The following is a 576,716-nucleotide window of genomic DNA, read 5'->3' as shown; positions in this document are numbered from 1 at the left end:
GGATTTTATTTTAGAAAAGCTTAAACTTTTTTCTTTTTTTTTTTTGCAATGAACTCATCTGTTTTCACTTTGAAGTGACATCTCTGTTTAGAAAACTGCCAGCATTCAATTAAAAAGATTTTAAAGGCTTGAGAAAATAAAAAATTTTGCTTCTTCCCTACTCCCCATCCCCCTGGTTACCAAAAGAAAAAAAAAAAACAAATCCACCCAAGTCAATCTGAATGAAAACACCTCTCTACTTTGGCAAAAAAACCCCAACAAACAACAAAACAAACAAACCCAAATCAGTACTGGATCAAGTACAATGTAAAAAAGGTCCTCCTAGTAATATGAAGAGAAAGCTTACTTCTTTCTTACTGTACTCTGTAAGTATTTGGGGGAAAAATCAACCAAATCTATACCTTCACTACAGCTTATATTCAAAACTCAATTTTTTTGTCTGGAGATAAACTTCCAGAGAGTCTAGAATGACTTTTATGGTTGAATATTCCCATATAACGCACACACTCACTCTCTTTCTTGTCCTTTCTGTCTCTTTTAGGGCAAGAAAAGCAAGACAGCAGGCAAAACTCTGCATACACATTCATATTTCTCTCGCATCTCTTTTATTTCCCACGGTAGTTGCCCTGCAAGAAGGGCACCACCTCACATTGTCCTCCAGCTGCCTGAAAGCTTAAGTGTTACTCGTGTTTTGTCACCACAAATTATCCCATCAAGTAGTATGTAATTGATTAAGTACTGAAAAATCTTAACTGCACTTTTGCCCTTGTCTCACTTTTGTTTGTGTCATTCATTGATCATAAGCATCTTCAAGGGTAGGCACAATTTTGCTTTGCAACCCAGAGAATAAAAAGGAATGGGAAGCAAGTTAAACAGTCAACACATTTTATAACATTATATTCTCTTACTACTTTTCTACTTAATGACTAATTTTATCCATGTGCACACCTACATGCTTGAGTTGTGAAATTCAGCAGAAGACTTATATTGACTGCACTTCTCCATCTTTTTTAGGTACACCTGCCAAGTTAATAATTTCTTATCATGTCCACCTACTTAATTTATAAAATATAGAGTTATTTAGTACTTGCATAAAGCAAGTGTAGGAGACCTTAGAAGTCTGACACGCATGAAAACATCCTTGCTTCTCTACTGTTTTTCTAAGCTTGAAGCTGAATTTGGATCTGAATTTAGCTGTTACTTGCTGTTAGGAAAAAAGTTCCACACCCCACAACTCCCCTTTCACCACTTCGATAGAAAATGATCCTTTTGAAAACTTGATATCAACTGCTTGCCTTATTAAAACTAGAGGTATACACAATAAAGAGATAGCAAAGGTATCCATGACTACTTCTGTGGATTTATCTTTCATTTATGTATCAATATACACACATGTACATACAGGATATAACCCTATGTTAGGTATTCTGACAACAATACACCTATTCGTAGCCCGAAGAACATACTGACCACTTTATACATCCTACGAAAGGTTCCAGTTCATGCCCTGGCTATAGTAAGTAGCAAATCAAGTATGAAGGCAGAAGAATCCTTGGGTTACTCTGAGTTAAAAAAGAAAAACAAAACAAGATCTCTTTCTACTCTGGAAATGCTACAGAGGCAGGGCTTCCCACCCCCACCACCTTCAAACAAGTAAATACCATATATAAAAGCTTGATTTTGGCTAGATAATTCATATTAATCCCTGTTTTATGAGCAACGATCTTGCTACAAAACACAGCAGTAAGTCATCTCAGGGAATTATCTCTGAACATCCAGCCAAAATTGCACATGTTCTTACTAAATGTTCTTAAAAAGATACTTGTATTTGTAGTTATAAATTAAGAAAAAATACATCTATGATTAATCTGAGATTCTGCCTCGCTCCCAAACGATTTTTCAAATGGCTTTGTCACAACTGAACTGGAAGGTCAAATTTTGATTCTTTTCTGGGCATTTACTTTTCCGGCCTCATATCAAACTGAAAAGGTGTGGTTTTGAGTGTTGCTGGATTGAGAAAAATGCCACTGAAATACTTAAAGATAAAGCTTTTTTTCTGGACTCTAAGAAAATTTCTGTAAAATCAGAAAGAAGAATTAAGTTCTCACTAAAACGGAGACAACAGTGCTACTGAATCCTTACTGAAATCAGAGGAGCCTGAATAGCTTCCTGGAAGTCTTAGATATAAGTACAAATAACTACTGCTGTGTTGTACCTTCTCTTGACCAGATCCCTTAACACTATCGCTGCAAGAAACAGAAAACCAAACTAAATTTCAGAAGGGAAAACTCTGTTACATTATTTAGCCCTTTAAATTGCAACCAAGCCTACTAAAGAAAAGATCCACTGAAGTAGAAATGGGATAAGAAAGATCCAAATAATTAGTGTTTATTTTTTAGACTGTATTAATACCCAGCAGTGCCAATCTTCATTAGAATCTCTGTGCAAGTCCTACATATTTACACTGCAAGAGGAGATTATGTCCTGTAAGAGCCTAGCAAAATCAAAGCATAAGAAAAAAACCAAAATAAAATAGAATGAAGCTGGGAATAAAACAATGTTATCTCCATTGACAAAATGGAGATATCAGGCTCCAAGCCACACATTGATTTGCACAAGGTTACCCAATTTTAGATAGGCAGAAGTAAAAACAAAAACACATTTTTATGGGAAATGCATTCAAATCCAAATAGTCAATCCTAGAAGTACTTTCTCAATGCATCCATCTTTAAAACAGCTCACACAAATGTATATTTTCAACTATGTTGATATCACTAAACACACAGAGGAAAGTATAACATTCACTGCTGTAGTTTCAGGGGTTTAATTTGTTCTTACATTCTGTATTACCTGCACTCCTTACTTTGAAACAACAAAAAATTTACATTGTCTCTGTAATTCCTATGGCTAGTAAATTACCATTAAGGGTTAAAAATTCTTATTTGTGATTATGTGCAAGTATGAGAAACTAGGTATTTAGGTATTATCTGTGCTTAACACAGAAGAATTCCTAATAAACTTTCAGCATAGCGATGAACTGATTAACTCTGATCCTTTCAAATGCAAAGGGTTTAGCCAGACTTGGATACAAGAGTATATTGCCCCCACTCACAAAAAGAGCTAGCCAGGTTAAACTGAGCAGTGTACAGTGAGCACTGCAGAGTTGGGCAATTACAGATATGGGTGTATATGTATCTATACACACAAACAGTGTTGGGAAAAGATCTCCCAGCATAGGCAGTGCTGTTAAGGTTGCTATATTGGAATCATTCTTCAGCAACAGCATTACTTATGAACTGTAAGCTCTTACAACAACAAACGATGCTTAAATCCAGACAGTATTTCTCTGTTTTGCTAGAGAAACCTTTCCAAAATGCAGTGCCTGCTCAGAAGCAGTAACAAAAAGTTGTGGTCTTAAAAAGACAATAGGAAATAAGAACAAGTAAGCACAAATAGAAATTGTTCAGCTGTCAATTAGAACTTTAAAAAACTAACTATTATTCAAATCCATCAATGAAAACCCTTTGAGAAAAATCTTGTTTTATTGTCTCTTTCATCAAACTCAAGTCTTTGAGAAGTCCATATCTGTAAGAGCTGGATTTGTGACTTGGGGCATTTCAAAAACAATTAGCTTCCTACGTAGTATATCCTCTGTCACAAAGAGAGGATTCTGCAGAGTATAACAACTAGACCTCACAACATCTCTCTGAGATGAACATCCCCATCTCTGATTTTCAGGCAGAAAGCAGACACACTCCTCAGGGTAACACTAAATTCCCACTGACGTTCAGAGCATAGACCCCTTACACTGTACCTTCTAAACTGTCCTTTCACTGCCTGAAACATTTTGACAGTGTACCAGATTGCTTAGAATGTAGTTTAACATTCGCGTATGGTTCAACACCAGGATTTTCTTGTCATGGTACTCAATCCAGGAGAAATGTGTGCAAAGTTTAATGGCCTGTGATATACCACAAAAGTAATCTACTCGACTAATACTTTATCCTGTCCTGCATCCGAAGCTCACTGAAATGGGGGACAATGGCTTTTAACCTGAAAACTTTTGGTGATCCATATGCAGGCTAGTCCTACAAACATATGGACTGGTGCAACATGAGGGAGAGCCCTTCCCTGGAAGAGGTAGAAATGAGCCATGGGAAGCGTGAATTTCTCAGACAACTTACACCAACATCTCATTAACTGTATCTAGACTAACTTCCCGAGTGAAGAGTCTAGTTTAACCCAGTAGTTCTGAGTGTATGTTTGCACACAGACACAGAAAAGATTCAACTCACTGTGTGTTATAGCTAAGTATCCATCCAATAAGAGAAAGTTCAGTTACTGGCAATGCCTTAGTCTCTCTAGTAATTTATATTGCATAAACATTAGAACTTGAAGCCAACTCAAACTCTCACTACAATTAGAAACACATTTCCACTTGTCATCATTTTTTCTGTTTGCCTACATCAGATACAAATTGCTTATCTATTGTATCTGTTATGAAGGCATCAGTGAAAGTTTACATTACAAAGGATCAGTTATTACTTTTGATTAAATGCTAAATTAATGTTGGTTCACCACATACTGAAATTCCCATCACTCCCTTCAAAACAGAAACAGCAGGTGAACTTTAAAATAAATAGTAACTATTTAAGAGAACAATGAAGCAATCTGCCATATCCCACTAATGTATATAATAAGACATAGGAGCCAACTACTCCAAAGGGGCTGGAAAATTCTGTTAAATATAAGGTTAGAGTCACAGAACTGTTTAGATTGGAAAAGACCTTTAGGATCATCAAGTCCAATGATTAACCTAGCACTGCCAAGTCCACCAAATAAACCAGGTCTCTAAGTACTACATCTACACAACTTTAAATGTGGGATGGTGACTCCACCACTCCCCTGGACAGCCTGTTCCAATGCTTGACAGCCATTTCAGTGGAACTGAGTTTCCTAGTATTCAGTCTAAACCTCCTCTGGCACAGCTTGAGGCTGTTACCTCTTATCCTATTGCCTTTGTACTTGGGAAAAAGCAACCAACACCCAGCTTCCTACAACCTTCTTTCAGCTAGTTGTAGAGACTAATAATGTCTCCCTACAGCTTCCTTTTCTCCAGGCTAAACAACCTCTGTTCCCTTAGGTATTCCTCATAAGACTTGTTCTCCAGTTCATTCACCAGCTTCTTCTGGACCTGCTCCAGCAAATTATTCTCTCTCTTTTAGTGAGAGGCCCAGAACTGAACACAGGATTTGAGATGCAGCCTCACCAGTGCCAAGTACAGGGGCATGATTACTACCCTGGTTCTGCTGACCGTACTATGTCTGATACAAACCAGGATGGTCTTGGCCTTCTTGACCACCAACACACAAGCTGTCTCTTGTTTAGCCAGCTGATGGCCAACACTATCAGGTCCTTTTTTTTGCTGGGCATCTTTCCAGCCTCTCTTCCCCAAACCTGCAATCGCGCATGGGGTTGTTACGGCCCAAGTGCAGGACCTGGCACTAAGCCTTGTTGAAGCTCATAAAACTGGCCTCAGCCCATTAATCCAGCCTATCCAGATCCCTCCATAGAGTCTTCCCACCCTCAAGCAGATCAACACTCCTTCCACACTTGGTGTCATCTGCAAACTGAATGAAGGTACACTTGGTCTCATGTGTGCATGCATGCACCCCCTGGCAGAGATAAATCATAAAGGATTCTACCCTGTAGACATAATCGCTGCTGTTTAGAACACTATCAAATATTCACTTAAAAGATATGATCACCTTAGTCATCTGCCGCATTGATGCTTGTGCTAAGCTTTGTATCTAGGAAAACAACATTCCCTAGACAAAGGAAATGGCACTCAAGATTGGACTTTTGAAATGTTTGAAGTGCTCTTTTTAAGAGTGCAGAGTCTAGCCCATATTTTCCAACCCAGACTAAACTGAGAATCCTAAAATGTAAGCACAGAGAAACACGGACTTCACAAACTGCTCTTTGAGCAGGCCAGACAAGCCAGTATAAATGGTACTCTCTGGGCTAGCTAACATACTCTGACTCTCAGCTTATAAACGAAGAGGACTACATGGCTTGTTGACTGACTTTTGGCCTTTGCTTTGCCTTTCCATATAGACATGACTCTGTCCCTACCTCAGATGTATAGAAGTACTCTTGCTTTGAAATGCCTGAAGACAGCTAGGTAGCTTGTATCCCACAGTGTTTCAATTGGTTTAAACACCAATCACTATCCTCTCCTCAGAATGAAGGGGAAAGAAGAATTGTTTAATTCCTAGAGACAGATGCTGAAACATATGACATGGAAAAGTGACTCCCTGCCTCACTTCTCTCTCACAAAGATACTCACATAGAAGAGACCAAGAATAGGTTCTGCAAGGAGAGATTGAGTTGCACACCTTTTTCTGTGAAGTTGTACTGAAGGCTGGAAGACATTTTATGGACCAAGAAGTAGGCAGAATTTCTTTTTTTCTCTCTTTTCCTCTTTCTTTAGCTCTTTCTTTCTTTTAAATAGCTGTGGATTCCCATGATTTGTATAGTATAAAGGGACAGCTTTTGTAGAACTACTATCACCAGGAAAGTGAAACGAAGATGTCTAAGACTTAGCTAAGCCAAAGGTCTGAGTAGCCTAGTGTCCTTTAATTAAAGATTGGATTATTTTTTCTCTGCTTTGTGTATCACTTTGTTTCTGTCCATACTGAATTTAATCTGCCAATCATTCTTGTTGGATCCTCCTGCAATTGCTTTGCCCTGAATATCCCAATTAACCTAGCACTATCAGCAGACTATCACCTCCCTGCTCTACCCCCTTTTTTGGGTCAGCTTTTTCCTGCCAATCTCCTCATACAAGGCAACTTCCATAAAACACAGTGAGGTGCAAACCACCCAACTCACTCTCCACTGCTGAACTGTCTTTTCACAAACCTAACCTTTCTGCCAGACACCGATTAGCAAGCAGCAGGGCTGTGACAATAGCAACAGAGTTTTCAAAGGTTCAAAATAAAACACTCAAGCCATTATCCAGCAGTCTGGCAATCAAATTATATTGCCGAGGTACTCAATGAGCCATACTTCCCCACTTATAAGCCGTAAGTCAAACAAATGGTTTTAAATAAAGAGAAGTGTACTGGAAGAGGAGAAAAACATTTTGGAAATGGATTAGGAAAACCTAAACAATCCCATAGGCAATACTAGCTTTTCCCCAGAACATGCCAGCAATAGCCTCTGTACTAAAACTGCTGAAATAGCTCCTTGTTCAGCTGCAGAACTCACCATTTCATATCCAAGACTGCAATGAATGGGCAGATTCATCTAATGCCCCTAACAGCATATCCTCTTCTCTTGGGTGTTATGTCCCCGCCACAGTTTTGCTCCTGAATCTCTTTAGGGGTAATCTCTCACACCAGTTCACCTGAGGACTAACAACAAATTCATGATTAAGTTCCCTTTTCGTTTCTTCTTTAGAAGAACTGATTCCTCAAAGGGTCCAAGTAATTCTGGATAATAATAATAGCATGAATAGCATTCCTCCATATTAGAAACCTTAGAAAGTTATTATTTGAGGCAGAAATGCAGTAGTTCCATTCAGGATTGTTTGGTTATAGGAAGCACCAGCTTAGAGCTAAAGCATAGCTGACAGGAATGGTAACAAACACTTCTAAAGACAGTGCTGTTGCCTTCTTCTCCTGATTTCTGTCACATGCGGACACATGTTCTAGTGTCCAGGATGACCTGATAATAATAACGAAAAAAAAATAGAAGGAAACGCAACTTATTCCATCATGAAAACAGGCTCATAAATACACATTTATATATTCATTTGGAAAGGAAGGAGAGAAGCAGCAAAAAAGCACTGAATGTATAGCTATAAACACAAACTGATACATCTTTTGTGCTCCAATCCTTTTTAGTCTGGAGGTACATCTAGTCATGGTGCATAACTTCTTCAGTTATGGCCCTAGGTATACAGGTTTGTGCTTTTACCAACCCCAAACAGGCTACTGTAGCACCCAGTAACCTGGGTAATGCTGGGAAGAACTCCAAGACAAAAAAAAACCAAACCCACAAATCAGCATTAAAAGTCATACCCACTAAGTGGAGAAGACAGGCCAGTGACAGGTGACCAGACCAATCCACATTCCATTTATAAGCTGATTACACAGTTCTAAGATAGCTGTGAAAATTAACAGCGGCTTCTACTATCTTAAGCCATCTCTCCCCCCCTCTGCTCCTGCAGATCATTTGGTGGGGAGGCTTCATGTGAACGCACAATAGTTGGATGTTCCCAGATGAGGGCCCTGACCTGCAGCATCCACTCCAGCTGGAAATCAGGCTGACACAGCTTTAAATAATGACACAATTTGCATGTCCTCAGGCAGGCCCTCTTCCTCCTAATGGACAAATTATTGCCTCCAGCTAGGTTGTCCCAGAAGCCCAATAGGGATTTTATCCTTCTTAGGAGAACAGCTGTCACATGGGAAAGGAAGGAAATATTTATCCTTTTTAATTAAGAAAGATAACTATTTCCATTATGTTATGTGGACCTCCCACATAACATAGTGTTGGGCGCACTTCTAATGCTCTTGGTTAGATAATAGCCAAAATCCAGCAGCAATGTATACTAAAAGATCAAAACATAAAACTATCTTCTTTTGCAATGTTAGCCTTTGAATATGTGAGAGGGTACAAATCTTAGCAATTAATGACTCAGTATTTAAAATTAAAGGAAAGAAATGGAATCCTTGCCCAATTTGTTGGCAAACAGTGAAGACTGTAAGTGAATACCATTTGCTACTGTTTACCGCAACAGGTGGAGTTAGTGTGTTTGCTGAATTTTTCCTGTTTTTCAGCTTACTTCTGTCAAATCTTTATAATGCTACTTTATAAAAGTAGCTTTTTATGGGGTAATCCTTTTTTGAGTTAGTCATTTGAACAGAGGTTGGAGGTTGTGGCAGTTCGCTGGATGGTTCCAATTAAAGGACATGCTATGGAGGTTTCAAAATCACACAGGCAAATTGGAAACTTCTTTTTTTCCCCTCTGAAATTTAGAATTTAATATTATTGCAAGATCTGGAAAACCTCTTTTCTGGTTTTCCATTAAAAAAAAAAGAAAAAAAAAGAAAAAAAATAGTCAAAAGGCAGTGAATGGAATCAGAACTGAGAAGGGTAAAGAAAAAGAGCATTGTATTTGCCAGGATCACTAGAAGTCTGTTTTAAAGCTAAGTTGCAACAGGAAGGGAGCTTTGATTTCAAACACTGCTTTAAAGTGAAGGATCCCTTCCAAATGCTATTACCAAGCAGATCCTATTGTGATGGTAATGACATGTTGCGTGGGAAGTAGTGGTTTTACTTGGATGCAAAGGGAAAGAACATTGCCATGATTGATGTACCATATGAGGGTCAAACCACATAATCACTAATTCTCACACTGCCCAATGCAATGGGATTGGGTTACTAAAGAATCTAAGATTTCTAAAGTTTGTTACTATTATTATTATTCTTTGTAATGGTGAAAATAATTCATAAATTAATTGCATTGTTTCTTAAGCTGATGTCACTAATACTTGATCTACCTTTCACTGGTGTTCAACAAGTTTCACCAAATTCTCATTGCAGCTACCATATCCCAGTAGTTGGGTGGTCATACACAGCCAAAGCACATGTCATTTGATAGTTAAGAAAGCCCTCAAAGTGTTGCAGAAAGAGAAAGTGCAAAGCAAATAATGATGAAACTCTCATTTATCAGTCCTTTACAACTCCCATTTTAGTGTTCATATATTGAGGGTATGTACTCATTTAAGCACACGTATAAAAAGGCTAATTTCATCTTGGAGAAGCACTTTGCAGAAATAGCATGAAAAAACACCCCATTTCCTTGTTAATGCATATTTTTTTAGAACCATCTTCTGCACTAATGAATTCAGAAGGTTCAAATTCTTAGCGCTTCTTCAAACAGCCTGTTTCTACTTGGCACAGCATCCAGTTCCATATATAAAGTCAATGACAATTTAATACATGCTTAAAACGCTTTTTCTGAATGGACAGTTCTAGGATTGGGTTCAGACTGTTAAACTGTAGAGCTGAGAGCCTTGTGCACAACAATGTGCCCCCAGGGAGGCCTGACATGTTTCACATATACTTTTTGCTTTCTCCTGAGCTAAAGGAGCCTCCAAGACTAGCAGTCTCTGCTACTTAAGTCTGCTTCAGTTCCCAACTTCAAACAAACAGCATCAAGAAGCAGTTCAAATTCTTTCACCAAAAATATGTAAAAACAGGAAAGTACAAACACTTTTAAAAAGACAGAAAAACATCCACTGAATTTCATTTGTTAAGTGGGTGATAATAACTTGCACGGGTATGACTGGAATTTTGCATTTAATGCTGCAAACCCACCTAATTTTGATCATCAAGCATTTTGCATGAATTTGACAGGATGAAAAAAAACCCAAAACGAAACACAACATCTAATGGCTTAGATGTGTTTCTGCTGGTTTGTTTCACATCTCCTGTGCCACTTCTTATTTAAAGTGAAACATGCTATAATAATCAATGGCAAACTTATTATGGTTAATATGTTCAGTGTTACCTCTTTCTAATGCAATTTCATTCACATTTGGTAGAAAATTTCTCCCACAGACAAATCACAGGGTACTCAACATCCATTCAATTTTTACAGCTGCTAGTATTTATCCACAATCAATCCATGATATACATATGTATATATGCAAATCTTGGGACAAGATCCTTCTTACCCTGAAACAACTCACATGGATCCTTTAAAGAGAACAAACATGATTTTGAATCTAGTATATGAAACTAACTGCCCTTTACATTTCATAATACTCAAATGGCAACATCTTCTGTAGCTTGCCAACATCATTGACTGAATGAATCCAGACCAAATTCATGCCAGACTCTGCTACACGGAACAAAATCAGGCACTGTCCCTCCTCAAATAATAATACCACACAAGGGTATTTTTTCAGTGGAAATAATGGTTCGTTGGTCTCCAACTCTTGGTTCTTTGCCATTGTGGAATTGAATTAAATCAGTCCCAGGTCACAAATAATTGAGTTAGACAGTGTCTGTTCTCATAGGTTGTTAAAGGACAGTAGGCCAAAGGAGAAAACTTCAGCTCTACTTTCTTGCAGCAGGCTTCAGTTGCAGGAAGCCTAGATTTGGCCAAGCCAGGGCAAGATGGTTCAGAGCAACTGAAATTCAGTGCTGTCTTGGAAGAAGCTTGAATTCAGCACTTCCAGCCCTTTCTGCTATTAGCTATTAACGACGGAGCTTTCAGGAACAGTTCCTGCTCTATAGAGTAGGAAGTCGGTTTTTTAGTACCTATCTTAGAAAATCAGTTACAGTTCATTTAATCACTACCCTATAGCTTTGAATGTACTGTAGAAAGCACTTAGAATCCAGCTTCAGATACAATGCCAAGCTGAAATAAAATTTTCACCCACATTTTCAAAGCCCTGGAAGGTCTCACACTAATAAAACCCTGTTCTTTTCTCTGGAAATTAATTCCCTGGGTCATTTAATTTAGATCAATGAAAATTTTCTGTCTGAATCAGACATAATTTTTATGTGCATCTTAAACCACTGAAACCAAGAAATCCAGATTTAATACTGAATTGATTTTCTTAATCATAACCTTATGCTGTTGATAATATTGTAGAGATTTCCAGTAAAAAGAGACATTACATCCCAGCTCTGCTATGAACAATGAACTTTTAAGGAACAGATGTTAGATTCAGGTGAGCCCACAGGCATTTGGATGAAAATGGCAATATTATTCAGACCAACCAATTTTTTTGAATCTCAGATGAAGACAGAAGACAGATCTCTCTATGAAATTTTCAAATGGGACTCTGTTCTGAAGTTAGCAGTCTTTGAGCTAACCTCCACTTTTAGATCTAAAATCTGAATCCCGTCATTGAGAGTAGTTACTAGAAAGCAAAAGACTAAGGTTAGCAGGAATCCTAGTACCTTTGCTTAATGCATTTTCTAACAGACATAAACTATGTAAGTACCTCTGTATCTGAGCAAGTACTTACGAAGAGATTCTTCTCAGATTTCTGCTATTTCTGTTCTTCTGTTAAATTGCCAGGAAAACAGACCACATAAGATGGCTTACATTACTTCTGGTTCAGAAGAGACTTGGAAAAAAATGACAAGAAAAAAGGTTTGATTTTAATTCGTGAGGGAGGTCCAGACAGCCTTATGGCAATTAAAGATGGGATTCAGAAAAAGAGGTGGTATTTGTAAATGAACATGTGTGGAAAAGAGCCAAGGTCTCCCTCCAACTTTGAGGTATCTGTTGTATTTCATTTGACATTGGGATTGCCAATACCTGCATAAGGGATTGCTATTCATTTTCCCTCTTTCCCTTTTCCTTCATCCAGCACATACAGGTCAGCTCAGACGACTGATTAATTAATGGAGGCATGGATCTATTCTAGCCAATGTCCCTGTTTGACCCTGAGCAGCATCAGAAAAGACAGCAGGTGTGACAACTTTATGATAGATCAGGCCCTTTATTTCAAGGCAGAACGATGGAGCAGCATGCTAGAGTTCTAAATCCTTGCTTCAAGGCACACTGCATTAGCCTGACATAGAGAAAATAGCCAGCCCTGAGACTGATCACTTGATACAGCCTGGCTTAGTGATTATGTGGTAGGTCAACAGAAGAGTCGATTTCAGCCTTTTCAGTGATCTGCTTTAAAGAGTCCTATGGGATCTGGGAAGATGGATCCAAGAAAACTTATTGATAATCAAGGATCACCTTCTCCAAGCTCAAAGTGGTCCATTCCAACCAGCAGCAAACCTGACAAATGTCAGAAGGCCTACATGGATGAACAAGATATTCTTGGCAAAGTTTGACATAAACAGGAAGTATACAAAAGGTGGAAGTGGGGACAAGCAACTTTGAGAATATAGAAACAGTGTCCAAGAAAGCAGTGTTAGGAAAACCAAAGTCAACCTAAAGAGGAATAAGGCAAGGGATCTCAAAGGAAACAAGCATGACTCCTCTAAGTCACAAGAAGCAAAGGAAAGACTAGGGGAAATGTGGCCCTGCTGCTGAATGGGGCAGTGACCCTGCAGACACAGGACTTGGAAAAAGTTGAAGAACTGAACGCCTTCTTTGCCAAAGACTTTATAGTCAGGGATGCCAGGAATCAGAGACTAGACAGAAAGTCTGAAGCAAGAAAGATGCACTCTTGCTGGATCAGGTCAGAGAATGCTTAAGCAAATTGGACATAAATCCATGGTCCCTAATATGGTGCACACACAAGTGCTGAGGGGCTGAGGGAGCCTGGCAGACGTCTTTCCAAGGACACTTTAGATTATTGTTGAACAATCATGGCCAATGGGACAAGTGCCTGATAACTGGAGGAAAGCAAAAGTTTCCCGTGTTTTCAAAAAGCATAAGGATGACTCAAGGAACTATAGGCTATTCAGCCTCAGCTTAATCCCTGATAAGGTTATGGAACAACTGATGATGGAAATTGATGCAGGGACATGGACAAGAAGGCAATTGGGAGTAATCAGCATGGATTCACAAAGGACAATTTATATTTGACTAACCTGATAATCTGCAATGAATTGTGTAGCTTGGTAGATGAGAAGAGAGCAGTAGATACTCTCTATCCTGATGTCAGAAGAGCTTTTGACATGGTCTCCCACAAGATCCTCATAGAAAATCTGATATGTTTCACAGCTGAGTAGCTACCTGGAAGAGTAATGTTAGCTTTCTATCAAAATAAAAAAGCTGGAGGTTGAGACAGTACTTACCTGGATTTTGTATTTGGGTGGAGAATAACATAAAGTGTCTCTGAAGCAATAGGTTAGTCTGCATAAAACCTGATATGAATCTAAATTGCTGTTGGGTGTTCTACTCCAGTCCTTAAAATATGTGAAAACTGGAAGTTGGCCAAAGCAGCTTAGAAGCAACTTATCTCGAGAAGGCTGAGGAAGTGGGAGTTATCATCAAATCTACCTAGTAACACTGCTTGGTAAGAAAGGAATACCATCATACATGTAAAGTTGACATGACAGAAAATATATCAAGCAAGTATATTTTAGTAACTTTACTATTTCATTTTACTGTAACTATTATCTCTGATAGGATTCATGTGTACAGATTGAGAAGAAATGCTTGGGTCAGCAAATAATAATACTTTCAATAGATTCAGGAAAAAATGAACAAAGGGATCTGCTTTTCTCTATCTTTTCCAACATAATCTTCATTTCCTTGCTCAGGAAGAGAACAATAATCAATTCCAAGTGGATTTTGAAAAGTGAGAAGCATTTGTTTCAGCCATTGCCATCTGAGTAGTTCACATAAACATACCAATGAATGTAACAAAAGGCATTATGTTTTTTTAATTCCTCACCCACTTGCTTTGAAATTCAGCCTCTCATTTCCCAAGGAAAAATGTTTAACATTATCCAAAGACTTAGTTTAACAGAGCAGGTATTTCATAATGCAAGAGATGAACTTTAGCTATTTTGCCAGCTGTTTCAATGCTCCCCAGAACAATTTGTGTCCTGAATAGACTTGTCCCAGAGTCACAACAATACCTGCACGAGGTATTACTCGGTTCTGCCAAGCTGGAAACACGACCCCAGTGGTGCTCTCTGTCTTACTGACAATTTGCTTTTCCATGTAAGCAAATTCTACACAAAAAAATCCTCAAACCAAAAACAAACCCAAAAAATAAATCCCACCACACCCCACATCTGCAGTGGCTGCTGCTATACAAAGGCAAACCTACATGGTCAAGTTTTTTCTGCTTGTACCTAAAGCATTTGAAACAGCAGCTCAAACTGACACTTGAATGTCAAAACTGGAATATTACAGTGTCCCTGGCAAAGCAAACACTATGCATAGTAAAATATCTCAGATAACACAAACCCCACCCTTTTCTTAAGCCTTTATAACTATTGTGAATGCTTATGGCAACAGTGATAAGAAGAGGAAGATGTGAATCCTTGAGTTCTATGAAAAAGATTCCTACTTTCCACTTTCTGTTAAATGGTGTGGGTTTCCAGAGAAGAAACTGTATCATGCATGAGAAAAACCAGTAAGATAGCAAAGTAGGGAGGACTCCTTGTACTTGTAATTGCCGTGGGCCTCCTGATAAAAATGAGAGAGCATTGAGTTATGCATAAAAGGAATGTGAAATAAGAACTAAGGAAGAGTTTTCATTATAGTTCAAGAAAAAACAACATTTTATTTCATCAGAGTTCAAAAGAAATCAATCACAAATCCTTAGCCCGGTCATTTCCCTAAGCAAAAGCAATCATAACACATACAATACATGGAGTTTTTCATCACAGTCTAAGTAAGGATGATACTTGAACCATAAGTAAAATCTTCCAGTGCAACTTGAGGTTATGAGGAGAAAAACAAAGCAAGAGATTCTCTACTCCCTGCATGAAGCAAGCAAGGAGTGTGAACAAGAATTCCTTATTCACTTTGCCAGGAAATGACTTTCCATTATAAAGTGAAGTAATAAATACATACTACCTAAATTTAGAAGAAAGAGCAGAAACAGCAGAAATGGCATTCTAGTTCTGTGCTATGGCATCAATCCATCAGCATAAAGCCCAGGAAACAAAGCTCATCTTTCACTCACCAGAAGACACCAGGCAGTTCAGCAGAGAGAAAAGAATGGACTGTGTGCAGGCTCCCATTGCCACAAATGAGAACAAGTAAGGAGGAAAGAACATGAAGAAAAAAAAAGAGATTTTAAAAACTGAGTGACACAGAAGAAATAAATTAGGAATTCAGGAGTTGTGTAGGAAAGCCAGATGGTGTAAAAAGATAGGAATGTAAGATGAAGGGTTACTGTAGAGCAAGGAGGGTGTTTGTGCATCCCAGAAAGTTTGTATTACTGGGGTTGCCTCCAGCTGAGTTGGGGAACTGACTGAATGTAGTCTTGATCTGCCAACCCCCTGTACCCCTCTGCCAGAATGGGCTATTTTTCTTTCCCCCTAGAAATGCAGGAATTAAATTATGGCTCCTTCCAATCCGAATAGTGCCATCATTCAGCTCCACAAAACTGTCAAATGGGCAAAAGATGACGGATAGAACAATACCACTGAGGTTCCAGGAGAAAGAATACAATTGGACAAGGTTGTACACAAAACTAGCAAGTATTAACTTTCATTTTTTGGAACTGGTTACTGCTAAGGCACAGTGAAACCCTCATGCTGTCAGGGTACAGAAGACCACTGCATATGAGCCGGGTTCAACTGGTGGTGACAACCTCCCTCTACTCCTGACAATAACTATGAGAGTAAAAGTCAGGGTCATATCCTTGTATTGAATATCAACAGTAGGATTCTTCTTTCGACTACGGTCCAGCCTGGACCAGTAAGTGTGCAAGAGCTAGGAAAGCAGTACTACCTTCTTAACAAAGCGGAAACAGCAACATATCTTCCATAGGAAGAAATTGCCATGAAATGTACATCAACAGCTTTCATCATGCTTGATAACACATCAATTTCTGGATAGCATCAGTGGAACAAAAATAAGCTCTTTGCCTCAGATCAAAGTTGAATAGAAACAAAGGCAGCAAGAAGCCAGGGACAGTTGCTCTGAAATTTCCCTTTCTATGGGAAATAAATGGTTTGTGGTTTCACAAATGTCTGAATGTTTCCATCTTTTTGTCTGATTTCTCTCTGGTAGTTTTGTGGGAAAAGAATGTAAACTTCCCTGATCCTGCAGGACATCTTGGGTAAGCCTCAACCTCCTTAGCAACACGATGAATACTGGAAAAGCAGGATAAAGTCCAAAACATCTATCTCTGTGCAGGTTAGATAAGCAAGAAGGGTATATCTGTATACATGTACTGAATTCTATCTCTGAAACAGAAAGCGTATTTCTACTATCTCCAAGCCTTCAATGACCAAAATAACTTATATTTGCCATCATCTCATTAAGAAAAACAGAAGATGAAGGAAGACATTTTCCTAAGAGAGATCTATAGGAAATAAAAGCTTTCCACTTTCTCAGCGTTAAGGCACAACATGTATGATATGGAATGATAATATTCAAAATACTCTGATTTTTAAAACAATAATAAGCAAATATGAAAAGAAACCCCCCATGAAACCACCCAAACATAAGATATTTTTGTTTCTACTGTTGAATTATGTCATCCTGCCCTTTAAAGAGCATGCCCCAAGAAAGGAAAGTGACCACGCTGACAGCATAAACTTTGGAGACACACTCATAAAAAGAAAGGAGCTGACAATACTTGTCTTTTTTGAGGGATGTAATTCCCAGTGTGGATAAGGACAAACCCCCAGCAGGACGCTGTTACACGGCACTATGGAAGCTAGAGCAAACTACAGTATAAAAGAGCAGTTAAGATAACAAAACTTGCCAATGGCCTAGTAGGTAGGGGTTTTCTGAGCTTCCCCCAGGTATATCCATGCTTATCTTTCACATCAAGGTCAAGAAAACTCAGTCTTCATACTGCCACAGATGCACACAGCTAACCTAAATGAACACTGGAAAGGAGGTAACTATTTTTAACCTTGGTTTCATAGAGAAACACCCCGGGGCCTTACTCATCATGACAGTACTGGTTGCGATGTTGTAATTAAAATGGGGTTCCCTTTTTTCCTGTACATTTAAAAGGATTTTTGTCTGAAGTTAGAGAACACACAGCACAAATCACATTGTAATCAGAGAATATCAGTAAAAATGTGATTCTAAGAAATCTGTCAGTTTACGTCAGTCTTCCTTATCCCATGTCATTTAACAGCAAAATGATGCAGACATTTGAGACCTCGCAACATAAAATCACCAGATGAGATAATGGTGGTATCACTGACACGATCTGGGGCATAAGAAAGTCAACACTATAACATAAGCATTGAATTTACCCCTTTCATTTGGCTATTAACAAGGCCAGAGCTTTCTTTCTCCTCTTCCTTTTTCAGAAGAAAAAAGACCCACACAAAATCTCACCTGTAATGATCAAACACAACACATTCTCCATCTACAAAAAGCCTTTTAAGAACTTAATTTGACCCTTTGTTCAAAAGGTTAGTTTTTCTTTGGCTTTTCTGGATTTCTCATAAGTATTCCTCTATCTTTCTTGCTATGTTACATATATAGAAAGTAAAAAATATCTGATTTTATAATGTCTTTATCCTTATTATTATTCAAAAGCACTTTTCCAACCAGTGACATAAACAATAGAGAACTTATTGAAAGCTGATAAGTTTCCTGAGAGCAACTTGCTCATTCCCTTACAGACTGATTTTTCTAAGTCCTTTTCATCAGGAAAATGCTCCCAGGCCACTGCAAATGCTGGGAGACTTCACCTTACACAATTCTCGACATGACAAAGAGAGCTAGCAAGGCTTGATTTTCATCTCTTTCACCCTTGTTCCAATCATCAGGACAACAACCTTGAAGCCAATGGATCCTGGGCTAGGATAAAAACAATTAAGAAAGAAAAAACAAGAATGAGCATGAGCATGAAGACCCAGGAACAAAGAAAGGAAGTTAGCAGCAGGGATGCAATTATAATTTGCTTGGGATGGGAGTCTGCACCTGAGTCTGCACCTGAGTCTGAATGAGTGAAGCAGTGCTTGCCCATTCCCTGCCCTTCACCTGCCTCCATAGACCCCCAAAAACAACCCTGGTGATGAGTGGTAGGAAAGGGAGGCAGGAGGTGCAGTGCTGGGATCCAATATGCTTGCACCAGCAGGGAGATTTTCTGTGATGTGGCTGCTGTTTGCAGCTGTTTTCCAGCCCCTTTCTTCTTCCTCTGGCTACAGCAAAAGGCCCAGATCTGCAGTAGAACTTTAGCCTCATTAGTATAAATGGTTTCTAAGCAGGATGCCTCCAAGTGATTTCTGAATGACCATTACTAATATGTTCTTCAGATCAAGAGTAACCTGCTGCTTATACTGCCCTGCCTGATCCAGAGGGACTATTCCAAACCTCTGAGAGGACAGCTGCTTTTGGCTTCAGTGAGCTTTCAATCAGGCTCCATTATCACAGGATTTATGAGTGTGGGAAATCATTTACAGGTTGCACTTTGATGCTTGGGGGCCCTAAAATGTGTTGTTCACTTTACTGAAGTATTTATAGTTCTTAAATATTGATACCTAAAACACTGTTAGTAAATAACCCAAGAAACAAACATAAACACCTTACCAGCAGGACCTTGCAGTGGCCTGAAGAAGTTGTAGAGAATACAAAAAAAGGCAGAACAAATGGCCTTTGGCACCTAACCTGTAAAGTCATTTTCACTCATTTCAAGAAGAAGAAGGGAGAAAGAAAAGGAAACCTTGCGGAAGGAAACAAGAAAGGCTGGGTTCAGTCAGTGTCTCTGTTAGCCCACCTGAGCATCTTCTGCATGTTCCAAAGAGACCTAGGGTCCAGTCTGAATTAGCCTCCCTGTGTTCCCCAGGTTAGCCCTCAGAGTTTTCCTCTGTGTCCCTATGAATGATGATTATTCTGCTCTGGCACATAACCAGTGTGTTGCATAACTGGGAAGAAATCTAGCGTGCATCCCCGCACTGCGAGGATCATGTTCAAGCAGTGTGGGCTGCCCTCCAGAACAGCAACGTCAATCAAGCAGCAGAAGGATGCTTCCTTTCCGTAAGGGGAAAAAGATGGAGGGGGGGGGAAGGAGGAATCAGCTTTAATACAACTTTGGCTTCCTTTTTTTATGATGCAGATTCAGAGCAGGATATTCACTGACAGCTCAAAAATAAAAGCTACCCCTGTCATTACAAGAACAGGTACGAGGGACCTGGCACAAGATCTACTTTGCTAAAGACAAGATTAAGTACAAAAACTGACCAAAGAACAGATATTAATGAAGCCTGGACTACCTCATGCTGTGCTTAATGGAAGTGTTGTGACATCCTTCTGACAAACCCACCTACTGATTGCTTGATTTAATGATATGAAGAAAACATCCACAGCTTAAAAAAACCCTAAACTAACAAATCACACAAATTTAGGTATCATAAAGAATCCCATCAAAGAATGCCAAATCCAAAAAAGCCTCTAAGATAGACAACATGGATGGAACCTGTAGCTTGTGTTAACTGATACACAGAATAAATTCATTGCAGGTATATTTCCTCTAAAGGACACGGAAAACTGCCCACAAACCTTCGACAGTACATCTTCAGTTTCTCCATTTAAAAACATAAGAGTTCTTTTTTTTCAGATAGGATTTTCAGGGCTAGATGAGCCAAAGTTTGAACAGTGCTCCATTGATTCCAGCTCGATTCTTCTGTTTTGGAACACTGATTTTTTAACATTTCCTAGACTCATACGATCAGGTGTCCAAGGCTGTGGTTAGCTTGCTCAAATTGTACTCGACTCCTCTTTGCGGAACAAGTAACTGTGGTTTGCTGACTAAGCTGTTTGCTGGTTTTAATCTGTTTTTGTAAAGGAAAGTTCAGTTCCATAGCTCAGCCTTAAGTTGTCACGGGTGTCAATAACAGAAGGAAAGGTTCTTTGCTGAATATCCTTCCCTGAATGCAAAATTCAAATATGAAAAAACATGATGAAACTAGAATTGGGTTTGGAGGGCTGCTGCTTCTCACAGCTCTCTCAGCTAGCACTCATGTCCCCCCCTTACACTGGATTCAGTAGTCAGTTAACAAAGGGAGCAAAAAGACTTGGAGGCAGCTGCCCTCCACATAACCTACATGTCAAGTACAGGGCAGACATGAGAAATACAGGCTCACCACACTGCTCTGCTGGTGCACACGAGGCCTGGCCAGAAGATCTTGCAGTTGGAAAGTGACTGTGATACCCACCCACAGCAGTTATGAGAAATGCCAGAATATCACCCCAAATTGAGGGTGAAGATGCCAGTGATATTGTAGGGTGCCTTCTTTTCTGGGTAGATAATGTGACATTATTCCCCCAGAATTCTAATACTGCACAGAGGCAGTGCTTTTAAAGTTTTTAGCTTAATTTCAAAACTCAGATTTTTAAGTATGGATTACCTATGCTTGTTACTACAAGAAAATATAGACATTAAGTTCCAGCTTCGTGAACAAAGGCTGACAAGCACTTCTGAAGACCTACCTCCCTTATCAGGGACTTAGGGACTAACCTCAGAGGCTTAAGGCTGAAACGCTTGACCCTGACACGTGAATGACATTTTCAAGTCCTCAAAAAGCACTTCCATTTGTGAAATCTGACATCCAATAGTAATAATGGACCCCAAACCAAACCAGTTGAACCCTCCCTTCTAGTCTCATCAAGGGAATGGTCAGTTTAGGGTGCTAATGTAGGATAAACTTTGCACAAGTTACCATGTGATCATCAGCCTCTCCTTTGGGGCTTGGATTTGTTGCTCTTTTTTTTTACTCTCTCCCACTGTTGACACTGAAGATTACGCAGCTGAAGCCACATGGATGCCCACATACTTTTCTCAGTCTGTTTTGACTTCAGAAAACTGTAGGGAATCAAAAAGTCAGTGAAGTGGGCATAATCAGTGATCTCTTTACCATATTTTTGTGCCTGTTTCTCTTCTTGGTCCTTTCTGGTTTCCAAGCTCTCACCAGCATTTTCAGGTTTTCTAACACAAAAGCAGCAGAGCTCTCCAGCTTCTTTAAACATGAAACTGTTCCTCCTGTCTGGAATAATCTTGTCTTGCCAACTGTATTTAAAGAAAAATCTAGGTTTTGTCTTTTAATAAAAGGTATTAATATCTCTTGCCCTGCAAAGGGGTAGAATCTAGCCCCAGCAAGCAGCTTAAGTCTCTAAACCACAGAATTGATGTCAAGGACCTTTGCATGGACCAATCATGGCTCCTCCCAGTAGGCCTATACAATGCCATAATGACTATAATCAGGTTTTTAATATCTAGCTACAGTGACTTTTCAGTGACTTTCATTACTTTTGAGCTTGCTTACCCCCCTGCTTCAACTATGAACCCTTTGTCTAGTACGAGACATGTTAAAAGGGCTGAGTAATTGTGAGGGTTTAACCTACTTTTCTTCATGCAAGTTTCAACTTACTGCCAATCACCTCCTTCTTTTTTTTCCAAATAAAAACTACTTTATTTTTAAGCTAGACTAGATATTCCAAGACATTCAAGCTTCTTTTTCTTGGACCTCACTTACTTGGAGCACAAAACCCCTCATCCTGAAATGAATCTACCAAGATTAACCTTTCAAGACGTGTTAATTGCCTTGGGTAAATTGGCATTCGGGTAATTGAAGGCAATAAGTGAAAAAAAAGAAAAGCAGCCAAGTGCTGGCAAACCATGGTTGTCCAGACAAGTAAAAAAGTAGTAATTTGGCTTGACTTTGGCTGCTGAGATTTTCATAGCTACGAGAAGTGTGGCCTTTCGCTCACCTTACATTTGATCTCCTTGAGCGTAAAAGGTAAGTCTGCAGATAGCTAAGTCTCTTGCAGGATTTGAAGTAAAGTGAGAAATTTTACTGTCACTTCATTTGGAAAAATACCCACCAAAGAGATGTGAAAATAATGAGAAGAAGAACAATGAGTTAAAGATCTTCTGAGGCAGACTTCAAGCTGTAAACCAAGAGATTGGTTATGACAGGAAGAATAAAGCTTACTTGAACCTCAGAGATTTTTATGAAGTCAAGCTGAGGAGACCTGCACTTAAGAGGAAAATTTTCATAAAGAGAACTGTGGAAAGCCCAGAAATACAGACTGTCATAGCTGGCAGATCAAGGAATCATTAGAGGCTGTAATGAGACTAGATCGTTCTTAGTTACTCAGGGCCTTCCAAAAATACTGGCTAACAAGTGTCAAACCCCTGGCAGCCAGGGTTTTTTGGAGTGTGGTGAAATGTTCCAGCTAAACCCTTGAGCATAACTGCTGAAACAGTGCCAGTGATGTCTTTATAAGCAAGCGGTGGGTAGATCATTCATACCAAGTTGGGGCTCGTTTCAGTGATTCATGGAATGAAAATTATGAAAGAGAAACTTATAACCCAGCTAGAGTAGACATCCAACTTGAAAAATAAAAGTTAAACTCGTGAAATATCACGATGGCATATTGAGGTAGTACTGCTAATATTATAACCCAGCTATTCAGCAGTCAAAATGCAAATCCTCCCCGAAATGTTAACAATGACCCATTCAGCAATGCTGGAAAAATCTCACTACTACATCAGTGGAGCATTACGTAAGAGCTAGCAATCTGCACTTGGCCAGGGGAATTACTTTTAAAAACCTTGAACTGTGAGTTATGATAGAGTAGGAATGGAAACCAAATCATTTCTTACAGAGACTTAAAGTATGGAACAGCGAAACAGGCCAAGAATGAGTGAAAGAGACTGTGTGCCTTTACTTGCCGACCTTGAACTTAGAGTCGCTGAATACAGGGTCTCACTTTAAACTGCATCATCAAAAGCTCAAGCAAAAAGTTATGAATAGGAGGAATTGATTACTTTTTTTTTCTTCCTTATCTCTATCATGAGGAGCTACTTCTTAGGTCATGATACAGCCCGTGACCACCACAGTAATTTTCCATTTATGGGAGTATCGAGGAAACCTGAACCCTTGTTACCTGTTCTTGTACTCACGGTGAATCAGATATATCCCAAAATGAGCAGGCAATAACCCTAAGGACATATGCAAATCTGGCACTGCTTTGCCAGTGACAACTTTTGGAGTTTCCATTTAAACCAACATTTATACTCAAGCCACCAGTCAGAGATTTCAAGCATCTACTGTTAGAACAGCACCCTGTAAGTGTAAACTTGGGTTTTGCTAATACACCCAACAATCTTCTATTCCAAGTATAAAAAGTCTCCAAAGGGAAAATAACTTTACTTTGCCACTTCTGTACAACCTTCTTATCCAACACAGCCCAACTCAGGTTCAGCACATGGATTTTAAATGTCGCGCATTCACTCTACCCTCAAGCTCAGTGAAGTGCTAGGTGGTGACAACTTTTCCAGAAGCTCACACAGCTTATCCACTGTTAGGGTAGATGGACCTCTTGGCTTCTCTAACCACATGTGTTCCCTCACTCCCTGCTCTGAGATGACCACAGTGGGACTGGAGAAGCATGAGTCACACTGCCTTCCAACCACAAAGTGAATCACAGCATGAGCCCGCCTTACAAGAAATCTTGTTTTGGGATGGAGTAGGGTAGAAGGGGCAGTTTTGCTCTTGGCAAAGCGATGCAGGCGGGAATTAACTTGCAAGCAGCTGATGTGCTGGAAGTGCCTCTCCATGTGCAAGGGGAATGAAAATACCAAGCTGACCACTACCATAAATCAGTGCCTTGTCAGCTTCACTGGGTTTGCTTACACTAGTAAATAAATACATTTTGGAGAACACATAGAAGGACAAGGCATGTAGCAGGCCAGCTATTGTAACTGTGTATTAAAAAGCAGAAGCAGAATATACCTAACAACAACTTTAACGCAAAAGCAAGCATTGAGAAGAAAACTTCAGAGTTAAGGTTGACTATGCATTTTTAGCTTGAGCATTTGTGGTGAAGCTCTTAAAGCTCTCATTCTGTGGGTTTTCCCTCCTACATTTGATTTCCTATGTTGTATACCACACCTGACAAGAGCTTTGACAAAGTCCCCAAAAGCTTGCCATACTTTTTCCCAAGAGCTTTAAATACAGATGACATGGTGCCCACATGCCCTACTTCTTTTGTATTTCTTTTCTCTTTTAATCAGCATGTATCCTGACCAGCGGTAACCCTACGCCTGCCAAAATCCACTGAAAACATGTAGAGTCACGCATTTAGAATCGGAGATGTTGCAGAAGCAGAATAAAGCTGGCTTTATTTGTTTATGTATTCAGACATTCCTTAATGATTATACTTAATGGTTAGAACTTTGGAATTATATTAATTCTTGTGAAAAGCTGCTCGTTAATCATAGCTTGTTGCATTTGTTCTGTATGAAGGGCATATACATTTAAAGTAAAATAAATGTTATCCTGGGGTCCATTCCAAATTAAGACATTCCAAAGTGAGACACTCTTGCAACATATATCCTCCACCCTGATGTGCAGCTGAACCTCACACCTGGACAAAATGGGGCCGGGGTATGTGAAAATACCCCAACTCCGCAACAGTTTCAGGTCTTTACAGAAGCTGAGATCCAGCCCTCTTTGGAGGAGGTAGAAGAACTACTGGCCTACTTTGGAGGGACGAAACATTGGCCGCTGTTGAGAAAATCCAGACAGACATGACACTCCAAAAAGCATAAGCCTAGAAATATCCAAGGATGACCCAGTGAATTTAAGCAGCATCGAATAGCTTCCTCATTTTCTGAAAGGCACTAGCAAACTGACATCGAGCACCACAAAAACCAAACTGTGGATGGTAACATGGATCCTGAAGGGACCATCTCAGTAACTATAAATGAAATAATCATAGAATGGTTTGGGTTGGAAAGGACCTTAAGATCATCAAATTCCAACCCCCCTGCCATAGGCAAGGGTGCCCCAGAACAGACCATGTCCCCCAAGGCTCTGATGATTTGCGAAACTTCTAGGAAACTCCTTTTACAGTTCCTAAACAATAGCAAAGTCATGATAGCATAACTGAATTAAAAAAAAAAAAACAACAACCAAAAAACACCAACAAAAAAAACCCAAGGAGTAAAAATATTATTTTATTTTGTGGGACTTGCTTTGTTTATTATTTATTTGCCTGGTGAACTTTGATTGATTTGGAAGAGGGAATCAAAACCCTGACATTACACGTTGGAAGTTCTTCACATTGTTAAAGGCTTTCTAGTTTGGGACTTTAGTCAACAAGAGCAATTCTAGCTTCAAGCTAAATCTTTTAAATGAAAACTTTGGATTCTTAGATCCCTCTCCTCGGGAAGCCAACACTGTATTTTCTTCAAATAACTTTTCAATTACATTTTTTTTTCCCTTTGGATTAAGACCACAGATTAGCTTGTAGCTAGACAGCCTTTTCTAAAGATGCCACTGTTCTCAAATCTCAGCCTTTTAGAATCTCACTTCTTCTGCCAAAAGGATAGCTTGTCAATACAAAAACGTGTCTTTTCTTTCAAAACTGCCTTCCTGTTGAAATCCAGTGCTCAATGGTAAACCACTGTTGACAAGAGGTTTTCGGCTAAGTTTGTAACTACACGCACAAAGAGACATGGAGAACACTGACAAAGCAGAAAAACTGTGCCCTTGCTGTCTAAATGTCTGCAGAGGCGTGTGAAGGAGGAATCCAAGAAGTTAATCAGATCATTTTCCCCCCCTGGAACAGGAGTCAAGGCAACAGGAATAACTCCTTCCAGCTTCCTATCATAGTCAATTGTATGACTTAAACACAAGAACTAAAACACCGTCAGGTCCACTTCACAGATGAGCTTTGGGTCTGGAGGTGGAAGAGGCAAGCCCGAGTTAACATTGCTTTTGCCTCCCTGAATTTCTAAGCAGGAAGAAGGATAATCCAGATTTGAATTTCCCTGTCCACAACTGGATTTGCTTCCCACATTTCAATGACATACACTTGTACATAATCTCAAGCACAGGCTCAGTACAAGGCAGTCTAGGGGACTCCTGTTATGCCAGGTGAGATACTAAGAGGGAACAATCCAGCTTTGTTTGGGTTTTGGCATTTTGTTTCTTTCTATTTGCCAACACTTACAGCTCAATGCAATTATATTTGGGAATGGAGACTATGTGATGTTAAAGTAACAGGGAGCAAATAAATGTGGTATTTTCCCATGTTATTTTTCTCCTAGGAAACCTCCCAGACTTACAGCAAACTTTCAGTTTTGGTAGCCTTCAAGGAATTAACTTGCTGACCTGGCATCCCCCAATGGCCCCGTGCATAATGCTTTAATCCCTGTGAGCAGATCAATTATCAACTGGTGAAGAGGTTTCGCAGGCCTACACAAAAATGCAGAAGCTGGCTTAGTGGTCAATCTACTCTTTCCTGTCTGAACACAGGGATCAGAGAGAGGTGTAGCCATCACGTCTATCTCTGTATTTGCAGTATAATCTACTATCTTTTTACTCTCATCATTGCTACTAAGGCAATTTAAGAGATTGTTATTGCAGGCACTGCAATCAGATCCCCTTCTATTAACATCTGTTCACTGCAGCCTCTTGCACAATCCTGTTTTTCTTTGTTTTTGACTTCGAGAAATAACAATTGCTTGAATTGTTTACTATTTTCTTTTGTGGGTTGAATGATATACTATTTTGCATTTCAATAAAATGGGACTGGTTATTTCTAAGAGTGCAAGTTTTAGGAGGGAAGCAGAAAAGTTGTTTAGGTCATGTTTGACAAAAGATACAAGTTTAGTAGCCTTTCTTGCTATAGCTCCAAGGATATTCCTTTTGTAATACTCATGAAAAGCCATTCTAATTATGGCCTTTGAAATATCAGGTAAGCCTTTCATATAGAACTTGTCAGGGATAGTCAAAAGATCTGTTTAACTCATTTTCTGGATGCCTAACTTGAATGCTGATTTTTGAATTACGTAAGTGCTGGTCACATATGACTGCAGCTATCCTGTGCTGCATAGATCAAACTAATTCATAGTACTTGGAAAAGAAATCAGGTCCTGGGCATCTCAGATTTCGCTAAAATGAATGGATACATTTAGCTTAATCTCTCTGCACATCAGTTTCCAGGGTGCAAACCAGAGATAACGCTTCCTTTGTTTAACTCATACGGTGAGAAAAGAGTTCTTGAAACAATTTGAAAATGCACTGATAAGATTTCAGAAAAAAACCCAAAACACTTTTGAGGAAATTAACAATTCAACATTTGAAGACCAGCCTGAATGCAGAAAATGACTGAACAAAACCAAAACAGAGCAAAATTGTGATTAACTGGAAACTGCAAGAATATTATCCATCCTCTAGTATGAATAATGCAAAGATTATGCAGAAAAAAAGAGAAGCATGTATTGGTGTGATTAAGTCTTTATCAATACAGATACATAAGCGACTGAGCCAAGCTCATGCTGACAGCCTTACAGAATGGCACTTCCTACCATCTGAGTACTTGACTGTGCAAACTTTTTAATATCCTCTGAAAGCAGAGGAAAGGTTTCAACACATACATTACACTGCTGAACTTGAAGACCCTGAGCGAATTTGGATGACTATGCTAAGCACTGAGCAAAAAACTCAAACCTCTACACTAATAAAACACTGTACTAATAAGCATTATTATAAGCACAAAGCAATATTAAGAGCACAAAGATACCTATTTATCTTAATTTCTTCACCTCTTCTAATATTTTAAATTTATTTCTTCACATTTAAGTCACCACTTCATTTGTGACAAAGAACAGGCTTCCAACTTTTTCTACCTTCTACAGTTAAAATGGTATACTTAAATTAAAAATAAAATAAATAAAAGGTTTATCACAACATCTTGATAAGAAGTATTGCAGGTGTTTTGCCCAGTGCCAGGAGGGAGCCCACTTCATATACAGATACACATTCATATATTAATACTCAATTTGTCATTGTTGCATAGTTGAATAAAACCAGATTCAACCTATTTTTACTTACTATGTAGAGTAAGTATACAACATCCCCAGTTGTGCCTATGAAGTCAGAGTTGTTCAGACACCCTTTTTGGTTCCTATAGGAAAGTCTGAAAGAATATACATGTTTCTCTACTGCTTTTTGTATTAAGAGCCATTGTGTAAAAGCTACAGCAATGCATAATCTGAAATCCCTATTATCTTCAACCCAGTCACCTGTGTCTTCACAATGCTTAGACTGCTAATAAAAACTATACACTGGATTAAAGAGACTAGCATTTTTCTAACCCTCTGAGGTGATTCATGGCTTTTATATGTAACAAAACTACCAATTAATGAACTAAGCTCATTATAAACACATGTTTCACACACACAAAGGCAAGCTACTAAGTATTGCTGAAAATTCCGCTTGCCATGAATTCTGCTTCAGACTATTTTGGTCAGAATATTTTTCATATCATCTATCTACATTGTCATTGTAGATATTTCCAAGAGAAACTGTCCAAGGTGACTCCAACTTCTACATGAATGTACCTGGATGCTCTGAAATAAAAGAACCCACAAAGAACCCTGTAGCGTAGAGCAAAAACAGTGTTTTTACTGTGCCTGGTTTTGAGCAGACAGTGTAATGGACTGTACAGGTGACTACAAGCTACTGCTGCTTACTGCTTAGAACAGCAGTTGCACAACAAAATAGATTTGTCAAACAGATTGGGCAGGGGAACAGGAGCAGATGACAAAACTAAGAGAATTCCAAAGTAATAAAACTCCCTGGTAAAGCCTTGACTGACGTTTTGAAACAGACAAGTCAGGAAAGAAAAGTAGGAGCAAAAGGCCATTTAGAAGTTTAGAACATTTGGTGAAAATTAGAGATGGACCATAACCAAAATGCTTGGTCCAAATAGCTCTCAATTTCAGAGAACACTTGATAGCTTGCACTGGATTTGAGTTCTATAAACTTGCTTTTTTTATAATAGTCTCCACTTCCAAACTGGGATAGTCTGAGAGTGTCTTTGGATTCACGTCCTGAATCTTCCACCCATGTCAGCTGGAAATCTTACATTAACGTAATTGTTGAAAAACAGCATTGTGAGCCAGGTTTCTATTTTCAGCAGTTCAACCTCCAGAGCTGTTCTAGGCCACCACCTTCGTCTGCTGGAAATAGTGCGTGAGGTTTGACCTGGGCAGCTCAAACGCCTTTCTGCAGAGCACAGACAGAGGTTTTATTGTGAGCTTCTCTTTCCAGCGCTTCAGTCCCTCCTACACAGTTCAGTAACCAGTTAATTTATATATTCTGCCTGAAGCACTCCCTCTGGCTTCATAATGCAATCCCTCAAATGAAGAAAACTTACATAAAAGCGGATACAGCCATTCCCAGGCCACTTACTCAGCTCTAGGCTGCCTGCTGGCATGAATGCATTCATAGCCAGTTTGCTGTCCTGGGGCAGTCTGCAGTGCGGGATGAATCTTCCCATCACAAAGACACCTTGCTACACCACAGTTTTGCCACTGTATTCCCTCTATTGCATTCCCATTCCTGCCAGGTCACTCCGGAAGATTCTGCTTTGGAATTGGCTTGCTTGCAAACAGGTTTTATTACACTTACAGGAGATTTGGGGGGAGGAGGTGAAGGGTTGAAACAAGTAGTTTATGAGCACAAGAGATAGCAAAGCCTCATTTCCTATTCATTTCTTTCTTGTGGAAAGTTCAAATAGCTGCTTAGGAAGATGTAAACTCTGATTCCTTTTTTAATTTCTCCTGCAGTTTTAGTGTTTCTGATTGGCTTCTGTGCCTTATAAGTTGTCTGCTGTGTAGTATGGGAAATCTCATACCTCTTTCTTATCCCTCATGGAGACACTGAGGGATAAGGAAGGGTCTCTGCTCTTCACACTGCCTTAACCCCTCTATTAGACTCATCTGAAGTAAGCCAGTGGATCCAAAAGTTATTTGGGGGAATACACTAGGAGATGTTCATGCACAGTGCAACAAAAATTAAAAAGCAAGATCAATATGCTCCCTGCACACCACCCGCACCAGCTCCTACCCCAATCTCCCCCCAGAAAAACAACCCACAAACCAACCACACAAAAGGAATCAGAAGGACCTTTAAGTGTACTTAGGTTTAGGAACTTCCTAATTGTCTCCATAGGTAGCACCCCTACAGAAAGGTGAACTCCACTGCCTTCAAGTTCACAGCCCAGGGTGTACTAAGAGGACAGTAGCTTTCTACTTAAATCTAACATACTCTAATATACTAACAGTTAAATCCCTAATTTCAGTTACCTTTTTGTATACACATTGGTAAAACAATACTCTACTAATACAGTGGCTTTCTTCAAAAGGATTGTGTGTTGGATGGCCACAGGTTTGTGCCTCTGCAGGTAGGAGTAGAAACCAGATTTCCTGTGCTTCTAGAACTTTTCTGATCTCAAAATTGTGCTGAAAACAGGAAGTATCAGCCCTTTCCCACATGCAAAAAACAAAAAAAGCCTGTGTGCTCCAACTGGGACTATCAAAATGTCATCAATTTTTTTTTAAACAAAAAGTCAACTTTGAGATTATTTTTCTTTTTAAAAAAATGAATTGTCCAAAGTTGCCCCATGGGTAATGGCTTCAATTGTACAAAACTGATTGTAAATGTAAAGTTGAATGCTTTGAAATTTTCTGTTAAAAAATTTGGTTTTAACTGGAAGATCTGCCAAACCTTACAGGTAAACTGAGGCTTTAGGATATTTCCAGTTGCAGGGAACTACCCTTTTAAATAACTTAAAAGGCAAATCCCATGAAGATTTGGAGTTGTTATTTCTATCACATTAAAACAACAACTTAGCTCAAAAACTGCCACAGAGTCACTAATTCATATTTGCATGTTGCACAGTTTCTAAAGCAGCAACCATTTTTGTATATTTTGCATACCAGACATTTTAAATCTGACATTTCTTTCCTCGTGCTGAAAATAAAAGAAAAAGAGATTACCTTTTCTCAGAAAAATTGCTACATTCATTTCTGGCACACTTCAGTTTTAGCAAAAACGCCATTAGAGACACATGGGGGGACTCTTCTGCAGTGTTTTCCTGGAGGCACAGGATAGAGTCACTGTCCTCTGTCTCCTTCGTGCTCCTGGTGAGAGTAACCTAGGAGCAGCAAGACTTCCCACAGGAGATGGCTAGAGGGTGAAGACAGGATGATACTTTTAGCACAGGAGCACAAGAGAGAGAAAACAAGCTGATAATTTGCAGCCTATGATGTTCACACTAAACATGAAAGATCTGGGAATTTGGATAGCTTTGGATTTAAAGGAAAGGGGAAAAAAAAATAACATTAAGACTACAGATGTCTTTAATCCACTAGCATTAATTCTATTTATGGCAAGTAAACAACAAAAGAGGGACTCCATGATGGTAGTTTTTTCTTTAATTGTGTAACAGAAGGGGCCTTGAAAGAGCGATCTATGTCAGTGAAAAGGTAAACAGGTATTGCATTGTAATTGATTTTTTCATATAATACATGCAACAGTATGCAAGCTATCACTGCTGGTTGCCCTTTCTTTAAATAAATAAAGAAATAAAATTATTACCTTCTGAGTAATTCCTTTCCAGAAAAAAATGTTTTATGAAAACACCCTGGCAGGAAAGCCAGAATATTTTTTTGGATCTCTAATGAGATTTTGTCTCATGATTCATCCTGCACAATCTGATTCCAAAGTATTGCTTTTTATGTTCAAATATTTTCTTATGTAAGCAGGAATTCATATACCCATGGCATGGGAAAAATGTGGTAAAGCGCACTGCAATGCAATTCTTCTTTTCGCATACAACCTGTCATGTTTAACTCCCAAAGATTTTTAAATAGCCCAAAGAAAAACACAAATAAAATGAAATGCAAATAAAGGAAATTCTAAAAGTAGAAAGAAAAATACAGTTCCTTACATATATTCCTGAAATGCTTTATCAAATTAAGGTTTGTTATTTATATAATACTTCAGTACAAGTTTTCATAGTTTCATTGACAATGACTAGCTCTTCATTTCAAAACCCTACAGGTAATTCAACCAATCTTCAAAATCCTTCCCTAAAAAGTACATAAATACTATTTTATAAAGATTAAAAAAAAGGGCAGACTACTTTCCCAAGGCTGAACTTGGAATCAGTAAGAATAAGCTCTGAAATCAAAGGGTGCTGAGGGTCATCTCAGCATTCAAGTCACTGGTTTACCTGTGCATGAGAAGGGAGGTGGATTAACCTTAATCAGTAAACACCCAAGCCTCCCTCTCTAAACAAACAAAACAGCACACTCAAGGAGGATGCACACTGCATGGGCATATCTAAGCCACTTACTGATCAATGCCAAAGATGGTGCCATTCCTGCAAGCACAAGGAGGAATTCACTCCTTACCTCTTACACCCTTTTCTGCAGTAGAAACAGAAAAGGGAGCAGGAGCTCATCCAGCTACTGAGCCTTAATCCACCGCTCCCTCACCTGTCCCTCTGAAATTCCACAAAATTCCCCTAAACATTTAATAAGAATATAAGTTTAGCTCAACACAGATAGTTATTTCATTTGGATTTCATCCCACCTTCAGCTTGCTTCTGTCACAAGGCCTACTAAATGCTGCCAGCCAGTAAAATGCAGCCAAAAAGAGATGCATTGGGTGATAGCTATTCTTCTGTAAATGAGCTCACCCTTCTACTATCTACCTCTACTAATTTGTTTCATCCACATGTTGCTTCTTGTCATTCATCTAGGTTTTAAACTTCAAGGTATAGTCAGATCTTTGGTATATCTTGATATAATCCCTACTAGAATCCCAACTCTAGAAAGGGGCATAAGATCACTCCTGCAACATAAAACTTACTTGGTCCTCCCCAGATTACTGTCCTATTATAATATAATACAATGACTGATGCCACTATTACTAAATCTCAGTTACCTTCCTTTTCTGTTTTTAAATGTGTGTACCCCTGGACTCCTCATCTCACCAACAGGCACTTTGTTTTAAAAGCTCCAATTCTGATAGAGAAATAATTTTCCTCTCAGTTTACTGAGCTCAGCAAGCTGTTTAACTACACAGAATCACCATAGGGTTGGAAGAGATCCTAAGAGCTTCCCCAGTCCCCTGGTGCAATCCACAGTAGACCCATGAATCAACAGTAGCTCCAAAAGGCAACAATGCTTATGCCTTTATTGACAGATGCTCATCCAGCATGGCTGTGAAAACACATCCAAAGTGCCTATGGACAATATAAAGTTTCTACCGTTCTATGGCAACTCAGCAGCATCCCTGCTGTTAGAGAAGTTTATTGTCTCACCTTTGTATTTCTCTGTGCAGGATAAGCTCATTATTCTCCCATGTGGGCATATTAAAACCAGAGTATTTCCTTGCATTTTGCAGCAGTCTTTCAAATCTTTGAAGACTATCATCATGTCCTTACTCAGTCTTGTCTACTTTAAGCCCACATCAAGGCAGTAGTCCATCACTGGGAATGTCTTAAGTCATCTGACTGTTGCCCACTGGATCCCACCATTCAGAGAGGGAGGGTACACTTCAAAACTCAGTGCCATTCTCCAGACTGAGTTTTGCCACAACATGTGCAGCATAGTACAAGATTTCTTAATACCTCTTCCAAGATACACTTCCCCTCCAGTATCCTCATACACTTTCCCTTCTGCCCCCACAACAGCAATGTATATTTGAATCGTGTTTAGCTTGTAAGTTACAACAATCACTACAACAGCTTTTCATCATTCTGCAATCAAGTTCTCCAATATAAGCTCCCCACCCTTCCCAATTTAGCATCATCTGCAAATTTAAAGAGGCACATTCTGTGGTGTTCCCCCAAACACTGATAGAAATACCAAATTTGACAGAGAACCCTCATGGTTTCTTTCAAAATATGACTTTCCAGACAGTTTTTTCTTTAGCATTTAACCCAACCACGTTTTCATCTTGTGCCGCGCCTCCTCAGCAAGCTTAAAATCTTACTGGATTAGGTAGGCTTGATTTTCAGAAATAACATAGGGAAATGTCACTGTATCCTCCCTTTGTTGCTGCAGTTACTAAAATACATGAATCAGGCTCTCAAATGTGACTGTTGTTTCTCATTGTGCATTATATTAGGTTTGCACAGCAAGGTTTTAGTAGCAAGGTGGGGCTACAGCTTCCCCTATGTCCAATGAAGCAAATGCCAGCCAGCTATAAGACAGACCCACTGCTGGCCAAGGCCATCAGTGATGGTGGTAGTGACTCTGCAATATCATATTTAAGAAGGGGAAAAATACTGCTGTGCAACAGCAGATGGTAAGTAAAGAGGGGAGTTACATCTAACTAAAAATTTTGGACTGAATTTCTTGAATTAAGATCTGTGAATTTCCAAAAAACTTTTTCAGTTTGGATATGGAACACCCCTTTCCCAACACATTTGCTACAAATGTAGCAAAACTTATTCCTCCATTGATCCATTTTGCAATAATCAGTTAATTTGACAAGGTTTTATAATCCAAACACCAATATACATCTGAGTAATCTCAACATTCCCACAAGAAGATTGAATACTACTATAAAGACAAAGATACTAAAGTAGACCACCTTAATATACCTTTTCTCACAGAACTGTCAGAATGAAATTCCCCGAACAGCAGATGTTTAGGATACCTTTTACAAGCCTAAGAAAAAAAGGTTAACCTGATGGAGTCAAAGAAAGGAATGGTAATTTGGGTGATAATCAAATGAGATACTGGTCACCTTAGCTCAGCATAAGAAAACCACAACACCAGCAGAATAACACTCTCAATTCTCAAGAATTCTGTGTTTCTTTCTGTTTTGAGTAAAACCCTCCCCCTTTAAAGCAAACAAATCTGCACACAACCTAAAAAACTCAAGAGCCCACTGCAAAGTCTTCTGCATCAAAGAATGCTGTCTGGGTTTGTAACCTTTTCCACATATTTTTTGAAAATCAGGAACTATGAAAATAGAAGCATTATATTTTTCCAGAGTACAAGAAGACAGAAGTTGTCTGTGCATTCCCTGAACATTACTATCATCTTTGTTCACTGGAATACTTTTCCACCCTTAACTCTGAGCACTGTAACCTCTCTGTAAGTGCCCTGGGGCCTAAGATACCTGTTCCAATTTCAGCCCAAGTTCTTTCCTGCAGAATAAATGGCAGAAATTGTTATTGTTGGCTGTAATGTCACCACACATATCTGTCATCATTCCATTTATTACATGGACAAGATGAGTGAAGACAGGCAAGAAATACATACATAGCTACCACTTCAATCCTTGGGAATGAAATCAGTCTCTCTCATGACTATTTTTAGTGAGGTTTGTTTCCAGTCAAAGTCAAGAAGCATTATCAAGGAAACAGCTTATTCTAGCATCACATTACTGGTCATTTCTAGACAAACCCCTGTAGCTTCAGAAACTAACAGTATCTGACAATAAATAGTCTCAAGGTCCTTTTCATTCACTTAGTGGGAGCTTCTCTTGTTTGGGAGGAAAGACAAGGATTTTGCAGAGAGGTACTTTCTTCTAAGCTTGTCCTCTTGAATTTAGGCACTTTAGGGAAACAATGACTGCTGACAAGTTCCTTATTACCAGCAATTAATGGACAGTTTGTTAATTACTGTCCTGAGGCAAAGTTAATGTAGCATTTCCAGCAGAACCCAAAACAAAAACGTAGAATACTTTTGGATATGGGCTAACAGCTCTGTTTTATTCAGTATTTGTCTTAACAAGGACAGATTTTCCTGTCCAAACCAGTGGACTGCAAAGTGCACATACTGGGAAAAGAAATCAGCTTCATTAAAAGGAAAAATAATAATAAACTGGTTGTGGTCTTTTTCCTGACCCAAAACATGGCAAGTTCCCAGTACATTCAGGAAAGGATAAAAAATTTAAAGGGGGAAGAAAGGATGTGGAAGTGTTTTCTCTGCCTTTTCAATGAAAATTCCAACCAATCCTGACGGTTTTCCTCACAGAACGTTCCCCTATCCCAATTAATCAGGGAAAAAAAAATCACCTATCAACTACTGAGAACGTTGTCAATGAGGCAACACCTTGGGGAAGGTTGGGGATAACACAGCACCCAAGAAAAGCCACAAAACAACAGCTAATGGGGTTGTAACTCAGGACTTGGGCTTAAGAAGTGCTGTTTGCTTTGGGCATATTTCTACTTACCTATCACGAAGTTATGGACTTTGCAAAGGCAAACTGAGAAGCCATCACATACCCTTTTCCTCATCAACATGCTGCCTCTCTGAGGTGTGACAAACTCATCTTTTCCTTATCTAACCAGCAGAGAGAGACAGGATAGCTCCTCTCATGAATAGTATGCTCTTGGAGCAGCATCTACACTGCACATCTCAACAGGAGGTATTCAGAGACCTCCAGAGCAGGAATGGAAATAAATCTTGAACTGGTTTTAAAATCCACTGCCAACTGCAAGTGCAAAAAAAAATCCTCCAGTGACCTCATCGCAAAGGATCACAAAACCTTCTAGGAGTGACCTCCATTGCCGCTATTTCTACACACTCTAGACTGTTCCTCATGTGTCATGGTGGCGGTTACACTAGCAAAACTACCACTGGCCTCTGCTGTACATAAAAGGCATCTTAAAAACTGTGGATTTCTCCTCAACTTTCCATAAGGCTAACAGCCAAAAGCAAGAGCCAGCCCATCTGGCTCCTCTATGAGCCACACAGACAGTAGTGCCGAGGCAGACGTGCCAGTGAGTGACTCTGAACAGCTCACAGGGAGGTTTCTCCAGCAGGGAGGCTGAACTTTCATGCTGCAACAGCTCATTTCATGACTCTTCAGGAAGAGGTGGGCTACAGCTGGCAGCTACAGTCACTACAGGCATTGCTGAGAACATATTCCCTATCCCTGAGTGATAAAACCTTACACAAAAAGTAAGAATTCTATAAATATGAAATTTTGTTCGCTAATAAGGCATAGAAAGGCTGATTTCTTTTCAGACCTTGCATCAGCCAAACACAACTTTTAGACATGAAACAGGCAGAAATGTCTGCGTTTAATTAAAATGGTAAAACTTCTTAAAATAATCCTCTGAACATGTTAAACCGCATGAAATGCAATCAAAGCCGCACCACATTTCAAAAATAATTACACAAGGTTTTTATTGTATAAATGATATTAAATTTTAATACCAGCAATGATGTACTTGCAACAAAAACAAAGCTAAGCACTCACAAGGAAATTGGTTTAGCAGTATCTTCATACATAACCGAACCTAGCCATTGGCTGGTGGTGGAATGGCTACTGTCCCCACAGTGGGATTCATGAAGTCTGCTGTCAGAATATTTCAGAGTAATCGTGGTTTCATTTGTTTGGTTAATGGATTCATTACTGCTGAGAACTGTGCTATATATAAATGGAGAATAATCAAGAGCCATCTTTTACATGCTTTTCTCCCTGCCCCATCTCCTGATGAATTGTAAATCATTTTGAAGTTATGACTCTATGATTAATTTAAGGTAGTTTACATACATATATATATATAATTTAAAATACAATAAAAAAGTAGGAATTTTGGGATAGCTCAGTTACCCTTTCCTCTAGACATATGAATGCCTTTGGGAAGAAAGCATTGTCTTCCAATAATATGTCAAAATTTGGCATTGCTGACACTGCTTTGACACAGTGATTCAGCATAAATTGCTGACTCTATTTATGTAACATCAGACACATTTATAAAAGTAAAGAGGGATAATCTGAGAACTCCCATGTGTTTTATGTACAAATTACTCACCACAACTGCAACTATAAGAAATCTGGAGCTTCATCCTCACCCCATTCATTTTAAAATGGAAGGTTGCATTACCTTCATCCAGCTACAATTTATACCCATATGGGGTTAACACGTTATGTGTGAAGTGATGCAAGTGCAGAAAACCAGATTTGTTGCTAATATCTTAGGTGCAATCTGAAGGCTCAAAAAAAGTCTGAAGCTAGAAAGGACATGTTAAAAGGCAATCAAGTTTAAACTGATTCTGGCTTTAGGTTATATAGGCCCATAAAGCAAATGGCCAAGTGAAAGGTCCTGCACCTGGGTCAGGGCAGTCCCAAAGATACAGACTGGGAGGAGACTGGACTGAGAGCAGACCTGAGGAGGACTTGAGGGCATTGGTTGAAGAGAAGCTCAACAGGAGCCACATTCAATGTGTGCTTGAACCCAGAAACTAACCGTGTGCTGGGCTGCATCCCTGTGAGGGTGCTGAGGCACTGGCACAGGGTGCCCAGAGAAGCTGTGGCTGCCCCATCCCTGGCAGTGTTCAAGGCCAGGTTTGAGGGGCTTGGAACAATGTGATCTAGTGGAAGGTGTCCCTGTCCCTGCCCCTGGCAGTGGGGCTGAAACTGGATGATCTTTATGGTCCCTTCCAACCCAAACCATTCTATGATAGAAGTCCACAAAATTTTCATTCAAATAGCTATTTGAGCGATCATAATTAGATTTTCCAGCATTACAATAGAGAAATATAACACAAAACCACACAAAGCAGAAGTTGCAAGGAAAGGACAAAAAAGAGTTTAAGTATAGAAGAGAATTTGACTAACAAAACCCACACCACAGGACTCAGTTTGCTGAAAATAACTTTGCTGGAGCAACTGGAGGACAAACCAGACATAATATGAAAGTATTAGCAGTCCTGTGTTTTAGGAGAGTTCCATCAGGAGTGAAGGATGACATACTGTCTGGGCTCCTTCTTAGTCAAAGATTATATATTTTCTAGTTGAACAATAAGCACCTCTAAACCACAATGATTTTAGTATTGTTTGCTAAACCGAGCATGGTTGTGCTTTGCCTGTTGGAGGGGAGAGGAGGAAATTAGATGCCTTTTCACTTTCTGATGCTTTCATCCTATTATGTGGGGTTCGAGAAATCCAGAGTAATCATGCAGGCCTATACCCAGGCGAGTCATCCATGTGAAATGTGCACAACCCAATGAGAAACAAAGTTGCCTATTTTGATTGGGATTTTTTTGTTTCCTATTACTATTTTTGAGTCGTGGTGAATGTCTGGATAATGCTTCTATCCCAGTCTGTGTGCAGTTGATCTGCTCCAGGGATTGGAAGGAAAATTCTCATCAGATAAAAGGATATGCTGAAAATACTGCGATGTCTACAGTCTAACCTGCTTCCACCTGTCCACCCACACAGCTACCTGTATCAGGAAAGAGGCGAGTAATATTTGCTCATTCTTGGGAATGTTTAACATTACTGAATGATTCATAGAAAGAGACATGTGGAATAATAACTTTTAAGGACAAATGCAAAACAAGAAGAAATCTGTTCAACAGATACACATTCCTTGGTATGGAATAGAACTGGGCTATCAGCCATGGTCTTCTCTTTAAGGATACTTTCATTCCTAGGGCTCTTTATACAGCTAAAGATATCTGCTTGGTACCTCTGTAGCACCCTTTTTGAAACTGCATCAGATCAAGAGAAGCATAAAGTCTCTTCTTCATTCCCAATAGCTATTTCTCCATGATTGCAAAATAAATGCAACAGTAAAACCCTTTTTCTCCTGTCACACTCCATTGGAAGCACATACACAATTTCAATAAAGCCATGCCAACCTAAAAAATCTCTTTCCCCAAGTTGGGGCAGGTGGAAGGGAAGAGATAACAGAAACCCTGCATTGCTCCTCAAAAAGATTTCAACATGAAGAAATCAGTACCAAACACTACCCTTCTGGGTCTCTGTGAGGAACAGGACAGGCCACAGACTGGTGACAGCATTAGACCCTTAAATCTTACAACAGTCACAAAACGAGGGCTCGATGTTCCATGAGTTACAAAAGCACTTAGTGTGCAACACGTGAAACAAAGGTGGGTAACACAAATAAGAGTTTTTGTGAGAAAATAAACCTAAAGCCCACACACTTCTTTGATGCCCCAAGTTCCACCTGAAGCCACTTGTCACAAAGATATTGATGCTTTTTAATGTCAGACCACTTTCATACATTGATAAACATCACACTTCTCAGAAACTCCAGTAAATTGGATCAGCTTCTTGCAGTGTGTTGTTCCATGTAACTAGAACCAACAGAATATAAGATGGTGGTGACTTCTTTTCAAAAAGATATTTATTTACTTAAAGTATTTCTGTAGGCCTGATTTCAGGACAGCATGCTTCCCCAGGAGAGACACTTGTCTAAGCATTTGCCTATTGGTAGGCACATACTTCAGCACTTCCCTGAATTAAGATGATGTTAAAATTGAGATGCTATGTTGCACCCTTTGCTCATGTGAAGATGCTGAACTTGCCAGAACAAACATTGTACATCTAAATGAATACATTGAATACAAATGAATAGATAGTTCCTACTATTTTATAACTTAGCACTCAGTTTTCAAATCTGGCAGACCAAAATCTGCTCTCAAGCACTTGAAAGGGGCCTTGTGTAATAACATAAAAGGAACACACAACCTCCACTGACATCCACACTCAAGTCACTGGAAGTCTTTGCTTGCCAAAGAAATCCAACACAAACAAACAAAACCCCAAACAACACCCTTTCCCCCCCCCCCCCAAACACACACCAAAACCCAGCTGAAAACCCAAATCTTCCAAACCCATCACGCCTCAAGATTTAAGATCTCTACGTTAGATTTAGAAGTGTAAATTTAGTCAGTCAAGTTTGGAAAGTTGTTTCTGCACTTTCAAAGAACAATAGGAACTTGACATCCTGGCTCTAAATCATTTCCTCTTAACTAATACTGTAAACTAATGCTGACTTTCTACAGACATTAAATTAGGTGATCATCAGACAGGTTTTAAATCATGTGGTGCTTTGCACAACTGAAAATCTTGTTCTTTTATTAAACAGCCTAAAAAATAAACATCCATTTCACTTACATGCCTCTTACTTTCAAAACCACTTCAATACTCTGAACAAAAAATAACAGAAAGCAATCTACATATTTGCTCTTACCTTTTACAGTAAAAATCCCCTACATGGTTTTTTATACATATATGCACACAGATATTTCATCAAATTAGCTTGTGGGTATGCTCAGATATGTTTAATGTCTGGGAAATTGCAATGTCCATTTATAACAAATGCCAAATAGAGAACACAGCAACTTCTGGAGTTCAGTTCCTTTAGGAATTTAAAATTGCATATCAGGAAAGTGCATTCCTGCATCTCATTCATTCTTCAGAATGACAGTACGTCCTCCTGTTTCATTTGACTTCAGAAAGTAGCCTTGGTTCATAATTTCTTTGCATTAAACATTGATGTTATTACCTCTGTTAAACTGTTTGGTTACCTCTGTAATTAAAAAGAGATTTTTATCAGCCCTCACTATCAACTTGAGCCTACACTGGAACATGATTGACAGCATCAATGTTTGAAGAAACTGGTTTGGTTCAACTGTATTGGCTTTTAAAGATAATTGTGCTGCTCTGCCCAATTCTGGTGAGCCCTCAAACATAGAATCAAGTAGTGTTTTCAGCACTAAGCCATAGGATCAATCAAGGCAAATTTGTGAGACTAGAAAGAAATCCAGTATGAAAAAAGGATGAAGAAACTGGTCTTGGTTACTGTGGAGGAGACAGGGGAGCAGAGACATGATGACAGCCTTCAAATATGTAAGAAGCAGTTATGGAGACAATGCTGATCCATGCTTTCCACATGCATTTGGAGTAGCTTAGGGAGAATTTGGCTTAATTCACAGCTATTTTTTTTCTCTAATTTATAATCCTTATGAAGCACTGGACAGGCTACCTGGAGAGACTGCAGAATATTCTAATTGGAAGCTTCTAAAAGATGATCCACACTGATATCAAGCAAGGTGTAATCTTAATTTTAATGTTGGACACATCCTGCCACAGACCATGCATCATGAAATCTGCAGGGATTACCTCAGGTCTAATTACTGCACGTCCAACTCAAAGGGGAGAAAGGCAAGAACTTATGAAATTTAAATAAGGAGTTCCATGTTACATGGATCCTACTGCCCCAGTGAGGTTCTCTTTGGAGAGAGAAAAAGTAGTAAAGACTGGGCTAGGAAAGGCCTGATCATGCAAACCCACTAGTCAAAATTACTACACAAGAGAAAGGCGCTGTAGTCAAGGTTACTTCACCACCAGCAACAACACACAAGTTCCTGAAAGGAAGATTACCAGGGAAACACAGAACATTTGCATGGAAGGTTCCAAACTCCTGAGATCATTGGCCAATATGTTGATTACAAGCATTATTTGATCATTTATTAATAGACATGTGGATTACAAATACGGTCTGAAGGACTGTACTCCACCCCAAAAGAAAGGAAAAGTTATGTATCTCCATCTGTGAGCAGTACCATGCTCAGGATGAAGCCTTGCCTTTTTAACTAAAGCACTTCTAATGCCACCTACAAGCATCAGTGGCTTAACATTCAGAAGCATCACGAGATAATGAAGTCACTCTGGACTTGAAAAACAATGCACAACACTTGTATAACAAATAAGAAACAGGTTCCATTAAATGCTCTGGCCATATTTAGGTACAGCAGTAGGAGAAAAACACTTCAATGTCCCTGTTATCTGCATGTCCTTGCTTATGAGAAAGCGTGCAGTTCTCCAGAGGATGTAAAACTCCCACAGTATACCAAGTTGGGATGACTTTGCCACAGGGAGGAAGTTCTTCCTGACTGCAGCTCCTGATCAGCATGTATCCTTGAACATGAAGTATGATCATACTCTTAATTTTTTCTTGGCCAGTGTAAATTCAGGTACTGTTCTTGTCAATTTTCTATAAATCAAATAGTCCCAGTTCCTCTTATCTATTTATCTTAATACTAATGGACTATGGGCTACCTCCACTCCCATTCACAAGTGCACTTTCCCTTCAGTGACTGTTTAATCTCTGTGGGAAATACCAGAATGACCATATATAGAAAGCAGTTCTGTGTTTGCAAAGCTGTCTTATAATGAAATTCAAAGAATGGAAATAAGGAAAAGGCTATATATAAAGGCATGAAATACCTTTCTGTAGGCTCCACAGACCATCAGACCCCAACAAAACAGGTTTCCCCCTTCTTACATCAATTTACCATGTAATTTCTGCTCCAGTGAGTAGTACTTATCACCATAAGGGTCAGTACTAAATAGTTCGGTAAGGAATCTCATGAAATGTAATAAAGTGTGACTGAATTTGGCCCCAAAATCTCCGTCTTGCTAATATGTAGAACTTGCTGCCTAAACATACTAATTACGTGTGCATTAAATGAAACATTATTTTTATTTGAATGAGCTCTTCTTGTGACATTATGAGAAATGAAACATAGGAACACCCAATTACGTTTCTTCTTTATTTGTTATTTCAATGTCAGTTTGTGACTCGGAGAAATAGGCATAAGAACTGAAGTAGATGCCACCCACCATTTGATAAAAGTAGATGTTCCAATTCCTGATCACAATTGTAATGTGGAAAATACAAAAAGCAGAACAGAAATAACTATTACTTTCATGGCACTTTTTTTGAAGCTGTCAAAGCGATTAGCAAGCATTTATTAGTCTCATAACAGCCCCATGAGACACTTAAGATACAGTATTATTTTGTGGAAAGACTTTGACACTACAGCAACTAGTCCAATATGTGAATTTATGTAAAACATATAAATTACTCCTTTTAAACAGGTAACCTACTTGCGGTCATGTCTTTTTCACTGCCACTGTCCCCCTATCCCCTGTTCTGGGGGGATTTTTACTTATTTTACATGATCAACTACACAGAGTTCATATACTTCTGTACTGATTTCTTACAGCTAACTCCAAACTATACAAAAGGATGTGGTTATTAATCAAAGAATATAAACCATATTGAGACAAACACAGTATGAAGTAGCAACCCTATTAATCTCCCTGGAATGCAGCAGGTGATAAATGCCACATTCCAGCAGAATTAGCACCTCTCCTTGTTTTTTGGGGGGAAGAAGGAGGTCATCTGAGGTGATCAGAGAAGTATGCAATCGGGAAGCCTGCAGAGGATTCCTTTGGCTCCAGGATATAAAGAGAACTTGAGTCTGACTCAAAAGACCTATCTCATTAACCTCAGTCACATCAGTATAGGCCCCCTCAGAGACAGTTAATACCTGCTCTACAAAACCAGCTAAAGGATTACATTTATTCTTAGAATAAACATTAAAAGCTGTACAGACAGTTCCTTCGAATCCTGCCATAGGAGGATGTTTAGATGTATGCGAGTCAAAAGCAATGTTAAGGCAGGCCCATCTTACATATCAGAGACATTTGGAACTTATTCGTAGATCCAAATGTATTAATTGTAAGCAATATAATCACATTTTACTGTCAAAATAAAAGACACAGAGCTTACTACTGCAAAGGTAAAGCCCAACAGAAAGCAATATATTATACTATTTTCTTCTTGGTTTTCTTTCAAATGGTTTAGTTTGTTTAATTTCAATGGAAAGATAAAAATCATCATTGTTCATATAATGTTCCTTACGTAGACATCTGTAGCACCTTATTCTATGGCAGATATCCACGCTACAGTTATCACAACAGATATACAGATAGGCAAGCTTTCAGCCACAGCTGACATGCTGCTCACAACAGCACAAGTACTTTAACAAACTAGCAGTTTCTAGCAACAGCACTTCCATTATGCTGGCCTTTTCTGAGAATTTCTGCAAGAGCTTGATTTTCCAGCTAAAAAATGGGAGATAATGGACAAGAGGGCAGAAGTGAGACCTCCAGGGCTGGGCCAAAGGTCAGATGGGCCCTTTCTGGTCTACTGGGTTGTGAATGTGTCAGATCCTTCAGCAGCAGATATGAACCTAATACCAACAATGCCAGAGACACTGCCACTGCTCAGCCACAAGGGTACCACACTGGCTACAGTCGCAGGACGTACCACAGCAAAATCACCCTTGTAAACCCAGAATCTCCCATGACAGCTCTCATAGGGTGGTACAAGCTGAAAGCCAATTCTTCTCTTTGGCTTATCCAGCGAGACATCCCACTGGACACTGCAGGGCAGCCACCACCAGCACTAGGTAGGGTCTGTGTCGCCTTATTGTTACATTGCAGAAAGGGCAGAGCAGCCCATACCCTCCTGTCTCCATTTCAGCTTTCCCATTTTCCCTCTGACCTCAGGCATTAGGCAGCAGCCACAGTGCTGTCTGTACATACAGTATTAGGAGCCCTCCGTTTCAAACGCTGACTTGGATGGGTGCCACACACCCCCTGGAAGCATCTGCATTTGAATTTAAAGGGGTGGGTGAGTGACAGCAAAACTAGCTTCTTCTTCTGACAAGGCTTTGGCAGATCATTGGTTGTCATCAAACCTATTGCGTTTCTTGCTCACTGCCAAAAATTCCACCTACATGCCTGATGGCAATTAGTCCTTTGTAGGTGCTAATGAATAAAAGCAGCACGCACACTTTACAGGCTTAAAAAGAATATCCCAATCCATATATTAATTCCATATATAAACTCACATGCACACACAGTCCCCCCCTTCCCCTATCCACATGCCACTGTGCACCCACACCCAAAACTCGTGCTTAGAAAAAAAAGCAAGTAGCAGTAAGATGATCATCCAACTGTGTGCAAGTAGGGTTTTTCTCATGAATCATTATCTGTTTTTCCATAACTCATCTACTGCAAAAAGTATTGCTTTATGAATGCAGAAGGCGTCCTACATTTAGGATAATGAAGTACATTCATAGCATGCTTGAACCTTTCAAAGGTCCAGACATTTCACACACTCCCTCTAACCGTGATTTTTCTGTGGTGCCCAAAATCATCCAGGATATGACAGTATGACATAACCACGCTTCAGGCAAATACACCGACAACTTCCATAGAAGGGAAAAATGGATTAAATAGGGGCACCCTGAGACTTCAGCATCACAGTACTTCCATATCAACAAACTGAGCATTGCTTTCATGTTTGTGTGATTCTGGGGCTTCTGTTTTATGTCAGTTTCAGAAGAAAAAGCATCAAAACAGTAAGAGGAAATACGCTCTATATAAAGCCAGTTAAAGGGTCCTTACTAACTATTCCAATCAGGAAAAATTTAGTTCTACCTAAAGCAAGCCATTGTATAGGACTGCATTAACTCCGAAACAAAAACTGAAGGGGAAACACTGCATTACCTTTCATATTAATGCTACTTATATAGATAGAAGGAGGTTTGAGACACAAAACAGAATAAGTTGAATGCTACAAAAAATATTTAAACCATTCTGAAAATGATAGCATGCTTTTCCCTCAGACTATTCATTTTGCATGAAGTTTTAGCTCTCTGTTCAAACTTACAACATTTCTTAAACAAGGGAATTTCCCAACCACTTTAACAGAACTCATGAATTAATCAGAAGTAGAATGCTCAGTATCTTACCATGACATCCACAGACCACATTTCAGACTCCAAGAGCCTTCAGAAGGTCAGTTTTAAGTCAGCACACTGTAAAAAAATACCTTACTTCAGCCTCACAAGGTCACACTGGGTTTTACCTTCCTCTGCTGCCTGGACAGCAGACAGGAGCAGTTAAAGAAGCAACTAGCAAACCAGAAGCTGAAGTAAAGCAGGCCCAAGCTAAATGGCACTACCAGCCATCAGCTGTTAATAGGCAGCAGCTGTTTTGCCTGCATTTAAATTGTCTAAACCTGCAGCTGGTAGGGGCTTTCATGCTTTCCAGCTGATGCTCCTCAGGTCACCTGCAGCAGCACCATACTCACACCAGCCACTGCACAGCTTGTCTTGATTGTGGGGTTGTTTTACCTTTTGTATTGGTTTTACACAGGCAGAGAAACCAGGCAAGAAATCTTAAGCACTGCCAGTGCAGGTGAGGACAGCATTCACATGCAGCTGTGGGATAAAGAGCTTCTCTACAGCATTTTCTGCTCCTCTCTACCACAGGGATACATGGCCTCTTTTTATTGTTCCTGTATTTGGGCAAATCTTTTGCTTTGTAACAGGTTTTCTGCAATGTGGGCACCAGGGGTGAAGGGAGGGCAGAGACAAACGTCAGAATGTTCCCTTGTGAGAGGCCTGAGATGCAGTGTCCTCTTACTTCAGTTTCCAGAAGAGGTCTGTAAGCTTTATGCCAAACCAACACTTTTTAGAATTAATCTGAACTGGGCAGGGAGCATTTTTTCCATTTTAATTCCTTTACTTTCAGCCCACAAGAGGATCACTGTTCCAACCATTCTGATCCATAGAATATCCACAACTGCAGCAGGGATCAACAGCACATGCACATTGCTTTTTGGTTGGTTGGTTGGTTGTTTTCCTTCTTCAAACATTTCTTCTCAAACTTCCACTTGCAGCTGAGGAATTCAGGCAAAAAAAATGTGGGCATTTCTGTCTCCTATAGCATGTCAATGTTAACTGCACCAGCTACTCCAGCAAACATAGGTGCCCACATATAAGAGAGTCAGCATAACGCTGATGCTAAACACCTCAGTGCTCTGAAACGTTCTTACACTACTACCTTACCCAGGTTACAGGGGCAGGGAGGACCTTGCTGCCAGGGTAGGCAATCAGGTAACTTCAGGAGCACCACAACTCTAATCACAAAACCATCCTTCAAAGGGCTGTTTCCATCACAGATGATGGAGTTTCTCCACATAAAGTTCCACTAATAGGCCCTGGGAAAAACCCCAAGCATACAGGGATGGCTGTGCCTGCAGGTGAATCTGACCTCTGCCCTTTGAGGATAGCTGAAGGTTTCAGGTGCTCCTGACGATGCAAAGCAGGACTGCTTGTGCTGCAGGGACAGGCACCTTCTCCATGAATTCCAAAAGCTCCAGCGCATCTCTTCTAAGTCCTAGATGTAGGTATTGCCTTTTCTCATCCTAAACCAGCTAAACCCCTTGCCCTTTTGTTGCTTCAGAATGCTCTAAACCTTGGGCTATCGCACACTGCCCCTGGAAGGGCACTGCCCACAGGCAGAATGGTAGGTTGCAGCATGGGCAAGGCGACAGGACTCCTCCACCTGGGCCAGCAGCAGGCAAGACACCAGCTCTGTGGCCTGATGGGTAGCACAAACCACTGGGAGGGGGAAAACTGCTTCCTGAAATTACCCCAGGATAAGTTTCTTTTAATTCAATGACTGTTTAATGTAAAATGCATTAAAAGCTTAGGAGCAAAATGTGAAAACATATGGAGTGGAGATGTTTAGGCAAATTGACAAATACAGCCCTACCTCCCTGGAAAGTCTTACAAAAGTCTTAGAAGCAACTTGGATTTAAATATCCCCTCAGCTTTCGTTGTCCCCTGTTTTGCTCTAGACAGCTTTTGGGAATATCAGTGCTTGGAATACTGTGTTTTATAAGGTTTTGAATATTCCCCGAGTTCCACTTATTTGAAGAATTGTCAAATTATCAAGGTCACAGATATAATCCCAGTGTTTACAGAAAACCTAAACTTTTAACTGGCATGTCTTAACACTCGAAGGGGAGTTCGGTTGCGTCTGATGTTTCATCTGTACTCTCCATTCAGAATCCCACAACTACATGACTACATTTGTAATCTCCTGATCTCTTTGAGTTGTAAAAGTTTGCTGTTTTCTCCCTCACTGAGTGATTGGTAAAATGGAATGATAAAAATAAAACAAAGGCAAAGAGAAACATTAATGTAATATTTCAGGAAAGCAATTTCAAAGTATTTTTAATTTTTACATGATTCAAAATAACTTCCCATACAGTAACCACTCAAACCAACTGACTCATCTTCATGTCCACATGCGTTCTTAAAAAACAGAAAACTTTTCCTTTTTTTAATATTCAAAACACAACATTTTGCAGGAACAGATGCCTTATTTGAGCAAAGTGCCACATTTCTGTAATATTTAAAACAATATTTCAGATATTTCAAGATATGACTAATAGTCAATAGGCTGGAAAAGTTACCATGCCCATGTTTTTGTCCAGTACCAGTGACATGACTGTGAACCATCCTGGTATGTGCTGTTTGATAATAGCTCAGGACTGAACGGTATTTCTTGCTTTCTTAGTTAGGAGTTTGGTTAGCAGCTTTGCTCACAGGAGCTGACCGGTACAAAGTAATGAGGCAAGGCTGTAATCTTGGGCTAATACTGATTTTGTCATGATTCACTTGCTGTTCTTTTGTCTTAATTTAATGTTCTCCATCTCATACCTTCCGCTTTTAAACCTTGTGAAAAACCACCTTCTCTGGTAGCTCAAAGAATCCAGCCCCCTGCGAAGAACTCAGTGCTTTTAAGTCAGCTTTTGCTTTTCTATTTTTCCAGCAGCAGCACATCTGTCTCTCACAGGTTTTAAATGTCTTTGTAACTAATACGAGAGGAACCTCAAAAAGTTTTATTTGCTTTGGCTCAGTTAAAGGCTTTGGTTTCTAGCTGCTTGTTCAATCCTCCTGGAACTGCAAAAATAGAGGGGAAATCTCAGGATGTTTCACTGTGTTTTTGTCACCTCCCTGTATCCAGTAGGAAATTTCACAAGAGCTTTCTTTATAGTAAACTGACATTTCTGTTAATGGATCTACATCTTAGCTGTAGACTTAGCTGCAGACTTACACTGGCCAATTCAGCTGTAATCATCACAAGACCTAGGAGCAGAGATGGAGGAATAACAGACCACCCATATCCCAGGTCTGCTACTTTGGGGGAGAAAATGTGATTATTGAGTTTAATCCGAGAGCCCAGGATTTCCATGCAGATGACAGACACTGGGACAGAGTGTCAGTGATTTGTTTTTTATTTTCCTTCAAAATCCTTGATCTTTATGAGCACAATGTGGTTGGGAATTGAACCTCTGGTGTTTGCTATCTAGAAGTTCCCTGGAGATGTAAATGTATAATTTTGAGTATATTTTTATTTTGGTAGCAGTTTTGCCCACCCAAATGAGAAAACCAGAACAGTTTATGCAGAGATACACACTTCAGGTCCCATGTGCTACAGAACACACATGGAGAAGAGTCAGCACAACAGTGTTATGAGGTTGCTCCACTATTTTGATCATTCTGTTTACAAGCAAGGAGCATGAACATGTGCCATCTAGTCACAAGAATATAATGCCTAAATAGCAAGACCATCTACATTGACTATAGGCATAGCTAGGCATGTGGGCAAGGCATACATGTACCAGGATCCACAGATTATGAGGATAAACTGACCATTTATAGTCAGCAATGGTTTTCCCCAAACCCCAGCCGGTGCCATCTGTTCCACCACTGGCTGATACCAACTACCATCTGACTAGTGTGCCAGCCTTACTCATCTTAAAGTCCACCAGTAAATTATATGCAATGAGTTCTCACTGTTTCCACAATTTCAACAACCTAATAACAACTCTGGCCATTACTGGATATAGAAACAGATTATTTCATCTTGAAAAGGCATGAAAAATCCATACAGATATTTAACATCTTAGAGTGGAGCATCAATTCCAATAAATCCTTAGTCCAGGGCAATGTAATTCCATTAGTCCCTAGGACACAGAGAACACAAGAGCTCCTTTTCATGCATCTTTAGCCTCCAAATCATAATGTCTACACAAATGTTGTATGTCTCTGTAGTTATCATCTGTACAGCATGATAAAAGAGTCAACAGGTAGTCAGGAGTATGAAAAGATTTCTAAAGGTGGAGAAGCACTGACCAGTGCTAAACAAACTGGCAGATTTACACCAGCTAGGAAGCAGAATTTTTATTATGTAATACTCATATTTAGGAGCACAGTCATTTATTCTTACTATGAAAATTCTGAGCGATATCCTCTGGTTTCACCTGTAGCTAAATCTGCCCCTGAATACCCATGTCCAGCAATTGTACTGGCCAGTTCCACACTCGGCTGCCAATGGTACATCTATCTCATGGTTATGATGAGATTGAAGTTACCTGGGAAAGAGAAGGCCACATTAGGTCATCTGGATGTCTGAGATGATGTACTGTGGTGCACACTGGTGAAACAGAACATGAAGAGAAGACAAAGGCTCTCAAGCAAACACCTACATTTACATTTATTTAAAGTTACCAGATTTAGAATAATGTCCTTCCAGTTACCTTGGCCTGATTTTCAAAGGTCCAAATGTACACCCCTTCACTGTGTCTTCCATTAAATAGAACACAAATTCTACCAGATGATTTACAATAGCTAATGCCTGCTTTATTAGAGCTCTAAAAGACAGTACTGTTCAGCTTGTTTCCACCCTTATTTACAAGAGTCTTAGGTATAATGGCAAAGATACTCTAGGAAGATGCATTAAAGCACAAATGAAATCAATAAATCAAGGTTTTGGTCTGTTAGCAACTACACCTCCTGATGTTACGCATTCTTTCTTTACCCTTTTCCAAGGCAGAGCTGAATTAGGTATGGCAAACATGTATTCCCCAGCCTGCTGAGAGCTGGAAATGGATCCAGAGCAGAATTCAAACACTCTGGCTCACACCTAGCCCAGTGCAAAAAATCTTCATACTTGACACAGGCTACAAGTGAACAGTACTCTTTCTCCACAGTGCAGGTCACCTCCAATCCTGGTGTATTACTTCCCCACTACTGTTAGGAGTTCTTGAAAGAGCTCAGCACGTAAATCACATATAACCAGTGAAGTAATTTTCTTACCAGGTGTTTATTTTTGTCATTGACAGAAATATCAACAGAAAGTCTTATATCACCAGGTGAGTCATCAGCAGGGAGGTGTGTCATCATAGTAACTGCAGGGTATCTCCTTGTTTGGCCTCACTACCTAGTCATTTTTGCTAAAGGGAACTGAAAACCAAACAAATCTTCTCATAGAGCAGGAAAACCCCATCATATTCTAGGATGATGAAGAAAGGAAAGTACATTTTGTGTCATAGAAGTACAACAGCCACTGAAGTGGATACTATGAAATGACACAGAGGGGTTTCTCCGTCAGAAAACACATGCTGCAGGCTACTTGCAGTGATTAACTCTGTCTCACAGACAGGAAGCAAGGATCACACATTCCCCCTTTAAACCATCTTGGTTATTTTAAGTTTATCAGATCCTCTTCCTGTTTACCTCCATGGTAGAAACAGCAGCCACATAAGACAGATACAACCCTTATTACGCTGGATTTTTCCCTTCCTCCAAGTAGTAAGAAACTTTCCAGAATTGACTAAAAGCTTTGTGTCAGTGTTGTGAATGGCAACTCTCGGTTGATGAAAAAGGAAGTATTTCTCTGCTTATTTTACCATATTTGGACACTCCTTGAAATGTGTGGGTTTTAACTTCAGTTGTGAAATTGCAAAGGTCTTTGCTCAGGAAGGTTCATACGCCTCCCCTGGCTTCACTGAAGTCAGCATGGTTTATCTGAGCAGACCTCATTTCAGGAAAAGCATAATTCAAGACCTGTGGTCCAATTTACATTTGGCACTGGCAAATGAGATGCCAAGACTAGTCTATTATTTCAGATCTTATTTTCCTTGTTCCCCTAAAATCACTCAAATTGTCTTTATAGTTTGCATAACAACAGACTTCATTTAAGAAATAATTCAGAAGGCAGGAGGAGAAGGGAGAAAGTACAATCCAAAAGTTGAAGCTGAAGTTAGACAAATTTAGACTAGAAATATATGCAGGCATCTAAGCAAGAAAGGCCCTTCACTGCTTGGGCAGCTGATCCTTCACTGTTTTCTGTCTTTGAAAACAGCCCAGATCACTAATTGATTTGCAGTCATGCCTGTGCTTCCAGACTGTGATACCGATCACACCAGTGTACAAGCCATCCCAAAGCAAGGAGCTGCTGTTGCTGACAGTAGTACTCAGTAGTGCCATTAGGTATGGGACATGGTTAAAAACAAGTGCACAGACAAAAATACAAACACACAGAGGAAAATTTAGTCTGCCTTTCCTCAGGGTAGGAGGGCCAAGATGATCCATGCAGCTCAAAAAGATTTACCACGTACAGAATCTAAGATGCAAGCTCTAAACCACCTTGAGCAAGTCTATCTCAGCAGGATACTCAGTAGGTCTTACTCAGTACCGAGTCAGAAGTAACTCCTATCAAGATGGATGCTAAATTTGCTCCATAAGGAATGACTAAGACAGAGAATAAACTTGCAGGCCTCTCTCCAGCTCCCACCACCATTAATAACAAATGAACGACATACCACAGAGTTAAAATTTCTCTTGTTTTTTATGATGACTGATTCTCTGGAGTGGAGGCAGGGACTTTATGCCCCCACTGCAGTCTGGCAATGATCTTTATTCTGACCTTCAAAATTTGACAAGGCAAGGGCAATGAGATTTTGCCACCAATTCTACTCTCCCCACTTGCCACCAATTTTAGCCTAATTTTTGTATTTCTGATTTTTTTCTTGACCCGAGGCCATAATGGCAAAAGCTTAAACATTTTACTAATCATTCTAATAAAAAAAAATATCTGAGCATGCAGCAAGATCTGTAGTTCAGAGTCAGGCCAAAACATTTGCTCTGACTGCCATGACCTTGATGCTTTCAGGATCAAAAGCTACCGAACTGCTTGCTCTCAAAATAGTCTAAAAGTAGATGGAAGCTCTGTTTTTCAGAAGGAAACAAACCCTCAGAATGGAATTTCTCTAAAAAAATACAAATCATCAATTTCTTTTTGCTGGCTTTTTATACCTTTAGTGTAACTATTAACTTCAGGTTACAAAAGTATTCAAAGAGTGTTCAGGGAGGTCTTCCACACAGGCATTTGACAACATTTCATTCAGTTTCCCCAGAAACCAAGAACCCAAAGATAAACCAAAGTTACCTCTTCCCTGTTTAGGTGCATATATCTATGTGCTGGATTCTAAATGTGGCAACTAGCACATTTTTCACATAACCATATGTACAAATATATTTTAACACATTTATTTCCCATCATCTCTCATATCCTTAATTAAAGAATAAATAAATAAAATTTCCTCATATTTTCCCCAAACAAAAAGGAAGGAAACTTTGCTCTGGGATGAAGCAGAGGAATATTTTGAGCCAAATGAATACTCTTGTTTTGTTCAAAGTTGAACACCTAAAACACAGTGTTATGAAGGAGATAATTTTGCTTTATTAACAAAAATACTACTGCTTTTCCTTCTAAATAGTATTTCCTTCTAAATAGTATATTGCTGAAGAAATACTGTAGTCTCCTGTCTTACAGGAAGTACTCACTGAATTTCTCCTTTTTCCACCAAAATGCAGTATGTCTTTATTTTTTTGCCCGTCACATACAAAATGCTGTGCTACTGATCACCAAAGGAAGAAACATTCAGAAGCACTGAACAGGAAGGGGTAAATACTGCAACACTATCTTTTTCCTTATTTCATAGAACTCCTGCTGGAGCAAGGTTACTGGATATGCACACTTTGTCTATGAAATAGACCTCAGTTCCTTTCAGATATTAGAAATCCTTTCCAAAAACCTCTGGCCTAGGCTCCAAAAGAATCCAAATGCTTCCCACTCAGTAAGTACCCACACACACTTCCCAAGTATCACTATGAGCTAAATGTACACATGATGTTTGCTAAGCAAGCACCTCTGTCTAACACAGAAGAGCAAATGCTCCTACTGGAGAATTTTACTTTACAAACTGCTAGAAAAAAGATTGGTGCCCTTACAAAAGAGTGTGGTTGTACCAGGGGACCGGGATGCCCTGAGAGCCACGTGCAGGTGACAGCACGAGGTCACCGCGGGAAGTCACAGTGGCATGAGGAAGATCCATCCCGGAGGAGGGCTTGGAGGATATGCAGAGGCTTCAGCCCTGGGTCTTTTGTCAAAAGAAACACTCTCACACGTGTTTGAATACTGCATCGTTTCAGCAGAGAGGGAAAGGCTTCCAAGCTGCACAATTATGCTATTGTAATCACACGGCGCAGGCCAAATTAGACAGAGTAGCTCTGTTTTCCCGAATCCGGTTTTATAAGCTACATTCTAGCGGCGCTCCATTACGCTGCTATGCAGAAGTGTCTGGCATTGTTTCCATCACAAACAAATCTTTATGTCCTAAATTCATGTTGGACGGAAACTTGGCTTCCAAGGCCTAAACCTAAGAATTACATTTGTTTGTTTAAACAAATTTGAGGGAAAACATACTTGGCCATCTTTGAGTTATATGATGACAAGATGATTTAGATTTCCCATAAAAGATATAATTCTTTTTCCCTCCTCACTCCAAACAATGATGCTTTCTTATAGTTGGACAGTTGCTGGCTAGAAGAACAAGCCTATCGAGAAAAGCCAACTCTCAGCTATATTGATTAGGGCAGCAGATGCTGAGCACCTCACAGGATGTGCTTCTTGCTTTGCAAAAGTGAAGACAAAGGTTTATCTCCTACATTTATAAGACTGCACTTTCATTTCTCTGATGCTGCTCTGTGTAAAGCTAAATTGGGATTGACGTGGATTGACTACATTACTGAAATAATTTTAACTTCCCTAACAAACGTGTATTTACAAATTGCTACTGTAATAAGGCATCTTTGAAAGGAAACATCTCAAGAAAGATAAAATTGAAATATATAACAAATGCAAAAACCTCTCAATTTCCACTTTTTTCACAAAAAAAATATCCCTTATGCCTACCTGAAATACTACCAAAAGAAAACAATGGCAACAGTCTGCACTCAACACCAAAACAGTTTGATCTTTGTGTCCTTGAACTGGTATGTAATTTTTTTTATTATTATTCTATCTTTGTAGAATAAGTGCTTTAAAAATGCTTTACATGTCACTTACACAAATTATCCCTCAGAGAAAACATTATAGTCTAAATGTATTCATCATTTTCTCTGCATATTGCTGAAGTTGTGTCATTTGGGGTAATCTACATGATTTCATATATTTATCCAATCCCACTAATAACAGACACTGAACATCACAGAGGAATAAAGAAGTCTGGGAGAATTAGAAATCATTAGTAAAGCCTCTTCTGAAACAAGAGCCAAAAGCAACCTTCAAAAATGCTTCATTACCAATCCACCTTTATCACCTATATTATCTCCTATCACATTTCATTTAGTTATGATCTAGACTCTACAAGGCTGTATCACAGAGAACAAAAAGGTACTTCATAGAAAACACAAATACATCTTCTCAGAAAAGAACACTGGATGATGCTATGAATAGCTCCCTTGGAAGATACTTTAGATATTCCCCTTTTGAATATCTAAACCCCACTTCTACCTTTTAAAACCACTGGGTTGGGAGAAAATGGAACTATAGGTGAAAATTTGAAATTCATAAAATATATTTCTTCCCATGGAAAGATGCAGCTCTTTTGCTTTACTGAAATCAAGCCTGTAGTATATAGGTACAAGCAAGTCAGCTGCAGTTGTATACTTGATAGACCAGTATCTTCCTGCTTAGGAAGATTCTCACAAATCACTCTTTATAACTCAGCCAGGCCTACCAGCTAATTGCTTTTTCCAAATTATCTCTTAAGATTTCATTTCCAGCACTGACTATTTGTTCTTGGCAGCCTCAAAGCAACTCAGAAATACAGATTAAACAAACCATTACACGCTTAGACACCTGCTACTCTATGGTATACAATTAACAGAGAATCAAGTCTCAACAAATTATTTCGCTTGCTCATTGTTATGTTTAACCAAGTGCTTGCCATTTAAAATAAAGTAATTCCGAGCAGTTTCCATTATGGAGTTATCTGTTCTTAATATCACCGTTCACTACAGCAGTGGCCAGAAGTGGATTTTCCATCCTGCCTAGATCATAGTTTACTTTGACATAGTAATTATCTATTATTCCCATGTATACTGTTTGCTTATAGGTTCAGTACCACATTCTTTTTTCCAAACAAAAGCAGTGGTATTTGTTGAAGGCAAACCAAACAATGAGTTAGCATGAAGAAACACTGGTAGTCACTGAAACTCTCACAGTTTTAAGATGTCCAAGCCAGGCATGCGATTCCTTTTGGATAGAGGAGGGAAAATCAAGAAGCTGCATGATGAGCTGCCAGTAGCCAAGAAAGGGATTTGCAAGATGTTTGCAAAAGTTTACACAATGTTTCCAAGGCACTAAGGATAACCTGGACCTCCCACTAGGATTACAAGCATCTCTCTAAAATCACTGGGTCTTCCACACTTTGACTTTGGGATATATACCCACACTCTTCCCCTTACAAAGGAAGTACCTATACACCTCACCAGCTTAGTGTGTGAAAACAACCCATAGGCAACTTCATCCCATTGCTAGGGTCTTGAAAAGTACCAAGCAGCATCCCTTACTCACTCAACTCGTAAGACTGAGTTCCACTCTTCCTTGGAAGTTTTTCATGCTACACTAGTCTATTTGGCTGGCCTCCACTAAGAAGTGCCACAGTGCTTCTCTTCAGAACTAGTCTTTAGCTGGTTTCTCTGATCTTCCACTAATAACAACCACCACTTCCAGAAGTTGTCCTTTTCCCCAATGTGCCTTCTTCCTTTTTTCTCACAAATATTTTCACAGGGTGAGCAATTGATTTTTACCTCCTTAAAAACCTTCGCTCACTATCCATTGCAGCATCTGACTCCGTACTGCATGCACTGCTTGTTGCTTCTTACTAAGGAGGGAAGTCACAATTGATACAGCTGACATCACCTCTCTAAAAAAAATACCAAGCCAATTTCCCTCTGTAGGGTGAAGTAAATATATACATTAAATCTTTCAGCACTAGCTAAAATAATTCATAACAGTTTTCTACTGAAGGAAAATCAGGAAGGTGATCTCTACATGCAAACAAGACAAAGTAATGCCTAATATTTGTGAGGAAACTAGGGGCAGAAGGCAAGGCAATTTCCAGTCAGAATGAGTGCACATTGGAACTAGCTCATAAGCAGCTCACATTGGTCTGCCCCATGCTTCTGTCAGTGAGGGTCTTTAATATGACTTAGTGCCCATGTTAAAGTAATAGTTTCAAAATTAAGCTTGAAACAATGAAATGATATCTTAATAACAAGCATGTGCACGCACACGCACTTGCAGACACACACACACGTTTTCTTGACACTAGTTGGCACCCAGAGATTGGTTTCGGTATTCAGCATCTCAGTTCTCTGCAAACATTTGGAGGGAAACAGAATGCATGAAGTCCTGGGCTCCAGTAAAATCCATGGCAAAACTCCCACTGACTTCAGCTATCCTCATTCTTCCACTCAACCTCAAGTCAATGTGCCTTTTTGTTTATTTTCTTGTTCAAATACTTTCCTCTAACGATATTAACACAGGAAAAAATAACTGCCTGTCAGCAGAGCTCTACAGAAATTGGCAGGTTCTGTTTGAAGGCGTTTATGCAAGCCTCTTCTTCAGTTTGATTGGAGTAGATTCTAGCCGCAGCGTTTGGACCCAGATCAAGAGAGAAATTTCAAATTCTGCCCACAGAATGTTCATGTACGGCAAATGAATTGGGCTGAGGTCATTCTGCCTTCATTTTCATGCCTTGAGGTTTGTTACTAGCTTTAGAACCAGAAATTTGCAGCAAAACTCTGCTAAAAGCCATCTCCTTTCACCTAGTTTCAGGACCAAATTAGCTAACATCAGGAACTACTTACACTGGTGAATATATGCCAACAGTTATCATACAGTGGTATCTGAGATAGAACATTTATTTCCTCTTTTAACCCTAAGGAAATATTGTGATAACAAAATGTCTTCACCCCTGGAAAGCACTGACTTCTACATGATGGCCACAGGGTCCATTTTTGGACCAGCTCGTCTGAAATTCATTACACTAACCAAAGATTGGTGGGTTGAGTTTTTTCTGTTGTGTTCTAAGAAACTATGGAGTCATAAAAGCTTCATGCCATGTGAGATTGGATAACAGAAGCTCTACAACGTTCTTCTTAACTGGGCAGCTGTAGCCCAGACTGACAGACTATTATTTATGTCAGTGTTGGCTTCTGGGTCTCTGAAAATCAGTGGTCATATAATTTCCATTGCTTCAGAGTCTGCTGGAAAAGAGCCCATGTGTCCTTCAAGAAAACATTTCAAGTTGCAACCAGTGAAACTCTGAAGCTTACTGTGAGGGTACAGGACGCAAGCTGGGATGGCCAGTTTCTCTCTGCTGGATATATATATTCTGAATATTGACGCCCAAAGTCTCCTGGAAGCACCAAAATAACCACCAATGTTTGCTCATTTCTTGTTATTTCCTTTTCACTTATTTCTGCTCTTCCTACAGGTGTTTCTCTCTGATCCATCTTTCTCCCTGTGTCACAGTGTTAACCAAATACAGTGCTGTCATCGTGATGATACCATTCATCAATTCATATAACATTGACATAGTGCTCAAAAACTGTTATGTTGCAGTATCATCTCTGCTATCTCAAACAAGATCTGCCACAGCATCCTACCTAGTGGCTGTGCAAAGGCCATCCCCACCTATTTAAATGGAAAATCCACAGCACATCATAGAATCATAGAATAGTTAGGGTTGGAAAGGACCTTAAGATCATCTAGTTCCAACCCTCGTGCTATGGGCAGGGACACCTCACACTGAACCATGTCACCCAAGTAAGGCTTCATCCAACCTGGCCTTGAACACTGCCAGGGATGGAGCATTTTGTGCATTCAAGCATGTTTGAAGGACAGAGAAGTCTGGCAACCTGGTGATCATTGCTGACTTGGGCACGTAGGATCTGGTTAGCAAGTGTTCCCATAGACCCGTAACTCCACACATAACCCCATTCTGTTTGACTATTCTACCCCCACCCCTAGGTTCTATTTTCCAAATCAAATTTTAAAGGGTTGGATCTGACCTTCTCACCCTGAGAAACAGAGAGAGTGCTCAAGCAGGAATACCTGGCCAGTCACACCGTTAAAACAAAAACAATTACTGCCTTATTTAACAAAACAAGCCACAATCTCAAAATGGTGGAGGCCGCCTATTTTGTTTAGGTCTTAATAGCATATTTTGTGGTTCCCTGAGGAATAATTCTCCTCATTCAGAGAAACACTTATTAACCTCCATAATTTATTTGTGGCTTCTTTAAACACGCACATACTGTACTGCATAGCCATTAATCCTGGGAATGAACTTATTACTGATGGGTTAACCTTTAAGGTTCAGTTTAGCTCAGATAACCACCCAGATTTCTGGAGGCCTTTTTGAAATACATCAACTATTTGAGACTCACTAATACAACTTTTTCCAAAGTCTCTGCTACACTGCACTCTGTTTCTAACCAGCCCTCACAGAAGGTCCCTAGTTTCCTCCCACCCTGTTAGGTGAAGTGTTACCTCGGACATTTGCCATCTGACACCACAACATGCTTATTTTGCATTCTGGGATAAAGCTTTAGCTGCTGTCTAGAAGACCCTTGAGTAAAGTAGACTATATTACAGTCATAGTCTTTGCCATCAAACATGCTGGCTCTCTCCCATAAAACTTGTTTCACTTTTCTTCCTCTGAGTGAGCTGAGAATGGTGGGACTACAGAAATTACCCATCTGACTCCTATAAATCATGCACATGGTTTCTTCAGGCAAAAACCTCATACAGCTTCTGTAGCTTCTTCTTTTTACCACCTACTTAATTGGACTTTTTTTGATGCCTTGCATTTTGAGATAGTGTCTCATATGTATTTCTACTATCCCTATCACAACAGGATTCTGAAACCATTCAGGAACCTAAATACAGCCAATATTAAAAATACTGATTTATCTACAAAGTATATTTGAAATTTACCAGGAATATAGTTCTGTTACTAAAGAGAATCCAATCTGTCTACTAATGCCCATTGTAGTCTGGCATTGGAGTACTTCCTATGCTTTTTTGACTTTTGCTGCTGCTTTTAGCTAGTTATTGCAACTGAATACGAACTCCTCTTTCACATATTCCATCATTTGCAGAAAACAGAAGAACCCAATACTAATGATGCTAACTTACAGAATTTAATACACACCAGTGTAGGAGTATGCCCGTGGAGCTTGTGGAGGGAACAGCCATACCACGGCTATGTGAGCAATTACTGCTTGAACAAGAACCAACTTTACAGAAAGCTATGGTTATTTCTAGCCAAATTGAGACTGCAATAGCAGAGACTAAAATAATTGCTCAAGAGACCATAGACCATGTCCAAGCAGTTCATTCATTAACAGTGATCTCTAAGCTGGCATAAGTGTGGCAGACAGAATGGTGGCAAATGAAGAACATCTAGAAAGCACCATGCCACCTTAACACCCTCTGATACTTCAAAGTCAGGCTTTGATTGTGGCTCTCTATGCTGTATTGCCAACTCCACTCTGAAATGAAACCATGGACTGCATCAAATCAAACTGTCCAATTATGTGTAGGATAAGGGTGAGATAGAAGAATCCCAAACGTGTGCCTACAGCTCCCACACTCAAAGCCATATGAAGACATCAGACATTCATATTCTATTAAAAGAAACACAAAAATATAAGTGAGCAAATGAAACCACACAAAAGCACCTGGGCTTCAAGCCTTTGCTGATTAAAGAGAAAACTTTGAAAACACGACCAGATGTAACCATTGTAACATGCCTGACTAAATCTGCAGACAGGCTGAAGTAGCAGTGGTGAAAGGTGTCAACTGCCCTGTATGTATGAGCGGAGAGCTAACAACTAGAACAGGCGCCCCAGAAGACCTTATCAGCACTATTGTAATGATACACACCAACTACCAGCATACCTCATGGGAGGATCTAGGGAAGGAGAAAAGGAGGTCTTGTTGCTGCCACTTTTGTCTGGTTGGCTGGACAAAGGAGAGATGAGCAAGATGTTTGTAACTGCCCTTGGGAAGGGAAGGAAGGCATTACACTGGCCAAATCAAGAGGGAAAGGCTACTTGCTTCTCCTGACAGCTCAAATATTCTAGCATACAGTCGAGCATAGGGCTGGCCTAACTGCAAAAGACCAAAGACCCCAGTGGAACCAAGCACAAACTTTCTGAATTTGCAAGTGAAACACCTGAATCTGTTTAAGGGCCCCAAAACCAGCGCACTTCTCCATAGTTTTTACCATCCAATATCAACTCAGTGTGAATGAGCAAGGCAAGATAAACATATGCTTTGTAACATGTTTATATGCATTTGCTAGCTTTCATTCTCATAATCAAATACAAGCCCTGAAGTGAAAACACTTCCATAGCTTGTTCATTGGAACGGTAAGGCAGACAACTGCTATGTATGGTGGGAAGCGCAATATGCTTTTTGCTTGCTAACAAATCACCCCCTTTTGCTGAAAAACAGAGTAGAGCAAGAAACTTTGAGTTTACCTAACTTGCATAAAATGCAGGAAGATCCTCTGACATAAGTGTGATGGGTCACCTCTACCTGGCAGAATTGCAGGGGAAACTGCTCTGTGTCCTGCTGAATGCCACTGTGTCCCACTTGTAGCCAGGTACCTTCAAGTTGTTCAGAAGCTGCTTAGTCAGTTGGCTGGAAGAGCAAAGGCTTAGAACCAGATCCAAGTCCTAGGAAATCCTGTTACTTGCCAGAGGCACAAGAAAGGAGCTGTAATACAGTTGGCCCAATTGTATCCATTGTTCCTGACATGGTGTATTAGGACCTTCTGGAACAGCATCAGAGAGCTTACAGTACGCTACTGCTTGTAACAGACTACGCCAGCCAATGCCTAGAAATAAGCTTTCTTTCTGCCTTGTTTCTGTAACAGTGCATCTATAAAATACTCCTGTGTTGCCCCAATTATGCACCTATTTGGAATACAAGCTTTGTTAGGTAAAACCTTCAAAATCAAAATAAACAGATGAGCTGACTTCTTCTTTCTTCTATTTCCCTTAGCACAGTCACAAAAGTGAAAGTAGGAAAACAGAAGCATTTTCCTAGAAATGTTAATTTTTAACTGCAAATATGTTTTTAATTATGTCTTTTTAGTCATCTCTTCAACCATTTTAAATACTCGTCTTTCGTGTGCTTAAGACTTTGGGAGGGGGGGATGGGGGGACAGATATCATTCTTGATAACATTATTTTCCATTGGAAAGACAGAAAAAATTACTCTGACAAGCTGTACTGAACAAAAAGTGTAAAGTCTGCAAATACTTGTTTTATTTATGTCATGGTAATCACCACAGAATTTCTGGTGCACCTAAATATATAAGAAACCCTATATTATCATTCCAAAAAGTTCCTGTTTTTTATTATATATACAAATCACAAAATAGTGTTTTCTGACTGAAAACACTGTGCACCACTGTAATGTAAACATTAGCTACAATAAAAGAGCAACACATGATTATTGTAGTTTACAGAGCCAAAAATACACATAATATCTGCAAAGAACAGGCAACAGGACAGGGCCAAAGGTTTTTCACAGGGTTTCACATGGGGTTGACTGTAACTCTAAGTTTTGTTAATAAATATATTAAAATGTAAGTCTCATTTAACACAACTCACATTGCATGGCAGTTGGGAGGACAGAAATAGTCTTTCACCGACTCGCCTTACTGCCTGCTGGTGTAACAGGGTCATGAGCAATGCAGCCTATGTAAACGGGGAAGACTGACATTTCTATTTATTTACAAAGGATATCTTCCTTCCTCTGGTCTGCCTTCCTCCCTTCTTCACCCCCACAGTCTAACCCTGCCCTGTCTGGTACGTGGGTATGGTATTTGTCTTCAAAACATAACAAATAGAAGTTAAGATCCACCAACTGTGACTTATCTGACAGCTCAGCACTCCGTTTCAAGTCGTTCACTGTTGCAACTCGATTTCCACAAAGCTCTGCATCACACCATGGCACCGTGCCAGGTCATAGGCTGCTCTGTCTCTTGGAAATGGAAATCTGTGAAGTTTGCTGAGCTTTTTCCTCCTTTTCTTACTATGTTTAATATGTTAAGCAGAAGAACATGCTAAATGGTACTACTGCAGGACCAAAGATCCCTAGTTCGGCAAAACTGTCACTCCATTCTCAGTGTGAAATTTTACTGCTCTGTTTGGCATAAGAATTCACTGGGTTCCTCTATTGAGAGGATGTTTCTTTTTTGCTAATGTTTTTCCCTGGACTAGAATGAAAATCCTCCTATATGGTTCAGGTGTCCAATCCAGAGGTAACATCCTCTCTCTAACCAGATTTATTTCAGACATGGTAGGGCATGGGTCCAGTCTCCTGCTATGATCAACTACTTCCTGACCTCAGCTGCACCATAGGAACTCTTCTGCTTTTTTTCATTTAAAGAGCCAATATGTTTTATAGGTTTTTCCTTCCTACTTTTAGACTTTGGAATAGATCAAGGACTACTTGAGAGTCACAATGTAGCGACCCATAACATGAAAAATTAATGAAAAAGCACTCTTATGTTCCAAAATATGGATTCTCAATTATGGCAAAATTTGCCTGCAAATGTTTAAGAGAGCTACTAGGAGCTTATTTTGTCAAATGTCCACTCGTATTTGTAATGATTTCAGGAAGAATAGAAACTTCTTAATCCCTTGGTATAACGGCTGAGTCATTATGAGCCAAATTCCATACTCAGGGGCCCTTCAGGATCTGCATGGCAACATGAAGTTCCTTTCTTTGTTCCTTGCTCCCACAGCAAATCTTCCTGCCCCATTACCTCACACTGAAATGATGCTGGAATCCGTATCTTGTAGGTGTACCCCTGGATGCCTAAATCCAAAAGTGAGAGTTTGGAAGAGTGGGCTATAGCCTTTTCTTGCTTTTAATGCCTCTGCACCAATCCAGAAACTTAAATGAACCTGAAAACCCCTTTACATACTTGTTTTTCTCCACCATCTGAGTGGCTGCACTGTCTGCTATGCTGCAGGTTGCCAGATCTATTACCACATCCCTCTCATAGTCTCCAGAGGACGCAGCGAGCCAGGGGAAGGCCGCAATGGATAGACCATCACTAAACCACTCTGGTTCACCCCCTAAGAAGCACCTCATGTTAATCAGAGCTTAGTAAACTGAGTCTTAAATGGAGGACTTGGGCAAGTGTTGTGAGTGACCACACCGAAGCAGAATGAAGTCCAGGCTCCTTACTCTGGTTACCTGTAAATCAAGATACATTATTTCCTAATTGTACATAGCTATACTCTACATTATTTTCTGGTTATTGTATGGCTATTTTCTGTGCTATGGTGCTATGTTGTCAAGCTCTTGATAACCTGAGTAACAAGCAGTCTCCATGGGCTATTTCTACCTTTGTGCCCTCACTAAAGAACAGGAGAGAAGATTTCTTCAGCTTAAGTGCAATATGTCTCCAATGCTGGTGCACACACCTCCCATATGGGAGTCTGTCTTGTGGGGATACAGCCACAAAGACTGTCTTCCTGGTGTAACACAAAATTCCTCTCCTTTTGCTGGGGGACTGGTCCTTGATGATGAAGGCAAAGCTAGGAATTTGGTCCTACCCATAATTTCATTTCACTGATACCTCTTTCAGAATACCACCTCCTCTTTAATGGAGCGATCATACTGGCATTACTCAGATACGAGCAACAGAGCACCCAGCCCTGACTCACTTTCTTACTTGGACCTTGTCTTAGATAGAGGAGGATTGAACAAAACCTCAGTAAAGAGCTAAGGACATGGCCTACGGTGATTAATACTCTCCCACAAGTACAAGTCACAGAGGGTGGTGCCTCACCATAGGTACCAAGCCCTTCCGTCTCTCTCTAGGGCAGGAAATCCTCACCCTTGTCCTGAAGAAGCAGGGCACCCCCTGCTGTCCCCGCACCCAGAAGACAGGCAGCTTTCCATGTCCTTAAACCCAACTGAAAAACTCAGATCAATGGAGATCAAATTATTTTGTGCATAGTCTTCATTTTGTTCTTTCATGGATAAATTTCTTCTCACTCTTTAAAGAAAGAGCTGTTTCTCACAGCTTCCTAGGGTAAAAGAAATAAGATTGTTCTTCTCCATCCAGAGCTTTCTCCCATACACTTGGCATCTTTGGGGAAATCGCCCAAAGTAACAACTGTTGCAGAAGAGGAAGGCTGGCTTTTATACACTGCTGTTATGCCTTTCCAATGCTGTTGTCATAGCTGCCCAGATAATTATTCTTTATTCCAATCAGAATAATAATTCAGACTGCTATGAAGACAGAAAAAAAGAGTACTTATTCCTTCTCTGTGAGAAGGATTCAAAATAAGTGTAATTTCTGTATGTCTTTGTATCATTTGCCCTTGTAGGATGCTGTTGGAGGAATGAATTACTGTTGTTCAGGTCTAATCCAGCTATGTCCTTCATTCCAGCACCTTCACAGTCTTCTCTCAACAAGTAAAGGTAGCTTTGGAAGAAGTATACAGCAAGGCTATAATGCCTTGGTATTTTTAGAGGAAATAGGAAAGGAGAAAGGCTTGCCTCTGTCTTGCATTTGCTTTGGAGCAATTTAGCTTGAGGATAATCAACGTGCTTGTAAAATCTGAAACACTTCACAGCTGCCACATCTCCAATTAGTTTTGGAAATCAAGACAGATTTAGAATTAACACTTTCATCTTTCCACCTGGCATGCTGGAGATACCAGAAGAATCCTAAATCCTTTCTACTTGCACTCAAGAATAGGTAAAGGATGATTACAGCCCACAGAAAAAAAATGTGCATATGAAAAAATGTCATAAATCTATTCCAATCTGGATAACCTTGATTATGATATATCACATATTCTATTTTCATATAATACAACTCAATTCATTTACATTCATCATGTATGCCTAAAAGTGAAGGAGAATAGATTCCCCTTTATGTAGCTTATGATCTTTGGAAGAAGAGGCAGGCCACTCAGGAGGAGTACAAGGGTGTTGTGAGGTTATACAGGGAGAAAATTAGAAGGGTCAAAGCCCAGCTAGAACTTAATCTGGCTGCTGCTGCAGTAAAAGGCAATAAATGATGACTCTATAAACACATTACCAGCAAAAGGAGGACTAAGGATAATCTCCATCCTGTATTGGATGTGGGGAGGTGAAAAGTGATGAAGGATGAGGAAAAGACTGAGGTACTTCATGCCTTTTTTGCCTTGGTCTTTAGTAGTAACACCAGTTACTATATCAGGTACCCAGCCCTCTGAGCCCAGGGAAGTGGCTGATTCACCATCCCTGAAGGTATTTTGAAGACCTGTAGATGTGGCACTTACTGATATGGCTTAGTGATGGACTTGGCAGTGTTAGATTTGCAGTTGAACTTGATGATCTTAAAGATCTTTTCCGACCTAAATTATTCTATGATTCCATGATTTAGGGGAAGGCATAATCCCAAGATTCATACTTTCTTGTTTATTCAGCAACCCTCACAAAGGCATCTAAAATTGCCATGATATTTCACAAGCGACACTTTCCCCTTTATTACATTGAAACAATACAAATACACCATTTTTTTAATATCAAGCATAATTTGATAACTTTTTGTTGTTAATAATTCCATTATTATTTGAAAATTTAAACTTTTAAAGTAGTAGCAAATTCCAGATTGATTGTTCATGGCCTTCAAGAATATTTTTGTTGAAAAATCTTACGTAAAATTGCAAAAAGTTAGTGCACAATAAATATCAAATAAAGCACTGTTAAATATTAGGTAATAAAAAGCTGTTTGAACCATGAGTATGACAGATGGAAAAAAAAGCCTTTTTCCTGAAGATCAGTCAGACTCGGGGTTTGTCCAATCTCTGCAAGACAATTCCACATTCTCTGATTAGGAAAGTCTTGTATCCGGTTCTCACATACTTTCTTCTGGGGGATTTTTTCCCCTTCAGTCAGTAGGAGTACTATTGTCATGGTGGTTCACACATCAAACTTTGGATCTGATTAGCTGGTGTTGATTCACTAACCACTCTTAGTACCGAAAGCTACATCAGAAACTTGCCAAGCGTCAAGAGAGGACTTGAATTCCTATGTCCAGGGTAGCATACACCATAGGAAAAGGAAACAGCAACATCTACAGACATATAACACATTGGGTAGCTTCATTAACCTCATCCTGTGAGCATCATTTTTACAACCAGATATAACACATCTAGATCAAATGAATTCCAAGAACCCAAAGCTGTGTGCTGCTCCCCTTAGGTTATCACTGTCTGGGCAAAAGGAAGGGACATTGCCCAACTAGCTGTGAAATCTTCAGAAAGCAATGCTACCTTTCCATCAAGGCTGGGCAAGACCCAGAGGCTTTGCACAACTTTGATAAATGGAGGCCGTATGTCTTCAATGAATGGAAGGTGGAGACAGTGCCTTGGCCCACTCTTCAAAGCATTCCCTCTTTCTGACTAGCATTGCTTTGGTCTTGCCTGTGTTCAACTTGAGCCAGCTGCTCTTCATCCAAGAGTTTATTTCCTGAAGGCATTCCAAAATCCTATGGCCAGTGTGAATATACTGTCAGATTAGACCATCTAATAGACCTGTCTGCCCTCAAAACCTCAGAATTGCTGAAGTATTAACATCCACAAGGCTCAGCTGAGATTACAGCCTGTTCAGGTTATGCGCAGGAAGGCAAATACGGCCTGGAATAGTTTCCAGATGAAATTAATAAAGCCAAAGGTAATGGAGATATAGGATGGCCACAGGGTTCCCTGTGGGAGCAGGGCAGGAACACCAGGTGTTTGTCGTCTCCTTGCTGCTCTGGTACTTACCAGCACCACCAGCTCCCTGAGAGAAGTACTTCCACTCAAAGAACCTCACAAAAGGAGAAAAATATTAACCAAAATTTACAGCTTTTAACTCCTAGAAATACCTTAGAACCCTTTTTTTCCCCTATAGAAATTCAGGGGGTTCTGAATAAGGCCATTATAACAACTAAAATTACTTGCACCAAGAATATACGTTTTGTACAAGACCTGCTTTCATGAAAACACTGCAAGTATCTCTAAACATATTCAGCCAGCAATATTCCTTTAATCAGACTATTCTTCTCTAAGAAGGTATTCATTTGGTGATTCCCTGAAAATACGTGCATTTTCAAATCAGAAGCAGCCAGTCTAATTTCACATAGAACTTAAAAGCACCTCCATAAATGTCTCTGTCAAGCCCAATATTCCTGCTCAAGACAGGATTTCTCCCCAGATCTTTGGCAAATCAGGAAGGGATTCTTGTGGTCTGTATTAAGTCACTGAATCATGCAGACAAGAGGGAAAAAAAATTAATAAGTAGCTCCTGTATTCTAGTTCTCACACATTCATTGTACCCAATATCACACATTCTACTTCAATTTTTCACTCTGTATTTTCCTATCTGTCTCACAGAATTAAATGTCAACCAGTCAACTAAAGTCTTCATGAATTAATGTTCACAATGTGCACAGATTAATATTAATCATCATGTACAACTTTCCTGTTGATTTCATGTTTCAACTCTTCAAAACTGATCATGGGAGGAGCACTAAGGTCAACCTCATGCATCAAAATCACAAAACCTTTCTAATGTATGCCTGCTGCTATTACATCTTTTTTTATAGGAAATTCTTATTTTGGCCAGTAGTTACTGAGGTAACTGTAGTAGAGTATCTGTAATACCCTGGCTAAGGGGAAAAACTGTTAAAAAATACTACACTACTTCTGTATTTTTTCTATCCCTGAAAACAGCATGGGCACATGTGAGAAGCAATCAACCTTGCTGGATGCTATAGGTACAGAAAAACCTCATGTTAACCTCCATCAACAACGGAGTTGATAGTTTTCATCTTTTGCCATTTTAATGGTTAAGATTTGGGTTTTCAAGCTTTTCTTTACAAGTGAGATATTGTTCTCTTTTTCAGAGGTTTCCTATTATCCCATGAGTCCAAAAATAAGCACTTTAAAAAGTGGGAGAACTGGCAACCTTGCTGATCGATCATCAAATTTTTAAGTCGGTCCCACAACAAAGATATTATATGATCATTACACACTCTATGATTGCTTTCCGTTAGTATATTTGCCATAGTGGTGGAAGTTGGGAGCAGAATCAGTCTATCTTTGTGAATAAACTGCTTTCAACAGTTTATAATGAGGCAGTGGACAAGATAACACAGAATGACTGCATACCCACTATCCCCTCCATCTAGATTAAAAAAATAAATGGAAACAGCTTTCTAAACTGATATATTTCCCGCATTAGCCCAAGCAGTTGGAGAGCCAGTATGATTTTTGTTATGTCTAGTAATGGCTTTTGGATGGCTTTCTGGCTCTCATTTATTTCCTATATACTTGGCATAGATCATACTCAATATTTTGGATGAGAAAAGAACCAGGAAAGTCATTAACTTTATAGAGCAAAATAAATAATGTTATGGTGGGCCAGTGGTACTAGCCCTCCCCTGCCTGGCACTGTGCTGAGGTCACTTTCAGGACAATGGGTGAGCCGCCTTGACCAAAGCTGAGATTAAGAGAAAAGGATGGGACTCTGCAAAGCCATAACTATCATGGCTATATGATACTGCTCAGGGACTTCATTGGCTTTATTATACAAAGAAACAATTGAGCAATAAACATAATTATTTCAAGAAAGAACATAGATCAGGAACAACACCACAGTATCAGTGAAACCCCTCAAGTATAATTCTGTGTGAAGGCCATAACCATCAGGAATAAATGTGCTTCTTTTTCCCCCCCTTCTCCTGCTTCATCACTTCCACCCTCTACCAACATTTTATCACGTTTTTGGGGAAGAGAGGACAACTCCCAGTCCTTCAGGTACACTAAATTTGTATTCAGTGAACAGGCTGAATGAAAAGACTACTTCCAAAGCATCTCAGACTCTGTAGGAAATATGCACTTAGCTCCTGACCATCATGGCCCAATCCAAATCTTGTAACACAGCAAAGTTCAGAAAGGGACAAAAATGATGGTTATTGGATAAAGGAAACTTTTGGTTGTGAACAGTGAAAGGGCAAATCCCTGTTCCAGAAATGCAACGCAAGACTAGTGTAATCTCAGAGACTTTTGTAGGGCCAAACCAAGGCTACACAGCACAGAAGCAGAGTTTGGAACAGGAGGTTGGCAGCGTTTACCCACATCTCAACACATTTTTCCACCAGGTCTTTCCTAGCAACAGTTTTGCCTGATAGTTTCCCCTCAAATAATAAAATTTTTAACATATGATTTTTCAGTTCTCTCCTCCCCTCCCTCCCCCCAAGTGCTTGATCACTGGAAATAATATTAAAAGTTCAAGTCCTGAAAACACTTAATGCCATGATTAATTTTTACAGCTTAAGGAAATCCAAGATGACATACAGTAATTTTACTTATTCATGCAAGTGACACTAAGCATTGTTAAGCCAACACAATAGTCAAATAGGAATAGTGAGCTCATATTCTCAAGAGCACGGAGCATTCGGGTCCAACCTTTTGCCAAAAGATCAAGCGGGAGTCCCTGAATCACACACTGGTTTAATCTAGGATTGCTTCTTTTAGGAACCTATCAGCAGTTTCCTTTTTACTTTGCTATTAATCAATGAGCATGAACCTGTGTCCCGAACTTCCAACTCAAAGTATACTCCCCAACCTAAAGAAACTAAGCGTTACTGTAAGAGAAGGACTGCGTTCAGTCAGAGATAGGCAATATTCTTCAGTCAAAATCTTTTTCAAGTGAAAAAGGCAGATTTGCCTATATTAAAATGTTTCACTATTTAAAACGCTTTCACAAGCATTTAAAAAAACTCACCCTTTTTAAGTTCCTGGAGGCTGAAGATTTATTTCAGTATTTTCCTGGCAGCTATAAAATCAGTGTTTTGGGGTTTTTTAACTGAAAATCAGTTTTCTCCTACTATATCGAAAAGCTATTTTCATAGCAGAAAATTAATTAATATTCCATTTCATGTCTTTTTTTTCCCAACCTGTTTCATTTAAACCACCAAGGTGTCAAGACCTCCAGCGCACTGGAAAATACGTTATTTACAGAGGTGTAGTGGTGCCAATTGGAGGCTCTGCAAATACTGTGCAGCAAGTACTCCAAGAAGCTGGAAGAGCGCAGAAGTACTTGAGCACGCCTGTCTGAAACGCAGGCGTAGCAGGAGGATTTTCAGTCTCCAGGATCAGGTTGCTGGCGCAGATGGGCTGGCACTCACCGGAGCCGCCCCGGTGAATCAATGGAACAACTTGGGTAACTGCTCGCTAATGTAAACGAAACGCTTCTCCGTGTGGCTCCGCGTTTTAGGTTTACTCCTGACCGAAGCTAATTTGGGTAACAATAATTAGTTCTTTTTTTCTCTCTCAAATGTCAAACCACAGCCTTTGCTCTTCTGCTTCTGTTGCCATCAGGAACAACAACAAAAAAACCTCTCTCAGCCATTTAATGTAGCTTCAGCAAAATGCTTAAGATAAAACAAGATAAAAGAAAGCTTCGAAACCACTGCAAGAGGCAGCAGAACAAACTCAGAGCCCGACTCTGTAAACATATTACCTCTTACTGTTTACTCCATTAACTTCAACAGTGCAAACAGATCTGTGCCCAGAGGTGAGCAGGGATGGGCCATTGCAAAGCAATGGAAATTTGGGATTTAAAGTCCTATCAAAAATACCTCATGCTTCAAAAAACACCTTCTGCAGCCCCTAAGCTGTAAGGGCATCCACAATACCCCAACCTCTGTGGAGCATAACTCTTCCACTACAGAGCACTCCTGGCAGCAGGAGCCTCCTCCCTCCTTACTTCTCAGTACTATCTGCATGCTTCCACTCTAACAGGGGCCTGCACACACAGGGGTAAGTACTAGTTTGCAAAGGAAAAGGCAATACCAGCTTCTAGCCTCTCCTGCTTACAGCTGGAAAAAGATGCTCTGCCAATTGTAAGTATTGTCCCCTCTCTTCACCCTGTGGGAAGCAGAAGAAACGTAACTCCAGAAGGTGGGTCCTGTCCTGCTTCTCTTTCTCCAGAGCTGAGGTGACAGTGAAGGTTTAGTCTTCAAAGCATGGAGAACAACCTTCCTCAGGCAGCACTTTGGGTAGTATGGCCCACAGTCCACAACACTGAAGTTTCCTCCTTACAGCAGCCTATGCTATCATTTGCAGAGTTATGCTAAAATGACAAGGTTGGAGACTGATATATTCTGCTTAGAGCTGGCCAGGCAACTCAAGGTATTTGTACCAAGCATTACCTGCCTTTAAAAAATGCACATAAGCTCTACCATCAGTTTCCTATTTGTTTATCCACAGGACAAGTCACACAGGGGTAGTAATTCATCAACATTTCGAGATGTTAAGTCCAAGCGCTGAGAGTGCACAGGTCATTTATGCACATACAGCTCATTTGCAGACCATTTATTACACCCATTCGTCTCCCAGCGTCTCCCTGGTGTTGCCAACACACAATAGCTGCTTTTCTAGTTCTACCAAGCTCCTCACTCCCAATGAATTCAATCATCTGAGATATTAATGAACATATCCTCACACTGCTCCCATGAGGAGTGTGGATATTATCACCATTTACATAGGACTTGACTATGGCTATACAATCTGTGGCAGACCTGGGAAGGGAACCAAGAAATCTGGTGCTTCAGCCGAGTGTGTTAACCACAGTGCTCTTCCTCTGCTCCCTTTTATGAGCCGGACACCTGTTTGCTGGTCAAGGACCACCAAATAGCTATCACATGGTAATAAACTTTTACAGTCACTACAAACCTGAGCTGGACTTGAACCAGCATCTTAGAGGTGCAAAAGCCTTATGCATAGCCTGTTATTGGTCCCTTGAGCTAGGGCTCTCTCTGGTGAATAGTCCATAACCCACCATAAATGTGAGTATGGGACACTAGCAGCCTCCAAAAGCAGGTATTACCCTGTACTCAGCAATACTTGGCTTTTGGTGGAATATGGCAAAGGTGTGTGCCTGTGCCTCTATGTGTGTGTGTCTTCTTTTTTTTCCAAGGAAACATTAGAAATCAACCTTAAGGATGTGAGCTTAGTTTAAATGTCAGCTGAAAAACAGCTGCTGAAAAGAGATATAATGCACGAGCCAAAAAAGTGGGGCTGGGAGGAAGTTGAAATGAGAGATATTTAGTTTGCTAATGCTCCTGTGTGAGGATAAAAGGGTGAGATGTGGGGAATCTTCTCTGGCACGAGGTCCCTCAAAGTGTTCTGGAAGATTCGGGTTAGCAGAATATGATCTCCCCATATGGCAGGTTTGAAAAAGTGGTGAAAGAAGTCCAAGCATATGCTGCAGTGATGTAACAGGGCCAGAAGGGTCAGGCACCTGTGACTTTCTAGCCACATTAAGTTCTTCAGAAGCTGCTTTTTGACTTAGCAGAGTTTTCCATCACATATGTGTAAAACATTTCATCCATTGCAGGTTTCTTGGCTCTTCTGGATTGATTTTGTTCATGTGTGGGGAAATTTAAGGAAACAAAACAACAACAAAAAAACTTCTGAAACACATTTCTTCTCCTGTTTCAAAATGTATCACTCATCCCCTTGAAGCAGCAAGGCTCTTGTCTGGCATTTGAAAGGTCAGTTTTTCAGTGCTGTGTTTTGTTATGTGTTTGCATGCTGCTTAGCACAATTAACACGCAGGGCAGCGGAAGCCTTCACCTGTTACTAGGTATCTTAGGTACTGCTATAATAAAAAAACACTAATAAATCACTGCCTTCCATCCGCCCTAAAACTTTACACAATGTGTGAACTCTAGCCACAGGCAAAAAACCACAACTGCCTATCCCTGCTCATATCAAGAATAACTTAGAGCAGAGTTTTCCCCAGATAGCCATAATCCTCAAGTAATCCTCACTTGCTATAAAAAAAAAATGACAGAAAAGATATTCACTGTTGCACTGCAGCTGACTCCTTTACCATGCACTTGAGGAGTGAAGAATGGAGAGGATATGGGGGCTCCAGGCAGTTATATGGGGCTCAGCACACATCACAGGCCTCAGAGTTTATGCAGGTTCAAGCCATCACTAAGGACAGAATGAAAATACAGCCTCTGGAGGAGCCCTGACAAACCTGTCATTACACATGTGGCCACCAAATGATGCAGTCTATAGAGAGGGCTCCCAGCAAGGATTCCTTCTCTTCCACCAGCTCAGGTGGTTCAGGGTGACAGATGGGCAGGGAGAAGCAGCAACACTAAAATACTTTCACAGTTTAGGATGTCAGCCTTTATAGAGCATATACTACTGCCACAGCAGATGCAGGAAGTGAGGACCTGACACTACTGCTCCTGAATCCTAACCTTTTGAAATTCATCCCTGTGTAACAGTAAAGGTAATACTGATGCTCAGTTTTAAATTGTCTTGGCATGCCTCAACACTGATGAGCTTGCCCATGATATTCCTGGCATCCAGAATGAGTGAGGGTCAGCGCGGTCCCTTGGCAAACAGCCTCTTTCCCTCACCATGGTCACTGCTCTGTATGTAGTTAGTCTGTTTGCAAATTAAAGATTAGAGTAACTAATTCATTATGCAGCACTTCAGAAAGCCAGGTATCAAGCTTTCCACAACCAAACAGCCAAAGCTGTAAGACAAGGGCTAGCACCTAGCCATCCTAAAGACCTCCCTTCCAGCTGGAAGAGGTGCAGGAAACACAAGCCAGACTTTATACATGCTATTGCCTCACCTTTTGAACCATTCTGAATTCACAAGTCCCTGAGTTTCAGGGAAGAAAAGCTGCTGTTAAACGAGGTGAATTCCCCTGTTGCCAACTCCCTCCTGCAATTCCAGCTGTATTTTATCCTGAACCGTATCACAACATGGGATGCCTTATCACACTGTAACAGGTTCTTTAAGCCAGCCTAGGCAACATCACAGGTATCAGAAGGGTAGTATTTATCTGCGCACTTTCCCCTACCATGACTATGACACTTGTTGCACCAATGCCACTCATAGATGAAGGTCTCGGTACAAAATTCTCTCTGATATCAAACCTCATCACAGCTGATGGGGGCCACAGGCCAAGCTCCTCACCTTGCTAGCATATAGATATGGGGTGGCAGAGGAGAGCTGAGCGGGTAAAAGGCTTGATGTCATTAACAGCTTTAGGGACAAGCATCACATAGGACCTATGCCACAAAGCATCCTCTTCATCAACAGCAGCAACCCACAGACTGGTGAGATGCAATCATTCATGTGCCCAGCAGCACCATGGGGAGCCACCACACTGCCAAGGGAGTAGGGAGAACCCCCCAAAACCTCTGCTCAGTGCTGAGCCCCACCAGGAATCTCAGCCTGGGACAGCAGCACAGGCCAGAATTAAGGCCATTCTCTGGCATTTGACATTGTTTGTGACAACACCCTCAAAGCATCACAAGTGGATACTATCAAGGATTACTATTTGTGTATTAGTGAGTCACAATACGCCAGATTCATAAGAGCCAGATGTCACAGCTGACCCAGACAAGGCACTCAGACAGATCCCACGCGTTTCATGTGTCAGCCTTATATCCATTCATAAAACAGCTCCCTCCCAAAATATAAGTCTTGGGAAAATTTAAGATCATTGTGCAATTCTAAGTCAAGTTTCAATCAGTTTTTTAGGTTTATTTTTCCCCTTCTCCCTTTTTCTTTTTTGTCAACAGTGGTTAAAAGAAAGGAGGGGCAGGAAATGATGTCCATCACAGAGGATATAAAAAATGAAAAATATGGGTAGGCAGGCTTGGAAAAAATAACTTCTTTTTTTTACTGCTTTTCAAAATGTTACAGCTATAGAAACAATCTCCTGGACGGAGTCAGACAGATGTTTTTTTCTTCCCCCCCCCTCCTCCTTTCTTTGGATGGAGTGACTTTCTCAAGAGCACAGCTGAAAAACCTTTGGAAAAAAAAACACACACGCAGTCTCAGGCGTTGGAGGTGTCTGGGGCTGAGGATTACAGAAGTTCAAATTGGCTCCCCCTGTCAAAATTACAGCTGCACAAAAGATGGTACAGCCTATCAGCCCAGGGCTCAAAAGGACTTTTTCCGGTTCTCAGGATCGACGCAGGTCTTGAGAAAACGCAGCTGTGCTGCAACCAGCCAGGACCTGCTCCCACCGCCCCCCACCCTCAGATGAGTTAGTGAAGATGCCAACCTGCTAAAGGCATGATTACAGAACACCTCCCCCTGCGCACTGGTCATTTAGGGATGATTTACTGCCAGGACATACCCCCCGTGACTTCTTAGAATATGTTTTCTTTGTTTCAACACTTCACTCTTAAAACCTGAAATTCAATATCTATTTCAGCAAACAGAGTTCTTGCTCCCTTGCCCTCTCTCCCTCACTCTCCCTCTCCTTCCAGCGTATCCTCTTTGTCCACTGCCCAGATGAAGTGAGCTCAAATTTATGTGCATTGTCACCGAGGTGCTGTTTTAACTGTACAAATGTGCTCCAAGGCTGTTGCACTATTCAAACCCCACCACTCAGGTGCCCCTGTTAATCTCAAACTGCAGCCCTCTGTCAGGTGATGACTGCTGAGGGATCCCTTTACAGGCTCACAACACCACAGTTCTGTAGTTGTGCATGTTTGTGTGTGCGTGTTGGTGTAAGGTTCCTCTGTGTTGCACTTGGATTGCTGCAGCATCTTATCAGTTGAGTGCAGGTGGAGCAGTTCAGTGGTCTACACACAGCATGGATATTCGCAATATGATTTGCCAGATATTTTTGCCTACATGTTTTAAATGACACATTTTCCCTTTATTCCTTAAATGCATAGGCAAGTTGACTGGTTATGGAGAGCCAGCTGTATAGCTGGGTTTGCAACTGCTGAACCCATACACTAGCATAACATGGTTTGACTCTTGCACATGCTGCTGTCTAACACACAAGAGTAACACAACCTCCTTCTAGCAAAGGCTTAACATTTTGGCTGCAAATCATTGTGAGGTCCTCAGAAACTACCAAGGGTAAATATATTCTTCCATAGGAGAGACAGCTGAACTACTCATACAAAATCCCCATTTTGATCACTGGATACATGGCAGCAGCCATGAGAACACAAAGATGCTGCTGATAGTTCACTAAACTGCTCAAAACTTTTAGCCTGACTCTCTTCTACAACTGCTGTTTCTGTATAGTAAGTTTTAAAAGAAATCTCAGCAATTTACAGGTGTGGGAGCACCTGTAACTTTGGGGTTCTTCCCCTGATGACTGTTTAGGTCCAAAAAACCTTACCTCCTCTAAATATTTTCTTTCAAACCTACTTCCATTCCTTGTATTATGTTCTCCCCACTCTAGAATTGATTAACTACTATTGCCTTCCTTCCTTTTCACTCAATAGTACCAATTATGCTGCTAAAAAAATCACCCTCCTCCCTCACCCATCTAATCACATTCTTCTCCTCAAATCCCTCTGTAGGCTTTTCTGTACTCAGAGGAATTTTCTCACGCTTCCATGGTAATCTCCACTTCTGCCTATATCCCTCTTCTCCCTTATTTGTGTTCCCTGCCCACTTGCCTAAAATTAATCCCCAAGATCTTTCTGGTGTCTTTCATGCATTGTTCCTGCCTTCAAGCTCCTTCTGACAACATGGAGCTGTATCCCATCTAGCTGTGCACCAAATGATCATCACCTTCTCACTCTTTTGGGTGGTATATCAGCCTAGAAACAGTCTGTGTAAGTCATGCATATCTAGAGATGTATATTCTATATGTAAAATACGAGGCTGTTGTCAGACTAGGTCATCTTTCAGATTACAGATGCATTATCTGAACAGCATTTTCTCTGAAATGTAAAATTATTGTAATTTGTTGAAAAAATAAGCTATATACCCAAATTCTTCATTTTTCTCTCATCCAATTCACAGATAGTGGCAAGGCATAAACCTACCACCAGACAGACTGTGCCACCTTTGGAAAATCACTTGACGTTTCACTCATAGCTTGACTCTCTGTGTAAAGCAGATGAGAGCAGCTGTTCTCCAAGCCAGCGGTGATGGGAATCTTATCAATGAACTTTATATGTTTGGTTCATTTATAAATCCTTCAGAGGCTGATGTAGGTCTTAGTACATCAAAGTACATTGCCAGGAACAATGAAACCTCCGTCTCCAGTGAGTACTAGTGTAGCATATCTATAACAACAGCATTATGAAAATTAATTAATATTTTTCCAGTGCTCTGAGCATGGAAAACACTGTATAAGTGCCAACAAGGTGCTTTGTTTGCTTTTGGTCAGGGCCACTCTGTGGCAGGAGTAACAGTAAAACGTGTTGAATAAATCATTCACCAGGAATTGTTCAGCCAGATCCCAGTATTATTACTGGAGTCAACTGCATGCAATTAAATATATTAAAACATTTACAGTCTTTATTTCAAATGATATATTCTGGATTACTCTCAAAACATTCTCCAATTCATACCATTGGGGCTTACAGTAGCTATATTGTGTAAAGCATACATTAAGTAGACTTCACAATACAGCAACAGTATTTTTGATCAGTGATCTTGAGAGCATATTGCATGAGGCATATGTTTTTCTTTTTTTCCCCCAAAAAATTATTATCCTTGATAACAAAACTCTTGGAAACACTTGGAGATGAGGGGGATTTTCTACTGCTGCTAACTCATTTCAAAGCCAACTTGAAACGTAGGCTGACAATCTCCCGTATAATTTTTCCCTTATTGTTTTCTGAGGAGACAGAGAATTAAATCTGATGCTTGTTGAATTTATAGATTATTAACACCAGCTATACCCAGAGACAATGTTTCTAAATTCCCCTACCACCTTTATTTTAAGTTTTGTGCATAAATTCGGTTCTTATGGAAGGGAGGAGGGGAAGTATCTGATAACATTGACTGAAGTCAACATAGTAGAAGCAGATGCTGCGCTTGCTTCTACGCAAAGCCTTGCCAGTACTTCTAATCCAGTTTGTTATATAGAATCATAGAATCAACTAGGTTAGAAAAGACCTCTAAGATCATCGAGTCCAACCGTTCTCCCAGGACTGCCAAGCGCACTACTAAACCATATCACCAAGGACAAACTGATCTCCCCTCATGGCTGCCCTTTATGATCTCCACTCACAGTCACCCCTCATCTATCCCCCCATAGTGGCCTACTCTGTATAGCTACCACCCCTACCCCTTACAACCACCCGTCATGTCGCCTCAGTATCTCCCTTCAAGATCTCCCATCATGGCCACCCGTCATGGCCCATGGCCATCCCTGCTCTCCTCTCATGATCCCCCATCACCTCTCATGGCCACCCTCGTCTCCCCTCACCATCTTCCCTCAACCACTCATGGCTTTCTCTCCTCTCATGACCTCCCACCACAACTGCCTCTCTGAGCCTCCCTTCTCCCATACCAAGCCTTATGTCCTTCCTGACTACATCAACAGTTGTCTCCCAGTCCATGTTGCACAGGAGAACTCTGCAGTTTGCCAAATGTCCTGTACACATTAGAAGGAGGTCTAAAAAAAGTAAAATGCTTGTGATCAGCACTTATAAAGCCAAACACTTTGTTCTTCTCCAAGACCTGCTTGCAAGGATCTCAAAGTAGAAGCGTGTCAACAGCGGTATTTTAGCACTGTTGGTTCCCTTTGTTTAGACCTACTACACTGCCCATATGCATGGGAAAGACCTTCTGAAAGCCTACTGGAAGAAGCAGGGCCAGAAGCATAAGTGGTAGATTCCCCACAGAGCTCATACACCAGATCAAACCATGCTACCAGCCTGCTGCTACATTTAGCATGATGCAAAGTGCTGCCAGGTCAAAGAGGTCTCATTTTGTTTTGCTGTAAACTTGCAGATGGTGACTTGCGGGCACAGCACTGCTCTTTATGCCAGTCATTCTACAGGCAGAAATGGTCTTATCCTGTCACTGCATGCCCTTGTCAAAAGTCCCTCTCCAGATTTCTTGTAGGCCACCTTTAGGTATTAGAAGGCTGCTCTAAGGTCTCCCTGGAGCCTTCTCTTCTCCAGGCTGAACAAGCCCAACTCTCTCAGCCTGTCTTCATAGGAGGTTAAGCAAAAAATTAGAGTAAGCAAAAGTTCATCTTTGATTCAAGTGAAAAGAAATTCAATGATACTTGTGTGTGTATGCACCTAGCTAGCCCACATTTTTAGCCACTCCACACAGGAATATTATCTTCTTGGCCCCACTTCAAGTGGGATTAACAAAAAACACTACCTTATTTTATTGGTTACACGTGGTATTATCTGCATGGTTTCTTATATCTTCTCATGGGCATGGCTCCTATCAAAGATGACATGTAGCTAATATGGCTTCATGTTGTACGGTAATTACACTTTTCTTAAAAAATGTTAAAATCTAAAATGATCAAACCATTGGCAAAAAAGGAAAAAATGTTCATGGTAACAGAAGGTTTAAATATTCCTTTACTTGTAGAACTTCCAGAGAACTAGCAGGTACCATAAGCCTCACTGAAGCACAATACCCAACCTACCATAAAAGCTAACTTTTTAAAGGGAGATAACAGCAATAAAAGAACCTTTCATGTTGAATATGCCTGCATTTTATCTTCCAGCGCTACCACAAAGAACCTCTGTTCAAGCATTAAATTTAAGTCGGAAGATAGAATCTTCAGGAATTCATTTATTGGAAGATTAGCAAAGAGGAAAGTTTAATTCTCATCGGCTCCTATTCCTGTAGACTGTGCTATTACAGCTCCCACCCTGCTGCTTACCACAGCTAACACTGCATCAATATGCCTATTATAAATGTCATATTTCCAGTACTTACAGCTCAGCTGTTGGTATTTTCCTTTGGACTAGCCATGGAAATTCAAGCCTATAACCTAAAAGCATGTATAAATGCTCCATTTACTCACAGAAAACCTTTACTGCCAGCTACCTAAACAGAAAGCTTTAGGAACAACAGCTAAAAATGACTCCCTACAATATCAGCTTTAACCACCTGTTACTGCAGGCAGCTTCAAAGTATAATCCTAAACAGAGAATCATAGAATGGTTAATGTTGGAAAGGACCTTAAAGATCATCTAGTTCCAAACCCCCTCCCATGGGCAATGGATCAGGCTATGATATAGTCTGATTAGAAATCACTGGATGCATTTCTGAACTTTACAATATTGCTGTTTAGCAGGAGCGTTTTAAAACACCTACAATCATTTCAGCACGTGATAGCCCACAACAGCTCCAAAGGAGAGCAGTAGGAAAACAACCCTTGACTCAAGAGCTCTCAGATTAATTTGTGCTGTGGTCGCACACGTAGCCACAGCAAACTCACAGTGGTCACAGTTGCCAGACACACAACAGAGTAATGAAAAGTGAGTTTTTACATGGCGGTTGCACACAAAGTCCCTGGTGGCCGCGTTTGGGAATTGCTGGTTTAGCAAACACATTAGACTGGGAGTCTCTGTTCCTCTCTCGGTTCAGAATCATATTCACTTAGACAAGTCATCCTCACTTGCTATACTTGCTTAACTTGCCAGTTCCTCCCTCAGTACAGCCCCTCCCTCTATGCAGGGCTGCAGGGTGAGCTTTTTCCATCAATGACTGGAATTGACAGCAAGCCTGAACATTGCACAAGCGCCCATAGAAAAAGAGCTGCCTTTGGAGTTAAATATTTACTAAACTCTGTAGCAGTTTTTTTCCCCTCTCCATTTGACAGTTCCTGGTAAAGTCAGGGCTTGTATGAAAAGCACAGTTCTCAGCTGAGTCCAAAACCAGTTCAAGTCAGGAACAGGTAGTACAAGCTTTCTAACAAGACCTCACAGATGTGCTACGGCTCTGACCTACATAGCCCTCGCTGCAGGATAGAAAAATAAAGAAATAAATGACAGCAGTGTGTCAACTGGCATCATTTTGGCACCCACCTCAAGAATGTGGCGAGACCCAGGAATGACGCCTAAGAGGCATCTCTAATCCATTAAATGCATGCTCTCAAGTGACCTTTTGCTACTAGGGAAAACCAACCAATTAAAAAAACTGATCCCTGCCCACTCAGTCCTGGACCTCATCACTGTGACTCTCACTGTAATGGCATTTAATGCCACTTAATACCAAATGTGGTGACATAGTTTATCATTAAAGTCGGTTTTCCAGGACTAAGCCATCAATTCATTTCAGCAGTCGCCTTTTCTCATAGAACAAATTATCACCAAAAATGCAAAGTATTTGCCTCTTCCAGTAACAGATGGTCCTTAGACAACAGAGAACTGAGTCTTATCAATAACACTCTCAGCTACGCAGGGAAAAGCAAGCTTCCTGAGCTAGTGTAAAGTACCATTTACTGCCGCAAGGGAATGCTTGGTGGGGCCATAGGTCCTACAGCACGCTGCCTTGAAACAGGCGATACAAGATCCTGGAGGGGCAATTAATGCAGATTTTTCCAACCTATGGAATATGTTTCCACGGGGGGGGAGGAGAGAGAAGAGTGCAATTGTTTGTTATAAAGGAGTATTGTAATCTGAAGGGGAGATAGGTTTTGGCTGATGGTGGAAAGGTGAGGGACTTGGGCACCTTGTTCCAACAGCAGCATGGCTGGTGGAGCACTCCTTTGTGGCAGAGAATCAAGCCAGGGCACAGCTTGAGCACATGATAACAGGAAACAGTGGAGAAGCAGCAATGACTCCAACAAATGAAGAAACTGCTTTTCCCAGCTGTCCCCCAAAGAAGGTGTTTGCAATTTCATTCTAAAACAGGGGGAAATGGGAGGAAGAGGAGGAGGAGTGGGCATTCTTGCTCATTAAAATCCTTCCTTAGGCTGCCAACTAGACACCCACACTCTAACTGCCTATTTATTTGCTGTGGCTGGGTGGCTGAAGTACCTAGGGAATCGTCATAGGAAACCCAGGGCGTTTACTTGCATTTTGTCTGCATGGACCACCAAAACTCTAATCCAACACACTCCAGCTTTTGCACTGACTCTTGCAGAGGGCAGTAGCCCCATAACCACAGTGTAAAAAATGTGTGATAACATCAGTGGTTGTTATGAGCAGGATTTTACCCATTTTTGTACTTCACACCTGAAAAGACTCTTCCTGTGCCTTTGAAGCAGGAACCCTTCCTCCTCTCCTGCTTACACACACACATCAGTTAGATATAAGGAAGAAGTTCCTTACTGTGAGAGTGGTGAGGCACTGGAATTGGCTGCCCAAGGAAGTTGTGAATGCCCCATCCCTGGCAGTGGTCAAAAGCCACCTTGGACAGGGCTTGGAGCAACCTGCTCTAGTGGAAGGCGTCCCTGCCCATGGCAGCAGGTTGGAACTGGATGAGCTTTAAGGTCCCTTCCAACCCAAATCATTCTACAATTCTATGAGTCTATCATGGCTTTAACTCCGTTCCCAGAAAAATGGAAAGAAAAGGCAGTAAATATTGTTGAATTAGACAGAAAATGTTTGTTTCTTCTCATGTGAAAGGCCTTGTATTTTCCAGTTAGTCCAAATACGGTCTATCAAATATCCTTGTTATAGCTGAACTTTTTAGAACCTTATATTTTTTGCTTCCAAGGAGTTATTCTAAATCCGGAGTCTTCTGTATTTTAAAATCAGAGGCACTTATGGTATCAGAATTGAGGCAGAAAACAGCTCAATACCCCCAACATCAGAGAAAAACCCAAAGGTCCTGATAGTCTCTTCTCTCTTGCCTCCCTCCAGCCTCTTTTTCTTGTAGAAAAGCAGGCTTAGTAAAACACTTGCAACTTTTCTTACCTTTTGACGGCTGTAATTTTTTATGCACTTGGTTTCAAAGCACACCTGTTGCTAGTAACCTTCTCCATGAAGAATAATGCTTGATTCTGAGCTGAATCCACAATGGAGGGCAGGCCGACTGCTGAAAAACTCCTCTCCTGGTCTTAAAAAAATACTGCAATGTTCTATGTCTGCTGTAGGTTACCCCCCATTTCTAAGTGCACAGCCAAGGGCTGAGCATGGCTGCAGCTCATTTTTAAACATCTGACCTTCACAATCCAAATTACAGCTCTTGGTTAGTGGCCTGAATTTCCTGTTTCATGGATGGAGAGATTTATGCCAGGGTGGACTCCACCATAACGCACATGGTGAGGGAAAAGCCACCAAATCAGCTGTAACAGCTACATGTTGTATGTGCCTTTAGAAAGGGGAGAATAAAGACCTGCCTTGACAGCTACTGAGCCTGCAAGGTCCAGTAGTAGGCAAGAAAGTCTCAAGTGACATGGGATTCTTTACGATGAAATAGATAGGCAGGGGTCAGAGTGTGAAGAAGCATCTTCTTGTGACTAGGTAACACTCGGTGCTACTAGGGAAAAAAATCACCGAGCTGGCTGGAAGCAACAACCAACCTGGTAAGATATGGGGTGTGGGGGGGGTATATTAACTTTGTGAAATTCCTATTCGGTTTGATATCACTATTTTGAGTGCTCTGAAATAAAATTAAAAAAAAAAGTTCTTGGCTTTGATCTTAATAAAATTTGTGTTTATTTTTTCATTTTGGTTTGGGTTTTGTTTAAAAGCTCTTTGGTCACTTTGGGGTGCTGTGGCCAGCAGAAGCCACTGGTATATTAATCAATGGGAAGTGCTAAAGGTCAGGAGCAGTTGCTTGTTTGACTTCAAATGATGTAGGTACTTACCTTAGAAGACTGAATCCCACCTTGGACTACTCCCTTATATCTTTAAATACTCTTTTTGCTAATACTGTCTTTTATGCATCAGAAACTAATAAGAGACTAACTGGCATTAGGGGAGACCCAAGCTAATTTGCTCTTCACCTTGATAAAAGAATGGAGACCAGATCCTCTTACGAGAGGCTGTAATCTTAGATCTACAAACATCTCCAAACCCAAGGGAAGAGGGTACATTTTTGCAGACCAGAATTAAAGCCCCTAAGCCTGCAGAGGGGCACATGCTTATTCATGTTATCCCCAGCCAGTTAGATTCCAGCTGCATTTATAGCTAAGAACAAATGCACACAAACTGAGTTTACCAACTCACATCATATAAGCATGTGAGTGTCAACCCACTTCCAGTCACCACACACATAAATCTGTTCCCTTTTTATTTAATGCTGTGTCATTGAAACAGTTGTTGTGAACGTCACTTTGAAGATCCATCCCACTCGCAGCACATACAGCCTTGATGCTTTACTGAAAGTTGAGGTAATAGTACCAAGATGCCTAAAAATCAGAATTCCCTTAGTGGCGTTAGCTCATCACACTCAGAAGTACAGTTAAAGCCATGGCAGCTATGAGGATTTAAGCATCCCGGGTCATAAGCAGCAAAAAGAGGTTTACAAAAATGTCTTAGTAATTGTCAAGATAAATCTGTTATTGCCTGGAAGATGCTCAGATAAGTCCAGAGGAGAAGTAGGGGAAATGTACATACTAAACACCTTGTGTCTAGGAAAACTAAGCAATAGATCCCTCTGGATCTGAAAACAAGCAGCTTGGCTCAAGAATGGGAAGCTGAAGACACTTAAACTATTTAGAACAATTTCTCCTTTTATACGTTTTTCCTACATACTTCGTCAATCTGTTTCATTGTGCTTAGGTTGCACTTGGTTATTATGTACAGATATTAGTATATCAGTAGCATATACTGTGTGTAGACCTTTGCTTTTCTATTTGTCACATACCACCACACTACATACATTTATCTTAAACCTTAATCCACTCAGAAAGGCATGAAAACCTGTAAACAGAGGTTTTACAGACCAAATCCTGTTAGCACTGCTAGCAATATTTAACCTAGTGTTAATGTAACTCCTTCCAAAACAACAGCTAGACCTGATGCAATAAAAACAGTCCCAAAAAAAACCCGCACCTTTTCATTGACTGAATTTCTTCAACACAATGATTAACAATACTTAAAGCACTTTTAGAGGTACTGATGCACTTATCTATCCTTAACTTAAAGATATGACATAACTTTTGCTCTGAAAGAAGCCTTTTCAGGTTTGTGTCCTTGGTGATTGACAGAGATACCTCAGAGTGCTAAACTGGGCTGATGCTGCTACACAGCTGCCTGAACATAAAATTTACTGTAATCCTGTGCAGCTTCTGTTGTCAGGCTGCTGTCTCCCATGCAATACAAAGCACAGTTTGCTTTGGTCAACACCCACTGAAGGTGGCTTCCCCAGTTTCTTTAACCACATTGAAGGCACTGCTTGCTCACCTTTGCAGAACTGATGATGTGTACAGTAACAGATCTCCTAAGACACCGAATACATGAGTTATTAGAGAACACTGAGAAGGAGGAGTATGTGTTTAGGAAGCTCATATTAAAGCACATGAAAAAAAAATCCTAAAACTCAGGAGGGAAAAACAGGACAGATGGATTTTTCAGTAAATACTGTTGTTTCACATTTCCTTGGCTCCATAAGGGAAAACATTTTCTACTAAAAATAGTAGCTGGACTGAAAAGGTACCAATTTATCTGAGGGTATAAAATGAGGTGTGAACTACTGAAAAAGGCAACTCAAACTGTGTTTGCCAGAAAACAGCCAGCATATCATACCAGGAGGCCAGGGGTTAATCTGGTGGTAAATACAGGGTATATGCCTTGGGAAAAAGACTTGAGCAGAATACTTAAATGATGAGGTGCAAATCTGGTAGCTGCACCTCCAACAACCTACTGAGCACAGAAATATTGGTATAGTATTTCCATTTCCAGCTTGCAGCTCTTCCTGATGCTTTTATTTCCTAAATAACCCTCTTAAAATTTTCTACTTTCTTTCTCTTCCCAGGCTTGTCAATGCATCATCTTCCGGCCAGCAGGCTTCTGCCTGAAGAGTAACTAAGTGGCTACACAAATAAGCAAACATGCACACAAAACCAGGTAGGTACTGCATCTATACATGCTGTGAAACCATGCATTTATTTTATTCTTGTGTGTTGTCTACCCTTTATATTTTAACCCACCTCCCTATTTAAGCACAGCTTTTTCTTGAAGTGTGTGGTTTTAAGTTTTGATGAGCAGGGTTTCAGGCCCAGATATGAGTTATGTTGATATCTGTAAGTATTCTAGTAGACCCAAAAGCTTAAAGGTAGAAACATATCCAAATACTTCAGTCACTTTAACAGGATATGTGCATAGAAAGCATTACTGCGAGGAGTGCTTTATTTTTTACAGCACTGGTGGAAAAGCAAGGAGTTAACTCCAAGTATCAGGATCTCTGACTTGACTTGCTACCACTTGGCAGAGGTCAAAACTTTTCAATGAAATTAGAACATTTCCTTGAAAAACCAAAACCTCTACTACCATCTGTAGAAAGAGAACCACACAGTTGCCCCAAAGCAAGAAGTAGCTGCAATGGACAGGCATACAGGGGGCTGGCAAGTGAATGTTATACATACTGCTGCCTGTGGTTATGAGAGAATTAAAAGCATTTGCTGTGATGACATTTTCATTAACAAGTTTCCACTTTGCTCACAAGGGAATATAAACCAGTTGTCTCCACTAGAAGGATCACATCGTACAATCAGGAAAACATTGGAAAGGAATAGACATAACATGGATGAATTTAATTTTAGAAAAAGTTACATAAATACTGTGGGATATTCATGGGAGAGGCTATTCGGATTCTTTCCTCCTCTTGAAAGGAAAAATCTCCCTGTGACTGTAGGTTTAAGGCTCCAGAATGGACATACGTTTATGCCCTGTTTCTTTAATGTGATTGATATAACAGACTCAGACAAGGAGGACTGTAACATGAGAGAGGCAGTGGTGGTGTCCCCTGGACAGCCAGGGAATAAGGCCACAGTGATCTGGTGGCAGATCCAGAAGCAAGTGGGGTGTCACCCATCACAAAGCCTGAGCACTAAGCACAAAGCAAGGGAAGGGTGACCTGCAGCAAAAGGACTGGCCTGTGTATCAAGGAGAAGGATGTTGAGAACTTGATGAGCTATGTGGCTTGAAGTGAAAGTATGTTAATATGATTGAAATGGTTGCTTTAAAAGTAGGTTTTTTTGATGGCAAAATAAGCAACGAGTTGTTAACCACGGATTAATTTTCATCTGCTTTCTCTGAGTCTTCATAAACAAAAGGAAAGAGGTTGATTTCTTATTCCATAGCAGTAGAATTCAGTAACTGTCTAGAAGCCGACACTGGAAATAGATGCTGAAACCCTCCCCACTCTCTCCAAGGCTGGGGAGAGTGGAGAAAATGATGTGATTTATTACAGCATTCTGACTAATGCAAAGCTGCAAGGTGCATTCACGAAATCTGCTTACTCTGGAGGTTGCATTGAAAAAAAATAAAGAAAAAATAAAGAAAAGAAAAAAGATGAGAAGTCTGGGGGAGAGTTTTTCCCTTGGGGGTGGTCTGACTAAGAAGTGACTAAGAGCTCTACAGGAGAAATTATAGTAAGCAAAAGAGCATCCTAGGGTATCTGCAAACAACTGGCATAAGCGTAACTTTCAGTTAGGCAGATGACTAACATGCACATCACTAAACACTTTGTGTGACATGGCTTTTTGGGTCATCCCGTGGTGTGTAGGCTCACACACCGGAAACCTCCACAAAAACTACAAAGGTAATGAAGGATGTGCAGGCGGAGGAAGCAATAAAAGATCAGGAGTAGAATGATAGGGAGTGATGGTGATATAACTCTAATTGGGTTGTATGAGACATTGCTGTCCTAGTGAGCCAAAAAAGTTCACATGCTCTGAAAGGATAGCAAACTTCAATAAAATTCAGAACTCTCTCATGGCAGAGCTGGGGGAGATAATACATGGTGTGCTCATGTTTCAAGGTTGTTGCTCATGATTTGTGAATCTGAAAGGATAGCTTGCGCTAAGCAAATTGTCCTCCTGATGTATACAAGTTCAGTAGCAAACTATATATTTCTAGTTATGAATTTACCAGCATTTCCTCAATCATCTTACCAAAACTTGATATGTACAGATGGGAAGTGTAATACTCATGGTTCCTTTTGTTTAGGATTTCTTTAAACCTAATATAACAGGGGGGTGAAGAATATAGAACATGGGAATGTAGAATTTGAAGTGTTTATAACCAAGACTGACTGTGAAACAAGAAAAAGTCTCCTGGCTTACTTTTGTGCAGGAATATGCATTAGAAGGAAGGCATTGTTTTCATGACATTTCCATTACTTGAACTGTATTTCATATGCCCAGCTATTCTGAGAGGAGAGTACCTAGGTTTTATGATACACAATAGCACAAAACATTGCCTGAACCTCAGTTTGTACACCACATTACACAGCACTCTGAATAGCACTTTAAGAATTCCACTGGCTAGCTGGAGGAGGGTATATGCTCTCCAGTTCTTGCAGAGGCAGCAAAGGTGCCACTTGAGTCATGAATCTGGGGAGTTCCTGAGAAATTTAGGCAAAAGAATAAAGTGGGTTCCCTCCTGCAACTTGCACTTATTCTGTCATACATCATCACTGTCCCTCCACAATTATTAGTACACGAATTCATCATCTGTGCCAAGCATGAAATTAGCCCACCTAAGTATGATGTTTCTAACTCACATCTACATTTTCTTTCACCTTTAAGCCCACTTAAAGTGTTCCTTTTATTGAAGGATGGAAGTAATGAGCATGTTTTTAAGGATATCCTCAACTAATCCCCATAGAACAGCAGAAATCAGGACTGAGAATCTGGGAAAAGATTTCTCACTCAGACATGGGGATGGACAAGTTCATTCACTTGACTGAAGCCACTGTGATCTAAAACCGCACAGCTCAGGACCTGGGATCTGGGGACCTAGCATGTGGAGCTATAATTCCTATCATAACCATGCTGCTGAACAGGAGAGCAGTAGCTGAGGACTCTCAGGGTCCCATCATTAGATAGCAACAGCAGCAGGAAAAGCCACCTCCTTCCTTGGACAGAATAAATACTGTTTCTTCATTTGCTGGTGCAAAGGGTTGGATGGCTTCTGTAAATTGTGGTTCCAGTGGAGGAACTTCTTCAAGTAGGAAAGTATTGAAGTGTTTCACCCATGCAGTAAAAATTAGCTTTCCACCTGGGACCATAATTGTACTATTCACCCCCAGATTGTCTCTTGTCCATTTGTATTATAAACTCTTATGGAACAGGGACTACTCCTTTCCACATGTGCATGCAACATCCTTCATAGTGTGTCTCCCATTTCAAATGGCACCTCCAATTTCAAATGCAACCAAGCAACAGGAAGTTTAAGAACTGCTATGCAGATGTAAATGATTACTAAGGCTAGTCAGGGACAGAACAAGAAACAGAAATCAGGATTTTCCACTCTCGCCTAATACACAAATCCATACATTTTCCAAAGAAAGGAGCAAGATCTCCCTTGGCAGTGTGGGTTTATGCATAATCTTTAATCCCCAAATGGAAAAAAAAAACCCCAAAAACAAAAAAAGAAAGTTTTTTCTTAACAAAGTTCAATTAATAAAATAAAAAGGAAACCTATAAAACTGTCCCAAATACGTGGATATTGCGAACCTACTAAACGGCTGTTGTAGTGACTGTAAGTCTCTCCATTGACTCCTGTGAACCCTCAGCAAGAGCCTTTATGAACTCAAACCCAGATGGAGACTGGGAGAGTTGGGGGAATCTTTTTGGTACATATATCCCACACTGCCCTGGGGATTCGGCTTCTGCACACAGAGGAAAGAGGGTTCAAGATAAAATAGAAGGGGAGCTCCCTTCATCTCTTTATTTTAACAGCCGGAGCAATCTGAGAAACATTCTTGTATGAAATAAATCCTATCCTCACTTACACCCATGCAACTGAAGGCAGCATTTGGCTGCAAGACAAGTGTATTTCTTAACTATTTTGAGTGCCATATGCTATATGAGTGCCATATGTTAGCATTTCTTAACTATATATAGCCATTTCAAATGGTATACTGAGTTAAAGGAGAGAGCACTGCCCTGATCTCCCTTTCACCTCTCCTCAGATCTCTCCTCCCCCCTTCCTTTCCTCTTCCTTCTGCACTCCTCCCCGCCTACACTCAGCTTCCTTCATCACACTTCCTACTATTTTTTATTTTAAAAAACAAACAGTATTTTATATTTCTAATAAACCTCCTCCTCCCCCCCTCCCATCTGACATCTGGTTTTATTCTCCCCCCCTTTCCCCATGCCCGTAACAGCACAGGTTCCCACTTCAGCAATGCCAAGGTGATGCACCCCAGCTGCGGTAAGGAAAGGAGTGCAGTGAAAGATACGGTCAGTGCTCCCACAACCCTCCACCCCTCATCTCAGCCTCTGCTCTCCTCTCCCTCCCTTTCTCCATCTCTTCAGGATGCTTTCTCCTTTTACTTGAGCAGTTAGGCTCCAGCCTACCATATCTTATGTTAAACCTCCTTTAATTGCTTTCCCTTTCTCAGGTGGCACTAGGAGCTGGGTTCCTCCTTCCAAAAATGCAATAAGCGTGACAGCCTGACTCTGGTATAAAAGCCTTTAACACTTGAAGCCTACATGTTGCAGGTTAAAACAGCTTCCACCACACAGCTCAGCTTGCTTTGTCATCTTCAGAAGTGCAAAGTCTGACTGCTGTGGCCTGGTACTCCTTAAAAGAAGAGATAAAACACCCACAGTGGCATCTCCCTGAGCTCCCAGACTTTGTGCAGCATTCTGCACCCTCTGGCAATTGCAAAGCAGGCACAGTGGGCATTTTCACTGCTAGAAAGGCACACAGTATGACATAGAGGAGAACAGGCAGCATCCAGAGACTGACACCTCACATTCTGTAGAAGCACAACCGAACACAAGCAGTAAGGAAGGATCCCAGTACTGGAAAGACCTGGAGGAAAAAAAAACCCATAACGTTCCACAGATAAAGACTGGAGCTTTTTCACCAGGTTGTGCTTTAACACAAGTTCATCTCTTGCTGCCATTGCAGTTTTTTAATTTGGTTGTTGTGACTGATAAATAATGGGTGGGGGATTTATTATTATCATTATTATTATTATTGCAGTGGAGCAAGCACTTAAAAATGTTTGTTCTGTGTAATCTGTACCTCTACAGATCTATCCATGGAAGCAGTAGGGTGAAAAAGAATATAAATGTTTACAACACACTACAAAAGCCAGGTCCACCATGTAGCAAAGGCCCTTCACAGCCCATATCAAGCAAAGCTAAGAACAAGCATCCCAAAAGAGGAACATTAAGGCAGTGTAAAATTCACCTCCATACACAAAACCAGCCAAAATTATGTAAAAATGTATGTTTTCCTTAGCATAGGCCAAGACCAGTCTGATTTACATGAAGTGTCTGCAGGCTACTGGTACCCTCTGGAACCTCTCAACTCCTGACAGCAAATGTGAGCCTGCCTGAAGAGACAGAAGCAGCATCGCTGCTGCAGCATCCCAGCTCGGCTCCATGCTGCCACCAGCCCTTCTTCCCCCAAGCAGCTGGACTCCTCAATGCAAAATACATCCTTTATAAGGAGCAGTTCTGGGATGAGGGAAACACCACAAAATGTTGGAACCCAAACTGTCATGGCCTCATTTCGTCTATCTCTAAGGGGTCTTGTATTATACCATATAGAGCAACAACGCCCATCTGAATATCACATTCTACTGAGGCTCAACCTCGATTTATACCTATTAGGAGTGTATAATGTATCTTAAGTATTTTTCAAAAAATATTGTAATTTATGATTTGCATGCTTTATTGCCTTATAATTATAATCCAACAGTGCCATCCACTGCTTCTCCAAATAATCTTTGCTTAGTTTCTTCCTGAAGTCATCTTTAGTAAGTCACAGCACTAGAACTGAACAGTTTGACTGTGTATACATATACACTATATATGTGTGGCCAGATGTGGGGGTAAAAGAAATGAAGAGCAAAATCAAAACTGTAATCTGGTGATGTTCATAAGGGATTACCAGAGCTGTAGATAACACCACGTTTCATAGTTAGAAAAACCACACTCCTGAGTCACAAAGAGAAAGCCTGTGTGCATAACTGTGTAAATACTTCTTGAAGTCAATCCAACAAGCAATGCCTTTCAACTCAAACTTTTTCCCAAATATAATCACCTAGCCAATGGGAACAGAACACCCCATGCTGTGAAATGCCAAGAAACTCTTGCCAACTCTTTGGAATTGCTGCTTTGGATGACAGCAGCCAGGACCCTCAAGAACCATAACCTCAACACTGAGATCTTCTGATGCATCCTGTGACTGTTGGACCTCCAGATCTGTTGAATCATTTGACGCATGATCAAGCTCCCTTGAAGAAATGAGCAAGTATGTTCCCAGGGTCTCACTGATGCTATTGCCTTCCAGCAGGAAACCATAAAAATGTAGCCTGAATCCAATCAAAGCATTGCTATTTTCTCTTATTTTGTATGCATCTTCATGTTGTGTTTCAAATACCACACACAAGTATACACATGGATATACACGCAAGTACCTGCACAAACACTGCCTGCATATTCTTCATAGACACCTATAATAATACAAAGTACAATTTAGGTATACATAATTTTAAATAGCTCTTAAAACTTTGCTTCTAGCTCTGTATTTAGGAGCTCAAGCAAGTACAGACTGCTTTTAAGAGGTAATAAGTTTCGACTGAGTTTTGCCACAGCTCCAAATACTCAGGTCCCTAAAATTTTGAAGGAAAAAAAAAACAGAAAGCACCTGAAATCTTTTATGTCTCCATTTTCTTGTTTCTCAAATGCAGAGAAAACAAACCAACCACATTAAAAGCTTGTCATGTACATACTGTGAGCACACCAAAATACCCAAGATCCCATATTCCAGACATCCAAATCTTTTACTTTTGTCAAATCTGCACAAACTTAAAACTGATGTAAATGGTCAATTGAACATTCCTCTTCTATGAGGAATCCTTACCCATGGACCTACAAAGCTTTTCAAAGAATAACATAAAAGAAGGTACAAGTCAAGCACTTATTGCATGTCAGAAAGTTCAGCAAGTGACCTACAAGGTGATTTTCTTTCTTGTTCAAGTTGGATCTGAATTCAAGATCCAAAACAATGATTCTGTCCCTGCCATGAAAACGTGATGCTATAGCAATGCAGGTAGGCACAATTCACAGGAGGAATTTTCCAAATCAGTGAGCAAGTGGATTAAAAATAAAGCAACCAAAAGAGACTGAAATTAAGGTTTGCGTATTGCACTGCATAGAAGCTCCCAGGCAGGAAACTGCATCTGGAAATGAATCAGCATTCTTCCTGTCAATAGCAGACAACTATTAAGTATGGATTTATCAACTCTGCATGGATGCATGCGGACATACACAATGCTACATACACATCAGCCACTAACAAGTGGCCTATTTACTACCTTGGTGTATGAAACCAAACCAAACATCCTTGAAATGTGTCTCTATTACACTCCTTGACACTGAGAACCAGGATGCAAATGTACTGTGTTTGCCAACCCATTTCCTAGCAGAATGCCAAAGAATTATCTACAGTTTAAATCATCCTCTGAAAGCCACTCACAATCAGAAGGGACTTACCAAACCTTGTCTCAGGGAATGAGAAAGAACTTCTGGATGTGTGCAACTGGGAGTGACTTAATGGTAGTTTTTATTTTATAACTAAAAGGATCATGTTTATTCAAGTATTACTTCTGCCAATACCTCCCACTACAGTAAATTTATCTAACCCTTGAATCATCAATAGCACATGAAAAAACTACAAACATCTATCTGGCCGATACTGAGCCAAAACTCAGGCATATGGACTGTTGTATATTCTGTCATCGGGAATAAAGCACTGCAGTTACATTTCTTCTATTTATAGTTCAAAGAAATTAAAAAGAAAATTACAAAACCTTTAGTGTCAGCAAAGGGAGGTACAAAAGCTCCCTGGGCTTACACTGCTCATGACCACAACTTCACCATATGCAGTTAAAAAATAGCAGCTCTGATTGACAATATTTATCAGTTTTGTTTATGTGAAACTAAAAGGAAGGCTTGTAATACACTGTAGAGTGTCTAATCTGACACTGTATTGTATACTTGGAGGGAAAACAGTAACAAAATGTGGGCAAGTTCAGTAGCTAAAATGCACGGTTTATGACTGAGAAAACACTTCCAGAACAAAAGCTCTTTTTTCCTATCATGTTCCAGGGCCATGCTTTTAAAAGATGAAACCCAGCATGTTTATGAGACCATAACATTTTGGAAAATTATTCCTCAAATACACAGACATATGTATACACACCTAACAACTAATGAAAAGCCTTTTCAACCCCAAAGGTCGCTCAGAAAGAAGAAACAGCCTTCTCTTCCTACTTCTTTGAATCTTGCCAGTCAGACGGACTCTTTACCAGTCACACAGATCGTCATGTTGCTCAACTATTTGCAGTGAAGACAGTGGCAGAATGCTAGCATAGCAGCAGCAGAAAGCACACTAGCACAGACATGAATCCAAAGGTCAGATCCTTAGATGGCCTCAGCTGGAGCAGTTCTGCTGATCTGAATAACGAGAAACTGAAAAATGAGCTCTACAGATTTCCACAGACCTTCAAAGATTCATGGAAAACATGGCTGGCAGGGATCTGAAGACATTATTCAGTACATGTTACTGACCGAAGGGAGGATCAGATTTCTTTAACCAAAAGTCATTAGCTATTAAACACAATGGTTCGGGAACATTCTTCAGCTCATTCCTAAAATTTGCCAGAAGCGAGAGGGACGTAATGGGAACACTGCACTCTCCTTATCTCCTCTGAAAAATACACACTGCTCACTGCCACTGGACTCTGGGATAGAAGAAGCTCTGGTTCACCTGTTCTTCTGGTCCTCTCTCCTGAAAGACCTTGAAATAGCTTCTTTAAGCATACTCCATCCCTCCCCCAGCTCTGGAAGTTATAATCTCTAATGCAAAACCCTCTTTCATCAACAGACACTGCAATAAAGTCTCAAAAGCCACCAACATAAGCTGACAGCAAAGGCAGAGTGGTAAGAATTAATTTATGTACAGGGAGATTAGAACCTACCCATAACGTGAGATTCAGTGTGGTTTCACAGTCAGATCCAGCAAACAGATGTTGGGTAACAAGGCACATGAAAAACTATAGGTCAAGGGAAAAGAAAGAAGTGGTGCCAAGGAAATAACTTTTTTCATTCTCCCTTAAATAATATTCAGGGTTTCTTCCCCTTCTTATATCTGAGAGAGTACAGTGAAAAACTCAGCTACAAATAAGTGAAAGAGGTGACCCAGTGATTTTGTAACCCTTTATCTTGTGCTGGCTCTCCTTCTTCAGTGGAAGAGGGCAGCCCAGCTCACACCAAAGGCTCAGCCTCTGAAGAGCTCAGACTGCTTTGGCAGCAAAGTTGGCACACAGCATATCAAAATCTAGTCTCAAATGCACCTGTACCGGTCACTGTGCTAAATATAATGCAGTAATGTGACAATCTACCCTAACCCCAAGAATACTGCCTCCTCTCATGGCAGGCTGAGGAAGACAACACAAGGAACAACAGAACAGTTGCCTTTAGCTGTAGAAATAACCCCAATGGGGTCATTTTGTTCTTCATTGTTCGTCAAAACTCGCACAGGTGAAGAATCCATGGCAGAGGAAGCCCCCTGTTATGAATCTCAGCTGGCAGAGATCTGATCTTGTAATCTGTGATCCAACCCAAGACTTTTATGACAGTCTTAGGTTGGAAGAGAAGCTGTGTCACAAGAAAATCCCTGCACCATGCTGATCCCCAGTTTGCATAACTGTGCTTTGGACACAGTGCAATTTAAGGCAAATTAAAGAAGATTGGAAGCTTACAGTCTGCCCCAGTGCATGGGAATACAAATTTTCAGGAGTCACCTGACCCTCCAGGTTGTACTGTGCCTCTTCATGAATGTTAATCTTCCCTTAGGTCACAAGCGTGCTTAGGTTTGTACTGGGCTGTCATCACTTATCCAGCCCCTCTTTGGCTGGCATTTACTCATTCTGCAACTTAGATTTGCAGTTTCCACAAAGGCCATATAGTATCTATCACCAAGTGATTACAGGTTGGTATTCATTTATGACAATGCCTTATGTAACAGCACCACAAAGTAATGAATTTACCCTCAAGGTTAACCTTTTAGTTCAAAATACGTATTTCCTTCTCACTGCTGCTGTGGAAAGATTTCTTTTTTCCATTGCTGTATCTCCAATTTTTGCATGGATTTACATCCTGCCCCAACATATTTTTCAGTCTTATGGCTGTCAATGAGGATCAAGTTTAAGCTTTACAACAAGCTACCGTCCATGTGCCTGGAAACTGCAGGCAACATATGCTGAAGTCCACACCTGTGGAACAGAATCACCCCGAATGTGTTTTCTTTTCCTTGTCACCTTTTGAGTGCTGTCTTTAAAGCTTTGGTAGACACTCTGCAATTTGTTATTGCTTTGGGAGGGAATTGTTTTTTTAAATATGTTATAAATGCACAGCCCTCAGGAGCCTGAGTAGTGGAAAAGGAAGGGCTGCTCCTCTTCTCTATCTCAGGAACTACAGAATCCCTGTATAGTGCCAAATTTTATCATTCTGCAGAGTGATGCTATAAGTTTCTCACACTCAGCCGTCTTATAAGGCAGCATTTATATGGAGAATGGAAAAGGAGTAACATGCTCTCCCTCGGTGCAATAAAGGGTGTAAACCTGTCTGATTTTGACAAATTTCCTTTTTTTTAATAGAACTTCAACAATATGAGAACATTATTATTTTCTAAATGAAATATTATCAGCTAAGCATCATAGCCCAAAGGAAATCACTTAGAACTGTTGCTTAGAGATCTAAAGCATAAAATCAAACACCAGACATAGTTTTATTGATGTGGAGAAAAGGATGATTATCTTAAATTGACAAATTTATGAATTTTAGGATATTTCTGATGGGGGTGGTTGCAAATCAGTGATTAAATGTGATTTCACATCTGTCAATTACTGACAAGAATAAATGGCTTGATATTGTGACATTTCACTTCTGGTGTTCTACAAATTCTGCATTAGATGTATAATCAGCTTCACTTACGTGTACAGTTCCAGTGATTTCAGAGGGAATATTAAACACATTTGGTTATTCCAGGGGAAAGACTCTGCCCACTCCTTTAAATCTGAGTTTACATTTACTGAATGCTAATACCTTCTTAAATGATTTCATTCATTATATGTATCTATTACCAATTAACTGCATTAACTGTCTTAAGAATTAACTGGTGGTACTTTGCAAATCTCAGGATCATTTAGGAGTTCAAATTTCATTTCTATGACTCTGATTTACAAGACAACATACATTCTCCATGGTCTTCTGGTGGTTTTGAAAAGTGTAAACACTCTAGTTCCTTCCAGGTGTCGGGTAAATGCATTTCCACTAGCAGAAACATCATGAAATAATTGGTAAGTTTGTCTTTTTCTCTATTTCCTTTTAAAGTGAGAAAAAAAAACTGAACTGGAGATAATGGACCTTTCAATAACAATGTTTTTAAAAAGGATGTTGTTTTAGAGATGCATAGAAATGGATATACAATCAGAAAAAGGCACCAAAAAATCAGGTGTGGTATATTGCAGATCTATTGTTCTAACCCCTCCTTTCTGCAGTGACATTTAAAGAAAAGATTATTCTCACATTAAATGACTTTGTGAGTTCCACCAAAGTTGTGAGAACTTGATCTTTTTTATCAAAATAAGGTCACTGACGTCATTAAGGAGGGATGGCAGCTGCTCCAAGTTTAAGATTGCAACAGAGTCCAGGCTGGAATCTCAGTCAAGACCCCACAGAAACATTCCACTGAAAAGGGGGTTTCCCTTCTGCAACCACATGAGGAATGGCAGAAGAAGAAAGATTTTATACAGTCAGGACCTACCATCATGTTTCCTGTTTGGGTTTGCAAAACTCTGGCTTTTTCACGATAAGTGACCAACTTCAGTGTTCAAGTTCTATCTTGCATTTTGCAGTGAGGAAGAAAAGAAACAAATCCATGGGTACAAAGCAAGTTTAGATATTTTGGTGTCTTTCCTATCAGGGTCCTCGTGGAAAAATCAATTCAATGCTGCTTTCAGTTCCCCCAAACTGACCCTGCTCAGCCAAGTTCCCTTGGAAGGGTTTAAGATACCACACTGTCAACCAGACATTTTCTCATACCAGTTTCTCCCCAGTAAATTTCAAATTCCCTATTTATTTTCAGCCAAGTCTGACAGAATGGTGGGTGCAGGATGAGTGAGAACTGGTATGCAGAGCCAACGTGGGAAAGGTTGCAGCATAAACCCTTCCTGTACATCAGAGGATATAAACAGGAGACTCATGAAAACAACAGGAACAAGAGGAGAAATCTGTTCTCTAGAAGTCTGTGGGAAACAGGACTCTGCGGGTTGTGGTCTTCATGAACTACTTGTTTTAGGAAACATGGAATTTGACCTGTCCCTTGTCCTCATGTAAGCAATATACACCCTCTCCCCTGTTCTTTAGCATTAAGTATCACTTCTTGTCTTTTCTTGGATTAACTCAATTATTTCATGTGCCATTAAAGTTGAGTCTCAAGCTACAGTATGGTGGGCTTACTTATGCTTAACTAGGAAATTCGCCTGCAATCAACACTTGCAATACTCTTTCTCAAGGACTTGTATCAAATGGTTAAGAAGGTAACTACATAGCCTTTCCAAACAAAGATACTGTGTCACCCTAACACTGACCCCAAAAGTTACCATCAGCACTAGGTTTATAGTAGGAGATAAGACAGAAGGCAAAACTAAGATAAAAGAAACCACAGTTATCTTTACATGAAAACCAAGGAGAGTGGGTCCAGGCAGACTCTGCTGCTTCACATCCCAGAGCGAAGCCAAGCCCCATCAGCATGTCCTGTGTGAACCAGTCCCAGACAGCTCTGTCCTTCCTCTCTCCACAGAATAGCTTAAGAAAAATATTTAGTGTCCTTTTGATCTTTTGGCTCCTTGCCTTGGCATGTCTTATGGCTTCGGCCGGAACCTGGAAGAAGCATCTTCCTAATTAATAGCTCAGGAATTATTGCAGACTGCCACCCACCAGGACTGTTTAGTTGGATGGATTGTGTGACCTTTCAGCTGCTAATCTCCAGGCTCATCACAGTGATCAGTTTGTGGTTGTGCCCACCAAAATCCTGCCTACCTCAAGCAACCCCTCATTCTATAGCAACCCTAAAAAGGCTTACTAGGGCCTGCCACCACTCAGCTTTCCCAGTATATTAGGACATTTTTATATGTTCTTCTCCCATGCTTCAGACTCCAGCCATATCACAGAGCAATGCTACAATGACCCATTCCCTTTTAAAATACTCTGTATAAACAGTTCCACATTCAAGACCTAACAGATGAACTCTTCCTAGGCCTCCCTTCCCAACCTTTCAGACCATTACAACTGTGTCTGCTCCTAGCAAAGTGCTTCCACATACAACATAACCTATAAAACATACTGTTAACATTTATTTGTGGAGTCTGTATACAAACATGTGAGGAGGATTCACAGACTGATATAAACCAGAAAACAATGCCCCTAAGCATTATTTTATGGCTAACACTTTCAGATGAAACCTGATTTTGATAATTTCTGGGTTTTCCTGGTGTCCACCATTAAACATCTGCAAAGACGTCATTTTTCAGAGGGTTATGGGAACCCATATGCTGAAGCACAAGCCCTTTTAAGGTATTTTTAATGGATCATTGAAAGAATAAGACATCCAAAACAGTTAGTCACTCTCGAAAAATCTTGACCATTATGTAACCTTATTTTTCTAGTTGTGAATAATTGACTAAGCTTGTGAACCCACACACTCAAATTCATGGCATTTCTTTGTATGTCTGTCTGTCACACAGCAGCTTGGGAATGCTGCATTTGCTCAATTAAAAATGTTAGAGACTATTCCAGATGCTCACAGCCAAGGAAAACGAGCACAACAGTAATGGGGAAACCAAAGAGACTTCGTCATCTGCTTTGTGCTTCCACCACTCCCTTTTCGGTCAAAGGTTTGGCTGACAACATTCATTAATGTTTTCTGAAATAACAGTACCGCTCTCTCATCTCTTCCCATCCCATCTTTCTAATAGGGGTTATTGTGCTGTCTCCCAACAAATGTCTTATTTTCCCAAATAACGGGAGGAAGGGGAAGGTGAGGGATGCAAACACAGGCCTTTACAGGAAAGGGGAGGCTGTGGGACACAGGTAGAAGAATAAATGCCTACAGTATGTAACTCTTTGGGAGCATGATTAGTGATCCTGATGAGATGGAGGAGGCCGGAGAAGGAAAGTGAGAAGGACGAGGTACACAGAAAGCATCTGTCCCAGCATGGAGGATTAGCAGAGAATAGTAACTCTGTGATGGAAGCCTCCTGACTTGGAGGTCCAAATGGAAATGACCCAAATACATACTGTAAGGAGTTCTGAAAGCTTCCTTCAAACTTCAGGTCAAAACTGACAGCTTGAGCGACTTGACACTCAAATGTTGGAAGCAAGGGCCAGTGCTAACAGTTTTGGGACACATAATTTCATGCTAATTAAAAAACCAGTGAGCATCACATGAAGACCTACGCCATTGGGTTTTTTTTCCCCCCAGCCACTCCAGCTAAAACTCACTTAGCCTTAGCTCTGATCCAGAAAGCTTTGGCTCTGCAGAACCCCTTCAACAGTGGGATAAATTTCTTCTCAGTCATAAGCAAACCACCTTCAGCAAAGACAAATCAAGGATACTTGTGGTCAACAGTGTCCTACCTCCTAGGAGACAACATTCAGCTTGTCATTACACATTTAGTCTGGGATGCCAAATTAGCCCAGTGTAGGAAACACAGCCACATTCTTGTCTTCTACATGTTTAACAGATGCACTGAAGCAAACTTACCTAAGGTCTACACTGCACAGAAGCCTACAGAAAACAAAACAACCTGATGGAGCTGATGACTACGTGCCCACACTGATTATGTTTTTCAAACCCTAGAACAGTTTGTACCTATGAAAAGTTGACTGACAATCTTGATATTTTGATCATGGCAATAAAGCAAACATTCAGATGAGCTTTCCATAAATACTGTGCAAGCCTCTGTTTTGTCCACACAAATCTGATAAGCGTGTGCACAGATAAAGAAACTGCATGTGCAAGCTGAACCATGCAATCAACAGTTTCTCAACAAGTGGATGGTTTTGCTGACATGCTTGGCAGATGAATCAGAGACATGGATCTTTTCTCTCTCTGGGCTAACCCCAAGATGCACTGTGGTATATATATATGTATATATATGTATATAATTGTTAACTTTGCGCATATTTACATATCCTGTAAAACTGTAAGATCTGCCTCTTTAGCACTACTGGTGGCAGAAAGGACAGTATGAAACTTACCCAAATAGACAGCAATAGTCAGTAGCTCAGAAATTTGGATTTCTACCTTATAAGATGTTACTATTACTAATTTTTTAAAAAGCAATCATTTAATATAGCATTATACACTAAGATATTCAGAATGTTCATTAAAAGAGCTCCTTTCTTAAAATGAGTATACTAAATTGAGCACCAGATTACACTTACCAAGCATACTCAATTTCAGCTCTCTGTGGAGCCTACACTGCCTTCATAGCACAAATTGATCACACTGTCAGTGTGGTGTGTTGCAAGGAGCAGCATGCTAGCCCGGCTAAGCTCAACAGTCCTACTACAACATCTATCCAACATAGAGAAAGACTGATGCCTCCTCAGCACTCTTGCTTCAGGTTGGCTAACAGCCTGGAGGAGCCCTAAGATTCACAGGACAGCAAAAGCTGGCCTAAAGAATGCTTTCAGTATGCTTGGTCTACTACCACCACACTGCAGTCCTGCCTGAAATAGGAGCGTGCTGTTGGAAGCAGTGGGTATGTCTGTCAGGGTGCACATGTACACCAAAGCAGGAAGCTGCTTTATCTTACACTCTCCTCTTAGTCACTTTTCTGCCGGACTAACACCTCTGCTGAACTGTCTTTAGTAGATTATCCCCTTGACACAGTTCCTATTTTGGCTGGCTTCACCAGCCCTCCTCTGCAGAGCATTCCACTCCCCACCTCTTTTTGTCAATTCTGAATATATTCAGCTGTTTTCCTGCGCTTCCTATGTTTTTGAGGCACATCAGCCTGCACACTTCACCTTGCACAATTAAAATCTGATCTTACCAGTAATGAATAGATTACTTAAGACATTTTCTGCTGATTTTAAACTGGGCATTGTACTGCTACACATCTTACTAAAGAAGACTGATTACTAAAGACACCTTAAGTTACTGGTGTCTGCGGTTTGAGCTCTGTGGTCTCAGTGCTCTTGGAAACCAGGCCCATCATACCCCAGCTGAAGACTAATGTCTAGGATTCAAAACTCAGACTTGAGTCCTCTTCATACATAGCCCAGCCATGTCAGCTTTGAAGGAAGGAACCAACAGTACCACAGGCAGCTGAAAGCCTGAACCCTCATTTCTGATGGACTCGATGATCACATGGGGCTGACTTTGGATTCTAAGAAAGGACAAGTTCAGACTCCAACATCTTGTGCACTGCAGCCTCTACATTAGTACTGGTCGTAATACATCTCTTCTTTCTTCCATTATGTTCATGTTACTTTATGGCACCATAAACAGCTTAGAGACTTCCAGCCCTCCCAGTTACACCTATTTTTTTTTCCCCAGTGGCCAGAAAGCACTGAAGTCACAAGGAAGATTGACATACACGAATATCTCAAGGTTAAAGGACCGCAGTTAATACTCCAGACCTAGATTTTGGCAGGATATTATGCAGTGAAGTGGGAACAGAGCATCTGATTCTCCTGAAGCACACAACATCTTTCTCAAATGACAACAAAATCAAAGCAGGCAATCGTTTTTCTAAGTCTTGTTTCTTTCCAAAACAGTGTGAGCAATGATACAGTGATGCTAGCACGGCTGAAGATTCAAGAACATCAGTGGTGATTTTAAACTGCCACTGTTGTGGCCCCATGCCCCTAATTTTTACAGTCATGCTGGTTTGACATGGTAAGTTATGTAAAGTCATTGTTGTCATTTAAGTAGCCAATAATACATTTGCTATCACCATTGCTGTTTTTATCCTATTACTTTCAGTCAAAGGAGCAGCCATAAAACCTATGTATTTGATAGTGTAAAACTCTGGGGAAAAACCCTTCTACCTTTGCCCACGGTTGTGCGTGCATACATGCAAATTCCACAGCTTCTTTTTCTGCATCTTTACAACTTTACAACATCCAACACTTACTCAATCCAGACAGGCGGGGAAGGCGAAAACATGACATAGACTGCATGCTCAGCTGAGCCCAGCGCATAACCTGCAACTTCAGACCCAAGCAACAGCAGCAAACAGCCATCATGGACAGGAACGATTATATAACAGAGTTCATCTAGGGGATGAGTTCAGAATCAGGAGAGAGAAGGGGAGGCACACAAAGCTTCACTTCAGCATGGAAAATGATCTGGGAAAAGGTGGAAATTTTGCAAGGAGACATGGAAATGCGAAGTGAATACCCTTTGGTTCCCTGCCCCAGAACTCATCCTCCCCAGGCTTTATTCTGTGGAGAGGAAGTAGGAAACAAAAATGAAAATATTTCTGGCATGAACCAAGAGTTAAGAGAAAAAGCGGGGGGGCAGAATGACCGCTAAAATTCCATATTTCCACATCTGCTTTCAATTATACTTATGTCAAGTCATTTTATTATTTGACGAAACCTATCCAAGGAATTAGGCTTTTGTCGGATGCCTTGAAATGTCATTAAGTGCTCATACACAAACACACACACACAAATAAAGTCACGTTTTCCATCTGATATAAACGTGGTTACTAGCCTGGAGGGTGACAGGAGGAGGGAGGTGTTACCGAGTTGCAAACCATCACTTCCCCACTCCCCTGCCAGCTTTGCCCTCTTGTGTAAGGTCAAGGCGAGGGCCCCTTTTCTCCAGTACGACCCACAGTACATGATCTGGGATGAGCGGGAGGAGAAAACAGGAGAGCAAGAGCTGCTCAGGTTAGGCTGGGCAGGAAGGTGGGGGAATGTGTCCTTTTACAAGTTATAATTTTGTCAACAATCCAAATCTGGTTCTAAATTAAATATTAGCAATAAACTCGGAGTGAAAAGATTTCCACAATGCATGACAAAGGAAGTGCTAGGAGCATATGTCTTTTCAACAACTCAACAGATGTCTCTCTCTCTCCCTCCCAGTTATCCCAGCCCATCTATTTAAGGTTCTCTATACTTTAAGGAGCTGAAGCCCTCCGACTGCTGTTTGTGTATTAGCTTCAGAGGAAATCCCTACAGACCTTCTGTTCCTTTACACAGCCTGAGGTATTTTTTCGGAGGAGGGGGCAGAAGTGCTCAACACCTTCTGGAAAAAAGGCTAGACTCAGTGGATGCGCATCCCACTGGAAACACCAGAAGAGTACAGCACCAAGGGTCAGCTAGTGGCTTTAGAAAAAGGGGAAAAAGAATGAAATAAAGGAAAAAGTCTTGTCTCTGATCACTTAATTTGCGGCTTGTTTTAGAAAGCAGCCTTGCTTTACTGCTCAACAGGATTGTGATCTCATGATAACAGCTGAGGAAATAAAAATCTCTGTTTCTTTTGGCATTTTCTCATTTCAGAGAATCTGCAGGCTTGGTGATGTGTTTTCACTCATCATGCTGATATTACTGCACAAAATGCCTTGGCTTTTCAGTATCTTATCAATGAGGCAGCCTGGGGAATCCATCACTGACACCTATTCGGGCCATAAAGTATAATCCTTGTCCTGAAGATTTTCCATCCTCGGCTTTCCAGACTCTCCCATGCAAACTTTTGCTTGAAGAAATGTTTTTTTTTTGCAGAATAATGTCATAAACAGCACTTGCTTGCCCTACAGTCAGTGCTTAGGAAAACAAACCTTTTAAACAGTCAGGCAGCTTTATTTAATATATTTGGATGTAACTTTCTTATACCTCTATCATTCATACTCCCATAACAAGAGATCCCTCCATTCCGCACACACCAGTTCCAAGTATCACAGTACCCACATACTCAGTGGGCTTTTATTTTCCCTGCCTTTTCCATCACCATTTTCCTACCAATATCCTAAGTGACACATCTGAAGCCCGAACTTTAACAGATCTGTGGTCTGTGACAGAAAGATTGATGACTTGACTGCTCTGCGTGTGGAACAATGGGGTTAACCACAGCAGTAAAACATGGAGATTAGCACATGATCCCAAAACATGTCACAGTGATACAGAAATCACATCTGTGGCGTAAAGCATCAGGATTTATTCAAACCCAATTCAGGTTTTAGCAGAAAAGAAGCCCTACCAGTGAGCTTCAGTCAGCTGAAGGAGTAAATAAAGAGATCTCCAAGAAACTATCCTATATTGGAAATTAATAAAAAAACCCCAAACTATCCTTTTTAATTTTCCTAGAGGCCTCTTCTATGGGATCAATGCCAAGAAAACCACCAAACCACAATACAGGGGGTATGATGAAAAATAGAGGAAGCCATTGTGCTAAGATGCACCTAATTTTGATTAAGAATAGTGTTACTAAAATATGATTAAATTTGTAAAGAAAATACAGCAGGAATAGTTACCTGTTATTTAGTTGATATTTTTAATCTTCAACAGGGAGGTAAGAATATCTATCCCAAAATACATGCTTAACTCAAAATCCAGGTACCTCAGATACAGACTAAAACAAGGACTTCAAAATTACCTGTTAGTTCTAAAAAAACCTGGCTCCAGATCTTGGCCCATAAAGCGAGATGACCATCCAGAGATGCTCTGAGGTCTTCCAGACAGACTGAAAACATTCATCCAATGTCTTAAAAGAAATAACACTCAATAGCATGACTTATACTTGCTCAACAAAGATCCAAATGGAAGAGGAGCTTCCTTTGGAAGATTTTCACTAGTCAGAAGATACTGACCATCACAAACCTGTTGTGGTAAAACACCCCGCTCAGTTTTGCTGGTTAGAAATGTATAGAACAAGGAGATTTCTTTCCTTCTTTGGAATTTTTCATACAATCCATCCCTAATTTTAGCATGTATTCTTATTTTTAAATAGTTAATGAGGCTGTAAAATCTTCAGGACAGAAAACATCTGCAGCGGGCTAGGCACTGTGCACACAAAATATCCAGACGCTAATACAGCAGGAATAAGTAATCGTTTAAATAAAAATTGCAAAAGATATCAGAAGTGGGGGACCAGGAATTACTTAGACACATGGAACAATTGGAAATCATTTACCATACTTGAGATGTTTGTGTGTTGCATAAGGCTGTCTCTGGTTACAGATGCTGTTGGTTTTGACTGTAAGAAGAGAGGAGGAGGTAGTGATTTCTAGCATGCTCTCACTGATAGCGCTCATGCTACTTGTCTCTTTTGACTACTTCATAAACAATGGCTGAAAGAAAAAGCATAGCTCATGGGTGGGTTTGAGGCAGTTCAATTTCAAGGTGCCCCTGCAAGCACCAGCACCCCGAAAAATACTGAGAAGCTACTTGCACACAATGGGAAAAGGGGAAGATGATGCAAGAGGGGTGGGGGGAAATCTGGCATAAGGTTCAGCAGCAGAAGACCTGGGTAGAAACATGGTCTGTACATGTCTGTTGGGCAATGTGGCACCAAAGCTTTCTCTGGGACCAAGCAAACTGAAGCTTTAAGCTGGGAAAAAAAAAACCTAAAATCTGTTTGTGGGTTGCATTCCTGCAATAATAAAGTCATGACTCACTGAGTGACTGACAAAGTTATAAATTAAATGGTGATTTAGTGAGTTATCTCACACCTACCTTGGAATGCAGTCAGGAGGAAGAATGTTTCTAAAGGGACAAAAAAATAGCCATTGCATGACTAGAACTAATAGGGAATTAAATCACAGTAAACATTCGTGGTAAACTTCTGAGTTTTGGTATGATCTTGTGTACAATATCACATTCACTCAGGAGTATGTGCAGGGCAGGATGGGTCTGAAATTCCTCTTATCACAGCAAGGATTAGTGCTCTCACTTTACAAAGCAAAATTTATTTGGCAAAGCTAAAATGCAGCTGAATTCAAGGAGATGTGTGAAGTCTGATGTGCTGAAGATTCAGTCTTTAGCTGAAATAAAGCAGTGCTGCTCCACTATAGTAACCAACACAAATGCAGCACCACTACTCTATTCCAGCTGAGAACATGGCCCATTCCCCTGCTGGGTCACACCAAGGTAGCCTGGAGAGGAGTCCTCTGTGTGGAGGACCCAGGCATGGCAGATGAGCAGGAACAAGGCAAATACAACCTGAGTGGAAGTAACCTTTCTGCTTTCTTTTAACTTCTAGCTCTTGTAGTCAAAATTAAAGGGTGGCGATAATTCAGGAAAAAAAGATAAAGTTGGGGAAAGTATATTTGGAGGCGCTGACAGGGAACAAATGTTTGCACAGGACAGGGTTGATATTTTAGAAGTGGCTCAACACAGCCGGACCCCTATCAGATGGGACAGTTTCAAGGATCCTATCCTAATGGATAGTAGATTCTGAAGCTTCTAGCCCCGGTAACTAAACTGTGATATGAAAATGGGCCAGCAAGAGGGATGCTCAAGAACTGTGACAAAAGTTACTCGCACCTGCGTGTGAGCTCAGAACCAGGGCATATTTATGATTGTATCTGCTGTTCCTATATGTTGTACTTTGTGATACTGAAACCTGTATTGTTTCTCACTTATATATGGATCCTGTAATTATTCAGTCTCTGTCTAGTATTGAAAAACTTCCTGATGATTTTTTTTCCTGAAACAGAACAATTGATTGAACACACTGAAGTTGTCTTGACTCCATTTCTTAACAATGACTCAAGAAACATTCATGTGCTATGGGGGGATCATTATTTGGATTTAATAAAGGGGCTTTTGGGAACCACTGTTGCATTGAATCAGATGTCCATCGCTGCTAGGCAATCAGATGCTTCTCAAATGACTCCTCCTGACAGCCTTAGTGACTATTACAATCCTCAGGAAGACTGGAAATCCTTATTTGCAAAAATTCAGGAAGCCATTTCTAACACTGATCTGAATTTTCCTATTCCAGGAAGAATAGCAGCATTACCCTCTGACCTATATAAGAGTCAAGAGGACAACATCCAAAAAGCCAAAAGACTCCTTTGGTGGCATGTTAATGCTTAAAGCCTATGGCCGCACCACCCTGAAAATACCCTATCTCTATACTGACTCATGGATGGTAGCAAATGCCCTGTGTCAGTGGTTGCAGCAATGGAAGCAGAGCAACTGGCAACGCAGAGGTAAACCCATCTGGGCTGCTGCACTGTGGCAAGATATTGTTGCCCTGGTGCAGAACCTGGTGGTGAAGGTATACCATGTAGATGCTCATGTACTCAAGAGTCAGGCCACTGAGGAACACTAGAACAACCAACAAGTGGATAAAGCTGCTAAGATTGAAGTGGCTCAGATGGACTTAGATTGGCAACATAAAGGTGAATGATTATTGGCCCAGTTGCCCATGACACTTCAGGCCATGAGGGCAAAGATGCAACATACAGATGGGCTCGTGATCGAGGGGTGGACTTAACAAAGGACACTATTGCTCAGGTTATTCATGACCGTGAAACGTGCTGCAATTAATCAAGCCAAGTGGTTAAAGCCTCTTTGGTATGGAGGATGATGACTGAAGTACAAATATGGAGAGGCCTGGCAGATTGATTGTATCACACTCCCACCAACCTGCCAAGGCAAGTGCCATGTGCTTACCATGGTGGATGGCTGGAAACATACACTGTGCCCCACGCCACTGCCTGGAACACTATTCTGGGCCTTGAGAAACAGATTTTGTGGCAAAATGGCACCCCAGAGAGAACTGAGTCAGACAATGGGACCTATTTCCAGAACAGCCCTATAGGCATTTGGACCAAAGAGCATGGCACTGAGTGGGTATATCACATCCCCTACCATGCACCAGCCTCTGGGAAAATCGAATGGTGCAACGGGCTGTTAAAAACTACACTGAGAGCAATGAGTGGGGGAACTTTCAAACACTGGGATACACACCAAAAGCCACCTGGGGGTTGTCAACCTATGAAGGAGACATTCCCATACACTCCCAGCCCCCCCACCAGACTATTTACAGCATCATGTGAGAGTTCTGAAGGTTTTGAATGGCCTTTGGGTAACCCTCCAGACCTGCCTGTTGATTGTGATGGGGATCACCACATTGGCATGCATACAGAGTGTGTTTTACCCATGACCATTTCATCTGATCTCAAAAGTTAAGCAGAGTCAGGTTTGGGTCTTGTCTAGGGTTAGACAATGATACAGGAGGACCAACAGATTTTCCTCAAGGCTGGACAGTCACGAGTGGCAGGCTGTGTGGGATAGTATGGGCAAGTATCTAGGCCAGTGGAACCCTCCAGTGCTTTGGAACTTCACCACTGAACAAGTGCAAAATCCAGAAAAACTAGTAAAACACTTAAATGAGATGTGTTGTCACCTTGGTCATACTAGAGAGGTACAAATCATGGCAACGTGGTGGGGCTTGGCCTACACCTACAGAGACCTGTTCAGCACTATCCAGCACCTTCGAAGGGATGTGACTGCAGGACAAAGAACAGATCAAAAGACTACATAGCAGTGAAAGGGAGACCTAGCAGCAAAGCACTATTCTGAGAGTCCCCAAACACTATCTGGGCATAAAAAGGCAAGGTGTGCAGAAGAAAACGCTCAACATAGCCCTCAGGATACAGGACAAGTAGACAGATACTGATATGCTTATAACAGACATCTAACTTTCAGAATAATGCACGCAACGTGAGTTTCATTTGGTTAAGCTAAAAGATGAGACTGAGGAAAGCACGAACATGAAGGACTGCATGAGAAATACCTTTTATAATGTTTGTAAGAATTCTGAGTTACCAGCTGGGTTTAAACCATGACAGTTCTTTGTCATGATGCAAAATGAAACAAAATCTAAAAATGCAGATATCATCTTATTTCTAGATAACGAACACATTCTCTTGTGCTTGCAATGCAGAGACAGAGAAACCTGGTCGTCCTAAATCACACTTCGTAACATTTTGGTGTCCATGAGCAATGCAAGGACCATCACACAGGGAGTTGGGTTGATGTCTGGCAGCTTGAATCTCTGTCATCACTGCCTATTCATTGAACCATCCTTCTCCTTGAGTTCAATTAAACTCAAGTGTTTACTGTAGAAGGTAGTCCCACCAGATTTGGTTTCCAGCCCTAAAGCAAAACAATCTTTGCAAGCGCAGCTTTATTCTGAGTGTAAAAATAGCACTCTGGTATTCAACAGATACGCTCCTGATTGCATATACACTCCTGCTTTCTGTCTTAGGAGTCAGGGGGTCAGAGGTTTCTGATGTAACCCTAAAAGGCAGAATAACTTTAGATAGGGTGAGGTAGGTATTATTCCTGCTTATCTGTTTACTAATTTCATCTCTCCTACAGAGCCCTGCAAGGCTGTCTGCACATTTTACTAATAGAAACATACTTTAAATTTTCTGTGCAAAAATAATAGGCACAGAAGCAATGCTCAAGGATTAACCAGTGTGCTATAAATTTAAGGCACTAACTCACCAAGCAACAACCTACTTATGTGCTTATCTTCCGAAACAACTAATTTCCTATTCTCCCTAGTATCATTTAAGCTCTAAATTCCAGATGTTTTTTCCTCACAGCACTGCTTTTCCTTTATTTCCTTTCAAAAGCAAGCAGGAAGGTGAAGGCTCCAGTTAGCCATTCTATCAACAGAATAATGATGCTGGCGCCAATGAATGGGGATATTTTGGAGCACTGTAAGTAGAACTGAAACCAGAATTCAATTCATAATTTTGTTTTCTGCATCCCAGGCTGTTGCTATGGAAATGAAGGTAAAATCCTATCATTATAAATTACCCGATGTCAGCACAGTGTCTAGTTTTCATTTGCACATGCATTTATTATTAAAATTAGGGCCAGGCAAAGCCCAAAGCTGAAAAATCACCCAATGTGTTTGCTGTAGATGACAACAGACTTTAATGTTCCCTTGCTGGCTCAGGTGAAATATGTGTCAGAGTAAGTACCTTGGATCCAGGTTCCTCCAGTGCTTAGATTCAGATTTAAAAGTACACATATCTAGGAACTGAGGCCAGCTCCATTTCAATGCCAAACCAGAAAACCTCATGTTGGGAGCAAGGCCTGAACTGGGATGGCCACACTGCATGCTTTCATCCTGCCCATCAGCAGCACCAGATGAGAGACTACTCAACGGGCAGCTCTGTACTGAGTGGTTAAAAGCATTGCAAGTTAACAGACCCTATGCAGGGGCATGCTGCAGGATAGCTAGCACCCACTAATTCACCCACAGTTAGCCAATGCCAACTTACCTGCTGCCTGTGCTAGGTTATTATGGTCTATATTAAGAGAATCACAAAAATCATAGAATGGTTTGGGTTGGAGAGGACCTTAAGATTACCTAGTTCCAACCCCTTGCCATGGGCAGGGACACCTTCCCCCTGACCAGTTTGCTCAAGACTCTCTCTAACCTGGCATTAAGCACTGCCATGGATAACACATTCACAGCTTCCTTGGGCAACCTGTTCCAGTGTCTCACTACCCTCACAGAAAAGAGAAACTTCCTTATATCTAACCTAAAACACTCCTGTTTAAGTTTAAATAGGTTTCCTCTTGTCCTGCTGCTACAGTCCCTGATGAAGAGCCCTTCTGCAGCATCCTTGGAGCCTCCTTCAGATACTGTAAGGTTGCTATGAGGTCTCCACATAGCTTTCTTCTCCAGACATGGGACTCTTTCCTTCTCACTTTCTTGCACCCCAGTGTGCAAGTTCCCAATTAATGTACACCCCTGGTGTGCTCCACTTCATTAAGCAGATGCCTTCACCACCCTCCAGCCTCCTGCTTTGGTTGCAAACTTCTTCAGATGACCCTGTACAAGACTGGCACAGTCCCATTGCTAACAGCAAGCAAGTGCTCCTCTAACCTAAAAGCCTGCATAATGCCAAATCAAACAGAACCACCCAATACAAAAACTGGATACCTGTCATGTAAAGCAGAGGGTAAGGACATTACCTGTCATTCCCTCTCTGCCATCTGTACTGCTATTAAGCACATACCAACCTAGTTAATTCTCTGGGTTTGTTTAGATGCAAGAGGCACCTCCAATTCTAAAGGCTGCTAAGCACCAACAGCTCCACTCAGCTGGAAAACACTATTATACCCTGTTTCAGATTGAGACTGCCACACTTACGTAAAGAGTACTCTCTGCAGGGGGGTTTCTTGATGTTTTTTAATCTCACCTTCTGTTTTGCCTGTCTAATGCAGCAGCTCCCCCAATCCAATTTTGTGACCCCTGAAAGTCAAAATTCCTTTGTATTTTTTAACCATCTTGCCTTGTCATCCAAAGGAACAGGATGTCACAAACACAAGGGCAGTCCCATTGGCAGATCCAATAGGAAAAAAAAGACAGCTAAGAAACTTTAAGAACTTTTTCCTAAAAAAAAAAAAACCCCAAACCCATAGGAATATGAACGATCAGGCTTTCTGTAACTATTTTACAGTGTGAGGCGTCATAGATGTGAGCAGTAGAAAGAAAACTGAGGAAAGGGTTGAGCTTCTTGGGAGCATTTGGATAAAACTGCCCCGATTTGCTGAATCAGCAAGAACACACGAACAAGTGGCAGCTTTGGATGCAGCAGAAATCTTCCCAGTTTTGATGAGAAGCTAACACTACAGAGCCCCCAAACAGCACCTCACAAGGACACCAGCAACCTGGCCTAAGCCAGGTTTCCCTCCTTCAGACCACAGACTCACTGACAGGCTTCATACTCCAGGCAGTTACTCTGGTCTCCTACCTGTTCTCAGGTGAGACTTTCTGGGTTTCACCTGTGGGAACCTTTCTGCTTTGCTAATCAAACACTCACTGAGTCTCCTGCATTGCAGGTGAATACCTCACATCCTTGGTACATCTGTCTTGTTCTTGGGGGGAAGGGATAAGAAGGAAGAAAAGTTCTGAAAGACTTTGGGGTTTTGGGTTCACTCCAGTGAAGAGACTGCATCTATCTAATAAGAACAGAAACGTTATCTGCTTTCTCTATCCCTGTTGTTCTGCCCGGGCCAGCATTTGGGATAAACATAGCTATCCCACAGTATGGTTTTTACAAGCAGCATTCACAAAACCCATCATAGATGAAGTAAATAGCAGCATATTCTGTTGGGCTCCATGGTGAAATTAATATACAATTGAATGAAACATACTTGCATGTGCTGTGCCCTTCTGATAAAATGAAGGGTGTGCACCATTTTGTTTGTTTTCAGGGAACGATGCAAAAGAGAGGGCACAACTTATATTTTCATTAAATGGAAAATGCAAGAGAAAACACTATAATCTGCTTAGTAACACAGGTTGCTATGAACACATCAGGCCATCAGACTGCCTATTTGTCAAGGCAGCATGCTGTTCAGCACCTGCACAGCAAGTCTGGGCAGCAGGATTTCTCCTAGAGACAGACCCAGACTTGAGGGTAGATCTCCCCTGCTCCCCCTAAAACCACCCCAGAGCAGCCACAGATCCCACCATCATCAGAGCTGAAGGCAAAACTCGCTTCTTCCTTTCCCTTCATCATGTCGATACATGTGAACCTATTCTCAGGCAAATGAAAAAGCCATGGTGATTTCAGCACTAGGAAAGATAAAAGATGGTTAAAAAACCCCCAAAGCATATGTATATTCTTAAAAACATGTGTATATTGTATATTCTGTCATATAAATAAATACACAAGCAGCAGTCAGGTATTCCAGCAGTACAGCCCCTGTAAGTACCTGTAAGTGCATATAGGCCACAAGTCTGCTTTCAGTGATGAAATTTAAAGTCTGCCATTACAGAACAGTGGCCTGAAACCTTATACAAGTGACGTGAGTTAAGGATGGAGTAACAGCCTTTACACTCAATTTCCTGGCTTTCCTTGGTTTGCGTCACACCCTTAATGTTATTTCAACATTGCGTTTTGTCCTCTAAATTAAATATACAGTAGGTGTTTTGTATTTAATTTCCTTACTGCCTTTTTTTTCCCCTCCCTCCTAAAGGAAAAAGAATGGAAGAGATTCATGAAAGGTTATAAAACACACATTGTGTACTGGAGAGGCTGGAGTAGCTCTTTTGGAGCCTTTTCGTTCTCCTGGGAAAATATGTAATTAGGTAGTTTTTTAACATGTGTATTATGTACTGAATTACATGTATTTATACATTTCTCAAAGGAGTATTGCTTACACAATAGCCTGGAGCAACTCTTTTGGAGCCATTTGGGTCTATCATGTAATTATGTACTTAGGACCCGTTTACTGCGAATTTTGGTGTGCCTACGTAGTAGCTTTTAATTTCAGATGAATTTTCAGGCTTGCAAGGGGTGCTGCACTGACAGCCCTGGAGACTGCAGGCTTCTGCTTACTTACAGAAAGGGAAAACACGAGTAAGGAAGATGTGGGCATCCCCAGACTATCCCTCCAAAATTTATCTTATCCGTGACTTAGGGAACAACTTTCCAAAGAAGGTGGGAAGAGATTCCATACTCAGTTTTGTCAGCACTTGGTTACGGCAGGTTTGGGGATGAGGACAGCTACCCACATGGCATTGAACTCATTAAAACAAATAGTTCACATAAGTTGCAGATTAGCAAATGGCAAATACTTAGCAGCCTATCTCATTTCTTTTTCTTTATATACATATATATGAAAAGAGTATTATTCTTGGAAGCAGAATTCTGTAAGGATTTATGTGCTGTAAAACAGACATAGGCAATATGAAAAGGGGTATTAGATATGTTTGTACCCTCCCAAGATACAGCTTTCCAAGTCTTTAAACATCAGAAAGAAATTACAGGGTTTGTGGCACTTCTTTCCTGGAAAGAGAGAATGCAAAAGCCAAAATAGTTTTCGCTTAAAATCGTAAACAAACAAACTCCCTCTCCCAGCCCAAATACAGTGTAGCTAAAATCACTTCATGTGATGCTGCCAAGAAAGCATAGTGACAGCCGTAATGTAAATGCATGGATGGATGTATTTTTACATTATTTCAAGAAGGAAAATTACTTCCTCTGAATGAAAGAAGCTGAAGTCATCAAGCAGTAGATGCTGGGCGAATAATGGACTTTCTTACCTAAAAACACCCCAAACCCCAGTTGATGCTAACTCCTACATTAGTTTGATACCCATCCTCCTAAATGTAATTTCATCTTGCTTGGATTTATGTAACTGCTTTGGTTATTTCAAAGGTGTATGCCACGGTTTGGGGGGTGCATTTGGTTTTTTAAGTCTTGTTTTAAACAAAGTATCAGAAAACATTTTTCAAAGATTTTGAAAGAATTGTGCATTTCCCAAATAATACTTTTCATTTAAACCATATTGCAAGAAACTCACTTAATTCTCTTCCTTTAATTAAAACATGCCTGGAATTCAGCCCAGTGTGTGAAGTCCTAAAACCTTCCAAAACTAACTTTTGGGAAACAATTCTATACATAAAAAAGCCTTCATCTCAGTCTCCTAAGGAGCAGTCAAGAGCATGATGTCTGGCTCCAGCTTCCCCTTTCCTTAACACCATGCTGTGGAGGAAGGCATGAAAAGTGAGGTTAATGATGGAGGTCAGCACCAGAAATGCCTGGGTATTTTTCACTCTCTCAGGGCAGTGTTTTCCAGAACACGAGCAGAAGTGTCACACACACACTACCTTTTCCTAACTGCAGTCCATTGATGGCACAAAACAGTAGCAAGCTACAGACAATGTTAAGGCAAGGCACATTCCCTATCCTACACTGAAGAAATATGTCAGGTGCAAGGAAAAGCAATCAAAACCATGGGAAAATTACTGTAATTGACACACTGCTGACTGGGTACCACTAAAATCCTTAAGGTTGTCTTAAACTATGCATTTTGCTGGTTTAACTCTCAGTACAGAAAGTACCTTTGTACACAGAGTACAAATTTCAGCAAGTTACAGCTGACTCAAATCAAAGCTACCAAAGTACTACATGTCAATCTGCTTCCCAGGAAGCTATTTCTGTGCCTGCTTCAGCTTTTTCTCCTCAGCTCTTTCTGCAACAGAGAGGTCCACTACCAAGTTTGCACGCACTTTTTAAGCTTTAGGGAGGAGAGGGGTTCCTAAAATATCACTGATAAATAAAGAAGCAAGCCTGGAAAGTTTCAACTCAAAAGGCCAAAGACTGGGAGAGAAAGAACAGAAAACAGCAGGTGAAAACAGAAACACCATAAAGTTTCATTGGTGCTGTCATTCAGCATGGATGGATGGATGTTTCAACAGGCAGACCGTGTGGTTGAAAAACAGACCGGTGTCGTGGCATCATCATGCGAGCCCGCACAACCCTAAATACTCTGCACTTCGGTTCCTTTACCTGTTCAATGTATACCCTAGTGCTAGTCTAACTGCAGTACAGAAGGAAATGTTTTGATCATAAGCATCGAATTTAAAGGTCATATGAATTTTTAGCAGCAAAAGAAAAAAATCACCTAGAATGATGAAAAAGTCCTTCTCTGTACTGTCTTTTTTGAGATACTGCTGCCATTTCCAGTCAGGGAAGCTATTTTTCCTCCTTCGGGTTACACAATTAAAAGCCTAACCCTGCACTTCTTCCTTACAAAAGAAACCTTATTAATATGAAAGCCTCAGAGATACCAGTAGGCATTCTGGCATCCACAGTTACATGTACAGGCATGGGTGTACCCCCATACAAGGGGTGCTAGAAACTTTCCCAGACCATCAAGGGACATTGTTAACACAGCTGTAATTTAACACTGCTACTTTAACTTTCAGAAGGAGAAAGTACTTCTCATGGCAGGAGACCACCACTAGTGGCAGGACATGCCTGTCACCACTGTACCGATGCACGCAGTTAGGAATACAGGGCCAGAACAAAGCTGTGCAGCCATGAAGTCTGGGGCTCTGTGCATACAGGCTACGTACCAGAATGTATCATATGGGTACACTATGTACCATAATCCATCTCATTGCCTGCAACAAGTATTTTGTGCCCAAATTGCTCCTAGTGGAAGGCATTTTCAGGGTCTCACTACAGTGAGGGGTAGAGACCGTCTGATTTCCAGTTTAAGCCTATTCAGGGCCAAGTTTATGCCCCTTGTTCTTCTGCAAATATTACTCTTGGGTTTAAATAGTTTTTTCCCCTCTCTGGCATTTAGCCCTGGATGTATTTATAGAGTGCTGTCAAATCCCCTCTCAACTCTATTTCGCTAAACTAAACAAGCCAATCTCTTACAGTCCCTTCCCATAAGATAGGCTTTCCAAACATTTACTACCTCCACAAGATTTTCCATAGATTTTACATGTTCTAGCTCTAATTCAACTTTGACATAGTTACTTTAAAAAAAAAGTGAGCAATATCCTAAATTAAGCTGTCTAGTATCTTGTACAAGGGTATCAGTGAGGTACCTGAGGTATTTGGCTTCTCTGCAGTTTCACCACTGTCCCACCATCATCATGTCACTAGCTTGAATAGGATGGACAGAGTTAACTTTGAAGGTTTAGTCCAAGACTCAGCTACATATAGAAGTGGCACAGTCAGTAAAGGATGAAGAGGGTCATTCCAATCCTCAGCACTGCAATTCCCTAATAGGTCAGAGAGGGACTCACTTGCATATGTGCAACACGTCTCATTTTCAACACAGACATTCCAAGAGTCCTCAGCCACCAAACCTTTACAGAACATGTGTTAAGAATATAAATGTATTAACAGCATCCCCTAGAAGTTTCTTCTTATTGTTGTTTTCCTTATGGTGGCATCTAAGGATGCTCTTTAAGAAGCTTACCATGGTATGCATTAGGACAGCTGCTGTCTATTTTACAGCCTATGGCTCTGAAAACAGGCCAGGTAAAAAGATTAACAATAGATAGGATAACAAAACAAGACACAATAACGAGGCACTGTCAGTTAATATTTATCAGCATTACTTGATGCAGCCTACCTTTTTCCTTTTCTCAATTTCAACTCACATGTGCTGCTTTGGCACTTACCCTGGGACCAGTTTATGCTTTACAGCTTCTGCAGCATATACACTCCAAGATTTCCATAGATGCACATATATAGAGGCACAACAAACCCCTTGTTACCCTTGCGTTTTACCAGGTACAGACTTAACAGAAGGAGCTCTAAGCCCTGAAGCACCTTCCCTTTCACAAATAGTGCAATCCTCACATTATCCTAAAAACGAATACCATACCACCAGCTGAAGCTGGATTTACAGGTTCAAAATCCTTGTTTTCCCCACTGAATTTCTTGTAAAAGCTCTCCACCTTCCTCACACATATAGTCGAGTTCCTAAAAGTATCATCCATCTTTCCCTTCTTAATATTTGGGAAGTATTCTTACATTTTAGTGGCTTAGAAACAGGGGTTTCCACTCACTTGTTCACATTCCCAAATCTGTGATATCAAAATCACAATCAGTGGCCTGCAGAGCAGATTATTTATAGAAAATGTAAATCACAAAGATTAATATATCAGCTTAAGGTAGAAATAAAGGCATCATTTGGGCCTTGGTTTTGTCTTTCTTACCTTAGCGTGCTTGGACTTCTTTGAAGTGTAAATTTAACTTTCAATTACAACATTTCCTTAATGTTTTACCCATGCATCATAGAGTTATGCAAGCATTAACTTCCTCAATTTTTATTCTTAGAAGAGAAACACATGAACCCATTATACAAAAAATCCAAAAGACCTTGCTGCTGCATCACCAAGTCACCAACAATCCGTGATGGTTAGAGGTCATTCTGAAGTTCACATCCTAGATTCACCTATTCATCCCAGGCAGGGCTTACATTCTCAGGAACTTGGCATTTCCACAGCTCTAGAAGGTTGTTTGAGCCCCACAAACACACATGAACACAGCACTTACAAGAGCAGCAACCAGCAGAACAGCAACAACAAACTACCAGTGAGAAGATCGTGCCAGTAGCTCTCCTAACAACACTCACAGCACATGGAACCATTGCACACAGTTTGGATACAGAAGGCAGCTGCCACATTCCCCATGTTGTAACATGAGCATTAAAATACTACTGTTTAGCACATTTTATATGCTCTTAGTGATTAGGTACAACTGTTCATACATGTATGTTTTTAAATATAGTGAACACACATCTTAAACCCAAATTTAATGATAATAGGTTTGAAGTGATAAAAGACAATTACCTTTCTTAAAAAGAATCCAGTTCATGTTCCTTCAGGTCAGATAACTTCATTTCTAGTTCTGAGAATATTTAGCCTGTTACTAATAAACAAATAAATACATGTGGTGGGCTTCCACTTTTGCTTTTCAGGACAAGGTTAAAACTCCAGATTTGGATGAAAACACAGTTCATACTCTCTCTTCCACCGGAGATGATCTTCACTGCAAGAACTTTCCACAGAAACAGTCTGCATATCAAACTTCTCTCTTATTCCTTTAAAGCTCCCTGTAGCTTTTTGGAGTTAGGTATGGGTGCTGTTTCAGTCTTTGGGATTTTGGGGGGGCTTTCAGTAAATCTGTGGAAACGTTACTAAAGGCACATCAATGTCTGTTTGTATTGTCCCAGCAGCAACTGAAGTTGCTTTGAAGACACTCACTAACACAAGGCAAATACTTGGCAATCACCTACAGCAAGAACTGAAGCATTCTTGAAATGCTCAGGGAACAGGTACTTCAAAAACACCTTCAGATCTGAATGCTCGGTTCCCTTCCAAAGAACCTCTGAATAAATAATCATCAAAATAGGGAAACTTGCATTCTGGCATGAGCCATTTCCACAAAACCATGACAAAGGATTAAAGATGTGAGATGCAAGAACTTAAAATTTATATATTGATATCTTTTTATTCATTCATCCTTCTTAAACATAAATTAACTCTGTGAATCTTTTGCAAAGTCTTTATTCCTGAAACTGAAACCGTATGGAAAAGAAACTTGCAATATGGCTTGAAGTATAAATTTCCGTCTGGGAGAAATAGTTACTTGCTTTTATATCTCCTTAGGGTCAGTAAAAATAAAAGATTAGCCATCAATTTTAGGCTTTTCTATTGTAATGTGTCTGAGTATATGCCTCATCCTTCCTTCATTAGATTGTAAAAGAAGGCCTCCATGGGAGCTTGAGGAAAGATAGGGAAGACTTTTTAGTAGGCCTTTAAGCAATAGGACAAGGGGTGATAGTTGTAGACCAAAGGTGGGGAGATTCAGACTAGATATAAGGGGGAAAAAAAATACTTGCAATGAGAACAATGAAACCCTGGAATGAGTTGTCCAGAGAGGTGGAAGATGCTCCATCCTTGGAAGCAAGTCAGGTTTGATGGGGCTTTGAGCAGCCTGATCCAGTTGACAATAACCCTGCTCATTGCAAGGGAGTTGGACTAGATGACCTTTAATAGTCCCTTCTAAGCCAAACCATTCTATGACTCTATAATCAGGTTTTGTATAGAATGTATCTAAGTCATGTTTTGTTATAATGACATGTTTTGTTTTTAAAAGGCATTACGATAAAGAAACTAAATGCACTTAGATGATAAATACAGGGTCAGGAAAAATAAACCCTACTTTTAAAGTACTTTTACATGTCTGATAACAGTTCATAAAACAATATTGCTGTTCCTTTTCTCAATCAAAAGAAATGTTAACAGGGAGCAAGCCAAAGACAGGAAGGGAAGGGAGGTGCCATGGATTCCTGGGATGTCTGATCTACTGTAAGTGGGCTCAGTTCCTCAGCAAGTTTGTCCCGTAGCAGAGGCAAGGGGCAAGAATGCCAAAGACTGGCAATGGCTACGGCTGCTGGTTTACAAGAAGCATACTGACAGAGCAGCCTAAGGCTTTTACAATACTCTGAATAACCCTTTATTTTCATATCTTTCCACACAGATAAAAGACTGTGCTCAAGCAGCAATAGTGACAGTTGCAACACCAATAGTTATCATACCAAATCCAATCTGTTTAGCTTCATTTAAACAAGCTAGATTTCTAAACATTCTTTTATCCCTTGAGCTGGAAGAAGAACATCTCTTATTTATATTAGTTGCTTAAGACTCCCCTGTGTTATGTGCTGCACAGAGGTATTGTGAGAGCATTCCATCCCGAATCACTCACCATATAAACAGAAGAGATACAGGAGATACTATTTTTCTTGCTTATAGTAATACAGACCCAAGTCACAGAACAACTCAGAAGCTTTACTTAAGGTCACATAGGACACCTGTAGCACAGCTGCAAAATCACTTTTAACTCAGACCTGTAACATCCTGCTGTTGCTGTCTACCAACAGGACTGGTGACAGCCCTCAAGAGAGGCTGAGGCTGTCACTGCAGGTTCACCAATGCAACGTTCCTGCTGACTTGCAGTTCTCAGCTCTATACGTGTGCAGCCCCAGGCTTATTCTAAGTGTTAGCACTATTCAAAGCTCCCAGTGAAGCTGGCTCACACATATTTCCTAGAAGCATTTGTAATGCTTCAAAGGTAGCTCCTCCACAGTAATCTCCTACCACTAAACTCAGGGTGCCAATCTTCCATTGCAAATGTAAGAATTGCTCTAAAGAAATACCTTTGAATATTCCTTTATCCATGAACCCAATGTAATTTTACAAATACAATAAGATGAGACAATACATGGCTAAATTCAGAGCACAAAGTAGTTTCTGCATACAGCAGAAGGGGTAAAACTGTCCATTAGGCCAGCCAACAGTGATAAAAATTGTTTAAGCAAATGCAGTGCTACTGAACCTCAGTAGTGCTCTGTGGGTTTGGAGAAGCCCACAAGCACCACACGCACACTAATTAAGCACAAGGTAAAGCCATAAACATTTTAACAGTAACCACGGCACTCTGGGAGGCCTGACTGCCCACTGGCTGCGTGCTCTGATCTGGCAGTTCCCTCAGGACCTTCTTTCCATCACATCACAGGCCACGATGACCAGCATTTCCAGAACAGACGTATTCTTAACACTGTATTTCAAGAGGCACTCTGGAAACACGGATACGCCTGCCACTTCCACATCCCATTAATTCTGGGGCATAAAATAATCAAGTGCACACTCTAGCATTTCAGACCTGACAAGTACTAAAGAGCTTTTTGGTGAAAGGGAGCATATGTCCAACTGCCTAACAAAATCAGGGCCTTCATCATAGACATGGGCAATTTCACAGTCATTAAAATTAGGCTTGGTTCTATAAAGGTCTATTGCACACAGAATTTGCTGATAGAAAGTAAATGTTGACTGTATATTCTATTACAGCACATACACAGCAGGTTGGTTTTTAAACCTGTACAACTATTACATATGTACTACTGAAAAAAAAAAATCTAAGCTAGCAAAATTCCCTTTAAAATACATTAAAGCATCATTACCACACTTGGTTTTAGAGCAGGACTGACATAAGTGCTAGTGCAAAACATCAACAAACCAGAGCATAAATCTTTTGAGTCTGGAAAAGACTCCTTTCATAGGTTATTTTTTTCTTCTACAGATCAACAATGTAATCATCAAGCAAACAGAGAAAGTGAAGGACTGAAAACCAGGCTTATTTTTCACCAACGTAAATGCATTCACCACATGGAACAACCAAGAAGTTATTTCTTTCTATGATCTTCCTGTTATTTTATCTTCTGAAAGGAAAGTCTATTTGAAAAGATGGTATCTTTGCTTGCATGCACACATACATTATATATAAATGTGTATATATTTGTTTTCACACACATGCAGCTACATGGAGAGTAGGGCTGTTCAGACACATAGCCCCAACATCCAGTCTTCTCTGTGAACCACAGCAATGCATACAGACAAAGTTTGTTTCTTCTTTTTAAGGTATGTAGGATAACAGTTACTGTGTAAGTAATGATGAGAGGCTGCTGTCCAGGACAGCAGGGAAACAAGGGACAAAGACCAAGTTCAGAACACCCTGGCAGACTTCAGACTACTGAGAACTCCAGGAACATGAACCTTATTATCAGCCTGCCCTCATTTATTGAGGTATGGCTTGTTGTTTTAGCCAGTTGTTAAACGCCCATCAAGCTGCTGTCTTCAAACCTTGGGACTTCTCCTAGTAAGGACCTGGGCAGGCTCCCTCCAGCTAGGGGAAAGAGTGAAGCATGGGAAATTTCAAAGCAGCAGACAGAAAAGGCTTCGAAGGGAAAAAGAGACAGATCTTTATATAGGCCCAGACTGAGCCAGGTATGTAAACATTTGCACAGCTATAAGCTGTAGGAGTACTCCCATTGTAATCAACAAGATCTCTTAAACATGCTTAACGTGAGGCTTATGCTTACATACCTGGCATAAATGGAGACAGAACAAGCAATCCTGGGGCCTGCTTACAGGGGGTTTCTAGCACACACGGACAGGGAATGATGGGGCCACAGACCCAGCTCCATGTTTTCCTACGAGCAACTGATAATTCCGAAGGGCCAGTTAAAGTAAGGATGATATTTAGAGATACTAAAATAAACATGCAGGAAACATACATAAATACACGAATAAAAATACATAGAAATGTATGTGTGTGCACATGTGCATTTTTATATCTATTTTTGTGTGGGTGTATATATATATATACACACACATATCTGTAAATCAGGCCTTAAGCTACAAGATGAGTACTCAGAACTTCTGAAGCTCCAAAAGCTAACAGCAGATGCTGTTACAAACTAAGACCTAAATGTCAAGTACCAGTGCTGCTTAAGTGCTACTTAATTAAAATGGAAAAGAACTAGCTTTGAAGTATTAATTCAGTCATTCACAAGGTTTTTCTACATTCACTATACATTATACAGACACTCCAGCAACTTCAGGCCCTCTAAGTTTTCATGTAATGGCTTTTTTATTTGTAGCAGTACCACATTATGCATGTGAACAAGCTGTCTTGATCTCTAGGTATCTACTGTCTGTGTATGGCCTGTAACTTCCCTCTTACATTTTTTAGCCCAGAGCATCCTTATTCCATAAAAGTGACTTTTACTCACAATATCCCACCAAGGACACTAATGGCAGAAGACTAAATCACAAATCAAGCAGATACTCTGAATGCTTCAGTGAAACAAACAGATACATTGGTTAAATACAGTTTAGCATAAGATATATTTGAGTTCCAAACAGAACTGGGAGTCAGTTATCTGTGCAACAGAAGCAGAACCTTGATCAGTGCTTTTTACTGATGGAACTAGTAAAGCCTATACTACATAAAAGGAATATCTGATACATCACAGACCATGAAAAAGCATGAATTAAAATCAATGGACATATGGAATCCACATGCGAGTAAAAACTGAGGGTTAATTATTCATATTTTACTATACAATCAATGAAGAGAACTGAAATGTCAACCTGTGCTCCAGAATTTTCAAGTTGGTAAGACTCCATTATTAATCTTGAACTAGATTAATTACATGCACCAAAATGTTTTAATAACACAACAATAAAGAACAAAAAAAGACTGCATCAAGTCACATCATCCAAATGAGAATCTGTTTCCTAAAGAAAACAAGAAGAAAAATACCATGTTTAGAAATACATTAAAAAACAGCTCTTGGTTTTTCCACAAGATATTAAATTTTGCTTTAAGGAATTCCTTTGTGTCACCACAATCCACAAATAGAGATCTAGTTTCTTCAAGCACTTCTTGAAAAGGGACCTAACACCACATGCAATAAGTCTTGAAAGAAAAAAAGAAATCAACTCTTTCTTCTGCTTTTTGCAAAGGTCAGGGAACACCAATCCTCTATTTCAGCTTGCAGAACTTTCTTCTGGCTCTGCAACTCTTGCCAAAAATTCATTCTTTATCTTAAGCAGATAAAGAATGCATTTAACATAGAGCACCTTCTTCTTCTAAACACTCACATAGCTTTCTGAAGGTTAACAGATGCATCAGAAAGAGTAACAAGAACCTGAACTTTTAGAAAGGTTTTCAAGGTTTGAGCTCTTTGTTATATTGCTGTTAGCTCCTATACAACCAAACAAAACTGGTGTTTTTTAGGCAAAGCTTCTGTCATATAATTCAAACTCAGAAGAGTGTCATGATTTAACTCCATTAGATGATATGGCTGCATCTCTCTATGTATCTTCCAGGGATCTCTTTTCAAAGCAGAAATGCATGTTCTTTTAAATAAAGGAGACAGGACAGCTTCACTGTAGCACCATTGCTACAACACCTTGTCATGCTAACAAGGGTGGATACTTTCCTAATGATGGCAGCAGAAAGCTAAGGATGGTGGGAGAGACCACAGTTCATGGCTCTGCTGCATTTGAGACTAAGTGTGCTCTTAAACAGCATGCCTCTGCCTGTTTTTCACTGGGAGGTTAAGCCTACATACTTCAAGATTTAAGAAGCTGTACTAAAAGACAGGACATTTACTGCCTAATAGTCAGTGCTGCTGTTACACGTACCCAACAATTAGCCATAGCCCTCTAGTCATCATTTGTCTGTATGGAAGAACCTGGTTCCTACCATACTGCAGAAGTGCCAAGTGAGCATGACCTCCAGTGGAAGAGGTGGAAAGCAGAAATCCAATCACTGGAGCAATGAGTTTGAGGAGGTAAACTTGGTCCAGTTCACCACCACCACCTCTGCTCCGATTTGGCAAGAGTTAAAGAAGTCAAAGGATTAGAGGGAAGAAAAAAAAAATGAAAGAAAGTCCTGTTATTTTAGAAAAGCTAATTCCTGGAATGATTGCTGCCAGGGGACCACAGCAACAGAGCAAACAAAGAGGCAGGGATTCAGGGTCAGTCTTTCCTATCAAATTGGCATACACCCCAGAGATTGTTCAGCAGTTCCCCAGGATCAGGGAAAGAAAGTCAACTGTGGGAACCTAACCTTGCCTTATGCAGGCATCAGCAACCTTGTAAACACCCAGTAAAAGGGCTCTAAAGTGAAGAGAAACACAAAATGAGGCTGAGTTCCCAGCTGGTGTGAAGTGGTGTCATTCCACCCACCACAGAAAGCTAAACTTCATGCTTTCAGCTCCCCTACTGAAGCCATGTTCCCAGGTACCAGTGCCCCTTAAGGGGTGAGCAGGCTTTGCAAGACGACTGCAAGCAGAGGCTCTGTGGGAATCTCCCTCTCTGGCCTTCATGGGCAGCAGAGTCACTCCCCTGCTGCAGCGGACACACATTTCTGTGATGCTGTTTCAGACCATATTAGAGATGATGATCTGGCCTTAGACAGGGCACCCTCACACTGCCCAGTAGCACAGTGCCACAGGCCACCACACTCAAAAGCACTAGAAGGAACCTATTTGCCCCTTCTCCACAATAAAAAAGTGGCAAAAGAAGATTAGCTTTAAGTTAACCACATAGGACTCCCTCAGGCACCATTAGGCAGAGCTAAAAGCCAGGACAGAAACAGAATGGTTAAACTGCATTCCTCTCAGAGTACCCATTAAAAGAAAAGCCCTTGTCTTCAGCCAACGGCAAATCCAGTATTCTGCAAAAGTGAATTAAAGTTGCTGGAACAGAGTTTTTCTGAAGGAGTTTACATTGGACAGATCACAAGAACAATAATCACAAAACATGCTTTCCGTGAACCTTCCAAATTATCACATTTCTTCTTTTGACAACAACAAAGAACATTCAGAAGGGGAAAAAAAAGTCTGAAATCTAAGGGATAAGTGCAAGGCAGTTTTAAGGGTTAAGGATCTGAAATAGGAACAAAAGCAATAAAAGAAGAGTCAGGTCTTTTGAGTGTAGCCCAAACCCATAGTGATAGAAGAAATTAGATACTTTCCTAGTGACATAGTCCAAGAGCACAACAAGAAAGCTAGCCAGCTTTCCCAGAATTTATAGCTGATGAACAGGACACTAGTCATTCATATGACTGTAACATCCAAGCAAAATCAGTACCTCATTATTCTGCTCAAACAGACAATCGTGGTCCAAAGAGACTGCAAAGCAACTTGAGAAACTGAAGAGCAACAGAGAATAAAAGCAAGCAACAGAAATCCTTCACCTGCAAGTCAGCAGAGAGCTCAAGGGACACCCTTTTGTACACAAACCACCTGCCATTAATTTCTGATCATGAGCTTCAGGTGAGACACATCATTGCACCTTGGGCTTTTTAACTTGCAAACCTGCAGCACTGTTAATGCTTTAGAAGTTTTACTGGCTTTACTTTCCCAAAGATAGGCTTTCTGACAAGTCTGGGGGTAAAATACATCAAAGAGCAGCTCGCACTCACAGATTCAGCATGATAGAGTGGCCCAAATCATATGGCCAACAGTCAGAAGGAGCTGCCCTGCCCCACAGTCCCCCTTGACTCCTGTATAGCTTTACAAGGCATCTCAGCTGCATTGGAATGAATTTCAGGAGACCTTTCCTTCCAAGAGACACAAGCAGGGACCAAAACACCTTTTGATTTCCAAATCCCTCACAAGGCCTCCCTCCTTCATCTGGTTCCCCAACCCCACACCCACACTGACTCCTCCCTGAAGACCAACTTCTTTCCTCATCTAGTGTAAGCTGTGTGAGCCCAGCTGGCTCTTAACCCCCCTTCATGGGCACAGGTGCCCACATCCCCTGCAATGCCCATCACTGCCTTTCTTGCAGGAGAAAGAAGGAAACCATTGCAACTGAGGGATAACAGCAATACCCCCCACCTCTGCCTTAATTCTTGGTTTGGGGGCTCCTTTTAAAGGAATCAAGCTGCATATCCACTGCTGAGGTGCCCATACCCAGCTGCTCCTCTGGAGCAAATACCCTTTGCATTGGCAGCTTAGTCTGGAGATGTAAAAAGCAGGGACATTTTTCGAATGGTAATGTCCAAATTAAGGGACATTTGAGTCCAAATACTCTTTCACAGAATTTTAGTTTCTTCTGAACTTTAAATAGGAAAAATAAGATTTCAGCATGCAGGTCAAAAGATGAGTTACTGACATTAATGTTTGGGTAACAGTCCGAGCAGCTGGTTTTCTTCCTCTGGAAGCTGATGCAGTTCCACTTTCTGATGCTGACTTTCATTTGCACTGTATGGTTTGACATGACTATATGTAATTCAATTTCTCTTTATTTTTCAGTTTGAGAGCAGGCTGCAAAAGTGGGGATTAGCTAAAATCCAATGGAATCCTTTTTTTTTTCCCTGGTGGAAGACTTCAGTAACAAATCAGCAAGGCTTGAATGACAGGCTTAGCAAGTCTTGGGCAGTTTAAAATGTATTCTGTATCAGAACGTGCAAGATGTCAAGCCACTTTTCATTGCTTTCCCTTCTTCTGGAGTTCAAATATTTCAGTATTTCCTGGAATTCATAGGAGCATTACAAATATAATCAGCCTGAAATTCACTTTCAAAACATTTTGGCATCACTCAGACCTACTTTTAAGCGTAGGCCAAATTTCATGATCATTTGTGTCCAGGAAGTTCAGAGGTCTCCATGCACACACCTTGAAAGCAAAAAAACCCATCTGAAATTCATAAGTGTGGGTCCCATCTTTCTATCTGAGAAAGGTGGAGTGAAAAGTTCAAGACCAAAAACTCTTTATAAAATCAAGTCTATTAATGAAATGCTGAGTGAGAATGTATCAAAGGCAAAGGAAGTAATTCCATGTGCTCCACTTGGCATGGGATCAGGCCCTTCATTTGAAATTTTGCAGGGTGAGGAATACGGAAAAGAACACAGTATTACCTTCTGCTTTTCAAAAGGCAAAGTCTCTTGTCCACCCTTCTAGCAAGTTTCCTAACCAAGTGATCAGCATGTACCTCCGGATCATGGAACTGATCCTGAAGGATTGCCTAGCTTATTCTGAGTAAATTTTCCAAGATTTGAAGACCTTCTGTTTGCAATCAGTTGACCCTGGGTTCCCCCTTGCCCTGGTGGCAGAGGCAGCCCTGCTTGATGCTCTGTCTGTATGCCTGTCCTCCCCTGTGTCATTTCACCCCTCTGTTTGGTAACCACCAGGCACATGCCAGTGACTGTAAGTTATGCAGCGCCTAAGGCTTTCCTGCATCCCAAATGAAATCCCTCCATTGTGCGAACCCGTGTTTTTGCCAGTGCTCTCTGCCTTTTCATGGCTGTCATCATTCGCCACACCTTTAATGCTGTCTGTCACTATAAGAGCTACTAGAAGGATAGACTGCAGCAATACATATGACAGATTCTTCTCTGTATCTTTCTTTACTTTTTTCCACTTTACACGAAAAACCATCTTCTTTTTCAGATGCTTCTAGTGCTGCCAATAGTTCTTCCTGGGAATGTATATTGCAGCTAATCTCCCTAACCTTGAAGTCACTATCCCAGTCAGAAAACGAGATTAACTTCCTGAACTTTTTGCAGTTGCTGCCAGAAAGGACAAACTCTAAAAGTTTGTGATGTTTTTTTTTTTACATAAGCAACCATTAGGTATAAAGATATTATCTGTTTATACCCAAATGGTCTCTGGAGGTCTTTCACAAGCCCTTTGGGAAGGCTTCACTCTGCTTCAGGAACGGGAGATTGGGAAACTGCGGTTGTTCATATTGGTTTTACGGGAAAAAATAGAATGTCCTCACTTTGCAAAACAATTTAACTTCTCTGCTATGCTGCAACACATGCATTTTTAAATGAACACAATGGCTCTGCAAGACAGACAATGGATTCCATCTGTCTAAACAGAGATGGCCTCTGCTATCAGGTCAGCTTGCAATCTCTAGTTTGTCCTTCCGACTGGAAAGTACCAAACTACATACAGACAGCTTAAAATAAGGGACTGGGACTTGCCCAGTATCAAACAGGAAATCCATGGCATGCAGATTTTCTGATAGCCCACAGTTAGCCCAGCAAACACTGGACCAGTCTTCTTCACATGAGGATATATCTTGAAAAGCTATGAAAGGCAACAGAGCTATGATAAATTCCACCATTTCAACATGTGATAAATCTGCTGTGATCGATCTTCATCCTAACTTTAGAGTTTGGTTTCTGGTTCCTTCTTCTATGAAGAACTGGAAGAACTGCCTTTGGTTTCATTTGCAGAAAGAGGTAGGGAATGCCCTTGACCAGTTCACTTAAGACAGCTTTCAATACCAAAATGCTTATTTTCACAACACTGTAAATGTTCATATACAACCCATTCAAATGCATATGCATAACGTGAAAGAGCGTCTATTTCAATTTATCAAGTAACAGCAACTGGATTCCAGTGTTCAGCTGTTGATTGAATGCCCAGGTAGTACTGTCAAAGACCAGTTAGTGAAAAAGTCAGCAGGGGAATTCACTTCCAATAATTTCCTAAAAAACCTCAGAAAAATCAGTTCCCTAAAGCCCAGGGAACCAAGCTGGATGAATTCTGTACCCACAAGGAAGCTAGCAATGACCTGCATTTTGTTTCACAGACAAATATGTAACAGCTCTATCAACTCTATCACAAATCTTGCTACTGCTTCTTTTCCTTTAAAATCTCACTGAGGTACACTGTTCTACCATGCTGGTTTAGAACTCTCTTCTGAATCTGTAACCTGCTCCTGACTCTTTCAGTGTCTGACTCTGGGTATTTGGGTATTTAAGGTTAGCAATAATCCACATTTCTCACAATTATCTACTCACAAAAAAGATCAGGATTTCTCCTTTCTTCAAACACAGTTCAGTAAATGAGTCTTCTACTGACGTCACCTACTAACATTGCTGATAATACAGCTGTAATGTAAGTACAAATACTGTATAAAACCTTGTGGGGCATTTAAGAAACACCTAAATTTTAGATCATATTATAACTTAAAGTGAAAGTGCAATGACAAGAGAGAGAAAACACTTTTTAACTCTACCAAAGGAAAAACAACCCCCAGCCGTTCCAGGCTTCTGTATGAGAGCACATTAAAATACAAAAGCTTTTCCCACAGGAAGTTAAAGAAACGAGGGTTTGTGTACCTGGAATGTGTCTAATAATTTTAAAGCATCTCCAGAGATAAAATATGTTAATGGTTTGTCTATAAGCAAATGACACAATCTGGTATATTCAGAATCATGAAAAAAAATTCATGATGCTCACTTAGGTTCAGACTCCAAGTCCACTGAAATCAATTTGAATTCCCCGATTGCCTTCAAAGGGCAATGGATTAGGCTTTTAATTCTCCAGTGCTTATGGCACAAAATAGATCTTTACTGTTTTCTAATAGTTTTCATGCTTTAGGAGAATGTATTGCTTGGTTAGAAATAGAGTGCTTTGGAAACCCATGCTCTAAAATGCCACAAACACAGTTGTAAATGCAAAGGAGATTGGACAATCAGTCCATTAGGAGAGTATTTGAAGAAGGCAAGTTCATAAAACCACACAAAATGAGTCAGCAAGCAGGAGAGACTCTTCAAAATTAATAAATGCAGACTTGTTAACAAATTAACATTTCTTACCAAATTGACATCACTGAGAGTAGCAAGTCCTCACAACTCAATGGCTCTAAGGCAGTTAACACTGATTTTCAACCTGTATCTTCTACTATTCTGTTTGGTCATGTAAGCTCCTGCCAGGCCTGCTGCTGTTACAGCCAGAGCTGTTCTGCAGAGGTATGGGGAGGCTTGGGCTGCATAGAAGGGCTGCAGATTATGCATCAGCCTTACTTACCATACCACAGAACGTGGAATTTCCTCTCCACACAGATATAACTGAGTGTAGCTCTCAAGCAGTGTTTTCTCTTCAATCCTGATCATTCTTAAGGTCTTTTCTCTATCTCAAGCTGTTCCCTGTCAAACATGTTCCTTAAAGCACTGAGAATTTAGTAGAGTGGGTATGTTATACTGAGTGGGAACAACTAGATAGGAGTACAGGCAGTTGGACAGTGATGTTCCTGAAAACCTGAATTCAGAAGGGTGCCCCAATGATTGATGCATAGTTTGTAGAGTGAATGCTTCATGATCCCATTTTCCTGTGGCTAGACTGCATTTCCCATTAAGCAAACAGTGTGCTCTCATGACAAATTCACATGAGATATCACAGGAGTCCCATGGCCACTTGGCCTGAGGATGAAAAAGGCATGAGATACTTGAATTGTGACTAGCAGGAAGCTCTGCAGTGGCATTGCTGAATCAGTATTTCCATCTTTCAGCTATAAGCCTTCACTTTTGGCTTTGGAAGAGAGAAAGGTTTCAGATGAAAAGACTACAGAATTTGTCAGAGAGCTATCACTTCTCATATATGGTTTGCCTTTGTCAGAGGCTCAGTCCTCCAGAAGAAGAGGGAAATGTACACACTACCCTGCTTTTCTATAGGCAACATTTTAACGTGAAACTTTAGCTTCTCCTAAAATGGATGTGAAAGAGATGAGAGCTACATATGCATTCCTCTACCAAGTCACATATCTTAGAATTTCTTCTTGTACTCAAGCTCTTTTGGCTAGTTTGGTGTAGTTATTAGATAGACAAATAGTGAAACAGCTGAAACACAGAAGCAATTGCACTGAAGTGGGCTCCTCCTCAGCCTGCTTCCCTGAGTACCTTGTAAATTAGCATTGTGACACTGCTCACTGTAAACTGGAGCATCATGAAGGCCTTTTAAGGCAGGCACCCTCTCTCCTATGATTTCTTGTTAACTCAGGGCTAATTGGTGCTTGCTAATTGACTTTTATCTGTAGCTCTGGAGAATGGAAAAAACCTAAACACTAATAACTTGTCCCCACCTCAACCCTTGTTTGGCCACCCCTTCACTACTTGACATGCTAAAACAAGAGATCTTGTTGCAAAAGTTTCATGGGTCCTTGGCATATGTGATCCCAAGCATTTTTCTCACAAGTCTGGTCCAAATTCCAGTCACAACAGAACCATACAGTAATTGAATTGATTGGTTGTCAGCTTTAAAAAGGCAACTATGTCACTGTTTATCAGTGTATTTTTATCACATTGGGCAGTATCATGCAGACCTCTGTGTAGGGAGGTTACTTGATCCTGCAGGAATTGCTCTGAGGTTGGTTGGGTTTTTTTTTTCACCAGCTAATAGCGTTTAGCATTTCACCAGGCCACATTATACTCAATGTACAAGCAGTTAAGAAAAGTACTGTATCTGGCACTGTTTAATGTCACTGACATGAAATATGAGCAGCTGTGCCAGCATTCCTGAACTCTGAAAATACTTTACCTTCCCTCTGTCTTTTGGCAATTAAATACATTTTGGGAAAATAAATATGTTTTAATACAGTGCTATAATGTTAGGTAGGTCAAAGGATTAACTATGTCTTGTCATTTAGATATTAAAAGAAATCATGACCATGTTAGTCATAGAGATGACTAGCTGCCTTTAATCTCCAGGTTCACCAGGCTGAGGATTTACAGTACTCTGTAAGCGGCGGAGCTATATGACAATTTAATGAAAGTGCTCTCCACAGTTATTGAGTAGGCATGCACACTCACTGCAAGAGTTATTCTGACTGCTACTTTAGCCTCAGCACATTGTCATTAGACATCTTTGGCTGAGCTTTAATCTTTGGAGAAGCAAGGTCAAAACTCCAATTAATATCAGTAGGCATCAAAAGCCTCTATTTCAATGGACCTGAAAAAGGAGAAGCTTTATATTTTGTATGTAAGTCAAGAATGGGAATATTTTTCTCTCCTTGTTAAAAAAAAAAAGAAATAATTACAAAATAAATTATTTTCTGTTGATTTTGATCTTATAAACCTGTGAAGGAAAGGAGCATTTGCCTTCCAGCACAATTAAGTGATCCCTTTCAACAGATCAATCTTTGCATGAACATGGCTTCACTGGCCTTTACATATAGGCTGGATAGCTGCTGAGGCTGGTGGACTTCTGCTAATGGCAACTGGTTCCTCCTGGTCACTCAGACCTCCTTCTGAATGTCAGCTCTGGGGTATTCATTGCAGGCAAGCATGCAGGGACTTCCCAAGTGTCTGGGAAGATTCTGGGGAAGGGATACCAGGAAAATGAGCTGCGTAGGAGCAAGAAAAATCCATTACTGTCCATTTGCCTACTGTTTGATGGGAACTTTCTTTTGATGCATTAAAATATCCCCCAGCAAGATCCTCAGGCTATGCAAAACCAGCCTGGCTCCACCAATTTTGCAGTTTTCTGGGTGGTTTATACCTGGTGAAGAGCTTTACTAGCTTGCACGGAAAAGAAAGGAAAACAGTTATATGAGGAGGGCTGAGGAAACATTTTTCATGGCGAAGATAATACAAGAACAATGGGATCCCCCTGTGCAGAGAATGGAGACGAAGGGGCTATGGACCATGGAGTCAGAACAGATGTCAAAATGGAAACCTCCTTTTCCAATGGTGGTTATAGCTTCCTGGCAAACAGTTTTAGATGGGTTCAGTTCTCAACCAGACAACAGGTATGTCTTATATCTCTTTCCTCTTTCTTGTTTTTCAATAAAGAGAAGCTTTATATTAATAAAGTGATTAATACAGTGATGTGTAAATCAAGTCAAACTAAAGCAAATACCACACACACATCATGGCAGCACCAGCAGATTCCTTTCCAATTTAAGCAGTGAAAAACAAACATTCATTGCCAGAGGCAGCTGTGTAGTCATTCCTAACTACATCCCTTCCTTGAAATTGGAGGGATCTCAGTTTATGAGATCCAGAATCCCATGTGATGGTTGATTTCCAGTTCTGCAGTACAAGAGAAAACCATTTTGAAAGTACAAGATTGTCAAAATGCAATTGAACTCCAGAGACATGTATTCATGAAGATTCTTGGGAAGAACACAGTAAATTTTGTAAATATTCTTTTTCTGCATTGATTTGCTAATTTTTAAAGGAAAAGAGCACTATATAACAGCTAGGATACTATCAGGACAATTATTTAACTGTCTTCCAACTCACCCAAAATCAAAGGACTAAACCTTGTGAAAGGGCAAACTTTCATGACCAGACCTTGGAAGCTTTTTAGGCTCCCACACAGCCACCTATTTGAAGACTTAATTTATTTCTGACTTGAAGAAGAGTTAGCAACAGCCTGTGTGTGACTGTATGACTTAAACACTGAGAAATGGTATCTGGATTTCTCCTACTGCGGTAAGTACTAGAGGTGAGACAAAATAACACCTATGATTATCCCTTTAGGCATTTGACTGTCAGCAACGTAGCAGAGGGAAAACACTTAAAAAAGGAAAAGGGAAACACTGTTTGCGTGTGAACTCTGCACGAAATACATTATGGAGTTAATAGCCCGATATTCAGCTGATTTAAACCAGCATTGTTACGATCAAGTCAAAGAAGCTTTGCCAATTTATTGTAGCTGAATATGTGGTGATTAGCTATTTCCATTGCCTGGAAAAGCACAGAAAAAAGTAATTTTTTTAGAAATCCTTGAACAAAACCGAGCGATATTTTGCTGTATTTTATGCCTGTGTTTCTTAGAAATGAGAAGAAAATAGCCCTTAACAAAGTAAACCCAGCAAACGTATTTGTGACTGTTATCTGACAGTACTAAATAGTTTTCATTTCAAAGCTCAGTTCAATCCCAGATTATCTGTTTTGTGTGAAGCTGGAGTCAAAATGCTGCTTTTCTCATTAAGAAAGGGATGTTCCCCTTAGATTAAAAGGAAGGTGGACTACATCAAAACCTTTTCCAATCCAGTTTCAATTCTTCCCCTATGGTGTCCCTATTCTCAATTCAGACTTATTTCTGTATTTATTTTAGAAGTCACTCTTCCAGGATCTCATGATGTCTTTAGCACATGGACAGAGTATGGAGTTTGATGCCAGGAATGCAGTGCAAGAGGAAGAAAAAAAAGGAAAAAAGAGAAGATCTGAAAAAACAGAATACAAAACCACAGAGAAAACAAGCAAACAAATGAACCAAAACACATTGGGCTTCAAAAATGAGCAACCACAGTGGGGTTCCACTGCAATTTGATTATGTAATAACCTCTTTTCTTCCCCCAGAAGGTAATGCAGAGTTGTGAAGTTCAAATGTAACACAGAGGATGTTGTTTGTTAGAGTGGAAGCAAAGTGACAAGCCAGTTTCATTGCCAGGCCTGTTTCCGATACTTGAGAGAAATGCGGACGTTATGTGTTGAGTGTCAATTTGAGTTAGTTTTATTCAGCTCTAGGAAAAGAAAGGCTTTGCCTCACCCCCAGGGTGCACACAACAAAGGCTAGGCCCTTCCCATAGGCCAAGTTTAGTTTAGCTATAAGTTCTATGCTGTGATAGAGAAGCACGGCACGTCTTCTGTGAGTGAAGTACTGCCAAATTGGTTTGTGCAGAAGAAATGATTCTTTCATCTTTTCCTTGCTATTTGTCATGGATCAAATTCTTCCACCTTCTTGCAGTGTATGGTGCCTTGCTCTTCAGAGAGACCCTACTGCAGGGTATGGTATTACATCTGAGGCAGGTTTGACAACACTTGCCGTGTTTTAATCCTGAGGGTGGGACTGAGTCAGAAGTTTTGCACAGATCTTAACCTGTGTTTTCTCCATAGCAGAAGATGCTTTGGATGGCAGCTAAAGACAGAGATAGGGATTGCTACCTACTCATAGAACCAGATTGAAAAGTCTGGCAGGTTCTGATATTTGGCATTCAGTGTGTGGTTTTGTGTGGATCGATGTTTAACCAACACTACCCTGGGCCTTCCTGAATAAAATTACAAAGTCTCTCAACTGGTCTTGGAATAGGCTTGTTTCATAACTAAAGAACTGTGCCAATTTCAGCTTATTTCTGCTGGGACACGCTGGGACTGTCATGACCATGCAATGTAATATAAAGACGTACTGGTAATTTGGAATACCAGGGAACAGAAGTGAGTTTTGCAATGGTTACTCTACCCATGATTTAAACCAGAGAAGAACAAAGACTTCATGACTGATAATTCTGTTCAGAGTCAATCAGATCATCCACCAATTTGTACATGATTGATTTTCCATTAGAATAATCATACAAGGCAGTTTTCTGCAAGTGGAAAGTCTAGCATACAGATTTTAAAGGTTCTGCTTCTTTTCACTACAATTATGCCTTTCTGGGGACAAATGTTTTAGGCAATTACTGTAATTATGATAAGAACTCCATTTCCCATATGAAGTACAGAAAATGAGTAGCCACACAGGACCGTACAGCTACATTTACCCTCCCCCAAGAAAATGTTTCACGCAGACAGTACGAGATTGTTTATTTGATACATCAGTGTTAAAATCATACAAACACACATGGAAGAAAATTAGGAATTAAATTATGTCTTCTCTTTGAGTCCCATTAGGGGAGCTGAAGGGAGCAAAGAGAGGACAAAGTAAGGTGAACTCAGTGTGAAGGAATGTAGCTAATGTTCCTTATCTGACCTCATGCTGAGCCACAGCACCGGTGCGGAGCAGTTCTTCTATGGCATCATCCTCATACCCCAGTATGCCTTTCAGTATCTCCACTGTATGCTGTCCGACAAGAGGAGGTGGTTTCGGATGTGACATAGCAAAATCACTGTATCTGACACCTGGTCCTGTAAAAGAAGCAGAGGAGGGCAATCATTTTCAAAAGTTACTTCCTGTATTTATGTTGAAGTGTCTATGTTAGTTTAAAGGAAAGTATCTCGTTTTCACAGCAGTCTTATCACAGTCCTTACCACAGAAACGTTATATTCTGGAATTACAGACTACAAAAATTCCAGTTCACAATAATGTAACAATAAGCAAGTTTTAAGTAGTTCACCTAAATACAGAACTGCTGAACTCGGAATCTGCTCAGTTTTAAGAAAACCTTCCTACTGTTCCCAGTGGTACTCTGATTCATAAGGCACTTGGACAATAACGGGGTGATTGGTGACAGCCAACATGGCTTTGCTAAAGGCAAATTATGCCTGACCAATTTGGTGACCTTCTATAATGGGGCCATGGCACTGATGAATAAGGGAGGAGCAACTGACTTTATCTACCTGGACTCGTGAAAGGCATTTGACACTGTCCCACACGATATCCTTGTGTCTAAATTGGAGAGGGATGGATGTGATGGACGGACAACTCGGTGGAAAAGGCATTGGCTGGCTGTCCACACTCAGAGAGTTGCAGTCAATGGCTCGATGTCCAAGTGGAGACCAGTGACGAGTGGTGTTCCTCAGGGATCGATATTGGCACTGGCGCTGTTTGATATCTTTGCTGGCAACATGTATCAGCAGGACTGAGTGCACCCTCAGCAAGTTTGATGACAACACCAATCTGTGTGGTTCGGCTGATATGCTGCAGGGAAGGGATGCCATCCAGAGGACCCTTGACACACTTGGGAAGTGGGCCAATGACAACCTCATGAAGTTCAACCAAGCCAAGCACAAGGTCCTGCACCTGGGTTGGGGCAATCCCAAGCACAAATACAGGCTGCCTGCAGACTGGACTGAGAGCAGCCCTGAGAAGGACTTGGGGGTGCTGGTTGATGAGATGCTCAACATGAGCCTGCAGTGTGTGCTCACAGACCAGAAACCACCTGTGTGCTGGACTACATCAAAAGGAGTGTGGCCAGCAGATCACGGGAGATGAGAATCCCCCTCTACTCCACTCTTTTAAGAGCCTCCTTCCCCACTTCACCACCACCCCCCACCCCCCCACCCCCCGAGGCAGTTCTGCGGACAACAATACAAAAGGGATGTGGACCTGCTTGAATGAGCCCAGAGGAGGCTATAAAGATGCTCCAAGGGATGGAGCAGCTCTGCTCTGGAGACAGGACGAGTTTGGCTTGTTCAGCCTGGAGAAGGCTCTAGGGAGACCACAGAACATCTCCCAGTACGTAAAGGGGCTGACAAGAAATCCGGAGAGGGACTTCTTACAAGGGCCTATAGTGACAGGACAAGGGGCACTGCTTTAAACTGACAGAGGGGAGATTGAGATGAGCTCTTAGGCAGAAGTTCTTCCCTGTGAGGGTGCTGAGGCGCTGGCACAGGGTGCCCAGAGAAGCTGTGGCTGCCCCATCCCTGGCAGTGTTCAAGGCCAGGTTGGACGGGGCTTGAAGCAACCTGCTCTAGTGGAAGGTGTCCCTCCCTGCCTGTGGCAGGGGGTTGGAACTGGATGAGCTTTAAGATCCCTTCTAACCCAAACCATTCTGTGATTGCATAATTTTTAGTGAGACAGCTGATGAAACTGAGAGCATACATGCTCAGGTTTCTGAGGACTTCAAGCTAAGACTAACTGTGAAGCAGATTTCAGTGACTTGGCTACACTGGAAAAATGGTCTGACAAAACAGAGTGAAATTCAGCAATGCCAAGGGGAGGGAGCTTCATTTAATTATACAAATAGAGGGCAGGGGACAAATAGCAAGGTAGCAGTAGCTAGGGATTATTCTAGATCACAAAGTTAGGATGAGTCAACAACATCATGCTGCTGTGAAAAAGGCAAGTGTCATACAGCACATACAAACAAGAGAGAAGCCTGCAGGACAAATCAAATAATGCTTTTGCTCTAGTTAGAGCTGGCAGGTGGCAGCTGGAGCAGTGCGTGGTGTGGTGCCCCCACTGTACAGCCATCTGGAACACCTGAAGAGGTTCTAGAGTACGCCAACAAAAATGATCAGTGAAAACCTGAGTCTGAACAAAGTGGGATTGTGGACTTAAAGAGAAAGGACAGGGAAAAATAGCTTTTGTCTTCAAATTATATATTGAAAAAGCCCAACCCAACAAAGAACAAAAATAACTGATTTAAATTACAATAAAGGAACCTGAAGTGAGGTACTAGAAAATGATAGAAAATGTTTATGATGGCAGGGATAGAAAAATGCTGAAACAGGGCATACGAGGAGGCTGTAGAGTTCTTATTAGTCAGGTCTTCAGCAACAAGAATTATTCAAGCATAGCTGATTTTATGGCTCATCCCTGGAGCTTATTGATGGATCAGATCATCTCTCATAGTCCCTTTCACCCACTAATAGTCATCAAAGTTAAGATACAGCTAACATCAGGGATAACTTTTCAATTAACTTATTCTTCTAATTCTACTCACTTTGAATACAGTTCAGTTTTCAGAGGAAATCTCAAGTGAGAGATCAGAACATTTTAAAGAGACAGGTGACATCACTAGGCAATATTTGTATTAATTCCTCTTCCTAGGACTGAGGGCTGAACTGGCACTAGCGCAAGCCACAGGAATGGTCTATTTGTGCCAACTGAAATGCTTCTGAAGATAATTTCAGAGCAAAAATGCCCCTTAGAGATTTATTAGTCTAGAAATTCAACAAAGCCACAAAATGATTGGGCAATTTCTATTAAAAATTATACTAATATACAGGTATAAAGCAATCTTATTTCAGATGTGTGTATCTGAGAACTTTTTATACTGAGACATCAGCAAACCTCAAAGGAACTACTTTAGTAGCTATACTTCTCACTTGCTTCTGAACGTTTTTGCTAGTATAAAAATTGTGCCTCTCAAACTCTGGGAGTTTTTGAAGTGATACGAAAAGACACAGAATAAAATCTCTAATGAGAGAAACCCAAAACTGACATTAAGTGTACAACAGGCATAGAATGCTTCACGCTCCCCAAAGAAAATTAATCTTACAAACTAGAGCATGCTAGAAAATTGCACAGCAATTATAAAACCAGTGTCTTCCTTGAGCTTTTATTGTCTGATGCATAATTCATCACGCTACTTTTCACTTTGATAGAGTTATAAAGTTATCTGCATGCATTCAAAGGAGCTACTTGCTAATGATCCATCATTAACGATTCTCTGTTCTTTCCTTGTGTAACTTCTACTTGGCTTCTGTGTCAATTAGGAGGGTGCAAAGCTTGCCAGTCAGGCTTCAGCAATCCCACGCTCCTACTGAACAACGCTCCAGGAAAGCAACCAGCAGAATGCTATGCAAATGCTAATTAAACACAACTGCCTTATGAGGAAACCATCCCTTGAGGCAGAAAGAGGTGAACTGCTTTAATTAAGGTCAGAAGCATTTGCATGTGGGTGAGTTACAGGGAGCCTTGCAGATGAAAACAGGCCTTTGCTAGGGTAGAAGCAGGGTTACTGGTTGGAAGAGGTAAGACTGCAGTCACCTGGGCATCTTGGCTGTGAGCAGGACCCTATACTCAATTCAGCCATGTAGTTAAAGGGACACAGGGTCATCTGAAAAAAAAGCAATGAAGGAATGAGCGGTAGTGGTGATTTAGTCTTGTCCTGTTAAATTAAAAGGAGCCTGTTTCTCTTTTTGCTTTGATTATCATTGCCAGTAATCCAAAGAGCTCTTTCACCACATTTAAATTCTGGGCTAATCTTCTTCTATTATTATTATCATTTTGACTTTGGCACATTGCTAAAACACATGCTGTGCGCACCATGTAATGTACAAGAGTTAACAGTGCAACAATAAATCAAAATTTGTATCAGTTGCAACCACAATGACAACTGTGCAAAGCACAGTATATAAATGGGGATAAAGGTAATAATCTTTGCTTTGCTAACAAATAGCAGTCCTGAAGCTCTGTACAGCAGTCACAGGGTAACACTTTTTCTACAGCACACGTTAAAGCATACTGAAGCAATCCAACTCTCAAACCTACGTAGAGGGAATCAGGCCTGCAGACAGCCAAGCTCAGGGAAAAGTAATGATTATTCATTATTATTCAAGTGGGACAAGGAAAAGAAATGGGAAGTTTGAGCTAATGTATATGTACACATTCTGTTTGCAACTTATCTACATTTACAAGAAAGAGCAATGAGAAAGCCAACACCACTTGTTCATTAGTTGCACCCCAGCTCACAGCGTAGTTTATAGACGTGTAGGAATCAAGTGAAACCCAACTGTATTGGGTTTGTAGGCCAAGGGTTTGGTAGCAGTGGGGAGAATAGGGGAGCTATAGGGGTGGCTTCTGTGAGAAGCTGCTAAGAAGCTTCCCCCATGTCCAACAGAGCAAATACCAACTGGCCCCAAGACAGACTCACTTGCCAAGGCCAAGCCCATCAGTAACAGAGGGAGCACCTCTGGGAGAATGTATTTAAGAAGGAGGAAGAGTTACTGTGCTGGAGCAACTGCAGCTGGAGAGAGGAGTGAGAATGTGTGAGAGGAACAGCTTTGTGGATACCAAGGTCAGTGCAGGAAGAGAAGGAAGTGCTCCAGGTGCCGGAGCAGATTCCCATGGTGCAGCCCATGGTGAGGCAGGCTGTACCCTTGCTGCCTATGGAGGACCCCACACTGGAGCAGTCTGTTCCTGAAGGACTGCTCCCATGGAAGGGACCCATGCTGGAGCAGTTCATAAAGAACTGCAGCCCATGGGAAGGACTCACATGGGGAATTTCGTGGGGGACTGTCTGCTGTGGGAGGGACCCCGCACTGGAGTAATTCCGAGTCTGTTTTGCCCATGACAGTAACTGTGAATGATCTCCCTCCTTGTCCTTATACCAACCACGAGCCTTTTGTTATGTTTTCTCACCCTATCTAGCAGAGAAATGATAGAGCAGCTTTGGTGGGCACCTGGCATCCAGCCATGGTCAACCCACCACACAGATGAAACACTTGTGCCTCTTCCAATAACATGGTGCTGCTACGTAACAGTTTTGCAATTTCAATGAAATATCATCAACAGTCAACAGACATGGCCCAGAGCCAATACATTTGGAACCAGACCCCATATATGCTACAGGTCAAGTGTTTGGAGCATACAATCAGCTGGTTATGAAACTGGCCTAAAGGAGGATCAGCAGGAAACAAGCAGTGACTTTTAAGGCAATGAAAAGGAAAACAATACAGAATAAATCAGCAAGAGGAATTTCATGGCTACCATGAAGGATATTTGAGATTTATAAGTCATGTGTGCAGAGATACGTTATCAGGATTAGACCAGGGATACTTCATTTTGAATGTTTGGTCTCTTCCCTTTGGAAGAGATTGACTTCTGTCAGTCTGCTATTCATAGCTGAGAAGATGGGGTGCCCGAGCACACCATACAGCCCAGCTTGGCTATGCTGCCTTTATATCAGGCTTCTTCCCCTTGATGGACACAAAGTAGAAGAGAACACACAGACAAGAAAGCACATTTAAAAGTCCTACAAAAGTACAAGCAGTGCACACAGGCTTCAAGAAAATCTCCAGAATAAACGATGTGCTTCATCTTAACTAGGGAACTCCCACATTTTTCTATTTCTTACCACAGATCTGAAAGTTTGGGAGCTTGCGGGACTTTTCAGGAATCTATTTAATTGCTGGTAAAAATCCTTCCTTTTTGCATTACATTAGAGCTGCTGATTTACCTTTAGAGAACAACTTGTAATAGATTTGGAAAAAAGCAATTAAGGAGATAATATTCAAAGACTTGCTCCTCCTTCCCTCACTGCAGCTTCCACTTCCTCCCCCACTTAGAGCACAGCCACACAAAGTGTTCACTTGGCATCCAGCACAGCTGAGAGGGTGGAAAACTTTGGCAGGATGAGTAGGAATGAGTAACTGAGAGTGGAGCGGATGGACAAACTTTTTCAAATGGTAATAAAATAAAGCAAACCTTCTTCTAGGTGCCATGCAAACACAGCTATAGCTAAATCAGTAAACAGGAGTAGTAAACAGTAAAATCACTAAGGCAGGAAATAGTGTCGATGCCAGAAATATCTACAAGCCATCTGTTTACCTTTTCTCTTTTGGCCAGTGGTCTCTGCCATGAGAGACCATCCAGCGTCACAAGAGGAGAGAATGTAGAGAGTGAAGTATTGTATGGAAAATGAACTGATAGGCAGAGCATAAATCTAGTTTATGTGTGATAGCCATAGATGGGCGTTTGAAAATCAGGCAACTTTTGAACCCACACTTCGGCATTCAAAGCATCCCGGACGTAATTCTTAAACCCCTTTGCCAAGCACATTTATAAAAGCACTTTCTTACCTGAAGCTGCATATATAGAAATGTATTAAAAAAAAAAAAAAACCCAACATTTTATGTATTTCCTATCAACCAACATCCTGGATATAATCAGTGTAAATACCACTCAACATTTATATAACGCTTTACATTTTCAAAGTGTCACCATACTGACTGTACCTAATTAATCTTGCATGAGTGCTGGAGTAAAGGAAATCATTTATCAGTCACTCTGGTTGCATATTTGAGAGCAATCCTGCATAATTACAACATTCAAACAATGCAATTTTGTGAGAGGACTTTTGGCACCAAAAGGCTGTGAGAAAGTTGCAGTAAGGTGGTGTCTGCTGCTTCCCACAGGTACTGCCTCACAATGCTCAAAATTTGGCCTTTTTGTCCAGACTCATATGGTCCCACTCCTTCCTGAAACCCCCAAAGACCTTACAAAGAAGATTCAAAGACAGGAAGGAAGATGACTAGAAAAAATACCCAGAGGTAGCAATTTTAAAGAACCATAAATTCCCTGGGTAATAATCTGTAGCTCCGTTTCCTAAGGAAACAAGTTTACATGTCTGTGCTGTCTTTCTAATCATCTGTTTGTCTGCCTTGTCCCCGCCACACACAGTAACTTCCAAACCTGTCAATCTTGACAGAAGTGTAGAAATCCCAAGGAAAATTAAGTTCTTATCAGTGTTGTGAAAATTGGCAACTGCTGAAGGACAGACACCCAAATTACTGCCCTGATGACATTAAAAAGCCCCAAAGAATGCAGCTGTTATATATTCTTTTTGGCCACAAATGGATCACCAGTAAGTACAGACAGTTCTGTAAGAGTCACCTAGCAAACAGTGTCCCTCACTGGAGAGACAAGGCATAAAGAACATGAGGAAAGTTCAAATGTTATCGTAAGGATTACATATGTAGTTTGTAGAGGATGTAAGTCTGAAGGAAAACAGTATCTAGTTCCAGTGTTCATGGAACAACTTCTAGGTATCTTTCCTTCAGTACTGTGGAAGATGTACTCAGGCTGTGCAAGCCCAAAGCAAGGAAACATATAGAGACAAGCCTAAACTAGTGAAAATCCAAGCTAAAAACATGATTTGTCTCAAATCATAATCTAATCAATACAAAACTCAATATATAATCCCACCACAGGATGTGGGTTAACCATGAGATGTGTACCTAATGCAGACGTTATGGGTGAGGCTGAAAGGGTTGTGCTAGGCAGGAGGTCAGGCTATATGATCATAATAAGTATTTCTGGGTACAGAACATATGAATTTCACAAATGCCCATACGCAAAACTGTTTCCACACACAGGGCTGGGGTTAACATGGCCTACCTGAACCCCTCTGATACTTAGGAAGTCAAGCCACATATTGTTTCAGGTAGACATCTTTATTGTAAACCCAAATGTCTTAATTAATGTATCTTAAGGAGAGTAAGTCGTGAGAAGTATGAAACATAGTGTGGGACAAGAAAAACCACAACACTACCTGAAACAAGCCTCTTGTAAGGACAGAGAATTGCCCAGTTGCAACATGTTCACATGGTCGTGGAAGCTGAATCATGCCCCCAGCTGTGAAGGAAGGCAAGAAGCTCCTCCGGTCCCTCCTACTGAGCCTGGTGAAAACTATTTACAAGTCCTGTGCCTTGTGGTTAGTATGACCTTGCATGCTGGAATAAGACACGCTAGCCAACCCAGAAAGTGTCTGTGTCTCCTCAGTACACCAATTTGTTCTTTCCTGTGTCCTGTCTCCAGCTAGATTCTCCGGTTCTTCAGAGACCCCCAAAGTAATCCTCTTGGCCAGCTGTGCATCATCAGAGTGGGAGCAGATGAGTTCTTCCTTGCAGATGAGCTATTCCTTACACTTCAGGCGACAAGCTGAAGCCCAGATACCTGAAGTTGAATCAAATCTTTTGATTCAGGGATGGAAAACGATGCACACTGAAGAACTTACACAGCCTGATCCTTTATTATACCCTAAGGCTGGGTATAATTTTCTATCTAATCAATCACTTGCTAAAGCGGCACTCTCCAGGGTAGGAGGCTGGTAAAAATAAACTGGTAAAAGTAACTAAAAATTCAAAACTTTGGGGCCTTCTTTTAACACAAATTTGAAAGAATTTTCAAAATATTCTCCTAAGCAACTCTTAAAATGCGTTTATTGTTCACAAACACCCTACAAGTTTCACAAGTTTCATCTTCCACCTCCTAGGGAACACTTTTCTGTGGTCTGTCCTTGAAGTCTTTGCCTAATTATTTCTGCACCCCTCTGCAAATGTGGAAATCAAAACGGGGTACAGATTATTGCACGTAAGAAAAAGCATTTCTCTGTGTCCCCTTTTATACCTCTAAAGAGTGGATCAGCTCTGTTTGGTACACCTTGTAATTGGGAATTTATGTTAAGATGGTTATTCGTGATGGTTCCAATCATGCTTCTCTAGTCTCTTTTCAAAGCCAGAGCTGCCAGTCCCACAGGCCTACCTGGCATTCCTGTCTGATGGTATTAAAACCTGCTGTAACAGCTACTTTGGCAGCAACAGTTGATAGCCAGAATAAAAAGTGAGCTGGGTGGCAAATGGTTCATGACAGAAGCAGCCTATCATACTATTTTGCTTTAGTTCCCTAACCTCACTACAACCCATCTGCATACTAGTACAGGTGATTTACTAATTTATTTACGATTATTAATATCTTACAATATCCATCTTAGCCTGCTAAGAACCTGAGAAATTAAATCCTTCATCAGTCCACCTGTAGCAAAATTATTTTCAGTCACTTCATTGACTGATTTTTCCTCAACAATCCCTTGTTTTGGCCAAAGGATTAGGTCTCAGAAGGGGTGTATTGTTATAAAAAGGCAAAGATCACACATCTAGTTAGATGTCAAATCACGCATCTGTCATGTGCTGTATGCATATTGCCATGCACATTTATTCTGCACATCTTTAGACTGTTCCTCTGTGGCCATAATAAACAGGCATAAAAACCTTCACATTTGGAAAATTCAACAGTCGGACGATACTTTCTTGCCTGGTTAGTGACCCACACCAAGAAAGTATCTGCTGAGTGAGTATTAAAATAATGGAAAAAGCCATCAGCAGCAGCACAGCCAAGGAAATTGTGGTGGCTGAAATTCTTCAGCACAGAAGACAGCCAGGTAACTGTGTTTGAGCACCATGGAAATATTTGGAACTCGATTCTCAAGCAAGGCATCTGTGATTAAGTAGGGCTGAGCACTATGCACAGCCTGATCACTCTTCCAAAAGCTCTCCCACTCCACCCTCCATTTACTTCTGCTGTCCCTTGTGCAGCAGAATGAGGCCAGTTCCAGTGCACGGGGACTTTCCCTGGCAAAAGGAAGATGGGAAGGGATTTGATACTTTGTTTTGGATTACTTGAAGAACTGCAAATTACATTTTTAGCTCTTTTTGGGTAAGGTGCCCAGACTCCTTGAGGCACAGGCTACTAAAAATGCTGGCTGGGTTTTGAAAAGCACTGTGCAATCTGGGACAGCTCTGTTTTTGAGTGTCATACTTGAGACATCTTTAAAGGGGCCCAGTTTCCAGAAAAAGCTGAGGACATCTGAAAATCTTTCTCTTTCAGGACGTCTCAATTTGACTGTGCAGACACATCTGGTATTCAGAGTAGACAAGAAGAGGGAGCATCCTTTCACTGAGCAGGGGAAAGTAAAACTCTGCATGCACATATAACTCCTTTTAGCCACTTTTTTCTTTTTCTCTATTTCCTATTTAAAAGCAATCATCAGGTTAATCTTAAGTTCTTTAAAGGGAAACACAGTGCTTAAATTGGAGTCCGGGAGTGAGAACAGATAGAGGGCACACAGCAGATTAGGCTGCTTTATTCCACTGATTAATAAATGACAATTTGATCATTTCTGTCTCAGTGTGAAGGACTGGGAACAGCTTTATGGCTTTCCATTGTCTGCTGCCAATCCCTGACATGTGATATTCAGCTCATCAGTTTGCAAATATCAAAGCAGTATGGGGCAGGAGAAAGCCATTTCAAACGAAGAAGCCTTCAGTTTGGTTTCTGGTTGTGAGGGCATGCCAATGTGAGCGTGTGCATGGCAGTTAAGTATAGGCTGGTTCTGGATCTAAGTTCTTGTGGTTTCTAGTATTTGCCAGGCTTTACTCCATCAGAAGGATTTCAGTATTACGCTCTACAATGGGTAAAAGAGTCACAAATCATCTCTCCTCATCCATAAAGGCTAGAGTAGGATTAAGAAATAGAAATTGAAGTCAGACACACCCTTGAAGAGGACTGAGGCACAAGGTTAGGAAGCCATCCAAAGCTCAGTTGCCCAGCCCTTTACTAAATAAACGAAACAAAGTAAAACTAAACTAAACTAAACTAAAAAGTGTCTCCCTTTGCTCAAGAAGACACTGAAAACCTGGGCAATAAAAGTCTGATTGAAACCAGCCATGCCTAAGCAATATCCCACTGTACATATGTGCTGATTAGTTTTGTTAAAATATTTCCCCATTCTCTTTTTTTCCACCTCTAGTACGTCGGCTCTTTCCTTTAGGTCCCCTTTAAACTGCAAAGCAAAATGCTTTTACTGACATAGTTTGTAATTTTGAAGCCCGAATCGTAAGCAGCAGGTGCTTAGTTTTAAAGGAATTTTTCCATCCCTGCCTGTCTGGGAGCATCAGTAGCACCTCCCTCCTACACAGCCCCTCATCTTTGATCCTTTGCCATTTGTACTTGTGGATTTTCATTTACTGTATTTCTTCTGCTTTCCACAATCTGCTTTTTCACTGCAAACCCTTCAACCTCTCCTCTCCCTTCTTTTACCTCATACGATTGGCAAGTGCTGTCTCCTGAAAATCCTTATGAAATATGAAGGGCCTTGATGCCTCTGGCCTTGCTATCTCTGACTTCATTTTCAGCATTGCTGTGTCTATTTTACACTGCAGAGACAAATTAAAAGGGCCTTAGTGTGGCTGTAAATATTTGCATCACAAGAACAATTATATTTTAATCGACAGAGGTTCTAGGGCTTCTCTGCACAAAAAAACCTGGAACCAAAGTAACAGTTGGTTTTGCTTCATACAATTAGTTATGTTGGAACCAGCCTGTGTGTGGGCACTTCTGTTCCATACTAACAGGTTTTGTTTCCATTTAATTTGGCTTTTTGGTTAATCTGATTTTAGCTAATTTTCTCTTAGAATTTCCCATTTTGAGTTAATGCAAATGATTTCATCCAGGCGTAATCCCAAGCAAAATCCAAGAGAAAAGCATCCACATTCAGTTCGCAATGATGTATCTAAAAAGGTGGATTGAAAGTAGCTGTGTCCAGTTTGTGCTAAAAAAGGGATTTACATTCTAACATTAGAACTACAGCTGCTGTATTAAGTGAATGCCTACTCTGCCTTGGTGCTCCTGAACACAGTACAATTTAACAAAGCCTAATCATCAGTTGTTTCTTATATCCAGGAATGCATCCCCCTAGTTTGTGTTGTAGTCTTCCAACTGTATTTGTATTTGGCTATTACAGAATAGTTTCTTTAAATCTTTATTTGCCTTTCTATTGCTTATTAGATACACATGCATACTGGTATGTAGCTTTTGTTCAAAAAATAATGACATGCTGCAGAAACGACCATAACCTTTTTCCCTAATAACTTGACATGAATTTGACTGAAAACTCTGCTTTTTAAAATACGAATCCACACTGAGCAGCAGTAAATCACCAGGGCTCACATAGCCTTCTCCTAACTAAATTTTAATTGAGTTTTCCATTCTTAACAAGGCAACCCAATTCCAGAAAGTCATACCAGCCATTTCCTTAATCCACAAAGCTCAGAGGCTATCTTCTGCACCGACAGCATGCAAAAATGTTTAATGCTAACACAAATACCTTACATAGATTATTCCGATTCTCAGGCTGATTTCTAAGCCAGCTGTTCTCTGCCTGATTCAATGTGCAGATTTCATTTAAAAACACAGAATATTCCCTGGTTACCTGCCATATAACTAGATCTTACAGGTGTAGGGCATGTTTGTAATGCTTGTTCATTCACTTGCAGGAAAAAAACCCCATAAAATACTTTGTGTAGCTTTCCTGGATTCTAATGTTTTCTCCCCAACTTTCAGATACTGTATCAACTGAAGAATGCCAGGAATTACTTCATGCTTTATGTATGTACCTGTTACAGATTAGATTCATTAATTTCAAAGCCAGCTGCTATTTCTGCTTCAAGTAATCAATGGTACACTTTTTTAATACATATATATACACATAAAAGAACTGCTTCCTATGACATACAAACTTAAATCTACCTTGACTGTAAATTTATTACTGCTTTGTTCTCTTCCACTTAAGTAGGGTGACTAGCTTCCTGCTCCTCCTGCGGTTTATTCTCTGTATAGCAATTCTGACAAATAAGCAACATCAAATACAAAAGAAAATGATAAAATATAAGAAACTCATCAGAAGAAACTAATAATCATCTAATAGTAAGGTCAGCTGTAGTACAGACTGCAGAGTTGGGAATCCAGACAGATGGATTTGGCTTCTTGCTCTATCACCAATCAACTCTGTGATCACAGGCAAATCACGTTCCCTTGCTATATCCTTATATTTCCTGTACAGTTGTGTTAGCTTTGCCTATTTAGATTATAAAATGTTAGAGACTAGCCTTGTCTCTTACTATTTGTTTATACAGCGTCTGACACAATGGGCCCCACTTTGTATTGGAATGAAATGCAAATAACAATTTTCTGATATCCTGTCTCCCAGAGCTGCTTCAGAGGAGTATGAACCACTGTCCCAAGTCATATCTGATAAATTGTGCATTAGTCTGTTGTGGGAGAGATTTCTTTCTAATCCGAAATCCATCTGTCTTGCTGCACTGCAAGTGATAGTTTCTGGGCAGAGAGCATACTAATTGCAGGATTAAACTCTTAGCTAACTCTTGGGTGGAAACTGTTTCCCATAATGTGGTAGAAAACACATGTTGGTTTCTGTCTGCAAATCCTTGAACATCATAGCCCTGATCTTGACTGGGATATTCAGGTTCTCTATTAAACTATGTCTGTGCAGTATAATTCAATTAAAATTAACAATTAGCTATCAAAAAGTATCATTGAGATTTTAGTGGCTCCAGTACTGCTTAGCCTTGGTTTAGTTTCTCTTTGAAATTATGTTGAATGTAAGGAGTCCTGCACGTTCTCCGAATTAGCAGCACACAGGCTTAGAGCTCAAAAGCTAACTATAATTTTGGTTAAACATCTCAGGATCCTTTTAATTTTGCAAATGCAAAGAGATTTGAAACTTTAGAAATCCAAAGTACATCTTTCTATATAACATTTCACTGTAATATCTCTCATTTCTGTGGATGTGTACATTATTTATTATTCACTGCGGTGAATGACTGATGCTACTGATGTGACACAGACCCCATTGTCAAGCTGCGAGAAACAGCTGGACCCCAACATCTTTTCTTCCCATGGGTACATAGAGGAGGCAGATACCAGACACAAATGTGGAGGAAATCTTTCCAACATTATTCTGCTTACCTTCTTTGCCTTTCTGGCTCTGCAGCCACAAACCATCCTGCTAACAAAATAAACTACCCATACTGTCAAAATGTACTGAAAATGCTGGAGACAACCCCACTTTCCAAGAAAAACTAGACTGTTAGATGAAATTACTTGTTTTATTCTAATTTTTATGGTTCTGGTTGCAGTGCAACCAGGAGACATCCCAGGCTGTACCCCCCACTCAAGAGTTCTCCAGTATATTTTGCAATATTTGAATCAAATCCCCAGTGCCAGAAAGCACTAGGAAGCCTAAGAGCAAAGTTAGCTGAGTGAGGGCTGTGAATGGAGCAGGGCAAGACATGCAGTACACTGCAGCAAGGGATGCTTTTTATACTCAGGAGTTCAGAAAACCAGATTTTTGTGTGAGAAAACACAATTTTACTAGAGCATGGCATTAAAGAGTCTAGAGGATTCTAAAACTTCTGTTCCCAGCACCGTCTAACTCCTCTCTGCTCTCACCCTAAGGTGGCCTAGCCGATCTCCTGTTACTGCAACAAAGTCTGCCTTTCGAGGTAAGCTACTTCCACATTTCTCTGCTTGGCACTACCCCATAGCCTCCTTTGCCACCTAACTACATGTGGGCAAACGTCCACCCTTTCACAGAGGCTATAGAAGCTAACATAGAAGCACAAAACCACCCATAATAGCTTGCTACGCTAGAGCACTCTCTTACAATGGTCAAAAGTAGATGCTCTTGAAGGAATATGATAATACAGCAGGAATATCCAATATTTCCCCATGATACTTTCCCAGCCTCTAACAAGTCACCATCTAGCTTCAGTATCCCACCCTCCTCTTATGCATACTCCCCTGTTTTCCCCAAATCCCTCTCCCTCATCTCCTATTAACCAATGCCTACTCTAAATCCTGAGGATAATCATCACAAGGAACTTAATACACCATGAGATAATATATCCCCATGTAGCTCAATTATTCATCAACCTTCAATGCTCTTTCTTGTTCCCAAAGCCCAGTATTCTCCACAGCACTTTCCATTGAACCCTAAGCTCTATTCTCCCTCACTCCTTCTCCAAAACCTTCTACTGACCTTAAATATCGAATACTCTGAACGCTTGATATTCTTCAGTATTCACATATTTCCAGTTCCCTCATTAATCAGTCTACTCCCTTATTTATTTCTTGCATAAGCAGTCAAAGAAATATTTGAGATGGAGACAAAGGTTAGAAAGTGCTTCTGAACTAAATAGAACATGTTTTCTGAATTCTTCCTCTGGATTTCATAGACCTCTTCAGTTGGTATTTATCCTTAATGATAAACCACATAACTCCACTTCACAGCATACATAGAAACCAACATCTTAAGCAGGTGTGGGAAAATTCAGCAAAGCACTAATGACTGCTGAAAGTCCCTGCAGGGCCTGAATTCATGCTGAAAGATGCAATGCCAACTTTATACACAGCAAGTTTTTGTGATTTCTGGAACAATATCATATATGTACACGCAACAGCCACAGTAGGGTACCACAGAATTCTGGATATGAGAAACAGCATTTCTCCTCTGAGAATTTCAAATGCTGTTTTTCAGAGTGACTCCAAGCAAAGGCATGACCATGGCACTTTTATTCATTCTCCTAAGTGAACAACGGGAATAGAGTCTTTTATGTAAAAAGGCTAGAAATTCATTTGCTTAAGGATGGCACTATGACAGGCTAATCCAGGTGAACATAGGCTTCCCCTCCACCTCTATTCCCAACCAGCTTTGACTCATAATGTGACTATTAAAAAATAAGGCCACATTTTTCCCAAATGACTGTGTAGGAGCTTTAGAATGCTTTTACTTTTGGATCTGAGCTGCTTGTGGCAGTCCTAATTTAAAGAAAATGCACTTCCTGAACTGAAGTTCAGTCTTTAGCGCATCTTCAGCTGGGTAATCAAAATCACACACCAAATCACTTATATATGCTTTGAAAAGTTCATCTTAATTAGTATTTTCGTGCTGTTGCTGTCCTCTTTCGTAAAGTCTTTTGACTCCTTTTGAAAACGTTATACAATGTCAGTCCAAATTCTATTAAAATAATTATGTCCTGCTTGGTTTATAGACACAGAATCCACAGAGAACACACGTCTGCTTTATATGGTGTACTTTCCGTGACATGTGGAAACTGCTGTTGAAATCTATGGCAAATGACAGCACGCAAATAATCCTTACATCTGTATACAAGCAAACCCACAAGTTTCACAGAAGCTGCTCACATTGGATGCTTTCAGAGTGAGAAAGTCAAAAAGGAAAATCACATTATTTCCTCATTAGTTTTAATTAAAGCAGGGAATTATTTCCTTATTCCCATTCATATTAAGATATAGTTTACAACTTAAACAGTTTTTAATAGGATTCAGATCACAGATTTTAAAATAAGCTTTGACTCTCACTATCCACCACATTTAATTAAAAGACCATAAATAGCAATACTTTCAAATAAAAAGATTTAGGACCAGATTCCACATATATGTTTAATCCTTTAAGCACAGTGTAAAATCAATGTAAAGGATTGCAAAAATGATTTCGGAATTAACGTATTTTGGTAAATCTCAGCTATCTTAAAGATTTTCTGTGCATTTCAGAAATAAGGTCCCTTTCTGAGAGGCCACAAAATGGTAACCTGAGGAAAGGAAATCATTGATCACTTAAACTTCTTTCTTTTGTTATTTCTGGATAAAAACCACAATGAAGATACACAAATAATGTGCTATTTTCATTAAAAGCTAGCACCAAGTTAACAACAACCTTTCAGAGAGAAAGTATGGTGAGAGGAAAGCTCTTAAGAAAGGAAGGAAAAAGAAGGGGCAAAGAGAGAGCAACTGTGAAGATGGGAAATAAAGGAAGAAAATACTATTAAGATTTTCGAAGAACTGCTTATGTTCATCCACATCTGAATTCTGGTCCAGATACATCAAAATTAACAGCTATAATAGTACTATAATCATGTGGAAAAATTCTTTAACTGCACTACGGCACTGTAGCATAGGGATGGGAATACACAGGGATCAGCCTCTTTCCAGGATTCAGAAATTTTAAATTAAGTGATAGAAACAGAGGAGGTCTGAGGTTTATTAGAAGACTGAACTACAAGGTGTGATATTTCCCTTAAGTGCGAATCAAATACTGTCTGTGATATAGTAACATGCTCTTTAGAACTGTTAAAAAAGAGGAGAAAGGGGAAGAAAAACCCTACAGAATTGTAACACATTGTGCTGAAGAATGAGTACTTGTAAAAAATAGTGTTTCTGATGTGACAAATTCAGTACTTGCACTTCCAGTGTAACAGTTACTTCACATTCACCACCGATATAAACTCAAACAACACCCTAGATTTCAGCTGCTTATATGTGGGTAAGCATCCTATTTATAAATACAGATGTACTGATATCATATAGACGCATACACACCCGCATTCATGCAATGAGATGGTTACAAGATACATGTTTACACAGCATACACAGAGTCACTTCCATTACTAAGACACTGAGGTTTTCAAATGCTTGCTGTCCACATGGAGGATATTATTAATAAAAGGAAGCACATGGTTTCAAATAGCTTCCTTCTAAAAAAATCCTGACCCTTATGAAATGACATCTTTGACATAACCAGCACAAAACTGATGGGAAAAACCACTGGACAGAGTGTCATAAAATTCTAGCACTTTCACTAATTTGCTACACAGATTTACATGAAGTAGTTACTCTGTGTGGTTGTGATCCAACAAACCTTTTCAGTGTGTGCTTAAATGACCCAGTCTCCTCAGCTCTAATACAGAGATAATGGTATTTGCTGACTTAACTCTTAGCTCATTACAAAGACCTAGATAACAACTGCATGGAGTGCTGGACTTGTAGACCAGCAGCTACAGTGTTGTAACCACTATGACTATTAAACCAATATGACTATTAAACTTTCCTTAGAAAAATGATGCTAAACTTTTTCTGTGATGCCATACATGATGGACTCTGCCTTGAGGTGAAAACCAGGTCATGTTTATAAATGGTCTCAACATCATGTTTCAATTATTACCTTTTTTAACACAACTTACTGTCCTTGTCTCAGTTTCCTCTCACCATACAGATGGTAGATCCTAAAAAGGACCAAATATTTTAAAATCTGACAAAGGATGCCTTGTACAAAGGATGAGATGCTGAAAGTACAGAAAACGAACCTTCCTTTTAGCAGAGTGTGCCTTTAAGGCATTAATAACAAATGCTAAAACACCAACAGGAAACTTTTACAAACTGGTTATGATAAGCTGTTCTAATTCTGTATTCTGCCCTGAGGAATTTGAACACCCATTGAAACCAAGGATCTTCCTTTACACAAGGAGACATAAAACATAATCCCGTTGACTTTAAGGCAAGTAACTTCCAAGGGATTTGCTACAGCAATTTATTTGCAACAGGTTTGCTGCAATAATAACTTTTCACTGCAAGTACACAGTATCTGTCTTTTGCAAACTAGTTCCACTTCATTTTCTACCAGAGGGTCACCAATCCTTCGTGCCAGGATTTCATAAAATTAATAAATCTACTTCCATAATCCTTGCTGCTTTTACTGACAAATGTAATAAACTACAGGATGCAAAACTCTGGAAGCCTACTGGGATTTATTTTCCCTTTTTTTCCCCTTGACAAGCTTTACAGAGTAGCACTTCTGAGACATGCTCATGTGCTGTAAACCTAATCCTTAGCAATTTCCTCTTTTCTCAAATAACCCAAATATTTTATGAATAGTGAAGGATTTCCTTTATCAGACAACGCTTGATATTTATTTTTCTATTTCTTTTTGCATGTGAGTTGTTCTCAAGAAAATACACATTGAAGCAATTGGATGTTCTCAGGTTGACATTCACAGGATACACTCCTAAGGAAACATGTACAATTTTACTAAGAAGATGGTATCCTGGAGTTTAAAGGCAGTACAAGCAGTGAGAGAACTGAGGCCCAGCCTGATGGGACTTAAGACCAAGGGAGCCTTGTTTTTTCTAACACCACCACTACAGACATTTCAGTGCTACTTTTTTGTGCTCATCTCTCTAAAACAATTGCTTTTCCACTGCATAAAATGACACACGGATAGGTTTTTCAGAGTTGATGAGCCAGTGAGATCACACAGGCTTCTGATATTTTCTGTTCTTAGCCCTTTTCTCCCCAAAATAAGGGTGATACCCACCGTTGCATCTGTAATAAAAGGTTTTGCCATGTTTATAGATCAACCATGCTTATATGCCTGTCACCTTCAGCTAGGCCTGCATCTCTGCCTCCCTTCTCTAAACTGACCCCAGCCTTTGGCTGCTATGGTTTCAGTTTGCAAATGGAGGATGGAGCCAGGATGTGGCTGCTTTTTCCCAAGGAACAAGGGCCGAGCTGCACCAGGGGAGGTTTAGATTGGACATTAGGGAAAATCTTTTCCCCAAAGGGTGCTCAGACATTGGAACAGGCTGCCCAGGGCAGTGCTGGAGTCACCATCCTGGAAGTGTTCAAAAAACCATGTAGATGAGGCCTTCAGAGACATGGTTTAGTGGTGGCCTTGGGAGTACTGAGGAAATGGCTGAACTTGATGATCTTAAAGATCATTTCCAACCTCGTTGATTCTATGATTAGTGCACACACACACACACATGCTTACAGAGGTATCAAGTACCCTTCTGAAAACAATTCCTCAATGCAAAGTTTACTGTAGCACTGATCCATCTGCTAAAAAACGTGATTTTTGTTGCAGAAAGAGCAGTCTGACTGGAATACAGCTCTTAATGAAAAAGCCAGCACACTGGTTCCTATCACCTTCCTGCTACCCCACATATAATGGCTGCAATCACAACTCTACTTCATCCTTCTGCTGCTGAGAGACACCCTTGATTTGCCTGGGAAGTGGGGAATAGGGCAGTGTAAGCACAACTACTCCCTTATTTCTTCTTTATTCTAAAAGGACCAATAAAGGGATAAACATGGGTCTTGGCTGAACTAACCGTGAGGAAAAATGGTTGAGGACGTTTTTGACATTGGTTACCTACAGGAAGTCTTCAGACAGTCTGAAATTCACTCCTCAGCAAGAAGGAAAACTGCTCCAAAATTCCTTAAACTGACAAGCAACATGTAAGAAATTAATCAGATTGAAACTATTTTCATTTTGCTACACATCCAACTCCAAATCAAATAGTACAGGAGCACTGAAAATCACAACAAAATGCCCCATGAGGCATGGGAAACAATTAGTGGGCAAAAAAGGAGAAGTATTCAGCACACCCCTCACCCTAGAAGTCCAAGCCAATTACAGTAGAAATAGTCAGTGATTCAGCACAAAGGTTCCTTGGCAGACTAGTGAGGAAACGGCAAGACTCCAGCTGGGTCACTTGGAGAAAATCATAAGGGCAGGATTTGAGTTTGCAGCCCTTAATAAGGGGGGCACTCAATCTAGCGCATGTTATTCCTAAAAGGACTTCTTACGCTTATATTTGCTTCTCAAAAACATGAACCTAATGTTTCCATTTGAAGTGGTTTGTTATCATAGGGTCACACAGTTCTGCAGTCATCAAGGATCTCTACCATAGAATGGCACATTTCAGAAGGGGTGGACTCCAGTTTTGCAAACCAAAATTTAACTGCCAGAGATTCTGTCATGAGTTTTCCTAACAGGAGTGAGATCAAAGAGAGGAGCTTCAGGTGATTGCTCTGGAAGCATGTTGAAGGAGTCTCTTAATTTAACTGATAGAAGAAATAATCAGAAAAGGAAGCTTGGTGATTGTTTGGTTGTGGGGGTTTTTTTCCTGACAAGGGAGCTAAACCTTTGGTTACTGTCCAAGACAACACAGGATGAGACCGATCTTCTATCTGCCCCTGCTTGAGCACTCTTCAGCATGCATGAACTATTCTTACAATGGGGAGAGGTAGAGATTAGAAAAAGAGATAATGGAGAAGATAGACAGGGGAAGGAGTGACAAACAGAGCAGGAGGAGCAAAGGTCAGTTTGATGTTAAAAGTGATGAAAATGTAACTGTGATGCTTATCAATGAGATTCAGAAGAAATGCTGCTGTAGCAAGAAGATGGCAAATACGAAGCAGAGTCATCACTTGCAGCTGAGGAAGTTCAAATGATCACAAGGATTTTTTACAATGTGCTTGGCCAGCGGTGGCTGGCTCCATGAATAATGCAGTTAGGAACAGAGGTGAAATAACCGAGCTAAGGAATAGAGTGGTAGGAGCCAACAGCTGATTTGACAAATGGCAGCAGAAAGAAGGAAACAGAACTAATTTGAATGGATTGTGTTTGAAAAAAATGAACTACATGGGCTTGAGCTTCACTGATGGACAGCATGATAAAGGAAAGGAAAGCAACTGCAAGATAGATTCTCAACTTCCTCTGCAATCAAAAGGTCTCGTCCAAGAAGAACAGCTTTTAGCAATGAATTTCTCTTAAAGATAAAGCTGCAGACAGTAAAAAATACATCCTTTAGGAATATTTAAAAAGCATATGTGTGTATATTTGCTTAAAAATAAAATATGAAGTTAGAATAAAAGCTTTTGCTGCTTTTGGAAAAAAAAAAACCCAACCTAAATAAAACCAACTCTTTGTCTTCTAACCCTTTTCATCATTATAGAACCACAACATACCACAATACAAACACTATTGTCCTTACAGTGATACCAATAGTGCCGGAAGTGTGAGGTTCATAAATTTTAACTGTACAGCTGGAAGAGTATGTGCATGTGTTACTGTTCCACAGCACTCATATAAAACATCTAGAAAATAATCATTTTAAGGTGATACTGTCAATTTTTAAATAACACTAGCTCTCTCTTTTTTTTCCCTAGTATTGTTTCAGATAACACCTGGCAATACGATAACTGAAAGAGAACAAGGGATTTATTTCCAACTGCTGCAACACAGGCTGCCTTCAGAAACCAGGGCTTTCAGATGAGGTTGTGGAATCTCCATCCTTGGAGGCTTTCAAAACTCAACCAGAGAGAGCCCCAAGAAACCTGGTCTGGATTCAGTGTTGGGCCTGATCTGGCCAGCAGGATTGTGGGATGCAGAATGTCTGGTATAGACAATTTCAGTACTTCTCTCCTAGCAGCCAGTCTTAGCAATAGACATCTATAGTCAAATGCTATGTTTACGGCTCACTTAAGCAAATAAGACTAAAGAACATGTAAATTCTAACCTGGTATTTGAACAACTTCACTTGGTCATGGAGCTACAGAGGGAAACTCAGTATCTGACACAGGGAAATGGCGCAATAACTGACAAAAACTAGCAGGAAGGTTCACAAGTGAGCTTCATCAGTGTTACGCCTTCCGTACTACTCAGTACTGCACTTCTCTTTCACATGAAAGATTTTAAACATGGTGCTACATAACTTTTAATAAGATTAAGTCCTACTTGCAACGCATGAGATTAATTGACCAGGCTTCAAATTGATTTTTTCAATCAAATCTCTCATAAGGCTCTCTGCTTTCATTAGGTGAAAACATAAAACATGGCTTAAAGTATTTTGAGGTGTCGTGAAAAGCTATTATCTTGAATCTCAAAAGGTTTATGGTCTGCAGCCTTCACTCCTTTGCATGTGCGAAATCAGAGCATCTTGCTAACGACGACCTCTATGGTTATGGAGACCTCCTGAATGTCCCTGGCTCATCCTTCATTGTACAGCTTAGGCCTGTTCTGAGAGGACTGGTTTTGATCAGGCCCATAAGCAGCATGTAAAAATCAATATGCATTTAAGAATCACCTCAAATCTGGCATGCAAAACTCACTTCTGAAAAACTCACGTGTTTTAAATATACTAAATATTTGCAAACCTGAGAAAACAGAAATATGTAAGCCATAAGAAAATGGTAATTTTTCAGATTTTCTGTCTGCCTATGGATTTACATTGCCCACGCAATATGCCACAAGCATTAAACTTCCAATTGGAAGCAAATGAGAACAATTCTCAGTCACCTCTTTCATAAAAACCCTTCAATCACTTGTAATGTTTTTTGACCATTAAATAATAGAGCTGCTTCACTGAGCTATTTAAGTCATATTACTTACAGCTGGAGAAAAATGAGGAACAGTCATTTTCTAAGGAGGCCAAAACACATGATACATTTATGCAAACTAAATTAGATTAGGATTTTTTTTTGCCATTGGTTTGAGAAGATAAAGGATAACCTTTTCAACTTTTACTTTGCCTGGCATTGCATTCATATTTTCAAATGAAAGGTCTCAAACACGGAACTTCATGAGTGTTAATAGATTTCAGTCCTATTGCCAGTGTGCTGAGACTAAATACAGATGGAACTACTGAAATATTGCTGTAGTTGGAATGTCCACGCAGAGTCTTTTAAAGCAGCATTCAATGGTACCTAATTTTTTCTTCATCATGTGGTGTCAAATTATACATCATTGTACAAAGGCTTGTTAAACAGCCTCCTGAGAAAGCATCTTTGCAGATTTATTTAATTCTTTTTAGCAGGGCTTGGCGGGGAGAAGGTAAATCTGTGGCTTTGACATTTTCCTGTACAGTCTCACTGCTGTCCTCCAGTGTGCATTAAATACCTTTGCAGTCTCAATGGCTGCCAATAATGATAGCACCCAGATGTATAGGTAGGAGCTGGAGCTAGGACTACACAAAGGTCCATTGCTTATAGAATCACAGAATCAACTAGGTTGGAAAAGACCTTCAAGATCATCAAGTCCAACCTTTACCTCAGGACTGCCATGCTGATTCTGTGCATAAAGCTCCTTTCAGGGAGCAAGGGCAGAGGGACATTTCAGCTACCTGCCTGTACAATTATTACTACCACTTTCCAAACCCTGCGTTTTGACCTCATACTGATTTGGATGAAATCTGATCACTACACAGAGTGCCTCAGCGCAGCTTCCCCACAGGCAACGGAGCCTTGTTAATAAACAAACAGGGCTACTCTCCAGTAATGGTCAATTCCTATGCTGCAGTGCTTGTGGAATCACCACCAAGGGGTTCGGGAAGAAGAAGAGATGCTAAATAAAGGAAACATAGTGGATCCATTGTATTCTGAACCTCCTGCCATTTCCCATCACTTTCTCATTAAAAAATGGAACATTTAAAAGCATTTTCAGAGTACATATTTTGAGTTATTGCTATTGTTTTTTAAACTAGAGAGAGGCTCAGCTGAACCAAGAACTGCATAATTAGAAGAAAACAACCCTTAATTTGAGGAGTTTACAGGCTGAACTTACACTATTGAACTGTGCAACAGCAGAGAGCCTCAAATAGAGCAACAGATATCAAAATACATTTATTAAAATGAAAGGTAGAATAAATAGAAAATGTTCACGTTTTCAGCATAATCCAAGGTCTATGCTAAACTCCTATCACAGAAAGTGTGTTTTGCACCTCACACTATTCCCACAGTATATTGGCAAATTATGTGGGAGATAACAGACAGATATATAGCCTTTCTTTCCTGCACCTTTTAACTCCACTAACAGAAGCAACTCAGGAGTTTCTCAGACACCTGCTCTTCAATGAGTAACTAAAATATTCATAATGGTTTTGACCAAAGATCTGTAACTGGTTGCTGTATGCTGACTAGTACTGTCTCAGTGCTGCTTCATGCTCTTGATTATACTTAAGATTACAAACTCCACGAAGAAGGGTCTACATTTTTATTCTATTTGTTTTATGCTTAGGGGACAGCATATATGGGGATCTGATCCTTAAACATATATAATGTATATATAAAGAACATCACTACCACAACTAACGTCCTACAGAGAATTCAGATTTCTAAGTGCATTCCCTCACCAATTCCATGTCAATAAACTATATTCCCTAATTAGAAGTGTTTCCTATAACTGTATTTAAGAACAGCCAGAAGCTCTGAAAGTTGTAAGTAATGAGGAAAAAAAAAACCAACTCAGAGAGGCTACTTATTGCCTTGTACAAAGTAACTGACATGTTACATCCTGCACTAACATTAGATAATCAGTTTAGATCCTCTCTTTTGAGCCTTCTATCTCTTAGGAACTTTTAGCAAATTAAAAGTGTAATTTCATTGAACATCTGTATGTCTGGGGACACTACAGAAGTAATGTTTGCCCCATTATATCTTAAATTTAAAATTAAGGTGTTTTTCCCAGAGCATGAGAAGCCAAAAGTATGAATCATGGCCCTCTCATTTGAACAAGAGACCATCTTTCTCTGATCAGGCAACCCAAATGTATGCAAGAAACTGACAGTTACAGTGAGTCTCGGAAATTCTGATCTCTGTGTATGAACAATGCATGTAATTTGGTTAATAATGCACATTGTATATGTAACCTCAATTAACTGTTTGCCTAGTAACAATTTGGAGTATCAGGGAAAAATAATATTTCTCAGCTGTGGTGCTGGCTGTGGTTTTAGTTTGTTTTGCTTTTCCATTAGGAATCTGGTATTTGTGGCTGACATTTTTATTGCATTAATGGCAGGAAACAATATGAAAATAATGCAGACAGAAGTGGAAAGCATTAACAGAAACATTTAGACCCATTGCAGGGCATTCTAATTATGATGGTGAGTAATAGACATGCAACGGAAAAGGGCAGGTTCAATAAATGTTCATGGAATGAGCTTCACACTTCAAATTTGAGTTTCAAGTCTAAAAAGTTGAAGAACTGCAAAATGTTCATGAATGCTCTTTGTAGCACTGTACTGGATATGGGCCCCTTCAGTTCTGCAAACTATGAAGTACAATAGCATGAGACAGCAAAAAAATGAAAGCCATAATCTAAGTTGTATCATTATGCAGCTTCATTGAAAAGTCTGATTATTAAAAAATACCTAGGGCTAAATCTCCAATTTAAGGTTGTTTTCAGTTGTTTGTCTTTTCAAACACAGCTTGAGTTTCTGGCATTTGCAGTTAAAGGCTGAAGCATGATGAAAATTTGGGGTCAATGTGTCATTTTCAATTTGTTGCTATAGGCACCACGGTATATTCTGTACTAATTGCATTTACTCATTGCCATATTTACTTTCATTAAAAAGCAGCAAGGAAAGCATCACCACCATTTGGTTTTACTCAAACATACTTTGCCATTTGCTGGGAAAAAGAATATGCAAGAAAAAAATTCACAGAATTTATGTACAATTGGAGATATATCTAGCTTTGTCTTATTAAATGAGGACCAGATCTAACCACCAGTGAAGTTAACAGAAGACTTCCCCTTACACTTCAGCAGGCATTGGATTAAAGCATTGTTTTTTGGTGAGTCACAATTTGCTACAGCTGTCATTTTATCAGTGTTGCAGACCTTATTTGTGTGTTTCAATACATGCTCTTTTTATTTTGAGCTGTGGAAGTTTTCTTGTGGGCTTTTTCAGGAACTGATGTATTTAAACATTCTTTTTTGAAGACAACTGAATGTGAAATACATTGATCTAAATATAATGATCTCCACAGTTCAGCTGCAAAGCATAGCAGCTAAACTCTCTACAGCGACTGCAGTTGGGTCCTACAAACATTTGGACATCTGAGTAACTGTATATACTGACCAGTTCCATAGGTTAAATGGGCCTACTTGCTTCAGTAATTACTGCTGTGCATGCGTGTTTTGCAGGATCAAAGCCTCACCATGAAGCAGGAAGAAAATACCTGCTTGGAGGGAGCTAGCAAATAGAAAATACACGAGAGGTAAGGAACAAAGAGATATTTGAAGATGAGGTACTGCACTGAGAATAGATGAGTCATGGAAAAGATGCTAAGTGATTCATTAATACCAGAAGCTTAGCCAATAAAGGATGCCCCAAGTATGAAACTAATGACCGTGCTTTTACAACACTACCAAACTATTTGCTTTTGTAAAATTAACATAGGAATAATTTTCTCCCATTGTGAAAATTTATTATGCAATTAGTTGTCACTGTAATAAACTGTATGCAGGGCTGTGATAACGGTTGCTCAAAATACTGAGGACTTTACAGTTTTTGTTTTAAAAAAGAAAAACACTAGGAACTTCAAGTCCTGCCAATTTTTCCTCCCTGCCAAGTCCTATTAGCATAAATGAAAGGTTTATTTTAAGAAATGCCTGATAAATTACTCTACACAATCAGTAATGAGGGTACTGTCAGCAAAGGAGAATCATTTCCAAAATTTACTTGGCACAAATGAGTGGTTGACTAGCTCACAATCATGTTACATGGCCCGAGGCCCTGTTTTATTCCATAAATCTGCCTGACCTCTTCAGGGTGAAAACGAGTGATTCTACAGAAAAGGTAGCTGGGCAAACCTGTTCTATTTGTGCATTTTCTCATTTCTTTTTTAAAGAATTAACACATTCAAACTACCTGTAGGAATATTCCTATAGCTTCATCTTTTTTTTTGGCAGATTGAAGCTGCATCTTTATGTTATTGTCATAGGTAATGTACTAAAATTACACATCTTTTTCCAATCACAAATTACAAAAAACAGAAACATAAAGCCAAGGATAAAATGTCTTAGGAAAACATGAAAGGCCATGAGTCTCCATCCTGCTTCAGTTAGTCTCTTAACATGAGTGCTAAGATCTAGCAAATCAATCCTCTTTCCTTTTTAGAATATAGTTTCAAAGTAGAGAGGAATCCCTTGGCATGGATTATTGTGTCAATTAGCAACTGAAGCCAATAGTCATTCATCATCTCTTCTAAACAATCCCTGGTAAAAGTCCCTGAATACTTTACTCATCATTGCTATGGAATTCATTACATTAAAGCAGGGGGGAAACCTTTCAAAGAAAAAATTTAGGATTATAAGATTAAAAAGAGGCCTAAGAAATAATTTCTGTTCCCCTCTCCCTGCTGTAAATTATTTCCAATTGTCATTCCTTTCTTTTTATTTTTTTAAACTCTATTGTCAATGCTTTGTCCAGCCTATTTTTACAAGTCCCAAAGGACAGTTTTCCAAAACTCCCTTGAAGACCACTTTACTGGTTAAAAAGTTGTTTATTAATATTTTCAGAGTATTTCAAATAGGGTTGGTTTACTATAAGTTAAAATACTAGATCAGAACCTCCTGTGTCCTCTAGTAGGGTACAAAAGTGTCTAATATAATTTGATCTGCACATACCTTGTGTATCACGTGCCAAGTTCTTCACTGCTAACCATTCATTAAATATATGGTTAAACATTCACATCCACTACAACGTCTAACATAATATGAGCTTGCAGGCAGTCTATATAATGTACAGATGAGGAAAAAAAGCCCCATAAGTCTTGTGAAGCTTCACAGTAAAAGGATACACACCAGCTGCCTCCCAAGAGGTCTGTTGTGAACCCCACTCTGCTTGTCAATGTGCAGCTGAGTGTTAGGGAGATATCACCCTACCTGCCTTTTGACAACACAGCAAGGGTCAGAGAACTGAGCAGATCACCCTGAGCTGCAGGAGGGTGCTATGCAGCCTGACTTCTGGAGCTGAACCAATGCACTGATCCAGGGTACGAGTTCTCTGTGCTGCATCCAAAGGTATCCATAATTACTGTGAAATCCAGGGTGGAAGCAGATGACAGCACAAAGCACTAGCAGTTCTGGCACTTCAAGACTTGCTCAATAAAGAGGTTCAATCCTGAGAAGGCTGTGAGTGACAAATCAGCCTCCAGTAAAGTTTGCAAGGATGGTTTCCCTTCTCTGGGAGAAGATTTTAGCCATGGTAAAGTTCTCAGCCCAAGAAACAAAGATGAGTTAAAATATAGCCTGACATTTCAGAGAAACTTATCTGTGCATAAGCATAACCATGTGAAACAGCAAGAAAAGATGCATTCAGAGACTCTAAAATCTCTTAAGCTTTCTCACTTTCCCATATTAAGTTGATTCCAGGCAGCTGCCTAATGAAATTCTTCTTTCTCCAGAGTGGGGATCTGAACATGAAACCGCACGAAGCACATACGACATGTTTTCTGCCAGAAAGAGCACTGAGGACCAACAAAGCAAACCTGCCAGGTCAGACACCTTCCTGGAATAAGGCTGTATCGCATCTCTTGGGCCCAGGATTTGACATCACAAGGGAGATGAATTTTGAGGGTTTATTCTGATGTTGCAAAAGGTACAGCGGAAAAGCAGAAACAAATCTGAAGTGCCTCTAGGGATAAATTTTTATTTAATCTATTTTTACATGAGACTGATATAAATAGCTTACAGGTACACCACACAGGAATGGGAGGGCGTCTACTCCACACCAGAGTCATATTCTCCTGCAGCTACAGCCTGCAGCCACCAGTTCTGACCACAGAACACCTTCAGAACTGCCTACAGAACGATTCTGCTGAACCTCAATGAATCAAGAATGTAAGTTAATATTGCCTTTGCCAGGGCTCTATGTATTTTTATATTACTTCTCCTTCAAGCAAACTATGACAACTTTTGAAAAAAATTAGATTTTTAGCTTCTGTTAGCATCCAGATTGCACTAACTTCTTCATTTTATTTCCCTTGTTATTGCTCATTTACTTTGACTTTGATTTTGTGTGGGTGCTATCTTCAGATTTCCCCCTGCTACTAAATAGAGCCTTTAGCTTTTGCTGTTGCTGCGTGTTTGGGCCAGAGCTGTTCACCTACACAATGGTACCGAATCAGCTTCCCTTTCGCACTGCTGATCTGGTTTAGCTGTGTCAAGGTAAAAATCAGAAAAGCAGACGGTAGAAGAAAGGAGAAGAGATGCTGGAATGTGTTAATTGAACATTGCAAAGGACTGTTCATCACCTGTACTGTTCTCCTTCACAGACTCTTCATTGACTCTTCTGTTGCTCATTGAGCACCCAGACAAATGAGACCTATTCTGTGCTAAATTGTTTGAAATCTACTGCCAGGCATGTTTAGTTTTCAGACTGAGTCTGATCCTCCAGACTTTGCAAAATATGCTTTTAGATATGCCTTAACTTCTGTCTCAGTCTTTGCCCATATGTCATCCAGCAAGCCTTACAGCAGCTGCAGCAGTGAGCTTGTCTGACCACCAGAACAGGTTTTATTCTCTTTTTTTGCTTTTCCTTTTTACCAGGGCAAATATTTCAGGAAGCTGCTCAGTTTCCTGTTGTCACTCTGAGCACCTCAGATTGTTCTTGCTTTGCTCCCACATACCTGCTTGGTTGACAAACTGCCTGGCTTATTTAATGCAGACCTTTATCAGTAGGTCTGAAGTGTATTTCAGGCTCACTCTGACACCCTCTAAGCCTTCTAAGATTACCGTTCAGTCCCCTTCAAGCAAAACCCAATTTTGTCTGTAGAGCTCATACCTGACTGAGTAAAACAGAGTAGTTTTGTGTGACAACTGCTCCTTCCGACTCATGGCTGGTACAGAACCTGATTTGCAGCCTGCTCTTCAGAGGACTGCTTGATGCCTACCACTAGAAATGCAGGTTTTGTCCCAAGAAATTATGCCTAGCACATTTTGCAAGACTTCCTGTTCAGTCCATCTGCTACAGGCAGCAATTTTCTTGGGAAGTACCTTATCTACATATCATAGTGCTGAAGTTCTAACAAGAAACCAACCTGAGTAAAAACCCGCCGTCTTGTCCAGGTTTCTTCTAGTGGATTCTGGGCAAACAAGATAGTTGATAGCAATGCTAGCTAGTGCTGAAAGGTGCACTGAGGAAACTGCATTTCAGAAAGCATGGCTCTGTGTTTCCTTTTTATTTCCTGTTTTTAAGTAAAAGTTTGGGGCTGACTGGTTTGCAATATCACTGCTCCTAACCTCCTTCAGGGCAAAATAATGTTGCTCTAGCTACCCTACAGAGTTTTAGCAGTAGTCCCTGCCTGTTGATTTTCCCCAGTTTTTTAAAGGCCTCTGATAGAAAGATCACTAAGGCTAAAAATGATTGGACTCCTTTCCAATCATTGGAGTGCTTTCCTGATTGCGCTGACTTTTCCAGGGTATTGCTGCCATCTCCCTAAATGTCAATTAACAGAACAACACTGTTTTTTTTCAAGTTCTATGTGTCTACATTCAATCTCATACTTTGTTTATTACACAGTGACATTGCCTGTCTCTTTTGTCAGATCATTAATCTTTAATAGCTCTGTCACCAGCTTCAAGCTATGTCTGGGAATCCTTCCCATCTTCAGTTTGCACTGGAACACCTTATATCATAGAATGGTTTGATCTGGAAGGGACCTTAAAGCTCATCCAGTTCCAACCCCCTGCCATGGGCACAGACACCTTCCACTAGAGCAGGTTGCTCCAAGCCCTGTCCAACCTGGCCTTGAACACTGCCAGGGATGGGGCAGCCACAACTTCTCTGGGCACCCTGTGCCAGTGCCTCAGCACCCTCACAGTAAAGAACTTCTGCCTAAGAGCTCATCTCAATCTCCCTTCTGGCAAGTTAAAGCCATTCTCCCTTGTCCTGTCACTACATGCCCTTGTAAGACGTTAAGTCCAGGTTACAAGCATTTACAGGAGGCAACTACCTTGCAAAGGTGCACTCAGTGCTGTCACACAGCTCATGGTCTCATTTACCACAATGTGGTAAAACTCAGACTTACAGTGATGTTAAATTATACAGTCTATTGCCTATTAGCAGTGATAAGCAGTGACCTCTTTACAATTACTTTTTAGTAGTTTGGCTAAATGAAGATCCTCAGTTCACTCCAAATTTCTCTCAGCATTAATTACGAACGACTGAGTCATTCTCTGAAAGTTTCAATGTCTATATCAATGTCATTTCTTATGTTATTTCTTAGTAGAGTTATCAACTTTTTGTTAGTACTCTGCCATGATGAACAAAACTGAATTTTAGTTATCTCACTATATGGGGCTTTTTTCTGACTTTGACTTGATTTTTGTGCATCTGGTTCCTTGAAATGTGGTCTTACATTTTCCAAAAATGCTTGAGAAAGGACACAGTGACCACTCTCCCCTCCATCATGCTCAGGAAATTATGATCTTGCACATGTAACATCTCTTGCTTTTCAGGATTCTTCTCTACCAGCTGCATTTGCTCTTTGACTTCATATACCTGCATCATGAATACCTGATTCTAGTCCTCCACATTAAAGCTGCCACTAACCAGTTTGGTAGGATTGTGCTGCTGATGGCTTCACCATCCAACTGCAATCAACTGATTTAAGACCTGACAGAACAGTTCCGAAAATGAACAGAATAGCTGGCATCCTTCTTCTGCATCCTCCTCTGCAACTATTTTCTCTGGACATACCCAAGGCAACCAGAAGACATCTCTCTTTTAATGGTAATTTCTATGTTCTGTATCTCTGTTACCACTTTCTGTATTTCCTGAGCTGCAACATGCTGGACAGAAAGTCTTCCTACGTTCTCTGCTTTTTATGTGTGTTGTTCCAGGAGCCAGTTTTCTTTTTCCTGGTCAGTCTGTCTCTGTCCTGCTGCCCAATTCCCTTTATTTTGACCATGTGAACTTGTTCTGCACTAACACTGTTTGATCCTTTTCCTCGACAGTTCAGCTGCCTTTGACATTTAAAGAAATTTCTATTTCTTTCAATGACCTCTCCTGTATGCTGGAATCATTTGGCCCATGTATGTTTCTGTCTCTCATTAAACAATCTTTGATATCTCCAAACGAGCATGCAACTGTAAGGCAGGCAGCTATTCCCCCTTCTGTTCCTTAGGTTCAGACAAAAACACAGTCATACTTCTTTCAGGATCACAGTATAACAAAGGTTTCTATCAGCTGCTACAGTGTGTTAGGTACTATTAGTATCAGCAATGTCTGATTTGCCTTTATCCTCTCCAGTCAATGCTTTATTCAGTATTTATTAGTAGTGTTATGCTTGAGTAATGTATGTATCAGAATTCAGCTTTCTTAGTGAACTTGCTGTCTCATGGCTTTTTATCACCTCACGGCTGCTTGTTTTCTCTTTTTAAAGCTCTTGCTTTATTCTTCTTTCAGTAATGCTTTCTTCTTCTTGTCAGTTTCACCTGACTGTTGTATCACACTGTTCTTTACTCCGTAAGCGGTAATAAAAAGAGAGTGCTCACATTTGTAAAGTCCAGTACTACTCTACTGGGAGAATTACCTGCAGATATCCTTCAACTGCCATTAACATCCCAGCCACAAGCAAAGAAACTATCTCTTTTATGCTTTCCCCAAATCTCTTTTACCTTTTAAGATTAGTGCTTGTCTCTGCCAGCTCCATGTCTTGCTCAACAAGGATAAATTTGAGAGGCCAGAGAGTAAGAATCTAATGAATTTCTCTATAGTGGTAAGATAATGAAACACTGCATTACAGCCCATGCCACCTCACAACTGCTGTCTATATTCCATGGAGGCCCATTCTCTCTTAAGAGTGCAAGAATCATAACCATTTATTTTAAACCAGTTGCTGAGAAAAATGTTTTTATACTTCTACAAAGGACTGAAGGCTGAGCATAAGACAAACTGCATAAGAACATCTCCCCTGCAACAATGAAACAGAGTTTGTGCCATTCAGGATCTTGAACACTGCAACCAGAACCAAAGGGTGAAACCAATGCACAATATTAGTGATTGATGACAGCCCCTAGGACAAGCAGAATAAAGGGAGAGGAGGGGAAAAAATCCCCAAAGATCGCTTTCTTTTTCAGCTATTTGTGCCTGAGCTATTCTGCCTGCCCTGTAATTCTATGACCTCCAAGCCTCCCCAGGATTATGAATATCTATTGTTGACTTAATTGGCAGAATAACAAGAAACATCTGCCAAACAAACCCAGTTTCTTAACCTCTGCTGGTCTTGGACACATTATGACTGTAAAGGAAAGGATATTGCATTTTGTCTCTATGAACAAGCCTGGACCAAAGGCTTTCATAGTTCATGGTGCCATTTCCAGTGTACATCAGAGAAACAACACATAACAGAGATTTCACAAAGGCTGTTGTCTTTTCGGGTACCCATCTCTCATGGCACATGGAATATATCCATAATACTAATGCTATACTAACATATCCATACTCATGCCCTCCAGACATTCCTCTCCCAGTTTAGACTTATGTCCAGCATTACACCATCCCAGGTGCAGACTACGACATTTGTTCTTGTTCAATTTCATGCCACTGGTGATTGCCCAGTGCTCCAGATCCCTCTGCAAGGCCTCTTGTCTGTAAAGAGAGACAGCACCTCCCTGTTTTGTATCATCACCAAATTTATTAATCTTGCATTCAACTCTTGCCTCCAGTTCACTGATAAAAGGATTGAACAGAACTGGCCCTGGAACTCAGCTCTGAGGAACAGTGCCAGGGAGTGGTCACCAGCCAGATGCAGCCTTGCTCACTGCAACCCTTTGAGCCCTGCTTTTCAGCCAGTTCTTCACCCAGCACACTGTTAGTCCACAAAACAAAAGAAGCAACTCACAACAGAGCTGTATGGATCATATCCCTTCACTGATTAATGGATTAAATCCTTCTAATTGATTAATTACTTCTAAACCAAAAGGACAATGCATATGGAACTCTAAGCATGTCCCGTTGCACAAGATCTCCTTTAGCATACAATATATGGAGGGCATGTGTCCACATTACACATGTTTGGGACAAATTAAAGGTACTCAAGAAAAAGATGCCAAAGAAACTTGTGTGGAGGTGGGGGTAATAAGCTCTAATACACAGGATTAGAAAATAAAATGTGGGGGAAAAGCATCAATTTAAACTTACCTGCTTGATTGCACAGAAAAAAACAGATTTCAGCATCATATAGATAGCATAGCATAAGCGTGGCTTAAATCCACCTCTTAGGCCTATGAAGGAGTAGTATAGTGGAAAGAAGTACTGGTTAGAGATATACTTTTCTCATTTTTGTTAAATACATGCAATAGGATTAGAAAATACAATTTATGTCATACCCTGCATGGTGAATGGTCACATAAGTGCATTAAGTTCTCTGGTGAATGTACCAATGTCTTAATAATTTTCCTTTTTTCCTATTACATAGCTCTCTTACAACTACATAGATGTGAAGGCATTCAATCCATTCAAACACATTGATGGTTATTATAGGCTGAATGTTACCAGTGGGAGAGCACCACTGGTAAGTGAACTTTATATCCATTATACCTTAAAGTTCAGGACAAAATTGTTTTCTCTGCCAGCATGCCTCAGTCATTACATTTCAGAGCTGCAGCATTTAGGAAAGATTGGAAATACGAGACCTGTGGAAGAAGCCAATGTATAATCAAGAATCATAAGTCTTTCAAAGGCCGTGTGAGCTGTACACCAACTACATCTGCACCCAGAAGTAACTCCTGAATTGTGTATAATCACATTCCTGCCTGGATTGGTGTCTCTGGCCTATAGGCATTGCTAGTTAAGTAGCTAAAGGCAGCAATGAAGTGGAAATCAGCTATTACCCCAGTATAATGAGCAAACCATTATGCAGTCATTCCTCCCCACAGTGGTAGTTCAAATGCCCTGGTCACTGGGAGTAGGATATATTCCTTTTCATAAGACAGGAGGTGGCAATGGTTACACTGCTGCAATATAGAAGTAAATTTTGAACTAATAAATACTCTTCTGGTAAAGACATTAAGCACTGGAAGACAGCAATTTCCCAAATTATGATTAAGTTTTCAGTCTTACCTCTTGACTTTTTAAAGAGCCTCTACAAATGGATCCTCTTAATATCTCTGTGTAATTATCAGTCAATATACTACAAAGTGTACCATGAATTGGAATACTTCAATTTTGTCTTGCATATATTAGGCTCCATCTTTTATGGTACATTTAAGTTGATTACCGATCATTACTTCTCATTAATTGCAGTAAATTTAGAAAAAATATATGACAAAGCTCCTGAGAACAGAACTCAAGTCTTCAAAAAAGAGCAGAGCACTTTTACTGAGAACATGCTTTACTGTAAATAAGACAACATTTGTTTAATGCATTCATCTTGAGTTTAAAAATGATCCACAACTTTCTAAGGCATTTAGCTTCAACAATGTAATCGCCACGAATCAGAGCATGTAAAATTCCCTGAATGTACCCAATATTTGAAATCTTGCTTTTAAATAATGATTTTTTTTCAGTGTTTTAAAATATTCGTATTTTTTATTTTTCTGAATCACTCTTACTTATAAATTATAGGCACAGAAACTACCTAATTCTCCTCTCACTATGGTTTAACACCAAGCAACCACATTGGTATAAAGATTTTTTTGTTCTATGACAGTAAATAATACACATTTGTATGTGATATGCAGGTGTGATATGTAATTATGTTATAGAATTATGCTATTATCATATTTCTCTGGAAATGGTGACTCATGGTTTCCATGAGTCAGGTAAGACCTTAAGACTTCTAGTTTCTAAATACAATCAATGAAGCATTTTGATTCATATCTGGGTACACCTGAAGAAAACAATACCAATCTCTGAAAATACCTGAAAATTAGAAGTATTCACTACGTCTCACAATGCAGCAACTGACTGCAACCCCCCCCCCCCATTAAAAACAAAACAAATTACTGAGACTTGAAGACATCTGAGAGTAAAATCTCAAATGTAAATGTAAATTCATGGAAATAGTAACAGATTTGCGCATGGAGGTTGGTGGTGGGTGATGCTGCTCTGAGCCATGCACGATCTAGCAGTGAGAATCTAACACTCATGTTAAAGTAGTAAATATGGTATTACTTGTTTTCTTAAAGTCAACTGGATGGAAGGTTCCAAGTTGCCTCCACACTAGTCAGCATTTAAAAAGACTTAAAATAGGTTGGAATAGACGCTTAGAAGGTGAGCGGCTTCCTAGGAAGACATTAAATTCTGAACAACCCTCCAAGTTCTGATTCCCCACAGTAGTTTCTCTACCCTGTCAGTATTACAGAATCACAGAATAAGTAAGGCTGGAAAAGGATCTTCAGATCATCTAGTTCCAAGTACTTGAAGAACAGGTTAAAATGGTATCTTCCAATCTAACATTGCTAAACAGCTGTACCAGAGTTACACTTTACCCATGTATTCTAACAACACTCTTCTAGAGCTGGTGAAGGCTACAGCACAGTACCTGAACCTCTGAGGAGCAAAAGGACACGTCAACATTTTATAATGTATTTTTTTTTGCTCAGAAGATGCAAGCAAAATGGAGGAGTAGAAGGGAAAGCTCCTAATCTGTGTATTTAGTTTTGAGATAATACAACTATTACATCATATGGTGTGGACATTGATTTTTGGGTAATCAGGAATTCCCTTTTCAGGAATTACACTAGTCCTTATTCTGGCAACCTGGGGAGGCAGCAAAGGTAGGTACTACCAACAGCAAAATCCATGCCTTGTCTTTGTCTTCTCTATTCCCCTAAGTATGAATAAATGTGAAAACCAGAATGTTTGCCAAAACAGCCTCCTTTGCCAAATTTACTGATCCCTAAAGTGTTCCCCACTGAGAGATGAAGGCCAGATTTTAAAATGCAGGCAATATTCAAAGGAAACAACAGAACTGTACACTCTCCATTTATTCACATAAACACCTGGCTTGCATGTATGGAATAACTAAGAGGTGCATTAATATAATTAAGGATATAACTCACTATATTGTTAAGCAAATATCTGATTGAACTGTATAGAAAGTGATAACCTTTGCAAAGATGTTTTTGTTTTTCTAAATGAAGTTTTCCAAGCACTTCCACAAAACCTTGTATCTCAAGAAACAAATCACACATGAAACCAAGAGTTTCTAATCACTACTTTGTCTCAGACTGGAATTCACTGAACCTTAACCCAGAACTGAAACGTAACAAGTACTACAGAACTTCTGAATTTCAGGATACTGGTTTAACTAACCATTGACACCAACTAACAGAGATCAGTTCAAGGAGGGGAACTGTCTGCATCAGCTAGTGGCTCCAGGGCCACAGTTTTTTCCTATCCCTTCCTTCCTCAACTCATTCTCTATCTTTTCTCACCAGCGTGGTCCTACAGTGCAAGCCTTCTCCACGCTGACACTGTGCCATTTGCTGTGAGCCTTCTTGGTCAAAGCCAAGATTTCGATTGTTAGCCTGAATAATTACTCTAGTTCTCCAGCAGTGTAGCCATGTGTGCTGTAGGTCCTATTTTAATCTCTCTGTTATCAGCACAATTCCTTCTGACCCCTAGCACAGCACAGATACCACTGATGTTTCCAGGATAGTGCTCCTCAAGCTGTTTCACTCAAGTTTCTCAACCTCTTAAGATTCAGGAGGCTGACAAGTCACAAGATTGTGTTGGGAGCCCAGATGACATTAGATTTTGGCTGAAGAATGAGACCTGAAAGCTAACAGTCTTCTCTATATGAAACTCATATTTGAAGCGTGTCCCCATTATATGAACTTTCTTAATTTTTAAAAGGTATGTTTTCCGTGGAGTCAAGTTCACTGATGATTACAGTGATACCAAATGATTCAAACTAGGTGATGCTGAGAAAACACAGTACATGGACAGAGAAGCTAGGAAGAAATGGTTGAAGGGCATCACCAGAACTTACCCTGGCTCAAAAGAAAAATCACTAGCTCAACTACAGTCACAAATTGTACTACCCAATCCTTTGAGAAATAAAAAGCAATTGCCAAATGTAATTCAGCAAATTACAGAGCAGGTTTCATCACAGATTTACTCACACAGGTATCTAAATCTCACAATCAAAAGCAATACAGCTTATGCAATGCAGCTTAATTTTCAGTGCTAACCTTGTGATAGAACACTATCAAATTCCTATGAGTTCATACAAGCTTGTATGCTTGTGTCATGAGCTGGGAATAGCAGACGTGTGCATGCAGTTGTGCTTTCAGTATGTGCAAGTTGGACAACTGGAAATGGGTATTTGTACATGATGAGCTTTGAAATTTTGTTTGCCCCACGTGTTTGTTTGTAAATTTTACTGCCTCTCTTCACAAATGGGCCTGATTTTATGTTCTCCGTGATGTTTCTAAAAACAACTTGCAAAGAATATTAAAAAGCTTGTTCTAATCTGCAAGCCTCTGCCTCATTTAATCTCTGCATCAAGTTCAAAGCCCATGAGGAACACTCTACACACATACAAATCAATACATATTTTTCATTGGCCAGCCACAGGCACAATCTTTAATTTAAAGCAATGAACCGACACCAAATTTCAAAATACATTAAGTTATCAATTCCTTTTAATAGAACAATTATCTGCTTTTTTATATAAGTAAACTGGTTTTACTTACTGCTATGTACAGTCTGCTTTCAGACAGCCAAAGAAATAGGGATGCTATGTCTTTTTAGGGAACTCTGTCCCATACCTTAATAGATTCTGTGTCAGGAAGATTTTTCTAATCAGGTCTTAATGATTTATGTTTTCACTAGGCATGCACTTTTCATTAGCTAGTTCACATCGGTTCTGTCTTGGTTTAAACCATTTGCATGGTGATAAGATGGACAGGATAGTTTTACTTGTGAGAAAAAAAAGAAGGTTTCTGTTTAGCAAAACATCATTTACAAATTTGGGTCAAATTTGGTGAATAATACCAGCCAAACAAAATATTTGGCAAAACTCTTGGGAATTTCTCACCCTCCCAGAACCCCAATAGAGCTCCAGAATAGCTGGCAAAATGGCAAGAGGTGGCAGCAATGCTTTATTTTTGACAGCCCAAATTATTAAGGTATCATTTGGAATATTCAAGACTCCAATCCAAATCACCACGCTTGTTTCGAAGTAAGACTCTTATGCAGGGAAGATCTGCTGGTGAATGTATCAATGCTAATAAGAAGGCACAAGTTTTAGAACAGGTCATTGGATTCAAATTTACTAAACCATGTGTTCATTGACCATATAAAAGGACTCAGAGGGATAAGAAGCACCAAAAACATTACTCTCTTTTCTATTTAAATTAGGAAAAAAACCCCAAACAATCCATATCTGAAGAAAAATAATGAAACACAGGCACTGAAATGGAAATATATAAATGGAAATAGTCATACTGACACTGTCTTTGAGTTAAACTGGTAAGCAAACTAGACATATGTTTGAAATGCAGCATGACAGCTAAATAGACTTATGTAAATTACACTGCATGGGCAGACACATCATATCTGTAAGTTAGGCAGTACCAGCCTTTCTAAAAGAGATTTTGATGTAGCATGGGATTAATTTAAGTAGAAAGAGCTGGGGGATGTACAAGGAAGAGGAGCAAACATAACTGCAAGTTCACAGTGACTAACAGAACGTAAATATACCCTACTTCAGAAGTCACAGATAAAAAAAGTTATACACATGTAAATATACTAACCCACAACGGGTACATGTTGTTGGGAGGCTCTTCATCAACTGAGCAGTGAAGTTAACTGTATAAGCCTTATCGTGCCCCTTATTTTTACCCAATCCCTTCATTCCATAAACTACAAAGAAACCACAGAACCACATTTCATGCACTGTCATTATTATAATTTGGAAACAGTGAGCATGTTTATGCTCTGTAGTTGCTGTTGAGTTCTATTATCTCAATTCTTTGAAGAAGTGAGAAAGGTAACTTCATGGGCTTAAGGGCTTGCCGACAGTCAGCCAGGAGGTTTGTGATGCACTCTATCCAACTGCAAATTTTTCCTGTAAAAAAGCTGCTGCCCTTTGCTTACACAAAAGACCTGAAAAGACCTGGGCAAAATACCCTAGTCATCTAGACGTGACTTTGGTCATGCAAGTATTTTCATGGGGAGAAAAAAAATGTAGTTTAAGTTTGTGAAAGACATGAAAAAAATATTGCTGCTCTATAAAATTAGGGAACATTGAATTAGAATCATGGCATGTTTTTTTAACGATGAGCCTGATCGAGCAGTTAAAGAAAGAGGCAGGTATTTGGCAATTTTTTCATCTCTTGGGGACTTCTGAATAAGAAAAACTGTGAAAGAAGTACATCGATGAAATTCTACAGTCAATGCTGTAAGAAGGCAAACTACATGATCTAATGGCCACTGCTGACCATGAAATTGCTCTGTCTAGGTTCACAGAAAACAGCTTAAGTCCAATCATTCTTTCCATTTGCAATGCTTGGGTCAAGACGACATGGCAGAAAGACAAATGAGGATTAGTATACTCAGTATCCTAGGGATTAAGTAAAATGTCTAAATGCTTAAACCATATTTTTACATTTAATGAAACCAAACTTTTTTAGCTGACAGTAGATTCCTTTTCTTATCCAATAATTATTAAAGATCATAAAGATATACTTGCAATTTATGAGTGTTGAAGTAATTTGGCTGTTTTACAACGCACCCGAGGCATGCAGCTATATCTTTACAATCACACACCCTGAACTGTGTGAGCACCTGGTGGTGCTTGTTACAGAGTGAGAGTTAAGAAAGTACTGTCTAAGTTACTGTTACTTATAAAGAAAGAAGTGGAAGACATTTAAAAAGAAAAAAAAAGAGAGTTTTATACAAAAATAGTTTTAAACAGAGCTGAATTCCAGAACCGTCACCACTGGTGGTAAATTAAAGAGTTTCTTTGGCTATTCAGTTCATGCTTCAACTTTCCTCACCCCTATGTAGCAGCAAGGTGATACTATTTAGTTTACCAGGTTATAGAAGTATAATTACTAATCAATGTTCAGCAAAACTTCAATGACCATTTTACTTGACTTACAAAGTAGGAAATGTCCCCACTTGTTTTATTTTCCTTCCTGATATGGCAGTGTCAGGTCCTGGAAAGAAACATGTGATGCAAGAAAAACAACTTTGATTGCCACAACTTACAGAAAGGCAGAAAAACCTAGGACCTAGGGTCTGCTGAGAGGAGAGCTCAGCTCAGAGACCCTAAACAAGAGTCCTGGAGAGCCGCTGCCCGAGTAACACAGTGCTGTTGGTCCCAGTTGGTACCAACACTCAGTTACTCTGAGCCTAATGGAAAAGACTTTCACTATTTCTTAATTTCCCAAAACAACTGAAGTCCCAGAGCTAGGAAAGAGACAGCTGGCTTTTCTTCCTTACAACATTAACTTTAAAAGCATCAACTGGGGCACTAAGGTCATTCCAGCAGGTACAGCAAATTTTAAACTATACTGTTGAGAAATACTCTGGAAACTTATGAGAAAGAAGCAAAAATATCAAAGGGTTTGTTGTTTATGTTTTACTTTACAAGGAATCTTGAAGGATTCCAAATAAAAGTATCATTCATTAAAAACATAAACTAGCCTGTTCTACACAAAGCTTATAAAGTATTCCTTGCCATTCACGCCATGCCTTTTCTGCTTCTGCAATCAGTACAAATATATTGTTTATCTATTTATGAAGATACTTTTAAAGTATTCTGAGGATAGCTAAGTGAGCTGTCATACATCATTTCTGCTCAGTTCCTGTAATGGTCCCGAATCCCTCAAAATTGAAATCAGCTCTGTGAATGTAAAAGACATAAACAGTCAGCCCTGATGACTAAAAAAGGCGAATGAGGTAACGGTAATGCCGGTGAAGCTGTTTGTCTCCAATGTACCATAAATAGTGAAGTGAAATTAAAATTTCTCAATCAACACCAGTTATGCACAGGCACGCGCGCACGCACACGCATATGAGAACCCTGTCTGATGAGAAGCAGACAGGATCACAAGTTCAAGCAGAGATTCTTACCAAAAGAATAAAATTATTGGGATTTTTTATGTTGTTGTTGTTCCTATATTGTGGGATATCCTCACTGCAGGAAACGATGGATTGGAGTACAGACTTCCTTAATTTCCTGCAAACTTCCCCCCATGCCATATTTCTAGTCCTTCTGAAGCTTTCCCACTACATTTAACATTACATGATCAAAAAAAAAGATAGCGTGTATCACTAACAGCCATATCTGCTCCCTGTATTGTACTCTTCAAACACACAGATACCCCACTGTTATTTCCACAGCTATAAATGGTCTTCCCCATATGTGGAAAAATTAAGTGTAAATACATACATACATAATAAATAGGGATAAGTATTTAAAAAAATATGTAAAAGATCTTCCAAGAACTTTCCTTCCCTTAGAAATCAAAGTATTTTTTCAACTATTAACTAAGATCTGAAAAACTGCAAGTGATTAGTAAGGTGAGACACACAGACTGATTTGTCCAAGGCTAGGCAAGAAATCTGTGGCACAGTAAGGAAGTCCTATTAGATTTCCTGCCTCTTCAACTTGTTCCTTAAAACCATTCTTGTAAGAGATTGATGGCAATTAGTCTCCATGGAACCACGACAACCATTTAATGAATCATACAACAGGAAAAACCTCTCTCTGAAAAAAATGTCTTTCCTGTTTCAGTAGCATATTTGTAATGCACAGTGACAGGAGAAGACCGGAAAAAGGGACATTTTTCCTGAGTGGGTTGATTAATTAACATAGATTGCCTGAATTCATTCCAAGAAATCTATGCCAAGGAGGAATCCTGCACTACCTTTCCTAACTGAGTCTGGAGCAGTCCCCCAAACACATTATCTCAAGAGTACAGAAGGAAATCACAAAGCCAGGTATGAAACTGGCCTTTGTGGGCCATAAAGACATCCTTGATGCAGCTCATGGGCCAAAGCACAGAAATAGTGTTTATCAACTCAGGAAATGGGGATGAAGAGAATGTACAATATAAACATTATCAAAACTAAGAATAGTTGTTTTGTCTGGAAGAGGTGTTCTACATGATTCCTACAGTTATATTGTTTCCTGTTTGATGAGAGATGATTCCGAAGAGTAGGCTTATATCCAAATCCCCTCTCCGCTAAGGCTCAGAAGGGGTTAGAAACAAGGTTTATTTCACAGAGGTTCCTGCTAGTTATTAGATTTATTATCTACAAAGGTTGGTTTGTTAGGGACAGCTGAATGCATTGTGTTTCTTTCCTTTTAAAAAAGAATGATATTCCAAACACTTTTTTTGATTATAAAAAACAACTGGCAGATTTTAAAAGACTAGGTAATGCAGAAGTTGGGAATATTATTATTTGAGTTTCCTAAACCATATAAAATAGATTATAATGGAAAAGGCTTGGGCAAGATTGCACTGCATCCATTAACTCTCCCAGCATAATTTGTATGGGTTGCTATCCATTATGCTCCGCATCGCAACTCAGAATTACTCAGTGGCTCCCAGAAACCCACATGCTACCGCTCTTCAGAAAACTCCATTACTTTTTGGCAAAGTAGTTCAAGACTAACCCAAACACTAAATCTTCTTGAAATATTGTCCCTTCACTTAACTGTATTGTCTCTGTGCCATCCAGCATCAGCTGCAATCTGGCACTCTGCAAAACTTCTCTCCCCTATCATTTTTTTCCCTCAAAAGTACTTTCTGTGCTCTACACTTCCCACTCTATTAAAGTATGTAATTTTTCCTCCAGATCTCTATGGAAAGGACTAAGTACAACTGAGCTGAGCAAAGAGACACTAAGGTTAATCACAGAACAAAAACATAATCCAAGTTGGAAAGGAAACTGGGAGGTCTCCAGTCCAAGCTCTTGCTCAAATCAGGGTCAGGTATGAGGTCAGACCAGGTTGCTCATGGCTTTATCTAGTCGTTTATTGAAAACCTGAAGAACAGAGCCTGTGTGGCCTCTCTGGGCAACTTGCTCAACTGCCTGGCTGTCATCATGATGAAAAAGACTTTCCCAATATCCAGCCTGAATACCTTTTATCTCATCCTCCCACCACGCAGTGCTGAAAAGCATGGCTCTCCACACTGATAACCTCCCTGTAGGTGCAGGGGGCTGCTGTCAGCCCCCCTGAGGCTGCCTTTTCCCCAGGCTGTACCAGCCCCTGTCTCTCAGCCCCTCCAGTTGAGGTGCTCCAGCTCCTGATCATCTTCGGAGCCCTGCCCCAAACTAAAGATGACAAAGGTGACTTCAGATACAGATTCATCAGTACAACACTGCAGTCAGATGAACCAGACCTGTGTTGAATGGGTGCAGTACAGTGGCAGACCTCTGGGACTCAAGCGTGGCTCTCTCAATGTGTTGCACGTTCTACATATGACATGTTAAGTGTAAGTATATGTATGAAACAAGTCAACTCTAGAATAACTACATGACATAAACATACTGACTGTTGTATGTGAAACATCCTAGTGAAATCACTCAACTACTACAGAACCAGATCTTTCTTTAAAACAATCTTACAGTTTTTTATACAGTCCCTCTGAGTCAGGTGGTAGAATCATAGAATCATGATCAACAGATGATCTCCATTTTCACATCCATACTTGAATTTAAGTTATCTTGCTAATTGTAACAGCAGCATGTATGTGCAAAGGCATTTTTCAATGAAGACTTGATATTGAAATACAAGGTCTATATCCTTCCTACCATCAATATGCATTCTGAAAAGAAAAATGAATAGAAATATGTTTTTAATACTGTGACTTCTCCCACTCCAGTTCCACCAGTATCACATGCTGTGCTTATCAGCACGCAATATATCTCAGGCTGGGAATTATAAAAAAAGGCAAGGGTGAAAGCACTGACTAGGTGTGCAAATTACCAAATTCAACAACCATATCAAAAGATATTTAAGCAGAGTATGCATCATCATGTCTGACATTGAAAATGTTGCTTACATCGACGCCAATGGCAAAATCCCTCAGAATTTCAAGATGCAAGATTTACAAGTGAGAATTGAAGCACAGATTTGAATCCACTCTCAAAGTCCATGCCTGGAGAAGGACTACTGTAAACCAATGTTAGACACAGAGGGCAGCTGCGATACTTGGAGCTGAAATATGCCCACATGGTCTCACTCAAGTAAGTGTATGTTACTGCACTCACAAATTTACTTGGCAGCACAAGCCTGACCTCTGTCAAGAGCATCAAGTGTGATGTCCAGTTCAGTTACTAAAAGACACATTAAAATCTGGCTTATTATGGTTAAGAAACAGAATTCACCTATTTTTATTTTGGGACCAGAGTCTCCCCAGTCTCTTTCAGGAGAGACATTTCTAGTCTATTCAGTTTCAACATTCACACTGATGTCTTAATCTTGCTTAATAAACAACCCTAAACCAGCAACTGAGAGTTTAGCAAAGATGTTCTCTACCAAATATAACATATTCAAATATAATAATTTTTTTTTTCTAAACAAGTTGTTACAATTTTAAGTAGTCATTGAGAAGCATCACTGACCAGGACAATTCCAGGGTACTTCCACTACCTACCACCAACTCACTCATGTGCTTTAATTTTGGGACAGAGTAATGCACTGTCTTTCCAGTGATATCAATAGGCCCATTCTACTCACATTGAATGAGTGTCCTTCACCCTTCCCTCCCCTGCCTTTCCCCTCCTTATCCTCCCATGCCAGGAAAGGAAGGAATTCTCCTTTTCCTGCTCAAATATCCAATAATCATTTCAGCCATCTGCTTCAATACAAGAAACTCTTAATAGAAGCCCAACTAAATGGCAAACCGTTAGAGATTAAGATGATTTATTTTAGTTTAGTGCAGTGTCACTGGTTTAATAAATAAAAAATACCTAAGGATTTGGGAAGTACTATGGCTTACCTATGTAAAAACTCACTCTCTTGCCAATACATTCTATCGCTGCTGACAGACATTAGAACATTCCTTTCATCTCCTTCCTCTTCTTGCAGTTTAAGCTATCCCCTTAAGGAGTATTTCCTTTCTCTAAGATAGATTATACATTGTATGCAACGTGAAAACCTTACGCGCTTTCTCTACCATCTGCAAGGCTTTTCTGCCTACTTCTTTAAAAAGAATTAAATCAAAACCCTTATTAGTCTTTTCATTTTTGGATAAATAAACCAGAATTACATTTCTGTTAGAAACTGAAAAAAAAAGATTGCTATTTCCAGATCTGTGTATTTAAATGCGAGAAGCTCTTCTGAATACAACCACCCAAACATCCAACCCTAATGGGACCAAATGTGGAATGCAAACTGTGATAAAGAGTAAATATGAAGCATACAAATACACGCACACAAAACACCCCCTCTGTTCATGCAGAAAACATGATCTAATATGGGATTGATTTCTTTCAAATAGCTGTTTCTGCATCCCAGTGTGATTCCAGGATGTGCAAATTAAGATAAATTCCATGGGTCAAATTCTTCTTACCACTACATGTGCTCAAGTCAACTGAAACTGATGAGAACTGGATGCTGTGTCAGAGGGTGAAATTGGCACAGAAAATCACAGTGTAAGGAGAAGATGTTATAAAAATAAAAATGACACAGTGCTTTGATTTGAATGAAGGAGGAAACAATTCTCAAAGTGGCTTGGAGAGAGAAAAGCACAGAGAAGCAGAAAAAGTTGACCCAGGAGCTAGGAGATTGTCAGATAAGGCTCAGTTGTCAAAACAGTCAACTGTGAGGATCTGTATGAGAATATGTGGCTCCAGATGAGCCCAACCTCATTCCATAACTAACTCTAATGGAAGCAAAGCTACACCAGCTCCAACTCCTGATCCACTTAGAATATAAAGAGAAGAGATTAGTTCATTACTTCTATACTCTTTGAAATTCCAGAACAGCTATTTCAGACTTCATCATTACAGAGCTTCACGTTTAATCTCATTAAACAAAAGAGGGTGATAAAACTTTCAGTATGAACTTCCTTCTTCTTTGGGTTTTGGGTGTTTTATTTTACAAAAGAAATGTCCCTAAAAGAAGCCCGTGTAACTTACAAAAGTGACCTAAATCAAAAACAGATTCACATATTCGTGTAGATGATTTAGCAGTAATATTTCTAGCAGTGGGAGTTTGCAAATATTATCAAATCCATGTTCACGTTTTATGACAATTGACCGATGAAAACCAGAAGCTATTCTGACACACATTTTAACCCATTTTGCTGCTACCAGTATGAATATGAGCACAAACGTCTTCCTGGTTAAACTTCTGTTCATTTGAGTGAAATGTGAAGATGTGTCATGTCCTCAGCTACATTCCAGAACTACTCAGGATGTCACGTAGCATTTAATTTCAAGCTCCATTTAGAAAAAAGGATTAAACACCTAACCTGGAACAGCTATCCTCCCAGCTGTTGGATGATTCATTTCCATCACAAGTTCATTGTGCAGCACCTAGAAAAAAAACAAAGCATGTAAGCAATACATACTTAATATAAATAACATAATCAGCTCCTAAACTCGAGAGGAAAAAAAAAGATAAATATTACCATGTTCTTTCACAGAGTATCTGAAAACACAGGGACCTACAGCTCAAGCAATTTGCTTAATTTGTAAAACAAAAGCTCTGATGTTTGACACTACTTCCTATTTTTGCATCTAAATAAATGCTTTAGTAAGACTTTACAAGTCTAACATATCTCTAAGCTCTTATAGCCAAGAACAAGCATAAAAACCTGAGCTGCGAGCATGTCATGGTTTCAACCACCAACAAACAGCTGGCACCAACATGAAATGAGAATTAAAACCTTCACCCACTTTCATTTTTACCTGAAATATGTATACATAACTTATGCTCCATAGTGTTGGTTTGCTTTTCTTTTTTCCACTTTTATTCAGTTGTTTTTGAGACCTTGATGGATCACACTATTAAAAGTTAAAATCATGGAGTAAAATCATAGAATAGCTAGGGTTGGAAAGGACCTAAGATCATCCAGTTCCAACCCCCCTGCCATGGGCAGGAACACCTCACACTGAACGTGTCAACCAAGGCTCTGTCCAACCTGGCCTTGAACACTGCCAGGGATGGAGCATTCACAACTTCCATGGGCAACCCATTCCAACACTTCACCACCCTTACAGTAAATAACTTCCTCTTTATATCCAATCTAAACTTCCCCTGTTTAAGTTTTGACATATTACCCCTTGTCCTATCACTATAGCCCCTATTGTCAACCTATGTTTACTTAGTTCTTACAAATATTTAGGAAAGCTGACATCATTTTGATGTTATTTCTGTTCTTTCAAGTGGGTATGTCATGCTTCAGCCCTATGTATATCTGTATGGGATTCATCACAATTTTCAGCATTCTGTTACTCACTTCAACCAGGAAACAATGTATGATACCAAAATTCTCAAGTAACACATAAAATTTTTAATAGCAAACTCACTGTTACTGTTAATAGGATGCTGCATCCAAAGCTAGTAAGTAATCTTTATGATTTCCTTACCTTTTACTCTGCTACCCTGTTATCTCAATCACATAATCAGAATTCTTAGAAGTTATTTTGTTATTGAAGTATTCTCTACAAATAAAAAGCCTCCCATTAACCAATCTTTTTCTATCCAGTGTAACAGGTCTAGAGTGCCTTGTCAAATGTAGGAGCTATAGAAAATGAAAGATGAGTGTCGTGGTTTAAACCAAATCCTCACAGTACTCTCACTCACTATCCCCTTGCTCCCCCAACTCCCGGAGAGTTAGGAAGGAGAATCCAAAGAATGTGGCCCCCACGGGTTGAGATAAGTACGGTTTAATTGCTAAAGCACAACACAAATCACTACTGCCGTTACTACTACAAATAATAATGATAAGGCCAATAACAAGCAAAAAGAATACAACACCCCACCAGCCACCGACCCATAACTCACTCCATCCTGCCCGGCTGAGCACCGCGTGCTGCCTCCTCCATTTCCCTCCAGAGCTCCACCCCTCCAGCTCTCTCTCTCCCAGTTGCACCCTGGGCATCACGTGCTATGGTATGGAATACCTCATTGACTAGCCTGGGTCAGGTGTCCTGTCTCTCCTTCATCCCGGCCTCCCCTTCTCCCCGGCAGAACATGTGCTCAGAAAAGGCCTTGAACAAAAACACCCTCAAAACATGCTCGCTATCAAGCGATAGCTGTTCCCAGCCCAGAAGTCAAAACACAGCACTGCACCAGCTACAAGGAGGAGAAAAAATGACTGCTACTGCTCAAACCATGACAATGAGCAAAGACCGTTAAGTGATCATATAATACATCTACCTATTCACCTTGTACTGTGAACACTGTTAACCTTGACTATAAATAACAGGTTTTGGTCTAATTATTCTTGAAAATTTCTAGCTAGTAAAATTTTTTCTTATGTAGCCTCCACCATATTTGCTATTTTTATTCTTAGAAATTTTTCTCCTAATACATTACCTCAGTACCTTTGTTTTGTATTAAACATCCTTATTCTTGTCTTTTCCCCAACCGGGCACAGAAAACCAATCACTAGAATCTCTATAACATTCTTTTACATCCTGGAAGATTGTAATCACATCCTCCCTCAGTCTGCTCTTTTCTAGACTAAACAAAACTAATTCCTTTAACCATTCTTTCCAAGTCAAATTTTGTGAACTTTTTATCTGTGTAGGATAGCATGCTTAAAAAATTCCCATTCTCAAACAGGTGGTGTCAAAGGTCAGGTCAGCTTTCTCTTAGCTTGTGGGGTGAGTCTATTTAGCTGACATTTGGAAATTTAGATACTTCCGATAATACATCCTGATGGAAGGATGTCTGTTCACTGGTCTAATTGTCTGGCGCTGTACCAAATCATTAATTCTATTTCTCCTTTGGAAGGTTAACGCCAATTTTGGTAGATATTCAAGTAAGACATCCAGAATTTTCTTCCAAATGACAGAATTGGAAAATATAATTGCTTGTTTTAGCTCATATTTAGAATCTTTCAAGTTTTGCCCTTAATCAAACAGTAATGAAAGTTTGTCCTCCTTTCTCTGTAACTTAGTTACATGGGTTTTCTTTACGCATTTAACAGATTTTTTGTGATCTGAATTCAAGAAAAAACACTTACTTGAAATCAACAGAACACTCAGGTGCATAAGCAGTTCTTTAGATGGCAAATTAACGCCTGTACCTTAAAGTAGCACCGTTTGGTTAAAGAAAAACATAGATTCTCTAGCAGCTACTCAGGTCTTCACTATAGGAAGGCAGACTTAGATTACTTTTAAAAGATCTCCTTCTGTCAGAACCAAATTCATGTCCCTAAGAAAATCCTGCAGTATCTTCAAGGCCTAACTTCTATTCCATTTTAAAATAACTTCTTAAGATGCAGTGAAGCTTCCTGTCCATTCCCTATAAGTACAGGCTTGACTTTCCCTCTCAGATAAGTAATTTTCTCAAAACCACTGTAATGTCATTACTCTTGTTGCTTTTATTTTCCACAGTTATTAAGCCTATATTGGTATATTCAAGTCTCCCCTCTTTCTCTGAAGAAAACAACCCCCAAGAAATTAATGGGGCCAAAGACTGTTTCTTTTCCAACACCAGCAACACTGTTTATAAGAACTGTTCAATTTCCTGTTTCATGTGTTCTATTATTAGGATTCCCTAAAAGAAAATGAAAAAACAACATCACTAACTCCTCCTCATCTACATTCTAAAAGCTATGAAGGAAACATGTGAGAATATTGCACTAGAGCGTTTGGGAGAACGCAATGTTCGTGTCCATTATCATCAAAGACAAGGAGAGTCTGAGGACAAAGTAAGAGAGAATTTGGAGGACTTCTCCGTTGTCTTAAGCCACTGAAATAGTCACAATCCTCCTGATGTGGTAGAGTCCTCTATCCCCTTTGCATTCACCTTTGTTCAGCATAAGGAACTGATGCATCAAAAGGATCATGTAATAGATGATAGACATCAGTAGATGCTTGTTTTATTTTCCATATGGCTCATGTTCCAGTTTAGAAATCCTGTTACTTCATTATCTGTCACCATGTGAGATTTTATGAATGAAAGTAATATTTGGGTGCCATTTTACACTGATTATAATGAGACTGCTGTAAAAGAATCAGAAGGACAGTCTTCTGTCCTTCAGTAATAATCTTTTCATATTATTTTATTTTATTCCAAGTATAATCACTTTGCACATTAAAGAAGGAACCTTTCATCTGTCTCCTGGTTAATGAAAACAAAACCTGATGTCACTATTTTGTAATCTTATCAGAACAAAAGCACTAGCAGTGCCTTGCTGTTATTTGTGACACACTCAGCTTATGTAGGATTTTGTTTTACCTGTTCATACTTTTTTTTTTGTGTTTCCTCCTGACACTTGGAACTGTAAAGGAAAAGATTCTTCTATTGCCAAGAAAAAAAAAAGGACACATCATGAAACAGTAAAAACATCTCTGCATTGTACAGAAGGCGGTAAAAGATAAGGTTGCTCCAATTTGTGTCATCGGTTATGATTCCTGTGCTTTTGCTACTAATCTTTTCTTAAAAAGTCTGTGTTTTCTTGCACACTGAATTTGAAAAAGTATATAGATACTATATACACAGTGCAGGACATATGTAATTCTCTGACATTAGGTATGACAGTTCTGTTTTGGGATGATATATTGTATATGCAGACAGTATGAAATTTGCCCACGTTACGAAAACATTATTTGGTGATGGATAAAACCTACAGAACTCACTATATTTCAAATCTATCTAGCCAGTATAGGTTAGTGCATTACTTTATTCAAACTACAGTTCATATGATTGGCTTCTAACCTCAGAGAATAAAAGAATTTCATTAAAAAATTACTTTAATACTGTTTTCCCAATACTATACGCAAGAAAGTCCACAAAGAATCTTAAACCAAAGATCTTAACATTTTACTTGTGTAATACTAACCAAGGGTAATTTAATATATTTCATCATATATATTCTCAGCTGTTTCATGATTTCCTCTTTGCTTGTCATGAGAAAAACTATGGTGGATACTTACATCACCTGCTATGAAACTCATGGTACTTCGGCTATAAAAACTTCAATGATTAATATTGCTCTTTTCCCCTAATGTTGTTAATAACTGCATGTTAAAAAGTGCTTACAATTTTTTTAACAGGCAGAGTTAAAATCCCTCAGCCATCTGCTTCACAAGGAGGATCAAATATTAACTCTAGTTACTTGTTGACTTCTTGTATTCTCACCTTGTTAGAAACAATTATTCAACCGACACTACTTTTCTGCATGTTTGGCTCAATATTGTAATTTTTCTGTCAGTATCTGAGCCTCTTTCAAGTCTGACTTAAAAGCTAAGTGAAATATAAGGAAAAATAAAGAGAATAAAATGAATTCAGAAGAAACTTAATTATGACATGAAAATGCAATATGGATGCAGAAACACTTTTAAATTTGATCTTATTGAAAAGACTTGCAAAGCTGAAAATTCAGATTCAAGTAGGTGCTTTATCTTTGACCACTTGGGACTTCAGACTCATTCTTTACAAGATCATATGGTACATACACTGAGTGGCACAAAACAACTTTTCAGCTTTTGCAGATCCTTCAAGGAAAAAGGTGAAATTCATTTTTCTAAGGCCATACTGATCCTTAAGGTAGTATAACATTATTAAGATTTCTTATTAACACCTGTGGTAGCTTTCTTTGGGACTTACATGTGAGCACCTACTTATCTAGAAGCAGCTAGAAAAACTATCACCAGGAGGATATGGCTTCAGGATAATTTAAATAAATCTGTCTTTTCTTGGACACTCCATAACTTGTAAGAACATCTGATGCCTTAATCGATAAATCCAACAATACATATACAATCAGGTTCTTCCACTAACAAGATTATATAGTAAAGTAACAAAAGTTGTGAAACATAACCCTGAATGTTATTAAGAACAAGCATTAATCTTCCTTTCACCTCTCAAAAATGAATGGCTTTCTTAGATGCTAAGGAAGCAAAACATTTTATTGTATTCTTGCTGCAGCAGCACAAATGGCAGGGAGGAGAATCAGAGATATTGTCTCTGCCCTTTTTTTTTCAAGTGGATAATAGCGCGTTTGGCTACCTAGTAAACATCTGGAAAATTCTGCAATTATTTTAAGGTTCATTTCAACTTTAATGCAACCCATCATAGACATAAGCAACCACTCATGACAACGCATTTACTTTTTGAACTTCCAGCAAGGTTTCAAATCCATTCTAGGTGCTACCTAAGGTAAAATCGGCTTCTAAATCCCAGTCAAAGGAGATGCTAGAATCAGATCACATCAAACACGCTGTCAGTGCTCTCCTCCTTGAGTTTAAAAAGTTCTATTTAATGTAGACCTATGCATGTGAAATATGCATTTGTACAGATACCACTCACGTTCTCATCTACAGTTTAGCGAAAAGGATTTTCAGGGCCACAAAGGAAATGATGTAACATTTTCTCCATACTTTTGCAGCCACAAGATAGCTGGCTGTTGGTAAATGTAATTACTACTCGTGCCTCCAAACCACAAGAAAATAATCATACTGTTTTTCCTCTACATGCTGAACACGGAGCTAGGGTCATAATCACCCTCTAAAGAAGTAACAATGCATGTTGTGAACACAATGCCATATTGATATCTCATCCCACATCCTAAAAGTACCGCTTTCCAATGAAAAGAGGTTATCTCATTTGAAATACAAAAAGGATGTTAGATGCATCCCTGTCCGATGCCTGGATCTGCTTGGTCTCATATTTCTGGAATGATGGTTTGCAACAGAATGCTTTGCATATCAATATTCTTCCTCTTCCCCCCCCCCCCCCCCCCCCTTGATTTTCTATGCAGTAGTGCCACTATTTTAGAGTCCTGCTGCCAATGAAAGTGGTCTTTAACAACTAATAACTTTATTACTCTTCTTTCCATATACAGTTTCTACCATACAGGGGTCACCTGAAGAAAGTAATGCTCTCTCTCTACAATATGAGCTATATAAGTATTTTATCAGTGAATAACATCTAGCTTCACTTTACCTGCATCTATCTCTCATATTTGACGAATCTCACCATTTCATGCTGGAACATAGCATGATTTAAATGAAAGTAAGAGCCTTGTGCGACATGATCTACTGTGAGGTGTCCCTGCCCATGGCACAGGATTGGAACTGAATGATCCTAAGGTCCTTACCAACCCAAACTATTCTATGATTCTTTAAAAATTCTTGAATGAGTGGAATCTGGTTGTCTGTTGTTTTTTTGGTTTTGTTTTGTTTCTGATTGCTTGTTAATTTACCTCTTTATTCCCAGTCCCTGATTTTGATTATGTTGTAGTCCCTTACATCTTCAGCTCCACAGCTGTGATACTAAATGAATACAACAAAAGAAAACCACAGTTCAGTGGAATGTCCTTTTTCTCCATTTCTGCTTTCTGCTAGCCCCATGTCTCACAGATTGTTTGCCCTGGTAAACTTTTATTTGTGGGTGCAAGGTGATGTCCTTCTTATGCCACAGATTCACAGCTTTTTACACACATGCTGTATAAAAAATAACTCTTTATTGACATCCCTAAGGATGGGGTTGTGATGCCTGAAGTATATATATTCGGTTCAAAAAAAATCCCGATCCATGTAACTGTATTCAAATACTCGCTTTTCTACTTGGCTGTTGTTTCTTGTTCTATGACAGAGCACTACAACTGGATTCCATGTTGATTGTAAGGATTTAATTTCCTTTCTTTTTAGTTAGTATCTTTTACCTCAAGAGTTTTTACATTCTCCAGTCTAACATTGGTTCTATAAACTAACTTTTGGTTCTTCAATACTGAATTTAAGTCTTACAGTAGCCATGACTAACCTCAAAGTCTTGCTCTGATAAAAGACTTTAGAGTTTCTTACCTGCATTCCTCTATGTCACTTGAGTAAAAAATTGCCATTCCATTTGCATGCTCTAGAACTAAATGTTTCAAAAAGGCATTCAGGGTGATGAGAAACTGCTTCCCTTGTGCTCTATCCAGTGTGACATTTGACCAGCTGAAGGTAGTTGAAGTCACCCATTATTACTACCTCATTAGGCTTAGTTGATTCCTTGATCTCCTCCAACGATTTGGACTCAATATCCGTTTCCTGATCAGAAGGCTCGACAGTCCTAATACTGTTCCCCCAGCTCCATGACCTAATCAGTCCTTCCTGCTCAGTTTATAGCCATGTATTAAACGCTCCTATTGATTTTTGCCATTCCAACATTCTTTGGTAATGGCTACTATGTCAAGATCCTCCTTCTTCGCCAAGAATTTCAAGTCATCTATTTTTTCTCTTGCATGTCTCATGCTGGTATACAGATGCGTATAGTTTTTGTATGCATTTGGGGAAGCAGGGAGTTGGCCACGTCATTTTTTATTTAACTCTTAAGTTTGACACTGTATTAGCTTTCCAGAGTTTCTCAGTTGTCCTTCCTTCAGTTTTGCTGTACATTTCATTCTTGTCCCTTACACCTTTTGTATGACTGACGTCACTAGCAGATGTCTTTAGAAGGTATGAGCCCTCATTTATCAGCTTTTCCTCAACTCCTGTATGAGTAACCATACTCATTAATTTCCTACACCAGAAATATACTTTTACTATGGTTTTGGACAACCTTCCACAGAGTTTCTTCCTCCTGCGAAGCTCTGTGTAAGCATCCCAATGGAAATCCTACTTCTTGTCATCCATTAACTGAAATACCACAGATCTTAAATTATGACACCTGCATATTAGACCAAAAGTAGTCTAAAAGTGAGCATAAAAATGGTGAAACTTCACCAGGTTTCCTGGCTAAGTTTCCAGGATTCTTTTTGTGATTCACAATACTGGCACAGAATATATTCACCATAGTGAGCTCCTCTCAGGCATCCTATGACATTCTCTTATTCAAGTTCTGGCTTTGCCCTCTTCCTCCCTGAGCATCTACTCAGCAAACTGTTTCTGTGGCCAACATGAACCAGGCAGTTAATGTTTTTATTAATTCAATTTCCTAAACCATCTTATAAATTCACTAATGGACAATATGACGCTGATACTCAGAGTATTTCTCATACTGATGTTTTACTTCCCTTAGCACTTACTGCTACAAAGTAAAAATGAAAAAGTCTTTGCTGCTAAATCAGCCACAGTATAATGCACAAAAGACATTAACTACTCCAAAATATATTAAACAATGAAAACCATTTGTGACAGAGCAGAAACACCTTTGTCATTGTCTAATCGTCAAACACGTACTTATTCTTGAGAAAAAGTTCTAAATTCAATTTATACCTCACAGTCTAGGTAAATATGAGACAGCTGCTAAATACGTCTATATAAATCTCATATGTTTTCATCAGGTGTATTGGAAAATAATGAGAGTAAAAGAAGGCACTTTTATTCTAATAGCAGAACATATTCTACTAAAGAATCAGTTTTTTTAATTCTTGTAGAGAAGCAAGTATTTCAGAGGGGTTTATTAGCATATGGCATAATTAACTTTTATAATGAATAGCAAGGAGACGAGGAAAACAAATATTATAACTCAGGCCAAAACATATAAAAAATGCAAGGACACAAGTTTGTAATTAATCAGCTGCACAAATTCTCTGATTTTCAAGGTTGCAGATCTGACCCTGACTTCAGGGGGCTTTCTTGATGCTCAAAAATCAGGCCTCTTTCCTCAGGTGCCTGAGTATAGATCCCTGACCACCCCCTGCATCACTAGTCTGGAAACGTGGCAGAGTAGAAACTCTGTCCTTATTGGTTAAAAAATACATACACTTTTCAGATGTGTTTTTTCCCAAGAACTGAAATGTGATTGCAAAACCACATTTTTGGTGGGTTTGAATGTATAAATCCTACATTCACAGAAGTATTTAAGGAAAGATGGTTGGCTGTACTGCTATTTGGATACGAGACCTGGCTCTTCCTGGTCTGAATTCAAAGCACTGGCTCCGGGATCAAAGAGACTATCTCCAGCTGGAGCATACCTTTCATGTACATCACTGATAACTCCACACTGATCACCTGGAAGATGCTATAGAAACAGATTGCTTTTATTACTGCAACAGGCTGAAATACTGACTGGCTTTGTTTCTTTCAGTCAGAATTGCCAGTAATTTACTGCTAGTAAAGGTGCCATAAATCACTGGGTTTTGATAACGTTTTTCCTACTTCACATTGTTACAAACTCAGCATTTAAATATCACATTTGCAGTTCTTCGATTAAAAAGCATGGAAAAACCTAATTACAAATATTTTGTAAAAATTCAAGTGAATGTAAAAATGAAGTGTTTTGAGTTGTCCATGGGTTACATTATTTTGGTGTCAAGAATGTTTCCTGAAAAGCTTTCATTTTATTTTACTTCACTGTGACTTCTCTCTCATATTAGATGGCAAAATAAGTTTCCAGATGTTTTCTTCTGTGGAAACCTGCAAATGAATGTGTTTCCTACAGCAGTAATAAGCCAGGACCACCACACCTTAAAGCACGATATACCACAAGTGGGAGACTGTTGGGGAGAAAATACTGAGAACCTTTCCACTGCCAGTGTTTTCATCACAATTCTGTAAACATCTCGTATGTTCATTGTATTCAGGGATCATATCCAGACTTGCTTACGGAGCTGGCGATGATGAAGAGAAAATGCTGATGGTTTCCCTGGGGCTTTGTATGACTGAGATTTTTCATAAATACCTTTTTGCCATGTGGTATAGGAATAAGTCACACGCAGTTGCAACTCTGGATTGAAAAATGCACTGAGGTGTTTGTCCAACACCTAGCAGAACTGCTATTTCAAAACGTGTGATCTCTAACAATACTGAATAATAAGAACACCTTCAATAGTTCTGCTATAGAAATCACATGTTTTCTCAGATAGGTATGCATGTTATGGCAAGAATACACTTACAGAACAAAACCAAATCTCAACAGTTAGAAAGCCTCAAATATTCACAAAATTACTGCTGGGCTAATAGTAAGCAAAGGAACCATTAACAACAGCATTGTACCATCATGCTAATATATCACTTTGTTTCTGACAGTCCTTGAGGACCTCACCTGTTTCTCCCAGTACAAAGTACGTAATCAGTATAGGTTTTCCAATCTTGCATGCCACACTCAGTTCCCAAGAGCCTTCTTTTAAGTACTCCATCCATCTTTCACCTGCCGTGTAAGTGCTGTGGTTTATTTATACATCATTCATTGTTTTGTTAGAGGTAGTCTGTCAGCTCAGAGTAACGTAGCCCTTCCCAAGACCACAAAACTTGCTCATCCTTATAGGAATGCCACTTAACATTGGCACCTGCTTAGTACTGTAAAGTGCATCCAGATGGGAGCATCTCCCTGCAGACCCTCAGCCTGCTGCAGGCAGAGATTCACTACACAGCTCCTCATAAGTGGTTTATTCCTGCATACTCTTGCACTGACCTTTGTAACCCTTTAGAAAAGGAACAAAGACTGTGGTTTGAACGACAGTATTTTAAATTAAGTCAAAGGAGTGAAGTGAAGAAACACATGCAGCCTATGCTACTAAACAGCTTGAGATGCTGTTCAGCTTGAGGGTTGGGGTTTCCTTTCTCAGTGCTTTATGCCCTGGCAGCCAAAGGAACTTTCATCAAGAGAGACTCTTGCACATGAAGATTCTTCCTGATTTATGGTCTGCCCCATTAACACTTGCCTTTGTAACAAAAGCATCTGAGAAATCCTAACTGTGCATAAACCAAGGACTTAGGATTCAAGAGTGTTATTTGCCTGACTTGTATGGGGAAGCATATTTAGGTGGAAAATAAGGTCCCACTTTGTATCAGTATCTTCTACTCCTTTCTAGCAGTTTGGTACTTGGTACTTTGGTACTATTATTATCCACTTTTCCATTATTAACATTTAATTTCATGAGTTTTATTACCTAACCATAAAATTTCTCTCCAAGTTGAAACAAAGCAAAAAGAAACTAAAGCCAGGCACTGTATTTCAGAGCTATGAGTGTACACATGAAAGAGGTGATTTTATTTCAGAAACTATCCTCATTTAAAGAAAAGGTCATAGTTTTGAAAATGCTACATTTCATAGTCAATAACGTGCACTAGATGCTCTGTGGGAATTCAGTGTAAAAACCAATTAGTATTTGAATATATATAACTGTGAGCAAAACCAACACAGGTTTTTAAATACAATGCTTCCTATGAACACTGCAGTGTTTCCAGTCTTCTCTTGCTTTAACACTCCTGTGCCATTAACCTTAACAACGAAAATACAGGACTTAAATTTATAAAACACAACAGAAATATTGCAGCATTAAGTGCTAATGTACAGACTTAACAATAGCCTGCAGTAATGTCACTGGCTACTACACATTTTATTGATATTCCCATAATGAAGTCTCATTCAGCTGGAAAAAACACATCAACTGCTTAACAGAAATGAATCTTAGGAAAGCACTATTCATTTCCTTAAGCACAGAAATGTTAAAAACTAGGAAGTTCTAACTATGCTCCTAAAACCACAGAGAACCTGATAAAACATGAAATTTGAATTTCTGTACTGATTTTCCACCACATCCTGTTTCCCATTCGTGGTCAGACCTGGCATGCAAGCCTGAACTTTGTTTTGCCCTGTTAGGACACCCCAGAAAGCCGGTACCAGGGCTAAGCCTCAACGAACAGCAGGATCCTCGATTCCATGTGGAATTACCATGAACATTATCCTCGAAAACTTAACATTCAGGAAACTACATGCTGAATGTAAGCCCCATCAAGTCCCTTCTGACATACTTTCTTCCTCTCTGCTCCCAGCACAAACACTAGGAATCTGGAGAGTTCTCAGTGTCTATATAGAGACAGAAACTTACATACTCTCCAGAGAAACAGCTTCATTCCTTTTACAGATCAGCTGACTAGAGCACATAGTTGCTGAAAGAAGTTGACTAAGGACTGATTTCTTTGCTTAGAAACTTGGACCAGTTCACCTAAAGGCATGAAACAGTTCACTCGGGTAACAAAAATATCTTCAAACATTCTGATCTATTTTGAGTCATACCCAACTTTAACTCCTCAATCCTGTGTTGAGGGTCTCTTGAACCTCAACACCAGTACCTGTTCTGTAATATCACGTAAGTTAATACTAGGATTTGATAGCATTAGAAGCGGAATTGACAGTAATCTCTCATGATGGAAGATTATATTTCCAAAACGTTTAAATCTAAGCAGATGTTCAATGTAATGTAATTGGAACAGCAATTTGTACACATCTACATACGGAACCATTTCAAGACCTTCATAGTACCATGAATTTGCCACACTTCACTGTATCTGAGCTTATTTGAAGCAGGTTGCAAAGCATTAACATTTGCCAGAAGAAATATCTTGTGTCAAGCCATGAGCACCACTGTGAATATTCACTTTGTACAAGACCTTTAATTCGTGAAATCTAATAAAGTATAATAAGAAATATGTTTTAATAAAGGGACTGTCTTAGCCTTGCAGCTCTTTCACAAGACTAGATCCAACCTGGGATAAATTCAATTACAACACAAATGCATCAAAATTTCACGGTTTGGGCCTTCTGTTTAAAATGCTATTAGATTAGTACGTGCTACTGCACGTACTTCCTAAAAATGACAAATCTATCTAATCAACTGCAGTCCTGTAAAAGGATTCACCTTCTAGAATTACTTTTGCACAATGTATCTCTTGAACTCTTTAGCATTCCATGCAGGCCACAAGTTTGTGTGCATAATCACACTTGCACATATCACACCAAGTACTGGCTATACTGCCTAGGTTAAAAAAGGATCATTATAGACTGCTGTAGAATAAAACTGAATAAGATTTGGCTGGTGAATGAAATCAGCCAATTACTATCATCATGTGACTATATTTTGAAGTAATTTTCATTTACCCAATTGATCACCTGCTATTAAAGACATCAGTTGGGAGAGTTTAACATTAAAAAATTAGATAGTTAGAGATAAATTTAAAAAACCCATTATTTCAACATTTCCAAACACTTTACTTCAAATTTATATACGAAGAAATGTTTTTACAGAAGAGCTAAGAAGTTGTGTCATTGTGCTCATTTATTCCTTAGTCTCCTGAAGGTATTACAGCTGCCAGTGTTTGAGCAAAAGCTGTTTTTCAAAAGATGACTACTGTTCACCGCACTCAGCCCATCCTCCAATTACAATGAACCAGAAATTACCAAAACACAGTTGCCACATAAAATTCATCTACAGGTACTACTGATAGCAACTGCAGTGGAACATGTGACCCTCTGAGATAGTGAAGACAGCCAAAGAAAGGATTTCTCATTGAAAAATGAACTCACATTGTGGGATTCCTTGCTCTGCCATGCACGCATGGGGTGATTTTAGAAACTATGAGTCATATTCACCTCAACTACCATTAGACACTTGACTGAGGATCACAAGATGGTAGACAAATTACCCTCATTATAGGCAACAGAAAGGCACTTCAAGAGGGTGATTACAACTCTGATATTTGACTATGATTATCATTACTATGATTATGATGTTACTCCATTAACCATGGAGTAATCTTACAGTAAGAATGTAACTATCTCAAAAATCTCACTTAAAAGCTTAGTTTCACCCAAGATGTGCTCAGGACTGTGTATATCCAGTCCTCATCTGTAAAATGTGGGAAATAACACTTCCATAATTTTTCAGAAAAATAAAAGGCACATGGGACACTGAAGGATACACAAGAGACGTGGTGCTGGGCTAATTTCAGATCAGTGGACATAAGTCATCTGCCTTCTGATTCACAGCAGCAAAAGAAAGACAGGCTGCCAAAATGAATTTTCACTACATAATAAAATCCTCAGTATTGCTGAAATTCACTGTCACTGCTCCCATATATCCATTGACACAGATGTTCCTTATCAGTTCTTTCCTTTTTATATATAAAACATTCAAAGCCTGAGAGTCAATATTCTGTGGATTGAAGGAAAAAGCAGTAAGCATTCAGAAAATGTGACCTGAATAAGTGGTAAGTGTATGAGGTGTAAAAGGACAATTCAGATGTGTGTATAATCCAGGTTTCCCTTTCAGCACTGAGAAATGCTCTATCTTTAGTCAAGGCTTTTTGCTTACAGGCAATTGACAGTTAGGGCCTGCCTGCATTCTCCCTTAATCCATCAACACATACTTGAAAAGAGATACTCCATCTCCAGAACAAATCTGGAGTCTTTTCAAGTAGGACTCCTGGAGATAGCTTACTTATTTGTCTTAAATAAACACATCACTCAAGAAGACAACATCAAAGACAGCAGAGCTGTCATAAGTCTGATGGTTGATTTTTGTAATTTGTACTATTGCTCAGCTATTCAAGGAAATGAAATCTCTGCTGAACCCCATGAAGGTAAACCATGCTAAACTGGGACAACTTTGAAATAAATTCAAGGAACACGGTACCCTCCTCCCCCAAAAACATGGTAAAATAAGTTCCACATATGTAGCTGAAACCCAAATGTAGCTACAAGATATTTAGCTTATATATACCTTGTATTTGATTACTAACTTGTAAGTGCCTCATTTTGATTGCAGTTTATTATGGGAGCAAAGCAAATGAGGTAGGAATCCAACGTGCTCTGAGGTAACTCCACAATGTGAACCAAAGGAAGGTAAATGGAGATTTGCTTCAAAAGCTCTAAAATGCACCTGCAGTTGCTTAGAGATTCACTGAAATTAAGTAGCAATAATTTTACAATGATAAATATGTCACTGGGGACCTGGTCAAGAAGATATGCTATGTAACTTGAGACTGTATGATGATTAGCAAGCAACACAACATACCCTGCTTCCACTGACACAAACAGGAGTCAGAGCAAAACCCAAAACCTGCTGGGGTACTGCTGTTCAGTCAGGTTTTGCATTTTAGCCTAATAGCAATGAATCATAGATAGACGTTCATAGCTGTCCCTTCAAAACTGGAACAGTAAATACATTTTGGTCATTATCATTCAACTATTTAAGTATAAATTCTAAGTGACAGACTAAGCACATCTTTCAGGCATGCAGAATGTTTTTCTTTCTACTGCTAGCCTAGTGATGTTTGACTAATGTGATTTTATCACTGAAGCTAGCTGCTGGCATCTTTCTCCTGAAGTACTCATGCCTCCCTGTTTGCAAAAGCTGCCAGTGTTTGAAACTGGTATTAAGTTCGAAACCAATTAATTGTTCAAATTCCAGTTGAAATAGTATGCTTTAAAACATGTTAGTGCTTTGAAACCAGTTATTTCATTTTAGAATACACAGGAACCCCTCAAGAACCTCAACTTAGTCCAGCTCTTCTCAGAGCAAATTTCTAGGAGCCAATCTAAAGGCAAAACCCTCTTCTTCCCATACCAGCAGAAGTGGTACAGTTTTATTTCTCAGATTCACAAAACAGCATTGGTTTTGATGGATTACGATCCAGAAAAAAAAATTCTTATTATTTTAAAACTGTTTATATACAAAGCCACACAACACATAACAGTTCATCAACCTCATATTACTGTGTAGTACTGAGATGTCTTCAGAACAGCGCTTTTCTGCATTTGCTAAATAATGCCAATATTTTTAAATGAATTTGAGAACATGAAAACCATATGTTAAAATTTGACAGTTGTGATCAAATGACAATAGAGATCTGTTAGTTCTGCCTTTAGCTTTGTAAATATGTGTTAAAAATGCTTCCCAAAATCATCACAAGGATTAACAAAACACTCTAACACATGCAAAGATACAAGTCTAAAACTCAGCAATTAAAATTACTATTAATAGTGTTATCAAGGAAGAAAAAGAACACAAATAGAGGACTCAAACTACATCTAAAAAATTCAGTAGCATAATTCACATTCATTAATTAGAGTTTCAATCAAGAAACTAAACCAAGTTCTCTACCCCTATTAGCTATAATTTCCATTTATTGTGATACTGAATGAAGGTTTCAGAACCTGATCTTTTAGTTTTAACATTCCTCTTAATCTCTGAATATCACTAGAAAATCCTAAATGCTTCACAATTCTATCTTCTGCTTCTTAGCACTGATACCTCAGAGTAGTTTTACTTGTTCATGATGGAAGAATCTTCCACTTAATGGTCACTATAGATCTGACAGCAGATATGGCATTTGGGGCACAGCCCTCATGGCATAAAAGCCACGGTTAGACTTTTTAGTGGAGCCACAGACTGATTTTAAACTCTGGTCATAGTGAAAGACAAACATGGAGCTGTTTTCTCAACAAGGTGTGTTCCAAATCTTAGCAGAAGAGCTCAACTTCATCACATTTAAATATACTTGTCAATTAATGGATTCTAGCAGATATACAAGTATTTCTGCAATGCTCTTTGAAATTTCTTGAGATTTTTCTCTTATCCACTTCATTGGTTTGACCTCCATGCAGAGGTTCAGAAATGCAGTTTTATGTACAGTGCATTTTAAAGGTGCATTTAAGCCTTGAAAAAAGATTAGCAGAGTCATCATTCTGAGAAAAATAATTGCTGTTCCCTCAGCAATCTGAGGAGTCAAGAAAAAGTCCATGTTGTTCTGCAGCATGAAAATTATGGGGTTGACTACCTGTGGTGGCACTCTCTGAGGGACAGAATGAGGATCTAGAGGAAGGGCAGGCATCCCCATGACTCCGGCTAGCTAATACCTGCCGGTAGTTAGTTTAATGCATTAGCATGACAAGGTCATGAAGGAAGTTTATGGTTGTTCCAGAACTGTTTTCCTCTTAGAGAAGAAGTCCCCACTGATGTAAATCAGGAAGTAAAAATAAAATAAAATAAAACTGGAATTATTTGGATAATATGCAATTAATACATTCTTTCTAAAAGTGGTGGCATTCAAGTGTTCTATAAGAGAAAGCCTCAAGTCAAGACTCCTCTTCTTGCCCTATGTCAATTTAACTAAAATGAATACTTACCAAATCACACTGCTTCTCTACTTAAGCTAATTTCACTAAGGAGAAAGAAAATCCTAATGCAATTTTTGAAGCTCCATGAATACAGAATGCACATACATGCATTTTAGTGCTTTCCATTGCCATACACACACCAATTTGCCTATAATTCAGGTTGTTCAAGAGGACAGTACTTGTGCTAATGTGGCCTTATTAATAACAGCCAGAGTCAACTCTGCTATTTTAATTCTGTGAATTCTTGCAAGGTACTTTAAAGCACTGAGGAGAGGTTTGAATGGGGGACTAGGAAAGGACTGAAAAATGAAGCAGGCACATGGTTTTCATTTGGGGGGAGGGAGTCTGTTATGAAATTTACTTGACTGCTGCAGGCAATATTGGAGGATTAAATGGAAACTGGCTGAACCTTAGCTTCCAGTTTATAAAGAGCATTCACTCTATAAAGTTTCCTTATAGCACCTTTTTACATAATGAGCTTTAACTAAATTCTGTCAGCACGGAAAGTGGTTCATATGGTTTAAGATGTGTCTTACTTCAGGAATTCAGAAGCCTTTCCTTTCAAAGGCAGAGAAGCAGCTTTAAAGGAGGGCTTGGGTCTTGAAGCAGTGGAAGATGCTGTATCTTTCCCATGTCTCATGGTTTCAACTATAGACTACAACAAATCTAAAGCAGGATGCTGATCTTGTTAGCTGCAATTACCTTTTACCTGATTATCCATACGCTATTGTACATAACCCTCAGTCCCTCCAAAAGTGTGAATCTTCCTGATAATACTATAACTGGCAAGAAAAGTAAAAAGGACAAATATATAACCTGATGTCCTTTATATTTAATTTCCTTACTCTTCAATTTGTTTTATTTCTGTTTTAGGCTCAGAACATCTTTATCTATAATGTTTTTTTCTGAAGTCTACTTGACTCATGAAGGTGGCTGCCTCTCTTTCCTCTTTTTTAACCTTTGAGTACTTCTAGCAGGCTCAATCTTGTGTCAGTTATGAAGAAAAAAACCACAACAACATCCAGCATCAAGATTCATTCCCCTATCTCCCCCTCCCCCCATTATTCTAAATAATGGGCTTTGAGCAACCTGGTCTAGCGGAAGGTGTCCCTGCTGATGGCAGGGGGGTGGAATCTGGGGATCTTTATGGTCCCTTCCCACCCAAACTATTCTGTGACTCCAGGACATTTTGTACAGTTCTACTTATAGAAATACTGGAATATGTTGTTTAAGGCATTGTGCAGCTACACAAATTCTGTTGCCTTTCTAAGTAAACATAAAAGCTTAAGAGACTTAATCACTCAAATACCTCTAAGAATGTAAGTAGTTTTATCAGTGCCCAATTTTCCCAGGAACTCAAAGGGGTTATGCTATTCACATGTACATCTTGAACTGAGGCTGTATTTTCAGACATAAATCCTAAAATCAGTGGAGTTAAATCTTACTTTTTCTAACCACAAATTGTGGAAATCTTTAAGTCTTCTAGAAGTAAAGGAGCATTTTTAACAATGTTACCCTTCTGCAAATAGTTCCTTTTTCAAACCATAGTTCAAACCAAAGGGATAAAAAGAGCAAGTTCTGGTGTCAAATGAAGTGCTCGTTTCAATAGGAAACTGAGTACATTCATGTTCTAATGAAGTATAAATGAACTTGGTCTCAAATACTACTTTCAGATAAAAGATCAAAAATGCTCTGAACTGTCCCACCCTAAGTGGCTGCAAAGGAATACTGTGCTTAATTTTTTTCTTTTTCAGATGAGTTGATCTTAAGATTTACCAATCAGTTCAGGTTGAAAAATACCAACCATCGGGCACGTCCACTATTCATGTGAACTTTTCAAAGTAAAGTACTCTTCTTGTAATCATTATTCACATGAAAACACTGAAATACTTTATAAAGACCATGTACTTAATATCATTTGATTAACAAATCTATGAACATAGGTAAGGAAGGAAGGCTATTATAAGGTAAAATACAGACAAACGTGTAACGGTATATCTGATTTATACTTAATCGATACAGAAGTCAGTGTGGCAAAAATTCAAACTCTCTTTGGACAAAGGGATTGCAACAACGCAAACAGGTGATAGTGAAAATGGAATCTGCCAAAGAAAATAATAATGACAAATGTATCCTTCTTTTGTTTGTTTGCAATTTTGCAGCCAGAATTATCTCTTTGAACTCCATCACACAATTACAAAGTTGCTCGCATACTAACTCAGCAAATGGGGGAAGAATCAATTTTACAAGTGTAATATAAAATGTGATATTTATACTGTTTTCCGGTAGTAATCAGCACTGTCTGATGTGCAAGTAATTTGCTGAATGCCAAAGACACTCACGTCTGGCTAACAGTTGCTGGCTGATTCTGCTGAAAGCTCTGTGTCAGAACAGGAATCTGTCTGTGGTAAAAGGAGTCGTGCAGGAAGGTAAGCAGCCTGCTTCCACATACTGCACTCATGATGCCTCTTCACAGCAACCACATTTTCCACTTTGGACCCCTGGTCTAAGAAGTCCTAAAATCTCCACTGAGGGTACACAAGGGGAAGAGGGTATATTCCCTCCTCAAAGTCTCAGTTCTCAAAGTCATAAAGTAACCAAAATGAGAACATGATGAAAATCACACTCTCAGCTACATTAATAATTGGGTTTTTTTAAGCAAACTAATAACTGTGCTTTGTGTTTCTTGCCCAAAGACCTCAATATTCTCTGCATTAGATAAACAAGCCCCAGGAAACCTAAGTACTACCTATTTCTATTGGCTTATGAAGAGACAGTGAAATGAAGGGATATGAAAGAAGAACAAGATGCCATGTGTGCTGCTTTAGAGAAACCCTGGGAAAGAGCGATGGCACTAGCTGAATCATGGCTGCCTCCTGCCAGCCATTTAATCAGGGTGGTGGGTCAGCATGCTGGATGGAAGAACACAGCAAAAGGGGAGCCCGGCCTCTTCCCAGATCGACTCCACGTACTGAGCATGAAAGGGAAGTACCAGTCACAAACCCACTAATCCTCTTCTCTTCCCCTTTCCTCTGATGCCCAACCTGGAACACTAATAAAGAGAACAGCAATATAATCATCCCAGTGAAGGAACTGCTTTATGCTCTGCAAAAATGCCATTGGAGTGTATTGCAATCCAGCCCTCAACCCTGTGCCAGAGGCCACACAGGATCTGTAAGGCACAAGCTGGAAACAACCCCAGGTTTCCCAGTACAGAGATGTGACTCTTGATCATAAAACCATCCTTTCTCATTTCTTAATCCTTTATTTTATTTTCAGTAATGTGTTAGATTCTAATCTACCTCATAACCCCATTAGTGCTGCATGCCAGTCCCTTGCCCATCTGTGGCAGACTGCCCTGCAATCCTGAAACCACTTCAGATGGCACTTTTTCAAGCCACGCTAATCAAAATGAAATATCTCTCAATTAATTATCCCTCTACAACCTGCATTCCAATCCCACTCCATAATTGACAATTACTTGCCCATTCTTCCTCACAAAGCCTGGAGTAAATTGGATAATTTTAGCATTTGTTTTATTTTGACTGTTCCTAAATTTAACGTGGGAAACTCTTTGCACCCTCCCCCCTTCCTGTTTTGGTGAAACAAGTTAGTTAGAACCAATGTCTTTACAATTAATTTTTCAACAACACATTGGGAAGGGCATTGCCTCAACTGCTTACTGATCTCATTATTACAGAAAGCATGGGCTTATGTCTGGCCCTTTATCATACTTTCCCTCATGATTTTAAAATGTACTAAACAACATAGTCAAAAGATGGTATTTAAGATAAAAATTATATATTAAGGCCTCCTCTCCAATTTCTTCCAGACCAACATGTTGCAAGTATTTCCCTGTTCATATTAAACACACATGAGAATATTTGCACTTATGATTAGGAATCAGCTCTTGACCTTCTAAACTTGTATTGTTCCCTGATGAATGCTCTGGTTCTAATTCCCCAGAAGGCCATGACCTGCTGTGTATCCAAGGTCAATTAAAATGAAGTCCTTAAAGCTTTTTCATATGAATTCTAACATGTTTTCTAAGAACTGCAGGCTCAGATTTAACCAAGTGCTGTGTAAGATTTTTCCAACATGAGTGTCTGGTTATTCTGAGCAGCTGAATGTGCTGCATTTTCTACCATTCATTCCCTGCATGAAACACCACTTCGGGCTTATCACCTTCCCCTTCATCACTCTCTCTTGGAATCAGAAGAATGATAAGCATTAGAAATCTGGTCAGCCATCGAGGCCATTTGCCTGCTTAGGCCAGCCTGCTTCTTACAGCGATGTTCATGCTAAAGTTTTCCAAACTCATTTCCACTTCCTCTGGTTTCATTCACAGGGTAATGGGTAATACTCTACAGCTCTTCTCTTGGTATTCAATCTGCATTTTCCCTTTCAAAACCTACTGTCAGTCAGACTGGACCTGACTATCTCCCATCTCCCTTGCTGCTTCTGCCCAATGAGTTCTGCTTCCTTTGCACAACATCCCTATTCACACAAATAATGCAGGAGAAAGTAAGACACAGAAAAGGCAAATAAGGTAAATTATGAAAAACAAAATACAAATAAGGTACAAGAGAGCCTCTAGCTGGGTGACTTCGGATGATGTCAAGGGAGGGGAAAAAAAAAACCCAACAACCAGAATTCAGACCAGAATCAGTGAACACAGCCAAGAGGGAACTGCCAGAACTGACGTCAATGACCCAGCTGGGAAATGCACAGGTGATTAGAAAGGAAAATAGTCAGAGGACTGTGGGAATGGGCTGTGATTCTTGAAGAGAGGCAGCTGGAGCTCAGAGCTGCAGAAAGAGGGTATGTAAGGTAGAGCTAGCACAGAGCAGTGAGGAGGTGATAGCCTGGACAATTCCAGTCAAATAGCAGGGCTTTGTCATGGTAAAAAATCACCCCTGAGAGCACACACATGGAACAGGCAGCCAAGTGAAGCTCCACTGGAAATCCTACCCACCCCATTTGACAAAGTAGGGGACTGGAACAAAAGAGATTTCTGTTATTCTAGTGAGATTCAAAGGCAGAAACACTGATTATAACGTGCTCTTAGAATAACAGTGAAGAACATGGAATGGTAATTATTATATGCAGCAGGATTTGGAAGGAGAGGCAAGATCTTTTATCACTTCAACTGATGTAGCCAGAAAAAAAACATGCAAGCTCACAAGCACTCAATACCTTTTTTAATTTTTATTTATTAGATCTTGTAAATGGTTTATGAATATGGTAGTACAATGTTCTTTCCAGTGTTACATCTATAATTTAAAAGAAGGCTCCTAGCTTGATAAAAGCATTACCTGACTCATCCTCTTTGTACAGCTTGGTTAAGATTGTGGCATCACTGACCAGAACTTCAGTAAGGTTAAAAGTTAACCCACTAATCTGATGTATTCTTAAACTAAGTCTTCTATTTGAATATGAATTTTCCAGCTCACGTGAAGATTTTTAAAACCCATCTTTTGAATTAAGCTTATCCCAGGCTAAGTAATCATCCAGAAAAGCAGACAGAATAGCTTTTCACAAAACAAAAGAATGAGAATAAAGAAGATAAGTAGGATCACTATGTATTTATCAGTGTATTTAATACTGTGTTTTACTTGTAGTGCACTTAAATACCAGGGATTTAATAAATTAGTACCTTAAATATTAGGATGTACTAGGATGAACATTTTTAATCCATAAATTAATAACATGGGTGTGAGGAGAATCTTCCTGTGCTATCACACCACAAGTTTGTTACAAGCCAGGCTGGCAATAACACTCCTGATACTGAGGAATGTCTGTACATACTCAGCTGGGATGCAGGTGTTCAGCTAATAAAACAGAAATAGAAATTTGACAGTTAGGCAAAAAGTTACCAGATGTTTCAAAGGAATAATTAGGAGAAGAAAGGAGAGAAGTGCACTGATATTGTGAAAAAGAAAAACCCATCATCTTTGCTTGCCTGCTATTTTGGAAGTTTACATAGTAAGAATTCCTCTTTTATGTTTAAAAACAAGCAAACACTATTTGCAGCATATTGTATACAAGTTCAGGGAAAAGAACACAGACAAAGCACCTAAAACTTACTGCAGAACTGCAGCATTATAAAGCAGGTAATTTTAAAGATGTGCAGTTGAGATGGAGGGAAGTTAATGGCTCAGTTTGAAATGTGCTGTGTGATGAAGACTTCAGTGGCTGTAGATGTCCAGCCATAGAAACCACAAGACCAGTACTGATCAATTCATGCTTCCTTGGTAAATCACAAGTTTAATAAAACTCAGGGTTGAAATCTGATTTCATTTATACTCACACAGTACTAGAATAACCCACCTGACATTATCTCTGAACTTAGCCTAGATAAGCAAAAACCTACAGCTCCACGTTCCTAAGTCCCCAAAATTCGCTCCAAGTACAAACTGCAAGAACATAACGATTTTATGCAGCAGCTTCACCAAAAAACTCTTTACAGTTTAGAACTCTGGTCCCCCAAGCACTTCTGTTGTTTCAATAACCCTGCCTTTATCAGACTCATCAAAGCTGCTGTCCAGCATGAGGTTGCTAGCAACTATAATGAAGTGATGATGCTGTAGATTTCCTTATAGCTAAAGATTTTCCACTGCTAGGCAGGTGACTGCAATTTCCATCACATCAGGACAATTACTTTTAAGAACGGAAGGAACCTTCGCCCTCCCTCCTTTTCCTCTACCCCTCCCAGCTTAGGTTGCACATCACGATCCACAAACTTTCAGAGAATACTTTGCTTGTGATTCTCAACACAACCGGTACTACAGGAAATTGAACTGCAAGACAGAGAAGTATTTTTAAAGGAAACTTTCCTTGAAAACCTAAGCCTGGGAAACAGATCATGGAAAATGCTGTGAATAAGCTCTCGATTTTACCTTTGGAACAGGGAGATGATACTATGGGTCCCTGTAAAATACGTTTTCAGAAACAATCCTTAAAGCATGTAAAAAAAAAAAACCAACAGGGTTTCATTTGGTAGAAAAGTTGAAAAATAGATTTAAATTTGTGGACACAGCAAATCTCCAGAATACCACCATGTTTTCATTCTTACGGCAATCTGTGAGCATACTGAAGAATCCTCTCTTATATTGTGAACTCCCTAAGCAAAAACTCAAAACATCAAATCCATATCTGAAATCATTTCCCTCACAAAGAAGAAAATGAAGTCAAACAGTGAAGACAGAGGTATCCAAACTAGTGCCAGGCACACACGTGTGCAGACTATCAACTCTAACTATTGTTATAATTCCTTCTTTTTCAGTTGACTTACTGAACCACATCAAGGCTTCAAGAATTATAACGCTGGCTATCCAGGAATGGTTAGAACAAATACGGTACCATTCATCTGTTCTGTTTTCATATCCTGCTCTAAAGAAAAGGATAATAGGTTCTTGGGAAGTATTCTGCCCTTGAAATGGGCTTCATCCCCATTTGGAGGCAAGGCCCACTGAAAAAGCTTCTCTCACTTATTAAGCTGCTAAATCATGTTGTATGTAAACAGGACCCTTTTTTTCAAGTACTGTATCTTAGACCAAATTATTTCCTTTGACGAATGGTTAAGTACATGGAGCTTACAGGAAAATATTAACTGTCCCATTTTCTCTTATGCTTTAACATACAACACCATGGCATAATTAAATTTAAAATAGCTGGGAATACTGCTGGATATTAGCATAAAATACTATTTTCTGTAAGTTAGCCACAGTCGAGTGATTCTTTGCAAACCCATTTAGCTTGGTCTTTTTATAAAAGTAATTGGAAAACATGCATACAACTTTCATTTTCAAATCTGAATTAGAGTTATCCAAAATGGGATGCCAGAAAGGCATCTAATTTCCACAAAGCAGTTCCTCAGCATTTTCTTAGTCTGACTATTGTAGCCCACAAATAAGATTTTTAGAATCATACTTCCATCTCTTTTATAAAGTATTTTTTTGTTCATTGAGAGTTCTAATTCCTTTACTTTTATGAAACAAGTGAGCAGGATGAAATCACAGATAAATACATATACAAACATGTGACACACAGCATACGGTTCTGAAAGTAACCAAATTAAGCCATTTTACAAGGGGAGAACAGTTCAAGTGTGCCAAGATGATGTAAAATGATAAATCTTTAACATTATTCTCAGAACAGGTAAGACATTTTCAAGACGTTAATCAAAAAACCTCAACAGATATTCCATGTATTTTCCTATGAACTATTAAGCCAATCCAGCTTGAATTTAAAACTGTAACCTCAAAGTTACACTTTTGAAACTGCGTCAAATTCTGGACCCTGGAAGTCTATAGCAAAATCTCCATGGACTTAAAATGAAGTCACATTTTCACCTTCGTGTTTACTTAATAGTATTACGTGCTGCATTTCTAGAGGGTTGTACTTCTGATATATCTACTGACACCTGCTTTTTAAACACACTTCACTTATTAATACAGATATTTGAAGAATATAAGATTGCTACATCTGGGACTGAATTCCCCTTCCTCTTTTACATCTAGATTTTGTTCCTGTGGAGCTAGTCAATGCTTGAGCTATTCAGATTTTATTGCTAAAAACAGCATATCAGCTTCTCTGACATTAGAAAGAAATAAAATGTTTCTTCTTTATGAGGCAAGTCTGGTTAATCCATTATGAATCTACTTTAAAAATCACTTGAATCCTGTTTTCCTGGAAAGTGATCAATCAGACTGTGTGACAGATTTTAAACCCAATGTTTGCCTACAGGCTGAACTAAAAGCAAAAGGCAGAATGGCTTTTCCTCCAGCAACAGAACAGTTAAAAGTTGCTTTGTTTTTTATTAAGGTGGTAATGTTTGAACAATGGTTGGAGGACATTAATAACAAATTTTTTACAATGGAACTCCCACAACTGTGAAGATTAAAATCATGTGAAGTCTATGTCAAACAGGGACTGTGACAATAATGAGTATTAAAGTTGAATCCAGCAAAAATATAAATCCCAAAACTAAGGTCTTTTTGAAGACTGGGGGACATACAAAGTATTTTGGTAAATCAGATACTTACACTCCAACAGGAATCCATTCCTTGAGGCATGTATATGAGGAAGAATCCTACCACCAAATGCTAGAACAAGCAGTTTAGAAGATTCAAACCCATTTCCTCAGAAAGCAGTAAGATACTTGCTATTGTGTTGAAGTAGATAATGTTTACTGAGCTCTGTTCCCAGCTTTTACTTCTTATCCAAGTAAACTTCCACTGAAGGCAATTAGAAAGCACACGTGAGACAATAACTCAGGTACTGACCTCAGACCTAACCTTTTGGAAAAATGATTCAGGATCCCTGACTCAGTGTAATGACAAAACATTACTTGAATAGGATCCCTATCTTATTCCTGGTCCCTTCAGTTTTTAAATATGAAGATAACATTTAAAACACAATTTTAATCTGCTATGAGTCTTTTTCATGTTTTGACACAGTAGTATTTTATAATGCTGGGGAAAAAATGCAGCTTTTATGTTTGTCCTTAAATGTATTATTCAATAGCACAATAGCAGTGGTACCATAATATCATAATTTTGTCATCATGACTAATGGTGCAATTGATTAAAAACATCTGTGACCATAAAAATACATATTATGATAGTTGTATTTTCTCTACCTTGAGTTGTCAACTCCTTGTCTGGCCAAATCTCTTCTCTGCACACAGGGTTGGTATAGCACAGTAGCAGTAGTGAAGTGTTAACTTTATACTAGATAATCATCAGCTGCCATGATAGGGGTTAACAGATTTAAAGTACCACTAGTACAAGAAGCTATAAGAAACCAACTTTCATCAGCTCAATTTGTTTTGACACATACAAGATGCAAGGGAAAAATTACTGTACCAGGACAGTATTGGTCCTACTAGAAAGGATAGCTTTCTGTGATTACAATGAAAATCCCAGTTGTCAGCTGTTCCATTGATTAGAGAAATCTGCTACTGAAAACTTGTTAGATTAAGTACCCACTGTTTGTCACAGTTAAGTGAAATTCTGAGCTAAAATTCCATCGTTCTTGGTATTAGTATTTATATCAACCAAGCACAAAAATAAACTAAACAGCATCCTAAACACGAAGGAAAATCTGCAAGTACAGTTGTCAGGAGTACAGGCTGAAGCAGAGGCCAGGCTTTCTCATCTCTAACAGTTGCAAAAAACAAACTGACCCCACACTTCTGCTGCAAATAGTATCAAATGTACTTGGTAAACAAAACTAAAGACTCTACCATAAGAAGAGAATGAGCAAAGACAAAAGAGATTTCATTGACAATGAAAGAGATACACCTGCGCTGGAGGTACCAGCATTCATCAACTTAAATTCATCATACATGGATGTCACAGGCCCAAAGCAGTGTGCTAAAAACAGGTTGCATGGTTATTTAACCCATGCTTCCTGGTAGAAGTGAACAGCACAAACTCATATAAACAGACCTAGTCAGCTGAAATACTGCAGCTGAAGATGTACATTAGTCACTGATAGGCCGGAAAATACACAATTGCTTATGTAGAGTATTGAACATCTATAGTAAAAAGAACTACCTTTTATCACCATAAGTGAACTGAGTGCTGGCAGAAGATGCCAGACTCCTGGAGATACACATGCTCTGTTTATCCACAGAAAGGAAACCCACCCTGGATACACTAGTTTTAGCCAACTACCGCCCAGTATCAAATTTCCCACGAGCAAATCCACAGAGAAGGTAGTCAAAGGCCAAGGACATTCTCATCTAATGGAAATTAACCTTTTAGACACAGCATAGTCTGGAGTCAAGCCAGACAACACACAACGGACACCACCTAGGAGACTGATGAATAGTCTCCACCCATCAATGGGCAAAGGACAGACATCCGTTCCCATCATCCTGAACCTCTGCAATGAGAGTAGTGCTCTAATATTATTTGAGTCCTTCCTGGAGAGGTACACCCAGTAAGTAGTGACAGGAAACTGGACCTCCACCACCGGACTCCTCAACCTGTGTGGGCAAGTGCAGAAGCCAAGAACTGTGGAAATGACATTTATCCCAAATATCACATTGCTCACACAGCTCTTGTCCGACACCTTTACCCCACCCTACCCCTTCTTTATTTGGAGCTCCGTGGCTACTGATAATGGACCCCTCTGTGTTTATGCAGCACCTAACACAATCAAGGACTTTACTGACAGTCTTTTGCGTAACCTAACGAATACTCTTAGTAAGAACAGTATTTGTGGGGTGTCAAAATCAATTCTCCTCTGATTTATTTTCAATAGCTACATGCAGCAACAAGCTGAAATAGCACCAAATCAAGTCCCAGCAGTATGTACACGATACACAACTTGATCAGTCCCTTTCCACATCAGTCATATAACCAGGATACAAATTCAGGAGTCTGTAGTCACTTTACCTTTTCTAGGCATTTAAATGGTTACTCAGTGAGTACTGTAACAGTACACCTTGTTTAAGCTGATCTCTGTTTTCACCAGGATCACCAGCAACATTCTGTCAGCTTGGATCAAGTAGAAGACTTCCATAGTTACTGACAATGTCAAGACCCTTTAACTGCTCAGCTCAACTAACAGCAAGTCTATATATCCAGACATAGATGTTTCAGAGACTCAGAAATCCCAACTGATGTAGACCATGGCATATCTCCTCAGAATCACAGTTGTTACCCTAGATTCCCACTTAATTTCAAATCAAGCTCAGATCTCATTTTTCATATTCAAGGCATCTGAGGGCCTGGACTGCTTCAGCACCTTCTTTACAAGAATGTACTTCTATTACATACCTAATGCATATACACATACAAAACCAGAGCTACACATACTCTGTTCTGAATGTGCACCACTGTATTATTCTGTTAAGACACCACAGGTACTATCTGTTAGGGCATGGCATCCGTGACAGGGAAGAACACAGCACAATGATTTATACAAAGTACAGGCAGTGACAGGATTCTTCTCAATAATATAGTAGGACAATATTTTACTAGCATATTGTAAAATACCATTTCAGTTTTGATCCACTAATTTACATGCATTTCTCTAACTTCTATTAAATCCTTAATTTAGTAAAAGATGACACAGCTGTTCCTGAGCAAGATAATACTATGTATTTGTCAGGTGACTTTTCATTAGACCTATGAATTTTTAAAACTCTTAATTGTGTCTTCATTTGCAACAGATCCTCCTTCACCAGTTACTTGCAGGAAATGTCTCCATTTATAAGCTTGTTTATAAACTATTTATTTGGACCTGGGTGACCATGAAGATACAAGGGTCACTGTGAGAGTTTGTCCTTTTCAAATATATAATACAAAAGCTAAAGAATATGGGGAAGAGATATGTAAGATTAAAACTACACAATATACACTTCAACTGATCAATTTGGAACAGTTTTTGAAGAAAGCTGAAATGATGTTTGGAATGCCAGGATGATACACAACATTTAGAAATGCAGCAGTAATGCTATTCAAAGCTAGTGGAGGTAAACACCCTTAACATTACAGTGCCTAGGTAAACATTATATTGCCTGTAAACTGAAATGTTAAGATCAACTGGCTTTGTTTGCAATGGGGTTGATTTTCAGAAGATACTGTAAGGAAAAATGAACAAATATCAAGAACATTAATATTAGGAGTTGCTGCTGTTGAATTCCTTTAAACATTACATACACGTCTATTGTGAGTGCACTCCAAAGCACTTCAGGTGAACTTAGGAAAGATTTCAACTTGGCTTTTTTTTCTCTGCTAGAGAGTATAATTTATTTTTTTTTATTAAGGTGACTTCTAGAAATAAAGCATATATATTGGAATTTTATAACATCTGGAAACACCTCCTGAGAACAATACCTGACAGGAGGAGCTGCAGTGCTGTCAGGGCTAGATGAACTTGTATGGGAATTTGGGAATTACTGGAGAACGTATCTTGCAGATTATATATATAATGATACTGACATCATGAATGTAGCAGAGCTGTGTGAGTTCCTGAGGGATACGGGCAGGTAGAAAGGTAATCTTACATGTGACGTTGTTTGTTTGTAGTTCTGTGGAACTGCAAAGGAATGAAGAGAAATGAAGGGCTTTAAATGGACATATTGTCTTGATCAGCAACCTATGGATCTCTGCTACAGTTGCTAGGAGTAAGGGTAAATGCTCAAGATGTCCAGAAAATTAAAGGGAAAAAAATAAAAATCAAAGAATCCTGCAGTTGTCTCTAAAAAAGACTATCTTACAGGTATTACAGCCACTTAGAAGGTTTAGAGATGTCTGCAATGATTATATCAATCAGTGTCTAAGTTTGATTTCATCACTTTTTGTCCTAGGCTCTATATAACTTGTAAGCAACAAGGTAGCAAGTGACAAATAACAGCATTTTCCCCTCTTTAGGGTGCTGTTTAGTGACAGACAACAAATAAAACAGAAGAGGAAGCTTCTGATGTGACCAGAACGAGAAACAGAATTTTCAATAGTAAGCGAAATGATAAAAAATGACAGAGCTAATGCATCCACATCTCAAGTACAGATGCAAAGAGGTTTCATGTGATCCCTGCACAGTAAGGACACAGTCTTTTTCTTTGCCAAACATGAGAAGCAAACAAATGAATGTACCAATGTCACAAGTGTGGTGACAAATAAAACAGAACTTCCTTCCTCCCACAGGGATACCCTATCATGATCACTTCTGAAAGTATACCTGAAAGAATATACACATACACTTTGGAAAGAATGCATTCTGTGCAGGTGTAAAGGCAAGTAAATGAAAATTTCATAAGAAAATACTATGAAGCAGCAATAATGGCTGGTTACCACAGCTGCTTTAAACAATAAACAGTTTTGGTTGATAAACTGAAGGCTGATGTGAAATGCAAGAGCAAACAGTTAACCTGTCCAGACATAAAAAAACAAGCAAACAAACAAAAACTTGGTAACAAGACAAAAATCCATGTACCAATAAGCAAGAGGGAAATTTGGTTCAAATAAATGTCCACAATTTGGAGTGATCTCAGGAGTTTGATCCCAATCCAAGGAAGCCAAAAGGCCTAGTGAGAGACTGTCCCTGGAAAACTCTTCCCCAGGTAGATGTCCTCAGGATGAAACACATTTGTTTATTTTCTCTCTTGCTAACAGAAAATTCAATCCATCATTGGCCTCTGACTACCCATCTTGTTTCCAGCCCTCACAGTATCTGGTAAGCTATTGGGAGATTCTTTTTTTTCTGAGCTCAAGAAAACCATCCTTTAAAATGTCAATGTGATTAATAAGAGATTAATGGACTCAACTCAGCACCTTGTCTACTCAAATGTCACCTTCTGTAGTGTTTAGTGGTTCTCTTTTCCTGAAGGGTACCAAAGGCGACAGTCTTGATCAGACAAGAGAAGCCCAAGTGCACTTCTTGGCACATAAATACAGACACTAACAATTTCTAATTATACAAAAGATAGCAAAAAGAATGGTTTTATCCTTTCTGGAATAATGTGTAACTCAAGCCCTTCAGTGTTTGTGATTTGGCTGTACACCATTAATTTGAATTATTGTACTTATTGCATGTTGGGTGATTAAACATACTTGTGTCAAAAGAAATTCTTGTTAGTGTTATATGGAAAGCCTTCTTTTTTCCTGCTGAAACCTGATCTTCATTAAGATCAGGTTTCTTCATTACCCTTCTTACAAGTAAGACTTTATATATGAATGTCTGGGCAAATGTGTCATTTCTTACAACCTGCATACATTCAGCTATCAGTCTGCGTAGGACACAACTCAAATCTCGTATCTGTAGCAGACAGCTACCAGCATTTCTTAGCTCAGAACTGTCTTGCAAATGGTAATATATATACACACATGCCTCAGAAAAATAACATAGCTGAACTTCATTAAAAATTGAAGGTTTTAATTCAAAGTCCAAGTTGTTTATACTGGATAGAATCAGAGTTTGTAGGATTTAATGGCATCATTATTTTCATACTCATAATTTCGAAAGGAGAGCAGGTCTACTATCATTGAAGTTGAAGGCCAAGAATATTCAAAATATTGTTCATGTTGAAGAATGGATGGAGTCAAGAGGATGACACGGATCTATTGATCTTCCAGCTTTATCTGTATTATTCTGAAAATGTCCATGGAAAAACAATTAGAAGGCGTAGAAGGGATGGCAGTGAAGATGAATGCTCCGTTTCATGGCAAATTCTGAGGTTCCATTAAATTCTTTAATTCTCTACTGGAATGAATATAAAAATCTTTTGTGCATTTTTGTCAAAGTTATATTGGGCTCCCTTTCCAACTGAAACTTGAGCTTTATAATGAAAACAAGAAAAAGTATGCTTCTCTGTGTCACTTCAGAGGGGAGGCTGTTGGACAGCATATGTTTCTATGTTGATAAAGAAGTTGCATGGCCAGAAGATCCAGATTCAAACTCCCCTTCTGCCTTATTTAAAACATCGTATTCAATCCCCCAAGCATAAATCAAGGTAAAAAGGTTAGACTGATTGCCAAAACTGAGAACCAAAAGGCCCAGAGCTCTAGTGCTCCAATTAAAATGGGGCCTATGATGTAGAGCAGACATAAAAGATTGTGTTCTGTTTATAGCTGGAACTACTCTAAAAGATTTTAAATTATTATTCTAATTATAATTTACATTTACATAATTTACATGCTCATTTACATCCATAATGGAATTTCTGGGGGAACTGTAACAGGAAAAAAAGACGATGACTACTTTGAGATTCACAAAGTTGCCTTCCTTATAACATCATCTGGTTGGTTCCATGTCTTCTGCTAAGGATGGCCACATGTCTTTTGTGTACAGTAATACAGTACAGTTCTAACACTGTAATTCTAATCTACTGAATAAATGAAAGATTAATATAAAATAGATATGAACATTAATAATAGAGTATAAAATGCCTACATTCAAGAGACAGTTTTTGACAAACCAGTAGGGGTCTCCTCTCAACAACAAGGGCAGATGCCCATAGCCTGCTCCATTAGAATAATTTGTACTACATGTATAAAAAAGAGGGATGCATTAATAAAAACAGTTTGGTAAAATAAGGAAAAGCCTAATGAAAAATGTGATCAGGGAAAGCAGACAATGAAGAACACAAGAGATGCATTATCAAGTATAATTTAATATTTCTGCTTGAAAAACATGTATTAAACTATAAAACCAAAGTTACTAGTACAAATGGGGCAAATTCCTTCACAGGGGAATCTTTTCATTTCTCAGTTGTATCTTTTTGTATGTACAAGAGGCCAGACTGGAAAAAGAAACAGAATAGGTTATAATACAAAAATCAGAAAGATGGCCAAAAGGGAGTTATTTCACTGAATGAACCAGATGGGTTTCCATGCCAAGCTATGGTGCTTTTGCCTTTCCTTCCCTCAACAGTAAGGGATCAAATATAATGTTTCCTTTTTTCCACAGCTATCCCAAATGAGCAGAAGTGTAAGGTTATTCACAAAAAAATTAAGCAAAACAGTTAAACCCTGGAACTGCAGGTTAGTATGGTGACCATATGCATTAATCCTTGAAAACACAAAGCAAAATATTAATTTCCTTCTCCTGTTGGAAAAAGTTTGATTGCTGACATAAGCAGCTATTACTGTTAAGTGGTAAATTACAGTGAGTATTGTTTAAATATGGAAAGCCACGGATGCAGCAAATGACAGATGGAAGAAAACTGACAGAATCTGCAGATTTAATCCTGAAATTTTAAAGGCTCGTTTCTTTGGGGGCGGGAAAGGTTTTATTTTGGTTTGGTTGGTTTGTTTTTTTTCTTCTAGTTCTACAGGCATGTCATGGGAGATCTTAGTGAAGGAGATTAAATCTTTGTCACAGAATTTATAGAACAGAAAGAAACAATTTCTTGTCTCATTCCAGAGAGCTGGTAATTACTGCTTTGGGCAACCGAAACTCTCTGCTAGACAGTGTTCTTTCCCTGACACAGGGGAATGGAGTGTTCTGTCATGTGGGGATTTCATCTTTATTATAGGCCAAGAGGTGAGATTCCTACGCATTATCTTTTTCCTTCTTTCCTACTTTTCCTTTGTTGCTGACACTTGACATAGAAGCCAATCTTTTCTTTTGCAAGAGAGCAGAGTTGTTGGAAAGACCATGTAAGTCTTTCACTAGGAAATCCGTGCTTCCAAGGCTGACTAGAGACATAAAACAGATATAAGGAATTAAGTATTCATCCAACTACCCCAGCCCTCCTCTTCCTTTAGACAGCATTAGGTTTTCTGGGTACACCACTTGCCATTCAACACACATCTAAGGCTCCAGCTCCAACAATGGAGCCTATGCTAGCTGTAGCTGGATTTTCAATCATTCAGTATGGTGAAGTGAATAAAAACAAGAAAAAAAATGCAGCACAGAATGATGGAATATGTATTAAAGTAGTTCATGGCCTCCACCAAATACCCCATTTACAATGAGTTTAAAAGAAAACTTGAATTTAGGTCTCTGCACCAAGGAATAAAAATAGCTTATTTTTTCCCCTCCTGGTTGCCAAATGTGAATAAAACAAATCCTATACAGAAATCACATTTCAGCATTACTGTTCTTCATGCTGATTCTTTCATGGAAGCTTTTTTCAAAGAATTTTTGTCACATCTATCATGTCATAAATACTCAGACTGTTCAAAAACTGCTCTAAAACTCTGCTCTTGGGGTTTTGGGGTCTTTTTCTTCCTTATCTATGTAAAATACCTATCAGATATCTATTCCTACCCAAAAATCCCTGAAACTTAGGGTTTAATACAGTTAAAGAAGTCAATACTTGTATTATATGACAAACATTTCATTTGGTGAAATAAGCCATGCACAAAGCTAATGCCAGTGGAGGACTGGATGTGTGTGTTTTTAAAGAACCTGTTTGCTACAACATTAAAATTCATCTTTCTGTTGCCAAGTAAATATAGAAAATACACGGTTTACATTACAACCTCATAATGAAGACTTTTATCATACTGAAGTTACCATATGAGGATTATATGGAGCAAATTGATGTTCTTTATTATAAATTCTATGCCAAGTCAGTGAATATTTTTTCACCTGATTTACCTGCCAAGAGGTGAAAGGAGAAAGCTGATATCAAAAATCCAAAGCCTGCCAGTATCTGTGCTGGGCTACTTTAAGGACAGCGTATCTTTTGAAAGGCCTTTCCCTTTTATTTCTGGGTAAATGAGAAGAGTTTTCCACTGGGTGAGGAACTGAACAGAGCTGACACATAGTTCTCTGAAAAAAAAAACAAATAGATCAAAAAATTCCCAGATTCAAAGAAAGGCTTTGTTTTCCCTGTTGGGCTGAGCTCTTATGCCTTGCTCTATTGTTGCACTGCATTGGCTAATATTTTGTATTCAGATCCAACAGTCTAATGACAATGTAGAATCTTTTCTCTCTCTTATTTATATATATATACAAATACATAAACACACACATGCAAAAACATACCAGGTACTCAGAACACTTGTCCTCTTAGCAAACTGCTCTTCTCTTTAGGATTTCCAGGGCTTTATAACTTTGTTTGTAACTTTACAACATTCCAGAAAGTACTTGCTAATATAATGACTTAAAAATTAGATTTGTGTAAGTTAATTGTAAGAAAAGGGGTGATTTTTTTGAGGTAATGCATGATTTACAATCCACACGCTACTTCAGGCAGAATATGTAGTTTCCTTATGTGTTGACAAGACTGCTCAGAATGAGATACCATCTGACACTGTAAATCTGTAGTTTAAATACAAATTGTTCTGTTCACACTGGCCATTTTTCTAAGTACTGGAAAATGCCAACAGCCTCAGTGGAGGCAAGAACTACATTTCTGGTTTTTTCTACTTTATTGGAATTGAAAGATAGATTATTTTTATGTGGGTTTTTTTGCAGTTTAATACACAGAAGACTTAAAATTATTGCTACTGTGAGACTTTAACTATGAAAAACAACATTGGAATATGACCAAAATCTGTGCTAGCAGCCAGGAATAGCCAACGGCGTGGAAAACTAGTGTTCTCAATATGGCTTATGACAATCTATGTCAATGCCAATGCTATTCATTGTGCCCACTTCCATCAACAAGAACTTCCTATGGTGATCTGTCATTACTCTTTCTGCTAGTTATAATCTTTTAGTCATCTGAGATTTTCTTTTCCTAAACACGCTGTTTTATGTATTCTATAAAAGATAATCGTGACATAACTCTTGATGACTAAGTATATTAATGAATATCCCATGAACATCCACCAACACATTGCCTCTCTCCACTGAAAGGATATGTGAAATCAGTTTAAAATATAACTTCTTTGTGCGGTCCACAGTGCACAATGTATATAATACATCACTGAGTATGTAACACATCACTTGATGCACGAAGATGATGATAAATCTTCCCTTGTCAAATCTCTTCCTGAAATAGAAGGTCGGTTTGCTCCCAGTTATCCCTTAGCAATCACAGTTTTACATATCTAAACCACAAAACACTCAAAGCATACTTCTATACTGAGGCCATGCATTTATTCTGCACAAGTACAGAGCCCCGACCGTGCTTAAGAGCTGTAATAAAACCCTAATGATGCTGTAAGAGAGCTGCTTTGTCAAAGTTATCCAACAACACTAAAACTTGGTCATGCAGTAAACTTCTCTTCCTTTGCACCCTCCCTACCATACACACATTTATTGCTTTTACTGACCAGTGAGGTCTTAGGTCACTACAGCCTATTGCAACAAAAAGCAAGCCCACTCCCAACATGCAGATGAGAACTGTTGACAGCTGAAAGGCAGAAGACATCTTCCTCAAATTTAAGAAGACATCAGAAATTTTGTAGGTAACAATTTTATGACAACTGTGGCCATTTCTGCAATAGTGCATTTCTCTCCTTCAGTGCAATGTATACACTAATCCCCCGCCTAAATTCAGATCTAGTTTTGATCGAGAACAGCTTTCAAAAAACCCCCGCATAAGTAGCAGGAGGTCTAAACCTTTAGGTCAGCCATAAAAAACCAACAACTTATTCCAAAGATGTGATATCACCTTGCAGCCAAACTTTGCTCTTGCATTCCCTCTGAACAAGAGGGTGTTCCTGAAGCTTTTATCTGGTATCTTTCACTCCTGGGACATGGACAGTGCTGTGTATTCCTTACTACCTCCACACTGAATGAGTGTTACAGAGAACACAGAAGAGCAAGGCGTACCAAAGCAACCATTGCATGAACAGATAAAAGTATATTTCAATGCTGCTAACTAATGAGTATGTGAGCCAAAATTTATTACTGTCTATAAGAATTGGTTATATTTATCTGAGGGCTGTTTCTAAAGAAATACAACTTCTATATTCAGGTAAAAGCCTACATTTTTGATAAATTATTTCACCAGGGCAGCAGGTAGTACAGGTTCTATATTATCCAACCTCAAATTAGAACTTGAAGCAAATCCTGGGGTTTGGTAAGAGTGTATACATGTGTATACATGTGAATGCATGTGAGTGCAGCAAGTGTGCATATATGTACAAAATTGCCAACTGCCACCCAATTCTACCCTGTTTCATAACATGGCAATCCATAGGAGTAATGTGGGACAGCAGAGTGGGGAACTTAGGAAAGACAAGAACTAACTGTGTTCAGTAGCACTATTGGTTATTCACTCATACCAGATTACAGGAATTAGATTCATCATATCCATTGGATTTCAATGCAACTATAGCACTAAGCCACAGACAGCTCCATCTACTCCAACACCTATCACAAATATCCTCCAGTACTTCCTACAAAAGGTGGTCTTAGTAACAAACACCGGTTCTCGGGTGGCTCCATTTCACTTGTGAATGACAAGGTGGTCTTGGTGAAGGCATGTGCTACAGAGACATCAGAGTTCTCTCCTTTGTACAGTCTTCCCATGACCTCCTCATAGCCACTTTGTGCCTCAGCTTCTACAAAATCATCTTAATTTTATTTATGAAATCTGCCAGCTCCATCAACAGTATAGTAAGTGAAACAAAAAGATGATATTGGATTAGAAAGTACTACTGCAGCTTAGAACAGTAAAAGTACGTAATAGCCCTCTGTAACTAGGTAAGTAGAAAGGATATTCAAGTGAGAACCCAAATGTCCTGCAATATTTTAATCATTATTAGATTAAGACCTGTAGCTTGAGTCAAATAAACCCCCTAGTTCCTGGGTACCTGAAACCAGTACAGATATCAAAATTCTGTACTCTTAAAAGCATTTTATGAATATCCAAAAACTTGTTTTTGCTCTGAAACTCCTTCCTGTACCTCAGCCTACTAACTTTTTCTGTTAGCATATGCCCTTTAAAGATAACTGCGGATGTTTTAAAGCCTTTGAGAGTGTGTGTGTGTGCATGCATGAACTTTCAGTATCTTCTGTAACATTTGGCCTGCATATGGAGAAACCTGTGATTTAAAACTAGCTAAAGATTACCAGACAGGCCTCTAAGCAACACATAGAGATGAATGTGCCAAGGGACAATTATTAGGAAAAAAGGAGGCAGCTTCCAGCACTCAGTCAGGGTTATGCAGTTTATAGTTAAAATAAGCATGTATTTCTTTGGTTAGGAGACCCATTTTTTTGTGACTTGAAGCAAACAAATTGGTTATTTCTATTTTCCCACCATGATCAAGCCAAATAAATTAAGACAATGCTTTTCATACGCAACAAGTTACTTTGAATGCTTCCATTTTCAAGAGCTTGTTTTTACAAAGGATATATGACCAGCACTTACAAGAATTAAAAATAGTTCTGGAAGCAGGAAATAGCCAAAAAACTTTCATTCATGGTCTCTGACACAGCACGAGCTGGCACTCTATTCTTGACTATGAACAAACAATCTGAACTCCTAAATGACGCAGGTATTTGGCACACAGTTAGGGTCTGAGCACTGCAGGCTGGATCCAAGGCCACTTGGATGAGATGATATCTATGAGATTTGCAAGTAATTATGCACTGCAAACAGCTTTTCCTTCTGAAAACAAATCCCCAAGACATTTGTACAGATGGGCAGTGCCTTCACTGAATAATGCACTAGTTTTGAGCCCACCTGAAAATGAATTACCAATTCAGGTTGAAATCAGCAATAATTTGGCTGAAAAAAATTTCCCCAAAACCTAAGACACATCACTTAAATTCCAAAGTAATTGCTTCTAAATTATATTTTTCCATTTTGAAATTAATCTTTAAGGAGAAAGAAGGAAAAAAACAATGTATTTTAAAACCCAAAGAAATACTTTGATTTGGGGTTGACAGGTTTATACCTAGCTGACTGCAGGAAACCATTTTAGAACACCAGGAAAACATTTTATCTTTGTTTTCTCTGAATATACAAACAAAACCAAAATCAGGACCACCAAACAATCCTCTCACTCGGGGAAGAAAGCCTCCTTTGAATCATAGAATAGTTTGGGTTGGAATGGACCTTTAAAGGTCATCTAGTCCAACCCCCATCCCCCTGCAATGAGCAGGGACATCATCTTGCTCATCCTGAACCCAACTGCCACTGTCCTTTTTTGAAATTCAAAAAGGACCTACTCCACCCTATACTTCTGACCACGTTTATTTCTCAACTCCCTGTTTTTCTCCACCCTACACATCTTCTCCATCTGCCCATTTGCAGCAGCTGGTTGTCATTCTTTTTCTGGGGCTGCTCTATCAATCTGGAAGGATCCTGAATCCCTGAGTCACATCCTCTCCCTAAATCTTCCATTCATTTTCTTTTTATCTGCTTCATAGCTCTTTTGCACATTAAGGATGCTACATAAAAACTACATAATTCTATAACTGCCTATTTTGTGATAAAGCATTATATTCAAACTCAGGAATAAATTCACAATCATCTGCAATCCTTTCTCATAACACACTGTTCTATGATGATGGCACTAGTTTGCCTGTTAAAACCAGCAACTGCAGCTGGTAAAACGCATGCATTTCCAAAAGTGTTTAGCTTATATAAACAAACTCACTGCCAGCATTGTTTTTTTCTCATAATACAAGTTCTGCAAGAAGTTTCAGAGAAATAAATACAGAAGAGTGCTTCAAAGCTGAAAAACGAGCTCTCAAAACACACATGAATTTATATAAACAAAGTTTAAACCAGATTAAGCAGGACCTACATTTAAAAGCCTTCCTGTAGGTGTATGGCTTGGTTTTTTTCTCTTTCTTTTTGAGAAGCAAGTTTGTAATTACCTGTCAAAGAACAAAATAGCAACGGTGTCTGGAAAGAATGCATTATTTAGAGAGAGCGACTACTTAAGAAAGAAGCTTTCATCACAGGATATATTCCATGGAAGCATACAGTTTACCTTGTACCATGAACTATTTTACTGCAACTTGACTCCTGTCTTGACACTGAGTTTTCAACAGAAACAGCCAATGACTACCTGCCAAGCAAGTGCCTCCCAAAAAAACCTCCTCTCTTCCCCCCAAAAACCAGAGTCACCGAATGTAATATTAAATTTACTAAAAAGTAATAATGAAACTACTTTTTAACTTTCATTTCATTTAAACTGTAAAGCAAAGCTCACAACTGATCATTTTCCAGTAACTAACACCACGAAAAACTTCCTTGACAAGATGGATTAACATTAACATGTATTTGGGGACTCTTTACTCCCAGACATTGTGATATAAAAGCATTTAATAAGTAACAGTCACCATGGTATGAAGGTGTGAAATACCAGTTTCCAAAACCAGTTTCTGGAATACAGAAGATCAATCAGAGAAAATTCCCATCAGCATAAGTATCAACATTTTCCATTACAGAAGCACTGTTAACATAAGTCAAATTGTTTGTCTTTCCACTTAACGTGGATACATGAGACTGAACTCTTAATTTCAGCGCAGTTGCAGAAGTCTATTAGGTCATTCTCATTCTGAGCTGTTTGAGTTCTTGCAGTGAGCAGCAAGCAGCATTTCAAGGCCAAATCTGTTGCTGTTATGAATGCTATCAGGCCAGATGCTCTCCTGTGCGGAGTTTTACTTGGAGAAGGCAAGCAGGGGAACACTATCAGGAAGCCATTTATAGTTCCCTAATTCTGTGAGCACCTGCTTGAGACACAGCAGAGCACAGCTGCAGCATGCCCCAACACCTTCTCCCTCTCTGCCTCTGGTATGTGATCAAGGGATGGTGGGACAACTGGGTACAGTGGCAAACGGCTTCATGCACTGGGGGTCAGGTAGAAGCAGGCTGCAGTTCTTTTTATTTGCACACGCATGGCAAAGGTGGCTTAATGAATTCAGTGTATCTCAATAGGTGCATCTGAAGAAAGAGGACCAAATGCAGTAAGAATATAAACCTTCTCAAGAACACTTTCTGTAGATGTTGCTGTTTCAAATAGCACACAGGAAGTGATTAATCCTTGCACATTGCCACTGCGCTATTACAAACATGAAGCTTCCAGCTTGAGGACTATATATGGAACACCTTTTTCCCCTTGCATTTAAAAATAGGGTATTTATACTATGTTAATAGCCATCTGTCTTACAGATTTTCCTTTTTTTCTGCTTATAGCATTGTAACCCACAACGTACCTTTTCCCTAATGCCATAAACACACCTTCAGATTGCTCTTTAAGAAAGAAAAAAAACACGCACCTCAACACCCTTCCCCTAAAACACATCAAAACAACTCCACAGCAGGTGGAGTCAGAAAAAAAAAGCAGATTATTTCAGTTCTTTAATTCACTCTGCAATATTCCCCCAACACAAACGTCAAATTGCAGGTGCACACAAAATACTTCTGTTATGACAAGCGCTGCGTATCTTCATAACCAGCGCTTCTCATAACGACGTGTGAACTAAATGCTAACTGGAATAAAATGGACTAAAGCCAACAACACGTCCCAAGTGGCAGTCACATACAGAAGAGGGACTAAGCCATGTGAGAACAAAAGGTCACATGGCTGATAGTCCAAAGGGAATCACCATTTCCCTTTATTTCTTAAACTTCTAGGGCTCCAGAAATGGTGCTTGCAGAGTAACGGGATTTGAGCTGACAGTGCTGAGGGGATGCTGGCTGGCATCACAATCATCCCAGTGAGGCAGGGGACAACAGAGACAGTGATAAAGGTCCAAGAGGAGAAATCAGCAGACTCTTACAGATTGGAGCTAGCAATTTTTTACACATTAATTCCATTTCATAACAGCATGCCACATACAATCAAAAAGACACAAACTGACCCAGGCTTTCAGAAGACCAAACCTTCTCAGAAGAAATAATCACTATGCTCTTTTCCATACTACGTGTCCCAATTCAGGCCATCGTACTTCAAGACCATAACCTTCTCCACAAACCCATTCTTAAGCCTATCAAGCTCAACGGTGGTTAAAATGCTTGTGTCCCCTACAAGAATGTTCTGCCTTAAATTTGCAGCACAAACCATAACACTCATGAAGAGTTTTACTACGCCTTTACTTGCAAAAATGCATCTTCTACTCTGAAACTTGCCCCTTTTTAATATTTATTTACAGGGAGCAAAAATAATCCCTATAGCTTCTTCTTCATTTAAACAAGGCACACTCATTATAAAGGGTATATCTAGCTAGAAAAACAGAAGTCTGACAGCACTACAAGCTTCAAAATCTTAAGGAGTAACTGTAACATGAAGGAAAGCACACTAGCACAAGCTTACCTGGGGCCTTAAAACAGGTGCTCCAGTTTCTCATCTATGCTGAAGACAGTGCTACTGTACTCTCATAGCTTGTTACTTCCTTTAGTGACAGTATACCAGGTAAGAGTATCCCTACTTATCTGATAGGCACACAGCTCCAGCAAAACAGACATAATAAAGGTTAAGGATATAGGACCACAGTGCATCTCCTTGAATATTAATAACATTTTGGCTAAGGCAACACAGAACTTGGAGTAAGATTTCTTAGAGGTTGCATTTTCATTCAAGCTCTAAGAAATCTTTGTATAGGGCACTAGCAGCACTTGGTAACTGAAGTCTACAGTAACCCATAGAGAAGTGACTTAGCAGTAGAACATGAAGACAAGAACACAGAATACATTAATCACCAGGCCCATGATCAATAATTGCCAGTATCTTATGTGTCAGTCTCCTTTTGAAAACATAGTCTAACATTACATTTTTCACTACAAACAAAATTTTGCTGATTTTTACCAGTTATGTAAAAAGGAACTAATACAAATGGTTTAACATAGCCTTCTGATTGTAGCTAAATGTGTTTTATCTTAGGAATTGCCACACACAGTCCATTTATGAAAAAAGTAATTTCACTGAATAAGCGCTTCATAGCACTTCTTCTACTTCATTGTCTTCAAGAGCTAAGGAACCAAGTCTTACTTCAAATTTATTGGACTGTGAAGCACCTTCCTCTGTGCTGACTAGTAAAGGTGACATTTAGCTCATCTAAACTTAGCTGGATGAAAAGTGGGCACTGAGTCTCACTTAGAGAGGTGAGATAAACTGCAGTGTAGAGATGCCCCTGCTCCCTTTCCCTTCACGGAAAACAGAGGGACTATAAAACCTGCTTAGTCTATATGCCTAAATGTAGACAGACAGATAGATAAAATTAGGAAAGATGACTCCACACACACCTCATTATATTTATACAGACCCCTTGTTTTGTGATTTTCTGTGAATTTTCCAATTAATTCTATATTACAAGATTTTCATCTTTACTCATTTCTATATTACTACCTTTGTATCTTTACTCACCTCACTTCTCTAAGTATCCTATTCACTATATGCTGCAATGGACTGACAAGAGTATCAATGAAAAATATTAAAATATCATGATGATGGACCATTGCTACACAGTAATGGCTCTTCCCTTTGCCCACTTCTCTTTCTTAACCTGTAAGCTCATCCCCAGGCACAAACTCTGAAGTTCACTAACTTGCTAAATGTGCAACAACTACACTTGATTTACAGTTCAAAAGATGGACATTTACCAGGACTTCCAAGGGGGTTATGATCTTTCACTCTTGAGAAACTGCCTTGTGACCTTTGTAAGAAAACTTAATGCCAAGACTGCTGTATCAAGTTAATGTTACCAAGCAAAAAGTTCTAAGTCATCTCTTTTGTTAAGAGATTTAATAGCACCTTTCAACTGAAACAGCCCAGAATCTTTCTCCTCTTCCTTACAGAAACCATTCTATACAGCAGTGTTGCTGCATGCCACCAACTTGGCTTTCTTGTTAATTTAAGGTATAGCTCAAATGTACACAGACACTACTCCTTAACTCTGTTTTGCAAGATTTTCCACAGATTTCCTGAGAAATTTAAGTTTCTTGTTATGCTGGGGTTAAGGTGCAGTGGGAAGGGTGTGGGCAAACTGGGAAGGGAGATGACATTTTAAAATGCTTTATAAAACACCAGATGTTGCAGAACCAACGGAGTGGAACAATGTATTTGCAATTATCAGAGAGTTGTTTGTCCGCATTTTTAAAAACTCATGGGATACTTTTAAGTCACTTAGTTGTGGTCTTCTGTGTGTGAAGAACACAGCAAACGCCCTTATAGATTTGATATTTAAATGACATGCATGACAAGGGAACCGCTTGATGTGGTTCAGCATTTGCTCTTGTTACACTCTGTACTATGCTGTAAACATTCCAGCTGTGTGAATAATATAAAAACTATGCAAAAGCATTTTGCCCTTCTTAGCCTATCTTTCTTGCGCATGCTTGAGTTCTACAAAGTTGACATGGGCATATTATAAGACAATCCTGTAAACTTTACTGCACGGTTCCAATAATACATGCAGGCAGCTGACACAAAGATCCTACTTCCTAACTTGTGCTTACAGCACAAAACACTTTTAGCTGGAAGCCTAAGAGCTATGTAGATTTTCTATTCCATAGCTATAAGCAAGATAGTTTTTATAATTGCTTTATCAATGGGAGAAGTAAGTATTTTAACACTTAAGCATCTCTTCCCTCTAATCAGTAAAGAAAAGACCATATCCATTTAAAATCATTTTGCTCTGGCCATTTAAAGAGCTATTGTGGTTATTTTATACAATCTGATAGATATTTTTGTTTGGAACCAATTCTGCTTGTACATTACATCACTTCTATATTGCTCTAGAAATGTTCTGTGGAGGCTAAGAGACATCCTGAGCTCTGTATTCACTCAGCCATTAACCAACTGTGCTCCTTTAGACAAGTCATATAATCTCTCTGTGCCTTGGTTTTCCCATCAGTAAAAGGCAGCAGTTATAAACATTCAGCTGTCTGACAGAGGTGTCGCGAATGCCAAAATACAGTACAACTCTGAAAAGTGACTATGCAAAAAGGCATCTTCTGGCTCAAAGAGCCTCTCCCTTGGTGAAATCCACACATGAATTCACATGGCCTATACGCCACACAAGCCCCATTTTGAGCACTTAAGTAGAACACTGCTATACAGTGGGCTTGTGTAGAGTGATGGATTTCATTCCCCAGAGGATACTTAGCCACATGTGCTGACTTCAGTGGCAAAAGCATATATTTTTATTGATTTTTCTCCCAACAGTCATGCAGAACGTAGCTGAGATTGACGCAGCTGCAGATTCCATTCCACCCCGTACTCCTTTGATACAATCATTTACTGTTCTTTCACATAGTGCAGCAACAGTGAGGCAACACTATTGAAAGTGTTGGAACTGCCTACAAATCTCCAAGGAAAAGAATCTGAAGGCAGAGGGATAAAATGAGCCTTGAAGCAAATTGGACTGCACAGGTGTAAATAACTTGGTCAGCCGAATCTCTGTAGCTGGTGATGATGAATACATTGGGAAGAATCTGGTCAGCTCTCAGAATAAAGGCTCAGTAGGCAAGGAAAAGCTTATTTTTAGTTGCAAGCAACAATGATTTGATCATAAGTTACTGAGGACAACTAACATGAAAGGTTTCAACACCATTTCTGCAGCAGCTTTTAAAAAATCTTTAATGTATTAATACTTGAGAAGTACTGTAAAATCCTGAGACGAAAGACAATGCAGAAAGTATTATAATTCCTCTCCTTTGGGTTTTTGGTCATTTACAGGAAAACAAATCTTTGCTTCTTAAGAATTCATCTGCTCATTATATTCCCATTGTTTGTGTTTATGACATAATCATTTCCACAGCAACTAATTAGGAGAAATCAAGAATTATGGCCTGAGACGAGGCCTGTAAGGAGCAAATGAAATCATACATGTATTACATAGGAGATTCCACTAAAAAAAATAAACTACTTATCTATCTAAAGGAAAAAAGAGAGATGGGGAAGCCACAATAGACTACGCAAGTTAATTCGTTTAAACTGAAGAGTGAATTTTCACCTAAGATTGTATCTTCTATTCACTGGCCTATTTTCTTCTTGCACGTGTAGTGCACATTTAAGAAATGGGAATGGCTGGCCCAAGTCAGATCAAAAGTCCATGCAGTTCTGTGGCCAACAGAAGAATATATGGTTGTAGAGAGAACAAATATGCGGAGATACTTTTCCAGCATACTCTCACGGTAATTTTCAGCCAGGGACTTCCATCTGGAACTTCTTCAATGCAAGAGAATCAATCTTACTTTGGGTAACACCCCCATACTAAAGCATGCTAGAGTATTCCTTTGCTGACTCTCCAGGTGCTTTGGGATAAAGTGAGAGGAAGAGGTCTATTAATCCCTAATGTTCTTCGGCATGCTTTATTAGTCTTTGGCTGTTGTTATAGAAAACTGCTAAACATAAAATTATGAATGCCTGAGCAAGATTTAAATTAAAACTATTATCCTCTGTGGTTGGGTGGAACAGGGCAGAATCCAGGCTGGAAGGAGCACTCAGACAACTACCATCAGTATCAATTTAGTTGCATCTAAGGATGTTTGTCATGGCAGTTTTGGCCATGCAGTGGCCCACCTACCCTTTTAGCAAAAGGTCAGGGAAGGATAATGATATATATCAGTAAGGTGAAATAAGGACTAACAAAATTTTGCTTTGCCACATTCTCTTCAAATGATTCTGTCTCCTCTCATAACAAACCAGTACTTTCCTCCAGAGCTGCTAAGCAGCTCTTCTCACAGCCTCTGAGTCACAGAGACATCATGTTATCTCCTACAACGCTCTGTGTCTTCAATAAACTTCAAGATGCTCACTGATAAGAGGATTAAGATCTATCAAAGATGAGTTCTTCTTTTTCAGAGAGAACGTGAATAAGCAGCAAGGAAAGAGATTAAGCAGTTAATAACTAACCTTCTAGGGATAATCAGTTTGCAACACACTACTTCTTCCTGACACCAGTACTCTCCTTTGAGACAGGGACCATGGGGAGTGAAACAAAGAAGTCAGTAATGCCAACTGGCCTCCATATTATGGGAATTCAAGGAAGTATCTTTATTTTCCTCCTGTTAGATGTGCTGAACACAACAGCAAAAGGAAAGGGCTTTATAAAACGGCCAAAGGCTCCTTGCCATTTATTATGTAGTGTTTGGCCCTTAGAATGAGAAGGTTGAACATCATCGAGAGAGATAAAACTTTACTGTACAGGCTCCATTTCTGAGGTTAAAGGGAGTTTTTATTAAAGTGAATTCCAAGTTTTGCTTACTCACTATAAACATTTCAAGGATACACTGTGTCAAACAGCTCCTTATGTTAAATACAATATATGACACTGATGTTTTCCATAGTTTATCATCGATAGAACTGGAAGTGTAATAGCAATGGGTTTTAACTTTCTGGGCAGACAAAGTCATTTTGATAATGGTGGCCACCAGAGACAGGAAGAAGTCTAAACATTCTTGATCTCTGGGGTTAGTGGGAATTCAGATGGATGCCGAGGGACCACACATGTTCTCCTGGGAGAAGGGTGCTGGCAGCCTTGTGTAACACACAGGCTTTTTTTGGCTCATGCACAAAGGAACAGGAGAATCAGCTCTAAGAAAAGTCACACTTCTGGACAGATGCAAGTCATTGCAACTGTGTGTACCATATGTGGGGAATGGTAAGGAAGGGACTGAATACAAAAAGCAAAAGAGAGAAAGTGACAGAGCCCTGGAAAATGGGCTCCTCCTGAAGCAAAAAGGGACTTTAAAAACCACATACCAGGCCAAGTCAGCTCAGGGAACTTTCCCTGCTGCCAGCTGAACTGTGGGGCAGATGAAACACAGAAACAAAAGCTAACAAAAGGGCACTAACAATAAAAGGATAGGAGTCAGCGTAAGATCCGGCGAAATGAAGCCTTTTGTATGTCAGCCTGCTCTTGTTAACCTAACTTGAACTCCCCACATGACTGCTTTGGGTCAGGAAATGGAGCGATTACAAGAGCTACTGCACCACTCTAGGTAAGCAGTTTTCCTTTCTGCAGCGATGCTCCGCAGAACTGGAAATGGGAGCCCAGTTCTGAGAAGTGCACCAAAGTGTTTCATATTCACATGCAGCTCTAGCACTGTGAAAGTTGTCTGCTGAACAATTTAAAGGTAGAGTGGCTCTGCTACCAAAACAAACAGGGATACAGATAAGAAATTGCTGTTATGTGTCAGATCCTCAGATGCACCTGAAAGGTTTAGATTCAACTCTTAGGGCTAGAGCAAGCCTTTGTCAACCTGTATCTACCAGTATCAGTCAGGATCATGGAGACAAAAACAGCCCATCTCTGACTTAGCCTTGCTTGCAGAATCAGACGTAGTTAAGCTGTGAAATAAAATTCTACATTTTACTGGGGAAAACCAGTAAGACCTATAGCAACAAAAATCCTAAAGTCTGTTTTCTCCAACATTTGCCAATACAGTTTAGACAGGAAATATTTTTCAGTGCTAATAAAGTTGGGAAACACCCTAAGATATTGAACTGAAAAAGTTAATGAAAACTGGAAAACAGGAAGTTGAATCCTAAATATTTGTTTAGAGTTTTGTCACTAACTTTAGCTGGGGCAGGTTTTGGCCCATGAGTCCACAATCAGTAGAGTAGCTTTTATGATCTAGGTAGATAAGACTCAAGATGCCCAGAACCAGCCACACACAACTGCACATGAAGAAAATTACTATATTTTGCAGTCTTCATTTCACATATACATGGACCTAGCATCTGTATAATGCTTTATATGCAATTTTGGCTACTAATCTTTTTGACGTTGCGATTCATTTCATAGAGGCCTCCAGAGATTTTCATTTTTAATCATAAAACCAATGGTGTATTTAAAGAGACTGAAAAAGATCCTGAATGTGAACTAAGGTTTCCATTTCATCCCTTTGTGACATGCTGGCAGGATACAATCTGTCCAGTGAAATCAGTATTACCTTTTCATTAATCGCCAAAGGGGTATAAACTTGGTTTAGTGCACTGTCATCTAGAAGCCAGCCACTGCATCTCCTATCACAGATTACCTCAAATCTATCAGCTCTTGCCAAAAATAAAATAAATAAAATAAAAATAAAAAAAACCCAAACCCAAACTCCAAAACTAAATGAGAACCTGAAACATACTGAAATAATAAAAATATCAGTTTGGAAAGGATTGTTAACAATCAAATGAAAGGTTAACAATGGTTTAAAAACAGCTGAAGTCTTCAAATATTTCAACACAGTATCCTGGCAATCCAAAATATCATTAAACCTGCCTTGGAAAAAAGAAAACTCTAACATCAAACAGTACTAGGCATTTATCTTCACAGCAGTGCATTACAGGTGACCTCTATAGATTGGGAATAGGATTACATCAACAAACCCTTCACTTTAAAGTGGTGGATGGTGTGAGATGAAAGAGTGTTCTCCCTAACATTTTGCAGTGCTACTGGCTCAGGTTTAAAGGAAGCATGCAGCCAGGTATTCCCTGTCACATTCTAATCTGGAGTACTGACATGGATGTGAAAAGCAAAAGCCTTTGAAAATGATACTTTCATATGATGAAAAAAACCTGGAGAACTGTGTGCAAATGGGTGTGAGAAATATGAGGGGGAATATAGATAAGGAGATAAAGAGGCACCTTTACAGTGAACCCAGCCACATACTTATGCCATCAACAATAACTCATGTCTGTAGCAGTGGGGATTAGCATCAGATAAAATGATAATAGCTTGAGGTTTGAGCTTAATGCTTGCATTTGGTGTCTCCTTGTTTCTGTAAAGGTTTCAAATATGCAGCTTTTTCTCACAGCAGAGACAAGTATAGAGTTACTTTCCTGGACTCTATTTGACAAACAATATAACTGTGTACACAAAGATCTAGCAAACAAGTAATAATAACAATAATGAACAAATAAAAGCACCTTCAGTTCTGGTATTCCCTTCCCAGAACTTGGATGGTCTCCTGGGCACACTGAACTGCTTTGCACAGTCCCTGTTTATTGAAGTCAGAAATTCCCATGTATTTCATATTCAGTATTATTGTTCCAAAACAAAAAACATAGGAACTGCTGCCCAACTGTGCTATATTTTCAGTACTGTATTATAATAATTCACGTCACATCGAAAAGCCTCCACAGCAAACTGATAGTGAGGGTTTAGGGTCCTCTAAACCTTTGAGAAGACCCTGTCAACTTCCCAGAACTGCTTTTTAAGGCATCAATGCTTTCCCTGAGGAAGCATTCTGATTTGATAGACCTGAACTGTGTCTACAGTGTCTAACAGGGACTCAATCATGTCATATGTCACAGCACTTAAAACACTCCTATAACCCTACTTCAACAAGGTATTAGTTTGGAAATAAAAATTAGGAGTGTGGAATCTTAAGCCACCTGGCTTCAGGTACTGATTTAGCACTGTAAAGGTTAAGTGAGAGTACTGAAGAAAGCCTGAGCACTAAATTATCCAGTCAAGCATTTGAATCATTATATACAATCCAAATAAGTTGTTTAACTCTCTGCAGCTAAACTACAGTTCCTCAGAAGTAGCATACAGTACATGCCATCAATCTCACTGTCCAAAAGTGACTGTAACAAAACAATCCACCATTTTCTTCCAGTACTACGTAACAGTGGTAGGGAATGACTTAAGCATATACGCATAAAATCATCGTATGTGCCTTAGAGATACACAAAGAAAAGTTCCTAACAGTGTTCTACAATACTGTCAAATATTTAGAAAGGCTTCACAATGCCCCCTTACATCCATGTTCGGTGGTACACTGACTGCAAGCCAGTTGCTAGCTCTGCATAAAGGAAGACATAAACCTCTGTTGCCAGACTCTTCCTTAATTCCTCATAATTTGAGTTTTTCTGGAAGAGATTTCAAACCTGACCACAACAGTTAAGGAAAAAACCTTGCACTCCAACATAAAATACACAAACCAGAAAATATATACAACTAACAAAAACAGTCTCAGTACTACTTGATGAGAGGTATTTGTTTTCCCCTCCAACATTCCAGTAATGTAAAACCAGTGTGTAAGGTAGAAAATCATTTTTCAATTTCAGGAAACATCATTACTAGCTGCCAAAAGTCTATCCATATAATAAGAACTGTTTGCTAAAGCTGAACACCTGCAGTTTTATAGAAGGCCTCTGAGGACAGCTGTAAGTAAGTATTCCAGTCTACTGATACAGCAGCCAATCAAAACCTGAAGGTTTTGTCCCAGAAAACACCATATTTTGCTAGCTAGGGCTACATGTGGCTATACAGACATTTTAGTTAGACAGGTAGATAGACAGATAGACAGACAGACTGATCTTCTGAACATGATATAATGCCCTGTATGAAAAAGACAAGGCTAATGAAGGAGGTCTTAGTCCACTCTTAAAAGTACAGTTTCCTGCTCCCAAAATGCTCCTGGCAGCAGTCCAGAGAGCTGGAAATTTGCATCGCAGTGAACTGTCACACAAATATGCATGCATTACTTGCCTGCCCAAATACAAAGCAATTGTTTTCAATAGCTTATAGAGAAAGATCAGTACAAATGAAACATCTTCCTCGAAATATGTATGAACTATCCACCCCACTGACTCTGCAGGTGAAAGCACTACTATCATTCCAGGTATTGAAAAGATATTGTTTTTAATATTTGGTAAATGATTCCATTAGCACAGTTTTGCTCTTGTTGCTTAGTAGTGGTCAGTCCGCTTTATAAAAGTCATACTTCTTTAGGGGAAGTTTACCTATAAAATATTCAATCCCTTATATTTAAAAGTCTATGCACAGTCATGAACTACAAAGCTGACCTTAGTTAAGCTCACATGGATGAGATGACTATGATAGAGCGTAATCAGAGTTTAAATACAAGGAATCAGCAAGAAGTAAGACTCTTCTCACTGCAACAGGGATAAACAGTTCCCACTACACTGCTGCCATCCTCCTTGGCCAGTTCAGGTTCTGCCTCAGATATCGGTCTGCTTTAACCACTGTGTGACAAGTGCTCCGTACATACACGGTGCACTCGCCTTGAGTAACCAACCTCCAAATGATACTTTCAAAAACGCTACACTAGAAATAAGCAGACATTCAGATAAATAAGCCATTATTTCCCCTTAAATTCTGTCCTGCTGGATAGAGATGAACTGGTATAACAGATGCTGTTGAACCTGGGGTTCTGCTTCTCACCTCCTCCACAGGCAGAGGTCATGAGCACAGACACGTGCAATGCAGAACTTTTTTATCCCCCTTCCACTGAACAAGAAAATCCATCTTTGAAACCATGTTTCTGAGTACCCCTGGTTTCACCAACAAGGTCCCATGTCACATAAAGCATATAGCATGAATTTCAGAGAAACTGGCATCTGGCCCCTAGTAATCCACTAAGTAGCATCTCCTGCAAAGAAAATGTGCACACCCAAAAGAGTATGAGATAGAAATAGATATTTTTTTTATGAAAAGCCAAAGTATAAAGTCTCAATGTCTCCAACAAGGTATTTACAAAGCCAGAGCTAACATTCATTCCGGAATTAAAACCAGGAATTCTTTCCAATGTATCTCTATGTAAACCAGACCAGCTCAGCTCTTATCTCAAGTTAAGAAGAATGCCTCATCTCCCAAACGTAAAGGCTGAAATAAATGCTGTTAACTGCCCTGGAAAAAAAAAAGGGGTCATGCCAAATAAGCTAACTCACTGCTTCAGGTCAGGTTCAGCCTATATAGGGAAGGAAGGTCTAAAAGCAATCGAGAAACTTGAAAAGAACACCCACTGAAATAATACCTATTCTTATTTCACTCATTATGCACCAAAACCTGCATGATCGTTTATAATATCAAATGACATAAAAACCACACAACCTGAATTTCAGCATAACTGTTCTGGGTGATGCCCAAGTCCCACCCAAGTCAGTCTCTTATTGACTACTTTCCTGAGGCCAGATCTCATCCTGGGTATTTGGAGAAGCCCAAATTCTACACTGAATACCTTGAGATACAAACACAACAGAACACAGGGCAAATAATGAAGTCTGTATTAAACAAACATATTGCCTTTTGTTTTGGTTTGGGGTGGTTTTGGTTTTACTTTTTTATCTCTATGTTTCCACTGAGGTCTATTTTCTACACGAAAACTGTTGCTCTGCCTTTCTTCTGCTGGAACGTGATGCACATTTCTTGTCCTAAACTCCATCAATAAATACATTTCATTAGCACTATGAGAAAGACCCACAGACTTTAACAGAAACTGTCAGTACTAAACAGAAATGTTGTCCATGGTGTCTATAAATATTCATCTTCCCTACATTATCAGTCACTTCAGAACCCCCTGTAAGGTTAAGCATTATACAAGCAGAAAAACGAAAGCATCCAAAGAAATTGGTAAGATCATGGCTGGAGAGTTTTTCAATCTTTTTATTTCAAGCAAGAAAATAAAGTAACTATACCCCTACTGTATAGAAAATATAGTTTTCAACAACTCATAACCTTTTTTACCCTATAATTGTAAATATAAATGGCTCATAAGTATCCATGAATTCTGTTACTGCCGACCATTCAAGTTCTTCAGCAAAAGTAATAACCTATTTCTTTAGTCCATGTTCAGCAAGGGTTCAGTATGATGTTATTATGAATAGAGTTAGAAAGAAAATACTTCAGACAGTGTACAGGAAAAAGCTGACTGTTAAAGACACCTGTGTTTCAAGGGTTAAAGTTTAACAAATTACTCTTAATTATGCTAAAAAATGTTAAAAACCTATCATTAATGTAACATTTCATTCCATAGCTTGATCACAGCAAAAGCAGGAAATTCACAGTTGACATTCCCACAGCAACCTTAACTCTATCCCATTGTGTATATTCATTTCAACCGAGTCTTTCTTTCTATGACCTCATAACATATGTGAAATGAAGGAAGGTGCTAGGATAAAATCCTACAATCCAAATAAATCAGAAGTATGTTGTTAACTTCCATTATTTTAGCAGTAGCATTTGAGTGGAGACAGCATTCTAAATAAATATACACACACACATACGCATCTGATCAGGAACAGGTCACAAATATGCAGACATAAAAGCCAGCAAACCTAACTGCCAAGGAAGGAAGGCAATACTCTGTCCTGGCAATGGAGGGAAGTGATTTGGGGTCTAAGGGTAATTAAAAGGAATCTCAGGGTTCTCATATCAGCTGTTCTTCAGAGTGGAAAAGTATGAGAAATGAAAGATGCATACCAGAATGGTGTTCCATAAGGCAGGAGAAGCACACCACCTAGGTATACTCTGGCTGTTATTAAAAGAAAAGACATATCACCTTAGGTTTTAGGGAATTTTTACTGGAATGGTATAAAGGCATGTGCCTAGAACCTAAATGCTGCTTCTCTTGAGAAAGTCACAATGCCCATCAAAGCCAGTCTTTTCAACTGGAAAACAGAATCTAAACTGTTTTACCTGTGGAAATGTAAAGAGACACTTTTAAAGTGACAATTCTGTTGTCATTCTGCACAGTGCTCTCTAGAGTTTACAGTACTGAGCCCCCTCTTTGCAGACTCAATAAGGAAGTAATTTCTGACCAGAATGTGCTATAGGCAAGAACTTCCAGTCATGAACTATTTACCTTTCTTAAACAGATTTTTAAACCAAATTATGGCAGGTGGTGTACCACAAAGGCCATTGTGTGCCCTTTAACAAAGCGCTCAGTGGCATCAGTTACTGGTGGACTTGGCAGTCCTGGGTAACGGTTAGACTTCATGATGTTGAAGGTCTCTTATGACCTAGTTGATTCTATGAGATGCATGTGGAAAATGTGGTAATCGCAATTACTTTTGACCACTGAGAGCTACATACTATATTTTTCTTGCATTAAATACAGATCTCCTCTTGGCAATTGTGGAAGTTCATTGAACAGGTAAAGTCTGGGGTTGGAACTAGATGATCTTGAGGTCCTTTCCAATCCTAACTATTCTATGATTCTATGATATCGTCTAAAATTGTTGCAGTGTTGCCATTTCCATTCTCTTTCAAAACAAAATACAGTTTATCCAGAAAACAAAGGCCACATATAAATGTTGATTCAAGTCTGCAGTTCAGCATAGCTTATTGTCCTGCTCATCTGCAAAAATGACTGTTACTGCTAAGTACTGTTGAGAGGATTGGCATCATACAGTACTGGAAGGGTGATAATCATCTCTTGCCACAGGGAGCTTGCAGTGGGCAGCTATGCAGTGGTTTAGACACACAGTGCTCAGAAATTTTGATTCAGTTGCTGTGTTGTTCTGCTTCTTAAAAAAATTGAGGATTACAGAAGCAGCATGGTTTAGGAAAAGGCTGGGATTAGGGTAAGCAGAGAACAAAATCTGATTTAAGACTAATGAAAGCAGGTAAAAAATTCCCATAAGCTTTCATGATCTTAATGTGCTTACATTGTATAATATAGAAATTAGCTGTGCATATATATATTATGCTATTGAAAACATGCTGCTCTCTTTCTTCATAAGTAAGCTCATTTAGCTATCTGCATTGCATCACAGTTACAGTGTACATACACCCTTGGTCAGGCTATTGCTACTCAATAAGGCAAGTCTAGATGTGGAAGACATGAGGAGTGGAAAAGGGATGGAAGGTAAAAAACTGAATAAAAAACATGTTCATGTAGCTAAAAGAAATACATCTCACATAAAATGCCTATGTATCATCTGTGTTCTAATTCTTTCAGAATTTTATTGAAATCTGAGAAGAGGTGTTATCTTGGAAACGATACAGGAATTGTAAGACAAAAAGTGTGACTCATAAAAGTAACTAATTTCTTTATCCCAATTACCATCAGGTTTGGACTTCTTTAAATTTATCAAATGTTGTACATTTATCTATACAACACCCTGGAAGCATGAAGCAAATAACATTTCTAGGTGAAGCAGCCAGAGTGCAGAGTTAATCTTCCTAATGATTAAAGATAACCCTAACTGGTTTTACAATGCAGAAAACTATTTCACACTGAAAGGAAAGAGTTCTACTTGCTCTGTTTCTTTCAGGTGAACAAAAAAGAAAAAAAGATTATTTTGAAATGGCTTGTTTCCTCTTTCACGTGAAAGTTAACACAGACTACATGGGCACTGGCAGTGTAAACACAAATCATTTTTAAGCTGTGTAAACGCATCAGCACAGAAGTCACATTTTATTTGGAAAGGCAGCCAGAAGAACATAAACCTCACCTGAATCTAACAGCTAATGATTACCTATCAAAGGATGCTTTACATATAAGATAAAAGCAAGCATAATAAAAGTTGTTAATAACCTTCCACAGTGGCATATAACTACGTTTTGGTAATACCAGGAAGTTAGTGAGGCATTCACTGTATCTATAGCACAGAAAATGTAAGCCTTTATGTGGAGACAGTCCATTCCACGGCACCTTTATTCAGTATTTTTTTACAGAATAAGTACAGCTGAATAACAGCCTCAAACTCACCCAGTTTGAGGCTGTAAACAAAGTGTTAAATCAGTTCATTTGAAAGTAAAAACTATTATAACAGGATATGTAAATATAAAAGCTTAGCAAAATGCTGGACTTTTCAGATGACTGGAGGATAAGGGAACAGCCATATAAAATTATTGGGGCTCATGTCACTAAACTGGCAATGAGCAATAAGGACATTCGGTTTTACCTTCCCATTCCAATAGAAATGTTTAGAATTGCTTCCCAAAACACTGCTAATAGCCAGCAGAATACTAATAGTTCATGTAAATATATTTCTTTGTGACATTTTTGGGCACATTCATTCCCTACTCCTATATGCTCAAGTGATCTTTGTTACCGTCCTGTAAAAACTAGTGCAACATACACTAAAATAACATAATTTAGCAGAGATCATAATCCAAAAAACTTACAAAGCTAGCTAGAAAATTCTTCCTAGAAAACAGCACGTATAAAAGCAGTACCAACAGAATTCAATGCTTAAATAAATGAATTCATGAGTCTGAAAATTAAGTCAAAGATACACAAGATGATAAAATCACAGTGACATTTTTTGCCCAAAGCATAGAGGTTTTGGCATTTAATATGATGTATTTCTATTAAAATGGCATATATCCTTAATTTATTTCCACTTGGGGTCTTTTTTGTTTCATAACATTCCAACTAAGAGGCATAACAACACACTAACCTACCTTGCTTGTCCTTCTTTTGGACCACTGTGGTGAATTCAGCACTTAGACTACTAAATAATAACCACTTCACTCCTGACCGACCACCTCAGTGGTCATTGGACTGAGTCCCAGTGCTGCAGGAAGTTCAGGCAAAACCACACAAAGTTCTACAAGCTAGCAGATGCTATGAGGGGTAAAGAAGACACTGGTTGAAGCCTGGAAGTTGAAAGATGTGGATGTATGGCTATAGTCTGTCACTGACTGCTCTGGGTGGGTTGCTTCCACCCAAACTTACTAACTGTCCAGGAAATTAAGTTTCTAATTTCCTTGAAATGCAATCATGCATCCACAACCAGCACTGTGGATCTGGAAGTAACTTCCTCTGTGGCTGACTTCACCATAAAATAAGGAACACAGCTTCTCGGATTTTAGAAGGCTGAGTAGGCTAAAGGCTTAGAGACATGCAAAAGACAGAACAAGGGGAGACAAACTTTTTGATTCCCAATTCCTGTCTCAAAATCAGCTTAACTGTCTCCTAACAGAGAATTAGGTGTTTCTAAATGTTTTCTAAAGGAGAATTTAGTATTGATAGCTTTATTTACTTGGGTGATTTTCCAAAGTAAAAAAATAACAGATGTGGGATTCAAATTAACTTACAAAAGATTAAAAGAAACAATTATACAGATATCACTTTTCCTTTGAACAGAACAGTAAAACACCCAAGATCATAATTCAATAGCAAAAGCCAAAATAACTATTTTTGAGCATTTTCTTGAAAACCCTTTTTCAAAATAACTGGTTTAGCTACAAAGTTTCCTACCTTATTAACTTTCTCTAACAAAAGATGTTTGGATGTCCACAGAGAATGTGTGGAAGTTCAAATTACAAGTCAGATGTTTCACATAATTCAGAGAGAACAGGAAGAAAACATGCTTCATTCACTAACAGGCAAGTAAGAAAAGGATTGCAGACAGGAAATTAACTTGCACTATTACCTGCTTATATCAGTGTCCGAAACTGAAGATGTGCAGTTGAATGGGGTTGGAACTAGATGATCTTAAGGTCCTTTCCAACCCTAACTCTTCTATGATTCTACGATTACAACTTGCAGCAGATACTTGTGCAATGCTCTAATGTCCATATTATGCCTACAGTATCATTATATTTGGCTATGCACTGGAGGAAAGGAATATAATCCCTGGTGTAGTAGAGGCAAACCCTAAAGGCACGCAAAAGGAAATACTGCACAGGACTTTTCCAGCCTTTCTACTGTGAAAATCCATATCCTAGAAACACCCAGTTATAGTAGCAAACAAAAGTTAGACTCTATCAGCCACCTAACACCCTCCTAACACAGCAGCTCTACATATTTATGAAAAAAAAAAATTAGAAAGTCCTAAATAACTACAAATGTTCAGGAAGATTTAGGGCTTTCCATCTTTAAAAAATACTGAAAGACTTCTTCAGTAACAACCCTTATTGTACACAGAAGCATCAATACAAAACTGAATCAAAGTAAACTGCTCATATGATTTTAGTATTAGTTTCTAGCAGTATCTAAGTGTACCTTATATCCAAGCCTTGACCCAAATCAGACTGACTTGTACAGCAATATAAAGGAAAAACAGAAAATGTGACAAGAATGGAGAATGCTTACTGTCCTTGCTCGGCATTCAGTGTTCTTCATAGAAAGAGAAATAACTGCTTGTCCTGTCACTGGTGGATTCTGCTGCACAAGTTCACAACAATTTTCTAGGAATGTGCATCCTACCTTTCTAGAATTTATTAGATTTCTGTGTTACAAACCGGTGACCACAGGTCTGCCTCACTCTCCAACGATATGATTTTTAATAGTTATTTAAGCACTGTGGTAAGTCAAAACATACATGTCTTCTGTGTAGCCCAGAGATGGGAATGAAATGAAAAAATCCACTCTACATCTTGTTTTCTTTAAAAGACACTTAACCAGAATGTTAGTCTTATAGCATCAAATAAATTGCGAGGACACAATTAAACACAACCAACCAACCAACAAACCCCACAGACATACTACTAACAGAACGCAGGGTTAGTAGAAGGGGAAACAGTGAAAAAAAATGGCAAATGTATTCAGCAAGTAAGGACTACTTAAGAAAAGGAGGCTAACCACAATCAGAAGTTATGTTTGCACACATATTAACAATTCTAAGTGACTAGTTAGAGCTTAATTATGTGTTAGGCTTGGCAAACGTGCAAGCAAAAGAAAGCAGGGTTACATATATGTCATCTGCATATGACACTACCGTTTACCATCTGAAATTTCTTACTGTTATTACTTTAATATGAAAACAGAAATGTACTTCAGCTCTTTTATTCTGCCTGTTCTCTAAATAGTCACTCAACATTTAAGTCAGCGATGGCTAGAAGGAAAGTGAGGCAAGCTAGGTTCTGGGATGCAATCTCAAACACAACTACATCATTTAAAACATGAAGAAAAGGAGCCTTTTACAATCTTTTACATATCCTTTCCTGAACTTTTTGTAAAATGCTGGGTTTCTATTGTATCCATCTTCACCAACTAAGAATATCACCTGTTGCACCCACTACTTGTCATATACTCATACAGAAGGGGCTGTTGTGCTATCTAAAGTATCATATGCAAAGTGCAAGAACGTGAAGAATTGGAAGTGGTACCTTTGTAAAGGATTCAGCTAAAGACTTCACTAGTAGCACATTGCATTCAGAGATCCTAGTAGGCATATGTTATTGAGGATCCCATTCCCAGCTGGATCATGAGACCAGGCATCAATTACGTGGTTATCCTCTCAAGGTAACAGCACAGCAATTAAAGGAGAAAAATTGGGAAGAAAAAAAAAATGGCAAAGCCAAAAAATCATGGAAAAGTGGGATGGAACTGAGTGAGGGTTTCCCATCAGCCAGGTGTAGATGATCCATCAGGAGCAACAGGAAAAGCTAGGAGAAATTTAGGAAAAGCAACAACAACTGTATTTGGAAATAACACCAAAACCTACAATAAGCATTTACTAGCAAGTATGTGTGAAATAAAGCAGATCCTAGAAAAGGAAGGTAGGCAAACTAAATGAGTCTATATGTATTCACAGGGGAGAAAAGGAAGAAAAAACAATGGCAACAGGCACGTGATCTGAATGTGGAAGGTGATTCTATTACAGCATTTTCCCTACACCTGCGTAGAAGGGATTCCGGCTGGATTCTGTCCTCTGTCAGCAATGTGACAAAGATGACAAGGGGTAAATCCACTGCACTCCTATGAGGGGTGGTCAGAATTTGTTCTTCAGAAGTGATACAAAATAAAACAAAATTCCAAATCAAGGGAGCTGACATGTGGAAGCCAAAAGGAAGTAACAGGGGACATAGCTCAAATTAACACAGTGCCAACCTGATTTAAAATTCCTTAAAAGCTTGATGAGGTAAAAAGGAATAATCTTTCCAAGATAGGTTGGAATGTAAATAAAGCACTACAGGAATAAAAAGGGAATTTATTTAGAATACAATATATCACTCAAAGAGTACCAGGCACGTGGAGAGAGTTCCAACTGAAATTATCAAAGTAAATGATACAGATGAACTTAAAAGACACTTGGACATTTTTATGGTGAGAGAGAAAGAGCAAAGTGGGTTGAAGGGTACAGTAGGTACAAATCCCACAGGATGGGATGTAATAAACTTAAAGAACCACCTTTTTGGATCAGATGTGCTTCTCTGGTTCAGAAATTCCTTTTGTCCATACCAGTGATTAAATGAAAAGAACTCCTTATATGTTAAGTATCTATTAAGCACCATAATCATTGCTCCAGAAGTTATGACACATGGCTGCAGGTAGAAAACTCTTGACAATTCCCCTCTCCTTCTGGCTACAAAAAGCTACTGTGCTCTTTGAGCAACAGCATAATGTTTATTGCTAAGAACATAAATCATAAAATTCATATGCAAAAGCAATAGTTTCCTCTCACTGGCTTGAAAAGAAATGTTCAAGCAAGCTGAACATAATTTTCAGTATTGACAGGACTAGCATCACGTATTCCCACCCAGCAATGTTACAGAACAGCACAGACCCACACCAGCGCATATATCATGGCAAAGACCTTGACATAACTCTTACTTGGATCAGTGTTAACTAAGTAAAAAGACAGAATGGATACAAAATTATGAAAAAGGAATAAAAGGTAAAATTACTTGCTTTAAGCAGAACAAGTTAACATTTATTCCACAGAGGCCTTGTAGTCATGATCACATAGAAATAATAGAAGCAGCTGAGAGGGCTGCTACAGTTATTCCAAGTAATAACTGTTCTGTTGTTTGCTTGTCTGAAGTAAAGGTACACACTGTAAAATCTGACATACTTTTGGTTCTTACCTTCTTCTTCCATCTTTCCTAAATAACTCCTCAGATAGAGTATTGCTAAACACATCATCCTAAGGATCAACAGTGCTTCATGCAGACTGACAGGAAGCTTGGCACACACATCTAGGATTGCCCATGGCTCTGTACAATATGAAACTAAAAGCAAAGTCCTCTCTGCTCTACTGTGATAAGGATGCACCTTTCAGAAGAAGCATAGGCTACACATGACACCAACATTTACATCGTTTCCATTTCCACAGTAAGTACTAGGTAGACCTTACTGCAACACATCACTCTCCTTTCTTGCTGTGCTTGCTTTGGCAATGGCCAACAGCTTGTAGGTCAAAAGGTGATGAAACACAAAGACCCCTATTTTCTGATCCACTCTGACATTTCAGTCATATGCCTGTACACAAAGCATAGGGAGCACAAGGAGTGATACACATCTCTCTTGGTGTTAATAATTTCATTACTAGTAGATAAATTTTGTCTTTTCTTATATATTTAATTATTGACCAAAAAAAACCCACCCCTAAATTCAGAAATTTGCTTTAATCAAGAATGGAAATTAATAGCCATGTACAAGCACATTTCTGTTACTTTGAAAACCATTAGGGTTTTCAAAGTGTCTTCTGACACTGAACTCCCTGAACTCCCAATAGATAAGATGAAAAAAGTCCTTTCTTTATTCATAAACCCAGAAATTCTTCATTCTATCATCTGACTCAAAGCCACTTCCTTGAGGTTCTTTTCAGAGTGACAAATTATCTACAACCAAAGATTGCTTTCTTACCTCCCCTTGTGCTTTTCTTGTACTTCTCTCTCCTACAGCCTCTTAACATCCAGAAAAGGCCAAGCCAAAGAGCTCGTGATTCCTAAGGGTATACATGTACATGTCTTTCTCAGGACAATGACATATTTCTGAGTTTTAGTTTGAGGCTCCCCTAATGTTCCTTATTTTTCACTCAATGGCAGGATTTTCCATTGACAGAATTGCAAAACTGTCCTGATTTGAAATGAACTGTTTTCCAGACATTCCACAGCTGTAACAATCTGTCCTTGCCTCATATGTCCACAGGAATTGAGCTGTTCAAATGCAAAAATAAAAAATACAAACCCGAAATACTGTTAGGCTGGCAAAAGGAAGCACATGACTGACACTGATTTTGTTCTCAGTCCCCTTTGTTTCAAAGTGGTTCTCATTAGCATTAAGCCTGACAGCCCTAAAATCTGAGAACTTCTGTTCAGCCAAGAATATCATCAACAAGAGTTTAACTTACTACTGCATCTTGTCCATAACCTTCAAATATGATCTGGAAGAATCACTGTCGGCCAAAAGCAGAGTGTTCAGCCTTCAAAACTACCCAAATACCCATTTTTAATCCTTCAAATTGTAAAACTAATGTCTTCATTACGCAGATAGCTAATGGGAGATTACCAGCAATGGTCACTGGGTCAACACTTGCAAATTTATGTGGCTTTCATTAAATGGTCTGGTTTCCCAAAGTTAGATCCAAGCATGCCTTCCCCAAGGGTTCCAATACTCTGCCTCTACTTCTGTGGTCACAATCATCAGTAAAAGATTTTACTGCAAACCTACAGAGAACACTTTTTAACTTGCACTGTTAGCCCCACTACCGCCTCCACAACAAGTCTTGAAGCATAACCATACCTCCAGAAGTTTTTATTACCAGGACATTCCATAATGTAATAGGGGAAGGGATCATTCTCTATATTCCTGCTACCTTTACTTCCTGCCTAAGCGATCCCCACTGATCATTGACAAAAATAGAATATTAACTTAAATGTGTCTTTAGTCTGACCTAGACTAGGCTGATGCAAATCATATTTTGCATGCTACCCTAAAAGGCCTGGAGATTAAATAAAAAAAGTCCCAAATTATCCTCACCACAGCCTACCTGACACTATCTATATAACTACTGAAAAACTAAATACATGATCAATAGGGTAATTACATGGCAACGCACAAGTATGTAAAAGGACTGTTCATGCAATATTCAAAGAACTGGAATTCAGAAAGATTTAATTACGTTCCTATACTTTAGCAAAAAATTTGCTTAGATTTTCAAGAAGACACTTGTTCTTTGTGTTCACTGATTAAGTCAGGCAGAAAACCTTGGGCTATTCACATGAAAAGCAGATTACACATTAAGTACAAAAGTCTAAGCTTCAAATATTCAGTCTTCACTCACTGCAACTTACATGCTTCAAACCTCTATTTCTCAGGCAAATGCATTCATATTTGCCAAAGCATTTACGGGATTTCATCCTACAAGCACTGATGGATATATTCAACTTAGTAATACAGAGACCCACTAACTTCAGTGACCTATTAGTGTACGTATTAGATTGATGCCTATCTTCTTGTATTGTGCATCAATACTTGATGAGATCCAAGGAAGCTCTCAAAAGAGCAACCTCAGGAGGAAAACCTCTGCATGAATAAACAGCACAATTGCATGGTGCATACTTAGTTTATATATGCATTCTCAGACTATTTGTAGTTTTTAAAACTCTTAATTTCAGATAGGGTCATTTTTTCCTTATCTCTTCCTCCTTACCACCACCACTCCCCTGTAACATGGTAAGTGAACAAAAAAAGCCCTGAATCACAGTTGAAAAGCAGATTCCTTTTCTGTTTAGTGTCCGGTAACAACATACAGGTTGTTCAAGGTTCCTCATCACCCACTGAAAAATTTCTGCAAGCACCCCACGAATTATAGAAATGTCTTTAATGACAAACAGCAAAACTAATAGTGGTATCTGAGGTGGGATAGTGACTTCATACCAGACACAGATATTGCACGATGTTATTTGGAGGGCACAGTTCTCACTGCCTGACACACAAAAAGGTATTTACTTCTTCAGGCTTGATTATTTAGAGACACTCTTACAACGACATTTCTAAGCTGTCACTGCATAAATGCAGGAAGGTGAGCAGGTATCCCCCTTTCCACACAGCTGTGTAAATGCTGCTTACAATCATTTGTTCTCAGAAACACAAGGTCCAATTATTCCTGGATTCCCAATCCTAGAAATCTGAAGAAAGTCGACCCAGATCCTACCTATCCTCTGCATTAGCACACAGAACAGAGAAATTAATTTGGAAATATACCATGCACGTACTTTAATGTTCACTATTAGGATAAACATTCCTGCTAGCCAAGTCATTTTGTAGAGTCTTCCATGAACACAAGCATTACAAGGCCAAATGAAATCAACGTTTTTCATTCAAGAGATTCTACCCCCCCTTCTTCCCCCCCCCCCCAGCTCTCACTTCACCTGAAAGAGAGTAACAGCAGAACTGAAGTTAGCCAAGCAATTTCACTGTCAGTGGTAGAAGTGGATGCCAAAAAAGGGGGAAGGAAGAGAGTAGGGAAAGGAGAGTAGACAGAAGAATGCAGAGATCTCCAATTTAAAGCCTGTCCCAGATCATGTAAAGCTGGCAGTGCATTTGGTTAATCCCTCTAGTGCTTCAGTGGAAAAATCACAGCAGGCAGCTGGATACAACATCCAACACTGCCCTTTCTTGTATTTTTCCATTTCTGGCAGCATACTGTCATACATGCAGCATCTGTCCATTTCCACAGACTGCAGCTGTATATTCAATTCAACTAACACAGTTAAAGGAAAAAGCAAAAGCAAAGGTTCAAAGGGCAATGAATAGCTTGGGCTCTTGGAATTCTGCAGGTGTGGTGCTCCTGATGCTGGCTAGCTAACCCTGGTGCAGAAATCACCGCAATTGTTTGCAGAGCTTTCCTATCTGCCTACTTCCACCTGACTGGCATCCAAATTTCAGAAGCATGATAATGCTGCTAGCAAAGACTTTAAAAACAATTTATTTGTGTAACGTGATCTCTGGCCTTGCATTTTAAATGTGGGAGAGGAAAAGAGGGGGCAATCGTCACTCAGGAAATGGCATTATTATTAACACAGTAGTGTAAGTATCAGTAACATAGACCCACAATAAAGATTTCAGGATATATCCCTGGCAGTGTTCAATACCAGGTTGGATGAAGCCTTGGGTTATATGGTTTAGTGTGAGGTGTCCCTGCCCATGGCAGGGGGGTTGGAACTAGATGATCTTAAGGTCCTTTCCAATCCTAACTATCCTATGATTCTATGATTTGTATGGATAAAGCCTAATTTCCTTTTTCTATGGCTACTACATCTTTCCTCCAAGAAATACCTAAATGTGTTCAAGTGTCAGCTCAGTCAGAAACCTCTTCTTTCATATGATGGAGCTCTATGGCACTTAGACATGTAACTCAGATCTTTTAAGGAAATCACATGGGGATGAAACAGTACAGAGGTACAAATCTTGTCCACTACTATGTGGACTCCACACTACTATTTTTTTAAAACAATTTTAGTTGTACCTGGTGGCTTCTACAGGGAGTATATTTGAGCTTCATACAGTTAAATACATGCAAATACAATACAAATCACTGCTTCAAAGAGCCCTCAATCTCAATAAGCAAAATGGTCAAAAAGTGGAAAAGGAAGTAGGACTACCCCATTTTTTCAGAGAGAATGAAAGCCATAGCTCTATGGTCATTAGTACCTGGTACTACAAAAACAAAGAAACAAAAGAAACAAGAAAATAGAAACAAGATCAGGAATAGCCACAAGCATTTTTTTTTTCTTGAACCAGCACCAGATGTTGATATAGAAGTTACCCTGGTTGTGGAAAGACAAAGTTTGATCCAACAAAGATTTGCCTGAACACCACTTAGGAAGGATGCCTTCCATGGCCTGTTTCAGATGCTTTGCCACACAGTAATATTATCACCCTAACGCTTGTGCCATATTGCTATATTTCATATTTCTTAGTCACTGAAAATCGAAGTATTCTGACGATGCTGAAGTAATAATTCATTCTATCTTAAAAAGTAATTTTTTCAGTGCTACAGTAAGGGAGGAAAAATAAGCAAGTCATGCAAGCATACAGAGTGTAAAGACTTGTGCTGTGTTTTGGTGTTGTACAATAGAGGAAAGAAGCCCCAGGATGTCTTTTATACTGCAAAAACATCTTTGGAGTTATTCACTCTGACTAATACATAAGTATATTTTATGGGAAAATAATAACAATTAAAAATCCATACTTCAAGTTTTGAAGTGCTTGTTATAAATATTCATCAGGTTGTTCAAGTGTCTGCATAAATTATGAACTCAGATTAAAAGAAATGCATTTTAACTGCCTTTGGTCAGCTGCAATTTTCACAACCAAAAGAGGCATAAATCAAATAGGTTTAACAGAGTAAATGTATTCTGCTCTTTCTGCCCAAAGCTGTTGGATGAATATGTTTCTACAAACTTAGAACTTTAATCATCATAAATTAGAAGAAAAACTAATACTTTTATTTACACAATGTTTATCTGCCAATAACATTTTAGGAGTTTCATACAAAATAACACAGAGATTAAACAGACAAAAATAGAGGCAAAAACTGCACATGATTAAAAACAGAAAGTCCCTTAAAAACATTCAATCACTGCACAGTGTTGAAGGACTCAAAAAGGTTTCAAAGCCTCTTCAATTTCATGGTGGTTCTTAGATAAAAAACAAACAAGCAAAACACCAAAAAACTCCACCCCAAAAAAACAGAACTCTAAAACCTAAGATGTGACTGATGCCCATCCATCATGCTCCTAAGCTGACTTAACCACGTTTTATTCCTGCTGGCACTAACACTTCCTCCTTCATTAGAAAATGAAAAAGAAATCACAAGAAATTCCCACCCAGTGCAAGCTGAGAAAATGTGACTCTTCGTTAGTCAAAGAGCTGTTGGTTCTACTTCAAAAGACAGACTTTCTTGGCTAATGCTGATACTAGTACTAGTACTAGTAACCAACAACGAATTGGTGTGTAAAGAACCAGCTTTTTCTGTACTTCACTGTTGTTAGTTCTTCCAAAATAATTCTGTCATGCATAATTTCTTGTCACAGGCTCCATCGAGGACACTGATATATGGGCTTACCTACTTCACTTGGAAGCACATCCTTTAACTGTTTGGTCAGCTCCCTTTAAAATTGACTGTAGAATAACTCTGAGAACAAGCTGTAAATGGTGTATTTTGGAGCTTCCAATCAACAAAACTATTAATTGAGAAATACAAAGTTAATGCTCTCATTTACACACACTATAAAGAGTAGGACTGCAGTAGTGCAGCTGAGGACAGAAGGTACACGAGTTGAGTGAAATTCTTGGTGGTTAAGAAGCAACAGAAGAACATAACTTGCCACTACATCCTGTTTGCTAGCAGTTTCTCGGGAGAAAAAAACCAACACATTACAGCTTTTACTTGTAAATGGATGTCATAATAAAAATAAATCTAATAAAATTTTCTATAAATACATTGATGCAATTTCTTTAATTTTTGAGGAAGATCCACACTATTGATATGGTTAGAAATAAAATCTAGGGACAAGCCAGCACCTTGTTAAGCTAGATGAAAAAATATCTTGTGTAAAAATGCTTTGCTTTTAGCATATGTTAAAATCTTCTAAAAACTAAACACTTGGGAAAATTTTCAAGCACACTTCAATTATCCAATTTGAAGACAACATTCCTTGTGTTTTTTAAAGAAAGATCTTTGTCACTGTTCTTTAAAGCTTCACTGCTCCTTCATCTTGGAATATTTGCATTTTGAATCAGCTCCAGGGTCCTTGGTGTTTTACATCTAATTTTTTATCAGGTAAAAGGGAACTCAACCCCTTGCCTGAAACCTCAAGGTTTGTTTAAAGAAAATAAAGATACAAAGGGTCACTCTTACTCCGCACTTAAAGAGTGATAACAGCTCACAGGTTGCCTGACATAGTAGCTCTAGGTAGAAAACCATCATGTTTTACTCGGAAATAACCCTGGGTAACAGTTGCCTTGAAAAACCCAACGCCTCAGTGCTATCTTTGCTATATTTGCAAAGCATTTTTATTTTAAAACAAATCTCACACCTAAGTCCAAGCAAAGTGTGTACAGATGCAATTATTTCATCAACTGGAAAATTTCTTCCATATATGATGCTTTTTGCTTGTCTTCATTGTGATTTCAATCTACAGGCATTGCACCATGAAAATGGGCAGAAATTTTGAAGCTGCTTGAGAATAACTTTGCTAAATTTATATTTTTATATATTTTTTTTTATTTCTACATCTATTTTTTAAGGTAGAAAACAAAAGCTAATAGAAACCAGAAGAGAGGTTCAAAAAGAAATAGGGTATCTCTTCCAGTACTTGCTGACTCCCACCAAGATCTCTATGCTGTCTAGAAAATGTGTTCTAAATATCTATTAAAAAATTGGGAAAAACAAATAAGGAGAGGAAGAGCAAGATGAAAGCGAGGTATAGGGGCAGCAGAGCAATGGTATTGAAAACTGGGAATGAACCGGCTATTCCTGTCTCCTGCTATTCTATATTGGAAATACATTAATTTAAAAGGTTCTGGACTGAAAGAGGAACAAATCTTGTGTACCTTGTAAAATCCAGAACAAAACTCCAGCCCAGACACTTTCACCAGGTAGCTGCAATGGATCCATACTCTATAACTGTCCCAGCAAAGCCAGGGCATCTGACCACTTCCTTATCAGTCTTTGATTGCAAAGACTTGCAATTGATAATGCAACTGTTGGAATTTCCCTTCTCAGTAAAGTGACAGACAGGCTATTGCCATAAGTAACTGAAATGTAATAAAACTATATGTATTTCCCTGCTCTGTCTCTAGTGCATACTTTGTGAAAGAACCATAGCTGGATCTAAAACCAGGACAGTCCATCCACTAGGCACAGACATCAACGTGTAGGCCAATTTTTGAGATGGACTATACCAGACCTCATTACGAACAGGTTAAAAATCTTACTTTTTTGTATCTTCAGAACTGTCAGCTGCATACATGCCATTGAGAATGTTATTTTTTCACTACTGCAGCTGTTAAAAATGTAATGAGCCTGCTCAGACAGAGGCTACTTTTTGATAAAGAACTTTGAACTACATGTCTATCGCATGCAATGAATTACATGCACATATACACACACTGCTTGAAAGACATTTGGGGGTATAAAAGCCCCAAACAGGATTAAAGGGTGTGTGGGGAAAGAAAGAATTTCAGTCCTAGAGTACAATCTACATTTCATTTAAGTGAATGGAAATCTTCACTTCACTTTGATTTGACAAGAAGTTGCACTCTATCCAGAAAGAGCTACAGATCCCTATTGTTAAGCACAACATTTGGAAATCTTCTCAGTAAAGTCTACCATACACATTACAATTGGCCACTTTTGAGTTCATCTTGTACAGCAAGACTTGTTACAGCTGCATGTATGCATTAGTATTATATTACGTGCATGTAATAGATACTTACATGAGTAATTTTTACCAGTTTGATGTTGACTGCAGCAATTTTTTGTGCATTTTTACAATCAACAATGCTAACAGTACTTTGAGCAGGAATTCATACATTTCTTCCACTAGGATCAGCATTAGATACTTGAAATTACTGGGATATTGCACAATATGCTTACATAATTTAACCAATATTCTTAATGCTGTAATTGCAGGAATCCTTCAACTTCTATAATCAGTTGGTTAATTTGGAAATGCATGTCTTTTGGTACCTGTTTGGAACTGCATATGCATCGGTTCCAGATTTTGGAAACGAGGCCTATAAATCATGTGCTCCAAATGGTAATCCAGTGAGACAAGCCATCAAAAAGAGATAATTACAAATGATTCCCTGTTTGTACCCCATCCTTGCAATCTACACTACTACGCATAATACAGATTAATTGGAAAGTTTCTGGCACACGTAATTATGAGACTCCTTCAGAACCTGGTATCCACTGGGAGAAACAATTGGTGTGATAAGAAATGATGGATACTGCAGTGTTAACTCAGTCAGCTTTCCTTGGTGTTGCCATACATGAATTTATGCCAGTATAAAAACACATGGCAGCCTTCTTCTTTATAAGCAAGTGAAAATAGTTCATCTATTCACTAGATGAGGAGGAAATACTATAAGCCAAGAAATGGACAGAAATATGGATGCCCCAAAGCCTTCCTGGAGGTCTACCAAAGAAACTCTGGCATATGGAAATTGGCCTTCCACAGACAACCTTTTCCAGTCCGTCTAGATTTAAATGAGTGGCCTTAAACAAAACCTTAAAGTGCTTTGCTTTTTAAAAGAAGGTGTTGGACTGAAATGCTTAACCATAAAGACCATCTCGTCTTTCTTTTAAATCAACAGTTGTGCCCACTTAAGAGGCACCAAAGGGCCACTGCGGTTTTCTGTTAGATTAACAAAAAAGAGAAGTGGAGAAAGAAATATATTCCTTTACTTCCTTAAAATTGCTAGTACTTCAGGAGCTTCCAAAGCACTGTTCTATTAAAACGGCCTCTTGGTAGCATTATAGTGGTGCCAAAAAGTACTGCTAACTGCAGTGATTAAAAAGTTACTCTTTTCCTCAGGAAAGCTTTGGATTGTTTAGCAAGTCCCCCCCAACAGTAGCAAGTGAGCAAAGGGCATGTTTTTAAATACTAAATTAAGACAAAGAAAAGCTTAGCACAATGGAATCAGACCCCATCTTCCCCCAGTTATTATATCTAATATCACATGCCTATTCAGAATGGGAAGAAGGGATTTCCCCTCAGTAACCTCTGTGAGAGAGAATGCAATTGTTCCGCCTCTCATTGTATGCGTTACTAAGCCATGATGCCAGCCACATGCTGATTATCTCTTGTGTTACATAAAGTGCTCTCCTGCGGTGCCAACTGCCTGCCGTGTGGTCTGTATCCCGTTACATAAAGTGTTATCCTGTACCACCGTGCACTGTGCCAAAGAGCTGTTCTGTGCTACCACGCTTCCCGTCCTCAGAGCTCAAATGCCCTTTGTTTCCATGCCTGCTTCTGCCCACAACTTAAAAGCCACCTAATGATTAAAACAAAACAAGAATGCTTCCCAATAAACAGTGATTTTGCAGTCACATTGTAAAATGAGAAAGAACACAAATAACCGTTGCTCGGGGATCCTGGAGGATATGAGCGTGCTGCACAAAAAGATCCCATTAAGAGTTGCTGCATGGTCCTCTGCGACCCATTGCACCTACACACTTCCATCATTTATGGGTCGTTCTGCAGATAGCATTTTATCTGTCTCAAGGTTTTTCTAAGGCAGTCCTGAGATCAGCTGTACAGCTTAAGATGAAAGCACCCTTGCAGTAAAAACATACTCAGAATAGCTGTCTCTCTTGACGCATTGCACTAACACATTGTCAAAGGGCTCTGTTGCTCCAGCAATCTGTAAACATGCTGTATCATCAAAACAGTGCAGGAGTGATGATGTGTTACTGGAAGGGTGGCAGCGGTATAGGAGCAGCGCATCTAGAAGCAGAGTTCACCTGACTATAGGCTGACAGCCAATTCACACAGTACCGTATAGTAGAAACTGCTCTCTGGGGTGGCCAGAACAAAACTGCTAGATCAGCTGGCCTGGCACTCCAGTTTCTGGCAACTGGAAATGGCAAGTCTTACATATACAAAAAGAAAGGTCAGGCAAAGGGGTTCCCAGTTGAGGGTGGACAAAGGAGAAACTGAATTATCAAATTTTTGTGAGGCCACAGCAAACAGAATCTCACCTCCCAGGGCTCATGGCCTTTTCTGCAACAGTGCTTTAAAATGAGGGACCGATGCCCAGCAAGACTATGTTTTCCCTTGAATCACTGCACAAGGCTAGGAGGTATTTTGGCATAAATCTCCAAAATTGTTACTTTCAGTGTTTTAAACATATTTTTCAGATCTCAGATAACCCTTTCCTGTGTCTGGTAGCACAATCAATCACATAACAATGTGATCCACCTTCAGGAGCAAAGAAATGCCACAGACGAGCAAAAATAGCTCTGCCTGGTCAGTCTCACTTACGTAAAGGGCTAAGATTAACTACAGTGGTGAGATTCCAGCTTTCCTGAATCAAACAGCCTCACTCCCCATCACATAATTAAGGCTGGGGAATGAGGATGCATTACTACATTTAAACCAGTGTATTCTGAGACTTTACTCCAAAGATATGGGGTGAAGTCCTGATACTAGATATAATGTGTGCAGGTAGGTTTGCATGTATCAGTTTCCCTCCAGTTCTACATCATGCCTCATACCACAGGAGGCAAATGCGAAACAAACAAACATAAAAATACAGCCCAATACAACTTCTCCCCACAATTAGTCTTGGATATTGCCATTAACGGATTTTGGTTTTCACAGAAACATAGAATCCCAGACTGATTTGGGTTGGAAGGGACCTTAAAGCTCATCCAGTTCCAACCCCTGCCACAGGCAGGGACACCTTCCACTAGACCAGGTTGTTCTAAGCCCCATACAACCTGACCTTGAACACTGCCAGGGATGGGGCAGCCACAGCTTCTCTGGGCACCCTGTGCCAGCGCCTCAGCACCCTCACAGGGAAGAACTTCTTCCTAATGTCTAATCTCAATCTCCCCTCTCTAACCTAAATTTCCACTCGCTCTCCTAAATGTCAGTTTAAAGCAATTCCCCACTGATACTTTGTGAAAACATGCACAGTGTCTTACAATATCTGACTTAAACAGAAGGTTTACAAGAAAACAACAGCAAGGCTCTGCTTGGAAAGGTTCAAAACATTTCACAAAGTTCAAGATTCAAAAAGCATTAAGAAAATCCCAAACCCTGTGACAAAGCCTTCAGCTTATACAGAGGAACTAGCAGAGAAACAATATTATTGCCTTCATCCAAAACCCACAGCAGAGACTTTCCATTTGTTACCACTAGCTTTGAACTGGGACAAAATTGCTCAATTTCTGGGCTAAAATGACCCTCTCCTGGAATCATGCAAGAAAACACAGTGGCTGTGAAGACAGCTTAGTGGGGGGGGAAAAAAAAAGGGGGGGGGGAAGAGTGAAAATCAATAATAGATAGTAGACACATAATGCATAAATACTAGAGACGTCTCTTTTTTAAGTTAAAATAATGCAATCAATATGCCTTTTCTAGATAAGCTTTTTGCTGTAATGCTCCTTTTCTTGCACTGCATATTGTGTCCTACTGCACTATACATTCTTTATCCCCCTCTATAGCATCCCTCAGGTCAAAGGTAGAAGATACAAAAATTCCTGGAATAATATCCCCAATAAATTACTACTAACTATTATAATCCAACATGGGCATATAAACGGCACTTTAAAGAAAATTGAATTTGTTGAAAATTAAAGCAAACCTGGTGTTACTTTGAACAAGAGGCTTACTGATTGTTTTCAGATTTCCATTATAAAATAGGCTTTTTTGTTTTATGTGTTATATACCCTCTGAGGAAAGGAACTGTACCTCAAAACATATGGGTGTTCAGAATCTCTTTTTTTAAATACAATGGTCTATGCTCATAAAACCCTGCTTTGAAAGTCAAGGAATTTATAACAAGGTGCATAACAGCAAACCTGAAAGAAAGCTAAAGATGAAGGAAAACAGAGCCTGTACTCATTAATTAAAACAAATAAATAGAGAACACAGAAGTGAAAACGACCTTAATTTGGGGACAAATACCTGTGGTTTAATTCAGTGACATCTTCTTGCTATCTGTGGGTGCATGGGCACTGAAATACAAAAACTAATAGACATTTATTTTGTGGTGCAGGCATACTGCTTTCAGTCTACTGCATGGTGCTTTCATTTTATTGCTGTAGTATGTTACTCTGAAAGCATGAAGAAGAGACCCTGCTATCTGAATTTTCATTCACAGCTTTTCTTTTAAAACACATGTTCTGTTAGAACAACAAGCTTACACAGTTTAAACTAAGTGTTACATCAACTGGAATGCTGTTAAATATTCTCTTACAGTATAAGCCATGACTGAGTGCTCCCCACTAGAATACAGTGTATGTCTTGGGTGTATTTCAGCTTTGTGTATTCAAACATCTGTGAAGCGTGCTTATAATCCACTAATGCATCCCCAGGATAAGCTTTTTACTATTGGGGGAATGGCTCCTTAGTTTCACATTACAAAAAAATGTAAACACTCATTTTTGGTTGGGTTTACACAACTTACCTTTTGATTACAGAAAGTCATTTCCAGTGAAGGGTAAGAGCATGGGAAGGTGAAGCTTATCATTGTTTTTTATCTAGGTTGTCCAAAATGTTGGTTTTTTTTTTCTATTACCTAATGGAGTTATTTTCCCTCTCTGGCCTTAGCTACAGAAAGTTTACTACTTGTCTATGGCTAAGTTCTGCATTCATCCTTTCATTAAAAGCTGAGGCCAATATGCCAAAGAGGCCGTGGAACTGTAATTTAGAAGGAAAACTTGACAAGACAAGAAGCAGCAGTTAAAAATACTGTCCCTTACAAACAGACACATCCTGCCTCCACTCCTTGCTCTACTATCTATCCCACTCATACATTAACACCATATATCAGCCCATCCGGATTCCCCCCACATACAAGAACTTAGTCTGATACAGACAGGAAACCTTTGCCTGCATGACCAAGGTGAGCACTGCTGTGATTTGCGTAAAAAGACTCACTCCACCACTCAGTGTGGTGTGAATAATCAAAATCCACAACCACAGTCTGATCACTCACATTTCCAAATGCTTTCTGGTGTTTCAGATCTGTCTGTCCCCCCCTGACGATCCCTCTGGGCCCGATAACCACCATCTTTCTTGCAGCCCAAGAGCAGGTGGAGAAGAGGAACTGGAACACATTTCACTTCAAGAATACTCATATGGCACAAACAGCTGGTTTGTCCATGCAATCAAAGTTGCACAGTTAAACTGCACACACAGTTTTATGAACAATCCAGGACTTCACAAGTTTTGGAAGTTGGGCTCTGCAACTATAAAATTATACTCTCGATATATATTAGTAAGTACAGTAAATAGAGTATAATTAGAACAGAATACAATGTACTATTTTTCGCTGCTTTTTATTCTTATTTCCCTAGAGCTACAAAATAAGCTTCTAATGAGCTTTGGGTAGTCACACAAATAGAAAACCTAACGCTGTAATGCCTGATAGTGATCTAAACTGCTTAGATATGTTTTGTATTACACCACAAAACAGTGGTTTGTTCATGGAATGGAACAAAATTTCATGTTACTCATACTTTGGCCCTAGGCATGCATGTGTTGAAACCATAATCCCCAACGTATTTCAGAATATGTTTGGACAACCTAAGTTGCTCTGTGAAAATGACCCAAAAAGAAAAACCCCTATCCATTAAAAACACAAATTACTGAGACCTCAATGTTTAAGTGTAGCCTACAGCACATAAAGAAATATTTCCAATACACTGCTTATTTTCCCAGTTAAAAAGAAAAAGGAAGATGAGAAGGATGCACTCAGGACCATATAGAAAAGCTGTAAACTAGCTGTATATAGATAAACATTATACCATTCTGTCGAAAAGAAGGAAAATATTCTACATCCAGACAAGAATCTCCCTACTAAAATGTCTTTGGACATGACTGTACAGATATACACTGATTCCATACAAATGGGTTCTCCCCGAAGATTTGCAACAGCCATTTTCTTTTTCTCTTGCAGGAAAAATAACATGAAAAGCCAGGGAAGAGAACTGACAATAGCAGAAAGTATTTTCCCCCACTCTAGCAGTTCCTTACAGATACTGGGCACTCTTGTAGGGGAAATATAAGTGGTGATACCCTCACACAACACCTCTGCAAGGCAGACTGATAAACAGACAGGTGAACAGACTGACAGACTGCTGTACAGAGACAAAGCATATTACCAAAAGGCAAATAAGGAATTTGCTGCAATTGAGAAATGAATGCAAACTGCCCAAGTTCTTGTCCAGTGTTTCAAATACCAGGTCATCTTCAAAAGGCAATGCTTTTTTAACAGGTAACAACTAGTACAATTATACAACTTCTAGCCATTTATTATTTCATCTGCAGAAGCTGACACTTCACTAGATTATTTCTGTAGTCCCTCAGGTGCCTATTTTATGCATATAGACCAGAACTGGAGATTAAAAACAAAGGAGAAATAGATTTGAGAAGGTTTAGACATAAAAGTCCACCTTGACATTCTTCAAAAATGTGCATTTTTATGCATTATCTTCCTTTTCCAAACTGGGAACCCAAACAAAAAAGACTGCAATTCACATTATCTCGATTAATCCTTTTTGCTTTTACATCTTCAGAGTAATTGAAGGAAAAAGCAGCCTTTTGCTGTTTATATGAGCACTGCTATACAGGTAACTAGAAAAAAATTAATTTGAAACTCTCAAGGATAAAAAAGGCCAACTGCTCAATATAAAAGGTTTAGTGCAGAATGGTATACTGAACATTAAAAATAAGCAGAAAATTACAGTGATTAATTCTATTGTATTTTTACAACATGAAAATCAAACATAAAAGTGAAAATATTCCCTTGAAATTAAAAAAAATCCCTTTTGGAAACAGTTCCATTTCAGTTTACATGCAGCACCATTTTACGTGACGTTGGCTGTGAAAAAGGATTTTCAGCTGGTCTTTTGTGGAATTTATGCTAGGTTTAAGGCCTTTTGCATAGCCGGAGGAGCGTACGGGGCCTTGATGTAAATGAAAATCTGTTCTTTAATGTGCACACCCCTCAAAGTAATAAAGATTTTACTATTTTCAAAGTTATGTACACCCACTGTGCAATATCAAATATGCATGTTGTAAACACAGTGGACCAAGTTCAGACATGATGTAAGCATGTGTAACTCGACTGACTTCAAAGGGACCACTTGTGAAACAGAATACTAGTTAGCACGGCTACGAGCTGCAGGATCTGTGCTAAGTAGTCACATCATTTTAAATAGAATTTCTTGAGCAGTGTAGTGTTACATGCCACCAGAAAGTCAGGCAGAACTGGGCTGTCAGTAATCTATGGGGTCGAGTATCAAAAGAATTGTTTCTGACTTCACGCAAGACAAAAACAAGATTTCAAGCAGACTGTTTTCAGCCTTTTGAGCAGTCTTTGAGAGTGCTGAGGTGTCATTACAGAGCAACAATGGCCACTGCTTTTAACAGTTTAAACAAGGAAAGGCCAATACTTTATGTACACTGGTGCTGTATGCAAGCATCAGCATCAGTGTACCAGTACTTTTTAACAGGGCTGTTGCAATAGGATAAGGGGTGATTGTTTTAAACTAGAAGAGGGGAGATTCAGACAGGACATGGGGAAGAAATTTTTCACAGTGAGAGTGATAAAACACTGGCACAGGTTGCCCGGAGAGGTGGTGGATTCACCATCCCTGGAGACATTCAAGACCAGGCTGGATGTGGTTCTGGGAAACCTGATCTAGTTGAAGATGTCTCTGCTCATTGCACGGGGATTGGATGAGATGACCTTTAAAGGTCCCTTCCAACCAAACTTCTGTGATTCTATAAGAAAAGCAATTATTATGTAGGCAACACATGGAGAATAGAGAAAAGAAAAAGGAACAGGAACCCGCAAAGCCTTGGGAGATGGAACCATGAGCAGGAAAATGAGACAGACCAACCAGACCACAGGTACAACCAAATTGCTAACACACAGACAGTAGAAGGGCAGGCAGTAGGTAAGCATTGATCTTGTCTGTCATTTTGCCAAACTGCATTCATTCCTAAACTTCTGAACTTGCATTATTGCATTATCTGGCTGTATTCTTACCAATCCCAGTGCTTTTGGAAAAATATAAAATGAAGTTGTAGCTTGTAACATGGCAGACAATAGTTACTTTCTCTTGCCCTTTTTTTTTAATCAAAAACGTGGGCATTAGATGATTCACAGCCATGGAGATGCTTCATCATGGATCAATTTGCAGACCAAGAGCCTGAAAACAATTTGAAAAGAAACTCTGCATTCAATGCTGCTAGAAAAAGACATTCAAGAACGTAACTAAAAAAAAAAGATGGTCAAAGAGAAAAGGCCTTTCTGAAATAAATACATGAAACAGAGCTTCTGACTTTCTACACAGATGAGCCTCGTTCCCATGTGTTACCTTTTTAGCTGTATTGGTCAATGAAGACCTCATCTGGCAAAGTTACTGCAGTATTTGCGAAGAAGTCATTAATCGTTCTGCACATGGACTTTTTCTTGTGAAAGTTGAACAAATTACCGCATCCTTTCAAAATCCCACCAAAATCACTGCTTTGCTCAGAAAAACTCCAGAGGCATTTTATTTTGTAAATTTAGAAGTTGCAAAAGCAATACAATTTCATGAAACAAGGGAGGATTTATTTCTTTCAGCAACAAGGGAAATGCTGCAAGTGCTCTTTTCTCACAACATGAGCAAGTGGCTAACCTACTGTTCCCTCTTCTGTCAAAAGATATAGTGACAGGAATAATCTGTGCCCCTGGCAAGAATGTGAAGAAGCAGCATTTGTAGTTGTTTTGCAACTCAGTTTGAAAAAAATCACCTAAGATGGCTTCTCAATTTAATATCAGATATGAAACTCAATGTGGAAAAGAACCGCTAATAAATACCCATACAAAGAGAAAAGCTATTTTTCAATTGCCAAACATATTCATACATGAGAAAAGCCCTAAATGGTCACAATGCCCTGGAGTGTACTCAGAGAGAGGAAAAACTCCCAAAAGCATCAAATACCAATTCATTTCTAAATGACATTTATCAGCCCCAAGAGGAATACAGCTGAAACAGTACTTGAATTTTGCCCAGACTACAACTCTTCTTGTTTGAACACTTGTTTGGTTCTTCCCATGCTTTGATGATATCCTGAAGTTTGTACAACTTACTTACTTATTTTTGCCCAGTCAAGGACTGCAAGAGCATACAATGAACAAGGAAGTAATGAAGCCATGCTTCTAAACACTGATTCTGGGGACTCAGCAAATAAATGGAGATAGTTTTGACATGTTTTGTGCTTTGGGAGTGAGCCAGAGAGCACCTTCTATTCAAGATGAATACATGTATTATTAATGAAAATTTGACACTACCAGAATAAGACCCACATGAATAGTTCCCCAAAGACTAAAGCTGTGATGAGTGTATTAGTGAGTCTTTCACAGCAGTAAGTAGCGATATTTAAAGGTTGTCTTAAAAAACATCAGTGATCTCTTGCAGACACTAAAGCCTTTATCCAGTAACAGATCCTAGGAAAAAGGGCTGTAGCTATACATATATACTTGGCCCTTATAAAAACAGCCAAGGAACAAGCATTAAATGCTTTTTACACTGGCATATTTAGATGACAGTGGGTTTTTTAGTGTTTGGCCTGTTATAGGCCAAAAGGCCAAGCCTCAAGTTGCCACAGATCTGATTCCAGACACTTCCAGTATCACAGCACGTTATTCAATATACTAAACACATCCATACCCTGAAAGATAAGCACATAAGAGTTGTAAAATCTTTCTCTACATGCAGTTTTGGGGTGACAACAGAGAAAAATCTGTGTGATCACAAATCAAGTTGATAATTAGGAGCCTGAAGCAGACTAAACCAAATTTTAAGTTCTGTATAATCTTCAGCTGAGACCTGTATTACAATGTGAATAGAAAGACTGCTGTAATATGAATCCTTGATAATAGAACACCTACTGGTAAACATTAATATTAAAAAATTCTGAATGTCTTTCAATGGCAAATTCTTACTTCTATGTAATGTAATATTCACTATTTGCCAATGTATGATCACTTCTATTGTATGCTCGTGCCAATACAAAAGCTTGTCTCTTTAAATGTCTCTGAAATATCACAATATTGAATCCTACATAAAGCTATAAAAAGGAAGCTGTAAAGAGTAAGATGTTATTCCATATTTTGTTACAAATTCATAGTGCTGAATGATTTGCATGATGCTCTGCAGACTGCTTCTGCAGACTTGCTTGAAATAAAGGTATCAAGAGCTTTCCTAGCTATTGAGCAGAATGTCACAGAATCCCATACTGGTTTGAGTTGGAAGGGACCTTAAAGCTCATCCAGTTCCAACCCCTGTCACAGGCAGGGACACCTTCCACTAGAGCAGGCTGCTCCGAGCCCTGTCCAACCTGGCCTTGAACACTGCCAGGGATGGGGCAGCCACAGCTTCCCTGGGCACCCTGTGCCAGCGCCTCAGCACCCTCACAGGGAAGGTTTTCTTCCTTGTATCTAGGTTGAATTTCCCTTGTTTCAGTTTAAACCCATCACCCCTTTTCCTATCGCTACAGTGCCTGAAGAAGAGCCTCTCTCCAGTATCCTTGTAGGCCCCCTTCAGATATTAGAAGGCTGCTATGAGGTCTCCACGCTGTTTCTCTTCTCCAGGATGAACAGCCCCAGTTTTCTTCACCACTGTTTGTGCTCTTATTTCTTTACCAGCAGGAAATGAAAGACAACCTATCTTTACACTAGTAGGTGTTATTTCCTATGCTTTCTATCTTGAAGGAACATACCAGGGGGAGGGGTGAGAATTGTGATTTTAAAGACTGACTCGAAGAAGAATTTAAATCATATATTGCTTTTATCCTCATGATCAAGCAGCCTCACAGCCTGGGAATGGATATATGCACAAATGATAACTTAAGCATACATCAGCAGAATAATTTTGAAGTCATCAGGCTGCACAGCTAAAACTCCAAAACCTCTTGGTGTAAAAACTATCCTTAATGAAATGTTACAATCATGAAGACTAAGAAAGAAAGGAGTTCTGTGTCCTACCAGGTCTGTGCCCTGCCTGCCTCCTGTCAGTTTCTCAATTGTCATATCTAGTAGCATGTCCCAGATCTATTTATTTTTCATTTTCTAACCCATCTACTGTATGTTGCTTTGCCAGGCAAGTGCCAATTTCAGAACATCGCCAAAAATCCACATTTGAAGAGCTAACACACTGCCCTGTTTCCTGAAGTAAACAAAATACCTCCCGGAAGACAACAATGGCTTACTTGGATCCAGTTCTGTCATCTGCTGCATTTCACCTCTCAGCAATTTTGTTTACTGAAACTGAGACAAACCTCCAGCTTCCTTGACACATAGAAATCAGAATTATAACCACAGGAAGAAGAGCAAAACAACTATCAGACTTGACAGACTACAGGAGACCACTAATAAAACCCATGCATCCCACAAACAGTGTAACCTTAGCAGATAGGGACATTTGTAATATTCAGGATGAGATTTGGTTTCTGGAAAAAACAACCAAACAACAATAAGCCAACAACAAAAAACCCACAGTAAGGAAATGGAGAAATCTACAACTTTTTTTTTTTCCAGGTCTATCTCTGTTAAAAAACAAACAAACAAACAAAAAAAAAAACAACAAAAAAAAGAAAGATAAAGTGTTGCTCGATGTAGAAGTGTAAGAACATTGTCAGGTTCAAACACTAAGGAGGGGGAAAGTGTAACACTCGAAGGTGTAACAAAGCCCTGTTGTTATGTTAGCACCTATTTAACTTCATTCTTTAGCCACAGAAATAAATTTGCCTCTTTCCTTTTTGCATGCTTGTATTTTAAAAAACCCAAACTTGTAGAAACTAATCTTCTTCACTCCGATTGTCTTGATGGCAAGTACAGCATTCCCAGCAGCTGAAAACCAAGCATTCCTCTAAGAAGTAAACAATACGTAGGAGAGAAATTTCAGCCCATTCTTTGATACAGATAATCCAGAAAAGTTTCCACTTCTAAAGTGTTTTGAGGAATACTGGGGTAGATGGGTGAATCAGAGCAGTAAACCCTTGCATACCGAAGAGATGGGCTATTCAGTCATCTGAAGCTACATACTCTGGGCAATCCATATTGCACTCAAAGGGAAACCAAAGCCCATCAAAAAACCTAGCTTGGATACTGCTAACAGTATAGAGGTAGCCTACACCAGATGGTGCAAGTGTCATCTATCCTGACAGCTAAGAGGCCAAGACCCAGTTAGTTTTCCAAGTTCCCCATGGCCATTTTGTTCAATAGTTAAATGCTGTGTTAATACACATTCTGGCTGTATCACTGACTGATCTGCTACTGCTCCATGGCATTAATGACTTCAGTCTCCTGCAACCACCTGTAGCATCTTTAAGCAGTACTGTCTGAAACTTCCCCATCACGCTGTTAACAAGAGGGGATTACGGGAGAAAAACATTTAAATAAATAGCTGTTTTACTCTCTCCATGTATCCACCCTAGCCCCATTGCCTTAATCTTCCAGAACAGCCTACACTTACAAGGCTTCAGAGCCTACAGACCAGGAGGGATGCAGCACAGTTACAGCTTTAACATCTGTAATAGTTACTAAAATTAATACTACTTGCTTGCTCTGCTCATACAACTGAAACAATCATACTCTACAACATGGTCTTTATATCAGTGATTTAACATTGGGATCCCAGTAAAAGTTTCTGTGCAGTTCAATGACTTGAAAGTCTTCTACTTCCAAAAACCAAGTAAGAACCATGACTATATATACATACAATACACATACACAAATGACAAAATTTACAGACACAGACATTATGCAATTATAGGCTTTTTTAAAAAAAATCAGTATCCTCCAGCTAAAAAAACCACAGAACCATCTGTCAACAAAGCTAGGCAGTGCAATATCCCTTTGATCTACTTTTAAAGTGATTCCCTTTTGCTCTCTAAAGACTATTTCTAAAGGTGAATTGGTACTACTGGGAAGTCCAGTAGATGGATATGCTGGTGGTAACCTGCATTGTACAAACTTCACAAATGAGCAATTAATTGAGAACGTTATTTCATTTCCCTGAAAAATACCAACAGCACCAGTGAGCATAAGGACTTATAGTCAAAAAAAAACCTGCATCTGGGAATGGGCTCTCCAGAACTCACTCTCCCACTGTGAAACCTAAGAAGCCTAAAACCAGCACAACCAATGGAGGCTGGAAGAAGAAAAAACAAGCAGAGTGCTCACTACACCATGTAAAAGCAGTGAATATTGCAGTAGGTGAGCATGTTGGTTGGATAAAGCAAAGAGTTTTCTCAGCACATCATAATAAAAAAGAAATGGTTGTTAACCAGAAGGATGGCAGTTCTACACTGTTAAATCCAATCCTGTGGTATGATAAGCAACCACAGTCTACAATCCTTTTCATGTTAGGATAAAGGGTGACTGGTATTTCTTGCATAAAAAGTAATAGAGAACCATAGTGAATACTTTCCTCTGAAGGAGCATGTATCAGCTGCAAGGTCTAGACTTACAGCTGGATCTCATCCATGGAGTTAAAACAAAAAAAAATTCCAAGCCCTCCCTCCATTTTTTGTGTACTGCCGTGAATGCCAGTCACAGTCTGACATGTAATACAAAGGCCTTCAAAAAGAGAAACATTGACTCTTCTAAGCAAAAATCAACATATTTGCAGCTGAAATGAGAAATAAATCAGGTCTGCATATTCTACTTTGTGTGAGCAAATAAAAGGTGGATGGTTTTAAAAATGCATTGTAACAAAATGATAGGACAATAATGAGAAATCAAGACAACTATTGCCTGATTGCATCTCAAGCCTGCTCAAGTGATGACTCATTCCCTAACTTGCACCTCAATTGAAATACAGAGCAAATGCTGGGCTGAAATGGACCTCAAGCGAAAGCTGTAATAAGATGAATCCTTATCCTCTGCAGCAACAAAGATTTTGAGTGTGTCACTGTATCACTTGATGATATAAATCAGCAGAAGCCTCAGGTATTCTTATCTTCTACTTTACAAACACTATTACTAGACCATTGATAAGAATATAGCATGCATATATAAATACCAGTTTAACATCTGTTTATATTGATAGGTTGGTCAATGGAACAAGACAGAAAATTTATTTTCCACCTCTGGTTCTGATTCTGTAACAGAATAAAGTTGTACTTAGTTCTCAGTACCACAGGGTAATATTTCTTTTGAGCAGATGTTTTGCTTAACTGTACTTTAAAACAATGAAAGTTTGAGTGACTAAAAATAGTCTTTGAGTAAAAGGTCAGTAGAAATTCTACCTCTAACATCAACAGAGCTATAAGTTAGCTCCTGACACTGACCCCTGAAGTTACACTGCTTCAAGCAGTGTCTTTAATTACACTCTACTTCAAATTGCCTTAAATAAGACAGAGACTTTTAACCTGATTTCTTCATAATGTGATTTTTTAGGGATGCTGATGGATCTCCAAGTGCTCAGGTCTCCAACAAACTCAGCAGTTACTGAAGTGCCTACACCTATATTGAGGAGGCAATCTGCACAATTTGGGGTTTCGCAATCTGTTCCCAAGTAAACAGCTACACTGAGGTCTGCTCTCCTTCACAAAGGTCAAAACCTCACAAAACAGTGGTAATATTAAAAAGTCTACCTCAATACTGATTTTAACCAGAGAGTAATGAACCCACATCCTCAAGTGGAGGAACCAATGTTCTGAATTGCAAGACTGGAACTCTTTCAAAGGAGGTGCTGGGTTCTTGGTAGTTTTTGAAAATCATCAGTTTCTTGAAGAGACCAGGTTACCAGGTTCTAGTAGTGATATCCAAATCGATTTATTCATTTACCCAAATGCTCTGAAGTATACTGTACAACACACTTCTTTCAGGTGACTTGCTGGTTGATCTTTTAAATGTATCATAAGCAAAATCCTAAATTCTCCCACGATTCAAAGGGGGGAAGGGAAGGGGAAAGCATGGATCATATTGAACTTAATTCAGAGAAATTAAGTAAAAGCTCTAGGGATTAAACAGAGGCATGAAGGTTCTCTCATAAAGTCCCCAAACAGATCTGTACTAGCAAGATTAAATTTCATACCTTGGGATATTTGAGAGTTGATTTTTTCATGTCTCTATTGATATACGTGGAGTCCTTGACTTCAGTGGTTCTAACTGCATGAGCAATGATGACTCGTGAGCTTGCATATGTAAAGGTACCTTTATGAGGCATAATAAAATATACTAAATTCTAATATACATTTAACAAGAGCCCTTGAGGAAATTAAGATCAGAAAGACTAGTATAGCAACTAACAGCAATAGGAACAAACCACAAAGTAGAAAAACTTGCAAGTAGGAATGCTGAAGACAAAAAGATGGCTCATATGTTTGAGTAACATCATATCAACATGAAAATCATGACTTATGCAAAGGAAGGACTGGATGCTATTTGATAAGACTAAACTCTTTCCATTCTCCATGCAGGATACTTTGGAAATTAACATAAGTTTAAGAAATAATTACAATCCTGAGATTAATCCTTCAATATGAATGTTGACCATGTCATGCCTTCTTAAGTGCCTGAAAAGTGTTTAGACAGTAGTTTATTTTGCATAAAAACATCTCTCCCATTAAAATCTTTCATAGCAACTTCATCCCTTTCTCATTGTTATGTTTTTTGCTCTGCTCTGAGAACAAAAAATCCCTCTCCCAGTTTTTGGTGAGCAAAACAAAACTATTGTAAATATATATATTTATTGTAAATGCATATATATTTGTCAAGTCCAGATAAAGTCATATAATATACTAGCATTATCAGTATAAAAACAACAGCTGTGTTTGCCTCAGTGGCTAGTGCTATCTGCAGACTGGATTCTGACTGAAGAGTTCCAAAGTATTTCTGCCCCTATCAGTGGAGTTAACTAAAATGCGTGCCTTTATAACCAATGAAGTAATTTAGTCTGGAACTACTAAGATATCTTTAAATCATTAAGATTCATACATAGTATCATTAATAAATGTTTTAATGAAAATCCATTGTGTCTAGCCTCTGCTGCAAGCTTGAATTATACAGCATCTTTTCTGTGGAGGTCAGCTGTTCTGGGAAGTCTTGGATAACAAAAAGAACAAAAGATATCCAGGTGAGGAAAATGGCATAGCCTTTGAAATGCTAGGTTATATGTCCCAAAGGGAGGAGTTGACATTGTACTTCTACCATGCAGAGGCTGTACGTGCACTATGTATTTAAATCTTTCAAAGGCTGAAATCTAGCAACAGGAACACTTGTGTTTCATCTGGAGCTTACATCATTTCTGTCATCTCATGGTATACATGTACTAAGAGAATCAAGTTATTACAAAGAATGAGTTGCTATCAACTACTCTGTAATCTTGCTAAAACAGAGAGACAGAACATGAGATACGAAGAAGCATGGGTGTAATTTATAAGGGGATTGGCATGAAACATACATTTCTCCAAAATTGGCTAGACTATTGAATGCTCAGGAATGATGGAATGTTGCCTTCTCTGTAGCTGGCATAGATGATTTCAGTTATTATGAAGGCCAGATGGTCTTCACTACTTTTCATCAGCTATGTGGTAGGCCAGAACTTCCTCAAGGCTTCAAATGCCTTCTTTGTGAGTGGCCCAAACCACGTCAACAGAGATAGGCTTGGTTTTAGTTCTTGCTTCCTTGGTCACAGCAACATACTCATGGAGTCTGCTGATCTGATCAGAAATTCCAATTCCGAAGGCAGCTGGAGGTGTTCCAAGAAAGTCTGCTTTTTGTAAGAAACACTTCCAGATATTATCATCTGGTGGCCATAATTATGACTAAAAATGCCAGATTCAATGCAAGTTTGAGTCAGGTCTTCACAGTTAATTCAGGACTGGCTACATGCAGGTTCACAAGTGACAGGAACACACACATTCCCTGAATTCCAGCCTGTAAGCACAATACCAAGGCTTTCAGGCAAATGCTGCCCACTTGGTTAACTTCCACTTAATGGTAGCCCAGTCATTCACTTCAGAGCATCAGTCCAACTAGTCTTTCTTCCTCATTGTAGAATGAGGCAAAGAGAGGTGTAATTTTACCTTTTCTTCTTTTTTTTTTAAACCTTTTTCTGTCCACTTCCTGTTGGATGAGGTATGTGGGCTATTTCAAGATGAAGAACAGAGAAAATGAGTTGTATATAAAGTGATTCCAGTAGATTTTCCACTAAATACCATGACCATTGCTAAACAGATTGATGAATCATGCCTGCTACTGATCGCTTGTTTTCTATCCACTCATGAAGTCTTTCAACGAAAGCAGATTTTTGAGGATGATCTTTTTTTGTATATTTTCATACAGAAGAGCATACACATTTGTTTGTATTGTAACAGACATACTTTCAAGCCAGAAACAGTTTCAGCTTTCTCATGCTAGTATAGAAGCGTAGTGAGTTGGTAAGAATTATTTTAACACAAGAAATACAACTGTGACAGAGTATTCCAGTTGGATCATTCTCATGATGAAACAGGAAGACCCATAGAGAAATAGGTTCTAGAATAATGAGTTCATAAATTAATAGTGATTGCTCTAGGTCCCTTGACAGCATATGAATCAACTGAAGTTGTTAAAAACAAAGAAGGCAACTTTTACACTGAGCAGTGTAAGTACTGTTAGTTACTTCTGAAATTCCTGGCTAGCCACTCTGAACTGATTTTGTTTATACTTAAAGAACTTACCAGACTGAACACATGAGTCAATGCAAGTATTTCATGGTTAGAAAAGAAGAAGATTCACTACATTCATTATTTACACAGATTTCTTTGACTGCTCCCCCGGAGGCATATGCCTAACTTGGGCTGTAAAGACTGGCAGAGTTTTTCAATCAGAACAACATCAGAGTTTAGATGTTTCAGCTTATCTTCTCAAGCCCAAAGAACTGACTTCCCTTCATAGCTAGGAAAATAAAGAACTCCATCTAAGTTTCAATTGTGCCTGAAGACTTGCCTCTTTGGAATTTTCATATCCTGTTTGGTTTTGTGTCGGAGTTTTTTTGGTAGTTTGTTTTTTTGGAGGGCTGGGGGGTTTTGTTTTGTTGGGTTTAAGTACTACAAGATGTTTGTAGGAAGGACACTCAGTAAATCAGAATGCCTTAAAAGGATATACTAGATCCTTGCTACATACACACTAGATCCTTGCTACGTACACACACTCCCTGTAAAACGTACCCATATGCTAATTCACATCCACATACTCACCTACACTTATGTTGATAACATTGATGCAGACAAACATTACCGCTAGGAAAAGTTACCAAACATACTATAAATAGCTATTCCAATGCCTAACTATTTCTCCGCTGCAAAATCCTTAATCCTCCCAGATGGATAGTGGGGGAGAGAGCAGGAGAGGGAAAAGTGGGAGGGAAGAGGAAATTATGGGGAAATGGAGTACCTCTAAGGAAACCAGCTCCACAAAGTCGTAAACAGAGAGGATAAAAGTGTTTAATTCAACACAGAGACAACTTTTTCAAGTGGTGGAAAAAAAAAAAGGAAAGAAAAAAAAAAGGAAAAAAGAAAAAACATCCTGGCAAGAATCAAGTCCCTTGTGCTTCGGATTCTCCCCAGGGAATAACCATCAGATCCTGAGCTACTTCTTCCGAGCACAATTTCCTCATTGTTAGCAGCTGTTCATTGGCTAACATTGCACAACTGGCCAGGTGCACTGTGAAGGGAATGAAGGAGGAGAGGGGGGTGTCTTCCTCTAGCCATCAGATGGACTAATAGTATTCTCCAATACAGCAGTAACTGGCCCACGTCCTAGGCTACATCTGAGTTTTACTGAATGTAAATAAATAGTGGAGGGAAAAGGACACCCACAGTCCTGGACAAAGTCAGAAATCATCTTCAGGTGTGGGTTGTTTTTTAATTTTCAGCAGTTTTTCAGTATCAGTTCAAAAACTACAATTGTTTTTGCACTACTATCATCACATACTATGAAGTCGATGATTCCACCAAGACCTCATACAAAAATAATCAATAGATATAAGTTCAGACATAGCTATAGTAATTAGAACTACTGAACCACTTCATCTTCTAAAACAACAAGTACCAGACAAAAACATGACTTGCACCTAAGAGTTATAACAAGGATCAACATACTAATGTATGTAAATGTGCATATCTAAAAACTTCTCTATAATGATTAAAAATCTAAAATGGAACCCAATCTTTTTTCTTTAATTTGAAATTAGCTGATTTTTAATATTATGACTACATTGAAATAGAAAAGATATAAAAATCAGGTGGAAACAGAAAACACTTTCAAGGAAGAGTCTGCAAAACAAATTATGTTTCCAAAGGTCTTACATACAAATATTAACACTGATGAAACCACAGCATGAAAAACCTATTTTAACCCTTCTTTGACAGAGGATACTGTATCCTGCAGGATCATTTTGTGAAGAGTAATATGAATGCATATCAAAACTCAATGAAAAGCTTTCTGAGTGGTATACTATCTGCACAGACACACTATTTCATACCTACAACACCCAGCAGTAAATAAGGCAATGAGAGAACAAATACACACATTTGCATTATATTTCTGAGTGCTTTCCTATAGTCCTGTATGCATATTTAAACTGTATTTTTACATTAACCAAATGTTTCACAGTGCCCCCCCTATTTCAGAAATCCCAAAAAATTCAGCACTTGTGATGGGAACCAATAATCAGCTGCTATCAACAAGGAGTTTATACAAGTAGCTAAATTTCTGACAGCTATTCCCTTGAGAAGTACTAAAACTGAACAATTTGCTATCGTACTGCTTGACTCAAATGGGGCCAGATCTGTCACCAAATACAAGAGAAAAGTAAAAAATTGTTTGGCTCATTGTCTTGAACATCATTTAAATGTCTGACCGAGATTTCCCTGTTTGAAGATGTAAATGAGCACTTTAATCAAATAGCTCAGTTCATGTTTGTATTGCTAAATTTGCTCTCCCAGATGTAGCAGACAAATGACACTAATGTCAGTGGGTGAAAAAAACTGTAAATGTACACAAATTTTTTTATGTCTAATGATAAAAGTTATTCAGTTATACCCTAACATTAGATCTTTGGCTCTAAAATCACTGTACGTCAAGGCATAAAGAATCTGACTTCCATTTTATATAACCTTTACTATACACTCTACAAGCCTTAATATGGTTGATTTCATCTAGTTGCAATTCACATTAGGTCCATCAAGGTGTTCCTTTCAGATCATGAAATAAGAGAGATTTATTTCAACCTGACCTATTTCTCCTAGTGGCCAAGGTGACTATATCCAGTTTCCTGGGACTGGACAATAACTGAACACTACCATTAAGCTCTAGATTTCTTCATAGACTTTAGAGCTACCACCTTTCCCTTCCAGTAGGATGCTGTCACCTAGCTAGGGTCTGGATCATGGTATTAGCGCCTCATTTTTCTGAGTTCATAAACATTTCTGTCAAGTTCCATTCCCTCTGGGCTCTCAGGTGGCTATGGGAAAACACAGCAAGCAAGCAAAAACTACTGGCTTTGCAAAGGAATGTGCATTAACCATTGACATGTCTTCTCAACAGTATTCAAAGCCAGAGATGCACTTGCCTTTGCCCCTGTTCCAATTCAAGAATTTATTGCTTCTCTGGACAGGCTCATAAGAGAAACCATTAAAGGAAGAAGTGTTAGACTGTGCTGGTTTTTCATAAAAGACATCATCCCAGAACAAATGTTTTAATCCAAAACAAAATACAATCCCCAGTTCAAGCTTGACTAAGAGCTATGGGAGACAGTCCAGCAAAGGACCACTATTATGATTAAGGGGCTGGAGTATCTCTCATGATAAGAAGCAGAGATTGCTGCAAATGTTTAGACTGCTGAAAAGAAATCCTAGGGGGAATTTTATCAATGTCTATAAATACATGACAGGACAGTGGAAAGAAGTGGAATCAGGCTCTTTTCAGTGATGGCCAGCGACAGGACAACAGGCAATGGGCACAAACGAACACAGGAGGTACAGACTGAACATCAGAAAACTTTTTTACTGTAAGGGTGACTGAGCACTGGAACAGGTTGTGCCATCTCCCACCTTGGATGGGGATTTAAAAGCCAGAGGGACATTATCTTGGCAAACTGGCTGTAGGTGACCTTGCCTGAGCACACAGGCTAGACCAGAGAACTTCAAGAGGTCCCCTTCCAACCTCAACCCTTCTGTTGTTCTGTAACAAAACTCCAGGTAATGTTCTCAAATGGAAAATGCAACACAAAGTAAAATAAAATGGAATTCAAAAAAACAAAGTTCAAACTTCTGATATAGATACAACCTTTTCTGTGCCACAGATTTCTTGATGCTAGTGTAATATAAAGTCCCTTTCTCAGGCTTCCTTGAGAAGAGGAAGTGGATGAATTAAGAGATTTTTACTATCATTATTTCCCTCTTAGATCATCAGATAAAACCTAGTTTATATCCAGAATATGTCTAAATCACTGTGTCAGTGGCTGTTCTGTTACCTGCAATGGTAGGGCTTCAACAATAACACATGCTTCATCCTGCATAGAAAGCAGTTACAGAACTTTTTAATCAAGTTCTACTTTTTCCCACAATTTAAATAAAATCCAATCTTCATCCTGTACTTTTCCAAGGTGTTTCCAACGAAAACAAGTTCTGATACCACAATATTACATTACACTCTATCTAAGTGGAATACAAATTCAAGCAAGGCCAAAGTTGAACATGAGAAAGGAAATTCTGGCCAATTATTGCCTTGGTTCCCGAATATATGCAAGAAGTAATGACAAATGGAGGATTCTTGAAATATCCTTTTAAAGTCTGAACAGGATCAAAACCATTTAAACTGCACTAGTGGAATCTTTAAAACAGGATGTTATACTTGAGGTATAATGTAATGTGTTTGTCTTTCATGGAGCAATTAATCACTGGATGGAGGAGTTAAGACCCAATCAAAACGGAAAGGTGTTTATTGCTGCAGCTGGTCATTAAATTATTTCTATAAAGCTTAAACACTGGCTTTTATTGTTTTTATTACAGATCCGCTCCTATAAAAAATACATTTAAACTTCCCTTTTTAGGTTTTGTGGTTTAGTTTCTTGTGCTTCTCTTAACCAAACATTTCTAGTGAAACACAAACATGTTTCCCCACCCAAAGGGTATGCTATTCTGTTATCAGTGGAATTATCACTGACAATGGGAAACAGAAGTACAAAAAAAATATCTCACCTTGAATTTCAAGACACAAACCCTGTACCTATGGAAAAAAAAAAATGAATGATGGCAGTTAAAATAATCCTGACATTACATTATTTTTCCTTGGGTGGGAATTCCTTTCATTCAAGACAGGTAGTTGATGAAATAACAACAATATTTCCTGATATATGGTGGTACTTAAGAAGATTTTCAGTACTCTGAAGATAATCTTAAGTGCTCTGAAGATACAGACTTGTACATGCAATCCTTTTAACGACGCATTTGTCACTGTGGATGGACACCTTGGGTGGTAGGGAAGGAATGAAAGAAACTTCTCTGCCACATTTGAACTTTTAAGTGGCAATACTAAAGGAAATACGGTTGGGAAAATATCCAACGGATACCCTTCCAAAGGATTTGTTGTCTTGTTTGCTTCTATGAGCTATTTTTAGCAGATGCAGGTGCTTTGTGGAATTATGTGTTTATACCAAGACAACAGGGAGAACGAAGAACTGCCTGCTGTAGGAAAAGATCAGGCTTGAGGCCATCTAAGGAATCTGAATGTGTGTAAGTCCATAGGACCTAATGAAATATGTCCACAAATCCCTAGGAATCTGCTTGATTAAGTAGCTAAGCCACTATCCATGATATCTAAGAACTCCTGGTAGTCCAGTGAAGTTCCCATTTTTAAAGAGAGAAAAAAGGAAGACCCAGGGAACACCAGGTCAGTCACTGTCACCTCAGTTTGCCCATAACACTAAGCTGTGTGGTGCAGTTAAAATGCTGGATAAAAGAGATGCCATCCAGAGGGAAGTAGAGAGGTGGGCCTATGCAAACCTCAAGAAATTCAACAAAGCCAAGGGCAAGGTCCTGCAGCTGGGTTGGGGCAATCCCAAGCACAGATATGGGCTGTCTGGAGGCTGGACTGAGAGCAGCCCTGAGGAGAAGGACTTGAGGGCATTGGTTGACAAGAAGCTCAACATGAGCCAGAAGTGTGCACTTGCAGCCCAGAAACCAATAGTGTGCTGGGCTGCATCCCCAGAGCGTAAGCAGCTTGAGGTTGAGAGAGGAGATTGCCACCCTATACTCCACTCTGGTGAGAGCCCCCTGGAGTACTGCATCCAGCTCTGGGGCTCACAAAAGAAGAAGAACGTGGACCTGTTGGAGCATGTCCAGAGGAGGACCATGAAGGTGGCTAGAGGGCTACAGCACCTCTCCTATGGAGAAAGGCTGAGACAGGTTGTTCAGCCTGGAGAAGAGAAGGCTGTGGGAAGATCTTAGAGCAGCTCCCAGTGCCTAAAGGGGCTACAAGAAATCTGGAGAAGGACTTTTCACAAGGGCCTGTAGGGACAAGAAAAGGGGAATGGCTTTAACCTGACAGAGGGGAGATTGAGATGAGCTCTTAGGCAAAAGCTCTTCCCTGTGAGGGTGCTGAGGCGCTGGCACAGGGTGCCCAGAGAAGCTGTGGCTGCCCCATCCCTGGCAGTGTTCAAGGCCAGGTTGGATGGGGCTTGGAGCAACCTGGTCTAGTGGAAGATGTCCCTGCCCATGGCAGGGGGTTGGAACTGGGTGAGCTTTGAGGTCTCTTCCAGACCAAAACGTTCTGATTCTATAACAAGTAGAAGTTTATGACTTTGGTCTGAAGCAAAACATAAAAACTTCCTCAAGGGAAAATCTGAACTGCAAATTTCATCACCCTTGGAATGATTGCCATGATCAATCTCACAGTATTGCCACAATTAAAGCCATAACATGAGTTTGGTTGACATGTTGGAGAAGCCAGGCTATAACTAGAATATTTTCTAATGAAAATGAATAGGCTACAAAGGGCTACTGAGCACTTTTAAAAAAAGCTGAATGTATCCCCATTGTATTGAAAACAAACTCACTAACTGATTCCAGTAGCAGAGACAACACTTTCTGGCAATTGGACACCGACAAATCTACATTTTGCTGAATGATTCAGAAATACTGAGGCAAAGGCTGGCACCCTTCTCCTGCTGCTGGAGCAAAGCACCAAAGTCCCTGGTATGTGTGCAAGGATTTTACTAACCAGAAATCCTACAGTTTAACAATGTGGCTACAAACAAATCACTAGCAGCACACATACACATCCTTTAAGAAGCGGCAGCAAATACTATCAAGATTTATACACAATCATTTTAATGTCCTGCATGCTTCCACTTAGCACAACAATCAAGAGGAATGAATTCCTGATAAATGCATCTGTAATGACTTCAATGCCTTTACTACAGTATTAAAGATTTCATTTATTTGCTTGGAATCTGAGTGTAATTTGCTTGCAATGTCACAGCTAGAATTTAGAAAAATGATCCTTAAGTATAAACCCTGTCAGAAAGAGCTGTTTTACTTTGATTCATAAACAGTGTTTAAGAGTAGGAAACACACACACACATATCAGAATATAAGAACTAGCTCATAATCTGAGATTTTAAGGAAAAAAATACGTATTGTTAGGCTGCTGAATTTGAGGGTGGAAATGGGAGAGTAATCTAACATCAGGAAAAGAGAAATCAGCAAAGCCTCTCCTGTGTTGCAAAAAACATGACTTTAACCTTTTGGAAACATTCTTTGCAGTATGAGGAGAAAGTTATGTATTGGACATCACATTGCTTATGGGAAAATGGAGTGGATTAAGCCACACCTGGCTAAAGAGGGAAAAACTGTACTTAAAATGTCTGCAGAGCTCATTAGTACCTTGATACCGAATGATTCAAAGCTATCTTTGGCTTTAACTCAAGCTGTTGTCCTAAGCATGGCAACACAGTAACAATTCAGAAAGCTCAACAGATGTATCCTAGAAAATGATAGTCTCATTAATTACCAAAATCAGAACTTACTAAATAAGCTCTTAGATACTAGTGCACTTTGGAAAATGAAAAAGACTGCTAAAACCAGATGGGAAATAGAGTACAGCGGCAATTCATTACCTTTACATTTGCAACCAAGAGCATTACCAGAACAGTTTCTTCATTTGTACACAAAATTCTACGGTTATATCACTGCATTCATTTTTACTCTTAAGTTCTTGGTAATAACTGGAGCACTAAACTGATTTAAAAACAAACACACACTAACAAAGCATAAAACAGTAGGTAAAGACTCAAGCTGAGTCAAATCAAGGAGAACCTAGGCTAAGACTTTGGTCAGCTTTATAGTAAGAGAACATTGGGTTGATAATTGATGCCTATGTATGCCATATATAAATCTACACAGCTACTTGAATGTCTACTCCCTGTACAAGGTAATGATAAAAGCTTCAAAATACTAATCAGTAGCACTGCTTTCTTCCTCCTTCTGCTTTGTATTCAAAGTTTGATATTTTTTGATCCATAGTTCAACTCGGAGTAATGTAACGTGTGTGTCTGTGTGCAGTGCTGAGCCTAGTAGTCTGTTAGATGAAGAGTGTATAGGAAGAAAACATGTGACTGCCATAGACACAGAAACTGAAAAAGTTAGAATCCCACATTTTCCTTGAAATGACAAAAATCCATAGCTGGCATAAAGGACAGCTCTTTGGCCTATTGACATAGCTAGAGGGACAAGCGAAATCAGAGGAATTATATCCTAAGTCTTTAAAGCTTATTTTCTGATAGCCTCTTCATTACATTCTCTACTTTGGAAAGCCCACAGACTACTTGAAAACCACTTTTTCCAGTTTGTTTATTCATACTGAGTGTGCCTCTATTTTTAACAGACAGAATTTAAAAACAAAAAACAAGCCCAGAGTTGACCAAATTATTTTCGTAAATTATCTCTAGAATTGTATTTCTATACAGAAAATCGCTCTTAGGTTCCCCTTGGACGATTAATTTCCTTAAAATCTAAAATATTTCTGTATTTTCATTAATGTATTCCTGTATTTGGAAGAAGAGATCCCTGAAGCTAGTTAAGTCTGTGTGCTAAATGTAAGCTACACAATATACTAGTGAGAAGAAGACTAGTATGTCTTTAAGCCCATTCTCCTATATCTTTCCATAAATATTTTAAGCCCATTTGACTACCCAGAATCATACCCTTCCTCCAGGAAAAACTTTTCAACAGTCAGAAAATATGGCTAGGAACCATAATAAATTTACTTCAATCATCTGACTGATACCTGAAGAGGTATTAGCTAACCTAGGTCTAGCAAAAGCTGCTAAAGCTAGGATACATGTGGTATTTGTCCAAACTCATCTGTTTGAGATGCTGAAGAGGGTCTTGACTTGTTCTTGATATATCAATGTTCTTAAACCAGTCATTAATATATTACACTCAGCTTTTGATATTTGAATATTCCAGTTTTGGGGGTGATTAGGCAAAACATGAAATAAAAACTGCCATTTCCCTCCACATAGGGCCTTAAACCAACAACTCTATCCACAGATTTACTACTTTCTGGAAAAGAAAGTTTCATGGGAAAAGGCAAATGGATATATATTTCTTTGGTCCAATACATATAATTGCACAATTGCTGTTGTTCTGTTTTCCCTAGGAAAAAAAAAATGAGTTAAAGAATACAAAAACATTTCATCCAGATTTACTCCTGGGAAGCCACATATTTAACAAAGATAGTAAGCTGGCCAAGATAAGGTCTTGTGTAATGCTAAACAGACTTAATTAACCAATTTCTGCCAAAACAAATTTTGAATGCTTTCTTCTCCATCTCATTGTGGTTTATCCTTGTAGACTCTGACCGTTCTCATGGATTTAGCCAGAACTACCGTACTGGCCCAAATAAAGGGCAACTTCAAATACAAGGCCACCAGCATAAAAATCCCTCCTGGCACTTCTTAAGCCATCTCTTCCAGCCCCAGCCTCCATCCAAAGCTCTTCCTCCTCATGGTCAGCTTGCCTGGCATGCTGCTGGCTGTAAGCATAGCTCTTAATCCAAAGGCTCTTTAAGCACAGAGCCTGGACTGACCATACCAGTTGTGCATGTCCACAACTAGATCTAGACTTAGGAAGAGCAAATGGGTGGAAATGGGGAGACAGAAGCATGACTTTCCTGCAAACCCTCTAAGAAACATGGCGGACTACCAACATCTATCCTTCTTCAAAATCCTGAGCTGAGCGGGTCTGGGCTGCTGCCTACCCTACCCTTTACTTGCTGCCTGCATCAGGCCATCAGGTTCAGAAGGCTCATGACTTCAATGGGGCTTTAAAGGAGGCCACATAATAAACCCATACCTTACAAACACAGGAGTAAGTTGTGGGGCTTTTTACCTTAAGTTTTGCCTTTCAACCAAGCTTCATAGAAATATGAGTACTACTAAGGCAGTACTTTTACACATTGAAGGCAGCATGGGAAACCATTATTTTACTTCTGCCCCCTATCCCCAGCAACATCTCTAAGCAAGTATGGTTTTAGATCACTCCATGAGACTATCCTTACAGATTTTAACTTTTAACTCTTTAAGTTTATGATAATTCTTTCATTAGTTACTGATCTGTTGTTCCCATCATTTCCCTTCAGAGGTATGACTGCTACTTAAACTTTCATAAAGGCCATGACTATGTTCTAGCTGAGGGTATATGGGAACAATTCTGCACTCACTAGCAAATGTAACAGCTATGGTGAACAACAGACCTGCACAGAATAAGATGCTTACAAGATTAAATCCTCCAACCTTAGAAATAACAGAAAGGTGAGACTGTGGACAGGCATATATTTACCAAAAGATATAGAAAAAACCTCATACAGCAATATTTGCCTCTTTATTACATATGCAAATTAAACTGCAAAGATAAACTCAAAAGGTTTAATATAATCTTCCACATTCTTAGAATTCGCTGCCTGACAAATAGGTATCAGTCTGGTTATTGTGTCCTGCTTCATTAGGATAATTAGCAAGAAATAGTAAAGTAGCTGCTAATTATTTTCTACAGTAAGCCCAGTAACATTTCTTGCAACCAAAATTTGTTGGGATGCACAGAACCAGAAGCGAGATAACCTTGCCTCTGGGATATAAAAATCAGCTATGGCTAAGTGATAGCTGTGAATCAGAGGAAACAATTCATTCTTAGATAATGCTATTTTCAGATAAAGGGCAAACTACTTTTGGCAAAAAAAAGGACCAAGATTGCTTGTTCCTGACCTTCCATATAGACTCTGATCATGCCAAAGCCATTTCCCTTTACAGGCAGGTGGACTAATGCCTGGCAAACAGCAGGCAGGGGGATCACTGTAGTCATGGTGTATGAATGATTCTGGTGATTTTGCAGATAGCATCTAAGAAATTTAATGGCTACAGTGTGGCCCAGAAATGAACCATAATGAACAGTGTTGAATCATCTCGTCTTTAAATATAGCCAGAACAAAGTTCAATAATTATCCACAGCAGCTTAAATTGAGAAAACCACAAACGGATTTGCCATTCAAAAGGCAGGGAAAAGGATAAGAAAAGTTGAGCCAGAAGATAGAAGAGTTAATTTAGGTCTCTGAACATCAGACTTCTGCTTTCTAAGCACTGGCTCAGAGGTTTCTGATGCAAGTACATGGCAGAAAAGCCAACATGCCTTTCTCAGACGTGAGTGTTTATAGAAGCAATACAAACCAGGATTTTGTTAAATGTATATATTACGCCAGATCAAACTATAAATTGAAACATCTGTGTCCAAGTTAATCTCAGATACAGCAAGGAGATTATCTGAATTGTGTGTTTCCTTTTGTGACCTTTTTAGATGTGGCTTTGTTTGAAAGGGGGAAGGGATAATTTTCTTAAGGTTTTATTCCTAAGCAACAATGCCAATAGTCCAATATAACAGCAATATCTTTTAAAATCACCCAGATGAATAGCAGAAAACCTTTGGTAATTTCCCAGTATTGTTGTACAGGGAGCTCTAAAAAATAAACTATAGTCATATAAATAGAAGCATGTAGTTTTAAGCATGCTACAAGCCATTCATGACATAAGCATTCAATTAAAACTGTTTTTATGAGCAATAATCACATTCTGAAAAGGCAAACATGGATGATTTGCGGATATAGCCATAATGCCTGCAAAATGAACTTTAGAAAAAGAGGGAAACATCATTCAGTCTCTATGCTACTTAAAATACTGTAAAACTCACCTGTTCCTGCCTCCAGGACACAAGGGACAGTAACAAGAATTATTTTTTTTATTACTGTTATTTTTAAAATGTGGTAATTATTTGCCTTTCTGCGATCATATGAGCATAAATCAATCTCAGTTTAGATGAAACAATGATTTCAATATACAAATTTCAGTTAAAGGAAATAATAGAACAGACCAGCTGTAGCTTCCAACAGTATAAATCAGGCTATCTGGCAACAGTATAGCAGTTCAAAGAAGACAAACTTTTAGCTTTATAGGCTACTCCATATTCACTCTTGAGCTGCAACTGGCTTATGATAAGCTTTTGCAGTAGCCACCTCTCCTGCAGAAGCATATACTGTTTTAAGACCCATTCTTAAACCCATGGAAGGCACCTTTATTGCACTGACACAGTATTTGTTGGTTGTTTCATAAAGATTGCAGGGAATATCTCTTCCCCCATTCTCGTGACTCTCCCTTCAAATCCCTTTAGTCTTTTTGGTTTGGATGCTACTTCTTTCTTTCTTAGCTTCTAAACCTCTGCCTATCATGCAAGCTCTCAGATTATCTATTATAATTTGTCAGAAATTGAACCAAGTGTTCATCAGGAGATCAGTATTTTATGAAATAGACCTTAAGGGGCGATATTTGGTACATCAGAAAAGAACTAGTCTGGATCAGAATATAAACGTATTTTTTAATATATACAATATATGTACAGCATACAATATAAAACAGCAGTCCTCTGAAATTCAGCTGCTTAAGACAACCATGAAGGGCCATCTCCTCACCTGTTAAAAGCTATTTTCACATCATACACTAGATGAGCTGTGGTGTCATACCTGCCAGGAAAGCTACATTTTCATTATTATACTATTAAATACAGCTACTTGAGGCCACTGTTAGCACTGTGTTCCATACTGCATAGCATTGAATAAAACGGTGAGTAGGTTTTCTTTTATCCCCAACTTCACCTCATAAATTCTTCCCCATTCAGAGGGTAACACATACAGAAACATACATAGTACAATTCTAAGTAGAACTGCAACCAGTTAAAAAGTGAATCAGACACTCTTGCTAACCAAAGGTTGCTGTAAAAACTGCACTGGCATTTAGAGAAGCAGAACCATCCTTAAACAGCTGGCTATTGAGTCAGCTCCACTACTTGTGATCATTTTTATCAGCCTAAATAGCATCTGAGATTCTCAAGATTTTTTATGCTACTTTTCCTCATCTTCTCTCTATAACACAAAAGCCATGGGTTTCCACTGCTCTAGACTGTCCCAAGATCTGTACCTGTACATACTTCTTGCATAAAGCAGCATCCAGCAGACCCAGAGAATTAGAGCTACAACCTGAAGTTTGCAGGAGTGTCAGTCAGTGGAAGCTAGTCACTAGTCACTCTGCAGAACTAAACACTCCAGTCCTTTGCTCCACTTTCCAATACAATACAAACAAACATCTTTGAGGTTTCCTCCCCAAGATACACCTAAAGAGAGATAAACACATCCAAAAGCAAAATTATTAAATTGTACATTACTCTTAAGATACAAATCTCTTCCTCAAGAGAAGATAAAGAACAAAACAGATGTTCATCACTTTGCTTAATGTTGTACTAGAAGATGCTCAGTTAAGAAAAAAAGGAGGTAGAAGATTCTGCACACAGTAGGAATAAAATAAGATCCTGCCAGAATAGCACAGAGTCCAGCAGCCAAAGTAAGGGCTGATACCAGCATTCTTCAAAGCCATTTCCAAAGTGTGAAATAAAATCTCTCACATTAAGAAATATTCATAGTATATTATTTTGAGACTGATGCACGTTTCCTCTGAATTCAAGAAAATGGCTAATGGACTGCTAAAACGTTTCAGTTCCAAGTCTGTAGTCATCTATTCTGAGGACTATATATTATGACTAATTTATCAGGATTTGCAGTTTTTACCTAGAAGCCTTGGGGCTTTAACAAAAGCTTATTATTTATGTGCACAGGGTTCAGACAGTAAAGTTGGAGCTTTTCTGAGGCCTGGGATCACTTTTAAGCATTATTTTCTCCTCATCTTCTGTTCAACAGTGGTAGTCTACATCCATCAATGCATCTTTCCTAGGCAACTGTAAAACCTCAAAATGAAAATTAATGGGTTTCCTGATTTCCCAGAGTCTTTCCACATACAGAGGAGAATCTTATGGACTGTAAAAATCATTGGAATTTATTAGAACAATAAGGTTTTCTTTCCTTAAATAAATAATCAAGCATAAAGACAATAAAACTACTCAGGTCCTGCCCATTTTCCTTTTATCTTGAAATAAAGGAAATGTCAATTTACTTTACAACGTATCATATGTTTCACCATTATGCATCCTGCAGTTTTCATACCCTGCACCTCACCTCTACGATTACAGCACTTAGGAATAAACACAGTCTTGCCACATGCAGATGACCAGATGTCCTTTGCTGACATAGCTGGAGCCTTCACCTCATTCACTTGGTCACTACCAGTCATTACTGTTACTGAAACACAGGTCAAGCCCATAGGTGGCATAACTTTCTGTGGTCAGATTGATACCATGACAAAGAAATATGAAATGAAAATCTGTCCCAAACAAAGATGGGATGCCGATGAAGACATAGATTTAGGGCTTGAGAAAAAAAGGGCTGGCAAAAAAACCCCAAACCACCAATTACTGAATAGTAGCTCCCTCTGCAGACATGCTTACTTCAAAAAGTCCATCTTTATATTGTTTCACTTAGTCCCTTTGAAAGGGAAACCACAAAATGGCTGCCTTGGAGAATAAAAGCATCCCCATGGCATGTTAGAATGAAACACTTATGAAATTTACTGTCACTTCTTTTGCCAGCGGCTTTCTTGTCAAGAAAAAAAACAACCAAATTTGAACTTTTTTCACTCAAAGCAGTTTTAGTCTCTAACAGGATTTGTAGCTGTGTAATATAATTAATCTCAAGAGGCTCAGAACACTCCAGGGTCCACAGCGGCTAAAAGCAGAAGAGATGGCACAATCAAATTACAAACATTTTCTACAAGAACACAACCATGAAAGCATAGGCAATGCTGGGTAAAGAAGGAACAAAGCAAAACATCGAGAACATACAGTTGATTCCTTAGGTGGTACCTGTTGAGAGATAGAACGTGTGGAATGCATGAACGCTCTATTTGCTTGCACAATGCATGAGGAAATGCAGTAGCACATATTTGACCTAACCTCCCTCTATTGTAGGACAGTTGTATCCCCCTGCTGCCTTAATTTGTTCCAACTCTAAACTGGGTTTCAGATGAACTAGGCTCCTGAAAGGAAAGGAAGAACAAGGGAAGCAAAAATTCTTAGTCAAGCCTTGATTTGAACTGTTTCTGGAATTTCAGACAAGGTATATAGCTTCCCTTCCTTTCAAAATTAATGTGCATTTCCTTCTAAATAAAATGAGAAAGAGAATTCCCAGAACACTGTAAGAATGGTTGTTACAGTGCAATCCGAAGTAGAAAAGGTCAAAAACTTTAAAAGTACGTACATTATGAAATCTCAATATGGCTTTGCAAGCTTTATGGAGTCCAAATATTTGGGAAAATGATCCAAACTTTTAATAAGAATAATAATAATAAGGCAATAATACTTAACATTTACCCTTTGGGGTTTAATAAGTACATTAGAGTACTCTAGAGAACATTAAGGAAGAAGGAACCTAATGATTCCCAGTTTTGATCTTGAGTATGAATCAGATAAAATTCTATTGTAGCAGGTATTTTTAAAGAGGTATTTCTGTGTTTCTTCATGAGAATCTACAAACAATTTAGAGATTACATGGCAGAACATGGAATAATTTGCACATGCCCAGTTTTGTGATCTGATTTCAGTTGAATGCTATTTCACATGTATTACTTTGTAGACATATTATCTCAGCACTTTCCAGCTTCTGGATATATACATGGCCGAACTACACCGTACGCAAGAGAGGAAGAAGAATAAAACTAACCAGAAAACCTCCAGTCTTTCGTACACACACTTAATGTCTACAGTGATCTAACACATGCTTTCTATCAGCCCTGGCTCTGTATTATGTAAGCAACTTCCATAATGGTTACAACCCCAGTATCAGGATTGGGATGTCGGAAGTCCGTCTGTCACTCAACTACCTTCACTACATACAGTCAAAAAACCCAGAGGCTCTCCTTTCTGCCTTCCAAGCTCTGCAGGAGGGTAGAGAATACACTGTCACCTTAGAGATATCCTGTGTTTTCCATAATACAGTGGCTTTTTACCTTGGCAGTTTGCTTTGACAAAGAGGCCCAAATCTCTGTGGCTGACTAGGGCTTACACAGTTTGAAAGAGCCATATGACACGCAGATCAAACATTGAGCAGGCAGAGGCACAACAACAGGTTACCATGGTGCAAGAAGAGAGGAGGATTACACAGTATTCATAAGGTGGGGAGGGGAGGGAAGAAATCATGTTTCATTACAAGTATGTTGCTCAGCTTAGCCACTCCACCTTCTTCATTCAATCAATTCCTTGTTGGACATTGTCTCATAAAATAAAGCACTCCTCCTTTATATTTCTCTATTTATGATACAAATGAGGATAACTGCAGCTTTGGAGAAAAAAGAAAAAAACAACAAACAAAAAGAAAAAAAAAAAAGAAAGAAATCTTAACCAAAATGTGACCTTAGCAGATGTAATCCAATCTGATTTCCACTACATTAGCCTACGGATGCTTATGCAACTGCATAACGCAGCAACTGAGAGACAAAACAATGGAAGCCTTAAAGCTTTATTTATTGCTCGTTCTCAAAACATTCAATCGCCATCATGCTTCAACTGCCAAATCTAAATTAGAGAGTTTAAAAGAGGAAAAAAAGTACTCTTCTGGGGGACATTAGAGCTCTATAGAGAGGTGTGAGCTCAAGGAGATGGAGCATCTGGCTAGAGACCAACTTGCCTATAAGTCCAGACCAAGTGGACCCATATGGATAGCTTTTAGAAAATCATAAGTGGTAACAAGTAGAAAAATTCCCTCCCTTCCATGTTCAGCCTCCTTTTTTGGCATTAGTAATTAAACTGTACTTACTGCCACGAGCAGATTACAGAAACTTCCATCACAATCTAAACAATTTTCATATAATCTAATTGTTCCCTTTTTTATTTGTGTTTACCCACAATTTCCCTCCTCTGTCAGCTGCATTGCTACGTAATATTACAAAGCATAACAAAAGCTGTTTTGCTACTAATTAAGTGCACCAGAGCAGTATATTAATCTCTTCTTTCACAAGCACAAGGAAAATGCATCAACTCTCAGCCTAAAGGTTTAAAGCATGTAAGAATTCGTAAAGCAAAAGGTCAAAGGGATTACCACTGAAGTTTTCTTATGTCCTACGTTTACAGACTGCAAGAAATATTTAATCATTGACACTTTTGCTAACATCCTAATTCTATACAATGGTGGGCAATTAAGTTATAGATCTATGCTAGTTATCAATAATACTCTACAATAAATCAAACTCATCTGTTGCATAAATTTGGCACGGGCCATACATTTATAATTTGCACAGTTTGGGATTCTTTTCCTTCTATTTTTACCCTATCCAACTGTGCACTGCTTCCTTTTGTTTCACTCCACTAAAGAACACACACAGGACATCACTCAAACTGTTAATACCAACACCTCATACAGTAACCTGCAGAAGTAAGGATTTATCAGTATTTCCATTGTAGGGGAAATCACTCATTTACTATGGTTGTAAATTTCTTTTTTTCTCATCAAAACTGAGCAGAGGAAATAAATTTGGGTGAGTTTGTTTCCTGCTCTCTGATTGCTCCTGCTTTTTCATAAAATCAAAATTAACAATTTTCACACTTCTTAAAAATGTGTACTTCTTGAAAATGAAAAATTAATAAAGAGAATGAGACAGAGATATCTATTTCTTAATAAAAAATATCCACCAACCTATTTCCCCTCCAGTGACTTGGAAAGGCCTTCACATCAAGAAATTGAAGTAATTCTTCTCTGACAAAAAATGTATATATAGTATTAAAGTATTATATACACACACACAAATACCTAAATTCTAAAAACATAACTAAGTTATGAAGTACTGTACCTATTTTACAGTAGGAAAACTGTTTCACAGAAACAGTTCATACGTTAATGAAGAATAATATTGTTATGCTCCAACTGCTCATTATGGTAGTTAAAACATGCAAAAAATACAGTGAAGACTAAAACTTTACCATTAGTACCATATTAGTAATATGAGCTAATCCCAGAATTATGCCTAGAATTTATCTTACATATCTTCACACCCAAAAGCATAAAAACCTAAAAATTGCCACACTCCGATTACCATCTCATCCTAAATTAATGTTAGTATGTTCTTTGTTAACTAATACACCTTTTTACCTTTTGGGGTGTGTGGTTAAGTGAATTTTCCTAATGCTAAACAGTACGTCATCCCCGGAAACCACAATATTCCCAGACAGATTTATGCTTAATCCATCAGATACCACAGTCCCCTAAATAGCATGCAGTAATCATCTGTCTGTATTGCTAAGCTGGAAAACAAATACAACAATCAAACCCCTGAAGAAAGGAAATAAATGTGATAGCCTGGAGAAGAAAAGGGAGTAGGATGCAAACCCGGTGGAAGCTAGACGAGGATTCAGAATTAGGTTTCTCCTCTCCCTAACATAGTGTTACTGATAAAAACACTGCACAGACATATGAATCAGAATAATGCCTCAGTTATCATTTATGCACTTACAACTATTTAACCATGCAGGCAAAAGCAAAGAAACAAAAATAGAACAAACAGGGCAACCCCCATGACACATCCTGATCACGATGGATGAACAATGAAGTGAATATTTCCAGCTGGACATGAGTGTCATCTCAGCACTACGTGATGTATTAGCCAAAAGCCAAGCACGGGTTTCTCATTTCAGTCCAGCATTCTACAGTCAAGTCAACTCTTTGAGAAACTGGCTTTCATAGGAAAGTAGATTTGAAGGTCTCAATTCAAATACAGCAAAAGAATAAAATGAAATGTAAAATAAGTTAAAAATCAGTCACTGCCTGACAGAGTTGTCATAACACGCTCTCTCTCTTCATTTCCTTCATGACATGAACTGAGAACACAGAATTCTCTGCTGAATAGTTTTGATTCACTTGCATACTGCTTGCACTTTCTTTATCCAACAGAAAGGTATACTATAAAGTTGAGTGAGGCTTGGGTATTTTTATTCCCCAATCGCTCTTTCTGCCAGGTTTTTTTTCCATACTCTTCTGTTTTGCTCCAAGCTTCAGATACAAGAAAACTCAAAAATTAATGGTAAAAGCCAAACTGAAACCACCACGACTTAATACAAACTTAGTGACAATTGTACAAAATTTCAGGTCACACCAGTCTGACCTTGCTGGTTTAAAACCCACCGGTTTGCAGACAAAAAAACACGCACAAAGAACACCCCACATCAAGCAAGATTCTGGAATATCCTGTACCTTCCCAGAATCTTAAAAGTGCAAAAAAAATCAAGTAGTATTCCCTTATAACACATCAGATCCCATGTCTTGTCCTGAAAACCACATGCCTGGTGTAAAGCCAATCTAGTGCCCCAGTGTTTCCATTCCCTGAGTAGTTCCATGGAGATACTGACACTTGTCTTTAGCAAAGCACTTTGAGATGTACAGATGCAAAGTGCTAAGGAACAGATACATGATAATATAGATATTATTATCTCATTTTAAAGTATATACTAGTATCAAACATAGGTAACAGAAGAGTAAAGTGAGAAATCACAAGCAAACAACTGATAACAGAGAAAAAAGTAGACATATACTTACAACCTTGTCTATGACATTTCCTACACTAACCACCCAGTATTTTTGGTTACTTAGTGATAGTATATGGCTTCTAGATATGACTTCGCATTAAGAGGTTTGGAAATTTGTTTCTTGAGTTTACAACCATGACCAGGAAAAAGCTATATTTAAATTTGACACAATTGCAATATGAAGTAATTTTCTTTCATTTTTTTGACATTCCTTTGTGAATACCATTCTTGATACAAAGTCACAGATAGATTTCATGACTGCTCTTTGAAAAATGAAGGCCTTCCTAAATTCTCCATGTCATGATATACAAACTGCAGAACCAGTACTTGGAAGAGCGGGGAAGACTGCACACTGACATACTGAACCACTCATTCTGCTCTCACCACCAACTGGGACTGCCACACTTTCTGTATAGTCTTTTCCAATGGCACTGAGCAACTATTTTGATGTTCTTTAGTAAGTGCAATCTGAGTATCAGCTAGGCAAAGTAAATAGAAATACTGATTATTGTCTGCCCAGGAAAATGAAATATGATGGGAATTGTATATTTTTTGGAACTGTGGTTAAAATGTGCCCTACTACAAAAATAATATACTTCACTAAGGCATTTCCCTTATTTTTCATTTCTTCTTACCAATAGCAAGGATATTGAGGGCACCATGTTGCCCATAGTCTTTGGACTGGAAAGCATTTTTCTCTGAGCATGTCTCTCCCTCAATCTGCAACAATATGGTCTGATTTTGAGAAACAGAACACTGACAGCTTTTATTAATTTCAACAGGTCTAAGGATGCATTTTCCTTAAAATTTCTTCAAACTAATTGTAGTAGTTCATCCAATAAAACTACCACCTTCCCCTATAAATCTCATCTCTAAATATCAGATGCTCAGCCTCTTTCAGGTGCCTTTTGAACTAACTTAACTCATTGTGGATCTTTAGATGTAGTCTACAAAACATTAGCCTCTTCCGCCACCAGAGTCTCCTAAACTACAGAGACAAATGCATAAAACAAGGTATTTCTACCATGTTTCTAGGACTGACAACAGTTCCATCTCCTCCTGTAGACCTTCTCACTAATCCTGCTCTCTAGTCTGCCCAGAGGCAGATAATGGTAATCTAGGACAGACAGTCTAAAATGAGGTACTTGTGGCACCATGCAGCCATAAGGGAGACCATGTACGGCTTTCACATTGAATATTACTCTTCCTGGAAAGATGAGACAATAGCATTTTCTTTAAAAAGAAAATCATTCAGGGCTCATTCTCACACCAAAAAGCAAAGGGAGAACAATATTTCTGCTATAGCACAGCTAAAGCTCTAATAACAACAGGCAAGTAGAGGAATCTGCTGTTATTTCTATATATGCATATATGTATACAGAAACTTTATATATATACATGCACCTCTCATATGAAGATAGGCTGAGAAGGCTGGGGCTGCTCAGCCTGGAGAAGAGAAGGCTGCGTGGAGACCTCATAGCAGTCTTCCAGTATTTGAAGGGGGCCTGGAAGGATGCTGGGGAGAGACTCTTCATTAGGGACTGTAATGACAGGATAAGGGGTAACGGGTTAAACAAGGGAAGTTTAGATTGGATTACTGTTAGGGTGGTGAGGCACTGGAATGGGTTGCCCAAGGAGTTTGTGAATGCTCCATCCCTGGCGGTGTTCAAGGCCAGGTTGGACAGAGCCTTGGGTGACATGGTTTAGTGTGAGGTGTCCCTGCCCATGTCAGGGGGGTTGGAACTGGATGATCTTAAGGTCCTTTCTAATGCTAACTATTCTATGATTATAACCATATATATGTGTATACATATATATATGTGTGTGTATATATATATATATATATATATATATATAAAAGTAGTAAGCAGTGGTAACTGGGGAAAAAAAAAGAAATATAAGAAATACCCAGCTTCCCAACAATGGTTCCTTTCTCTGGCTTTCACATTACCTAGACCCGTTTGTCAAAGCAGATTCTGCAATAGGTCATGTAACTGACATATCAAAAATTATGGCTTTGATTCAGGAACAGTTTAGTCCATCCCTGTCCAGCTAAGCTTTTAAGTACATGCTGAAAGTCCTGTCAAAGTTACGGCTATGCCTATGCAGTCTTCTTGAATGGGAAACATTGACTTAAGTGAAACTTATACAAACACATTTATTTTTGTGAATTAATGTCCTCCCTCATGAAAAACAAGACCATGAATAACAGACAAGACTGGGGATCAGTGATGACAATACAGCAAGTGTCAGAGGAAAAGGGAGAGATTTATCTTGACAATCTGCAGGAAAACCTGCAAACTCTCTCCAGTGCCAAAAGTGCCAGATGCAGGACTTTACATAAATGCAATAGAAACTAGAGAACCTTAAGATAACGATGACTCCAGCCTCTGAAATGTGACACAGGGAATGCACGTTCACAGTGAATCTTGCAGTGCAGCTGCAGGACAGTTAAACATATCTGTAAGCTAGGACAGGCAATGACGTTATGTGACCAGGACCTATGATTTGTTAAAGAAAGGAGATGACATGTGTTACAATTTCTTCCTTGAACTAAAACACAAATAGTAAAGAATGGGTATATATTGACTTCCCCCAGCTGTGGGACTGCATTGTATATGCCACCTATTTAAGGATATGTCACAGGAGCAACACTTTCACATCTAAATGACACTACAATGCAGCAATTAAGCTTTGTGAAGGAAAAGTTCAACGTGAAAAAAATGTCTGAGCTAGCCTTCAGGAGACAGTACTTGTAAGGGAAAGGAAAAGGCAGATCTCTATTTCTCAGTGCTACAAAACTCCATTTGGAGAGGGGGAGTCATAACATAAGCAGTGGCCCCTAGAAAACAGTTACATTGCAGCCTTGGACCTGCCCATTCCACCCATGCCTGATTCAACATGCTATTAAATCTGAAGCAGAAACTACCAAAAGAGTAGATGACAAAAAATCACACTGTAATTTGGAAAACTGACCTCTTCTTGAACATACTACAAAAGGATGATAAATGAAACACACAGGTCTGGTTCCTATCTGTTTTTTTCCAAACACAGTAAAAACAGTGTATGAGAAAAAAGTGTACAAGAGTAGCAAACTAAACTTCAAGTAAATTCAGCTTATGGATTTACTTATAGTCAAATATGAAGTAGTTTCAGTGCTTCTGAAAGGAAACTTCTTTTCTTCAATGACTTCCAAAATTCTGGGAATGAGATTTTAGCATTCATCAGTGTGAATTCTTGTCTTGCAAATATGCTACTCCACAAGTTCCTGGTTCACAATTAGTAAGGTCATATATAGTGGTTTATACAGATTAAGAGACAAAGAAATGCCCAAGAGTGATTAAACATGTAACAATACAGACATAACCAAGCCTAGAACACAATGCAGGAGCTCTGTATCTTTTAACAGGCATTTTGTTATTCCCATCTATAGGCATATTTGTAGGTTAGATTCTGCTCATGGCACCAGAAGAACAGGAATATTTTCAAGTAGCTTTGAACAGGCTACCTCAGAAGCTCAATGTTTTCAGCTGAGTTTGCAAGAGTGCTGCTCTAGAGAAGTTGTAGTTTACATTCTGCTTCACACTTAGCCTACACAAAATGTGCTCAAGGCAGTACCACGCACTGCTTTCTGCCTGGTTTTTATCTTGTAAATGCTAGAGCACCACGTATGACAACATTAGCTAAAATCAGAGAAAGGGGAAATAATGCTCCAATGCCCAAGGGGAACCTAGTGATGAGCAATGCAGAATAGGGCCATGCTTTGCTGCTCTGCCACCAGAACGCTCCAAGTACAGCAGCAGGAAGGCTGCCAGAACACAAGGAAGAAACCAGACTTAATTTCTGCCAGCCAGTACACCCTCTTATGCCAATTCCTCTAAGAGGGAAGAGGGTAACAGAGAGCTTGCCAACAGGAAGCCCCTTAATGCTCTCCCGATCCAGTAGGATAAAACAGCTTCTACAAAGTGGGGAAATTCTCTCTACTTCCATTCTCCAACATTCTGTTCTATATCACTAGTCCAGCTAAGGCTAGTCTCTGATCCTGTACACTGGCACAGCACATTGAGAGGGGTAAGGCTGAAATTCTGCCACTATGAATTCTGTTCAGAGCAAAACCTATATTAAAATCCCAACACCTCTACAAGGAATTTTACTGTAGCTCCTCTATGCCAACTGCATGATGCAAATGGAAGCTTTGAACTTCACTGGTCTGGGGGAGGGATTTTGAAAACAGCTGCATTTTCCAATTCTCCTACCAACCAAGTTGTTCTCTAAGCCTGGCTGTGTTACAACAGTCATCATGTTACACTCACTGGGTGTATGCCTAAGCATACACATGTACATGCATGTTTGAATGCATACACACACAAGTTATAATACATGTATAAATTTCACTGTGTATTTACTCCTTTGCTGTAAGCACCATTCCTAATGGAAAATAGACCATGTCTCCTTTTTAAGGGAATGATTAGGACCACATGTTTCACTGACTCTTATGTTGAGGATCTTGCCGATATTTTTGAAACCAAATTACTAACAGCATACTAAACTTATTTCCCTAGTGGAAACCACTGGCTACTAACTTAGTGAATATGAACACATTTGTCCCTAAACATGCAAGTAATCATCATATAAAGCCAGAGGCCTAAACCAAGTAGATATGGGGCAGATGAGAGCAAGGTTCATATGCAATAGTAACATATTCTATAACCAAATGACTTTGTTTATCTGAGGAACCCAGTATTACATCACTTTTCCTAAAGAGAATATAAACAGCACATTTTTGAAGAAACAGTTACTTAATGTGCAACTTGTCACCACTATCAGCTTTAGCATAATAAAATACATGTGGAAAAACCCTTGAAGCAAACCTTCTGCAAAGCAGATTCTTCTCTAGTCTGGGTCAGAGGGTGTGTATGTCTATGAAGGAAATGCTATCTCTCTCCCTCCTTCACACACCCACTCGCTGCAGGTCACACAGCAGAGCTCACTGCTGTGATGCGTCTGCTGTATGCGTGGCATCAGCTCCTCGAGGGAAAGAAATTACCACTGTTTATTGGGGAGAGTCTGTACCTTGTAAAGAAAGCCAACAAATCACACTTCAATGTATGAAATAGCAGCACTCACTGAAATTTCAACCAAGGCTCTCTAAAGTACTTTGCAGACGAATAAAAAATGTTTCAGCAAGGTAAATATTACTCTCCATATTTTGTAAATATGGAAACCATAGCACTATCTAGCTGAATAACTTAACCAAAGTCACTCTGAAAAGCCATTGAAGGTAACAAGCATTACAACCAAGCTCCAGACTCTCCAATTTTGGAAGCACCAGACTTCAACCAGTAAATGATCTGGCAAAGTAGAAAGCATCCCTGGGCTGTAGATAAAGCCTCACATTTGTCTTTTACCCAATGAGCAATACTGGGGCTCATGTCAGGAGCAGAAAAACCAGGGCAGTTTGTCCCAGATTCTGTTTTAAGAGGTTAAAGTGAATTTTCCAGCAAATGGATCACAGCACCCCCTTATTTTGTAATAAGCTCCTAGGGCAATCACTGGATGGGACCCTAAAGTATCACTCTTGCACTAACCTCTTCTTCTATAATTAAGCAAACTTCAGCCTAGCCAGATAAACATTTCCTAGCACACCTCTGTCAGGAAGAGTTTAACAGCACAACTTTTATACTTTAGCTTTGTCCCGTGAGCAAAAGTTGGATTTCTCTTTTTTTTCAAATTCCAAGATGAAGTATAAAATAATAATGAGAAGGCAACCATTACACCCTTACTGTTTTTAACTTCATAGCCTTAAACTCAGACCTCTGAATCAAGAATACCATCTTTAAGCCATTCTCGTATTTTATCCCTTATGGTATCATAAATCTTGAAACTGTTCAAATTATTCTGTTCCACTCTAATTGCTCTCAAAGTTTATGTCAGAAATAGAATAACCCGTTCCATTTCTTTAACCAATGAAAAAAAAAATTCGACAGCTGAATAATATTAAGAGCAATAGAGAAAAGAGATGAGAAGGAATACAGATATGTGAATTTGCCATTTGCATAAGGCGAATAAGTCATTTAATGCCATTACAGAATTATTTTTTGCAGTCTGAGTTGACATTTCATTACACAGTAGAATCTCTCCCAGAACTGCTGGCAAACAAGAGTTCTAGGTAAGCAGCAGCAATGGGTTAATAAAAGATGGTATGCTATTAGATAAACTTTTTACAGGTTTGCATCTGAAAGTCATAACATAACCTCTTATTCCATGTGTCACTGTGACAGAAGGTTTTCAAGGCAGAGCTCTTGAAACTGCAAGATGTTAAACAGATGTACAGTACAGCCTTCCAGATTTAAATCATGAGAACTGCATTTGCAGCCTATGTGTTGTATCCCCATTTTTTCCCTTATCAGCTTTGGATGCTTTAAATAAAACTGTCTGGTTTATGCACCTTATATATATATATATATACACACACACACATATATATATATATACACAATGGACCCTAAAAACCACCTCCTGCCCCCCTTATTTTTTTGTTTTACTTCAGACTAGAAAAGGTTATTTAAAAATACATATTTTAGGTGATAAAATCTCTCCTTCTCCATACTTTGCAGGTGCTGGCAAGCCAATCAAATTTGTTAGTGTAAAAAAAGTCATTCACTATAGAAATAGGCAGGAACAATAGCGAAGAAAAAGAAACAAGAATGAACAGATCTGCTGAAATTTCAGCTTAATCAGGCCTCTAAACTACTGAAATATTGATAATCCCCTACTTTTCAGTTTCAACTGTTGCCTGCACTCTGACAAACCTCTATTATGAAATGTTTGCGCAGTCATACAATTTAGCTTATGTGCCTAGTCAGATGTCACCACTTGTGCCTTTGAGACAATTAATGCAATCGTACATCAAACACATAGAGCAATTTAGATCATCAGGGACCTCTGATAGTCTTCTGATGCAATCTCCTGTAAAGCAGGGCCGGCTTTAAAGTCAAATGAAGCTTTTCAGCATCTGTCTCTAAGGATGAAGATTTCACAGCCTCTCAGATCCAAAGCCTAACTCCATTGTGAGAGTTTTCCTCCTCCTCCTATGTAATCAGAATTTCCCTTGCTGCAGTCTGTGCCCTCTGTCTCTTACCCTGTCAACACACACTTCTGGTGCTAAGATTATACTAATTTACTGTAACATGGAATTAGTATTTCTCGCTAAGGCACACTGCTGACTCACATTCGGCTTGATGCCCATGAAGATCCTGGGGTCCTTATCTGTGAAGCTGCTTTCTACCCAGTCAATCCCTATCCTGTACTGCTGTATGGTGCTATGGTATCTCAGGTGTAGGACTCCACATTTGTTTTTCTTAGGCTCTAGGAGGTTCCAGCTAACCCAGTTGTCCAACATATGAAGGCCTCTCTGAATAGAAGTCCTATCCTCCAGCACATCAACTACTCTCCCCAGTTCCATGTCACCTGCAAACTTGCCGAGTTTCACTCAGTTCCACTGTCATTAATGACAAGTTTAAACAGTGTTGGCCCCAGAACAGATCCCAGGGAAACACTGTGATTTATACCATCGCTTATGCACAGGCTAAAGTCACAAACTTTATTGTATGTGTGAGATAAATGAAGTTTCCAATTAAAAAATGAGCCAATTTTGTGGTGGTCAGCACAGTACAACAGCTAGAATGTACACTAAATCATAATGGCATTTATGCTATTCTGCATTGCGACATATCTTTCAATTCACATTGCTGGTATTGTACCTAGGTATTCTGTGCTACAAAGAGATGTGGCATGTAAATGAATGGAGGAAGCACACTCCTTGATCCAAAGCATTAAAAAACAGTCTCAGTAAAATACACAAAAAAGACAGCATATCAGCCACCAGACCAGAGAACATCTAAATATTAAAATCGCAATTACTCCCCTGTCAAAAAAGAAACAACCCCAAAGAATTTGTATGGCAAGAAGCAGGAATAGGAACGGACAGTATTTTCCATGATATGAAAATATGTACATAAATATATGGCTTCCAGGCAAGGTTGGACAGGGCTGGGAGCAACCTGCTCTAATGGAAAGGGTCCCTGCCTGTGGCAGGGGGTTGGAACTGCATGATCTTCAATGTCCCTTCCAACCCAAACCAGTCTAGGATTCTATGAACACAATGGCAAACAATTCTAAAAACAATACAAACCAGCACCACCACCTAGTTTTCCATTGACACAGAACACAGAAGCAAACCATTTCAGGTAAGGAGTGACAAACAAAAATATGAAACAAAAATCCTTTGCAAGAATATCGATTCAATTTCATTACTGAATTTCATATTAAACATCAAAGTGTACATTAGTACAAAGTAAAGAAAAAAACCTCATGAGCAATCACACTGCTGTGAGAGCAACACTGCACAGGCAGCATGCTGTTTGATGGATTGGGGTCAGAAATGCTCAACACTTTTCAGATTCAAATCCCTGGAGCCATTTGAGTTTAGCAAAAATCCCAAGTAAGTGCAAGCAGGTGGAGTTCCCATCTGAAAACACCCCATGTATAAATTGTTTCTATTGCAGCTATCTCTGTCTTGGTATTTCCCTACTTAGAAACAGGAAAACACATTCCAAAGCCTTGCCATACTAAACTGCTCATAAACCCTCCTTACAGAAATTTCCATTTCTCAGGTGTTTGGAAGCAAGGAGACACACAAATGGACAGACAACTCTTGCCACTGTATGCAAAGCCATGGAGTTAGCTACACTACCAGTGCCTTAAACTTAAGACAATCAACTTCATCCAGCCTATGAAGAACCATTTGCCCAAAAATTAATGTAAATAATGTAATAGTTTCCCTATTTTGCCTCTGCTGTTATTCATCACTAAACTTATCTTGATATACAGAACAGTATAAAACTGCATTGATTTGACGGAGCAAGTCCAGAGAAGACTATGAGGATGATCAGGGTCTGGAGTACCTCTCGTGTGAAGACAGCCTGGGAGAGCTCTTTACTGTGAGTGTGGTGAGGCACCAGCACAGGGTGCCCAGAGAAGTAGTGAATGCTTCATCCCTGGCAGTGTTCAAGGCCAGGCTGGACAGAGCCTGAGGTAACATGGTCTAGTGTGAGGTGTCCCTGCCCATGGCAGTGGGGTTGGAACTAGATGAGCTTAAGATCCCTTCCAACCCTAAATATTCTATGATTCTATACCCTCTCTCTGCTACAGTTTTCCAGAGTAGCTGGTGGGTATTTTGCAGTTTTCAGCTGTTTGGTAGGCAGCTCATTAGATCAGAAAAATTAATAACTTGAATTAATTTGACCTCAGTATTGATGTCATACTTCTTTATAGAAAAAGAAAAAAAAATCCCATTTTAGTATTATCATAATAATATTTATGCCACTAATCATCCTTCTGAGTAGAGGGGAAGACTTCCTCAAGATCTGTCTTCTGATCCAGGATACAGAATATTTAAAGAAAATGATTCATTATCTTACACTTTTGTTCATATTCAAGCTTTTGACCATATTTAAAACTAGTCAGTGAACTTGCTACAAATTATTTATAATTTTGTTTGTTCCAGAACCTCACTTTTTTAGTGAATCATTTACCAACAACCTATCAGACCAATTCTACTGAACATAATTGTCATATGAAAAAAAATACAGAGGCCTAAACATAGAATACAAAGCAGAAAAAAAAAAAAACTTTGGTTTTAAGCCACATTTTCCTATCAGGAGAACAAGTCAGACCCATACATCAGAAGCAGCAAAGAAATGTTTATCTGTCGAATACTTCTTTGCTAGGAACAGTATGTGTCAGTACGAGACTACACACATCAGGAGAACTCCTTTGCTTTGATAAGAGAACACATTGTTAGGTCAACAAATATACTTGGTATTTTACCTTCCTGAGAACAGCTGCAATGCCTTCAATACAGGGAGTAAGAGGGAGAGGGAAGAACTTCACCATTTAACTGAACCAACTAAAACATAAACTACTCAAGCAGAGAAAACATGATGGCCATTATCAACTATGGCAATCTCCCTGTACATACTTCTGTTACTTTTTGTAACCTCTTTGGAGCTTTTGAGCAAACGCTAAAATTAGAAGTAAAACAAGAATTTGGGAAATAGTATCTTTGAGGACATTATAAGTTCATTTAGCTTACAGAAAAAGATGGAGGCTTTCTAAGTAAGAATGAATTTCACATTATCTTTCATTCTCCATCATCATTTCAAATACTGCTAAATCAAACTGCAATGTATTCTCTATGTAATTTTGGATTCTTTCAGAACATTGGGCAAATATGTTTTTCAACGAAGTAACCACACAGAGCAGCAGGGAAGACCCTTCTGCAACAAGACAATTATTTTATGATAAGTGAAATAATTCCTAATTACCCTTTATAAATAAAAATGTCAAGCCTATGTATTGATTTTACACTTTATGCCATTTAGTTTTTCCCATTTTATTACATAATGTGTACAAAATGCAATAGAGTTCCTGACAAAAAACTTGAAAAAGTACTTTATTTAGAAACATCAAATCTGTTTCTGAATCCTTAATTGGATTAAGGATTAATTAACTTCTGCTGTCACCTGCTGAGCAGTCAAGATTGAGTAATTAGCATTAAACTCTCCACATCCCCTCCAAAAAAAGTAGTGGCCTCTGTAAATGAATTGGTGATCAAATGTCAAATACGTCAAAGTTTATTTCAACCCACCCAAAAGCTGCCCTACCTCCTGGCAATTTCATCAGACAGAAAAAAAAAAAAAAGCAAGAAGTGAATTAAAGTTGGGCTGGTTCAGCCTGGAGAAGAGAAGGCTCTTTAATGGGAGACCTTAGAACAGCTCCCAGTGCCTAAAGGGACTACAAGGAACCTGGAGAGGGGCTTTGGACAAGAGCCTGTAGGGACAGGACAAGGGGGAACGGCTTTAACCCGACAGATGGGAGACTGAGATTCGATATTAGGAAGAAGTTCTTCCCTGTGAGGGTGCTGAGGCGCTGGCACAGGGTGCCCAGAGATGCTGTGGCTGCCCCATCCCTGGCAGAGGGCTTGGAGCAACCTGCTCTAGTGGAAGGTGTCCCTGCCCATGGCAGGGGGTTGGAACTGGATGAGCTTTAAGGTCCCTTCCAACCCAAACCAGTCTGGGATTCTATGAATTAACAAACCAAGCGCAATGGTTATCTGTAGAGCTGTTGCACTGTTTTTTCTGTAATATACCTTGTTGTCTCTTATTGACATTGCTCAGATACTGATATTGTATATTTATTTTTAATTGGGGGCATACTTAAATAGAAACCCTATTCATAACTAAGCAAAACTTCATTTCAGTTGCACCCATCACTCTACTGACTTCTGTGATTACTTTGATGGTCAGTTATGCAGCAACTTCAGCAAAGACTGCATCACTGGTTTTTGCTCCTTTGATTTAACACAGGTCAAACTGATGCAAAGCCAATAATCTCAAAGAAAATACACCTACAGTGTGATGAGTGCATCTGCCTCTCTTTTTATAGCAGCTGAAGGTTTGTACCCACAGAATCTGGTATGTTCAAAACAAAAATTCACTTAAAACAGCCAAGAAGACTGAAAAAGTGCTTTGTATTCTGAAACTAGAGTAACACTTCTTTCTACACCCCTTCCTGGATGACTTGTAAAGATACAAACTATGTCCATATGCTTTCATTTCATGTTTATTTTTCCATCATTCATCTAAAAAGGGAGAAGTAAAATGTACACAGTGAGAATGAACACATTTGCATTTTGCTCTAGAAAAGGAGAAATGCATGGATTCTGCAATAGCAAATATGCCACAAGTAATCTATAATTTGCTGTTACTTTTATAAACCTGCTTGTCATATAGATATTTACTTGATCAGCAATTGCACTGATCTTGCTGTGCCTCTAATTTCTGTTAGAAGATTGTTTGTCCAAATAACATGTTAGGGTTTTTGTTTCTGGGAGGGTATATTCAGAGGATAAAGACAGAAAAGTATGGTATTTAAATTCTAAAATTTCACTGTGGAGACACTGAATGTCACGCTCCTTTAATAACAAATATTTATAACTGACACCAGTTGTAGTAGCCTATTTACTGGAGTTAGAGCTTATGACAGAAAAAAGGCAATTCGAGAAAAATCAGTCTATATTATAAAGGACAGATTTTCTGGGTTTTGAAGTATACATTCCTATTAAATGCATATTCTTACAACCTAAGAATAGGATGTAACATGGAAGAATCAAACAAGGTCTTATGATCAATAGGGGTCACAATGCAAAGTACCTCTCTTTTCAGATATATCAGGATGAAGAACAAAGAATACCAGAACACCATACTACATCAATATAACTTAAGTCCCCACTAGAATATACCATGCAATAGGATAAGTTGTATATAAATACTACACCCAGAAAATACAAATTGTATAGACAGTGAAACACAAATACTAGATTTAATATTAAATTCACAAGGGAATCAGCAGTTTGAAAAAACTATTGATGAAAAGCAATGTCATGAATATAGAAAGAGGCAGGAATAAAGCACCTGCATGCTGTGCACTGTCAGCACTTTTCAATATCAAGGTATCTTCAAAAACAAAAAACAAAAAGTGTAACCTGCTACTGCAGTTCTGAGCATGAACAAGTAACATTTAAAACCAGCTCAACAAAGTCATTGAAAGGCGGCCAATTCCTACATAAACATACATTAAGGTCACACAGCAAACTTACATAGCAAACTGTGGGATGAGACAACAGAGAGTCCCTTATCAAGACCATGATCTTGATGAATTCAGTATAAACTACCAAACAAGAAGTCCAGTTAATCTACCAACAGTATCAACAGAAATTAAAATAATGAAAGTGATATCTTGATAACCCCAGAGCTGAAAAAATGCCATCTCCCTTCGGAAAATAATGACCCAGTCTACAAGTTCCTCATACTCTGCACATGGTAGCCCCTAAATCTAAGGGAGCATTGTTGTCATAAATATTTTTCTCTTCCATTATTTAATTTCTCAGGGACAGGAGATTTATTTTTCAAAAATGTGTTATTACAAAACTGATTTAAACATCAGAGCTTCTCTAAAACTCAAAGCCTTTATCTTGATTACTGGAACACAGACCAGCTGCTTTAGAGAAATGGGTAGATTTGAGCATCACAGGAAGGGCTGAAGAAATCCTAAATTCTATCTTTTTCATTTGCGACCCTGTGGAAACAAGAGTATCTGAGAGAAGAAGATCTGCAGATACTAAATGATATTTCTGGTCATGCCTACTTCTGCTGTAACTTAAGTACTGCAGGAAGACACATTTCAGCTGCCTGCTCTGTGCCAAGGGAGCATTAGACTACATTCATAGAATCATAGAATATTTAGGGTTGGAAAGGACCTTAAGATCATCCAGTTCCAATCCCCTGCCATGGGCAGGGACACCTCCCACTAAACCGTATCACCCAAGGCTCTGTCCAACCTGGCCTTGAACACTGTCAGGGATGGAGCATTCACAACTTCCCTGGGCAACCCATTCCAGTGCCTCACCACCCTAACAGTAAAGAATTTATTCTATATATGCAATCCAAACTTCACCTGTTTGAGTTTTAACCCGTTACCCCTTGTCCTGTCACTACAGTCCGCAATTAATAGTCCATCCCCAGCATCCTTATAGGCCCCCTTCAGATACTGGAAGGCTGCTATGAGGTCTCCACGCAGCCTTCTCTTCTCCAGGCTGAACAGCCCCAACTTTTCTCCAAAACCTAGCTAATGGAAATAGCAACCTCTCAAACTTCTTTCACATGTGAGTCAGGATCTCCGTATTAGTACTACCATTAATCATCTTCAGTGCACTACCTCCACACTGGGGTGACTCTTTTGTTATAGGAATGTTTATTTTAATACTCAATTACAGGCATGCATAAAAATAGAAATCCATTTTCTTCTGTGAGCTACGATGTGTTCCAAGCGTCATGCTAGACAATTACAATTCAACTGGGTCATCCCAAAGGCCTGTCTGTAAGCCTGATCAAAATTTGGCCTTTTTTAAAGAAAAAGAATAAACCTAGTTCATTTTTGAGGACTTTGAGTTTTGAAGAACACCCGAGATCACCACCAACATTAATCACAATTTATACGTAATTCAAAAGAAGTTCTACCCCTAGAACATATACTACAAAACAACACAACTTTTGATTTAAATTGTTATAATTAAAAGCTACGGTTGCTAAGTAGCAGTGGTGTTGAAATTGTGCTGAGAGAATTTCAACATGTGGCTGGCTGTTCAGTGTGTTGACATCCAAATGCTGTAGCCAGCTTTAAGCTTAGGATGAGTTCTTTAAAACAATGGTAATGCTCCTGGCCCCAGTGACCACGCGCAGTGAGGAAATACTTCCTGCTTCTTTACAAGCTGTCTAGTTGAATCATAGTAGAAACCTACATGGAACCAGTCAGAAATGAGACGGAAAATGGCAATGACAGAGAAAGCATGCCTGACTAATTAATGCCTTTTTGTGGTGGTTGAAAAATATCTAAATCTTCAAATACCCACCCCTACTCAGCCTACATACTTGCCTTTTCATGGCTTAAATATTCCTCCTTGTTAGTAAGAGCCATAAAAGATTTTTTTTTGTGTTACTGCATAAGTACAATGTAAACTGAACATGTCAGCATCTCATCTGAAAATAATCACTTTTTTTCCCAACAGTGAGTGGGACTCCAAGATGAACTCAGGCTGAAGAGAGTGGTAAATCTTGTAATTTCAGGATCATGGGCTAGGGTCATGGATTGAGCTAAGATTTTTAAATTAAGCGGAGCACTCTGGAAAAGCAGCTGATGATCAAGTGATAACTAAAGCCTGATCTGCACAGTTTCTGCACTTATTTTTGGTTGCTGGATTTCCCATTTTATTTTCTCCCTTGCTGAAATATATATATATATATATGTATATATTATCATCTGCAGCTACTATTATTTGAGAGCTTCTGAAGATGCCAAATACAATACCATATTCTCCAGAATATCATTACTATTTTTAGGCCTATAAAACATAACTTAGACTACAAAGCTCCACCAGGCTACTTATATTGATTACAAATGAATCTACCTAAAAGTAAACAAAGACCTATGACTAAATCCAGCCTTTATGGTCTCTGAGAACAAGATCAAAATAAATCCAGGCTGCCTTCATATGAACTCCAAGACAACTAGGTGGCAATTAATTTTGAAAGCATACAAATACAGTAGGGAATTGTGTAAGTGGCCCTTTATTGAAAGGAGATATATAATGAAGCATGTTTAAACTTCAAGCTGAAATTCCTCTGTTTATTATGGGTTGTCCTATAAATTTAGCCTAGTAAATGAATCTACACTTACTCAAGAAAAGCATTTTAAAACAAAAATGGTGTTTTCTTACTTGATTTGGTATGGTCTTGTTAGGCAACCAACAGGCATAGATATTCTCACAATTTACATACTGCAGGGAAAGCAAAGAATACCTAGTTTTAACTCACCATTACTAAGTGAATGCTCAGATAAAAGAAAAACCAAACTTCTAAAGAATCAATTCCTTCAGTATATAAACTCTTCAGGCTGTGAGACTTGATGAGATACATATATACCTGTATTTCATCCCTTCCCATACTGCAACAGATATGACACCAAACTTCAGATAAATGCCAACAACTGGGTTAGTTAAAAACTCTCTTTTGACCCCCACAGTTGTACAGTTTAGATGAACAGAGGCAAGAGTTGAGCTCACACTCTGCAAGGGATTTTGAAGTTATATATTAACCAACTCAGTACATCTTCAAGTTGGATGGCCCTATCCTGAGAATACTTTGGTAATGTGACACACTAAATGCACATTCTCTGAAATCAACTGATTTCATTTCTATTAGCTGCAAGGTTGAGGAATGAGTGTGTAACTCCTGCATGGATGGAAACTAATCCAAGAACCTGAAGAGCAAGGGACATGTGTTATGGGCTCCTAACACTGAGACCTAACAAAGAATGGGGTTTCAAAAGTAGCCTCTTTGTTTCAAAACCTGAGCATGGCTTTTGGACAGGTCTTCTTCTAAAAGAGGATGTCCAAAAAGGCTAGGTGACTTTTTGTACTGTTGAATGGCCATGACAGGAACATGATTTTTAAACATAATTCAGTATTTTATGAAAACAGACTTCTAATGAGATGTTTTGAGAACTTAATATTCTCCATAATCAACATTTACATTAATCTTTTCTCAATGGAATTCATATGCAAATAGTACTGAAATATACCATTCACCTATGCACATATTTCTAAGGAATTAAGGAAGAACTTTAAAAATGCTGCTACTAAGCATCATGTGCTTGTTTGCACAAAGGAAATACAGTTCATCCTTAAGCACGTGCTTGACTTTCTTTTCCTGTCATGCTCCTTCCCTATTCAGTGAAGTGAAAGATATTTAAAAGTGGTTTTATTTCTCGTAAGGTGCAGCTCCAAGCCTTATTTTTGGATATATCACTCAAATCACACAATAAAAAAATAATTTCCCAAAGGGTTCTTTCATGTTAGATGCCATGCTTTGCAGAAGTATAACTACTGCATCTTTACAACAATGCTTTTAGATAAGTCCCAATTTCATGTCTAAGAAACCAAAGTACAGAGAAAACTATGGACAGATGGCTATAATAGGTTTTTTAACATTTTCAACAATATCACATTTTATAAAGCAGACATATACTTTAAACAGTTTCATTTACATCCATCAGAACTTGGTGCTGCTGTGTATTTAGCATGTGGTGTCTCAACGCAGGAGCTCAAAGCATCAGGCACACACATTTAATGACCACCTTTTAACATTGTGATTGAAGTGAATTACGTAAAACCACGTGTAAACTGCATGGCAGATGCAGAAGATATTCCTGTCTGGCATTCAACACCTATAAAAGTGAACCCATGCTTCTGCAGCCTCTCACCTCTTTCACTACTGTTCATATTCTGCATCAAATAAATTAAGAATCTGACAGACAACAGCCTGGTTCACGAAACAAATTAAATGCTCAACTACTGAACAGTCAAGTCTATCCTGCATACTTCAAGAACAGGGTACAGCAGAAAGATGCTATTTGATTTAAAAATATCATAGGCTCCATTCCCCTTTATTCATAGCCAGCTTCTCTCCCCCACCCTTAAAAACATGGGACAGCAAGGAAGCATATCTATGACACTGCAGACAACTTCCCTTTTTAAAAAGGATTAATTCTCTAAAAAGGAGTAGCAGCAGAAGAGGTCCCAGGAAACAAAAAAAAAACTGTTGTAAGGATGGGTTGATATGGTAAGACAATAGATTTCTGGAACCTTGTTATTAAACATGAATGGATCATTTTATCAGAAATGTTTCCAAATATACTTCAGATTGAAGCAGACAAACAGCACTGGAAATTTCAGACCAAACTCTGCAAAGTTATAGGCAAGTTTGAACAAAACCTCATAACAGAGAGTGTTGATCTTGTTATTTTTCTTATCTTGACAACAGATGTACATTGACTGTTTCTGCTTACAAAAGCCTTTTATTAATAGAAACATTCATGTTTATTGAGGACACCATCATATTCCAACCAGCTCTCTAGTAGTCACTGCAAGATAGGCAGGCCACACAAAAATTTAGCATAGCCATGGACCACGTTTCACTACAGCTAAAACATAAAAGAAATCACTTCCTACTACAATATTCCTTATACTGAAATACAAGTGATGTCTCATTCTGACTCCTTCCTATAACATCTGCATATAGGACTATCTCATAACACATATAAAGCCTGCATAATTGTGTATACATGGGAATCGCATACTACAAACAGTCTTAGAACTGGATTTTCCATTTCACTTCTTCAAACTATGTTCCATTCCTTAATGCTTTCCACTTTAGAACAGAGACTACTTTCCTAAATTTCCCACAGACCAAAAGCTTGAAAACATTTGTGATTTAGTACAAAAGAGCTACTTTTGACAAAATTAAAGGCTTCGGTATGGTTGGTGGTTTTTTCATTGCATAAAATTTAAAAATTGAAGTAAAAAATTGGCTTGAAACACCAAATCAAAGCTAGACAGTGCACATTTTTAACTCTGCAAGACAGGCAGGAATAGAGCTAAATTTCTGTTTCAAAACAGAATTTAGACACCTTTATGACAAAATTTCCCTTTCAATGAGCTGGCATTTTTAAATGTAAAAATGCTCCATTGGAAAATATCTAACCATTATACTACTTATCTAATAGACACATGCAAAACTTAATTCCTCTCTCTTGTCTGTTTGGAATTACTTCCAGACACATCGTATTACCACAGGCCTTCATCAACTGCTTTTCACTTGCAGAAACCGCTATATGTAAGAAAACCTCCCTGCAGTATTCTGGACATTAATGTAATTCCATTTGACTTGGGACAAGCCCTCAATGGGGCTAGACAAAAGTCTAGTTCAACAAAGGATAACAAGTGAAATATGGTCATATTTGATTAAATACCAAACAAACAAAAAAAACCCCAAACCAACCACCACCATGCATAAGATGATTTACAGGAAAACAAAAAAAACAGCCAACTAACCAACAAAAACACCAAGAAACCACCCCACTTTGGAACTTTAGCTGGTTTGTGTGTTCACAACTCTGATTGTAGAAGCTTTTCCCAGATGCAAGGCCATTTTTGCCAGGATGTGTTCAAATGAAATGACTTCCAAAATAAGAGACAATCTGGAGGATAATCCTAAAACTACCACCTTTGTAAGAGTCTACAAATAATAAAACATTAGATAATTGCCAGCTTCAGATAGTGCAATACTCAGTTTACCGTGGGGTTTTTTTCTGAGGCATATTCAGAGAAATAGCCAAAGCAACTGTAATGGCCTTCTGGGACAGGAAGACTAAGGTTTCTGTAAAAAATGTTAAATTAATTTTTATAGTGATGCAAAGTCAGGGAAGGGTTGTTAAGGGATGGCCTCTTGCCACAGGGTGGAGTTTTGTTTTGGTATCCTTTTAGAGTCTGCAGGTGTTTGGCAGGAGCTGAAATCAGGGCCAGCTGTGATATTTCAGCTCCGATATTTCCCTCCCCATATTTCTCAGAAGTGATGCATCAGGGTGATGTCTTACACCTGATGTGCTCTACTTGTGTGGTATGACTGTAACTGCTTGGGGGTGGTGGGGGAAATACCACTGCATGGCTTTCATTTTTATTTGCAGCTGGCAATATTCATATAGTAAAATTCATCAACGTGAATGCGTTTACCCTGGTAAACATCAGATTTAAAATATTTATTGAACTGCCCATAATGTTTCTGGCTTGTTTTGTTACTTCTTATATATGCCAGCTATTTAATTAAAGTAGTAACACTGTGTATGAACAGTGTTTTTACACAGTGCTATTACTAAAAGAAATTAGGAATTATATTGTGAAAAAGGGGAGAGTGGTATTTAAGGAAAACAAAAAAAACCCTTCAGTCTCCTCACTTAACCAGCAAAGATCTTTGCTCTTTCATACTTCACTGCAGGACAGCACGTACCTGGTTTTGTTTTGGTTTATCTTTTGGGAGAATTTGAATAGTTTCTATTAAAAATGGTATTCTCTTTTAAGTTTGTTTTGTTTGGAAAACCTCAAACCACATTGTATTTCATACGCATGTTCCCCAGGGTATGTTAAATGGGACCATACTGAGATCACTAGTAAGTTTTTTAAACCGTTTTAAGAATTCCTTTAATGGTTGTACTACCTTGGCCTGGTTAAAAGAACACATTTTTAAAAACTAGCTTGAAAAAGTTGGGCTATAAAAAGTTTCATTATTGTAGTCCATACTGTACCCTCTTTCTCCTTCTCATTTTGAAAGGGAATTGTTGCCTGAAGTAGCAAATCTGCTCTCCTTCCTCTCAGGCTTTTTATCCATTCATATGCATAAGTACACATATACATCTATCCACAGACTGATTGACTTAGCAGTACAAACGCCTGTGGTATTCATTTTAACTTCACAAATGAATAAAAGATTATAATCAGTGGGAAAAGTGGACATTTCCCTCCATTCATGGAAAAAACAGTATCACCTGGCACTCCAACTTAGCAAAAAAATTCCTGGTTTTTGGCAGCTCACTTGGAGTACAACTGAAGCTGTTAACGATATTAACAAAATGTCCTGGGATCAAAAATGTGTCGTTTTATCTCAGCTTATAGAAGTTATACATACCACTCTTGGCCTTCACAGCTCTGAGGTCCTCTTAGCTAAAATAAAATCTGACAAAAACAACCCACCTGTAGCTGATTAAGTTCCATCGGATCATTTCAGTCATCTCCTTTACTTGCCTTTACTATCTCCTCAAACGTGTTTGCATTCCTCCTTTGTACTATTCCAACTTAGGGTTTCTCTCTGTGGCTGGTACCAACCCTATGCAACCTTTGCAGCAAGACTGACAGCTGAGCTGCCCTGTGCTTTGATGGTTAACTAACCAGACGAACGCTCCATCCCTGACAGTGTTCAAGGTCAAGTCAGACTGAACTTGGAACAACCTGGTCGAGTGGAAGGAGTCCCTGCCCATGGCAGGGGGCTGGAAAAAGATGAGCTAAAGGTCCTTTCCAACCCAACCCATTCTGTGATTGTAGATGTCCATCCAACATCTTGGTCAGTAATAGTGCATGACTACTTACAATAAAGAACTGCATTACGGATATCAAAACCCACAGATCAAGTAGGAAGACAGTAGCAAATTCTGCTGGTAACACCCAAAATGGAAGAGGTTAGCAAGACCTAAATATTATCTATTAGAGGTAGAGTTTATCTATATTGAAGTATCACCAGGTTTGATGTTTTTATGGAGTCTTTGCAATGGTTGAAAGTAAGTAAATACTGAAAACAGGTCATTGCATTATGATAAACTCTTTCATTTCATATCAAATTGTACTTCTTATTATACAGTATCAGTAAGTAAGGCTATTAAATGCAAGCTGAGTGACATCTTTCCTAGAAATGTATTTTCTCATCTATACTAAGACTGAAAAAAACCCACCATATTATAATGGGAACACTGTGAAGCATGATTACAAAGTTCTCATACTTGATGACAGGGTTCAGCTTTACACATGAGAAAAATCTTGTGATTACCGTATGTTCTTGTTGACGGTTTTTCCCTGTTACAACTGGCATTTCATAGTGCAGAGGACACCTAGATTATGGATTCTCAGGTGTTGCTAGACTTCTTCCCCTAGTCTTAGGCACAGTCTTAGGGCACTGTTACAGGTTTTGAGGTTTCAGAAACCAAAATTGCAGAGTGGCTTATGAAAGAGCAAAGCTATACACAAGCATGTGCGATTATCCCAGACACATGCTGTCGGTACAGCAGTAGAAAGTGGAGGGAGGCTGGTCAAGGTACAATGACAAAAACTACAATTCACAAGAAAGGTAAAGGTTGCTTTGTTTGAACTGTCCCTAAATATCTAAATCCAAGCTATGGATAAGTGACTCCAGTCAATGAAACTACCTGTGAAGGTCTGAAGTTTTCACAATCAAACATTTGGGTAGAAACTAGAAAACTATACTTAAGAGGCTGAGCATCCTGCTCTCTGAATTGCTGGTTTGCGTGATGACGTCTCAGATACGTAAAGGTGGAGTGGGTAGGTCTAATTTTACATAAGTGATGTAAAGTATCTTGCCATAACAGCAATATCTCAAACAATTCTCTGTATTTCAAGAAAAAGCGAGTTTTCCTCCCTCCTTGAACAGAATAATCACTAAGAAGAACACTTGAGGCAGGCAGCACCAGAAATTAAACACATGTATAACATGCAGCATCACCACAAATACTGACATTTCATTTCCAGTAGTAATAAGAACACAGTGTCCAAGTGCCACTTATTTCAAAGAAAGCTGTAGAAAAGACAGTGTTTCCAAGCAGTTTCATCAGGAGGAAAAAACCAAAAGAGACCAATGTGGCCCTTTACAGGAAGCGATTTTTTTAATCCACTGTATGGTGGTCTCTGACTGCACAGCACTGTGATACCTTTTATAGATAGGCAAACTATCTCAGGTAATAACCTAACATATATAAACATAAAAAACACAATATCATCATAATATAGGTATTAAAAGTCATATTTAGGTGAAGTCAAACAAGAGCAAGGTAACCAAGCTAACCCTTTCACAATCTGGGAGGTAATGGCCATCCCATGACATACTCTGTTTTAAAAACCAGCCTCTTTCAGAGTGGACCTGACTTCTTAAAATTCACAACATCAAAAAAAAGCAGAGAATGTTTTTCCTATGTTGCCCCAAGTACAGCCAAGTCAACCACAATCCTACTAAAATACTCTTGCTGTCTGTTCTTCAAAGCCCAACCTTAATCCCTGTGAAAGTTATGAAGTGAAAAAGTTGGCTTATGCATACTCTACAGCATGGTACTACATCATTTTAAGGAGAAAGAACATATTTATTTAAGGAAAAAAAAAAAGCACCAAACATCTTTCCTTGCAGTAGCCTAATAAATATTGTCTTATACCTCTACAAGTGTAACAAACATTTATTATAAATTTATTCCCTTCTGATAGATTGTTTTGCCTGTTGTTCTTTCCCAAAGACTACAATTGTATTCACAATCCTGACAAACACTTTTCGACAGCAGGGATGAACACTGGTCAATCATTTTTCTGGTTACTCTCATTCTTAAGAATTCATTTAAATGAGATTCATCACCAGATAAAATAGCCATAAAATACTCTATCACACTATTCAAGACAGCATAGTTCAGTTAATATTGGGCCCTTTAAGCCATCATAAGCTAGAGGGTGAAAAGAAGGGCAAGGATCCAGGAACACAGAGATAATATAACTCTACAGATAAACAATAGTTTAAATTATGTATAGATGCAAGTCAATGAAAAAATTAACATTTAAAATAAATAATGAAAAAGCTGAAGCATTCTCAGCCCGGGAAACCACCAGGCCAAGAGAAGATTAAAATCTTTCTATATATGACTTCTGTGCTTCATTTTTTTCTCTTTCCAGTCAAAAAGTTGCCCTTTTTTCCAAACAGTATACATTCTGATTATCCATATTCCATACAGAAAATCAGTTGCTTGTGACCAGCGAGATAGGTACTTTTCTGCATATTTATCTGGCAAAACACAATTACACAGTTTCTTTGCCAGTTCTATCAGCCATTTTTGAAAGACAGCCTCCCATACAAGTCGTGGAATACCTACAGTTTAATGCATTATGACAAAATCTGTGTTCCGAAGCATATAATTCACTTAAGGATCTGTATTTTGTCCTCATTATGCCATATTACTGGTTTAAACTTAATCCACCATATAACTCTCAAATCAGATTTTAAAGTAGCTGAAATGAGGTCTTAGTGGCAGGAAAAGTGACTGTTACTCTGTAAAACACATGTAATGACATACAGAAAAGACTTGGTGAGAACCAACCTGAGGATCCAAGAATACTTGCTGTATGTTGTTGATTGGGCCATATGGAACCCCACTACCTTCAAAGAGCTGCAGCCATTCGATCGTTGCTTTTTCTGAAAACCTAAGAACAAATAAGAAGCATGTGGTTTCAACTCTGTGCTTTCAGATTCCAAAAAATAATTGTATAGCATGTCTCCTCCCTCTCTCACTGCTTCCATACTCTTCCCCACTGATTTCTTCCCAGGCAGTGAATAACCTAATGCAAATGAACGACACGTGGGCTTCAGAAAGGCAAAGCCCAAAGATATAAGGGAAAGAATGTAGCTGAACTGACTTCTATTTCTGTGCTGGATTGCTTCAGATGATCAGAATGATGTAAAGCTAAATTTATCTACACTTTCAAATAAGGATCAATGGGTTTCCTCCAGTGCTTAATTACACTAATGTGCTTCACATTTGTTTTCTTTCATGTACATATTTAACAACAAAAAAATAGATAGAACATGAGTACAAGTCTAACATAAGACGCTGCTCACTAAAAGCTGAAGTAAAACACCAGAGTGTTTTTCTTCCATTATATCCAAAACATACATGAGGATCAACAGCCACATTTTGTGGTCAGAAACAACACTGATTACCTATTTATTTGTTGTATGATGGCATAACGTATGCTAAGGACATCTGCTCAGCATATTTCTTTCTAAGCATTCAATACCATCACATTATTTCTCCTCTTTTGCTAGGTACTTTTTGTCTCTTCAGTTGTCCAGCAGAGTTACACACATGAATAAAACAGACTCTTGATGAATTACGAGTCCCTGAGAGATGGTATTTTCTGCATCCATCTTGGATTATGAATCAAAGGTAAACTTCTTTGGAGAGCATTTCTTAAATTTCATTATAGTAAATAACACTGAGGTCTTCTGGATTATTAGAAAGTAAAGCTCTACTTTGTGATATGTACAACACTGAAAACAAATTAGGTGCAATTTAATGTCTTCATAGAAATTAAATTAATAGAAACCTTCATAAGGGATGCTCTATTAATAGTATTCTGTACCTCACGAGTTCAGAGTTCCCTAAGCATTATCAGAATATATGTCAGTAACATTCAGCTTTATCTCTAACACGTTATTATGCAAAAAACAACCTGCCAAGTTTCTGATAGAAAGTTAACAGAGACTAAGACCAAAAAATCCCTAAATCAGTATGAAGTCAAAATTTGTAAACTTACTTTTAATACACGTGAAGAGATTGGCTGCAACGTATTTCATGCTACTTTTAGAATAAACAAAAAGAAACTAATGATGGCGACAAATTAGGTCATAGATATGGAACCAAACTTCACAGTTAATATCCTTCTCCTTGCCCATAGCAGGGGGGTTGAAACTAGATGATCTTAAGGTCCTTTCCAACCCTAACTATTCTATGATTAGCAGCTTCCCCAAGCTCTGAGGGAATGAATCCTGATACCCAATGTTATTTTGCAAACTAAGCAAATAGGAAAATCACAGAATCATCATAGAAAGGTTTAGGTTGGAAAGGACCTTAAAACTCATCTGGTTCCAACCCCCTGCCATGGACAGGGACACCTTCTGTTAAGACCAGGTGCTCAAAGCCAAGTTTTGCATGAGTCTTCCTCAGAAATAGAAGCTTTACTCCTGCTGAATACGTTTGAAGTAAAAAAATAATACTAGTAGAACTGGAAGGACAATAAAATAGAAAATTCAGAATAAAAGGCTTTAAAAGTGCAAAATGTATTATAAAATGAAGCACTGATTTCTGAAGTAATTAAGCATAATAAAGCATCACTTCTAATGAAAACATGTAAGATTTTTGCACTGTTCAATTATACACTTCATTGAATATTCAAGTTAATTTATGGTAAAGATGTAGTCAGTCGTAAAGATAATGCCACTCTTGGACACATCTAGTGTCCATCTAATTGAGTAGTCTGTTGCTGACTGCACCCAGAAACCAGGTACACTACAGGAAACTGGGGAAAAAGGTAACTAGAGAGGTAGATACCCTTCCCTCCTCAGTGACTGCAGCCATGCATGACTTTAATCTAAATTATAATTTGCATTTCCCTTCAGTACTCTGTTTGGCAGCAGTTCTCATAATCTGAATATTCTTCTTATTCATAGCCTCCCATTACTAAGGTTTGGGGCTCAAAATATGCACAGTGCAAATATGATTCACACAGATACTGTTCCCCATTGGTTATTGGTGCTATTTATACAGAATTGTGCTGTTCTCTGCTAGCAACCGAGACATTTCCCTCCTGAAATGCTTCATAATTCATGGCCCACTAACTCCTTTTTTATAAATGAAAAGCTTTTCTCAGATACTACTTTTTAATGACACCTCAACCTCCACTACTATCTCATTTCCAAGAAAAGACAGCATATCTACAAGAGGACTCTTGAAGTCCATCATAACCATGGTGCTGAGGACCATCACTAAGAAATTGTTATTATTAATATTTTTATCATCATTCCCTTAATCGTCTGATGTCCAAATCATGACTCTCTCAAATGAATCTTTATCTGCCCACAGAACTTCAGTGATACCCAGTGACTGCAGAACTTAACCATGCAATTCATGCTCCAGCTTCATGTATTTCCAGATGAGTCCCTTTTCCCTCTAAAATGTTCCATCTGCTATAGATAGAATCACATAAATGCCATTTAAATTATGATTTATTTGTAGAATCATTTTAAATCTGTAGTTTAGCTTTCTATAATTATTACCAGTATTTTAGAAGTTCAAAAGAATATACTTTTTTACTGCACTCGTCTGTACTGCAAAGCTTGAATGCAGGCTCTTTCTGAAAAGACCTCTGAAAAAAAGAAGGGTGTGTACCCCAATAGAGAACAAACCCATTGCTGCAAAGCCTGTATGAAGCCTTAATTCACTAGAAAAGGTGGTAGTCTGCATGATGTCTTATTTGCGTTTTAAACAGTACTCTGAGCCTTCTCTGCACTGAATTACACAGCACTCATGAAGATACTGAAGTTGCATTATTGAAATGAGGCACGAGACTCTGAAACTTTTAACGTTAGAGATACTTCATGCTTAAAAATATTAGAATATAAAAATATAAGAATAGAGTGGCATGAGCTAACCGAAATGTTATTTCATGATAAAAAATCCAACCAAACATATTTTTCCTCAATTAGTAAATCCAGCAGGCACCATTAAATAAAAAACTCTAAATTTAAACTATAAATTAATGAAAAAACATTACAGCATAATATAAAAAACTGCCTCCAAAACTAAAGAAAAACCCACAAATATCAAATAAAAAGAGCCCACACCTTGTTTCCTTACTCAAACCCTAAGTGTAGCTTTGCTTCCTAAAAAGCAAGACCCTAATCACTTTCTGCTTTCTAACAAATTCTAATAATAAAAGGGAGAATGGATATTTATAAAAGACAATATCAAAGCACAGAAAAATGTTTTAAAGCAAGTATTAAGGGGAAAAGAAAGTGTTTGCTTGAATTGCACAAGTTGGATGACATGGCTTTAATGAATTAGAAACATACCCAGGTTCTAGTAAAATATATTTTCTCGTGATGTTAATTATTAGCGTAAACTTTATTTCTTTAACAAATATTGTCTTTCAATGAAATAAAGACTTGTAAAGCATGAATGAATCTACTCTGTGTGTATTCTTTGCATATATCCCATTTTCTATGTTTCCTAGGAAATCTTTAGTCATTGGTACATCCTTCGTAGAAGCCCATCCATGTTTCCCTAATGGATAAAACCATCCAAATCCACACAAGGTAAGTTTAGAAAAACTACTGAAGCAAACTACTCTTTTCTATAGGAAGCTCATGGCAATTAATTTAATTTAGAGAAATAATTTGGACAGCTACCAAATGCAGATGGAACATCAACATCTAGGTTTTTATACACAGTCAATCACAAAAACCTTCTCTGTTCTTGCTGAAGTCCACAAAAACATTCTGGTGTTTTCCAGCACAACTTGAATTTGAATTGTTTTTTATACCGGTTTGTTCTATTAACAGTCTATTTAATTTCAAACACCTACAATATTTTCTCTCTCCAATGGTAGTTAACCAAGTAAAATAGAACCATAGAATAGTTAGGGTTGGAAACGACCTTAAGATCATCCAGTTCCCACCCTCCTGCCATGGGCAGGGACACCTCACACTAAACCATATCACCCAAGGCTCTGCCCAACCCAGCCTTGAACACCACCAGGGATGGAGCATTCACAACTTCCCTGGGCAACCCATTCCAGTGCCTCACCACCCTTACAGGAAAGAATTCCTTCCTTATATCTAATAATCTAAATCTCTGCTGTTTCAGTTTGAACCCATTACCCCTTGTCCTGTCACTGCAGTTCCTAATGAAGAGTCCTCTTGTTTGTTCCCCATGCTACAGGCGTTTGTATAGAGGCATCTGAACTGAGCTCCAAATGAAGCCAGCTCATTGGCTTCAACAGCTGGAATATCTCTACATTGCTCTGAGCATCTATTATAGGTGTTGGCAATTGACTGGGCGTGTTGATAATTTGTATCATTTCTCACAGTTGTATCTATGAAAAGCACCATGCAAAATTAAAAGTCAAAAAATTTTGAAAAATTCAAATAATGGAACATTATCCCTTAATGTACAGTAAATATACAATTAGAATTTTCAAAATTAATACTATAGTATTAACTCAATAGCATGTAAGCATCTCTATGTTAGTGACTAATTAGCATCCTCTTGGTTACTGGTTATTCACTCCATGAGCTACACCAGATCCTTAATTATCTTTGGGACCAAGATGACTGTACTGACATGTTTTGCTGATGGATATATCAACTACTTTAAACAATGTTAACTATAGTAGATTGTAAGTAGTAACTCCATAAAGCACAGCCTACATATTTACAGGTACCGCAAATCCACCCTGAAAGTTGTTTGTATTTCTGCAAATTATAAATATTCATATCAGTTTACTAGAACTATCAATAAACCTTTACCTTTATGTACAGAACTTGTACTACAGATGAATGGACATTTGTGTTCCTTTAGGAAGTTTTAAAAACATTGTGACTTTTAAGAGGCATTTGTATTGGTTTCAGAGTAGTAAAATCCAGCATGTTCCAGAACTAGCTCTCTTTGGATTCAAATAATGTTTCACTATGCACACTAAAAGTATGCTCCCTTTACTCAAGCATTCCTCTCTTTTTCTCAAGTAAGCAAAAGGACTGTAACTTCTACAGTTACAACAAAGGAAGTGCAAATTAACTTAAAAACTGCTAGGTAAACACACATCGATAAGAGCACATTGAGGATAATGGAAAGATAGATGGATTTTGTCGCTGTTCTTTTACCTGCTCAAGGGCAGAAAAGCCCCTAACAAGGGTCAGGTCAAAAAGCTCACTCAAAAACCAATTAGAAGATGTCCCTTGATTTCAGCAGCCTTGTAGCTAGTAACATATGTCAACAGGAAAAAGAAATAGCAAGTTCCCTTTCAGGAAGGATCTTCACCTTCCCACACGCATGGAAACACTTGGAGGTTCATAAAATGGCGGGAACACAGAAAATACCCAACTTACCCAGTTCAAAAATCAGATGTTTGAGACATTTCTGATCTCTCTCAGTTGCACACATAGAAGTCAAATTAAATACTAAATGTAAATTAAAAACTAATAACAATTTAAACCTAAGGATTTTGGTTCATAAGGTTCACAAAATGGCGGGAAAAGAACACAGAAAATACCCAACTTACCCAGTCCAAAAATCAGATGTTTGAGACATTTCTGATCTCTCTCAGTTGCACACATAGAAGTCAAATTAAATACTAAATGCAAATTAAAAACTAATAACAATTTAAACCTAAGGATTTTAAAGCAACCTCTAGCAGTTCGGTAGCTGATGCCCACACAGCTCAACCATCTCCACACGAATGCTGAGGTAGCTGATTGAGGGAAGGAAACCCTGCCAGCTGTGCCACACTGAAGTTAATTACCTGCCACACACCCGTCCTGCTGAAGCAATTACCCACCAGATCCTCATGGCTGTAATGGTATTACCAGTGACTCCAGCCTGCCAGGCTCTTGGTTTAGGAAAAGAAATGGTGGGGATAGGGAAGGAGATTTACAGAGCCTGGGAGTGCCTCGACAAGCATGAATTTAACAGCGCTCCTCATCAGGTAACTTAAGCATTTTTACAATACACTTTCCCCTTTAGGTGCCCTTCCCTTCCTTATTAGGTGGAAACAATTTAGCAAAGATCTCAGGTTCCTCCATGCTTCCTTCCTTCTCATTCCTTTCCCCCTCACACTTACATATGCAACATGCAGCTGCAGTGCATAGCCCAGAATAAGGCCTTTAAGTGCTAGCAACAGAAGTTTCACTCCAAATCGTTTTCAACCTTAAACTTCTTGTTTTAAGCCTACAATAATTTAGCTATAACTGCAGGAACACTAACCATGATGAATTTATGTGGTTTTCATTATGGGAGCTGCTTCACTTTAAAGGCTGGGGCCATGTCTGCTATTCCCCTTCCCCCCTGTACTCATACAACCCCACACACTGTTCTGTTTACAGGTTAATTTCCCCAAGCACCTTGGAGTATACATTTAGCTGCACTGCCTTAAAACGTATCTGCGTTACTGAGGTGCAGGGTAGGATGTTAATGTTCAACTTTTGGGGCAATTTGAAGAGGGACATCAACAGATTAATCCCCCTTCTTCAAAGCACCTTCCCTTCCAACTGGCATTATACCAGGTTTTGCACAGATGCATCTCAAATTTCACGTGCACACTATATATGTGAGTCTTGACATTCATGCACATCTACACATGCAAAATAACCTACATGGTGCACTGGTGCCATTCTGTTCCAGAGGAAGCAAAGGCAAAAGTGGAAGGGAAGTGTAGAGCAGACCAACAATTAAAACTCGGTTCTCTTGGATAGACATACATCTAACTCACAAACCAGAGGCTTCCACTGGAAACATAAAAACCAGAGTGCTCTGTAGTCTGTCAGTTCTCACATGAGCTGGGAGTCTCAGGGGCCTCTGTAGTAGCCATTGAACCTGACCTCCACCCAGGGTAGGGTTATATTAAATTTGACTCTTGGCACACACGTGAGAAAGGAAGGCATTCATAGGCAATTTGCCTTTCTCAGAGTTCTGCTTTGGAGTCATTGGGGGGAAATGTAACCTAAATGAAGAGGAAGATACAGAAGGCACTGAAACTTCCTTTTTCTGTAAAGCAAACATAGTAGGTGTCCAAATGTCAGCAGTGGGAAGAGAACGGGGAAATAAGTTGGGAGGAAGATTATGGGGACAGGGAAGAAAAGAGCGTAGCAGGAAGAGGACCAGAGATGGGAAAAGGACACCACCACCAGTAGCAAAGCAAGTACAAAATACCCCATAGGTCTTCATTCTTCTTCCCTGTGACTATCCTATGACCCATATCCTTGGTCCTTGCAGCATTATAATAATTTCCCCATAGAAGATGGAACTGAAAACACTCCCCCTCTCAAGATGTCTGGGACTGGTTTCTGTAGTTCCCTTCTTTTGGTCCAGTGTGACAACTGAGTCTCCCTAGAAGTAGCATACCACTCCAGAGTGGTCAGCCTTCCAGTCCCTTTTACTGAGATCTGACAGTCTCTGTGGGTATGGAATTTAACCCCCCCTACCTGCTCTTCCCCTTTCCCCCTTGCTCTTTCACATGTACCCTACAGGAGTTGAGCTGTTGTAAGCAGACAGCAAGTGGGGGTGAAGAGCTAATGGCAGATGTGCTTCACTCTTCATTTCTGTCAGGATGAAATTCAGGATGAAAAGAGGATGAAAAAAATCTTCCTGAAATGAATGGTGCAATTCACACCTCTCAGAGCTGTTTCAAGCTACATTTATGTCTCAAGCCATATTCACCTCCATCTTGTATTATCACTCAGTTCAGGACTGTGATGAATAGGTCATTTCACACCTTTCTGAAAAGTTTTCTGTTTAAAGGTCAGTTTCTTCTAAGTGCTACATAATCCCTGTGCTTATCTAACTGCCTTGAAATCTGGCTTGGTTACTGCAGGTGGTGAGTAGAATTATTGATCTAAATTAGAGGTCATTTGAGTCAAGAATTCCCAAGATACAGCCTTTTTAAAAAAAAAAAAAAGCCCAACATTCCTTAACATTTACTGGTTGTACCAATGTTTCCTTTGTGCACACACCTAGAATAAAACTGTGGCCAAAGAGTCCCAATTGCTTAACCCTAGCAAATGAAAGGCATCAACTGTCTCTTTAGTATTCAGAGGTCAGTTGTTTTTAAGAATTTCAGCTCCACACATGCAGCAAATTAAATGCTCAAGACTTCAGGGAGTTCCTGACCCTTTGAGTAGGTCTGAACATCTCCTTCTATTCCTAAATAAAACCTGGGATATCTTTTTCCTTAAGAGGAGGAGGAGGAATCCTTCTTCCTACACTTACTGGGGACATGAAGTCCAGTTAGTCCATTTTGAAAATTAAGAAAAATAGGAAAAGAAAAGGTAAGTCATACCTCTGAAATAGCTTAGAAGAGACACAGGAGGAAGGAGACAGATTAGATATGTTAATGGAAGCCTACTCTAGGCTCTAGTGGCACCTCAGTTCAATAAAATTGTAATAGCATCAACAGCTCGGAAAAAATGCATACATATTATCTACTGTGCAACAGCAGTGATATTTGCAAGCTAGTACAGAGATCCAAATATCTGCCATACAAACCGTGCTTAGAACACCAATGTCTTGTGGAACAGGAAACATACATTGACAGAAAATGGCAGCAGAAGAGATTGGGGAAAAAGAGAAAGAAACACAACTGTATATTTACTCTCATGTGCTTCTAGTCACCATAATTACTGCTGAGATGCTGAGACGCAGACCACATTCATGCTGGCCTTTTCACAGCAGTACTCTCAAAGGATTCTGCTACAGGACCATAATTCCTATTTGTGATTCTAAGCATGTATGATAGAGAAGGAACATTTAGGAATCACCAGATTCCTATACACAGATGCAATTTTTACCTGCTTTTTACTGCTCAGCCTGGCACACCAAACAAGTTTGCTGACTTTTTCCATTGCAACATCACTGGAAAAAAGCTGCTTTGCTTTAAGTTGTGTGTGACCTGCCTGGCACAGCATCAGAAATGAGACATGGATGAATGGCCTGAGTAAATCCTTAAAGGACTTTCATGTTTCTTTTTGCCTCCCATCACACAGAAAGGCTCATATCAACAAAAGTGGCTGCAGAAGAACCCATGTCAAGAAAATCACAACTCTTCTAAGCTGTTACAGCTCATGTCTCCACAAATTCATTTTGAGGTGGATAGCAGTGTACATACAGCAAGTGAATGGGAGGGCCTGCAGGTGTTTCTTTCCAACTAATGCACCCCAGGTTTATACTTTCCATGTGCTGCAATACTATCAAGCAATCAGTGATTTAAGATATTATTCAGTGACATTCTGCTATTACCCTTCTGTCATTTCCCTTCATTTCTCAAGGGCTGACATTTTTCAGCACTGACAAACTATTCATTTAATTCTCTTAAGTACCTTCAAAAATGAACCACATATAATTTTACAAACAACTGTGCATTAGTGAATAAAAGCAAAGTTACCATGGAATGTGTATAGAAACGTATCCAACCTCCATTAGAATGCCAAAGGTGTTTGTTATAGTCTGTTTTAAAACTGAATGCCAGATGAATTCACAATAATATGACATAACAGGATACTATTGGAAATGTCTACTCCAGAAGTGTGTATACAGTCACATACTTGCATATAAATTACACAGAAATTCAGCCTAAATGATGGTAATAAAACAGAACATAAACTCTGACAAAAAAAGACATAAAGCAGTAATTGAAAGAGCAATGAGGTAATCTGATGAACTAATAGCTACAGATATAAAAACAAATTAGAATTCTGGCAATTCACTGAAAGAACAACTGTTCCTTGAACTTTATCTTCATATTCAGATATTGCCCATAAAAAAAATAAGAAGCATTGAACATTAACCACAAGCAACAAGCTATTAAGTATTTGATCTATGGATGGCAAAATGACACTTTTATAAGGTACTAGAGTATACCAGATAAATGCCATGTTAAATTAAATGAACTCCAAGTAATAAGTCAACATGAACCAAATTTGAAACTAAGATTGGCAAGAGTTAAGAGATCAAAAATGTCAAAAGATAACTGTTCCCTCCCAAAGGCTTATAACTTACAGGAGGAGTCGGTTCACCTGTGCAGTCACATCATTTGTTATAGGAAAGCAAGTAAAAGATGAGTTCTGAAAGTTTATTATGAACAGTTGCACCATAATTATTTGAAAATGTAAAGTCACAGGCTACCTCAGTATGTCACTGGGGGCAGGACATCTGAAAATGGACATGTAAGACAGAAACAAAACCACAAGTGTAACAGGAAGAGGAAAAATCACTCCCTCTACACTCTTTAATGCAAGGTGATTCTGGCTCTCAGCAGCCAAAAAAGGTGTGGGGTTGAGGAGAGAGGAAGCATGCTACTAAAACTCTCTGCTCAGGTGAAATGAATAGGGAAGGCAGCTGACTTAATGCTCCTAAAAAAAAACAAACAACAAAATTGCCCGAATGATCATTGTTACACACTTGTTGATAGGCTCATATAGGCCAAGGGACAAAATGACAGCATGACTTTTTTTGAATCATTGACAACAGTACATATACTATCTCTTCTGCTTGTCCCCCAAAGTGGCTGAAGCCACCTTTGCAGAGCTTCGGTTTTATTCTTATGCCATTGAAATTTAACATCTTCTCCATTAAACAGAAGAGCACTTCACAGAGTGAGCCTTGTCAAATAACGAGGAAGATAACTAAATTATTTTAATCTCTCAAATAAAGGGTTCTTGTGCTTCCTCTCAAATAATTTTTAATTGAAGTATTTAATGGGATAATTCACAAGTACATATAAGTATATATCCTTCTGATTTCCAAAGTATTGACCCAGGGTGAATTTGGGGCACAGAGTACCATGGTAGAGAACCAGCAGTGAGGGACTAGTATCAAGTGGAACAGTAGTTGTCAGTGACAACTTTAAAATCCCAGTCATAGCAAAAGCAAATGGTGCTCCAAGCATTTTATTACCAGGAGTTGCATTCATCCAGGAAAGCAGAAAGCACAAGTTGTTTTTCACTAAAATTCACATTAATAATTACAAAGAAGTTGAAACGGTTTCTGAAACTCCACACTAGAGTCTATGTGCAAAAGGCAATATATTTAACATCAGTAAAGTCTTGTCAATAATTTTCTTTAAAAATCAGTATCTCAAAAGAGTAAATTTTTCACTTGATAAGACCTTATACATGACCATTTGCATTAACAGATTAAATAACATTTCTTCCCTTTTAATTAACTTACCGGGTGGACAATATGTCAATAAGTTCCTTTCTGTTCTTGACTCTGAGTGTATTAGTTTTGTATCTGGAATCCTTACTAACTTCAGGTAAATCCAGGATCTAAGAAAGAAATAAAGGAGAGAAAAAAAATGTGCTTGACAGGAGGTATTTATGTAGCTAAAGAAATTCATTACTGAGTTAAGATAGCTTTCCAAAAATCCCTACTTCTCATTAATCTTTTAAAACAGATTAGGAAATAAAGCAAAGATACTGCCGTCTGGTTAACGTTACACAAGTACAGAAAAGACTAAAATAAACTGAAGTTCCAAATTTTAGGTGATAGCTTTCACCGTTAGCTAGCAGAAATTCTTACTGTAGAACACTAAAATGTCTGTAAAGTGTTACTGTAAGGTTGGAGAGATTTGTGGGATTATCCTGCACTAAGTTCTATGTCACAGAACAAGAAATATAACTGTACTTCATGTGCGAGACTGAGAAAAGCTATGTCTAAGAACATTTTTTTTCCATTTCAATAACTTCTGTCAAAAAAGAAAGAAAAAAAAACAAAGAAAAAAAGGTCTTTTACTACTGAAATGTCATATATATCATTTATGTTTTCTTCTGAAAGAATTAAGAAAGAAAATTAGATATAAAGAAGAAATCCTTCACTATGAGGGTGCTGAGGCGCTGGCACAGGTTGCCCAAAGAAGCTGTGGCTGCCCCATTCCTGGCAGTGTTCAAGGTTGGACAGGGCTTTGAGCAACCTGGTCTAGTGGAAGGTGTCCCTGTTGTGGAACTAGATAACCATTAAGGTCCCTTCTAACCCAAACTATTCTACGATTCTATGATTTTTATCTGCAAGCTAACATAAAACATCAATCTAGCATCTTCCATCAACTCTTAATTCACAGCATATTTTCTTTTCCTTCTATGTTTACACACTCTAGTTTATGAAAATCACGACAATCACAAATTAACTTCAGAAAATGTTCTTCTTTCCCTGTCTTAAAGATTAACAATAATATTGGCACCCCTTAAAACTATCTCCTCTTCTTAATACTGCTATTTTGGAGTTGCAAATTACTGCTTTAGAGAAAAAAAACCAACCAACCATGCAAGGCTGTTCAAAGTAAATTATAGTGAATACTTATTCATGAGAGCTTAAAAAACCCTCAGAAATTAATCAGAAAACTATGGTTCCATTTGACGAGTTATATGAAAACTGGTCATATGGAGTTACTTACTCTACTGTTTTAATTAACGTTACTGACTTCAGCTTTAACTTAATGTCCATCTGTTGTAAAGCTGCGTGTCTATATATGTTCTCTTTTTTTGCGACTAACAAATGCACATTTGAGAAGTTATTCATTAATGAGCCATTCATCTTTCTGCATCATGCTGCCAATGTTACTTTCTTATTTCACTGTGACCACTTGGAATAAAACTGCTGTTCTTTTCTAGGCCTCCTCCAAGCTTTCAGATGCACATTCAGAGTTTGCACTCTCTGTGTTTTGTCCCCCAACACCAGCAAACCTGGCTGTATTCTCCTTTGCTGTACACAAAAGCTTGGTCTTCTGAAAAGTATTCTCAGTATTCTTATTTATACTGAAGAAGCCATACATCAGGATCTGCTTTTATAACACTTGACCACCATGAAATGCACTTCAGCTAGCAGTCTTACAAAGTTTTCCTGCAATTATCCAAGTCCCCAAACAGCCTACAGTTAGTGTACATTGATTTTGAAAATATCACAGTGAATTATTCCAGCTTTTTCTTTCTGCTTGCCTGAAAATATATAGTTGAAGCAGAATGTCTGCAACTGTTTACAGCTTGAGCCAGCTGTTCCATCTCCAGAGTATGTGTCTTCAGGGCAAGAGCTTCCATACAGCCTGTATTTTTAGCACCAACTCAGAAAGGTTCTTCAATAGCAATTCCTATGTTTGAATTAGTGGTCTCTGTACTTACTAAAGTTCACTAGGGTGTTGCAGGCCTTCCCGTAATAAAGACATCTTCCTTTATTGGCTCTCCCTCTTCATGGTGTTTTAAGTTCCAAATCACCATCCACTTAGCCCTGAGCATATCTCTCATGGGTTTCACAGCATTCCACTGACTTCCACATCACTCCATTTCTGGGCAATGTAATGGCCCAAATTCATACTTTCAATGACTTGATAAGGGTAAATAGACTTTTTTTTAGAAACAAGTATGATAATGGTTTATAGAAAAATCTAACCATTACCAAAAACTTGAACTATTTTTTTTCTCTTTTTTTTTTTACTCTCTTTGAAATGTGAGCAATCATAATTTTTCCATATTCTGTACCTCCCACTTTCAATTCTAGAAATACCAGAACACATTAATAGGAACGAAACAAAAAAAACATCAGCCTGAAGACTAGGGCAAATATTAATCTCAGTTCATTTTTGTCCTCCAGATTCTGAAGTAACATAAATCATAGAAACACTGCCTCATCTTCTGGGGTACCACTCAAGCCCTACTGATTATAGAGAGAGAATGTAGCAACAAGTCACACCACAAGTCTCAGCTGCACCCTAAAGTGAGAAAGTGAGGTGAATGCATAGTTGGAACTTTTAGAGCCTTCTAGCTCACATCGTGGTGTCACAACCTACTGAGCCAGATCCTCAGCTCTGCCTTACTCAAAAATGGTAGGATGATCGGTATTTGGTACGTAATTCCTGACTTCAGGTGACAAAGCACTAAGAAGACATTTATACGTATGTCCAGAAGGATTTCCTTCATGAGACAATTGGTCTTTGATAAAAATGAGTTGATTTGAGGCAAGTAGGCACTTCTTTAGTCATGTTAAGGTAATGACCACACTTAGTGGTTGGACACCTGTATGAAGCCAAACTAAAGCAAACTTTGAAGAGGTTAACTTGTTACTTACTGAGAAAGACAATTCAAGCAAGTGAAACCAGATCCTCCAAATTAGCAAGGTAGGGATATGTAGCCCTGTACTGGGAGAATCACAACAGAACTGTCTCCTTACTACATATTCCAGTTATCAGTTGTGAACATCCATGGAAATGTGAAATGTCTGACAGAAACATGAACAACGAACAAATGAAGGAAAATAGTGCTCAGTTTCCTGATTGTGGTTAGTTTAGGTTAAATATTCAAGTTTGCAGAGAAAAAACAAAATGGCAAGGTGGAACTCTCCTTTCAAAACTGCTGTCTAATAATGCTAGATGCAAAACTTCTGTCCCAGCTTACATGCTACTGTGGTCTTCTGTTTGGAGTGTCACCACACTTTATTTGGGACAATTGTACAACCACTCTTTCTCTTTTTTCACTGTTCAGGAAAAAGCAATTCTATGTATTAAAACAACAGCAAAAGAGTACGGGACAAATCCAGAATTATTTTACAACCTCCTCAGCCACCCTCTGTAAAAACAGACTTGGCAGCATTGTGTTCCTTCAGTTCAAAATAATGAAGATACCAGATTTTGAACACAGCAGTCCCGTGTGAAGACTTGTTCTTTAATGCTGTATCTCTGCACCACTTGAAGTCAGCTCACAGTCCTGTAATATCTCTTTCCTAAGAAGTCCACAAGTTACTCCTTGAGCACAGACCAGCACATACTCTGTTGTGTTCTAAAGGACTAATCACTCAACTACTGATCAAAGTGGCATGGCCCATCTCCTAAAAGATCATAGAGGAATGACCCATCTCCTAGCTTTGCTTTAAGAGTGTGCCTATCATGCATTTTATGGTCTCCATTTCTTCCTGAAAAAGGCACCAGTGTGACTCCCATGACATTCACCGTTCCAGAACTGAAAGGCTGTTAGCTTGTTAATGTTTTAGCTAATCAGCTGTGCAGCTGGACAGGCTTCTAAAGGTTTGGGAATTGGGGTGTTCGGAACACAGAGGCAAAGCACAGAACCCACATCAGTCCCCTAAACTACAAGCCAGAAACCAAGGTTAGAATTTATACTCGCTACTTATTTTCACACACAAAAAAGAAGAATTGAGAAGAAATTGATAATTAATTTCCTAGTCAGAATGGAAACTATTACACATTCCTGTAGTGTTTCCCAACACACCATTACCTTGCACACGGTGACAAACTGCTGATCATTTCCAGCTCCCACCACAACGTAGCCATCCTTGGTCTTAAAAGCCTGGAAGAACAAAGGCAGGTGATAATCTGTAATTAAACTATAAAATACTGGCACACCTTTTAAGAGAAAACTTTGTAAATAACATTCTAATGACTTCCCTAAACATTTCCAGTCCATTCCATTTCCATCTCTAGCTCTATAAAAGTGGCTCAAAGTCACCCTCGGGGATGGATGCATCCCTTTTGACTTTTCTAATGTTATTCTAGAACTTTTCTAAAGTTGAGAAGTTATCTTGCTTAATATTTTATCTGCTAAAAATATGGCTTGAGGCATTGTGAAATCTTGCAAATATGTCTCTCACTCACGGGGACTGAGGAGGATTTACCAGAATAACACTTACTTGCCAGGAGTTATTTATTCAGCTTCACTCAGCCTCACTGCAAGCAGACACCTGCACTGAGGTGTCACAAACCCTGGCCAAATACGCAAGTAAAAAATAGCTGCCAAACAGCTATGACAAATTAGGGATCTTCATGGGGGTGAGAGAGATAGGCTACATCTTTCCAGCTCTTCAGCTGAAGATTAAGCTACCTCCTTTGTCAGTCGCCTCAAGATCAAGCTCCTGGAGAAAATGGGATTTCTTATCCAGCTTTGAGGATTTATTTTCTTTAATTTTGACTTCATTTCAGTGGCCTCACTGGCACATTTCATGGTGAACTGAATATTTAACTGGGCAGGAGATCACAGCTTCCATTTCAGGCTAAATCACCTCCACTTATATTTTCTCCACACCTCGCTCTTATACAAGCATGTAACTGCAGTTTCAGTCATAGTTGTTACAACCATGATCTTCACAAACTCTTGGGAATAATTCTTTCACTAGGAATTTGACTTCATTGCAAGAGGTCAGCACAGCCTGGTGCACTAATGGTGACCAGGCCTTGCAGAGAGAAAACCCTATCTTCCACTTTCAGAAATCACTTTTTCTGTTATGAGCTTTCACATCCTGATCTAAAGAAGTGAATTCTTACTACACATTTTAGTTAAGTAACACAAATAGAAGCCATGATGTGGGGACGCTTCAATAATTAAAAGTCTTCTCATGCCACTGCGGTTTATTCTTCTTCACAAAAAGGAATATGCTATTCCAACTTTCAATCAATACAGATACAACTACAGCCATGCTAAGATTCTCCCCATCTGGTATAATCAAGGTTTTAAAATTGCATGTGGAAAATTATGTCATTATTGAAATGCAAGTAACTGTACATCACAATTAAGATATCATAGAATCATAGAATAGTTAGGGTTAGAAAGGACCTTAAGATCATTTAGTTCACTATGTTTCATTTTCTGGTAAATAGCATAGATCAGCCTAAGATTTACAGCAAGCAAAGAGAAATGCAGCAAACATTTAGTCCTAACCATGCAAAAGATGTTCCACTGAGCCCCAATATATTAAAAGTACAGAAGCACACACAATATAAAGGTACTGCACACTCATACTGTGAAAAATGATGAGCACAGAACAAAATGGGGAAAAGAATACAGAAAAGACAGTTCTGTATGAATGCATAAGCATTTTTTAGATATACCTGTTCATGTACAAAACAATCACAACAGAGCCTGGTGTAAGAATATGTAAGACACTTCCCTCCTCTGAGTAAATGACTTTTAGTAGGAATAGTTATGAACTAAAACTGTCAGCATAAACTTACTACTTTTAGTTACAGGCAAGATCTGTTTTCTGAACACCCTGCCCAAATCCTTATCTGTCTTTGCTGATGCTCTGAATTCTAAAGCCAGCCACACACATTTCACACAAATTACGGGTTAAACACTAGACGTATCTGTGTATGTAACACAATATAGTTTTTATTGGTGCGACCACCTACTACTTCCAGTAAACACGAATTAGAAATTCTTTCACACATTCTTTTAAGCTTCTAGTCTGGATGCCTCTTACAGATTGCAAAGCCATATGTACATATACACAGATCCCCTTCCTCCAAACTCCAAAATACACGCAAATTGGTAGCATGGGCAAATCTGAGAGAGTTTACCATTTATCAGCAAGTTCTTTGGAGACTTCCATCTCTGTAGGAAGATGCAATCACACCATAGCTGCATACCATAATGAGACACACATCTGTGCCTGTGGGCTGCCCGTGCAGCAGTGGAAGTTACCCTAAATTTCAAGGCCCTGGTTATGAGCATGTGTGCTTCAGTTGCTTTGCAGAATATGTGGGAAAGCTGATTATTCTTAATTGCATTATATGTCTAAAAAGCTAAACCAACAATCATGTCATCCTTACACAACAAAAATGGTATCATAATAAATGCAGCAGAATCTTTTTCCATGAAGCTTAAATGTCTTCAGCTGCTATTTTAAGTTTCCCATTACATAACAGCTGATTATTTGCCAGTCATTGCTCCTGATAAAGCACAAAGTTCAAAATGTCATTAGCACAGTACTGATGCCAACATTTAAGGGTGATAACAAAGGTTTTATTCATCACCCATAAATGTACACATACTACAGGTTACCACAGGTTACTGTGTGGTCACAGAAAGCTCCACAACCTTATTATACAAAGGAGAGTAAGGGAAGAGCGCAGACAGATTTTAGCGAGATTTTTGTTTTCATAAACTGCTGTCCATCACATTGAATCATTTCACATAAGCACAGATGCCTTTTTTCCCCTCCCCTTTCTCTGAAGAATAAGGCCTTCCGATAAGATTTTTCAGAGCATGAGCATGATTTAACCTGCTACTCTCATGTGACATCCTGAGCAACAGGACACCCCCAGTGAAGACAGCAAACAAAAAACCAAACAAGAAAGTTATTAGTCCACATTTATTAATGAAAAAGGTGGTGACAGCTTGTGAGCATCCAAAGGCACAGTATTCAATCTGGTGTGAAAATCTTGGGTCTTTTAAGAAAGTAATCTGTAAATTCACACTGAACGATACATATAGCACATGACACCAAAATACACATGTTCAAAGCCAGATCTCAAAGTCCAGTGTGCATGCACCAAAACCTCACACTGACTATTGGATGTTACAGGACCTCAGTAAGTCTCAGCACTTTTCCCAGTTTCACCCTAGAACTCTGAGTACACCTGAGATATTTCGTGTACTGAAACATTTTAACCTCCCTGAACACATGGAATAGAAATGGATAATTACTCAGTAAAACATTATGCTACCATGCATAGGTCTCTGTTTCTGTTCCTGAAGTACCTCGCTGGTATTAACCGGTGTGGTCAAAGAGAAAAGCTGGTCTCTTGCAGGCTTGGAATCACAGAAAATCATGGTGTCACTTCTAATTTATTGTATAATTTGTCTTCAATTACGCTTTGAAGTTTCCAGTGTGATATTTGATGCAATGCAAAGGTCATTTAAGGACAAGCATTCTCTAGTCTTAATGTAGATTAAAGGCTGCGATTAGAAGGTGATGCATTCAGGATATGACTGACCTGTAAGCAGGCTCTCTTCTTCTGACAATCAAATGTATCTGCAACATATCTTGACTTTTTTCCTCTCTCAACCTTATAAACTCCAGTTCCCAAATACATTAAAGAGTCGGAGATCCTCAGTTTTGCTTCAGATCCAGAACACTTACATTCCTTCCAGATGGGATAAACTTGGCACATCATTTCTCTACCTTTACACATTGGTTTGAATAAAACATCAGCTGTGCCACATAACCATGGAGTGACCATGTTCTTTTTTGTTTCAAGGGAAAAGCACAATCCTTTCATAACAACTCAATTACTGTAACAAATGGGAACAAGACCAAAAAGCTTGGTCAGTGGTAGTTCTGAGCACCACATATAAATCATAAAGACCACACACTTTGAAGCTATTTGCCTACTTTGCACTCTCTTCCAGTGAAAGCAAACAGTAGAAATAAAAAATGTAAATTTCATGGACTGGATTAATGTAAGCTGAATGTTCTCACTGAGCAAGCTGAAGAAGAGCATTCCACACAAAGATTTCACTTTCCCCCCCCAAGTCTTCTCAACCCGAACTAGCTGTCCATCTCTTCATTGCTATTCTGCATGATGAACCATCCTGCCACTCCACAGCCATCACAGTCTACCAGACAGATCAGTATTAACAACATCTGCAATAATTCTCTTGCAGAGAAGAGACTTTTGACTGGATGCCACGAGCTTGTGGGAAAGGTGTTTACGGTAAGAGTGGGAATGATTACTTTGGTCTCTGAGATGAGGCAGAACACCAGCACTGATGTCAAAGAAAGCAGACCACAGACTAACAACCAGGGAGACTGTTCACTTCTGCAGAGCCCATGAGCCATGAGACAGTTTTTCTGATCAACCTTCAACTTCCATGTAGGTGTGAGTGTGGAAAAATGCTTTTTCATAACTCATCCAGGAGCAAATATGAGAAACATAGATGTGCTCTGAAAGCATCTTACCAGAAGTAGTAGCAAAGTTAACACAAAATCACAGCATCAAACAGGAGTATCTACATTTTGTGTATTACTCTCAACACTCATTTAGGAAGCAGGACAGCCAATTCTGGTCTCCAGACTGGGCCACATTTTCACCCAGTTGTTACCTAATGTGAGAACTCTGAACTGCTGGGAACAGACTGCAAACAAGGCCTCTCCAACCCCAGCTTACTGCCTGAGGATCTAGGCTGGAAACAGGATCCCTCTCTCGCTTACTCTTCTTCTGCTCATACGGTATTTGCACTTTTCATTTCCCAGTTGCCTAGATGCAACACCTCCATTTGTAATCTGAAACTATCAGTATTTACTAAAAGGACTTTTATAGCTGTTCCTTCATATTCAATAGTGTAATTAACATTAACTTTGGATTGCATACCCTTATTTTTAGAGATAAGAATTTCATCCCGATCATATCAAAAAAACATGTGCTGCAAGGAAATGAAACCATTTTCTTTATTTCCCAATGTGAATGCAATATATGTCCAGCCTCAACACCCAAAAAGCCACTTAAGAACTCCTGAAAGAGCAGCTTTAAAGTGGGAAACATGTCATTTTCCCCAAATGTCTAAAATATACAATACCTAAACTATACCTCAATTAAAGATAAATTCTCTGGTATTGTAAACTGGCATTAAAACTGATCCTCTTTGCTGCTGAAAAATAAAACTATCAAGCAGAGCATCACATTCTCCATTGCCACATTAGTTTTCCATAAGTTTTTCAACAATGAAATTACACACACACAGACATGCACGCACAAAATAAATAAACTTTAATCACAGTATCACACTGGAGCCAGTGTAATTAATGTTGTGTCAGCATTTCCATTTAAGCCACTATTTTCAAGAGGTTTATAGCACAGCCATAAAAATTCAGTTAGGCTGAAATTAAGCAAACAAGGTCTTATACAGCAAGCAACATTTAAGTACATATACAGACAGCAGCCAGTTAGTACTTATATGGGAATTAAAATAGAAGCTTACTGATTTTAAAGGGCACTGCGGAGCAATTTTTTAAACAATATTTTTCTCAACATTTACAATAATCTCTCAAAAGCCTGAACCCAAGCTATGTTTCTTTACCCTTTTTCCTTCTCACACAACAGTTCACACAATTTCTTCCCCTTTTGCGATTGTAAGCATTGGGTTTTTTTGTTTCACTTTTAAAGTATAAGAATGCAATGAAAACATTTCTTTTGAAAAGCAACACACAAGCACAGTCTGATCCTGATACAGGCCCTCCAGGCATTATTGAAACAGAAATGACAAATAATTCTCACACCTTCCAAAAATCATAAGATAAAGCTCTCTGGCAAATCTGAGTACTCAAATACAAGGTTTTAAGAGTGCTACTTAGAATTTAACTCTAAATGAGGTCCTATTTCCGCTTTCAGTAGAAATCATCAGAGCAGGTTTTGTGTCATTATTTCTATCCCTTTTCCCTATGCACTCTTTGGCTTTAAGTGATGTAACGGTACAATTTCCAAAGGTGAGCTTTGTAATCTTGACTATCTTTTTGGTAACTCATACTGAGATAATCAGTCTGGCATTTCAAGCTACAGGCAGATGACGCAGTGCAAGCAAACTAGAGCCCAGACTAGAAGTCAGCATAGCAGGCAGTGCCATTAACTCAAGGGGCCTAGTAACTTAGTGTCCTGCTATAGAGAAGGCTCTTCCAAATGCTCAGCTGAATCATCTGTGAGTTTCTCTGACAACCAGCCAACCGAGAAGAGCAACGAATCAAATTAGCACCAATGCTGATGAAAATCAGCAGAGACATCGATAAAGACATAACAATTACAGGGGGGCAAGACTGGCTGCATTTCACCACTTGGCACTTTTACAACCTAAAATTAACAGCACTTTTATTTGAAATCTGCCATTTAGCTACAGAACATGATGGACAGTGGTAGAAGAAACTTCATTCTGCCAATGTGCCTTTACCCCCTTTTGGACTTTTTTCCCAGTTAATCTCTCCCTCAAGCAGTATGTAATCCTATGCACTATTCAGTAGACACACTATGGTGAACTAAGGATGGATTTCGAACCTATTTCAACCTTCACTCTCCAGTATCCTTGATTTGCATTTTTGAGTCAGACTCATTAAAGTTTACTGCATGTAGTTTGCTTTGGTTCAAAGCAGTACTTTATGTCTAACTGAGATTTAAAAGTTGAACTGACAAGAATGCAAAGTTATTTAAAGTCCTCAATTTATGCAAATAAAAAACTCCCACCCCATTGCCACACCATAGGAATAATGCCAGTGAGATCCGTTCTTAAAAAATCGTAAGATAATGCTTGCTGAGTGGAACACTTATGCATGTCTAAAGGTCAGAAGTCCCCTTCCTCTTCATGTTCCTGTTCTATTAGGTTTCCTTAAAATGATAACATTCAGACTTCTGTTTTTCTCTAACAGTCTTTTTTTATCATTCCTCATTAGTCTGAGAAATATTGATAAAGAATCTCGCATTACTGCAATTGCAAACCTTTATCTGCCTCAAGTTTAGCGCTGTTCCTATTGTTAAAGTTTGAAAATCACTACAATTAGAAATTAAAATATTACACTTTTTGCCAGCTGAAAACTGTGCTGGCCAATATTTAACCAACTTCTCACCCTAGCAGCTAAGAAGTTAATTTATCTGCTGAGAAAAAGCTGAGGAAATCTCTATGGTAGTAGCTACTGACTTAGGTTTTAAAAAAAGACTTTTACATCTATGGCTTGTAGAGTGCTTTTGCATAATAAGTATAACTACCCTTTACAAAAGAACTTGTTCTGGAGAATCAACACAGTATAAATGTGCTTCTATTATCACAACCTAAAATCTACATCAGACTTTATAACAACCTTCCAATACTTAGATGAGGTCTAGAAGAAACCTGTAGAGGGGCTTTTCACAATGGCCCATATGGGGAGGACAAGGGGGAATGGCTTTAACCTGCTAGAGAGGAGACTGAGATGAGCTCTTAGGCAGAAGTGTTTCTCTGTGAGGGTGCTTAGGCAGTGACACAGGGTGCCCAGAGAAGCTGTGGCTGCCCCATCCCTGGCAGTGTTCAAGACCAGGTTGGACAAAGGGGCTTGGAGCAACCTGGTCTAGTGGAAGGTGTCCCTGCCTGTGGCAGGGGTTGGAACTGGATGAGCTTTAAGGTCCCTTCCAACTCAAACCATTCTAGGATTCTATGATACTGAACACTGTACCAGCATCACTGTACCTCAGTCCACTGACAAATGAGCATGAAGATATACTGCTCCCACTAGAGTCTTTTGCAAAAAAAAAAATATGTTTTACATATTTTCATAGTAAATAATTTACAAAAGCTAAGCCAAAGCAAGTACACACAGCCCTGCAATTAAATCTGATGTCCGTCACAAGCAGACAAGTTTAAAGCTACGCAACTACTGCTATCCATATGCCACAGCACAGCCATGTTACAGTCTACATGCTAACAGCAAAGATCTCCAGTAAGAATGAACATCTTGTAAAGAGAGGATGATCCTTGTTACAGGAAAGATCCCAGCTATTGAGGGGCCCAGTCTGGCTATGACTGAAGGATGGTGCCAGCAAGTCTGGAGAAGCAGCCTCCTGGCCTTCATGAGCTGGCAAAGTCAAAGGGCTGATCTCCTAATGATCCAGATGGCCTTCTGGTGACACTGGGGTTGGCATCAAATGAGCAGCAGCAAACCAGGCACACAGACCTGCCATTGTGCTGGGAAGGGCTAAAATGGGCTGTTGGCAGCAGCTTGGCCTGTTCTTGCAGCCCTGATGACAGCCTGAAGTGCTGCCTGCCTGCTGTTCCCTAGAGATGGCTATGAAATGACCTTTCACAGAAACATAGTTCTTGTCCCTCGATTATATGAAGCCGATTATCTGATTGCCTCACTTGGGGAGGGAGAAGAAAGAGCAAATAGGGAGAAGAGGTGCATGGATTTGTAAGGGCACACTCTTCCTCCGCCCAGGGTGCTGATGAAAGCATTAGGATGTTTTACAGCTTCCTTTAGAACACTACCACAAAATAATACATAAAGAGGAGTAACAAAACACATTTAAATGTTTATATTAATTAAGACGAACAGAGACAGCTTTCAGTAACAGTGGGATACTGGTACATTTAATTTCCTTCCAATATATGTTTCCTTTCACAGTTACAAATCTTGGGCATTTTATTAGACATTGACAAAGATGTGCTTATATGTGGGAAAGACTGCTAGTGAAAATTATGCAGGGAGGCATACCAATTTTCACATCAAGTTACATACTGAAGCATAACACTTTTTAGACAAAGAATGTATTTTTCCAGCTGCTTGATTTGTCTTTCTCTGCAGAAGTTAAAACAAAATACACCAAGTAAGCAAACAAAGCAACCTTAAGCTGCCATAAAGAACGTAAAATCAATTGAAATGAGTGGGACATATGGTTGTCCACTGGATTTCAGCTTCCAAATGAGAATGGAGGTCCTACGGAATAAGGTTTGTACTCTCCTTACATACAAAGAAAACCCTAGTTTTCAAATGTATGGAACAGGAGGTCAGCCTTTCCATCACCCTGCTGAAGTATAAAGCCCACTCAAAATCTTTTTGATCTTAAAACCTGATGGAACAGGAAATATAACAGGAAGTCTATGGTGGCATATAATTTTACCTAACCTAAGTGCTTTGGCATTTCAAGGTTTAAAGCAGACAATTTGCATTCCTATCTAAGAGACTGCAGGAGTACCGATGTACTGCCTCCACATTTACCCTGGGTTTCAACAGACTGTAGGACATGAAGCTCAAGCCCTTCTTGAGCTACTACAAGTGCAATGATACTTGTAAAATGCAACACTCAATGAATGTGCTGCTACTAGTACCCAGGCTATGACATAGGGGTGTTTCAACCACACCTACTTGGACAGCAGCACACAACCCTTTGTACAGCAGTGGTCATCTCCTATCTGGATGTTTCTGAAAACCCCATGCTGCTGGTCCGCTGTAGGCATCAAGAAGCATGAACTTAAACAGCAAGCAGGAGGGAATTGAGTCTTCCACTGGTCATTACTACATTTACACTGTTAAAACACTGCTCACAAAAAGCAGTTTGTAGACAGCTGCAGGAAGTACATACAGGTTTTCCCTTTCCCTTCTCACATCAGTTAGCAGAATGTAAACTTAAAGATCACAACTTAAAGTGTTTATGTCACAAATGTGTGTTAAAACATGGGTCACACAATAGGTGGGTGAGGCACCGGCATGTCAGGAGGAAAGAAAGAAAAAGCATTATTATGTACCTGAGATCATGTTTGCTCCCATTCATACAACAACAGAAGTAGCTGATAGTAAGAGGGCAAATACCCAATACAAAAAGGGTGTACTCATTCTAATCCTGACAGCTGATTTAAGAGATATTTTGGAAGAAAAAAGAAATCACATGGCTGACAAAAAGACCCTCAAACTAGAACAACCTAGTCTGATGAGCTGTTGGCTTATGTTCTGAGGAACTGCATGCAGTGTGACCTGTTCTGAAAATTAATGTTGTGTTTTAAAGTATCCAGTGGTTTGCCTCCTGCTAGAACCAATAGCAGTAGCTGTAGAGTTAGTGGCAGCAATGACTTGAGGGGTCATTATTTTAGCCATTAGCATCAAGGGAACATTTTAACCCAATGAATGCTGCACAGAGCACATCAGTAACCTGAAAATCATCTACAGATAAATCACCACCACTATTCCATGTTAAGTTATCAGAACAAAATCATGTAACTAATTCTCACTGGTATCTCCATCATTCTAACACTGCATTTCTTTAATTTTCACATGCAAAACCCCAGCTGACTCTCCAACGAGATACAATCTTTACATGCTTTTCATGCTGTTCTGTGCCCTACTGGCTAAAACAGATGACTATAGGGTCTATAGAAAAGAGCTAAGGAACAAAATCTCTTAAAATGTAATATAAAATGTGATTCAAGGAGTAGAAGAGCAAAGATTGTCGTTTGGTGAAAGAATTTGAATGTAAGTGCCCTTATTGCCTAGAGCAGTGCTGGGGTGGCAAGCATCTAACAAGAACACAGGAAAAAGTATATCATCATTGCAGAGCTAAATGTGGCTCTAATCATGAACTTGGATAACAGGTTCTGAGGAGTATTCAGGAGAGTTTGTTTCTTGGTCCAGCCAGCTTTTAGACTGCAGTAAAACACAAGCTCTAACACTGCTTATTTCTGAGTATGGACATTGTCATAAAAAGCCTGTAGCCCGATTGCAGGCGCCAATCTACTCCTAATGAAATCCATCACTGTTCCACCTCAGGTATGTCACAGTTTGCATGTTTCAAAAGCAAGCAGATATAGAGACACTTTATTGTCCAAACACTTTGTTGGGCATGGCATTTCACCTCAGTTGGCCAAATGATACCAACAGCATGTAATTATATACTGCTAAGAACATAAAGAAGTTTTTTACTGTCAGGCATTCTCATGTTTTGATTCTTTTTGAGGCCGGGCAGCTGAGAATGGTCTAGGTCCATTATACAACTGTGGATCTCGTGACTCCACATCTGAGGCAGAAAAAAGGGAGACTGCTATCTAAATTTAAAAATAATAATAATACTAAAAAAGATGAGATCTCCAGATTATCTCTATGTCTCACATTCTTCCCCCATATCCTCATTCATGGACCTTTTATCTGAATGACCTCAGCTTGCCTAACTGGCAAATATTATCCTTCCTGGATGAAGGCTAAGCAAATTCAGGGCCTCAACAGACCTCTCAGACTTTCTCTCAAAAAAAACAGATGTTATTTCAGGGAAAGCAACATTTTTCAGTCCTCCAGCTTTGAAGCAGTCACTGAAAAATGTAATTCAGCATTCTGGGCACCCGCAAAAAAACAAATCACAGTAAAGCAGCCATAAAGGATTGCAGCAAGCTTAGGTATTGCTACATACCCCCTTCATAGAATCATAGAATAGTTAGGGTTGGAAAGAACCTTAAGATCATCTAGTTCCAACCCCCCTGCCACGCGCAGGGACACCGCACACTAAACCATCTCATCCAAGGCTCTGTCCAACCTGGCCTTGAACACTGCCAGGGATGGAGCATTCACAACTTCCCAGGGCAACCCATTTCAGTGCCTCATCACCCTTACAGGAAAGAATTTCTTCCTTAGATCCAATCTAAACTTCCCCTGTTTGAGTTTTAACCCATTACCCCATGTCCTGTCACTACAGTCCCTAATGAAGAATCCCTCACCAGCATCCCTACAAGTGCCCTTCAGATACTGGAAGGCTGCTATGAGGTCTCCACGCAGCCTTCTCTTCTCCAGGCTGAACAGCCCCGACTTTCTCAGCCTGTCTTCATATGGGAGGTGCTCCAGTCCCCTGATCATCCTTATGGCCCTCCTCTGGACTTGTTCCAACAGTTCCATGTCCTTTTTATGTTGAGGACACGAGAACAGGCCTCGTGATGCACAGGCAGCTCTTTACAAAGGTCTAAGCTTTCAAAGGTCAAAGCTCTCTATAAAAACAAGCCATGCCAGATGTGCAAAAAGATGCCTGAGGATTCCGCAACTCTTCAACCTGCATCAGCTATCTCCATCTCTACACAAGGCACCCGGCAAAACATGCTGCTGACTTCTTAGGGCAACAAGCTATTCTAATTTGCTTTTGCTCTGTATTTCATGCCCAGAATTTTCTCCTCTTCCTAAAATGAGAACTGCATGCATGCCAACAGATGGAAAACATCATCATCTAGACTTGGATCCATGCCTTGCTACTGGCTGGAACAAAAGCCATGGAAGTACTTTGGTTAGTTGAGTTAAAAACATTTTTGCATAATGGCCTGTGGATTAAATGTTTTCCCACAATACACTGCAGAAAAAGTCATACAGTGATGTAGCTCAGTGAAGCACCTGTAGAACTTCCTGTGCTTAATCCAGTACTGGTGTAGACACAGTGCTCTGGTCTGACTTGCACGGCCATGGAACTGAGTGCTTCATGGTAAAAACAGTTTACAGCAGCTATGCCAAAAAAAAACCAAAACCAAACCAACCACCCAAAGAACCCAACACATGGAGCAGCTGAAGGAAATTACCAACATAAGCAGGGCTGTCATAACAATAGAAAAGAGAATACTCTAATATGAATGGAAATGCATCAGAAAATCAGAGGGAAATCCCTAGTCCTGGAACTTGCATTCTTAAAGACAAAGAGGGGAAATCAAAGTCATATATATATGTCAGGGAATATTTGAAGAATCCAGGGATGGGTGCTGGGATGCAAAAAGAGGTGGTTTCCTCACTAAGAGACAATCCCAACCAATGCTTCACTAAAGAGACTACAGCAAAATCAGAACAGCATGGAGACTGCCAAATCCCCACCCATGAAACTCTAACATTCAGCAGTTCTCTGAAGCAACATCTTGATGGTGGAACTGTCCTGTGGGTCTACCATGGCACTATCATTCTAAATAGCTAATAGACACACAATTCAGTGTAGCACTATAAGTCATATTCAGAAAGTTTTCTTTCTCCCTCTGACTCCAGACTTGTCTTTTTCATGTGTGAATCTTTTCTAGCAATATGCTCGTTGCACTGAAGAACAACTGATTTATCACCAAACACTTCAGCCCTCTCGTCTCATGGGCTGCAATTTTTCAGACTTGTGGATCAGGGACTTTTCCATTTCACTGCAACACCCAAGAGACCAGTTTATCTGTAATGTGAATCCCCTGTACCTTCAGTGATTTCTCCTCAAGAGAAAATTCAAGCTACCATTCAAAACTCACTAGAGCCCCATCTGTTGTGAAAAAACTACATTACCTTAGACTTCTGTGTCTTCACCTCCCAGCTCTTGTCTGCTAAACCCCTCCAAACCTCAAATAAAGACAGAAAGGGGGGAAGTGACTTGGACACTGTGGAGCTTTCGTCCTATCACGGAAAGAACTGAAATACCCTTCAAAAAACTACATCATCCTTTTCTCAAGTCAGCCTCACCTTAACAGGTACTAGGTTCTACTCTTTGAGTGCCTGGTGGGTCTAAAGTGCTAAAGGCTTTTCCCTGGCTGGAGAATAACTGATCCTCCCCTTTGGAATCCTTGAGGCAATGTCCTTAGGCTAAAATGCCAAGGTAAGATTCACTGTCATTGCCTGTTCTCGTCTGCATTTTGCATCCACAGCTTGGCACCCTGTGAAGCACAGTTTCTGCTACCCTCATCACAATTTCTAAGAACCAGGGGGGGAAAACAGACTTTTTAAGAAAAGTAGGGCAGAATTCAGTTAATTGCAGATACGTCAAAAATTCTCTAACACTTTCATTATTCTGTGTTAACAGTACTGTTAACTACTTCCTTCACCAGTTAAGTGTTTTGGGATTTTGGAGGGGGTTTTAATCAAGCTCCTGCAGGATTATAGCTATTATAACTTCCCACAGTTTTTTTCACGTTCCTGAAGTCCAACCATAACACTGGCTTCTCTTCACAGTTTCCCATTTCCATTTTAACAGAAGGTTGCATAGCAGGATTTTATGGATAACATTTGAAAAAAAAGAAATGCCATTTATTAGGGATTTGGTTTAATTAGCAAGAAAACATAAAGACAACAATTACAACTGTTCAAAGAAGCCTATTCATCAAACAAAGGCAAGCATTAAAAGTATTTTTCTAGTTTCGGCTGCTAAGAGCAATGTAACTCATCGCTCAGGATCAAACCACCAATGTCTACTCATAACAGGGTACAGTTATGTAAAATTAAGGCTGGCACTGCATTGTGACCAGATACTTGAGGTTTGGATCCCTAACTATGAATTTCCTTCCTTTTATGATCGTAAGCCAGAGAACAATAGCTGTGTTTTAATCTTGCTTTTTGTCAATTTTCTTGGTCTTTTCTTTCAAGTGTTTACGTACAATGATGTAGCCCTGAGTGATGCCACAAACTAACACATCATCCAAATTTAGCTGTTTACCACATATGCAATGATATCATTCAAGGTTGAACGAATCAATTTTTTTTTTCCCATGGAATGATAATGGATTCCTAACAAAGAACTGGACTTTTTTTAAATGTCATTCACCCATGTCTGCATCAGATGGCATGCTTATGATTAAAGGCTGCAATATTATGATTCCCCAAACCTATTCTAAATTGTTTTCAAATGGAAAGAGAAAGAGATATGCAGAATCAACCTTCAGCAGCATTACCAAGTCCCTTTGTTCTGCTCATTCTATGAGGACGACACGACTGGAATTAGGCACCAGATTCTCTTCAGCCATTGCAAACTGGTTTGACTTTGCTACAGTCAAAAAACAATAAAAAGACACTACTTCATAAAGCAATCTGCTGGTGCAAACTGGCTTTATCTTCTCTCATATTTTCTTGGTTTAACACAGTACAGGCCATATAAAATACAAGACGCAAGAAAAAGAGCATTATAAATACGATGAATAAAGATAAACTCATCAGTTATTCGAGAGAAATTCTACAATATAGAAAGTTCTAGAACTTGACAATTTCCCAGGGAACTCGAACAAAACTGTTAGCTTTTATTAAATAGGATGGAAGGGGCACTTTTTTGCTAGTTGGGCATGAAAACCAAAAGAAGTCCCTTCTTCAAGCATGCTGAGTTTCATCTCAGAAAAACAAAGTAATAAGCTTCTAAAAAAGAACTTTACATTACAGATGTTAAAATACTCTTCAAAATTACACTTTTTCTGGATATCTATCTGATATTTCACCTTCTTATTAAATATACTGGATCTGATCCTCATTTCCACATTAAAACACAAGTACACAGGACTTTAAGCTTCCTTAACTTTGTCAATTTCACACCATCTTTCCGCCTCAGAACTAAGATGCTGGTGCTCTTCAAAGCATGCTCTCTCCCTTCTTTGTTTTGCAGATAAAACTTTATTAATGTCTAAAACAGCACCCTCCACAGAAATCGGGGTTTAAAATAGTCATTGGCCAGGTCTGACAACACAATATAAACAGAGCAGCACCTTAACCTTCAAAATTTCACTTAAGTCTAAACCTTCATCAATGTAACTAAGAACAGCACAACCAGACTCATTGATTAGAGTGTCATTCTCTTGTTTTGCTGCCAGGTAAGCCTCTAGGCATGTTACCACTCCTACAGCATTTTTAAGCAGAAGACAGAGACGCTCATTTCTTGTACCCATTTCTGCGTCATGCACAGAGAAATACAACAGCAGCCTTGCTAGTCAAGGAATACAAAACCTGTCATATACTAGAGGCACCCACAGTGCCAGTATTCCCAAAAAAGAGGTGAGCTGCAGTGGGTATTTTCTGTTTTCCTCTTTCAGGAGGAAGAGAAGGAACCTCCACTTTGATTCACATAATTCAGAATAACACAGGATTGGCATTCAGATTAGACACAAGCAATAAATCCTTGTTGCATGTTCAGTGCTACTCTCAAAATCAAATCCATTGTCACTACAGAAAACCTGCCTGCAAGTACTACCCCCAGCAGAGTTGGATGGCATGGTCTGGGCCATGTGGAACTTTGGCAGCTGACCCAAATATACAGGAGAGCTTAAGAGCTCTGGGTGCCTCTGACAAAATCAACAGTATGGATGTGAGGCAAGCTCAGTGCTGCTGGGAATTCATAGAAGAATGAACAACAAAAAAGGTCTAAATTAGGATAAAATAGTTTGTGGAATGATTTAAAGGTGGTTTGGACTTTCCCTAATAAACTCTTTAACCTTAATTTACAACACAGAGAGACTGCAGCCATTCTCTCTAATGGGTTTTGTCACTGAGAGGTAACACCTACCTCCTAGTAAGAGGATGGAGGACACTCAGTCTAAGGCAGGATTGGCTCTTCTGCAGCCACTGATACAGTGCCCCAAGATTACTTTACATTTCCAAAGGACTAACTTCTCTCTTGCTTTTGCCACACTTGTCTTTCACTTGATTTTATTAACATCTTCTGGCCATCTGTAGGGTCCACAGAGATGCCACAATCTTGCATATTCCTACTACTGGAACAATTGGACATAAAGTTTTTAAAAACATTCAAAAAACCAAGATGGCAAAAGAAAATGCCTAAACTTTAATAAATAAAAGAATATTAAGACCCAAAATATATTTTGCTTTTTAGATATTTTCTACCTTCAGCAATTTTTATGCATTGCTCACAATATATTGTTCTCAATTCTAAATGTCTAAAATAAAAGACCAAACGTTCAATAGAGGAAACCATTAAGAGAAGAATACATTATTGCTGCACAGAGCTTACGCATTGCCTTTAAATATCCAATATCTTTAAATATCCATAAATTAATGCAGGAGGAATAGGCTAAGGTGCAAAATAATCTACATAATCAAGTTCTACTGTATTTGCATTCTTCATGGAATAACAGACTTTCAAATCAGAATGAATCTGACACTGTCATCTAAAAGATACTTATATTTCTTTCCAATACACAGAAGAACACATTCATACTGGTTTGCTTTCCATTACGCATAATGTTATTGTGCAAAGTGAGACACAATCTTTCTGAGTCTTTTTAAGTAACTACTTACATGGGAAGCTAAATCTAGGATTAGAATTAAAGTGTGCTTTCTACCTACAGAGGAGCCTTCAGAAAGGTAAGGTCTTCCCACAGAGATCTGCTACAGTCAGCCTAGCTCTGTAGAAACTGCTTCCAGGTGAAGGTATAATTCTGTTCTCCTTGGCCACCCTACAGTCAGCATACAAATGGCCACAGGGATTCCTGTAATCTCACTCTTTAGGAGCCTTTTTTTAAGGTTCCTAAAAGGTCCCTTTTTTATTTATAGAGCACTAATAGCTGTTGGCTAGTAACAACTGACCTAACCTGGCAAAGACTGGTTTAAGGATGAATGCTCTAACCCCTTTCTGGTTTTGTCTTATTCACGTAAAAGTTTATATGAATGTAAGATGTTAGATTCATACACTTTATTTTAATAAAGTTTTTGTTATTTGTTATCTAAACCACCCTTTCAAGCTATGTTAAACAAAAGATGTTTAAACTAATGGCTGATCAGCAGCTAAGCAAAAGAATTCTAATCTAACACAGCTTCCCTCATCTGCTTCAGAATAAACTTTGTGCAGTTTTACAGTATTTTTATGTGCTTTTTTAACAAGAACAACCACCAGTTTAGGTGCTAATTCAAACTGGCAGAAAAGCCTAACAATGATTTATTTTTCTTCAGATAAATGGAGCTACAAACACTTGGTGGTCACCCAAGATGACAAGAAAAAAAGTCTAGAGAAAAACTCACTTCAAAATTCTTTTAAAATATGATTCTGCTAATAATTCCTGATTTTGTACAAGAATATGTTCCTTAGTTAACAGGAGGATTCCACTGAATAATTAGTTAAAGAAATTAACTGTATCACAGGCTGGTTGGGGCTGGAAGGGACTTTAAAGCTCACCCAGTTCCAACCCCTGCCATGGGCAGGGACACCTTTCACTAGAACAGTTTGCTACAAGCCCCATACAACCTGGCCTGGAACACTGCCAGTAATGGGGCAGCCACAGCTCCTCTGGGTAACCTGTATCCTAGAATGACTAAAGGTCTCATTAGATTTAATAATTTCTTTTTTGGAAAGAGTACCCGATTAGACTGTGAACCCCTGTCCCCTTGGGGTAGGTGTTACCAGTTACCATATAAGGGAGGAACCTCTGGCACTGCCACACTATAAACCAACCATACTACTGAAAGAACATATGATCACCCACATATTTTGTTTTTCCTCAGAAGCCAAGCAAGCTATGTATATCCTAACACTTTACTTCTACCAACAGCTTAAGAAGCAAAGCCAAGACCTTCTAGTCAGCAGAGCTACAAAATCATAGCATCAACAAAGTAGGAAAAGACCTTCCAGATTATCAACCCCAACTGCTCCCCAGCACTGCCAAGGCCACCACTAAACTACATCACTAAGGGCCTCAGCTATATGGTATGTGAACACTTTCAGGGATGGTGACTCCAGCACTGCCCTGGGCAGCCTGTTCCAATGCCTGAGCACCCTCTGGGAAAGAAAATGTTCCTAATATCCAGTCTAAACCACCCCTGGTACAGCTTGAAGCTGTTTCCTCTTGTCCCACCCCTTGTTCCTTGGGAGCAGAGACCGGGCTCCTCCTGGCTCCATCCTCTTGTAGAGAGCGATAAGGCTTCCCCTGAGCCTTCTCTTCTCCATACTAACACCCCAGTTCCCTCAGCTATGTTAGATCTATGCAAACAATCTTCCTGATGGGAGAATGGCCTATGCTGTCAGAAAAGTTAATTTGCTGCTATAGCCTATTTGAGTTCCTGAAATAGTTACAAGCCAGGAAAGCAACCCCACTTCCAGTACGACTGTTTACAGTAGAGCTTCTGCCAATATGGCTATGTCAGTTGAACTGGGATTTTTCCCACACATCTAACCAATATAACTATGCCGGCAACACTTTCAAGTATAGCCAAGCTTAGCGTGTGAAGCAATTGCAAAGATCATCTTTTTCCATGTCTCCATGTGATAGGAGTTTTATGTGAGATGGAAGGTTATTAAAAATCTGTCAACCCAAATGCCCTGTTTGTCAACTGAAGAAAACACCACAAAAGATACACAGAACAATAGTCAAAGGAAAATATTGCTGCATTTTCATTATATGAAGGAAGATTAGGGGGTGTGTAGTACTTTTTTTTAATTAACAGTGTCTTGCTTGCATTAATTACAAGAAACATTTGAGTCAACTGCTCCTGGCTTAGATTAATTTCATGATTCAAATTATCTTGAATTTACAACACATTTGTGTGTGTTTCACATCGGGACAGTTTTAATCTTAGTAAATTAAGAGCTACAATCTGTTTCATTTGATTGTATTCCATTACACTTTGTTCTCGTATAATAACTACCCTTCAGAATTCAAAAGGCTTATCATCTTGAGCTGCAATCAAAAATAAGAAAGATTGACTTCAGTAGGGAGTGGTACAGAGCTGGATTTGCTGATTCTCTCATTCACGAAGGAAGCACCAGCTGGCATTGGGGCCACTCAGATTTACATGTGTACCAACCTAGATGACAAAATGTCCTGAAAGATTTTTCCCCCTAAGGTATACGTCAGCTATGGAAGTGCGAGCTGCTTGACATAAAAATAAAACAAAACAGTTCTATGCAGCTGTAGTCTGCAATGAACACTAACTCATGGACTAGCAAAATTTACTAGCAAAATGTATCTATGTGCATGGATTTTCCTCCTGCTTAATTCCATTGGCTTCACACACATGCTGCTTCCATGGCTCCCAGTAACACAGTGGTTGCAAAACAGCCTTGTGACTGTGTTTCAAGAGAAAGGCAGGCTTTCTTTTAGACCAATTCTTGTATAACTGGAGAAAATCCAGTAGTAAACTAAAACCAAGGAAATCTGTTAGAGTAAGATACTGAAGCCCAGACATACAAATTTGTGTTTGAAACACTCTTTTACATATTCTTTTCTCATTATTTGCTCTGAAAAACAAATCAGTTCATTCACTATGGGTCAGATGCCCAGTAACTCGCACAACCAGAACATAATACAACTCAGAAGCAAGACCCAGACCTGCCCTAGAACTCAAGCCATTTCATGTCTTGAGTTATTTTTAGATTTGTAGATTACCATAAAATCTTGATGACAATACTTCCACAACAGTGATTTCAAGACAGCTATCAAAACTTTTGTGAAGACTCAAATTCTTTCTTGGATAATTAGGCCACTGGATGAAATGATGACATTTATATACCAATCATCTTAATAGAAGTTTACCTGTCATATTTTATAATGAATCAGCTTTGATATACACATTTAATGAATCACAAAAATATCTACATCATTTTATGAGCTTCTTCCTGTATCATGAAACACTATTTATGACTAACTTCAGCATGGAATGGAAGTATATGTACACTCTTCCCATGAGGCTGAAAAGAATATCCTGAATGATTTCACCACTGTGTACTTCTCTTCTGGTAGAACTTAAAGCTGGCTCCCAGATTAAAAGGTCAGACTTGATTGCCTGTCTAAATAGATTCAATCAGGACTGTGACAATGACATTTCAGCTTCAGATGAAATCATTTGTATATGAGTTATATTTATAAGTTTACCTGGATACTGAGAATACAAATACGTAATGAGATGTATTTTAAGAAAAGCATACTCCCTTACATAAGCAACCATAAATCCACTGCAGTAGTCCCTCCTATGCACTACCAAACCTGTAAGCTTTAGTGCTCTGCATTGCCATTTTAGAGAAAGGACTTACCAACATTTTCAGTGTATAGAATCACACTACACTATTATGGGGAAACAGGATAATCACCCTGAAGTCCTCAGCATTTCACAGCACAGTGATACAATGCTCTCAGCAAAATATTACTCTCCGAAGAGCCTGATGTTAGTCTCTGGCTCTTTTCCCTTCCCATTTAAACAGTATGGTTTCCACACTCTTCGATAAATACGCTGGTTTACATGTAACATTTCATACCCAAGCTTCTAACATTTCTATGCTTCTGAAACTTATTTTGTTGTCTGCTGTAATTACAGAGATGTCACTAGACAACAGCGTTGGCTTGACTGAATAAAAATTGAGCTGCTCCTAAAACACCTAAGTCATGCTATTTGAACAGATGAATTCAAAGTTCCTGTTCATGTTTTCATTTCATCTTGCAATACAGTACCTTTAACAAATTGCACCAGGCTGCATAGTCCGGATGAAGTCTACATGCCTTCTTTGTTTTCAAACTGACAGGTTCTATTTTATTTATGAGAGCACAAAACTTGCATGGGACTCTTTAATTTTAGACAGAAGGACTTTAATGATGTTTGGCTCATCCACATCTTTGCATTTTCTGCCAGGTCAGCAGCTGAAGGCCTTGCACTTTTGTACAAAAGCTAATGAGATTATGGAAAATGACAGCAAAGAAAGAATTAATGCATCTTAAATGTATTTTAAAACATGATACAATCTGAAAGGGAGAAAACAGGAAAACGTATGCAAGGGGCAGGCTGCAAGGAACAAGAAAAGAAATTATACTGACAATAAGGAGGTGTATTGGGGTGGCAGAGGGGGGAAATCAAACAATCACGTCAGAGATCAACGATGACCACTTCGAGAACAATCTGCTTTATATAGTCACCCCTAACTGACTGAAAAGTCTTCAGTGCAAAACCTGCAGTGTTCTCTTAGTCCTTAGAAGACAGTAGTGCTTGACATTAAAACCATATACGGTTCAGGAAACTGGCCACTCTCATTGAGAGAAGCCTAGCAGTTAAGCTGCTTGGGAAGTGAACTTCTCACCCCAAAGTGGGTTCTTCCTGTGGAGCCCTGGTGAATCAACTTCCACAGGTTGTCAGTCTGTTAAAAAAATGGGCTTATGCTTTCAAGCCCCACCTTACTTCTTTTCCACTAAAGCTTACCGTAACTATTCAGAAACTGGATCTATGCCAGTAGAGTTCTATACTTGCTCTTGAAATTCAGTAAGCTAAACAGTTACACTTGTAAAATGGTACTTAAACTGAAAATCAAAACACATCTGAACAGATGAGGTACCAAGCTGAGAGAAAAATGCATACCACTGGAATACCTGAAAAGCAGATAAATTTTGCTTCTTTTCCCCAACATCATTATCAGGAGCTAGGTCAGTCTAGTTGGGTAGAGTTTTTTCTGCTCATCCTAATTTGCTCCCAATTCCTGCACATGTACTTAGGGTACAGCAGCTGTCATTTGCTACATATACTCAAAAGTAAAACCACCAGGAAGTCCTAGGATTCACTTTCTGCACAGATAGTGATAAACTGCTAAAGATAAAACACTGAAATGATAAATCCTGGTACATAAGCAGCATAGCTCTGCACCAAAGCATGCTGGGAGTGCTTGAGGGAGTACCACCTACCAACAGGCTGAATGCCGGGCAAGTAGGCAGCCTTCAATGGGTATTACGGTGACAACACTGTTTGGAATTCTCTTTTCTGTACTCCGCCTTGCTTCCATACCCGCAGTTTACAGCTATCAAAAAATAGAGCTCAGTCCCATACAGATTGTACATTGTACAGTTGCATTGTACGACCCTTTCTCACTGCAGAGTAGAAGCACAGTAGGTCTGCAGCATCCGTCTCTGCCATACTAATGGCTTTCACACCATCATATGCTGAGCCAAGATGCACAACTAAACCACAGCTATGCTGGAGAAGGGGTCTGGCTCACACCTCATGTAACTCCTGATCTTTATTGCACCTTTTTTCCAAAGGCCTGGAATCACATTCTTATTTCCCATTTGTTCCCTATAAAGTCTCCATTCATAAATGTATTTCTGAAGCATTGTCATGGAAACAGTAAGGCTACAACTTTCCTTTAAAAACAGCCTTGAAGAGTTTTAGGCAGTGCTCCTCAGACCACAGTTGCTATATGTTTTCAGGCAGAGCCATACCAGATGTCACTGGTGATTAAAGAGATTCCCCAAACTTCTTTCTATACATGTATGGTGACTCCTTTATACTACAGAAGGGGGGAGACTCCTTTGCCTTCCTGTCTCCTTCTTTCCATTTGCCCAATATTCCCACTTGCACTTCATTTTGCTGCCTTTGCCACTCAGCTCCAATTTGTAAAACATCACTACCATCAGCCACTGCAGGCATTGCCTTCCCTGCAAAACATGACCAGAATAATCACAAAGCTTGCTCTGATGTGATTATTCCGTTCTCCTGTTCCTCCACCCAACAACAGAACTGAGGAGAAGGGGACAATTTTTCTGGCACCATGATCACAGGACCACTGGACAAGTCAGGCTGGCAGGGACTTCAGGAAGTCTCCAGTTCATCCTTCTGCAGGGTCATCCAAGACATCAGAACAGGTTACTTGGGGTTTTATTGAACCAGTTTTTGAAAGTCCACAAGGATGGAGGCTGCACAAACTCTCCAGGCAACCTGCTTCACTGACTGTCCTCATGATGCAAACATCACTGCATTTGCATATGTTTGTACCGCAACACACCTTTAGGCTAAGCAATCCTCCTAAAAAGCATGAGGAATATAAACCTATTCTTTAACTATCATGCAATTGACCTTACAGAATGAGTTCAGTGCTGCCTGATGGAGAAAACCCTAAAATAGACTGGTGACTTTTCAGGTTCTTCCAACAGGACTTTTGCTAGCCTGATGACTAACATCAGATAAAATATTTCATTTTTGTGTCAGCTTCCTCATTTACACAGTAAGTGTAGCGAGATGTACTTATTTTGTAGAACCTTTGGTGTTGAGGAAAAGAAGTGATAGAAAGAAGTTTGATAATGATGGTGACAATATTGATTACTGCTAAAGCAAAATATCTAACTACACATACAGATGCACATCGAAGTGTGCGTGTGTATATGTAGATCCTAGCACAGCTATAACTATTCCTAACAATAACTGCCTCTGAATTAGCCTCACCCAGGTAGGAAATACCTACAATCTATAAATGTACAAGTTAAAATATATATATATGTACACATTGATGAATGCATATACATATTATAAAAGCTATACAAAAACTCACTGTTTCATGTGTGTGCATACATGTCTCCTAACCTGACATTTATCTTTATACTGTGATGGTCCTAGGAATAAAGTTACTCATCCATAATACAAAAATTAAATTTCTTCTCATTCTACATTCCTAGGGTAAAAAATATTTGCCTGCAATTGCTGTTATTTTGTTTCCAAGGCCACTGAAAATACAGAAACCAAGCAGTTTGATCAGAATTCCACTATTTCACCCTTAAAAAGCTGTGTGTTGAATATATCTTCTATGCTTATCCCATGAAAGACCTTTCTAGACAGCTACTGTAAAACATCAGACAAAACAAGCCTGCAGAAGGATGAACATATAAAACTCATGGGACATTTTTATTCTATAAGGGGTTAAACAGAGGATGATCTGAAGAAATCATTAGGTGCTTTGCAGGCTATACAGCAAACATTTGCTTCCCTACAACAAGGTTGCAGTAGGAAGCCAGATGAAGCAGCCAGGTTATTAAAAGATGGAACAGTGCAGATGAAACACTACTTCAACGAGCAACACATAATCCCCGTACAAGATGTTATAAAGGCTGTGTTAAGTACTGCTCCCTCACTTAAAAGCATTGCTTTATAAGGTTACCACTGAAAGTGAGCTTGTACTGTCTGGCTCCAAGATCTAGTCAAGTACATGGTACAGTTTTCTTGCCAATTTTGCTACACAGACCTTATTATAGAACAAAAATACCCCACCCATAGTCAAAAAATACTAGACATGCTGTACCATACTAATGATGCAGATTCGTTTTCCTTAAAAGAGTACACGTTGCTTTCAAGCACACGTATTTATGTAAAGCTTATAGAGTGATCATACTGTTAACCATTAATTGACACATGAAGCTGGATGCTGCACATCTACCTCTTATCAACCTTTTGCCCAAAGGAGACCACGAGTATTTTTTTGGTGCCTAGTTGGAAAGAAAGGGAAAATTTAGTAAGTACAGATAATTTATGTATCAGTGTAGACTTAATTCCCTCTCTATATATGTACGTATTTATGTGTGCGTGATATTGTGCTTATTGAACAAAACTGCATTTTTTCTGTAAGGTCATTGCTTCATTGCTGCAGGGGTAACAATTTTCCCATTGTCTATATCACCTTTTCTCAGTAGTGAAGGAAAAGCGAAAAAGCACTATCCACTGAATTTTCTTCTACTCTTCCAAACCTGCATGCTTCCCAATTGGATGGAGTCACAGAAGATGACAAGCAGCCACAGAAGTGAAGACTGCTGTCAGCTAAGAGCAAAGAGATTACAGCCCACTTTTAAACCTTCTCCCCAGCATTGCTTATGCAGAGAGGGTCTGAAGATAGCACTGACTCAACTTCGGCAAGGTGTGAGAGAAAAGTACAGAGTACAGCAAGAGTACACCTGGAAAAGGGCTCAAAACTAGTACCACAGAATTCATAGTAGCTGGATGAGTAACAGGACCTAAAAAGCTTGTTATTTGGTTCTGAGTGTTCATAGTATGATTCTACCAGTCAGGCAGCAAAACATGCAAGACTAACATGTATAGAATGGGATACTTGGATTGAGCCAGCAGAATAACTAATATGTCAGACAGAAACCCTCATGATGAGAATACATTCACAGGACAGAGGAAATGGAGCCTGACTTTTCCAAAGTGAAGGTGGACACCTAATTAAAATATTTTCATTGCTGTGACCTCTTAACACACACGCACTGTTACCAGTGTCAATGGGAGCAGCAGATAATGAGAGCCTGGGAAATCCAAGCCATTTTTATTGAGGTGTTTAAATATGGCACTCCTGTTTAAAAAGGCTGACACTGACTTCCATAGGAACTGATTCGTTTGATTAAGTAGACAGGTTTTGGACAAGCAAGAGCACTTTGATGAATACTTCCTGAAAGGAACATGGGGACAAAGAGGGAGTTTAAGGGAAGTTGTGAAAGAAACTTAGAACGAAATGGAAGGGGAGAGGAAGGACACTGAGCCCCAGCCAAGCCCTAGTTACTGCTTTTAACATGTGCCTGGAACTGTATATATGTGAGCATAAGAGGGAAACGAGCCAGAACAAATAAAATTGCAAAGCAAATGCTAAACATGTTTTTCTTCCCCACCTCAAGGGAGAATAAATATTTTATCCTGCTACAGTTCTATTATTTATCTTCTTCATACCACATCCAATTGGGAAGTGAAACTGTTAAGACTTAATGTCAAGGTTTAAGGGAACTGTTTCATTTTGAGTTCAAATGCTTCAGTTTGGCAGCAGAACATCTGCTTCAAATGTTTCAAAGGCTCTTGACATTTACTACACTATGCCCCAAAAAATTCAAGCAACTGGGAGCATCCCTGTGTATATCATAAAACTGAACATTCTTTGCAGCGTGTCCCTCATACACTGTATGTCATCCTGGTGCAGAAAATCATGTACTATTCTGCACTAAGAATTTTATTTCTATAATGTAGTAATAACACACTTTTATTAGAGTGATAAAAATATCACTCATTTCTCACTATAAATAAGGATGACAGGTTATACAAAAGAGAGCAGGAAAATGGGAGGGGGGGGGAGAAAAAGAGGTTTACAGGAACCACAATCTGCTCTCTTCAGTATTACCCTACAGCACTTTCTTTGTGTATCACTATTTGACTGGATTCAGAGTTGTAGGTTTTTTCTCAGTGAACGCCAATTTAAAAAAGGATTAAAAATCACATCCTTTCATACAGCTTATGGGTGGTTCTGAGATTACAAAAAGAATGGAATTTTCTCATTGTATTAATTTTCTTTGCTGGCAAGTGACTTTAGAACTCATAAGTTCAGAAACCGTAGAAAGACGTTTTAATTGAATCTTTCATATCATAAAAAGCAGCCAAAGACTCTTAGCATCAAAAGAAGACAATACCTAACTCAAGGCCAAATACACTGAATTTGCTTAAACTAAGTAATAAAAACCATAATGTGAAAATTCTTTGCCTTTAAAGGATAACAAATACAAATCACAAGTCAAAATGATAACTAAAACCAATCCTTTCCTTAACAGGAAACCAGTAAAAGAATGACATCCTCCTCAAATTTACATGTCCCATGTACACTGTGTGGGTCAACACCAGGTATATAATTTATTTCATGCTATAAGTGCTCAGAGTAAGGTTGAACAGCATCTGTTGGCTGCTCAGTGGTCCCATTAAATCTCTCATCTACAGTCAACATAACAAAATAGCAAAACTGTTAAGTCAGACTTAATTCCTACTTATCCATCAACCCCAAGCAAAAGTTCTCAATCCAAGCTACAATCTACATGAAGAAATAATGTAAAAGCATTTCTGGGCTTTTCATCATTTGTAGACAGATCTTTAAAATCACAGCGAGAAGATACACACATGCGAATACGGTCTTTGGACTTGATTCACACTATAGTGTGCCCTTTGTGGTCCTAAGACCAACCAATGGAAGACATGAAGTGCTAGAAAGATCTTCTCTCAGAAGCAGGCAGCTCTTCCCTGACAGGATGGCAGCAGGTCATTTTAAGAGTAGGGAGCAAGAAAGAATCACATATGTCAGAGGAAAATGCTCCTATTGCCTAGAGAACTGCGACCCATATTTAATTATAATGGCATTGATATATTACCACTAGCCTAAGAGCTGCTGCAGAAGACTGTAAAACTGGTATACCTGGCCAGACTTTAGCTTTCCAGGAAGAAAAGTGAGCCAAAAGGGGCTATGCGCAGAAAGTTGAAATCAGTACTAAATTTGGACTCACACTATGCAACCAAATGAAATGGGATATTTTTCATACACTCAGGCAAATGTCATAGCAGGGAAAAGTGATGCTGACCAGGATGTGAATGTAGCCAAGTCACTCTTCCAGAGAACTCTCTAAAAACGACTTGTAAGAAGGATTCCAGTTTCCAAACACAGATGTTACCAAAAGAGGCTAAACAAATGAGTTGGATTTGTTGATCTGAAGGAAGCTCTGTAGGCTAAGTATCCTGCCAGCATACTCGAAATATTACAGTATGACAAATACATCTTCCAGTGTTCACACATATGGGTTATATGGATTCCACTGCCTATAGACCAGTTCTGTGAGATGCAGATACCTGGGGTGGGACAGAGGTCATCAGTTACTGACACTGGACAGAATGTGTGCTACAAAGGCTGGATGTATAGCACAGCTACTATCAGCCATAATCCTACCAAGGCCACAGAAAGCAACATGCTACCTTCCCCATTTTTAGACATAAAAGGCACTTTTGCACCCCACTCCATAAAAAATTGAGTATGAGATGTACAGCAATGGCAGATTCTAATCAAGTATTAGGTAATAATGATAAATACAGTGTACTAATGACCACTTCTGTCTCTACAGCGCAGAACAAACTACAGAAATACATCTGCATTCAGCTCCAGAGACACTGTTCAGCTATTAACCCCATCTGCATGAAAAATTGAAAGTGTAATCTAAAATAAACTTATGTGCCCTAATAATTTTTCAACTTAGGAAAATGACAGATTTAAGCAAAATTCACAATAACCTTTTTCACTCATTATGAAGGTTTAATTTTGGGTGCTCGCCAACCTGTCAAACCCCAGATTCCACATCTAAATGAGATGGGATACATTTCATACACTTAAGCAAAAGACACAGTGGAAGAAAGAGATGTTGACCAGGTTGTGTATGAAGCTGAGTAATCCAGAGAACTCTCTAAACACCACTTTGTAAGTCTAACTACTTCAACAACTCCAACATAAACTATGTTCTCTTTGAAATGCAAATCTCAACAACATATCATAAAATCAGATCAACTTCCTAGAAGAGATTAATATACATCAGCTAAGAAGAAAGATACAGCAGTAAAATGAGAGCAGCTTGCCACAAGTATTTCTTGGGAGCGAGCAGGTATGCTATGGTTACCACAGTAGAAAAGTGAATTTCCACTCATTTAAGTCTAAATTTACTTTGTCCTTCTTCCTGTAACTGGGAGAAAGAAAGATACTGCAATTCCAGAGTATTTGCTGTAAATATGGGGATTTACAAATCTGGAGATTAAATAGAGAGAACTTGAGCTAGCTTTCAGCACAAGTACTGACTGCAACCTAGCTGCCACTACATAAACGTTCCCTAGTGCTACAGAAATGGCAACAATTAGACTAACTTGTCTTAAAATTTGGAAATCATGAGTATCATGATTCTATAGACTGAAAGTAGCCTCTTTAGCCTTAGAAACAACAGTTATTTCATTGTTGATACTACTTAACTTTATCAAGGTATTTATATTGTGGTGATAGCAATCAGGAGGGGTGCCTGTGGACTGGAAGAAAGAACGTGTCATCCCAGCCTTCAAAACAAGCAAGGGGGAGGACCCTGGGAACTACAAGCCAGCCAGCCTCAAATCAGTCCCCAGAAAGGCTCATCCTAGAGGCTATCCCCAGGCATATGGAAGACAAGAAAGTGATCAGGAGCAGTCAGCATGGATTCACCAAAGGGAAATCATGCTTAACTAATCTCATTGCCAGGACACCTGGCTGGAAAGATGAGGGGAGAGCAGTGGATGTTGTCTACCTGGATTTCAGTGAGGCTTCTGACACAGTCTCCCATGACATCCTCTTAGGTAAACTCAGAAAGCATAGGCTGGATGAGTGGATGGTGAGGGGATTGAGAGCCGGCTGAACAGCAGGTCTCAGAAGGCTCTGATCAGTGGCACAGGTGACTCAAGTTGCACACATGCAACTAGCAGTGTACCCCAAGGGTCAATACTGGGTCCAGTACTGTTTAACTTACTCATCAATAGCTGGAGGAATGGCTGACTAAGCACTTGAGTAAGTTGACCAGAGAGGCTGTGGAGTCTCCTTCCCTGGAGATATTCAAGAGCTGCTTGGACACAATCCTAAGCAATGTGCTGTAGGTGACCCTGCTTGAACAGAGAGGTTGGACTAGATGACCTGCAATGGCCCTTTCAAACCTCAACCATTCTGTGATTTCTTTCAGGTTTTTGTTTATTGATATTGGAACATTTTCAGATAAAACCATGAGAACAAACAGTTTCTATGTTTTGCAAGTTTTTGGTTAATCTATTTAGACACTGTGGAACTGGTTTATATTTTAAGTATTCACATTACATTTGGAACAAATTGTGCCTGCTTTGCTTTTAAGAATCCCTTCAAAAATGCTTCTTTAAATCTTTACTAAATTTTGATGCATTTTGTCTGTCTTAACAAGATAGTAAAGTATGAATCCTACCCTGTTACCTGTGGTTAAAAAAGCACTTCAATATATTCTTAGATCTATTTGTTTTGTGGAACACTTAAATCAAGGGAGGTCTCTTCCAACTGAAAATACGGTATTCTAAGTTTCATTGTCTTCAGTAAGAATTTATGTGAATCAAATTAAGCATGTCCTTAAACTCATCTGAATAAGGAAGTTCTTCTATATCAGGGTTGAAATGCTACCAATTTCAAACACTATTTGATTGCAGGAACATCTTCCTTTATAACTTGATGCCATCTGTGCACTGAGTATATGTAATACACACACAGAGTCTTTGCACCCTTTATACGTCGAGTGACTTAGGAAAAGAGGTCAGAAGTCATTTTCTCTGTCCATAAGCTTTAATAAACCTATTTTTTAGTAATTTGTTTTCAGGATCGCATTGCAAATAGGAAATAAAGGCATCCAAAATACTTATTTGTAGCTCTTGAGAACATACTCTAAGAGTAACACTCCTAAAGATGCTCATACAAGTGCAGGAACTAATCCAGCAGAAGAAAAAGCACGTCTGTCAGTGCTACACTCAACCTTTCACAAACCAAGCAAATGTATGCATGTATAATCTTACCTGCGTTTTAAGACTTCTCAATAGTAAGGCAGTACACCACAACAAGTGTTAAGCACAAAGAATATGAACACTGACATAACTGACATGCACACTCCAGGACAACATCAACCAAACACCCAGAAAATAGGTAAAGGCCTTTCAGTTTGCATTATTTCGGACCAAGTCAGCCTGATAAGGACCAGGCAGTATCAAAACCATCCAGCCCGAAGCCCTTTTGTTAGCACTGGTACTAAACAAAGAAACTGGACTTGAAAATGCATTTTAAATTACAAAATGCTATAAATCATTAATTAAAAATAGGAATTCTATATTTTTCAATTAACTTTTGATAGATAATTTCCACACAATATTATTATTAACTATACACACAGATTAGATGAACTTTGAAGGTCTCTTCCACCCCAAACTGTTCTAAGATTCCATGATTTTATGTCTTACAAAAAACTACACTATCTCTGCCTTGAAGGACTTCAATAACCTTACTTCAAAACACATTTTTCAGAAGCCTGTAATTCTGCCATTAAAAAAGATACTCCTGGCTGAAACCCCACATTCAGAAGTTTTAGTCCACAAGCATTCTTCCAGTTTAATTTGGTTTAAATCAGTCTTTTCAAGTTATAAAATTGTCAAACAAAAGCTGTATGGTTTTACTTTTTAGAAAAATGTTCTTATTACTCAAAACCGGCTTTGAATTTCCCTACTCTGATTTGTAAATGAATGCATATAACTAAATTTAATGTGATATTTTATGTCAATTTACCCCTCAAGCACTCTAAGTGAAATGAAACCAGCCTATACAGGTCAGAGACAAACGCAGTCCATGCATCTTATGTAGATTAGGAAACTAATACTGTTGAACATCTATACTTGCTACTTTTCTATAAAGATGTTCAGCACGGTTCAGTGCATATAGATACATTTTCCCAACATTTATGGGTTTTTTTTTTCCAACTATGCATTTTTCTTCACTTCAGCAGTCTCCTCCATCTACTGCTCCAATTTCAGTGCCCTGACATCACTTCCACATACCCCTCTCTCATCCTGTATGTGGTCAATCAACAAATACCTCAAAGAAACTCAGTGTCCAAAACCCTTATGTTCTCTTCCTCTGAAGACCAAATGAACTCTTCACAACTCGGAGCCCTAGCTCCACCTAGATAGAGAATTTTCTACAGTTCTTATACACTACGCAACACAAGAATCCCACCTGAAGTTAGAAAAGTAATTATTCTGTACTTGACACAGAGCTCTGACTAAGCAGCCCAGGTTTAGGAACGTTCCAGCTGGCACGTGCTGAAATGCTTTAAAGCATTGGCCAGTGAGTCACCACATTCTGCCAGTTAAAAAATCAGTATGTACTCTACATCACACAGAAACAATCTTCTCCTTCACAACTCTCTCCTGGTTGGGAATCGATCAATACTGCTTAACTTCAACTATGCTTTTTACTTTTACATATAAAGTTTGTAAAACATGAGGAAGCACCTGCTGTCAAAGGGATCTATCTAATATAGTATTTTTTGATTCCTGGCATTAAAAGAAAAGCTTGAGTATTTGTGGCACTTTCATAGCCTCAGAAGAATGTCGGCTTTCTTACCACTGGCATATACATTGTAATTCTGAACTATTTCAATCGCTACTTGAAAGAACAATTGAAAGTTAAAAAACAAAGGTCACAGAGCAAGTCCATAAATGATTCAAGAGACTCTTCATGTATTGAAGAAATTCTTATCCTGTGAACTGAGGGTTTGTTCTTATACTATTAAAAGTGGTACTACTGTTATTCAGTTGCCTATTTTTTCTTTCTTTTTGCCCATTTTTAATTTCCTTCATTCTCTACATATCCAAAAAAACCCAACAGTGTGTTATAAAATACACTCAAAACCACAGAAAGAGATTTATTTGCTCACATCTTCCAGAAGTTTATCTCCTTTTCAGTCTTCTCCCAGTGAGTAAGACCTCTTTATCACTTGCATCTTTTATAACTGTACTTGTATTTCAGTATTTTGTTCAAATTAATATAATAATTTACCAGCATCCTTAAGAGGACAACTTGCAAGCCCCAGTTCACAGTTTGTTCCTTTAACAAGGTATTGTCAGTCTTGCAAAGTATCCCTCAATATCTTAACTGAGTGGTATAGCAGCATACAATACGTAAGTATCACTCTACTAAATTTGTCTTACAAAAACTTCAAATGGAGAGAGATAGCAACACTTCATCTGAAATGGAACAAACAGGAGTATTAGATAAGGCAGGGCAAGGATAAGAAAGAATTTCCTAGTTTCAAAGTCTCATTCGTACATGCAATCAGCAGCTTTAAAGCTGCTTCAAGATTCTAATAGGCTATATATCATGCTCTAATTAACCACCTCTTAATCATGTCCTAGTATGTCAATGGGATTATAAGATATCTTCCAATTAAGCAGTTACTTCAATTTGTCCTAGTTATGTAGAGGCTCCTGAGAAAATATTTTGGTCATACCTAGAAAACCCCATAAATATTTTAAGTCTGTTGTAACCAATAAAATTGGTTACTTCTTTTGTTTGGTTTTATTTCTCACAAAAAAATACAGCTGCTTAATCTTATGTCCATTATGCATCTCCACAGCATTCTGTCCACTTATTTTTTGGCAGTGAAAAAGGCAGTAAGATGTCATAAGTGAAAAGAACTGATGTAATAAGAGTTATCGAACATACTTTATCTCGATCAGATATGTGAACCTCATCCCCTTACTATTCATTTGCTCCTTCCTGTACACCTGGGTCACATTTCCTTCATTAACAGGAAAAACCCTAGCTATATGTTCCCATTATCCAATAAACAGAAATTGAAGTGCCAAATTCTTCAGTTTGATGACCTCAGAGGTCAGCTGACAAACAATGTACTCACTTCCACTTACAGATATTTCTAGCCTTTTACTCGTGTTTTCTAGCATAACAAAAAATCCCTTTCACATAGCCAGTCTTCATTATTCTTTCCTAAGCCTGTTCTATGCAACTTTAATTGATGCTACTATGGCAAGTTCTCAACAGCAGCAGACAGAATCATAAGTCCTCTGTTTTCCTGAGTTTGTATAAATGCTGAGATTTTTGCAGGATACCACAGAAACCTGGCATACCACAATAATACCATTTCCTACTTTAGAACTTACGCAAGATGCTAGAATCCTGTAAGTAAGTTTCCTAGCACTAACCTGCAATGCAGGTCCTAAGTACTAAAACAAATAGAATTTAAATTAATACGTCTGATATACCAGAGTCACACCAGATATTGATTGCAATTTTGCTGAGAAAAAGTCAGAATGTACTGAAGGAATAAACAGAAGAGTAAGTCAAATTTGAATGGGAAAAGGGCTAATCTGTTCAAACATCTCTATTTTGACTAAACATAGGAGTACATACTTCGCTTTGTAGGACATAAGGTGACTGCACTTAAACAGCACAGCATCAGTGATTATAACTGCAGTTTAACTTAGTTTTACTCTTCATTGGTTCTTTTATTTTGCTATAAACTAACTCAAGTGAGCAAAACCCCATTCTTCTTGCACATCAGGGTGAAAGCCTCAGTTTTCAAGCTACGTAAGTGTCCCTACTGCAAACCCTTGTCTAAAACGATATTCCACTTTTAAATCACAAGTTATCAGAGCTGGCAATTCTTAACTGCTCACCACTACATGCTCCTGTATTTCTTTCTGATCAACACTTCACTTTCCAGAATACCATCACACTGCACCTCCAAAACCAATCTGTATCTCACTGATTGTTAAGACTTCACACAGAACGTTTGAGGAAGAGTCTGAGTCAGTGCTCTCTAATGCAATGCATCTATAAAACACAAAATCTCTTACAAGCATACATAGCTAAGAAAACTCTCCAGATGAAAAAATCTGTATGTGACTTGATGCAAACTGGTAGTGGTATGTACCATGCCTGTAAATCAAATTAACTAATGTAACAAACAACAGTTGGCAGGAAATATACAGTACTCCTGCCCCTGGGCTACTGTCCTGTAAAATAAACCAATGATTTATTAAATACATTTAACCTACATGAGAGCAGTCATAACAGCCCTCCACAGGTTCAATGCACTTTCTTGAAGAGATCATTTGCTCTTTGTACACAGGGTAAGTGCTGTCCATAGAAAACTAACACAAAGCTATACAGTTACTAAGCCTTGGTATTTTACTAAGGAAATACACCCACCAAAAACTATCCTTTAAAAACCAGAGCAATCAAAGAACATCTCCAGTACAGGTTACACTTGTTTGTTCTGTCTCCACCATCCTATTAAGAAAGTCACTATTGCCTTGATTCACCAAGTTACTTAAGCATATGTCTAATTTTAAGAACGTGAATAATCCCCTGAAGTGAAATGACTACTCACTCAATTAAAGTTAGACATATGCTTAAGTACCTTGATGAATTGAAGCCTGTAATTGCCTGCAGTTGTTTCTGCCAATTTTGCTGCAAGTAGAAGACCCAAGTTTAGCCAGTGAAAATGTGATACCATAATGCTTTTATCACTGCAGAAATTAATTTTATTTAAACTCCCTTCTTTCAAGTTTGTTTTTCCACCCGTAGTTCCAGGCCAAGAGTTCATCAAAGTTGATACAATGAAGAAAACTACATTTTAAGTGTAAAATAACTGTGAGGGTTTGGTTTCTCTTCCATCTGTTTATAGAAAATCTTTGCTGACGTATGAAGTGTAAAACTTGGAAAAGACATAGGAGACTTGTTACTTCAAGTAGCTGATACTGAATTTATTGGGCAAAGACACAAATTGAAAGAGCACGATGATGGATGGAATGAATACAAAAAGAGGTTTCACTTCAGTAGAGTTTTCCAAGATAGGAAGCTTTGCAGTGCTTTCAAGAACTAGGGTCCTAGGCTTACGGCAGCATCTGTGACGACTACAGGAAGATTTACATCAAATTTTGAGAGAGGAATTGAACCATTACTTCTCACAAACTACCAGCTTCCCCTTGTTTGGAAGAAACTACTTGGCAACACCTGCTACAAGTTGTTATTCTTGAATGGTTTCTACAAAATAGGGTAAGAAATAAATGGAAAAGGGAAGGAACATAAAAAATAACTATCTCTATATAACAAAATGAAATCCTTGTAAAATATGTTCCTTAGATCTATTAAGACCTTTATAAGCATACTATTAAAAACACAGCACAATTTATAACAAAAATAATCACAGTATAGAGCATTGAAAAAACTGTTGGAAAAGGAAAAAATGCTAACGTGACCTTACAGATGAAAAGGAATGACTACTACTTCCTTTAAATCGGTGTCTCAAGAATTCACAATCAGACAAGCCTCAATCCTGAATCACACGGGAGGAATGGGAACATACAATGGGAGTTTTCAGGAATATGTACTTATAAAAAGAATACGATAGGGAAAAAAGGGGGGTGGGGGGAACTGTTCTGTAGTAGCTTAACCTGCTTACCCCTATCTAGCAGAGGTAAATATGTTATTAATCTAACACAAGTATGACTTCACCAAGCATACATTTCAAACCTTATTCCATGCTCCCAAGAATACCCTTCCACTCCAAGTCCTCCTACGTGTAGCTATGTAACACACAAAGTATATCTCACTGCAATGTACGCTTACTTAATAATTACCATTTTGGGCTAACATTCCTAGAATAACTTTTAGAATGATTACAGATTAAATCTGTTCCACTAGATTAAAAACGTACGAAGAAATACCTATCATTTCACTGTTACTATATTAACTCAGATTTCCCTTGAGAAAACAGAAGAGGAAGCTAACCTGATTTTCCACTTTAAACTATGTCCTCTGAGCAACTTTAGTGTTAAACTTTCTGCTAAGACAATCAGTGCTTCCAATTTTCCCCTGAAGCTACGACTGTTCACGACCACAGTTTGTTAGAGTGATACACTGAACTTTCAACTTTGAGGAAAATGCCACAAACAAACCCAAATAAAGCATGCACCTGCTCCCATACTTAATTCTTCTCCACATTTGGTGAGGTTGTCGAGCCCTCTTGTTCAGTAAGAGTCTGAATCACATCCTGGGTTTAAAAACAATAATGAAATAAAATAACAACCTGCAAATAGTTCCTCAAAAAGCTCTGGGTTTTTATTTCAGAAGTTTTATAACTAAACAGGGTTCAGCTCCCGCAGTAACTCCACAGATTGTTTCCACCCACACAAAAAAATCCCAGCCTACTTCGTGTACAATTTATACTCGAGTTGTGTATCGCTGTTTTCCAAGTGAAAACAAAATCAACAGAGTGAAGCGTAGAGTTCATGCTAACTCCAGAGAAAACAAAGACCAATATATCTTGTTCAAACAGTAAGTGAAATCATGAAAGCTCACAAGGAGCAGGAGGGGAAGTTCAACCTTTAACTGAACTATTGCAAACGGCTAAAAGTAAATTTAGGGCCTTGGAAGGGGTGAGAAAAGAGAAGGATGTGAGGGTTGAAATCCTGCAGCATTTTTACAATAGCTTTTTACAATTCATTCATTTCCAGATGATGAAGAGCAAGTTTGCAGACAAGGCGAGAGCACCTGAAGAGGAACAAAGATACCCTTGCTACAAACTTGTCATCTTATTACTCCTTCTTCCTCCCATTAACAAAATTCAGAGAAACAGTAAGAATATATAAGGGGAAAAAATCAACACTTGAAAACCCCTCGTATAAGCCCATCCATGACCAGGCAGAAAAATCATCTATTTGGAACATGTTTTGCTTTATTCTAAACTATTTTTGTTAACACATTGAGTTCCAGAATCTACGCTATTTCTGTGTGCCCCCCATCCACACAAACAGAGCCCCAAGCAAATAATTACTTTTCCTGTTTACGTAAAATAATTATGCAGGATTTCCTGAGAACATGATTTTCGAATTAGGGACAAACCAAACTGAAGAGTCTCAGTTTCCTTTACCACAGGAAATGTAGTGGATTTGGTTTTAAACTCAATTTATATATCAATTAAAAAGCTGGAAGTTCTTATCTGTGACTGAGTTGTGGCGACTTTTGAAAGTTGGGGAAAACAATGTTCTAACAAGTACTGAGCTGTTGAAAATATCTTTTAGAAATGTTAAATTTAATAGCTCTCTAGTGCATGTCTGGGATTTCTTTGTAATCTTCTTGAGCAATGTGTAATATTTTGGCAAAATCCCAAACCCGCTCAGTTAGTAGTAGTAGAGAAAAGGAAAGGCTATAAAGTGAATTTGTTGTCTCTTTTTTTTATTAGTTTTAGAAACTTTGAACATAAAAAGAAATTTTGCTTTACATTAACTTCACCCTGTTGCTTCATTCCAGAAATGTAGTGCAGATTTGCATGTGCTCCATATGTATCTTTCTCTATCTGCCCTACCTGGCCTAAGCAATTACGGTGCATGTGCTGACCAGCTGTGAAGGGAGAAGGAGGGGGAAGGGGAAAGGGGAAACAACAGAGCTTTGCACTTGGAAAGCAGAGAGCTGAATTTCCTGGCTTACCCTGTGGCCCACTTAATGTCTTCAGTCAGGTGACCAAAAGAGGCAAGTAAATTACACAGGAGCAGGCACTGGATGTCAAACAATAGATTATAGCCACGCAGCAGCCCCATTTCCTTTTCTGATCACTGCAGCCTCAATGTGCGTGAGCGACATCCTAGCTAAGCAAATGTTTACGGTTGCCTCTCCACATGCTTCATTTCCAAGAGAACTGAGTATGATGCTGCAATCCATATATTCCTTCTCATTTTAGGAACTTGGTATTCTTAATTTTACTAACAAATTAATCTGAAATATTACTACTACCCTAACTACCTACACACAATGTAATACAGCTCAATGCAGTATGATGACAATTGATAAAATCACAGTTACACGAACAATGATGTGATTTCTTCTAAAGTATATTTCCTACATACTGAAGAGGCTTTTGTAATGAATCCACTAGTTTTTAATCTGCAGCAAGATATCATCTGTAACTGAATATCAAACATTGGTCTCATGGATGTCACCGAATTAAACAAAAAATGTATAGTTTGCCTCCGAGTTTATTCTTAGCTTTTAGTATGCATAACAGAAAAAGCAGAGAATGATAAAAAATAAATTCCTTACTCCTAGCACTCTAATTATAACTTTCTACATCCTTTTTTCCTTAATAATTTTGCCCAATTTTATTTTCTATTGGTGGTTTATGTTCATAAGGTATGCACACAGAATCATATTGAAAAAGGAAAACCTGTGACAATATAAACAGGTGTGGAGCAGGAAAGCCTAATCCAAATGGCAGGCAGATATTCTTGCCTCTTACTCTTTTTCTGGTTACTTGTCTGACAGGCATAGCTCATACCTGATATTTTAAATGTCCTATCACACGCATTGGCAGTGCTATAATTTCAGATTTGATGCTTCCCAGCTATAGCAGATTTTTAGCTCATCAGCTCAAAAAAGCAGCTGTCTGCAAGATGGGTTCATCTATTCTCCTCGTCTTTTCTACTTCAAATATCCTTGAAAAAAAAAACTTGTGTGAATCCCTCAACAGTAAAAAGCATCACTATATTAATTCACATGTGGCAAACACAGCATCTTCCCTGCCTCAGCTGAAACTGCCATCATATCATTACTCACTCACCAACTGCTGCCAGTTCCACTGCAGCCACTTCCATAATGGTTCCGGAGACATTCAGTCTGCGGTATTTCTAATTCTCATTACAACTCTTTTACATATATGTTTTAAGATGTTCTTGGAGAGCAACATCAGAACAACAACAGATTTGAATAGCATTTTAAATATAGCGGATATGAGGTTTGTCTCTAATGGCCTCTTGGACATGTTAAAAGCATGCTTTATCCACCAGAAGGCATGAGTGAAGAGCTTGGAAGTTGGGTTATAAGGAATGTTTTGGGGTAGGGATGTCAAGGGGAGAGTCTCTTGCTGGAATTACAGCAGACCGTACCGTGAACGATTACATGATGCCAAGCCACATACTCAAAATCACTCAGCTCTCCCAAAAATTGTGAGGTTGGCTTAAGATGCTCTAAACCAAAAACAGTGTTTTTCTCTTTCAGGATTTTTGGAGCTTCAGGAAGAAGCCGCTTTCCCTTCCAAGCCCTGATGAGTTGATACATTACTGATGAGTCTGGTGAGTCTGATATACATTACCGAAAAAAATACCATTTACATCCGGACAGTAAAGTCCCGCTAAATCAAGAACAGGGTCTTGATTCCCCCAAGGAGCTGAAATCAAAGATGCAAAAACCAAATAACTGAGGAGGTTTTTATTAAAATGGTGGGCAGAAACACACGAAGCCTAGCATGCTGCCAAGTCAACTTGGGTGATTTTGTGAAGGAGTCAGTTGTCTGTCTTCTGTTTTCACCAAAGCAATTTTTGCAACTCGTAATATAGGGTGGAAGAAAAAGGAGGGGGGAAAGGAATCAGAAGATTGGTAAATGGATATCAATTTTTTATCAATGTCTACTATAGTATTATGCCACTCGTGATTTTCAGAACTGGTACATTAGTGCTAGGCAAGGAGATAACTGGTACATCTGTCAATATTTCAATATCAGAACCTCATTCCCACAGGGTTCCTTTTCACAGCAACATGCTGTCTATCCATGTCTCCTTGCTTACATTAATCACATCATTGAGTAGCATTTTACACAAAACCTGGAACTGGCACATTTCTCAGCAAGGTATTGTTTTAACTCCTATTACCAGGTGAAATTCATAAACCTGAGGGCAGAAGTTAATCAACAGGTGTTACATGTTCTTGAAGTCATACTTAACTTCTGCTTTTAAAGGATTAAATTGGATTTGAGTGATCAAGTCTCCTGAAGATGCTCTGCACAGTAATCAGTGCCATCTGAAATTGACTCATGACCCTCCCGAATCCTATGAGCATCCGCAATCTCCAAGAGCAGCCCATCTGCCTACTGTTTACGGAAACCACTCTGTTACTATTTTATTAGTTATATTAAAATAATACCTACTGACTATTATGCACTACACAAACATATACTCAGTAAGTTCATGACCAAAGGCAGAGTAGCACACCACCATGGCAATATAAGGTGAGACTTGGGTTAGATGACAAAGTAGCTGCGCTGAGAGTGTGCTTCTGAACACTCAAAGTTTTCCAGTGTCATGATCTCCGAAGGTTTCTTTCAGAATCCTTGCAGAAGTCTGAGGAAGCTGCACACTAGCAGCTTGGGGACAGAAAAGAGATACTAGAGCTTAGAAATGTGCAAATACAGTGACTGAATTAAATATATATATATATATTAAATCAAGCAAATTATATTTCGGCACTTACCTCCCAGTAAGAAACACAGACAGCCCCCCAGAACAACCAGAAAATGAGCAGCAGCCAATATTGACTTGCAAAGTACACATACATTGACTTGGATGTCTGTCTTTGCTTGGCAGACTACAGTGAAGGGTAGTACCAACTTAAGTAAAGCTGCATGAGAAACAGAGTTACCAACTGGCTGGGATATCACCCAAAGGAATTATGAACTACTCTGAACACAGAAGAATCCTATCAACTGTTCATGGATCATTTCAATATTCTCATTAATAACACAAATATTTAGAGAAGAAAAAATGTACATCAAACTTGAAGGTGCCACAAAACTCGCAGGAACTGCAAGTACTGGACACACCAAATAGAACTGAAAATGTCTGCAACTAACTGGGAGATGAAGTCTGAAAGCAAGAGGATAAAATTCAGCAAGGAAAATCAACTGGGAGGTTCTAGAATTACACATGAGCAATTTAATGACATCAATAAATCACATACGAGAGAGAAAGATCAAGAATGTACATGTTTCACAAACTGAACATGAATTAAACAAAGGCTCCTTTGCGACAGCAGGGTAACATTAAAGTGGCATTTCAGAACACCAGCAGAACCCGCAAGCTTCATGACATAATCTTTCTGTTGTACTTCAAGATGATAGAAGTGGAGCTGGAGTAATGTACTGCAGTTGGTTCTGGACACCACAAAAATGTTAAATTTCCAAAAGGAAAGCACAGAGAACAGCAGTTAAGTTCAGGGAAGCATGATCTCAAGGGAAAGACTTAAGCAAATTGGGAATGTTTAGCCTAGAGAAGACTGAGACATTCCAGTCCATAATGTTATAAAAGACTACTGAAAAGAGAAAGGAATCTGGCTTTTCTGTTAGAAAGCTTGCCTTAATGTCAGTTTTGGCTCTTCCTAGCTGCAATTTAAGCACCTCTTGCCTTGTATGCTACAGAGATAATGAATAGCGAAGCACTAAAATGAAAAACATGGGGGTTGTGGAGTCCCAGAAGAGGCAAATATCTGTAGAGAGCAGTATTGTTAAAAATTATCCTATATGGAGAAGGAACAGCCCCATCCAAGGCTCTTTCTATACTTTTTCCTTGCTTCCAGCATTCAAACTAGCTCACACACTTTTACATCAGTTGTTCGATGCCATGCAGTCACACCTTGAAAAGACATGAATAATCCCTTTTGAGCAGCTTATGAACAAATCATTATGCAAATAGAGACCAGGCAGGAGAAAAGCAGAAAGAAGAGATCAGCTCTTTTACAGACAGAGGAGGGACACACAAAACTCAAATCACAACAGCAGGAATCGTATCTCAAAGCATAGATAGAAATGTGGTAAGAAACACAGCACTAGAAGTTCCGGAAGTAACCACCACTCCATTACTTGCTGCAACCTGGAACTGATGATTTCAAGAAACTGCTCTACCTCATACTAAAAATGGCTTGGATACACTCACCCAAAAAAGCATTAAATGAGGTGGCAAGAAGCACCCGAACCAGGAATAAGGTAGCTGTTTCACAAGCAAAGGTAGACCTACATTTCTGAGTTCCAGACCAATCTCTTGACCACAAATCATTTATATTATCTTTGTAAATCTGACAAATATGATGAATGTTTGTAGAAGTTCACATGAGATGCACAGGAAACCACTATAAAATCCATGGATATTCTCTGTTGCTTTCAGCACCTGGTACTTGAGAAAAAAAACTATATAACTGTTTTCTCCTCATCATTATTACTCAGAACTGGTAAATGGCAGGAAATAAAATTACTTAAGGATCTCTAAGGAGTTTGAAAGGGTAATAGTGAAAAGATAGCATAATTATGCATGAGTGCTAAGAGGTATCACTAATAACAATCTCTTAAATTAGCTACCTGATCAGATTCTTAATACACAGAATTCTGCCCAATGCCCTCCTCCTCATTCATGGATCTAATACATCAGTAAGCACTGTATCTATTAACAAATCTTGGGTTCTTTTGTGATTCCAACTGTAGTGTGATGGTCATTTTTACTTCTCACTTATGCTCCAACTTTGACAAATTGACAAATGCAAAATGGCTATGTAAAAATGGGCAACATCAGGAATATCAAATGAAATCCTGAAATTCATTCTTATATCTAAAACTCTCAAATAAAATACTGTAAGCTTGTACACGAAAGAGGCAGAAATGATACACGGTTTTGTGGAGGCACTAAAATAAGACTTTAGGTCCATTGTTCTAAGCCTCAAGCTAAATTAAAATGCACTCCCTCTGCCCTAGGGAGCTAAGTTAGTAACTTGTATGTACTACAGAAGGCTTTGTTGCATTGCTACAACTATTATTCATGGTCAAAACTCTCTAGCCACTATCATAACCATGTATGCCAAGGATAAATTTGACAAGGTCAAAAAATTGTCTCTGTTGAGAAGATACACGATCATACTGACTAACATTGGTATTTACAATATTTTATATCCTTTGTCTCTATTTTAGGTTTTAACTATGTTACATAGACTCAAGCTAAAGCTTCTCTACTTGAAGTCACATCAATTTCCTATTTGTTTATTATTACGGCCATTCCACATGGCAATGTACTGTTCCAGTGCAGAATCACAATCAGCATTAACTGACTGCGTATCAGTTGGACAGCAAATTAGAGGTTAACCTTAGGTCTGTTGTTTGTTTTCATCTAGCAAAGTATGGCCTTTCTACTAAGATAACTTAACTTCTACCCTTTGCCCTGGTAGCTTTCTGAAGTATAAAATACAGAAAATAGAAAAGACAAAACATGAAATACAAGGTGGGTCTTCCTTATCCTCATAAGACAACTTTGTAGAACCTCAGACTTCATCTGCCTAAGAAATACTCAGGAAAAGAAAGATGATTCTATGACTGATGTCAAACTAAAGTGCAAAAGTTTGAAGCGCTCATTAAACCCACACATGGACATAGTCAAAATTCAAGTGCCCTAAGCTTGCTGTAGCTGACATAAACCAAGATCACAGTCAGACAATTGCCTTGGCTGCTGCTACCTCTGCTTCAAAGGTCACTCCTGCATTGAGTGACCTCACCAGTGCAGGTTTCACTAGATAGGGAATAATCAGTGAAACTATTCTGGAAAATGATCCATGGTCAAGCAAAGCAAAAAAGTGGAACACAAAGGAGCTCCAAGAAACATGTAACAGTAAATCAAGCTGAAGTTGTAGCTGGTAACTTATCAGCAAAGTTTAGGCACAGAGCTATGTGCTGTTTTCCTACCCTGGCAGCTGAACACCTGAGAAGGAGATACAGCAATGGGATGCTGTTAAAAAATGAAAGCAACTATTCTCTGATTAAAAAAAAAACCCCAAAACAAACAGAAAAACAACAAATCAAGAGGTTTAAAAAATAGAACTTTGGGGAAAACATGAATGAGCCAGCCTCACACAAACACTCTAGATGAGCTCTCTCCATATGTGTATATATATATATATGTAAAAACTTGCTATATACAATATGGTGATCAACTGCCACAGTGCATCACTATTTAGCCAAAAATCTTTTCCTAAATCCGTGTTTTATCTTCCTTATTGAAAATGGAATTATTTCTTCTCCTCCCCTCAGCAGACATGGCAAGCTAACAAAGTTAGAATGTAGCAAGTATTGTAAAACTTGGGACAAATGTGTCAAAAGTGCATATAGATATAAGTGAACAAAAGTGAGGATGCAGACTAGATGAAACTGGCTGAGATCCCCTAGGGGGTACAGATAAAAGATCAATTTTTCTATCATAATTTGTATTATAAGGGGGAATTCCAGTCAGTGAACATTGTGGGGTTTAGGTGATGGTCAGCAAGCATGGTTTTTATCAAAACAGAGAAGTACCTTAAAAGAAAAAATCCTTCCTCTCACCTTCACTCTCATTGAATTCAAACTTGCAGCAAAGTCCTGCTTTTCTTTAAAATGAAGCAAATCAAAACAGCTTTGGTAATAATAGCGGTTTAATAATTGACAAAGCCTTAATTGACAATTTCTCACCCTTTTTACCACTAAGTTTTATTAGTGAGAGTGTTGGTAAAAAAATACCTGTGTTAGCATCATGCAACATTATATCTGAATGTAGCAAAGGGCATGAGCAACATTAAAAAGCACTGCCATTTAAAGCTTCTTTCTATAAGTAAACTTAGCATTTAAACCTTGAATGCTTTAGTATGGCAACAGGAATGAGACTTCCTAAGCGCATGCATCACTTTTGAAAATAGAACAGAAGCCCTCTCAAAAAATTATAACCTTCCAATTAAATTCCCAGAAACTGCCTATGTACTGGAGGACTAATGTTGTTCCTCAAGCAGACCTAAGCTTATTGTAGCAGCAATGTAGTATTTTAAATGGAAACCATATAACCTATGCCAAATATATTACATACATCAGCACTTGGAAATTAACCCAATGACCAAATCCACATGACATGTCAGTTACTGTGAAAAGAAAGGGTCATCCTGCAAATTAGTTATCAGGTTCTACACTAAACCTGTAAGAAACAGTGCTCAATATAAAATACATCTAGAGATCCAAACACACTTCATAAACTCCATACACAGATTGAGCCACTCTAAGAACATCCTCACAGCATATCTTAAGCTATCGCATCAAAAAAAATCAGAATAGATGTGATTTATATAGCAACTCCATTCATTAAACTAGCTCTGGATAGTCACATTTCAGAGTTTCGTGATGACAAAGCACAGACTTCAAACAGATGCATTAAATGTGAGCAGAAATTCAATTCTCATGATGAGAAGGGAGAATGCTACAGTGAGATGTGGGGAACAAGCATTTTTCTAGGGAAGTAAATGCTATGTGCTAGTAAGTTTTACATTCTTGAAGACAACATGCAAAACAGTGAAGCAGTTTTGAACACTGTTACGTTTCTGATGGCAGATGGTTCCCTCTTCCCTAAACAGTGGTAAAGGTTCTCAATCAGGTCTACAGTACAGTGAACCTTCACGTTGCTGAAAGAGACACATCACTCCATTAAAAGCAAGTTCATAAGCAAGTGTTAATCCCCATGCAATGTAGCATTTATCATTTTTCATGCAAGTGCTCATTCCAAGAGGATTATCACTTCCCCATCCTGCCCTCTGGCTGACTACACAGGGCAGAGAAATTCTTTATCCCATATGGAAGGGAGAGGGAGGTTGGAGAAAGCTGTGATCTCCAGCTTCCAGTTTTGCTGTAGCTACTCCAAGTTGAAAGTGGGAAAGAGCACAGGCCAATATTGCAGCAGTTGCTCTTCAATGAGAGTATAGATACGGCTTCCCAGAAGCTGTCTAGCAATTAGTAACACATGTCATACTACAAAGATGGGGAGGGAGGCAGGAGGTGCAAGCACTCTTGGCTAATCCTTGTACGGATCCTACCAACCCACCCGACTGAACGGTCAGACACTCCTTTCATTTGTCCACACACAGAGTAGTTCATTTAAGACTGATTAAAGTGATTCTAATTGAAACTCCTCAGATATCAGTAAGCAACACAAATCAAGTACTGTAAGCACCATGCTACAGCTAAGATCTATGTATATAAATCCACTTGTGTAAGTTTACGAAATTTGAGCCGCCTTTCCTAATTAGATACGCACTTTTCTAAAGAACTGCCCTTTGAGGTGTAAGTAGCTTAGACAGGAACATATTTTAGGGGGAATTATATTAGTTACAGAATATTTTTGCTTTCCTTTGGGGCATAACGTCCTTACCTCAGACTCACATCTCTCCTTGCAGAAGTTACAGACTGCATACAGCTCACCTGGGTGCTCTTATACAACAGATCTACTCATCAACCACGTAACTGTGGCAAAAGACAAAAGTTCCAGGCTAAATGGTGTGTCAAACCCATCACAGAGACAACCAGAATATTATTTTGTAACATGCCACACACACATGAAGTCAAAAGCACTGCATATACAAAAGCAGCTAATAATGCTGATAATTTGTACCTACCACCCTACATAGCTCCTCCGAGATAAATGCTGCAACAAAAACTAGATTACACGAATGACATCTAGTGGACATACCCTTCCATAACAACCTACTCTCCATCCAAAACTCTCACAAGTTTCATGCAGTAGAGGTGAGCACCTGAACGTTCATTAAACAAAGGCAAGCATTTCTTTAGGCATTCTTTTTTACTTATTTGTTCATTTTTGTGTCTTCATAAAGTTCACATTACCATGTGGACATGCTTTAATCTCTTCTGTGCCCCAAGAGTGACTATTAATCACCACAAATCACCAGATCCTCAAATTCTTAAGAAAACAGAGCTTTAACAGACTGTGAACACTGCCAAAGTCCTTGCCCACTTCAGTCACTTAAATTCATTCCTTTGTGTTTCATTCCCCATTCTTAACGTGAAAGACCTGATTTGTCCTGCTATACAATACCTTGCACAAGGGACTGTAGTGGCTTATTAGGGTTTCTAGCTAAAATGACAATACAAATTGCTATTTATATATGCAGATGATTATGCTAGAAGTCATTGAGTGATACTGCTGCATACAGATTTCTGAGTTCTTTTGGGACTGTTTAAACATGTTTCAGCTGCACTGAGTAGTTATACAATGACTATGAAAGATACTTTCAAAGAAGGAAAAGCAAAGTTTATTCTTCTTGCCCTGGATCCGATAAGCAGATAAGAGAAAACCAGTGATCCAACTGCAATCAACACCTCTACAAGCCCACAGATGCTACTTTCATCACATTAAAACAAGCTACAATTTGAAGAATGACCTACTGATCAGGGCTCTGTTACGCTGCCCTTCCTAAGAATTCCAATTTGACACAGATATACAAATCTGTAATGTTTGGTAATGCTCAAACATGTCTGGAAGCAAACCATGCTGCTGCAAATAATACAAACTCCATCCGCCACCCCAGCAATGGACAAATGTGGAGGAAGCAATGAACAGCATACAGAGAAGACAAGTACATTCACTAACTGGGACTGAACACCAGTACACCTTGTGTTCTGACCTTGGTTTCAGTAGTGTTCTTCCCATGTGACCACAGGCAAGTGACACACTAATAATCTTAATGTACACTCAGTTTAAATTAGTATAAATATATATATAAGTTTAAAAACATATGTAAGTACATATATAAGAATGTTTTATGATGGCCACAAAATAGACTGTGACATTTCTCGGGAGGAGAGCCAAACTGAGACAGTCTCAACTATCAACTATAATTCCTTAACAATAATTGTAATTACCCATCTCTGGTTTGCAAACTGAAAGTAGAAGACACATTAAAAAATATCTTGTAGGCACTGCTTAAAGTAGAAATGTGTAGGGGGATTTCCTTCAGGGGAGAAAAATATATCAGATTTTAAATCAAAAATGCATTTAATTTCCATCTGAAAAGTTCCCTTGTAAGAAGCTGCCTATTCTACATGCGTATAAGGTCAGCTTCTTTAAATTGCTGTCTCAGTCAAAGGATAGGAGGTATATGAATGAAATTATAACTACATCTCACATTATACACTGAGCACGTATTCAAAACTGCCTAAGGCAAACCGACTGATTTGGTTTCCAGACAGCTGCTCTACCCAGGAGAGAGGTTTGACAACTCACTGAAGGACAATCACCAGAAAGGTACCAATATCATGTTGTCACATTTGAGTAACAAAAATCCATTCCTCAAAAATGGGCAGATTTCTACCCAGATTCCTGAATATGATTACTAGACCTTTTCATTGATTAAAACGGCAAGGAAACAGATTTCCTACCGTATCACTTCTTACCAAGCAGAGTGGTCCCTCATAATCACAGTCAGACCAAAACATTTGTGTAGTCAGTTGTTACTCTACAGTAAGATACTTCTGAAGTATCTAGTAAAGAAGTCTACAAATAGAAAGTTGACCAAAAAGAGAGAAAAAACATCCTGCAAATGGTATCTTTGTTTTCTTGTTAAAGAGTCCAGGATGACATAGGCCTTTCCAGCTTCTCTCTTTCCTGTGCCTTGTAAGATACAGATAGAAAGGAAGCAGCTAGTTAACAAGTCTATAGGTAAGTAGTTCAAAGAGATACACTAGGCCATTAAAGTATTTGGGAGATTGATTATTCATCAACTGAGTCAAGACATGTATCTTGATGACAGTCAAGCTTCTTTGGAAACTAAAACCACACAGTGTAAGAGAACACAAAGTCTCTATTCAGTTGATCTGTGATTACATTTAACTTTCATGTCAAATGGGTAATACTTTCAGTAGTGATACTTCATTGCTTAGAAGAATGTATGACAATGGGCCCCAAAGACAGTCCATATAGTCCAGGTGAGTATTATGCAGGTAAGGTTCACAGAGTAAGAAGGGTCATCTTGCATTTCCTGAATCTGAAACTCCCCCCCAGAAAAAATCTCTATTTTATTTCTTTCCTGTGCAAAAGTTCCATCTTCTCCTAGACTGAGCCATTACAGAGCAGAACGACCCTTTGTAACATCCATTTTGGACTTACTTAGGAAGGAGAGTTTCATGCACAAAACAAAATTCGGGGAACAATCCAAGTTCTATTCTTTGCTGATTTTGATTCCAAGACACGTTAACTGCAGACCTACCTCTATAAAACCACAGAAAAGAAAACATCTAAACATCACCATTCTGGAATAGGAAAAAACAACCCCCAAAAAAACCCAAAAAACAAGAAGAGTAATGAAAACTTCAGTGCAATTCTCCAGAGCTAAGTCAGGAAAGTTAGTACACATTGGGCCTTTGTGTGAAAAGCATCTCTGCCAGATGAATCAGGTAACTAAGAACCTCCTGCATTTCTCTGTGATGAGACACAAAGAGTGAGGTTTTCTTTATAGGACTCTTGGCTAGGATGAGATTCCACAAGCAAATAGCATGAGATGCAAACATTACAAACTATTCAGAATTTAAAATAAAAAAAGTATCTATGACTATACACATCTTCCAACCACCTCATACCTTTCACTTCCTTGTGAGCTTATACTTTGATTTTCATAGAATCATAGAATCACAGAACTGTTTGTGTTGGAAGGGACCTTTAAAGCTCATTCAGTTCCAACCCCTGCCACAGGCAGGGACATCTTCCACTAGACCAGGTTGCTCCAAGCCCCTGTGTCCAACCTGGCCTTGAACACTGCCAGGGATGGGGCAGCCACAGCTCCTCTGGGCACCCTGTGCCAGCAGCTCAGCACCCTCACAGGGAAGAGCTTCCTCCTAGTATCTAATCTAAATCCAACCTCTTTCATATCACACTTCAAGGCCTTTGACAGAGAAAATTTCCTCATATGAAGGAAATTTTATGCCTAGCACAAAAAAGTTAATGCTTAAAGAATCTGAGAGATGTTCTAATATAAAACACATTAATAGGGTCTGATAAGTTATGACAACACACAGGTCAGTCAACAGAAAAGACAACTGGTTAAAATCATTTCTTTCCTGTGGTTTCAATTTCTGTGCAGAATAACTGTGGCCTTTGCATATTCAGGAAATACACTGAAGTACACTTGAGAAGATCCTGCAAGTGTTGCGACTTAGGACCAAAGCTAGAGTAGAAATACCATCAAATTTGAAGATATTTTCATCGTTATGGCTTGAGTTAAAGCAGCCCTATGCCTTTTGCTCAAAGTTTGCCTTTGAAAGCACTGCCCAGTTTGCCTGGGCGCCTGATGGCAGGGTGATGAGCTGCCACAGGTGACATCCTGTAGACATGCAGGTTACGATAGACTCTCTGGAGAGTATCTATTCTGAATGGGGCAACTGGAAGATGAAAAAGTGAGTATCTACATCTCAAATGTGGTACAAGCAAGACAGCTACATTGCTGAAACCACAAGCATGAGGGAAGACCTTATCACCCCCAATGAAAGACAGTAATACAACTTCTTAGCACAATTATGTAAACCGGATGCTTTTAAGCCCCTGATTTCCTCTGGATAATCATGGAGCAGCTGTATCTAAACAAGGTGTCTCATTATAGAAACTTGTTTAAAAAAATTGCACTAATCACGCTTAAGATCAAGCCCAGAACTCAAGCCTTGTGTTTTAACACTTGAAACCAAGCAAACTGGCATCTGATTACATGCACCATCACAGGATTAACCTATTCAATCTACACTGCTCTGATTAAAAAGCAGATACGCTCTATGTAGATAATTTCTTATGAAGGATTCAGCACTCAAAAATCTATCCCTGATTTTGGTTGATTAGAATCTAGAGTTCTTCACCTTTGTGGCACATTGCAAAGTTCACCTCCATTGAAAACCTATGGCAAACCTTTACAGACAGCTTCACAAGAACCTTGAAAGATGTTGTACGCTCCGAAGAAGTTCAAATCCCTTTCTTTGGGTTCTGATGATGAGCACACAGAATTGAGAACTCTGTGTCGATCACACCACAGTGAGCACATTATCAGGAAAAGACAAAAACCTAACAAGAGTCTAAATGCCCTTGGCACACCAAACTTTGCATCTCTTTTTCTATGAGCTTGTTGCTCAGACCAGATATAGATTTTCAAGCAGTTTCAGGAAAGAGAAAACCTAGCTGTCCATTAATGCTTAATTTTCATGTGTCTAAATACAAGGAATAGTAAGAAAGGTCAATCTAGAGAACACATACAGGGACAAATTATGCTGCTAGTTTTCCAGTCAAGAAGCAATAAGGAATTCGGCGAAATTACAGATACACTCAAAGCTAAATTCAACCCTGCAAACAGAAAACAGAGCCATTTGAAAAGATATTATGAACAAAATTATTCAATTGAAACTCAATGAAATAGAAATTACAACAGCATTCAGTATACATTGAATGTGTTAAACAGGGCATCAGAACACTTACTGTAACAACTGTAAGGAAAAAAGTACTATTCATGTACATATTTCAGGTGCTTTCGGCACATTTTTTATCACATTTTGGTCAATACTCTGGAGTGACTCTGATCAGACTTCTCTCTCACAGAAAGATGATGTAAATGATTTAGATTTTTCTTTTTTAATATCTATAAAAGGCTTTCCCATGTTTACCCAGTCTTCCATGATTTAACATAGTCTGACACATTTTGGCAGGACTGCAGGCTCTGTATCACTTCAAAGTTATAATTTACTACCTGTGTGAAAACTCAAAATAGAGCAAATGAAAACAAAATGAAGTTGAGGACATAAGAAAAACCACCAGCAGTTTGCTACCACATACCTGGTTCTGAAATATAGAGAAATTCAATTTTCTGAAATGTGCTTTTCATGATTTGAACAAATTAAGAGTTCACTTGCACAAAAGATCTTGAAACAAAAGAAGAAAAACAAAACAAACCCACATTTATTAGTAAAAATTAGCACTATGATATTCACATATTAGTTCAGCGAGCAAAAGACAGTGCATTCAATAACTAGGATGAGGGAAGAAAATCAGGTATCAGTTCTCTGTTCTAAACTGGTTTACTAATGAGCTATGGAAGCAACTATAAAAGCAGTACAATAGCAACAGTGAGGGTTAATTTCAGTTTCTGAAGTGCTCTGCAGAGTAAATAGAGCTTATGTTAATCAAGCGAAAAATAAACTCTAGAAAGCAGAATATACTTATGGTTACAATCAGAATTCTAACCATGCCAGCTGATGGAATGTTAACAGATGAGCCACAAATACACACACACACAACTCCACCCATAGTAAATCCACCCTAATTACTGTTTCATGAACAAGAAAATTCATATCAAAAGTTGTTTACAATATTGGGGTAATATTTCAAATATCTCCTACAGAAACAGCATTCAGGAACACAGGAACACAGTTTAGGTAGGATTTAAAGAAAAGTTATATATTGACTAATCTAGAATAAATGAGAAGAGAGCTAAAACAACCTCCACGGATTTTGTATATCTAGAGAGCTGTCTTATGAAAAAAGAAACACAGGACGCTTTTCATTTACATTGTGGAAAAACAAAAGGCAAAAGGACATAAAAGAAGTTTCATTTACTTAGCCAAATGCAGCGTGCTGAAGATAAAATGGTGTGTTTAGTCAGGTTTTGGTTTTGCTTATACAAACTTCAGACACTTCAGATCTGTTTTATACTTTCAACATAGTTAAGTTCAAAAAGCACTGCATCAAAAGGTCACCATATGGAAATACAGCAGCATGTAACTATTTGTGTAGTGGATGCCTGGTTACACTGGGTCATTCAGAGCTGGTGGCCATACCGCCGCACTGTGCCAGCCAGAGCATAGCACGTCTATAGCTGAGACAATACTGCAGGACAAAACTCATCCTTGAAGAAAGAGACATAGCATCACCCCATCAGTCTGAGATGATTTGCAGTCAGTGCTAGCTAATTCATAACCATACAATGGACTATGCAGCGGTACTGGAAAAATAAGTGTAACTCTTAAAAAAAAACACCCTGGTTTTGGTTTTAGACCTGAAGAGGCCTGGCTGTGACACGGGATAGTGATGGAAGACTTTTGCCTCAGAGTTACTATGGCCACAAGCAACAAATCTTGTAGTACTATAAATCTTCACCATCTTCACCACTGGGCAGAAGCAAACACCTCCAGTTTCCCTCCCTTTCTCTGAAAAGAAAGGAGGTGGTAAAGAAACTGAGTAGTGTTTAGGTGCAGTTCTCCCAGACAAATGCTGGGAACTGTCCCTCTCAGGATTCAAAGGACTCCATCCAGAAATGAGGAAATCTCTGCCTAGCTAGTTGCAGACACGCCTATTTGATGAGAAGTACCAAAAATTATGAAATAAAGAACAGATTCTTTAAATAAAACATACGCCCAAGTCTCCAAAAGTTAGCGTGATTTCTATCAAGAACACAGCTAGAGAAGAACAGAATTTTCTCTGATTACTGGAAGAGTTTCCCAGACTACCCAGAAGTAAGATAAAACCTCCAGTAATTTTTTTTTCTGTGCTTGTTTATATGATGAAGGTCATGTTATTTTAAGGAATTTCAACCCTTCATTAGATGTAGCAGACTATGAGTTCTGCTGAGGAGATCTGAGGTCTGGTTAATCCCTTTTGCCAACCTGTTGTCTCACTGAGCCGCAGTGATTTGTAGCAAAATCAACAGAAAATTACAAATCTGTAGAATCTCCCATGGTCGTGGTCATTTGGATTGTTCTTGTAGACTCACCAAATAAAAATACCAACATCCACAAGCAAAAGATTTCAGTTTATAACTGTATGGAAGTCAGGTAACCCTTTGAAAAGAAAAAAAAGCTTTCTCTGTCAGGTGAAAACCAATCAAGTCATCACACCAGCTTTAAAGTCATCCGATTTCAGCAAACACCTTTGATCCATTTCAGTGTTCTGTTACTAATCTACTGCTATTGAAGAAATACGCAAAACACAGAAATGACAACGAACAACAGAACCTTGTCCTACCTAGACACAGACACGTTACAGACTACAGCAGGTCATGGGAAAGGTAAGTCAGCTCTCAATCTCATCATACAAAAACTGAATTTCTAGAGCAAGAAAACCTAATGCTTTCTGCTTACCTGATATGGAACAATACTCCCATGTGCAGTACCCCAGCGTTTTCCTTCGATTTTGCAATTAAGGTAATTGGCTGCTACATGAGTGAGACATGCAACCTGGAAATAGAGAAAAAGTATTCAGGAAAGCTGAAACTTCACTGACAACTTCATGGACATTTCTGTCTATTTATGTGTTTCAGATACATTAGTTAAAATATCTGTCGCAAAAGTATCATTTATATACTACATACACTTTTTAATATGAAAATATCAGGCTACATCTATATGATGGAAGTGCTTGTGCAAGTACAACTCAATAATAACCATGTTCTATAACACTAGTAATGCTAGACAAATCTAACACTGAACTACCATAATAAAATGCAAGACAGTATTACCCTAAATATTTTGCAGAACAGTCAACTGTAGCAAGGCAAAAAAACAGTGTCTCGTCCAAAGTCTAGTGGGAAGCATGATGGATTTGTGGGATAGAACTCACCATTTCCTGAACCTCAATCCCATGCTTAAATCACAAAGACTTTTTCTCAGTTACAAGATTATCTTTCTGCTTTCTCCTATGCTTCTCATTTTACATGTCCAAGCTACGGAAAATGTTTCTGAATTCTTCAGCTCCCCACATGTTCTGTAATATTAATTAAGTGGTGTGCCTTGATAAATCATCTGCCATTAGAAGATAAGGAGAGATTTGTCAAGTTATTAGACAGAAAAGACTGGGAAAAGATTAATTTTGTGAAAAATATGGCATGCTAATTTAGTAACCACAATTTGAGGGGTTAAATATATACTGTGTAAGCATGAATATAAATTGGGGAAAAGAAATTAACATTTATGATGCAATAATTCATGAAAATCAGTGGTTCTGTTAGCATAAAATCATAGAATAGTTAGCATTGGAAAGGACCTTAAGATCATCTAGTTCCAACCCCTCTGCCACGGGCAGACTCTTTTCTCATGTCTTCAAGAGTATACAGTATATATCAGAATCCACAGAACACAATAAAGCACTACAGTTATAGCATGCCAGGTTATCACTAATTCACCAGACACAGCGTATTTGATTCATGCTGACAACTAGTTGTGCCAGTAAGTGCAACTGCTTGCCTAAACAACAGGGCATGTGACCATTTTTTCCAAAACTATTATTTTCTTCCTTTTTGTCCCCTAGATGGAAGAAATTTTCTATGATGATCCAACTGTTCACACTATTCTGTGTCTATTCATCAGTCTCATCTACAACAAAACACGCAGTAATCAATTCAGAGTTCACCATTCAAATTGCAATGTGAATTATATCAAAACTTCTAGAAAAATAATGTAGTTTCATTTTCTTCACCTTCCTCCATATTTGCTTAAGAGGCAATGTGAATGTGTCACTCGCACATTTAAAACAAATATTTAACTATATACACTGATATAGTGACTTATTCCAGCAGAAAACCTAGGAAAAAAGTACAGCAAATAAAAATTTAAGTGCTGCCAAAAACTATATCCATGTATGCTAACTACAAACACAATGCCATATTCCTGAGTACTCTTGGAAAACACTTTGTAGTTGGATTTCAGCTGGACCTTATTATAGCCCAGTGTCACTTCATTCAGCTGAAACACTAACAATGTCTAGTCTGTCCTTCAGCCCCCAGGAAAATATCAGCAATTAAGGAAATGGATCTGGGAGTACACAGAAAGAACTTTTTCTTCTGGTTTGCAACTTTCCTCAGCAGCACAGAATGAAACACACCGTTATTTCAGAGAGAATTTAATGAGTCACAAACGTGTGTTATTCATTAATAACACACAGCCTAGACCCATCGTTCCTGTCAGTTTTCAGTTTGGGGTCACACTCCATAGTGATATTGTTCCTGCGACAGCAAATGGCTTTACAATGATGATGAAATACTAATCATTAGATATTCTTCTGTATTTGTGTGTGACACTACACAGCTGCTATATTCCACACAAATTTCACTGACAGGTAGGATGCATCCAGTACATCAGGCTTTTACTTTTAAAGACAAAAGAATACCCCCCTGTGATACATGCATTTAACGCTGCACACTTCTGGAAAGAAACAGTACCCCAACCTTAACTCTGGAAGGGACACAGTGAATTATAACCTAGGGAAACACAAATTTTAAATATTGGTATAGAATAGAATGGAGCCAAGATTTCACTCCATTTATTTGTTTAAATTCCACACTGTAGAAATAATTAGTTTCATATCCGAAATTCTTCACAAGTATCTAACTGTCCCTCACAGCTGTTAAGCAAACTGCTGAACTATAAGCATAAGAAGATATCCCACCTGAACATTTCTACAGATATCATAAAAAACAATGTTTTCAACAAATGTCTATTTCTCTAAATTGCCCTGTACTTCAATACTTGGTCAGTACCTCTCTGCTAGAGACACTTCTTGCAGTACAAGTATGTATAGTACAATCAGTCTCTCAAAATGAAGTTTGGGTACCTCTGTGTTCCATAGCCAGTTGAGTATTTTTGCATCTATATTTAAAACTGCTTTCCTGAAACCTTATAGACCCATTTCTTTTCTCCATTAATTAAGAACTAATCCTTAGAAGTAACCCATGGACTTGTAACATTAAAGCAGATGTAACACAATGATACAGACATCTCTGTATTCATTTGCTTGTAGAGACAGATCTATGCACCATAAATACGTATTATCAAATATCTACAGATGCTTCTTTATTTCACTTCAATAAAGAGAACACACACTTCAACATTCCTTTCTGATATTACTGATGACGGCCAAATCACGTATTTGTGTTACATACTTACTTAAACCAGAACAAAAAGAAGGCTGCATTAAGGTCTGAAAAGTTATGCTCAGCTTATGATGAAATCAGACAGATGGGAAACAAGATATTAAAAGCCACAAGGTCAGCAGACAAAGAGAAGAGACAGAATTTCAGAAGATTTGTTTTCAAGATAGCACATCAAACATAATTTATTACAATGAGTTCACTGAGTCAATCAATCATTTACGTACAAGTTCAACAAGTGCATATGTATAACAAAAGAAGACAGGTTACTGGAAAGAGGAGAAAAGAACATTTTCATTATATTCTTTACTTTCTTCTCCTTCCAATTTTGTGTCTGCTTTCCTGCCACACAGCATAACAAGGCTTTGACTCTCAGCCAAGTTCATTTTTCCCCCCCTCATGCTTACTTTTTCTTATAGCAGGCATGCAGACTGTATTTTAGGGACTTTGAGACACGGGCATTTTACAGCAGCACAGATAATTATTTTATACTGTACTACTGAACTAGTAACCCAAATATTAATTTATAACTTAGTAGGAAAAATTATCCTGCAAAATGTCAGTGCCTTCTGTTCTGCAAAGGCCAAAAATCTTCCACTTAAACCTTCTCAGTACTTCTGGAGAGATGGAAGAATAATCTCTACAGCAGAAAAATTTGAATACAAGACCATAATCCTCCTTTGATGCACACTAACAAACATCTCAAAATCATGGATCCTACACTGGTATTTACCTGAAGACTGATTTTACTGGTTTACATGTTTTCCCCCTTCCATGTTGTAATAAATAGTTTAACACTAACAAATCAACATTTGAAACTGATTAGTTCTGGTTTTGTGGTTACCCCCATCACCCTCCTCATTTATATATTTCTATCAAAGCTGCTTCCATGGACACATGCATGAGGTGACCCTTGGCTTTTGTTTCTTATAATCCCAGACTGGTTTGTGTTGGAAGGGACCTTAAAGCTCATCCAGTTCCAACCCCTGTCACAGGCAGGGACACCTTCCACTAGACCAGGTTGCTCCAAGCCCCTGTGTCCAACCTGGCCTTGAACACTGCCAGGGATGGGGCAGCCACAGCTTCTCTGGGCACCCTGTGCCAGCGCCTCAGCACCCTCACAGGGAAGAACTTCTTCCTGATGTCTAAGCTAAATCTTTTTGAGTGTTTGTTGTTTTAGGGGTGTATTTTTTTTTTGCATTAAAAGAACACCAAAACCCTCAGTCTCTACCAAGAAAACCCTACTCTTCCAGTCAAAGTCTAACTACATTTAGCCATGAGGCTCAATGAGGGTAGAAATAAGTTCTTACTAATCTACAAGCACCCCACTGCTGCACTGACAGTGCACTTTGAGAAGGTCTGCAAAAGCTCAGCAAAAAAGAAAGACTACTATCATGTAGAACAGGGCTTACTATTAAACAGTCTACACTCCCTTTAGAAAATGTCTGTGGCCACATTATGAACACTGAGCTCTGGGTAAAAAGAGTTTTCTTCTTGGTGACACCCATTTCTTTTAATGTGAACTAGGAAATTACAATCAATTCATCTTTCACTAAAGAAGGCTCTTCGCACTGAAGCATCAGCAAATGGTACAATCCCAGCCATAAGTACAATCTTGTGAAGATAAGATCAAATCCTTAATGACAGCTACTATTTTAGAACAGCTTTCATATTAGATCCTGTCTTAGGGCCTTCCAACCAGTCACTTAAGCAGGTGTTCAACTTTGTGCCAGTAATGACATGCACTTTGTGGAACTTGCTGATTAAAGTCAGCCAATCGAAAAGCACACATCAAACCACAGTCACAGAAATGATGTGTTAGGAGGTGCTTCATGAACTGGAAACAATTAACAAATAGATGCAATGAGGAAAAACAAAGGTAATGTATTTGAAAACTTTGTCTTGAACACAGATTCTCAGAAGGAAAGAAAACTGAAGTTTTCACATTTTCATGTGATCGATTGTGTAGAATTTCACTTTTCAGTGTGAAAATGATGGCTGAAAACAACTTTTGCTTTATAAAAAAAAATAAAAGTTTAAACTGCATAAATACAGACAAAACGAGGCAGCTCCAGAATCACAAGGCACTTGCTTAGCAGAGAACTGCTAACCAAGTCCATTGGAATATGACAAGAAAAAGAAATGATCTACAAATGATTTTTCTAAATGAGTTACACAGAGCTTATCAAAGACTAGAATGAACGCTTACTTATGCACTTCCCACAGCATGGCAGTCACACGCTCCTGATTACATTTTCCTGATGAAAATAAAGTGCTAATCAGCTTTTTCTGAACATGTAAAAAAAAAAAAACCATACTACTTCAACTACTGAAAAGCTCCTGTTTCAGATTCATGACAATACAGGAACAACTCTAAGGAATCCGTCACCTAAAAAAATCTATTAAAGAGAATATTCAGGTTTAAAATAAGCCACAAGAAATCCAGAGTTAGTCTGTACACTCTGTGCAAGATGTCAGTGTGCTTATGCACACATATCTTAATCATATAGTCCTATACTGGTTTTCTATTGGACTTCTGACTCATTTTATTCGTAGGTACTTACTGAACATTTACTTTTAGCTTATGCAGGAATACACAGCCCAAACACTCCACTGAACCTCCTAGTGAGTCCCTACGAGCCTTTACGCACATCGTATGTCATACACATTGCACCTTCTGCCACCCTGAGTTCCTTCCCTGAAACAAGGGTGATTCATCTGCCAGAGTTCAAGTTTCCACTCCAAAGAACGAAGGCACTGAGTTTCTCAGAGGAAAACAAAAAAAAAAACCCCAACCCATCAACGTATTTTCCCATAACTTGTTTCTGGAAACAGATGAATCATTTTAATAGTAACTTTGAAAACAAATCACTTTCTGGCAATTCCAAGACATGGAAAATTCAGCCAAAACAGTAAAAGCTTTGGCAAAGTTATAAAAACTAAAATTGGACTCTGATAACAGGCGTATCAGACAATGTTAACTCTAAGTGACATTTAACTATAAATGACATTTCCTCAAGTCTTCATCTTCTCTGGAGGAATATATAGCCACTGAAAAATTAAAGGCATTACGTTCTGAATTTTCACACAGCTTTCCTAAATCCAGACAAAATGAAACAGAAAAAGTTTCTTCTGCTACATTTTATGCAGTTTTTTAATACTATAACACATTTTCTTATACTATTCCTTAATTACATGTCTTTCCAACCAAGAACCTATGCATTTGATATGAATTATAACTCATCTGGTTTTTTATTCTATGCAACAATGACTGGTTGTATTTCGTTGATTGTTCAGAATCATAGAATCACAGAATGGTTTGGGTTGGAAAGGACTTTAACATCACTCAGTTCCAACCCCCTGCCATGAGAACACCTCTAGTGTAAGGGACACCTCACACCAGACCATGTCCATCCTGGCCCTGAACACTGCCAGTGTTGGAGCATTTACCACTTCTCTGGCCACCCTGTGTCAGCACCTCACCACCCTCACAGTAAAGAACTTCTTCCTTACATCCAACCTGAACTTCCCCTAAGTCTGAACTCTAATAAAACAGAACAAGTGCTCAGATTGGCTTCTATTCATGCACAGAACTGCAAGCATCCTTGACAAACACGGAACAATCTGAGTTGTGGAAGGTGTGCCCAGGTAGAGGAACTCCTCTGCTTAGTGACTGAGCTCTGGGACGAGGTGAGTAGGTTGAGAAATATGCAGAGAGTGCAAAAGACAAGCTGGAGGGAAGAAGACTGGTCTGGGTAAACAGAGTTTTGGCTGGAACTCAGGAAAAAAGTAGAGTTTATAAGCTTTGGAAGAAGGGGCAGGCCACTCAGAAGGACTACAAGGGTCCAGTTGTGGGGTTATGCAGGGAGAAAATTTGAAGGGCCCAGCTAGAACTTAACCTGGCTACTGACATAAAAGGCAACAAAAACTGATTCTGTAAATACATTACCAACAAAAGGAGGGCTAAGGATAATCTCCATCCTGTATTGGATGTGGGGGAAAATAGTGACAAAGGATAAGGAAAAGGCTGAGGTACTTCATGCCTTCTTCACCTCAGTCTTTAATAGTAAGACCAGCTGTTCTCTGGCTACTTAGGGACATGGTTTAGTGGTGCATTTGGCAGTACTAGGTTAATAGTTGGACTTGATGGTCTTGAAGGTCTTTGCCAAGCTAAACGACTCTATTCTAAAAACAGTAGCTACATTTGACAGCTGAGAATGAAAAGAGCAAACCATCAAAATCTGTTTGTCTGGATGTTATTTTTCTCATATAAAAATTAATTACCTGTGAGGACAAGCATCAGAATAAACACAGCAATTTTGCTTAATATTTGTAAAAGGGCACTATCCAGAAGCTCCAACTTGGATGCTACATACACTTTGTGAAGGATTCCATTGTTTTATTTTATCACTAATAAGGATGCTTTTCCACGGAAAGCTTCCAACACCCAAAAGAAGCAGTATTAAGGCACTTTTCACTTTGGATCTTCAGATTAGAAACAGTCATTTACAATGAAAACATGCACACACCTGAACATCTACACCACTCAACTTTTTGCCCCCACATTTATCAGCATTAATACTTGCCTAGAAAAAAGCATCTTAAGTGTGTTTGTCTGTTCTTTACAATATCAATTTCATCTTATCTGTGGAGAACTGTCCTCCACAAAAATAACAGTAATTTCAACAGTCTGTGCTGTAGCAGCGCAAGCAAGGCAGTTTACAGATTCTGTTCATTTGATACATAGGAAGGCACATACAGAAACCAGCCACGGCTATTTGGTTGGGTGAGAAATGTGCAAATATTCCAACCCTATCATCACAGTCAAATCTCCTTTGGTCATAACATTACTAAACAGAAAAACACTGGCATTATTTGTAACACAAAGATCTCTGGAAACTACCCATTAAGTACTTACCTGCTAATGTACTACAGGGATGACACAACAAACAAATCCATGCAATGGAATGAAACATCTGAAATAGGATTTTTTACAACACACAGGACTGTATTACTGAGCCACTGCAGCAAGAGAGGTACCATTTGACTGTCCCCAATGCAGGTGTGGTTCACCTATTATGTCATTAAACAGCATACAAGCCAGAGAAATGTGGTGCAAGGTTCTATATGATTTGAGAAATAAATAGGTTACTGTTACAAATAAGTGGAGAGTCTAAATATAGCACTTCTGTCATAAAGACAATAAATTTATAAATGATTCTCTGAAGAAGGAAGTTTATCCTTAATCAGTCTAAATATTTAAATAATACCACAAAACCCCCAAAATACTATATTATAGAGGAAGCTTGCATGAAAGCAACTGCACATAATTTTTATCAGAGAAATCTAGTACAACAAATACTCATTCCAGAGAAGGCAAAGGATTATTACAAATATCAGAGTTCTGACTTTTAGGTAGAGTTTAATGGATATCTGGTTTTGAAGTCCTAAACAAGACTCTGAACAATCTTTTCTATAGCTTTCATTATAATACATAACTAATGAATTATGGCCTCTGGCTCAATCATATGCCACTACTCCAAGGAGTTTGTCATTTAACTGATAAGCCAGAAACAATAGTGTTAAATAATACAAGCATGGAAAAACACAGTCATGGCAGCAGAGCTCCATCAGACCAAAAAGAACTGATACATTTATTTCAGCATTATCCTTTACTTCACATTTTTTATGAATTATAAATTCATAAAGAGAATTTATTATTCATAAAGAATTATAAATTCATAAATTATAAATTCATAAAGAGAACAGAGAATTTCCATCAGAGCTACCTGAAGCCATCAAACCAAGCAGTGTTGACATGTTAGCTAGCATGCCATCAGCATACCCTAAAACAACATACTTGTTAAGGATTACTAGATTTCCAGAGGTTTAACAGCACATAGAAATCAGTTGCTTTCCCAACTTAAAATTTTCCATGACATAAACTTGAAACCTTTTCCATCAAGTTACAGCCCTTTGCCATGCTATTTATGTAAATAAATACCACACAAGGTGTTCAAAGGTCCTGTCCAAACTTGACCAATTCAGTGAATTACTACTGAAGGTGTCTATGAATTTGGAGAGAGAGGTGAGCTTTTGGAGTACACTAAAAGTGCTTTTCCTGCTACTAGTTGGTTAAATTACTCCTGTTTCTTTCGAACTACTCTGGTTATCCTTTTTCTCTCAATACTTAGCATGACTCTGAAATATGATCTGTTGGTAATAAAACTACAACAAACATCTTGATTCCATTTCCAGAATTACACCCTTATTCAAAGGTCATCTAAATAATAAAATCATTAAAGGAAATGTCTTCCTTTGTCTTCAAACTCTCCTACCCATTCCAGATAGCCATTTTCTATTTATTCTGTGTATTAAAGGGGCACACATTTCTATCTCCTTCGTAGCCTTCCTCTAATTGAGAAGAGATAGCTTGACAAGGGAAAATGAAGCTAACACATTCAGGATTAGTTTCATTACCAAAAAGAACAATAGCAGCAAAGACAAAAAGACACAGAATTTACTGTCAGATCACAGCTCTCTGTGTATGTATTCTGTTTATAAAGAAAGCCACTAAATAAATCCAAGATCCAGTTGGAGTATGATCCACCAATGACTTTTTGCATAACTAATCATTAGAAATCACAACACACATTCCACAGAGGCTAATATTAAATTGAGTTACTGTCATGTTAGTATGGTCTTCTGGTCTATTCAATAAAATTCTAGCCACTTTAAACCCCGAGGGATAAGTTCTGTTCTTAGTTATACTGATGTCCTCAGTGGAAACTATCAAGAATAGTAGCCAAGAAGAGTGTTTAAGGCACAGCACATATTTAAATAAATGCTCACATTATTCAGATTTTATTATCTTTCCGTATCAGAGCTGTGCACTGAAAAAGACAACGGCTCCATACAGTGCATACAATATTATTTATCATAACAGAGATTAAGAACACAGTGTTTTGCAAAGATGATTCTTTATAAGCTTGTAAAAAGGAAACACTTATTCAAACCATACCCAAAACAACTGTGTAAGAGTCCTCCTAGCTGGCCTCCAAAATCACCAGCAGCAATGACATCCAAATAAAGCAGATTTTCTTTCTGTAGTCAGTGTACTCGCAACTCTCAGTTAAGCAAGCAGAGAAGCAAACAAGATGCAGTCAAGACACTTGAACAGTATTTTAGTTCCAAGATCAGTATTTCTCATACAACTTGGTGCTCAGGAACCCTGTGATGACATTTATACCCTACAGGCAGTTTGTAAGTGTTACCAGTCTAAAAGATATGTTATAAAAGCCCTGAAGACAAAGTACTAAAAGCACCTTAAATGGATAAGCCTGGAAGACAATCATCTTGGGGAAAAGTGGTGTAGAAATAAAACCTAATAGTTTCTAAACCTCACCATCATCTCAGAAAATTAACTGCCAAACTAAAGCACACAGATGGAATACAGAAAATGATTTATACCACTTTGCTTGGTTTTTCTAGGGTCACTTAGAATTTCTGAGAAGTTGAAGCGCTCACTATGGCAAATACAAACTAAAGCATATTAATCAGAAGCAGAGAAATGTCTGATGAACAATCATATCATACAGACAATATTAACCACATTATCCTGTCTGTGGAATCTGGGCAAAAAAAAATACACTCCAAAATTACAGAAATGTAAAATGTAAAATACTTCTCGCAGATTTTCAATCCCAGAGAAACCAACTTATTACAGTATTTGTCGGAGCCTGGTTGTAATTAAATACAGGAAGGATATTAAAACTTCCAAGAGATTTTTTTTAAGCCACAACAGAAGAAAAGGCACAATTGCATAATTGGAACCAAATCCAAAACCCACTTCCTTCTTATTTACTAGCATCATCTAAAGGACACTATTTAGATGCTGAAAGGTCTGGAGCTGGCAACTGTAAATCATCTACAAGTCAAAAATTTCAAAGGAATTGTATGACATGGGTTAAAAGTTTATAGATGAGAGATATAGAAAGTTAGTATTCACTGCAAAACCACATCCTAGCGGTCACCGTATCTCTCTTGTCAGTAAAACCCTAGAATTCTATTTTGCTGTGGGGAAAAAAGCCTCCTTGGTAATGAGCTACTATAAAGCTATAGGGCAAAAGTGATATACAGAATTTGAAAGAAAGCTGTCTTTTTAAGCCAATATACAAATAACATTTCTTTAGAGCACAGGATTTCACTTATCATTTGGTTCTGCACGGACCAGTTCAATACTACACAAACTTGTCAGTCAGTGGGCTATTTCTTTAAAAAACTTCAGATCATTTTTGTAGGCAGTAGAATTCAGTTCAATGCTCTTTGTCATTAGCACAGCTGTGTGGGCAATTAATACCAAACCCATCTTCCAGCCCTGAAAGAGAATAAATTTCAAATCCTGTTGCAGTTCTACATGGCATGTAGAAAAATGACAGCACAGACGTAGATGGGAATGCTGTGCTGTAAAATAAAACAAGCAGTTTTCAGGGATTTAAGTGTTTTAAACCCTGAGTTTCCTTTTTGAAACAAAGTGATTCTATGATCAACACTGCCCAATGAAGACGTATGTCACACTTCTCAGTTTAGATAAAGGGATGGACAAAAGGTCAAGCATATTGCTATATTAGCTCAGCACATGAAATACTGACAGAAGTTTCACCCAGGTGGCTGCTGTTGTAACACTTCTATAAGAAGGACGTTTCTTCAGTAGTGCTTTTGTTTTACAAGCAGAAAAAAAAGAGATTGCTTTCTCATTAAAAATTATTACATTCCAGTGAAACTCACACTGAAGGAAAAGTTACCATGATGCATTTGACCTCAGATCCCACCATTAATCAGATGCAATAAGAACCTAACAAACTAAAAGTCTACTACTTCAGGGTCCTTAATGCATTGGCAGCACCCGTGAGAGACTTCAAACAGCAATTCTTTTTAAACATTCATCACACGAGGAAGAGCTAGCTTTAGATATCTCAGCTTGGTATGTAAAACCATAATCCCTTTGAAAGCACAGACCTTTCAGGAGCCTGATCCTATCACAGTAATCATCTACCTTTCCTTTAAAATGTCACCACCAGAACTACTGCAAGAGCAATCTTCTCCTTACATTAATTTTTAGATTTAGATAGTACACTCACCCTTAAAGACTTACAAGTCACAGCCAGTTTTACAAAAAGAAAGAAAACAAACCAGGAAAGCTAAATGTTCTCAGAGAAATTCAGCTCTCAGTTATTTTCTTCTATCATTTTAACACATTTCTTAAATGGGATTGATCACATGGATTTATTTTTGGTACCTGAGCACCTCATCTGTAAATATTTCTTTCTGATTTAATAAATGTTCTCATTACCGTGTTGGGCCAACAACCTAAAGTTAATTTGGACTGAAGCAATAGGGTTATCTAAAACAAAATAGCTGATTTCTGAATGAAAGCTTATACCTGCACTCTATTCCAAAATACCAGCTTATTTATTTAGTCAACACTGAAATAAATATAACCTTATTTTGCAATAAGAATGTGCACGCATGGAATTGCTTCTTAATAATTTTTAGGTAAGCATAATTTGGTAACAAATATTAAATGACTCAATGTTTACAAAGAACAAAAGAAATCACTAAACTGTCCCTTCACAATTTAGTGCTGCTTCAGGTAAGCATATAGAAGTCAAATCACCTGTCTGCTTCATTCACTAACATTTATTCTCTTCCTTTTCTATGTCAATGAGAGCCCTAAAAGATAATGATGTAGAAATTCAGATGGAAGAACACTTCTGTGCCTAGCCAGATCTATCCTAACCAAGGAAAAGGATCGTGACAAAGTAAGGTGAAATAAGAGATCCAACACCACCTAACTTAAACTCTTCCTATTTTCAGCATTTGATAAATATAAAATAAAAAGCAAGAAGGTTCCACTAAAAAATAAGCAAAAAAAGCAGTGAAACAAGGAATCAGAAATAACAGAATTACTCTGGAAATTAACAAATTATTGGAAGTCCCTTTAGTAAAATCAGAACTTAAAAAGATTAGGAAGGAGCAGCCATAATATAAAACACTATGATACCTTAAACAAACAAAAAAAAACAACACCAAATTTCCATATATATACATGACATTCAGTACCAGCTTAACATACATCTAAAATAGTTTTCCAAACTGCTTATTACATTTTTCAAATCTAGACACAGAATTTACAAATACACTTAAGTATGATGAAGAGTTCAGTCCTTGCAAACATTTCTGACACAAAGTAAAAAATCTTTGTTGATTTAAACAAGGACTTCCCCTCCTTCCCCAGTCTCATTTCAGGTATTTAAAGAGCAGTAGGTATTAAAACAAGAGCAACCTCAATCTTCAGTCTGAATCATTCTTATCATACAATGACATACACGGAAGGAACCTTTGGAGGTCATCTTGTCCAATCTCCTGCTCACATCAGAGCCAGCTTCTTGCACAATAGGCACTCTATCAACATGTACTCACATATCACACACTTTTTCTCCCAAATGAACTCACAGGTACAACATAAAGAAAAATACAATTGAATAAAGAATAAAATACTGGAGCACTGTAATACCTTTGAGTACTGCATACAGTTTTAATGCATATTTTAAAATGGAACCAAAAATTCCTACGCATGATATACACAGCTGCTACGAGCAGGTATCAACATAAGCCAGATAATGTATCATCCAATCATACACAGCTCACATAAACATCACTTTCTTTTTTTTTAATTATAAATCCTTGCACCAATGGTGCTTAAATGCTCAAGGATAATTTAAAGTTCTCATTATCTGTGGTATATGGTATACCTTCCGTGATCAAACCAAGTGTCTTTACAATTTTGATGAGATTTGTCTTTAACATGCCTAGAGAAAACACTGCATCTTCAAGCTTAATTTATACTTGAACTGCCAGAGCCAAAAGGCAGACCTCCTGGATTATATCACTTTGACACTTGGATGATAACGGATTTCTCAGGGTGATTTTGCACAAGTCATTCAGTCACTCTGGCAGTATTATTAGCCAGTGCCATGGTCTCACTTCCTACAGTGGTTTCACCATTTATGCTTGTCTATCTCAAATTGTCTATTACAGTTGTTACTTACAATCTCAGGGATGCTATGAACTTTGATTAATCCATATTTTCAAAGAACATAGGGGTCCTTTGTAAAAACGAAAAACCAAAGGTAATGTAGTAGTAACTATAATCAAATGGTAACTTACTAGAGTGGCAGAATAAGGAAACTGTCACTAATGGCATTACTGTCATCAGTTGTACTAACTAATCTGCATTAATTTATGTCAAAATAGTATTATTAGGTTCAAACATCTACACAACTAAAAACAATGCTTAAAACCCATACCTGAGATGACAAGAGATTGCAGTCAATGTGAAGTCCTTTCCCTGTCTTATACCTCTGAAGTAAACCAGCCATAATTGCTCCATATGTATACAACCCAGTAGCAAGATCTGTCATGGCTACTCCTGCTCTAACTGGCTCACCATCCTAAAGAAAGGAAGAAAATACCACAAAACAAAGAAAGACAATTAATAAACAACAAAAAAAAGGGGGGAGGGTGAAAACAGAAGCAAATTATGACTGATATAGTACATTTAACACCAGACTCATGTGAAAAAAGTGCTTACATGTTTTGGCATTCCAAACTGAAAGAAATGAGAGTATCTTTTAGTGAACTGAAGTACAAAAACTACCACTAAAAAACAGATATTCTTAAAGCATCTACACAATACTTAAAACCTTGTGATGCTGCAGACTGCAAGTTGTGAATGATTTATTACGCTATTTTTTGCCCTAATATCATAATGCTCCTACTCACCAACGCAAAAAGGAAAGAGATACTGTTAAATACAAGAGAATCCAGTGAAAACTGAACTTCATTATATCTAGAGGCCAAAGATCTAAGAGATTTCCACAGTATGCTGACCCGTTTCATGTGTGTTTGAAAGGAAGAACCATATTGCTTTGCTCTTCTCTCTCTTTTTCTCCCTCCTCTTCTGCCACCCCCTTCCCCCCCAGCCAAATGTCAGGTTTGTATTTTCCAGTATACAGACTCCAGGCCCCTAGTGGAAAAACAAAACCAGCTTTGTTTTGTTTGCACATACACATATTACATACACAAATGAACACAAATTCTTGACCTCCTGACCAATAATCACTGGAAAGTTGTTGGTTCAAATACCTTTTTTCAGCAGGTCATCCCTTTTTCTGGCACCAAGGGACAAATCTTCATTTTACATCATGTATTTTAGAACTTGGCTAATTAAATGGCACAAAATATAGCCCTTCTGTAATCAACAGCAAAAAGAACTAATTTCAGTCAAATTAGGCTTCTGCATAGGAAAAGTGCTTCTTCTAAGATGTTCTCCCACTTCCCACTCAGAAAAGTCTGAGCTCAGATGCTCAGATTCTGACTTTAATTAGTCATGTCTAAACTGCTATATAGAATCATACATTAAGCTTGCAAGAGAGTTATGTTCACACACTGCAACCTGTAATTCCACAGCAGTCCATACAATTTCTACCCTTCCTTGGTCTTTCTACCAAGATGCAGGAGCAGCTGACATTTGTCACTCTTTTATCATCCTCTAATGTCCACCTGTGCCATAAACCAGCCTGTGACAGGATGCACAACTCTAAGTACTGTGAAATGGATTCATTCTGGTTTTAATCTCTATCCTGCAGCACAAGGGATATGAAGCTGCTTTATATGAAGGATAAATCTACACAGACATAGAAATAACCTTCCTTTAGACAGCACTTTTCACAGCATCGCATTACTTTTGTGTAGTTAATGTTATCCGAGTTCCCTGAGCAAACTAAGCATCTATACAGTAGCTTTTATTCATTGTTTAAGTAACAAATACTGCTACTGTCCCTGCCAGCCAAAAGTGGCATTCATGTTCTGGTAGAAGGACAAGATGTAGCCCTAGTGAGGGAGAAAGTGCTTTAAGCAATCAAAGCTGCCATCCAGACTCAATGGCTGGGTTGAACCCTAACCAGGGACAGCACCAGGACAGGCACTTTGTTCTTTGAAAAGATGAAGATTCCCTCCAGTAGAGCAGACCCTCTTGTCCCCAACTCTGTGTTTTGCTATTGCTCAAGCTTACCACCAGCTTACACTTTTATTCCTAATTTTTGCTATTTGCCAAATTCCTTACAATTTGTCAGCACATTCTGGCCCAGAGATAGCCACAACTTCCACATCTTGGAAGCTTCCTTTCCCAAGTATTTTTGTTCAGTTTGTTTTTTTTTACCCACTGACATAATTTTTCTTCCCAAAATTACACCAGTAATATAAAAATTATCCATTAAAAATGAAAATTGTTCTGAAATGACATCCTTAATAAAACCATTCTAACTCCAGTAGTCCTTACAGATGGGAAATAGCTGCTGAAGCTAATACGAACCAGCAATGGCTATATTTTTTCAACAGTAATGAGCTATATGCCATGTGTGCTCTTTTGTTGCAGTTGGTTTGGTTTTAAGCTAAAGAATGGCCCCTCTGGTATTGTAGATCCCATTCATGTCTTGCTGTCTCATGTTCAGTAAAACAAAGATGTTTCTTTAGCAAGCAAGAATGCACCACTATAGAGATACTCTATCAAAAACTGCCTGTAATAATCCACTTGGAAATGGAAGGGGATTTGTATCCAAATTGGGTTTTATTTAATTAATTACAAGCTATTGCCTCAATGAGTCATAGAAATTTTCAAAGGGATATTCATCTGGCACTGATGTATCTGAATATATTAAGAAAAAGCTTTCAGTTCATCAAATATAAAATTGGAATGCAGTTTTTAACCAGGAAATATCTATAAATTATGTCATCCAAAACAATAAAAGTGTCATCAGTGTAAACTTCGTCTTTTTAGCATGTTTTAATTTATGTAAAGGAACATTGAATGTGGCCTGAAACAACCACTTTCAGTCAAAATGGGTTTGTGGTACAGATTTACACAAAACAGATCTCCCACGAATGCAAATGTTCAATAAACACTTTGGAACTTCAAGTTACGCACAGAGGTAATCAAGGACATGGGTAAGCGCTTGAGTTCTATGCAGGTTTCTACACAGGAAAACATGGTTTAAAGATAGCATTCTACTGTGCACTGCATGTCTCTGTTTTTGTAAAGTCAGCAAAAAACCACACTAGCACAAATGCAGTTGTTTGTGCCTATTCTGCAATATTGCAGAAGTGGTAGCTTGATTTGAAGGTTCAGAACTTTACTCGGAAGCATTTCAAAGTAATCAGCATTGTCATTTCAGTAGCAACTATTTCCTAGCAAAAAAAGATATAAAAAGCAAGCTATTCAGAATTTCTTTATGCAGGAATCTTCACTCAGAACTTAAAAATCAGATGTATAAAGCACATAACCTTGTTTCCCTTAAAAGAGATTTACACTGTGTGCCAAATGTGATGTTATGGTGTATCTTTCGTGCATTCCATGTTTGTATTACACTAATTTTATCCCTTTAACAAAGAAGATATTTTGGATAAAATACACACATTTTAGTCAGAAAATTCTACCCCATTCCACTGTGGTCTCTTTACCACTTCAAAAATTATAGTGTTACATGAAATAAACTACTGAAGAAAATGAATGTTACATATGTGACAGCCTTAATGAAGGTTTAAGTTTTGCTCAAAATCCTGTGGTGTTAATATATTGATTTTGTGGTTTAATATTAAGACATCATTGACTGGAAGAGTGGCCTCAGCACCCAATAAAGCTACGTGACCTGAAACAGTAAACTACTTCCCAAGACACTAAATCAGTAGCTAGATGGTTGGAACAAACTGAAATTTACAATATCAAATTTCTCTAAGCTGAGATGGAAAATACATTCCTATTAGTTCTACCGAGTTTTAAAGTGTCAAATATGGGACATAATTTCAGTATCCTATTGTTAAAATGCTTTGTGAAGAGCTGTAAATATGTATTAACACACCTCAAAACTAAGCACCTCATTGATGTATTTAGGTGTTTTGTTGTTGCTGGTCAAATTCATTACAAGTTTTTTACTGCATCAGCTGATACCTCTAAGTATCCTTCAAGCACACTCAATGTCTTCTTTACTGAAGGGAAGATTCCACAGAGCACCGTTACACTGAAGTTATGCTGGTTATCTATAGCTATCGCAATACAGTACAAAACCACCATTTCTTATAACTTTTTTCCCCCAGTTCATAAAATTGGTATTTGCAATTTTATTTTAGAGGAAAAAAAAATCTACTAAGATATCAAAGAATCCCAACCTGGTTTGGGTTGGAAGGGACCTTAAAGCTCATCCAGTTCCAAACCCCTGCCATGGGCAGGGACACCTTCCACTAGACCAGGTTGCTCCAAGCCCCATCCAACCTGGCCTTGAACACTGCCGGGGATGGGGCAGCCACAGCTTCTCTGGGCACCCTGTGCCAGTGCCTCAGCACCCTCATACTAAAGAATTTCTTCCTACTACCTAATCTCAGTCTCCCCTCTGTCAGTTTAAAGCCATTCCCCCTTCTCTTATCCCTACATGCCCTTGTAAAAAGTCCCTCTCCAGATTTCTGGTAGATACCCTTTAGGTACTTCTCCTAGCTGAACAAGCTCAATCTCTCAGTTTGATTTGCTTCAAATCATGTTACTTTTAGTATACTAACTCCATGTTATCTAATCAGCAAATAATTCAAGGTTTAGTAAAGAAAAATAGCATGAAAAAGTAAGATTATTTTTTCTTCTCTAGCCACTCTTCCACATGCCAAAACAAGGTTTTCTGCTTTTCTTAGAGCTACTTTTATGGAATTTTAAACATAACCCAGTCACATGAACATAAAAGTAGAAAACAGAATATTTTGCTATTAATAATTGTTTTAAAATAACTTTCAAACAAGCACACAGTGTGATTTTTGAAGCCACTCAAGTATATTTTCACTACAGTAACAGAAGGCACATTTGCTTCTTTGGAGTCACAGAACTTTAAATCACTTGGCCTTTGAAACAGAACTGTCCCTTTGTACATCAGAAAATGATTTGGAGAAACTGATGAAATACTGTATGACCAACTTCAAATAAAGAGGAAAAAAGAGAAGCAAATCTTAGTATATTTATTTTAATCATACAAAAGAATGACTAAGTTTGAATGAATTATTAAAAGCCCCCAGTGAATACACAGAACTGTTACTAACAATGATTAAATGATTCCTATGATTACATTGCCTCAAGTCCTGGTGAGGTGATGCAAACATCTGGATTTCCACTGTAGATGTTAACACAACCTTTTAATAAAATTCATCTTCATAATGGCCACTGAGGACTATTACTCTCATAATAGAACTTAAATGCAGTTATTCAGTGTAACACTTGTATTTTCTGTCATTGCCATACCACTGTAAAGCTTTGCAAGGGTCATGTTTTAATTTTTTTTCAGCATACTTCCTTTTATTCAACTGGTACTAATAACATTTACCCCTTTCTCACAGTTTACACTTTCACTTAATTTTGTTTGGCATATTTTGAGGTGTGCCTGAAGTTTCTGGCATTGTACTGGAAGTACTAGCCTTCACACTACAGACACCAAGGTCAGAAAGTAAATATTACTAACTTTACAATTACTGTGATCAGCCATTGCTTTATACATTTGAAGTACCTGTAATGCCTGCACTCAGTTTGCCATCTTCTCATGTTCTGAGATGTGACATCCTATGAGTATGTAACATTACCATGGCAGCAAGAGGCAGACAGTTTTAGGGTCTTAGGACACGAGGCAGAAGATGTTTCAGCTTACTCAGTCAAACAATGCTTGGATTTTCTTTGTTATTTTGGTGGGGTTTTTTTTAATAGAAAGGATGATTCAGATAACAATAACTGCCACAAGCACAGAGTTATGATGTTTGTCATGGTTCTCAGCAGAAAACAAATCTATTGGCAGAGTATTGATCCTGCAGTAAAGTTACATCCAGAGCACACATGGTTAGCTTTCAACAACCTGGTTAAACATTAATATCTGACACTAAGTACAGAAACTTGAGGAACTCTTTGTTTATCTAGGACAGGCAAGCATCATACTCTAAAGATCTGCACTACTGCTTCCAGAGTATCAGGAGCACCACCACAGAAGACTAGATAATGTTTATGATGCATGGAACAGACTTGTAACACTACCTCACTTGAGACAGACATTTGGAGACCACATTCCCTGTGTCTGTAGGTGATTCGAGACAGCTTAAGTAAACGCCTATTTGACCAGCATTTTTCTGAGGTGAAGACACACATTTTATGTATGCCTGGAATCCAGATACTAAAACAGCTCTGTAATGCTTCCTGCACTACTGCAGCTACCAAAGATCTTGGATATCAGTGGGAAGAACAACAAATAAGACTTTTCCAGAACCACTAATGGCATCTCTCCACTTATTTTCAGGCAGGATGGGTGAAAAGACAGTTTGTCACAGTTATCTGGGTGGCTTCACAATCCCCTCTTTAAAGAGGAAATATCAGTATCAAAGCATGGATGAGACTTCCCACCCACATATACACAGTTCCAGCATCCAGGTGTCAACAATGTGTTTATTACAGCTCTTGAAGTGACAACAAATGGCCACTAACAGACTAACATAAATTGACAATTTCTTCTCTGGATACTTCTGATACAATTTTTCTTCCCTTTTTTGTTTCTGAAGCATTGGCTTTACAAGCCTGGAGTGAGCCAGCTGGACGTAAGCACTACAATTTTCTTCGATTCCCAGAGATAAGACCTCTTGTTGGACTTTGAAGGGCATAACAGATGTGTTAGCATACATTAACTTCCTCCAAGCAGCATCAAGTTTTAGTATATGGCACAAAGATTCTATACAATGTGTAAGTTGAGCACCATACCTCATGTCCTGTGATATGCATGAGACCAGAAACAGCAGCTGCAATGGAGTCATATCCACCTCTCTGAACCATTGGACCAGTCTGACCATAACCTAAACCAGGAAGACAATAGTAAGCAATTTAATCAAAAACAAGTACAACAGAAACACATATTATTTTAGCACAAAAAAAACCTAACCAGCATTCTCCATCAGCTTTTGTTCAGAGTTATCAGATAGTACAATGAATGCTATTGTATTCTATTTATTCCTGCACATTTTAAGAGTAAACAGCTGGATTTATGCTGTGAGGGTTGATGATGTGTTTGATCTTTATTCTAGATAGATTCCTGGCCCTACTATGTTTCACTCACTTTAGACGGAATTCCTTTTGCAATTTGGTGGGTCAGCTGAAGTGGGATTCAGATGTCATTTCAGAGACTCTATGGTATCTTTACTGGCCTTCACCTGCTGCTCAACAGAGCCATGTTGTCTGTGTTACATCTCCACACTGCCATAAGGAGATCTTCAATACCACAAGTGCTACTAAAATCATGACACTATGGTTGACATATGTCTTTTTTCCCCCCTTACTTATTTTATTGCACATCTAAACAGAGCTAACTTCAAAATAAAATACTGTTTACAACAGAGGGCAAGGCTGGCCCTTTAGCAAGTACACACAATCTGTTTGCCATGAGTTAGAAGCAATGAAATGCAGAACAGAGAAAACTAAATACAGTTTTATTTAGCTAGAGAATTAACATAGATTAACAGCTGTAGGCAGAAGGATGTTCTCTTCCTTTTCTCTACTTTGACTCATCGTGTTCTTTTAAATAACCATCACAAAATCTTACAGTTGAGGAGGTCTTACAGAATCAACTGAAGAGGTTACAGTACCATATATCAATCCTATTCCCCTACCAGGGATTACTGCCCATCAATTACAGTAACTTCATAATTTAAGGCTGAAATTGGATACAGTTAATGTACCAGGCCTGTACAATGTAATGACCTTTAGTGATCAAAGAGCCAAGTCTGGTTTTCTCTTGTGGAACCAGTGACCAACACAGAGGGGAGAAGCCAACATGGAAGGAGCAACATGTTTGACTGCTACTATTAAAACTAATAGAAACCATCAGAACCCTTAAGAATCAGATTTAAGGGTCTCTCCTCAAAGAGGTAGCAATTTTAAATGCTATTCTTATGCTTTCCTTTCCCTTGTCAGTTATCTCCAGCAGAAATTTGTTTTACAGGAGCAAACAGGAGATACTTGTCACAGACAAGATGCCTAGTTTGGCTGGCACTTTTAAGGTAATATTTCTGTATTACTCTTAGCTGTGAGGACAGTATCATAACAAATATATATATATACATCCACTGCAAGATAAAACTTCCTAGATCTCCTAAATTCCTTTTAATTATCCACCCGCAATAATCTTCTCTATATACAGACAGTCTGTTTGGTAGACGTGACAGTCTAAACACTGGGTTTGTTGATTACAGCTCACAACTAGAAAACATTACTCACTGGAGTAATCTTTCACAGTTCCTCCAGTTGGACCATTGCTGTTTGTATAAAATCCATGAATGACTTGTAGTGAACAGTGCAAAAGAACAACAATTGCTTCAAACTGAAGTTAAAGCTCTTTGTTACCCCAATATTTAGTAAATAATATGCAGCAAAATACTATCCACTAGCCATACTGATTTCTCCATTAGATCACAAATTATTTTAATTACCTGATACTTTTATGAATGCATTAGATCCACACTGTGCAAAGCTGAGGGGGAACTCAACTTCGACACTCCATGTCACAGGAAACATCACAATACTACAGCCAACACATTGACTTTGTCAATGTAGCCTCAAAACAAGCTTACAGAAGAAAGAATTAAACCCTAGCAAATAAAATACAGCAGATCCACCCAAAAATGCTCTGCAGGGCTCTGACTAGGCATACAATATTATCTCATTGGAACAAACTGTAGCCCTAAAACCATTTAAATGTGTGGGGCCACTTCAAAAACAGAATCTTGTTCAATTAAAAAAAAAATCAAAACAACTTTAATTGATTAGTGAAAAGCACATTGAAGTAAGTGAGAAATTATGTGCTGGCCTCAAGGACTGACAAAGAAAAGACATCTCAACACGTCTGCTCACACAAATGTTTTCATAAACAGGAAACATGTGAAAATTAAGCATTCTGTACATAGAACAACTATAAAATGCTTTGCAATACCCTCCTGGCAAGGACAAACACTCACCCCTCAAACACTATATTCAGGCAACAAGTCATGCATTTATCTGGTAGTATGTTAGCAATACAGAGTTTTAAGTCCTTTTCACACATCATAACAGCTTGGTTTCAAAATAAAAGTTATTATTTGGTGGCTTGCTATTTAAAATCAGAGGTTCTAAGGAGTGTTTAATTACTTTTCACAGGTCACAATAGATAAAAAAGAAAATACACACCCAATTCCTCTTCTGTTCTGAATTCTGAATTGGCCAAGCTAGTATGAGAACAAAATCTGATGTCAATGGAAATGGTTTGCTCTAAGAACTATGGACATACAAAATGCCTGGAAGAAGAGGTAGCCATCTAACTGTAAGAGTTAAGTGATAAACAGCTATTCCTAAAACTGAAAGATCTCATTATCCAGGCAAAAAGTAAAGGCTGAACATAATTTTAGTAAGCTACACAGGTCACTGGAGCAAGCCAGTGCAGATGTTTTCAAACTAACTATGAATAGAAACCCAAAATGTTTAAAGAATGCAAAATTACATTCAGTAAATTTTCTGACTGATGCACAGATCTCACCCACACACACATATTTGTATATATGTATATAAATATGTAGAACTTATTACAGATATAAAAATCCCAGATGAAGTTCATACTTCCCCCAGTACCCCATGTTCTCACATTTGCATTCAGCATACAAAAGCATAGATTTGCAATTACACATCCTTAAACCCAAATATAAGCTCCTTTCTTATAGAATCATTGAATGTTTAGGGTTGTAAAGGACCTTAAGATCATCTAGTTCCAATCCCCCTGCCATGGGCAGGGACACCTCACACTAAACCATCTCACCCAAGGCTCTGTCCAACCTGGCTTTGAACCCCGCCAGGGATGGAGCATTCACAACCTCCCTGGGCAACCCATTCCAGTGCCTCACCACCCTTACAGTAAAGAACTTCCTCCTTATATCCAATCTAAACTTCCCCTGTTGACGATTTAACCCATTACCCCTTGCCCTATCACTACAGTCCCTAATGAGGAGTCCCTCACCAGCATCCCTATAGCTCCCCTTCAGATACTGGAAGGCTGCTATGAGGTCCTGTTTTAAAAAAGAACTTACTTAGTGGCTTATCAAGTTTATACAATGGAAAATACTTAATGCTAAAAAGAGAATCCCTGATGAATACAGAAAGAAGAGATTTTACAGTAATGGTCTCTGAAGGTGAGACAAAGAAAAGGGTTACACTCTTGCTCTGAACTACCCTCTAGCAGAGTTCACCTCCAGAGACTACAGTCAATATTTAAGACGACTCTACTAATAGAGAATTTATTGTAGTCCCTCAAGTCCAGTTAAAGTATTTTTATTTTAGGAAATAAATTCCAGAAGAGAGACAAGACTTTAAAACTTAATTTAATAAAACTGAGAGTTTTTTGAATTATTAAAGTCATTCAATTAGAATGATCATAAATCATTCAACAAGAAATCTGGAGAGGGACTTTTTACAACGGCCTGTAGGGACAGGACAAGGGGAATGGTTTTAACTGATGGAGGGGAAACTGAGATCAGGCATTTGTTAAAAATTCTTCTCTACGAGGGTGCTGAGGCACTGGCACAGGGTGCCCAGAGAAGCTGCAGTTGCCCCATCCCTGGAAGTGTTCAAGGCCAGGTCAGACGGAGTTTGGCGCAACCTGGTCTACTGGACCAGGGAGTAGTAGGGGGTTAGAACTGGATGAGCTTTAAAGTCCCTTCCAACCCAAACCATTCTGTGATTCTGATTTCAGATGGAGAGAGAGCAACATAGCTGCCTAATCTCATATAAAGCTTTAGATTTATGTGAAAGAGAACCTGGAAAGAACAAAATCAAGTTGCACCCTCCTAAGTCCCTATTCCACTCCCAGAATCTGTACTCTACATCATGCACTAAAAAGCATGTATTCCAATACCTGCCACAACCTAGATCTCAAAATCTTTTCTGTGTGAGCTGGTTTGTTCTGCTGCAACATGTAGATCAGTTTCTCAGTCAAACTGAGCCAGAAGACCAAATAACCCTCAGTCAAATCTCCAAGTGCCTCCTAATAATTGTCATTGCCAAAGCATTATTTAATCTGCATAGCAAGCATTTGAAACCACCAGGAACACGAACTCCAGCTGTCCACTGAAGGACTGCTTGCTTACTCAGCACAGTCACATTTAACTCTTCCTATTCCTGCCCTGACCCTGCAGTCAAATCTACCTTCTACATTTGAAAGCGTACCTTTGTTGTCTTTACCTTTTTGTGAGCAAGAAAAATGAGCTGGATATGATGCAAGTATGAAAGAACAAGCTGTACAAGCTACTTTGTATTGGCTTCAAGGAAACACAAGCCTTTAGGGCAAGCATTTACAAAGCAAATGCCACAGCTTTCCACCAGCAATCCTGTATCGTCATTTCAGACAAGAACAGAGAAAGGACTGGACCAGCTGTATAAACCATCCTGGTTTTCAGAATATTCCAAGTGGTTTAAAGATAAATTTGCAGCTGGAAATTTTGAAATACTATTCTAAACTAAGATCTCCACTATCTCTTTGTTAGTACCTAATTTTCTTTTTTTCTTCATATTTGGGGGAATATGCCAACTAAAGTTTCATAAAATAAGGCAGCTTATATAGAATAATGCAGCTCACAGCTGTTCTAAAAAAGCCTTCAGTTGACTGATGGCCAAATCTTTGATACAGAGCAACAAGAGAAGGCACAAGGTGCCTAAAAAAATATTTATATATCAGAAGTGAAAGATAAGCACATCAAGATAAACAGTAATTTATCACAGAATCACATAATACCAGGTTGCAAGGAACCTCAAGGATCATCTGGTCCAGCCTTTCTTGGCAAAGCATGACCTAAACTAGATGGCTCAGCACCCTGCCCAGTCAAATCTGAAGTTGTTCAGTTCTTGGGAATCCACCACTTCCCCAGGGAAATTTATTCCAATGGCTGATAGTTCTCACTATGAAAAATTTCCCTTGTGTCCAGTCTGAATCTTCCCAGGAGTAACTTATGCCCATTATCCCTCATCTTTTCCATGGGACTCCTTGTAAAAAGGGAGTCTCTATCTTCTTCATAGCCACCCTTTAAATATTGGAACATGGTGATGAGGTCTTTCCTGAGCCTTCTTTTCTCTTGGCTGTACAAACCAGCTCTCTCAGCCTTTCCTCATACAGCTTCCCATTCTTTGCATCATCTTTGTCGCCCTTTTCTGGAACCTCTTCAGCCTGTCCACATGTTTTCTGTACAACAGGGACCAAAACCAAACACAGTGTTCCAGGTGTGGCCTGACAAGCACTGAGTAGAATAGGGAAAAAAACCATTAGAATTGCACCAAGATCCTCCTTGCTAGCTGGCAGCATTACCGAAGTAACTTAATGCAAGACACCAACTGTGATAGTTTGAAGACTCTTTTGGTAAAATGAATTGGAACAAATACATTTTCTATAAATATTGGCAATATATATCCATTCCAATTAAAACTAAGAGTGAGACTGCTGCTATCAGAGAAGTGGCTGCCCTATGCATGGCAGTGCTCAAGGCCAGGTTGGACGGGCCTTAGAGCAACTTGGTCTAAGTGGAAGGTGTCCCTGCCCATGGCAGGGTTTTGGAATTGGATGAGCTTTAAGGTCTCTTCCATCCCAAACCATTTTGTGATTCTATTACCCAATTAAATTGTACCATTATTAAAACATCACAATTGCTGACAAAGGGAAGGACTAAAAGTATTTATTTCCCCCAAATTTTTCAAGTTGGATCAAACAGACATAATAAAATAAAGACACTTCTCAATGGGAAATAAATCTCAGCTACTTCTCTGGGGTTGGTGTGACATTCCTGCTCTGATGAAAGGGGGCCGGTTAGTCCGAAAAGCACAAGTCACCTTTGACACAGTGAAGCTAATTGTTTCTGTGTTTAGTGTACAAGTGCCATGTGATGGCACTCGAGCTTTGGAACATACTGCAGGAAAAATATCCGCAGGCATCATATGGGATAAAAGTTTGGGGAAAAAAAAACATGTCATAACAAACTACTGCTAGTTTATCCACTTTAAAATGGTCAATATATTCATCACATAAGAGAGACATACTTTGCTTTGGAACCTACTCTAAATGATTCTGTTCTGAGAGACTGAAATAAATATTATGAAGTGAGAAAGGTCAGGCTGGAGATTAGGAAAAATGTAATAACAGTAAAAGCTGTTAGCCTGCACAAAAGTGTTATTAGTGAAGCTGCCAAATGCCAGATGCTCAAAAATGTCAAACTAAATTTAAAAAATCTAGCAAAAACCATTTCCAAAAAGAACTGTTACAAAAACAGACTAATGTGTCTTTCCAGGTTTAGCTTTAGAATACTGTGTCAGCTACAATATAGCTCTATTTCATTTTTTGCCAGATGACAGTGGGACTTTTAGCTATATTTACAGCAGACATTCTTCACAAATTTTAAGAAAGCAGGCAAACCAAATAAACAACTTTGTCCCAGACAAAGTTCCATGTGTCTTTAGGTCCTACGTTATTCCAAGCCATGTACTGAACACACACTTGGACACCCTGCTTCCTTGCTTAGGAGTTACTGACGATATGATGACAGGATTCCTAACATGTATAAAAACAATTCGTTTCAGCTAGGAGCTGCCTAAAAGCATCTGGGATAAAAAGGCCAATGTGTTGCAATATTGCCACTCAAAGGACAGTCACCTTAAAACCAGTATTTTTGTGTGGGTTACCTTAGATTCATTTAGGATTTTTACAAAGGTTAACAAAATGCTTCTTCATTTCTCATCTTCTACATTTGACTGGTATTTGATAAAATTTGATGCTTTAGCCAGGATAGTGGATCACAAACACAGTTTTTACCTTCCACAAAACAACAGAGAAAGTAGTAAATCTTAAAGAAATTACTAAAAATACAGGAACTGGAAAAGAGGAAAGAATTTGTGCCACACCTGAAACCGCTACTCTCATTTCTTCAGTACAACTCACTTTCAAGCTAATGATGGCCTTGTAATTAACTACTACAGGAAAGTCTGACCACGATTTTCTGTGTCATAAAAAGAAAGGTCAGCATTTCTCATTATGACCTTTGTCCAAAATATTTGTATCACATTCTAGAGAAAACCTAAAGCCACCATTTCTGAACTTCCTCATCATTTGATAGCATGATGAAACTTTTTAAGACCAAATATAAAACACATTGTACTAAGAGGAGAGGAAAAACCAACATGGAGACATGCTGTCAACACGGACCAATTCCCTGTAGTTCCATTCCCACATGACAAATGACATTATAAACTCAGCTTATGTAGGATATTCTGAGCAAAACATAGAAAAGTATGTTCAACATAGGCATTTCTACAAATAGGAACTAAACATTGTCACAAATTCAATCCAGATAGATGGTTATCCCTGCTGAATAACAAATTAATGAGAAACACCTTTTGACTTGTTCTGGTGCCAAAAGAAAACATTCAATTAAAGACAGCTTACATCTTTACTTAATAAAGATTAATGAAACAAGCAGAACAACACAAGCAGTTCTCTGTGATGACAAAAGCCAAAATCTAACAGACGCATTATATGAAACTTTGCAGTGTCAGAGCTGCCAAATACGTTAGCAAAATGAGTAACGACTTTTGGAAAATGCTTGCCATGTGTTGGTCAGAAGGAAAGGAAGTCCAACTTCCTGGGTAAGCATGCTTACAGGAGATCACAACCGATATGAAAAAGGTGAAGTCAGAGTAAACTGTCAAAAGAGATGAAAGGAGTTAAGAACACAACCTTAGTCAGCAGACACAAAATCTGGCCAATGATCTGATAAATACATGTCATTTCCCAGCTGATGATTGTGAATATGTACAATATATCAATTACTCCATTGATTTTACACATGGTGATTTAGATGTTATAGCTCTGTCCTTTAAACTAAATCAGGTGTTATAAATCAGAAGGTAAGGATAAAATCATTAAATCAAATACAAAACTATCTGCTAGGAGTTAGACACTGAAAAATTAGAAGGACACAATCAGCTGCTTCTGCCAGTTGTCCAGTTCCACTCAATCTTCATGTGATCTGGGTACCCAACCTCACAGAACTCCCCTGAAAACATGGTCTTCCCAGACACAGCTGCGGACCACCTCTAACAACACAAGCCTGGTTTTCAACAGGCTTTGAATCAGGCCTGCAAACTTCTGGGCCATAATTTCTAGCTTTTCAACATGCCAATTCTAAGTTACAAGAAAGCAGCTCTTCTCTCTGTAACCTAAATGGAAATTACTTAACAGATGCTCCTGTCACTTTCTTTTGCCAAGTCAGCTAAGGTTTAACTTGTTACTCTGAATTTCAGGGCAGAAGGGGTTTCCCAGTCTAAGTGGAGATACTCTTCTACGTGATCTCAGAAATCAAATATGACATGGTGACCGTTTTCTGAAAACAGAATTTTAACTGAAAACTTAAGCTTTTATATGGCAGATTAAATACTCAGACCTTTTCCCCCACCTCAAAAGGAAGCTGAGACACACAGATTCCCCACTACTGATTTGGGTTTACACAAACATTCCTAACTACACACTCTTAAAGGTAATAACTCACTCCTTGTACCTGCTTTGATATAGATACAGCTGATCTTAGAATCTGAGACTGGTTTGGGTTGGAAGGGACCTTAAAGCTCAACCAGTTCCAACCCTTGCCATGGGCAGGGACACCTTCCACTAGAGCAGGTTGCTCCAAGCCCCATCCAACCTGGCCTTGAACACTGCCAGGGATGGGGCAGCCACAGCTTCTCTGGGCACCCTGTGCCAGCGCCTCAGCACCCTCACAGGGAAGAGCTTCTGCCTAATGTCTAATCTCAGTCTCCTCTCTGTCAGGTTAAAGCCATTCCCCTCGTCCTGTTATTACAGACCCTTGTCAAAAGTCTCTCCAGATTTCCTGTAGACCCCCTTCAGTACTGGAAGCTGCTCTGAGATCTCCCTTAAGCCTTCTCTTCTCCAGGCTGAAGAACCACAGCTCTCCCACCTGTCTCTATAGGAGAGGTGCTCCAGCTCTCACAGCATCTTTGTGGCCATCCAGGCTAATTTTAAAATAGTGAAGTCAATTACACCTACCAATGTAGCAGTGGCATCCCCCAGAATCCATCCAGTTTGCAAAACCTGCACAGAAACTATCTGCCTGTTCTAACCTCTGTGTGTCCTCACTACTCTGCTAGAACTCCTCCATGCAAACCTATCTCTGCCATCCTATCACTACTAAGGTAAAGGAGCAAATGTCACTGAGAAGCACCCGGCTAATGCTGGGAGTCAGGTAGGAGTGAACACAAAGATATCAGACCCCAGTTCAATAGATGTTAATAATCCTGCTATTTCTGAAGTGAAAAAAATGTGTAAAGCTAAGTGCCACCTGCAAGGGGTATTTTCTATGAATATTCATAATGCCAAGGAGCAGTGTCAGGACAGCCGCAGAGGAGCCTCAACTCTGAGACCACATATGGATATGGATATGTGAGATACATATGGAATGATTATCCTAGGGCAGAAATTTCAAGTAACTACTTAATTACATAATTATTTCTCATCTGAATCAGACAACTTTAATTCTAAAGTGGGTATTACCTGAAGAGACCTTCATTTGTTGTGACGGTACATATTTTTGTAGACATACAAATCTGTGCAGCAATGTCCAGTGAAGAAGTGCTCCACTATGCCGAGGGGTTGCACATCCATGTGTGCATACACAACCATCCATTACAACCCTGAACTCTCCCTCTAAAATCAAATACATAATCCCTCAAGAAGCTAAAGTTGGAAAAGTATCAAACTCAAAATCAGTACAGATTTTTTTCTAATTTTTTCAAACATTCCCTGAAAAATTTCTAAAGTCTATAGTTTAATTACCAAAGAATAACTTATATGGACTGGAATACAGTACATTCTTAAAATTCCAGGCTGTCCCTCCAAGCCAATAACTTCACTGACATTCTTTGAGCCTAACAATATTTCTTTCTGGTTTATACACACAAAATATGTCAATAGTTCAATGAATGAGCACACATCCACCTACCTCCTATTTCTGAAATCATGAACTGCAACACAAATTTCATTTGCAGTCCTGATGCAGCATTCATTTTCTATGTAACCTAACAAAGGTTTAAATCCCAGCTTGAAGTTTAAATGAACTGTTCTCGCAGATCAGATGGAAGTGGGAAGTTGCAATAACTTACCATTAGAAACTAAGTGAACATCAAGAAAAGTTGAAAGAGCCTTTTCTCGGAAATACATATGAAAGTGATCTTGAATATTCTTATCATTAACAGATTTCCTGATTATAATGCACAGTTAAACGTATTTGTTGCTGATCATTTACAGGAATTTAATATGTGAAGTGGTAAAAAGTAAACGCATCTGGTTACTTGAAACAGCTGAATCTAATAACCAATTCAATGTATTGCCTAACTTGAATATTTTTCAACTAAACAGATTTTGCCAATTGGCTCCTAAGGAAAGGTCATATGTGAAAAGAATTTTGGCCTTCACAAAAAAATCTGTAGTGGACACAAGTGATATTTCACGTCCTTCATTTTTTCCCCCCTTCTATACAGATTTTCCTAACACAGTTACTTCTAATCATATTCTCTGACTCAGACCTCATTGATGAGAAACACCTTCTAAGTCAACAGAATACAAAATATAGCAAGATACCAGTTTTCAGTCTTAACAAGTGAAAAAAACTTTTGATTGGACAGAGTACTCAAACATCGTGAGATATCATTTTGTAAAGGCTTTCAGAAATGCAACAAAAGTAATAGAATTAGAGTGATTTACAGCAGAGGAGATGGTATCTTTACTCCTACACCGTGTATTTTACTATATTTAGGTTTTCAAGTTGAAAAGAAGTTAGGATTCATTACTAAATTCACCTCCACATATCTCAGGATCATGACTTGAATTTGACAGAAATGAAAGAAACAGACAAACAACCAGATACTATATCCCCTGAGCAGGTACATGATATAATACACCTTCTTATTGTACAAAGAAGGGTTTTTTTATGAGTAAGCACCTTATTCCATGAAGTTAGTTTGAAAGATGTACTCATTTACAAGATCTTACAAAAATTTAGACTCCCATTCTCCTCTTGGAAAGGGGTCAGGTCTCACAACGGCACTAGGTACCCCATCCTCACTTTGCAACATCCATTAGGACTTGACTCCTGGACAAGAAAGTCATCCCATCTATTAGAAAGCTTTTCTTAATGTTTAACTGGATTTTTTTGCCAAAATTTGAACAGTTTTTTCTTGTCCCCTGTATCACAAACAGATTATTCTCTTCACAAGAACTTTACTTATGGGAGGGCTGTTACCCCTATTCTCATTACACTCTTACTTTGCAGTAACATCTATAGCTTCCAACGATGTTTTCTCTACAAGACAACTTGCAGATCAGTGGGTTTCAGCCAACTCTGACAAAACACTGGGATGCGGAATGCTTTTAATGTTCAAGTACATGGAAAAGTGCCAAACACTGCCACCATTTTCATTACCAACAATGACAAAATACAGGCTATTTTTCAATACTTTGAGTCTCCTACACCCAAAACTGTTTTATTTTTCTTTGTTAGCTACTGACAAAGTGTTTTATTTTATCACAGTATTTTCAAAACAGAAGTAATGAAGACCATATGCTTACTGAGAAACATTCTCAGGTCAACACCAGCTACTTACAGTCTTCTTAACAATCTAACAACACCCACAGAAAATACCATGAATGGGCACAACAAAGACACTGGATCTTTGCACCATTTTAACAAGTCATATTCATTTCTTTGATGAAATCTCAAAACCTAACCATTTTAAACAGCAAAACAAAACTAACAAAAACAAATCCTGCAATCTTCATATGAAATAAGTTCACTGAGGCAACAAAAATAAGATTAATAAAACACAGAGAAGATAAGAAGGCTAAAAGAAGGGAGATTCCCTAAAACAATTTTCCTTTTGAAGCCAGCAAAGAAATCTTGAGTAATAACATAGAAAATGTTTGATGATCTTTTCTTGGGACTTCTCTTTAGGATGTTAGAACTCAAACACAATAAATACTGCTTTACAAAAGCCTATTGCAAGGCTTCTGAAGCTGCCCAAAATCTTCCAGCTTCATTTCTGTTAACTTAGCTAGGCATCAATCCAAGTATAATAGCTACTGAAAAATAAACATTAAACCATCAGTGAGTGTCTCCACAATTGTACTGTGTTGCCATGCTGTTCATATCCAGGATTTCAGGGCCTAATCTGGTTTCATTCACTGTAAACTAACCCAGTGTCAAATCTTAAGAATCGCAGGCTCTGTCTGCTATGGTATTCTTCATTAGGACAGAGTCCAAAATCCTGGAGTTTCAGATTTTATACAAAATACTGCTATTTAGATGAAAGAACAAGCAATGAACATGAAGTCATAAGAAAAATACTACTTCCATGCACAACTGAAAGTCTATACTTCATTTTAAAGCATGGAAGAATTATGACTTCTTCATTAAACTTCGTATATGCTTCATATGAACAACAAATGGGAACACAGTGTTTCAGAGTACCACTCATTTTCAACTGTTTCTTATTCCCAAACTCACAGTATTTTGGATATTCAGACTATGTGTGACTGAAGAAATAACAGTGGAAAAAACAGCAAAGCCCTCCTGCTAGGTTGCTTAATGCCAGTGTAAAAGGCTAGCTCAATCACTTCCAGAGAACAAAAATAATGCACTCTAGCTGCTGCTGGTGTGCTGATGACAGAAGCAACACCAAGTCCAAGATTTAGTGTCACACAGCTAGAAAGCCCACCTTCCTGGAGGTGCACAGCAGATGCAAATCACACAAGGACATCAATCCTACCAACAGAGAAGGGAGCCTGTCAGCTCCCATCTGTTTCTCGGCAACATTTGTTTCAACACTCCTCCTTTCAGCTTCCACACCCTTTTCTACTTAGCTTGCATTACTGATATATTTTGGAAGCCTGTTTGATACTGGAGCCCTCAAGTCCTCTAGAGGCACTGACAAAGCATTGCAAATATAGGACAAATACAGCTTTCTGAAGCAAATATACACTTCATACCAGAATGTAAAAACCATTTGTGGGGTTGCATCTCCGAGCAGACCAGTTTTACCAGCAAAATAAAAGTTCTATCAATATAATAACATATTTGCTAATGGTATCTGCCAGAAACAGCCAAACCAGTCAGTGTTCACATCTCCTCACATTCCTGAGCAGCAGAGCTGTGCTGACAGCAAGCTTGTTGTATAGAAAACAGCCTCAACGCTCAGTTCCACAGTGTGCTGTCAACCGGCTGACTTTTACAGAAGCCTCCTCTGAACAGGCCTGTTCAGGATCTCAGTATGCCAATTTTGCAAGCAGCAAAGGAAAACCCACCAGCAACAGGAATTTAGGTAGAAACATTATTATCCTTTGGTGCTGTATCCTGACAGGTCATAGCTACATTTATCCCGTACAGAGAGGCCTCTTTGAAGCCTGGTTTTATTCTGAAGCACCCTAAAAATGCACTTTTTTGATACTTATATTTCAATCACTCTTGAATTGAATACATGGTGGTTTTGTGTATAACACAGGTTAAAAAGCATTGTTACCATCACCACTAGAAAACCTCCAGAAGTCAAGACCATGTAGTTAAGACCTATCATGCTGAACTGCTCTGCAACACACCTCTGTCAAATCTTGCTGGTTCTATTTTACCCTGTGACCTTTTGGCAACTCAGGTTCTCCAGACGGGTTGTAAATGTGTATTTAAGGGGATTTAATCCTGTGATTGGTATTTGGGCAACAGTTCTATTGGTAACACTCTGGAGGGACTGAAATCACACTAAATGCACTGGCTGAGCTGTGCTAATGGATGTAGAAGTTTAGCTGATGTCTGAAAAGCAAAGAGTAGCACAGGAAGGTGAAAACAAATGCATTAGATCAGACTTGAAGCTCAGATAGCTACATATTCCCGCTCCAAGAACAGCAAAAAACAGATGCCAATATGAACAGGGTAAGTCTATCTAACACTTTTCTTGAGTACGCTCCTAGCTTCCAACAGTTTGCAGCTGACAATCTTCCTGAATAAGTAGATATGGGTTGGGGAGGGGGGGGGTTATTTAGTTCATCTTTAGAGCAAGCTAGAATTGAGAGGTAAAGTTACATGACACTTCCCAAATCAACTGTTTAGGGGCTAGACGCACAGAAAACCTTTGCAGCTTTCAGGTGTTTAGACTATACAGACACTTTCAACTTAATTGCAACATCAACAACAAAAAACTGTAAAGATTTTGAACAACAGTAGAGTTTTTTAAACAGCTATCCCCAGAATTCAAATCCTGTTAATCAGACTTCTAAAATATGTAACTCTAATGTATTGAGATGTCAACAATAAAGTAGAAGTAATGCAAAGTAAGCCCACTATTTGTCAACTGACTGCAAGTTTGATTAACAGTGGAGTTATTGCTTCCTAGTCTTCCTCAGAATGACAAGGGGCAATGGGTTCAAACTTACACTGGGGAGACTGAGATGAGCTCTTAGGCAGAAGTTCTTCGCTGTGAGGGTGCTGAGGCACTGGCACAGGGTGCCCAGAGAAGCTGTGGCTGCCCCATCCCTGGCAGTGTTCAAGGCCAGGTTGGATGGGGCTTGGAGCAACCTGCTCTAGTTGAAGGTGTTCCAATCCCCTGCCACAGGCTGGGCCTAGATGATCTCAAGGTCCTTTTCCAACCCAAACTCTTCTGTGAATCTGCTATTAGGATTTTTTTTCTTCAGCAAGTATTATCACAAAATAACCTAACTTTGTATTAAAAAAAATACAAAATACATAAACCACTAAACCCAATATGGGGGGAAAAAATATTGGGTCTAACACACTCTGTGGTTTTCATTTGTGTCCAGCAGCTCTGCACACAAATGAGGTAAATGCCTTCCTGCAGATGCAACACCTATGATAGAGAAAGCAAGAAAGATTTGGGAGATCTTCATAAGCAGCAGAAAAGAAGCATCCGAAAGAACCCTCTGCTTCCGTAACTGCACTTCAGTAGGACAGTAATTGGCACCATGAGCTAGGAAAAGAAATTAAAATCTCCAACATTTCTGAGTAAAGCAGACAACTGCTAGAAGGTTAGAACAACACTTGCTTTATTTTACATACAAATAACATTTGCAAAAAAATAAAGTTCATATGGCTCAGACTGCAATTTATACTCCATATATGAAGTATTTCACTCTGGGAAGAAATAACAGCCACAAAGTGCCAATCCTAAGGCATTCTGCTCTGGAATGGGTCTTGTGTCAAGCACAATGAGGTTTAGGGACTTTACAAGTGATTTCTACAAGGTAGAGTGAATCAGAATCATGTTAAATACTTAGTATTTAATACCAAAATGAGGCAAGCCCTTAAAATATGATAGCCCCTAAATACATAAGTGCAATTTTCAGAACCCTCAGCTATAGTACCATCTCCCTTTAAATCAATGCATATCTATTTCAGAGTCTCCTTCCTGAAGTTTTGCATTTACATAAATCATCCTTTGGTCCTAAAGAAGAGTAGGACATTGTAGAGAGTACATTGACAACTGTATCAAAAGCAGTGCAGCTGTAATACCCTAGGGCAGATTTATCATGCTGATTTAGAGACAGCTCCAGGCTTTTTCCCCCCTTACACAACACTATCAAGTGTTGTAAATACATTCTGCCTCGTCTCAAAAATTCACTTTTGTAAAGGAAAGAGGCTACAAAAATGGCTCAAAGTTCTTCTCACCAGGAATTTACAAGCAGAATGATGTACCACAAGACCACTGCTACATCAATGTACCATCATGGTGATTGACTGCTTTCTTAGAAACAGGAATTGTTTCTTCACTAACAGAAACAAATGGATTTTTTTTCCTAAATTATAATGAAAAAGTCCTTTTTTACATCATTGAAGTAGTATTTGGACATCTGCATTTCTGCCAATTAATTATCTCACAGTAATTCATTGCTTTATTATATTAAAGTTTTCTGGTTTGATGGCTCAGCCGAAAGGAAAAATTGAGACAACTTGGATACACAAATGACATATGACTAGAAGTTTTTCAGCATAAGGCTGTTTAGATGTCTACAAAGAAGTCAGGCATTTTGGACTCAGATGTATACAAAACTCTACCTCTTCCACATCAACTTTTTTCTCTTAAAGCTCCTGCTGCATACCATAAACCTAGTTCTTCACTACAAAAGGAACCAGTTACCAAAACGAGCATGACCAGCAGGTCAGGGGAGGGATTCTCCACCTCTGCTCTGCTCTGCTGAGAACTCCCCACACAGTCCTGCATCCAGCTCTGGGGCAACAACACAAGAGGGACATGGAGCTGTTGGAGCAAGTCCAAAGAAGGCCACAGAGATGCTGTGAGGCTGGAGTAGCTCTGCTCTGGAGCCAGGCTGAGAGAGCTGGGCTGGTTCAGCTTGGAGAAGATAAGGCTCCTTAAGGGGAGACTTTAGAGCAGCTCCACTGCCTAAACAGGCTACAAGAAAGCTAGACAAGCCCATGGAAGGGGAATTTGAACTAGATGATCTTTAAGATCCTTTCCATCCCTAGCCATTCTATAATTCTACTTCTGATTAAGCATAGCACATTGTACTTGTTCCAACCTTTAATTCTTGTTCTTTTATTTGTGCAAGCAATTTGGTCAAGGTAATTTTTAATTCTAATCCTGCTGTATAAATTCAGTCCCTTTAAGCTTTATGGGCTTCAGAGTTGCATGCAGGTCTCAGACCAATAAACTGCAGCTTTTACACTAGGGCTTCATCACATGACAGCCCATGGGGCTGTGTTGAGACAAGGACTGTTGGGAATGCTTTAAATGCCTGGCTTTGGGAAGAAAAACGGAGCTGAGTTGCTGAGGCCAGCTCCCCATGACTCTTCTGAGAGTTAGCCACACTGCCAAAAACCATTTTAAAGGGGAGTATAAGGCTGTAAGGAAAGATGTTTTCCACCTGTGAGTCAGCCCCAGATTCCTCCTGCCACTCATCTCTAAAACCCACAACACATGCCCTGTAGTTCAGGATCATACAAGGACTCTGGGCACATGCACATTCTATTCTATCACCTATTGTGAGAAAAATATCCAGCAACATCAGTTCTGAGGAACTGCCTTCCATGTACTCTTTACATAACATGACAGCTATGATATTAGGGAGTTTCCCATCACTCTTGAACCATTTTTTTACATCCCATTTTCCTAACTTGTCTAGGAAAGCATTACACAGAAGTGCTAAAATCTTTCCTACAGTCAACATACACATCCCAATGTTTATTACCCTGTTATAGATGGGTAATTATATTGTCCCAATAATGATTTGCGACTCCAGAAACTCACTCTCTACTCAACTCCCCAAAAACTGTTCTCAGAGTATTTTATCTCTAGGCCCTGATTACTAGCTTGTCTTCACTGCCCAGACAGCTTCAAGCTATCTAAATAAATTCTTAATCAAGTCTTTAACTCATCCTTCTTCCAACCACATAATGCAAAAAGTAGCACATTGGAGAGGCTTGGTTTTCTTTTCCAGTGCTGTAAGGCTCTATTTTTATCAAAACAAGCTCAGGTAGAAGCTTCATATTTTTCCCCCTCCAAATACCTTTTTTAACCACTGTCAGCACTGAAGTTCATACCTCATGGCTTGCAAATCTGTGATTTTTGTGTTTATTTAAGAGAGGTATAATGTTCACAGTTTTCCAGACCTGCCTCCTTGTTGTTAAACCACATGAAGAACTAGAGAAGTGTGACAGCCAGTTTGTTCTGACAATGCCTCTTTTGACATAACAGCCTCTGACAGTGCAGTACCTTCTATTTTTATGAAAAAAACAGATATGTTGAAAATTTCTTTATGAGCATCTTTTACTGGAGACCTGCACCAAGACACCAATCCCTTTTTTTGCAGTTTCCAGTTTAACCTCCTCATTCCCCAAGCTGTTCTTGGTTTAAATATATTTAAAGGACTGTTGTAACTCCTTCAGTTCTCAGTTCTCCTAATTTCCACTTCATTCTGCACATCATCCTGCTCGCAGTGGCTATTTGGCCCAACAAGCCTATGGCATTTTGCTATGCAGGCTTATTTTGCCCCTTTTAATTTCCCCCTTATACTTTGTTGTGTCTAGTTTTAGGGTCATTCTGCTTCTTTTTTTTCTTGACAAAGAAAAAATCATTTTAGTGACTTGGGATCATACATTCTAATAAGGTTTTAACAATTTAATGACCAAGACCATTTCTATAGCTGCTGTTATTTAGGGAAAACTGCAACCATAGCTTAAGCCAGCTTCAGAACACAACTTAGTCTTCTACTTATTTATTAATAAATAATTTACAGCATTAAGAAATTATTTTGCCAAATGGGAACATATTATGAAATATGCTCAATTTGTTTTAAGCAGCAGATATTTCTTTGGCAGGTAATTTGTCTATTTCTACTAGGTAACTAATTCCAGATTATAACCATCTAGAAACCACAAGAACATCGATCTTCAGGGGAAGGAGTGGACAAGACAACACAGACACTCCAAGTTCCCTATAATTTTATTGGTCAGAATCATCTGGTAAGAGGGAGTTTACAAACTGTACCTAGTCCAAGCCTAGCACACCAAGGCTAGTACTAAAAAATCCCTTGTATCTTACCACAGTTAGCTCACAAATTAGAGGATCTGCAGAACACATTGGCTAGCCTTTGCCCAGCAAAACACACTGCGGCTGGCTCTTCTTTCCTGTTGTGCCAATACTAGAGGCAAAGTAGGATATGCATCAAAATTATAACATGACATCTTCTCATGAGAAGCCCCTACAAATTATCAGTACAAACCAAGATCTGCTGGGAAGTAGTAAATGCTAGTTCTTTTGTGTTATTATTAACTTTCATGTGTACAGATGGAGTGAAGAACTCTTTTTCCTTCTCATAGATTCATTAGAATCACTCAAGAGAAGTGATTATTTTTGAAGATCTTAAGGACTTTATGTACATTAAACAAGAGCCACATACACAATAATTCCATATTCAGATCCACATGAAACTCAGGTGACACAAAGCACTTATTCTATCAAAATTTTACCATGCTTTCCTCCTATCTTCTGCCTTTTTACAACAGCATTGCCAACAAATTAACAGTTTAGTACAAAGTATGTATAATTTCAGAATGAAGGCTAAGTTCTTTGGAGTAAAGACGGCAAATCCTCAAGAAATTTATTCTGTTACAGTAACACAAAGTTCACAAAAATACCAGTCCAAAAATCTCATCTTGTTGTTTCTTTGGTTGAACCATGAATATTTCTAAGACTGTCTATGATTACCATTATGTAGTCAATTTCCAACACGCACAAATGCATCACAAAGTCTTTACAGGAATAAAATTTCTTTAAAGGGCAGAAAATTAAGCATCACATCCATATTTTAAGAAATTAAATTAAAACCATTGAAATGAGACTTTGTAATGCCATAATCAATACACAAAGCAACCTGTACATGGCACAAAATATTACTTCTTTGAAAAGGAGAAGAAAAAATATCCTGAGAAACACTATCTGCAGCTAAACCTGTGCACAAAAGAAGAGCAACCAGAATGCACTCAAATGAGCAGAGCAAGGGGATGGGGCAGAGAAGCTGAGTAGTTTTCATCACTCAAACAAACTACGAAGTTCCTTCTAAACATATCGCCTTTAGAGGCTTTAAGAAAAGGAGGAAAAATAAAAGTGCTTCGATTTGAAAACAAAGTTGTGCTTTTAAACAGTGCCCCCTCCTGTTCAGAAATAAACTGACTTTCTTATTTGAAGCACTACACAGACCATACTCTTAGCAACAAACGGTCACTCCCGTGTGACCTGTACATGATTTACTTTAACCAGCCAATTTTCAAAAACTTAAACCCATCTCAACCACAAAACTGTCAAAATACATTATATTTAAACTAGTTCTAAGATTACTCTCATCAGCACAGCCAATTTGTGAGTGAGAACAGACAATTTGGAGCTCAAGAGCACTCCAAAACAGCAGGGACGCTGGGAAAAGTCCTGGAAAAACTCGCAACCCTGCAACAGCCACTTCAGGGCTGGATACGTTCAATCCAAGCTGTTTGGATAAGAAGTTTGCTAATCACGACTTCCAGAACACCATAAAGGAGACAGCATCTGGCTTACCTATGTCTAAACTCTTCACCTACACATGATCCTGGCCTTTCTGAAAAATTACTCTGTTTCATTTTAGCATCACTAACAACTTGCAACATTTCAACATTTAGAAAGAGAATTCCATGCAAATATATTATTCCCGTATTTAAGACAAACTGCTCTATCTGGATAAGTTATAAAGTAGCACTTCTTCTAAGGAGCATGCCTGGCAGAGTTTACATTCTGCTGCAGTATGTGCCTCTTCAGCTGAATCAGTCACTTCCATGTGTGTTGCATTTAAAAAAAAGAGGCATTTCATGTAATAGATATAATTACTGATCTTTAAGCTGAGAATTCTGAATGTTGTCATAATTTCTCACAGATTGTCTCTGCTGTTCTTAAGCACAAAACCAGGGAGGGAAGCAGGTTTGTTTTGTTAGATTAGCAAAAACAACTTGCAGCTGTTTGTTTAAAACCCCAAGAATTTCTGCTCTTTAGAGTGAAAACTCAAAAGAATTGAGACCTTTTTTGTCATGGCTATGAATTTTTACTAAAGCTGTTGTGGTTCCTTTTGTTTTCTCCAATAGAAAACTCTCAAATCCAGCTTTAAGGTATCACAGCAGCTGGGAAATACACATTCTTAAGGAAATACTTGTTAGTGCTTCGAGGATAAAGTCTCCCAAGATTTTTAGTCCATGAAGCTCATGCTCTGTCGTATCATACATCCCAGGAGTTTGTTCTGATATATGTCTGTACACTGTCTGCACATACTTGAACATGCTCTAGCCCAGTCTTTGTTTATATTTACTGCTTTGTGAATGAGGATAGCACATAAAACCCAAGCATAGAAATAGGGTATCTGTTCTACTCAATTCCTACCAGCACTGCAATGCAAAAAAAGGAGACACTGGAAAAAATATGAAGGTTAGCACAAAGGTTCTGAAGAACCCAATTAGCTGGAGAAGGAAGCTGGTAGGAAAACACGAACCTGAAGCCAAAGCAAGTAAGGGAAACTTGTTTGGTGACAAAACAGAGAGGGGAAGAGTGAACTAGATGAGCTGGGCAATCATGGCTAGGAAAGAGCAGGAGAAGGATACAGACCAAGAAGGAAGAAAACCAGATCTGACAAAAAGACCACAAGCCCTGACAAAAAAGGCACAAAGGCATCTTTGTAGGTGGAATGTTAGGAACAGAAATACTGGCCTGTAGGCCACCAGAAGTGAATAGAAAGGGAGACTAGGTAGAACCATACAGGGCTAGCATTGCTACTGATTAGACTGGATTTTGTGGCGATATTGCAATTTATAGCAAGAAGGCCAAATAAAATAAGCAAAAAGGTGATAATACCTTATATTTTACTACCATCCAAAGGTGAAGTAAGTTTAATGCAATACATACAGTTGCATTAAAGATGGCACATATGAACTATTCATGACCATATGACCAATGTGATATACTCCAAAGACAGCCCTGCCCCATCTGGCTCAACATCAAGCAGTAGCAAACAGAAATTTCTAAGCTGCAGGCACACAAGAACAATACCAACAGGCATGCACTAATTCAGCATCTGAACCAATTCAAGGATGTAGCTAAAACCTAATCCGTATCCAGAAAGTGGCTACTATCACTATAAACATAAATGCAAAATGCAGCTGTGGATGCTGAATCAGCCAGCAACTGGGATAAAAACATCATAGAAGATGAGTGCTTAAGAAAAGGCTATCAGTTAGTGCTGACAATCCGTTAGCAACTCTGACGACTGAAGATAAATGCAAACACCACAATTTCACACAACTCTTGTCCCAGATATGATCATAGATTAGTTAGGGTTGGAAATGAATTAAGATCATCCAGTTCCAACCGCCCTGTCATGGGCAGGGACACCTCACACTAAACCATGTCACCCAAGGTTCTGTCCAGCCTGGCATTGAACACTGCCAGGGATGCAGCATTCACAATTTCCTTGGGCAGCCCATTCCAGTGCCTCACCACCCACACAGTAAAGAACTTCCTCTCTACATCTAATCTAAACTTCCCCTGTTTAAGGTTCAACCCATTACCCCTTGTCCTGTCACTACAGTCCCTAATGAAGAGTCCCTCCCCAACATCCTTACAGGCCCCTTCAGATACTGGAAGGCTGCTATGAGGTTTCCATGCAGCCTGCTCTTCTCCAGGCTGACGAGAAGAGATAATAAGTCTTTAAAAAGTGAAAGCACTCCTCCTCCAAAGTGTAACAGCCATGACAATGGTAAACATGACAACTATTTAAGCACATTCTCTCTAGAATAGCAGAAGGGATACAGTACCGTGGAGAGACAGAAAAATACCTTTCGTTTAGATGACCCCTAAATTTAAGAAAGTTTTAATGTCCAATTTAATTTATTTATACTTGCATTCAATAACTGAATGAGACAAAAAGAAGCCAAGACAGACATCCTGATCACAGCTGCTATCCAAGTTATGCTAAATGATTAAACTGATTCCTTCAAATGACTTGTTTATTGATTGCATTCCATACCTATGAAGTTTAAGCTTGAGGTAATACAGTTCCAAAAATAAAACTCCAAAACATTCCAGATGATATCCAGCCTCATTAAGGAGTTAAGCAAATGGTAAGAGAAGTAGTGTCCAGTAATTATTTATAATTTATTAAATGAAACAGCTATAAATGTCTTCAGCATGTATACTAACAAGAACAAAAATTAAAGTTGGAAAAACACTCCAGTTCTGACACATTGGACATGTTTATTTCTTGGCTACTTATTATCAAATGTTATGCCAAATTGCCTGTATATATTCTCACATCTAAGATGTAATACATACTACATGATATTCATTAACAACAAACACCATAATTTTGTCTGTCAGTTACAATACATAATATACACTCTTAAAAAAGCATACTCAAAACTGGCCAAGCTAAACAGTATAAACCATTCCAACACTCTGTCCAAAGACTTCAGAACATAATTCATGTTATACTGTGCATTCATTAACTTCCACAAAACTCCCAAATCAGAAAAAAGCTTGAGAACCAACATATTTCTATTATCTCTTGTACAGCCTGAATGCAGAATGCCAAACAATGGCTAGAAACCCACAGTTTAGATGTAAAAGGAGTTGTAACCCAGATGATTTGCCTCAACGATTTTCAACATTTTGGAAGATAACTAGTCAATTTAATTCAAGATTCTAGGCCAGCACATCCTTTACATCTTCCTTAACATGAAGTTTCCATACCTCTAGGTAGGCATTTTATATACATTTAACTTCCTCTGGCATTACCAAAAAACCTTACATCATGCTCCCAATCTCTATCTGAAATACTACACTTGAGCTCACAGAAACCTACTGGATTCAGTGTCTCTCAGTTCATTTCACTCCAATATCAACTTACATTAGCATAAGCATAGCTTTGGATTTGGAGAAGGCTGAAGTTCTTAATGACCTCTTTGCCTCAGTTTTCACTGGCAAATGCTCTGACCACATCACCCAAAGTCTTGGAAGGCAGACACAGGGACTGTGAGAATGAAGACCTTGGGCCCACTGTACGAGAGGATCTGGTTCGAGACCATCTTGAGAACCTGAATGTGCACAAGTCCATGGGACCTGATGAAATCCATCCGCGGGTCCTGAAGGAGCTGGCAAACGAAGTTGCTAAGCCACTGTCCATCATATTTGAAAAATCATGACAGAAGGTGAAATTCCCGACAACTGGAAAAAGGGAAATATAACCCCCATTTTCGAGAAGGGAAAATGGATGACCCAGGGAATTACAGACCAGTCAGTCTCACTTCTGTGCCTGGCAAAATCTTGGAGCAGATTCTCCTGGAATCCATGCTAAGGCACCTGAAAAACAAGGTGCTTGGTGATGGCCAGCATGGCTTCACTAAGGGGAAATCCTGCCTGAGCGATTTGGTGGCCTTCTATGACGGGGCTACAGAAATGATGGACAGGGGTAGAGCAGTTGATGTCATCTACCTGGACTTGTGCAAAGCATTTGACACTGTCCCACATGACATCCCTGTCTCTAAATTGGAGAGACATCAGTTTGATAGGTGGACCACTCAGTGGATAAAGAACTGGCTGGACAGCTGCACGCAGAGTTGTAGTCAAAGGCTCAGTGTCCAGCTGGAGACCAGTAATATGTGGTGTCCCTCAGGGATCAGTGTTGGGACTGGTCTTGTTCAACATCTTTGTCACTGACATGGACAGTGAGATTGAGTGTGCCTTTAGCAAGTTTGCCAATGACACCAAGCTGTGTAGTTTGGTTGATACACTGGAGGGAAGGAACGCCATCCACAGGGACCTTGACACGCTTGTGAGGTGGGCTGATGCCAAGTGCAAGGTCCTGCAGAGCTACAGGTTGGGCAGAGAAGAGATTCAGAGCAGCCCTGCGGACAAGGACTTGGGGGTATTGGTTAATGAGAAAATGAACATGAACCAGCTTCAGTGTGCACTCGCAGCCCAGAAACCCAACTGTATCCTGGGCTGTATCAAAAGGAGCATGACCAGCAGGTCAAAGGAGGTGATCCTGCCCCTCTACTCTGCACTTGTGAGACCTCACTTGGAGTATTGTGTACAGTACAGACTGTAGTGATAGGGTAATGGATTAAAACTTAAACACAGAAAGCTTAAATGGGATATAAGGAGGAAGTTCTTTACTGTAAGGGTGGTGAGGCACTGGAATGGGTTGCCCAAGGAAGTTGTGAATGCTCCATCCCTGGCAGTGTTCAAGGCCAGGCTGGACAGAGCCTTGGGTGACTTGGTTTAGTGTGAGGCATTCCTACCCATGGAAGGGGGGGTTGGAAGTGGATGATGTTAAGGTCCTTTCCAACCCTAACTACTCTGATTCTATAGCTCCTGCCTCAGCTATTTCTTGAGGGCCTTTCAGAAAGCAGGTGACTGCTTTCTGCACCAATCTCTCAAAAAAACAGGAACAAACTCAGGTGCCTCAACTTACATAAACTTGTTTCTTGGGTAAAACATTGCAATGCCCAGCATTAAATCATCCCAGACACTACTTACAGACAATTTATGTACCTAGACTCCCACTATCTTTAATAGGTATCCACATTCAAGAACGAAGAAGAAAAAGAACAGCACTTGAACATCATGAATAGCAAGCAGGATGGGAGAGAGATGCCTTGCAGAAGCAAATGAATGTCAATTAGGTCCAAAGTTTGCTTCAGAAAAGGAAAGTGAATTAATTCCTGTGGGTGATTAACAAATACTCATTAGTCAATTTGTTCAAAAAGTCTTTTGTATTGGGTATTCAGATTAACACAGTTCCTGAAATTGATCTCTTACAGAAAATAGCTCAAGTACGTAAACTCCCTAGACTTCCCCATAATAAGAAGCGGTGTACATACCATAGAGATGTTTTAATGCCTTTACCAATCTCTTTTTGTTTGTCTAGCCTTATTTGTGATGGAAAAACAAAAAAGGGATTCTGCAAGCAAATCTGCTGCAGAAAGACAACTAGGAAAGACACAGGGCCTACATCAGAACTGGACATGGGAACTGGTGACAATGGACAAGGAGAAAGCCAATGTATTTCATACCTTCTTTGTCTCACTTTTTACCCAGAAAGACTGCTCTCGGGAATCTTAGGTCCTCAAGACTAGAGGGAAAGGCTCCAGCAATGAAAACTTAGTCTCAGCAGAAGAAGTTAGGGAGTACTTACAGAGAACATGCAAAAGTATTCATCCTTGTAGCAAAGGAGGCCAAGACTATTTTGTGGTGCATTAGGAAGAGTGTGGAGCCAGTTTGGCATAGATCCATGAAGATAAATAAGAGACTGGAGCATTTGACACATGTTGAGAGGACAAGACGGATGAAACTCTTCAGCCTAAATAATAGAAAGCTCTGGGGAATCTTAGCAATGTATATAAATATCCAGTGGGAGAAAATGAGCAAGAAGAAGCCAGACCCTTCTCAACAGCATTTACTGACACGACATGGAGCAATAGGCAAATTTTCCTGTACATGGGAAAACTTTATTACTGTGAGGGTGATCAGACACTGGAACAGGTTCTCTAGAGCAGCTGTGGAAATACTCAAAACCCAGCTGAACACAGTCTTGGGAAACCTGCTGTAGCTGGCCATGCCTGACTAGAGAGGTTAGACTAGATGGTCTCAAGAGGTCCTTTCACCTAAACAATCCTACAAGTCTGTGAAATTAAGTAGTACATTTCCTTAGGCCCTCACTGGAAGTAAGGTTTTTGTCTATTACCACTAAAACACAAAAGCACTCAAAAGCAGTCATGTAGCATGAACTGAACAACAGATTGACCAAATCAAAAGGCCAAGTTACCTCACAAATTGTAGACTGCGTGTAATTTTTATTCTTTTTTCATCATTTACAGGTACAGCAACTATACAAAATACAAAGAAAAAAAACACCTGACAAGTTCCTGTTGACATTAGATGCAGAAACAAATGTGACAACATCATGGTAACTGCCACTGACCAACCTCAAAATGTATTTAAACAAAGATTCTCAGCAAGCCCTGAAGGCAATTGCCTTCCTACTCTTGTCTTCTTCAGACATTTGCCACACAAACATGATAAAAATATAACAGACTAGAAAGCTACTTGGTTCATATTAAATGACATCAAAACCCAGCAACTAAAAAGTGAAAGCCATTTCCTCCTTACAAATTCAGAGGCATAACAGATTTGTAACTAAGATTTTAGACCAGTCTAAAGTATCTAATTTCTTTGTTTTAACTTAATTGTCCTTTAATAGCAGACTTTACAGGCACAGATCCTTTAATTTTTGTGATTGATCACGACTTTACACAGGGTGTTTATTGGTGGGGTTAAATGATTTTTTCAGACTTACTTTTACATGCATGTAGTTACTGATATTCACATGTCTAATATCTTTCTTCCCAGCAATCCCAATGCTTCTACCATTTCAATTACTAGGCAATGAACTGTAGCAAAGGAGCATAAAGCAATGAACACAACTGCACAATTCCGAAGACAGATGTGCTTCAGAGCAGTAAAAAACAGTGATAAATAGATTGGAAAACTGCAACTTCTATAACAAGTTGACTGGAATAAAGGAAATAATAAACACAACTAATGGAAATCAAAATACCTGTTATTGAGCAGTACACTATGTGAGGAGCAATCTTTTTAATGTCTTCATAACCTAGCCCTATTTCAGCCAGTTTCCCTGGGATGTAGTTTTCCACAAAAACATCAGACACTGCTGCAAGCTGTAAAAAACAAAAAGAATAAGATTTGTTAATGAGCTGCCACAAGTTCAATAAATTCTTCATGTAACTTCATTTCAAAATCTAGCTAAGCACAATGGCTCCAGTCTTTCTGACATGAGAGAACTTATGAACATAAAGATTTTTTTTTAGCCTGTTGGACTGTGCATCTCTATAAACTACATATTAGAGATGCTACATAACTACAAAGACACCTGTCAAAATCCTAAAGTGACTAGAGAAATCTATATTATCAGCATCACATCAATTTTGCAAGACTTGACAACAGTTTACAGAACAATAGATACCTCTACACCTGCACTTAGCTTGAGGAAAAGGAGGGAGCAAAAATGCATCTTTATTCTTCATGCTTTCTCTACACTGGAGCCAAACAACAATAACAAATAATGATGCTATCAACTTCATAAAACCAATTATTAGTACTCTTTCGAATTTTTTGCCTAGATTTTGGAGGCGAGATGGGTTATTTTTATCTTATTTTTTACAAAAACTCCACACAGAGGAGAACATGCATACATACTGATGTGTGTCAACCGTTTGCTTTATTGAGTGAGAGAGCATGCATGAGACACACTGACCTATCAGCTAAAGGCAGTGGAAGGGAAGGAGTGCCATCAGTTCCCTGTCAATTGAACCCTCCCAAGCTCTTCATGAATAAGTAGAAAAGCTAATTAGTTAAGGCTAAATACTCAGGAGAAAGGTATTCTCAAGGCTATTTAAATGAGCTTCTGACAATAACTGCTGAGTAATGCTCTAGAGAGCTAGTGAGCCATATTACAACAGAAGGATGTCAGAGCATGGGATTGGTGCACATTCCAGCACCAAAGAGAAAAAACAGTTTTCATTCAGAAAGAAATACAAATATTTGGAATGTATTCAACAGTGAGGCAAAAGCACTAGGAAGGAAGGCAGGGCTACAAATGACAAAGAATAAACATAAAAGACCAAAGGATAATTTCATGGAAGTCGTGTAATTAGGAAATAGCAGACCCTTGGATAAGTATTTTGTAGTGCTGTGCCAAAGGAAGAAAAGCAGCCAGGACTTGTGATTAACACATTTCTTCAGCTCACTTGATACTACTGATATTATCAAGGCCATGCTCTTCTCATATACCTGAAGATTCTCTTTTCCTTTGATTTTGAATATAATTTTATATTCTGAGATTTTCCCTCTTCTACCTATGCAGAATTTATGAGAGAGGGAAATGAAATATATTCTAACCATGCAAGCTTTCTTAATAAAAACCAAAAATTACAACTTCAATACTTTTTATTATAGGGCTTAGACTCAGGACACAACTCATTTATGTATGAGTAAGCAGTGTCATAAACTCAAATTGCTTCCTGTCATCAGTTACTTTACAGACATGAAAACTACTTTTCATAGTAACAGATATATTGCTGAACAACACTTGATTCTATACACATCAGTCATGATAGAATTTCTTACACTATAGCTACTGTAAGAAATTACTTGATCACAGGATCTCATTTCCACAGCTACTGTGGCAAATATTTACAAGAGTTTGTTCTCCCACTGGCATTTCCATAACATCACACTTTAGGAAGTAATTATCATACATTCTTGATTATTTCAGAGATACAACCATAAGAGAACAAATAATATTGCTGAAACCATTTGTCTGTACACTTACTGCCAGCTATCCTATATTTAGCATCATGCTAGCTCTAGATTTACAGTGGTATAAGAGATCTTACCAGTAGGAAAAGGGTATGAAGCCTGGCACTGAGCTGACAGAGAAGACACTGCTCTTGCATGACAAATGAGGGAGAAGAAACTTGCTGCTTGAAGAATTACATGAGATTGGAAATTAACCAGGAATCTGAGCCTCAAGCACAAAGGTTATATCTCAAATTCTTCAAATCGACAGCCATTCAACTCCACAACTCATAAAAAGGTTCTCCATATTGAAGGCTATACATTTAAAAGCAAAATCAAGCAGTAATCCTCCTGCACAAATACCAAGATGAGAAAAGGGGAACTTCAAGCCCACACATGTGGGATCAGTGGATATTTTATATAGAACAGTTTTTCTTACACCATTTTTAAAGGTCAAGTAACAAGCTAGTCTTCTTATGCAAGGCAAACAATTTTAGAAGTCCTTATTTAGGATGTGACTAGTTTATTCAAAAACATCTGTCTCATACCATGCAAATTTATTCCAAAAAGTGTTTGTTTTCAAAAGCTTTAGAAGATAAACATACAGCTTCCTATCAAATCAATAATAAATGGTGCTGTACTGCAAAGAGAAAAACCATCACAGAATCCTTGGCTTATAAACTCAAAGTACTTCCAGATAAAGCATCTTAAATATAGCTGACATGGAAGAAAAAAAGGTCAAAAGTATCAGAATACTTAGTCCCTTTCATTTTCATGCAATATTCCCAACAAAAAATGCTACTAGGCAAGTTACACTTATTGCAGGACACATACAATCTCACTGTGAAAAAGTGATTTAAACTGATACTGAAACAGCCAGCTTAATAGAAGCTTAACAGAATGAGCATATAGAAGCCAGCTTACCTCCTTTGATGTGTTAGTATTGCAGGGCTAAAAAAACACACCAGCAAGCAGCAGATCTTATGTTTCTCAATAAATAGGAAAATTGACAAAGGTCTCACAGAATGTGAAATGTGATTTTTTAGGGTTTTTTTCTTAATGGAAAAAATTGATCCCCCTTAGAAGACCTTACATTCTGAACTCAAATACGGAAAAAAACACCCAGATACTAAGCCTGACCTTCAGGACAGTATTTCTTAGATAGATGCACAGCAACAGAAACCATGTCTACACCAGGACATTCAAAAACCTGCAAACACTGGAGCCTAATGCCTTCTCTTCATAAACTGCTCACTGATTTCATCAGATCAGTCCAGCCTGAATCTTTCTAATCAAATTGTAGAGTAAGATCTAATACAGTAACAGTAAAAGGAAAGCACTAGGCTGTTAGACCTTTTCCTCACAATATTTCATTTGAAGCTTCTGATGACATTTTTATGTAAATTTTATATCTCAAATCATTAGAAATTAAATTGAACATCAAGTCCAAAAGCTGAGAGTACAGAGGCTATATATTGTAACTTAACAAATTTACTGCACACATATCTGGTCTTAATTATCAGGTATTAAACTAACACTTGAAATGCAAAGTTTATTCTTTATTACTCAGGATCAAAACAATACAAAACAGGCAGAGTTTGATATCAAAACCTACCTCTCTGATTAGCTTTGCTCCTTTTGAATCCTTCATGTTGATAGCTATACTCTGGGGATAAAAAAAAAAAAATATAACAGTAACTTATATAAAGCCCTTCTGGTAATTATCAGCCTCTTCTAAACATAACCAACAGTCAACTTTCACATTACAGCTAAATCAAAGAAGTAGATTTTAACATACACACTACCTTCCCCACCAAAAAAACAATCTGTTGTTAAATCAAACTGAACTGTGCCACCAATGGATCAGACAAGCACCAAAACAAGTCTGACAGATGTGCAGTCTGTTCATTGTATGTTTGCACAGCACCTACTCCTGCAAGGACACAGGGATACCAGAAACATTTGTTTCAATGGCAAAAAGCCATTAAACGATTCAGACATGTCATGATGCTTCATCATAATCCTCAAGTTTCACAAGCTACTCTTAAGCCAACCCAACCGTGGCATGATACACTCTTCCAGCTGCAGCTGATGCAGGTCAGCTGAGTTGATGGATCTGAAAGAGATGGAACTTCAAAATAATCCCTACCTGCAGCAGGGCTCATTTTCAGTCAGTTTGCACCAGTATCTGAGGACTGGCAGGACCACTCCTGCCTTTCTGGGTTTGCCTCAGCTGACTACAGCAGCATACCAGAGGTTTTCAGCCTTTTCTGTTCCCAACTGTTTGTTTTTTTTCTGAAATTGACTCATAACTTAAAGCCAATCTAGCTATTGCTCCATTACATATAGAGAAGTGTTACATCTTCAGTTGTAATTAAGAAAACATAGGCTTATGTTCAATACTGCACTCCCCTTACCTTTTTATTTCTATTGACACTGAGAAAATAAACACTTTCAGCTCCGATAAAAGGTGGGCCCCAGGCTCTTGTATCATCACCAGCTCCTAAAAGAAATACCATCACATTTTCTTAGTTGGCCAATATCACATTGCCAACAAATAAGAATAATAACTTTTCTGCCAATGTCATATTTCACCACTTCAGCTTCATCTAGTAAGCAGGACTAAAATCAGTTTAACATGCAGATTTTAGGATTTTCATGTTTAAAAAAAAACAGACCCTAAAAGTGAAGGTAATTAAGCAAATTGGACACAGTGGTTGCTAGTGCTAGGATTACTATGGGGCTTTAAAATGATAATATGTAGCCCCACACCACTAATGTATTTGCAGGTTTTTGGTTGGTTTTTTTGTGGGTTGGTTTGGAAATATGTTTTTTGGGGGGGGGATGAGGGTTTAGAGGGTTTTTTGTTTGCCTAAAATTATGGAGTTGTATCTCTGCTTTAAGTTATAAAACATAAAAAATGAAGCAATCTGGAAGAATTTAGTTGAAGCTTTTGTCCTGCACTGAGTCAGAGTGCACATGGTCAATAAGCTATTCTTGAAACACTCAATACACAGCACAAAGGTATCACTGATCAGCACCAACTTGTTAAACTGCATGCTGCCAAACACCAACAAGAAGCAAAAATCTATTGCTAGCGCAATCCCTCACCTCCAGCCCTTCCAGAAATGCTCCCACCTTACAAGGCAAGATGGCATTAAAGCTGCTGCAGACACTGACATCATTGCAGCATTATTGCTTAATTTCCAATTTTATATCTTTGCTAATTATCACAAAGGCTGGCAATCTGTGGAACAATGGCTGATGCAGCGTGGGCACACAAATTATGAAGGGCTGAATAATCCCTGATTTTGACTTGCACAACCCAGGCTTGAAACTGGGTGAATGACAGTGAACTGTTGTGCACTGGCTGCAAAGCAGTGGGCATCTTGTGCCCAATCCCAAGGTCTCAGCATTAGAAAATGGCATTTATGGAGAGTGCAGGCCACAATCCTAAGTCAGCAAGTGCCTACGTGGAGCTTGACATGAACCAAGGATGAAGAAAGCTGTGGGTAAAGAAGCAAAAGTAGCGGTGCAAGCAAGATGAGAGGAAAGTGGAATGTGTTAAGACACAATAATGAGCTGTTAGCAAGTTTTGGAGACCAGGCTCTCATCCGCTTAATGTAACCAAATTGTATCTTAGTTGCTGTGTGCTACACTGTACATGTATCCACTAATACACTGAGTTATTGATTATGTATCCAATCTTAATACAGCCAGTTACTGTGTATTTATCAAAGTATAATACACTGAGCCATTGCAAGCAGACGCCGAGACTAACATGGAAATTCTAGCTTAGCTAATAGCTATGTATAGATAGGCAGGTGGACAAACTAATGTAACCAAAGAGTGTTTAGTAGCTCATGGGCTATCAGTAGCTGTATAAATATAGGCGATCATGATCAATAAAGTGAACAAGATGTGTAACTCATATTGAGTTGTCCTCTTGATTCTGGGTTCCTCCAACAGCAATCTATTAGAATTAAAACTAAATTTGAATTCCAATATAATCATCATCCCAAATTCTAGCAAGCATGCACATCCCTATGTCTATTTCAGTATCTAGACTTTACCTACTTCACCTGAGTGAAAGCTGTCCTTTGCAAGGCAACAAAGAAGACTGATACTAGCACAGATGCAGAAACAAGCTGAAAGACCAGTCTTACACAAGCTAGTATGCTACATGACAATGGCTCTGATAACAAAGTCTACAGCCATTTAAAAAGCAAGTATGGCAGAAGTCATGCAAATATATAAATTCCTTATCAACTTTCGTACTGTTCAGTATCTCAAAGAACTATTTTGGTTCAAGCAGGAAGGCATGTTACCACTTCAAGCCATTCAAAACAAAGCAGTTCAATAATACTTTCCATGTAGGACACTAATGTGGCTACTATCCCTTAAGTATTAACACTCTTGTGATGTAGACACTTTCTCACAGAAAAAGTTCATTACTCATATTCTAAACCATTTGAAATTCAGAATTCTCAGGCTGCCCCTCATCTTCAGTCAAAAACTATGACGTAAGTCTCCAAAACTGTTACTTCATACTTAATCACTGACATAGCTCCAGTCCTACTACCTAGATACCTGGCATAAGACCACAGTGTAATCTGAACAGTACAGAATGGATGCAGCTTCTGCCCTATCAGAGAAGTTAAAATATTTGAAGCAACAGTGAGTGATTAAGGATAGCCCATAGCCCAATATGACAAAACTTTGGTTAGACATTCAATGTTTTGTTAAATGTTCAAACATTGTTTTTGCTATTTAAAATACAGGGAATGCAATATGTCTTACTGTCTCAAGTGTGCAACTATCTCCACCAGCTCCCTTCAAAATTAAGTTTGTTTTTGTGGTATTAAAAACATGGAAATTTAAAGAAGGAAAAGATACATGACATAATGAGGCATGTAATTATGCCATAGCAGCTGCACAAATGTATAATGATGCATAAAACAAAGCCAAATTCAGGGAATGTTTCTAAAAAGGAGCCGAATGCCTTGCAATTGACTGTTATTCTTGTATAGTCTTACAAATTAAGAAGTGTAGCTATTTCACAAGATTAAAACATTTTTTACTATTACCCAATCCACAGCAACTCTTTGAGTAAGACGTGCATATGCTGAGGGGAACAAGAAAACCATTTAGTTACACTAAAAAATACAGAAAAAACACAATAAATACAATAAATACTATTTATGAATCTTAATACACAGAGTCCAATGAAACTCCGAAGGAGCTACACAAGTTTCTGCATCTGAAAACACACACCCAAAGCTCAATCTCTTTCAGCATGAGCATGAAAATTTTCATGCAAATTCAGAAATCTCCCTTTTCCAATTAATTCCACCTATGCAGGAATTATTAGATCCAGGACTTCAAAGATACAACTACCTCATACAGAAAACAACTCTGTTCACTTTGTTATCTGAAACTCTAGCAGTATATTAAAATCCTTCTCAAGAAAAAGTCACCTTATAGTCCACCAGTCAAACGCTTGCCAGTCCCACTACATCTGTATAACATTACATAAAAGCACTGATAACAAACAGCATACATACTTTAAATGCCCAACAGGTTGGAAAATACCTCTTTCTTTTAATCATGAAGCTGAAAACGCAAAAAAACACCTTGCCCATAATTCTTATGTAACTAATAGCTGCAAGGTTTTACAAGTTTATCAAATGTTGCATATCAGACACTACAGTTAAACCATTTTAACCCTCTCACCACATCACAAGAATTACCACACACCTAAGCATGCCCAATCCCATGCAAATTTAAAACCTAAAAAAACTCCAAACAACTCAAAATCAATTTAGTTTTGAGTGACAGACTAAGGCATTTCAAGTGGTGACTCAGTATTGTTCTATTCATTAATAACTGAAAAAGTAATCTAACCTTATAGCTTCCACCTTCTCACTCTTCTAAATGTACACACAGGCTACTTCTGATCAAAACACATACACAGAGCATGGTGTTAACCTTAAAGTAAACAGATCACACATGTATAAGCAAACCTAGCCCAAATTCTCATTATGTGGGGTAATTAAGCTACCGGGTATTCTTCTTATATCCAAAACAGAGATAATTAAATTCTCACCTGGTCTTTCCACTTTGATGACTTCAGCCCCTAGATCTCCTAAATTCATTGTGGCAAAAGGCCCTGCAAGCACCCTGTAACAACAGAAACGATTATTTCCTTAATTTTTCTTATCACAGTATTTGCATCTAAACAGACTACTCCAAATTACAGACAAAACACAAACCTTGTTAAATCAAGAATTTTCACACCATCCAATGGCTTTACATTACTAGCACCTGACAAGAAACAGAAAACAGTGACTTATACTTGATCCCCCCCCCCCAAGATATGTTTCTCATCTGCAATTGCAACACTACTTTTAGGACACTCACCCATCATCCTCCCCCATCTCCATCCCCAAATAAAGGATAATAAAGCTTTCTACCCAGGTAAGTTATTCAGAGTATATTGCATGAAAAAAAACATTTCAAAGTTGGAAAGCTTTGTACTTAACATGGCATCATACCTAGCAATTCTACAGTTTTCACAAGGGCCTTCCACAGACACTCATAAAGCTTTTAAAGACTAATTTGAAGAAAGATCCAATAAAAGGACAGCAAGCAACATCAAAATGACACAAACTGACACTAACAGGTAGTAGACCAATGTGAAGCACAGAATCCTCACAAACTGTTCTGACCCGTGCATTTTGTGCACTCACATCACACACACAAAATAAGGTAGAGTATATAAACCAAGATACTTATTCTATCTTGTGCAAGATAACTGTTAGGAAATGACAATGCTTTCATCCTCCCCAACCTGACTAGCTCTAAGAAACAACAGCAGTAGCAATAAACATCATAGACAGAGCAAGCAGTCTCACAGTCTAGACCACAGGTTTGCCACCTATCTCTCAGGTAACCTTGGGATACCCTCAGCTAATTCAGTGTCTTGAAGTCCAGACTGGAGACACTTCACCACACTGCATGGATGGCAATTCCCACAAATTTCTAAGTTACCATTTAGAATATGGTCTCATACCATACTCACAAAAAAATTACCTGGCCATTAACACCACAAAAACTACACAATATTGTCATATTAAATTGACAGAGGGCAGATTTAAAATAGACACTAGGAAGAAATTCTTTACTATGAAGGTGGTGAGGCACTGGCACAGGGTGCCCAGAGAAGCTGTGGCTGCCCCATCCCTGGCAGTGTTCAAGGCTGGCTGGAGAGGGCTTGAAGCAACCAGGCCTAATGGAAGTGTCCCTGCCTATGATTCTATGTTCTCTTTTTGGTGTTTGACCAGGTAAGAGAAAGATTTAAAACATAGGGGCAGTAGGTAGAGAAACACAGAAAAAAGTAGTTGAAGCATAGATATCCTTGTAGAGCAGGGAAGCAAAAAGAACCACAGTCCCTCAAAGCATGCAAGTGCAGTGCATCTCCTGAATCATGCAGCAGTCAACAGCTGTGTCACCTGCTCCACACTCCCTCCATCAGTCCTGAGCCAACCTTAACACACTCCCATAACTCTCCCCCCTACCTTTCTGTATCTATGATAAGAAGGAAATAGAGAGGAATGCATACAATTTAAAACCTACAGCAATATGAAGCAGTATTGGGAATTCAAGGCTCTGTTAAGATGTTTTCCTTCACTGTACTGATTTCTGTGAGAACACTTTCACCCCTTTCTTTAAGTAAGTTTCCTTCATTATTATCAATCACTCCAGAGGGACTTGACAGGTTTTGGTTTGTAGGAAGTGCCAGTGCAACCTCAATTTTATCAGGTTGGCTGTAGCTGAGAAAACACTTAACCCTATGGTTGGTAAGGAACTGAGCACACTATCACAGTGGCATTACTGTTTACAGAAAACAAGGAAACAGCTTTACTGAGAGCATGCTCCCCTAAAAGCATAAAAATCATTTCAGGTAACAAAAAGGGTCCACCTTTCTCTAATTCTTTCTACATCTTTTAAAGCAGTGCTCCTTACTCAACAACTCAACAACTCTCCTCCTAAGCCAGCACTTAGTGTTACTTATGTTTCTCACAGATAAACTACCAGAATAGCAACTTTGAAGAGCCATAAGATTTTCTCTCATCTGTGGCCAAGCTGCAGGAATACATAGAAGATACTCCTCAGGGAAGCCTAAAAAGTATTAAAATGAGCCTGTAAATATACATTTATGCATAACTAAGACTGAAGAATCCTTACAATTATCACTCACATTGTAGTAACATCTAACACTCCACTTAGGGATTAGAAATCTTCTTTAGTCAGAAGAGAACAGGGGAGTACAATTGTTTCATAGACAAACAGACCACTGTGAATTGCTTAATGCCAACAAATAACACCCATGTGCACAATGATGAAGAAATGAGAGAAAGAGGAGAGATCAAAAGCTTGCATCTGAAAACCTATGGGGGGAAATAAAAAAATCTTGAGTACTGTCAAGTCTCTTCAATTTAAAAGAGATTCAGAAAAGAAAACATTTAGGACCTAGACTTGCCTTCCAGCAAGACACTAACTGGTTGAAACAACAATTAAAGACTTGTTGACCAAGAGAGAAACAGCAGGTCCAGTACACTACTCCCAAGTACCAGAGTGCTACCAACCCCACATTGCAGAACAAAAAGAAGCAAAGAAAAGATATCAGAATTGAGGACTTCCTGGCCAGCAGCATCTCCAGGTTGCTCTCCCTGTCACATATCACAGTTAAACCTTTCCTGCAGCCTGTTTTCTGTTGGAATTCTGGCTCAATAGCCTAAATCCTCTAAAATGTGAACTCACACTTTCTCATATATTTTTTTTTCTTTTAATTGCTCCAATATCCTGATGAGTCAAAGAAAAAATTCCACTTTCCCAACTCCAACCATACGTTATTTGTAAACTCTTTAATACCATGATGCTTGAACTTACTGCAAACTACAGTCATATGAATCTTTTATTTACAACTTTGAGGAAGAATAAATAGATCCACTCCATTCTCAGTATGGTTTAAACTTCACAAACTCGGCAGGGTGTTCCAAGGTTGGTCTAACATAATACCAGTAAATGATCAACAGAGATCATTCTGTAAAATGTAAGTTAATTTTAATGTTTTATTCCCCCCTCAAAAAAAAAAAAAAAATAAAGCACCACAACTTGGTACTTGTACATGATAGAAGAGAACACTGAAAAGAGAGCTGAAAGTATCCTGCATATGGTAGTGGATTGGAACGAGATGACCTTGAAAGTCCCTTCCAAGCAAACTGTTCTATGATTTTTGCACAATTACAATTTCACAGTTAATAGATTCCATTCCAATTACACCCAGTTCCAGAGGACATCTCATCCTTAAGTCTATTGTCTCTACTTCAATTGCACAATCAGTATTTTTTAGTTCATACATGCAGCAAGTTAAGACCCAAGACAATCACTGCTATGGATCAACTCACTACCAATAGGTACACTTGGCATGAGCATCTTAAGAAGGGTAACTCTAAACTTCCTTTGATTCTAATGAAACCAATGCAATTTCATTAATCGCTATTTTTCACCAATGCAATTTTCCTGTGTTGTTAACAGGAGAGCAGAAAGCCAGAGAAAAATGACTTGGTTGCAGCTCGGTTTTATTTGTCTTCATTCAAACAAACGCACAACTTCATGAAGTCAAGAGTGTTGCAACCTTTGAAACACCAGGCCTAGAACCGGAGAGCAGGCATCCCCCCCCAGGTTTCCTCATAACCCATCTCATTCCTTACCCCAGCGCAGCGCAAAGTCCAGCGGCGGCTGCACTCACCTCAACCCCGCAGCCCAGCAGGGAGCTACACACACCAACCACCCTGCTCACCACCCGCTCCTCGCCCCAGCACCGACTTCCCCTCACAAGACCCCACAGACGGCCGGCAGTGCGACGGGCTGCAGCCAGACCGCCCCTCGCTCAGGTGCTGCACGTCCCACCGCCCCCCGCCAGCAAAACGGCTCCGACCCTCACAGCACCGCCTCAGAGGGATGTAACGGGCAAAGGGACAGAATGGAGCCTGAGGAGGGGGGCGCGGCGCCGCTACCTGCCGGGGGAGCGCCTCCGCTCCGCTCCCCGCCGCCGTTGCTAGAGAAGGCAGCGCTCAGAGCCCTGAGGCAGCGCGGTGCGGCACTGCCGCCGGCACCCACGGGATGCAGGCTCCTCCACAGCCCACCACACCGGCGCGTCCTCCGCAGCCCACCGCGCAGCATCGCCGCACACCTCCCAGAGCGCCGCCAAAAGATGCGCAGGATAACGCACCACGCAAGCGCCGCCAGCCGACACCCCCTAACCCCACCACAGCCGGCGGCGGCGTTAAATCGGTCCCGGGTCGGGGCAGTGCGCAGGCGCGCGGTGGGGCTTCCCGCAGGCTCCGCCTCCCGGTTTTCCCGCCCTGAGCTGAGGGCTCGGCGCTGCTCAGCTGTGAAGCAGGGTCCGATAAGAGGTGCGCCCGTTCTCGGCTGCCCAGAATCAATCAGATGGGATGGAAAACACCTTTAAGATCATCAAATCCAGTTGTTCCCCCAGCACTGCCAAGGCCACCGCTAACCTGTGTCACTAAGGGCCTCATCTACATAGTGTGTGAAGACTTTCAGGGATGGTGGTTCCAGCACTGCCCCGGGCAGCCTGTTCTAATGCCTGAGCACCCCTCGGGGAAGGAATTGTTCTCATCTCAGTTTAAACCTCCCCTGGTGCAGCTTGAGGCCATTTCCTCTTGTCCCATCCCTTATTCCTTGAGAGCAGAGACCAGTCCCCTCCTGGCTCCATCCTCCAGTCAGGTAGTTGTAGGGAGCGATAAGGTCCCCCTGAGCTTTCTCTTCTCCAGACTAAATCCCTTCAGGTCCCTCAGCCTTTCCCCATCACACTTGTGCTACAGTCCCTGCAGCAGCTCCGTTGTCCTCCTCTGGTCCCGCTCCAGCACCTCAATGTCTCTCTTGTAGTGAGGGGCCCAGAATTGAACACAGGATTCAACGTCCAGCCTCCCCAGTGCACAGCACAGGGGAATGACCACCTCCTTCGCTCTGCTGACACACTGGGGCTGATACAGGCCAGGATGCTCTTGGCTTTCTTGGCTGCCTGTTTTCTTAGCATGCAGGATACAGGTGGCTGGACTAAACCCTTTGTATTTATACAAAGTAGACTTCAGGATTATTTTGCTGCAACATCTAGTTCCTGGGCAAACTGCTGTTTGATGTGTGGAAACATGTGCTTCTAGCTCAGTGTACAGAGCACTCTATGTCACACAGACCAAATCCAGAAGAAAGTAGAGAAAATCTACACATCAGGTTTGTTGATGTTGTGGTTTAAGCCAGAGAAGTGATGTGTAGGAGGAACCCAGAATCAAGAGGACGACTCAATATGAGTTACACATCTTGTTCACTTTATTGATCACGATCGCTTATATTTATAGTTAGTGATAACCCATGCACTACTAAACACTCTTTTATTGGTTAGTTTGTCCACCTGCCTATCTATACATAGCTATTAGCTAAGCTAGAATTTCCATGTTAGTCTCTGTGTCTGCTTACAATGTCTCAGTGTATTATACTTTGATACATACACAGTAACTGTCTGTATTAAGATTGGATACATAATCAATAGCTTGCTGTATTAGTGGATACATGTACAGTGTAGCACACAGCAACTAAGATACAATTTGGTTACATTAAGCGTATGAGAGCCTAGTCTCCAAAACTTGCTAACAGTTCATTATTGTGTCTTAACACATCCCAGTTTCCTCTCATCCTGCTTGCACTGCTCCTTTTGCTTCTTTACCCACAGCTTTCTTCATCCTTGGTTCATGTCAAGCTCCACGTAGGCACTTGCTGACTTAGGATTGTGGCCTGCACTCTCCATAAATGCCATTTTCTAATGCTGAGACTTTGGGATTGGGCACAAGCTGCCCACTGCTTTGCAGCCAGTCCACAACAGTTCACTGTCATTCACTCAGTTTCAAGCCTGGGTTGTGCAAGTCAAAATCAGGGATTATTCAGCCCTTCATAATCTGTGTGCCCACGCTCCATCAGCCATTGTTCCACAGTGATGTGCAATGAGAAGTGTAACATGAACGCTGGAAACCCAAGAGGAAATTAGGGTTTGTCAACAAGAAATTCATCAGTGAATTTACCCCAGCATAAGCCAACGTGTGTGTAACAGTATGTATTTCTGATCTGCTCGGTTTGAAAAGACTTTAAATTAAATTAAGCTGTTCTTCTCTGGAATAAGGCTGATAAGATTAAGTGTCATGTGTAGGCTTGGAATTCCCTGTGTGCATCATAATAATAGTAGATATAAAATGGGTCTTCTAGAGAAGATAACACAGTAAAGGATAAGCAAAAGAAAATGCATGAGGAGCTTTAGCCTCCTGTCCTGGGTTCAGCAGTAGCAGTCATTTTTCTCCTTCTTCATAGCTGGTGCAGTGCTGTGGTTTCAACTTTAGCCTGGGAACAACATTGAGAACACCAATGTTTTTAGTTATTGCTCAGTAATGTTTACTCTAATCAAGGACTTTCTGAGTCTCATGCTCTGCCAGGAAGGAGGAGAAGACGGGAGGAAGCAGACAGGACACCTGATCCAAACTAGCCAAAGAGGTATTTCATGCCACACCACGTCATGGCCAGTATATAAAATGGGGGCAGTTACCCAGAAGGCCCACATTGCTGCTTGGGCTGAGCTGCATATCCGTTGGCAAATGGTAAGCAGTTGTATCCTCTTCCTTTGTTATTTCCCTTATCATTATTATTACTGGTGGTAGCAGTAGTGATTTGTGTTATACCTTAGTTACCAGACTGTTATCTCAACCCGAGGGAGTTACATTCTTTCGATTCTCCTGCCCATCCCTCCGGGAGCAGGGGGAGGAAGGAGTGGAGGAGTGAGCAAGCAGCTGAGTGGTTCTGAATTACAGGCTGGACTTAACCCACGAAACTTTCATTTTAGAACTGTGAGGCTATAGCCCCATTTTTCACAGGCAGAATGAAAATGTGGTGGGGAGCTGAGTCCACTGAGCATGTCAAGTTAGTTATCGCCACTGGGGGAAAAAACCCAAAGCAACCAACCAAAACACTCCAAACACCCAAACAGCTGTTTAAAGCCAAAGAAAAGCAAGACTGTTGTACAAAGAAACAGTCTGCCTATTTTATTGGCTAGTTTTTGTTTGTTGCTCTTCTGAAAGCCCTTTTTAATCTCCATGTCTTGCACTGTCCTAAAACCAAGTAGAGCTTCATTGCAGTGATGGAAATTAAAAAGAAAAATCTGCATTATTTTTTTACTGAGCTGTTGTGGATTTGCATTAACATTGCTAAAAACAGAGCAGAAATGTTCATAAAGAACATCATTAAACTGAGCTTAGGTTGCTAAAGATAAGCTTCTCCTCCGAAAGAGGACTTTCATGCAAATTTGTATGTGTGGCTCTCATAGCCTGTGCTACCAGCTCTTCTGAAGAATTGCTGATAGTTCAAACTGAGTTAAAAAAGGGCAATCTTTCTAATAAAGTACTATTTTAAATATTTCATTGAACACATTTTTCATTGGGACAGTTATAATTTAAATATCTAGAGGCTCATTATTAAAAGGCTACATAAGAAACGAGCTCACATAAGCACATTTGAGGTGCCATGCAAGGGGAGGCAAATACTTGCTTTGCTTACTTGGAGCTGATTTGGTTGATTTTTACAGCTGTAGTACCGCGGGAGTTCACTTTACAATTAAGCACGTTCACAAATACGGTGGTTTATCACTTATGCTTTACAACGTCAGTTAACAAGCACAGCTGCCATGCATCTCTGCTAAGGCTTTTTTACTTCAGGTTATTCCTCTCCAGCTCAATGCGTTACAAACCGTTGCTGAGCCGACCTTCCGCCTTCCCGGCCCTAAGCAGGACGCATGGGACCTGCTCTCAGGCACCGGGAGGGAACACAGGCGCCTGCCGCAGGGCAAGCCCGCGGCAATCCCTCTCCCGGCAGAGACCGAGCCAACCCCGGCTCCTTCCCCTTCTTCCGTTCCTTTCCCATCCCGGGCCCTGCCAGCCAGGTGTCCCCAGCCTGGCCTTCCGCAGCCCGGAACGCTTTGAGGCCGGAACTTATCAACCGCCTGGCGGGGAAAGGGGGGAAGAGAAAACCCAGGAGCAGCGACACCGCCCCGCTGAGGCGCCGCCGCTGCGCAGGTTACTTCTACTCCGCCATCGCCGCGCCGCCAGGGTCATGTACAGGCAGGGTTTCCGCCCCCCGACGCCTCCGTACGTGGGCCACGGCTTCCGGAGCCCTCCGTCCGGCGGAGGCCCAATGCCGCCCTCCCCGCGGGGCTACGGGAGCCCCCACCACACGCCGCCCTACATGCCCTGGCCTGGGCCTTACGGCAGCGGCCACTCGCCCCGAGGACACGGCTTCCATGGCGGCGGCGGGCGGTTCGGGAGTCCCTCGCACGGGGGACATACCCCGCGCCGGCCGCACAGCGTCAGTCCCCGGTACCCGATTCCCTACGGCAGCAAATCCCCGGCTGGAGCTACCTTGCACCCGCAGCAGCACAAGCGCTCGCCCGGGGGCTTCCAGCGGCCCTACCAGGTATGGGGCAGGGCGGTGAGGGACACAGGCCTGCACCTCTGTATCGCGGGGTAGTGGGGAGGGAGGGAGTTGCTGGTGCGGAGCCGGGCCCTCAGCCCGCAGGGTAGAGCAGGCCGAGGGCATGTGATGAAGCGCAGTGGCCATCCCCTTCACCACGGTTTTCAGGAGAGAGGAAGTCTTTCCAAAGGAACGGCTGTCTTTTCTCCATTAGAGAGTTTGGAGAGACCCCAGATCAGGCAACTGTGTGATGAGGAGAGGGGAGAGGGCCCCAGGTTTGGCTGAAGCCTGTTGTGAAGACACAGGGACTCAAGAGTGTAGGTTTCTTAATTTTCTGGATGTAAAGGTAGAAGAGTAGCGAAGTACCACCCAAAACTGCATCAAACAATTCCTTCCTTTGGTACGCACCTCCCTTTGGTCAGTTTAACACAGTGGTGAAGTGCTGTGTGCTTTTACTTTGCTTATGTTTTCTTTTTTACATCGTGGAAACTGCCCTGTCCACACACAGCTTTCTGAGACGCGAGTAGAGAAAAAGAATGCTCTGTTAAAGGGAATTGAGCTGACACTACTTTAAGCAGAATTGAGAACATCTGTTTGGATTACAGTATCACTTTAAAGTCTGCATTGCACTGAAAGCTTCCATTTATAAGGAGTAGTTTTCCTGAGAGCTGTCAACAACAGGTTTTGCAAGTTACTTTTCTTTCAGGTGGTTTAGCTGGGTATGGGACTGATGATGCAGATAGGGATGACAGTTCTTGATATTATACCAACTTTATGCACATAGCTGGCTTTATGCAATATTGAGCAGTCTTAAAAGTGTAACAAATTACACATGCAGTACAATGATGAAATGTTTAGGTGCTCTTACTGACATGTATTAAGTGTAATAATGAAGTCAAATCTTTAACAGATACTAGTAAAATCTTAATTTGCCTGCACTGCATAGTCATGTTTTCATCAAAAAGTCTTGGTTACTTTTTTATGATGCAGATGACTACTTTACAGGAATCTTACAGTTGGTGGAAAGGAATCATTATGAACTTCATACATTTTCAACACAACAACAAAATCTCTCTCAGTGTGGAAGCCTACAGGTGGCTTCCTGTACTCAGGACGCCTCTGTACTTTTTTCAAAGGCAAAGGATGTGAGGTTCCTGCATGTCACTGATATCTGTTTTCCCTTCAGAAGCTCATTCTTTGGCTATTCAATTAAGTAGTTCTTACTCAGTTTCAAAGCCTGTCTTAAAATTAGCTGAGCAGAATACACCTCTGGTTTTATTCACAACTGCTTCATGTCAGAACCAGTGAGCAGGAACAGTCTCATAGGCTCTGTTCTGGTGTTAAGTAAGAAACCTGTCATAAACAAGGTACAAGTTTGAATCCAGTCTTGGATTGTCACATTTTCATTTCTCCCCCTTCTTTCTTGTTGAGTAGTTCAGAAGAATTGACCTGATGGTGATGCTTTCAAAGCCTAGAAGGACACTGTATGTCTTTCTCTATATAGCTTTGCCTAGGACTAAAGTAATGTGTATGTATGTACTTTTATGTGTATATACATGAGTTGTTTTGCCTGGGAGGGCAATAGAGGCAATCAGAGAGGGAGGAAGTCTCATTAACTGTGAGTCCTCATTTTCTTCAGTGTGGGCAACTAAGGATCTCAGTCCATGAGGCCATGAATAGGTTTAGGTAGAGGTATTTTCTTGCATTTTCTAAGCATCATATTTCTTCTGAGCTATGTGGCTAGCTCCCATCTTTTCTGTAGATGATAAAGAGAACTACAGTGCTTTCAATATTTATGATGCTACTGCCACCTTTGAGATTAAAGTCTGTTGTATTTCTTCCATATCTTCTCTTAGAATTCACTTGTCAGTAGTGTTTCTTTTCATCCAACAGGAGACAGTGAACCAGCTAGTAGCAGTGGCTAAGTCGTGGTGATGGGTTGAAAAATTTAACAGAAAGTAAAATAAAAGATCTTTTTAAAATGGTACAGTCATGATTTTTGTTTTTCTATGCATCTGGTAGCAGCTAAAATTACATCAGGTGAAGAAAGCTGATGACTGTGCCCATTTTCAACCCATTCAGTAACATGTTAATGAATAGCACTGAAAGATGGGAGGTTTTCTGCTGTAGAGATATTTTTTTTTATCTGAGCAATAACTATTAAGAATAGAGTTACTGTTTCTTTGAGGAAAGTTCGGTGAGAAAAAGCTGTTGGCGTGAGTAAAATACAAAGGTCTTTTGAGGTTATCTTTGCAACCAAACTCTCTTGCACAGAATGGCTACACTTGCACAGAAAGGGATACTTTCCTGTTTTCACAGGCCTATAAAGTGAATAATCACATTTTGATTTTTTTTCTAAAAAAGCATATAATGACTAGTCTTCCGTTTATTTTTAAAGGCTTAGATTTAACATGTTTAAATTATTGAAGGCTGTCAGTCTTGTATTACATTCTAACAAATTTCCTAGATTTCAACCATGCTAAAATGTCAGTGTTGCTGATGGCCTGCATTATATTATGGTGAAATTTATTACAATGAAATTTCTTACAATAAAGATATCTATCTAAAAGAGCCTTACCATTGAATTACTTTGTTCTGGCACCAGATGCTGCAAATCACTGTCAGTTCAGCTTCCTTTTGAGTTCTGCAGGTTAGGCATAACACTGAATACACTCCACACTTCAAACTGCTCTACAGTGTCAGAGTTACAGGGTCTTCATTACACATAGTGATTTAGAGGCTTTTTGTTTTGTTTTTTTTTATTCTGAAGATAGAATGCACTGTGTACTACTGCTGTACTATTAGCTATGAATGCCTAACATAAATGTTCATTTTGCTAGTGCATGTTGATTTGCTTTAGGAAGTTCCATGTCCCTTATTAGAAAAGGTTTTAGATGTATTCTGAGATGATTCTGTGACCTGACCCTCATGGTTTTGATACAGTAAAGTAATTCTCTACTTTCCAGTAATTTTCCTGTTTCGAAATCATCATGTGAGCTATATAACCTATTCTATTCCACGAATAATTAGAAACAAGTGCCTTGTAAATAAGACATGGCTGATTCTGTATTTGGTTGTGTATCCATGATTGCCAAGCTTTAGGAGTTAAAGTACTTACTGGGCCCGCAAAAGGAGGCTCCTGCCACAGCACACTTTTAGAAATCGCTTCAAACAGTTTCAGTGGAATCTGTGGAAACATAGGGCCTTCATATATTGCATCACTTCTCAGTTTTGCCCAGAAATTGTTTCATAGGATCTGTTTGCTTGGATTCTGTAGGGCCCTTAATTAGTGCTTTTACTCTCCTTTACAAAGTCTGAGGCTGATAATCAGCCTCAAGGGGTTCTCTAGTCATAGAGAATTCAGCAGGCATGTTTGGAGACTATTATGTATCAGTGTTCAGTATCAGTTAAAACAAATGAACTTAAACCAATACAGCTTTAGACAAAACCTCAGGTTTCAGGGAGGTGGAAAAAAGTTCCCTGCAAAACATTTTCTTTAATGCAGCATCTGTTTAGTCATTGATTACTATCCAGATTGTGTATCAAATAAAGTCATCTGTTCTCAGATTGCCCACTAACACTAGTTTGGTTATAACAGACTGCTTTTCCCAGTACATTCTTTCAGTCATTTGTGGCTATTTGAATTATACAACACTTTGTTAAATCTGTAAGTACTTGATATCTGACTTCTGCTCTTGTAGACATTATCAACTCTTCCTCAGCCTCTAGCTCCCTGTTTTGTTGTTCAGCTTTTGAGTTATATCATTGACACAAGCAGCTTCTGAAAAATAGCATGAGGAGCTTCTACGTAGTTATGTACCACAGTGACATAAACAAGTATTTTGGAAAAGACTTGTTTGGGTTTTTTTTCTTATCCTGGTAAAACATCACTCAGTTGAAAGCATAATAAAGTTATTATTGTCTGTGGAAGATGCAAATGAGGAGTAGTAATTATTGTTAATAATCAGCTTCAAAGCTCTGCTACATTAGAAGGAAACTTTATTTCTTTTAGTTTGAATTAGTCTATTAAATGTTTCTTTACCTGATGGTTTTCTTCCAAAGGGATCACCCAGGACATCTACTCCATTTGGTACAGCGCATGGCAGAGAGAAAAGAGTGTCTAATGATGTGGAAAACTATTACAGACCTTCAATGCTTGAGGACCCATGGGCTGGCCTAGAGCCAGTTTCTGTTAAAGACATAAACCAACAATACAGCAGTGAGCAAACAACATATACTGGTAAAAAAGGGAGGTATTTCAGCTAACACTTTTAAAGGCCAAATAACTCCATCTTGTCAGGAAAACTTTGGGACATAATCTTTACACTTACCCAAGATGAACAATAATCAAGACCTTAATGGTTTTATTTGATCCCACGTCTGCCCTTTTATCCTACTTTTGGTTTTTATTGCATTGGATATTTTTATGTACGGGAGGGAAAAGGAGTGGTAGGAAAACTTACATTTCGGTTATGTGGAAGTGCCTACCATCTTTGAAGAACAAAGTGTTCTTTAATCACCAGCGACTGATCTGTGACTGTTAAAACAGGTTTCCATATATTTACCTCTCTTCCATGCCAGATTGTTAGCCTTTTATTGTAAACTCCTTTAGGAAATGGTATTTTTTTATGTTTCAACATTTTTAGGATGGATAGCTTGGAAATAAAATGGAAATTTTGTAAATCCTTGTTTTGTAATGTATAAAGATTATTTTAGGACTTTTGTTAAGGTGTACACATGAACACAAATAGTACTAGTGAAATTAGGTGATTTCTGTAAATGTGCTTGTATGCTGAAGTTTACCTCTGTTTTTCTGCATAGTATTTTTTGTTAATTATAGTGTAACATGAAGTTGAAACGTGACTTTTAGCCATCTCAGGAAACAAATGTGTTGTCTTTGGAAAGTTCAATTTGTTGGGTCATAAACATAAATCTGTAATAATTTGCTTTTGTACTTAAAATCAATCTTATTTGAGTAAGTAGACATTTCTGGATTATATTAACAGGTCTGTTGAGTGGCTATTTAAAAAGCACGTAAAGTATCAAGATAAAAGCAGATGTACTTTCTGGATCCACCTGTTAGAATAGCATAAAAGGAATGGCAATGTGTCATACAGCTGACTTTAGTACATGCATAGCATCTTTTTTTTTAACCTGTACAAGATTTCTCAATTTTTTTTTAATTATCTTTTATTTTTACCTATGGCAGGCATGTTTGCCTGGAGGGCTCTTGTTTTGTGTGCATGCATGCTATATTTTTATACTAAACTGGAAAATGAGGGATTTTATAGAGTTTGTCTATGTGTGGAAGATCCATTCTTAAATCCATTAGGAATATTGTAGTTTAGAATAAATAAGATAGTTCCAGCTGCTCTTAATGTGCCGCATTAAGCCTGCAGTAGATATTTACATTTTTGTTGAAGGAACCATTATTTGTTGAGCTTGGCTTTTAAGTAGTAGGTAGAGGGTGAAAACTTAGTTAACTAAAACATTAGTTCAGTTTTCAAAACATGTTTAGTTTAAAGCATCTTAGATAATTCACAGAAAACATTTTTGTAATTGTGAAGCATGGTTAGGTAGAAAAGCACAGGGAATCACATTAGAGTGATTAACTTGTCTTTTGCTGAGGTAGAATAGTCATATATATTTTACCTGTTTGAGCATAAAATGTCTTGGGTTAATACTGCCTTCAGGAACAACGTCAGACTGGAAGGGAGTTAACATGCTGAAATGTCCTAGCTGAGTCTCTTGCACTTTGTCACTTGTGTCTTCCCTCAGTTCAAATCTAAAGTTTATCACTGGTGTCTTCCCTCAGTTGACTGTACTGTTTCAGTATTGCATTCAGAAGGGCTGCTCAGTGTCAAGAACGGTCACATCTTCATCCCAGAAACAAAACCGTGCCTTAAATGGCAGCTGTCAGTATCATTATCTGTCATGTGTACCAGCAAAACTGAGATGATGGGGCAAGTTCCGATCTTTAGAATTTATAAATCAGTTAATGACATGGTGGAAAAAGTGAAGTATCAAGTTTTCTTTACTTTTTCGTCAGGCACTGTGAAGCTCACAAGAAAGTTACTGGGTGCTTAACCCAGTCACCTTTTCTGTTACTGTTTCCTTTGTAATTCAGTGCAGTTTACTTCCTGAAATGTTTGGTGATGTTGGAGAAACAGATACAATTTTACAAAAGAGACTAAAGCTATGACATGTTCCCAGTTAGACACAGGAAAAAACTCAATTTGGAAAGGGGAAAGGAAAAGGGTTAATGTTAGAGAGATTGTTAGAGATTGAACTGCTTTTATACAGTAGCCAGTATTAGCTGTCCTTGCACATCGCAGAGATGCATTTTTCCAGTGTAGCTTTACAGTTGACCCAGGAATCAAAGCCACCTTCTCTGGTAATAACTGTTAACTCCTGGAACTGGGACATCAACGAAGGTGAATGTTCCAGAAAGAGAAATGAGGAAATAATCTTGAATCATTGTTTAATCACTACAGGCCTTCCACAGTTCCAACTATTTAAGCTGCTGCTCCCATGAACTTCAGGATATGATCCAACAATTATAAGCACATCATACTGCTAAAGGCTACAGTAATTTGGTGAAGAATCAGCAAGGAATTAAAATGCAGATGTAACAAACTTACTAACCTCATCATACTGCACCAAAAACTTTAAAAAGATTCACCTTTCTGTCTTCTAGGAGACATTCTGCAATTACAGTAAAACTTTCAAAATGTCATTGTTGAATACCTGTGAGATGTATGAACACATGTTTAGAATTATAAATATAATATACTTAAAGCCAATTTAAACTTTGCCTTTTTTGCTATGATACCCGGGAAGCTTAAGCATGTACTTCCTCACTGATTTTTCTCCTTTTTCCCCATATGGCAAACGTTGTTTTTCCCCACATCTTTCTAATGGAGATATCACTTCCTCATTTGTTAATGAAGCCCCTTCATAGGAACAGTATGGCTCTGGAAATAGCATTTGGTCTTTAAAAAGTACAGCGCAAACACATCCTTTCTTCATGAACCCATGAAACAAAATAGTGCCTGTGTCTTGTTAACAGAGGGATTCTTCTGTAATGAACACACTAAGAGTATGGGCATTATTTTTTCTTCAACAGATTTTAAGGTAAGTTATTTAGCTCCTTTTCCCAAAGTTTGGATTGATGTACTTTTCCATTGTTTTGTTTGCATTGAGTTGGTCTGTCAAGTCTGTCTGACTTTCAGTTGTAAAAGAGCTATAAAACTAGTGACTCTTGTAGTAAAAAACCAATTTCATTTATTGCTGTTTGCTACTGTGGTTAACAATGAACTCTATTGCTACCATGTTGTGCTAATATCACAGCAAGATAACTTAAATCGCCTGAGTACAACTCTTGTGTACCATTGCAACACACCAGGTGGGCAGTTACCTCAAATTGTGTACTGTAATACTTCAAAGATGTTCAGGTTCGGGGTTTTGCGTGACTTTGTAATATGAAATATTCATTCTTTGGCACTTTGTATGCACTATTTTACATTGATATTGCGAAACAATTTAGAATGTTAAAATTCCAATTAAAACATGGTTTTTAACTCTTATCAAGCTACTTTCTCCTTTGAATTAGCAATGAGGCAGTAAGATGTAGCATTTTCTCATGTCAAAACCGGGAACAGTTTGCAGGGGAAGCACTGCTGGTTGACAGAATGGGTAACTACTTTTGCAGTCGGGTTGTTTTTCTTTTGCTGTTAAGAATACCTTTATATGCTGTTCATTTCATATGAATGTGTTCATTAGACATCTGAGGGGGAGCATTTGAAACACGCATTATATGGAAAGTCTAAAAGTAGCTATTTGGCTCCCTTCTAAAGGGAAGGTTTTATAGTCTGCTGGGGATATCAATCAACTTGTGCTTCTGAGTTATCTCACTGATGTCAGAGGATTTACTCATGCAACCAAGATAGGTTAAGTATCTAACATTACACATTGAAAATTGTATCATCAATTTGTCTGGTAGTGCATTTTATCAACTCTGCAATAAACTGCTCTGTTTAGCAACTTCTAAATTCAAATCCATACATATGCTTTTTATACATGAGTCAAGACTGACTTGCAATGAATTAAAACTTGGGTTTACAACATTTTCCTAAATTCTCAACAGTAAACACTTGATTCTCCCTTCCCCAAATCTTGGCACTTGCCTTCTTCCCATCTTCCTTGAACAGGGGAAGAAAAGAGAGGATTGCCATTGCTTACTAGTGAAGAATCACATGATGATTTTTATGCCTCAGGCTTGCAGAAGCTTGTGTACCAATTGACAGATAAACTTCTTTATCACCTGAGAGGGCTCAGACAACTCACACCACAAGAAAGGCAAGAAACCACCAAGTTGTGCTAATCATCCAGTGATTATGGCTGAAAGGGACCATAAAGATCATCAACCCCCCAGCAGTGTAGTTCTACCATTCAGTCATTCATTCACAAAGTTTATGTCTTGAGTAACTTTTCATCTGCATATCTCACTAGGTGCAAATCATATTGAGTCTATTCTCTGCTATTTTCACTAAAGTATATGCTTTACTGACTTACGTGTTCAATAACACCTTCTCAACCTGGACTTCTGAATTTATCTTTAAAAATTACTAGCCCTTGAGTGTTAGACCCCAAATCTAGACCTTCCCTTTAAAGCACTTGTGATGTGGCTAAGAGATTTATCTCATCCTCACTACTTCCTTGGTGACACCAGGAAAGCTTTGACTACTGGGCTAGAAGCAGTCAGGCAGATGTTTGATGTCAGAACAGGGCCAGCAAACTACTCTTCCTCTACTAGAGGCTGTCCCTTGATTCCTGCAGTGCAGGAGGTGGGTTTCAGCCAAATTGTCACCAATTTTGTTTCCCAAGCTTCCTGTGGGTTGCAGCATTTTAAACTGTGTCAGTGGTTCTGCCTGCACATCCTGGATTTTAAATTTTACCAACATTACAAGTTATATTTCTGCGTTTAACTCCTGAAATTGTTGCAGTTGCTTCTTCTGCAGTAAATACACAGGTGAATTCCACTGTCTTTTATTCGCTGATCTGTGGCTGTTTGAACATTCCTTTTCTGGACTCTGAATGTAAGCATTTATGGCTTCTGTGGCTAAAAGGTGTCATTTTCAGAGTGAAATTTTTATCCTGTTGACACTGCTGCTATTAAACTAAGAGCCTCTCTAACACCCCCACCACCCCTTTATCAGCACAAAAAATGAAACAAAAAATAAAGCAGTTCAGATGCCAGGCTAGAAACTACATAGTGCAAGATGGGCTATATGATTAGGGACATCATTACAACTCAGCATAACGTGTATCAGCCTGTTCCCAGATGGGAAGTAGAATGGGTTTATAGCAGAGAGCTGAAAAAACACCATCCCACTCCCTAAAGAGAGAGTGAATTACTGATCAAAAATTACCTTACATGTGGAAGAAGAATTCGCAGGCAGCTTCACAACCTGTGGGACCCATCTTGTTCTTATTTTTCTTCTGGAAAAGCATTGACTTGTTACTCATAACTTCAGGGCTTCCCATGACATGAACTTCAGTCAAAGCCACCAAACCATCATTTGACCTGTTCTCTGACAAAAGTGAGACGTCTGGTTCACACAGAATATTGGACATACTCAATTGAACAAAACTGTGGGCTGTGCTATTCATAGGATGTGCAAAGCATTTGACATTAGATTAGTATGTATTTCTGAAGCTTCCAGAATAAAGGAATCCTGCATTTTGATTTAAGATGACTATTTTTTGGCAGTAAAAAAGTTACATCTTCAACTTCTACATGGGAAATAATTTTCTAATATGAAAATTAATTCTCCAAATTGCCTAATTCTGCATTTTTTCCCCAGGTAACAGCAATAGATTTGTGGAGGTTTTATTAAATTTATACTAATATTTACTTTATATTTAAGTAAGTTTAATTTCATTCAAATATCAATCTTAATTCGAGTAGTGATGGCGGTTGCACAGAATACATCAAAACAATCTGAGGCTCCTTCCTTTCTTGCTTGAAAGAGCTCATGCCTGTGGTGAGCCAGTAGATTACTGGGGTGAAGGATAAGAGAATTGAACTTGTTTTTCCATATGTTCATTAGCAACAGCATTCTAGGAGGCAAAGAATTAGACATCACATTAAGCTGAAACTTTTATTTATATACACTATTATTTTAATTGTGTTATTTTATAACACAACTATTTTCAAACGGGCTGCACCAAAAATCTGCACTTACTACCCTGATTTTATGAGCAGCAGTGGTTGTGCTGTTTTGTGCTGTATTAAAACACACTGAAACCTTCTGGTATCCATATGTATTTTGCCACAATCTAATTGCTGTGGAGTCAAGATAGTTAGAAGCTGTTGGTGTAGAGGCAACAAGTGTTTGCTTTGGGTTTAAATCTTTGTAGTTTGCATGAGGAAATTCCTAAGAGTTCAAACTGCTGAACATGATTCAACTGTTAATATAAATACTTATAAATGGAAGAACAAAACCTCTGATGCAAATCATCCCATCAAAATTTCAAGCATCACACAAGCTAAGCTGAAACAAGGGAAGAGGAATCAAGCTAATTGACAACTTCTGTGGATGACTACACAGCATAAACCACAAATAACAGAGCAAACATAAGCTTGGAAAATCACTGATTGCCAACTGGGGAGCAGTATCAACTGTAATTGCATTGTAAGTAGTAGCACAGCATTTCAAAAATCAAACCACTACCTCCTGTGGCTTAATGAAGATTTTTAGGTTAATGTAAAATTAGGTTTTGAACTGTATTCCCTTAACAGATGTTAGGAATTAACATGTTACTATTCCTACACTGGAGTTTGCTGAAGAGAGTAAGTTTCTTCACCACTTGTCTGTGAAGTCTTAACATCTTTGCTTAACTCTAGATTTCATCAATATTTTTTCTTTAAGCTAATACAAAGCTGCATTTGAAAATCTCAGCAAGAGTCAGAGAGATGAAAGAGAGAATTAACATCTGGAAATGGTCCAAGCACATGACTTGGGTTGGTAACTGTAAGAAGGCACCAAGGGTCCATTTATTGATTACTTGCCATTCCACTTTCCTAAGGCTATTTATTTCCCTTGTCTGTAAATTTTAATAGTCTCCTGGTTACTATGGCAATTAACTTACACCAGGGAAGATTATTTGCTTATTCATTTCCAGATGTTAAGAAAGCAGTGCATGCACTGGGGACAGCAGGTTGAGAAACTCTGATAACTGCCTTCAAATGAATGAACTGCCAGATTGTGTCTTTGTTGAAACTGAAGACAGCTTCCACTACCAGCAGTGTTCCTGAACTTAGAATAGCTTCTAAAATCAAGTTCCAAGTATGTAAAAGCCTCTCACAATGAACCTTTAAATCCCTGTTCTCAGGATATCTGTTGCAGCTGGTTGTATTTTTCTGATACTATGTATTTCCCTCTCAGAATAAATGCTGCATGTTTGGTATCCTGACTCTCCTGTAGCCTGTCATACCGTTGTGAGGTGAGGAAGAAAGAGGTACCATCCATACATTGTGAATATATTGGTAATAGCCCAGTAGCTCTCTGCTACAGGATCACCTCAGTAAGCAGGTGACAGAACTCTCTATTAACCAGATTCCTATCATTTTATCTTCCTATAGCTTCCATATAGTAGATTCTAATACATTAATAAACACCCCCACAAGGGTTTATGTACTTTATATTTCAAGCAAACAGTTAACTAAAAGCTGGTTGTTTTTCTCTCCAATTCTTACGTCATTAGAATGAGAAGACTTCGAATACTTGGCAGTCTCCATGATTTCTTTAATGATCCACTCATTTGTGTAGTTCGCAGCTGTCAACGAGAGCAGTATTTCAAGCCTTCTGTGGCAAAAATAAGTATGCCAAATGAGATCTAATTCTTTTTAATGGAAGGTAGTTTTATCAAAAAAAGCAAAATTCTGTTCTGTCACTGGAGAATTAAATGGAAATCCCTGCTGAAGTTAACAGGGGGTTTGGTTTTCATCCTTCCCCTGACCTAAAACCTGCCATGACAGCAGGAACAATTTCATACTAAGGTAACAGCCAAAGTTTTCATGCACAACACTACAGGAGTGGGGGTCACAGTCTCCTAAGAAATAAAGAGGGATACTTGCACTGTTGAATTTCACTGCAGATGGAAATGATTTATGCTGTAATCAAACGTATAGCCCTTTCCAGTGGAAGATTCTCAAGCAATTAGCACAGAGCAAACCAGCTCTACATGCCTGATCTCGTGAAGCACCTGCTCTTGTCTCCCGAGGTTCAGCTTTTCAGATTAAGGAATCATAAACCAAAACATGGCAGTGTTCTAAAATGTATTGTTGCAAACTTTCCGTGCTTCAAGAATCCACAAATTCATTCCCATAGTTGAGGTTTCAGGGTTTTTTGAGTGGGGATTTATTTGGACAGGAGCATAAAGCTGTCACCATAATTATGAGGCTTTTCATGCATCTTATTTTTAAAAAGCTACAAAAAATTCAATCCTAAAACTTGATGCATTGCTAGTAACAGTCAAGCTGTGGAAATGCTGAATTTAAGATTCCAACACTATGCAATACATTGCATGATGCCAACGATGTTTCGCAAAACACAGGGTAAAACCTGATTTCTTGCTTTTTCTGTCTTAACTAGAGAGTCTTTAATGTCAACTTGAGCAGCTTTCTCCTTCCCACTTAGAAACACTTTTAGAACAGCTCTGAAGAGCAGTAGGAGCTGCCACCTTCCCTGGTACGCTTTATAGCACCCACTTTACAAAAATAAGCCTGCTAATAAGAAATCTAATCCAGTTTGTTGGGTCTGTTTATGTGCTTCTGAATTTAATAATGCTGCTGTTAATGTGTTCTCTCTCCTGTCCTGTGAAACCCTCCAATAGAGTTACACAATTGTCAAAGCATCGTGCAACCAAGTGGTACTCTGTTGGAAGAGGTCAAGCCAGCGTCGTACTAAGCAGCCTTTATGCAGCAAAGCATATGCCTGTATGTTGTTCATGTTGATTTTGTCTTGTCAGATGGTTGTCCCTGCCCTGTGTAGAAGCTTGGTCAGTTATCTCCTCTTCCTGCAGCAGAAGCTGTTTTGAACATTGGTGGCACTTAAAGTACAGGGAGAAACAGATCCCCTCAAATTGAGGGTCAGTGAAACATCTGCACTGGATGTTCTTTCTATTCTGCTTATGAAATCCTGACCTTTTCCTGTCACTGCAGTCTTTTCTGTTGTCACTTAAACTTTTTAATCAGTCAATATAACTCATCCCTCTTCTCTCTGCATTTTTCTTCCCAATTTTATAGAGCAAGTTGGTGACCTCCCCTAATATTTAAGCCACCAACTTTCTTACTTTGTTACAGACTGCAGTGACCATGTGTAACTCCATTGGATACTGTTTATTCTCCTTCTGCTCCTGCCACCACCACCATGTCACAGGGATGAAGTAGAGACAGAAACATATTTTAACCAAGACAGGAGGATGCCTCATATTGGGACTGTATCACAAGTAATTATTTTCATAACCTGATGGAAATACATATTCAAAGAAAAAAAGACAGTTTAGGTCATCACAGCAGTTTCACCAGAAAATTCCAGTGAAAAGTACCTTTTCTTTAAACTGCTGATATATTCCCAAGCAAAGGTTTCTTTTCATGCATCACTTCAAAGAGAGTAACAGATGCTTTTAAACAAATGTTGCTTCAAAAAGTGAATGAAAAGAATATTTACTTACCGTCCTATGAACTACATACTGTGACAAGGTCCAGCTCCTTTATGGTTTTACATGTAAATCCCAGGCATAGTAATCCACATTAAAATGAACTGTATGAAACTAGGATTTCATAGAACTTGCATACCTGTGCACCCATACTCTGAGAATACTCAGTAAGATACAGAGTTAAAATGAATTTCCTGTCACAGACTTTGTAGTAGCACATCCTTCCTGCATTTCACATTTATCATTTCTGCAAAGTCAGGAGCACCTGATCTTCATCACACTGGACCTAGCCATAGATCTACATTTTTAGCAAACACAGAAAGCCCTGGATTTCAGATGCCAAGTGATGCTTTGATTTACTGTTTCCCATAGCAAAGGGCAGAACCTAAGAGTTCTTAGAATACAAAAGCTCTGCAATGCCGAAATCTTACTAGAGTTGAGAAATGAAAAAGAAGTGTGGAGAGGCTGCAAGGGAGCATGAAATGACAGGAGCTTCCATAAAGCACACAGGAGGTTTCCCTGAATGTTAATACAGAATTTGTGTTCTTCCAGTTACGATTTAAATGTTGCTCTTAAAAAACAGGGGGAAAAAAATGCCCTAAACCACAGGACAACAAACAAAAACCTGAACCCAAACTGGAGCCTCCCAGGAGATCAGTTGAAAGACGTGGCCATCTCTGCTTTATCCAGTGCTAGAAGCTGAAAGAGGGTTGAATTTTGATAGAACAGGTCTGTAAAATTCTGTTGGATTTGTTATATTCTTTGTGATTGTTCCCCAAAGGCAATCTTGTAATTGCAAGTACAGTTTGCAAATAAAAGTTACTACTACTACCTGCATGTCTTATTTCATTGTCTTGCATAATTGTATGTGCTTGCAAGTCTCAGAGCAGGATCTGCAATCCATAACAAGAAGCAATCTGGGGAGAAAAATGGACACAGCTTCTAATAAAGTCTGCCAGGTTTAGAGTAATACTTTCCTGATGTGGAATCACCAGACCATCTGCAGATAAGTTACTATTATTTATGACCCCACTTCTCATATACATCATTAAAGGCTTTCTGTTCCTTTCCCATGTTTTCTGTAGCTCTTAAGCCTGTTCTTTCCCCCCACAATGAACGATACTCATAAAAAAAAACAAGTATTTAAATAGTCACAATTAATCTTTGCTCTGCAGGAGCAGGGTAGAAAGCAGGAAGGTGCCTGCACAGTCACATAAAAATCATAGAATTATTTGGGTTGGAAGGGACCTTAGAGCTCATCCAGTTCCAACCCCTGCCACGGGCAGGGACACCTTCCACTAGAGCAGCTTGCTCCAAGCCCTGTCCCATCTGGCCTTGAACACTGCCTGGGATGGGGCAGACACAGCTTCTCTGGGCACCCTGTGCCAGTGCCTTCTTGGTCCTCAGGGAGACCAGCAATGGTCCAGGGAGACCAGCAAGGACTCCAGCCCAGCAATGACATGAGTTTTCAGGAGCATTTGTGGGGTGAAGGTGACAGGACTCAAGCAGGAAGGCAGGGGACAGCCTGCTCCTCTTCTGCAACTTCTGTGTGTTTTCTGCCACTGGGTCAGCTGCAAAGGACAATAAAGGTAAAAGCACCCTTGCTGGTCACATAACTAATGATCTCTCCCATGTTTAGGGAAAATGCCCTCCTGAGTCAGGCTTCTGTCCAGTTCCCTGTACAACCCATTCCTTGCTCAGCACAAAGAGGAAAACCAGCACTGCCTCTTGTGGTACTGATGCTCAGAGAGGCCTCCACAGGAAGGCAAGTAAATGGCAGTACTTCCCTACAACTGCCACCTGCACAAAACCAAAGAGGCACCTGAAAAGCCAGAGAACTATGGCTTCCCCCCATGTCAGAACCTGCCAGGGTGTTTCACCCATCTATAAAACAGGTCTGGAAAGAACTGGCAGGAGGAAAGGAAAAAGGCACATACTTGTGCTAGACCTGTGCATTAAATGCTCACTTCCAACCACCTCCTACCATACCCTAGCACATGAGAGGGAGTATAGCAGAGATACACCTCTGCACAAGTCAGAAACTAGCCACAGAAACCAGTGAATCCGCCCAAGTTACCTTAGGGGCAACACACTGCTATGCAAGCACCAGAAGCTCCCAGGCTGGTTACTATAAAGCTTCCACTCAAGTGTTCCCTTTTCCACCCAGTTACGTCTCCTCCATACTGTGTTTTCCAATACTGAAAACAATAATCTCCACAAAGCCTCCTTGCAAGAAGTCCCTGTTAAAGATGTAGTCATCACATTGTAAGAATTTGCCGTATCAATTGTAGGTCTAAAGTACTCACAGAGGAATTGCTGAAGCAGAACTGGAGCCATGCTGTGAAAAGCGACCCGAGTGTTACCTATTAGCAAGGGCTGCTATAGCTGAAGAGAAAGCAAACACTACTGCAGGCTCAGGCTCAAGGCTCCTCCTGAGTTCAATCACACTGACTGCGAGTTTTCTCCACGGGCAATAAAAAAAGCCCCAAATAAGCAGCTCTAATGAGCAAGTGGCTCTAAAAGCAAACCCCACAAGCTCAGTGGAAGTGGACGCAGTTGACTGGGAAAAGAAACAGTTCCCCTTGTTTGCCAGAGCTCACTCTCCCCTTGTTTGTTGTTGCTGCCAAGAGCTGTGACTTGCATTTTCTTCTGTGTGACAGGGGAGTTTGGTAGCTGCAATCCCCTTCATACGAATGGGCTCTCAGGGCTTACAGGCATTCCTTAAAAATAGGAACCACCTAATCCCAGTTCAGCTCATTTAACAGGAGTTTCTGCAGTACTGCATGGCTCTGTCAGAGCTAACAGGCAGTAACTCATGCCTGTGATATGACATGGTTTGTTTCCTCTCTTGCCACTCATTTCACAGACACATTCCTTGCTCTGCGTTGATGCGAGCTGTTGTTCTGCAGTTATTTGCATCTCTCCTCTTGATGCTATTCTATGTGCAGCTGAGGATGTTGATTCGCATGCAGATCCCAGAGGAATTACTGCTGGTACCTTTTTGCACAGCTTGCTGGCCATATGGCACTGACAGCTGAATGAAGGGACACAGCACCACTCTCAAACCATGACAGGTTCATACTCCAACATAAACCAGAGCTAACTTTGGCATGTTCCTAGTTGCAATAGCAGCTTTAACGAGAACCAGAGCAGTCAACTAGACATTGTTCCATGATACTACCTGATCTGCTGTGTGCAAGTCATACCTCATGCAGCCCGGTCACCAGAAGTAAACCCCAGGTTTAATTGTCACTGGTGCCAAAGTGTTCTCTCCTAAGCAAGATGCCGTGAGCTACAACTACGCATTTCAGCAGCCTAATGCCAAATGACACCCACGTAACTGCTGCTGCGCCTTGTGACTTCCTATTGCACCACCACTCCCCATCTTCTGGCTGTATCAGTGACAAGCTACCGAAGCGATGACAGCAGCAGTCTGTCCAACCTGGGCTGTAAGACAACCAAAGATACAGCAGGTGCCTATTTTTGGCTGGAAGTATCGTGTTTACTGAAAGATGAGAGTGCTTTCATTAGATGAGCTGATGCAGCAGGGAGAAATGAGAGAAGCCTCAGGCATTCAGGGCGCAGTTGCTGAAGCCATGCTCCATTTACCACACGTCACCAGCAGCGTACCCAGACACTGAGAATACCCGGCTCTTCAGGTTTGATTTCCTGTCCCTTCTAACACACACAGCACCCTCTTTAAAGAGACAGCAGTGGGGACATCAACTGCGCCTCTACTTGGACAGCACTAGCTAAAACCATGGCCCTATACACAACTCCAGCAACAAGCACTGGGGCCCCCAAGTCATTGCAGTTCTCCTTAGCAGTGCTGCTGCTGCTGGAAATAAGTGGTTAATAACTTTCAACACACCAAAAGTTATATTAATTTGGATGCTAAAAAACCACCACCGTTCTTCTGAAATGGAGAGGGAAAACAATGAAAGGCTTCGAGTTTTCATGTACTTTATTTACAGGCCGCACAATACATTTTATATACAAATGGCTTAAAATAACAAAGAGTAAGCAAGCTGAAGCATAACAGTTTGATTATTTAAATTAGGTTGTCTCGAAATAACTCCTGCAATAAAGTATTCTTCACCCTGATAAGCAAAAGTTAGTTTGATTTTAAGTCAACCCAAGGTCATTTCATTTTTAAATACAGGATTCAAATCAGTTCTCCGGTGATTCCTTAGTTTCATGACACACTTCCGCATATATAGAACATCCCAAAACTATCAAGAAGGGGAATGGCCAAAATTTCCCCATGTAAAATAGAACCAGTGTAACAGAACAGACTGGAGAAATGATGTATGTCAAACACTCGCGTGTTTTATTAACAGAAAGAATGCAGGAAATACATGTGAGATTTTTCTCTCTTGGAAACAGAATCCATGGTCTGAGATCTAATTTGCCCGCAGACAAGAGGTATCCTATGTTACTTCAGTACTTCGGTGTGTACTGCACAATTACCTATTAAACTCATCCAACTGTAAACTTCACCAAAACTGAAACCGCCTCCTGCACCAAGCAAAAGGAGAAGAGCACTCAAAACCCAAAGGAACTTACATGACAGCGCTTCCAGAAGCACCTCTGCTTCTAGAGAGCACCTCACTACTGTGGTATGGAGAAAATTCAACACGGACCATGTTTTATGGAAACACAACAAAAATATAGAAGTTCACCCTCTAAAAATTATTTTTTCCCCAAGAAATTATATTAACATTTAAGGACACACGTATTTTTACACCTTTTCCCTAACACTGCTCCTTCTGTTCAAGATGATAACTAGCAATCCAGGATAAAAGCTGTTTCCTTTTCCTTTGGCTGGTTTTAAGCGTATTACATTAGTCTAAGCATTTTAAGTCATGGTCATAGCAGTCCAGTCGTGCTCACTTCGTGCCTCTTGGTATGGCTAAAGACCACGGAATATAAACAATGAAGTACTTGCTACTTGATAGTCCATGATTACAGTATTTTGCTATGTTTATTTAGAAATACAAACACACAACACTTACTTTTCGATGTAGTGTCCAGGTCTCTGTAGCACGCTTTGGAATTGCAGCATGGAAAACATAAACCCAAAGGAACTGGGGGGGAGGAGGAAGTAACAAAAGCCACGGCTCCACAGAAAAACAACATGGATTTTAGAACGTCTACAACTGCATCAAAAACGCAAGAGCCACGCGATGTAAAATGCCGAACTAGCACAGCCCCACTCTGCCGAGTGGAATTTGTTCCAAAGGGTAAAACTCTGAATTGACAAAAGCACCTTGTCATGGGGTTTGATTCAAAGGGAGTTTCCATAGGTCATACAGAGGCCCAGGACAAATGAATGTGGACCTACAGTCCTTAAATACATTCCATTCCCTGGCTGCTGACCTGGCCAGACACAGCTCTGGGGTCAGAGATAAATCCTCCTGCCATGCATCCCAAGGGCTGCCCTGCAGAGGGATGGACGGACTCCTAACCCATACACAGCCCATGCACAGCCTCTCCCTGCCCAGCAGGAAAGGCTGCCAGAGCCAAAAGCATCCCCTGGGTTGCAGAGAAGGTGATCTCGTCAGTTATCACACACAGAAATACGTTATCTTTCCCTCCAAGTTACCCCAACACTGTTGCCCCAGTCAAATAGAGTGTTCAAAGCCACAGGCTAGTAGTAAACCTTCCACTGAATTTGGGTTAAAGTCACTGTGCAGTATGCAGCTGCCACAGCATGCCAGTTCTGGTTTTGAGTCATCTGAAAGTTCAGCTGTCTATTGCATCTCCTCATAGGATTACTCGTGCTGTTCTGGTTGGGGCTTTTTCACAGCCAAAGACTGAAATCCATTTTGGCAGAATGATGCAAGATCAGAGCCCATAAGGAGCTGCACTGTCATTTACATGTGCAGAGGGGACTGACTTCTCTGTATTACATGAGGTGAACTAAATGACTTGAAAATTTACCTCCAAAAGGGAAGCAGCAGGATGTCTTCCTTCCATTTCTGTACCGGAAGTCAAATCGTTTAGTCCTCTCAGATCTATCTTCCATGTGAACTTACCTGCTTTTTTAGGCAACTGTCACCTGCAGTTAACAGCTGAAGTGCAGGCAAGTAACACCAAACTGCACGTTTTTAGTGAAAGCAACTGCCTAAAAGCTCTGCAAGTCTTGCTTCATTCTGACAAAAAGCAATCTGTGTGTATTACTGTGGGATTGGCTTTGTTAAGGTTTGTAAACAGAAAGCCTCAGCTGACACTGTCCATAGCTAAATGAAACTAAGGGGGTTTGCCTTTAAAACTTTACTGGCAGAAAAACACTACAGGGGGTATCCTTACTCAAGGAAAACTCACTCACTTGTGAGGCTTTTGTTGTAATTAAGCACAGGTTATTCAGTCATATCCGTATGCTTATGACCAGGTTGCTTCTATTTTCAGATCACAGGATTTTCTACTGTGTCTAGTGAAGGCAACTGCCAGACTTACAGGGACATTGGAAGCAGCATGACTCTCTCTCCATTTCTCATTTGCCAGATCCTCAAACGCTACGTAGTTAGCGAAGGGAGTTTCTCCATGCTCTACAAAGTGGTAGTTAAGCCATATACGAACCAGGATTTTCAACTAAAACAAAAACAGAACACCAACAACTTTGGCTTCTATTCTGAGTAATCCAAAAAGTCACTGACAAGACTACGTTTGTAATAGTGTAAGTAGAAATTTTACTTTCTTAAAAGTAATAATTAAACACTCAGTTACATAAGGTACCGATTTGTCAACTGGATAATCAGTTGGAAGATTGTTTCCAATATGGGCTTTAAAACATTCTTTTACGTACATGCAAAATATAACCATACCTCCTCTCTGCAGGAGAGAGACCACTTGTCAAAGGAAAAGAAAAACATGCTGGAAGTTGTAATGAATGAGTGGCTCTTGGTAAGAGTTTGAACTACAGTCATTTTATCAGGTGTTCAGAGAGACTCGATTCCAATCTTAAAATGTTCTGTGGAATGGCAGATATCAAATCGATTAATTGGCACAATCACAAGTTTACAGAGAATCAGAACTCGTGTCAAAACATTCTGCTGTTGCGTTAAATACTGGTCATTTTACCTTTGGTTACTCCCTATAAACGCAGTATTTGTGGGAAAAAGACGACAGTGTCAGCTTTTCACACAACGTAAGGTACTGCTGTTGACATATAAGAGGAAAAAAACAAACCCTATTTCATCACTTGGTAAGGACATACAAAGTATAGTTCATTTGGCAGAGGAACTAAAACACTTACTACAACTCCAAGGGGGAGCTGAGGAAAAACTACACTCAATTCTTCTCCTCACTTCCACTGCTTTCTCATGACGTTCAATTTGGAAATGATACTTCATCGAGGAAAGATTAGGTCTCTAAGTAACTGGCCCACCTGAAGTAAACAGCACAAGGTTATGAGCTATTTCACTTGCCTACTATTATCTGAATTTCCATGTTAACTACTGAGGTTTAGGGATTAATTTTTTATTGATCTATGAAGTACTTCCAAATGTTTGCAGACCTTAAGCTTCCATGTTAAGGCACTTACCATTCAAGTAAAACAGTTTTTATATAAACAAGCCTGGGAGATGGAGAGAACATTTTACCAGAACATCCATTCTTTTTTTTTTCCTTTTTTTCTCTCTTTTTTTTCTTAAAAGAAGAAAAAAAAGAGAACATTGACCAAATATTTATAAAACTTTGCATCAAGAGAAAGGTTGTGGTTTATTCTCGGCAATGAGCACAACGTACACCTTCCACAATAACACTGAAAGCAGTGCAAAGACTGACAGTGACCTTTGACTAAAGGTAGCTCGGTAAAAAGAAAAATACCAAAGAAATCAGTGCCCTGCTTTGATTGTTGTAAAATTATTTTTTTCCTTTTTTTTTCTTTACATAAAAGTTGGTCCAAACTTACAAAAAAAGCACAAATGTGCATAGTTCAGAAGATCTGAAAGAGTGCCATAAAAAGCTGACGTCCCTAAATTTAGCATCCACTTAAAACGGCCAAAATACAAAATAAAATCCAGAACGAGAGTTTGTGAACATGTACAATCGATTTAGCTAGGTTTCAGACAGCATGAGTTTGAAGCGTTTGTCATTTTTCCTACTGTATGCAAGACCCTTTTCCACATAAAAATAAAGCTGTTGAATTAACATTATTCAAGTCTGTTGAGTTGCTGCTTTAAACTGCAGCGAGGGAACAAGATAAACAAAAACCAAACTAAAACCAAGGGAGTTTTTCCAGATAAAAATGATGTGCCTGAGGAAAAACAGATACTCAATATGGTAATCCTCTGCCTCGCCCTCTCACTGCAGATGTGCTAATGTGTCCCCTGTATCCTTGGGAATAGCCAGGTCCTTGGGCAGGAGAAGTCCAAGTCTGTCCATGCATGTGGCCAATGCCACCGGGATTTTCCTGTAAGGTACTTCCGAAGCTATAGTTATGTATCTTTGTGGGCAAAGAGTGCGTGCTCTCTGGCCCCACAGGAGCGTCACTGTTGCTGCCCAGAACAGGGATAGGGCCGTGGCTGTATTCAAACCTATGGTCTTTATCTCCACTAAAGAGCATGGGGCCAGTGTTGAGGTAAATGTCTCCATAACCAGTTACTGAGCCTGGAAAGGATTCTGAAAAGGCTGACGGAGGAGGGGGAGCACCAGAGTGAGATGAAGCAGTACTGTAGTTATCCAAAGACTGAATATCCGAGTTTCCAAGGAAGCTCCTCCTTTCTAATGCTCCTGATGATCCGCTTCCTATTCCATCACTACCGCCATAATGGGCAGATGAGAAGGAAGATGATCCGAAGTTATCCTTGTAGTCTGGGCCTGGTACGTAGGATTCTCTAGGCTGATAATCCACGCTCGTTTGTACTGGCTCCTCTGTTGTCGCCTGAGCTTGATGCTGAGCAAGCAGCTGCAGAAGGGCTGCTTTCACTCCTGCGTGAGGATCTGTTCCTGAAGAGTTAGTTATAGGCAAATGTTGGTTCTCTGTCCGATAATCAAGGTCTTCATCAGTGAGAGGTGGAGGCTCCGGTGGCTCTGGGGGACGCTGGTCTGGAGGCAAGATCCGAGGGCGCTCTTGTTCGGGTGTTCGGTTCAGAAGCCTCATCTCAGATTGCCTAACCAAATCCTCTTGACCTACGCATATGAGAAAGAAAAGCTTTGGAATAAAAATACACAATAACAATAGCAGGAAGGAAGAGAACTATTTCCTCAAATGATGCAGGCGTTTTGGTACTTCAATTCTCATTTAACTTATTGTTTAAATCTACTGGTAGGTGGTCAGATTATTCTGGGGAGGGCACCAGCTCATTTGCCTCAGGAGGGTGATGCAGGTTTCTCCTCCAAGTAAGATCAACAGGCAAGCAGTTAAAGGAAAATGACACAAGCTCCTTAAACAAAAAAATCCCAAACAAAACTTAAGAAACATATAAATACTAGAAAATTCAAAGAGGGGTCACAAAAGATTTGCAAATAGGAACACAAGTCTTGAGGGACAAAAGGCCACTCTTAAAGAAAAAAAACACCCTAAAACACTTCAGAGTGCTTTCAACAGCTCCAAACACCACAGAGCAACACATAAATCACCATATAGTGAAACTAAACAGGAATCCAGAAAGGTCAACAAGAGAACTCTAAACTTCGAGATGACTAAGGAAACCACTAATATACCGAAGTGGTAACCTTCAGTCACGTGTGTCTGAGTGACAGGAGTAACCTCCTACAGAGTCCGACACTGAGAACTTGCTCTGGTGAGCATTAAGAACAAAATTAAAACAGCCTCACCCTAAAACAGGCTTTACCTAAGCACAGTCAAAATTAGCAAATTCCATCTCTGAAATTGCTAGAGAAGATTCTTCTTCACCACAAACAGCACTAATAAAACCCCAAACCTCCAGAACAGTGATCAGTGTTAACTGCTTCATCAGAAATACTACCAGCACTTGCATATCTCTTAGAGTGGGGCTCATCTTTTGCTCTGTCTGCATGATACCTGCTACACTGAAACACAAATTCTATGATCCATATGTAAAGAGTGACAAAAACAACTGAATCATCGCCTTAGGTGACATGGTTTAGTGCGAGGTGTTCCTGCCCATGGCAGGGGGGGCTGGAACTAGATGATCTTAAGGTCCTTTCTAACCGTAACTATTCTATGATTCTATAATCTCTCCCATACTCACACCAACTCATATGGTTAACATGTTAACTCTGTCCCCAAATCATGACATTTCCACTGCTCACGATATCTGCCAGTTACCAATAAACATAAAGACCTTCAGTACCTGCAGGTGTATATAATGACTTGATCAGATGTGGGTAGCTGGGTGCTGGAGATTCCACGTCCTCCCGGCTGACAGACACAGGAGTGGTAGGCTCTGGAGGCTGCCTGAGTTGTAACGACATTTCATTTCCTGATCCATTTTCCTTCTCCTCCAACACAAAATCTTTTTGTTTTGTTTGCTGAGCCTTTATTAACTGAGACAACAGAACAGCAAATGCACTCTGCACAGCTGCCTGGGCAGCATCAGTCTCAACTTTAGGCTGATTCAGCTGAGCAGGAGGTACAGGAGGCTGGGTGACCGTCGGCTGTTTGAGAGGCTCCTGCTCTGGTGGCGGTGGTGGTGGCGGCGGTGGCTGCTGCTGCTGCTGTTCTGACTGTTTTTCACCTGCTGACAAAATTCCAGCAGGAAGATTTATTTTATTTAGTTGCTGCTGAGTCTCTGGGTTTACCTTAATATTCAACACTTGGGCAAACTGTGCCAAACTAACACTTGTTTTAGACTGTAGCAGGTTTAGCAGGATTGCCACTTCATTCTGGTTTAACTGCTGTCCAGTGCTTGTTTTAGCTAAAGACAAAAAAGGTGGTTTTAAGTATTATTCAGAACTGGCATATTTCAGAAACTCAAAAGACTTTTCTAGCACGGCTGACATGAACTGGCAAAGCATGAGTTTGGACAACACAGGAATGGAATGCTTTTACATATTAACTGCCTCTGGGGGAGTATCTATAGGAAATGGAATAGGAAGATCCAACATAAAGAAAGTGACTTCCAAGGGGTATGCACACACACTTGGACAGATGAGAAATATCAAGCTGGAGCTCAATTTTCCACAACACAACACAACTAAGCTGGGGCTTAAGGCCACCTGCTTTAGGCAGCTGTAAGATTTCCAATTCCCGCAAAATTCCCTATCTTTGACATATCACATCCCTCTGTTAAAAAGTGGCCATCTGCAAAACGCATTTCCAGTCATATTTTGGCCTGTTCTAATTCAGCATCTGGATTCTAACACCTGCTCAAGTGACCAGGCTCTAGGTGATGCAGAAGCTAGCAAGTATAAATGCAAAAGCAAGTGCTCAGTTTAAAGGACAAGCCATCAATCATCCAGTAGCAGGAAAATGCAGGTTTGTGATGGCATACAGTTGCTTCAATGGAGTTTGCTACAAGTAAGAGGACAGTATGATGACGGAGGGGAATATGTATAAGAAGTCAGAATATTAAAGCAGTTTCTTAGTTTCAAGCACCCATTTGTGGCAGTTTATTGTGAGAAGTGAAGCAGCATGGATTACAACATGCCCAATGAGTAGATGACTAGTAGATGAGGTGAAAGTAGTTAAAAAATGAGTGTGTGACACTGTGCAGGCAGAGCCCTCATATTTTTTAACCTAGATTAACATGTACACATTCTGTCCTCTTCTATCCCTGATTCTGCTAATTCACCAATGCATTAACTCATAGCCAATTCAAAGCACGAATAGTTACGCACACAAAAATGTTAAGTATTTGCCTTCAAAGACTAAGAGCAGGACAGCTGGAAAATGCTGCAAAACCAAAAACCCACTACCCTACTTGTGGATGTGCACCAAGATACAAGAACTGGGAACCCTATTCAGGCAGGGTCCAGGGACTTCAATGATTTCATACATTTATATATACAAAATCATCTCTTTGGCAATACATAGAAAAGTTCTAAGGCCTTGTACTGCTGGCTCTCACTCAGATGTCATGATTAACAGTGGACTTTGTAATGTCTGAGGACAGTTTGCTCAACACTCAAAGTCTTCTCAGGATCTTAGAGAAAATTCAGCAGAAAGATGCCAAACAGGGAAACTAACCTTCCTATACACACCTATCCTAACCATACTGTTTGGTTAGTTTCAAGCCATTCCAAGAGCAAACTGTCCTGGGAAATCTGGCAGTTTCTATCAGAACAGAACTATTGAGCTCTCATAGCTCCTGTTAAATTTTAAGATGCAATCACCAGGAGTCCCATTTGTGAATAAGAACATTAGCAGTTGATTCGAAGTGGTTTTTAACCTCTTATTTTGGGGTGCAACAGTTTTTAAAGCATGCATTTGTACATGGACTTTTTAAAGTGTGCCTTATTGATAATATTATCTAATATTATCTAATATTACCTAGTTATGGGTTTCACAAGTGTTTTGCTTAGCACAGAAATCACCTTTATGCTAAACTAAGCTCTCTCGAAAATTAAACTGCCTTCTTTTCTGCCTAGATATATTTCTTTATGTGCATACGGGCAAATAGCAGTATATGTCTGAACAATTCCTTCTCCGTTTATTTACATAGCTAGTATTAATGACTAATAATGACTCTCATCAGGCTACCTGTTATAAAAAGTACAAAGAAAATAAATACTATCCTTCAACTTCTATACAGATTTCATTTGTTGGGGGAAAAATATTAAGGGCTACAGAAAGTCATGCTTGAAAATGCTGCCAAAACTTTAAGCCAAACATACGGAGTGGCAGAAGCTCACAGCTGGCTCATGGTGCGAAACAGGATGAACAGGAGCAAGAGGCAATAAATTGCAGTAAAGTATGATCAAAAGATACTATTTTCTATACATCTCTGCACAGAGTATTTAGAGCTCTGCTCTACTTTTAAATGAAAAGTTGATTCAAGATGGTTAGTATCAAAGAATGTTCAGTCTCTGTGTATGCATTTATTGGGTTTTCTCAGCTGAACTCCTGTATCAGCACCGTGGGGTTTATGGTCACTTTGCACAATCAAGAATGGTCTAAATTGAACTTATTGGGTATTCAATTTGGTTTTGTTAGTCTGTATATTTCTACATATTATGAGGGAACTATCACCGAACTATTAAGAATCTCAAATGGTGTCCACACAGGAAACCATTACTTTTCATATTATACTGGATGAAGCCTTGGGTGATATGGTTTAGTGTGAGGTGTCCCTGCCCATAGCAGGGGGGTTGGAACTGGATGATCTTAAGGTCCTTTCCAGCCCTAACTATTCTATGATTCTATGATTCATAAAACTGGCCTCAAGCAAGATCCTCTGGGTAGGTTTCAGAATTAAACAGCTGTGCAAGCTACACAAGTAGCTACTTCTTGTTACACCAGGTTTGGGGTTGGAGGTCTATGTTTTATTTCTTTACAACTCGGTCCAGCCCCATCTTGGAAAGCCAAGAATAATGCAGCATGCAAAGGGCAACTATTTCATCTGAAATGATGACTGCCCCAAAATCTGCCTTCTGGTCAGTTCATTTATACCAAATAAAGCTCCTCCAGTCTATGGAGACTGCAAGGAACTTAGAGCAACAGCTGGCTTGTGGGATTACAGAAGAATTATAAATAAGCAAGAGATAAAACCCTCTCAAAATACAGAGCAAAGTACTTGCTCTGACCAGATTGCAAAAATAACTTAACAGGAACACCTGGTTTCCAAAAGCAAAGGTAAATCTTTTGTAACAAAGATTTAACTTACATGAGACGTCAGTACTCTGCACACAACATCTAAGATTTCTAGAGGTGCAATCCAAGTAGAAGGTAATTATAAGAACTGAAAATATTACTGACCAAGTGCTACACTAGAGTTGCCCTGAGTTTTGAGTTGGGAAGAAGTTTGCATGCCTTGTGGGGTGTTGGTTCTGCTCTCATCCATGCCAAGAGACAGATCCTTCCTAGGGACTTTAGCTGCTGTTGAGTCATCAGTCATGCCCATCTGCTTCTGTCTTCTGCGTTTCTTACTCCACAGCTCATGGCAATCTTGCCACAAAGGAAGGCTGAAAGAAGGATTAGAAATACTCAGTTTTATCACAGATTTTTTTAACCATGTTGGTAAAATAAATACTCAAGGTATACATAAAGTAACTTGTGAAAGATTGATCTACAGAATTCAAGACACATGAGAAAACACTCAAAGCCAGCAAAATCTCAGACCTGCTTTCTCTGGCTGCAATTTCTTCACTGACTGCCTATTTCAGAAGCACAGATCCCTCTGGCAGAAAAGGGAAACATGTATCTTAAAATCAGAGCCAATGTCATTTTTTTGCATTCGCACTTATGAAAACTCTAGTTATTTGTGCAATTCAAGACTTCAAACATCAATGCTGAACACTTGCTATGAAACAGAATTTGCAGAGTAACAGATAACAGAATTATTATAAGAATATGAAAATGCTTTTTTCAGGGTATGGGTGACCGATTCCTTTTGAGTACTTGTAAAAGTGCTAGTGCCTCATGAGTTCAAGTATTTATCTGCAGTAACCAACATGGCTATCTAGTTCACAGTTGTACAGCACAGATAACCAAGACAGTGAGTGGGAGGGAAGGGAAAAAAGTTTCAAGAGTAAGTTGCATGAATAAACAGCATTTACAACTAGCAATGTTCAGATACCAGGAATAACAAGGTATATCCCAGTCCTTTAAAAGACAGATAAAGGCAGAGACAAAAATCTCCTAAGGAACTCATCTGTCACCAGTTCTGTTGTTCCATGATTGTTCTCTGCAGGCATCTCAATCCTGATTTCCTAAGGAACACAGAGACCCATCCCATAGATAATGGGAACACTGAAAAAGGCAGTAAAAATAGTGCCTTCTGTTTTCCTATTACATATCAGTAACTGTCTGATCAGTTCCCTCACCTAGGAACATGGAAAAATTAGGTAACAGGTGACAGATGACAAATTAAGGGACAGATGCCTCAAGGAAAGGCAATTAGGACAACTGCTTCCTTTATTGTTTCCCTCTGCATACCAGGTCAAAGACCTGCCAAATACTTAGTCAAAACCAACTGGAAGCAAGCAAGAACTCATTGTGAGAAGTATCTTACAGTCCTTGCAATCAACACTGTCACCTTCTTTGCATGAACAGCTGTTTCTTCCAAAAGCAGAACATTTTCCAGGAGAACAGTTCACACTTTCCTGTGGATGCTCTGTCAGACCTGAGTGTGGATTCTCTTAATCTTTAAAAAGACACCAATGACTTGTTTTGACTTTCTATACAGCACCTCCTATAATAGATGCACTCACTACCCAGTTCATGAAAAAAACCTATTTTCTTCCCGTTCGCTTACTTTTAAAAGCACATTAGCAACATGCCACATAAGTGGTTCTGAGATTTTAGTGAAAAGCCTAAAATTGCTGATTACTGAAACTCAAACAGCTATATATTTCATTGTCTGAATGTGGTTATAATAATCACATTCAGACAATGAAACCTCTTCCCTTCATACCAGGAGCATTAGTAACAACCATGTGTATGCAACAAGTAAGTCTCAAGAGATTTTTAATAGAATTCTTAGATAAAATGCAAAGATTTTTCTCAGTTGGTAGCTAAGTAAAAAGAAGTCAGGTACAGCCTTGCCTTCAAGGTATACTAAAGGTATACTCAAGCAATACTAAATGTTCTATGTTCTGACAGCTATTTGAGGGAAGAATGTAATCATCAGATCCTATAATACTTTTTCACTTGGCGCCTGTTCCAGTATGATTAGTAGTGATTAAAATGGCAATTAAGTCACTGCAAAAAACCCTCCTGGAAATTGCAATACATTTCCTCTTGCAGAAACCTGCAGGAAAAACCCTGCACAAAGTAGTTCACCGCTCCTGTCTGTAAAACTAAGAATCTTATCTGGCACAGGAAACCATTTATGGTATTTCATTTTAACTCTCTGGTACCTTGGCAGAATTCTACACCCAGTGTCATTCTACCACCAAAGAAGGCAATTCAGATTCATGGAGGACCTCAAAACCCTTGGAAAAAGCAGACACTGATAAACAGAGACACCAGAGAAATGATGTTTTTTTGACATTAGAAACATTCATGTAGAAGTATTTTTGTAAAGGTACTCAATAACCAGTTCTAGGAATAACAGATGAAACAGTTCTCAGATCCTCACAATCACTGCTATCATGGTGTAAAAGCAATTCAGGTACGCTAACATTTTAGTGCAGAATCACCATTAAACTACTGTACCTATCAACATTTTTGTTCTGCCACTTCCTACTTTGACTGAAACACAATGACCTCAATTAAATCAATGCCATGTTCACATTTTGTACAGGTAAGGGCCTTTACCAAAGGAAATCACTTACTCTGGAGGAGGCATTTTAGATGGTTCCACATCTCGCAGAAACTCACACTGAAGAGCTTGTTCAGCTGTGCAGCGCTTGCTGGGATCCAGGGCAAGCATGTAGTCAAATAAATCTAATGCAGCTGGTGGGATGCTACAAAAGAGCAAAATGGAGAAAAGCAGTGTATTTTTATTTTGAATCGTTCTGTGCAAAGTAACTCTTCCAACATAACTGATCAGGAAGTCCTCAGATAACTCATACCCTAGCAAAACCCAATCACAGCTGGAGCTTGTGAGTAAGAGGCTGAGATAAACTTCACCTTTTATTACCCATGCACACATATAATCAAAGCTTTCATTTGTGGTGTTTAACTGCTTGAAACACTGTCCTTACAAAAAATACCCCCCACCTTTCTAAGCCAAGACTATATTGTTACTTTACACTTGTGAATTTAGCACCCAGAGAGTTGCAGTTTTGACTAGTCCACAGACAATAATTCTACTGCTTCACAGATACAAGTCTCATTAGTACAAACAAGATGATACATTTCTCCTGAAACCAACAGTAACTGAAGGAGGGAAGCAAACCCTTTAAAATAAGCTTACAGCTGTTTTCCAGAACTTTCACGTATGATCTTTGCATAAAAGTAGTCCAGTGGTAGTACTTCAGAATACAGGATTCAGATAACTCCTCAGTGCTGAATGGATTTATGACCCAAAAGACTGTAATGTTAACCAGACTACATAGTTAACTCTAGCCAGTTGTCCTAATAAAGAACAATTAAGTACTCTGAGCTGGCTTTTTGGACCAGGACAACAAGCAGGTGTACCAATCATGGAAAACAAATGTTTCCTTAGGAAAAAGCTGACAGGTGGTCGAAATTTTAGGGCCTTCTTCCCTCTTCTTGAAGCTTCTATTAAATAAGGGTTAATATACGCTCTCTGTATCTGTATCGTGGGAAGGATAAGAACCTAAAAACGTATTTCTTGACACTTAATCTATATTCATTCTCCAGAAAACAGTGAAACTTCATAAAGTCTCCAGGAGTACTTAATGCTATTACAGTTCACTAAACTTATTCTTCATCCTTACAAAGCAAACTCTTCTCTCAGCTTTCGGCGATACTGCTTCTTTGGTTTCATTGTGTTGAAATAAGCTAATTTGATAACATCAGGCCACACTGCTGGACAAGGACTCCCGCAAATTCGGCTGTATGAAAAAGAAGGAGGGAGAAAGGGTATGAGATCCAAAACCACAACCGAGCACAGCTGTCATTTTATTCTTGCATGTGCAGTGAATATAGCAATATATTTTAATGTCCAGGTTATTTTATGTCCCTAGCTCCCAATGCCAGTCAAGAAAGATACACCAAATGTTCGAAAAAGCACTTTTCAGGGAATTTAGTTGACACTGAAGCCATGAGGGGGAGAAACCTCAGTAGGGCCCAAGGGCAGAAACAAGATCCAGTCACTAGAAAACCTGTGTATTTTTTATGTCAGGTTTATGTCTCCAGCCTCATCTACCTTCACAAATGACTTGCTCAGTCTTATTCCTCCCCAAGCCATTTTGTCTAGCTGAAGATGGTTAAGCACAGGTTGGCCAACTTCTGAGCAGAACTAAAGGAGCATTTTGCAAAGTTTCACACATTCATAAAAGGACAACTTGCAAATACATTTTCCTAGTTCACCTCTCCTATTTGTTATATTTAAGCAGTTACTGTAAGAAACCCAATAATCTCTTAGTTATGCCCCAAATGCTATGCAAACCAATCTGACTTTACACTGGCTGAGATATGCAATTTTCAGAAGGGAAAAAAAAACAAATGAATCTGTCTTTTCCCATCAGTTTACTCCAGCTCTATCACTGTACATTATAGATACACAGGATAAATGTAGAATTGCTGACTGTAACCTGATGATGGTAAGAAGTTGATAAAATTGATATATTAAACAGCCAAAAATGCACAGCATGAGTAAGAAGGAAAAAGGAACTACAAACAGGCGCTTCCAGCAGGAGAAGGAAATCACAAAGTTTCAAGTTTGCTGTAGGAGAGGTACAAACACAAAGAGAAAAAGCTCCAAATGACTGCACTGTGATATGCTTCAATGCCATCTAGTGCTCAAAAGCAAAAATTCCCCAGCTCACAAGTTCTTACACTGAGAATGACCACTAAAAAGCTCCTAAAAACCTACATTTTTCCAGGCCAGCAAATACCACATCACACAGCAACATGCTACTGTTTAATCTGGGTTGAAAAACATTTCAGTATATAACTTAAAGTCTGTTATTAATTTAACTTTAAAAGGAATGTTGACCATTTAGTATTCAGGTTCTGCAAGGCCAGTTCACCCTCTTTTCCCCTTGTTTCTAGGAGAGGACCTGTCCTCACTTACGAAGTCAATTATGATATCAGAATCAAGAGCAATTTTTGTTTGCTGCATAAAGGGTTAAAAAAAGTAAAGATGCTCTGGTTCCACTGAGTTATATATGTACCATTGTATGATTTCTTGAGACTGAGGAAGAAACAGGAATTTTACCTCCATAAAGTATCTGGCAGTTTATAAGAGAACAAATATTCCCACAAAAATAATAAAGCCCAGGTGCGTACGTGGAAGGCTTGAACAAGAACTCAAGGCCAATAGCACACCAAGTACCTACTCCTCACAAATCCCACTTATTATTGTCCATGTTTTAGGTTTGATTTGCTGTAAGGAAGTTGTATTATCATCTTAAAACTGATGGGCATTTTGACTATGCTGTATTTACAGCATCAGTAATAGGCAACTCCAGCTGCTCTACAAGAAAAAACCTATTACTGTTCCACTGTACATTGCTAGGGCCACAGAACACCCAGAAAACACCCTTCTCCAGGTCTGAACCTCTAGAAGTCAGAGCAGTAACTGAGAACTTGTAAATGTTTGCAGTGCGTTATCTCTGATTGTAACACTAACAAAAGAAACCCAACACTTTATGAGGATCCTACTGTGTAGTAAGGTTGCAAGTTACCTTATAAGTTCCAGTTGAGCAAGTTCTTGATTTGCTTGAAATATTGGCTTTTTTGTAAAAAGTTCACCCAGGATGCAGCTGTAAAACAGTTTTGCACAATTCCATCATTATGGCTTTCAGTATAAAGTGCCAGAAACATTGAAGTTTTTTTTTTGGCTTGGTTTTATGCTTGCTACACTTCTGTACCAAACTCTTACCCACAGCTCCAAACGTCAATAGCTGGTGTGTATCTTTCTTCTCCCAGCAGAAGTTCAGGAGGCCGATACCATAATGTGATAACTTTGTTGGTATATGGTCGGCTGTTGGGGGGAGGAAAAAAGAGAGGACTATCATTTTACTACGATCTCATTTCTGAAAAAGTGACGCTTTGAGGACTTCTCTAATGCTGTTTTAGAGCTGTACAATCTTCCACTCCCCTTTTCATAACTTTAGTCCTGCAAAGCTGCAACTGCACAAAAGCAAAACCAGCATCTGATCACAGCTATAAAAGGACAGGTTGAAGATATAAACGAACAACCACATAGACATCTCGATGCTATGTGAATTTTGTATCTCAATTATTATTCAGACAGCAATACTTTCTATTTATTATATGGCTATCATTTCAGGAGAAAAACCTGCTTAGACAATTACTGATTATTACCATAGATAATACGAGGACCTCTATAAGCATTTTGAAAAGAAGAAGAAAAAAAATCACTTCACTTTTTCCTCTGTAAGTAGATGCAAAAGAGACAAAGCCTTCTTCTTGAACTACATCCTTCAACACCTTTGATTCCAAAGCCTGGAACACTTCCAATATCTTCCTGTATTTTACATCTTCTTTAATTCTCTACAGCTCTAACCAAAAGTTTCAGTCACTAGGAATAATCCTTTTAATTTTCACACTAAGGCAAGGATTTCCACTATCTTAGGCACACATTGTTTGTGGACAGGCTGAGATACAGCATCAACAGTTCAGAAAGGAAGGCAGAAAACAAGTGTTAGGTTTTGGTTTTGTTTCAACAACAGTGTCTTCTTAAAAGTGATCCTACCTTCTTTCAGTTTTAATAATTCACCCTTGCAAACACTAGCTAACTCCAGAAAGAAAACAGAATAACATTAAGTACGGAGTTCGAACAACTATAGCAGAAAGCCTAACAAGGATTTATAGCACACTCAGTGGAACAGCTATCAGTTCTGCAAAACCACCCGAGTCTTTTTTCATCCAGAAAATGCCCAATTCATTTTTAAGATGTAGTATGTTTTTGGAAATAATCCTGTAATTTATCATATTTATCTCTGAAGCAAGCATTCCTCTATGAAATGTTTATACAGTATGGACTTTCTCTACAGACATGCCACTCATATATATTAGTATATGGTGCTTTTTAATTGAACAGATGTTTTCTTACACAATCTGTCATATATCCTACTCCAAACATTAAGTCCACCCGAGTAACATTTAAAGGAGCACAACTACAGCAACCAATGAGAATTTACTTAAAATTAGTTTTTTATTTCCTCTCTATTACACTCCTACTATATTTTGTACTCTTTAAAAAGTACAGAATTCTAAATAGCATTAAACCAAATATAAAATATGTGAATTTAAAGCAGCAGTCTATACACACTTTTTGGTATAAATTAATTATGCCTTACTGCAGGTCAGAATCTACTTGGAAGGAAAATGAATGACAAGGAATTGTCAAAAATCCACTAATGGGATTCTGGTTATTCTCCCAGGTTCAACTATCAACTAGCATAATTGCTTTTTAATCTTGGTTTCATTTATAGTAGCATAATAATGTTGCTGTTTGATATATTGATATATGTAAAATCTGTTATTTGCACTATAAAGATAGTGAAATCTCAATCATTCAATTCTTAATGCACAGTTTCACAAGCAAAATTTAAATTTAATTTAGAAGCAGACATTAAAAAAGAAAAAACAAACAACCCACCATGGTAAACCACAGGAAGAACAAAAAGGTCAGCTTGGTGCATTTTAAAGTACGAAGGTAGGATGGCATCAACCTCTTTTATTATAACTACATCCAAAACAACAGTTAATTACCAGGCAGCTGCTTAAGATTATCTTACACTGCTACGGTACTCAACAGTTTTAGTATCTGTACTTCAGCATATGTTCTGGAAATAACAGCTCAGAAGACAATGAATCTGATGCTATCAGGCTCAACAACAAGCTCAGAGCTCTGTAAGAACATTATAAACTCATAAAGCTAACATTATGGATATTATTTCCCAAATAAGGCGTGCAGAAAACAAAGTAAGCTCAGGAAGCTGATCTCGGTATATCCAACCACCTGATGTACACACCAACTGTAATGAACATTCAGCCTCAGTTTTTAAAATCCAGTTCCACATGACAAACACATGACATTACAATATGAATACTTCAGTTCTTAATTATAAAGTCTGTGCACCTGTTTCCTGCAGTACAAGCATAACGAAGCCAAGAACAACAGAAGCACAAGTCACGTGTAGTTTCAGAATAACTTTTATTTCACTTTGTATCTCTGTTTCCAGCAGATTCAACAGCACTGGCTGCCTAAAGAATACAGTGAACCTCTTCAAACGTAGGGTTAAATCTTACACAAAAGTAATGCTTGTTGAAAAGACACTGTATACCAATTTGTGTCAGCAAAAGGATTTTGCTTTCCCTAAATCGACTTTGCTTAGATATACTAACAGAAAGGATACACTTTATATTTACAGGAACAGAAACTAATAGTAAAAACCTACATATTGATGCAACCTACTTCAGACTGCAACTCTTCATCATTTCCAATTAATAGAAGGCCACTCTCTACAGGTATTTATCCAGGGTATTATCCAGAACACTTGGAAAACCAATACACTTGCACAAAGAGAGTTCTGTGGTTTTATGCAGTGCAAGACAACATGTCCTAAGCAATTAATTGTACTACAGCACAATATGTGCTCTAAACAACAATCTTCTTTTCTGGCCCTTGTAATACGTAAGAGTTATGCAAAAAAGATTAAACTTCTGAATGCTTTTTCATGGTATAATTGTATCTTACCTTTCTTCAGAGTTGTACAGCCGAGCAAGCCCAAAATCTGCAAGCTTTATCTGCCCTCTGGTGGAAAAAGCAAAGAATTATTTAGTGGTTAATTCTGTGAAAGATTTTCTCCCCCAAAATCAGGTGAAGTTTGAGACTGAGGCAGCTGCAACTGATCTTCACCAAATCACAGTAATGAGGAGGCAATGCCTTACAATCTGTGCATCTCTTCAGTAAACAAATACCCCAGCTTACTGAATAGCAAAGACAAGTAAGCAAAATTAGGTATGCTCATCAAATGGCATTTCTAGCACTAGATTCTTAGTCAAAATTTAGGTGTATGATGTAGTAATCAAAACAATAACTGCGCAGGAAAAAAAAGGAAGGAAACTTGCTATTTTCTCATCCCTTACTGCTAGCATAAGCATTCATACAACAACCATCAGTAGCCATACTCCCTTCTAGGAAGCTGTCAAAGTCCTGTTCTGCTCTTGTGAAGCTTCAATACAGCCTTTAAATGAGGATGAATGACCAGATAAGGGCTTCTATTTTTGCCAGCAGCCAGCTTACTGAATGACACAACCTCTAACCCATGCTTGAGTTTTCCCACATATAAGGGAAAGGGTAGAAGATCCAGAGCTCTTGCCTGGCAATTTCCACAGCTATAAGGCAATGATCCCTGGCCCACAGTCCCCACCCCCTCTGAATTCTAGATGATTTAAACAGAAAGCTATATGTAAGCTTCTCTAATATATGATATGAATGTTAAAATGTTACAGGGGAAGGGTTTGGGTTTTGGTACTTACAAGCTTTTAAAACTCCCATTGCTTTTAAAGACATGGAGACCTCATTTTCAGATAGATTTATTTAATCAAATTAAGGCAAGACTTCCTGATGTAAGAATGACCATTTTGTGATAACAAAATATATTTTATTTGGGTTATTTAGGTCATTTATATAGGTTACATTTTCCATTCCATTTTTCCCCTCAGATTTGTGCTTAGAATTGTTACACTTGAAAGAATCCCCATAAGCAAAGAAATGTTCCCCTCAAATTCACATGCTTGTTCTTCAGACAGCATATCTGTGGAAGATCAATGAATTTTTGAGCAAAGACATTTAAGTTGTGTATCTAAAAGATACATAATCCATGTATTCGACTTCAGGCTGTAACTGGTAATGAGATTTTAGAAATACTGGCTTAAAAATTATTGTGATCAGCTATTAACTTTTTCTTCTTCCAGTTGAAATGCATAAGGATGCTCAAAAAAATAGTTTAGGGGAAAAACCTTTGTATTGTGGATTGGAAAGAGCACGGTACAACAGAAAGCTCCACCTCCACAATAAGACACTCTTCTTCCCTGTCAGTTTACACCTCAGCTTCTGAGTTCCCAAAGGTGCACAGAGACACCACCACCCAAGCAAGATGACGAAGAGACACCTTTGATCCATTTTGCCCAACATTTTGCTTCCAGCAGCAGTAGACTTTTAGGGAGAGCATGTGAACCTGCTCACTTTGGGCCTCATTTTCCTTGTACTTACACTACACACAAGCAGTTAAAGATGCTAAAATACGTATTCCTATCTATTCCCTTTAGCAGGTGTTACTGATCCTGTCCATGAATGCATCCCAGCCTTTTGAATCTCCTGACACTAGCTAGGAAAACGTGCCCTGACAATAAATTCCAGAAGCTATCTGCTCTGTAATGATCTTTTTTCCTGTTGTAAGCCTAACTTTTACAATTGCTCCTTGGTTTTATTACCACTGAATTTCATGAACAGTGTTTCTGTATTGAAGCCTTCCACTATCTTCACACAAGCTTTTAGTTCACTGCTGTTGCACAATGAACAAAAGCAGGATCACTAATGAGACTTGCAATTACATGTGGTTAAAGACGTAAGAAACCAATTCGTATCTGTTTGATTATGGCTGTAACTGCAAGCCAAAGCATGTCTGAACACACCTGATGAATACTCAGCATTACCCTGACTGATGAAGACGCGGACCTCAGAATTATGTCATGAAGAACCAGGCTAGCCACACTTCATCTTAAAATGAGATGGCAAAAAGAAAACATGTCAAACATTGATGTCCTAAAATTCTGGTTTAATATATTTGAACTCAGGTAATTTTCCCCCATACTCTGACCTAAAAGACGGAAGTTTTAATCTTGCTGTTTTAACACAGAGTTTAACAATTACAGGATCCAGTGCTGAACAGCAGTACTACCAGATTAGTATTTCACAACTGATTTTAAAGCAACTAGGCCATCTAAAAAAAATGTGGTTAATGACAAAGCAGGTGAACTGTAAGGATTAAAGGAAAAATTTAAGAGTTGTTAACATATAATTTATTTCTGTTTTTACAAACGTTAAGTAATATCCATACCTATTATTTAGTAGAATATTTGAACATTTGATATCTCTGTGCAAAAAGTTCTTCTTATGGCAATAGGCCAAGCCCTCCATCAGCTGTCTCATAAAAGATTTAATATGGTTTTCATTGAAATGAACCAAACCAGATTCCAGCAGTCCCATCAAGTCATGGTCCATGTACTCAAATACCAGGTAAAATGCACCTAGGAAAAGAAGGGGGAAAGGCAAGAGAAACAGAGAGAAATTGATTTAACAGCAGTTCAAAACATTGCTGCTCCCTACTTTTCAAAGTTTAAACTATTTTTCTCATAACTGTTCCCATTTTCTGCAATACTTATAGCTGGCCTCATGTCCAGGAATAGCAATGAAACATAGTGCAGTAAATTGCTCTTCCATATGAGCAGCTACACTGGTCAAATGGTCGTGAAAACAAACACAACCCTGCCAACATGGTGCCTTAATCCAGATGGACATGTACTCTTCTATGGCTCTCGATTTCCACCCATTTTATATAAGGAAAAATTAACTGGGTTAATATGCCCTTTGCAAAGCTTGGGGAGAAATCTAGATACAATGTACAGCATTAGTTCATCGGTCATGATGCAGTCACTGCCTTTAAGCTTCCAGTGTGGAACTGGGCCAAAAATAAGCCTGCCCTTCTCAGATCAGTAATATCTGTAAGTCAAAATGAGAAAGCAGAACTAACCTACTACCAACAGCAGCTCTGCAAAGACAGTTCACACTGCAAGTTGCCAGATACATATACTAAGCATAATGCATCTGGTCTTCTCTCACGTTAGCCTGTGTAATTCCACAAATGAAGCTATTAAAGCCAAGATTCTTTGATATATATGTATAAGTATTCTTCAAGGGGAAAAGTGCTGAGTGCTTCACAGGCAGCAACAACCAATCTTAGAGCAGGTAAGAGCTGAATGCTTCAGAAGCAGCAATAACCAATCTCCAGCACACCCACTCCCAGGACCATCTACATTTCAGTACATCATTTCTCCTCTTAACTCTGGGGCAGAGAAGACACTGCAGTCTCTGCAGAGCACTAGTGACAATGCAGAAACAACTTTCAAGTGGGTCTATCTACCTTCCAGTTTCAAAAGCCTTTCCCCAGATAGATTTCAAAGCCACCACTCTAAAGTACAAATAGCGCTTCTGCCCAACAAGAACTCATTACAGGTTCTGGCTCCTAAACAGAAAGTTTCAACTCAGAAGCTAGCGAAAGCCTTGGAGCAGTAATGAGAAGTTAGCTTGCCAGAACATACACACAAATGCACACAGCTGGATTCTAATGAACTGACTTGTTTTCTTGCACAGTAGCTGAAAAGGGAAGAAAGGGTGTCAAATCCACCTGCTTTTTAACAAACAGATGAAAGATCACTCATAGAGTAAGTGTTAAACTCTTAACAAAGATCACGGTAGACCAGGTAAACTACAGGCCACTGCATAAGACATTCTGAGTTCACTGTTTTTAATTGAGGTCCTTTTGTCCTGTTACATGTTGTATGTTATATGAAGGAAGCAAAATACTGATCATAAAATATCCACCAGTGTGTACAGAGGATGTGGAGCAGGAGGTAAATGACTTCAAAAGGAAAGCAGGAAGTATTAACAGCCATAAAGAACGAAAGGTCTGCCGTGTTACTATGTGCATAACTGAGTTCACCAATGCAGTTCACCAGTTCAGTATGGGTAAAGCACTGAGGCTACTCATCTTGGTCTTTTAAATGAAGGTAACTGGCAAAGGTCTACTTTATTGACAACTGCTGAAGTATGAACCATGACATATTGTAAAATGCCTTGAAACAGAACAGCTGATATTAATGCAGCAGTGCCAGAATAATCTAGACATGCTCTTCAGAGAATGTCAGCTCAACAAAACAGAATACCAACAACCTTAGTATCTTCTTGCTCTGGAATACAAAGGAAAGTTAACTGCCACGGCAGCAGGCTGCACTCTGCATGTACATGAGATGGAGAAAGACTGTGAAGGCTCAGTGGGATTGTAGACCTGCTTAGTGAGAAGAGCCAAACAGTCTTCTTGTTTATATGCGAAGCAGGCTCCATGCCTTGAGCAATTTCCTGCTCTGTCACTAGCTACCAGGACTTTTACCACTATTTATAACCAGCAATCAGAATTGGTACCCTCATGCACGAAGGAAAGCTGACAACAATGGAGACAGGTCATAAATAGAACAGAGTGGTATCTGGGAGTTGATCCGATTATTTATATTCTCCACAAGTCTCATTAAGAAACATATACTAGAACAGTACAAACGCTAGATGTTCCTTCCATACCAGAGCAAGAGCAAATATGCAGATCGAGTACACTTCTGCATCACACATATGATACAAAGTTAGAATTTATTGTTAAAAACAGTCAAAGCTAGATCTTCATTGGTTATGATAAACTATTGAAATTAGTCTACTAGCCTTGGCAGTCTAACCATTAAAACCTCATTTTCAGTATTACTCAAACTATATTTGGAAGTGATTGTAGCTGCAAAAAAGGTGTCAAGCAAACTGAAGTGAAATGCAGTTTATTTGTAGACAAGTGTGGTGCCCTTTTCTGATATACAGGTCTGGCCTACAAAACAGTTAATTATTCCACTTGATCTTTTCAAATTTCTACTGCTTTTCACCAGATCAGGCAATCTTCACAGCAGGGAAAGAAACCATAGATATTCAGGAAGAAGAAAACAGCCATGAAAGACTTCACAAGTTAACTACGCACAAACAGAAGACTGTTTACTACAGCATAGCCAGAGCTCAAGTTTAGAGCATCCTTTAGTGCAATCAAAACAAATGCCACACAAATATCCATTTCTCAAAAACTGAAATGACAAAAAAATAATCGTTCTTTCCCTTATGAGGCCATGACATTCAATAACTTGGAGGTTACATTTTAAAAAGACCCTTTGTTTCACACGAGCTTTGCCAAATATCCACGTTTCTGAAAGCAGTGTCACAAAAACACCTAAAGCTCTGTTACAGTAAAGCACATGCAATTCAAATGAACTGAGAACTGTATATTTGACTTTAACTTTACTCATCTTACTGCATTTCTCAGTAAGTCAGTACCTGTGGGGTGGGAAGCAGCCTACAGTCTGCACACTGCCACATACTGCAACAAAACACCAGCTGGGGGTTTGTGTCCTGTGTGCCCCATTTTGTTTGCTGATACCATGCAGCTTGTCTCCATTCCTTTATCTACTGAGATAAGAAACCTTAACTTCACTGCATGTTGACAGAGCAGCAGCTGGAACAGCTGAGCAGTAGTAATATTGCCTACTTCTGAATATGGGATAAGATATAGCAGCTGAATCTATTAAGGAGGTACACAATAAATAAAGGAGATTCACATGGATGGAAACAATCCTCTTAACCTTACTTCTCATGTTTGCACTTCAAGAAATTATTCTTTTTGACCACTCTGTCAGTTAAGACTGATAAGGGTCAGAAAGTGAGATACTGCTTTGGAGTAGTTAAAGGATTAACACATCTTCTCCTCCTGCTCATTTATTTCAAGTCATGGAATTCTAAAAGTAGTTTTCTTGACCAAAACCCAAAATGAACTGGGGCAATAATGCTGTCAAGCTATGAATATAAAATGGGTAACTCAAGACATGGCACTGATGACCTATAATAAACAAAGGATTTTCTAGGGGGTTATAAAAGCTAACAAAACACACTTCTGTGACACAGGCAGGCCCTGGATTTTTTTTGGACTGGCATCAAATCATACAGATCCCACAAAGCAGGACATTAAATTAGGCATTTGCTCTCAAAGTGAGATACAAGTGCTTCAGGCTGTGCAGGGAAGGGAGCAGCAGGGGAGAATGACCCAGAAGCCTTCTCTGGTGACAGCTTTTAAGCAAATGCAATTTCATAGGGAAGGCGTTTGGGGTTTCTCAAAATATCTGATTAGATACAGATCAGAGGAACAAGGAGACTGGAAGTGCCTTATTATGTGCAAATTTTAATGCAATCCTTGTATAAATGCATTAAAAGAGTATCTTGAAATACGAAAATGTTTAAGAGAAAGGATCCCTGGCTCATTCAGTGCACAGTGCATACAATGAGGAGTTGAACAGGTTTTCAACAATTTGTTCTGTACTCACTGTTCAGAATGAGGCTCCATCAACTTTCATCTCACTAATAAGCCTCCTCAGCTTCTTCTATGAAATACATAATTATTTTTCCCTTGATTGATTCAAGATAATTGGATTGTATTTACTCTTCCACTTCCTTAACATTTCTTTACCAGTACTTACAATACACTATACTCCAAGCCAGTTTTAAACAGAATTTTGTCAAAGCTTGAAAAGTAAAGTAACCTTTAAGTTCCTTATATTTAAATTCCTTAGAGTCCCTTAAACACTCATAGTTTCTTTCTACTCACATTTTACAAACGTATTTTCCAATTTACAAAACACCAAATAAAGTTATAGCTACTGAATTGAGCACCTTAAATCCAAAGAAAGAATCCTTGCCATGTCCTATGCTATTCTCCCATTGCAAATTCAGTTGCATTCTCTTGAAACAAATCCAACCCAAACTCCACATGCATGGAAACACATTCTGAAACAGGTGTACTAGCCAAGGGCATACAGAAGCCTTGGGAGCAAATCACTTCCTTCTTTCACTACATACTACAGGGAAATAAGAAAACAAACAAAAAACTTAAAGCAGAGGAAAAGTAAACCAAACATATCTGAAATCTTTCATTAATAAACAGGGATTTTTCTCAGTTGGCCATAACATGGATCAAGTTGAAAAGCCACACAACTAGGTCTGCACTCATTCCAGACCAGAGTCCACTACAGCATGCAGAAACAGGAAGCACCATGCAAACAGTCACGCTATGTCTGATAACTGTAGCGTGAAACCTATTTGGGTAAGTTTCTATCAGCTATTTTGAGAGCAGCAAGGCAAGCTGTAGATCATTAGAGGTTACTGAAATTCAGGACAGTTTGGTTTTGCTCAGCTTCACAGGAAACCCAGATAAAGCTACTTACAATAGAGAAGGAACCTGTAGTGTTTACTGTAGTAAAGTACTCTCTGATGACATGACTGCTGTCACAGACTTCCTAATACCACAGGCTTTCAGACAAAGTACTCCTCAGTGGTTGTGAGAAAGTAACCTGCTATTCATAGAATGGTTTGGGTTGAAAAGGACCTTAAGATCATCTAATTCCAACCCCCTCCCACAGGCAGGGACAGCTTCTACTAGACCAAGCTCTGTCCAACCTGGCCTTGAACACTGCCAGGGATGAAGCATTCACAACTTTCCTGGGGCAGCCTGTTCCAGTGCCTCATCACCCTCACAGGGAAGAACTTCTGCCTTAACTACAATGTACCACAGAGCCAGTGTCCTTTCAACAGGAGTACTGCCATGCTGCCAAGACAAATACCAACTCCATGCCTAAAATAGGCTTGTTAACTTGTACTGCAAATCAATTCAAAATTTAATCTGAATTTAGATTTTAGAATTAATAACAGAAACACACAATCCAAACAGATAATACACACACACAGAAACAATCCAAGCAAAGTAACTCCCAGGCTGCGACATTAACCAGATCTTTTTTCACTGGAGTCTCCCATGCAAGATTTTACACCTCCCTGTGTATATTTGAATTTGAATTGAAAATGCTTCTTCAAGTCGAAAGGAAGAGGAGATGCCAGTCAGTACACCTACTGGTTTTACATTCATAGCCACAAAAGCTAAGGCAGGCACTCTCCCTGTGTTTAACAGAAAGATACTATGGCAGTCCCGTAGCTAAAATGTTGAACACTTGCTACAGCTTCTAGCTGATAAAGCAGAAACTGAGAACTGAAGGACCATCCCATGTGCCCAAAGTTAAAAAAGAGACACCTAAGATCATGTAATTAATTGCCAAACTGAGAAAACAAAACCAGAGCTGACGAAAGCCCGAAGCAAGAAGGACTTTATTCCCAGTCATTCTGGTTCATTTTATAGCCTGTTATAAAGTTATAACTGAAGTGACTCAGCTACTTTAGCTTATGAGGTACATAGATTTGAATATACCTAGGAAATAGTTATTTGTTTTCAACTTGTTTTAAATATTGCCTTCTTCAATTACTGTTATACAAGCAACGTCACACTCTCAGACAAAAACAACTCACTAAGAGAAGATGAAAAGCTTCTGCCCAGACAATCCTCTTGCTCCAACCTCTGCTCCAAGAGGACATGAACTGAAGTCCATTAATACGAATTTTCAAACTCCTATTAATGTGAATTACCACCAAGCAAACAAAAAGTAAATGAAGCTTTAGTTGCCACCAGATTTGGTCACAAACACCAACAGTGTCAGGCTGCTTCTACTACTATTGAAGAGTGACACCCACAATTGCTCTTGTGCTAGTTCAGTAGAGGAAAATGTTTCCAACAAAAAATAACCAGAGTTCTGATGTTTTAGGAAAATACTGAATGGAAACTACAGCTCATTGCTGCTATCAAGTCAAATGGGGTTTTATGTCCCAAGAGAAGCAGAGGAGGCTTAAAGAAACAAAAAAAGCCTACAAACCCCCAAGCACAACTGATGAATGTACTCTTAAGTCAGCTGTTACGCAGATACACACACAAGACAGGATATAAACTATTAGTCTTGTGTTCCCATCCCTTACCTTGCGTGCTCACCTATGTCCCTCTGTATAACAGGTAGGGGAGAAAAGCCTACATGAAAAACATACAAAATGGATAATCCCTGCCACACCCAACATACATGTTTTACCTGTCAGGATCATGCTTCAGAATCAAGATATTAAATCACCAACAAGTAATCAGAAATGCCATTCTCCAACTTGATCATCAAGCTTGTCTCATGCATAATGAAAACTGCAAAGTTACACTTCAGGTTTCAGTACAGCAGACCCACTCAGCTCCCACATACAATTGTGCTCATGTGGTGTATTTCCACTGATGGAAATACACTTAAAGCACTGGTCCAATGTGTTACATTTCATTTTCTAATGGCTGGTTAGAAAGAATAAACTCAATCGTATACTAAAGCTGTTCCTATTGTTAAACTTATAACCCAAGCTGGCCAGGATAAAACACAGATAAACTTTTCTTCTGTTTTCTTTCAAAGCAAAGGCTGTTGAAACTATTGACACAAGTCAGATACACAAAAGTTTGTAACACAGGATTATGTCACTTAAAATCACAGAATCCCAGACTGGTTTGGGTTGGAAGGTACCTTAAAATTCATCCAGTTCCAACCCCTGCCACAGGCAGGGACACCTTCCACTAGAGCAGGTTGCTCCAAGCCCCGTCCAACCTGGCCTTGAACACTGCCAGGGATGGGGCAGCCACAGCTTCCCTGGGCACCCTGTGCCAGTGCCTCAGCACCCTCACAGGGAAGAACTTCTTCCCAATGTCTAACCATGCAAGCACATAACACAGCTCAAAGTATCAGGACAAAGCTATATAAGGCAAGCTATTACTGGTTTGCAGGCCAATGTTGCTATCTTAAAAAGCACCATAAATAAAAGGTTGTACAAGGTGTGTCCAACATCTACATCATTGTGAGAAAACTGCATTTAAAATTACTGAGATCCAAATGAAAAAACCCCAAAACAAACAAAACCAAAAAACAAACTCAACACCTTACATGAATAAGCAGAGGAGTCAGGATATGACAGTCAACCTTAGACAACAAATTAACTTTATTTATATCAACTAGAGAACATGTGTTAGAACAAATGTTCCCATTCCCTACTTTTACAAATGGTCTATCAGCAGGGTTTTGTAAAAGTTATATTCCAAAGCTAAGACAAGCATATAATGTACATTAAGCATAAGTATATTCAGAGGGCAAAACACTTCTGCTGTAAGCTCTACCATTTCTATAATGGTTCCTTCTTAAACCAAGCAGCCTACTTTTGTGTTTCAATGTTTTACTGTGAAGATGATCAAACTCCCTCCCACTTGCATTCATTTGTTCCCTGCATAGACTATGATTTGGCCACAACATCTCTACTATAAACCTCCATCTCACAATGAACTACTCATTAGAGAAATACAGAATGCACTGCCTGGAAATAAAAAAAACCAAACAAGGCCTCCATCTTTTCACAGACAAATCATAACAGCACAGTCTCTTTATCATGCTAATGCTTTCAGAAATGAATTTGGTTCTATCATCTCCAGAGAAACCGCTTCCCTTGCAAGTTTTCTGAAAATAACTGTTTTAATAAGCTGTTAAATGAGGAATTACATGAAAGCAATATCAAAAGCACAAATATAGACTTGGGCAAAAGAAAAATACATTTGAAATTAATGAGACAGTTTGAAGTACACCAAAAAAAATTTACAATTCAATCCTAGACATGGCACCAAACAGAAAGAGAGACAATTAATTAATGAGTTATTAAGTTTTAAGTCAAGGCTCAGTGTGGACTCATTAGCCAAGTAGGTTAGACCTAATTAAAACTCAGTACAAGCTTCACATGAAAAGCCTAAACTGGCTGTTGCATACTGTTGGGATTCAGAGCGGGTGCTAACCACTAAACCTGCACATATGCAGAGAAGCTCCTTTGCTAGATGGTTTCTACTTCCAAACACAGTAAAAAAAACCAGCTTGGCAGTGCTGTATTTGTATATGTAACACTTGAATGTATTATACTTCCTAAAGATGCTAGGAAAAAAAACCAACCTAATTCCTGCTTAATTTTGACAGCTATTTTCTGATTCATCATGATGTCACCCAGTGTTTCTGCTGGCTCTGCAGCAACATACAGTGTTTTCTACCCACACTGGAGCTGGGCATGCTCTATAAAAGCTCTGGGAAGGAAAGCCAGGAATAAGCAGAGATATCACATTCCAAATACCCTCCTCAGCCAAGCCATCTAGCAAATTGCCCACTGAACATTCAAATACCCCAAAAAGAAGTTTATAAGACTTGGACCTAAAAGGAAATGTCCTCCGAAGACAAAATGACCCCTCCAGTACCAAAAGCACCAAGCACCAACACTGCATGATTTGCACTGTCTGCTTTATTCTCCAGGCTGCAGTAACTCAAACAAGACAGACTTGACACTGAAGGAACCAAAAGAGTAAAAGTCTGCATGTCTTTTATTTGGGGGAAAAACATCCCTACCACACAAATCTTCTTATCCTTCTTCTAGCCTTCAAAACACACATAAGAAAAACTGACTAAAACACATCTCAAAAGTCAAAGCCTACAATGAAAAACACCTCTTCAGCATTGAGCCTACAGTAGTCTAAATGATATAAGAAAATATAAGGAGAAAAATAAAAGGCTAAAAAAAAAAATTAAGATCTTGCTATTGTTGCGGGCCTCCCTAATCTGTGAGTGTCAAGAAGTCAAACACTTGTTCCTCTCCTGCAAAACTGGAATCATTATATTTTCTTATCCCACAAGATACTTGCAAAAACCCTCCTATGAGCAAAAGGCATAGCTGAGCTAAATAAAGGACTTATACTAGTAATTAAAGTCCCTTGACAAGCCTCACAATTTACACATTTTTTTAATGAAGTAGAACTTCAAATCCATCATCACAGACTACTGTATTAGGAACGGAACCAGAAACAGCTATTCCTGCATTACTGTACATACCTTTGTCCTTCTTGAAGTCCAAAGCATCTTCCTTGTCTGTCACTATTTCCTTCATGTTGATAATGCTTTGGTGATTAAGCTGTCGAAGAATCTTAATCTCCCGAATAGCTGTTATGGGAAACCCTTCCTTTTCATTATCCAGACGTACTTTCTTTAGTGCCACCATTTCCCCTAAGAGAAAATTTAAATACAAGCCATTAAGATTACCAAACAAACTACGTGATTTAGTACTGTGTTTGCTCATTTGTTTTTTAAAGCCTTCCCACTTGTTACCGTTTCTGAGCAAACTAAACAGTTAACATTTTGATGCTTGCACCAAACTCTATGCTGAATGGAAACAGAATTAACTGTTGCTGGGAAACTATCACATGGAGAAGCAAAGCTATAAATGAGAATTTTCAGCTACCCACTGTAAGGCCTGTCATCTTCTTCCCATACACCCCATTCACCTGTGTCCTGATACTCCGCATCAAATCTTTCAATAAACCCCAAGTAAAAGTGATTATCACAGCAGCCTTAGAGACAGAGGCCCACATCTGCTTTGTTTCTTGTTACTACAATACCATAGGTCAGAATGCATGTATCTAGCTAGAAAAACCACATAGCTCAAGATGAGGCAGATGACTAAAGAATTCTCTAATTCTTCCATATACTTCCCAATAGGAGAACTGTCACTGCCATGTTTACACTAAAGACAAATTTTCCTTATTATTCCACTGCAGGCTGGCCTGGGTTCTGCAAAATGGCAGGAGCTCATGATGGAGGATATCAAAATACTGTATGCCAGCTCAACCATTTTGTTCTTGAAAGTTTATTGCAGTGCCCTGCAAGCTTACTGACAGCACACATATCTTTGTTAACTCTAGAAAGGACTTATTGTACACCCATGTATGATACATATACGCAATAGGTCACATTTCAACATGACACAACATCCACTTGCTTTGAAAGCCCATTGCACACCTTGTCATAAGGCATCTCAACAGTTTTAATTCCACTCTGCACAGGGTTTGAATTCAAGGCTAATGGAAGGTTTGCTGTAACTGTATGGAACCATTCAATACAGAGAGAAACAGCTTCTAGTGGAGGTTCAGCAATGATTGCCACACAAAGAGGCTTACGCTTGCTAAAGAGGCAATATGGTTATGGTTAGATTAACAACTTAAATATGCAAACAACAAAATCCTAGGTGAGTAGGAGGAAGCTCCTAACAATGATTTGCAATGTTTCCCAAGGTGATGGTAAAATATGAGATCTGTGACAGTTCAACTAAAGAACTAAAGGTTGCAAACTGAGACAAGCACAGGCGAAGAATGACGGAGGAATTATAATTACACTGCTCATTCTCCTGGAGATTAGAAAGAAAGAAGTGAGGCTGGTATGTGATCCTATGTGACTCAGCTACTGCTGAAGTAGGAAATTATCCAGCATTCAAAGCATGCACAAATAAGCCAGAAGGGCAAGCAGTCACATCAAGAACTACTAATTGGACATTGTAAGATCAAGCAACATACAGTACATATGAAGAATCCATTTCAATACATTAGAAGTAGTGACAGCATTCGTGCATATCACAGTGGTGATGCTTGCTTATTTTAGCAATAGTTTAACATGAAATTTAAAACCTATGTCACTGTTGGAGTCATACTGCAAGAAAAATACCCAATATGCAACACTTCAGGGCTCTGCTGCACAGAGGCAGCTTCTCTTCCTGTCAGCTAATGACCACTGGAATACAAAGAAGAAAAATGGCTAAATCTCATGCATAGCTTCTTTAACCCTTACATCCCTTCACAAGCTTCATTACTGGTCATCCTGTCTAGGGTCCCATTTTGTTTCCCTGGAGTATTTACCCTCTTTTCTTCGCTAGCTAGTGCGAAGCACCAAAACTCGTAAGAATTAGAAATTAAGAGCATTCAGCTTGCTTTCAGCCACAGTTTTATGGATAAATTATTCTTTCCAAGGCAGCAAAAGATGCCTTCTGAGTTAAGACTAAATCTAGATTTAAAACTAAACAAACCAACAACTAAAAACTTTCCAAACATCAGAAGGCAGAACACCACACAGTTCATATGAAAACAAACCCAATGTCCTGGTCACTTTAGAACAGCAGGATTACATTCACTTTTTCTGGACTTACCTGTGTCTTTATCTCTGGCTTTGTAAACTTGTCCGTAAGTGCCTTCACCAATAATACCAATGATATCAAATTTATCCACACAGCGCTTTCCCCAATCTATTTCTTTTTCTTTTGTTTCACCATGTCGTGGTCCACATATTCTAGAAAATAACAAACATTTCTAAGAATAGAGCTAATACATCTAAGGATTGTTTTCACTCTGACAAGACCCCCAGCACTAAATATTTAGGAAACATTATTATGTACTTACTACCATTAAGTGGTAATAAACCTTGCAGTTTGATTTCAGCCTCATTATGTTAAAAAGTCATTAAACATCAGAATAATTTGGAAAAGAATATATTTTAGAGAAACTTATCACTTCTACTTGCTTGATAGGCTTTATAAAGTCTACTAAACGTACTTTGGTCTTCTCTTGCTGTGTATCTGAACTGCTGGTTTCTTTTCTTCAGGACTTTTAGATAAGTCAGCTCCTCCAGGCAACTCAGGTGGAAGTGGCAAATCTGCAAGCAGATGGCGAAGTTTCTTCTCTGTTTCTTTAACTGACTTCACTGACAGATTCTCTTGCAAACTATTAAAAAACACACAATTTTACTATCAGGTTGAACATAGAATGATATTAACATAAATAAAGGAAAACCTATTGGAATTACTTTTCAAAATACATTCTAGGCTCTTGATGCATCAACATTTAAAATATCTGCTCTTCAAATGCTATAATTCTTCAGGAACTATGAAACCTAATCTTTCTGAGGTTCGATGACACAGCAAGCCTTACCAGACCAGACTTCTTCAGCCACACAAGCTTCTTCCCAAGCTTATAGCCTAGACTATTAAGAACATTTAGAGCTCAAGCGCCAACAGATACCAAAAGTGCAGTGGTAAAGTCTTATTCTGACTTCTCACATAAAAGAGAAGATTATCCTAATCCAGTTCTCTATAAAGTTGGTCTCCAGAGACGATGAGCTTCACAGTTACGGTAATACTGCAGGGCATTACAAGGCAGTCCACACCACCTCTTTTACAGGTTCCCATCTCATACATTTCCTGAAACACTCCATATTCAATATGTTCCTAGTGATCAGCATGCAAATCAAGTGGGAGGAAGAAAAAAATCAGATGAAGAAATGACTAAATGTTTCTCTGCCATGGGTTACTGATATCTCACCATTTTTTTAATCATCAACTATGACTAGTTATCAGATACTGACAGTCAATCTCTGCCTTAACAAAAATCCCCCAAACACATGTACAGCAGAGTATTCCTTTAGCAATTACTGTACACAATTATTCTAGAGATGCTCTCCTTATTCTAATAGGAAATTCTGAAAGCAGTGCACTTGCTGCAGAATATTCTTTTTTTTAACACATGGTGCCATGTTACCAGAACTTCCTTTAGTTCAGCTTGATTTGTGCAGCTACAGCATATCCAGCAATTTTAAAGCCACAACCATCTTTAGACTTGTCTAGTTTCAGCTGTAACAGTTACTTTTCTTCTTCCTAGTAGCTGGTGCTAGTGCTGTGTTTTGACTTTAGTCTGAGAACACTGGCATTTTAGTGGTTCCTAAGTAACGCTTACCCTGACCAAGGACTTTTCAGTCTCAAGCTACTGCCAGTGAGGAGGGGCACAAGAAGCCAGGAGAGAACAGAAACATGACACCTGACCCCAACCAACCTAAGGGGTATTCTATACCACAGCACATCATGCCCAGTGTATGAACTGAGGGGAGTTAACCTTGAAGGCTCAGATCGCTGCCCGGCTCGAGCTGTGTACCAGTCAGCGGGTGGTAAGCAATTGTATTGTACATCATTTGTGTTTACTGGGTTTTTTCCCCTTTCCCTTTTAGTTTTATATTCTCTCCCCTTGATATTTCCCTTATTATTACTGGTGGTAGCAGTAGTGATATGTATTATACCTTAGTTACTGTACTGTTCTGATCTCAAACCATGGGAGTTCTTTCGATTCTCCTCGCCATCCCTTCAGGAGCGAGCAGCTGCGTGGTTCTGAGTTAGTGGCTGGGCTTAAACCATGACAAGACTTTATATAATTACAGAACTGTTTCTCTCCCACAGGACTGTCATATAATATTCACTCTTTAAATGTCAAATTCCATCATTGCATCAAGAAAACTTTCTGTCGTGCTTTCAAAGGATATTTTCCAAGATAGCTGCACTTGCTAAACAATACTACTTTACTGTCAACATCCTTCTCTAGGAACCTATCTGGAGGTTTTTCTGCAGCTGCTTACCTAGTTTCATATATAAAGCAGGAACTTCTGTAAATGGAAGTATCTTACAATCTTCCATCATGGAGAATGAGTATGTTCTCTCTTACATTAACTGCAGTTAGCAATCTTTATATATTTAAATAAAACATTCCAATGTTTTGTGTATGTCCATGCTTCCCCATGAAAACAGAACACCTGAATGTCTTCTACCACTTCTCAAGCTGCCACTGCCTGAATTTAAACAAGTACCTCAAGGAAACATATGCTGCCCTTATCACAAATATAATGGTTAACATGCTATACAGTGCATGGTAAAGAACATAAATCTTAGATTTTCAAGTTCATGTATTTCTGTTTCTCTCAAAATATGGACCCGAAGCTTTCACAATTAGCAAAAGTACAATATATCAGAAGTTCTGAAACAGATCTTGAAATTGGTACATGAAAACAGAAGCAGTCAAAAACTGCCTTTATTTCAGGTCTGTGAAATCTCACATCATTGACCACCAGAAGAGTTTTCTCTTTCAGCTAACCCACACAGTGGTTCTACAACACTGTTGTTTCTTTAGGCAGTATATTTGTGGGTTTATCAGTCCTTGCTGAACGTGACAACTAACACAACATTACGAACCAGACAGTTCTGCACAGTATATCAAGCTTTCTTTGTTGGCATAATTTCCCCATAGTATCTCTGAGCCTAAGGTAAACATGCTTTGCCCTCATCCCCCCTAAAAAACACTGATCATTTTTCTTTGAGGACTTAAGCTTTATCACAACTTGTAATCTCAACCATTCTGATCTGAAGTGTACCAAATGCTACAGGCAAAACTAAGCAAAGCTTACCAGTGCTGACAGAACCATAGCTTAACTGTAGTTTAATTCCTCCACGCAGTTTAGCTATGCTTAAAACAGGTATCACATTAAAAAACACTAACAATGACAAGCAATTAGCCAGCTTCAAGTTGAAATCTCATTTAATTTTATCACAATTAATACTGCAATGACAATCACGTATATACTTACTAAACCAGTTAGACCAGTTTTTACTTAAAACATTAAATCTTGCTCTCAAGTAACAGTGTCAGAAATCCCGTTTACCCAGGGAGGATGGCTTTGTCATAAATACAAATGCAGCAGCACATCTGCCATACATATGTGCTTCTGAACAACTTGAATGACATTGCTAGAGTGCTGAAGGGCAAGAAACACAATTTCTCTTCTACTACTAAAATAAGTAAATAATACATTGTCAGGTTAGATTTATTTGCCAAGGTTTCCTGTGCATGCTAATGTTTAATGTAGCATTAAATTACCAGCAAATACAAGAGAAACATTTACACCTTTAGTTATAACTACTTTTACTAACTAAAGAAACACTACACACTTCTCAAAGAATAAGACAGGCTAGTTTTACAGATATGAAATATACAGTTCTGAAAAAAGTTCTGAATTTTGCTTTTACAGTTTGTTTTCTTACAAAGCTAGTTATTACTTTAATGCTAAAAAACTTCAGTTTACTTGTTGTAAGAAGTTGCCTTCTTGTATCGATGTGTGAGGCATGTAAGACCATGAGTAAAAACAGAAGTAACTTCCCTCAACTTGTTCGCCAAACCAAAAGAAAAACAGTAAATTACAGCTCAACAGCATAGTTTTCCAAAATAAATCACACCACAGATTCTCTGTTAGGATTATGAGGAGACTTAATGTAGTCTAAACTCAAATGACAGTTGGAACAGACATGAATTTCTTCACTACAGACCAATTTTTACACTTCAAAAGTTAACACCAATGACAAGTCATGAACGTCACTTCCACTATACATACCCAAAATAACTGATCTCTGAGATAAATTACATTAAAATAAGACACAGCTATAAAAACAATTGCCTTCCAGAGGGAAGAGAATCTTTACTTCAAGCCCCAGCTAATTAAAGAATTCACATATTGCTATTGAGTTCAACTTTCCCAACATACATGTTTGCACCAAACTTGAAATCCCGATACCTTGAATACATCCTTGCGTTAGTCCAAAGCTATTATGTATCAGCAATTTTTAATCACCTCTCTAATGTACTTTTTATTGAAACATTCCTCCTAACTAAATCCTTCTCTTTTCAAGAATGAGTTCAATTATTTTTATTTCCAGATCAAATTCCTTCATTTCACCAAGAGCTTCCACGTTAAACAAGAGCAAGATCTACCTAATGCATCAGCCTGATTTAGCAAATAAGTTTATATTCATTTTCCAAGGGCAATAATGAGAACAAACAAACAAACCTAAACAACAACAAGAATGAAAAGGAACAGACAACATCAAAAAGCAATGCCACAACCCACCTATCAGTTTCTTTATCTTCAGGCAGCGTGGGAGGCAAAGGCAAGGGTGGCAGTGTGGAGGTTGGTAACGTAACAACTCGCTCCTTCTCCTTGGTTACTACACTTGGTGTACTTGGTTTGCTTTTCTCTTTTACAGTGATGGGTGGCTGTTTTACTACAGCTGGTTTATTCTCTTTTACTGCTGTAGGTTTCTGTTTAGTAGTTTTGTCAGCAATTAAATTATTTTCCCCTTTTGTTTCAGGAAGTGAGACCTTTGCTTTTGCCTTGTCATTCTTCAAATTCACACTGCTTGTAGGAGAAGGTGTATGCTCAGTTTTTATTTTCTTCAGGTCCTTTACATTGTTCACTTGAGGTGCACTTACAGCAGCATCAGTACTTCCCTTAGTAGGTGTTGAAGTATTGGAAGCTTTTGCACTGGCTTTGGCTGCCTCAGCAGCTCTTGCTTTCTTGTTTTTGTTCAGCTCAGCAGCAAGGCTACTCTTCAGAGTCAATGTACTAGGAGAGATACTTGAATGACGACTTCTGGATCTAGACAGTCTGTGTCTGCTACGAGACCTTGAGTGCCTTGATGAATATGGACTTCTACTTCGAGATTTTGCTGATCTCCTGTTTCAAAAGAGTAAAGATTCGCCCAGTTAAATTTAGCCTATCTGCTTTCCCAGTGTATCTGTGTTTTTCACAAACTACTTGGTTTTTAAACCAACCATTATCATTATGCTTCCAGAATAAACAGAAGCCTGTGAAATAGTAAAGATTGTACATTAATAATCTAGAGTTAGTTGGTCAAGATTCTATATCTAAACAGGCTGATAGAACATGTTAAAACTTTCTTAAGGCATGGCTTATCCCTTTAAAGAACTGCAAAATACAAGTATACCTATAGGACAGATATATTCCTTTCTCCTCATTATTTATCAGATACATTTCTTACCTTTAAAGAAAATCCGGTCCTATGCAACTTGTGCAAACACAGTGAGTACATGCTGTATTTGAGAAAAATTCACCTAGCTACACAATCAGAATTCAACAAAATGAAATTAATGTAACAACATGAAAAGAAAAACCTAAACCCAACACAGAAGCAGTAGTTGTAGCAGCTACACACACTTCACAACTGTCATTAAAATCAGTTGGAATAAAAGACAAAACAACCCTATCCAATACTTGTTATAGCTACCGATAAACAAACATATTCACCAAGCAGACCTATGCTCTGCCTGCATCAAAATACAGAGACTAATGGACAAAAAATGAAATAAGTTACAAATATCTAAACCATCTACAAGAACACAGCAGGAAAACAAGGCAGAATGAGGGCAGTTGTGAGGAACCTGAACAGTTAGAAAAACAAACTTTTACTGTGCCAAAATACCATTTAATGAATTATTTTTCAAAGATATACCCTAATTGACCTTGTAAAAGTTTTGAGTGAGTTCTTCATTAAAAAGGAAAAAAATTAACTGAGGTGAAGGGTGTGGAACAAGTCCAGTAGCCTAATTCACTGCTACTACACAGAAATGTTATGAAAGAATTGAAACGTGGGGGATTTAATCCATTTTACCATACTAAGAATAGCAAGGGTATTCACCCAATTTGCTAGTATTTTCTTGATTGAAGTGTGATGGAAATCTGTTTTGCTTGAGTATATCACTTGAAGGAGAGGAAAAAGTATAATCAGGATTAAAAAAAAAGTGTATTCATCAGCTGGACAATGCAAAAAGTATCAAGCAATAGCATAAGTAAGACTTCACGGGGACAGAAGAATTTCAAAGTTCAAAAGAGAGCACCTGTATACCGAATCTGCCAAAGTGAAACCAGTCAAACAAAAAGCAGCAGCCAACTACAATCATTATGGTCAGGACTATACACCCCAATGTCAAATTTTAGTAACAATTAAATTAATTCAGTTTTAACTGTCAACACAAGAAATCACATTTCAAGGCTTCAACAGAAAAAATAATATACTATAGTGTTTCTATCGTTTGCCATATTTACTGATTTCCAAATTCACACTTTTTCACTGCATTATAAATAGAACTGTCAATCGTCTTTCTAAAGCAACATAAAAAGTAATTGAGGCAAATCAAGATTATGTAGAAGTCATTAAAAACAACGTGTAGGCATGCACGCTGTATATTAATGCCCAAGCTTCAACATTCTATAGGTAAAACTAAAATTGATCCAAATGTCTAAAGACCCTTGAAAGGAAAAAATAAAAATACATCTCAAACCCTATCTGAGGACAACTCTGAAACTAACACAGTTCAATTCTATGCCAGGAAGTAGGTTTTGTAGAGTTTTCTCTACAAAAGAGAGAGTTTATAGAGCAGGGTAACAATGACAGATGGCAATAATAAAGAACAAGAACAACAATCATCATAAAAATGACAGAAGATTTTAATACTTTCAGAAATAAAGGTCCTCTCTAAATTTTCAACACAAATTTCATGTTTTGGTTCACTTCAGTAGAGAGATATCAATGTCCACGCTCATTAAAAAACAAATAAAAACATTATATTGGTTAGAAAAACTCCCTTGAAAACTCACGTGTGTTCCATTATGAATCATCACATGGTTAGAGTTGGAAAGGACCAAAGTTACTTTTCTCATTATTACTTTGTAAATTTAAGTATTAAATAGCATAGAATGTTTTCAGAAGCTTAGCCAAACCAGAGTAAAAGTGGAAAAGTAGAAAGTTCCATAATACACAGTTAAGATGGGGTAGTTGAAGATAAAGGGGGGCTGAGACTATCCAGACAATACATACACTTCAATTGCTGGGCCAGAGCTCTCCTCACACCATTCTCTCACCTTCTGAGAGGAATTATTATCTCAGGCAGAGATATACTGCTACAGATCCACACCAGCTGTACAAGCAATATAATTATATTTCTCCAGCATCAAGCACAAGCTAATAAGCCCCATTAGTCCTAAACTGACTTCTATAAATGGCACATAATTTCTGAGGATACTGCTGACCTGCCTTGGAAAACATTTGCTTGCACATCTTGTTCCTAGATCAGCTATTTTAAACAGTCACTTGCTCAGTTACCTGCAGACATAACCTCCACGCTGAATCACTTCACTGCAACCTGTACTAAACTTAAAACATGCCCTAATGGTCTAAAAATCAGATACATTTCTTTCATAAGTACAGTTACTGGTTTGTTTGGGTTCTGTCGGGTGAGCTGGTTGTTTTGAAAGATGCCATATATAATCTATGTCACAAACAACCTGGACCTAATTCCACATACACTTGAAAAGAGAAGTAGCAGCTTAAAACACTGCAGTTGCTGAGACCATATATCCTAAGGCTGTTTCTATTCCACTTTGGTTCAAAAACAAAAGAGGTTCCTTTATATCACTATTAAGGATGAAATGAGAAAATATGTTCAAATTAATGACTATTAAAGCTCACTTATCAACTATCATAACATGGTGAGGAAAAGGCACTTCGGAAAAGCTGGGGCAAAAATAACCTAAATGTTTACTTTCTCTTCAAAAACAAACATGTAAGGAAGTCAAGTGTTGCCAGTGGATTGATGTACATATTTTACCAACAGCAATCAGGAGAGCCTGGATGTGAACATTGATTTACACAAGCTCAACAACAAAAAACTCTAACCATTCTCCATCCCAGGTTTCAAACCCCAAATTACAGCAGCATAACTTGCTCATGTCAGAACTACATCTGTGTGGGAGGCAGCAAATACACATAACACACAAATATTTAAGTTTCAGTTCCAGTACATACAGCCCTTAACACCAGATCCAAATGATAATGGCCTAGTTATGAAATATGTTGACTGAGTATAATCTCTGCACTGGTCCATTTCTTTCATAAGTTTTTCATTATTTAAATTTACATCAGCAAAAAAATTCATGTTGCATTATATACTGCATGTCTGTGCTAATAATAAACTAGAACTTCCTTTGGCATCTTAAAAGACCTTTGCAAGAATCCCTTTTTGTCCACTGAGCTCAACCCGAGAATTACAGCAAAAACATTAACACTTTCAAGAGACAAATGCTGAATCTTACATAAAAGGCAGTTTTGTCAAGTGCAAGTTATTCAAGTTACAATGATAAAATCTGCTGTTTTCATAAGCATAACAATCTTCTCCAATATTTAACTATTACTTTCTTTCATCAATGGTAATTCAAAAGTCCCAAGAGAACCTTCCAGACTGAACAAAATTTATGTACAAGTTTCCATTTATTAAAAACGGCACAAAACCAAAATTATGGACTTTAACAAGCTTTCCCACAGAAGCATATACAGAATTCAAGATAGGACAAATACTGCCTTACAAGTAATAAAACCAACCAACAATTCACTCTGTTCAGAGCTGACATTTTACTGGGGCCCTGAAAAAAACACCAGGAAAAACATCTGAAACATACAGTACTCTCTAAATCTTCCAACAGATTTCTATTAAACATGTGTGCATGCCTCATACACATATATATGAAACACCTTATTGTACATTTGTCACCACCTATTTTGTCTTCAGATAAGTTTGCTTTTAACACAGTAAACAGGAACCAAAGAACAGTGGCTCCAACTGCACAGAACTGCATTGCCAACAGCAAACAAATCCAAAACAATACAAACATTTTTCCCTTCAAGACTAGAGAGATGAGGAAGTGTGCTACATATAAGGGGTACAGCCCAATCTCCGAAGTCAAAAGCACCAGCATCTTCTGGTAACACACATGAGGACAGACTACTGAGAAACCACTGCTTCTGCTAAGTTTCCTCCAAGACTTCTAGGCTTCTATCTGCACACAAAAGTACTTGTAAATGAGGCGGAACCTTTGCCATACTTAGCCACTCAGAGCCTTCTATGAGCACAGAACCAATGAGATTGGAAAGGACCTTTAAGGTCAAGTCCAACCTTTACCCCAGCACTGCCAAGGCCACCACTAACCCACGTCACTGAGGGTCTCACCTACACAGTGTGTGAAGACTTCCAGGGATGGTGACTCCAGCACTACCCCAGGCAGCCTGTTCCGATGCCTGAGCACCCTTTAGGGAAGGAATTGTTCTCATCTCCATTTAAAGCTCCCCTGGTACAGCTTGAGGCCGTTTGCTCTTGTCCCATACCTTGTTCCTTGGGAGCAGAGACCAGTCCCCTTCTGGCTCCATCCTCCTGTCAGGCAGTTGTAGGGAGCTATAAGGTCTCCCTGAGCCTTCTCTTCTCCAGATTAAACCCCCTCGGGTCCCTCAGCCCTTCCCCATCACACTTGTGCTCCAGTCCCTGCACCAGCTCCATTGCCCTTCTCTACCCCCTCTTCATCACCTCAATGTCTCTCTTGTAGTGAGGGGCCTAGAACTGAACATAGGATTCAACATGCAGCCTCAACACTGCTGAGTACAGGACACTTCACACAGGTCTATATTCCTACAGAGAGGATAATTTACAGACTTCATGACATTCATAAAATCACTTCTGAATCATACATATTTCAGTATGGTTTTATCGTATCTGTAGGACTACTCTGCATTAGATCTAAGAAGTTCTAAAGCTGCTTTTTTTCTTCCCCAGAGACAGCAACAAAGGAGACTAGGAGCATAACCAGATTAGCTGCAAAGAGCAAATGAAGTAATTACACAATATTACGTGTAGTTACAAAATAAATTGGGAGGGGGAAGGGAGGGAAGGAGTTGAAGGCATTTTCTACAAAGCACATAGGAGAAGAGCAGATTTCAAGAAAACTGGTCAGAAGAAAGCACTAGTAAAGAAGTCACACTGAAATCAGATCTCAGCAATGCTTTCTTCCATTTCTCAGAACAACAAAAACATTGTGGGGCTTTTTTCCCTCCCTTTAAGAAATAATAACTAAAGGTTAGTTTAGGTATTACAGGTTTTCAATGTTTTTTGCTTAGCACCCTAGACTTCATAAAACAATCTGGTATTCATTTTTTCTCTGCTTAATTAATACAATATACCCACCGTATAAAAAACTACTTCAGATATCAAAGTGCAATTAGCTATAAATTTCAAGACTGTTACAATATTCCTCCTTCTCGCAAGGCAACATTCTATTGCACTTACCAATTACCAACAGTAGATTTATTAATGAGGATTTCTTAATTAACAAAACACTACATTCCTAAGCATGGAATGAAAGAGTTCTAAATAATAATGCTTAAGGGTGCTATAGTTTACTATCCTGATATCTGAAAGCAGAGGAAAGAGAAACGATAGTGTTACACATTAGGTCCCCAGGTATAAAGGTCTTGCTCAGTTTTATGTGGCTTTTCCTGCCCTGCTACTTTTCTGGGTGCTTCTTTCCCTTTCCAATCCTTCCTTCATTTTAATACAAAAAAAAAGGCACTGCATTTTCTTGGCAAATAAGAACAGTCAAGTATTATCATGTCATGTTTGTAAACTTAAAAACCTTTTTTCTTCCCAACCACTTCAAGAGTGCACTAAATCCAAGGTGCTAGTAGCCAGCTATGCATTTTACCTAAGTGCAAATTGCGTTATATTATGTATCAGAGTCCATGGAGTTGAACAAGGGAACTGATTCTGTCAGTAACTTTCTGATAAAATACAGGACAAAGGGATTCATGAGAATAAGAGTAAAAAACCAACAGACAGAAGGAATTTAAACACCCACTGTAGCTCAGCTCTTTCATCAACTACATTGCACTACTAAGCACTGCCATCTTCCCCTGCATAATAATGACACAGTGTATTTAAAAAGGGAGACCTAAACTTTATCAACTGGCCTTACTGAAGATCTTCCAAGACACCACTCAGTAGCATAAACCACCTTGACAAAACACTGTAATTCAGACAATATAGCTTTTCTGTGCTCTGCTACCAGGCAAACATAATTTCTTTAAGACATAATAGTGTTCACTTGCCATCTTATTACTTAATTTCATTTATTTTCTCTAGCCCCTAGTTCAAGGTTGTATTTTAAGCAGCTCTGCAAACAACCTACTCAGCTGCTTTGTGCATGAAGACTACATAACTTTCCTCACTGCTTCAAAACATGAACCTTTAAAAGGGTCTCCAATACATTCAGTATAGAATACAGGGAAATTCTGAACACGGGCCTGATTTGGTTCTTGAATTGACTTTATAACTTTGTATTTTAAGATGAGAACATGGCCTACAAAGAAATCAACCAGCAAAGATTCAGCTCAAATGCGGTGTTCTAAACACATTAAAAAAAATACTAGTTTTTTACATCAAGTCCCTTCCCCCAGTATGGAAAGAAGCAGTGCAACAAGGAAAAGGAAAGATACATCAACACCGTTGGGCAAAAGGTAAAGCCCACTGCCAAGTAACAAAACCGATCTTCATAAATTCAGAATACACACTAGATCAAGAGACTCAACACTCACTGGAAGAATTAGTTACTCCAAACAGTGAAAACCTACAGCCTTCCATTTCAATTTCTGCAAAATACAGTTTTACAAAACAAGATTAGAGGGCTTTATGTATATTCATCAAACACAGGGGAAAAAAAATGTTTGAAGACCTCTCTTACTCCTTTTAAGTCCAAAAGTAGAAGAATTAATGGACTAAAAGGTATTTTTATATCAATGGACCAAATCACATCTTCTTCATGAAGTAGGCATTTACTACCTGAATATGCATTTTACCATTTTCCCTACGGTATTTTGGTTTTGAACATAAACAATCCATACTTTTGCAGCCCTTCACTACTACAGGACTACCTACAGTTAGAGAATGAGATGGTTCTATAGCACCAATAAGAAATGTTGTATTTTTCCTATAAACAACATGCACATACACAGTAGTACTAGGGTAGTAGTGCCCCACCTACTTACTTGTATCTAGGCAGATGGGTAGGTGTATCCAAATTTGGAATGTGACTACTCATCTATACAGCTAACTGAATTAAATGTGTGATCACATAACATGACCTGACTGAAGTTATGAAAAACAGGTCTCTTCCTATTGCCCTACTGCCTTTCCTTATTTTGTTAACCATAGGGTTATCTCCCCTCCCACACTTTTTGTCCTTGTGATTCTTTTAATCCAGTTAGCATATCGGTAGAGAAATAAATACTTCATACTTTTGGTATTATGGGAGAATTCACATTTCAAAAATGTGCATGTGTTACTTCAGAACAGTTGTGTAATTCTCCACAACAAAATACAGTAACACATGCACCAGCAGCAAATAAAGAAGTTTCATCCAACAAATGGAAACAGGTCAAACAATCAGTTTGCCCAAAACACAGACATGTACTGCTATTATAATGGAACGGACAATTAGTCTACCATTCAAAAAGAATTTTCCAAGTGTGGAACACATATCTGATGTCTTTAATCCTCACTGAAAGACCAGAGACAGTCACTACTGCAATTCAAAACTCTTAACTCACTGCAATTGCACTGCTGCTGTTGCTTGAGAAAAGCAAGGATTCAAATGAGCAAAGCTGACTTCACTTGTTTCTCTTAAACTGTTTACTAGAAATTTCTCCCTAAGCAGCTCAGGGACCTAGATGAAATCAGCATCCTAGACATACAAGCCTCCCAAGCATGCTAGAACCCTTTCATTCTCATTTTCTATACCACAAAATAAACTGATATTTCATGTAACATTACAGAAGACATACATGAGATGCAGCATGAAAAGAGCAAAAAGACTTGCAGCCTGGAATGCTCAGTCACATACAAAGTTCTTACTGTCTTGACACCATTACAGCTGGATACAAGCCCAGAATTCAGCCTTTAAATCTACGAGATGAAGAAGACAGGTGCTGTAAGAAGCTGTTGGCTTCATGAAACTGTAATATTCTATCATGTCTGAGGCCACTATACCATTATCCAAACAGCACAGAAGAATTTCAGTGTATTGAGCACAGTATCAGAGAGTCAAGCAAACAAAAAGGGACTAAGACAGTTTTCAATGGCTAAAACAATCGTATAAACACTTTCCATCTTTGTTTCCCCACCACAATACACATAATACATAATAGCTTTATGGAAGTAAAGAAACACTAGCTTGCATTTCTTCACACCAAGCAAACAACTGAACTTATCTGCACACCTTTGGTTTCTTTCATTTTCTGTGAAAATTATGTTTTTACAATGAATGCCACAATAGCGGAGACCAACCTTTCTTTCTACATATAGCAACCTCTCCTTTTCACTCCCTGCCCTCTTCAGTGACAATCTGCATTTGTTAACAAAGTAATTTATCTGTACACAGTTAAAGACAGGCTGCAAATTACAGTTTAACTGGAGGGAGGAAAGAAGGCGTGAAGTCACAAAGCTAACTCCTAGGAGCAGATCTGAAGCTCAGGGAAGATTTACACACCACAGAGGTGTTGCAAAGAAAGGAAACTTAAACTCTCACACTTAAAATCACAGGCACACTACCAACAGAAAAACAGAAACACAACACCCCTACAAAACTCTGTTCTGTAACTGTCACCTGAGCAACATATCTTATACCTCTTATTACAGCCCTATCAGTCAGCACATAAGGATCCAAATGAACTCTACTGTCAATCTGACCAATACAGCTATTTGTAAGTGCAAACCAAGCTTACATAATTTTGCTTCACGTTAATAGTTTTCTTATTCCAGGATATAACCATCTACAAAAAATAATCTGCTTCCCAGGGTGTTTAAGCCATAACATGCACATAATAGTCCAACTATTCTATTATTGAAGTAATTTTTAAAGGGTATCCTTAAATACTTTGAGCAGTTGATGATGTGCTGTTTTTCAGTGCACTTACAGTGTTTTCTGCCTGAAACACTCTATTGTTTACAAAATTATTCCATACAGGCATACCTTAAAACAATCACTACTTTTCCAAAGGCACCTTTGTTTTATTCCCGTGAACAAAGTAGGCCACAGTTTCACTACTTTGCTCTTTTAAACAGCCATCGATGCACACCAGGACAGCAGATTACCAACAGCCAGTGAAACACCAAAATGGTTTCAGAATCCTCACCATATACACTGTGGGACACCCCAAATGGTAACCAAAGCAAAGGGCTTGTTATTAACACCAGAGAACAGTTCTCAGACAGCACATCAGGTAATGCCTCAGGTAACAACACACTTGTCAAGCAATTCACCTTGATAGATTTGAAACTGAAGTCCAGATGTGAATTTGAGAAAGGCTATAAACAATGAGGCAACAATAAGATTCCAACACGGGAAATACAAATCTTCAGTTATAGGTACGTATTAATCAAATGCTTTAAATTTCCAGTAGTTTTGCTTCAAGTTGAAATGTTTAGAAAAGCTTTAATTCCACAACACTGTTTGTATCTGATTAGAGAAAACAGCCCTTGTTTCCTCTCCATTTAAAAGTCACAACAACGCTGACCTTTACATCTTAAGTTCCCACTACAAGTAAGACAATGATTTGCAAGCACACCTCAAGTATATACATGTACATAACCTTACTGGGAAAAGAACTGACATATGTTTTCATAGATTGTGTAAAGTGCAGGTGGCAGTTTTAAAAAGCTTGACACTGGTTCTTTTTCCTAGCAAAACAGAAAATCCACCTCTTCCTATAGACCTCTAAGAAGAGCACGAAACACCTGTGAGGCAAATTGCCTAGCAGCTTGTTTGCTCTTTAGATTAGTGGGATTTAAAACAAACACAAATACATTTAACATGCTTTCTTTTATACTAGGAAGCAACATACATGAAAATATATCCGAGAATCATCATACTTTGCAAGCAAAGACTTAAAAATCTAAATTGGTCCTTCAGGAAACCTGACCTCTGAGAAGCATCTCCATTCAATCACCCTCAGCTGAAAACGCCCTGATGCTCTTTAGTAATTAAAAAGCCTTCTTCCTTTTAGGTGGTCTCCCACGGAGAGAAACTAACTGTATAAGTGTTACAGGAACCCTCATCTCCCTTCCTTTCGGAGACAGGACAGGAAGATCTTTGTACACGTCCTCCCTCCCCTTCCCCCCACCCCAGCTTTCATGGCAGCAAGAGGAAAGCCTTTTGTTGATAGACACAAGCCTCTCCAGACTACCCTCCAGCCCAACCCCAGCCACGACTCCCCTCCTCCACCGATCCCCATCCCGGTCCTTCCCTCCCCACCGCCAGGCCCGGACTCACCGGATAACGGGGCTGTAGGGGCTCCGCGACCGACGCCAACTGCTGTAGGGGCTTGGCGACACATCCCCGCCGCGTTCGTAGGAGCTGTGTCGGCTGTAGCTGGGGGAGCGGCGGCGGCTGTAGGGGCTTAGAGGCGAGCGGCAGCCCAGCGGGCTGAGCGACTTGCGGCTGCGCTGGCTCTGCGAGGAGCGGTGCAGAGGAGGGCTGTCATCCCGCAAGGGGCTGGGGGACGAGCGCTGCCGCCGGTAGGCCCTGGGCTCAGGCTTGTCATCTCGGTAAGCTTTCGGTGGGTCCTTGTAGGCCGAGGGCGGCTCCTTGGCCGCTTTAGTCCGGCTCCGGTGCGCTTTGCTCTCACGCTCCTTCCTGCTGCTGCCGGGCGAAGAGAGGGAGCCCTTCCTGCGGCCGTCGCTGCCGCCACCGCTACTGCTCTTGAGTCCCTCCCGGTCCTGGCCCCCGGTGTGATTGTGGCGGCTGCGGGACTTGGAGGAGGACGAGGAGGGCTCAGTCAACCCACGGCCCGCCGACGCCCCCTCCTGCTGCGCCTTCTCCTCCCCCCGCCGGCGGTGCTCCCGGTGCCGCTCCTTGGAGCGACCACTGCTGCTGCGGTGCTCCCGGCGGGACCGGCTGCTCCGCTCTGCTTCGGACCTCTGCCGCTGAGTCCCACCGCCACCGCCCGTGGACGAGGCCGGGCTTCCCCCGCCGCTGCCCGCGCCGCCGCCGGTAGTGCCGCCACCCACCAGCCCTTCGGACTGGGAGCTCACATCGTCGTACTCCTCCACCAGCGTGCTCAGCCCCCCGCTACCGCGCCGCTTGTCTGCGTCCTGGGTACCGGCGCCGCCGCCGCCACCGCCACCACCACCACCTCCGCGGCCCCGCCGCCGCTTGTGCCGGGAGCCCGAGCGCCGCTTGCCCCGGGGCCGCTTCCGCTCCCCCCCGTCCCCGCAGCAGGAGGAGGCACCGGTGGCCGCCAGGAAGAGCAGGGACTGCGGTGGCAGCGGCGGCTGCAGGAGCGGAGGCTGCAGGAGGGGCGGCTGCAGCAGCGGGAAAAGCAGCGGGTGAGGGGCCGGCGGCGGGGGGGGGGCTGCGGCTGGGCCGCGAAACGCTTCCGTCTCCGGTGATGCAGCCGCTTCTTGTCGACTGCCGCCTCCACCGCCGAGCTGCTGCCGCCGCTCCCCCAGCCCCGGCTTCCCCCGCTCCCGCCGGCCGCCGCGTCCGAGGTGCTCGGCATCGAGCTCGCTCACGGCCGAGGACGAGGACGCGGCCTAGGGAATCCACCACCGCGGACTCCCTCAGAGCGCTGCCGGCGCCATGGAGACCCGGCGCCGCGCAGACACCCGGGGACACCCGCCGGCCGGCACCGGGGCCTCACTCGCTCCCTCGCTCTCCGGCCGGCCGCCGGTGCCCGGCCCGCCTCGCAGCCTGCCCCGCCGCGCCGCCTCACATGGAGCCGCGCCACCACATACAGGGTCCCTCAGTGTGCGCTCAGGCCTGTGGCGGGGCCGGGGGCAGGCGCTGGCCGGCGCGGCTGCGGAGCGGCGGGACCCTCCCGCTAGACCTGCGCGGCCTCCCGCAACGCGGAAGTGTCTGCTCACGGCGGCCTCCTCACTTCATCGCGGGCCGCGGCTACCTCGTCCGGCGCCGGGCGGCGCTGCGCGGGAGTCCGGACGCCGGGCCGCCGCCTCCTCCTCCTCCTCCTCCTCCTCCTCCCTCACCCACTCCCCGGCCGGGCGGCGGGGTCAGGCCGTGTCGGGCCGCCTCCGGGCGGGCTTGTCCGTAGCGGCGCCCGGCCCTGCGCTGGCTTCGAGCCCGCTTACCCTGCACGGCGGGTCCCACCTGCCCGGTCCCGAGGTCGCCGGCGGGCCGGGAGCGTTGGCGCGCGGGTGACACACGCATACACACGCACTGGGGACACGGCCCGGCGGCGCGCGGAGCATGCGCAGAGCCCGCGGCGGAGCGGTGCGGTGGGGGGGGCCCGCATCCCGCCAATGGCGCGCGGCGCTGCCGCCCTGAGCCGCATGCCCGCAGCCGAACACTCTCGCGAGATCTCACTGCCTCCCTCCTTCCCTCCCCCCCCCACCTACTCATCCCCGTCCAACTTTCTCGCGAGATTACTGCTCTCGCGAGATCACGGCTCTCGCGGAGAGCGCGCCGCGCTCGCCCCGCTCGGGAGGAGGGAGCGGGTGTTTCTGGCGCCTGCGCAAAGCGGTGTTTCCGGCGGCCTGTCGGTTGGAGCTGCTGAGGGGAGTGGAGCGTTAACGGCCGCGCTAAGGAGAGCGGAGCGGCACCGGCACTCGAGTGAGGGGGGAAATGAAGCGGGGTCGTTCCACAGCGGGCATCGCTGGCTGCCGTGTGCTGCCAGTGTGCGTGCGCGGCAGCTGGGCCGCTGGTCAAGGCCCGGGAAGAGGTCCGGTTAGCTAGCAGCAGTCAAGCGGTGTGTGCTTTGATAGACTCATAAATTGGTTCGGGGTGGAAAGGACCTTACAGCTCATCCAGTTCCAACCCCCTGCCATCGGCAGGGACACCTTCCAGTAGAGCAGGTTGCTTCAACCCACTCCAGCCTGGCCTTGAACACTGCCAGGGATGGGGCAGCCACAGCTTCTCTGGGCACCCTGTGCCTGAAGCCAAAAACTACTTCGCTGTGTTTCGCTGCGGCCCCACACCTGCCCCTTACATATCATATCTGTGAGCAGGAAATTCATTCTGCCTTACCATGGAAGGTGTGTTCATGTATTCCTGGTGCTTCTGATTAAAAATGCCGTGGCAGAAGGTGAATTCCCTGGAGACACTATTCTAAGACAGTGGCAGAAAAATGCACAAGTTGAAGATTTCCGTCTCCCCGCAGTTTGAAGCATTACTGTCTCAGAGATTTGTGCAGTTCAGATAAGTGCTAGAAGCGTGAAAGCCTGTGAAGTGCCAAGAATTGTCACTCTATGGAAAATCTATGAGCAAAGTGCTGTGATGGACACTATCAAGTTTGCAGGGCATTTAGTCATTATATGAAGAAATCACAACAACTGGGGGTTTAAAGATTTACAAAATTAGGTATGTAGGAGTTGTGTGTATACTTGGACATAAAGATGCAGCACAGGCCGTCTGAGAAGACAAAATTCAGCAAAGGAAAACTATTGAAATTTCCTTTGGAGCAAATTGTATTTGAAGAGAAATATTTTTTTCAGCTTCAAACTTGTAGAAAGGCTTCTGTCACACTGGATAAGTAGCACCGAACTCTTCACCAGCTAGACAGAACATAAATTCCTGTCCATTTAGCAACTGAAACATGGAATTGAATAACTAAGTTTTAATACCACTTGACAGCAACGCTGTTTTCTTCCAGTCAAGCACAAACATGAGCAAATATCCAACTCATGCCTGCCCCAAACTCACGTGATAGCACACGTGATATCCCTCCAGAGCCTCAGGTGAAATCATCCAGAGCTGGAATAGAACTATATCAAACAGAAATGCCCAGCATCGTGAGAAGCAGTGGATTAAGACATTTAAAAGAAGGAGCCAAAGTAGTCACCTACTGGCTTGTGTAAGTAGAGTGAGACCACTAAAATGTCATTTATAAATTTATCATATTAGTCTAAGTTGAGTGAAAGCACAGTATTTACAATAGTCTGAGGAAGTAAGGCAACTTGGGCAATACATTTATAATTTTCCCTTGAGTAGACTCACGTATAGGCTCTCAGCTCACCAGAATTTACAGCATGATTAAGTGAAATGAGAGAACAATCACACATTACGAGGGCCCTCAAGTGTCTGGAGTCTGAAAGGGAAGAGAAAAAACCTGCAAACCCATGGGTGAAGGACAAAATTCACTTTCCTGTCTGATAAAGGGAGTGGATAAATTGCAGGGTTTAGTGGTGCATGCAGGAAGATGTAAAGAGCTGCAAAGAAAAGTTTCCTTCCTGCTACCCAGCCGCTTGCTCATGGCTGGTGTTCGTGTTCAGACGCCATGCTACAGACATTCAGAAACGAGCGTGTGTTGCAGTATGTTCTCTCTGCAGAGCAATGATAAGAACAGAAATGGTAAGATACTTGTGAGGTACCAAGTTTGCTTAAGTTGTCTTAAGTCCAATACAGGACTGCAGGGCGAGGAAATATCACTGCAATTCCTTTTGCATGAGTATCCACCTAAGGTTATGAGCAAGAGTGTGTGAATGCTGAAACCAGTGCTAGCTGTGACAAAGCATGTCATAAACCACTCTTACTTTTCCCCACAGCAGGCAGTGTGCCACTGTCACGCAGCCCTGCTGTAAGTCCAAGCAAATACAGAGCACTGGTGCAGAAGGCAGTGTAGAAAAGCCTGCAGCCAGATGGTTTTCCCTGGTTTTCTTTAGGTAGGTCCTGCTTATTAACTTGGGGGTTTAAGAACTCTTGCTGCACTAGAACCTGGGAGGAAATGCCTCCCATTCCAAGGCATGCTTAACTCTGAACAGTAAAGCAGTACCCTTGCTTCCTGAAAAAGACATGGGTTTTGCTTACTGTTGCTAATGAAACTAACTTCAATTTAGGGTAGTTGAGGTTTCCTTCTAAACTTCTTGACTTCTGACTCTACTGAAGTGCCAATCTTTTCCTTTCCTTTTCCAGCCCTCTCTTTTCCTTTTTCATGATGTTATTGAATTTCGTGACTGGAGCTGCTACTCTGCTGCCCATACTTCATGTCAGCTTCTTGAGCTGATTTTGTTTCGTTGGGTATACCTGCCATACCGTCTTGAATGTTATCCTAAGGGCTTTAAAAGCAGACTTTGTTGTCTATCTTTAGGGATTTAATAGTTCTCCTGCCACCCTGCTATCTAATAGTTGTTAGCTAGCTTGCGTACATGCTAGTAATGTTTCTATGTAAACCATGACTTCAAACCAAACAAAACCAACAAACAAAGCCCCGATCTCTTTTCCACTGTTGTATTTCAACTCCTTGAATCCCTCCAATGGTTTCCTGTCTTTTTCTCATGCCAAGCAAAAGTACTTCTCCTGTGCAGGTCCTGTACCTCATCCACTTCCAGCAAGCCTCCTTTTATAAGTGTGTTACTTTACTCCACCCTTCATCTCTCTGCCCCACCTTGCATTTCTCGCAAACGTTGTCATGTTCTGCGTGTTCATTTCCTGTCTTCTGTAACGGGGTCCCATGGGACGGAGAAGGAATGGACCTGGTGTGCTGCCCACCTGCCACTTCAGGAGAGTAGGGCACTGTCCAAGAGGGATGACGCTGACCTTGGCAACGATTCATTTCTACTTTGTCAAACTGTGTTTAGTCATGGAAATTGTGCCTAGCTGAGTGGTCAGTGGCAGCAGCAGCATACCTCCTATCTTTCTCACTGTGTTAAGTGCCACACTTCCCAGACTTCCCCCTGACTGTTGTGGAATAGCTTCTCTTTCCACAGCGGCCTGGAGGCTGTTCTCAAAACTGTCATCCTGTTTCTTAACTCAGGATGTATTCTCTCTGCTAAGTAAGCCCTGCTCACATGTACTAAGCGTGCTGGAATGGACTGAGGGAGCAGCCCACTGCTTGCAGCTTCTTGTGAAGGCCTGCTTTGATTTGTAACCAAACTGATGCCTCATCCGTACAGTCAGAAGGGCAGCACGATAGCTCCCTGTACCAATGCTCTGGCAAAGCATTTGCAGAAAGTTTCCCTAGAGGTCAGCATAGCAAAGAATATGAAAGCAGAGAGTGAATTTGCTGAGTACTTCTGGTGCAGGAAACCTTCTGTCCTCCAAGTGCCCCCAGAGGCATTGCCTCTGAGCTGCTGCTTCTGGGACAGCTCTTAATTCTAAACTTAAACTCTTGGTGCCGCTCTCCCCACTCAAACTGAAGGGTGAAGGCGAAAGTTTTCCACAACTTGATGCTACTTCCTGGGAAGGTGACAGGATGATCCTACACCTAAAGTAGAGAATGCTGCCTTAGAGGTTATGAAAGTTTAAGTCTCCAGAGGTGCAGAATATCTGAAGACATCGTGGATGACGTGCAACAGGCTGTCTCACAGTTTCTCTCATTTATTGCAATAATAAATGCGAGTCACATTTTTCACATGAGCAAAATCCATTGAACAAAACACAAAGCAACAATCAAACACTGTTCCCTTTCCTGGGGAAATGCAGAGATTTTGGTTTTCCTCCTTCTTCCATTCTTTTCCTTCTGCATGATTGTCCTCTCCCGACCTTTTCTTCTTTTCCTGACCGTTTCCTTCTTCTGCCCTTCTTCTTTTGCATTATCCTCCTTCACCTGCCCTTCTCTTTCTCCTTCATCTGCCATTTCACTTCTGACTCTGTCACCTTTTTCTACCCCTTTTCTGCCTTTCTCTCCTTCTTCCACCCTGCTCTCCTTCTTCTGCCCCTTTTCACATTCCTCTTCCCCTCATCACATTGTTCAGATCCTCCCCGCTTTCCTCACCCTCATCGCATTCCTTTCACAACCTTCTCATTTCTTTCACACTCTTCTCCTTCTGCCCCTCTTCAAATTCCTCTGCTCCTCATACCTCTGACACTCTTCTCATTCCTTTGACAGTCTTCTTATTTCTTTGCCTCTCTTCATGTTCTTCAGATCCTCTTGACATTCTTTGACCCACCTGACATATTTCTGCCCCTCTTCACATTCATCTGAAACTTTTCTTATTTCTGTGACACTCTTCTTGTTCCTCTGACACACTTACCAATAATCTGACACTTTTCTCGTTACCCTAATACTCTTCTCATTCCTTTCACAATCTTATCCTTTTCACGTTATTCCTTTGTCAGTCTTCTCATTGCTCTGACACTCTTCTTCATCTGACAGTCTTCTTATTTCTGTGACCCAATTCATGTTCTTCTGACCCTCCTGAGAGTCTTCTGACCTTCTTCTTACTCGTCTCACACTCTTCTTGTTTCTCTGACACACTTCTCCTTCTGCCCCCTTTCTCATTCCTCTGCTTGTCTTCATGTTCTTCTTACCTTCCTCTCATTTACCTGGCTACCCTGGGAGCCTAGAAATCTTCCTTCCCCCAGAATGCAGGCCATGAGGCCACCTGCATGGAGCAGAAGCACAGGCCTTTGGGCCCCAATAGCTGCAGAAAAGGGCAGAAAACCCCTGGGACCTGTATCAGACCTTGGCCAGCACAAAATTCCTTCATGACCCCAACAGTGGCCCCTCTTCATATTCCTCTGCCCCTCTTCCCAATTTTCTGTCCATCTTTGCATTCTTCTTATTCTCTTCACATTGCTCAGATGCTCTTTTCGTTCCTTTGACACTGCTAACTCCTTTGACACGCTTTTCTTCAACGCTCTTCTCTTTCCTTTGACACTTTTCTTTGCTTTCACACTCTTCTCATTCCTTTTGCAATCTCCTTCCCCTCTCCACGTTCCTCTGATCCTTGTCTCATTCCTTTCACAATCTTCTCATTCCTTTCACAATCATCTTGTTCCTTTCACAATCTTCTCCTTCCCCTCTTCATGTTCCTCTGCCCCAATTCACACTCTTCTGCCCCTCTTTTTAATTCCTCTGACGCTCTTCCAATTCCTTTGACTCCGTCTCCTTGTTCTGTCCCTTTTCTCATTCCTCTGCCTATCTTCTTATTCTTCTAACCTTCTCATGCCTCTGGCTACCGTTACTCGAGCTCATTTGATTCCTCCCCACAGATGCAGGGCATGAGGCCACCTGCGTGCAGCACAAGCACCAGTGTTTGGGCCACAATAGCCCAAAGCAGCCCTGTCAAGGGGCTGTGTGCACTGTTGCAGAGGAAGGCAAAAAAACCCTGGGACGCTCTCAGGCCTCTGTGGGGAAAAAAAAGCCTTCCTCCCCCAGCTGCAGGACATGAGGGGCCACTTTCGTGGTGCATGAGCAGCCAGGAGGGACCAGAGGAGCCCTGACAATTGGTCCTGCTCGATGCTCAGAGGAAGGCAAAAAACCCCCAGGGACCAGTGCCAATGTGTCCAGGGGAAAATTCCTTCCTGACCCCAATATGGCGATCGGCTGTTCCCTGAGCATGTGAGCAAGACCTGCTCCCGGCCCACAGGCTGCGCATGCATTATTCTCCTTTATCTGCCCTTATCCTTCTTCTGTGCTTTACTCCTCCTTCTGCCCTTATCTTCTGCATTTTTCTCCTCCTTCTGCCCTACTGTGCTTCTTCTGCCCCTCTTCAAATTCCTCTGCTCCTCTTCTCATACCTCTGACACTCTTCTCATTGCTCTGAAACTCTTCTCATTCCTATGACAGTTTTCTTATTTCTTTGCCTCTCTTCATGTTCTTCAGACCCTCTTGACATTCTTTGACCCGCCTGACATATTTCTGCCCCTCTTCACGTTCCTCTGACACTCTTCTCAATAGTCTGACACTTCTCTCGTTACTCTAATACTCTTCTCATTCCTTTCACAATCTTATAATCCTTTTCACGTTATTCTCATTCCTTTGACAATCTTCTCATTGCTCTTACACTCTTCTTAGTCAATTCACATTCTTCTGCCCCTTTTCACATTTCTCTATCCCAATTTACTTACCTGTACTCCTCTCATATCTGACACTATTATCTTTCCTTTGATATTCTTCTCTTTCCTTTGGCACTCTTTCCTTTAAGATTCTTCTTTCTTTTCACACTCTTTTCTTTGACACTCTTCTCTATCCTACACACTCCTCTCATTCCTTTGAAACTCTTCTTTTTCCTTTGACAATATTCCCCTTCCTTTGACACTCTTCTCTTTCCTTTGACACTTTTCCTTTCACTCTTCTGTTTCCTTTCAGATTTTCTTTCTGTGCACGCTCTTTTCTTTGACACTTGTCTCTGTCATTCACACTTTTATCTTTCCTTTGAGAGTCTTATCACTTTGACACTCTGATCATTCCTTTGAGAATCTGCTCATTCCTCTAACACTCTTCTTAGTCAATTCACATTCTTCTGCCCCTTTTCACATTTCTCTACCCCAATTTACTTACCTGTACTCCTCTCATATCTGACACTATTCTTTCCTTTGACACTCTTTCAGATTCTTCCCTTTCAGATTCTTCTCTTTCGTTTCACACTCTTATCTTTTATTTGCCACTCCTCTCCTTCATTTGACACTTTCCTTTCAGATTCTTCTCCTTCCTTTCAGATTCTTCTTTCTTTTCACACTCTTTTCTTTGACAATCCTCTCTTTCCTTTGACACTCTTCTCTATCCTTCACACTCGTCTCATTCCTTTGAAACTCTTCTTTTTCCTTTGAAACTCTTCTTTTCCTTTGACACTCTTCCCCTTCCTTTGACACTTTTCCTTTCACACTCTTCTGTTTCCTTTCAGATTTTCTTTCTGTTCTAGCTCTTTTCCTTGACACTCTTCTCTATCATTCACACTTTTGTCTTTCCTTTGAGAGTCTTATCACTTTGACACTCTGATCATTCTTTTGACAATCTGCTCATTCCTCTAACACTCTTCTTAGTCAATTCACATTCTTCTGCCCCTTTTCACATTTCTCTACCCCAGTTTACTTACCTTTACTCCTCTCATATCTGACACTATTCTCTGTCCTTTGATATTCTTCTCTTTCCTTTGGCACTCTTTCCTTTAAGATTCTTCTTTGTTTTCATACTCTTCTCTTTTCATTGCCACTCCTCTCCTTCAGTTGACACTCTTTCCTTTCAGATTCTTCTCCTTCCTTTCAGATTCTTCTTTCTTTTCACACTCTCTTCTTTGACACTCTTTCCTTTGACACTCTTCTCTATCCTTCACACTCATCTCATTCCTTTGAAACACTTCTTTTTCCTTTGACACTCTTCCCCTTCCTTTGACACTTTTCCTTTCACACTCTTCTGTTTCCTTTCAGATTTTCTTTCTGTTCACGCTCTTTTCTTTGACACTCTTCTCTATCATTCACACTTTTATCTTTCCTTTGAGAGTCTTATCACTTTGAGACTCTGATCATTCCTTTGACACTCTGATCATTCCTTTGACAATCTGCTCATTCCTCTAACACTCTTCTTAGTCAATTCACATTCTTCTGCCCCTTTTCACATTTCTCTACCCCAATTTACTTACCTGTACTCCTCTCATATCTGACACTATTCTCTTTCCTTTGACACTCTTTCAGATTCTTCCCTTTAAGATTCTTCTTTGTTTTCACACTCTTCTCTTTTCATTGCCACTCCTCTCCTTCAGTTGACACTCTTTCCTTTCAGATTCTTCTCCTTCCTTTCAGATTCTTCTTTCTTTTCACACTCTTTTCTTTGACACTCCTCTCTTTCCTTTGACACTTCTCTATCCTTCACACTCGTCTCATTCCTTTGAAACTCTTCTTTTTCCTTTGACAATCTTCCCCTTCCTTTGACACTCTTCTCTTTCCTTTGACACTTTTCCTTTCACTCTTCTGTTTCCTTTCAGATTTTCTTTCTGTTCACGCTCTTTTCTTTGACACTCTTCTCTGTCATTCACACTTTTATCTTTCCTTTGAGAGTCTTATCACTTTGAGACTCTGATCATTCTTTGACACTCTGTTCATTCCTTTGACAATCTGCTCATTCCTCTTACACTCTTCTTAATCAGTTCACATTCTTCTGCCCCTTTTCACATTTCTCTACCCCAATTTACTTACCTGTACTCCTCTCATATCTGACACTATTCTCTTTCCTTTGATATTCTTCTCTTTCCTTTGGCACTTTCCTTTAAGATTCTTCTTTCTTTTCACACTCTTCTCTTTTCATTGCCACTCCTCTCCTTCATTTGACACTCTTTCCTTTCAGATTCTTCTCCTTCCTTTCAGATTCTTCTTTCTTTTCACACTCTTTTCTTTGACACTCTTCTCTATCCTTCACACTCGTCTCATTCCTTTGAAACTCTTCTTTTTCCTTTGAAACTCTTCTTTTTCCTTTGACATTCTTCCCCTTCCTTTGACACTTTTCCTTTCACACTCTTCTGTTTCCTTTCAGATTTTCTTTCTGTTCTAGCTCTTTTCTTTGACACTCTTCTCTATCAATCACACTTTTGTCTTTCCTTTGAGAGTCTTATCACTTTGACACTCTGATCATTCCTTTGACAATCTGCTCATTCCTCTAACACTCTTCTTAGTCAATTCACATTCTTCTGCCCCTTTTCACATTTCTCTACCCCAATTTACTTACCTGTACTCCTCTCATATCTGACACTATTCTCTTTCCTTTGATATTCTTCTCTTTCCTTTGGCACTCTTTCCTTTAAGATTCTTCTTTCTTTTCACACTCTTTCCTTTGACACTCCTCTCCCTTATTTGACACTCTTTCAGATTCTTCCCCGCCTTTAAGATTCTTCTTTCTTTTCACACTCTTTTCTTTGACACTCCTCTCTTTCCTTTGACACTCTTCTCTATCCTTCACACTCCTCTCATTCCTTTGAAACTCTTCTTTTTCCTTTGACAATATTCCCCTTCCTTTGACACTCTTCTCTTTCCTTTGACACTTTTCCTTTCACTCTTCTGTTTCCTTTCAGATTTTCTTTCTGTTCACGCTCTTTTCTTTGACACTCTTCTCTGTCATTCACACTTTTATCTTTCCTTTGAGAGTCTTATCACTTTGAGACTCTGATCATTCCTTTGACAATCTGATCATTCCTTTGACAATCTGATCATTCCTCTAACACTCTTCTTAATCAGTTCACATTCTTCTGCCCCTTTTCACATTTCTCTACCCCAATTTACTTACCTTTACTCCTCTCATATCTGACACTATTCTCTTTCCTTTGACACTCTTTCAGATTCTTCCCTTTCAGATTCTTCTCTTTCTTTTCACACTCTTATCTTTTATTTGCCACTCCTCTGTTTCATTTGACACTCTTTCCTTTCAGATTCTTCTCCTTCCTTTCAGATTCTTCTTTCTTTTCACACTCTTTTCTTTGACACTCCTCTCTTTCCTTTGACACTCTTCTCTATCCTTCACACTCATCTCATTCCTTTGAAACTCTTCTTTTTCCTTTGACACTCTTCCCCTTCCTTTGACACTTTTCCTTTCACACTCTTCTGTTTCCTTCCAGATTTTCTTTCTGTTCACGCTCTTTTCTTTGACACTCTATCATTCACACTTTTGTCTTTCCTTTGAGCCTTATCACTTTGACACTCTGATCATTCCTTTGACAATCTGCTCATTCCTCTTACACTCTTCTTAATCAGTTCACATTCTTCTGCCCCTTTTCACATTTCTCTACCCCAATTTACTTACCTGTACTCCTCTCATATCTGACACTATTCTCTTTCCTTTGATATTCTTCTCTTTCCTTTGGCACTTTCCTTTAAGATTCTTCTTTCTTTTCACACTCTTCTCTTTTCATTGCCACTCCTCTCCTTCATTTGACACTCTTTCCTTTCAGATTCTTCTCCTTCCTTTCAGATTCTTCTTTCTTTTCACACTCTTCTTTGACACTCCTCTCTTTCCTTTGACACTCTTCTCTATCCTTCACACTCGTCTCATTCCTTTGAAACTCTTCTTTTTCCTTTGAAACTCTTCTTTTTCCTTTTACACTCTTCCCCTTCCTTTGACACTTTTCCTTTCACACTTCTCTGTTTCCTTTCAGATTTTCTTTCTGCTCTCGCTCTTTTCTTTGACACTCTTCTCTATCAATCACACTTTTGTCTTTCCTTTGAGAGTCTTATCACTTTGACACTCTGATCATTCCTTTGACAATCTGCTCATTCCTCTAACACTCTTCTTAGTCAATTCACATTCTTCTGCCCCTTTTCACATTTCTCTACCCCAATTTACTTACCTGTACTCCTCTCATATCTGACACTATTCTCTTTCCTTTGACACTCTTTCAGATTCTTCCCTTTCAGATTCTTCTCTTTCTTTTCACACTCTTTTCTTTGCCACTCCTCTGTTTCATTTGACACTCTTTCCTTTCAGATTCTTCTCCTTCCTTTCAGATTCTTCTTTCTTTTCACACCCTTTTCTTTGACACTCCTCTCTTTCCTTCGACACTCTTCTCTATCCTTCACACTCGTCTCATTCCTTTGAAACTCTTCTTTTTCCTTTGAAACTCTTCTTTTTCCTTTGACAATCTTCCCCTTCCTTTGACACTCTTCTCTTTCCTTTGACACTTTTCTTTTCACACTCTTGTTTCCTTTCAGATTTTCTTTCTGTTCACGCTCTTTTGACACTCTTCTCTATCATTCACACTTTTGTCTTTCCTTGAGAGTCTTATCACTTTGACACTCTGATCATTCCTTTGACACTCTGATCATTCCTCTAACACTCTTAGTCAATTCACATTCTTCTGCCCCTTTTCACATTTCTCTACTCCAATTTACTTACCTTTACTCCTCTCATATCTGACACTATTCTCTTTCCTTTGATATTCTTCTCTTTCCTTTGACACTCTTTCAGGTTCTTCTCTTTCTTTTCTCACTCTTTGCCACTCCTCTGTTTCATTTGACACTCTTTCCTTTCAGATTCTTCTCCTTCCTTTCAGATTCTTTTTTTTTCATACTCTTTTCTTTGACACTCATCTCTTTCCTTTGACACTCTTCTCTATCCTTCACACCGTCTCATTCCTTTGAAACTCTTCTTTTTCCTTTCACACTCTTCCCCTTCCTTTGACACTTTTCCTTTCACACTCTTCTGTTTCCTTTCAGATTTTCTTTCTGTTCTAGCTCTTTTCTTTGACACTCTATCAATCACACTTTTGTCTTTCCTTTGAGAGTCTTATCACTTTGAGACTCTGATCATTCCTTTGACACTCTGATCATTCCTTTGACAATCTGCTCATTCCTCTAACACTCTTCTTAGTCAATTCACATTCTTCTGCCCCTTTTCACATTTCTCTACCCCAATTTACTTACCTTTACTCCTCTCATATCTGTTAGTATTCTCTTTCCTTTGACATACTTCTCTTTCCTTTCACACTCTTCTCTTTCCTTTCAGATTCTTCTTTCCTTTTAGATTCTCCTCTTTTTTTCACACTCTTCTTCCTTTCACACTTTCTTTTCACACTCTTCTCTTTTCTTTGACACTAATCTCTATCTTCCACACTCATGTCTTTCCTTTGACACTTGTCTCATTTCTTTGAAACTCTTTCCTTTGACACTCTTCTTCTTCTTTACACTTATCATTACTTTGACAATATGCTCATTCTTTTGGCACTCTTCTCTTTCAACATTCCTCTTTCCTTTCACACTCTTCTCATTCCCTTGAAACTCTTCGTCTCTTCCTGCCCCCTTTCTCATTTCTCTGCTCTTCTTCACTTCCTTCTTACTTCCCCCTCATTCCCCTGTCTATAGTGGCAGCCTAGAAATCTTCCTCTCCCAGGACGCACGGCACGAGGCCGTTTTGATGCAGCAGGAGCACTAGCATTTGGTTTACAGCAGCCCCGAGGAGTCCTGTCAAACGGCTGTGCTTTTTTGCTGCAGAAAAAGCGAAAATACCCCCGGGACCAGTGCCAATCTGCCAATTCCTTCCTGAGCTCAACTGTGGGGATCAGCTTTTCCCTGAGCATGTGAGCCATACCTCCCAGGAGATGCCCATGGCCTTTTCTCCCTCAACCTAGAGCTACCTCATGGGCTTCCGAGAGTGGCCCAATGCTCCCACCTCCTCTACCTTGGGGTTAGAATCCTTCCTACGCCTGGCAGGGCAGCTATGGCTGCTCCAAGGCTCTGGGATCGCTGGAAGATCTCTGCATGCCCCTGCTTCTGCCTTCTTACCTTGGCTCTGTGGGGGATGAGGATGGTGGTGTTCCTCAAGAAGGCTTTCACTTGGTCTGGCCACTGCCATCCAGCTGAAAAGGATATGAGAGTTGAGCTCTGAAGCTGGTCCTGATGGGAGCTGGCCTTGCAGCAGAGAACCTCCAGCAGCCTCAACCAGGCGCTGCTCTTCCTGCCTCAGTAAGTAACTCCAGCAGCTGGAGGACTTCCTCTGGGATGCCTTTGGGCTGCCCTGGGCCCTCTCTGCCAGGAGACACAGGAGGCTACTCCCTTCTATCCTGCCCCGGGGCATTGTGACTGCTGCGTTGCCAGGTGCTGGCACTGTTGACATGGGCCTCCCCATGCCCAGCCCTGTCCCCACCCCTGCGCCTAGCATCCCCTTGTCCCACTGAAACCAAACTGTGCAGCTCCCCTGTGAAACTCCCATTGCAATGTTTCTATGGGATACAAAAGGCACGTAAGCAACGGGATAAAACTTTCAGAGCTCATTTGTCATTTTAATCTTTTTGGGAGTCATTGATAGGAGAAAATAAAAGAGAGGACAACAGAGAAGTGGAGAATGGTATTCAGCTGGTCTGGTAACACACTGGCATACAGTTTGTTTGAAGCATAACTCAAAGCATCAATTTTAGAATCACAGAATGGCTTGGGTTGGAAAGGACCTTGAGATCATCTAGTTCCAGCCCACTGTCGTGGTACATATGAGCCCATGATATGGCGAGCCCTTCCACTAGACCATATCAGCCAAAGCTCTGTCTAACCTGGCCTTGAACACTGCCAGGTATGGAACATTCACCACTTATTTGGGCAACCTGTGCCAGGCCCTCACCATCCTACAGGGAACAGTTTCTTCCTTATATCTGACCTAAATCTCCCCTGGTTCAATTTAAACCCATTCCCCCTTGTCCTGTTGCTACAGTCCCTGATGAAGAGTCTCTCTCCAGCATCTTTTTAGGCCACCTTCAGATACTGGAAGGCTGCTATGAGGTCTCCACGCAGCTTCTCCAGGCTGCACAGCCCCAAGTTCCTTAGCCTGTCTTCACACAGGAGGTGCTCCAGCAGCCTTATTTTCCTCGTGGCTCTACTCTGCACTTGCATCAAGTCCTTCTGATGTTGAGGACACCAGAACTGCACACAGTAGTCCAAGAGGAATCTTGCAAGAGCAGAGTAGAGAGGGAGGATCACCTCCTCCAACCTGCTGGTCATGCTTCTTTTGCAGTAGTGCAAATTTTAGCCCATCAAATCCCCTGTCATTTGAAATCCTTGGTACTTAAAGCTCTGAGCTAGGGGACATGGGGGCCACTCCTGGCAACGGAACTGGTCCCAGCCACTGAGGTCTTTGAGCACCACCAGGAACGTGTCAGGAGTAGACTGGCACTGCTCATACTCTCTCCTTTAGACATTGGAGCTTGGCCACTTTGGAGACCGAGTACAGGGCCAGACAGACCTTCCCTCTGATGCAGTACTGGTGTTCCCAGGCTCTCGTGTCTCTCAGTATGTTTTTAGGGAGCTCTTTGGAAGTCAGTGAAAAATACCTCTATTGCATTGCAAATTTAAACAATGCTAGAAATGGTATCCATCAAGCACAAGAAGGTGGTAGGTGCACAACTTGCAACCTTCTCCACTCATAGGAAACATGGGGAGAAGAATAACTCTGTGTTACCTTGAATGCCAGATGCTCCTCCAGAGCTTCAACAGAAAGAGAATGCATGGCAGCTCTCATGGCTTCTGTGGATGATGCTCCTCCCAACCTGCCTCCAACCTCTTTTTACTCCATGCTCAGAGCACAAGCACAGGAGGCAGCATCAGTGGCTGTAACCATGTACTGCTCACCCCCTTGCAGGGAGAAATGAGAGTGAGCTCTTTAAAGAGGAAGGCAGAGGAGAAAATGGAGGTCCAATGCTACTGCATCAACTGTTCCTCACACTGTAAGGAAATAACTGAATTGACAGCTCATACGTAAGGATTTACATCTGAGAAGGCTGCTTACCTTTAGCACAGTTTTAGGTTGTAAACTATCCTTCCCCCCATTCCTGCAGAACTAGATCACCATTACAGGTCTGAGATACCGCTGATGCTACTTCCACTGCCACTTCCCTTTCTCTTCTCCTTCCCCTCCTCTGCTCTGCTCTCCTTTCCTGTCTTCTCCTCATCTCAATTTGTGTTACATTATTCACCTCCCAGGGGCTTTCACAATCCCTCCCAGGTGTAAGTTATTCCAGAAATGATCTTCAGTTTGCGTGCAGGATCATGGCCTCAGATCCAGTGTAACACAGCCACCCACTTGCAAGTGTAAATATTACCAAGTGCAATATTAATCAAGAGGAGGGTGGAGGCAAACTGATTTTCCCAACAACTCAAACTTGGATGTTTCCCCAGCACACAGAAACCAAATTACAGTTCTGAATATTCTCCCAGAATGGACCGTATCAGTGAGATGGCTTGTTAGATCCAGCTGGGATCTCTTTGAACATGAGTAGAACATTGTCATGTCTCTGCTCCTGGGCAGATCTCAAGGGCAGAGGTGCTTTAGCACCTCTCTGACAATGAAACTTCAACCAAAACTATCCCAGTCTGGCCAATGTGTTTAGATCAAAGATCAGTTTACATGCCAGCAACAGCCACACTAAAGCCTTGCCTACCATTGAGTTTTAGTAACAAACTGAATCTCCCACCAAAACATGCAAGGAGAGATTTGTTTCATGAGTCATGTCTTAAAAACATACCCAGTCATTTAAGTTGAAATCACAGCCAAAATCTGGCAAAAGCCGGTCTGGAAAGAAACAGTTTACACACGACTATACATCCTGGTGGCTGGAGGAGCTGACTGTCTCACAGTAATGGGATAGAGTTTAGACATTAAGGTACACCATTAGCTTTTCACCTGTTCAATTCTCAGTTGCTGTAGGCTCAGCCTTACCCTCTGATCCAGGTCTGGCACAGCTAAATGCACTGTATGCACTCCTCTCACACCAGCCACCGCGCTGCTGCTCTGCATTTTGCATTGGACTGTCACCCTGTACACCCCATCTGCCCACCCAACTCTGGAACCAGAGAAGCATTGCAAAGCTTCATGTCCCAAAAGGTAAGCAAAGAGTTTCCAGCAAGCCGTTTTCACATATGAATATAAACATTTGGCTCCTGTGGATGAATAGAGCAAGCACAAGGCTGAGATACAAAGTGTGTTTTATTGCATGACCATTGCCAGAGGGGTCATTTTACCTGCTGCTCTGATGTTAATGGGGTCTCCAAGAACACGCTACCTTGTGATCCCAAAGGCTACTGTTGTTAAGCAACTGTGTGCTCATCAGAAGGCCACAGAAACTACGGAGGAGATCACGGATTTCTTAACCAGCATTTTCAAAAGTCAATGGAAGTTTTACAGCTACAAATATACCTATAGAAAATAACTTCTGGTACAAGCTTACCTCCATCTGCTTTTGGCTTTTTCTCAGACTAATCAGTTCTGATCTAATCTACAGCTTTGTTCACACACTCACAGAAAAGGCTTCTGGAATACTTGGGTTTAACTGCTTGACAAGCAGCATCAGCTACAGCAAAGTTTATCAGGAACATAATTATCAATTCACACTGCACAAGTACTTAAAAAAATGGAAGTTTATTCATCTTTCAATGGCTCAAATAGCAAATAAAAGGACAGGACAAGGCATCAGCCAAGACAAGTTTCATGTGTCCAGTGGCTTCATAACACCTCAGTTCCCAGTATACAGGTTCCAAAGCAAAGTCACAAAGTTAGTGGTTAGACTCCCTGGCTAAATAGACCCAAATGAGTACACAGTAAGATGAAGACTGGCTTATTTGCCAGTTAAATGAGTAACTTCAATTCTGCACTTGGCAGCCTACTCAATGCACATACAAAATTCCTATTGATAAATATTTAACATGACAAGTATAACTTCTACGGCTTGAGTCCCTAAAATGTCTGTTAGCATGGAAGTTAAATATTCGTTACCTAGTTTGCTTGAGCACATTTTCAACTGTCAGTTATAGGCTTACACATGTATAAAAAGTGTAACAGTTTGTGGAATTGGTCTAGCCTGTCTTACCCCAGAGGAGCCCAAAACCCTCAAACATTCTGGTATAGTTTTAGTTAAGATGCAGCATCCTAGCTATGTGCTAGTATTCTTGCTGTTCTGAAGCAACTGAGGCAGTATGTTTTGTTTGGGGATTTTGGATGCTCATGGCAAATGTTTCTGTATTGTGAAGCATGTTTGATTGTTTAATATCAACATTAACTAGAAAAAGTAGCTACAGTGTTCCCCATTTGGAAATAAACATAAACAAGACTAAACAGTACAAAACCTGCAAAGAGCTTCAGCGTTAACACACCATGTTCCCGCAGCAGAGTATCAGGAACACAAAAGAAATGAACCGATGACAGCAGAATTTCCCAGACAACATCTTAACTCAAAACACAGTAGCACTACTGAATCAGCTCCACTCCACCCAGCTCCAGGGAGTTAAAACCCAAGGAACAGCTAGACAACAAAAACTACTTGCAAAAGGGAAGTTTCAAGGTATCAGCACATTAAGTTTCAAACAACCATTCCAGTCTTAGATGTGCCATAGGCTCATGACTTGAGTTTTGTATGCATTCTGAGCTTTTAGTTTTGAGATACCATATGGTTTACCAAGTTCCAGATGATGGAATATGCTCTGTATTATTCACAATACCAGAGTATGGCACACATGGAAAGAAGAGACACTGCTAGCAGGCAGCTAGTTAGCAGAATCATTCACAGAACTGCTCTCCGGAGAGGTCAGTCTCGCACTGATGCGCAGGGATGGTCTTCATGCAACAGAGTTGAAAATACACCCTTGATTAAGCAACCCACTATGCTTAGGTTTGGAAATTAAGGCATATTCAAATGTTTCAATGTGAAAGATTACATCACTCTTGTAGGTTAATCAGGTAATGCAGAACCACATTTAATGTTCCCCAACAGAACTGTTTGCATATCCATTATTCTTTTCTAATTTGCATCAGTCCATGGCAAAACAACTGCACACTGCTTCGGGAGGGAGCGTGTTCACAATTGTCATTTTCAAGGTAACAAAAGACAAGATGAATTGACAATTACCAGTGATAAAAAAGTATGCTTTACAAGAACCCACAAAGTATTACTCCCCGCTCTGTTCACTATTAAACAAAGACTGCCAATGCAACACTACATTCAGAAATGTGAGAAGGTAGGCAATTCTGAAATGGACTGAACTTTGCTTCCCTGGAAGCCACATCATTTTTTTTGTTTTTCAGTGAATTTGACTTTCAGTGCAGCTCCAATTCATGCTTTTAGTGGTACATTACAATTTCCAACATGTTAGAGAAATTTCAGTCACTTGAGCCTTCAATGGCATGCTTATAAATTATGTGTTTTATTAGTACGGTCAGGGTAGGAAAGGAATTCAGGGTTTTGATTATAAAATGCAACATCTTTCTCTGATCCTCTTAGCTAGGCTTTTTCTTTTCTTCTTTCCATTCTTTTCTTTGCTGTCTTCCATTTTTCTGGCTCTAATTTCTCTCATTAAATCAAAAAACACCTGAAAAAAAGGTATAAATGCAAAACCAGTCAGAAGACATAGGAGTTAATTTAAGCTATCACTGATTATCCATTTCAGTTGTTTAGCATAAAGTCAATTACATGCCATTAGTTTAAGCAAACAAAGCAAAACCAATTTTTTCACTGGCTTCAAAGGCCAAGTTGATCTGATGCAATCCTGCTTCTTTCATGGCACCATTATATTCCCCATTTCCTGATACTTGCTTATGAACCCTGGCAGACCATTTTCCACAAGGATTGAACCAAGAGTCTCATCACCAGCCAAGATTATTTTACATGTATTATCTACATCCTACTGAGGAGACTCAGGGAAATCATTTTGTGTTTCAAGTTTTTTCAGTGATGACTTGTAAAGTGTAACACATACTAATGCAGAAGTAGCCAGCATACAGTGAACTTTTCATGGCCAGTATGTCCTGTGATGCAAGTCTAAAAACACAAAGTGACTTGGGAAAGAAGAAAAAGCAGCATTTCCTTCAAACCAGAGTTATTAATCATACAAGTACATAAACAATTTCTTAGGCCAGGTAATCCCAAAGTACAGGTGAACTCAGTTTTCATCAAATGGTTTAATAGGAAACTAAAATGATCAAGTTGGAGCTACGCCAGACTACTGTCAGTTAAAGCTTTATGACTGGACTACTTAAAGCTTCTTTATTCATTTGAAAAGAAGCTTTTCTTACCTTGAGTTGCAGGAGGCTACAACAAATTATCATTTCATCTTTGTGTATTTATTGTAGGAAATCAGCTAAGCTGATTTATATGATAATATAAATAACTGATTTATGGTAATATAAGACTTCTTCCTCTCAGGGGATATTGCCTAGATCTATGTCAGGGGATCTGATCAATTTCCATGAAACATGGACAGTGGCACAGGCTGAAAAGCTCCTCTACAGAACTCAGTATGTTCTTATTTGCAATGACACTCATCTAGTATTGACTGCGGCAAAAACACTGCCCTCATTACATGGAATCCAAAGAAAGTCAATGTAACTAAACATTTTTGTCAAGAACTAAGATTACCTTTGGGTTCCTAAATGGGCAGTAAGCTAGTTGCTTGTACTTAAATCTGCACTAACACTAAGAGGTAACTGTCAATTTGCTTAAGCACTGATATTGTGTTTAACTGTCTGGTGTACACCACCTATCTATGATGATGCTTAGGGGGTCACCTTTATCAAAGTGAATGGAAGCCGACCACGATTTCTCCAACCCAACCTGCTATTCTGGAATTCAGAGAAGCCAGATGTCCCCTAGGATGATAACCTAAGTTCATGTAACAAGCCCCATAGCTTCAGGTGCTGCAACTAACTAAGAATACCTGGTATTTTCTGGTGCCAACAAAGCCTCCCACACTATAGCATGTCAAAACCTCATGTACAGTGTGCTATTTACAGCATGTCAAATTCTGTACATACCAATCTGGTTCCATAATGCCACCAGCTCAAAAAATAAACCTGGAGCTCTGTAGTTGCCTACCCTGGGTGTGAAAGTGCTAATGATTAGAGAGCTATTAAAAACATATATATATATACACACACAGGTCTTTTATCCCAGCTGCTAAGTGACAGCCAAATGGATTTCGAAGAATGGGGGGTTTCAATGTGAGTGTAGTAGATGGATGTTAACTGCAATCATGCACCAAAACTAAAAGGTGTAGTGTATTTTATAACAACAAAACAAAAAAAAAACCCAGCAAGACTCAGTTCTGATACATTTAACTGACTTAATTTTCTCTACAGAACAGCGTGAAGATCTTGCTGCAGTACTGAACAACCTGTGTCTTCAGGAAGACAACTTGCGATGAGACAACAATCAAGCTGAAGTTATTGCAGAAGAGAACCCCCTAGAGGTCTCCCGCTTCAACTGACAGTGCAAATGTAAGGATTTACATTAGAGAACTTGTCACTGATCAAGCAGTCCCTGCTTCCTGAAGACTGAGAACCTGAAGGATGAGGATCAGGAACAACCACACAAAAGAAGAAGAAGGTGCATGGTACCATGGGCTATTTCCCAAAGCATGACACATACCAATGACAAGCACACTTTTGGAAGTGGCAGCTGCAGACAGGGCAGCAAGGGTGGAGCCCTTCCAAGCAAAAAATGAAATCCACATGGAAATGAACAGGTACTTCTCATGAACACCCACACTCCAGGCACCTCATCCATCCATGGATGTGGATAGCCATCATTTAGAGTTCTTCAGAAGTCAATGAAAAATACCCATGCTGCACTGCAGATTTCTGTAATGCTATGAAACCAGAAGCAGGGGCACACCCTGACTGTCATCTGCTCCGTCTCTCAGATAACAAAAATGACTTATCATCTAACAGGGGCAGCCAAATTCTCCGTGCTTCCTTCATGTTAGATATAGCCTTTGTCTGCCACAAGCAGCTAAGGGCATCTAGCACCTACGTCCTCAAGTCAGTTCTGTTTCCCAGAAGTTACAAACACCCACAGCAAACTGCATCCACAGACACAGTACATTATTTTAACTGCTCTTTTGACACTTCCCCAGGCTATTTCCCTAGGCATTTTGACAGTTATCAGATAAAACAAAAGAATCACTGGTTTAGGCTCATTCTTTAGAGATGACTAATATTTAACACATTAGTCTGGCAGCATTTCAGCCAACAAGTCTCCTGTTTCGTTGCACTAAAAACACCCTCCCAATCTCATTTTTCTTCACAAAGCAAGAGAAAAGCAAAAATAACTACAACAGAAGCATACCAACTGTGCTGAGCTCAGCTGAAGGCAAACACCAATTCATTACTTTCAGGACTGCAGTCCTGACAGTGGCTAAAATATAGCACTCAACTACTAGTTATCATCATGCCCCCACTCTCAGCCAGGACATCCATGAAGCACAAGGTCCATCTTACCAAAAGATCCCTTCTTTGTGCCTGGGATACTGACAACCAACAAGCCATCATAGCATCAATCAACCACAAGAAGGTGGTAAACGGATAACTTGCAACCTTCTCCACTCATAAGAAGCATGGGGAGAAGAATAACTGCACTGCCTTGAATACCAGATGCTTCTTCAGAGCTTCAGCAGAAAGAGAGTGCATGGCAGCTCTCATGGCTTCTGTGGTGTGTGGGTGAGGCTCCTCCCAACCTGTCTCCAGCCTCTTTTTACTCCATGTTCAGAGCACAAGCACAGGAAGCAGCATTAGCAACATCAGTGCCTCACAGGCTGTAATCCTGTACTGCCTACCCCCTTGCAGGGAGGAATGAGAGTGAGCTCTTTAAAGAGGAAGGCAGAGGAGTAGAGAAAAGGTAGATCCAATGCTACTGCATCAACTGTTCCTCACACTGTAAGGAAATAACTGAATTGACAGCTCATACGTAAGGATTTACATCTGAGAATTTTCCAATGTGTGATCAAGTCTGTCACTAGCTCTGGAAGGAAAGGTTGGCATGCTGAACTAAACTACTTACTTCTTTTGCCACACATCTGTTACTCTTGCAGTCTACAGGGCTGAGAGTTACTCTGAATTCTGTGTCCCAGAAGGTCTGCTTTATAGGGTTATAACTGAAATACTTTCAACTAATTGATAATTTACCTTCTTGGAGAAAAAGATTCCATCTCTTACCTCATGACCTTCTGAACCATGTTTTACCCCTGGAAACCCATGAGGCTCTTGTAGGCTACTCAGAGCTTGAAAGGGTTTATCCATTCTGCATCAAAGGAATGGGAATATAGAGAGGCCTCCAATCCCCCCCTTCCCTGCTTCTGTAACCTGTTTTATCCTGGCTGAGGATCAGACACCATTCCTCACTTTTCAGAAGCAGACTGTCTTCTAGTTATAGAAAACACAATAAGAAGTCTAGGACAAAACAGCTGCCTTAAGAAATCTGTAATAAAATTAAGTCTTGTATAATGACTCCTTGCGGTTTAGGATGGGATAAACTCGTTCTACCTCACGTGTGCACTGTCCTACATGAAGTCCCCTAGTCATGCACACTTCACAAGCTAAGGGAGAAAAGCATTTGATTCACATTTCACAAAAATAATTGCTAAAATAATGAACATATAAAGTATGACCCACAGAGAAGAGATACCAAATGAAAACTGGTGAGGAGATTCTTTGTATTAAGAGGCCAGTTTATTACCTTGTCAACATTAGCCCGTGTTTTTGCTGAAGTTTCCACATAGTTAACATTCCACTGATCAGCTCTGGTTTTTGCTTCCTCTACAGAAACTTGTCTTTTATCTTCCAAATCTGATTTGTTACCAACTAGCAAAAAAGGAACATTCTCATCTTCTTTTACTCTTAAGATCTGCTCCCTGGAGAGGAAAATAAAAAAGGAAGAAAATTAAGCTTTCCATGAAGTACTATTCTTAGAACACAAAAAAAGAACTCAGACTAAATACTCTTCCATCTTACAGTGAAAACCCACTTATTTCTTTTATGAAGCTTACATAACAGTAAAATCTTAAACCTCATGATGACATTATACAGAATGAAGATTGAGACAGACAGCTAGTCCTCCAGGAAGGAAGGAGGTGAGTAAGAAACTAAATGAGTAGAATAAGATTGGTTTAGGTGAGAATTTATATTAATAAGTCATTCCTTGTAATAAAGGTGTGTCTGGACAGCATTAACCATTGCCTTTATTTGTGACTGCCATTTTTAAGCTACCCAAACTTCAGGTTCACACTTCACTTTTCCCTAATACATGTGCCATTTTTAATGCAGATAAAATGGTTTATAGTATCCACCAAGAGAAAAATCTCTTCCTTTCATGAATCTTCTGCAAGTCGATTACATTTGACCTCTGCAGAGCCTTCCATTCAGTTACAAGCCAGTGTACAGGTATGAGTTCTACATGCATCAGATTTTTAAAGACAGACCCTTCTAGTGTTTTAAATGCTAGGGTGAAGGGTTTAAAGTTGTAAATAAAACCCTGTGCTACGAATGGTTTGGTACATAAGTCCTCAACACTTAAAAAAATAATGAAAGTTTTCTTCTAATTGGAAATGCATTAAAAATACCAGGAATAACAGTTTTCCCAGAAGAGTCACATTCCCTATGGTGTCTCAGAAAGGAGCATAAAGTTAGTAGTGAAATATAGCCCTTTATTGTGGAGCAACTTCTGAAAGCTTGAAAGAATCCACAGGGAAACAAATTCCTTTTGCTGGCTGAGGTAAAACTTGTTGCCACATTTAAAGCTGAATGGAGAGAAGCTGAATAGAGCTCATTAACTGGTATCCTAAAGGGCCTTGATCTTGCATACAGCAGGATCCTACTGCTGCTATCAAAAGCTCTGTGCAGCAGGCAGTCTTGTGAAGGAAGTTATTACTCACTGAGAAACTGCAGACTGCCCAGGATTAGCTTTTTTTCTTAAACCAACGAGTATGTATTTGATGTAGCTTGTAACACCGCATTCAACTCTGAGGTGTAGTTAAAGCAACATTTCTCCTTTCCCTCACAAATACCCACATGAATGTTTTAGCAGGGTCTGCAGCTATCCAGAAGTAGTTTGAATAGACAGTGGGTTAGGAAGGGTGGCCAGAGAGAGAAGAAAACTCAGTGCATTGCTGCATTAGTATGAGACTTCTGCTAAAACCTGGTTTATTTGAACACTAATTGTTCAGGTGATGCCAGACAATTTCACCACATAGAAAGTTAATCTGACAGCAATACAGATGGCAAAATTCTCCTTTGAGCCCTCTCTGAAGACTGATGTCTTCTAAACAAGAAATATTTATACCCTGAATAGCAGTAAACAGCTCTGATGCTGGAGCTCTGCCATTCCAACAGGACAGAATACTATAGAAACAAATATCCAATTGTCACTTTCTTTCATATGTCTCTTAAGTAGCATTCCCTCAGGCTGCTCAAGAATGCCAAAGGTATTTTAACTGTACCTTCAAGAGATATAGGTTACTTTGACACAGAGCAGAAGGAATGCGATTTTTCTGAGTTACATTTTAGCATTTAAGCTTCTACAGTTTCAAAGGCAATTTCACATTCGGAATGGAGAGAGGCTTAATCTCTTCACTGAAAGGATTTTTATTTCCATTTTTGCTGTATCAGCACATGTATTATCAACACACACCCTTGCTGGAAAAGTAGGACTTCTTCTAGAGCCATACAAGATCATGTACTTTGAAGCAATAACAGGATTTTAAACAGATCTGAATAGTTCATTTTGCACTCTAGAAGAGCTCAACTATACTAAATAGTCCTTCACAGTTGACAATATCATCAGTCTGCAAACCAATCAAGGCCTGCCCCTTCCTCTCAAAATATGTAAACATACAGATAATGACACACAAAACTGACCACTAGTGAGATTTTTCTCTTCTTTCTCCCCTCTCCATACCTCTTCCTCCTCTCTTAGAGATAACATTAAATACTCTTGATATGTAGAGGACATTAAATTGAACTGTGACAGTATTTCTGAGATGCAGATAATTTCTGTATTTGTGTCCTGACTTTTCTCTCAAAGGTTTTCTTCTATTCCACTACACTTTGAGCTGGTAAAAAAACACCCTGGTCTTCTTTTGTCCTTTTTTTTCAAACATAGTGCTGAGTGATTTAAATATGCTTCCTCTCTCAACCCAAATTAAAACACCTATACTATACTGCTGCCTGTTCAATAATCTCTTACCATTATAAGGATATCAACATGCTGCATACCTAAAAAGCATCTTAAAAACACTTCTCCTGTTAAATCCGTATTGCTCCAGGAAAAGCCAGTTCCAAATTTTGTTCTTACCACATTGCTCCCCATTAAGCAAAATCCTGACTTTGACAGGAAGTGTGAATGCAGAACTTGCCTTGCAAATTCAAAAATACATCAGTATCCTACACAGAGAAAAATTCCATCCAAGCAAGACTGAAGGGGCAGATTTACAGCAAGCCTTCACAGAAAATGCACAGCTACTATAGACTATTCAAAGATTGTTCTCACTGCTGTCATTCATAAAATCAGCCTCAAGAGGCAGAAAGACTTGTGTTATTGATACTATGCATTTCACTCTCACAGAATACGATTTGCATATTCACGTGACCAGTCATGGTTCTGCTGCCCAGTTTTCAACTGGAATCTGGTCATGACACCTTTATAACTATAAAGTACTCTAGTATAAAGCAGCTGGACATGCTACAGCTGCCCTTTTGCTCCAGGTGGTGCTTCACAGGTCAAAATAAACACAACATAATCCTCTATATGAAGCAAAAACTAAAAAAAGAAAGAGGACAACTCTGCAGTACTGTACTTACATACATGCAACCACACAGCCTATAAGCAATTTTTCTCAGCTACATTATGTCTACTCACAAATACTGCTTCATAGCATAAGTGCCAAGCAACACTGATTTTAAAGTGCAGAAGCCCTCTGAATGTTGCTATGTATCTGCTCTGTGGCAATAGCTTTTTTGGTACTCAGAAACACAGCAGCAAAGATATTTGAAGTGGTAGAGATAGCAAAGGCATGGCTAGGTACCTGTTCAAACCATGATGTGACCACATTAAGAGCTATCATTCAATCTGAACTGTCAAGAGGATAATATAAAACAAACAAAAATATCACTTGTCATTATCTCACTGTAATTAGAATAATTATCTTGCCTTGTAACTTACCTGAAGTCTGCAGTTGCTGCGAAGGATTCCAGCTCTGTAATAGAGAAGACACAAAGAAAGCCTTCTCCACTTCGGAAGTAGTTGTCTCTAATTGCAGCATAGTCCTCCTGCCCTGCTGTGTCCAGTATATCAATTTGGACTTCTTCCCCATCCAGAACCACCTTTTTCCTGTAGCTGTCTGCTTTGGTGGGCTCATAATCTTCAACAAACTAGAAAAAATAACAATCTTCATGATAAAAAAATCATGCCTGTACAATGCAAATGCTTCTATTTGTGTATAAAGGATATAACAAACATCTTACATGGTTACAGTACTAACAAGCATATGTATTTTGGCTATGTGAATTACTAAAATGATTCATAGTTAAAGCAGGTTCTCCATCAGCCCAAACAGTTTATGGTTTTGGCTTTCTTCAGCCATTACAAGGAAATTCTAGAGGTAACTGCACAACATCAATGTCTGTGCACTACCCAAGCCTCTGCTTCTGGTCAAGCACAACATCTGGCTGTGGTCCACTATGCAGGCAGGCAAGCCTGACTTTGAGTATATTTAGTATCAATTTAAAAGGACGCTGAACCTATAACTTCTTCATTTTAATCACAAAGAATGACTTTCACTGGGGAAAAGTAAGGAAACAAGAAACTTGAAGAGCAGCCTAAAAAAAAACATTGAAAAAATGGTCATCATTTCAGACATCATGCAACTCACCTAAGGGAAGCAGCTTTGAGCTGTAATACCTAAATAAGTCCTAATAAATAAGTTCAAATAAATGAACAATGGCAAAAAATACTGGTTATGTGCCAGAGCATCGACTTGCTAAACAAGTCTGAAAAATGCTAGCTTATACCTACACAGGTATCTCTAGAGAGCAAACCACTAATCTTAAAAAGCCTTTTTGTTCAATTTAACCTGACTTCCATACCACATCCTATACATTTAGACTCTTTCTGCAAATAACTGTACTAATGAATGCTTAAATAACACTATATAGCAGACATTTCCCAAGATAATTTCTAGTGCAGATTCTTACCTCATCATACATAAATTGTAGTGTTAATGCAGATTTTCCTACACCACCGCTTCCCACCATGATGACTTTGTGTAAAGCCAAAGAATTCTGTCCTTTAGGCTTATTTGCTGCCATCTTTGGATTGCAGAAAGTTCACAGGTATAAAATGAAAAAAAAAATATCTAGAAGAAAAACATTGCTTTGTTAGTTTTCTTTTCCTTCCCCCACATGCACTGACTAAAGTGGATTTGTTTTAAATCCCTACATATCTAAGTTTTAACTGAAGATAGCAGAACTGAAGCTATCTGCTTTTCCACTAGAAGCCACTCCACAAATCATACCGAGCTCATCCATCCTGCAGCAAGAGCAAAGAAATTCCTTCACCATTTGGAAAGGGCACAAGAGAAAGCATCCAAGAGCAATTAAAGGAAAAGATTTACATCTTGGTATGTAAAGACTTTCAGGGACACAGTGTTGGTCAAGGGTTCTTGGTAGTTTACTAAGCAAGAGCCTAAAGGGAAGCCACAGGGAGTCAACACCATACAGGAAACATGAGATATGACAGCTGCAGGGGAAAGAAAACAGACATTTCAAGGAATTTCTAACTTAAATAGCAAGCACCAAGACACAGCAACAGCAGCGAAGATTAACCAGGGTACTTTTCCAGAGGAAAGAACACAAATGTGTCACTTCAATCCTAAAAATATCCAGTTTCAGTAAGTCGGTCAGGAACTGAAATAATCTAGTTTATACGGAGTGGAAAGATGCAGCTTGTCTTCCTAGACTACAAATGCAGCTAATTCCATGTGTTTGGAATAGCTGTCTCAATCCCACCACTGCTTGCTCAGACAGTCTCTTCTCACCAATACCAAAGGGCTCTATGACACTTAATTCACACAGTTTCACACACGTGCACATGGACAAAAAGTAACAATTCCATTAGGTTTTTATAAAAAATCAGGGTATGTTTTTAGCATACCTCTAACTGCTATCACACCTTCATTTCATTCCCTCCCTATCCCAACAATAATATAATGGCATTCACATTATTTGAAGACAGAGTATTTCATCAGCTTGCACTGTTCTTAAGATATGGTAAAGTCCCTGCACAGTAACAGGATGTAAGCTCCCCCAGATATTTAAGGTCAAAACAAGCTCTGATGTCCAAAAACCACAATGACATTTATGTTACAGAAGGTACAAAATCAAGAGACATCTATAGCAGCAACTGACAGCTAAATGTAACTTACATTTTGCTAATTATAAAGCTCAAAAAGAGCATGCTCACATGGCAACACAGATGTGTGCAGAACTATCAGATGACAATCCAGTGTAGTAACAAGACACCATTACCTCATTACCTTTACCCAGTGTGATCATTTGACAATCTCATGCTAAAATTACATCCTTCTGCATAAGAAGTCCCCCTGTATGCAGCTTAATCAGAAATGCATGACAGCTTTCTGAAAACTTACATCAAAACCCCTAGTTGAGGAACGTGAGCAGTGAGGCTAAGTGTAAAAACATGATGATTGAGGCTTTATTAGGGATTAAGTCAATCCTTCCTGGAATTAAAACAGATGAAGTAGTATACTGGTTTTGGCAGGGAGAGAGTTCATTTTCTTCAGCATAGCTCAGAGTGCCATGTTTTGGTTTTGCGATTAAAACAGTGATCACACACAGATGGTCTAGCTATTACTGAATGGTGCTGACACAGGGTCAAGGCCTTTTCTGGTTCTCACATCCTCTGACAGCAAACAGGCTGGGGCAGCTGACCAAAGGGGTATCCCATACCATGGCTTAGCAAGAAAAGCTGTCAGGGAAGTTTGCTGGGGCTGCTGTTGCTCAGGCACTGGCTGGGCATTGGTCAATGGGCAGTGAACAATTTTGACTTATTTTTAAACATAATCAATTGTCATTATCTCAGCCCTTGAGTTTTCTTACTTTGACCCTTCCAGTTCTCTTTCCCATCCCCCTGACAGGGTGAGAAGAGAGCGAATGGCTCTCTGGTACTTAGTTGCCCGCAAGGTTAACCCACACCCATGTGAAAATCTCTCCGGATCACACCAGTGCCGCTTCCTGTTCTACTGCCAAAGAATCCTGAAAATGTCACTGAAATTAAGTCCCCTAAGTTGTTTTCCCCAGAAAGACTGCGTAACAGAAATAAGCACGAGTATGGTTCTGTGCTAATTGTAGTGATACAGCAGAGAAACATAACTAACATTATGCTACCAGTTCTTTTAAAGAGGAGACATATGAGCACAAAAAACATTTCTCTTTTGGCCATCGTGGCTTAACCACATAAAAACTGAACCACTGCTTGCTTTTTTACGCAAGAGGGAGCCCGAGAACATGAAAATAACTTCACGACGTGTATATTGACAGCCTACACCACTGCATTTTGAACTGCTCCACGTTGTTTTCTCTCTGTAGTTCTCTCTTAAAAGGAAAAACATATTCTGAAGTCATGCTTGTTCAGTTTTACTATGTGCTGCAAATGAGTAGCATAAAGAAAATTCCCCTGAATTCCAGTCATCAACTGACAACAGCTCAGACTATTCTATAAACACTTCAATACTTGAACAAGTCCAAACTAATTCCAGCAGGCGAGTTTGTGCAAAAGCTATCTGAAAAAATTCAAATACACAATAGTAATGTGTGACTGTACTATCTGTTGTAAATTAACCTGAAGACCTTAAGTAGATTGAGCAATGTGAACATTCATATTTTACCAGAAGTTGCAATTCAACAAGCAGTGTCCCAGCCTGACAAAAACTGCCACTTCTTGTACTTTGTGCAACAGTTGACACCCGCTTGAAAAGGCAAAACAATGATGCATTTTTCAAAGCCTTGATAACATCATCCCAAAGCAGCCTAAGAGACTGAGTCAAAGAAAGAAACTGAGAATTAGAAAAACCTGACCCAACCAGTCAAAGCAGTATCCCAAGTCATCAATAATTGTCAGTGAAGAACATTCCAGTAAGATACTGAAGATAGTAAAACTATGCTACCACCGACTTCAAATCTTAAAGGTAAGCTTGTCATAAATACCCTACCACATTTTGTAATGGGAGGAGGCTCAGGGAGGTCAAATTGCTTTCAGGTTCTACACAATCCAATAAAGATATAATGCTGGCAAAATTCAGGCCTGGTGAAAAGTAGACAGTGTGAAAAGAGAAATAAGTTACAAGCAAAGTAAGTACAGTCTGATACTGAGCAAACAACACTCAATCCAGAGAGACTGCTTCAGAACAAGTGTTCTGCCAGTGAGAAAAAAGACCTTGGAAGTGGTAAATTTTAAACTACTACCACATATATCTACCTGTTTCAGTCTGCTTTCAAAAACAAACAGGAACATAGATTCTGATTTTAACAGTAAATCACCCAAGATGAAGTTTCATGCAAAGTGTTTTTTTCTACCCTTAATTTATGTAGCCTGACATTTTCATAAGTAGTATTAATTTGGGTCATATCAAGTTTCTGAATTGTCCTGCTTTATAATGATGACAAAACTGACAGAGACTGTGGCAAGAATCCTGTTGCATGAAGCTCAGAAAAACATACTTGCTTCTTATGGGGGGGGGTACTGTCATTATTATTGTTTTTCTTTATCTTCACAGTGTGAAACTCTTTGGGGGTCAGAAGATAAACACAGGCTTATCCTGCAGTAGAATCAATGCTGTGTCACCCTAGAGCAGAGAGAGGTTCACACAGAGCCAGGGAGGGTGTTGTCAGGAGCTGGATTATCCACTCAGCATCTCATCACACCCACTGGTAATCCCCATCACAGCAATGCAGCTGATGACATATAGGAAAGTTCATTTTTGAGTAGTTCTTTGTGTAGTCCAACGAGTTGAAAGGGAAGTGAAAGCTTCACTGGCTCAACAACTGCCATGTCTTCACTCAGAAGGGCAAGAGAATTGTCTAAGCACCAAGCTATGGATCCGCCCTCACCTCCACTGCAGATCAACTCCTAGCAAACTGCATTTCCCAACATCCATGAGCAGATAAGGGCACAAACAAGCAAATTTCAGTGACTGCTCAGCCAAAGCAAGCAGTTCTCAAAGCTGCTACAGCTGCTTATTGCCTGCTTGCAGGTAACTACCCCCCACAATTCTGTGCTCCATTTAGTGGCAGCATTTCCAATTAGAGCCAGGTTAGGGAGCAATTAGATAAGAATTGCAGAAGTATCAATTGTAATTCATGTTAGCATCAGCAATGACATCCTGTCCAACAGTCTAGAAATACAGTCGAAGGAATGAAGAATCAGCAGCTGAGTAACTTTAAAGATCATCCTTGGTGATTAAGATCACGCAGCAACAGAACTGTTGCCTGTCGTAAGTGACTGGCTTCTACCTGTATCAGTGCTAACTTCTCCACAGCTTCACACCTTACACAGAAAGGTGCAAGGAACACAGTGTTATCTCTGAATCCTCCTGGATTTAAATACAACATCCAGCTCCACTCACCAGAGGAAGGAGCTGGGAAGTGTTCTTGTTAGGAGACTTGGATACAGTAAGCATATAACTCCCACGTACAGTCTTGGAGCACAGAGTAGTTATCCAGATCCAAAGAGCAAGGAAGAAGATCAGATGTCAGCACAAAAGAAAAAAAAAAGGGTTTTATATCCAGTGACAATATTTTCAGGGAACTATCTTTGCAAATACAGGGCAAGGAGGAATTTAAAAGCAGGAATTCTTGATCTTTCTACATTAGTCTTTATTTTGTCCTCCCATCTAGTTCTTCAGCCCAATAAACTGAGACCTAAAAATGTTTATTGGTGAAAAAAAACTTAGTTTTTTTTATCCTCTCACTTATCTTATTCACCTGATATATTTCAGAAGACTTCTCTTAAGTTGTCTATTTCTCAGGTGGCTTTTCCTTACTGAATAACTTGCTCCAAAACAATCAGAGCACGCTTCCTTATGTATCAATGCAATAATCCCAACATTCATATACTAAAAGGGAGTAAAAAAATGAGGCCAGAGTAGCTGCGTACCAAGAGGGCAACAGCCATCCAGCTCAGATTGTCTTCCTTCCTTTAGAGAGAGCACTGGTACAGATTTCTCCCTCTTTAGCCAGCAGCATGTATTTGGGAAATTTATGGGAATAATCATATCTAAGATACCTAAACCTCTGTCAAAATGTACCCAAAACTAGCCAACAGGCCAAGAATTAGCAAAGAACAGAGCATGTGACCAGACTAATTTTCTTAGAGAATGTGACTAAAAGAGTTCCAGAAGCCTGTTTTGATCCCCTGGAGCCTTGTAAATGCAGTGTCAACAGCCAGGGAAGGAGAAGCATTACACCCAAGTCACATCATTACAGGCACAAATTCAGCTGGCATCTTCTGCAGCACTATACATAAAGCTGAATGCAGGCTTTGTGAAAATGCTGTTGCCCTTAGCAGGAGGACTTTGATTTGCTGCAGTCATTTGTTTGAAGGAGACTAGTTAAACATAGCTTTGTGCTTTAAGATAGTTGGTACAGTTAGTATAGTAAATGCTAGATAATAAGTAGCGATAGTGGTGTCTATCTTCAATTACAAAACTATTTCTTGTACAGTCATTTTTATGGCCTTCATAAAACTATTACATCAAAACTAAACTTCAGTTTGTTTCCTTTCCTTTAAGAGATTACATAAAGATTTGCACAACTGTCACATTAACCTCATTACACACTCACTTTTATGATGAGTAACTTTCTCCCCTGAAGACTGTTTGATATAATAAGCATCAATTACAACCGGTAGCTGATACATGGCAGCACCTGCTTAGACTCTGTTACCTAAATTACAATTTGATACATTTGAAGGGATAGGAATAATTCAATTATATGAGCTACCTGCACAGTACTAAGAACTACAGCTAATATGCTTTGACCAGAGTAATTCCAGAAAGGCAAAATATTGTGTCACTCACTTACTGAACAGCTGAAGAACATCTAGTAATGGAGGTATCACTGATGCTGTTCTAAACAAGTAACTCCCAACTTCTTTTTCTAATTGAAGAAACTAACACCTGCACTGCTCTCTACTTCACACTTGGTATTATCTCTCACCTCCACAAATATTAGCTGCAAGTTCTTATCTCATTCTGAAGTGAAAATTTATAGCAATTATTTGACAGTATCCCCAGCTTCTAGAGTGAGTTGGAATATTCTCCAATGTTCTTAATTCCCACAAAGTGATTCACAGCTCTGTTGCCCTGCATGACCTACAAAAAAGTTCATCTTTCTAGAAAAGGCACAGGACCAAGAACATCACCAAGTGTCAACCCAGGAAGGCCCACCTGAATGTGAGGAAGAACTTTACTGTGAGGGTGACTGAGCACTGGAATAACTTGCTCAGAGAGGATGGGGAGTCTCCTGCACTTGAGATAGCCAAGAGCCATCTGGACACAACCCTGAGCAATGTGCTTGAACTAGATGACCCCTGGTGGTCCCTTCCCACCTCAACCATTCTGTGATTTCCTGTCCACAGGGACTACCAAGCAATATAATCTCATCTGTTATTATATAAAAAATAATAAATCACAATTTCATCCAGTTACTTCATTCTTTATCGAGTCCACTCATTTCAGTCTGGTTAACAACAGCAAAACTGTACTTGAAGAATGTATTGCTTAAAAATGACCAGCGCAGCCTAGCACACTGGATGCAAAATATCTGGAAGACACCTCAGGAATGACTCAGATATTCCTGCAACAAAAGCATTCCTGGAAGTGGAGAGAGGCAACTCCAGGCAAGCAGAGTCTGAACCTCCCAACAGCTGCTTTTAATTACAATATTCAAACCAGATCAGCAGAAACACCCCATGACCCAGAAATAGACAGGATATATGAGGACATTGGATGGGATACATGATGCCAGCTGTTTTAGCAACTGGAAAGCAAGGAAGTTTTTTTAGGTTAGATCAGCATTTTTGTAATAAGTGTCATTCCATGCCTTGAGTTTGACCCGTGTTTTTATTACAGTTCTAATGTGCAACATCTGTCAAGCTCTGCATGAAGTAACATCAGTATTTTATTAAGGTAGAACAAATATTTCAAATATTAAATAATCACCATAAATCTTAAGTGACAGCCTAAAGAAGAAATTGAACCGAAATATTAAAATCTATCTTAGAAATGACCAGCCTCATGAGACAATGGAAAGAGGCCGCCTGAACCTCAGCCTCAGAACAAGCTAGAAACTCACAGTTTCCTTAGCTTTCTCCTGAAAATAATCCTTTGACATAAACCTGTTTCACTGGGCATCTGGATTCATAGCTTCCCATGACTTTAACAAGCAGTTAAACCACATTCAAGGTTTCGTAAGAATGCTACTTTCCAAAGCTTTCTAGTGCACACCATAAAAGAAGGTGCTTGTCTCTCCCACACCCACAAATTTACTAAGGTGACTACGCATCTACTAAGTAAAGGGTAGAAAACTGACTTAAGTTCTATCTCTCAGCAGCAGCAAATTTCCTCTGGCAAAAGACCTACATTTCCCAGCTTCTTGAGACAGGTACCTCAAACTGCAACCATATCCAGGCATTGAAACGTGAAGAGACAACCAGTGAACTCTTCAAGTGACTGAGGCAGCATCCATTCTATAAATCACATGATGCTGCTATAAAGAACAGTGGTCCCCACATACCTGCACTGTTAAGACATCATAAGAACCGAGATCCCTCCAACAAGAAGTCACTAAATCACTAGCAAACAGTAAACAAGTTGACTTTACAGAAGTCTCTCCAAGGCTCCAGAGGGCCCTAGTGCCAGCTTCTGGGCACAACGATGAACAACGCAGCAGCTTCTGAAGTAAGAATAGATAACGTATTCCATATGTTTTAAGTTATCATTTCAGCACTTTGTTACCAGAAAGCCTCTGGCATCCTGCAAGAAGACCTCTGGAGAAGCACTTGCATAAAGAAATTTCTTGAAACCCATATGGGAGCAAGGCAAGAAAACCTTGACAAACTGAACAGCAGAAATAGTCTGGAACAAAACCAAGGTCTTAAGATTCTAATCCTTGCAGTGTACTGAGAGAAAATGAAGCAGCTACATCACTGTCTACATAAAGAGCTGACAAAACACAAATCTCAACTGTGTGTGCCTGCAAGGCTGATAAAAACTGAACCAGCTACAGCCTGACTAACACTCCCATATCCTTCCTTCTAATAGCAATGGTGCTTGCAACAGCCAGGTGGCAAAGCATTCGGAAGTTACTCTAGACAAAAAATAACCTATACTGGTTTTGGACAGATACCTGGATAGCTAAACAAGCTTGCTAGCACAAGTGGCAGACCAGAAAAACACAAAGCTGATGAAATCCATCCGTAGCTCCTGAAGGAGCTGGCAAATGAAGTTGCTAAGCCACTGTCCATCATATTTGAAAGATCATGGCAGTCAGGTGAAGACAGAGCCTTGGGTGACATGGTTTAGTGTGAGGTATCCCTGCCCATGGCAAGGAGGTTGGAACTGGATGATCTTAAGGTCCTTTCCAACCCTAACTATGCTATGTTTCTAAATCTGCAACGTTGAACTTTAGCACCTCCAGCCTATAAACACTGTGGAAAAACAATGCAAGTAAGATTTCCCAACCATAGTATAGCAGCTTTTGAAGATTCCTCACTTTTTCTAAGTTTTGTAATGGTTATTGCAGGACATTTGGAAGAATTCTAGATACTTGCAATGGTTTATCTGAACTGATCCCGAGATCAGCAGGAAAAGTGGCAAACTCAAGCACAGTGTCTCAATTAACACCACCAACAAGCTTGTTTTCACAGTTCAATTGACTAAAGTTACACTGTGAAGTAATTATGGTAATACACACATTTACGTGAGACTCTAAACACTTTCTGCTTCCTTAGGGTCACTATGTGGCTGGCACCCTATCTCAGTCTGTTCTAATCACTGGGGGAACTTGATTTCTGAGGCTGATGGTGTTGGAGTGCTGCCTTAACATAAAATGGAAGAGCCATGTCTTTCTCTTAGATTAAGCTTCTAAATACAGAGGTCTGTAATCTAGCATAGTAACAGGAGGTATTAATCTTGTATCAATTTAACATTATACACCATGAGGAGACAACAGTAATGGCAATCATGGTAAAAGGAATAAACAATTACATATCATCCCGTCAAAGCTATGCAGACTTGCATGGACTCAGAGGCAAGACAGACAAACAGGTGCTATGCTCCTACAGCCCATTTTCTAGCATAAGCAAAACTAAGAAAGAATGAAAGGCTAAAACAGAAGAGGGGGACATCTGCAGAAGAGGCTCCCACACCAAATACCCATAATCAAGTCCCTTGACAAAAGTCAGGAATGTTCCATTCATGAGAGATGCTACATAAAGCAGATGCTACTATGGAATTTTACTCAGCATTCAGATTCAGAATCATAACAGATTCTCTTCTTCCCCTTTCATAAAATATAAAGGGCAACGCATAGCCTACAAGATGATTTTTAGTAACACAGGATCAACAACTCTGGGTCTTAAGGTAGTGCTCTTCAACTAAGGACTGAGCGGGAAGCACTTCAAGAATACATTTAAGATAGTGGCACCTAAGACATACAAGCTACAGCCATTTTCACCCTGCGTGTCAAGCTTAAGAAAGCACATTTGGAAGCTAACTTATCAGTGAAAAGTCAGGCATCACTCACACCTGCACAAAGCTGCTGCTTACAGCTATTCAGTAAAGCAACAAAAATGGAGTTCCCTCGAAGGCACTATGCCAGAGCTTGCAGCATGAGTTCAGTGGTTCACTTGTAATAGTTGTTCCAGAGCTCTGCATTCAAAAAGTTGCTTACAGCATATTCGGTATCATAAACCCATTTCTTGTCAACCATACTTCGAAAGACATCCACATCACTGTGTCCTTTTTGCCCCTGTACAATTAAACTTCAACATTCACTAAAGAAATTTAAGGAAGATTTAAATACAAGCACTTCGCATTGCCCTAAGTAAATTATTTAAAGTCTGAAGAAGGCTTCCAAAAGACACACTTGAAAAATACAGGCATGCCAGAACAAGTCCATTCATCAGGTTTTCCTCTAACACAAGTATCTTATTAGTTGTTAGCAATCCTATACTCTTCCTTTAGTTAGAGGTTCAGAATATCAGATGTGTATTTTCTAGAAAAAGCAAATATCCATATGGTCATTTTTACAGCCAGGAAGGATGACCTAAGATCCACACTTACTAAACCCAAAACTCCACCCAAATAGTTTCACTGCTTTATAGACAGGAAAGTTAACTTCTGACAGAGAAATCTAGAAACACAGGGTATTTGCAAGGCAAAAACAAGTTCATGGCAAGCTGCATTCAGCTGTCTTGTGAAATTTATTGAACAGATGCTACCTGCATCCCTTCTATAAGTTAGGATTCTGGCTGGTAGAAGCAGCCTTGTTGTGTTGCAAGCATCTTACTTCACAGGGAGACAAGTTCTGATAGTGACAGTTTACAGAGTTTATCCCACTCAAAACAACCCATTTTGCATTATTCGCTAGTCATGTAGCATTACAGTGAAAATACACATGAACACCCTTAAATTCTCCCAAGGTATTAGCACAGACAGAATGAACACAAAAGCCTTGAGTAATGCTCCTATGAAATTCCTAACACAGAAAAAGTTTAAGCTTTCAAATAAAGCATTTTCGAGGCAGGACCACCTTCTTCTGTGTGGTCAGTGCCCCGCTGGCTGAAGGTTCAACAAAAGTAGAGCAGAAATACCAAAATACACTACCCTTCACATCTTATTAAGTGGCTCCTGGCAATGAAGGATGCAGGGAACAAGTGCTCCAGCAGGTGCAGGCACATCTATATCAAAGGCCACAGCACAAATGGCGCAAAGACCCAGCACCGGACATCAGCAAGAGACATCAAGAAGCAGGTACCACCAAATTCTCTGTTTCCTCTTCACAAACACAGGCAAGTGTTCTCTCTCCCCACAGGCAGACTGCATCAATACACCAGCCAAACAGAACCTCATAAAATAGGAGCATGTTGGATTTTGCATTTCAAAAAAATTCCTTTTTATTCCTCTAAAGAATCATCCAGCTGTAGCAAATAAATTTCATTAGTGAAATCTGACTTGGCAAAGTAAGTTACTTCATTCATTTTATGACTTTGCCATCTGTTTTACCACCCAATTACAAAAGCATAAGTACTCTTTTGTAGTATTATTGCAAGAGCATTACTTTTGTAGCCATATTTTGTTGTGGTAACTTGTCCCCTTGTTTACATTCTACGCAGTGCAAAATCCTAGTAACTTTTTCTGTTTTATTCAGGAAAGAGGATTTCATATGCATGACTCATTGAATGAGACTGGTTTGCAAATACACAAAGGCTTGTAATTAACCTTTTGAGTCGGTGATTCAAGGACAGGAGTTGTTATAGACCTAGTGTTGCATGGTAATACAGCATTCATGAAGTTGAAACACTGGTTAGTCTGTTTCCTCCCAGTTTTTAGATACTGTTTGTCCTAAAACTATTGGAGCTATGATCTGAAAAATTGGTAGAGTCAACCTAGTTTTACCTAAAAGACCCATCTGGGCAGTTAATTGTCTTTCAATTCAACATATGCTTGCCAATCATATGATACATGGTAGGGTTCCATGGGTATTTCACATATTATAGGCATAAAATATGCAGTAGCTAGAAAGAGATGGCATCCAGTTAGTGAACTTTGTACGAAATGATTACTATTCATGTCAATTTATCAATTTCCACATTCAGTGCCAGTGGCAGGTTTCATCCTGCCCTGCTTAAACTACAGATCAGACTTTTCTTGCAGTACCAGAGAAGACATTTCCAAATTAAATGCTTTGAAATTGTAAAGTAGAAACTTCTAAAATCTGCTTTTTGTTCCTATTTGAATTATTATAGCTGTTATCATGCACACAGTAATCCAGAAAACTGCAGAGTTGCAAAATGATTTGCAAGAAGGTAATTGTGTGAATTCTAAGTTTTAGCAGAACAAGCTATCTAAAAAATGGTTTTTACACCGCAACGTGTGAAAAATCATGGATCAAATTCCGAACACAGAAACACACATAATGTTCATTTTAGGCTATCTGGGTAACCAAATGAAGTAGCTGTCAAACTTCCAATAAGCAACCTAAAAATTAGTTTTGTAATTCTTGTTACTGGAAAAGGCACTGATAAGGACGGTATACTATTGCACATCATTAAATGGATCTCAAGCGTGTTTCTCTTCCTGTGGCCAGAAGCAAAATCAAAAGCTAAAAGCATTCCAGTGGTATTCACAGAGCAAATCCGGTTTATTTTAAAGGTTAGTCTCCCAGGAAAGAACTACTATAAAAATCCATGGTGAAATCTGGTATCTTTCTCAACATTTAATTGATTTAATTCTACATGTCATAACACTAAACACTACGAAGTGTGAGCTGTATTCCTTTCTGTACACATGACCTTTTAAATTCCAGTAATAAGTATGCGACCTAATACCTTTCCCATGTTACATGCTGTAACATAGGATTTCCTCTGTCCTACAAAACCTTCACTACTGCTGGCTTACGAAAACATTTTATTTCCAGCCAGTCACTTACATGCTTTCCATTCATCTGCCATACTTCTAATAGCATCAGTTATCCACAGAGTCAGAAGCTAATTTTAAAGGGTTTTTTTACTTGAGGGATTTATTTCTTTTACCTTAACTCACACACAGTCCAAGTCCTGCATAAAGCCTGGAAAAGTTAAGTGTTGTTAAAAACCAGTCCTGTTGTTCACAGACAATGGTCAGCATGAAAGACTGTTGAGAAGCAGAAATCATGTTCCTGAAAGATCTCTCCTTCAAATTAATGACAATCCAAGAACAGTTGTGCCATCCTGACTGGGTTAGTTATGAACATTTCAGTATCTTATCATAGTGTATATCACAATAGTTTATTAATTTTGGCTTTTTAAATCCTAGTATTTGGCTACAAGATTGTTTCCGCTTCAGTTTCTCTTCCCAGGAGTATTTTTCCCCTGTATCTATAGAAGTCTTACCTCCCAAGGCTGCAGGAAAACCTCTTAGAATGATTACAATACAAAACATTACTCCTCAAGCAATAGATGGTTTTCTTGAAATTTTCCAAATGACACTTAAAATCACTAGAACTTGTTTTTGCAATGCTTTTCAAAATACTCCAGCCTGATGAATCTCATTTCAATTATACATGTTATATACATGGTCTCAGCTCTAACTTGCACATCTTGCAGAGAAGAGTGGTTTTGTTATATTGTTTCATTCCTCTATCCACTTTGATTGCAAGAGCTATAAAGCTCAACTTTTGCAAGACAGAAAATATGAGAGATACAGGTTAACTTTTATTTCATTTTAAGATAAAGATGATCTTCTAGTAGAAAAGTTGAACATGTGCCAAACCAAGTTACCTAAAAAGATTAACTTTCCCAATAAGATCCAATGAAGAACTTTAAAGAGACAAGACAGTAAAGAGACTTCTCAAAATAAAAAACAGGACATTCTAGGGTTTTTGAATGAATCCAAACCCAAACATTTTACTCTTTGACTCTCGGGCAAAGAGGAGTTGAGAAATTCCAGCAGCTACACTATAGAATCTTTATTTTATGTGTAACAGTGAACCCATCAGTAAAACTAATAACGACATGCCCCAAGTTAGTGACAGGAGCCAGTTGCAACAGAGTACACATAGAGGCTTTCCTAAAATATTTTGTGGGTCAGCTACTGGCCTCCTGAAGAACAACATCAATCTCCAAAAGACAGCCTCCCTAGATCTGAGCACAGGAAATGCTAGTTGGCAATGGGATTCCTTAACAAAGCACAGAGATGCTAAAGATGTGCAATATATCTTGGTCAAATGTATTTTCCTTCACAGCAGTACCGTAAGGGTAAAAGTTGAGATCATGACTTAAGATCCAAGTTGTTATCAAAACAAGATGTAAGAAAGAGGACTGAGACATAGCTTGAATTAAGATTTAGAATTTAACTCCTCTAAGTCCAAAAGGCAGCAACAGCTCCTGCTTAACTCTTACACAACACTGAAATAATTTCCTCACAGAAAGAATGCTGACCCTGGAAAACCCACTTGGTTAACTTGACCCCTTTTAATATTTCTGAAACAAAGGCACTCACTGTTTTCTTAACTAACTGTTCTAGAAACCGTCCTTTATGTTACACTATACACTACAACAAAACAAGACTGATGCAAACCAAATTAATAGTTCAGAATAGCAGCTTTCTTATTGGGTTTTTTTAAATCACAGCCTTTTAATTTCTTATTATTATTCTTATCACAGTCTTCATTAAGCAGGGATAAACAATCAAGTACTAGCACTTTACACATCTCAGGTTAGTGGGTACCTTCCCGCAGGGGCACTCCAACATGCTGCAGATTGTGCAGAATTTCATTATTAAAGTTACATGTAAAAATCTCTTCTTCCTTGCAACACTAACCATTTACTAACATTGTAGAGGAGGAACTTGCTCAACAGAAAACAGTTTCTGATATTTAGTCTAATGCATCTACTCTTTAAATTTTGAATTACAATAACAGACTGCATAGAGAAGGAGTCTAGAGTGAAGTGTTTTCCTTGTAGGTTAAGTTTTTTTGGTTTATTATATATTTTATTTCCAGTGCATACAAATGAACTGACATCTCAAAGCCATCATGCCTGATGATCAGCAGGCAAAAAATACGCAACCTGGAGCATGAAGGAAAGATGCTGTAAGAAATCGTAACCATACAGACCAGTGCTGAGTCACTGACTTCACAATGTGAACTGTATCAATGTAAAACAAATTTCATACTCATTTTCACATCAGTGACAGCTTCAAAAATGTCAATGTATAAAAAGAGAATTCAAATTGCAACAAGGTGTGCTGAGCTATAAGTCACTAAAACACTGCAATGAACTCTTAATTTGGATACTGATCAATATGAATTTTGACCTGACAGAAACCAGTTGTTAAGAGTGTGTGATTTGAAGTGCTATATCTTAAAACACAGGAGTTCTGAGGATCGAAATAAAGCTTTATTCTCATGTTACACCACAAAGGTGGAATTAATTTAGGTGGTTAAGTGTGTAAAAATTTTATAATTTAGCGGTGTCATACCAAAATATATCTTCCACACAATAACCACTTTAACTCAGTACCTGATTTTGCTTACTTTGATGTCCACGGGTAACAGTGAGAGATGGTTAAGAATGAGCTTCTACCAGCTTTGCTTTGAGTAGGGCCACTGCGTCCATCTACCATAACTTTATTTTTCATTACATCTCCTCTCTTTGTGTTCTCTCACCTCTCCTACACACCTCTCTGTCTCCATTTTAATCCCCTCTATGCACAGCCTGGGTACTTCAGTGTTATCAAACCATGGCGTGACCTCACCTGTCAAGGGTGGGTTTTGTGACTGACACAGCATGCCTGCAGAGGGTCACATTAACATTGTTTTCCTGTCTGTATGACTGCTTTTATTTTGAGGTCTGAGATAAAACCCCATTGGGTAAAATGTTGCTGGAATCTTCTACTTCTATGATAAAGCCCTTTTGGGAAACAGCACAGCTATACCAACAAGACTACAGTGTTCAAATGACAGATCAGCTCTGAACTGTCTCATGGGCTTGAATGGGTGTCCTAGCAAAAAGAAGGACCTGTCTGGAAAACTTCCATGTTTACTGCACTCTAATGTTGACGGAAACATTTCTGCCTGTTTATATGTGGGTGTTACACAAGCATTCTCAGACTGCTGGAGACAAGGATCGGAGTTACGGATCAAGTCTAACAGTAGCACAGAAGGGTATTAAGTTAGCATTGCGAAGAGTAAAATGAAACAGGTACCAAGGCCTGAAAGCATTGCTGATCCCTGTTACCTACCTACCACGCACAGATGCCAAGATTCTTTGCAAAATCCCATTTTCAGTAATTTGCAGGAATACTTTTTTGGTCATACAGTGTATTTACATGCCATTTTTAAATGAAACCTTGTGGGCCACTGCACCAGACATTCCCATACTCTTGCATCAAATGATGTAAACTTACTGTTACAAACACAATACAATAAATTAACCGTACTGGTAGGAACTCAATGTATACTGTAATCACTCGGGCTAAGGAGCCAGCATCACAAAATAAGCACTATCAATTCCACTAAAATAATGACTGCAGAGTTACTATGCAACCAGCTCTCTTTATATGTCTTGTTTGTGCTACCTTCTTTGCATTCTTGGCTCCTCTCCCTATTAGCATTATAAACTGATTACAGCATAGCTCATTTTGAATTCTCTACTGTAACTATTTTTCATTAAAAATGAGTTCTCTTTGTGTTCTCTCATGTCTCCTACACACCTCTCTGTGTCTCTCCATTTTTCTCCCTCTGTGCACAGCCTGGACACTTCTATGTTATCAACCTATTGCCCTGAAGGTGCTGGGATTTTGAAAGCTGAAACAAAACACTAGTAGTAAAGACTAAGCCACCCTCTAGGCAAAGGGAATCGGTTATAACATCGGGTAGTTCTTTCTGACTTGCTCCCACCACTAAATCCAGTGCTGTTTTATCTGCAGGGATCTCAGAATTGGTTTTGCTGCTCTGTAGAGCTCCTAAGATTCAGAGTATAAGCCTAACCTGATGGCTGCACATCCCCCAAACAGATCTGACAAGCAGCTATATCCACTGACAAATCCTTGACTCAAAATAGTTAGGAAAACAGAACAAGAAGCAAAACTGGCTTTAATACCTCCCTGATCTGTTTGCAAGACACATTTGCTATAGTTAAAGTGACTCTTAAGTTCTTTACATCCAAAAGGGCTATAAATAGTTTCAGATTCTGCAGACATTAAGAGTTACTAATAACATTTTAGAACTACCCTGAGAGCTGACTTAAGTACTGCAACAGACTAATAACATATAACCATTGCTTCCCTACTTAGTAATTTATAAAATATAAAACATTCTGCAGAACATTCAGTTGCTGTACTGTAATTCTACCAAATATTCTATTTTCTTGGTTCTTCACATGAATTCTTCATATGGGAGGAAGGAGACTTAAAACAGTTGTCCCGTAATTGCGTGTGTGATGTGGGCAGGCTATTATATGTTCACAAGAATGCTGTCACTAGCCTATTAAACTACCTTGTTCACTTAAAACAGGTTTCAATTTAGATGTAAAGTAACTTCAATAGCTTGGAGCCATTAGAAGTTTACTGGAAGCTGGTTGTAATCACTCTCAAGGGGATGAGGCGTTCCCTGTCCAGAACACATGACATCAGCGACTTACTCCCAGGACCACTGTACCCTATAGCACTTCTTTATCATATCAAATCAAAACAAATCTTTATCATATAACTATTTCTTCTTCAACTGTGAAACTGCAGGGAAAACAATGCTGTTGTCAGTGAGCCAAAAACACAGTTGCCAAAACAACTTTTTACGTAACAAGTCGCTGTGCCCACATTACTCTTTGGTACCCAAGACTGCCATACATCAGTTCCTAACACAGCAACATCCTTTACCTCAGCAATGATTTCCTTCCAAGCCAGACACGCCTGAAATTTAACAGGAGTAGAAGCTCATTGTAGACAGAACAACCCTTGCAACAGGTATATGCAGGGATGCCAGTGCATGCTTTAAGTGAGGTTAAGAACACAACCATCCTTATGCAAGTCAGTTGGAATACAGAAGACACATGGACCACTGCAAGGTCTACAACACCACTTAACAGCCATGTGCTCCTCCATGGTTGCTTTTAGCCAGCACTGCTTTATCCTCAGGCACATTCCTCCCTGCCCCTCAGCCCCTCTCAGTGAGCTTACTATTTCTGTTGATTATTTATTTATATATATATATATATAAACACATGCCCATAGGTGACTTCACAACAAATGCACAGCTAGATGTTGTTCTAGTTTTCTCTTTCATGGCAAAAGATCCTCTCCTTAAGGTCTAAACAGAAACAATAAAGACAACATTATTTCAACATTGCCAGAGTACATACAACTCAAAATACTCCACATTAAAACTGTTACATTTTTTCCCTTCCTCAAACTCAAAAGAACACGACAAAGCAAAGACCAAGCTCAAAGAATGGGCAATAAAACAAAGGAATAAGTTCACTCTTTGGTATCACAGCTTATTTAAAGACACAGCTGGCCTCTCATGCAAAAAAAAGGCATTTTTTGATCTTTCTGTGCAACAGTATGTCCCATTTGTAAAAAAAAAATAATAAAAAAGGGAAACCCATTACCAGCACTGACAATTCTTACAACTTCTGCCATTTGGAGGCTTCCACAAACCACATTAGACAAGCTGTGTCACACGCGCAGACTGAAGGGTTTCAACATCAGAGATTTACATATCACATCTTCATTCCATTAAGAATGCTCATGGTTTCCCAGGATTTAAATGTTGAGGTGCATGCTAGTAGATGAATAAGTCAGCTGAAGAGGATTTTCCAGTTATAGAATATAATCCACTTGCAATCACCTAATTGTCTTGATAACTGACAGAATAGCCAACGTTTTCTCCCAGTCCACCCAGTTTTCTCCCAGTCCACCCAGCTCCTGTCTTTTCAGACTTTGATTGAAAAAGACGAAGAATGACTGACAACTTTCCATGCAGACCTCTCCATTACCTATCTCCAGACATCAAAATGCCAGCAGAGGCATGGATCACTTTAACTCATACAAGTGTAAAGGTTTGCACTGTCTCTTTCCAATAAGAACTGGAAACATGAAGTTGAAACAAAACATTAGGGTCATTTTGAGTTTGAAAAGGAACATGTTGGCAGTCTTTCTGCCAGGACAGCTCAGGGATGCTACAAATCAGACAGGCAGATCATGCATAAGAATCCCTCTCCAGATGACTCTTGGGATACATATGGCCCACTTAACATCTTCATTTTTAAACAGACTCAATTAAGGGAAAGGAGCTAAAACTACCAACTTCCATTTAAAAGAAACCCCAAAGCAAACACCAGATTATTTACCTTACCCAATATGTGAGCACTGAAAGGCACCTTTTATTGGGGGAACTTAACAGGCGTACTTTGTACTTGTTCCTTTTGTTGTAGGCCAGGTCAAGCCATCGTTACCAGCAACGCCTTTTAGGGTGCACCACCACAGCCGAGAGCAGCGATTCAGTCTCACACAAACACTGCTCTTGCTCATCCCGACGCTGCACCGCGCCTCCGGCACACGGGCCCGGCCGGGGAGCACAGCCCCGGCCCCTTTGTTCAGGCACCGGCACGGCCGCGCTCCGCCCCCCTCAGGTGCGGGCGTTGGCCGCGGTCACCCCGTGCCCCGAGGACGGGGACGCCGCACCGGCCCCATGCTCCCGCGGCCACGGAAAGCAGCCGGACCCCTCCGCAACCTCGGGGGCTCCGCCGCCCGCGCCCCTCAGCGCCGCGGCGGGGAACGGCAGGGCCTGGGGCCGGACGCCCCCAAGGTCGACGCCCGTAACCTTCAGAGAGGGGACGGGTGGCGGCTGCCGGGCCCCCGAGGGAGGCTGCGGCCCGCGCCCGCCTCTCCCCACACCCCGGGGCGGGGCCGCCAGGCACAAGCCGCCCGGCCAGGGGCAGCGGGGCGGCTTCCGCGCCTCAGCGCAGACCCCCGGGGCTGGGGCCAGCGGCGGGCGCGGGGGTGACGCCCGCCCTGCCGACAGCTCCCGCCGCACCGGAGCGCTCCCCCTGCGGCAGGCAGGGAGGGGTGGCCGCGCTCTCGCCGCCCCATCCCCCGGTGGAGAGGCGCCAGGCGGCTCCTCACCGCGCGGCCTGCCCCCGTCCCCCCTCCACCCCGGTGCCGCCCGCAGCTCACCTGCGGCAGGCCGGCGGGCCGCGCTCCGGTGCCCGCTGGAGCACGGACTGTGGCGGGCGGAGCCGGGCGGGGCGGCGCGGCCGAGGGCAGCCCTGGCACCGCCCCCGCGCGCTCCGCCGGCCGCGCGCGGCTCTCGGGACGGAGGGGGCGGGGCGCCGCAGAGGCACGAGCGTCACGGGCCGAGGCCCCGCCCACTGGCGCTGCCAGCGGAGGGGAGGGGGCGGGAGCCAGGGGCCGGGGCGGCGCAGGCGCAGTGGGTGCATGGCTTCGCGGGGGCTTGGGGGTGGCTGTGGGGAGGAAACTGCTTCCGGTGGGGGGGGTCCGCGCGGAGGCGGTTGAGGCTGAGGGGAGCCGGTAACGGCCGCGTGGGGCCCGTTCCCTCAGGTAGCGCCATCCCCTCATCCGGCTGTGTGCCAGCCGCTGCCGTAGTGCGAGGCAGTGAGACAAACACGATAGCTTCATGTCAGCTCACTCTTCCCCGCAGCTAATCCCCGAGTAGATGAGGCATGTTCTGCCATGGTAAGGAGATGAGTTCCTGACGTCTGTCGCTAGGTTTGTAAACACCTCTATTTGTAGTGGTGAAAGCAGAACACGAGCTTCCCTGAGGGAAAAGGACAAGCTGAGGAAGTGTTTAATATACCGAGTGTAAGAGGAATTCACTGGTGGAAGGGACCACGAAGCACTGAAATTATTAGGGATTTTTTTTATAGTCACAGAGCCTTCCATGTGTGAGGGGGTTACAGATGCCAAACGAAGCAGGGAGATAGAGTTCCTGTGTTAATAATTCAAATAATCACGATGCCCTAATAACTTAAATCTTACTGTTAAATCATTAGCTTAAATTGGATCTTTGCCTAAACACATGATTTAAACTCGTAAGAAAAGTGATTAAATAGAACCAAAGCATAGTACAGAACTTGACTCCTCAGTATGTGGGTTTGCCAGGCTGTAACCATTGAGGAAGCACACAAATTGTTTTGAGCTGGCCCCTTTTCCTCACACTCAGGTTCACATCATGCAGCCATTGAGCTCTGCTGGTGAAGCAGGTGAACTTTTCTGTACAAAACCTGTATTTTTTGTTGTTCTCTATGCTCAGTTTTCTGCAATTTTTGACGTCCTGGACATTGAGCCAATGTTTAGTCAATCCCCTTTTTTGATTTAGTTTTGTTTGCCTCACATGTCAGTATGAGCTATCTTTGCATATTCCACAGAGCCTGAGAAACTGATAGCAATAAAGGAGCAATCCAGATGCAGCTTACTCTGATTAAAACACCAAAATGCATTAATTTACATGAATAAATGTTGGATACTGTTAAATGAAGGGAGAAAAAAAGGGGGGGGGGGCAAGGGAACCTCTTAATACTGAGTCAACAGAACAGTCACAAACATTTTGGATATTTCATGACAGGCTATGATTAGCTTCTCCATGAGACCATGAAAATGTTGGAAGAGGCTTAGCATGACCTTGTACACATATTGATTCAGGAGCCTTCAAGGAATCCTGGCCCAGCTTCTGCAGCCCTTTGAGTATTCCTGGACTGTATTACTTCCTAATACATTTTCCAGAACCCTTCCCCTGGAAGAGTGGCTGAGTCATAGTTAAAGTGTCATTAAATACTGTGGTCTGTGGCCATTCAACACTTCCTACTGCACGGAGAAGCCAAGAATGATTATCCCATCTTCAACGCCTGCATTCAACCATGTACCAAAATCACAGAGTTTTAAAAATCATTAGTTGCAGAGAAGGTGTCCCTGGTGATTGACACATGGTCACTCCTTCCTCTTTTGTTCCCTTTTCATCCTTGTCCCTTTGCTTTGCATCGCGTGGAAGGGAAGCTCCAATGATGAAGTCAACCAAGTCTTTGCATTGATTTTTACAGCAGTTTGGATCATGCCTAAGAAGTATCAAAGATATTCTTGTGGTCATTAGTGTTACAGTTTACATCAGAAGCGCACCTCTGACACTAAGCTCTCAAGTGTCCTGATTTACTCTGCTTTGACTTACAGTGCAAAGTGGTCTTGGAACAGGCAAACTGGCTTTGTGTAGGGTGGGACAATGAAAGGCACTGCCAGAGTGCACCTCATGTGTTTCCGCTGCTGATGGATATTCTGTCCAGCACCAGACTAGAGCTAGTGCAAAACAAACGTAATACATACAGTGTAATTGCCAGTGACTGCTTCACTCTGGAAATGCCCCTTTTGACCTATGCTACTTGTTCACGGATGTGGCCTTTGTGGCTTTGTTCATGGCTTTGTGGCCTTTTGATCTCCCTTTAGAGATACCTTGTTTAAGACAATTAATGTCATTTTATTTTGAACTCTGTCCTGTGGTCCAAGCTGCTTTTCATAATGCAACAGAACCCAGTTTATAGTATACCCGTCAGCCTCTGTTTGTCAGATGTGCACTGGCACCTTGCCTTAGCCAAGTGGAAAACCTGAGCTCTTTAACCCAAAGCTGACAGAAACATTTCCATGAAAGTACATTACATGAATAATTCCTGTTTAGTTGCTAGGAAGTGACCAGAGTGAGAGCATCTCTGTAGTTTTAGGGCATAACTCTGTCTCTCTCAGTGTAGAGAGCAGCTGGTCAGAGGAGAGCAGGTATTGCAGCTATTCCACATCACAGACTGCATAGGAACTCGGGATTGAGCAGTCCAAGGCAGCAGGTGGTGAATTGCTCACTGCTCTCTAGTGTTTAAATACTAGAGAGTGCACCTAAAACCATACAGACAGTGTTGTAGAGATTTGCAATGCAGCCCTAAGGATGTATGAAGTGATTATCCTTTGTTGTGTATTACTGTATGTGATAATACAGCTCTGCACATAAAATACTTGCAGAGAAAAATTACAAAGTGTAATTAAGCTGGGATGTAATTGATTGTGTGCTGGTAGTATTTGCATTATGCACCAAAAGACAACTAAGAAATCAACTGATACTGACAAGGATTTCATTTCTTCTGAACAGATGTGGTATTTTAAAAAGTTGTGCCTTGTAGAGCTTAACCTTTAAATACAAAAAGCAGATGAAAGTTGGGATGGGAGATGGATGGGCAATGGACTGGCCAAGATCAGATGCCACTGTGAGGGCATGTCATGGTTTAACCCCAGCTGGCAGTTAAGCACCATGCGGCCCCTCACTTATACTACACCCACCTCCCAGTGGGATGGGAAAGAGGCTCAGAAGAGGGTAAGACCTGTGGGTTGAGATAAGAGCAGTTAATAATTGAAATAAATGTAACAATAATAATAACAGGAAAAAGAGACAGATGTGTAAAACTCCAGAAACACAAGTGATGCACAATACACTTGCTTACAACCTGCTGACTGATGCCCAGTCCATCCCCAGGCTGTGATCTATGGCTCCCCGCCGGCTCCCTGCCAACTCCCCCCAGTCTATATGCAGACCATGAAGTTTTATAGTATGGAATATCCCTTTGCCTAGTTTGGGTCAGGTGTCCTGTCTATGCTCCCTCCTGGCTTGTTGTGCCCCTCCTCACTGGCAAAACATGAGAGACTAAAAAGTCCTTGATCGGGGTAAGCACTGCTGAGCACAACTAAAACATCAATGTGTTATCAGCATTATTCTCATACTAAATCTAAAACCACAGCTCTGTATCAGCTACTAGGAAGAAAATTAACTCTATCCCAGTCAAAACCAGAACAAGAACTAAAGACACAGTGAAAATGTCAGACAAAACATGTTCAAATCTTTGGAATAAAAGCTAATGTGCAATTTCCTTTCCCAGGGAACAAAAACCATTTTTTCCCTTTAGCACACATTTTATAGCACACAATATATATCTGAAGCATGCTTTTAAATTAAAATGCTTTAACTTTATTTTTTTAATTCAGTTTAATTTAATTTATTTATTTTTAATTTAAATGCTTTAATTTTATCTTAGATTTCTGTTGAGATTAATGAGCCATGTTCTTTGGAAAACCACCTTATCATGTATAAAAAATCTTCCCTCAAGATCTCAATTAATCTTCCAGGTTGAGTGAGACTTCATTTTTCTAAGGGACAAACCAGAAAGGGAACAAAACCACTTAGTGGTTCTTGAGGAAACCCTCCTATTTCAGCCCAGAATTGATTAGCACCTGGTGGGTCTGTGGGCCTTTGTATTGTAAAGTATGGCTGAACTGAATTCAATACAAGGGGGTGGGATTTCCTGGTATTGTGGGCAACTTCTTTAATGCTGGTGGCACAACTGTATTGGAATTTATTAGACAATGGTTTATTAACAATGCATAAGGATGCATGAAATGTATTTGTGATTTAATGGACTTTATAGGTAGCAGGACTAAAGGAAAAAAACTCATCCAGCTCAAACCCACCCCTCCACCCCAAACAAAAAAGTAAGGAAAGAGCTAGGAGCTTTCACCTGCCTCCAGTTTGTACTAGTTGTGAGAAATCACAAGTAGCAAGTGATGAATATGGTAAACTATGGCTTGGCTGATTATCAACATGCTCATGCTTCCCAGGTTTGTAACTCTGTGTGTGTCTGGATGAGTGTGTAAAGGATAGTCAGATTTTAGGGACATACTACACTTGAGGTATATAACTGGCAAACCCAAGCGCAGATGCAGTATGTAGCTCCCACCACACAACAAAGAGCAATGCCTGCCTTCAGAAGGTGATGCGCATATGGGGGGGTTGAATCTTGATCTGAGTATGCCTGTTTCTCTCCAAAAACTAGCAGAAAAATCCGATGTGACAAAGCTTATTTTGGTTCCTGCTGTTAGGCAGTACAACTGCACATCCTAGGGGACAGCCTATAGGATTGGGATTCAGGTAATCCTAATTCCACTCTGTGCTGGATGGGCTAGGGTTAATTTTCTTCTTAGTAACTGGTATATGGCAATATTTTGGATTTGGTCTGGAAACAGTGTTGATAAGGCAGGGATGTTTTCATTATTGCTGAGCAGTGCTTGCACAGAGTCAAGGCCTTCTCCGCTTCCCACATCACCAGTGAACAGGCTGGGGGTGCGCAGGGAGTTGGGAGGGGACACAGCTGGGCCAGCTGACCTAAACTGATCAAAGGGGCATCCCATAACATATGACATCATTTTTGGCAATAAAAAGTGGGTAAAGAAGAAGGAAGAGGGGGACATTTGGAGTGAAGGTGTTTGTCTTCTCACATAACCAGTACGCGGGACGGAGCCCTGCTCTCCTGGAGATGGCTGAGCACCTGCGTGACCATGGGAAGTGGTGAATCAATTCCTTGTTTTGCTTTGCTGGCATGTGCAGCTTTTGCTTTGCCTTTAAACTGTCTTTATCTGAACTCTTTAGTTTTCTCACTTCTACCCTTTTGCTTCTCTCCCCCATCCCACCAGCTGGGAGGGAGCAAGCTGCTGTGTGGTGCTTAGTTGCTGGCTGGGGTTAAACCATGACTTATTCTTACTGTGTCACTAACCTGCTCTGATCTTGGCAAGTCCACTGTTTGTACGTTTCCCAACACAACTTTCATCTGCTTTTTATATTTAGAGGTTAAGATATACAAGGCAGGAATAGTCTATCTGTCTTTATGCTTTTGCAGTACATACAACCCAGGGACTATTACTCTGGTATGCACAGATAAACATCATCTATTCTCAAAATGAAGGAACCCAGTCCAGATTCTAAATACTGCAAATCCACACACACACAGGTTGTGTGGACACTTGCTCCTACCACTCTTGCTCAATGCAAGGATATCTTAATTGTCACCTGACAGAGGAGCTTCCCGTCATCTGTGACTACCTCCAAACCTGTCACACGTGTCCCTTACAAACAGATACATGCTCCGTAAAAACAAGATAGTGGGATTATTGTAATCAGCTATTAGGTAATGAGATACTTGCATTTGCTTAGCTCTATTAGCTGTCCAAGTGACATAATTCTCAGTGCTCTGTCTGACTTAGACATGGTGCTTAGCACTCATAGCTTGCTTTGTGCCTAGAGAGAAAGTGCAGTGATGTGACTTGAATAACAATGGATTCAAGAGTAATAATGAGTTTGCAGTCATTCATCTTGTCATTCAACAGAGCTAGGAGAAATTACATCATTCGAGTAGGTGACTAGGAATCTGGACATCTGAGATTTGAGGGTTACAGCACAGTTGGTTTGTGAGATATTATAACAGATAAAAACATTATTAGGAACATAGCTAAGGAATTACCAAATGTCTAAAAATATACAGGCATTAAAAGGTATAATACAATGTTTATTGTGTGTAATTATAGCAAGTCTTCATAGTTTAATTTTGTTTGGTTTTAAAACATAAGACCTGAAAAGCAGTATCAATTTGCTTAACCAATGTAGACTGATGTAAAATATGCAGTTTTATGGAGTACCTGTCTACGTGGCACTGGTATAACATCTCTATCTGTCATTTGTTGGGATTGAGCTCCTTTATGGTATTGCCTTTCCTGAAAAATGTGTCCTTCCCACGTACTGTTTTACTGAAATCAGTATTTGCCACTGAGTGCTGTATCTCTTTTTAGTCTGCATGTTATATAACCCATATCCTGATGTGTATTCAATCAGAACACTTAAGGCTAACAATAATCTCTAAACCAGCATTGGTTTAAAATAGCTCAGAGTAGACCTAAAGCCATTTAATTTTTCTGTCATGAAAATAACACAAAAATACAGTAAAAAATATTTTTCTAATTTTGGAGTTGTCTGTTACTTCTCTCAGCTTTTCCTTTTAATCTTTTTTCTGCTTTCCATCTCCTTTTTCTATTGCTCCTGTTTTTGTATTTTGTATGGTTTCATACTTGCTTCTTGGTTTTTACATGTCTTTTTACAGCTTTTCCTCTTGTGTTTCTCTAGTCTCCCCCTCTCTTTTTTTCTTTATTTGAAAATTTCCTTCTTACTTCTGATGGAGACAAGCTATAGTGGAGTCAGGTGAATTGTAGTTTGGTTTCTAGTTGCGTGGCTATGATCACTTCCTCTCCCTATATCTGTGTTACCCAGTCTGGAAAAAGAAGGTAATTTGGCCTCCATGTGATTAGCTTTGACACATACTGGTGAAAAGCTCCTTGAAGCACAGCTCTGAAGTGATGGGTTTCATTGATTTCAGCTGACTGATGTCAGTGAAGAACATGAACAATAGTGCAATGCCTGATTTTAGTTTTAAAAATTATCAGAAAAGTCTTTAAAAGATGAGAGGTGTGGGATAAGCAACAAACGTTCAAGTTATGAACACATTATAGTGTTCTATGAAACCTTGTAAAGGGAAACTGTGTGCATGTGAAGCCAGCCCTCCCATGTTCATTCATGTGGGTATTTAAATCATGGTTGCATGCCTCTAGTACCTTTGGAAAAAGACTTAGATAAGAATTACATGAAGATTGTAATACTCATGTCAAGTAGAAGTCAAATGTCATCCATATCTTGACTATGCTCTGATAAAAAGGTACCTCTGTCAGTGTCAATGCATTTCTACATCCATGGCTGTTTGCTGTGAACCTAGCTTTTTGATGGTTGTCTATATAGCTTTCAGCTTTGAAGGATCTTAGCTGCTCTCAGTAAAGGAGGAGGAAACAGTCAAAGTGTTAAGTGCCTCAGCCCATACCCTAAGTTGTGAAGTAAAACTTGCTCAGTCTGTATGGCTACAATGAAAAAAAATGCAGATATCAGCATTCTGATGTTATTCTCAGGAACTTAATATTTACAGTCCATAACTGTGGAGATGATGTAGAGAGTGAAGTGAACATGACAAAACATATTGTAGTATTTATGGGTTGTAAAACCGTAAACTACAGACTGTATCAGACTAAGCTATGATTCATAAAAGCTAAGCAGCACTGGGTTAAGCCTACCTTAGAGGGCAGAGCACCTAGGATAGATACACGAATTGTCTGAATGCTCACCATGTTTTATATTCACATTCCAGTTACATGCCCATTTTATGGCTCTATCACTGCTGATCACCCTGAAATCCCATGGTATTTTGTGAAATAACCTGATATTACCTCTGATCTCCTGACTGGGTATCAATTCAGATAATCACAGCAACACCTCTAATGCATCCTGCAGTTCTGACTGGAACCACTGGTGTTCACTGGCTGCCCCAGGCCCCAATTCTGTATTTAGACTTACTATGGGTTGTTATGTGGCTGCTGGTTTCTCTGATTAGCAGTTCAGCTGAGGGATTCTGGGAAGATGCAATTCCTAGAAGGAGCTGGAAGCAGGGCAGTGAAGATACTGCTGGTGATTTATTTTGATTTTCATTCTTTAGATGCAAAACCTTCAAGACTGGGTGTAAGATTAATAAAAAACCCAACAGTCCCCTCCCTCCCCCACCAAGAAACCAGGAACAAAAAAATACACCAGTGTTGCACTGAATATGGAATTCCTGGAATCTTTTCCAAATTGCTATCATTGAAATGTATCAACACTATGCAAAGTTTTCCCTTGTTCTCTGTTAAGTCTAGAGTATCATCACTGAAAGAAATAGCTTGCTTGAATTCAAGCGGGAATATGAATGGAAAATGTGTTGATCCTTTCTCAGAGAAACAAAGTACCATTCGATTAAATAGAAAAATCACCAGAAATGGAAGAACTATAAAATTACAAAATGTTATTTTCATATGAATCACAATGTTCCCAGGGCATGCATTGTGAAGCGTGTTACAGTCAGGAATTTAGCAAGAGGCAGAAAATCAAGACAAAAATAAGCAAAGTAGTAATAATAATGCAGTTTTTAAAAGGTCCCCTGATGAAGCATACCTGCTAAAGCAGTGTTAAAACCCTTTTAAAGGGGATAAGGTAACCTCCAATTATTTGAGAGTAAGAGAAGGTTTTCTCTGGGAACAATTTATTTCTTTTGTAACTGTGCACATGAAAGCTTCTTTAAGCAGCAGCTTTTGCTGAACACAGATTAGTGTAGAGCAGGTGGGCATGCAGGATTCATTCAGTAATTCCTGTTATCTTCTACACTGATGATAATGCTTGGCCAGTTGGTTTTCTTTTTTTTTCTGTGAACTGAGCCAGTTCAACATCTGTGTATCTAATATGCCTGAGATGCTGTAATTAGAACATTGTTAATTATTCATCACTCTTAACTCTTCTCTTGAGTGTGGTAATTTGATAGAACATTTCTGAATACTGGAAAAACACCTTGATCTGAGGAGCTTTCTGACAGTGCTTAAGCTGCTGTTTCTCATGT

At 39.4% G+C, this 576,716-nt stretch overlaps 4 protein-coding genes across 5 annotated transcripts; 1 reads left to right on the top strand and 3 right to left on the bottom strand.

Moving 5' to 3' along the window:
- Window positions 1-139,050: 139,050 nt before the first annotated feature.
- Window positions 139,051-448,754, bottom strand: SUGCT (succinyl-CoA:glutarate-CoA transferase). 2 transcript variants are annotated; one of them, XM_005146978.4, is made up of 14 exons: window positions 448,589-448,754; window positions 444,779-444,830; window positions 444,613-444,686; window positions 440,924-441,009; window positions 440,122-440,172; window positions 436,747-436,867; window positions 409,245-409,336; window positions 402,730-402,873; window positions 388,578-388,673; window positions 333,999-334,070; window positions 329,950-330,047; window positions 318,556-318,658; window positions 187,103-187,166; window positions 139,051-139,388 (listed from the first exon to the last, which is right to left on the bottom strand). In XM_005146978.4, the coding sequence occupies exons 1-14, from the start codon at window positions 448,752-448,754 to the stop codon at window positions 139,225-139,227; spliced, it is 1,383 nt and encodes a 460-aa protein (XP_005147035.3). In that variant the 3' UTR covers window positions 139,051-139,224. The 2 variants fall into 2 exon arrangements, with proteins under 2 accessions (XP_005147035.3, XP_030903023.2); XM_031047163.2 differs by lacking the exon at window positions 444,779-444,830 and having other exon boundaries at window positions 448,589-448,668.
- Window positions 448,755-452,659: 3,905 nt separating this feature from the next.
- Window positions 452,660-460,684, top strand: MPLKIP (M-phase specific PLK1 interacting protein). Its single transcript, XM_013128512.3, has 2 exons — window positions 452,660-453,101; window positions 457,161-460,684. The coding sequence occupies exons 1-2, from the start codon at window positions 452,742-452,744 to the stop codon at window positions 457,362-457,364; spliced, it is 564 nt and encodes a 187-aa protein (XP_012983966.2). The 5' UTR covers window positions 452,660-452,741; the 3' UTR covers window positions 457,365-460,684.
- Window positions 460,685-470,769: 10,085 nt separating this feature from the next.
- Window positions 470,770-520,641, bottom strand: CDK13 (cyclin dependent kinase 13). Its single transcript, XM_034068474.1, is given in 15 exon segments — window positions 470,770-475,958; window positions 477,107-477,670; window positions 480,670-480,875; window positions 483,189-483,320; window positions 484,260-484,376; window positions 486,174-486,251; window positions 486,371-486,472; window positions 489,218-489,274; window positions 491,586-491,775; window positions 501,187-501,357; window positions 503,327-503,466; window positions 503,730-503,897; window positions 507,892-508,497; window positions 518,986-520,070; window positions 520,073-520,641. Coding segments are annotated over 15 exon segments (4,614 nt in total). The 5' UTR covers window positions 520,214-520,641; the 3' UTR covers window positions 470,770-475,101.
- Window positions 520,642-537,189: 16,548 nt separating this feature from the next.
- On the bottom strand, window positions 537,190-567,644 carry RALA (RAS like proto-oncogene A). The gene is made up of 5 exons (XM_034061046.1): window positions 567,562-567,644; window positions 547,802-547,962; window positions 546,771-546,979; window positions 543,291-543,465; window positions 537,190-539,151 (listed from the first exon to the last, which is right to left on the bottom strand). Exons 2-5 carry the CDS (start codon window positions 547,913-547,915, stop codon window positions 539,029-539,031), a joined length of 621 nt encoding a protein of 206 aa, XP_033916937.1. The 5' UTR covers window positions 547,916-547,962; window positions 567,562-567,644; the 3' UTR covers window positions 537,190-539,028.
- Between the last annotated feature and the right edge of the window lie 9,072 nt (window positions 567,645-576,716).

Source organism: Melopsittacus undulatus, chromosome 1, assembly GCF_012275295.1.
Source record: "Melopsittacus undulatus isolate bMelUnd1 chromosome 1, bMelUnd1.mat.Z, whole genome shotgun sequence".
In the NCBI taxonomy this organism is placed as follows: Eukaryota; Metazoa; Chordata; class Aves; order Psittaciformes; family Psittaculidae; genus Melopsittacus; species Melopsittacus undulatus.
Note: the sequence above shows the minus strand (reverse complement) of the source record. Positions and strands in the feature narration are given on the sequence as shown.

Bases quoted from the DNA above. Each gene is read 5' to 3' on its own strand.
- SUGCT (XM_005146978.4), bottom strand. From the start codon at position 448,754: ATGCTGCGCGGTGGGCTGCGGAGGACGCGCCGGTGTGGTGGGCTGTGG. The intron at 436,868-440,121 runs GTAGGTTTTGAT...TGTTTTTTACAG, and splicing joins GAGCAAAGCTAATCAGAGAG to CTTGCAGCAGTGTCTGATGT. The intron at 409,337-436,746 runs GTATTTTGATTT...TTCCTGGTTTAG, and splicing joins AGTGTACTGCTCAATAACAG to GTTATGGTCAGACTGGTCCA.
- MPLKIP (XM_013128512.3), top strand. From the start codon at position 452,742: ATGTACAGGCAGGGTTTCCGCCCCCCGACGCCTCCGTACGTGGGCCAC. The intron at 453,102-457,160 runs GTATGGGGCAGG...TTTCTTCCAAAG, and splicing joins GCTTCCAGCGGCCCTACCAG to GGATCACCCAGGACATCTAC.
- RALA (XM_034061046.1), bottom strand. From the start codon at position 547,915: ATGGCAGCAAATAAGCCTAAAGGACAGAATTCTTTGGCTTTACACAAA. The intron at 546,980-547,801 runs GTAAGAATCTGC...TATTTTTTCTAG, and splicing joins TACAATTTATGTATGATGAG to TTTGTTGAAGATTATGAGCC. The intron at 539,152-543,290 runs GTAATAAACTGG...CCTTTTTTTCAG, and splicing joins CACGGGCTAATGTTGACAAG to GTGTTTTTTGATTTAATGAG.